The sequence below is a fragment of the Bos mutus genome, chromosome 12, assembly GCF_027580195.1.
Source record: "Bos mutus isolate GX-2022 chromosome 12, NWIPB_WYAK_1.1, whole genome shotgun sequence".
In the NCBI taxonomy this organism is placed as follows: domain Eukaryota; kingdom Metazoa; phylum Chordata; class Mammalia; order Artiodactyla; family Bovidae; genus Bos; species Bos mutus.
Window position 1 is genome coordinate 21,901,666 of NC_091628.1, and position 576,716 is coordinate 22,478,381.

Sequence of the window (576,716 nt, forward strand, 5' to 3'; positions counted from 1 at the left end):
TTCCAAGCCAGTGTAGCAAGAAGATGGCAACTAGCATGTTCCATGTTAGCCTGTCCACGTGGATCTGAATTGCCATCCTGCCAAATGAGACCAGATGTTCATGGCTGGGTATAATACTCCAGAAGCTTTTGCCCAACGATCAAGAACAGTATTAAGAGTGAGTGATGGCTGAGGATGCTGTTCATTTCAGACAGCTATCTTAGTGCTCTGTGACCATAGTAGACCACCATCATCCAGACAAGCAGGGAGGCAGGGGAAATTCAGCTTGACTTGAAGCACAAACATGCCAGCAAAAACAACCTAAGATCTACTCAAAAGAGCCATATACAGAATTGGTCTGAGTCAGAAGTGGACACAGCTGGACACAGCTAAAATAACCCAAGTATTTTGCCTAATAGCAGCTCTAGGTGCAAATAAGGAAAGACAGATAAAAGTTGAGTTTCTAAGTGAGTTCAGTTTAGGTAACTTTTTTGGATATACACGAAATCATTCATGAATTACTTTGGTCTTTATTCATGTATACATTTTTCTAACAATGTAAAAATTAAGATAATTGATCTGAAAACAGCAAAAACCTAAAAAATATATAAATATTAAGTATTATTATTGAGAACCAACTATATTCATGATGTTGTGTTTGGGGCTGTGGGAACAAAAAGACAAGTAAGATATAATTCTTATCTTCAAAAAGCTTATAATCTAGTAAAACAAATTATAGCATGCTACCCAAATGAGTTCCCCATGGTTAAAGCTAGAACAATTTGAGCAACAAAATAAATCATGATAGTATGTATATTTAATTTGCATAATTTAATATAATTTATAGGTAAAACATTATATACATTTTTTTAATTAGAAAAATTTTTTTGGCCACACTTCGTGGCTTGTGGGTGCTTACGTGCTTACCCTGACCAGGTATGGAACCCATGTCCTTGGCAGTGAAAGTGCAAAATCCTAGCCACTGAACCACCAGGGAATTCCCTGCTGCTGCAGCTGCTAAGTCGTTTCAGTCGTGTCCGACTCTGTGCGATCCCATAGACAGCAGCCCGCCAGGCTTCCCCGTCCCTGGGATTCTCCAGGCAAGAACACTGGAGTGGGTTGCCATTTCCTTCTCCAATGCATGAAAGTGAAACGTGAAAGTGCTGAATATAATTTAGCACAGGGGCTTCCCAGGTGGCTGAACGGTAAAGAATCTGCCAGCAATGCAGGAGACCCGGGTTTGATCCCTGGGTTTGGAAGATTCCCTGAAGGAGCGCATGGCAACCCAATCCAGTATTCTTGCCTGGAGAATCCCCATGGACAGAGTTGCCATGAGGTGGCAAAGACTTGGATATGACTGAAGTGACTTAGCACACATGCATAAAGAATTTAACATACGCCTATATCCTATATTGTAATATATAATATAATTACATCTGATATTAGCTTTTATATAAAATAAGCATCCCCGAGTTAATACTGATAAGTATAAATGACTAAAATAAATAAATAAACATAAAAGGAGGAGGGACAGCTACTCTTTTTTTTTTTGCTGTGCTTGTGGAATCTTAGTTTCCTGATCGGCAATTGAACACTCATACTTTTCAGTGAAAGTGGGGAGTCTTAACCACTGGCCTGCCAGGGAACTCCCAGGGACAACTCTTCGTTACAGAAAAATCCTAATGAATTAATGCAGAAGGAATGAGGGAAATAGAGATGACTGATGGAATATCATAGCAATAATTACTGTAGAAAGGTCCACTGATGAATGGTAAATAAAGAGAAACAGTTCATTCCCACCTCTTCCCTGCCCTCCCCCGGGTGGAGGGATGGAATTACCTGCCCCCAGGCGGGGGGCATGGACCTGGGTGGAGGACGTGGACGGGAAACAGGGGTGCCTTCTTGGGCCAGAAGCATTTGGCTGGGTTTTAAAGGCTGGGGTAATTTTGACGTGCAGGTTTGGGCTGGGCAGGTGAGGTTTTTAAGGTGGATGGGCTTTTAAAAGGTCTGGGTCAAAACGCAACAGCAAGAGAGGGCAGGACAAGGGTGAGTGGATAGTTCTGGCTGGAGGCCAGGCCCCCATGGCAGACGGTGGTGGGTGGGGGGCCAGAAGCCAGGCTGAGGTCACTGAGAACACTCTTTGGTTGAGCATGGGGGACTTGACCCACTGCAGAGACTGGGGCAGTGTGAGCTTGTCTCCATTGCCTTGACAATACCTAAAGGTGTGAGGGAACAGATGGTGGATTTCAAAGCCCTTGTGGAGGTGGAGGCCTCAGTGGGGGAATGACAGGAGTCCCAGTATGTGCGGAGAGGTGGGCAGAGATCCCTGTCCCCAGGGGCGTCTGTTCCATGAGCCCTGGGTCCCTTGGGAAGCAGGTCTGGCCCCGGGTCTCTGTCCTGGGCTCCTGTCTGCTCCGTGACTCTCTCTTGGCTCCAGGAGAATCGCCATTGTGATGTAGACCCTTCCTGCTCACAGACTTGTTCACGTTCTGAGAACCAGCTCGCTGGCCTGTCCGAGTCACGGAGTGCAGGGGTGTTGGGGAGGTTCTGTGGGTACGTCGACTATCTTGAAGGTCCGCTGGGGATGTCTGGGGCTTGGCCCTGTTCCTCTCTCTCCCAGTGGAAACGCCGTCTCTGGAGCAACACCCCCCCAACGCCCCCCCCCCCAACTCTTCCCTCAAAGCTGGGCGGATTCGGGCATGAACGTTCATGAAGAAATGTGCTGGGCTCTTAGGTCACGGCTAGACAGCCCCCGCTGGGCCTGTTTGCTGTCCGTTTCCCTTTGCTCCCTGACTGGTGTCAGGAGATTTGGGGAACTTGTGACTCATCGCAGCCAGTGACTGTGGCCATTCTGCTGAGAAGCCCCATCCCAAGGGAGGAGGCAGGGGTCACCCAGGTAGGTACGGGCCATCCCTCGGCTCCCTGGGTTGACAAGCTCAAGTGGGACTTTATGGCCGGGCGTGATGGAAACCATAACACATGCCTCTCAGGAGCAGGGCCGTGCTGGCTGGGAGGACATTTGGCTCGGCTTGTGTTTGAGCAGTCTGACAACAGCTATAAAGCTTAGCAGCTGTGAGGTGGATCAGGTACTGTGGGAATTTTGGACTTAGGTTAACCCTAGGGTCTTGAGACAGAGGTTCAGCTTTAAAGAATGCAAGCAATGAGACGGCTCTTAGGAAAGTAAACTCGTTAAGTTCTCTGCATATGCAGTTCTGGAGACTGCTGACAGGAGTCCTTCCATGAATTAATTTTCTGAAGAGATGAATTGACATGGATCTCCTCCCAGGAGTTCACTTCTAGATACCAAAGAAGTATCTCTTGGGTCTTCAGGGAGCCTGGTGGTTTGACTTGGGTTCACTGCAGACACTAAAACGAACTCCTTGATGGAGAGTTGGGAGCAACACTCGGGAGGGAGATTAGCCCGGCCTCTGCCGCCCCTTCCTCCGTGTTGCTGTGGTAGGGATTCTTGAAATTACAGGGATTAGCATAGACCTAAAAAACCACGTCCCGGCCGGAGTGTCCAGGGCGGGGAGCTGAGTGGGAGGCTCAGGGAGGGGTGGTTGGAGGACTGGAATCTGTTCTCAGCCTCAATGTCAAATCCTGGCGCCTCCCCACAACAGTTATGTAACCTTGGGCCTGTGCCTTCTCCCAGCCGGGCCTTTCTTTCCTCCCTGATGAAATGAGATAATGATGCGTTCTTTTCCGGGTTGTTGTGAGGCTTCAATAAATAACAGTGACCTTGAACTGCCTGTACGGAGCCCAGTCCCCGGCAGTTCAAGCTCCCACCCTTCCTCCTGTGGGAGTTTCTCTTCACCTTCTTAAGGAGGTAGATGTTCCCATGTTCGTTTTCAAGGGAGGAGGCCGAAGTGAACGGCTCGGCCAAGGATGCAGACGGCCTCGTCCTTGCTCTTTCCATCACGCCAGGGGCCCCCGTCCGGAGGTCAACAGGCTGTGTGGGCTCCGAGAGACCGCGGCCGACCTTTGAAGCTCTCTTAAACGTCTTTGCCATTTCAGAGTCATCCCTGGAAAAATCTGTTCATCAGACGTGTGCCCTGCCAGGTCATCCGGCAGCCCAAGTGCTTTATTTTTTTATTTTTCATTTTTTTGCCAGTGAAACAGGCTGCACGGTCCATCTCCAATTCCGCCTTCCACCAGCCTCGGTTAGGAGTGATCACAGTGACTGGTGTTGGTTACAGTGTCACTTGTGCCAGGCATGGCGCTGAAAGCATCCCCTGTGTGATCGCATTGTACATACCTCCCACCCCCAGTAACCCTGAGAGGAAGGTGTTTCATTCTGATTTCCCTGCTGGGGAGTCAGAAGCTTAGAAGAGGTGAGAATTAACTCCATCTTGTTGAAAAAGAGCCTATCTATCTAATGGTGAAGACCATGCTCTTTACCACCTAACTCAGATAAATCCAATGGGCTTCCCATGTGGCACAGTGGTGAAGAATCCACTCACCATGCAGAAGATGCAGGAGACACGGGTTCGATCCCCGGGTCAGGAAGATCCCCTGTAGAAGGGAATGGCAACCCATTCCAGTTTTCTTGCCTGGAAAATCCCATGGACAGAGGAGCCTGGTGGGCTACAGTCCATGGGGTCTCAGAGTCGGACACAACTGAGCATGCGTGCAAGTAAGTTGAGAAGAAATGTGAGCTGTTTTCTGTGGCTGAGTGTTCAGGGCGAGTGATGCTTATGTTCAGATACAGAAAAACAGGTTACACACCTGACAGATGGGACTCAGTGCAAGCCACCCCTCATGTAGCCCCTGGGAGGTTTAGCATACTAACACTGTTATGGATTGAATGATACCCCGAGCTCACTCATGGAACTCATGATTCTGAAACAAACAATCCATGATTCAAGAAAAAAAAAGATAACAGAAGGGGGCTGCTGCTGCTGCTAAGTCGCTTCAGTCGTGTCAGACTCTGTGCGACCCCATAGACGGCAGCCCACCAGGCTCCCCCGTCCCTGGGACTCTCCAGGCAAGAACACTGGAGTGGGTTGCCATTTCCTTCTCCAGTGCATGAAAGTGAAAAGTGAAAGTGAAGTCGCTCAGTCGTGTCCAACTCTTTGTGACCCCATGGACTGCAGCCTACCGGGCTCCTCCGTCCATGGGATTTTCCAGGCAAGAGTACTGATAACAGAACGGGGCAGTTGAAATAAACTACATAAACCAATAAACAACCATTATGCAAAACTGTGGTGAGATCTTTACACGCCACAGGGCTATTTTACCAAATTTTGTGGGGAAAGCTTGCTTCTACTCAGAATCTTCCTGTTGCAATGTTACTCGTGGATGTGTGAGGTCTGACTTTCATGAAACGGTGTGAAGTATTTTACAGGAAGTCCCATACATATGAATGAGTTCCATTCCAAGAGCGTGTTCCTAAATCCAATTTGTAAGTTGAACAAAGTTAGCTTAGGTACCCAACTAACACTATCGGCTATATGGTACTGTACTGTAATAGGTTTATAATACTTTTCACACAAATAATACATAAAAAGCAAACATACACACAACAAAAAGAAAACATTTTTAATCTTAGAAAACAGTAGTTTGAAAAGTTCAGTGGTACAGTATGATAGCTGGCATACAGGCACATTCACATCTTTGAAAGTTCGCAACTTGGTTCTTATGTAGGGAACTTAGTGTACTTTTCAGAAAAGAAAGCCATTGAATGGGTTTGGGGGTCTTACTTCATCAGCCTGACCCTAGTAAGTTATGTGAAGCCTATGTGAGGCATGGGGATGTCTGTAAGCCATGACATATTCAGATCATTGCTCATCATTTGTAGGGTCATGGCCACGTATTGCTTGTTGATTTCCAGTTTTCTTGCAACATCCATGGGGGTGGGGTTCGTAGCAGTAGTTCCATACTTTATGTAGCTATGAAGATATGGGACTTGGTTTACAGTGTTATTTAGATACCATCCATTCCCACAAGGCGTTTGTATTAATATCAAAAGTGGAAAGATAAGTTAAACTAAATAAGAAAAAACTAATTTATTAAAAGATTTTCTCTTCCTCATTGTTTGTTTTTTCCTTTTTGTTTCTCAAATCAAGCTTTTATACCACACCCTTTTTATTATAGAACACTTCTAACAGTCACAAGTGTAGAATAGTATTAACATTCAGATTTAACACCTATAGCCCTTATTCACCACATACCAGAGAGTTTTGAACTCAAATGCTTCGAATTATCTGTACCTGCAAATATTTCAGCATTAATCTTTAAAAGACACTCTTAAAAAAAAAAAAACCCACAATTTGACGATCATACCTTAAGAAATCAACAGTAATTCTTTATTATCCATTTGTGTTCAAATTTCCCTGATAGTTTGACACAGTTTTTTTTCAGTTCTATTGAGGTATAATTTACAAACTATAAACTTCTCTCATTTTAAATGTACAGCTTGATTTTTAGTAAATTTGTACAGTTGTGCAAACATCACCACAGTCCAGTCCTAAAACACTTAAACATTTTTAATGGTTTGTTTGCATCATGATTTTATTAGGGCCAATACATGGTGATTGGGAGATGTCTTCTTTGTTTTGTTTTACTTTTTATTTGGGTGATGTCTTTGACATCTCTTTTAATATATAGGTTTGCCCTTTATATCAGCTTAAAAAAATTTTTTTTTAAGTGAAGAAATGGGTCTTTGCCTGGATTTTTTTAGCTGCATCATTGAGATATTATTTAACATAATTCTTTCCCTCTGCATTTCCTGTAAGTAGGGTGTAGGGACTCATTCAGGTTCAGGTAGAATTATTTTCTTTAGTTCGATTTTATCATGAATGTGCTTCCAACAGAGTGTCAAGGTGTGTGATTTCTCTCTCTTCTTGACATTAGCAGCCTTCGATAATGTTTGCCCAAGTCCATTACTTCATTAGAATTGCAAACTTGTGGCTTTTAATTTCATTTTCCTTCTGCCTTTATTACTTCTGTAAGATAAGCTCGTCCTCTTAAACCATTTGGTCTCCTAAGGAATGAATTTGAATATGAAAGGCAAGACAGATGCGTAATTTTTTTTCCTTTATTATTTTTCAAAATAATGAGCTGATTCTCCAGCCTCCTTCAAAGACAGTCATTGAGTTTTGTTTTGTTTTTAGTGTCATTATAAAGTCAGAGATTCAGACTTACTGGACGGATTTCAGTTGACTGTGGCAATTGTCCTCTTTGATGCTCAGTTGTTCCATTTTGTGCCCATTGGAATCTAGTCAACTTGGCGCCTCCTTTCTTTTGGACGTGACTCTTGTAGTTTTTGGTAGCTTCTTCTCTTTTTTTCGGTGGTATGACAAAAATTTCCAGGCTCATTTGGTACATTCTGTGCCACAGATCTGGAGTCAGTCATTTCTTCAAGGAGAACTTACTCTTTTTGGTGGAAAATTGTACTCAGAGACCATAGTCTGGGCACTAGGAACCTCAGTCATTCTGGATAGCTTATTTTCATTTGGCTTCCCAAGCTGCACGGTGGAAAGAATTCGCTTGCAATGCAGGAGACACAGGAGATGCAGGTTTTGTCCCTGGGTCAGGAAGATCCCCTGGACTTGGAAATGGCAACCCGCTCCAGTATTCTTACCTAGAAAATTCTATGAACAGAGGAACCTGGTGAGCTACAGTCCATGGCGTCCTAAAGAGTCAGAGGTGGCTGAAGAACAAGAACAAGCTTATTTTTCACTAGGATTTTTTAGTAGACAAAGCTAGAAAAAAGTGTTTAAGATAAAATACATCTTAATTCATGCTGCTACTTTTAATTCAAACTCAAGAGCATAAAGTTTTTTACTGAGAAACCAACTAATTGTATAATTATATTTTCTGCCTCCACTCTATCCGTCACTTGTTCCTTTTAATTGCTGAACAATATTTCATTGTGCAATATAACAAACTTTATGTATCCATTTGCTAGCTTATAGACATTTGGATTGTTTTCAGATTTTGGCCATTATGAATAATGCTGCTACAAAAACTCTCATCCAAGTCTTCATACAAACAAGTTTTATTTTCCCTTAGGCAGATACCTAGGTGTGGAAACCGTTTTCCAAAATGGTTGTACCATTTCACACTCCCACCAGCAATGTATGCGGGTTCCAGTTTCTCCACATCCTTGCCAACGCTTGCTTTGCCCTGTTTCCAGCCTATCTTTCTGATTATAACCATTTTAGTGGGCGTAGAGTGCTTTCTCATTTTGGTTTTAATTTGCATTTCTCTAATGTTGAACTTCTTTTCAAGTTTTTATTGGCCATTTGCATATTTTCTTTGGTGAAACGTGTATTTAAATCATTTGCCTGATTTTAGAAATGGTTTTGTCTTATTATTGAGTTGCATAAACTCTTTATATATTCTGGATGCAAATCCTTTGTCAGATCTAGGATTTGGAAACATTTTCTCCCAGACTGGGGCTTGGCTTTTCATTTTCTTAAAAGTGTCTTTTGACGTACAAAACGTTTTAATTTTGATGAAGTCAAATATAATACTTCTTTTATGTACCATACTTGTGGTGTGATTTCTAAGTCTTTGCCCACGGACAAGGACATGTAGATTTTCTTTTATATTTTTTCAGAAGCTTTACAGTTTTAGCTTTTATAGTTAGGGCACTAGATCCATTTTGGGGTTGATTTTTGTGTATGCTGTAAGGTAAGGGTCTAAATTAATCTTTTTGCGTGTCCAATGTCATGTAAATGTCAATGTCCAATTGTCCCTGCACCAGCTGTTGAAAAGACTATCTTTCCCCCATTGAATTGCCTTGGAATTTTTGTTGAAACTCAATTGCCCATAAAAATAAGATTTATGACTTGACTCTTAATTCTCCTTCATTCATCTATATTCCTGTTTTTACAATAGTATCATATTGTTTGCACTAGAGCCATACTTAACAATTTAACTTTCTGCTGCTGCTGCTGCTAAGTCGCTTCCGTCGTGTCTGACTCTGTGCAACCCCATAGACGGCAGCCCACCAGCCCACCAGGCTCCCCCGTTCCTGGGATTCTCTAGGCAAGAACACTGGAGTGGGTTGCCATTTCCTTCTCCAATGCATGAAAATGAAAAGTGAAAGTGAAGTTGCTCAGTTGTGTCCTTCTCTTTGCGACCCCATGGACTGCGGCCCACCAGGCTCCTCCATCCATGGGATTTTTCCAGGCAACAGTACTGGAGTGGGATGCCATTACCTTCTCCAGTATAACTTTCTAGTCAGTATTAAAGTCAGGAGATATAAATCTTCAACTTTCTTCTTCTTTTAAAATACTGTTTTGGTTACTATAGGTATTTCACATTTCCAGATAAATTTTAGAATCAGCTTGTTATTTTCTGCAAAATCATCTGCTGGGGTTTTTACTAGGGTTTACATTAAATCTAAGATTCTCAAGTGCACATGGAACATTCTCTGAGATAGATCATTTGTTGGGGCACAAAGTAGATCTTAATAAACAAATGGGTTTATATCAATAAAAAGCTGCTACACAACAAAGGAGACTATCAGCAAAATGAAGTCAACCTAGGGGATAGGGGAAAATATTTATAAACCTCATATCCAATAAGGGATTGATATTTATAATATAAAATAAATTAACACATGAGAAGAAGAATAATGATGATGATGATAATAATAACTTGAGTGAAAAATGGCAAAATACCTAAATAGACATTTTTCCAAAGAAAAAGAAGATGTACAAATGGTCAATAAGTACATGAAAATGTGTTCAATATCACTAATCACAGAAATGTGAATAAAAATTAACATGAGATATTACCTCATACCTATTCAGTTCAGTCGCTCAGTCGTGTCCGACTCTTCTTGACCCCATGAATCGCAGCACGCCAGGCCTCCCTGTCCATCACCAACTCCCGGAGTTCACCCAGACTCACGTCCATCGAGTCAGTGATGCCATCCAGCCATCTCATCCTCTGTCGTCCCCTTCTCCTCCTGCCCCCAATCCCTCCCAGCATCAGAGTCTTTTCCAATGAGTCAACTCTTCGCATGAGGTGGCCAAAGTACTGGAGTTTCAGCTTTAGTATCATTCCTTCCAAAGAAATCCCAGGGTTGATCTCCTTCAGAATGGACTGGTTGGATCTCCTTGCAGTCCAAGGGACTCTCAAGAGTCTTCTCCAACACCACACTTCAAAAGCATCAATTCTTCATTGCTCAGGTTTCTTCACAGTCCAACTCTCACATCCATACATGACCACAGGAAAAACCATAGCCTTGACTAGACAGACCTTTGTTGGCAAAGTAATGTCTCTGCTTTTGAATATGCTATCTAGGTTGGTCATAACTTTCCTTCCAAGCAGTAAGCGTCTTTTATGGCTGCAGTCACCATCTGTAGTGATTTTGGAGCCCCCCAAAATAAAGTCTGACACTGTTTCCACTGTTTCTCCATCTATTTCCCATGAAGTGATGGGACCAGATGCCATGATCTTCATTTTCTGAATGTTGAGCTTTAAGCCAACTTTTCACTCTCCTCTTTCACTTTCATCAAGAGGCTTTTGAGTTCCTCTTCACTTTCTTCCATAAGGGTGGTGTCATCTGCATATCTGAGGTTATTGATATTTCTCCCGGCAATCTTGATTCCAGCTTGTGCTTCTTCCAGTCCAGCGTTTCTCATGATGTACTCTGCATAGAAGTTAAATAAACAGGGTGACAGTATACAGCCTTGATGTACTCCTTTTCCTATTTGGAACCAGTCTGTTGTTCCATGTCCAGTTCTAACTGTAGCTTCCTGACCTGCATACAAATTTCTCAAGAGGCAGATCAGGTGGTCTGGTATTCCCATCTCTTTCAGAATTTTCCACAGTTTATTGTGATCCACACAGTCAAAGGCTTTGGCATAGTCAATAAAACAGAAATAGATGTTTTTCTGGAACTCTCTTGCTTTTTCCATGATCCAGCAGATGTTGGCAATTTGATCTCTGGTTCCTCTGCCTTTTCTAAAACCAGCTTGAACATCAGGAAGTTCACGATTCACATATTGCTGAAGCCTGGCTTGGAGAATTTTGAGCATTACTATTGAGTCTGAGTGAACTCCGGGAGTTGGTGAGGGACAGGAAGGCCTGGCATGCTGCGATTCATGGGGTCGCAAAGAGTTGGACACGACTGAGTGACTGATCTGATCTGATCTGATTATCAAAAAGATGAGACATAACAAATGCTAGTGAGGATGTGGGGAAAAGGGAACTCTTGTACTCTGTTAGTGACAGTGAAAATCAGAATTATGGTAAACATTATAGAGGTTGCTCAAGAAATTAGAAATAGAACTACTATATGATCCAGCAATCCCACTTCTGGGTATGTATCCAAAGAAAATGAAATCATTATTTTGAAAAGCTATCTGTATTCCCATGTTCATTACAGCACTATTTCACAATAGTCAGTGTATGGAAACAACGTCAGTGTTAACTGATGAATAGATAAAGAAAAGTGATATAGATGTTAATATATACACACACTGGAGCGTCATTCAGGCTTAAAAAAGAAGGAAATTCTGCCATCTGTGATAATATGGATGAGACTGGAGGTCATCCTACTGAGTGAAATAAGTTAGACACAGAAAAACAAATAGTTCATGGTATCACTTATATGTGGAATCTAGGGATGGGGGAAGTCAAACTCACGGAAACAGAGTAGAAAAGTGGTTGCCTGGAGCTATGGATGGGGAAATATGAAGAGGCTAGTAAAAGGGTATAGGTTTTCAGTTCAGAAATCCCACCTCATTGTGGTAGTTCCTTTTATATATTGTTGGATTTGATTAGCTATTATTTTGTTGGGTCTTTTGTGACTGTGTCCATGAGAGATACTGATCTGTAGTTTTCTTTTCTTATAATATTGTTATCTGGTTTTGGTATTAGGGTAATTCTGGCCTCATAGAATGAGTTAGGAAGTATTCCCTCTGCTTCTATTTTCTGGAAGAGAAGTGGGAATTTGATATAATTTATTCCATAAATGTTTGGTAGCACTCATCAGTGAATAATTTCGGCCTGCTGCTTTCTTTTTTTAGGGAGGTTAGTAATTATTCCACTTCTTTTCTAGATATGGGTCTATCCAGATTATCTGTTTCTCCTCGTGTGAATTTTGTTAGTTTGTGTGTTCCAAGGAGCTGGTCCTTTTCATTTAAGTTATCAAACTTGTGGCCATAGAATTTTGTATAATAGTCCTCTATTTCTTTTAATGTCTATGGGGTCATTAGGTGTTGATTCTCACCATTTTAAACTAAACTTCTAAATTTTATCATTAGTAGTTATGAAGACTATAACATGAATTCAAATATCCTTGGCTGAATATGACACTGTTTGAATGATGTAACATTCAATATCAATTCTGTGACTATTTTTTATTTTTATAGATGTAAGTGCTAAGAAATCTTGTCTGCATACATAAGTAGATAGGAGTGGAAAGATTCTGTTAGAGCATGTCACTCAATTCTCTGAATACTTTCTGAATTAAATGCCCAAATCACTTAGGGATCTTTCATCAAAAATTATTTTTAGATGAATATAGTGAATAAGTCTATCAGGAGCTTCTTTCATTTTGTTAAAAGCAATGAATTAAAATGAGTTGAACTGCAAGAAGATATTTGATTTACTTATTAGTGTTTACACTTTCTCAGACCTCAACATTCCAAATAAAACTTCGCCTGGCCCCCTGGAGGTATTGGACAAGGCATCATTGTAAGATCTGGGATGAGGAAGAGGTAAATATTTCTTTTGTAAAGTGGGAGAAGGATTTTTGAAGGAGGAAGTAAGAAGAGGGAACTTGTAAGATATTCGACCTTCATCAGGTCAAACAGTTTGGGATAGAATGAAGGAAGAGCTGCAGGGGGCGTGGGTTCGATCCCTGGTTGGGGAACTAAGATCCTACGTGCTGCACAGCATGGCCAAAAGAAAGAAAGAATATTAAGTAATTATTTCTTAGGAATGATAATGGATCTGTTGTCGTGTTGAATTATAATTTTCATGGATGAGGATCAACACTGAAATTTACAGGTAATATAATATGAGGTCTATGATTGTCTTAAAATACCCCAGAAAATAAGAGGAATAGATGAAGTAAGAATGGTAAAATGTTGGTAGTAGTTGGAACCCATTGGTGGTACAGGGGATTAATTTTTACCACTTTCTTGACTTTTGTGTGTGTTTGAAATTTTCCATAATAAAACATTAAAACATTTTTTTTCATGTCTGGTTTTTAAATTTTCATTTTACTGGAGACAGGGGTTGTCTGGTTCAATAACGGATTTCTGGCAGTATGTGTCCTAGTTTAGAGAGGAGGCATAGCCCAGACCACAAAAATGCCGACTGGACCCCATCTCGTGATGCGCATCCTCCAAGGCGGGCATTGCCACCCACTGTGGGTTTCCCTGGGAACGACCTCAGTGTGGCTGAAGGAAGGACGAGCCAACTGAGCAGGCAGGCCTGGGTTCAAACCCTGGGCCACCTCCCATAATGTAATGATCTTTCCTAAGTATAATAAACATAGGTATATTGAGCTCATATGTCCTTTGTACCCTTTCAAACTCATTTAAAAGCTAAGGCTTGGGACTTCCTTATCAGTCCAGTGGTGGAGAGTCTGCTTGCCGGTGCAAGCGACGTGGGTTTGATCCCTAGTCTAGGAACTAGGAACCCACATGCTGTGGAGCAACTAAGCCTGTGCGCCACATCTAGAGCCTGGGCTTTAGAGCCCGGGAGCCGCAACTACTGAGGCCCGCAAGCCCTGGAGCCCACGCTCCCCAGCAGCAGAAGCCCGTGCAGCGAGAAACCCACATGCAGCAACGAAGATAAATAAATAAATAAAATTTATTTAAAATAAAATATAGGGCAGCCAAAAATAAATAAAATTCAAAAAAATGTGAAACTGAAATTTTTGAAAATAAAGAAATAAATGAAAACCTGAGGCATGTTTTGAGGGTTAGAAATAATGCACAGGAAGTATCTAATGCATAGTTGATGTCTGATAAAAAGAAAATCATTATTAATGAAAAGCTTGTTCGTCTTCCCATCCTGGGGAACAGTTCTTTATCTGTGTCACAGAAGCCACTCAACCAAGAAAGCCAATGCCACGTTGTGGGAGAAGATTTCCCTGCACGTTTATCTTTGGGAGGAAAGAGTCTTTATCTCGAGATTTTTTTCCTGGGCCCCCTTCATTACCCTGAACTTCTAACCTGTGATCCTTTAATGCAAGTTTATTTACCAATCACTCTTTAGGACTTGGGTTAAGAGTTTAAAATACATGTTAATTTAAAACATGAAGATTTGAGAGGAAGCTTAAAATGTCTCTAAGGCATTTAAAAAAATACTTATTTGCTTATTTACTTGGCTGTGCTGGGTCTTAGTTGCAGCATGTGGGATCTAGTCCCCGACCATGTATCGAACCTGGGCCCCCTGCGTTGGGAACATGGATTCTGAGCCTCTGGACCACCAGGGAAGTCCCTCTAAGATATCTTTTAATTGTTGGGTTGCCCTTTTTTTTTTTTTTTTGCTCCTTCGGATTGGCTAATAAAAATTACCCAAGGACCCTAAATCTTTGGCTTCAGCTCTATCCCCCAGAATAAGGGAACCTGTTCCTTGGTGCAAAGTGGAGGCTAATAATAATAATAATGTTCATAATGCCATACATAAAGATTCTTTAGTAATATTTTTCTTACAATGTCTTTTTGCTTATAAAAGTAACACAACATGAAAATTCACCCAATTCGCTTATATTTCACTTGTCTACATCATAAGTACTTTTACAGTTTTTAAAAATATATCTTTACCATTTCATTTTATTTATGCTAATGACATTTCTTGTGAGCTAGAGAGGTGGGAAATAATATTGGCAGACAGAGTGGGTCAAGGCGAAGGACTTCATTCTATGGATTTCACTTCCACCCCAGCGTTCTATCCAGTCATTAGATCCAGGTTATAATCCACCCATTGAACTGGAAGTCACGCCTGGTTAATTTCCCAGCTGATAATAGCGTGTACCCCACCTCCTCCCCCTGGGAATTTCCCAAGGGAAACTTGACCGGCACTGACTCAGCCAGCCCACACCTTACAGCCTCCAGCAGCCCCCAACTTCACCCACCTTGATCATACTTGAAGGAAATCAAAAGTAACACCTAGCTGAGAAAGGGCTAGGCCTCCCACCCTGGGTGATACAGCCTCCCACTCGGCAGTGGTGTCTTGTTCATTTGGACTCGCAGATAGGGCCGAGGTTTAAGGCTGCTGTGTGGACCAGAACTGGGGAAAGAAGCTCGACTCCTGGTGAACTGTGAGGGTGGTAGACTCTGAGTCATCGCCGTTAGAGATGGCAACACAGGACACAAGCCTTGTTCCTTTTCTATGGAGTCCACTTATTTTCTCAGTGCATTTCTGGGGTCAAAGGTCTCAGCAGATAACCTTTAGCTGACTAGCAAGGCGTCCCTTTGTTTATCAGTATGAGCTAAGTGTTAATAAGAGCTACCATTTATCAAGCCATGCCCCAGGCATTGTGCTGAGCAAAACTTTCTTTCAACAATTATAGAGCCCCTGGGAATACAGTTGTGAATAAACTCTGCAGAAGCTTATAATCCACTGCGGGTGACAGCCACCCAACAACAGCCATTTGAATGATTACAAGAGAGCAAAACCCTACTCAGGGGACGGCCAGGACCCACTGGAAGTCTGTAAGTAACTTCTGTTTTATTCTCACATAGCCATGGGAGGTAGGTGTTGCTCTTTCTCCTTTTTCAGACAAGACAACGGATGTTGAGAGAGTTTAAATCAATTTATTAGTGAAAGGGAGTGCCGGGATTCGACTCCAAATCTGTCTGATGCCAAGGACTTGGTGTCCTCCTGCCTGTGCTGGGTACTCATATACAGAAACAAAGCTGCTCACCACTGTGGGAAGTGTACAATGTACATTTCAATTCAGCCATATCCCTCATTATAGATGAATTAGATAATCAAAGCTTCAGGGGACCTGTGAAATTTCTGAAACTCTATGCAGCTTTGAGGGGAAATGTGCACGTATTTCTTGGGAGAAGATCCCTAGATTATACCCTGTGTTCCAAGGGATCGGTGACACTAAGAGTTTACTAGCCACGGCATTAGTCCATGGAGTCATAACCCTTATCCTGACTTTGGTCTCTGCCCACCGAGGAGGCAGCTGAACAACCCAGCACAAAAAGAGGTGGGCAATCATCCATGCCCACAGTTTTCCAAGATGCCAGTGGTAACGATGGAAAGTTCACCCAAGTCTAGTCTTGCTTCTCCCTCTCACCTGCCGAGTCCCGTGGTTGGGACGGGTAGAACAGGTGGAGTACATCTCTCCTGACGTATGGAGAACTGTCTCCCAATATCTTTCTCCTGTGGGTTCAGTGGTGCCTGATCCATCCTTTCAGGTCGTTTTCCCGGCTGCTGGATCTAAGTACCTACACAGTGTCGGTGAATTAAAACAACAGAAATGTATTCTCTCCCACCTCTGGAATCCAAAAGTGATGTTATCCAACCATCTCATCCCCTGATACCCTCTTCTCCTCCTGCGCTCAGTCTTTCCCAGCAGCAGCAGGGTCTTTTCCAATGAGACAGCTCTTTGCATCAGGTAGCTAAACTATTGGAACTTCAGCTTCAGTCCTTCCAATGAGTATTCAGAGTTGATTTCCTAATGTCCATCAGTTGACGGACATTAATTTCCACTTTTTAAATTATTATATATTTTATTTATTTTTAATTGGAGGATAATTGCTTTCCAATATTGTATCGGTTTCTGCCATACATCAACATGAAGAAGCCATGTGTATGTATGTCCCCTCCCTTTTGAACCGCCCTCCCACCGCCCACCCCATCCCACCCCTCTAGGTTGTCACAGAACACCGGGTTTGAGCTCCCTGTTCCATTTTTTGACTATTACAAATAATGCTGCTTTATGTGTTAGTGTACACATTTTAGTGTGGATATATTTTTAATCTGTTGGGTGTATAACTAAGAGTAGAATTGCTGGATTGTATGTTAACACTTGGAAGGACTGTCAGGCTGTTTTCCAAAGTGGCTGCAGCATTGTACATCCCCACTAGCAGTGTTTCAATTTCTCTACATCCTTACCAACGCTTGCTATGTCTTCCTTTTTTATTGTATTCATCCTACTTGGTGTAAAATGATATCTCACTGTGGTTTTGATTTGCATTTCCCTGATGTGATTTTGAGAATCATTCATGTGCTCTCTGACCATTTATTTGTACATCTTCTTTGGGGAAATGTCTGTTTAGACCTTTTGCTCATGTATTACTTGGGTTATTTATCTTTCTATTATCGAATTATAAAAGTTCTTTGTGTATTCTGGATACAAGCTTCTGATTAGATATAGAATTAACAATTATTTTCTTCTATTTTGTGGATTGTTTTTTCACCTTCTTGGTGGTGTCAGTTCAAGTGCCAAAGTTGTTGATTTTCATGATGTCTGATTCGTCCATTTTAAGATTGTTATTTGTTGCTTCCGCTTTTGGTGCTAAGAAACCATTGCCTCATCCAAGTCCACAAAGATTTATGCTTGTGGTTTTTCTAAGAGTTTAATAGCTTAACTCTTCTATTTTTGTTTTATTTATTTTTTGGCTGTGATGTGCAGTGCTCGGGATCTTAGTTCCCAGACCAGGGATCAAACCTGCGCCCCCTGTCTCAGGAGTGTGGAATCTTAACCACTGGCCCTCAAGGGAAGTCCCTAACTCTTCTCTTTTGGTCTTTGGTCTGTTTTGAGTTAATTCCTATTTACGATGTGAGGAAGGGGTACAACCTCATTTATTTTTGCATATGAATACCCAGTTGTTGCGGCATCATTTGTTGAAAGACTATTCTTTCCTCATTGAAATGTCTTGGCATACATTGTTAGTTCTTACGACATGCAAAAAGCACCGATGAGAAGTTAAAGAAATTGCAGAGAAATTTCTTGATGAATCCTGGACAGTAATAATTCACAGTAGCTACATTGTACTGGGCCTGTCACAAGCATGATCTCATTTAATTTTCACAAGACCTCCAGGAAGTACTTTATGATTATTCTCCTTTTACACACAAAGAAACCAAGGCTTAGAGAGGTTAAGAAGCTTGCCCGAAGGGCTCTTGCTAAGAACCAGTGGTGCTGGGCTTGAAATCCATGTTCATCCGACTCCAACACTGCTAGGAACAATCATTGGCTCATGCCAGAAATAACAGCAGCAGCTAACTATGTGTCAGCCACTATTCTAAACATATTACTAACTCATTTTATTTCTACAATAACCATAAAAGGGGTGTGTATTTCTTTTACACCCACTTATGGATGGGTAAACTGAGAGGCAGAGAGTTGAAAAAACAGCTCAACCAGTACAAGTGGTAGAGTTAAGATTTAAAACCAGAGCCTGCTTTTTTTATTTTTAATTTTGTTTAGTTATTTATTTGTCTGCGCTGGGTCTTAGCTGTGGCATGTGGGATCTTCGATCTTTGTTGTGGAATGCGATTCAGAATCTATTATTGCAGCATGGGAGCTCTTAGTTGCAGCATGTGGGATCTAGTTACCTGACCAGGCATCGAACCCCGGCCCCCTGCTTCGATCCAGTAGGGTCTTAGCCACCGGACCACCAAGGAAGTCCCCAGGGTCTGCTGCTTAACTGAAACACAGTACTCTTCAAAGCGTGGTTGCTGGAGTTTTAAATTTTCTACTGCAGCATCTCTGGAGAACTTTATGATCTATTCATTCGTGATTTCCATAAACAAGTTGCTTTAAATTCACCAGAGCTCCTTGTCACTGGGATTACTCATTAGAATAGTCTTGAAGAAATTTCTAGGAGGTATTTTTGTCTTAATGAGATGAGCAGTTTTCATAATGCCGAGTGTCCACTTTTCTAAATTAAGAGAGTTTCTTGTAATAACAGAGCATCAATAGCCTATTGGAAACCAACCATTCCCCACTGTGGGTGTCACTTAAGGTTGAAATGATGACTTTCACCCTTGAGGCACGTATCCTCGTTCTTGACCAACACAGGCAGAGTAAATGCTATCATTCCAAAAACTGACAGGTACTATGCTCTCCATTTTTACTGTTCCTTTTGAATCACGAACTGTCACAGTTCATTAATTCCACTTGTTTTTAAGGCACATGAGAAAAAAAAAAAAAAACAACCAAGTCCCCCAGTGGTTATAAGCCTTGCCCAGGACTTCTGACCTCAGTTCAGTGCATTTCCTGACTTCTTGCTGATGTCAGTATATTTGTTCTTGTTTTCTCGGGAGTGAACCATCCCAAGGTGTCTGCTACAAATGTCTTAATGGTGGAATGCAGAATAATATAATGCTTTTCAGCCGTTTTATTGTGAATTTACTCCAGATAGTTTTTGTTTAATCAGAACAATATTTCCTAGGTTGCCAGGCAACGTAGTGATGGAGTTTCAGGCTTTGCTGCCAGCCAATGAAATAGAAAAAGACTCTATCTTTTGCTTCCAGCATGGACTTCTTTTTCTCTCTCTTTCTAGATTTCTGTTCACTTTGTGTTTATCTCAAAGAATCAAATAGGCATAAAGGAAAAAAAAAGTGGAAAAAGCTCATTGAAGAGAAAATGAACATCCTTCTTTTTGGTTCTTGTACCTGAATGAGTGGATGGGTAGACATTCAATTTATGTGCGACACTGTATTAGTCTGGGGAAGTTGGCACCTTGGAGAGTTACATTAACACAGTTGCTCAACACAGATCAGGACAACTGGGGAAGGAGACACAGTTAACAGAGATGAAATTAAAGGTTATGAGTAACTTAGGTAGAATATGCACACATCTTAGGAAAGGCTATTGTCGACTTTGGGGTAAAAGGTGAGGAAACGATCAGGTTCAAGCAAATTAAACATTCAAAATGATATTAATTAGGTTGTAATGTTCCCTCATCTGATGTGAACAGCTGACTCACTGGAAAAGTCCCTGATGCTGAGAAAGACTGAGGACAGAAGGAGAAGAGGGCGTCAGAGGATGGGATGGCTGGCTGGCATCACTGATGCAATGGGCATGAGCTTGGGCAAACTTCGGGAGTTGGTGAGGGTCGGGGAGGCCTGACCTGCTGCAGTCCATGGGTTCGCAAATAGCAGGACACGACTGGGCGGCTGAACAACTCCTCTCACTGCTTGTGGGCATGGTGCTAACCGTTTCAGCAGCTTTGTCACGTTTAGGAATCCTGAGTGGATATGGGAGGATGGCAGTCCTGGAGAACAATGAAGAAGACGAACGAATGATTTGTGATGAGAGAAGAGTCTGAAAAAGCTACTGTGTTCTTTCATTGGGCTGAGCTAGAATTCTTCTCATTACCCATCAGTACCTTTTCAAGCATCTGATCCCGCTGTTGCTATTTGTAGGCATTATGTGTTGCCTCCTCATCCATCTCTGATGACCTCACCTTCCTCCTCTAGGAGAAGGTTAAAGAGTCTCTCCTGTACTGTCGCTCATTCTCACCGGGGCACTCATTCATCTGTCACGGCCTTTGAGGTAAGTGCTTTCCCACAAGGGGCCAAGAGGCATGTGAGATGCTTCAGGACCCCACATTATGTACACATTAAGTCACTGGTTTCATGAAGGCCCTTTGTCACCCTCATCTTGACACTCCCCTGCCCTGCCTCCTGCCTCCCAGCTTGCTTCTCTCTTTGGGTCCTAGCCCTTCTTTTTGGACACCTTCTTTTATAAAATGAAAGCCAGATGTTTGTCCCTGTTTACAGCTGCGCTCCCCTCCCCCCTCGCTCCCAACATCCTGCAGCATGCATGCACAATGAGCTTCCTTAATAAACAACGCTCTTCCGGAATTTCTCTGATCTGATTTCCTCTACTTCACCTTTGCCAGAATCACACTTGCCAAGGTTTCCAGTGACTCTGAACCACCAACGAACAAGGACCGTGTCCCATGCTTGATCATTCATCCACTGGCCCAGTAATAAATCTGATGGTACATGCTGGACTCACGAGATAAAGGATGCTGCCCTTGCCTTCAACAGCCTTACGTTCTTGTTGAGCAGAAACCAACAAACAGACATGTCTGGCTCCTGACCCAATCTGAGGGCTGGCAATGACTTGGAAAATGCTTCTAGGACTCCCCATAAGTTGGTTGGTTGGGTCATCAATTTATTGCTTCCTAGCCTCCTTTTCCTGATCTGCCTGTTTTGCCTTTTCATTTGAGCTACTGTTTTTCTAGGTCTCCTAGCTATTTTGGAGATCCGTTGTTCTGGATCCTGCCTTTATAAAGCCCCTTATCACAGCACATATTTTAAAGTGTTTAATTTTCCCTGATCAATTTGCAACATCATAACAAAATGAGAAATTAAGAATGCAGAAGATGAGAGAGTTTAAAGGAAGGCAAGAATGAACTGTCTAATAAAAGTTCAGTTCAGTCGCTCAGTCGTGTCCGACTCTTCGTGACCCCATGAACCGCAGCACGCCAGGCCTCCCTGTCCATCACCAACTCCCGGAGTCCACCCAAACCCATGTCCATTGAGTTGGTGATGCCATCCAACCATCTCATCCTCTGTCGTCCCCTTCTCCTCCTGCCCTCAATCTTTCCCAGCACCAGAGTCTTTTCAAATGAGTCAGCTCATCACATCAGGTGGCCAAAGTATTGGAGTTTCAGCTTCAACATCAGTCCTTCCAATGAACACCCAGGACTGATCTCCTTTAGGATGGACTGGTTGGATCTCCTTGCAGTCCAAGGGACTCTCAAGAGTCTTCTCCAACACCACACTTCAAAAGCATCAATTCTTTGGCACTCAGCTTTCTTCACAGTCCAACTCTCACATCCATACATGACCACTGGAAAAACCATAGCCTTGACTAGACGGACCTTTGTTGGCAAAGTAATGTCTCTGCTTTTGAATATGCTATCTAGGTTGGTCATAACTTTCCTTCCAAGGAGTAAGTGTCTTTTAATTTCATGGCTGCAGTCACCATCTGCAGTGATTTTGGAGCCCAAAAAAATAAAGTCTGACACTGTTTCCATTGTTTCCCCATCTATTTCCCATGGAGTGATGGGACCAGATGCCATGATCTTAGTTTTCTGAATGTTGGGCTTTAAACCAACTTTTTCACTCTCCTCTTTCACTTTCATCAAGAGGCTTTTTAGTTCTTCTCCACTTTCTGCCATAAGGATGGTGTCATCTGCATATCTGAGGTTATTGATATTTCTCCCGGCAATCTTCATTCCAGCTTGTGCTTCTTCCAAGTCCAGCATTTCTCATGATGTACTCTGCATATAAGTTAAATAAGCAGGGTGACAACATATAGCTTTGACATACTCCTTTTCCTATTTGGAAGCAGTCTGTTGTTCCATGTCCAGTTCTAACTGTTGCTTCCTGACCTGCGTATAGGTTTCTCAAGAGGCAGGTCAGGTGGTCTGATATTCCCACCTACCTCAGAATTTTCCACAGTTTATTGTGTTTTTCTGGAACTCTCTTGTTTTTCGATGATCCAGCGGATGTTAGCAATTTGATCTCTGGTTCCTCTGCCTTTTCTAAAATCAGCTTGAACATCTGGAAGTTCATGGTTCACGTATTGCTGAAGCCTGGCTTGGAGAATTTTGAGCAGTACTTTACTGGTGTGTGAGATGAGTGCAATTGTGCAGTAGTTTGAGCATTCTTTGGCATTGCCTTTCTTTGGGATTGGAATGAAAACTGACCTTTTCCAGTCCTATGGGCCACTGCTGAGTTTTCCAAATTTGCTGGCATATTGAGTGCAGCAGTTTCACAGCATCATCTTTTAGGATTTGAAATAGCTCAACTGGAATTCCATCACCTCCACTAGCTTTGTTCATAGTGATGCTTTCTAAGGCCCACTTGACTTCTAATAAAAGAAAAGAAGGCAAAACAGAACTTTTCATGAGTTAGAACGAGAATCAGGTCTTTATGGACATTTATCATCCGTGGATATTTATGAATGTCAGCAGTCAGAATTCAGGGATGTTCATTTGGCCAGTACGTGCCAGATGATGGAGCTGATTGTTTACACCCAGCATCTGTTCTGATTGGTTGGTGCCAGAGTGGATTTACATAAAGGTAGTCAAGTCTCAGCTTCAGAACCCTTTGTTTTGACAGCTGTGTGAAGGCTGTAGGCAAGTGTCCATTCCAGTGGTCATGTGTTTTTGTAAAACTTGTACACCGAAATTAGTTGGTTAAGACCACTTTGACTTTCCATATGACTTCTTCTCCATATACTTCTTGAATTGGTGGCTGCAGGCATTTTAGGGACCAGACTAAAGCAAGTAGAGTAGGGCAAGCATTTAGTTTGGGTCAGAAGCATATATTGATGGGATTCCCAGTCACTCTTGTGTAGAATTAAGTATCTCTGGCCACTCTGATTTAGGCGTGGTTTCCAGAAACACTCCCAGTGCCCATTGTACTGACCCCACCAGCACCATGAGCTGATATTTCATAAGAACAGGTGCTAAGGCACCGGCACTAGAAATATGTGCTTGACACAAGATAATCAGGATTGGAGATGGAAGGAGCCAGAAGCTATGTCATGATAAATTATTCCTTTATCATTTTAAATTGAGGGTTCAGTTCTTATCCATGCCTCGCCAAAATAGAAGTTCTCTCTTATCCAGCATGTACTTGATAATACAGCTGCCGCTGCTAAGTCGCTTCAGTCATGTCCGATTCTGTGCGACCCCAGAGACGGCAGCCCACCAGGCTCCCCCGTCCCTGGGGTTGTCCAGGCAAGAACACTGGAGTGGGTTGCCATCTTCTTCTCGTGATAATACAGCACCTATATATAAATGCACCAGAAAGTATTTTTCATGCGTTTGCATAAGGAGTCCATACAAATATTTTGATATTAAACATGTGAATTGTAACAAAACATTTCAGTTCACAATAAACGAGGTAGGACATTAAGAAGATAAGGTCTTTGAAAAGAAGTCATGGATACACGCTTGGATCCTTGACGCTCTAATTAGTGAAGAGGGACACATCTGCTGTCACCTCTAGACCCCAGCAGGATGGACTTCTGTTCTGTGCACCTGCTGCCCCGGGCGTAGCTCTGGCCCTCCTCCCACTTTGCCCACTCCAAGGGGCGTAGACCATGAGAAGTCGAGGGGCATCTGTCTCTTACTAGTGTGAACCAGTGGAATGTTTTTGATGAGAAATCTACCCCTGCTGCCCCACATTGGAGACCAGTATTTAGAAATCACATTCAGGAAAGACTCTTTCTTTATAAAAAATAATATCTTTACTATTCTTTTTGGCTGTGCTGGGTCTTTGTTGCAGTTTGCGTGCTCTTCGCTGACGCACGCAGGCTTTCTCAAGTTGCACCGAGCACGGGTTACTCTCTAGTTGTGCTGCTCAGGCTTCTCCCTGTGGTGGCTTCTCTGGTTTCCGAGCACAGGCTCTAGGCTCACGGGCTTCAGTAGTTGCGGCACAGGAGCTTAGTTGTCCCGTAGCGTGTGGGATCTTCTCAGACCAGGGATCAAACCTGTGTCCCCTGAAGTGGCAGGTAGATTCTTAACCACTGGACCACCAGGGAAGTCTCCTCCAAGTGATTATTTTTTATTGAAGTATAGTTGATTTACAGTGTTGTGTTAGTTTCTGATGTGCAGCAATTAAGTTATGTATACATATGTGTATATATATATATGTATATGCATGCTAAGTTGCTTCAGTCGTGTCCAACTCTTTGTGACCCCATGGACTGTATGTAGCTTGCCAGGCTCCTCTGTTCATGGGCTTTTCCAGCAAGAATAATGGAATGGGTTGCCATTTCCTTCTCCTATATATATATAACTGAATATATATTATATATTATTTTTCATTATAGGTTATTACATGATATAGAATATAGTTCCCTGTATTATACAGTTGGACCTTATTGTTTGTCTACTTTACATATTGTAAATTGTATCTGCTAATTCCCTTTCCCCTTTGGTAACCATAAGTTTGCTTTCTCTGGCTGTGAATCTGTTTCTGTTTTATAAATAAGTTCGTTTATATCATTTTTTTAGATCCCACATATGATATTGTTTTTCTCTGACTTACTTTGCTTAGTACGACAGTGTCTAGGTCCATCCATGTTGTTGCAAATGGCATTATTTTGTTCTTTTTTTTGACAGTATTATTCCATGGTCTGTGTGGACCACATCTTCTTTATCCATTCATCTGTTGATGGACATTTAGGTTGCTTCCATGTCTTGACTATTGTAACTAGCGCTGCTGTGAATGTTGGGGTGTATGTATTGTTTCAAATTAGAGTTTTCTCCAGCTGTATGTCCAGGAATGGAATTGCTGGATCATAGTGTAACTGTATTTTTAATTTTTTAAGGGACGTCCATACTGTTTTCCATAGTGGCTACATAGGAAAGAAATTCTTGAAGAACCTGGGAGAGAAAGTGGCAAACCAGGTCATATAGCTAGTGTATGAGAAATGCCAGACAACAGAAAATGAAACAGCTTTCATTTGTGACATGTGGAAGACAGTCACCACCTCGGGCCACCCTACAGGAATAAGAGTGAGCCAAGCACCTCGAAATAATAGAGTTTAGAGGAAGTTGGCTGGTGAGCAAGGCGGATGTCGTTGTGATGAGTGGATGTGGGCTGGCATGGCCCTGGCCATGAGAGCTCCGTGCTTCACCTCCCAGAGCTGGGAGGGATGGGTGGTGACCTTGCCTCCTGCCTGCCTGGCTGAGGCTGCAGCCAGACCTCGAACTGAAATGAAAATATCCTTCTAAGGGTATTTCAGGTTCACGATCCAGTTGGCTAGTGGGAGGAAAAGGATATTATCTGATGACAGATAGTGGTAGCCAGTGTCTGCCGATTACTCACAGAATCAACATATGCTGGGAATTCCAGGGAGGTGTGTTCCAGAAAACCTGCATCTCAGTACTTGACTTCTGGTCTCAGGAAACAATGGGGCCTGGCGGGGCTGAGGGGTGCGGTGTTTGTGGAGCTGAACCTTCATCTCTACTTATGGTGTGATTGGTGCTGTTCAGGTCATGCCACCATTCCTCAAAAACTTGGGGGATTCCTCAGAAAACCAAACCCTGGTGTATGAGGCTTACCTTAATTCAACTCATTTCACAAATATCTATGGTGAGCTGGCCAGTCTTGTGGGAAGAACGTAGGCATGGGAATGTAAAGACACAAGAGAGGGCCCCTCTCCTTAGGGTTTTGCACGTTGGATAGGAGGCTTATAGAGTTCTGTTCTGACAAAGAATGACCTAGAAGGAACTGGCAGCTACTTGTTCATTCTTTGGAAGCTGGTGTTGGCTGAGTTGTGTGAATGACTGGGAACAAGGATGGGTGTTTGGAGTAAGTTAATTTTAAGCTCCAAGACCTTCTGTCTCTTAAGAAATCTATTTTCCCTTCACTCAGCTTTTCAACACATCGAGGTCGGCTGTCTCGTGGGTCTCTGGGTGAGTTAGAAGTACTTTGAGCATCCAGGAAAGGTTATTGCTCTCTGTTACTAATCTTACAAACATCTATTAAGTACGAAGCCCTCCAGTGGCTCCTTCCTAATCGGTCCATTGCTGCTTGCATGGTGAGGAGCAGGCAGTAATGGCCCTTAATCTGGGGCCCATAGCTCCAGCTGTTGGGAATCGTGCCAAAGCCAGAGCGCACCTCGGTTAACCCTGAGAATCCACACAGTGGTTCTGCTCTGAGTGCCTACTCCTCCCTCAAGAAAGCCAGTTGGGCCAAAACAGTGGAATGTTTTCAGGGCTGTAATGTGAGTAACTTCTGAGACAGATGGCCATGAAGTCACTGCTTTATCTTCTTCCAAAGCTGGAAACACGAATGCTATTCTATGCTTTCAAGTTTAATGGCTTGTAGCAACAGGGCGGGACATTTCTTACATTATGAGATGTGGGCTGTACTGCATGGTGGTCAGCAAGCCTAGCTGACATGACTCCATGTTTGGGGAAAAAGAATGTCCTAGAACAAAGGACCAGAGAAGTGACTGAAAATTCCCTATAAGTGACTGACGGTCACGAGACCCACCATTTAGCTATGGTATCACTTTTATGAACTCTGACATTAAAGAAGCAGAAGTAAGATGACTGTAGTTCTAAACCTCTCATTCAAAGGGGCTGTGGGTCAACTCCTAAGAAATAACTGACGTCAGCCCTGTAGTGAGCTAACAAATATCCAGGCAAATGGCCTTTCTTTGTCCTTACCTGCTTTTTTTAAAGAAGCATACACTTGTTTGTTTATTTTTGGTTGCGCTGGGTCTTCATTGCTTTGCGAGGACTTTCTCTAGTTGTGGCGAGTGGGGGCTACTCTTTGTTGCGGTGAGTGGGCTTCCCGTCACAGCGGCTTTTCTTCTTGTGGCACACGGGCTTATTGCTCTGTGGCATGTGGAATCTCCCCAGACCAGGGATCGAACTGGTGTTCCCTGCCTTTGCAGGCAAATTCTTACCCACTGCACCACCAGGGAAGTCCCTTATCTGCTTTTGAAACTAGTTAGCTTGAATTATTTATAGGATTAAAAGCTAACACTGATGGAAGATAACGTATTTTGTAGTTCATGAAAATGATGATAGTGATAGTCATTTTGCAAACACATTTAAATTCATTGTTATAGGTGATAAATAACCTCTTAAGCCTCTCAGACATGCTTCCTTAAGAGAGCCTGGAAACATCTTCGGTGCCTTGGGCAGTTCTTTGAATGGAGGACGTGATTGGAAGTTTGTGGTTGCTGGTACCTGATAACGTTAATAAAGATGATCATGAAGATGGTGATGAAGATGGCTAATGTCCTGAGTGTTCACTATGCACTTGCCTCCCTATTTCATGCATTAAGTCATCACCACTCTGTGAGTCAGATACCCTCATTTCATAGATGAGGAATGAAGACAAGTAGAAGATAAGTAACCAGTTTGTGTTCATACAGTACATTTGTAACCATGCTGGGAAAATTTCCCAAGGTTTCAGACTCTAAAGTCTAAGCTCTTGCTCAATCTACTCTACTGATTTTTTTTTTTTTTTGACTGTGCAGTTTGCGGGATCTTAGTTCCTCAACTAGGGATCAAACCCCCACCCCCTGCAGTGGAAGTCCAGGGTCTTAACCGCTGGACTGCCAGGGAAGTCCCTCTACTGATTTCTAGATGCTAATGAACCTTGGCTACTTTCTGCTCCTGTCCTCACCATATAATCTACATGAAGCCATATAAATAAACCCCTCAGACAAAGACGCTATTGTTGCTGTATAGGGTGTATCTCAGAGATTTTAATATAAAGCTAAATTGGGGATCCAGTCTTCTTTTAATGGGATATTTGCTGCCAGGTCCTGAGGTGTATCTGAAGATGGTGTTTACTTTGTCATTATCAATTTCCCCCCTGCTTTTTTCCCTACTAAAAAAAGAAAGAAATATGTACTGTCCAATGGGGCAAGCAGTTCTAGTGTGGAGACTAGTTCTGGCCCGATCATCCTCACTCACAACCTGTGTGGTTAAATCCAAGATACCTGGCACTCTATCATGCAAAAATCTTGTGGAGATCAGACTGTCTGCCTCCTGCCTGGTAAGGATGCAGTGGTGTCCAATGTAGGAAGGGAGATGATTGGTCCTCAAAGGGAGCAAGGCAGGGCCTCCAAGGGATGATGGCTGACAGCTCTCCGCTGAGTCCCTCTCTCGGATCTGCAGGTCCAAGGTCATGCCTGCTTCCTGGGGCAACCTGGAGAATGGAGGAGCATTTACCATGGCTCAGGGATGGGGTTAGTGATGGGATGGGGGTGGCACTCAGGAGGAATCCTCCCGATGACTCAACTGTCAGTATCTGGACTCTGCCAGTATCGATCTCCCAGTTGAGATGTGATGTTACCGTCGAGGGAGATTGAGTACAAGGAATGTGGCATCTCTCTGTATTATTTATTACAATTGCATGTGCACATCCAATTATCTTCAAGTAAAACTTCAATTGAAAAAAGGAGTGGTGGGAGCGGTATTAAACCAGAGAGCCCATGACCCTTTGAACAGGCAATGACAACGGAAACTAAAAAAAAGAATGTTGCCATACATGCAACCCCAAACAACAAGCACTTCCCCCAGACTAACCAGCCCTCCAACCAAGAAACAAAAATGACTGATCCCTGGTCTACCCACTTAAGCTGTCAGTTTTTTTTTTTTTAATGTTGTAGCCATTTTAGAGAATCATCTGACAGTCCAGTGGTTAGGACTTGGCTCTTTCACTGCTGTGGCCCAGATTCAATCCCTGGCCAGGGAACTAAGACCCCAAAAGCCAGGTGGCACAGCCAAAAAAAAATTGTAGCCATTTTAGATGTAGGTCTTTAAAAAATGTCTTACATAGTCCTAAGCCTTCTTAAATATAGCATAGTGAATACAGCAAAATAATCTCAGTTGTTCCTGGAAACAGAACACCTTCAGCCGGAAATCACAGATAGCTTCACTGGAAATAGCTTTTGTTCAGTCGTCGAGTTGTGTCCGACTCTTTGACCTAATGGACTATAGCCTGCCAGGCTCCTCTGTCCTTCATTATCTCCTGGAGTTTGCTCAGATTCACTGAAACAGCTTAAACACTAAGAAAAAGGTATTTGTCTGTATAAGAAGAAGTTGGGACGGAGGGTCAGAGTTTAAGGCTGTTTGAATGTTGTTACATAAAGCCGAGCTGCCGTGCTTGGTAAGGTATCTGATGGCTTGTAGGGCTTTTCTGTCTCATACTGCTAAGCTCCTAGTAATATTTTCTTAACGTTGTCAGCATGAAGTAGAATTTTGTTTCTTTCTAATTTATTGTTGCTTGGAAAGTGGGTAACAAGACCTATTGGTATGAGTGTGTGTGTGTGTGTGTGAGTAAGTGGGCGTGAGTGTGTTAATAAACAGGTGTTGAGCAGACTCCAAGGCACTGAGCATTCACTCGTTTGTATGCAGTGTTTGTAAAGTCCATTTGACCGCTCAAAAGCCTCATTGGTTCCAAACAGTAAAGACTTCTGAGAGACTGTATTCCGAAAGGTAAAATGAAACATAATCATGGAAACTGCCTGTCGCTTTGCTGATTTCAGGCTGGCCAGAATAACACTTCTGAGGGGCAGCCTAGGCACCTTGATTCTGCAGCCAGACTGGTTCATGTCTTGGCTGTAACATGCACTAACTGTGTGACATGGGGCAAGGTGCATAACAGGGCACAAGGTACATAACTGTGCCTCAGTTTCTTTACCTGTAAAATGGGGATGGTGATAATATCTATTTCATAGGTTGTTAAGAGGATTACATGGGTTGATCTGTGTAAAACACTTAGACAAGTACCTGGCACATCGTAAGCACCAGACCAGTTCATATATTTAAGCCACAGTTGCCATTTAGTCACTAAGTGGTGTCCGACCCTTATGTGACCCCATGAACTGTTGCCCGCCGGGCTCCTTTGTCCATGGGATTTACCAGGCAAGAATACTGGAGTGGGTCAACACTTACTTCTCCAGGGGATCTTCCCGATCCTGGGATCGAACCTGGGGCTTCTGCATTGGCAGGAGGATTCTTTGCCACCTGAAGCACACTAAGCAACAGTGTGAATAAGAAATGTTGCCAAGTACTACATGCCATCCCCATGTAACTCCCGTGATCAGCAGGTGAGGTCACAAAGGCAGTCTTTCCTATGGTTTCTGGATTACTATCACCTGACCGCATGGTAGCGCCTGCGCCCCTCCGGTGTGTGTCTCTCTGGGAGTCTCACAGCTGGGCTGTGGGAGGGAGGAGATGAAGGTTGTTTCCTGTGACCTTCCTGTGCCTGGACCCGCCATTCCTCTGTGCCCACCGTCGCTCTGGCTGCCCCCCCTCCGCCCTGCTTTGGCCTCCATCTGCTGTCCCTTTAGGTGCCAGTTCCAGATGCTGGGAGAGTCAGTGAGATGGGCCAGCATCAGGGGTGGCTGGTGATGGTGGTCTCAGGTGGTGGTGTAAACAGGCCTTAGGGGCTTATCAAAGGAAGTGGGGGTCAGTGACAGGCTGTTGTCATTGTGAACTGGGCAGGCATCTCACAGTGTGCGCACTGCATTGACTGATGCTGTTTAATCCTTCAGTCACGTCTGACTCTTTGGTGACCCTTTAGACTGTAGCCCATCAGGCTCCTCAAATTTCCCGGGCAAGAATACTGGAGTGGGTTGCCATTTCCTTCTCCAGGGAATTTCCTGACCCAGGTGTCGAACCCACATCTCCTGCATTGCAGGCAGATTCTTTACCACTGAGCCACCAGCGAAGCCCACGTTGCATTGATAAATCGGAGCAAATACTGGTTTAGGAGTTAGCTGCTCGCCAGCAGGGTGACTTTAGAGAAGCCATTTAACCTGCTTGACTCCCAGTCTCCTTGTCTCTAAAGTGGAGGTGCTGATAATACCTGTAATACCTGATTTGTAGTTTTCAGTGCAGAATGAAGATATGGGGCTCTTTGTGCCAAAATGATGACGAATATCAAGACGGTGACAGTAGAATATGAAACCAAATGTAGGCTTATTTTAAATGTGGGGTCATTTGTGGCTGCAGCGCCATTCAAGGAGCTTATCCTGCACAAGATTGTAATAACGACCTAAAAAAAAATCTTACAAGAAGGTATCATATACTTCTGTTTATGCGTTTCTGTTGTTTTAATCTTAAAATGTTCTTTTAAAAGAACTTGACTTGTGCTTCTCTGAATTCTGCTTGAGTTAGAGTTGATCTTCAGGTGATGTTCCCCCCGGGGGCGGGCTGGCCCCTGGGTCAGTGGCCGCAAACGTGGGGGCTGAGGATGTGGTTTCCAGCCTCACCCCAGCGTACAGCCAATCAGGGAGGAAGATGGGGGCTTCTCCTACCTTCTCCTCTGTTCTGGCCTTGGACTCACTTGGAGAGAAGTTTGCATAAGGGGCTCTGGCAGGGAGCTCAGGATGCGACTGGGGAAGCCAAACTGGACAGTTCCACCTCCTCCCAGAACTGCCACCTAGGAACCTTGGCAAGGGGCTCTGGAGAAACACCAGGAAAGGAATTCATTCTCTCTATTAGAAGGGACGGAGTGGGGGAGGGCTTCCTAGGTCCTAGTGGTAAAGAACCTGCCAGCCAATGCAGGGGAAGAAAGAGACATGGGTTCTATCCCTGGGTTGGGAAGATCCCCTGGAGTAAGAAATGGCAACCCACTCCAGTATTCTTGCCTAGAGAATCCCGTGGACAGAGGAGCCTGGTCGGCTACAGTCCATGGGTTCACAAAGAGTCGGACACGACTGAAGTGACTTAGCACACACGTGCGCTGACCAGACGGAGACCCCCTTCATCTCTACCATCAATCAAACGACCTTTGATTTTAGTATCTGCTACGTGCCCTCTCTCTAGAGACAATCCCACACTCACTTTCTTCTTTTTTTAAAAATATTTGTCTATTATTTGGCAATGCCAGGTCTTAGTTGCGTCATGTGAGGTCTTAGTTCCCTAACGATTCCTTAGTTCAGCGATCGATCCCCCGTTGTTCTGCATTGGCAACGGGCAGAGTCTTAGCCACTGGACCACCAGGGAAGTCCCCCAAACTCATTCTCAAGCAGTCTTGCTCAGCACTCACCCGGCCCACCTCTGGGCTGAGCCACGGTCCAGTTTGGCCTCCTGCCTCTAACCGTCTGGCTCCCCAGGGATTGCTGATGGCATTCTTGATCAGAAAGGGCTCCTTGCTTCTGGGCCTTCTCTCTCCTTGCAGCTTCTTCCTGAGCCCCTGATGGGGAACTTACCCTGGTTGCCTTGAGGACTGACCTTGCTCTCCCTCTTTCCGGCCCCTCCACTGGCACACAACGAACCCCAGACCGGACTGTGGCACCAGCCATCGCCCCATCCCCAGGACTCCCACTTGCTGGTAAAGCTTATCCCTCACTTCCTTCTGGGACATCCGCGTGGCCCAGTGATGGGTTATCAGCTAATAAAATGGCCAGGAGGAAGGAAAAGAGGAAGAAGAATGGGGGGGCAGGAGAAAAGGAACTCCGTCTGTCCAGAGGAAATTCAAGATAACCACATTCCTCACCTCTGAAATAATGGGAGAAAAGTGTCTAATATTTCAGGGCAGTTTCCGTCTTAGGAATGGCTTGCATTCCAGATGTCAAGGCAGCCCCTCGGAAATCAGAACTTATTTTCCTGAGAAGCACTGTGGCACATAGCGATTCTCAGCAAAGACCCCCAGAACCTTGCAGTTTTACACCAAGAGACCAGGTTAGCAAAACCAGTTCACTTGTCTGTCTGAAGCCCTGTGAGGCATTAGTGAAATCTCTGGAACATTTTGGAGGATGGTGACAGCTGACAGAGGGGACACAGTCCTCTGGGGTCTGGCACTTTGCATAATTAAAGAGACTTCCGTCTTCTCAAAGGGACTTTCCAGGTTGCTCAGTGGTAAAGAAGCCACCTGCGAATGCAGGGTTCGATTCCTGGATCAGAAAGATTCCCTGGAGGAGGAAATGGCAACCCCTTCTAGTATCTTTGCCTGGAGATTCCCATGGACAGAGGAGCCTGGTGGGCTACAGTCCACAGGGTTGCAAAGAGTCGGACATGATTGAGCAACTGAACACACACACCAACATCTTCTGTTAAGTCTCCTTCCCAGATAGGAATGTTCTCATAAAGGAGGTACTTTGGGGGGCGGTGGGGTGGGGTTCATTAAACATGCTATTTGGGAAAATTTGCCCAGTGGAGGTGAAAGTTGGCCTCCAAACCCAGACTCTTCTTTCCTTGTTGCTCACAAGAACAGTGTTGGAGTGTGTGTGTGGGCACGCTTGTGTGTGTGTGTGTGTGCGCTCACGCGTTTCCCAGAAAGCCCATTTTATATGCATTCCCTGCAGTTGCAGACCTCAAGGACTTGACTGTTTTTGTAATGATGATGAATAAAAGCAAAGTCTTTGAAGAAAAAAAAAAATTTCATTTTGATTTTTCAAGACAAGTCAGCAGCCGCCCCAGAGACATCCCCATCCTTCTCGCCCCGTGTTCCCTGCTCAGAGCTTCGCATTCATGTGCTGTTCGCTGTAACTGAAAAATGCCTCGGCCTCTAGAAAGCTAAGTGGATGCAAATAGATTTGGAATTGTCAGCTTGGAGCAGTCTCGAGGGGCGGGAGCCCCAACACAACTTTGATGGTCCTGACAGAGCCGCCCGCACCCCTCTTCAGAAAGCCGGCTGCCCAGGCATGCTTCCTGCCATCTGTAGCTATCTGGGACCTCGCTTCTGTTTATGAGGCTGCAGGAGATGAAAGTGGGAACCACGTTAATTATTGCAAAGTGCTTTTTACTTTTAAAGTGCCTCTCTGGTGTTAATTAGTTATTCCCCCTTACAGCACTCTGGTGAGGTAGGTCAGACTTATTACCACCCCCTCCCTTTTTTTTTTTACCTTGGAGGAAATGAAGACACAGAAATTTAATGACTCCCCAGGGGACCTGGGGAAAGCTGGTTTCCTAGACAGAGTTAGGTTTGCAATGTGATGTGCCTGGCTTCCTCTGTGGGTCTTGCAGATCTGCCATTCCTGGCTGCCACGCTAATACCCCAGGTGTATCTTAGGCAGGGATAAGTTCTGTCTGCCGTTGTCAAAGGACATTGGATTTGCCAGAGGCTTGGGAGGTTGGAAACAAAGAGCAGAGGTTGCTACCCCAATTCCCATCCATCTCATGCAAGGAAACTCCTTGGTCTTGGTCATTCGCTCCTCTAGAGGGGGTGAGGTTTGGGAGGAGGGTCACCCCTGGTCAGATGCCCAGTGAGGGCAATGGAGAAGGGAGGGAGAAATGGCATAGGCAGAGAGCTGATTGTAAATGCTCTTGTCCCTGGCGTGCACTTTCCAGGTTGCTTCTCATCCGTGAGGATCTGGAAGCAGAGGTGCTGATGCAGCCGCCTTCACATTTGGGGGCAGAAAGTGATTAAATGTTGGGAAAGGACAAGGCAAGGGTGGCAGGGGAGCCAGACGGCAGCTGCTTCATGCAAGTTCTGGCCGCTCCAGGGCAAGGCTCTTACTGGATGTTTCTCTTCTGCTGTTGTCCAGTCGCTAAGTCACGTCCCAACTTTCTGCGACTCCGTGAGCTGCAACACACCAGGCTTCCCTGTCCTTCACTAGCTCCCAGAGTTAGCTCAAATTCATGTCCACTGAGTTGGTGACGCCATCCAATCATCTCATCTTCTGTCCCTCCTTCTCCTCTTACCCTCACTCTTTCCCAGCATCAGGATCTTTTCCAGTCAGTCGGCTCTTTGCATCAGATGGCCAAAGTCTTGGAGCTTCAGCGTCAGCATCAATCTTTCTAATGAATATTCAGGATTGATTTCCTTTAGGATTGACTGGTTTGCTCTCCTTGCTGTCCAAGGGACTTTCAAGAATCTTCTCCAGCATTGCAGTGCTGAAATTGAAAGCATCAATTCTTCAGCGCTCAGCCTTCTTTATGGTCCAACTCTCAGAGGTCTGAGGCATCCAGCACAGACTCTGTTCATGGTTGTCATCATGTCAGTTTCCTTCCCTACTTCCAGGCAGAGCTGGAATTTGGTCTTCTCACCTCAGACCCTTCACTTTGCAATGAAAGTCTCCCTGGGTTTAAGCAAGTATCCTTTTCACCAGCAAAATGATCAGCTCACCTTGGGTCAGCAGATAACCTTGAGAACTCCATCCGAGTAGAGTGACCTCCTTCATTTCTGCATGAATTTGGGGTTGACAGGCAGGACTGACAGCTTAAGTAAGAGCATTCCTAGGACTGAGGACAGGACGTGGAGGTGGAGGACCTGGGTCCAAAGTGGGAGGGAAGGAGCAGGTCTGGGAGCAGCTCAGTGCACCCACCTGCAGCAGCAGCCTCTGCTGGAGCTCAGAGCCTGTGATTCCTGGCACTCCAGGGTGGCTCCGTCTTCTCACCTCCGTGCTCACAGGTCCCCCAGAAGCACCTGTGCTTTGAGGCAGCATCCCCCTCTCGAGGATGCTGTGCCCTCTCCCCTGGGGAGACGTCATTTTCAGTCCCACACGAGCCACACTGCCCTGTGTGGAGGCAGGTGAGATGGACCTCAGGTGTTTTTGTACCCACCTGGAGCACCTTTCCTCCAATCCATCCAGTCCTGAGAGCCTTCACGGGACATGATGGTCACTCATGTGGTGGGACCCTCTCCTGGATGAGCAGAGGAAATGCTAGACCTTTTCTGGCAGGTGCCCGTGCTGGGCTGTCCACTACTAGTTGGGTGACTTTGGGCAAATCTTTCATGGCTCGGGTCTTGCTTTCTCATCCATAAAGTGGGAGAATATTGAATAATATTGACCTTAGTTAGGAGTATCAGATAAGTCAAGACAGAGCACTTCAAACAAAGCTGTCAGATATTAATACTAATATTTCAGTTCAGTTCAGTCGGTCACTTAGTCGTGTCCGACTCTTTGCGACCCCATGAATCGCAGCACACCAGGCCTCCCTGTCCATTACCAACTCCCGGAGTTCACTCAAACTCATGTCCATCGAGTCAGTGATGCCATCCAGCCATCTCATCCCCTGTCATCCCCTTCTCTTCCTGCCCCCAATCCCTCCCAGCATCAGGGCCTTTTCCAATGAGTCAACTCTTCGCATGAGGTGGCCTAAGTATTGGAGTTTCAGCTTCAAAATCAGTCCTTCCAATGAACACCCAGGACTGATCTCCTTTAGGATGGAGTGGTTGGACCTCCTTGCAGTCCAAGGGACTCTCAAGAGTCTTCTCCAACACCACAGTTCAAAAGAATCAATTCTTTGGCACTCAGCTTTCTTCACAGTCCAACTCTCACATCCATACATGACCACTGGAAAAACCATAGCCTTGACTAGATGGACCTTTGTTGATAAAGTAATGTCTCTGCTTTTGAATATGCTATCTAGGTTGGTCATAACTTTCCTTCCAAGGAGTAAGCGTCTTTTAATTTCTTGGCTGCAATCACCATCTGCAGTGATTTTGAGCCCCCCAAAATAAAATCTGACACTGTTTCCACTGTTTCCCCATCTATTTCCCATGAAGTGATGGGACCGGATGCCATGATCTTAGTTTTCTGAATGTTGAGCTTTAAGCCAACTTTTCACTCTCCTCTTTCACTTTCATCAAGAGGGTTTTTAGTTCCTCTTCACTTTCTGCCATAAGGGTGGTGTCATCTGCATATCTGAGGTTATTGATATTTCTCCCGGCAATCTTGATTCCAGCTTGTGTTTCCTCCAGCCCAGTGTTTCTCATGCTGTACTCTGCATATAAGTTAAATAAGCAGGGTGACAATATACAGCCTTGATGTACTCCTTTTTCTATTTGGAACCAGTCTGTTGTTCCATGTCCAGTTCTAACTGTTGCTTCTTGACCTGCATACAGGTTTCTCAAGAGGCAGGCCAGGTGGTCTGGTATGCCCATCTCTTTCAGAATTTTCCACAGTTTATTGTGATCCTCACAGTCAAAGGCTTTGGCATAATCAATAAAGCAGAAATGCTAACACTAATAATTAATACTAATAATGATCAATACTCCAGTGCTCAGGAGAGAGAGGACACCCCCCCGCCTTGGTAATAACAGAGCATGAAGAGATGCGGTTCAAGTCAGCTCGAGTGTCGCTGCCTCCAGGAAGCCTTCCTTCCTTGCCCTGCACTCCAATCAGCCAGGATAAGTCAGGGCTTCCCTCCTGTGGGCCGCACTTCCTGTGGGCGGCTGTGGGTTCAAAGCCCACCCCAGAGGATATGGGTTCTTCATCCTCACGTTCCCGAGCCTGGCATGGGCTCTGCCCAAGGGCACGTGACCACAAATCCCTTGGAAGGAATGGCAAGTCGCAACAATAAGGCCTGTTTTTCTGCCCTTCTGGCTGCAAATTCCAGCTTTCCCAGAGCAGCTCTAGTCAGTTCCCCTGGTGCAAGGCTGCTGGGGAGGGTTTGGAGGGAGACCAAGCTAATAATCTTACCTCTGGGAAAAACGTGTGGTTTTCACTGCAGGTTTTGCTGTGGGTCTCGCCCTCTTGGCCTTGAGGGTGGTTCAAGTCTGTGTGCAGACACCAGGATATTGGATGCTAGAACATTCCTTGGAGATGACTTTGCCCAGCTCTACAATTCTTCCCATCTGGGTAGCAGAGAGGTTAAGTGACTCACTCAAGGACCCCGAACAAAGGGACACATCTTGGGATGGGGACCAGTGGCCCTTGGTTTCTAGATGAGCACTTTTCTCAGCCCTTGAGGGGTTTCACTGAGGGGAGGGAGGGGTTTCAGCCGGTTTTGAAATCTGCGGGGCCGTCCGGCTGGTGGAGCTGAGGCTGGAACAGCCACCCTGCTTGAGAAGCCTCCAGGCTGCTCGGGGCACCTGAGCTGCTGCAGGGACAGGAAGTACTTTCAGAGTTTTAGCCCCAAAACCTCAGAAACTTTTTGATGATGCATTAAATGTCAAGTATATTGTTGAGAGGAGGGGGGAGGAAAAAAAACCGAACAACGAGGTATCAGTCTTGTTCCTGAGATGACAGGACATACTCAGTGACATTACAGGAAGTCACACTGTCAAAATACAGAGAGACTAGTGTCTGGGGGACCACACCTTATAATAAACTGTACTGAGTACAAAAGAGCTTTCACAGGCACCTTCTGAGGCACAGCTGGAGGAGGAGGGGTGGGGAGAAGGCAGTGGGGGCTACTGAGTGGGGAGCTTTGCTGTGAGGAGCAGAGCAGAGAATTTAACTGAAAAGACTGCTTTGTCTTGGAGGGACTTCCCAGGCTTCAGGCAATTATCATGAAGATTTAGGTAAAACCGAGGTTAAAAAAAAAAAACCCCAAAAACCATAATTGAAGGAAAAGGATTTTTCCATCTTGTTTCTGCCTACGTGATGGACATGAGTTTGATTAAACTCCGGGAGTTGGTGATGGACAGGGAGGCCTGGCGTGCTGCAGTCCATGGGGTCGCAAAGAGTCAGACATGACTGAGCGACTGAACTAAACCTGATTTGTCTCCTAGGGCCATCACTGCCAGATTTGGGTGGGACTGGAAGGTACTCTTAGGGATCACCTTGTCCAACGTATGGCGCCTCGAAGCCAGCAGATGTTCTTAGCTCAGGTCCTCGGCTAGATAATGGCTCAGCAAGCCTAGCCCCCTGGGGCAGCCTGGCCCCAAGCCCTTCTCTTCCTGTGGCCACACCCATCCGTTCACCCATCTCCTCTTCAAGTGAGCGGTCTCCCCCGGGGGCCAAGTTCTCTAGGGCAAGTGTCTAGCCCTGCAGGACACCGGTTTGCTGAGTGAATAAATGAAAACTGGTTAGGACCTGGGCCAGACTCCTCCACACAGTCGTGTGTGCAAACTGTAGAGCTGTTTGAAACACCAAAGGACTTAGGTTTAAAGGGTGCGGTTGCCTGGGTGTGTTTGAAAGCGAGGCAGGGTTCCTATGCTGCTCATGCATCTCTCTCTCTCTCCCAAGCCTAGGTGTTTCTCTCTCTTATTTCCATCTCCAGCCCTGATCCTCCACTGGGCCCATCTCTCCAGTTGGCCTGGCTTGACATCCCCACTAAAATATTCAGCAGGCATCTCAAGTGCCATGTGGTCAAACCACTCTCCTCCCCCTTCTTTTTCTCTCACGTCTGTTCTCCCTGAATCTAAAGAGTTGCTCCTGGTTCTTCTGTTTCCCCTCCAACCCCAAGAAAGTCCTACTGGCTTCACATTTCCCAAGTCAGACCTCCGCCTCTCCCTCCCTCAGTCAAGCCGTCCCCATCTCCCCTTGTGTTCTCTGGCCACTCCGACTTTCCTTCTGTTTCATAGTTAGTGTGCACCTCTTGGACTTTGCACACTCATTGGAAGAAAAGCTGTGACACACCCGGACAGCGTGTCAAAAAGTAGAGACATCACTTTGTGACAAAGGTCCGTATAATCAAAGCTACGGTTTTTCCAGTAGTCACTTAAGGATGTGAGAGTTGGACCATAAAGAAGGCTGAATGCCAGAGAACCGATGCTTTCAAACTGTGGTGCTGGAATAGACTCTTGAGAGTCCTTTTACTGCGAGGAGATCAAACCAGTCAATCCTAACAGAAATCAACCCTGAGTATTCACTGGAAGGACTGACGCTGAAGCTGAAGCTCCAATACTTTGGCCACCTGATGTGAAGAGCTGACTCACTGGAAAAGACCCTGATGCTGGGGAAGATTGAAGGCAGGAGGAGAAGCGGATGACAGAGGATGAGATGGTTGGATGGCATCACCGACTCAATGGACGTGAGCCTGAGCAAGCTCAGGGAGGTAGTGATGGACAGGGAAGCCTGGCGTGCTGCCGTCCACGGGGTCTCAGAGTGCTGGACGTGACTGAGCGACTCAACGACGACAACAACAAGCACTTTGCACCTGCTGTTTCGTCTTTCATGGAGTCTCTTGCCTGAATCTTTGCAAGGCTGACTCCTTCCCACCTGGTTTGGTCTTCGCTCAGACCTTATCCCTTATAGAGGTCCCCCACCCTCCTTGTCCCAGACTTATCACCCCTTTTGCCTTTATTTTGTTTTGAGGATACTTACTCCTCTCAAGCAGTCTCTTTTATTTATATCTTTGCTGGTTTATTATCCGTCTCCCCACCCTGAAGAGTAGCCAACAGCGGGGCAGGGGCTTGTGTGTCTCCCACACCTAGACCCGTGTCTGCCACATAGTACATTCAATGAATACTTGTTCAGTGAACAAGACGCCGGCATCTCACGGTCCCTGCCTCTCACGGGTCTCTGCTGCCTTCCTCTCCACCATTCTTAAGTACCACACCGCGCTGGAGAAGCCACAGAGGAGTTCAAGGACACTCACAAAACCTTTGAAAATAAAAGGGGCTCATTTCAGCTTCTTACAGTCGTAGCAGAGCGAGGGGCTTCGTTTCCTGCTTTGAACGCCTCCGGGGAGGCATGCCCCCTTCTCACTTGCTAATGAGAAGGCTCTGAGCTCTGCGGGGCCTAGAAGGAGAGCTGTGGGCGAGATCTGTGCCTCTGCTCTCACTAGCTGTGCTGCGGGGCGTTTCGTGGGGAGGGTGAGCCACCCTCTCGAGCACTTTTAAAAACACCTGGAGCGTGCCTGGCTCTCCGCAATGCCCAGCACGCAGAGCATCCCCCCATCCACATCTTCACTGTCCCACCGCCTGGTGTTACATCTCTGTGCCTCCCGGGGCCTGGATCTGGGATGACCAGCCTACTGAGGGTGTTTCTAGGACATGGGACTTGTTGCTGCCCAAGCCAGGAGGTCCCAGCCACTCGTGCTGTCGTCACCTCCCTGTGCAGGCAGGGACGATGGAATCAGCACACCTGGGTGCCCACCTGGCCCAGGGTTCTGGGAAAAGAAAAATATATCCTTTCCCCACTCCGGCCCTTAGCTCATCAGCTTTAAAGATGTACGTACTTTTCTTCTGTCATTTGTTTCTAAATGACACTGCACACCTTCAGTGCCAGGACCGAAGCTTTGGGGAACCTGGATTTCCATGCCAGGCTTGGGGGTTGGAATGTCCTGTTTTGGCGACAGGATTTCAAGGTTGACTCTGCGTTTGCATTCTCATGTTTTCCACTCTTGCCTTTGTTGTCTCTTCTTCATATGATAATTTAGCGAGTCTTGGTCAACTTTGCAATGATTCTGACGGGCACGCAGGTCGTGGGGTCAGAGGTTAACAGCAGCAAAGCCTTCAGGGGCCCTGAGACAGCCCAGAATGGGAATACACACGCCCCGCTAGGGCCTTATCTGAGGGTGAGCCTGGTGGGATCCCCCGAGGAATGATGAGAGAATCCAGGGCTCCTTCAATGCCACTCTGACTCCTTTCGACATTTTCTGGCGACCACCCACGACTGCTGGGTCCTTTCCCCACGATGCCCAGACCACCCATTCTCTTTGGCCGCGTCCTCCCAGGATCCTTTGTCTCTTTGTCTCTCCACCTCCTCTCGCCTTGGACAGGACAGCCTTTGCGATCTTAGATGGTTTCTCCGGAGGCTAATTTCACTGACCTTTCTGCTGGCCAGTGGGAATTCTTGTTGTTCAGTCCCTAAGTTGTGTCTGACTCTATGAGACCCCATGGACTGCAGCACGCCAGCCTTCCCTGCCCTTCACCATCTCCTAGAGTTTGCTCACACTCATGTCCATCGACTTGATGATGCCATACAACCATCTCATCCTTTGTCGCCCCCTTCTCCTCCAGTCCTCAACCTTTCCCATCATCAGGGTCTTTTCCAGTGAATCAGTTCTTTGCATCAGGTGACCAAAGTATCAGAGCTTCAGCTTCAGCATCCGTCCTTCCAATGGATATTCAGGGTTGATTTCCTCTAGGGTTGACTGGAACTAGTTAAGAAGTTAATTAACTAACTTCAGTTAATCAGTTAACGAGATTATTTAGCTAAAAGGTAAACAGATGAAGGTATTCTAATTAATTAATGAGAAAGAGGTTAAAAGTTTAAAGGAGTCTGTTTGATTTAATTTTTTTTTGAGTGACTGCAATGGGTATCCCTTCTTGGGCAGTGACACTGAACAATCCCGGGTGGGGTTGGGGGGAGGATTCAAGGCACCTGGGCTGTCACCCCCAGGCTCCTGTTGTACCTCCTAGTCTGGGACCCCTGTCCTGACCCCATCACCAGTGCTGCCCCCCGAACCAGGAGCAAGGCGGGGACCCCTGACAGCTCCCTAGCTGCATACTAGCAGTCTCTTTGTATCTCAGCTTTAAAACTGGCTCATGGGTTAGTTAATTGCTAGATGTTTCTACAAGCCTGAGTTGTGAACGGCTCAAACTGGGCCTCTCCTCGACCATATTCACCATTTTAGTTCCAAACCTGCTCTCCCTCCTGTATGTGGCATTTCAGGTGTGTGATCTTATTTTCCATGGCACCCCTTAACCCCTGAGCCATCCAATCGAGAGACCTCGGAGTCACTGTCTCACTCGCCCTCCCCACTTCCTCCTCCCACCCCCATGGGCCAGACCATCCTGCGCTGGCGTCCTTCCTGGGTCACTGCAAGTCTTCTAGCTGTTGTAAACCTTGCATCTCTGCAGGCTGGCCTCCCGGGCCTGTCCAGGTCATCTCAAGGCAGGTAGAACGATTATATCCTTCCCACGACTGCCCTGACCTCCACTTTGGCAATGTTCTAGGCCTTCTAGCTGACCTCCAGCCTCACTCACTTCTTCCACCCTGTGCTCTGGCCACGTCACAGGCGCTGCTGACTCCTAGTTTTGCTTATGCTTTTCCTTCAACCTGACTTCTTTAGCGCTGGATCTCCCATCCAGCCTCTGAAGCCACCTCCTCTGTGAAGCCCTCTTTGGTTTTCCCTAAAACGAATGAATGGCTGTGGGGCCTGCCAGCACTTTCTCTGCACCTCTTTCCTTGCCCCTGCTGTGTGTTCCTGTTGTTCCCTCCACTGCACTGGATCTGGAGCTCCCAGAGGCTGTGGGCGGTGCTGCCTCACCGGCGGGTCCCGGATCCGTGTGTTGGCCTGACCTCTCTACCTAAGCTAACTTGGCTGCAGCAAGCTGGGGGCCTCCATCTCTCCCTTAATGGGCATTGGGTGGGTGGGTGAGGGGTTTCCCTAGAAACTGCCACTTCAAAGGCATTTGGGAGAAAAAAAAGTGGAGCTAAATGAGGCAACATTGTTTACTACTTAAGAAGATGCTTTCCTGGTCCTTCCTGCACCTGGGAAAAACTTCCACTTTGACCTTGATGGTTCCCTGTCTAGCAAGAGAGCTGTGACAAGCAGGCCCAGAGAGGCGGAGCGGGCTGGGGCTCCTCTCCCTGCAGCCACGGCCCGGGAGAAAGGGGTGCGGGGTCCCCGCTGGCTTGGCCGTGTAGTACCCCTCTCCTCACCTGTCTGTCCAGGGTGGGTGTTTGCCTTCTCACCCCTGGAGGCTGTACCTTCTTCTCATCCACGGAAAGGTGAGGACTCCTGCTTCTGCCTTGATACTGACCACACTTGTTTTGCTCCGAAAATCTCAGCAAGGGAAGCCCTGGGCTGCCTGCCGCGTGGGAGTCCTGCCCTGATCCTCGCCTCTGGGTGCCCGCATGTCCACAGCGGCCCTTTGTGCTGGCTGGGCCCTCCCTCCTGCAAATGACCTGGAATAGCACTGGTCTCCACACCTCTCTGGCCGCAGAAGGAGGCATGACCGCGGCGAGGCCAGGGCCTGGAAGCCATTTTCGACTCAGGCAGGAAAAATAAACAGATGGGCGAGGTGGCCGTCCTTGAAGTCTTGCTGTCACTATTCACCATCACCGGTGGTCAGTGGATGGAGTATTTAGGACTTGGATTTGCAGTTTGTCAACTGATGAAACAATAGGGCTTATTGAGCAACTCTCGTGGGCCCACGGCTTGTAGGCCTGTTTTACAGAGGGAAAAATGGAGTGACAATCAAGAAATTGTACTCGATCCAGAAACAAACACGACCTGGGCTGTTGTGGTGGGTACTTTTTGTGCTGAGTCACGGGGCCTTCTTGCGGCCCCAGAGCGAAGGAGAACAGCCTTCTGTGGTCAGTGGATTTTTACTGCTGTCCCTTCGGACTGATGGCTCCTACTGATCCTGGTCCTTTCCTGCCCAGCTTCTGCCTGTCCTGCAAATATGGCACATTGGGCCAGGCAGGCCCCCGGGGGAGAGCCCACGAGGACAGAGCAGCAGCCTCGAGTGGCTTTCTGGGTGACTGCAAAGCTGCTGTCCTTTTCTCAGCCACGGTTTAGCAGTCGGGAGGTATGTGGGGAGGAGCCCTGACAACCAGCTCCTTCTCGGGTGTCACACGGGGGCCCGATGAGATGAAAAGAGCGGAGGGTGCCTGCTGGGGAGGCCCAGGCAGGGGCTTTCTTCCCTGCCCTCCGCTGTTCCCCGGGACTGCCAAGTCCCAAACTGGAGGAGCATTTTCAAAGCGAGGGCTTCTCCCTCCTTGGCAGGCTCCTCAAAGCCGGCCTCGCTCTCATGATGCCCGAGAGAGCCTGGAAAAGGCTCTTTTTGTTCGTGCTGCCCAATGGGGACCTCCTCGCCAGGGTGTGAGCTGGAGGACACTGGAGGCAGGGCCACTCGGGTAGGGGACAGCAGGCAGGCAGGCAGCTAGGCTGCAGAACTGGGGAAGGGGCCGGGGGTGGATGGAGGGCTGGCAGTGTGGACCCCGGGTCCTCGGAATAGAGTGAAAAAAGTCAGAGAGAAAAACACATATACTAATGCATATATTTGGAATCAAGAGAAATGGTACAGATGAACATATTTTCAGGGAAGGAATGGAGTTGCAGATGTAGACACGGGCGGGGCGGGGGGAAGGAGAGCGTGGGACAGAGAGAAGCGCTGACGTATATACACTACGCTGTGCGGAATAGCTGGCTAGCGGGAAGCTGCTGTGCCGCACGGGGAGCTCAGCCTGGTGCTCTGTGATGACCTCGAGGGGCGGGACGGGGTAGGGGGTGCGAGGCTCAAGAGGGAGAGGATATATATAGAGACATATCTACGTATTTGTATATATACAACTATGACTGATTGGTGGTGTATGGCAGAAATCAACACAACCTTGTGAAGCAATTATCCACCAATAAAAAAAGAGAGACTCTAACCACACGGCCTACTAGGTCCTTTTAGAGGTTGGAGGCAAAGAGTACTTATGCTTTTTCTTTTGTTTTTATTTTTTTTTCATTTTGCACAGCAGTGTTTGGTATACAAACAACACGTCCCATCTGTGGTTGATGCATCATTAGCAATAGACAGAAAAGAGACACTGCCTTGGAATTTAGGGATGTCAAGACATGAATTCTTTATTTTTATTTATTTATTTTTTTGCCACGCTGCATGGCATTTGGGATCTTAGTTTCCTGACCAGGGATCAAATCCATGCCCCCTGCATGGGAAGCACATAGTCTTAACCACTGGACTGCCAGGGAAGTCCCAGGACATAAATTCTTTAGAAAAAAAATTTCTATTTCCAGACCTCAACTGACCATTTTTCACAGAAAGGTGGGGTTTCATCTGTTCTGAAATGAAGGCCATCTGAGACGTGTCACCATGATTAATCCCAGAGTATAGCCTAGAAATCGTGGGTGACAGCCCAGAAGACGTTGTCAAGCACAAATATCACTTCTGCTTATAGCAACATGGATTTCTGCCCCTGGGAAGCAATCCCAGAGGCCCGTTCCACCCTTTGTCTCTGGCAAACCTTTTTAATTGAAATCTTTTAATTGTGAGCATGCTGGCTCTCTAACTCAATTGTATTAATCTCTTAAGATGTCTTGATGTAGCTATTTATTGCTAAAAATTGATTGTAAAATATCATTGAATCAGCTGAAGATTTATGTTTTCTATAAAACATAAAAAGTAAATTTCATTTGGACCCAATGAAAGGTGACTTAACACATTACTCCCTAAGTATGGCAAGAATGTGGAAGAAGAAAATAAATGATTTCTCCCTTGAACAATTCTTGTGTGCCTGCGTGCTTAGTCGCTCACTCATGTCTGACTCTGCGATCCTTTGGACAATAGCCCGACAGGCTCCTCTGTCCATAGGATTTTTTAAAGATTTATTTATTTTTATAAATGTGTTTTCTGGTTGTGTTGGGTCTTTGTTGCTGCTCACGGGCTTTCTCCAGTTGCAATGAGTGGGGTCTACTCTCCGTTGCAGTGCTCGGGCTTCTCATTGCCGCGGCTTCTCTTGTTGCAGACCGCGTGCTCATGCACGTGGGCTTCCGTAGTCGCGGTGCACAGACTTAGTTGCTCCGAGGCACGTGGGATCTTCCGGTACCAGGGATTGAACTGATGTCCCTTGCATTGCAAGGCAGATTCCTAACCACTGGACCATCAGGGAAGCCTGTCCATGGGATTTTTCAGACAAGAATACTGGAGTAGGTTGCCATTTCCTTCTCCAGGGGATCTTCCCGACCCAGGGATTGAAGCTAAGTCTCCTGTGTCTCCTGCATTGCAGGCAGATTCTTTACCCGCTAAGTCACTGGGGAAGCCCGAGCAATTCTTAGTAAGACAAAACAGAAAAAAAAAAAAAAAGAAAATCAACAAACCAAATGAAATAAAACAGTAACAGAAGACCTCTCCTGCCCTATAGTTAGTCCAGTTTGTGCAAAGTTGGTACCAGGTTTTATGACCTAAGTTTCACCCATTGTTTCAGTGGATTTGGACATTTATCTTTCAAAACACGCCATTTCCAAGGAAGGTCTGAATTGGTTTGCTTTTGCCATGCACTTGCAAAGCGGGCTATCGAACCGGTTCCCAAGCGAAACAGAGGCCCTGGAAAGACGATATGCCTTCCTTCCTGACTCAGATATTTCAGGATTGGGGAAACAGGGTTTCCTGTGTTCTCACAAGGGTTTGAGATAAAGAAACCCAGGGCAGTCTCAGAAAGACCTGAGCCTGGAGTGAGCAGGAGGCAGTTGTTTTTGTGTGCCTTCTATGGTGAGAGGCAGGCCCGGCCAGGCTGCATGCATGCAGACAGGACGTGACGTGGGGTGAGGTTTGTAGCTGGGAAGAGGTCTCTGGAAGCCTGTGATGTCAGCTCCCTGGGAAGTTCAGCCTTTCCCCTCTTCCTCCCACCAGCCCTCATGGTGCCGTCCCTGGGTGATGCGCGCAGCGGTGTGTTCCCTCTGTGTCGTTCGCATGGCAGAGCATCAGCCATTCCGAAGTGGTGCCCTCTGGGAATGTTTATTTAGTCTACAGTGTGTGTTCCCTTTGTCTCTATGTTCAGCAAAACAGAGAAGTAGGTAAAATTTGCCTTCTGTGTGTTTCCCCATCCTCCATCCAATTTCCCTTTTTGTGTTTTCCCCGCCCTCTTCCTCTTGGCTTCCTGCGCCCAGGAGTCCCTACCGCCTTAATGAAAGTCATTTGAACACTTAATTTATCCACAGATACTGGTGTCTGATAACTGAGGCCTCTTCTAGATGTTTATTGAGTTTAAAAGAAGTCCATGAAAGAAAAAAAAATAGGCAACTACCAAATGTACAGTGATAATAAAATGGCCCCATGGAAGGAAAAACCCAACAGCATGCTAACAAAAAGTTTATGTTTGTTGGAAGGACAGGAGTGGGGGGAAAGGAAACGGAAGGAATTATAAGCTCATTAATTTTCTCATCTTTCTTAGCTGGGAGGTAATGGATACTATTTGATTTCTGAAGCTAACTGAGGAATAGAAATTTAGGCATCTTATTTAAAGTGGAAAAGGTAACGACTATATGAACGGCAACGCAAACGATACAGTAAGGAAAGCATAGGAAATATAAATGAAGCATTAAAAGTGGAAGAGATATTCAAGAGGACAGTATCATGAAAAACAAATGTATTTTAATAATAAATGCCATTGGGAGAAACCTATTTATTAAAAGAAATAAATGTATGGAATGGGTAAAAAATAACCTAAACACAGCTATGTCTTGTTTTTAAATATACATATATATACCTAAAACAAAGTGACTCAGAATCAGAGATAGTGCTTAAACTCCCAGAAATATCTCTCTAATGGTGGAATTCCAGGCGCTGTGGCATTTGGGAGGAGTAGATATTTTTGGACTAAGCTATCCCAGCCTCTAAAATCAGACCATGTGGTTGCCAGCTCATGAGATCAGCCCTGTGTGCATCCGTGTCTGTTCTAGATTGCTGGGCTTCCAGAGGGTAGGGGCTGCGCCTGCTTTGTTTAATTCCAGGCATTTCAGAGAAGGACCATGTGAGGACATACATAGTTTTTGACGTTGAAGGGGCTCAGAAGAGGCGGGTGAGAGACACTTGCTCCCACCAGTCCATAGTGTAGAGTATCTGTGGTCAAGTCTTTCAGGAAGTTATGGTACCTATTTTGGGCTTTGAGTGTGCTATTTGATATCTCTAAGCATTCGTATTTAATACGTCAGGGCTTGATTTATCAGGGTTCCCCGGTGTATCATGATTTCTGAGAAGTGGAGTTAGATAGATCTGGGCTTAACTATCAATTCTTTCCCCTCCCCGCTGTAAGAACTTGGGAAAAGTACTTAAAATTTCTGACCTTCCTCTGTACCATATGTACCATTACATCATCTGTACAATGGATTAATTCATTCATTCAATAATGATTAGTTGAAAGCCTACTCTACGGCAGTCTTTATCCTGGATATTGTGAATATCTCTCTTTTCATGGAATTTACATTCTAATAGACCAGGGTAGAAAATAATAACAATCAGCAACTAAATGCATAATACGTCAGGTGGAATAAGCAATGGAAAAAAAAAAAAAAAGGGATGGTCTTCCCAGGTGGCGCTAGTGGTAAAGAACCCATCTGCTAATGCAGGAGACTTAAGAGACACAGGTTTGATCCCTGGGTTGGGAAGATCCCCTGGAGGAGGGCGTGGCGACTCACTCCAGTATTCTTGCCTGGAGAATCCCATGGATAAAAGAGCCTGGCTGGCTACAGTCCATGGGGTCATGAGGAGTCAGACACGACTGAGCAACTTAGCATGTACGTGGGGTGATGGAGCAGTGATGGTGATGTGAGTGTGTGTATGAGTGGGTGCCCGCCATGGACAGGACAACTTGGCCTGGGGAGGAGCCTTTGATACCGGAATGAACTGAGAGCTGGGCGCTCTTCCTTGCAGAGGGGACATGTGAAGACTATAACACAGGAGAAAAGTGGCTGAAGTGAAACAAGTAGGGACAAAGGAGGGGACAGAGAATTGTGGAGTCATGTAGAATATTCTAGGCTATGGGAAGGACTACAGATCTTTTCAGGAGTCTGCTCAGAAACCCCTGTGGGGATTTGAACCGAGAATCAATCGATACAATCTGATTGATTTAAAAAAGAAAGGATCACTCTGGCTTCTGAGCGGAGAATAGACTGAATCATCAGAAGTGGCAGCAGGGAGCCAAGTTAGGAGACACGATGGATTCTTAGAGCAGAATTCGGCAGTGGAGATGGTGGGAAGCGGATGATTCCGGATCTGTTTGAAAGGCGGAGTTTGCAAGATTTATCTAGCACGTTGGATGTGGGATGAGAAAGAAAGAAGTCAAGGATGACTTCAGATATTTTTTTTTGGTCTGAGACACTGCAAGGATGGAGCTGCTGCCTCCTGCGATGAGGAGAAGCAGATGGAGGACCAGGAGTTCTGTTTCGCCATCTGAAAATCCTACTCCATATATAAGTGGAGACATTAAGTTGGAAGTTGGGAATGAGAGACTGGGACTCAGGGGGTGTAGGTGGGCAGGAGATGTAGAGACTCAGAAAATAAAGCCTTGATATCAGAAGACATAATTTATGGGGTGATGTAGCCAGAGAAGAGAACAGTCCCATGGGTCGCTTGGTGTTTAGGGGTCAGAGGGAACAGGAGGAATTAACACAGGCCAGTTGGGTGGGAAGGAAAACAAGATCAGTGGGATCCTGAGAAGTCAAGTGAAGAAAGAGTGTCAAGGGGGAATCTTCAACTCTGCCAAAGGCTGCTGGTGGTCAAGTGAGGTGAACCCCGGAATTGGCAATATCGCAAGGACTGCATGAGGTAATGTTAGTACAGTGCCTAGCACAGGGAACAGACACTCCACAAGGGTTCTGTAACCAAGTGTGACTAGTATCTGGCTTTCATGGGGCTTCCCTGGTGGCTCAGGGTTGTTAGGAGGATTGAGTGGCTTGTTTTGTATAAACACTTTAGATGTTTAGAACTGGCACAAAGTAAGCACCGTGCCAGTTCATATACATTAAGCAACAGTCGTTTCATTGCTTAGTCATGTCTGACTCTTTTGCGACCCCATGGCCTGTAGCCTGCCACGCTGCTCTGTCCATGGGATTTCCCAGGCGAGAATACGAAGGGGGTTGCCATTTGCCTCTCTAGGGGATCTTCCCAATCCAGGGATCGAACCCGTGTCTCCTGCATTGGCAGGTGGATTCTGTACCACTGAGCCACCTGGGAAGCCCCTTATCTATTCTTTTTCAAATTCTTTTCCCATTTAGGTTGTTATAGAATATTGAGCAGAGTCCTTACACTACACAGTAGGTCCTTATTGGTTATCTATTTTAAATATAGCAGTATGTACACATCAATCCCAAACTCCCAATCAATACTTTTGGGTGATGCTGCAGCTTGACCCCTTCCCAGACTCCCAGCCCTGTCTACCGACCCTTCCACCTGTAAGGGTAACAGGACACTCACTCACTGCAGGGGTAAAACAGCTCAAGATTTTTGACCCCGACCGTCCTGGCTCCTCCTTTTTCAGACAGTAATTCTTCCTTCACCCAATTGTTCAGCCCCTTCCCAAATGGCTTCTTTGTTCCTCAGTTCATCTCTACCATATCCAACCAAGTAGCAAGTTTTAGTGGCTCTCCTTTCTTTTTTTAATTATCATTTTATTTAGAAATTTCCAGTTTTATTGCGATACAGTTGACATACAGCTTTATATTAGTTTAAGGTGTATGGCATAGAAATTTGACATGTGTGTATGTTACGAAATGATCTCCACAATAAGTTTACATTCTTTGCCTCACATAGTTACAGAATTTTTGTGTGTGTGTGATGAGAATATTTAAGATCTACTCTCTTAACTTGGGGCTTCCCTGATGGCTCAGATGGTAAAGGATCCGCCTGCAATTGCAGGAGACCTGGGTTCAATGCCTGGGTCGGAAAGACTGCCTAGAGAAGGGAATGGCAACCCAGTCCAGTATTCTTGTCTGGAGAATCTCATGGACAGAGGAATCTGGTGGACTATAGTCCTTGTGGTTGCAGAGTCAGACCCCTACTGAGAGACTAACACTTTTACTTTTCTCTTAATTTAAAAATGTTAAAAATTATTAAAAAAATTTTTTTTATTTGGCTGTGCCAGGTCTTGGTTACAGCACAAGGGATCTTTGATCTTCGTTGTGGCATCCTGGATCTAGTTCCCTGACCAGGGATCAAACCTGGCCTCCTGCATTGGCATGTGGAGTCTTAGCCACTGGACAGCTATGGAAGTCCCTGCTTTCTTAACTTTTGTTGTTATTGTTTACTCTCTTAACTTTTAAATAGACAACATTGTTGTTCAGTCACCCAGTCATGTCCAACTCTTTGCGACCCCATGGACTGCAGCACACCAGGCCTCCCTGTCCCTTACCATCTCCTGGAGTTTGCCCAAGTTCATGTCCATTGCATCGGTGGTTCCATCCAACCATCTCATCTTCTGATACCCTCTTCTCCTTCTGCCCTCAATCTTTTCAAGCATCAGAAACTTTTTTAATGAGTCAACTGTTCATATCAGGTGACCAAAATACTGGAGCTTCAGCTTCAGCATCAGTCCTTCCAATGAGTATTCAGGGTTAATTTCCTTTAAAATTGACTGGTTTGAGCTCCTCAATGTCCAAGGGACTCTCAGTACTCTTCTTCAGCACCACTGTTCAAATGCATCAATTCTTTGGCGTTCTGCCTTCTTTATGGTCCCTCTCTTACAACTGAGAAGACCATAGCCTTGACTATACGGACCTTTGTTGGCAGCGTGACGTCTGTGCTTTTCAACACACTGTCTAGGTTTGTCATAGCTTTCCTGCCAATACAGTGGTTTAACTATTTTCACAGTATTGCCCAAATAGGACCTCTGGTCCCCACTGCCACTGCAGCTACTGTTAAATTAACCAAACAAAGGAGTTGTTAGACTGAGAAGACCCTAATGCCTGGCAGCCTAAATCTAGGTCTGTAAATGCCTGCAGGTTGCAGAATCAAAACACTAAGGGTCACCTGTCACAAACAGCCACTCAGGCTTTAAGTTGTAGTCAATCAAATAATCCCCTTGCTTTGCTTCCAGTTTTTCTCTGTAAAAGTCTATCCCCAGTTCCTTTCCAAGAACCAATCTAAACCACTTCTGCTTTGGCCCTGCCCACTTCAAGTAGATTTTTGCCCAAGTCAACTCTTAAGATTTTTCATTTGCCTGTTTATCGCTCAGCACCACCCTAACCCCAGTCATCTTTGCCTCCTCGGTCAGGAAGATCCCCTGGAGAAGGAAATGGCAACCCACTCCAGTATTCTTGCCTGGGAAGTCCCACGGACAGAGGAGCCTGACGGGCGATAGTCCAGGCCATAAAGGGGCACGACCGAGCACACGTGTGTCAGCACACAGCAGCCAACCCAGTCATCTTGACTTCCAGCCTGGTTTATTTTGGGGTTTCTTACCTGCTCATTCTAGTCCCCAAGAAAAGCCTTTAAGAAAGTTACTTGACTGTGCCAGGTCTTAGTTGCTGCACGTGGGATCTAGTTCCCTGATTAAGGGTTGAACCCAGGCCCCCTGCATTGGGAGCCTGGAGTCTTAGCTACTGAACAGCCTGAGAAGTCCCACGAATGGACTTTTAAATGTGTCTGCTCATGTTAACCCTGCTCACTTAAAAGTGCACATACGCTCCTGGACCCCTTGCCCGAGCTTCAGAACCACCCGCCTCCATCCCCCGCCCCCCCACCAACCCCGCCTCGCTGGCTTCCCTCATCGCAACCCTCCCGTCCTCCTCCTGTTCCCTGTGCTTGGTCCCTCTGCTCCTTGAACACCAGGTTCTCCCTGGCTCCTTCTCTACCTCTCTCTGCAGTGCCCTGCCTCCAGGTCCTGACATGGCTAGCTTCTGGTTTTCAGCACAGAGATGAACAACTTGAGCAGACCCCGCCCTGAGCCCCTTGAGGTGGCTTCAGACCACCCCGTGCCTCCTCCTGTCTCCCAGCATCTTGGGTCTTGGGAGAGAAACCCAAGGGAGGGCTCAGGCACCTTCCCTGTGCTCCTCCATCCTCACAGTTTCATCCGCCTCCTCCTCAGACCCAGGGTTTTTTGCCTGGTTCCACATTGACTCGAGAGAGTCAGTCTATCTCACAACGATTTCCAACTATAATTTTTGCATTTTGGTAAAGACTGAGACTTCTTTTCAGGGAAGCTGCATTTAGGGTTTGCGCTGTGGGTGACTGTCGGTGGGGCTTTGCTGAGCTGCCTACAGCCTTGTGATCCACCCTCCCTCCATCCGAGGTGAGAAGGGTTTGTGCCAGCGAGCAGGCTACTGATTCAGTTCCACTGAAAAAACTGATGGAGAATCCTCAAGATGAATTCAAGGCTGGCTTCTGACTCAGAGTTGATTCCTCACAATCTCTTTTCTGGGATTCAGAAAGATATGGAAGTGTTCCTGAGCGCTGGAAGGGACTCTTGATGACATCTAGCCTCGTGCTGAAAATGTCTTCTATAAATATGTACAAAATAAAAGAAGCTTTCTGCTTTATGGGTATGATGCCCAGGGCGGTGGGTCGACCTGCCCAAGGCCATCTGCTTTCCTTGGGCTTCCGTCAGTCCAGTAGCATCTTCATCTAGAAGATGCTAGAACTCAGCTCTCTGAAAGGACAAGGGTCCTGATCCCAGGGCAGGGCAGCCAGAAGTGCTACCAGGGGATAGAGGAAGAATGAGGATGGGAGAGGACCAGAGCAGGGCAAGGGCGTGGAGGGAGGGGAGTTGGGGGGGTGCGGGAATGTGAATTTCCCATCTGCAGACAAGTCTGCCTTTGAATGGCAAACACTTTGGCAGGAGCCTGCCTGCTGCAGATCTAAGATAGTAGCTGCCTGCCTCTTAGCCTTCTAGACTGAGTTCCTCCACTCTCTTATCATCTTCAATTCACAGCAAACAATGGGCTATTGACGAAGCTTTCAGAGCTGTGGGTGTTCTCCGAGAGAGGCCGGCCAGAACACCGGCATCTCTGGCTTTTGCTCCAACTCCATCTCTCAGAAATATGAAACCCGGGAGTCTTCCTCCTCCTCACTTCCCAGTCTTAGGGCACAGGCAGCTGGGGAAGGGAACCTTGGGCCCAGGGTGCAAGTGTGTGTGTGTGTGTGTGTGCACGCGCATCGGCGTGAGTGCATGCGTGTGCATATGTGTGTGTTTGTGGTGAAGGTGTGTAAGAGGAGGACAAGGTGCATCACTCTGGCAGCGTTGTCAGCGCTTCCCACTCAGCTTTCCTAGGGCGGGTGTGCGCCGAGGTGAAGCCCTGTGGGCTGGAAAATGAGAAAGCTTATCAACAAGTCTCCTCTTGGAGGGGCAAGAAAAAGTTCCAGGGTCCTATTCTTCCCACGAAAGGTGAGCCAAGAAATGGACTCCCAAAGCTTTTGTGCCCGGGTGCCCTTGGACTTGGAGAAGGCACTGGCACCCCACTCCAGCACTCTTGCCTGGAAAATCCCATGGGCGGAGGAGCCTGGTAGGCGGCAGTCCATGGGGTCGCTAAGAGTGAGACACGACTGAGCAACTTCACTTTCACTTTTCACTTTTGTGCATTGGAGAAGGAAATGGCACTCTACTCCAGCACTCTTGCCTGGAGAATCCCAGGGATGGGGGAGCCTGGTGGGCTTCCATCTATGGGGTCGCACAGAGTTGGACACGACTGAAGCGACTTAGCAGCAGCAGCAGCAGCAGCAGCCCTTGGACTCTTGGCAAGGACACTAGCATTCTGGGATGTTGCCCTTCAAGCCCCCACAGGAGTTAGCATCGGTCTAACAGACAGAGCCAGCTTCAGAGAAGGATCTTGAACCTTGGACAGCTCAGCTTTGGCCTCTGACAGGGTTCAGGACACAGCCCCCTCCAGAGGGACACTTTGCACGCAGACTACTTCCAGCTGAGGGAACGTGAAGAATGGTGTGTGCACGAAGACCTTCGCCTGAATTAGGTCATCAGACCTCCTGTGACAGGTGCCTCTCTGGCACCTAGAGGAAAGGCGAATCATCTCTGAAGACCACGCGGGGACCCAGAGGAATTTGAATGAACAGGTCTTTTTTGGTTTCCTTCTTGTTTTGTTCTTATCTTCCCAGGATTGTCCACTGTTCAGCAAACCAGGCACAAAAATACTCAGGTTTAAAATCTCCCTGGGTCTTTTATTCCTTAGGAAAGTTCCTGTGTCGTGTAAAACTTAGATTGAATACACCTGTATGCTTTTCTCTCATAATCTGTTTTTGTTACAGGGGTCCCAGGTAAGAACATAAAAAGGGTAGAGGAGGACTACCCCAGGTCCAGTTTCCCTCCTGGGTGAGCCCCTCTCCTCGGAGATAAGGCTGTTGGCAGTGATCTCAACTTGCATTAGAAATATCCCACGCAGTTCCCAAAGATTGAGTTTAATGATCAGTTTAATGATCAAGCTTCCCACCCCTGTTCCTCTGACACTGGCTATCCGGAGGTGAAATATGGGAGTCCACTAATGGTTTTTATCCCTCCATGGTTATGGGATGGAAGAAGTGTTTGTTTTGCTGGCTTTTCTTTCTTTTTTTGAACTGGCCTGTATTATTTAATTTATTTTTAGTTTTTTGGCCGCACTGCACGGCACGTGGGATCTTAATTCCCTAATCAGGGATTGAACCTGTGCCCTCTGCATTGGAAGTCGAAGTCTCAACCACTGGGCCACCGGGAAGTCCTGGGTTTTCATTGAGGAACTAAAAGGCCAGCTGGGTCCCTGTGTCACCGACACTTGGATCCCAGTGATGTAAACTGCCTGGGGATATTTAGCGGGCTGGTGTGCGCTCACTGGCCTTCCCATCCAGGACACAAAACAGGGTCTGCCTTTGTGCTTCTCTCCTAGAAGTGTGCACTGGCATCGATGGCAACACAGGACAGATTCCTGCTTTCTGCTGAGATGGAGAGAGAGAGACTGGATTTACTCCCTCATCTAGAACTGCTGAAATGTCAGACAGAAACGTATGAAATTGGACAGAAGGCAATGAAAACCAGCACTCTCTGTGAGATGAGAAGCAAAGGAGGTGAGCCCTGTGGTTGCCTCCACCTGCTGCCTTGAGAAAGTTCCAGGGGCAGGAAAGGGCAGCCCGGGCTGGACTCCGGGAGGTAGGGTGGGAGCTGAGTGTCTGGGGAGCATAGGTTCACAGGGCTGGCGGCCACGGCACAGAGAGCGAGAGGAGAAGAGAGGTCTGGAGGCGGCAGAGGCTTCCTTTCTGTACTTGGCCAAGTAGGAATCTACACAAGGCCAAGGCAAGAACCTCACGAGAGGGCTGGAAGCAACAGTGCCAGCACCCACACAGGGCTGGGAGTCGTGCCTCCTTGCACCAGACAGACCGGAAAATCTCCTGCTACCTGGAGCACTGGGGCGAGTACTCGGAAAGGTCTCGCCTTGGACCTCACCTAAATCAATAGCTTTTTCTCCTTGAAAGACACCATTTAGAAAACGAAAAGATGAGCCATGAATGTGGGAGAGAATATTTGCAGAGCATATGTTTAATAAAGGACTTGTATCTAGAATATATAAAGAACCCTCGAACTCAACATCGAAAAAAATGAACATTAAAAAAATAGGCAAACGCTTTTAGCAGAGACTTGACTAAAGAGGACGCTCAGCATCGTTAGTCATGTGGGCAATGCAAATAAAGCCAGGCTGGGTACCACTCTCTTCCCGTTTGAGCGGTTATAATGATAAGGACTGTTTATACCAAGGGTTGACAAAGAGGTGGACACACTGAAACTCCCCCGCTGTGCTGGTGGGAATCAAGAAAGATACAACCACTTGAGGCAACAGTTGGGCAGTTTCTTAAACGATTAAGGATGCATTTACCATGTGATCCAGCTTATCCACTCCTGGGCATTTACTGAAGAGAGATGAAAGCATGTGTCCATCTGTATTAGTTTCCTAGGGCTGCCATAACAAAGAACTACAAACGGGTGGCTTAGAAACAACAGAAACATCACATATTTCTGAGGCTGGAGTCTGAGATCGAGGTGTTGGCAGGGCCAGCCTCCCTCTGAAAGCTGGGTGGGAATCCTTCCTCGCCCGCCTCCTCTTAGCCCCCTGTGCTTTGCTGGGACTCTTAGGTGTTCCTGGGCTTGCAGCTACATAACTCGTCTCTGCTTTCACTGTCACAAGGAGTCCTCCCCGGGCCTCTGTCTTCACATGGCCATCTTCGTATAAGGACACCGGTCACAATGGATTAGGGGCCCGCCTACTCTTGGGGGGCTCATCTTTAATTCCATCTGCAATGATCCTTCTAGATAAAGTCATGCTGGGGATCAGTTCTGGGGATTACGACTTTAGCATATCCTTTGCTGCTAAGCTGCTAAGTCACTTCAGTCGTGTCCGACTCTGTGCGACCCCACAGACAGCAGCCCACCAAGCTCCCCCGTTCCTGGGATTCTCCAGGCAAGAACACTGGAGTGGGTTGCCATTTCCTTCTCCAATGCGTGAAAATGAAAAGTGAAAGTGAAGTCGCTCAGTCGTGCCCGACTCTTAGCGACCCCATGGACTGCAGCCCACCAGGCTCCTCCGCCCATGGGATTTTCCAGGCGAGAGTACTGGAGTGGGGTGCCATTGCCTTCTCCTTATTGGGGGACAAAAATCAACCCATCACACCATCCAAAGATTTGCACATGACTATTTGTAGCAATTGTGTTTATACTAGTCAAAAAAGGAAATAATGTGGACTTCCACGGTGGGACAGTGGATAAGAATCTGCCTGCCAATGCAGGGACAAGGCTTCAATCTCTGGTCCAGGAAGATCCCATGTGTTGCGGGCAACTAAAACCCGTGTACCACAACTACTGAGCTTGAGCGCCGCAGCTTCTGAAACCTGTGTGCTTAGAGCCTGTGCTCTGAACCTGTGTGCTTAGAGCCTGTGCTCTGAAAGTGGAGAGGCCACTGCAATGAGAAGCCTGTGCACCACGACAAAAAGTAGTTCCTGCCCACTGCAAATAGAGAAAGCCCTCACACAGTAACGAAGAGCCAGCGCATAAAATAAAATGAACATTCATTTTATTTAAATAAATAACTAAAGGAATCTAATATTTGAGGTGAAACAGGTAGAGAGAAATGATTAAAAAAAAAAGAAAAGAAAAAGGAAACAATGCAAATGGCCACCAACAGGTTACTGGATAAACACATTTTGGTGTATTTATTAGAATATGACTCCGCAGTAAAAGGAACAAGCTATTGATATAGGCAAAAACATGGATGAATATTAACATAATTATGCTGAGTGAAAGAAATCAATCAGAAAAGAGAACATAGGATATGATTCCATGGGTATGAAATTCTAGAAAACATAAATTAATCTATAGTGACTGAGAGCAGATGAATGGATGTCGGTGGTTTCCTGGATATATACACTGTATGAGTTTCCTATTGCTGCTGTAACAAATTATCACAAACCTAATGGTGTCAGTGTATTTTCTTATAGTCCTGGAGGTCAGGAGTGTGAAATGAGTCTTATGGGACTAAAATCAAGGTGTTGGCAGGACTGTTTCTCTTGAGGCTCTAGGAGAGAATCTGTCTTCTGGCCTCTTTCAGTGTATGGAGGTTGACCTCATTCCTCTGTTTGTGGCTCCATCACCTCATCTCCTAATTTCGGTCTTCCCACCTTCCCTTGAGACTCTCTTGGACTGCAAGGAGATCCAACCAGTCAGTACTAAAGGAAATCAGTCCTGAATATTCATTGGAAGGACTGATGCTGAAACTGAAACTCCAATACTTGGCCACCTGATGCAAAGAAGTGACTCCTTGGAAAAGAGCCTGATGCTGGGAAAGATTGAAGGCAGGAGGAGAAGCGGACGACAGAGGATGAGATGGTTGGATGGCATCACCAACTCAGTAGACATGAGTTTGAGTAAACTCCAGGAATTGGTGATGGACAGGGAAGCCTGGCATGCTGCAGTCCATGGGGTCACAACTGAGCAACTGAACTGAACTGAACCTGCCCCTTAGGAAAACCCTGTGACTACACTGGTCCTACCTGAGTAATCCAGGATTCCCTCTCCATCTCAAGATCCTTATGTTTAAACACATGTGCAAACTCCCTTCTACTGTGTCCAAAAACAACTTCACAGTTTCTGGGGATCATGGAAATTATTCACATCCATGTTTGTCCAAGCTTCTCATTGTACACTTTAATATGCACAATTTATTGTATGTCAGTTTTATATCAATAAAGCTGTTAAAAAAAAACTAAGGCTAATAAATTACTTTGATTAAAAAAAAAAAGCCACAATAGGGCTCTGCCTGCCATGTTCCATCAGCTTGCCAGGATCTTGGGTGTCCTCCCAGTCATCGCTGATATGAACAAGAATTCTTCCAGAATATCAGTGGTCCTCCAGGGAAAATATGCCTTAGCTTCTGGCAGATGACTCTTCAAGCCTGGCTTGGTTGACATCACCAGACACCCCAGAGAGGTGCAGTTGGGGGCGAGTTCTGCAGAGCACCTCCTATATATTTATGCTGTGAATCAAGGTAAAGAAAGAGAGAATAATCAGAGAAGGGCAGCCAGTGTGTTGTGTGCCCAGCAAACTGGTCCCTTCATATTTGCTCCATTTGACTTTTCTGGTCTTACCTCCTGTTTCCCTACATGGCACCGAATTCAGAGGGGTTTAAGAGCAAGGACTCAGTACCTTGGTCCATGTTTCTGAACCTTGTGATCATCTCACAGCCACATCCACGGGGAGGGTGTTAGGAACTGAACATGTGATGAAGACCCTGGGGTCTTCTGCTGTGCTGACAGGGAGAAGCTGTCTCCTTCTCCAGTGGGGGCTGCTGTCAGCCAGGACCTCAGAGACAGCTCTGCCTGTCCCGGTCTGTGTGGCCAGCTTTATTCCCAGACAAGAGAATGATCCTTCTACCGGAGAGGTGAATTCCACATTTGTTGTTCAATCGCCCAGTTGTGTCTGACTCTTTGCGACCCCACAGAGTGCAGCAAGTCAGGCTTCCCTGTCCATCACCATCTCCCCGAGTGTGTTCAAATGCATGTCTGTTAAGTCGGTGATGCCATCCAACCATCTCATCCTCTGTGATCCCTGTCTGAAGTCTGCATGGGACAGAGACTTAAAAAACTGCTAGCAAATCACCAGCTAAATTTCTCTTTCTTTCTTCCCTTCCTCTTTTATTGGGATATACTTGACATATACACGACTGAACAACTGAACTGAGCTGAACTGACATATAACATCATGTCGGTTTGAGATGTACAAATAATTATTTGAGATTTGTATATACTACAAAATGGTCACCACAGTAAGTTTAGTTGACATCTATTAGATCTCATAGTTACAGAATTTTTTTCCTTGTGAGGAGAACTTTTAAGATCTACTCTCTTAGCAACTTTCAAATGTGCAATGCAGTATTATTAACTATAATCACCATGACTTATTTATTTTATAACTGGAAGTTCATACGTTTTGACCCCCTCACCCACTTGCCCCCCACCTTGGGGCAGGGCATGCATGCACGCTCAGTAGCTAAGTTGGGACTCTTTGCAACCTCATGGACTATAGCCTGCCAGGCTCCTATGTCCGTGGGATTCCCCAGGCAAGAATACTGGAGTGGGTTGCCATTTACTTCTCCAAGGGATCTTCCTGACCCAGGGGTTGAACCCAGGTCTCCTGCATTGCAGACAGATTCTTTACCATCTGAGCCACCAAGGAAGCCCTGGGGCAGGGCAGGGCATGCCTTTCTCGGTTGAGGGAAGAGCTGAGTTCAGCTCCCTCTCCTCAGGACCATGTGAAAATCAGGAGTGGGATGACAAATCCCCGAAGTTGAGGCTCCATAGTGCTTACCCCTGCCCTTTACCTGCCAAGGCTGATAGACCTTGGTAGGCACAACGTGACTGGCTGTGCATGTCCTGTGTCCTCTAGGCTGAAGTCCCAGTGAAGAGGCAGGCCCATGAATATTCTTCCCCTTCTGAACCCCGCATGAGGGCAGAGTGCCCTGTACTGGGTTATGCATGAGGCATATACACTATATATGTATGTGTGTATGGAAGGAAGGAATTTTGGCTTGAAAACATTTTTTTTGTTGTTGGCAAAGATAGCATTTCTCCTAAAGGAGATGGCAGAATTTGCCAAACTAAGCCTCCAGAAGAAAATATAACGGAGAGTGTGAAAGAAATCCATGTTCAAACATTGGCAAGTGTGAAACATTCAAGAATTCTTGTGTGAACATCATATTGTCAGAGCAAAATTAAATTAAGCTGGTGGCTGGCAAGTATTCAGAATGAACACAGAATTGGAGCAAGCTGATGGAGCCTGCACTGACATTTTTGTAAGAAGCCAGACAGAGCATAATTGGGCAAAACCCAGGAAACCTGAGGGTTGGGTTCTTCAGTTAATTAATACTCAGGAAGTTAACTGCTTTGTGTCCCAAGGGTTCCAAGGAGCTGCCAAAAGAAGAACTGGAATTTTCTTCCCTGCCACAACTCAATCACAGGCAGAGCAGGAATTAAGTTTATTTCAAAATATTTATTGAGCATTCCTATGATGTACGTCAAGCAAACTGTTGTTCAAGTTGCATTGCAGGAGATCGTCCCCCTCTTTCACACCGTCTAGAGTCTACAGACGGAGAAGGCAATAGCACCCCACTCCAGTACTCTTGCCTGGAAAATCCCATGGACAGAGGAGCCTGATAGGCTGCAGTCCATGGGGTCCCTAGGAGTTGGACACGACTGAGCGACTTCACTTTCACTTTTCACTTTCATGCATTGGAGAAGGAAATGGCAACCCACTCCAGTGTTCTTGCCTGGAGAATCCCAGGGATGGGGGAGAGTTGGACAGAGTTGGACAGGGGAGAGTGTCCCCTGGACACGACTGAAGTGACTTAGCAGCAGCAGCAGCAGCAGAGTCTACAGATGTGAATGCAACTTACTAGAATCAAGGCAACGTGAAGCAAATGCCCCGTTGGAGATGGAAGCTGAGTGTCAGGGAACGTGGGGTTCAGGGTGGTCAGAGATGCCTTTGTGGGGTCAGGATGGAGTTGGGGAATACGTCACAAAAAAAAAAAAGCAGGCATTTGAGCTGAGTCTTGAAACATGTAGAGTTTGTAGAGGAGAAGAGGGATTTTTAAAAACTAATTATTGAACTAGTTTGGCTGTGGGATCTTCGCTGGCATGGTGAGAGGTCTTTTGTGGCAGTGCACAGATTCTCTAGTCATGGTGCCTGAGATTAGTTGCTCTGTAGTGTGTGGGAATTTAGTTCCCTGATCGGGGATTGAACCCATAACCCCTGCATTGCAAAGCAGATTCTTCCCCACTGGACCACCAGGGAAATCACTGAAGAGGGATGGTTTTATAGTGAGTTGACCCTGGAGGTCATAGGAACACTAGGATTCAAGCTGTGGGCCAGAGACCCCACTGGCCTCCCCCTTACATCCCCCTCTATGGCCAGGCTCGGGGGAGAGGGTGGTCTTTGCTGATGTGCCTGAGATGCCTGAACACCGCTGGGAGGGCTGCAGCCCCCGTCTCCATGGGGCCCCTGACCTGCCCCCTCTGACAACCCAGCCATCCTCTGCTCCCCACCCCCGCCCCAGCCCTTGGCACTCGCATGGGCCTCGTGGATGATGGTTGATCGGCAGATCCTGAGGTTCTGTATTCTCTTCTGGGACTTGCCAGCCCGTGGTTGTCGTGTTCCCGGACAGCAGGGCTGGGAGCAGGTGGAGGGCCAGTCCCTCTGTCCCTCTTCCTCCCCTGAAGGCACAGGCGGTCACCATCACAGTGGCCACTTAGTCAAACGTGAGGAGCAAGACTGGACTCTGGTCCTCCCTGTCCTTTCCCACACCTCGCGTCTCAGATGGTCAACCCTGCATCACGGCTTCTCTCTCCTAGATTTTTGCCAGCAGCATCCTCTAGCTCAGGGCTCTCTTCTCTCCACCACCGTGAGTGTCCACAGGGAGCCCCACCCCCAGGAGCCTTCAGGCTGTGGCTCTTTAGCTCAAGGTTTCCTCTCCAGTGGGGGTGGCTCCTCCTGGGCTGTGATGTTAAGGACCGGCTGAGGACAATGTGTTCAGTGCAGTCAAGCCTCCCCACAATTGTTTCCCACTGGCATCGGCTCTTCTCATCTCTGCTGGCACACCTGAGCACCTGCCTCTTCCGCTGGGTCCCGGCCAGATGCTCCACGAGCCTGCACGCCGTTCTTGTCCCCAGTGCCGGTAATTGTTTGTCCCAGGTTCGGAGCTCAGGAGATGTTGCCTGATGAGGCTGCAGTTCTTCTGGGCCTTTGCCTGCGTCGTTCACAGTGGATTATCTTCCTTGGCATCTTAAATTATCCAAAGCAGTTTGAGAACATCAGATTGCTTACTGGATGCTCGAATTTTCGCTCAGAAATGCTTTGACCCGGTGGATCTCTTTGGGAAGAACAGACATCTTTATAACTTTTATGGGCTTGTTTGTTTTCTCTTTATGTCCTTCTGTAAGTCATTCTATTTTTCATAGGGCTATCCTTACATACTTTGTGCCTTGCTGTTACTGTGAATTAGATGATTTTGCCATTGTCTTTCCTAATTCTGTTTGTACGTGTATGCATCTATTCATGATAATACATAAACACATACAAGCTGTTGAATTTTTATTTAGTTTGATTTTCTGTTTTGTTCATGTATGTATGTGTGTGCATGTGTACTTTGTTTTCCTTTTACACAGACATGTTACATGTTGGGAGGAAATTTTCTTTCTTTCTACTGACTGTGCATCTCCTTTGCTTCATGTCTTCTTGTACTGGCTACAAAATATAAATATGCACACATATATGTGTACAAACAGAAATATATGGATTTTAGATATGGAGATGAGTTGTCTTTATGTATCTGTTACTTATTTGTTGCTTTTTTTAAAGTTTCTTTTTTGATGTGAACATTTTTAAAAGTCCTTATTGAATTTTTCATAAAAATGAAAATTGGCAACTTACCTCATGAACTTCACTGGAAAACAGTTTTTAAAAAAATATATAAGTCATGATGGAGACGCTTAGCAAGGCCAGAATTTCTCCTTTTCCTTTCACTGGTTAGTTTTAGATACATAAATGGTAACTAATCTGAATGATTAAGAAATCAGACACGAGGGCAAGTGTTATTCCTGTCTTTAAAAACTGAACATCCTTGTTGAACAAGTCTGGTGTTTCTGACAAAATGGTGTTTCTTTACATTATCCTTTTTTTTTTTTTTTTTTAGCTTTGGCTGTGCTGGGTCTTTGTTGCTGCATGCAGGCTTTTCTCTAGTTGTGGCGAGAGGGGCTTCTCTTCAGTTGCCGTGAGCACTCTGCTCACTGTGGTGGCTTCTCTTGCTGGGAGCCCAGGCTCTAGGGCACACGGGCTTCAATAATTGCGGCTCCCAAGCTCAACATCTGTGGCCCTCAGGCCCAGTTACTCCGCGGTATGTGGAATCCTCTCGGATGAAGGATCGAGCCAGTGTCTCCTGCGATGTTGGCAGATGGACTCTTCACCACTGAGCCAGTAGGGAAGCCCGACATTATATCTTTTGAGAGACTTTGAAGCCTGTCAAGTGACTGAATTTTCAACTAGGCCATTGGTTCTTTAATGAAAACCACAGAGCCGCTGACAAATTTCTAGGGGAAATTCCTGATCTTTAGTTTGCTTCTTTTATGAGAAAAAGAAGAGAGTCAAACATTCGAGATGCCTTTTCTATTTCACCTGCCTTTGAGGGAGATGTCAGGCAGAGTATTCTATAATACCGTCAAGGAAAAACCACTCTCGGTGAAAAGCGACCAGAGAAAACAGCGTATTTTATTTCAATCTTTGTGACAAAGATTATGCAGCTGTCGGGACTTCCCTGGTGGTCCAGAGGTTAAGAGTCTGCTTTGTGATGCGGGGGACATGGGGTTGGATCCCCGGTTGGGGATCCCACATGCTGTGAAAAACGGAGCCCATGCACCACAACTGGACAGTCTGTGCACCGCAACAGAAGATCCTGCATGCCGCAAATAAGACCTGAGACAGCCAAATAAATAAATAAATATTCTAAAAAAAGAGAAGAGAAAGTACCATTGTCAAGTTTTAAAGAATAGCCACAATCATCTGGGAAAGACATTAAAAGAAAAAAAAAAAAAAAAAGGTTATGTGGTTGTGATTTTTCACAACTTTCTGGATCTTAAAAATGGTACTGCTGGAACCGGCACTGGAAGAGTTAAGGCACACACAGGTTCGCTTTCTACATCAGTCTGGTTGAGTGAGTTCCACACTGTTGTGAGGGGGTGACTGAGAGGCAAAGACTATGTCATCCTTTGCCAAAATTATTGGGTGTTTAAAACATCTTCCAAGATGCTTTCTGCTGTTTTATATGCCTGGTTAAGAACTCTGCTCCAAGAGAAACAAATTTGAAGATGATCCATGGAGTGAAACTCTACCCCATGCCTCTTCTCCCACTTTAATGAGAAACATTATTCTGCGTTCAGATGATACCCAAACATTTCGTATGTATATGTCTTTGCCCTCACTGACCGCGATGAAGAGAGAGCTCTCTCTTTAAGCCAGTGGCTCTCAAGCTTGAGGCTGCTTCCGAATCAAAGAAGACCTTTGTTAAAACGCAGTTTGTTGAGTTCCACCCTCAGAGTTTCTGATTTAGTAGGTCTGGGGTGGGGCCTGAGAATTTGTGTTTCTAACAAGTTCCCAGGAGAGGGGATGGATCCTGGGACGTCCTTTGAGGACCTCTATTAGAAGCAAACCTGTGAGTTAAGTGAAAACACTTCTACGGTTTCTTCACTATCTCAGTTTTCTCCGAAGCACAGTTTCACAGGTACGTGAAAATTGGATCTGAAGTATGTGGTTGGAAAAGGAAGCCCAGAATATTGTAGGCTGATGGAGCAATTATGGAGAAGTTCCAAGTGAAACAGGATGATCAACTTCACAGAACACACACCTGAATGAATCTATTGAACACAGGGTTTGAGGCACCTCAGCTGTGAGGTAAGGTGTGTCAGAAATGAGACCTCAAATGACCTAGTGGGATGTCTCGCCTTCCAAATGTGGGCTTTGTTGGGGCACATGGCTCCGGGGACTCATGCCAGGGAACGAGTGCCTTCCTCAGGCTGAACCACCTCTGGCATTGGCTACAGAGCATGCCTGACAGGGACCAGAAGCTGTCCCTCAAACGACCAAGTCACAGAGACACACACACTTTTCAAGTGGCCGTTTTCTTTGAGTTGCCTCTCTATGTCACCTCTGGTGGGACTGGAAGAGATGGCTTTACCTGTAGCTGTATGACCTGTGACCTGTTTTAAATCATGTTTATTGAATGACTGGCAGGGCACATGTATTTTTAGAAGTACATTTACTTACATTTTGGAGATTTTTTTTTAATGTGAAGACTACAGATTAGCTATTATCCACTATTTTTAGGTCAGTTGCACATCAGAAGTGGGGCTTCCCAGGTGGTTCAGTGGTAGAGAAGCCGCCTGCCAACGCATCAGATGCAGGTTCCATCCCTGGGTTGGGAAGATCCCCTGGAGAAGGAAATGGCCGCCCACTCCAGTATTCTTGTCTGGGAAATCCCCTAGACAGAGGAGCCTGGCAAGCTCCAGTCCATGGGGGTCGCAAAAGAGTTGGACATGACTTAGCAACTAAACAGCAACAGCTAAGTATGCAGGATCATCACAGATAGAAGCTCATGGTCTCTGCTAAGGTTAAGCCTGGCTAGTGAGAAGACCATGATCCCCAGGCTGTGCCCAGGAAGACTTGTCGGGCTCAGCCACACCAAGCTGGGGATCATGCTGGTTCACTGTGGAACCCAAGATCAGGGGCAGAATTTCAGCTAGGCTCTCTTCAGTTGGAGGGATCATCTCATGAGGAATGGTTCTCAACTTCCTCCTCCAAATTGCGTCCTGAACAACAGGGCCATCCAAGCTCAGGATCCACATGGGGAGGAAATGAAAGCTTGTGCAAAATCAGGCGGTTGCCCGATTCCTCCTGTGGCTGAGGAACTGCAGTGAGGTCAGTCCCCAGCAGCTGTCCCCGGCGACCAGGAACTGCCGCCTCCCCATCTGAATACTGGAACCAAAGTCAAGCTGGTTTGTCTTTGACAGAGTGGCCTTTGAATTCTTAAAATATGTTCTGACTGGTGTCTAGCCAGTGGGAGATGTGATTACAGTAATTGATGGGCCTATGATAGAGACTGCCTTCTGAAAGTGCAGTGTTGGGTATTTTGAAAGTGATTTCGTGAGCGCTTATTTATACATGGCTCCGGTTTTCTGTATGTGAAAGCCTTGTGGCTAATGTGTCAAACGAGGACAACCAAACCACCAAGGTCTTTTCCCTGGAAGATCACGGTAGAAGAATTTAGGACTAAGAAAATGCAAGCACTTGGGACAATACCATCATTGTTGTAAGATAATCCCCTTTACATTTTCTGAAAAGCAATTTTTTTTTTTTTTTTTGGTTGAGGCTAGAAAGAGATAAAAGTAAGACCAGCATTTACACTGAATTCAGAATCTGTAGTCACATCTACCCATGTCCTACTCTTCTGGAACATCCAATTTTATTAACAGGTTAAAGCTGAGAGTTTTATTTATTTTTACAGTTTTTATTTATTTTTGGCTCTGCCAGGTCTTTATGGCTGTGCAGTCTTTCTCTAGTTGCGGTGGGCGGGCTTCTCATTGCGTTGGCTGCTCTTGTGGAACACAGGCTGTAGGGCATGTGGGCTCAGTGGGCTCATCTGGCGCACTGGCTGAGACTCCCTGGCATAAGAGATCGTCCCTGACCAGGGATCGAACCTGTGTCCCCTGCATTGGCAAGTGGGTTCTTAACCACTGGAGCACCAGGGAACTCCAAGTTGAGAGTTTTAGAATGGAATATCTATCTTAGCACTCTGAGAAAAAGTGACTTAAAAAATTTGTGAAAGAGCAGCAAGTATAGAAAGAACGGCAAGTATGAACTATACTTAGTACTTCATTAAAATAACAATCTTTGTTCAAGGCTTTTTGGTATAGTTGTTTCTTCCATCTCATTATTTAGAGATTGTTCTTGTATCCTTGATTTAATGGGTTTATTGTCTAAGTTTCTATTATTTAAATTCCTGTCATAGACTCAGGAAGGAATAGTAAACAAACCCAAGGCAATATAGATGATGTTTTCAACTATTCAGTTTTGTCTGTAATCTGCCTTCAGTGGTGATAAGGTAACTTATTTCAGCTGCGTGGGTTCTAAAATGCTTTACTTTTTTTTTGCTCGTGATGAACAATATGCTGTAAACCTAGGGAGAAAACTGACCCCCAAATGAAAGTCTCTTTCAACCTGGAATTTCAGTGCTTACTTGTAAGGTTAATTTTATTTTAATATTTCAGATATTTTCAAAAATGCTCCTGGGAAGAATTTATTTATTTAGATCTAATGTGTTGGTCAATTTAATGAGTGTGTGGTGGCAATGATAATCACAAAGTGCTGGAGCATCCCATAGTCTGGAGAGAATTAGAATGTTGTTATCATCTTCTCCAGTTCTTCTAGAATGAGGTTGGAAGAGATCATTATCCTGTTTACCAATGAGAAACAGATATAGGTGTGAAGAGACCTGGCCACAGCCATTTAGCAAATGAAAGGCCCTACCAAAGATGGGCCTAATTTCTCATCCTCTTATTATCCTGGACAAGACCACGAGGACCGCCAAGACACTCAGAAGCGGCACCTGGTCTTTCCCAGATGTGCCGGTTTTGGAGCCTATGAATGTGTGTCGTTTGCTTCACACGCTCACTCTAAACTGGTTGCTGACATTGCTCGTACATGATTTGCATGGGTGCCAGTTGCAAGTGGGCAAGTTGAGTCAGAGACATGGCGGTGATTACGTCGGATCAGGCAATCTCTGCTTTTCAGCTTTGTCGGTCAGGCCTGTGTGGGTCACACCAGCAGCTTGCAGTCGTACTTCTCCACCCAGTGATGGCTCCTTGCGGCTGCAACAGGGGAAGGTGATGCCACAGAAGGGCCATGGTGAGAGCGTTTGGAAGTAGACTGCATGAACTGTTCACAAAAGAAAACCCTCATAAATACGTTACAATCTCATTCTCATGTGTGTGTGTGCTTACTCGCTTCAGTCACATCTGACTCTTTGCGACCCCGTGGACTGCAGCCCGCCAGCCTCCTCTGTCCATGGGACTCTCCAGGCGAGAATACCGGAGTGGGTTGCCATGCCCTCCTCCAGGGGATCTTCCCAACTCAGGGATCAAATCCACGTCTCCTGAAGCTTCTGCATTGCAGGTGGATTCTTTGCTGAGCAATCTGGGAAACCATACACACATGTGTGTGTGTGTGTGTGTGTGTGTGTGTGTATGTGTGTGTGTGTGTGTGTATATATATATGCATATAGGGTTGGCTAAAAATTTTGGATTTTTCCATAAGATGTCACAGAAAAACCTGAATGAACTTTTGGCGAACCCAATATATATTTCACTTTAGTTTTTAGAAAACCAAAACGCATATTTAGAACATGTAACAATATCACAAATGCAAATGGAAATATCTAGAGTAAAAACTAAAAGAATAAGAAATTATATAACAAAAGCTACTAGATATAAAAAGAAAATGCCTATCAAAAGGAGAATGGATAAGTAAATTGTGGTATTTTCACGTAGGGGAATACTATGCAGCAATACAAGAGATAAACTACTGGTCCATGCAGCAGCATGGATGAAGCTAACGTATGTTGAATGAAAAAAACCTCCTGTAAAAGTATATGCACAAATTCTATACATCTAAGTTTCAATAACAAGCAAGATGAATAAATAATAATAGAAAAGGGCCACAGAGGGGAAGGCACATTGGTAATGATTGGAAAGGTCATGAAGAAACCTTAAGGAGTGGTGAAAATATTATATGAGGTATCTTTTTTTTAAAAATTGGAGGACAGTTGTTTTACAATGTTGTGTTGGTTTCTTATATTTTAAATTTATGCTTTAGTGGTGACGAATGGTCTTACTGAACTGAAATGTCAGAGCCTGGTGGCGTCTCTTCCACATCAATGAGGGAACCTCCAGGCTCTCAAATAGGAGCCTGGTGGCTCAGATGGTAAAAGAATCTGCCTGCAATGCAGGAGACCTGGGTTCCATCCCTGGGTTGGGAAGATTCCCCTGGAGAAGAGAATGGCAACCCTTTACTCCAGTAATCTTGCCTGGAGAATTCCATGACAGAGAAGCCTGGTGGGCTACAGTCCGTGGGGTCTCAGAGTCAGACACGACTAAGCGACTACCATTTCAGTTCACCTTTCTCTTACAGACTAGATTAATTGCCCTGTCTCTTTCATCTGTGTTCCATTTCCCACCGCCAACAACATCCCACCCAACAAGCCACTCCACTGAGAAACCGTTGCGTTGCTATGTGTCGAACCCGGGCTCACAGACTACATATGTAAACGGGAGATTTGTGGGTGAGCTGGCAGAGACCATGCCAGCCAGCGCGGATCTGGGGAACCCCCAGTGCGAAGGCCCTCGTGTGGTGGAGCTGGGAGGACGAGGACTGAGTTTTACCGCTGTCGCTCCTGTTCGTTTGCCGGGGCCGCTGTGACAAAGTGCCACAGGCTGAGTGACTTGAGTGACGATTTATTATCTCTGTTCTGGAGGCCAGAAGTCTGACATCAAGGTGTCAGCAGGGCTGGTTTCTCCTGAGGGCGGGGAGGGACAGCCTGTTCTAGGCCTCTCTCCCAACTTCTGGTGTTTCCTGGCAGTCTTTGGTGTTTCTTGGCTTGCGGTTCTCTGCCTTCATCTTCACATGATGTTCTTCCTGTGTGCCTGTCTATCTTCAAATTCCCCCCTTTTGCAAGAACAGCAGTCATAGTTCACTGGGGCCTACCCGAATGACTCCATATCAACTTGATTACCTTCTGTAAAGACCTGATCTCTGAGTAGGGCCCATTCTGGGGTACTGGGACTTGAGACCCAACATTTTTCTTTCTCTTCTGGAGACCCCATTCACTCCATAGTGTTATGACTCAGGAACGTGATGACTTGTCTCTGTCATGTGAGCTCACGTAAGTTTGTTTCGCTTTTCTCCTCTCCTGAATTAGGTAGCACGCTCTGTAGGGTGTGCATGGTACTCACGGTTCCTTTTCCATCTTTCCAGCCCCTCACGTGTGTGTGCTAAATCGCTCAGTCGCGTCCGACTCTTTGCGACCCCTTGGCCTGTAGCCCACCAGGCTCCTCTGTCCATGAGGATTCTCTAGGCGAGAATACTGGAGTGGGTTGCCATACCCCTCTCCAGGTGATCTTCACAACCCAGGGATTGAACCCTTGTCTCAGGCATCTCCTGCACTGCCAGGCAGCTTCTTTAGCAGTAGTGCCACCTGGGAAGCCCCCAGCCACCCCCATACAGGGTTATTTTTCAGCTGATCGAGGAGCTTGGGGAAAGCTGCCGGAAGACGCAATGCTTAAGGAGGTCACCTTCACTGCAGGGAAGTGTTCTTCACACCAGTCTCCAGTGGGTTTTAGGAAGAGACCTGGTATGAATTCCAAGTATTTGAGAAGGGGCTGGGCAGATGGACTTGCCCCTTTTTTTTTTTTTAAATAATAAATATAGGCTTTGTTTCCTCTTTGGAACACTCTGATCAAAACAAACGGATTAGGCCAAGCACATGGTCACAGTAACAGGTGGTCGGGAGGTCCCCTGTGGCGTGTGGCCTGCAGAGCCTGGCCTCCTTCAGGCCTGGGAGGGAGGCACTGTTGCGGTCGGGCCCCTGGAGGAGGCGGGTGCACACAGGGGAGCCAGCGGTGCGTGTCTGCAGCTGGGCCGGCCAGCTCTGGACTCCCTGAGTGACTAAGGGGGAAGTGCAGACAAAGCGGGGAACGTGTAGGGCTGACGGCTATTAAGGAAAGGAAGCTAGGTTTGTTAAGTCTTTCTCCCTGGCCGCTGTCACTGGCATGCTTTGTAAAGCACACTGCTTTCCTCCAGGGTTTCCCAGGTGGCTCAGATGGTAAAGAATATGCCCGCAATGCAGCAGACCTGGGTTCGATCCCTGGTTGGGAAGATCCCTGGAGAAGAGAACACTCCAGTGTTCTTGCCTGGAGAATCCCATGGATAGAGGAGCCTGGCGGCCTACAGTCCATGGGATCATAGAGAGTCAGACACGACTGAGCACACAGCATGCCTGCCTGCCGCTTGCCTCCAGGTCTGAATGGACCCGCACTCTCAGCGATGGTGGATTCACCAGCCTTGATGGGGCACAAGTGACCTGGGTTCAGGCCCTAGGGCCACCCTCAGTGTAGCTCTGTGACCCTGGGCAAGTGAGTCCAGCGTAGGGAGTCAACGAGTTTCTGCCTGCTCAGCCCTGCTTCCTCCCAGTGGTTAGGAACCCAAACCGAACGACGTGGAGGAAAGCGATGCTCAGAGGATAAGGTGATCTGTACACCATTACCCCTGTCACTGCTATGATTTCCAGATGTGTGTTTCATCCAAGTTAGTGAAATACAAGGAAAACTTTGCGTCAGAAAACAGATGGGAAGAGGCTGAAGAAGGGGAGAGGGGACTCGGCAAGATGAAGAAGGGAGATTTGTCCTCAGCAGGGTCTCGGCTTGCGATTCCTCCGAGCAGACCCAGAAACCGTCCCATGAGGCAAGCGGCTGCGGTGTGTTCACCTGGCTGAGAGAGGGTTTTGAACCATTGTTTCTGGAGCTCACCTTCTTACAAAGCTCTGGGAAAGCAGGTTGGCTTTAGGGTAGACTGAAGCCACGGAGTCTTCTCCCTTTGTTTGGGATTCTCTTGGCTTCGCTCCTTGTATTTAGCTGGCATCTTCCGGGGGTCAGAGGCACCGTGTCCTCCTCAGGTCACTGCGTCCCAGTGACCGCCAGCTGCACCAGAGGAGGAAGCTTCCTTTCCAGGGCCAGCCACAAACCTCTCCACATGACTTTTTATTTCCAATTAGTTCTTATTTGTTTAGTTGCTAAGTCATGTCCAACTCTTTTGCAACAAACACCACAGACTCTAACCCTCCAGGCTCCTCTGTCCATGGGGTTCTCCAGGCAAGAATACTGGAGTGGGTTGCCATTTCCTCCTCCAGGAGATCTTCCCAACCCAGGAATCAAACCTGGGTCTCCTGCACTGCAGGCAGATCCTTTACTGCCTGAGCCACCAGGGAAACCCATAACTGCCCTACACCTTCTATGATGAGGCCCTTGGCCCTGTTTAAACCACTGAGACTACTTCTATCCAGAGATGATACCTGAGCTGGGCCTGGCTGGCCCTAAGTGGGGAGACTGGTCATTTTCCCTAAAGTGGTTTAAACAGAAGAGTCAAGATCATGCCCAGGGTCACCATGATGGGATAGCATGCTGAGAGGTGGCTTCTGAACCTCTTAGAAGGCCCCAGGGTCTCTGTCACTTGATCTTATACAGTTCCAAGTCTTTATTTTCATATACTGCTGGACTAAATGCAAGAGACACTTGACTTTTGTTGAGTTTAGAATCCTACTTGGTCTGAACGAACAGAATTGTCTTTTTGTTGTTGTGGTTTAGTCGCTAAGATGTGTTCAACTCTTTGCGACCCCATGGACGGCAGCACGCCAGGCTTCCCCGTCCCTCACCATCTCCCGTAGTTCATCCAAATTCCTGTCCATGGATGGTGATGCCATCCAACCATCTCTTCCTCTGCAGCCCTCTTCTCCTTTTGCCTTCAATCTTTCCCAGCATCAGGGTCTTTTCCAAGAGCATCAGGGACCATTCACATCAGGCGGCCAAAGTATTGGAGTATTTAGCTTCAGTGTCAGTCCTTCCAATGAGTATTCAGGGTTGATTTCCCTAAAGCTTGACTGGGTTGATCTCCTTGCGGTCTAAGGGACTCTCAAGAGTAGTTGCCCTTTTGAATAGCAAGTAAATGAAGGAGGTCCCTTTTGAAATAGGGTCTTCTCTAGACTCCAGTTTTTATATAATAGAGCTAAACCACTCATCTAAAATCCACAGTTTTAACACATAAAATGAGGTTGTATTGATTGGTTGATGAAAATATTGTGACCAGAGGCTCAGAGGAACCTAACTCTGTATTTTCCCTGGAAAAATTGTTCATTATTCACTAATTAAGTGTTTGTGGTCACTTTGTAGTGCATAACTACTGTGAATATTGAGAATCAACTAAGCGAAGAGTTGACTCACTGGAAAAGACTCTGATGCTGGGAGGGATTGGGGGCAAGAGGAGAAGGGGACGACAGAGGATGAGATGGCTGGATGGCATCACTGACTCGATGGACGTGAGTCTGAGTGAACTCTGGGAGTTGGTGATGGACAGGGAGGCCTGGCGTGCTGCAATTCATGGGGTCGCAAAGAGTCGGACACGACTGAGCGACTGATCTGATCTGATCTGAAGTGTATGTGCACATTTTTGTGTATTCACTAGTTAACACAATATTTCTTTGCATAAAATATATTTAGAGGGAAAAAAATTCCCTGGTGGCTCAGTGGTGAAGAATCTGCTTGCCAGTGCAGGAGAGCTGGGTTTGATTTCTGGACCAGGAAGATCTCCTGGAGAAGGAAATGGCAACCCACTCCAGTATTCTTGCCTGGAAAATCCCCTGGACAGAGGAGCCTGGAGGGCTATAGTCCACAGGGTCACAAAAGAGTTGGACATGACTTAGTGACTAAAAGCAACAATAGTTGCAGCAGGCCCCTTCACCTTGGTCAAAACTGATATGGATATTTTTCAAGTCTCTTTTCTTTACCGATCAAGCTTCTGCATGTTGACCTTTGAGGCAGATATTACCATTTTGGTAACACGAGATACAAATGACTGAATTATTACGTAAACTCTGGGCAGCTGCATTTCCTAACACACGTGGGCCTCGTCTCAAGGGGCCAGGACAGTACTTTCAGTGCAACAATTCTGAGAAGTTTTATACAAATAGCACTCTCTTTGAAGAATTTCTCCTGTTTAATGGGAGCTAAGGGATATCATTAACTCGAACACTTGATTTGGAATCAGACATTAGAGATTTTAGAAATTGAGGGATTTGAAATATCAAACTACCTCCTAGGATTTAGACCCGAACAAGAAAAAGCTTCAAAATAAAACCACATAAAAATCATTAAATTATTATCATCCAAATTTAGAAACATGTAATGAATATTCATTTTTCTTTTTTCTTATCTGGAGGCTATGTAATCCCAGTCAGGGATTTTTTCTTGAATATGAGAGAATAGAAAAACAAGTGTCTAGGAATGAGGTCACCTTATGACCTTTTCCCCAGGCGCCCCGCTCAATGTTTGGGGACTTCTATTAAATTGATGAGAACCATTCACATTGAGGACAGCATGAGAATAAAGCACGCAATTATGGGGGGAAAAGAGAGGAGAGAAAAGAGACCCTTTTTACTGTCAGATTCAATCTTTAGAGAATTGCTATGCCTCCCCCACACCCAAATTTTAACTTTTTACTTTGTATTGGGATATAGCCGATTAACAATGTTGTAGTAATTTCAGGTGGACAGCGAAGGGACTCAGCCATATGTATACATGTTTCCATTCTCCCCCAAACCCCGCTCCCACCTAGGCTGGTACATAATATTGAGCAGAGTTTCATGTGCTATACAGTAGGTTTTTGTTGGTTATCCATTTAAGATATAGTAGTGTGTATATCAGAGAAGGCAGTGGCACCCCACTCCAGTGCTCTTGCCTGGAAAATCCCATGGACGGAGGAGCCTGGTAGGCTACAGTCCATGGGGTCGCTGGGAGGCGGACACAACTGAGCAACTTCACTTTCACTTTTCACTTTCATGCATTGAGAAGGAAATGGCAGCCCACTCCAGTGTTCTTGCCTGGAGAATCCCAGGGACGGGGGAGCCTGGTGGGCTGCCGTCTATGGGGTCGCACAGAGTCGGACGCGACTAAAGCGTCTTAGCAGCAGCAGCAGCAGTGTGTATACGCCCTTCCCCAGGTCCCTAAACTATCTCTTCCCCCTGGCAGCCATAAGTTTGTTTTCTGTGTCTCTTTCTGTTTTGTATATAAGTTCATTTGTATCATTTCTTTTCAGATTCCACATATGAAGGACGTCATACGCTATTTCTCCTTCTCTGTCTGATTACTTCACTCACTATGACACTCTCTAGGTCCGTCCATGTTGCTGCAAATGGGGACTATTTCATTTTTTTAATGGCTGAGTATTATTCCATTGTAGATATATACCACATCTTCTTTATCCATTCCTCTATGTTTGAATTGTTAATGTGTTGTGCATGCTAAGTCACTTCACTCATGTGACCCCATAGACTGTAGCCCGCCAGGCTCCTCTGTCCATGGGATTCTCTGGGCAAGAATACTGGAGTGGGTTGCCATGGCCTCCTCTGGGGAATCTTCTCAACCCAGGAATTGAACCCAGGTCTCCCCATTGCAGGTGGATTCTTTACCATCTGAGCCACCAGGGAAGCCCTGATCCATAGTTACTTATGCCTAATTATGGTTGATCTTTTTATATTAGAGTTGATGTGTGACTTGGGTCTTACCTCAACCTGTGGTTATTCAGAATCTTCATCTTTGTTTCATCAAATGATGACTAGTCTTCGTCATTTTCTGTAACTCTAACCATTCCTGTTCCCATTTACAGCCACACTAGTCGGTACAAAACCGGAAGTCAGAAGATCCAGTTTAGCACTTCTGTTCTCCGTGAAGCATCCATGCAGTGCCCCTGACAGCCGTAATGAGAGGGAATCCTCAAGGCTCCTTGTTTCTTGCTGTAGGGAGAGCCGGGCCCTGCCCTGAAGGTGACAGGCAGATGTTTGACAGTTACTCACAAATCCTTTCTGCTATGAGGTTCTCATCTTCATCCTGCTCTCTTTTCTATGGTTCTTTTCTCTTTCCCACTGTTAACTGGTCCTCTGGCTGCATCAGTTGGAGTTATACATGCCCCTTTTGTTTAAAAAGAAAAAATGCCTCTCAACTGAGGGTTCCTTTCTTATGGTGGTGTGTGTTACCCTGACAGATTCTCACTCCTGGGGTTCGTGAGCCAAGTGGAGGCGCTGATGGGCCAGCATTTGGCACACATCCTCCTCTAACTCATTTATAACATGTCCTGATTTCATTCGTCTGTCCTTAGCAGAGTCAGCAGAGTTGGTTGGGTTAATCCTGAGTGCATGCCTGCTAAGTTGAGTGTCTCTTTGTGACCCAATGGATTGTAGCCCACCGGGCTCCTCTGTCCATGGGATTCTCCAGGCAAGAATATTGGAGTGGGTTGCCATGCTCTCCTCCAGGGGATCTTCCTGACCCAGGGATTGAACCTGTGTTTCTTTTGTCTCCTGCATTGGCAGGTGGGTTCTTTACCACTGCCGCCACCTGGGAAGCCGGGGTTAATCCTGCTCTGTGGCTTACTAGCAAGTGGCCAGACCTGATCCCGTTACCCTCAGGAAGTGACCGTGCTGGGTGATGAGACGCCTGGCAGGTCTCACTGACCTGTCTTGTCCAGTCACCCAGTTCAGGATACCTTTTCAGCCTGGCTGGTTGCTCCAGGGTGATGACAATTCAGATACAGGTCTTGTTCACAAATTCTTTAAATCAACTGAAGTAAATTCCAGACTTACTGCTAGAAGTGAGAGTGCATTCGCGATCTCACTGAACCTGAGAAGATCCTGAACACGTGGTGAGGAGTCAATAACCCCTCACTCGTACTTGCGATGTGTTTGGTCCTGTCTTTAAGCAGACTCTTTGAGATCAACTTTGGGTCTTGCTAATCAGTTTATTTGAAAATTTGCTTTAGTTATGGTTTTAATGAAAGTGACAGGAAGTTTATTTTTTGCATGCAAGTATAAATCATGTTGGAATATTTTTTTCTTTATCAGAAAGCCTCAGATAGAGCCAAGATTTGGCATACTCTGCACCCATGTTTGCATAGACACAACAGGGTCAAATCTGTCTAAAAGATCATTTGATGTGATTCTCCACACGTGCATGCTAAGTCACTTCAGTCGTTCAGTCACTTCAGTCACTTCAGTCCGATTCTTTATGACCCCCTGCTCTGTAGCCTGCCATTCCTCTGTCCATGGGGATTCTCCAGGCAAGAATACTAGAGTGGGTTGCCATGCCCTTCTCCAGGGGATCTTCCCTACTCAGGGATTGAACCCACGTCTCTTATGTCTCCTACATTGGCAGGTGTATTCTTTACACTAGGGCTATCTGTGTTCTTCACACTAAGGCCATCTGGCAAACCCTGTGATTCTCAGTAGCCAGCTTCTATTAACTATTATTCAGTTTGAATCTGGAAATTCCTGTATGGGACTGATGGGATGGTCAGTCATTTCAAAAGACATGTGCATGTAAACACTGATGACCATATTTTTCCCCTGGTGTAAACCCCTTAGTACAATGCCATGCTCATTTTTTTTGTTTGTTTGTTTTGTTTTGAAGTAAAGAAAGGTATATTACAAGGCCATGTAAGGAGACGAGGTGGCCCATGCCCTGAAAAGCCTTGAGCTCCACTATGCTAATTTTGGGTCAAAGTCATTAGCTGCAATGGAGAAAACGTGGCACTATGGATTTGATGGTTAGGACTCTGTCAGTGAAGGATACTTATCTGGGCCCGGGGCTCAGGAAACTCAAAAGGGGAAGCTCCGGTTCCCACAGTGAATTGCTTGCCAAGCCTTTGGTCAATCTTGGCAGGCTGCCACATCTGTCCTGCCCTGGTCTGACCCCTGGAGGCTGTGAGTGCTGGTACCCGCTGAGTGCTAGATGGCAGGCATGGCCAGGGGCCAGAGCCATCTGAGACTTCAGTCAACTCGAGACACAAGGTGAATCTCTTTCCCGTGAATCAACATGATTTGCAGTTGGTGCAGGTACTTTTTAGCAGAAACCCTTTGCCCTAGAATACCTGTCAGTTCAAATTTTTAGAATTCTCCAGGCAAGAATACTGGAGTGGGTTGCCATTTCCTCCTCCAGGGAATCTTCCCGACCCAGGGATTGAACCCATGTCTCTCGTGTCTCCTGCATTGCCCAGGTGGGTTCTTCACCCCTAGCGCCAACTGGGAATCCCCAGGCATGGCTCACAGACCTTTTTAATGTCTCAGCTCTCCTTTTTGGATGGTACATTTTTTTTTTTTTTTTTTCTCAATTTTTTTTCTGGGGCAGGATCGGAGCCGTTCCCTTTTATTTCCCCTCTGCTGCACTCACAGCTCAGCAAGACTGCCCGGCAGCTGCCAACAATGAGCTGTGTTTCTTAGGGCTTTGGCCACAGTTAATATCGGATGGTACATTTTCTTCTTATTTTTTTTTTTTAATAGATCTTGTCAGTCCTCAGCCTTGGACAGATTATGTTCATGGAATCCTCTAGTGTGAGACGTTAACGTGTTCCATTTTACTTTAAAAAAAATTGTTTTAATTTGTATACAATTTTAAAGGTTACTCTCTATTTACAGTCATTACAGAATACTGACTGTATCCTCCATGTTGTATAAGCCCAGCTCACACCCACCCGTTGGTACCTCCCACTTCCCCGCCTCTATTTGCTCTTCTCGGCCCTACTGATAACCGCTAGTTTGTTCTCTTTGTGAGCCTGCTTCTTTTTTGGTCATATTCACTCGTTTATTGTATTTTTTTCAGGTATTTCATTTTTCTTGACTGTTGCATCCAGGTCTGGACACATTTACAAGACAGACAGGAGTATTTTTTAGATTTTCTCTCCTTGCAAAGGGAATGACACAGAGATAGAATCTCACAAATAGCTTGTGGTTTTCCAAATCCCCCAGGAGGAGGCCATTAGGGTTCTTATGAATGGAACCTGTCTTGCTCCAACCCCTCCAAGATGATCAAAATGCTCATTCAGAAAAGCACAAGGGCTTTCCTGGTGGTGGCTAAGGCTCCATGCTCCCAGTGCAGGGGGTCGGGGTTTGATCCCTAGTCAGGGAACTGGATCCCGCATGCCGCAACTAAGAGTCTGCGTGCTGCAACTAAAGATCCCGCGGGCTGCAAGTAAAGACTTGGTGCAGCCAGATAAATAAATGTAAAAAAAAGAAAAACACAAGGGCAGCTTGGGTGATTCCCTACTTCAACAAAAGGAGCACGGTTTCTTCTCTTCCTTCCTCTCTCTGTTCACAGCCTTCTCCTTCTCTTCGAGTTTGGGTCTGATCTGTGTCTGATGTTCTCGTGGCTTTTAGGTCATTTTAGGAGCTAATGTGAGAGGGGAAATTAGTAGCAAATAGTGATGGGCAACTGCCTTCTTTACATTTCTCCATAGAAAATTGGAAACTCCCATCAGAAGGAACCGTTGGGGAGACTTTATCTGCAATGTTACCCTCTATGACTGTTTCCCTGCCCTCCTTGCAGGAGCATGGAGTATATCAATCCTTTCCAGAATGTGCTAGAAAGATGCCCCTGTCACACATCAGTGCAGAGATTACTAGCATGAGCCTTAGGGCAGGCAGCCCTGGGTCTGAGTCTCATGTCTACCTGATACTTGTCACCCAGTATCCCAAGGCAAGTCTCTAGCCTCGTGAAGCTTTAATATGCAATGTCTTTATAATGTGAATGTTGACTCTCTTCTTATAGGTGGCTGTGAAGATTCAGTGAAATGATTGCATATAGCATTTAGCACAGGGAAAACCCTAGGACATGCTAAGTACTTAATTGTGTGTAGCTCTCTGCTCCATGCAGTACAATTGTCTGGCTTCCCTTCTGCAAGTTAAAGTGGTTTTCTAAGCCTGATTTGCAAAATATTGAGCCCACTGTTTTGGGACCAGGAATATGGTTTTTTTTTCTGTTTGCTATTAGTCACTAGTAGTGGGAGATGTTGTTAACCGGCCAAAGAGAACTTTGGGCATAGATAATTCCAGTCTAACTCAAAGTGTAGTAGAATGACGAATAATTAAAATGTGGATTTAATTGCAGTCAGATTTTTAAAATTGTAACTCTATCCTAGGATAGTCATCTCTTAACATTTTTAATAAATTTGCTCAAATGTAGGTCCTGCAAAAATAGAATATACAGGAGGGTCTTAGGTTATCCTAAGATAACTTAGGTTAACCTAACTTAGGTCTTAGGTTAATTTGTAGAAATAAGTGCAGTTCAAATTGGATTTCTTTTAGAAGATAATTCATGTTCATGCTCACAAATTTAACCGCTAATTTCAGCAAATGAATGTTAAGAAAACAGATTTTAATAAGCTTCTACAAAGTCAAAGAAAATCTATGGAGCCTGTTTGCCTAAGGAGCAAAGGAGTTCTGAATAACTGGATTTATTTCTAAGGAGAAAAAAAAAATAGAAAGAGACTGCTTTCTTTGGATCCAGTGGAACTGAGACAGGAGGAAGAAAACAAGCTCATGTAAGAAAAATATGAAATAAAAACGTGAACATGGCAGAAAAAGGAAACTGGGTCAGACTCTTAAGCAACATGACTGTGGTGACAAAGCCTTGGAAGAATAAGGTCAGACTAGCCAAAGCTGCTCATAAGACACCACTCGTAGAAGACAGAAAGGACCAAGAAAGGGCCAAAGAGAATGTCACCTCTCTTCTTTATTACTAGCATGAGCTAATAACAAGCCATTAAAAGAATGGAGATGTTTGATGCTCCTTGAAAATTAACCTCCATACTTAAAAAGAAGAAGAAGAACAGGAAATAGGAACAGAAGACACATAAATTTGGAGGGTGGAGGACAGCTGTGTGGTGGATGATGTTTTAAATGGGTTGAGGGTATTAAAGACAGAATGCTTGGTGTACTTGTATTTCAGGGCATGAAAATGAAGTTGCCAGTGTCGTTTCAAGAATGAATTTGTGCAGTTAGGGAGGAACCCCCAAATTGTAAAGAGCTGTCACGCCTATACACACCCATACACATTGGCATGTGCACACACACACACAGACTTAGGCAATGACCCCTAAGGAAGAGTCTCCAAATAAATCAACAAGCATATTGAATAAAACAATGCACAGGGTAAACTCTTTCATACTTAAAATGAGCATCTCCATCTGGTCAAGGAAGATGCAGAGGGACTGGCTTTGAGATCAAGAGAGCTTACTTGGTACAATATCTCTGGCTTCAGAGAGACCCTGTAACTGTCCAAAATGATCAGGCAGCTAAGCAAGCTGACCAGCCCAGCTACCATCTGTGTTAGTTCTGAGCTGAACCATTTTCCTACAATCTGGACTCTGTGTCTGAGTTTCCCACTTTTCCCCAGTATAATTTTATAGAAGAATGTATTTGGAGACAAATAGATTGGACAACAATTTACCTCTATTATGAAAGGTATTGGAATCTTTGGTGAGATTTGAAATGAATTTTGATTGGACAGTACTTTTATTGACTCTCAATAGTAACCTGAAAACCAGCCCACAGTTTTTATAGGCTTGAGATAAAGTAGTGCTTTTTATAGCTCAGTTGTGTTTATAGGTATTTATTCTTTGAAAAGACAAATAGGACCAAGTGTTTATAAGAATATTTAATACTGTATCCCGAGGGTTTTTAATACTTTCACCAGGCATTTCATCAGATTTCTTATGGAGAAACCCTGCTATTAAATAATATTGTTCTCCCTCATGCTTATCAGTGAAAACTGTGTGATCTTTCCACTATGTGGAGGGATCAGGGAGAGCAAAATTGGCATGGTCTTCATTTTTAGAAAGGCTATGGGGGTGGAGCTTTCCCACTGGTAGTCCAGTGGTTAAGAATCTGCCTGCCAATGCAGGGGACATGTGTTTGACCCTTGCTCTAGAAATGTCCCCCATACCCCAGGGCAACTAAGCCCGTGTGCCACAGCTAATGAGCCTGTGCTCTAGAGCCTAGGAGCTGCAACTTCTGAAGACTGTGCACCCTAGAGCCTGTGCTCTGCAGCAAGAGGAGCCACTGCAATGAGAAGCCCATGCACTGCAACTGGAGAGTAGCCCCCGCTTGTGCAACTAGAGAAAACCTGCATGGGTGGCAGCAAAGACCCAGGGCAACCGAAACGAAAAATAAATAATAAATAAATCTTTAATGAAAGGTCTGGGGACCTCTTGACCTACAATATGACTACAGGCTCTATCATGCATGCAGATACGCATCAAATGATTTCTGAGTTTCTGCTAAATGCAAGAGAATATGCACCCTTTTTTCCTCAAAAAGAGTGGGAATTCATTTACCATGGAGCCATATTGTAACGCTAATACTGCATATTGTGACCTGGATATCATGGTGCTTAGTGGAGGACTTCAACACTTAGCATTTACTTGACTCTATGTTAAGCTCTGGTTCCCACCCTTTTGATTTTCTGCAGAAGACCAAGAAGAAAGCTCAGATGGGGCGGGGACAGAGGAAGAGCTGCTAACAGAGTAGAGGAGGCATTTACTTGAACCACATCTAACAAACCAGAAAAATAAAGGCAGTGTTTTCCTGCCTGAAGCTCCTCACTTTTATCTGCCCGAAGTTTATTCGAGAACATAGATGTTTAACTCATTGTTCACGCTGCTCAGCTCTTCGGTTTGTAAATGCCACCATACGCACCTGGACATTCAAAACAGCCAATGAACGGGCCTGAAGGCGATGCAGTTTCATCTTCCTTGGTCACTGCCCAGCTTCATGCATGGAGAAAAGTGCTTAGAGCATTGTCGTTGGCATCATTACGCCTTCTTCTTTCTCTCTGCTGCTGAAATGGTCTGTAAAGAGAAGTCTTGCTGGCCAAAGTGGTATGGGCTGCAATGGGTCTCAGTTGTGGCAGGCGGGATCTTTAATTTGTGTTGTGGCATGTGGGAATCTTTAGTTGCAGCATGTAGGATTTTTTTTTTTTTTTAAGTTGTGGCATGCAAACTCCTGGTTGTGGCATGTGGGATCTCGTTCCCTGATCAGAGATCAAACCTGGGCCCCCTGCATTGGCAGCATGGAATCTTAGCCACTGGACCACCAGGGGAGTCCCCTACTTTACTTTTCTGAATCTGCCCTGGGACAGTGTCAGTGCAGACAAGCAGTAAGACCTGAGATCCTTGGTTTGCATACATTTTGGGCTTGTGTGAGAATACTCCCTCTCAATATGCTCATTCTCTGAGGAAGCTTGTATGAGCCAAATAGGAAAGGATTAGGAAGTTCCTTCTTTCCTCCCTACCCACCCCATCATGGCTGATGGTTTAATACCCAGCTAAAGGTTCCAGTTTGCTAAGGGCCCCAGGGAAGATGAGAGTGAAAGTCATTCCTATGAGATGTCAAGAGTAGCTGAATCTGGCCTCACATCAGTGTTCCTCAGAGTTAAATGTGCCAGGAATCATATTCGCAGTTAGCATTGATGGAAAGCATCCCTTGGTCATGCTCTGGAAAAAGAGGTGAAATATATATTTTTAGTATGGGTTTCCCAGATGGCTCAGCGAGTAAAGAATCCACCTGCCAATGCAGAGGAGACACAGGAGACACGAGTTCAATTCCTGGGTCAGGAAGATCCCCTGGAGGAGGGAATGCCAACCCACTCCAGTGTTCTTGCCTGAAAAATCCCGTAGACAGAGGAGCCTAGTGGGCTTCAGTCCAAAGGATAGCAAAGAGTTGAATGCAGCTGAGCATAGCACAGTCATATATTTTTAGTAGAGAAAGCAGGGCCTCACCAGCCACAGTTGGCACATGAACAGATCTGCTAGCAGCTGGAGCTGTGATCTGAATGTTACTCACCGAGACGAAAGGAAGTAAAATTCCTAGCTGCAGACACAGCCATGCCCTCCCCAGGGGCTGCCTATTTAAAAGCCATTTTTGGCCTCTTCTTTCCTGACACTCGAGGGTGAGTGGGCCTCTCTGGGCTTGTAGGTGTGAAACACTTTCTCTTTTCAAGTCCTTGGGCATTTTCTCCTTTGGGGAGTTACTTGTGTTGTGATGTATCTAGAGGACTCAATTAGGTGGCTGAGCTGGGGAGTACACTTTTTCTTTTGAGAACTCAGGTAGCTCAGGGCACTGACACTTTCAAATTTTTGACTCTACATTTAATAAGGATTGCCTTTTGGAAGTGGGTTAAATTGCTCAGTGTCCTGAAAAGCATCCACTAAATGGACAGATGGCAAATTAATTTGTATCTCTTTTTGAATATTTAAATTATTTCCTACTTGTAGAGCCTGTTTTGATGCTAGACTCACATGGAGTTCTCTTCATGGTCTCAGGACTGGATTTTCAGACAGTGCTTCCAACATTGACTTTATTTTGCCAATGCATGCAGGCACAGTTGGAACTCTCCTTACTTCAGTTTTCATGTGCCTTTACTTTGTGAAAACAGATGCTGAAATATTTCATCCAGGCTGCTTGTATCAACTTATAACCATGAAGTGAAGGATGAGATGTTCAATTCTTATTTTACTGATGCTAAAGGAAGATTAGAACATTCTTATTTGAAGATAAACTATCTGTTGTTGTTTAGTTGCTAAGTTGTGCTGACTCTTTTATGACCTCATGGACTGTAGCTTGCCAGGTTCCTCTGTGCATGAGATTCTCCAGGCAAGAATACTGGAGTGGGTTGCCATTTCCATCTCCAGGGTATCTTCCTGACCCAGGGATCAAACCCTCATCTCCTGCATTGGTAGGCAGATTCTTTATACCACTTAACCACCTGGAAGCACCAACTATCTGTTAGTGTACCATGAATGTGTTCTTGTATTATTTGGTATAGGCCATCTGGAATTTTCCAAGAACTCAGGCATCTAGGTCAATGATCAAATTGCAGAGCTTGGTAGAACGCTGCTGGGTAAGGCTCTGCCCTATTCCTTTTGTATGTAAATGGATTGTTTACACAAGAAAGGGTTTGTGGTCAACTCTGCTCTTTCCCTGTAGCTTTCTTGGGTCCCCAGACTGTAGGGGCAAAATAGACTTCGCAGTTAAAGAATCTAGGACTAAGAGAAGCAAGTGATATGGGGTTTCTGACCAGTGAGACACATTTTCAACACCCACGGGCCCACAGGAGTAGACATCATTGCTATGGTGCGCTAATGATGCCATTTGTCATACAGAGCTATGCGAGCCAGCTGAGAGCTCACAAAGTCGGCCTTAAATGGGAGAGAATGGGCGGAGTTGGCCAGGAATTCTCACGCTCAGCTCACTTCCATCCTCGGCTTCCCTGTTCTTCTAGAAACCAGAAGAAATAGCAGGGAGTCTTTTTTTTAACCCAGTTTCTGTGTGTGCACACGGGCATGTAGGTAACGGCATGATGGCCGGTCTTAGGTGTTCAAGGAGTGAATGACAAATCCAAGTTCAGTAACCTGGGGCTTGATCCCTCAGCCAACTTTCCCGTTCTTAGCTGTGTCAATGTCAGGTCTGTCTCTGTCCCCATATCTGTCTCTCTGTCTTACACACGTGTGCACACACACCTGGAGAAACACGGCAGTTCAACAGGAGGAAGTGAAGGAGGTCACAATCTGCAACACACATACCTGCACAGTCACTGGACTCTGACTGACTCTACTTTTTAGGTGGGGACAGCAGGCAACATACAATCCTGGACATTTCTGCAGACCTCAAGAGTTCTGTGACAAACCACGGGCTTTCATCTCTGAGTGCCCAAGTGGTTCTGCAGAGCCCTGGCCTGGCTTCCCAGGCAGGTGTGGATGGGAACCCTGCCCTGTCCTCACTGCTCCTGTCTACACAGGCTGGAGAACAGAAGAGGGTTTCTGCCCATCTGGTTTCCTTCAGGCTGAGGGCTTATGGGTAAGGTCCTTTCCAAGCTTGTGTAACCGCACGGAAACCCCTAGGGAGCCTCTCAACGCAAACTCTTGCCATGTGGGCAGGGCACCTGCCATACCACAAATTCCTCATCTGCAGCCACCTTGCCATTTCCCACCATGAACAGTATGTTCTGTAGCCTCACGCCACATCTAATTTGTTTTGCATTTAGAATATTCTTGGAAGTGTCCATATAATGAGAAGAAAACATTGTGTATCGAAGCAGAGTCTTGTCTCCACGCGCAACTCTTCCCCTGGCAGAAGTCACCTGGATGCTAATGAAATCTGAGTGTTGATGTCCTGTGGTGGGGGATGGTCTCCTCTGTGCTGAGACATGGTTTCTTTTTGTTAGCTCCGCCATCTTTATTAATATTAATAGAAATAATGAGAATGCGGGAGGCTGGCTTCTGGCAGCATCCAGAATTAATGGAGAGGATGGGAGGATGGTTGAGGAGTTAAGGTTCATTGGGCCAGTGAATGGACCACATCCTTCTGGGACCCTCTTAAAAGGTATTTTGTTCTAAATGAGGAATTTGGTGAATTTCTTCCACCCTTCAGTTTTATCACTAATGGGGAACTTCTCACAGCTGAAGCCCTAGTTTGCTAGAGACTCTAGCTTGTGATGGTTTTACAGCTGGTGTGTATTTGTGTGTGTATGTATTTAGTTAGGTATTTGGATCTATGATCAACAGCCAGCTTAATCAGGATTTATTCACCATGAGAACATTTGCTGCAAGGATCTATTGTTAAATGCATATCTATAAGCGTTTCATAATCTTAATGTCTTAATGACTGTCTCACCCACCATATGAGATGCTTTAAAGGGAAATACAGTGATGGGAAGTGGGGGCAGAGTCAGGGAACTTTCATTGCAGAAGAGAAATTTTCACGCTGAGGGAAAGTCAATCAAAAGTGGTAGATGATGTATCTCCTACTGATTTCATTCCCCTTGGAAGTTTCTCTAATTTTTGCTGCTTGTTCAAGCATTGAATGTCACTATGTCAACTCCCCCTACTGTTCCCAGGGATGTTTGTGACTCTGAGAGGGGGTGAGACACCTGTCCCCAGGCAGGCGACCTTCAAAGGCAATCTGGGGGTGGGGCAGCCAGGGGTCCTGTACAATTTCCCAAGAACTGCCAGCTTTCAATTCCTTCAAGCAATTGCTGTGCCAGGGAGATTATGGCTGGTAGCAGGAGAGACTCAGATGCGGTCCCAGCAGCTGGAGGCCATGCTGCTTGTATTAATACTTAGAGGGAGTCTAACTAACACTTGGGCTTCCCAGGTGGCTCAGCGGTAAAGAATCCACTTGCAATGCTAGGAGACTTGGGTTCGATCCCTGGGTCGGGAAGATTCCCCTAGAAAAGGGCATGGAAACCCATTCCAGTATTCTTCCCTGAGAAAAGTCGTGGACGGAGGAGCTTGGTGGGCTATAGTCCATGGGGTCTCAGAAGAGTCACACACGACTTAGTGACTGAACAACAAGCAACAACAACAAACCAGCACTCACTGGAGCAAAGGGAAGGAGTGCATCTCAGTCCCTTTGGAGACTCCCCACCAGCAGTGCTGTGCTCACATCTCCCTTTCCTGTTAGGACGGGGCCGAGGGAGCCTCAGGGCTTCCCAGGTGGTGCTAGCGGTAAAGAACCCGCCTGCCAATGCAGGAGATGTAAGAGATGCTGCTTCGATCCCTGGGTTGGGAAGATCCCCTGGAGGAGGGCATGGCAACCCACTCCAGTATTCTTGTCTGGAGAATCCCCATAGACAGAGGAGCCTGGCGGGCTACAGTCCATGGTGTGGCAGAGTCGGACACGACTGAAGCGACTTAGCGTGCGCTAAGGGAGCTTAGCGTGCTCCTTGCACAGCAAGGGAGCCTCGAGACTGTGTGGCGCAGGGCGGGGTGTCCCGGCTTTCACGCTGGAAGACCTGGGCTTAGGTCCACGTGCTGACGTCATCAGTGGTGGGACCTGGCTGACAAAAAACCTAGGGTGCTCTTAGGGTGGGTGAACAGAGAGCGCATCCAGCACGGAGAGGTCGAGGGATCCCCGGGAGGGCCCCGTCTGGAGAACTGAATCGGGTTCTGTGTGCTGCTCTGGCAGAACACTCGAGACAAGTAGAAGCACACCCAGAGGATGGTGTGCAAGGCTGGGAGGGGATGTGAAACCACATGACATCAGGAACTCACGGAGGACTGAGGCCCTGGCCTGAAGGCGTGATTTGGGGGAAGGTGTGATGGTCTGAAGCGCTGTCATGAGGAAGAGGAATCAGTTTCTTTTCATGAGGCCCTTTTGGTGAGATCTGGGATCTTGGCAGAAGCCACGGAGATATACATCTTTGTTGCCCATAGGGAAGATCTTTCTAACAGTTGCAAAAATGTCTAAAGTGACTTTCGTTGCTGTTGCTCAGTCGCTCAGTCCAACTCTTTGCAAATCCATGGACTGCCGCACACCAGGCTTCCCTGTCCTTCACCATCTCCTGGAGTTTGCTCAAGCTCATGTCCATTGGCTGTTATTGTCCACTGACCATCCAAGAGGCTTTAGATGATTGTTATTGGGGATAATCATACCAGATTCTGCAATCGACACCACCATCTTGATGTTATGGAAACTTTCATGCCGTGTTGCCGTGAATTGTCACCATGGCCATTGTGATAAGCCTTTTAGGAGAGAATCAACACTAATTGATTTTTTGGCAATAGTAGAACATAACACATGATTTTAATCCTACTTATTCGACTTTCATCTGTTTTGAACTGAGTGTGAAATAGAGGCCTTTGGTCCATTCCCCCCCGCCTCCGCCCCCATCCCAAGCCTCTTCCTGACTCATAGCTCTTCCCTGACTCAGGTCCCATTCTTGAGAGATCTGTGGGGCCCCCACCCCACCCCTGTCCCTTGTCCCTTTTGATTTGCTTGAAGACGGAGATATGGTGATATTGATGATCAGTGACGGGCCTCTGGGGTAGAGCTGGGGTGAGAGTTGGAAACACTGATTCAGTTTTTGAATTCTGGAGTGGTTGGTTTTTTCTACCGTTACCTAAAAGCCTCAATTATAATATTATACTCCACATGTCAAGATGTCCATGTGTCAAAATGGTCTGATCAGAATGTTGTTCTTACAACTAGCTGGACACATGCTACTCAAGTATGTTACACAGGGAACTCAAGCATCATAGGGCTGGTTGAACATGGTTATTTGAAAGATATTTTGTCATTCTAAAATTGTGTGCTCCAGCTCAAGAGTTCCCTGCCGCACCAGCCTAGGACAAAGTTGTCACCATCTGCATTAAAATGCAGAAAAATAAGAACAATGGATTACATTTTGTCTAAGGCTAAACTTATTCAGTTTTAAGGACTGTATTCTAAGATAATGGTCTTTATTTTCTTTTCGTTATTGTTGTTGTTATTCTTCTTTTGTTTTTAGATGGTGATAGGAGGTGGCATTTAAAAATGTCAATGGACAAGATAAATAACCTGTCTCACCATTACATTTTTATTATTATTTTTTTCTTTTACTGATACGTAAAATCTCAAAGTCTGGGAGCCCTGATTTAAGTCCAGTCTTTGGAACCTTGTTATTCAATTGTTAAATGGGCATAGATGCCTGAGTTCCCTATCAGTGTTGTTGTAAACTCTCACATTGGCTACTGTTCTTCCCAGACACAGGAGTCGTATACTTTGTATGATATTGGGTTGGTCAAAAACCTTGTTCAAACAAACTATTTGGTCAACCCAATATAAATGCCCTGATCACTGAGTGTATGCAGTTGTAATATTGCTCCTCCTCTCCTAGTTTTTCCTTGACTAGAGTTTCCTTCTCAGCTTCCAGTAGCGCATATGAATGCAGTCCGGGAGTTTGCTGTGTTCTTTCAGGATCCCTGTGACAAAATTTCTGCCAGGGCACCCAGAGGAAGACCAGAGCACCTGGGGCAGCCAGCACAGGCTCTTCTCTTCTGTGCAACTTGGAATGGGTGGGGTGGGCGTGCTATGGGGGTTGGGAGAAGAGTTCCAAGAAGGTGGGAGAGGAGCGGTCCTGTCTGTCCCAAGGTGGATGTGAACTCGTGGCATGTTTACCAGGGCAGGGCTTCCAGCCAGGTGTGAGGAACCAGTGGTGCCGATGGAACCATGCCCACACTGATGAAATCATGCATCTCTGGTGATGCTAAACCTTTCCGGGCGATTCTCATCTATGGCCAAGAGGACTGTCCTGTTGGCTGTGAAACTTTGAGACTCTGAGGAGATTAACCAGGTTATGGCTCATTTGTGCTGATATCTATCAAATGAAGCAAAGTCCCTTCAGTTTTCAAGGACTCATCAGTATAGGTGGGAGGGGTTTTCCTACATGCTTGCTCTGGGGCACCAGCTGTCTGTACCTGATCTCCATTTTTTGTCTTAATATTTCCCTAGGGAATTAGTAACTTCCCTGGTGGCTCAGAGGTAAAGAATCCACCTGCCAATGCAGGAGATGCAGGTTTGATCCCTAGGTCAGGAAGATCCCCTGGAGAAGGGAATGGCTACCCACTGCAGTATTCTTGCCTGGAGAGCCCGGTGGACAGAGGGGCCTGGCGGGCTACAGTGCATGGGGTTGCCAAGCGATGGACACGGCTTAGCAACTGAGCACACACGCAGGGGATTAATAACATACTAAGGTGAAAGGTTCAGCTTCTGAAGAAGTTCTTTCCTTGTTTAATGATGTTCAGAGCAGTAGTGTTACTGGTGGTGGGAAGGTAGAAACAGCTTAGTGTCCATCAGTGGGCTCCGCCCCACCAACACATCTGCAATGGCATGAGATAGAATACTGGGAATCCAGTCTAAGTCTTATCATATCACATGCAAAGTGTAATGTGGCCTGAAAAAAGGCAAGTTATAGAATAACTTTCCCCATAGGGAATGAGACAGTTTAAGTGGCTATTTAAAAGACACAGTACAACTTGTTACTTACTGTTACAGGTATCTTACCGTTTCTGGATACCTATGCATGTGGTCCAATGGGAGCTGAAGCATCACAGCAGGGCCACGTAGAGGTGATCTTTGGGGAAGGAGAGCAATGGAATTGGAGAGAAGTCCAAAGAGGATATTTCCATAGTGTTTTGGTGCCTTTACAAAAAGTAACGGAAGCACATATGAAAATGATTATAAGAATTCCAGGTTGTGGCTACATGTGTATTTATACATTCTTTGTTCTTTATTGAAGTTATATCTTTTTATTTTTTAAAATTTTTTAAAAGATTTTTTTTTAAAAAGTGGACCATTTAAAAAATCTTTATTGAATTTGTTACAATGTTGTTTCTGTTTTATGGTTTTTGGCCACCTGGCATGTGGGATCCTAGCTCCTTGACCAGGAATTGAACCTGTACCCTCTGCATTGGAAGGTGCAGTCAGTCTTAACCACTGGACTTCCAGGGAAGTCCCAGAAGTTATATACTTTTTAAAATGCCACCATATAATGACTAGAAAAAACTTAGCCTCTAGATTAAGATGCCCTTGGCTTCAGGTCTTAAGATGGCATAAGGCCCTTGGTCTTCCGCTCGCTGTGCTTGTGACCTTTAGCTGTTAGACTTTTTGGGGCCCCACCTGTGAAGTGAGGACGGCACAGCACCTGGGGCGCAGTGAGAACACCGAGGAGGCTGGCCCTTGTTATCAGCATCCTCCAGCTAAGATGCTAGAGACTGATTCTTCCTGGTCAGCCTTTGGAACCCGGCTCAGGTGTCATTTCCTTTCGGTCGTTTCCCAACCACCTCAGCCAGGTGCTCCTATGCTGCTTCATTCTACCTGCAGCATACCCTACGTGCATCACCTTCTAATAACGATGATTCATATTTGCTGAGTATTTACTACGTGCCAGGCACTCTTCTAAGCATCTTGCGTGCTTGCAGATTCTCTCTCTTAATTCTCTCATGAGAGTTTTATATCTTTTCTAATTTCCATCTTACATTCTAGTGTTTTTTTGTTGCTGTTGATTTTTATTGGAGTAGAGTTGATTTACAGTGTTGTGTTAGTTTCTGGTGTTTGGCAAAGTGAGTCAGTTACACATATACATATATCCACTCTTTTTTTAGATTCATTTCCCATATAGATCGTACAGAGTATTGAGTAAAGTTCCCTATGCTATACAGTAGGTCCTTATTAGCTGTCTGTTTTGGACATAGTAGTATATATATATATCAATCCCAATATCCCAGTTTATCCCCGTCTAATACTCCCTGGTAACCATAAGTTTGTTTACTATATCTATAACTATTTCTGTTTTGTAAATAAGTTCATTTTTTAAAAAATGATTCCACATGTAAGTGATGTCACGTGATATTTGTTTCCCTCTGTCTGACTTCACTCAGTAATGACAATCTCTAGGTCCATCCACGTTGCCGCAAATGGCATTATTTCCTTCTTTTTTATGACTAACAGTCCATTGATTATAGGTGCCACATCTTCTTTATCCATTCCTCTGTTGATGGATATTTAGGTTGCTTCCATGTCCTGAGCATTGAACACTAGGGTGCATGTATCTTTTCAAATTATGGTTTTCTCTGGGTATAGGCCAAGGAGTGGGATTGCAGGGTCATCTACTGGCTCTAGTTTTAGTCTTTTAGGGAACCTCATACTGTTCTCCATATACATTATAGTTTAGAATGGCCTGTTAGTGTGTCTCACCTAATAGGTGGTGGGTTTCTGGAACCTAGGTGTTGTGACTGATGAAGCTTTGTGCCCTTGAAGCTTGGCACAACGATGGAGAAAAATAGGTCATTCCATATGCTTCCTGGCCCATGTTGATTATAGCTCTTAGACGGCTGTCTGTGGAATGATTGTTTCCTGCTCCTCTCCACTGGAACAGCACCTGCTAGGAGGGAAGGACTATCTCTGTTGTGTCCTGGGGCCTCTGCTGGGTGGGGCCTGGTGCTCAGTACCTCTTTGATGAATGGATGGAGTCAGGAGAGGCTGAGAGTGGGAGGACAGGGATATTGGAAGCCAACTCAATACTCAAATTCACAGCTGCTACTGATAAAGACCTTGACTAATGTCTTCAGGCCAATATTCTGGGGTCTTGTGAGCCTCTGTAACTTGGAGCTTCGCATGGCTGATAAGTGACTCTTCTAGAAGGAATCTTGCTCAGTAGGCAAAACCTTCTGTGGCCAGCGTCAGTTCAGACCCTCTTCCCCATTAGGGTGGGTCACAACTTATACTCTTTCTGTGTCTCTTTTTTGTGTGTGTGTTTTATCTCCCATGCTGGATCTTAGTTTCCTGACCAAGGACTGAACCTGTGCCCCTTGCAACGTAAGTGTGGAGTCTTAACCACTGAACAGCCAGGGAAGTTTCGACTTACTTGCTTGACTCATGATCACCTGGGGCCATTAAAAATACAGATGTTATGCCCTCCCGTGCCCCCACACTATAAATACACCCACACATACCCTGAATCAGAATTTCTGGGGTGAAGCCCAGGAGGGTATGTGTCAGATCATTCAGTCGATTTCCGATGTCCTTAATTTATAGGTAGGGAGTTCCTGACATCCTACCTTTCAGGTGGAGGAAATGGATCAGGTACTGAAAGCAAAGAGATGGATTTTTTTTCCCCCCTGGTACAAAACCATACACTTTCTCTCTCCCTTTTATTCTCGCTTATGTCTATTCTCTTTCTTGTTGTCTTTATTGAATCATTCTTACCTGAATCTTAAGAGACAAATGGACACAGCCTGAACCAGGCAAAGGTGAGCTCAGGGCTCAGTTGTGACCAGAGACGGCCCAGTGACTTGAGTCCTCTCAGCCCTGGGCATGCAAACGGGAGATCTGTGGTGTGCTGGGCACCGCTGATGACAGCTTATCATACAGCGGGGCCTCCCAAAAGCTCATTTACTAGCTTAATGGTCACATTTCCTTCTACTCCCCTTTTTAAGCTTAAAAAAAAAAAAAGAACTCTGTCAAAACAACAGGAGGCGTCACAGATGCAATCTTCAAGTCTTTCTGAGCAGGCCAACCATTCGTTGGCTCTCAAGATGACTGCAAATAATTTCCTTCCCATCTTCCTTATAAGCATCAGCTCCTCCTTCCCCCTTGCACAGGGAGGGACTCTGTCCCCCCATCCTGAGTGGACACGTGGTCAGACATCTTCATCCACACTCAGGGTGCAAGCTGTTTGCCCAAACATCACTTTGTTTTATCGTGGCTCAGTAGTAAAGAATCTGCCCATGATGCAGGCGAGCTGGTTCAATCCCTGGGTTGGGAAGATCCCCTGGAGAAGGGAATAGCAACCCACTCAGTATTCTTGCCTGGAGAATCCCCATGGACAGAGGAGCTTGGTGGGCTACAGTCCATGGGGTTGCAAAGATTCCGATGCGATTGAGTGACTAACACTTTCCCTTTTCAAGGACACCAGGGGTCGTGTTCTTTTTTTTATGAAACACCTATGAGATCTGAGAGGGTCAGTGATGTGCAGGCTGGGAGCGGACACAGTCCCCAAGACCCAGCGTCCTGTCTTGGGGGCCAGGGCCCCCTTCTCCACCTTGTCCCTCCTCACTGGTCTGGGTGGTAGCACCTTCTCTGTTCTCCCCGTCCCAGTCAGGTGCAGGGAGGCACCTGCCAGGTGGCTGCTCTGGCTCTGTGGGACTCTCAGGCATTTCCTTTGGCCTCTGGTCACTCTTTTTTTTTTTTTTTCATTTTATTTTTATTTATTTATTTTTTTAATTCAAAAGTTTTAAATTTTATTTTATTTTTAAACTTTACAATATTGTGTTAGTTTTGCCAAATATCGAAATGAATCCGCCACAGGTATACCCGTGTTCCCCATCCTGAACCCTCCTCCCTCCTGCCTCCCCATACCCTCCCTCTGGGTCGTCCCAGTGCATCAGCCCCAAGCATCCAGTATCGTGCATCGAACCTGGACTGGCGACTTGTTTCATACATGATATTGTACATGTTTCAATGCCATTCTCCCAAATCTCCCCACCCTCTCCCTCTCCCGCAGAGTCCATAACTCTTGATAAATACCCCTGTCCTGCCTTTGAGGAAGAAGCCAAGCTGAGCCTGAATTAAACCTGAGTGGAGGTGCTTGGAATGAGAATGGGATCTGAGATATTTGTTAAGATCCATAAGGAGCAATGAGCTCAGCCTCTTAGCCTGTAAACCTCATTTTTATTTCACTTGATGTTCTGATATTGCCATTTATTAGCAGCTTCACTGGGGCTTCCCAGGTGGCTCAGTGGTAAAGAATCTTCCAGCCAGTACAGGAGACTCAGGAGACATGGGTTTGATCCCTGGGTTGGGAAGATCCCTGAGAGAAGGAAATGGCAACCCACTCCAGTATTCTTGCCTGGGAAATTCAACGGATAGAGGAACCTGGTGGGCTACAGTCCATGGGGTCGAATAGAGTTGGACACGACTGAGTGACTAAGCATGCACGGCTGCTTCATGAACACACACGTCTTTGCTGAGGACTTGCTGCATGCCGGGCATTGGTGTGGGGCTGGGGGCGAGGCAGTGTGGACGGCTCAGGGTAAGAGCAGTGTGGACTCTGAAAGGCTAGAAGGGCATGTGTGGTGCTCTTGAGATAGGAAGGAGGCTTGGGTTCGGTTGGGAGGGCAGGAGCGGGGAGGAGTGGTTGGATTCAGGGTTTGTTCTGGAGGCAGAGCTGATGGCATTTCATTGAGTATGGGGTCAAGAAGAGATGAGTTTGGACTGGTAACGGCATGTCTATGCGTGTACACCTAGAAAGCTTCTGTGATCTTCGGCACCTGGGGAGATTCAAATGCAGGAGGCTCCTGGCAGGACATGGGCCATTGGAGTCAGGACCTTCTCTGGAGCCACTGCAGCAGCTTCCTGGCAGGTCTCAAGTCTGCTTCCTGGCTTGTCTTTCTAAAGGAGGGTTGGGTACTTTCCTTTCCCCCAGACCCACAGGTTGTCCCTGTGGCTTTTAGACCAAAGTCTAGACCAGCCCAGGGGCAGTCACAGCCTCATGCTAACTTCCCACCCCAGCTCCAGCCACTTCTTCACCTGCATTTACTGATGTTCCAGACACATCAAACGCCTCCCTCCTGCTCCCCCACCCATGACATCACAGTCACACTCCCTGCCTTCCCTTATTCTCTTCCCATGCCTCTGCCTTTCAGGAGCCTTTGCAAGCTTAGTCAGAATTCTGCCTTCCCCAAGCTCATACCCCATATTCTTCCTGATGGAATTATTTCTCTAATGAAACTTGATTTGTACATTTAGTCACCATTTAATTTTCCTCTGTATTACAGTTGTGTATCTTTAAACATGTATTATATATATTTATACTGTATTTATACATATATTATGTATTTTGTGTTATAGTTGTATATCCCTATGCTGCTGCTGCTGCTGCTGCTAAGTCGCTTCAGTTGTGTCTGACTCTATGCGACCCCATAGACGGCAGCCCACCAGGCTCCCCTGTCCCTGGGATTCTCCAGGCAAGAACACTGGAGTGGGTTGCCATTTCCTTCTCCAACCCATGAAAGTGAAAAGTCAAAGTGAAGTCGCTCAGTCGTGTCCGACTCTCAGCGACCCCATGGACTACCGCCTACCAGGCTCCTCTGTCCATGGGATTTTCCAGGCAAGAGTACTGGAGTGGGTTGCCAGTGCCTTCTCTGTATATCCCTATAATACTGCTTTTATTATTGTAAGGTCTCTATTACTAGATTAAAAAAAATTTTTTTTAATGTGAACCAATTTTGAAGTCTTTATTTACTTTGTTACAATATTGCTTCTATTTTAAGTTTTGGTTTTTTGGCTGTGAGACATGGGATCTTAGCTCCCTGTGTGTGTGTGTGTACTCCTTCAAGTCACTTGTGTCCGACTCTGTGTGACTCTGTGGACTATAGCTCACCGGGCTCCTCTATCCATGGAATTTCCCGGGCAAGCATACTGGAGTGGGTTGCCATGCCCTCCTCCAGGGGATCTTCCCAACTCAGGGATCGAACCCACGTCTCTTATGTCTCCTGCACTGGCAGCTGGGTTCTTTACAATTAGTGCCACCTGGGATGCCCCTTTGATCCCAGCTCCCTGATCAGGGATCAAATCCACATCCCCTACATTGGAAGGTGAAGCCTTAACCACTGGACCTCCAGGGAAGTCCCTCTATTCTCAAGGGTGAAGCTGAGTCTTACTCTGTATTCCAGTCTAACCTAGATTTTTAGACCCTCAGTAAATGACCTGCATTATATTGATTCAGTGAAGACAGACAGGAGCTAAGAGGGCAGTTCAGAAGCATCAAGTGCCCTCTGATTACAACTATTGCTGGTGTACATGGGTGACAGTAAAGAGCTTGTAAAAACCTGGAAATCAGGTAGCTTTCTATTTCAGAGGCAGCCAGCTCTCTCAAGATAATCCAGTGGTCCACCACATTTCCCAGCCTCCTTTGCACTTAGATTGGTCACATGACTGTCTCTGGTCTGTGAGATGTGGACAGGAAGTCAGGTGTCACTTTGAGGCTCTTGGGAATCAGCACTCTCCTCCGTCTTTGTCTCTGGCTGCTGCAGTCAGCCTGTTCAGTTCAGTTCAGTCGCTCAGTCGTGTCCGACTCTTTGTGACCCCATGAATCACAGCACGCCAGGCCTCCATGTCCATCACCAACTCCCAGAGTTTATTCAAACTCATGTCCATCGAGTCGGTAATGCCATCCAGCCATCTCATCCTCTGCTGTCCCCTTCTCCTCCTGCCCCCAATCCCTCCCAGCATCAGTCTTTTCCAATGAGTCAACTCTTTGCATGAGGTGGCCAAAGTATTGGAGTTTCAGCTTTAGCATCAGTCCTTCCAATGAACACCCAGGACTGATCTCCTTTAGGAAGGACTGGTTGGACCTCCTTTCAGTCCAAGGGACTCTCAAGAGTCTTCTCCAACACCACAGTTCAAAAGCATCAGTTCTTCAGTGCTCAGCTTTCTTCACAGTCCAACTCTCACATCCATATATGACCACTGGAAAAATCATAGCCTTGACTAGATGGACCTTTGTTGGCAAAGTAATGTCTCTGCTTTTGAATATGCTATCTAGGTTCATCATAACTTTCCTTCCAAGAGTAAGCGTCTTTTAATTTCATGGTTGCAGTCACCATCTGCAGTGATTTTGGAGCCCGGAAAAATAAAGTCTGACACTGTTTCCACTGTTTCCCTATCTATTTCCCATGAAGTGATGGGACCAGATGCCATGATCTTAATATGTAGAACACAGAACGGATGGAGCCTGGATCCAGACACGTCTGATGGAGATGGGTCCTGCCATCTCACATCAGAACTTGCAAGGATATGACACAAATGTTGTACTGAATTGATGAGGTTTGGATTTGCTTGTTACATCAGCATAGCGTATCATATCCTGACTATCGTATCCTCTCAATGTAGAGCTAGTAAAATCTGCATATGATGGTTTGATTAGCAATCTGAGAAAGCTAAGTCAGAAACGGTCTGTTTGTAAACTTGCAGGCATCAGACATCACACCCAGGATGATTCAGTGAATGAGCTCATGGAGGCAGAAATAGAATATGATTGTAAACAAACACACAAACAAACAGCAGAAATCGAATCCATTGTGATGTACTGTGATTCAGAAAGGGGGCACAGAAAGGGCAATGGAGAACCAGAAGTCAGTCGTGTCCTTGAGAGAGGATGTCTTGGCTACTTGGAGGAACAGCATCTGGGCCTTTTGGACTATACTGCAGAGATGCAGGCATCGGCCTGTTGGGGACCAGATGTCATTTCACGTTCAGGTTATGTAACTTCCTGTTTCTGATGTGAAGCTAGGCGTGCAGTTTGTAGCCCGCCAGGCTTCTCTGTCCATGGGATTCTCCAGGCAAGAATACTGGAATGGGTTGCTAAGCCCTCCTCCAGGGGATTTTCCCGACTCAGGGATTGGTCCTGAGTCTCCTGTGTCTCCTGCATTGCAGATGGATTCTTCACCCACTGAGCCACCTGGGAAGCCCCTGCTTGAAGTATAACTTCCAGATAATACTGAATTTGCCATTAATTTGTTCAAAAGGAGAGAGGAGCCTCTGTGCTATCACACATACTAGCTGATTTAATCGACAGATCATTTTCATTGCCAATGAATTCTCTAGAAATCTAGTTATGTGTATCAGCCTCTCTAAGGCAGTAAGTTCATACATGGAAATCAGAATGGGATGGAAATCAGAATCAGTCTGTTGAATCTGTTGAAATTAGACCCAATTCACTGGTAATCCACCTTGTGAGGTCTTTAGGCAGCCAGGTGGGCAGTTGGGCATCCAGGTCTCAGACCCTCTCTGGTTCCACCACTCAGCTTTGCTGTGGGAGTTGTGTTTGCTACAGTGTGTAGCCTTACCATGTAACCTTCAGGGACTTCCCTGGTGGTCTGCTGGTAAAGAATCTGCCTTCTTTACATAAAGAATCTACATCCCCAATGTAGGGGATGCGTCTCGGATCCCTGGTTGGGAAACTAAGATCCCACTTGCCTCAGGGCAACCTGTTTACCACAGCTACCAAGCCTGTGTGCTCTGGAGCCCAAGCACTGTAATGAGGAGCCCTATAAATAAATAAATTAAGAAAGAAAAAACACGTAACCTTCAGATACTTCCAGAAATGGAGCTGACTGGGAGACACAGTTAGCTTTGTCTGTATGATATGAGTCTTTACATTAAGGTTGGAGACCCCAAACACCCCTTTAGAGAATCTCCTTGAAAATACATTTGATTGCTGACTTGAAAACAATAGACCCAACCATGAACAGCATTGATTCTTGTTTGCTTAAATAAATTTCAGGGAGAGGAGTCAGACAAACACACTCTAACTCTGCGGTTTCCCCCAGAAATCTCAAAGACAGTTTTGGATCATCAACAATATATATATCTGCAGCTGTGTGTTTGAAAGCTACCAGCAAATTCTTACTCAAATAGTTTCTCACATAAGATTCACGTTTTGGAGATTTTCAGTTCCCTTTAGTCTCCTTTCTGGTTCTAGACTTGAAATACTGGTTAAGTCTCATATCCCAAACACCCAGCCCCAAATTAAAAATAGAACACAAATCGTTAATTTTTTGGATTTATTAAAAATTTTTTTTAAATTTATTTTTCGTTTTATTTGTTAATTTATTGGCCACGATGCCTGGCACGCGGGATCTTAGTTACCTGAGCAGGTATTTAACCTGAGCCCCTGGCATTGGCAATGTGGAGTCTTAACCACTGGACTGCCAGGGAAGACCCTGTTAATTTTTTTAAAAAAATTATTTCTTTTTGACTGTGCTGGGTCTTAGTTGCCTGTGGGCTTTCTCTAGGGCAGCAGGGGCTACTCTAGTTACGATTCTCAGGCTTCTCTATGGTGGCTCCTCTTGTTGCAGAGCAGGGGCTCTAGAGGATACAGACTTCAGCAGTTGCACCTCCCGGCTCTAGCGCACAGACTCAGTCGTTGTGGCGCATGGGCTGAGTTGCTTTGCGGCATGTGGCATCTTCCCAGATCAGTTATCCAACTCATGTCTCCTGCCTTGGCAGATTCTTTACCACTAAGCCACTAGGGAAGCCCCCTTTTAATTTTTTTTTAATGGTAAAAATAGTCATATAAGAAGAATTTCTAGAAGTGCAGAAATAATAAAAAATAGAAAGTAGGACCCTTCCTAGTTCCATCCCCCAGAAAAAGCCACTGTGACTAGTTTGGTGGATATTATTCCAGATTTTCTCCCTACACATATACAACCATATGTTTTATTATTTACAAAAATGGAATAATTTATGCATGCTGTCTTACAATATGCTTTTTTTCTCTCAGGAACATATCTTGGGCATATTTTTTATGTCAACGCACATTTGTATTTTTTAGTGGCTGTGGAATATTCCATTTTATATGTGTACTATAACTTTTTTAACCAGTTCCCATTGCATTGCTCTCAATTTTTCACGTTTATAAACAATCCTGAAATGAATGTCTTTATCTACAGATTTTTGAGTACCATATGGCCTTACTATAGTTAAGTTTCTAGATGAGAAAATATTAGGCCAAGAGATTTCTATATCTTAAATTTTGATAGCTTTTGCCCAAAGGTCTGTAGAGTATACATATTTACCACCACCATGCTGACCTCTTGGTTGGCATTGCATTTTGATAGTCTTTGGTAATAGAAATCTCAGGACTAGAGTCTACTGTGCAAGGTAGAGGTGTAATTTTTTTTGAATTACTAAAATGCAATTACCCCCTACAGTGCCATTTTGGTTGTGGTTTCATAAGCACAAAATGGTAACCATGACTCATGAGTGAAAGCAGAAGTGTAGCCCATTCTGACATTCTCAGTCGAGTTCCCACCTTGTGGCTCCCCCACCCCCACAAGGACAACTGTACATGTGTGACGAGGTTTGTTGGGCTAACAGGAGTAGGAAGTGCTTTGCTTTACATCTGCCTCTTACAGAGAAGTCCGTGGGCTGAGATGGAAAAGTCCTTAACTCCCACATTTGCTGGCTATGCACCCTTGGTGCGTCACGAATTCTCTCTGAACTGATTTCTTTATCTGGCTTCTGGCATTTTGCGAGAACTAACTGAGAAAGTAGACGGAAGTTCCTAACCCAATGCCTGACATGTAGCATTTGCTTGTTTTCTCCATCAGCTGAGCATCCTTCCTCTGTGGAAAATAGAGCTTCTGTTCAAGGACCAAACTTCACCATGACAAACGACTCTGGTTTTAAACCATTTTCGAGAGAAGGGTAAGTCTTACTTGTTGGGAAACTCTATTCCTCTTGATTTGTTTGCAATATATTGGATGTTTAGATATGTTGTTGAACAGGATGCTTTTTTGCTTGTCTTTTCAGAGCAACTTTCTCTAACGGTCTTGTTGTTGATCAGTTGCTAAGTCGTGTCCGACTCTTTGCGACTCCATGGACCGTGGTCTTAACTGTATCCATTTGGTTTTGCCGAGTGCATTATGAAATAGGTCATATTACTGTTTGACCACATTATGTAGATACATACAGCTCATTATGTTTAAAGCTGCCTATTGTTTGCAAAGGTGGCTCTGCTGACAGTGGTTCCAGTGGGAGTGACTTGAGCTCAGTGAGACCGGTTGGGTCTATGAGGCTTTTCACTCTGTGCACATGTGAACTTGTTTCCTGGGTGAGCTGATCTACTTAAGATTGGAAGAATCTGTCACTCATGGTAATTTCCTTCTACCTAGGGGCTTAGCTAAACCCTTGCTATGTTTCTAGCCATTCAGAACTACTCCAGAGTATTCTAAACCACGTGGCTGTCCATCTGGAATATCCACAAGGTGGATATGTGGGAAATGCCTACAGAGGGGGATCATTCCTGGAGAAATGAGAAAGCTGGTGGCAAAAATAAGGCCTGGATTGAAGGGAGGCAGCACAGCTTAATTCATTAGCTTGCTTTTATTTAACCACCATCAAAGGTGGGGCAGGTAGTGAATAGTAACCTTAATTTTCAGATGAGGAAATGGGAATTCACAAGTTTAATGCCTATGTTTAATGAGATTTGTAAAGTTCCAGATTGAACTCAAGACCTGTGGTCCAGTTCTCTCTCTATTGAGGAAGACTGGGATGGTAGTAGCACCCCCCAAAACTGTTCCTGGGCTGCAGATGCAGGAGGCCCAGATTCAGCATCCACAGCAAAGTGTCAGGGTTCAGCCAGGTGAAACTCAGCGGGGACACGACCTGGTGGTAAACTAGAGGGAAACTAAGGCAGACACAGAGTTCTATGAAGTGTGTTGCTGAAACCAGAGATGGAAGGACCAAGGATGTCCAGGTATTCAGGGCTCACCTCTGAGATAACCAGTCACTTTCAAGATCCACCTGGGAGAGGCTGGAGGCTGTTAACTTATCCTAGTTCATCAGATTTCACTGGGTATGAAGCCTGGCAGAGCTCAGGGGAAATGAGGCTTCATGACTCCTGGTCAGAGGGGCTGAGAGCAGCAGAGAATGTATGCAGGGTTCACAGGTTATCCCACAGAATCGCCTGTTCTAGATGCTTCTCCTGCCTTCCTTGCTTCCCCTCTGCACTTTGATTGAATGCGGCCAGCAACGCCAATGATGCCAGGCTATGCTGAGCTCCATGCAAGTGTTCTGAGCTCTCCTGACTGCTTTCTCTCCTTTTCTGCTGGACTCATTCAGCTCTTCATTGAAATGTGTGTTGTTCATGTGGCAGATTTCTGTTTCTGATAAGGCCGAGTGAAGTTTAGGCTGCTGCATGGCTTTGGCTTCCTTCAAATTTATACCTGTTCATAGCTCTATTTAGTTTGCATCATGGTTTGTAGATAATGACACCTTTTCTCTGTTACATTCTCTAACAATCTAGTTACACTAAATCTTTCCATACAGGTTCATGATATCAGATCATGTTCATGACCAATCCATGGGGAGATTTTCTATTACCCTCTCTTCCCTGCCCCTACTCCTACAATACTCTAGCCTCAAATTAATATCTGACATCTTTCTTGAAGGCTGATAACAAAGTATTTTTGTAAAGAACAAAGGCTTTTTTTTTTTTTTCTTTCCTGAAGCTGACTTTTGGTTAACCACATTTGTTTTCTGTTGGGGCAGAGAATAACTATAGAAGGCACAGGCCTGGATGCTCAAATTATGTCTCTTAAAATGAATGTTTTACTGCTCTAGAATAGAACATGCTGAGAGTGATAGAGTGGGAAGGTCCAGGCAGGGCCTGCTGTTTAGCTAATCTGTCCAGTTCTTGCAGTGCTTTGGAGAAAAAGAAAATCATGTGTTGAAGGGCAAGGGGATCTTTGCAGTGATGCTGTGGCATTTTCAGTCCTGTTTATCTCCTGGTCCTTGTTTTTACTTTTAAGGAGTTAAAGGTTAATAATTTATACTGAAATACATAAGGATAAATATTGGGTGGAGCTTTCCTTGTAGCTCAGTTGGTAAAGAATCTGCCTGCAGTGCAGGAGACCTGGGTTCCATTCCTGGGTCAGGAAGATACCCTGGAGCAGGAAATGGCAACCTGCTCCAGTATTCTTGCCTTGAGAATTCCATGGACAGAGGAACCTGGCAGTCTACAGTCTATGGAATTGCAAGCATTGGACACAACTTAGCGACTAAACCACCACCAAATATTGGGCAGGGTGTTGCCAGACACCTTTTTTTCTGACACTTTTTGATACTATTGTGTAAGAAAATCAAATATATTTCCTATGTTATATGAACTTGAAGAAATTGAAAGCCAGGGGAGAAAATACAATCAGTAACGTTTTGGATTAATCAAGCTCCAGACCCAGTGACCGATTTATAGGAAAACAAATTTATAGGGAAACAAGAAAGAGGAATGTATTAAGAGACATCATGGGATGCAATTAGCAAAACTCAGATATAAGTACTTCTAAGAGCCTCTTGATGAGGGTGAAAGAGGAGAGTGAAAAGGCTGGCTTAAAACTCAACATTCAAAAAACTAAGATCACAGCATCTGGTCCCATCACTTCTTGGCAAATAGATGGGGAAAAGGTGAAAACAGTGATAAATTTTATTTTCTTGGGCTTCACTATCATTGCAGGTGATAACTGCCTGCATGAAATTAAAACACATTTGCTCTTTGGAAGGAAAGCTACAACAAACTTAATTAAAAAGCAGATACATCACTTTGGTGACAAAGGTCCATATAGTTAAAGCTATGGACTTTCCAGTAGTCGTGTACAGACGTTGGACCATAAAGAAGGCTGAGCGCTGAAGAACTGATGCTTTCTAACAGTTGTGCTGGAGAAGACTCTTGAGAGTCCCTTGGACTGCAAGGAGATCAAACCAGTCAATCCTAAAGGAAATCAACCTTGAATATTCATTGGAAGGGCCGATGCGGAAACTGAAGCTCCAATACTTTGGCCACCTGATGCAAAGAGTTGACTCATTGGAAAAGATCCTAATGCTGGGAAAGATCGAGGGCAAGAGGAGAAGGGGGCGCCAGAGGATGAGATGGTTGGATGGCATCACCGACTCAATGGACATGAGTTTGAGTAAACTCCCGGAGAGAGTGAAGGACAGGGAAGCCTGGATTGCTGCAGTCCATGGGGTAGCAAAGAGTCAGACACTGCTTAGGGACTAAACAATGATTGAACAACAAAGAATGGATAATCTAATTTCTTCTTCTTCTTTGATAACAATAAGGGCAAGAAGACATGGGAAAAAGAAATGGAGTAACCCGTAATTTAAAAGAGAATTAAGATCTATAACTAATAATAGTGTATAGACCTTACGTGGATCCCAGTGCAAAATTCTAAATAATAAAAAAAGTTTTTTTAAAGGATAGGTAAATGTGAACACTGACTCAATGTTTAATTATATTGAGTTAATGTGATTTTTAAAGTTTGTGGTCATTTCAATTTACACATTTAAGAAGATAAAATAGTTTCAGGGATTTACTTCAAATCATAAATCATTGGTGTTTGTGTGGACAAAAAGGAAATAAAAGTGGCCACTTTTGTGTAAGTTTGAAAATTTCCTAAATTAAAGGTAACATACAAAAAGTAAGCTAAACTGTAAATGAAAAAAAGCAAGGGCTGCAGCTTAGAATAATTAATGTAAAAATGCCTTGTGTCTCTAAGTTGAAAGAAAGCCAAATGTTCATTTTTATTATTATTTTTCATGCTAAGGTTTTGGATCATCAAAATCAAAACCTAAACACAAATGCACTTAAAGTAAAATTAATAGAAATATATAAACCTGTTGACAGTGTTTTTTGTAGCAATCCTGTAATAAAACAAGGAATTTCTCAGCCCCACTCCCTCCCCCTATATCATTTGAAGGTCAGTAATGCTGTTGTGTTTGACTAAGATTTCTAGTGTCATTTATATACACTGCATGCTAAATTAATTTCCAAAGTTAAACTTGACGTTTATCAGAGTTAGACTTTGAAATTCACACAAGAGAAATAGGTCAAATCACATATTACAAAAGAGAAAAGATAAGCACCCATGTGTTTAAGCTTTAAAATGTCCTGGAAGGGGCTTTTTTTTTTTTTTTAATCAAAACAGTAGGAGCTACAAAAAAAAAATGATTATATAAGGTCTTCAATTGTAGATGCATAAAAGTAGATGGAGGGGGTGGCAGGAAGACATTTGGCAAGGTCAGAGTCAGAATTTGTGGAGTTCAAATGTCTTTTTCAGTCTCCATTCTACTCTGCTCTGGTTGGAGATGTTGGGAATCTAAAAGTGAGGCATGGCAGATGTCCTTGCGGTGAGGATTCTGAATGAGAATTATGTTCTTTAATTATACGCTCCTCGGCTTTGGATTTGGAAGGCAGAATGAGCTTTGGTTTTTCCAGTAGTCATGTACGGATGTGAGAGTTGGACCAAAAAGAAGGCTGTGTGATGAAGAATTGATGCTTTTGAACTGTAGTGCTGGAGAAGACCTTGAGAGTCCCTTGGACTGCAAGGAGATCCAAGAAGTCCATCCTAAAGGAAATCAACCCTGAATATTCATTGGAAGGACTGAGGCTGAAGCTGAAGCTCTAATACTTCGGCTACCTGATATGAAGAGCTGACTCTTTGGAAAAGACCCTGATGCTGGGAAGGATTGAGGCCAAGCGGAGAAGGGGGCCGCAGAGGATGAGATGGTTGGATAGCAACACTGACTCAATGGACATGAGTTTGAGCAAGCCCTGGTGGAAAGTGGAGGACAGAGGAGCCTGGGGTGCTGCAGTCCATGGGCCCGCAGAGTCGGACGTGACTGAGGGACTGAACAACAACGAAAGCTGGTGACAGTAACCGTCCTGCCTTTTCGTTAGTTAGTAGGAGACAACCAAGGAAGAAGACCTGGGAAAAGGCTGTAAGGTACGAGGGAATAAAAGGAGGAAAGGGCAGTGGAGGTGAGCGGGTGGTGCTGGGGCTGTGGGTGGCAGACAGGGCGGTGCCCTGGTGGTGCTTCCTGGGGCAGTGGCAATCCTGGCGGGCCTCATGGTGCTGGTTTGTCTGCTGCTAGCGCTCAGAAGTAAGGGAGGAGGTTGAAAGCTGCTTAAAGATTTGTTGTGACACTTAGCCTGAGCTAGTTATTTCTGCTCACTCCTTTAGTTCTATGATGAACCTCCCTCTGTAGTAAGTGCAGATGCTTCTTTCTGACCCAGCAAACCACACACAGCTCAGCCAGGCTGCAAGGTTGAGGCCTGGACTCCTGTCCTTTTCCTGTGTGTAGCTGACCCTCCAGTCATAGACTTGGGCCTCCTGTGTTCTGTACTATAACTCTGCTGGCTCCAAAGAACCAACATGTGACTCCACGGGTGCTTCTACCCCTTCCCCATCCTGACCCCCAACCAACGGGCCTGGGAACCAAAATACGCAGCTCCGAAGGCCGGTTCTGCAGCTTTCTGTCTCTGTGATTTTGGCTCAGTTTTGTAACCTCTTTGAACCTCTGTTTCCTCATCTCTGAAATGGGGGGAAATAGCACTACTTCACAAGGTTAGAATGTGGATAATAAAGTGAGTTAATTATCTAGAATATGGCAGGTGTTTGTACACAGTATCCATTATATAAGTTGCGCACACTCTGAACGGAGTCAATGGATCATTCCACTTGGGGAAACTGATGAGAAAGCAGGTTAGTATCAGAGGGCATTTCTTTGCCGATCACAATAGACTTTCCATTGAGAAATTCCCTCTGCACACGCGTGCAGAACAGTCGGGTTCCTCTCAAATGAAGTGTTGTTTTTTTGACTTGGCAAGGGCATGGTGTACTCTGAGCCACTTACTGTCCTGTGTCAACAACAAAACAGAACAACACAACAATTGCTGTTTGGCCTTGGTGACTCTGATCTCGGGTTTCTGCCCACCACCTGATCAAGCTCTGAAGTCTTGCTTCATGTAATCCTTAGATAAATACAATATTATTTCCTCTTAAGAGAAACCCATCCACTTAATGAATTATATATATTAAAGTAATTTCTGCTTACACACTTGCCGAATGTTAAATGCTCATAAACTATACTCTGAACAATGCAGGTGCCATTAGACTTAGAGTTGTTACAGTAATTTTATCATGTCTCCTAGTTCATAAATAATTTACACAGGGACTTCCCTGGTGGTCCAGTGGCTAAGACCCCTTGCTTCCACTGCAAGGGGCACAGGTTTGATCCTGGTTGGGGAGCAAAGATCCCACATGCTGCATGGTACTGCCAAAAAATAATAAAAACTTAAAATAATTTACACAGAGCAGAGAGCTTAAATTTTATATTTTCTAAAGGGAAGAAAAGCATAATCAATTGTGTATCTCCCCATTTCTATTTATAGACTATCTCCCAAAATATCTAGTTCTGAAACTCTACAAGATTGATGATATGAAACTAATCTATGCTATCGGAAGTTGAAACTAACATGTTTAAGTGGGTGTTTTATACGAAGTTCTCATACACTTTTTGATTCAAAGTTAACAACTGGTAAATATCAGTTCCTTTTGAATATTTACTAGAGCCTTAGATTGATGATTCTAACTCATACTATGAATAGAAATTGTGTTTTCTTCATTTTGAAAGGAATTTTTTTTTTTTCCTTTGCCATCCACTGGATATTGAGACTGTGTCATGATGTGACTTAAACATGATGTAACCTGGTGGGGGAAGGAATTATGTGGTGTTAAAGAAGGTCGGGTCGAATGGAATGTTCCTAGTTCCTGAAGGAAAGGAGATATTGCCTTTTATTGGTTTACAAGTTATGTTTCAAGTGTTTTCTTTGAGACTAGGAGTTAGGTCATCCCTTTACTATACACTTAATAATTTGCTAATTCAGTCCCCAAGCTTCTAAGTAGTATTTAGACAATCTTATTTGTCTCCAGTCCCCATTATAAAGTGAGTCGTAAGCTTACTCTCCAGGTGCATCACGGATATCAAGGCTGGGGGCTTATTTTAGCAAGAAATACACACAATCATTTAGATATGGCCCCTACCTTCATAGACGTGACTATTGAGTCTTAGAGATAAAGTGAAAGAAAACATTATGAAATTTCTTTTTGTTGTTCTTTGGGGATTGGATATAGATACAGATGCAGCCGCTGCTTCGGTGAGAACGTTGAGTGCACATCCAGCTCCCTGCATAGTCCAGCCGTGGTCCTTCTCAGCCCAGACCTCTTGAAGCTGTATGTTGGGTTTGAGATGACAACCTTTCCAGATAAAGCAAGATCATTCTTTATGGTCAGTATACACACAGCCGGCCTCCCAAACCAGAAGTTTCCAATAAGCACTCAAGGTCCACTCAAGGTACAAGAATGAGAAGTGAAATTGGATCACAAGCTGAGGGTTGAGCTTTTGGGTCTTGAGTTGTGCTTAGTGATCGGTTTCTGAGAAACCTGCTCCCCCAGCTGTAGCACATGTTGATGTTCTCTGGACCCCATCAGAGTTATGGTCTCCAATGAGGCAACTCAGTTTCTGATAAGGTAGTACGTGGTGGGTGGGGGTCAGGAAGCAAGGGCAGAGGATGTCCCCTTGAACTATGAGATAAGAAAACAAACAAACCCATGTGAGGCAGGAATGACATTTGTTCCGATGCCTAATTTTAGAAGCAGAACGTGAAGAGATGAGTTGGAACACACATGGGCAGCTCCAATAAAATGTTGAGGTGGCGTGTCCTTGCTCTTACTCTGAATGCTAGACTCTAGGACCGACATGCACAGGGTTTTGCAAAACAGGTAATTGCTAATATATTATTGTTTTCTACTAGAAGGTCTGAGATCATCTGGCTTGGTCTCTGTGAATAAGGATATAGACTTGATAGGAACTGAAAAGTAACTTTCCTTTCCTGCATTAACCATGTAGGAAGCAAGTAGGAGGGAAGTAGAAACTCCCCCCAGGTTGAATCTTCATGGAGCTCTGTAATTAGGGGCCCTGATGGGGTGTCTGAACATTCAAAGGAAACTGGAAGACTGAAGGCGGTCTAGACAAGGATGGCAGATACATGGTATAAAGGCCACTCTCTTTTTTTCCATGTCCTGGCAGATCTCACCTGTGAACCATGGCATTTTTTTTTTCCTGCTAAGATTTTCAGTTCTTTTATGTTGAGATCTACAAAATTAGGAAGACCATCTCACCCTGTGTGAGTTCTCATTTTATATTTCTGGTTGTAATAAATTAGAAGTCACAAGACATCAAGAAACTGACATAATTCAAAAGGTTTCACTTCTTCTTTATTCTAATTTATGGTGGTGGTCATGAAGCCTCTTAAAGTGAAGTTGATGTTGGTGATTTATTCTGGGTGAGGGACTAGTCAGATTTTTTTGTTGTTTTTACATAATGAGATTAAGGTTAATTTTCAGAGATAGACTCATACTAACCAAGATTTCAAAAATTACATGCATGCTCAATTGCTCAGTTATATCCAACTCTTTGTGACCCCCATGGACTGTAGCCCACCAGGCTCCTCTGTCCATGCAATTTCCCAGGCAAGAATGCTGGAGTGGGTTGCCATTTCCTCCTCCTGGGAATCTTCCCAACCCAGGGATTGAACCTGCATCTCCTGAATTGGCAGGTGGGTACTTTACCACTGAGCCACCTGGGAAGCCCACTTAGGAAACTAACGTTGTGTTATAATAAGAAATATACTTGGTCTCTGCTCCCAGTTCTCGGCACCATTTGAGTTTATGCCAATGCGGTGACTTAAGGCACATCCCCTGGATAGCCTGGGATGGGGCAGGTCATCAGAAAGACCGAGTGATTAGTGGGTTGAGACTTTCAGCTCCCCAGCCACAGCCTCTAGAAAGGGGAGTGGGATGGATGCTGGAGATTAAATCTCTATAAAACTCTCAAACAGTGAGATTTGATAAGCTTCCAGGTTGGTGAACACTTGGTGGTGCTGAGCTGGTGGTGCACCTGGAGAGACCCTGGAAACTCCATGCTCCTCCCCCCATGCCTTGCTCCAAGCATCTCTCCCAGCTGGCTCTTCCTGAGTTGTATTCTTCTAGAATAAATCAGTAAACATAAGTAAATGTTTCCCTGAGTTCTGTTAGCTATTCTAGCAAATTATTGAACCAGAGAAGGAGGTCAGGGGAACCTGATTTATAGGTGGTTGGTCAGAAATGCAGGTGACAACCTGACTTGCAATCGGCCTCTGAGGTGGGGGTGGGTGTGGGTAGGAAGGGTGGCAGGGCAGTCTTCTGAGACTGAGCCTTAACCTGTGGGATCTGCTATAATCTCCAGGTAAATAGTGGTGTCAGAACTGAATTTGTAGGACATCAGTTTGTGTCTGCTGAGACTGGGGAGTTGCTTGAAGTAGGGAAAGCCCCCACATAGGAGAGAATTAGTGTTTCCTTTATGGATAGATAAACAGAAATGCCACTCTATTTAAACTCAGTGAGTACTATCTTTGCATTAGCCTGACCTGGTTTTTACCTACCTGAGAAGTAGAATCATAATGAGTAAGTTTCTTGAGAATTATGGAACCGAGGGCTTCCCTGGTGGCTCAGATGTTAAGGAATCCACCTACAATGTGGGAGACCTGGGTTCGATCCCTGGGTTCGGAAGATCCCCTGGAGGAGGACATGACAACCCACTCCAATATTCTTGCCTGGAGGATCCCATGGACAGAGGAGCCTGGTGGGCTGCAGTCCCTGGGTTCGCAAAGAGTCGGACGTGACTGAGCAACTAAGCACAGCATGGAACCAGAAGTAAAAGAATCAGTTGCATGAATTCCTTTACTTGTTTAATGTTTTGACCATTCTACACTGAAGACAAAGTGTCTGCTCTCTTAGGGCCTACGTGGTGAGAAGATGGCTGATGATCAACAAGGATACGATGAATAAACATGGTCATTTCAAATAATATTTAGTTGATATGAAGAGTATAAAACAGGATGTTGTGGTAGTGAATCAAACGTTTAATTGATTCCTGCTCTATTAGTGGGCCGGCCTTTCTGCAGCTGGTAAACTCCTGACACCAGAAGCAGAATGACTAAGACCTTGGGCGGGACATGCCTTCTCCCTTGGATGGTATACTAATTGGACTGCCAAAACATGCCTCAGCAAGTCCACGGCTCATAGCCCCTTTAGACAGACCAGCAGTCCTTGACGCTGGGGAGCAGCAGTAAGTCCGATTAAGAGCAGCAACCCCGTGATCAGAACAGACCTGTAGACATGTTGTGCCTCTTGTAGACGTTCAACAAATGTCCACTGAGCTTCTGTTATGTACCAAGTGCTGTGCTGGTGCTAAAGACAGGCCATGAACAAATATGAAACATGCTATCTTTGGACACCCATGTTCACAGCAGTATTATTCACACCAGCCCAAAGGTGAAGCGTCACAAGTGTCCACTGATGGATGAATGGCTATAAGGTGCCATAAACACAGTGGAATATTATTCAGCCTTAAAAAGAGAGGGAATTCTGATACATGCTACTGTGTGGATGAAGCTTGAGAACACTCTGCTAAGTGAAATAAGCCAGCCCCAGAGGAACAAATACTGTGTGAATTCACTTATAGAAGGCACCTAGAAAAACTCACATCAGGTTCACATAAGTTCACAGAGATAGAAAGAAGGGTGCTTGCTGTAATCAGGAGAAGAGGTGGGAGCTGGTGTTTAATGGGCACAGAGTCTCAGTTTTGCAAGATGAAAGGAATTCTGCGGATGGATAGTGGTGATGGTGGCCTGACAATGTGAATGTACTTGCAAAGTGAAAGTGTTTGTGTTCAGTTGTATCCAACTCTTCATGACCCCAATGGACTGTAGCCTGCCAGACTGAATTGTACACTTAAAAATCATTAAGATGGTACATTTTCTATTATGTGTATTTTATGACTGGTGCTACTATAAAAACAACATAAATCCCAAAGGGGTGATGAACAGTAAAAAGAATAAAGCAGGTACTGGGGATTGAGAATGGCCTGGGGTGGTTGTCATTTTGGGAAGGATGGTTTAGGCACAGCCTCTCTTAGGACATGACAGAAGAGACCCAAAGGAAACGAGGGGACAGGCCATGAGGATGTTTGAGAGAACATTCCAGGCAGAGGGAAGAGCAGGTGCAGAGAGCCCGAGCTGGGAGCGTGCTTGGCGTGTTTGAGATTCAGCCAGGAGGTCCTAGACCAGAGTAGAGTGGGTGGGGTGAGCAGACAGGAAATGGGGTTTGAGAGGGAGACCGAGGCCAGAGCAGGTTGCATCCTGTCACCGTGGTAAGGACCTCAGGTTGTTCTCCAAGTTGATTATGAAGTCATTGGAGGGTTTTAAAAATGTTTTTTTGATCTATGTGTTTATTTTAGTTTTTAGTTTTGGCTGCACTGAGTCTTCATGGCTACATGTGGGCTTTCTCTAGTCTCGTGTGGTGCAGAGCCTTCTCATTGCACTGGCTTCTCTTGTGGAGCATGGGCTCTAGGCGCTCGGGCTTCAGGAGTGGTGGCACATGGGCTCAGGAGTTGCGGTGCATGGGCTTAGTTGCCCCACGGCATGTAGTGTCTTCCTGGACCAGGGATCAAACCTGGTCCCTTGCATTGGCAGGCGGATTCTTAACCCGCTGGACCACCAGGGAAGTCTGCTGGAGGGTGTTGATTGCAGGGCTGACATGGCTTCAGTTACGTTAAAGGGATCCCTTGGGCTCCCTGGCGAGGAACAGACTTCAGGAGACCAAGAGTGGAGGTGGGATGACCAATACGGAAGCTGACGCAGCTAGAGAGCAAGTCAAGGTGAGATGAAAGGGGCTTGGACTAGGGTGGTATTGGTGGTGGCAGCGGGAGGTGACTTGATTTTGCCTTTTCTGTATTGAAGGTAGCCCCTCAGTGGGATTGTAGTAATAAAGCAGCCTTTAGGCAGCACTGATGGCCATCTCTTCTGGTCTCCCCACTGTGATGTCTTCACTGACAACAAGATCAGTGCCCACTCAGCTGCCTCTCACCACCTCTGTTTCTTATCACTCGAAGGCACAGGGAACTCCCGGTCCCTGACATACGGTGCACCAGCCATGGAGATCCGGGGTGCTGCCTCCAACCCAACTGTCCAACAACCTGCCTCCCTGCCACTTTTGCTCCCGTGCCAGGGGGGCAAAGGCCAACTGCTGTCAAGATCCCGAGAAGGTCCCACACATATCTGACCTGACGCATCTTGAGCCCTGTCGCTTTGAGAGATGCTGGCCTTTGGGGTGTGGGGTTTGCAACCTGTAACCCTTTCTTCATCTTCCTTCTCTCATTCCTGGAGGGGACCTGTCTCAGGGGGAACTCCAGCCTTGCTGCTTGAAATGTTAAAGAAGGGAAGATAAAGGGATTTTGCAAAACCCTTTTCTCTCTTGACAAAGCCTTTGCATGGGTTTGATAATCTTATTATAGATGTTAAAGGCTGAACTTGAATCTTCCTTTTCCTTGGCATCCTTACTTGAACATCCTAATGTTCTCTGCAATACTTCCCAGCTCAACTAGGATGCAGGTCTTTTGCAGAGAAAGGCCAAAAGGAAAAGCAGAGCGATAGATTTCAAGACACTACGCCTCTCCTGTAATTGAACTTTAATAACCTGAAGCAGTTCCCATAAGTTTCCTGGGGCCAAGTGGCCTGTGCCCACGAGCGGTCTCCAGGGCCGCGGGGAGTGATGGTGACTGGTCTCCTCTGCCCGGTGCTGGGTGGGCGCCAGGCCCAGCCCTTTCCCTGATGGTTCGGTTGAGGACATTTTTGGAAGCTCTCCAGAGAAAATTGTCAAGGCTAATCTGAAACAGGTTGTCACTGGCAGGCAGCAAAGCAGGAGGTGTGGAAACGGGCGGCCGTGTCGTCAGATGGAGGTTTCTGAAAGTTCAAGGGAGCCATGGTTACAAACACCTCCTGTACGGTCAGGCCCTTGGGCGCAGTGCGGGGACACTGGGCGGGAAGAGAAGAACCCCAGACTCCTGTTGGAACCAGGTCAGTCCCCATTTTCAGAACTGGACGGGCCTCTGGTCCCAGTGGGCTGGAAGTGAGTTCAGAGGGTGGCGAGGTGCAACCCTTGTGGGCTGTGGTATTTATTGCCCCTCATGAACTGTGTGGTTAAATTCTGAGGTACGGTTTCTTATAAACTTAAAAAAAATTTTGTATTTTTGGCTGCGCTGGGTCACTGTGGCTGCGCTCCAGCTTTCTCTCATTGCGGCCAGTGGGGGCTGCTCTTCGCTGGGGTGCGCGGGCTTCTCACTGCGGTGGCTTCTCCTGTTGCGGATCACGGGCTCTAGGCATATGGGCTTCAGTAGTTGCGGCTCAGGGATTTAGTTGCCCCGCGGCACATGGAATCTTCCCGGACCAGGGATTGAACTCGTGTCCTCTGCATTGGCAGGCAGATTCTTAACCGCTGGGCCACCAGGGAAGTTCAAGACTCAGTTTGTTTATCAGTAAAATAGAAACAGTATCGTAATTACCTCTGTCCAGCCAGTTTCACAGAACTCCTGACCACTGAGGTTGGGACAAAGGAGGGATGGGAGGCAGAAATTACCCAGAAGGCAGAGACATCATGATTCGGTGTCCTGCTTGGGTTGATCGCCTGGGTCCAAGGGCTCAGTGGGCTGCTCAAACCTTACCAGGGGCAGGGGGACCTGGAGAAGTAGAAAGCTCTGTGTAATGGTCCCTGGTGGGGTCGCCTGGGGCTGCTGACTGCTCTTGCTTAGTGAAAGGCGTTTCAAATGCACAATGCATGATTGTAGCCCCTAGGAATACAGCATTTTCAAGCAGCTATGTACAGGATGCCAGCTGTAAAGCATTGCCGTGTTCATACGAGCACTCAGGACATGTGAAGAGAAGTGACTATATTATTGCTGGAATACTTCTCTATTGAGGAGAATCTTGCCGTTCCCCTACGGAGCCTCTGGAAGAAATTAGGATCATTTTTAAGAGGCCTGCGTGAACACAGTGGAGCATTCATGCCTTTTATTTTATTCCTGACGCATTTACAATTGGAAAGTTTTATTATTCTGAAATTATTAAGTAGTTTGGGGGAATGATTATTTATTTTTAAATTTATTTTTGAGAGCTCCTTTCCTTATTTCTTTTCATGTTTAAAAAATGTATTCTCTCAGAAGCCAATTTTTTTTTTTTTTTTGGTGCAAGTGTGTGTGTCTAAAAAACCTTGGCCTGAGCATGAGAGGCTGACCTTTAACTTCAGAAGAGGAGGAAGTGCGGTTAGGGGCAGCTGGGGAGGGCGAAAGGGAGGGCAGAATGAGTCAGAGGCTTTGCAACGCCCTCCCACCCCGCCCTCCACCCCGAGGTAAGAGCCAAGCTCGTCCATCCAATGCTCAATCGGAAAAAGGAATCCCGTAGAAGCGACCACTGTGGTGATGACAGCGTGAGTGGTTCCTCTTTTGAAGTCTTAACGCTCCCAGAGCTGTGGGAGCAACAGTCAGCCGTGAGGAACTGGGTGTTTCCTCTCCGGGACAAAGGAGAAGGGCCGTGACAGCGAAGAAGCATTGGCCTTAGGAGCTGAGCAGGGCGACCCTAAGAGGTCAAGGAATGGAAGGCGTTTCAAGGTGGGCTGTGGGTCACAGTGACCTGGAACTGTGACTTCAGCTGTAGGCAACTGCCTCTCCAGAAGAAGTGGGGGCGCTGTGTTATCGTCTGAGAACCGTGGTGTCCTGTCTAAGCAGACAGGCCGTGTCCACTCGGCAGCCTGCAGTGGGCACGCTCTACCGGGGCACCAGGGCCTTGTCCACCTGTCACCTCCTGCATGAAATGGTTCCTGTCCAGCTTGAAACCGATGTGTGAGCCCCCTGCTCCCACAATTCTGAACTCCCAAGTCACATACCCACTGTCTTTCCTTTTTGACCCCATAACAGTGATTTTTGTGGACAGTTCCCTCGTCCTCTGCAATGGAAAGCCAGCAAATGAGGAGTAATTATGTGTAAGCCAGGTTCTAGGCACACAGATGGAGAAAGGGAGAGAGAGAGAAGGAAAAAGACAAGGAGAGAGAAATCTTCCTTTAGGGTCTTAAAAAATATTTGGATTCTTTCCCCTAAATGCCACTAAAACTCTTCCCACCTGGGTCACAAACGATCTCCTAACCATCAGTTCCAGCAAACACTGCCTACCGCCTTCAATGATCTGGAAGAATCAACCTTGTATTTGGAGATCTTCTCTAGTGCTCCCAGGATACCACTCTGCCTTGGCTCCCCTGTCCCCTCTCACCTACATCTTGGGGTCCACTGTTCTTTACCTCTGTCTCATGAATGAGGCTGCTGTTTCTCAGAGTTCCACTTTTTTGGTCTTCTTCTCACTCCTTTTTTTTTTTTTCCCTCAGCAATTTCATCTTATTCCAGAGCATGTAATCCTACATTTTATTAGGCTTCTCAGGTACGCTGATTCCCAAGCTGTTTTGAGAATCTCTGGACTTCCTAATCCCTCTGGTTCTTAGCTTCCCCATCTATAACATAGGGACAGTCATGGTACTTGCCTCACTGGACTGTCATCAGCATGAAGTGGGTTCATATATGTAAAGCACTTAAGCGGTGCCATGCTCATAGTCAGGTGTTGGAGAGTCCCTTGGACTGCAAGGAGATCCAATCAGTCCATCCTAAAGGAGATCAGTCCTGTGTGTTCATTGGAAGGACTGATATTGAAGCTGAAACTCCAATCCTTTGGCCACCTGATGCAAAGAGCTGACTCATTTGAAAAGACCCTGATGCTGGGAAAGATTGAAGGCAGGAGGAGAAGGGGATAACAGAAGATGAGATGGTCGGATGGCATCACCGACTCAATGGACATGAGTTTTGGTGAACTCCGGGAGTTGGTGATGGACAGGGAGGCCTTGCATGCTGCAGTCCATGGGGTCTCAAAGAATCGGACACGACTGAGCGACTGAACTGAACTGAACATGTCAGTTGTTTAGTTCAGGACCCAAAAGAGATCGGCAGAAAACAAAAGCCTCAGGAATATGTCCTTTTAGGACTTAGAGGAGGAATAGAAATCAATGCAAGCAGAAGAAACAATAGGAGAGATAGATAGTAGGGAAATATGGGGAAGTTCTCTATCATGGAAAAGAGGAGACCAGAGAGACCAGGGACTGCGGACGAGCTGAAACAAATGCGGTCTCAGGAAAAACTGTTGACTTTGAGGATTAAGAAGCCATCGGAGGGCATGTTTATAGAAGGACGGTTAGAAAAACCAGATTCCTTCTTTAAAGCTCGGGGCCCAAGAATATATGAAGTTCATTTATACAGCATCCAGCAAAACTTCTGGTGCATTACAGGCTATAAATAAATGCACTTTGATGCATTTTATAAATTGAAAGTACTTTGGGGATTACTTGACTGTGTCTAAAGAAATTGGGTCATTTACTGATCTTCAAAACTGTGTGGAGGATGGAGCTACTTAATCTACAATGAGAGGAAGAGGATATTGGGGTGGTGGGGATTGTATATGGGGCAAACATCTTGGCCTACTTGATTGAATTGTCATCCACCGATGAAGGAGTTACGCCCATCTCGATTCAGGGACGTGTATGTGCCTCAAGTTGCCCTTTGATTTGTAGATGCTGCTGCTACAGTCTAGTCTCGTTTGCTCCATGCTCAGTCCTAGCCCTTGCCTGCAACAAGAATTTTGTCTTCGGCATTCTGTGTTGGTCTCTATGTGCCCCAACTGTGGTAATGCTTTTCTGTAGTTCAATGTCCTGAGAGTTATGCATGAAAGTCCTTCAAAATATTTCTCCACTTCATGGTTACCTGCCTGTTTTGGGAAAATGGGGGGATGGGATATTGGAGGAAGAAGGAGAAATCAAACTTAAAGAATGCCCACTATTTTATTCTTTAATTAAAAAAAATTTTTTTTTGGCCACACTGTGAGGGGCAGGTTATCACTAGACTGCCAGGGAAGTCCCAAATGTCCATTATTTATAAAACTCATTTCAGTTCAGTTCAGCAACTATTTATTGGGCATCTCTAGTTGCCAGGCCTTTCACATGCTGTATCATTCTTCCAAAAACTTTCTGAGAAGTTGTCATCCTGCCGATTTACAGATAAGCTGTTCTGTATTCACTCATTGCCCTGCAGGTGATTTCTAGAACTTTATGACGGGTAGGGCTTTCTTTGTCTTTTTTAGCATCACATATGTCTGATTCAGAGTTGACCTACGAATAACAAAGTTCTCCAAGGCTCTGGATGTAACATCCTCAGTGAGCCCTAGAGCTATAACTACATCTGGGATTTGGACATCATCTAGAGACCAAACCAAAAGCAGGACCATCTCCTTGTGGATCTGGCTTCCAGTCAAGGGCTCCAGTTGTTTCTATACCTGGTTTCTTGATGTAGGAATATAGGACTTGGAACACTGGCTCACACTGTCACCCATTTTGCATTCATTCATTCAACAAAAATGTGATAAACTCTCACTCTGCTGAACACCGGGATTGCAGAATTAAATAATCTTTTGTCCTTGCCCTCAAGGAGTTTGTTCATTGCAGAGCAAGCCGAAGATCAGAAAGTAGGTCATTCTCAGCCAAGTCAACGTCAGTGATCAAATGCCTAGCACTACTTTGTTGTGTAAGCTGTGGTTTCTGTGCAATTATGTTCTGTGGTTATCCTTATAATATTTCCTCCGTTTATTTCATATGACATCACCTCCCATGAGGTGTAAGTGCCTTGAGAGCTGGGACTCTGTCTCATATGACTTTGTATCTGCACCGACTGGCACAGTCTCTGGCATATAATCTGTGTTCATCGGATGCTCGTTGAATTGATTGATGAGGTATAAGGACTTTTTGTCCTGTATATCAAACATGAGGCTCTAAAACTGACTTAGTAAATTTAGAACATGCTACAATTCAGATTTTATAAATGTTAGTCTTATAAAATAATTTTCTCATTTCATTTTTGACCTTTAGTGTGCAGAGTTGAATTTAGTATACTTCTTGAGTCGTGTTTCACAAAATCATCATTCTGTGCAAGGCCCCTCTTTGTTCTATTTTGTTTTTTCCCTCTGACTTTTCTCATTTCCTGTGCCTGCCCCCTGACACCTACTCTGGCTTGTTGTTTGAGTCCTTAGATATGCATGTATTAATATTTTTGATGAGTAAATAGTGTCTAGATTATGCATGTGTGGTACTTAATTCCCAGCATTTAGAGATTTTCTATTATTGATTAAAGAATGTACATGGTAAGATTTCAGTCCTTTCAGGTTTACTAAGGCTTGTTTTTTGAACTAGCATATTTTGCTAAATTTCCCATGTATATTTCAAGAGTATGTATTCTGCAGCTGTTGGATTCAGTGTTTAATATTTCTCAATTAGGTCAAGTTTATTAATTGTGTCATTCATATTTTGATTATTTTTATTGATTTTGTCTGCTTGAAGAAATGTGTTACAATCTACAATGACTATGAAATTCTATTTTTTTTTGTTTTTGTTTTTTTTTGTTTCCTTTGCTTTATATATTTTGAGACTATGATGTTACGTGCTTAGAAATTCAGAATTGCTGTATCTTCTTAGGAGGTGGAAGCTTTTATGATCATGAAATAACTCTATTTCTCTAAGTGCTTCTAAATCTATATTCTCTAATATTGATGTAGCTACATTAGTTTTCTTGGGGTTAGTGTTTGCATAGTATGTATTTTTCATCATTTTACTCTTAACACTTCTATTTCTATATATTTAAAGTGAGTCTTTTGTAAGCAGCCTGTAATTGGGCTTTGTTTTGATTTCTCAGTATTTCAATTGAAGTGTTTAGTCATCTTGCATTTAATATAATTACAATATACTTGAGATAAGAAATATCATCTTCCCATTTACTTTCAGTGTGTTTTACCTTTTCTGTGTTTCTTATCTCTCCTTGTTTGCCTTCTCTTTCATAGAAGTTCTTTTTAAAGAAAATATCCCTTTCTTCTGTTAGCTTATACATGCTTTTACTAATATCAACGCTTACTCTGGAGATAGCAACATTCTTGACTATGTAAAATCTAACCTAAGTTCATATTGTTACCATTCCCTAGATGCAATAAACCTCAGAACATTTTAACTCCCATTAACCCCACTTTCAACTTACTTACTATTTGTCATGTATTTTAATTTTATATGTATTTTAAACCCCACAAGACCATTACATAATGTTGTCACTGTTTATTTAGATAGTTATGTTTGTTATGGTTTATGTAAATTGTGTTTATAGATTTACCATTTGTGCTGCTTTTTATTCTTCCCTGCATTTCTAAACTTTTACCTAGGATCATTTTCCTTTGGTCTAAAGAGAAGATGTTAGTATTCTCATTAAATTTGATGTGCTGCTAATATTCTCAGTTTTTGTTTGAAAATATGTTTACTTAAAGCTTTACTTTTGAGGGATTTTTGCTGAATATAGAATTCTAGATTGGGAGTTCTTTTCTTTCAATAACTTTGAAGATACTATTTCAAAGTCTTCAGGATTCCATTGTCTTCTGGATTCCATTGTTTCTACTGAGAAGTATTGTGTCAACAGTTTATTCTCTTCCTCTGGCTGCTTTTAAGATATGTCTTTGGTTTTTAAGTAGTTTCACTATGTGGAAAGATGTAATTTTCTTTGGTATTTGTTTCTGGTATTTATAGTACTTACTGAGAGATTACCTTGATATCTTGTGCCACTTCTGGGGAATTCTCAGCTATTCTCATCTTCCCTGGGATTCTATCTACATTTAGGTCATTTTCTTGTACAGGTTTCCTATGCATCTATACTTCTTTACATTCTTCTCTATTTTCTTCCTTTTGCCCTTTCTTGCTTCAGTTTGGATATTTTCTTCTAATATCATCTAGTCCACAAATTCTCTTTTGAGATAATTTCAGTTATTGAACTTTTCATTTCATTTGATTCTTTTAAAAAAAAGCTTCCAAGTTTCTGGCTGAGCTCTTGGCCCACATTCTCTCTCTCTCTTTTAAGCTCTGAAAACATACTAAGCATAGTTATTCTAAAGTCAGTGCTTGATAACTCCATTATCTGAATTTCCTCTTGGCCAGTTTCTATTTTTCAGTTTAGTTCATTGGCAAGCCCTTGATGTAGGCAGGGCTGGCCTGAGAGAGGCTGTTTCTGTCTAGATGAGAATTCTGTGTTCTTCATTTGCACTTAATGTCCTGGTCCAGATGCAGACAGGAAGTTGGTGAGCTTCCCAGAGGAGCCCCGACTCTGTCAGATTTAACAGTGCCTAAGAATCACTAGGAACAGGAATTTAAAAATTCTTATTAAGTGCTGTAGTTGGTGAGTAAAGCTGCAAGATATATATAGAATCAAGAGTGAAGTGATTTTAAGAAAGTCTTTTATCTGCCCTTCATATCCTGTTTTAGGTCTATAATAATAACAATGACAGCTAACATTTATAAGAACTGAATTTGTACCAGACAATGTGCACTATCTCTTCAAGGCACACAAAAGTCGTGAGCTGGTCACAGTTATTAATCCTATTAGATGTACATCCAAGAATTAGTCCAAGACTGACTTGTCCTGGGGTCACACGGAAGCAAGTGGCCAAGTTAATCTGACTGCCTCGGGATACCTGTGCTGAACAGCTATCCGTATTGTGGCTTAGACTTCAGGCCCTTTTGTTTTGAAGAGTAAACTTTTAGTATTCTCCATGAGAAGACGTGCTCTTGTACCTTTTCTGAGCTGCTTACTTAATGGGCCTTTATTAGCATGAGCATCTGGTTCTTGAGGGATTTAGTGTTACAAAAGCAGCGAAGGTAATGGAGAGGGAGAGACATTTAACAGGCTTCCTTTCTTCTGCTGCCACTGTTGGCATTCTGCTCCTGGGCCTCCTCATTTTCCCTTGGCAATGAGCTCGAATACATCAGTGGGGACGGACTCCGCCAAAGTGCAGCTACCCCAGGTCAGTGGGTAAGTGGCCAGACCTTGGCGGCCGTGGGGGGCAGACGGAGACACAGGTGACCTTCAGAAACTCAGCTGCATGACTGGCTTCTCTGAGCACCCCCAGTGTGACCAAAAATGCAAGTTTCACGTAGATTTTCTTTTGCCCTTTTGGTGTTTGGTATTTTCCTCATGTGGGTCTGATGATCCCAGGCTGGTGTTTTCTCTGCACTTTGCTGATTCACGCTATTTCTTTCTGAAGTAGCTGAAGCAGTGTTTCCAGCCCGGCGCCTTTCCCATTTCTCTTAAGCCAGGTATGTTTATAGAAAAGTGGAATCATGTGCTTCTTATTCCTATTAGATTTACCTTCGTGGACTCCCAGGATATCTCGAGGAAGCTGGCGGGACCATTCCATGCATTTTCTCTTTGAACTGAGAAGTTATATTTAGTCCAAATGAGATGGCACAGTTGCTGGAGGCAGAATGGGGCTGAATGAGTGAGTTGGGATATTGAGAAGTTTATTCTGTAAAGCTGGCCCTAAACCTGAAGTGACCCCTCCTGACCCCTGGCACTTACTTGGGAACGTTTGAAGGACGCTCCTTTCAGGGCCTAAACCCAGGCATGAGAACAGAGGAAAAGAGAAAATAAACCCCAATTTTATCACCTACCACCTGGAACTCAGAAAAACTTTGACTCCAGTTTGGGATGAAGTCAGAATGGATTCTTTTGCTCATATCTGCACAACCTTCGCCTTTCAAAGCAGAGAGGGGGAAAAAGTCCATTTGTATCTTTTTTTTTTTTAGATTCTGCAAATAAACGTTGTCATGTGATATCTGTCTCTCTCTGTCTGACTTACTTCACTTATGATAATCTCCAGGTTCATTCCTGTTGCTGCAAATGGTGGTAATGAGGGGGTGGGGGGCTGGGGGAAGTCAGGGGGAGGGAGAGATTGGGAGTCTGGGATACACAGGTACACACTGGTATATTTAAAATAAAGAATGAACAAGGACCTACTGTATAGCACAGGGAACTTTATTCAATAGTCTGTAACAACCTAAATGGGAAAATAATTTGAAAAAGAATAGATCCATGTATATGTATAACTGAATCACTTTGTTGATTGTACACCTGAAACTAACACAGCATTGCTGATCAAGTGGCTAACGTGGTGGTGGTGTTTTTGTTTAGTCACTAAGTCATGTCAGTCTCTTTTGCGACACCGTGGGCTATAGCCTTTCAGGCTCCTCTGTCCCTGGGATTCTCCAGGGGAGAATACTGGAATGGGTTGCCATTTCCTTCTCCAGCGGATCTTCCTGGACCGGGGATCAAACCCATGTCTCTTGCATTTGCAGGTGGATTCTTTACCACTGAGCCACCTGGGAAACTCAATACTCCAATATGAAGTTTTTAAAACATGAAAAAAACAAAGAAGAGAAAAGATAAAAGAGCCTCAGTGAGGTGATGTCATCTTGATTCCCTTTGCAACTGAAAATCTCAGTCTTTTTTCATGAACCAGGTGCCAACCTATCAAAAACTCCAGAAGCGGCATGGTGACATCACCTCTCAGTTACAGGGGTGAAGTTAAGGGAGACTCTGTTCATACCATTTCTCCTGATAGGTTTTCAAGTCACACACACCACTTGGGGTAATAAAGATAAGGCTTGAGTTCTTTCAGGCTGTTTTCTCGAAGTCATTGACTTTCAGGTTGTGCTGGCTGAGCCTTGCCTGCAGGCCAAGCTTGGCTGATTGTCTTGCTGGCTCACAAAAGAGAGAAAGTAGGTGTCTTGGTGGGAGCAGGGGACAGCCATCGTCTCCCGGAGTGTGAGTGCCGGGGATGTGAATAGAAGTGGTTTTCTGTGGAATCCTTATGCTTGGGTTTTTTGCTTTTATTCTTTGGTTTCCATGGGAAGTCTTTTCAGAACACTAAGATAGCAGGGCCTTTACAAGCCCAGGAGAGGAGCGTGGACAAGGCATCAGCAAAGGCTGGAGAATTTACAAAGCAAGTTTGTGGACAGTACTTCACTGGGTCCTCACAAAGGCCCTGTGATGAAGGTAAGGATTGTTATTCCCATTTTGCAGAAGAGAAAACTGAGGCCCAAGGAGGGTAAGTGGCTTACTCCTGGCAACACAGTGAGAATGTCATTCATCAAGGGGAGTCAGGCTTTCCCACAGGGGCTTTCCCAGGGCGCTTGACATCCCTTAGGCTCAGGGCCATCATATCAGGATCAGCAGTGGCCCTTACCGGGCAGATCTAATTGTGCAACTGTGATTAGGTGAATTCTTAAGCAGGATGGGTACCTGCAGAGGGCATTTGGGAATGTGTGGGGGCTTTTTAGTTCCAGTCGCTTGGGGTGGAGGGAGCCACTGATATGTAGAGACAGGAGCCAAGGCTGTCAAATGTCCTACCACATGCAGGACCATCCTGCAAAATGAAGACTGTGCCCACAGTTGCAATAGCATCCCTCTTGAGAAACACAGAAGAGCATCTTTTTCTTCTTTTTAGAAAAATACTTATGGAATTTCAGCCATAAATAAAGAGTGAAATAATGCCATTTGCAGCAACATGGATGGGCCTCAGTTCAGTTCAGTTCAGTTCAGTCGCTCAGTCGTGTCCAACTCTTCGCGACCCCATGAATCGCAGCACGCCAGGCCTCCCTGTCCATCACCAACTCCCGGAGTTCCCCAGACTCATGTCCATCGAGTCAGTGATGCCATCCAGCCATCTCATCCTCTGTCATCCCCTTCTCCTCCTGCCCCCAATCCCTCCCAGCATCAGAGTCTTTTCCAATGAGTCAACTCTTCACATGAGGTGATCAAAGTACTGGAGTTTCAGCTTCAGCATCATTCCCTCCAAAGAAATCCCAGGGCTGATCTTCAGAATGGACTGGTTAGATCTCCTTGCAGTCCAAGGGACTCTCAAGAGTCTTCTCCAACACCACAGTTCAAAAGCATCAAATCTTTGGCGCTCAGCCTTCTTCACAGTCCAACTCTCACATCCATACATGACCACAGGAAAAACCATAGCCTTGACTAGACGGACCTTTGTTGGCAAAGTAATGTCTCTGCTTTTGAATATGCTATCTAGGTTGGTCATAACACCTAGAGATTGTCATACTGAGTGAAGTAAGTCAGACTGAGAAAGTGAAACAGACTTACAGAGAACGAACTTATGGTTGCAGGGGAAAGGATGGGGGGATGGACACACTGCTATACTTAAAATGGATAATCAACAAGGACCTACTGCAGAGCACAGGGAACTCTGCGCAGTGTTCTGTGTCAGCCTGGATGGGAGGGGAGTTGGGGGAGAGTGGCTGCATGTACATGTGTGGCTGGATCACTTCCTGTGCACCTAAAAGTATCACAACGTTATTAATCAGCTCTACTCCAATATAAAATAAAAACTTAAAATATACATACGGAGTTTATACATATGATTCTATTTGAGATGAAGAGGTTTCCCCTGCTGAAAGGAACCTTTGAAAATGGCTGGGCTGGCTGTCCTCTAGGGCACCTCTGGCTCAAATCGCCCACTACTCTCTGCATCCTCGTTTCTGGAATTCCTGAGTACCATGCAGAGAGGCGGTGGGCTGCTCTTGCTGGTCTAAAATCCCCAGGTGGAACCATTTCAGCCTTTCCAGCCAAATACCGCAAAATGTTTGAGTGGCTTGAGCCTTGTGCAAAGGGATTGACCCTCGCTGAACTGAACTGCTCAGGTCAGGAACCCTAGGTTCTCCCCACCCACGAGAAGGAATCAAGCTGTCTAAAATTGTGAGATCCAGCCGCCCGCCAGGTTAGAGACAAAGGTGCCAGCACTCCTTGCTACCCTGCAGAGAAGACCTGGATCCCAGCATCCTCCATGGCCTTGGGAGCTGCTGTTTCGTGCAGCATCAGATTTTCCCCGCTGAAAGTGTCAAAGTTGGGGGTGGCAGCAAGAGGGTGTCGCAGGCAGCCGTCTGTCACAGCCAGAAGCTGGTGAGAGCTGAGCTGTGACAGTTTTTTTTTTTTTTTTTTCACAAACCCCCAAGAGCGCTGCTGGCAGCATTTCAAGCCTTCTCTGATCGTCCTGGCTGCAGGGTTTCCTTACATCTGCCTCCCCACAGGAACTGGGGGCTGCTGGAGAAGCCTGGCATTCTCTTAGCAACTCCTGTTCCCACTCAGTGACAGAAAGAGGCTTCAGTATGGATAAGGGTGGAAAGAGAAAGCTCTTCGGCGCTGCGTCAGAACCCTATCAGACGTCATAGGCCCTACAGTAATGCTGGGCTCACAAGAGCCCTGAGGGTGGGCATGGTTATTCCTGCGTTACAGATGGGGAAACTGAGTCTTGAAATGAAGACTTAAATCATCAAGACCACATAGCTTCAAGGCAGGACAACTAGATTACTCACTGAGGTCTTTACTCATTGATTTGTGGATTATTCTTTGCTATCTAGTGCCCCAGGAGGGCAGATATTTTCATTTGTCCTGGCCCGACATGTTGTTAGATGCTGGATAAATATTTGATGCATGAAAGAATGAATGAAGACGGTGAATGGGTCTCACTGATGAGCAATGTAAAAGCCATAAGGAGGAGTTTCAATCTAAGGGACAGTAGCCACAGTCAGATTCTGGAAAAAGAGATAACTCCCTAGCTCTGATGTACATGGGCAGACACTGTGCTGGGTGCTTTCTATAGATACGTGTATCTCTGTGGATCCTCCCTACTGCCATTGTCGTCATGTTTTACAGACGAAGAAAGCGAGACATGAAGAAGTTAAGGGTTGTGTCCAAGTGCAGGGGCTTTGGATCGACACCTAGATCAGTCTGAGCCTCGGTGAGGACTCTTGATGTCTGTAGGATGTGTTGGGGAAGGAAATTAGAGACTGGAAGCTGGTGGAAAAGCAGAGAAGGGGTGTGTGAGATGAAGGAGATGACATGTGACGCTGTGGAACACTCTTACGCCATCCACTGTCACCCCACCACTGAGCCATCCCGTCTCCCTGTGATCAGGCCACAGATCTGGGGAGGACCATGTGGGCTTTTGCCAGTCACTGGAAAGGAGGTTGGGGCCAGTCTAGGAGTGGCTGGAGGACAGCTCTGCTGGGGGGAAAAAAAACGTGTTCAGGACTTTTTAAAAATGTGATTTTAATCAGATTAGCAGCATCATCTTTTGTAATCACAAACAAACCTGTACTTGTTTATGGTTCCAGCTTATTCTCAAGGTCCTTGCTGGCAGCCCTCAGATCTGAGGGATCCGTCTGGTCAATCTTAGGGAGCTCTTTGAGGGACAAGGGCGTTGTCGACTGGAAAGAGAGAACTCTTAGGAACCCAGAGAAACCTGGGCTGACATCCTGATTCTGCAGACGTCACCCTTCTGAGTCCGAATCTTGAGGGCTCTGATGATTAACCCCTTTCTCCCAGGGTGCTGTAAGGGTTAAAGGAGATGATTTATACAAAGCATCTAGTGTCTTACCTGGCACCAAGGAGGTACTACCTGGACGTTCGTGTCCTCGACTTTTTGTTTTTTTTTTTTTTTTTTTTTGAGTTATTTGTAGACTGGTCAGCAGGAAGGTAGGAACATGTGGAGGACAAGAGCTGGAAGTAGATGGACACCTAGGAAACACTGAGAAATAGGGCTATAGGTGACCGTCACTCGTGCCACTTGGTTATACAAGCACACACTTAAAACCGGTACATGATGATAAAACAGTTTATAGGATGCTATTTCTCCAAGGAATTCAAAGCACCTTTACCCATGTGATCTCCACAGTCCCAGCAGACTCCCTCAGCAGGTGCTGTCATGTCTGTTTTCAAGAGGGGACAGGAATCCTGGAAGCACCAAAGACCCGTCTGGTCCTCGTATTTACTCCGCTCTGCACTCAGCCCTGTCTTGAGGGCCACCCACCCAGCAAGGGCTGGCAGGAAAGTGGTAATGCCTTCAGAGTGCCCTCGTGTACCCAAATCCTCATCATCTTAAGCACCTTAATAAAGCCATGCTTTCTTATGGGGAAAGTAGAGCTTTCCAGGAAAGTTTTCTTCAGGTTATTGGAAATTACTGGAACAGCAACTTCGTCTTATTAGCCTTCTCTGATAAAGCCTATGAGGGGATTTGTTTCATTCCAGAGATTTAGGGGGCAAGTTGAGACATGACCGGTCAGTGTTAGCAGTTTTTGACTAATCTGCAGAATCAAAATTATCTTGAACCATTGATTTTTTTCTCTTCCCACTTCTTTTTTTTTTCTTTCCATTTTCTGGGGGCAGATTGTTGATCCGGGACCATTAAAAAGGGACAGCTCTTGGGAGTGAGTTTGATTACGAAGAGGCACAGAGTTCAGAGCACAGACTTTTTCCAAACTGCAACTTTAGGTAGACTTCGTGTGCTAAGTGATAAAGATGACTATCGGTTTGTCTTAACATTGACCCTAACTGTAGACAAATCCATCAGGAGGCCTCAGTATATCTTCTACTCAGGCTGTTGGATGAGGATCAGCCCTATGTGCTGAGGTGTGTTTGGCTTGACTTCATCAGCCTATGTCCTAAAAACCAGAGGTGACAACCATAGGAAGTGGATACTGATATGTGATTCCTATTGCATTGGACCGGCCACACTTCCTGCAGCCATTCAAATCCTTCACCCTAAACTGAAATGTTCAGCAAGCAGTTAAATAATCAATCATATCATGGAGTTTTAAATTCATTCCCTCAAAAAGCATTCCAATATCAGGTGCTGAAGATTTCCCAGGTGACTCAGTGACAAAGAATCCGCCTGCCAATGCAGGAGACACGGGTTGGATCCCTGGGTCAGGAAGATCTCCTGGAGGAGGGCATGGCCACCCACTCCAGTATTCTTGCCTGGGAAATCCCATGGACAGAGTAGCCTGGTGGGCTACAGTCCACGGGGGTCACAAAAAAGTTGGACACGACTTAGCGACTAAAAGACAAGAACAACAACCAGGCACTGTAAGAGATGCACATGGTATAAGGATGAGGGCAGCACAGAGCAGATTCGCAGATTTTCTCTTAGTCCTCAGAGCAATCTTAATGTGGATAAACATACATTGCTCCCACTTTGTAGGCGAGGTGACTGAAGCTCTGGGAGATGACTAACATTCACTCAAAATCTCACATAGAGGCAACAGACAGAAACCAAACTCATTTCTTCTGAAAACCAATCATTCTAACAACTAATGTTATTTAACATTTGCTATGTGCAGAGTTGCTTTATATGTACGGTATTGCTTCTAACTCTTTAAAACAATCCTAGGAAGCAGGTGCTCTTTTATGATGCCCAATTCACAGAAAAAAATCCTATTTGCTCAAACAGAGGCACAGAAAGTTAAGTGACTTATCAGAGGAAGGAAGAGATGGAGCCAGGATCACACCCAGCCAGCCTGGCTGAGTCTTTGCTCACAGTCCACTCTGCTGCCAGTTACAGAGGGGACCCCGTAGCCCTCTGTGAGTGGGGGGTGCCTTTGAGTTTCCTCTTGGGAGGAATGAATTGGATGTTACGTTCCGAGTCTCTCCGTTCCAGCATTTAATGGGAATCTGACACGTTCCAGGGGCACTTTTGGCCTGTCCACAGAAGTGGTCCTTTTCAGGCTGTGATCAGTGCCCAGGCTGTGGGAGACAGCTGACCCCGAGAGGGAGGCTTGTGAACTGGTTTGGTCAGAACTGCCTGGCCCAACAGAAGCCTCATGCTGTAGACTCAGTTTTCTTATGAATATTCAGTCCCAAGGGCTCTCCCCACACTGGGACTGTCCGCTCTGCCCGGAGCCCCTGCCGGCTCCTGATGACCTTGAGCATAGGCTATTTAGGGGTTTGGAGAAGCCCTTTCTGGAAGAACAACTTTGGGGATTTCTCTTGTGTGTGATCCTGTAGGGAGGCCCCCAGGGGAGGTTGCTGCTGGCTAGGGGAGGACGAGAGAGGGCAGGTGGGCATATGGGTGAGGGATGTCTGTGTCCCTCTCTGAGTGAGTAACTCAGTTTACTTAATGATGCCACAATTAGGCCATTTTTTTTTCTGGTTTTATTCAAAGAAAGATATTATTCTGGGGGCTTGGGGAAAAGGCAGGAAGATGCAGAGGGCTTATTTATCTGAAGCTAAAGGAGAAGCCTTAATGTTTTGAATTTATTAGACCCAGGCTATAGGATTGATGGGGTTTCCCTGGTGGCTCAGGTGGTAAAGAACGCCTGCAATGTGGGAAACCTGGGTTCAATCCCTGGGTTGGGAAGATCCCCTGGAGGAGGGAAAGGCTACCCACTCCAGTATTCTGGCCTGGAGAATTCCATTGACTGTACAGTCCATGCAGTTGCAAAGGGTCGGACACGACTGAGGAACTGTTACCCCACATGTTGATTTGCCTTGGCCAAGATAATCAAGCACTGCAGACTGGGAGGCTTAGCCAGCAGAACCGTGGTTTCTCCTAATTCTGGAGGCTAGGATTCCAAGAGCAAGCTGTTGACGGGGTGGTTTCTCCTGAGACCTTTCTCCTTGATGTGCAGACAGCTGTCTTCTCCCTGCATTTTTAAACGGCCTTCCCTCTCTTTGTATTTATGTTCAATTTTTCTCTTTTTAAAAGGACATCAGTATTATTGGATTAAGACTTGCCCTTACAACCTCATTTTACCTTAATTTCTACTTTTTAGGCTTTAAAAAGAAAATGACATCTTACTGTGCTCTGATGTTAGTATTTTGGGTACAGTTTCTCTTCTGTTCACCCAACTTTCTATAATGTAGTTATATCTTTAACCACCCCCCCACCCCCCCACCAATTACTTCCTTAAAGGCCCTACCCGTCAATATAGGCACATTGTGAGGTCCTGGGGATTAGGAATTCAATAGGTGAATTTTGGGGGGATACGATTCAGCCCAGAGCTGTCCCTGGTGGTTCTGATGGTAAAGAACCCACCAGCCAATGCAGGAGATGTGGATTCGATCCCTGGGTTGGGAAGATCCCCTGGAGGAGGACATGGGAACCCACTCCAGTATTCTTGCCTGGGAAATCCCATGGACAGAGGAACCTGGAGGGCTACAGTCTGTGGGGTTGCACAGAGTTGGATGTGCGACTAAAGAACAACAATTCAGCCCAGAGCAATAGTGGAGCAGCGGGTTTCCCTGCCAAGGAGCAGCTTCAGTTTCTCTGAGTCCTAATGAAATGAGAGAATGACAGGCAGTGAGCATGGCTGACTGACAGGTGGGGAGGTCAGCTCAAACCCCTTCCCAGCTCTGGCCACCCGAACACAGGCTGCCCAGCTAAGACTTCAGAATCGATGGCCGGATCCAAATCGTCCTTGGCTTCTCTGATGTATACTGCTGGGTGCCACCTGCCTTCATCCTGCCCCAGAGCCAAGTGTGACAGTGGGCACGGGGCTGGCCCTGGGAGCTGGTGCTGAGACCATGGAGCCCCACTCCCGTCTCCACACTGAGCTGGTGCAGGGCTGGGCCAACGCAGCCTTTGTTTAGGCTCAAGGGGATTGTTGGTTCCCTGGGCAAAGATGGGGCAGAAACAGGGAAAGTTCCCTTTCCTCACTTGATGGGGCAAGAGCTGGCAGAACACACTGTCCCTGGGGAAGGAGTGGAGGATCCGGGGCAGAGGTGGATAGAGGTGCCAAGTCAGTGGGAGGGAAGCGTGAGCTGACCAGCCAGGGGAGAGGGGGAGAGGCAGGAGCCACTCCAGCCTTGGCCACCGACCATCAAGATGGGGATGGCTGTCAAGTGGCCTTTTCTAGCCTTTGTTCTGTAAAGAACTGGAGCGCTTGTCACATGGGGCACAGCACTGGCGCCTATGACACAACTTAGGAGACACCGGAGACGCTCGACAGGTTTGGTTTCCAAAATGAAGACAGGTTTGGTTTCCAAAATGAAGACAGCCTTGGTTTTGAGCAATGCTTTTAAGACTTGCTCATGAACTTGATGCTTCAGGCTGGACTTTTCTTATTACCTCATCCTTTATCTATTCCCAATTTATTTAAAACACACACACACACACACACATATATATCAGATCAGATCAGTCGCTCAGTCGTGTCCAACTCTTTGTGACTCCATGAATCGCAGCACACCAGGCCTCCCTGTCCATCACCAACTCCCGGAGTTCACTGAGACTCACGTCCATCGAGTCAGTGATGCCATCCAGCCATCTCATCCTCTGTCATCCCCTTCTCCTCCTGCCCCCAATCCCTCCCAGCATCAGAGTCTTTTCCAATGAGTCAACTCCATATATATATATATATATATATATATATATATATGAGTCCATGTATATATAGGGACCAATATAGATAATGATAACAATAAGTAGATATTTGGATTGTTTTTTTCTGATTATAAAAATACATATTGTAAAAAATGTGAAATGTATATATACTCAAAGTCTAGAGGAGAGAATTTAAAATCACTCATGAAGTCAGAGATAATAATTTTAAAGAGTTGGCATTTAGTTTGCTAGTGTTATCCTTTTGTGTTTACATAATACATATATGTACAAATACATATAAATAAATACATACCATATATAAGTATATAAGGTTGTTATATAATTATTTTTACAAAAGGAGACATTCAGTACATACTTTTCAGTTGATATATATTGAACATTGCTGACAAGTTTGTATATCATGGTCTTTAAATAGCTTTTTAGTCATCCATTGAATGGATTTACCACAATTTATTTAATTCTCTATTGTAGGAGAATTTGTTTCCTCTTTTATAAACAAGACAACATCTCTGTAGAAATCTTCTGCTTTGTAACAGATGCAAACCTCAGCTTGGACTCCTTTGATTTTCTGAATCGTGTCTGGGAAGGAATGTGATTGGGGGGCTTAGCTGGCTGATGGAAATCAGGGTGGGATCCTGGAGCTTATGGCTTCATGTGGCTATGTCCCAAATTGATTCAGGTTTATTCAGGATGAATCGACACAGTGTCCAGAGGATAAAGTGTCAGGCTGTACCTGGGGAATTGTGCAAAAGTCTAATGTTATGTATAACAATGGAAATGGCAAATGGGAACTTGTTTATAGAAGGCCTCAGAGTGTGGGGTTCTTTAAGAGATCCCTCCAGGCAGTTATAAGTTTATAGAGTGAGGCTGCTCCTTTGACCATAGAAAGTGTGGACTTGAATTTTTTTTGCTCTTAATGGGCCAAAACATGGGAGAAGGAATGCCATGGGGCTTAAGTTTAGTGACTTTCTGTAAAAGAAGTCCAGATGGCAGATTAGGTGGCTCCATCTCCATCAGATGCCTAGATTCTCCCTTGTCCATTAATTAGTGTCTGGCTGCCATCTTGAAGATTACATCATGGTCCTGAATGGCAATTGGAGCTCCAACCATTACATCTTTATTTTAGGCAGGGCTAATATTTACTAAGAAGTTATAGGGGTGACCAACTCGTTGTTAAAATATCCACGTATTTCTGAATGAATGGGCAAATACCTACTGCCTCTTGGTATCTCTGGACTGTCCCCCAAATCCAGCAACTAAAGAGTTAATACAAGTTGCAGGAGTATCCTGTAGGACTCTGCTCGGGCTAAGGTTGACGTCCATTGGAATGGTTGAACATGTTCAAAAGGACCCCCAATTCTAGGAGGGGAGAGGCAAGCAAAACGGCTCACTTCCCAGGTAAGCTGGCTTCCTTTACACAGTGTTTCTCACAAGCCCTGGGCATCAACTTCCACTTACAGCTCAGTGGCCACCTCTTCCTGCAGTGCAGGCTGGGAAATGTAGTTCTTCAGTTGTCAAGATGTCATCCTTCCAACAGTATAAAGTTCTCTTTCTAAGGAAGCACGAGAGTTGATTAGGAAACCCTACTCAGAACAACAAAGTCTCTGATGGGCACAGTGGAGAAGGCTCACTCTTTTTATACCTTAGCGTGAATCATGTCCCAAATCAAGTCAGCAACATTTTAGAGGCAGATAATTCTTCTCCACTATCATTACTGTCGCTTTGTGTGTTTGTCTGTGTGTGTATATGAATATGTGAGATGTGGGTAGGAAAGGGATGAAAGATAAGAGGAGGAGGGCTTATGCAGCTGGGATGTTGGATCTCCAGGAAGAAAAAAAAAGGAACAGCTTTTGTAGCTGTTTCCGTTTGTCAGGGAAAAACATGACTCTTTCCTCTGCCTAGACCAACTGTCTGAGAAAACCCCTCCTACAGTTTTTGAAAACAAAAACAAATAAATAAAACAAAACAAACCTCCCCCCAAGGCTGGTGGGAGTGTAAATTAGACGACAATTAGGCAGTGTTCAGCAAAACAAAAAATTCACACCCCATTTGACCCAGCAAATTCACTTCCTGGAATCTCATCTAAGAAATATTCATCTGTTTGTAAGAAGATGTCTGGACAAAGATGTTGATTGTTCTTGCACATCTATCAATAGGGGATTTGTTAAACCAAGTTAGGGTATATCTGTTCTGAAGGATTAAAAAAAGAAGTAGACATACCATCATAGAAAAATCTCCATAATATGTTTGGAGAGGAATAAACAAGCTGCATAACAATTTGAATGCAAGTCTAGCATGATAATACTTTTGGGAAAAAAATGTATACATACCTGTCTGTGTAAAAGGGAACGGAGGGAGGGATTCTAAGTTGACAGTTAAGAGGGGGTGAGGAGTGAGTGTTGAGGAACTTTTATGTTTTGTTCCATCGGTAGACAAACCTCAGAGATACTTTGGGTTGGGTTCCAAACCACCACAATAAAGCTAATAATTATATCACAATAGAGATAAAGCTAGTCACACAGCTTTTTGATTTCCCGGTGTGTATAAAAGTTATCATCACACTATACTGTAGTCTATTAAGTGTGCAATAGCATTATGTCTCCACAATGTGCCTACCTTAATTAAAAGTGTGCTTCATTGCTAAAAAATGCTGACCATCATCTGAGCCTTTTGGGAGTTGTACTCTTTTCGCAATAGTAACATCAAAGATTACCGATTGCAGATCATTGTAATAAATACAATAAGATTGAAAACGTTTGAAATATCGCAAGAAGTACCAAAATGTGACCCAGAGACATAAAATGAGCAAACACCAACAAAAAGTTGGTGCCGACAGACACAGTGTGGCTGAAACAGAATCACAGAGAGTCGGCTGGCTGCTTCCCTAACCTGTAGGTAGCCTGAGGGGAAGGCTCAGAGACCCAGGAAGAAGGGAGCCGGCTGGGAACTCTACTGCAGCCCCTCCAGCCACACTGGCCCTGGGGCCCTTTTTTTCTAAAGCATCAGGCTCTGTCTTTGGCTTGTTGTTTCCTCTGACTGAACATCTTTCTCTCAGCTCCTTAGGTCTTTACTCCATGGTTCCAGGGAAGCCTTCTGTGTCACCCTCTAAAATGACACCAGTTCCTTGTGCCCCTTAGCACTTGGCGCTGGTCAACATAGGAAATGCTTTACTTCTTCCTCTGGGCTCCGGAGCACTGAGGCACGGGCACTGGACCATTCACTGGGGCAGAAGCACTGGGTGATGCCCTGAGGCATGAGCTCCAGGGCTGAGGTGGCTCGTGTTCCCTGCTCTGTCCCTGGCACCACGTGAGTCTTGCCGCATGAGTAGGACTTCCGGTTGCCGCTGGTTGATGGACTGAGAGGGCAGGTGGGAAGGGTAGCCTGGGAAGGGTGGGGTACAGAGTGGAGAGCCTTGTTTTAGGGACCGCAGAGCAGAGCTGAAGAGGGTGGGAGGAACCCTCTACACACGTGTTCTAAATATGTTTTCACTGCAGGCCCGTGGCCCCTGGCCCTCCCCCAGGCCCTACCCTGCTGGGTGGATAGTGGGTGGCCCGGCTTCCCTCTCTGTGTGGGAAAGGGCCAGGCGAGTAGTGGGAGCCACAGAGCCCTCGAGAAGGGCGTGGGTGCCAGGCCAGCTCCCCACAGCCTGTCCCCCAGGGTCCATGAAAGGCCAGGCACACAGCGAGCTCTCTGTCACTCAGCGTGTGGGCTAAGCGTTGTCCCCTCTGGCCTCTGGTGGGAGAGGGTAACTGGCATTTCCTGCTCCCTCACAGCCCTTGGCTCTCCGGGGTCCTGCTCCGGTCTCTGACCCCCGAGACAGGGATATCCTTTCCCATCAGGGCTCCAGAGACCCTCTGGCTTCGGGTCACCACATGTTCCCTTGTCTTCTGTAACTGCTGCTGGGCTCCCTTTCCTGGCCCCAGGGTGTCTGGTCCCTTAGAAAATCCCCAAAAGCCACCCTTTGTCTGTCACTCAGCCAGGCCCTGAGCGTATTACCTCTCCCAACCCTCGGACGCCCTTGTGAGGCTGCTTTCCCCTTTTGACAGGTTGATAGGAACGGTTTTCATCATTTCTGGAGACTTCTTCCAGTGCAAGGCAATGTCCCAAGCACTTCATCTTTGGAACGGATTCTGTTCTTGTTCCTGAGTGCTCGCTGCTCCTCCCAAGGGGACAGTCATGTTCCCCACCCTGAGAATGACTTGCAGGCCCGGGTCAGTCAATGAGGCGGGATTGGAAGCAACAGACTTCAGCATCGGAGTTCCCTGAGCCATTGTCATCGCGTTCTGCTTCTCTTCCCTCTGAGCCAGCCCCGCCGGGCCCAGAAAGGGGTGGGTCCAGGTCGTGTCTGGTTCCCAGAATAAAGACACGCGGCCAAACCACAAAGAACATGTAACAGGAACAAGAAATCGACCTTTGTTGTTGTAAGCCGCTGAGATTTCGGGTTGTTTGCAGCATAATCTAGTGAAAGCTGGTGGTTACGCCATGCATCACCACATTTAATCCAAAGACTAGCCCTGGGGGATAGGTATTCATATACCCATTTTCATCATTAATACTCTAACCCCTCGAAATCCTACAGAAGTAGTCTGAACGGCTCCGACTCCAAACCGAGTCAACTTTAAAGAAACATTGGACGAGAGCCAAACTAATTAAAAGGGAATTTTTTTCTTGTTCCTTTAGGAAAAAACTGGAAAGGGGTCCACGTGAAACTCTTAATTGAATTCCTTCTCCTTCCTGCCCTCTATCCCCCCACTCCCAGCTGCTCCCCAGCCTGTCACGGGTTCCTCAGATTCTCTCCCACCTTTCTTCTCCTCTGCTCTCCTCTCTCCCTGCCAAAGCAGGCTAATTTTTTTCCCCCATTAGAAAAAGATATCGGAAACCCCGCTGTGTGAGGAACGCCAAATCTCTGCTTTTTCAGGATGGATCCTTTTTGCATACCCTGGAGATGATTGATCAAGAAGCCTTCCTTCCACCCCCATTGGCCCAACTCCATCATCCAGGAGAGATTGGATGACTCACTTAGCTTCAGCCTCAGAGAATGAGCCTCTTTTTCTTGCAAAAAGGAGAAAGAAAGTGGAAAACTAGCACAATTCTCTTGGATGGGCAGGGGGAGGGGCAAAAGCTGTGGTCATACGAAGCTAATAATATTCATTAATAATAATATTGCATTCTTAATAATAGTAGTAACAGCATTACATATTTATTAAGAGTTTACTACATCCCCAAACCTGTGCTAACCATTTTACGTACACTCATCTCATTCATTCTGTATTGTAACGCTGTGAAGGTCATGGAACCCTCGCTTTATGGAAGAAAACTGAAGCCTAGAGCAGTTGAGAAACTTGCTCAAGGACTTAAGCCAAAAAGTGAAAGAATGGAGGTTCAGAACCGGTTCTGAATCTATAGTCTTTTATCGATCCCGGTGCCATGCTGGGTGGATGTGGCTCATTGCTTACAGACCTCAGAGCTGCTGGATCCTGGACATGCGCCCAGCCCCGAGCACCCCGGAGGTCCTGCAGCCCTGTCCCTACCTCCTTCAGCAGCTTCATCTTCATCTTCCTCATCTTCATTTTCCCTGTCTCAGCCCTCACTGCATCTCTCCAGTTTCTCTGCCTCCCGGGGACACAGCCCAGGCCCTAGATGGAGTGCGTGCTCAGTAAATATTTGTTTAATGAATGGCTGATTGATGTTTATTTATTCAGTTTACATGAAGTGGATGGTTTGGTTGCTTTTACTGTTTGGTGAAGGTTCCAGGCCACATCTGGATTTGATAATCTGTCGTCTGTGGCCCAAGAGCCCCTTGATGAGCAACGTCTTCCTTCCTGCCCGGGACTCGACTTTTTCATATTTGCCACATGACATGTTTCACTTTTGCCACTTCCAGAGCAGACTAATTTTTTTTTTCCATTAAAAGAAAGTCTTGAAGATCCCTTGTCTGAAGGACTTGATCATTTTTTTGTTTGTTTGTTTTCAGGACGGACTCCGTCCACACATTCAGAAATGACTTGTCAAAGAGCTCTCTGCTCATAGCCCATGACCCAGAGTCCAGCCCCTGTCTTCTCACATGAATGATGGGAAGAGTTCATGGGCCAGGGAATGACTGACTGGCATCCCAGATTTGTCATGGAACATTTTTTCCAGACCTCAGACATCCATGGCAGCAACAGGGATATTGTTTTCATGAAGGGATAAAAGAAAATTCTTTCACAGCTTGCAGCCAAAGCAAAAGAGCCAAATTACCAAAAGAAATGGCACATTGGAGGCCTCACCTGAGGGCTTTTCAGATTTCCAATGCAAGGGAAAAAAAAGCAGGTAGGCATACAGTAAGCCCCCTACATGAGAACAACTTCCCTTCCGAGAGTGGGTTCATAAGTCCAATTTGTTTGAAAGTCCGACCAAGTTAGCGTAGGTACCCAACTAACACAATCGGCTATATAGTACTATGCTGGAATAGGTGTATAATACTTTTCACACAAATAATACATACATAAAAAATACAAATAATAAAGAAAACATTTTTAATCTTACAGTACAGTACCTTGAAAACTACAGTGAGTGCATGCTGCTCAGTCGCTTCAGTAGCGTCTGACTCTTTGCGACCCCATGAACTGTAGCCTGCCAGGCTCCTCTGTCCATAGGGTTCTCCAGGCAAGAATACTGGAGTGGGTTGCCATGCCCTCCTCCAGGGGACCTTCCCGACCCCAGGGATCGAACCTGTGTCTCCTGTACTGCAGGAGGATTCTTTACCACTGAGCCATCAAGGAAGCCAGAATCACCAAGACGGCTGGTTAAAACAGATTGCAGGACCCCATCCCTAGGGTTTCTGACTCAGTCATTCTGGGCAGGGGCCAAGGATGTACATGTGCAACAGGTTCCAGGTGAGGTTGATGCTCCAGGGAGCACACGTTGGAAATCACTGCCAAGTGTGTACTCTTATTCTATCCTTGCAAGACTTGAAGCCCATGAAGGTGAAGCATCTAATTCAAGGTGACATCACCAGTAACCTGCAGAGTGGGGAATCTAGCCCACTCCCAGCTCTTTCTAGAGCCAGTTCTCTTTTCCATGGCCCTTCCATCTTCCCATCACACTTATTTGCCCTGGGAACCTTGCCCCAAGACAAACCAACACACCACAAAAACAAAATTCCAAACACTTAAAGGGCCTGTTCCTTGGGGAGCCCACTGCTATTTTATTTCTGTGATAGTGAGAAGCTTGAGAGATTTAGAGGTACAACAAGCAAGTAACAATCCGTGACCACAAATCAAATGCATGACAGAGTCGGGGCTGGAGAGTGCGATTTCTGCCTGGTGGGAGGTCCCAAGGCCACAGCGTATTTTAATCCATGTGCAGAATGATCAGGATGTAGTTCTGAATCAGTCTTTGCAGGGTGGTGGCACGGCAGCCTTCCATATTGTTTCAGCACTCCAGTAACCATCCCTCAGCATGGCAGGAAATAGATGCACAGTTCTTGCTCTGAGTGGCCTCGAGTATGGCCTTATATGAAGCCTTGGCATCCTAGAAACTTGCTTACAAGCTGCTGAATTTGTAAATTTGCCAGACGACTGGGAATCTCCAGCTCTAACCCAATGGACCAACAGTGAGAGATGTGGAAAGTGGACTTTGGGGTAACTTCACAAGGCTGAGCGAACAGCATGCCCCAGTTGGCCTTGCACATGGTTTCTACACAGTGCAGACATCATACTGAGAAAGGTCTACGGGCACACAAGCATCTTTTGAGGTCACTGTGGAACCCATGGTCACCTACCCTGTCAGTCACATCACCTTCCACTTCTGGAGCAAAGGTTGTTACATTAGCACTCTGCTGCTTTTGACCCAGCATCCTGCATGAGGACCGGGGATGGGCGCCCCAACTCAAAGATGCTCTGACTACCTTTATTTACCAAAAAAGATGAAAATATTTCTAGTGCGCAAGAGATCTTCTTACCTAGAGACAACAACAAGCTATCAGAGGGGTTTGGTTCACTTTTTTAAGTGATCAAGGGAGTTTTATGATGTTTCTTGATTTCCTTTGTGAAGATGTTCTTCTCAAAAAATGACAATAAGAGTATAAATGATAATGACCAAAAAGACAAGCTAAACTCTAAGAAGGAACAAAACTAGCATCCTGGTTGGACATTAAAAATAATCCTGAAACATACTCAAATCTTTCAAAGCTTATAGACTGCATAAAATCTTGAAGAACTCTTGGGACAAACTTCTCCAAATAGGTTTAAGAGCTCTGCTGAGCTGAGTGATGGGAAGATGTAGACATAGATACATGTTTTTTTTCAATGGGAGGAGAAAAATGTACCACTATTCTGGGTTCCAGTAGAAACCCTTTTCCTTAGTTGGAAGTTACCATTTTCCCTGGGCCTCTGGGGCCTTCTTTTCCTTGAGCTTTCTCTGGGGTGAACCCTGACAATTCAGAAATACTGGCTTTTGCTTTTGAAAAGCCAGTAATGAGTAATAAATAAGGAGATGGACAAAGTCACATGTGTAGATTCAGCACATCTCTTTCATGCGGCATGTGAAAAGAACCAGGAGTTGCATCACTATCCACTTAGACAATCGTGAGTTCACAGCACGCCCCACTGTCGTTGCCCCAGACAAGCACTGTCCAGTTGCTAGTTTATTTTCTTGAGCATCGAAATTTTTCTCTTGGTCTTATTGGCTGGGTATCTTTCTAAGAGACCACGTTACTGGTCTGCCTTTTGTTTCTGTTCCTTGTGTGTGTGTATGCTAAGTTGCTTCAGTTGTGCCCACCAGGCTATTCTGTCCATGGGATTCTCCAGGCAAGAATACTGGAGTGGGTTGCCATGCCCTCCCTCCTCCAGGGATCAAACTAGCATCTCTTCAGTCTCGTGCATTGGCAGGTGGGTTCTTTACCACTAGCACCACTTGGGAAGCCCTTATGTTCCTTATGAGCAGAAATTATTTATAGTTCAGGGGTTATCCACAAAAGCCCTGGCTTGTTCATCTTTGCTGGTTGGTTTGACTTTTGCCTAGTCTACTGCTGTGAATTTTTCCTAAAGGAAGGAACCTCTTACCAGTCTTCCGTGTTCCTATGTGGGAGGGTATAAGGATGTGGAGGTGATAAGGTGATTTCAGGACTAGGATTTATTTGCCGACTCATTCGATGATTCGTCACCCATTACAATGTGAGTCAGGCAACACTTAACCGCTCTAGAAGAAAAAACTCAAGAGCCTCATTGTTGTTGAGGGCTAGCAATTCTAAAGATGATTTTACTTAGGAATTTGAGGGGGGAAAACTCTTTGATTTTCTGTCCTTAAATGTCTGTGGTCCATCAGATGGTTACAGAGTGGAGCAGAGCTGAGTGTCCGCCATCACTATTTATTCGCCTGGAGCCGGGACCCTAGCAGTGGTCTTGGAGGTGGCTGGCCTTCATTTCTGAGCCAAGAATGAAGAGTAGGTGTGGCAGACCTGCCCTGAGGGCCAGGAGTTGAGAAGGCGGCCATCATGTCTTCCCGAGTCTTCCTGGTGAGTTGCTTTCCCTACGCTTCCTCGGAGGCCGTGGTTTCCTGACCCTCCCTCCACTTGTTTGCCAACTCAGGATTTTCAGCCTTCAGCGGCTCAAGCCTGAGTTTTAACAGCAGCTCTCTGAGATGCTTCTTCCCCAGCGTTGTTCTTCCTTCCTTGACAGTGATGGTCATGTGAAGCCGTTTTCTGACTTCATGTGTTCCCCGTAGACGCTTGTGCTGTGTGACAATCCTCTTCAGAGTGGTCTCTAAAGAGCGTGTGAGTTCATCTTTAGAATGGGAGTTATTCATACAGCAGGCGCCCAGGGACAGGGAAAGGGAGGATTCTCTCCAAGTCTTACAGTCCGTGGAAGATGAGCGATCTGAATTCAAATGACTCGACTGAGAATCGCATAATTTCTGACCATAAATAGCCTGTGGAAAGCCTTTATTTTACAGATAAGGGCACAGAAGTCCGAGAGAGAAATTGATTTGCCTGGTACCATATAGCCTGTGGGTGACCAGCGCTGGGGGTGTAAACTGGCTTTTCTCATCCCAGGTGGCAGTTCTTCCTGCCCCCTCCCTATCTAATTTTCTTTTTTCTAATTTTCCTTTGGTCCCTGGGGTACTTTCAGTGGAATAATTTCTTAACTACTGTGGCCTACCAATTTGGGAGGAATGAAAAACACCAGCATGAACATCAGTGGTGGAAGGGTTTTCAAAAAATATAAAACATAATGACATGTCCTGAAATATTCTTAACTTTTCACTTCCCATCCCTCTGCTATGCAAAGCTTATTAAAGACTTAAACATTTCAAAAGAAGTACTTAGCTTTTTACCATGGAAACTATTTGGCAGATCCAAAACCGTGATTGTTTTTAACTTCAAAGCGTATTATAAATCAGACAAAAAGTGTTTTACCTGTTCTCAAGCTAGAGGGAATAAAAAGGATGAAAGAAAATGTGTGTTGAGGGTTGGTTACTCTAAACTAGGCAACAAGAAGTTCAGGGTCAGTCGTGTTTCTTCATTGTGAAAGAGCGAGTCTGAACCTTGAGCCCAGATTACAGATGAACCTTGGCCCCTGATCTTAATAACTAATTTCTCCTAAATTAACTTTCCCTCCATTTATTCCTCTAGTACTAGCAGAGCATTTTTTAACATACAGATTATGCAGGGATTTCTCTAGGTGGATAGGGACATTCTAGCTCAACATTCAGAGAAAAGCTCAGGTTTAATTTGATCCCTGGTTTCATTAATTTCCCATAATACTCACAATTTTATGAATTCACCTGACTAGTGATAAGTTTATTTCTGATCAGTTTTTCCTTTCTTAACATAAAACTTAGTAGGGATACTAAATTATAACAGTCATGCTTTGTAGTTAGGGTTGTCAAATAATGCATGAGATATATTTATACTTAAAAATTATTTATTGTTGACATGAAATTCAAACTTAACTGATTATCTTGTATTTTAATGTGCTAAATCTGGTAATCTTATTTGAACTATGTAATAGATACCCTCCTGAAATTTTGCATTTGGATAAAGTTTTTTTTTTTTTCTTCTAAATAAAATCAGACATTTAAGTATTTTAGGGAGCTAAATGTCTATTTTTTGATAAAGACATGCATAATAAATCTGGACTTTTATATATCTGGCTTGCTTTCAGTGTGATATATCCATATGTGTTTTATAAATTCAGTTTTTAAAATGTCCATTTTGTATATCAACCACTGCTCACTCTCCCTCCTCCAAGCACACATTATATACTATCTCGTCATTTATAGACTCCAGGCCACAGTTCAGAAGTATATCAGTTTCCACTCATTTAGATGCCTACACTTCATGGTTTTTGAGATCTATTTCAGGAAAAAGACTAGCCTGTTTTGAATGCTGTGAGGTTTTTTTTTTTTTTTTTTTAGCTCTGAGCCATTAACCCAAAAGAGTTCCACCAAGGACTTTGGTATCCACAGTGAAAGTGAAAGTCACTCAGCCATGTCTGACTCCTTATGACCCCATGGACTATACAGTCCATGGAATTCTCCAGGCCAGAATACTGGCGTCGGTAGCGTTTCCCTTCTCCAGGGGATCTTCCCAACCCAAGGATTGAACTCAGATCTCCCGCATTGCAGGTGGATTCTTTACCAGCTGAGCCACAGGGGAAGCCCAAGAATACTGGAGTGGGTAGCCTATCCCTTCTCCAGCAGATCTTCTGACCCAGGAATTGAACTGGGGTCTCCTGCACTGCAGCTGGATTCTTTACCAACTGAACTATCAGGGAAGTCCTATCCACAGTAACAACATTTATTAAATGCTTACTGTATACTGTATATATGTGCTTTCTGTATGCATTGTTTCATTCAGTTTAAACGACCCTACGAACTAGGGACTATTAGCATTAATATCTCCATTTTACAGATGAGGAATCAAAAGTACCAATAATTTGCCTCTGGTTTGACAACCAATAAGCTAAAGTGCTAGGATTCAGACCCAGATCTCATGCTTTTAACTCTTACCCTAAACAGAACATTTCCCACTGGAGGACACAGTGGTTGCGAGGCCTGTTGTGGGCCTTGTGAAATATGGAAGTGCAGAGACTTACTGAGAAAAGGGCGGATCTAGGACAGTTTGTTGTGCTCCACTGGCCAAGTCTGGTTCTGTAGCAGCTGACGAAGAGTGGAGATGGTTGTCTCTGCTCTCTTAGGAGGTGGGTTTGCAATCCAAAGCCCAGAATTTGAAGGCTTATCACAAAGAAAATCACCAAGTATTTACAAATGCTTTGAAATTAGAGTGTCTGTTACTTTCAAGTATGTAGTCATAGAACCAGCAGAAGAACTTGTATCGAGTGCTGAGCCCACTCTCAGAGATTCCGATGAAGTTCTAATATGGTGGTTCTGCATATCTGAAAACTCAACTGCTGCTTGATATTTGCAGCAACCTCCTAGGAACCAGGCGTTCCAAGTGGGTGCCAGTGGGTACACACCTTGAGAAGCCCTGCTTGAGTTGGTGAGTTCCCAGAGGGCAGGACTGTGTCTCACCTATCTTTGCATCTTCAAACCTAAAATAGAGCCAGATTCAATCCCCTATTGGCTGAGATAGTATCACAGGGAATGCCGAAAGGGAGCGGTTTCCGTTGACATTTCAGGCTGCTGAAAGCAACCAATTATAATTCTAATCATAATGAAAGAACTTTCTTCCAGCTTTTATAAGTGCAAAGTGTTGACTTTGATCTCCAGGGTCTACATTTCTAAGGGGTAGGTGGGGGGCAGATGGTGGGGGCGAGCATATATTTATGAACAGCAAAATCCTTATTATGCTTTATCAGTGAAGTCAGAGCACACGTGTCTTTGTATGTGAATATGCATCCATGTCTTCGTCCCTTCCACAGCTGACACTGGGGATTAGACTCAAGCTTTAAGCTTGTAAAAAGCCTTTGAGGGAAACCCTTAATGAGGAACTGATCCTTTTCAACTCGAGTCTAATTACTTTTACAGCAACGTTTCTATTTTGGATGCTTCCCATGAATAAAGTCTCTTTTATGCCACTGATGCCAGGCTTGCCCCTCAGTTTCAGCAGAAAGAACACCCAACACATGGCCTGACTGAGAGACCCCAATGAGAAAGCCAGTGACTCTTTTCTGCTTGAGCAGCTGGCTGGATTTCAAAGACCACCAGGAAAGAAAAACTTGGATTCCATGTTTATAAGCCCTTGAGAATGTTTCTATCTTTTCTTTGTTGTTTAGCCATGTGCCTCGTCTTCTCATGGCAGGTGACAGGCATCCTGGGTCATGAGGCTTTTAGAATGATCTCTTATGGGACCAAAGAAGATTGGAGGGGTTATTCTGGTCATTTCAGCCACATGGATACTTGCTTTTTCAGTGTTCAGTATTTAATGGAAGTCATATGGGGGCTTCCCTGGTGGCTCAGCAGTAAAGGATCTGCCCACAATGCAGGAGACTTGGGTTCGATCCCTGGGTGGGGAAGATCCCCTGGAGAACGAAATGGTAACCCACTCCAGTATTGTTGCCCATGGACAGAGGAACCTGGCAGGCTACAGTGTATGTAAAAAGAATAAAAAGCCTCCAGGTTGTTATAGGGGAAGTTAGATCTGACTTTGTCTCTACCAACACACCCTGGCAACACAGTTCCAACTAATTTATTTTTTCCCACAGAAAGTTCATTTTTGCCTAGAGATAGCAAGGTTAGGTGAGAAGTCTACTAGATTAGCAATTAGGAGGCTTTCACTAATTTACAGCTCACCTGAGCTTTGTAATGAACAAACCTCCATGACTTACAAAATTTCAATGAATGTGAGGTGTTGTAATCATGGCATGAGTGACAGAGTGTAGGCTGAGGTGTGGATAGATGTCACAGGGATGAATTCCTGTATCCTGGGAAAAACCTGCCCCCTGCAATCCCACCAAGCCCCTGGGGTAGACAGGAATGTTGCCTTGACCACACTTTGTTTGGGGTTCTGGAGAAAACATGGCCAGAACCCTTCAGCTAGTAAGGTGAGTGAGGGCAGGGAGCACAGGCTTGAGCTCAGATGGGGGCCCCAATAAAACAGACCCCAGATCTGCCGTGTGTGGCCATGTGACAGTGGGCGAGTCAGTGACTCTCTCTGAATTCCTATTTCCTCATCTGCAAGTGCCATGTTCCAGGGCACCTGGTGCTAGGAAGCACCTTGCCCATTGCAGGTGCTTACCAAGTCAGGTTGTTATGAATTACTAGCTGTGGTTCTTGAGGTTGGGCTTTGTCTTGGGGTTCCAGCTGCCACAGTCTTTGTCCAGGAATTCCAGCCATTGTTTAGTTAAATTCAGTCAAGCTCTTTTTAATGCCCTATCCCTTAGCTCTTCCAAACTGTAAAGGTGGTCCACTGGGACACTGAGATCTTTCTCCCATTCTTAGCATCAGGATTGTTCTCATCTGTATTGTTGAATAGTTATTAAGGTGGTTGAAGAAAAATGAGAGAAAGGCCAAAAAGAGCATTAAGACCTTAAAAGTTAATCAGTTAGTCTGGTGTCAGACTGCCCAAATGTTGATACCATCAGTTACTTACTGGATGACCCTAGGCAAGTTACACAACCTCTTTAAGATGTACTCATTCATAAAATGGACATAATAATGTTTATAGAGTGTGGGAGATGTTCACAGTGATAAGAATTAAATGAAAACATATGTACAAAGTGCTTAGCATAGTGCTTGATATATAGCTACTCTTTGATAAATGTGATCCTTCATGAGAAAAGGATTAAAAACCTAAAAGCTTCTCAAAGACTATCTTCAAGTATATTATACAGCATGTAGAGAATGATAGAAAATAAGGCACAATCATGACAAGGACGATTTAGGTCATCATTAAGAATAGCATGATGCTAAGGGTGATTAAACACTTGGGTATAATTTCTTTCCTTTGATTTTTAAGAAAACTTTTCATTTTGTATTAGAGTATCTTGATAAAAGTGAAAGTGGAGAGTGAAAAAGTTGGCTTAAAGCTCAACATTCAGAAAACGAAGATCATGGCATCCGGTCCCACCACTTCATGGGAAATAGATGGGGAAACAGTGGAAACAGTGGCAGACTTTATTTTTCTGGGCTCCAAAATCACTACAGATGGTGACTGCAGCCATGAAATTAAAAGACGCTTACTCCTTGGAAGGAAAGTTATGACCAACCTAGATAGCATATTCAAAAGCAGAGACATTACTTTGCCAACAAAGGTTCGTCTAGTCAAGGCTGTGGTTTTTCCTGTGGTCATGTATGGATGTGAGAGTTGGACTGTGAAGAAGGCTGAGCGCCAAAGATTTGATGCTTTTGAACTGTGGTGTTGGAGAAGACTCTTGAGAGTCCCTTGGACTGCAAGGAGATCCAACCAGTCCATTCTGAGGGAGATCAGCCCTGGGATTTCTTTGGAAGGAATGATGCTAAAGCTGAAACTCCAGTACTTTGGCCACCTCATGCGAAGAGTTGACTCAATGGAAAAGACTCTGATGCTGGGAGGGATTGGGGGCAGGAGGAGAAGGGGACAACAGAAGATGAGATGGATGGATGGCATCGCTGACTTGATGAACGTGAGTCAGAGTGAACTCCGGGAGTTGGTGATGGACAGGGAGGCCTGGCTTGCTGCGATTCATGGGGTCGCAAAGAGTTGGACACGGCTGAGCGACTGATCTGATCTGATCTGATAGCCAGTTAACAATGGGATAGTTTCAGGTGAACAGCAGAAGGACTCAGCCGCACATATGTATGTATCTGGTTTTCCCTCAAACTCCCCTCCCGACACTGGGATAGAATTTTATCCTTCTTAGAGTTCTCTCCTTCTGGTTCTTAACTCTCCCGGAGCTGCATATTAATAGAATAGCAACCAAAACAAAGGGTTTAAAAATATAGTTAGAAACATTTGCTTCAAATACAACTCCTAGCAAGTAAAATTACAGTCAATAATACTGTAATCATAGAATTTAAAAGTTCTCCTGTGGCTCAAACCAGCTTCTAAAGATCTCACAGGGAATGGCTGGAATGAGGCTGAGGATTTAGCATCAGCAGTTGGCATCCAAGACAAAGCATGCCTGCTGTAGGTGTACAGCAGTATAAGCCAAGAAGAACAGTCAGACTAGAGAGGGGATGTCAAGTAGGCAGGGAAGATGGGAACACTGGTTATCTATCTAGTGATTTGTGGAGAGTGTACTGGGCTCCTTATATTGATTGTTCTTTTATTGTTCATAATAAATATATTATTCCCAGGAAAATAGAGCTTAGAAACTAAGTTAAGTAACTTACCCCAGTTACAGAGTTACATAAAGGTGGAAGCAGTGTTCACATCCACATCCTTATGTCCTGGGTGTTTCCTGATGCCGTGTGGCCACGCACATATGGTGAGTGTCTATATTGCTATGAGGGCTTTCGCAGGTGGCACGGAAGTAAAGATTCCACCTACCAGTGCTGCAGTTGCAAGAGAATCGGCTTTGATCCCTGGGTTGGGAAGATCCTGCATGCCTCAGAGCAACTGAGCCCCTGTACCAAAACTACTGAGCCTGTGCCCTAGAGCCGGGGAACCACAACCACTGAAGCCCCACATGCTCTAGAGCCCATCTTCACAAGAAGAGAAGCCACAGCAGTGAGACTGCCCGAGCACATCAGCTAGAGAGTAGCCCCCGCTCACTGCAACTAGAGGAAAGCTGCAAGCAGCAACGAAGACCTAGAACAGCCATAAATAAAAAAAATTTACCCACAAAATCTCTGATAGCAGGATCATCCCAACATTTCTCTTATATTGTCTTAGGCCAGCTTTGTAACTCTTTTTGCGATCACCCGTGAGGTCGCCTGAGTTACCTACTGGCTAATTTTAAACACGGACTGTGAGGGACTTCCCTGGTAGTCCAGTGGTTAAGACTCTGTGTTTCCAATGCAGGGGGCTGTGGATTGATCCTTGGTCAGGGAATTAAGATCCCACTTGCTGTGGGGCGTGGCCAGATCCACCACCATCACCATTACTAACAGCAACAAAAACCTGATTGTGAGTTTCTCCTGACTGGAGAATAAGGTGAAGCAGTAGACGATGAGGTTGGGGGCAAAGGTGGGGTGGGGAGAGGTGAGAGGAGGCCGTTAGGAGTGGAGGCAGGAAGAAATGTGGGGCTACAGACAATTGAGTTCTTCAGATTTGGGGTGAAAAATTCACTCTCAGTCTGGGCAAGGAGCATTTTCTGTGGAGGAATGAGGGTGCTAGGGTGCAGTCTCTGGGTTACTGATTATAGCCAGCGTTCTGAGCTCCTGACCTCTCTCCTGCTTCCTGTTGATTGAGGAGAACTGTAGCTCAGCTGTCTGGTCAACCAGACTCACGGGGTCTGGGAGGACACAGCTTCAGCTGGGGAGAGTGGGTGACCTGTGTGGGAACTGACAGCACCTTTGATTTATCTGTTCCATTTAGTGCTGAATGAGAACAAGCCAGGTGCAAGTGGGAGGTGCTTCCCCGGTCTCAGGGTGATTGGAGTGCGGGAGGAGCAGATAATAAATCTTGCGTTTGAGCAAGAGCAAGAACACCTGTGTTGGGCTCACAGGCCCCTGTGTGCAGTTGTGCTGGTGTCGTCTAGACTAGAAAAGCAGGGAGAGATGCTAGCGAGGTTCGGGGTAGGGAGGATGCTTCTAGGTGAGGAGGTATGGTACCCCTCTTCCCTGGTGGGTGGGTATGCTTTAGGGGCAGCTGGCAGTGTGCCTCTAGAGGTTACAGTCTTTGATCTGCTGCCTTATTGCTGCAACTGCCTCCATGGATTCTGTTCAGAGAAAATTATCATGTTAATATCTCAACCAGTGGTTATCCAACTTGAGCCTGCAGCAGAAATGCCTGGAGGGGTTGCTCACACACAGATTCCTGGGCCTCACCCCCAGACTTCGTGATTTAGTGGGTCTAGGGTAGGGCCTCGGAGAGGGCAATGGCATCCCACTCCAGTACTCTTGCCTAGAAAATCCCATGGATGGAGGATCCTGGTGGGCTACACAGTCCATGGGGTCACACAGAGCCGGACAGACTGAGTGACTTCACTTTCACTTTTAACTTTCATGCACTGGAGAAGGAAATGGCAACCCACTCCAGTGTTCTTGCCTGGAGAATCCTGGGGACCGGGGAGCCTGGTGGGCTGCCATCTATGGGGTCGCACAGAGTCGGACACGACTGAAGCGACTTAGCAGCAGCAGCAGCAGCAGGGTAGGGCCTGAGAATTTGTACGTCTAACAAGGTCCCAGATGCTGTTGCTCCTGCAGGTCTATTGACCACATATTGAGGATGACTGTTTTAGACCTGGCTTTCTCAGTTGTCCAGGGAGAAGGCTGGGGTGTTCTTGGGGCAAAAAGACATTGAACCTGGTGGGAGAGCCAGAGGATAAATCCTATTAAAGGACCCAAAGTAAACTCACTGAGGGGTGCAGGGAAATTGGGGAAATGGTAAGATTTTAGGCCTGCAACTTGCATGGGGAAGAATATATGACCTTTGTTCCGTTCAGTTCAGTTGCTCAGTCATGTCCGAGCATCCCTATCCATCACCAACTGCTGGAGTCTACCCAAACCCATGTCCACTGAGTTGGTGATGCCATCCAACCGTCTCATGCTCTGTCATCCCCTTCTCCTCCTGCCCTCAATCTTTCCCAGCATCAGGGTCTTTTCAAATGAGTCAGCTCTTCGCATCAGGTGACCAAAGTATTGGAGTTTCAGCTTCAACATCAGTTCTTCCAATGAATATTCAGGACTGATCTCCTTTAGGATGGACTGGTTGGATCTCCTTGCAGTCCAAGGGACCCTCAAGAGTCTTCTCCAACACCACAGTTCAAAAGCATTCAATTCTTAGGCGCTCAGCTTTCTTCATAGTCCAGCTCTCACATCCATACATGACCACTGGAAAAACCATAGCCTTGACTAGATGGACCTTTGTTGACAAAGTAATATCTTTGCTTTTTAATATACTGTCTAGGTTGGTCATAACTTTCCTTCCAAGGAGTAAGCGTCTTTTAATTTCATGGCTTCAATCACCATCTGCAGTGATTTTGGAGCCCCCTAAAATAAAGTCAGCCACTGTTTCCACTGTTTCCCCATCTATTTGCCATGAAGTGATGGGACCGGATGCCATGATCTTAGTTTTCTGAATGTTGAGCTTTAAGCCAACTTTTTCACTCTCCTCTTTCACTTTCATCAAGAAGCTCTTTAGTTCCTCTTCACTTTCTGCCATAAGAGTGGTGTCATCTGCATATCTGAGGTTATTGATATTTCTCCCAGCAATCTTGATTCCAGCGTTTCTCATTATGTACTCTGCATATAAGTTAAATAAGCAGGGTGACAATATACAGCCTTGATGTACTCCTTTTCCTATTTGGAACCAGTCTGTTTTTCCATGTCCAGTTCTAACTGTTGCTTCCTGACCTGCATATAGGTTTCTCAAGAGGCAGGTCAGGTGGTCTGATATTCCCACCTACCTCAGAATTTTCCATCGTTTATTGTGATCCACACAGTCAAAGGCTTTGGCATAGTCAATAAAGCAGAAATAGATGTTTTTCTGAAACTCTCTTGTTTTTTTGATGATCCACATTTGTTAGCTTGTCTTACTATAGTGTCCTGCCCTCTTGTATGCTATCACACGGTGATTTCTTTGCTGCATGTTGTGTAGAGAGGTTTCTCCTGATTTCTGGGAGAGACCTGACTAAGAAAAGACAGGAAGGCAAAGAAATATGCGCCTACTGCACTGAGACAATACAAGTGTTTTTAGAAAAGGAGGGGTTGTTTGTAGAGCATTCACTAGACGCTGGGCCCTGGGGTATTAATACTTTACATACATCACCTCCTGCACTTTGTCTGTATTATTTTTCACTTTATAAACAAAGAGACTGAGGCTCAGTAGCCTTAAGAAAAGCTCCGCGAATCATGAAGCTAGTAATGGGCAGAGCAGGACTTAAAAATATGTATCATTCTTATTCCAATTCTGTGTTCTTTTGATTTATTGTTGTAAATTCAGAGATCTTTATAAAAATGTGCAGTTTTAATTTATACTTTTAAAATTAATTTTAATTGGAGGGTAATTGCTTTACAATGTTGTGTTAGTTTTTACTGTACAGCAAAGTGAACCAGCTATACATATACATGTATTCCCTCTTTTTAAAAAGTTTCCTTCCCATTTAGGTCACCATCGAACAATGAGCTATGCAGCAGGTCTCATTAGTTCCCTGTTCTACAGGTAGTATCGTTAGTGTATGTATGTCCATCCCAGTCTCCCAGTTCCTCCCACCTCATCCCTGCCTTCCCCTCTTGGTGTCCATACGTTTGTTCTCTAAGTCTGCATCTCTCTTTTTGTTTTGCAGTTAAGATCATCTATAGTGCAGTGTCTAAAATGAAATATTACTTCTTAGCTTAAAAACAAGATTAAATATTCAGGACGAAGAAGACTCAGACAGGAAGGAGTGCAGATTATAGATGAAGAGATAAAGAAAGCGAAACACGTAGAATCAGGACATCTAGAGTTATGTACATTGATCCAATCGGTTATTCTAAAGCTTCTTCCCCCCGCTGCTCACCTCCCTGGCTCTCCTCAGATAGGTAAGAGTTCAGAAAAACTGAAGTAAGATGCAGCGGGCAGATTCCCCAATCTTATATGCCAAGTGTTTAGAGCAGTGCCTGGCACGTAGGCAATGCTCAAAAACTGTTAGCTGTCTTTCTCCTCCTCCTCCTCTTCGGCTGCATCATCATTATGTGCCTGCAGGTGTGCAGGCATGCAGGTGTGCCCACCTGCAAGGACTGTGAGGTTGGGAATTAGGTGGGCACCACAGCAGTGGGTGGTATCAAAGAGGAAAAGATGTATCACAAAGAGTGGATTGCTTTAGTTACGGATGCTGCTACTCACTCCTGTATTCTTGGGCTTCCCTTGTGACCCAGCTGGTAAAGAATCCACCTGCAATGCAGACCTGGGTTCAATTCCTGGGTTGGGAAGATCCCCTGGAGAAGAGAATGGCTACCCACTGCAGTATTCTGGCCTGGAGAATTCCATGGACTGTATAGTCCATGGGGTCACAAAGAGTTGGATACGACTGAGTGACTTTCACTTTCACTTTCCTGAAAATTTTGGGCTCTGATTTAGAAGGCAAATATGATTTTGCTGAAGAATGGGAACTGAAGGAATTTGAGAGGGGGCGTGGAGACAAGGAGAGGAGGTCTCTAAGAGAAAAAAGTGGATCAGTCAGTGAGAATGACTGTCAGGAAGGTAATTTGAAATTTGGGTTCATCTTGCTGAAATATAAACTGCCTGATGAGAAAACTCTCCCTCTATCCAACAGAAACCCCATGTGGTATGTGCGTGTTGGGTACTTAGGTAGTTCTTGAAAAGGTAGGCTTGGCAGGAAAGCTAGATGAAGAGAAAGCTGCTAAGTGAGCAAGAACCCAGGTGAGGCATGCGGGTATAAACTGGGGAGAAAACACACCTGTGGATTTTTCAAAGCGTAAGTTTAGAAGGTAACAGAGACCGCAAGGGCATGCATACTCAGTTGCTGTCATGTCCGAGTCTTTGTGACCCCATGGACTGTAGCCCGCCAGACTCCTCTGTCCATGGGATTCTCCAGGCAAGAATACTGGAGTGGATTGCCATTTCTTCCTCCAGGGGATCTTCCCAACCCAAGGATCGAACCTATGTCTCCTGCGTCTCCTGCATTGGCAGGTGGATTCTTGACCGCTGAGCCACCTCGGAAGCTCAAAGGAGACCGCAGGACCTTTGTGCAAAGAAAGGGAGCCCTGGGAGATCCCGGCATAGAAGAAGTGGCAGGCTGGGGAGATGGAAAGAATTAGGATAGAAACAGTTGTGGCTGCACATGTGGGGATACCCAGGAGAGGAGCAGCCTGGGCGGCAGGAGGGGGCCCATTCCACAGCCAAAACCAGGCTGTTTCTAATTGATTTCCACATGGCAGAAGGGAGAAATGCTGGGTGGGCAGCTGGACTCCTCTTTTTAAGAGGCCTGCAGGAGCCGAGGACAGAGAACTGAGCACCGGGAAGCTGCCGAGGACATAAACAACTGGCCAGATGTTTTGGAGACGACCCAGGTGGCAGCTGGAACACATGCCGGTTATCAAGACCCATGAGTCAGCCGGAGCCAGCCGGGGGCGTGGCGCTGCTGGTTATGACCTCCTGGGCCCTCCGTGCCCTGGGTGCCGATGTGCGTGGGACCGCGACACAGGCCAGGGATGCAAGTGAAAGCGATGCTCGATTCTGTAGAGCTAAGTGGGAGCCTGCTAACAAAAACAGGAGCCCAGCTGAGAGGTGAGAAAAGGAGGCTGCAGGAACCAGTCGGAGCCCCAGGCTCGATGTTCCGTGCTGTGATGGATGAATTGCGGGCGCAGGGGCGTAGCCATCCGAGGATGTCCTGTTCCTGTTGGCTCTGAGGGCAGGGAGGCATTAACAGCCTGGTGATGTGGCCTTGGTTTAACTCTTTTGTAAGATTGGCCTTTGCAGCCGGTTTCAGCATTCTGTGCCCACGGGGCATGCAGTTCTTGGCACTAGTCACAAGGTCCTCCCCACTGACAGACCCTCCTTGGGATTCTTGTACCCCAAGGGAATTCTCCATGGCAGTTTTTCGGCCTTGAGATCTGCCTATCTCTGAGGACAGTTGCTGGGAAAGAACTGAGCTGCATCCTGGAGCCAGGCTGGGAATTACACACCTTCTGTCCAGCGGAGGCAGGTTCGAGGCCCCCTTTGGCTATTGCTATGGCTGTAGCCAACCTCCACTGAAGGAACTTCCTTTCCCTGCTCCCAAGGTTGAGCTCAGGAACTGTCTTAATACGAATAAACATGGAGGGAAGGAAAAAAGAGCCCAGCAAGTTAACAGACAAAAATTCAGCTGACGAGACTCAAGACTAGCAGACACTTGGGTGGTGCGAGACTCCTGGGATCACCTGTCGGCTCAGTCATCATAGAGCGTGTTTCTAGAAGAGGCATTAGGAATGGAAGAAGAGGGAACGAGAGAGGGAAAAGTACAAGCCGGCAGAGGGGAGGGCTGCTGAGATGGAGAGAGAGACAAGAGGCGCAATCGGATGGCTGGAGGCCAGGAGAAGACGGCTCCTGACTCCAGCAAGCTCGGGACCGCATGGTGACAAGGAGCCCACTGTCCCAGGACCACGCTTTGCGGGGACGCGACACCAGGAGGCCAAGCAGACCATGGTTAGGGCCGAGCGTGGAGGGCGCTGTGTGGAAGCAGATTATTAATAGGAACCCAGAGCACTTGCTAGGGAGCTGAGGGAGAGGTGTTGGGAACTGGAAAAGAAGCAGGGGACAGAGGGCTTGGCACAGCCACTGGGACATTTCAGAAGAGCCTGCAGAGTGCTTGCTGAGATCAAACTTCCAGGTCCCCATCTAAACTTTCTCAGAGTGATTAGAAAATCTGGCTTGGGTGGCCTTTGCCTTAAGAGAAACTGCCTTGGCAATTTCTTGCTCTCCCTCTCTCTTTTTTTTTCCTCCTCATTTTGTTTTCTCACCTGAGAAACTGCTTTGCCAGCCAGTCTGGTACCATCTGGGTCCTTCAGCTCTATAGTGTGTGTGTTGGTCATTCAGTCACGTCCGACTCTTTGCGACCCCATGGACATAGCCTGCCACCTCCTCTGTCCATGGGATTCTTAGGGCAAGAATACTGGAGAGGGTTGCTGCTCCCTTCTCCAGGGGATCTTCCTGACCCAGGGATTGAACCCATGTCTCCTGTATTGCGGGCAGATTCTTTACTGTCTGAGCCACTAGGGAAGCCCTCAGCTCTGTAGAAGGTTCCCTTTTGAGTGACTGCCAGTGTCTGGTGAACATGCTCCGTGACTGGGAATTGTGAGTGTCCTGCTGCCCTCCCCTGCCACCAATGGGCTCAGCAATGACCCCTCTCATCTGTATTGGGGATTTCTCCCAAATCCTTGAATAGCATTGAGATCAGGAAATTGTCAATGACTTTGGGTCAGTCTATCAGTTTAAGGCAAAGGTTTTGGGTTAGCTATTTTTGTGGGTTGGAGGGGGAGCCAAGGATGGGGATCTCGTAGACTCATTGGATGAACTCCATTTATGTTCCTTTTACTTTCTCCCCAACAACATGCTTGTCCTACAAATACACCCCGAGCAACAGCTCAGGCTTCTCAGGGCTACTGAGGTGAAAACAGCCTCAGAAGCTCCCTTCTTCTTTCTGCAGCAGGGCTTCCAGGAAGCGTTCAGGGAGCTTAACATCTAGTACTGGACCATAGGGCATTTTCCTGAATAATCATAGCATAAAATAGAATGTGATAAGTACACTAAGAGGCGTCTAGATTTAAAAGCCTCAGGAGTTCAAAGGAGGAGAGATTTACTACGCACGTAGTAAATTGTATTCAAGTACAGGTTGTACCGGGAGAAGATAAATAACCTATCCACATCATAGTAATATAATAAATAAAATATTATTGACATGGCTGGCAAGACAGCTAATACCTTTTGGGCATTGCGAAAAAGTCTGATGTTCATGAATAACCATGGGTTCGTAGAATCACAGAATCTAGAATGTGAGCCGCCCTGCAAGTGAGCTTGGAAGACATCCAGTTCAACCCCTTCATTTTGCAAATTTACAAACAGATGTCCACATAGGTTAGGTCAATTGGCCAAATCATAGAGATGGCTCGTGGCCAAGGCCGGGGCTGCTTGCTCACTGCTTACAACAGAGTGGTGGCTGCAGCCACTCTCCTGCCTCCGCTTGGCAGCAGGGGGCTTTCTGTTCCCACCCCAGCCTTCTTACCACCATAGCTTTTGTCTCCTTTTTTACAGAGGACTCAGGTGTCCTGGGAACAGCCCAGAGCAAGAAAAACAGAGATGGAGGTCTGGAATATGTGTTGATTTTATTTATTTTTATTTTCTTTATATTTTCTTGGCAGTGCCACATGGCATGTAGGATCCTAGTTCCCCAACCAGGGATCGAACCTACACCCCTTGCATTGGAAGTGTGGAGACTTAACCCACTGTACTGCCAGTGCTATTAGTCACTCAGTCATGTCTGACTCTGCGACCCCATGGATTGTAGCCCACCAGGCTCCTCTGTCTATGGTATTTCCCAGGCAAGAATATTGAAGTGGGTTGCCATTTCCTACTCCAGGGGGTCTTCCCTACCCAGGGTTCGAGTCTAGGTCTCCTGCATTGCAGGCGGATTCTTTACTGTCTGAGCCACCAGGAAGCCCTGGACTGCCAGTTCAGTTCAGTTCAGTTGCTCAGTTGTGTCCAACTCTTTGCGACCCAATGGACTGCAGCACACCAGGCCTCCCTGTCCATCACCAACTCCTGGAGTTTACCCAAACTCATGTCCATTGAGTCAGTGATGCCATCCAACCATCTCATCCTCTGTTATCCCCTTCTCCTCCTGCCCTCAATCTTTCCCAGCATCAGGGTCTTTTCAAATGAGTTGGGTCTTCACATCAGGTGGCCAAAGGATTGAAGTTTCAGCTTCAACATCAGTCCTTCCAATGAACACTCAGGACTGATCTCCTTTAGGATGGACTGGTTGGATCTCCTTGCAGTCCAAGGGACTCTCAAGAGTCTTCTCCAACACCACAATTCAAAAGCATCAGTTCTTCGGCACTCAGCTTTCTTTACAGTCCAACTCTCACATCCATACATGACCAGTGGAAAAACCATAGCCTTGACTAGATGGACCTTTGTTGGCAAAGTAATGTCTATGCTTTTGAATATGCTGTCTAGGTTGGTCATAACTTCCCTTTTACTGTACCTGGTGTGTCTCCCACCTTGTCAGGGATCCCATCCCCGACCAGCAGCCATGTATCCACCATGCACGTGACCCAAGAAGGGAGAGTTAGCCAATCAGGTTTGTCCATTCTCTGTCAGTCCTTACCTCTCTGTTGACCAATCTGACCATTAGTCCCTCTAGCTGCTGGTCAGTCTCTCCTTCCATCTGTCCTCCTCTCTGTCCTTCTCTTTCACTCTTTTGAAAATTACTTATTTATCATGTCCCATAGCACAGGGGATCTTTGCTCCCCGACAGAGGATGGAACCTTCACCCCGGGAGTGGAAGTTTGGAGTCTTAACCATTGGACTGCCAGGGAAGTTCCCCCTTCTCTCTCACGCTTAATGACTGTATAATTTCCCTCCCATCACATTTTTCCTCTTTTCTGAATTGAATTTCCAGTGTTTGCTGCCGCTGCTGCTAAGTCGCTTCAGTCATGTCCGACTCTGTGCGACCCCAGAGACGGCAGCCCACCAGGCTCCCCTGCCCCTGGGATTCTCCAGGCAAGAACACTGGAGTGGGTTTCCATTTCCTTCTCCAGTGCATCTGCTAACCAAAGTCAGCCATGGCCAAACACTGCATCCTGACTTCCTTATAGTCTGTCCAAGCTTCTGGCTCCGTCTTGCCGCAGACATGTGCTCCCATCCCCTCTGCACTGCGGCCAGTCCTTCTCGTCTTCCCTCTGCTGGATGGTGGATTGTTGCCTTGGTCATGTGTCTTCTCTGGATCAATTGTCACTGGCCATCCTCATTTGCTGTTGAAATCTGAGTTGTGAGGGTTGAGTGACTCCACTCAGTCACTGAATGTGAACCCTGTTTTGTAAACTTCTCCCTCTCCTCCGAGGCCAACAGTGAGGGATAAGCCCCTGAGTCCGTTGGGTGGGGAATATTTCGATCACTGGGTCAGGAAGATCCCCAGGAGAAGGAAATGGCAACCCACTCTAGTATTCTTGCCTGGAAAACCCCATGGACAGAGCAGCCAGGTGGGCTACAGTCCATGGGGTTGCAAAGAGTTGGACATGACTTAGCACTCACACACGCAATAAAGTAACACCATGGGTCGAAAAAGAGTCGGACACAACCGAGCGACTGAACAATAACAACAACAGAGTGACACCACTAGCATCCTCATCGTTTATAGAATTTTCTGCCAGGCATGCTCCAGGAGCACTTCGCGTGCTTGCCCTCATGTATTCCTAACAAGAGCTAGAGAACTGTAAGTACCATTAAGGTCCTTTTTACAGATAAGGAAACTGAGCCTCTGGGAGTTTGAGAAACTCATCCAGGCTCACAGAGCTAGAAAGTGAAAGAGCTTTCCAGTGCAAGCCTGTCTCATGCCAAATCTAGTGTGAATTGTGGCAGAAGGGTGGACTGATCTCCCTAATGTCTTATTTAATCAACATGGTGGTGGTGTAGTTGCTATGTCTGGCTCTTGTGTGATACCATGGGACTGTAGCCCGCCAGGCTCCTCTATCCATGGGCTTCTCCAGCCTAGAATACTGGACTGGGTTGCCATTTCCTTCTCCAGGGGATCTTCCCGACCCAGGGATCGAAGCTAGGTCTCCTGCATTGCAGGCCAATTCTTAACCGACTGAGCTATGCACAGTGTGTATATAAACTCCTGATATTCTGAAGGCGGAGATTTGGGACTGTACTTTGGAGTTTCACTTCTAAAATCCCTGCTCAGCTTATTGCCTCTGTCTCACTCCTGACTAGCTTCACTTTGGGTTGTGACACCCCAATCCTTGCTCACAGGTAACAAACTCCTCTAGCACATTTTTGTCCAAAAGGAGTAGCACGTGCTCTTTAGCTGGCCGCTATCGTGATGTCCGGGTAGCAGAGCATCGTGCTGCTTATCCCCGTCATGTTGCAGTGCTGTGTGAATACAGGATGTCACCCCCTGGTTCCGGAATCTGTGGGGGCACACTGTCAGCTCAGTCTCTGCTTGGATCCAGTGGCCTTATGAGGAAGCCCAGATGAAGCTGTTTTCAGTCTGAAGTGACTGGCCTGAGGGCTGAGAGCTGAGCGCTTGGCTGCCTTTGCAGGTGCCAAGCAGGAACTACTTTGTGGCTTATCAGTGTTGCTGCTGATCTGTTGATCCATCAGTAGTAGCTGGGCTGTAACTTCCCAACTTCTTTCCCTGGGTCATCCTTAAGCTTCTCTAACCTTTGAACCATGAATATGAGGAAGGGCCTTGGGTTTTGCAGGACAATCGTATGAGTGCTCAAGGTTTCTCTTGCAGCCATCTTGTTTCTAATATATATGCCCCCTGTCCTCTGTCCATCCCTTGGTCAACTCGATGGTATTACCCACAGCTGGTAGTACTCATTTTCTCTTCTTCCAGATTTGCCTTCCAAAAGATATTATTAATTGCCCTGCTTCTAAAGCCTATGTCCTACTTTTTGATTCCTGGCATCTAAATTGCCATTAAAACATCTCTTGTAATCATTCCCTGTGACAATAAAGACCGGGTTCCTGCAGCATAATTCCACTGCCTGAATTTTTCCCCCTTACATCTCATTCAGATGAGGAATAGTCCCCTCATGCTCCTAGAATCTGCCTTCCTGTTCTCAGGGGCTGACAGCATGGGTCCCCTCTGCCCTTCTATTGGCCCCGCTTGCCTTTTGGAATGGCCTGGGCTCACAAGTGCTTGCAAGGCATCTTTGGACATTCTAGTTTGCCTCTGTCTCATTCTCTTTCTGCTTTCTTCTTCTCCACTCTGGCACCTCCAGTCTTCACTCTGGCTTTTTCTTGCTCCCTCCAAACTCTACCTGTACAGAACTATCTTCATCTTTCAGCTTATCCTTGGGACTGGCGACATAGTGCTCTTCCTTTCTTTTGAGGCTGCCTCCAAAATTTTCATTAGGTGACCCCGTGTCCTCGCCTCCTCGTCCCCTCTGGTCATGGTGGGGGGCCTCACTCACATCTGTTTCTCAGCCTTACATGAAAGCAGCTGTCCTGCCCGTCACGCTTTCCTTCAGCATGCATCATGTAGCTTCTATATGCCATGCTGTGTGGTTGCAGAGATGGATCACGTAGTCTTAGGAATTTAAAAAATTTAAATAACCGTTTTTAGAGCAATTTTAGTCTTACTGCAAAATTGAGCGTGAAGTACACAGATTTCCAGTACCTCCCCCACACCCCCACACATGCAGAGCCTCCCCCGCTATCAACATCCCCCACCAGAGTGGTACTGTTGTTACAGCAGCTGAACCTACATGGCATGCAGGGCATGTGCATCCTCTGTCATGTCTGAATCTTTGTGACCCCATGGACTGCAGTCTTCCAGGCTCCTCTGCCCATTGGATTTTCTAGGCAAGAATACTGGAGTGGGTTGCATTTCCTGCTTTAGGGTGTCTTCCCAACCCAGAGGTTGAATCTACATCTCTGGTGTTTGCTGCATTGTAGGTAGATCCTGTACCACTGAGCCACTTGGGAAGCCGAACCTACTTGGACATACCATTATTACCAAAGTTCATATTTGACATTCGGGTTCACTCTTGGTGTTGTATGTTCTATGGGTTTCGACAAACAAACATATGATACGTGGGCTTCCCAGGTAAAGAACCTGCCTGCCAATGCAGGCGACTTCAGAGACTTGGGTTCTATTCCTGGGTAGGGAAGAGCCCCTGGAGGAGGGCAAGACAACCCACTCCAGTATTCTTGCCTGGAGAATCTCATAGACAGAAGAGCCTGGCGGGCTATGGTCTGTGGTGTCCCAAAGAATCGGACACGACTGAAGCGACTTGGCATGCACGCTCAATGACGTGTATCCACCATTGCTGTCATACAAAACAGTTTCACTGCCTTAAAAACCTTCTGTATCTTAGGAATTTTAAAGCCTAATAAGAGAGACTGGAACATAATAATTACCATACAATTTAAATAGTGGTGAAGTAGAGTTAAGAACAGAAGGCCATTGGAACGTGAACATGGGAGCAGCTAATACTCCTTAGTGAACCCATGGACGTTTGGAGCCAGGAAAAACATTTGAATTCTATATATTTGCAAAGGATAAGGGTAGCGTGAGGCATGTGAGGCCAAGGGGCAACTTGAACAGGGCCACGCAGGCCTGAGTACCTGGGCACGTTTGAAGGAATGCATGAGGAGCCTGGTGTGCTGCCGCCCAAGGGGTCTCAAAGAGTCAGACACGACTTAGCAACTGAACAACGATGTGAGTATATTGACGGCGATCAAGAGCGAGACTGCTGCAATCTCATGAATGGAAATTCGAGTATGACCTCTGCATGGTCCTTGCTGTGTGATCTTAGCTAAGTTACTGAACCTCTGTAAGCCTCAGTCTCCTTATCTGCAAAATGGGGATGATGATAATACTTGCTTGCAGAGATGCTCTGAGGGTTAAATGGTGGTTTAGTCACTCAGTCGTGTCCAACTCTTTGTGACCCCATGGACAGTAGCCAGCCAGATTCCTCTGTCCATGGCATTTTCCAGGCAAGAATACTGGAGTGGGTTGCCATTTCCTTGTTAAATGGATGCACTTAATTAGCTCAGTGTCTGGCCTGTGGCTTGAGGACCCAAATGTCAGCAGGTGAGGTAGAAGCAGAGAGGACTCTGGGAACAGGACTCCAGCGGCAGATTGAAAGGGCCCTGAAACCATATTAAGGACTTTGGACTCTTGTCCTCTCAGTCTGTGATGTTCAGTCTTGAGGGTACATATGAGTCACCTGAGGATTTGTTAAAGTGCAGGTTTCTTAGTTTTTCCCCTCAGAAATTCTGTTTCCATTGGTCTGGGTCATGCCCAGGAATTTGCATGCTTAGTGGCTCTGATGTGAGTGGTTCACATCACACGTTGGACTGGGTCACCGGGAGACCTTGTGTGTGCTAAGTCACTCAGTCGTGTCAGACTCTGTGCAACCTCATGGACTGTGGCCCACCAGGCTCCTCTGTCCATGGAACTTTCCAGGCAAGAACACTGGAGTGGGCTGCCATGCCCTCCACCAGTGGATCCTGCTTACCCGGGGGTGGAACTTGCGTCTCTTACATCTCCTGCGTTGGCAGGAGGGTTATCACTGGCGCCACCTGGGAAGCCCTCTTGTCATAGTTCTGCTAAAGGAAATCCAGAGTTCACAGATTCAGAGGCTGCAGAGAGAGGTCTGGGACTTTCAGCTGGGCGGCAGACCGCTCAGTGGAGCCAGAGCCAAACCCCGGGCAGGCTTCTGGATTCCAAGTCTGGGCTCCTTCTTCTTTCCTCAAACGCTGTCCACACAGGGCTAAACAGAAGCTCATCCAAAATCCTGGCTCCTCTGGTTCAGGGTCCTGCTTGAATAGCTTGTGTGCCCAGCAGGCTGGGATTCTGTGAGGGGACCATGCTGTCGACATCTGTGCCCTGGACACCTCTGGTCAGCACGGCCCTTCTGGGCACCACTTTCCTTCTGCCCAGTCCTCCCCTACCTCGAACACTTTATGGATTATAAGTAAAAATGCACCCTGGAGAAGGGAATGGCAACCCACTCCAGTATTCTTGCCTGGAGAATCCCATGGACAGAGGAGCCTGGCAGGCTACAGTCCATGGGGTTGCAAAAGAGATAGACATGATTTAACCTCTAAAACAACAATAGCAGATATTCCATCATATGTATATATTAATCATATATACATATCACATCTCTGTAGTAGAAAAATTTTGGTAGCATAAATTTCAAGTATATAAAAGGCTGTACCATAGCCTTTCAATATATTCTTTCTTTCTGCTTATAATAGAAATGTTAGTTTCAGGTACTGGACCGAGAACTTTGTCTGGAACAACAGAAGTAAAATGGATCTTGTTTTCTGTGGAATTGCTAAAAGACACATGACATCTTTAACAGTATTGCTACTGCATGAAACTGGATGTCAGGATTGGACTGATTAAAAAAAGAAAAGAGTAAAAATGTTTATGAGTCTCCAGGTCCTGGAATCTGACTTTTCGGAGCTGCCTAAGCACAGATTTTCAGAATGGGAGACAAGGCACCCCTTTTGGGGGAGCACACGGCAGCCCCAGGTGAGCCTTGCCAGACTCTCCCTTCTGGGTGTTAGGGACACCCTCCTCTGCTTGGCCTGTGGTGAAGATTATGTCTTATTTCCTTGTGTCCTTCCAGCCCTGTCTGGTTCCTGTGCCTGGGAGAAATTGTCCCCACCTCTAATATGAGGGGCTCCATGCTGTTCGTTAGCCAGGACTAGTTCTCTGAACTACCCAGCTTCATTAGCACTGGGTTTACGAAGATAACCCTCTCCCTTCCTCCCTTTTTCTGAAAGGATTTAGAGGGCTAATTGAGGTTCGTAGGCCCCTGGTTGTAGAGAACTGTTGGTAAATCCTGCCTTAGGAGTCCCTACTCTGATTTCCAGTTTATTTTTAAATCCCCTGGACCAAGCCAGCCCTTCCTCACTTTTAAATAGAAAGCTTTGAATGCTCGAGTAAGCAGGACCACTCTTTCTGACTTTTTGGCTCCTCTCGGCTGAGATTATTTGTGAGCAGATTTGTTGATCTGGCTGTTGCTCCCTCTCCACCCCCAGGCCCCAAAAGTGCCTTTAAAGGGGAGTGAAATCCCACGTTAAGTGGGCATCATGGAGCGGAGAAAGGACCAGCTGCATTGGCCCTGAGTCCGAAACAGAGCTTGTAAATAAAGTGCTGGAGCAACTGGGAAGGCCATGGCCTCAGGGAGCCCTTGACACTGACAGGGGCCCTTGCAGGGGCTGGTCACCCCGGCCAGGCTTTAAGCTTTCTGGATGCTCCGGGCTTTGGAGAAATGACACATCAGGTTTCCCAATGCCATCCGGGCAATGAAAGCCCAGGCCCAGCTGTGTGTGCAGCTTTTCAAAAGGTTGTGGGGCAGCCGGGGGCCCTGAGGGTTGTGGTCCTCTCCGTTAACTCTGGTTATGGCCGGACCCTCTTAGGAGCTGTGACTCTCCCACACTTCACTCCCTGCTGCCACCGCTTTCTGGCTCTTAGGCTGATGTTAAGTAAAAGCAGCCTGGTGCTTTATATACATTATCTCAAATCATGAGCGGCTAGGGAGCTGGCCTTCACCCCCATTTTACCTCCGAAAGCTAAATGATTGACACAGGGCAATTGCGCAGCTGGGGTTCACCCCCAGGCTGGCACGAGTCCCGCCCTGGTGACCCTTCACCCCGGGTCCCGCGTCGTGTTGCCGCCCCTGGAATGAGAGTCAGGTCATTACCCCCAGTGACAAGGAGGTTGCTTAGTTACCGAAACCAATTGAAAAGCGTGAACTGTGGCTTGACTCAGGATAAATCGGTCCCAGGCCTGGCCGTGGACAGTTCCGGACATTCTCAGAACTCAGGGAATTACTTGGAAAGGAGGCGGTGAGAGGGAATCAGAGCCAGCAGAGAGATAAAGTGCTGGGACTATATGTTGACAAGAGCTCGTCTTAGCTTAAATGTGTAGGTTTTAAATTACACTTGTCTGGTGATTTCCACTTGGGCGGCGGCTGCGGCCTGAGGTTTCAGCCCCAGCTTCCCCAGCTGTTCACAGGACAGGAGCAACAGCCCTCCAGGGTGCCCTCCCGGGGCCAGGCAGCTGGGACTCAGGTAAACTTGTCTTCCACGGCCAGCAAGCGGGATTTGTAGTCACTGTTATTCTTATCAGAGGTTAAGCAGTTCGGACTCACATCTTGATGGGCGACTTTAGCTGAGATTCCAAAACACCAGTGTGCCATCCGCCTCAGTTTTTTAGGACACGCTCCATGCCATCCACACACGGGAGTGATGAAGCCGTGGACAATGATTAGAGCTACAGTTTCCAAACCTGGGGTGCAGCAGGATGCCTGGGAGAATATGCAACAAACAGAAACAAACAGCCCCCGCCCTCCCCGCCGGCGATCGACAGACAGTCTCAAGGCTTGCCAGGCCCAGAGATGGATTTGGTAGGGAAATTATATATTGAAAACCTCACCCAGGTACTCATTCTGGGTGATGACCCGGTTTGCCAGGTTTGCCAAATCTCGAATGAGCTGTCTTGGACAAAGAAATTCTAGCGTTTGATTTCCCAGCTTTTAAAAAATTTCCCAGTTTTAACCTACTGTATAGCACAGGGGACTCTGCTCAATGTTAAGTGGCAGCCTGGATGGGAAAGGAGTCTGGGGGAGAATGGATACAGGTATGTGTATGGCCGAGTCTCTTCACTGTTCACATGAGACTGTCACAATATATTGTTAACTGAGCATGCTGCTAAGTCTCTTCAGTCGTGTCCGACTCCGTGCGACCCCATAGACAGCAGCCCACCAGGCTTCCCCGTCCCTGGGATTCTCCAGGCAAGAACACTGGAGTGGGTTGCCACTGCCTTCTCCAATGCATGAAAGTGAAAAGTGAAAGTGAAGTTGCTCAGTCGTGTCCGACCCTCAGCGACCCCATGGACTGCAGCCTTCCAGGCTCCTCCGTCCATGGGATTTTCCAGGCAAGAGTACTGGAGTGGGGTGCCATTGCCTTCTCCGTTAACTGAGTATACACCAATATAAAATAAAAAAGTTAAAAAAAATCTGTTAATGATGCGAAAAAAAAGTTTCCCAACTTTGAAATGAAAAGGTTGTATTACCCAGTTTCTTAGGGTCAAGGTAATATAGCAAAACAGCATCATATTCTGGTTGGAACCTTGGAGAGAACCTTGGCGTAATCCTGTTATCTTGTGGGTTGGAGGTTCTCAGTGGCAACAATAAAGAGCCTGTGGTGGGACTTCCCTGGTGGTCCAGTGGTTAAGAATTCACCTTCCAATGCAGAGGATTCGAGTTCAGTCCCTGGCTGGGGAACTAAGATCCCGTATACTGCGGAGCAACTAAGGCCTGTGCTCCGCAACAAGAAGCCCACACACCGCAGTGAAGACCCACCGCGGTCAAATAAATAAATGAATAGCCCATGGGAACATGGGTGAATGACCTCAATTTTTGGTACTCTCCATCTACAAAATGCAGGGCTTGTTCTGTGCGAAGGGCCTAAAAGTCTTTGATGAGCATCGTCACTTTCTGGAATATCCTTCCATGGCCAGTGATTTAAATCATATTAGCAAATATTTACTGAACCCTTGCTATGCACCCAGGAAGTGGTATTCTTTGAAAAGTTAGTTCTGGAGTTTAAAAAAGAGTTGGGGGGTGGGGAGGGGACAGACGCTAGTGAAAAGAGAAAGACAGAGCTCAGTGACTAAGACTTTGTGACCCTAATAGTGCCCCTGCTTTCTCATTTTGAGCCATTTTGTGTGATTAAAGCGCAGGTTAGAGTGAGACCATTGACAGAGAGCCACAAACAAATATAACCTGCTGGATGGGAACTGTGCTACTCAGCCCTTTGGATAACAAATATTGCCAGGCGATAAAAAGCCCTAATGCATCTGGTGCTAAAATGCTGCTTCAGGAAAAATGTGCTCCCAGAAAGGAAATGCTGGCGATTTGACTGACGGCAACAGCTGGAGGCCCCTCTATTCATCCAGATAGGAAGCAGGAAAACATAAAAAAAAAAAAAAAGAAGTCGTATGGAGGGAACTGGTGCGAGCCATGTCTCTCCAATGTTCTTGTTGCCCAGGGTTTGGGAAGGTGCTGATGACATTGCCTGTCAGTGGCCTGAGGGGCTCAGGGTCTGGGGGCTCACGGTGCTGAAAGCCTTGGTCCACCCGGCGGTCCCCAGGGCCATACTTTCAGTGGAGGAGGCAGCAGTCCAGGGTGGGGGCTTTCAAATGGCTTTTAAAGGTAGAGGAGGGGAGAGGGAGAGAGGAGCAATGTGGTCACTGGCAGCATCTCCTTAAATCAGAGGTGTGCTGCTCTTACCTTTGGTATAATTGGGGCTCCACCTGGGATGCTCGGACAGTTTAGCCAGTTGGCAACCTCACCAGCTGCTTTGGGGGCATTAGTCACCCATTTGGCAAAGCCAAGTGGAGCAGAGACTGAGCATGCAGTCTGCCTGGTTTGTTTGGGACAAGTAACTAACAAGTGTTTGGGATGAATTTGTGGGGTAATGTGATCAGATTTCCTGGACCAGAGAACTGGGCAGGTGGTACGTTTGTTATCGCACACCTTCCCCCACAACCCGTGGCTGTCCTGTCCCCTGGGGGTGGCGGGGTGAGGAATGAGGGTGGGGACCGCAGCGGGCAAACCTTTGATTTTCACTACAGCTTTCTGGGCCAGCTCCTATTAATACATCTTTTAGAGGAGGAAACAGAGGGTCCCAGAGTTCTAGGATCTTGTCTGAGACCAGGGAGACAAAGGAAAATGCTGGGGCGACATTGAGTGTTGTGCTCTTAAGTCGTCTCCTGGAGCTGACTCCAAGCACACCCGGAAGTAGCCTAGTCCTGGAAGTAACTAGAACCTTCTCTGGGGACCATGCGAATTAGGAGTCTAGGCGGGGGAGCTGACCTGGCCAGGGCCTCTGAGAAGGAGGCAGGGGTGGGAGTTGGCCTTGGGTCTCAGGAGAACTGTGATACAATCCACAAGTCTTTACTAGCTTCAGCTCACAAGCACCAGGGCGCTGGGGATGAAGGTCGGAATGGGTTCTGTTTAAGCTCAGATCAGCTGCAGCCTCCTGCATCCTCACCACTCAACCGGGGTTAGAAATGCTGAGCAGTGCCCTAGGCAGTGGGGCTTCCCAGGTGGCACTACTGGTAAAGAACCCACCTGCCAATTCAGGAGAGGCAAGAGACACAGGTTCCCTCCCTGGGTCGGGAAGATCCCCTGGAGTAGAAAGTGACAATACTCCAGTATTCTTGCCTGGAAAATTCCATGGGCAGAGGAGCCTGGAGGGCTACAGTCCATGGGGCCACAAAGAGTCAGACACGACTGAGTGACTAACACACGTCTCAGAAGGGAGTCTTACTATGAACCCTAGATACATTCTTTACTTCTGTAGAGCTGCTGAAAACTTGAGGTGGTTTTCTTATGTTTAATACTATCTGTATGTTACTTGTCTAAGGTCTTAAAAAGTCGATAGACTACGTCTATCTGTTCCCATCTTCTCTGTTTTCGTGGCAGGATCTCAGGTGGCGTCTCCCTCTGGTCTCTCTTGGGACATAGCCCCCCAGTAAGACATGTGACTTGACACACCCACAGCCTTACCACAGACACATGTTTAGAATTCCTCCATCCACTGGGAGTCAGGCAGAGAGAGCCTCAAGCAAGAAAGGCAGACACTGGGCACTTTTGAACTCATCTTGGTATTAGAGGAGCATTACGTGGGGAAGGATTTGTGGAGACGGCAGCCAGCAATTGTAGCTGACTCAGGAGAGAGCTGTCCTGGGAGAGAGACCGTGGCTGCAGAGCGAGAGCGGCAGAACGCACGCTTAGGGAGATATCCAGCTGTCCAGTCCCGCGTGTATGCCAGCTGTCACCGTATGCAGAGTAAAACCATCTTCAAAAGGGGGTGGATCAGAGCCACGGTTCTGCCTTCTTCCAGGTAGAGAGAGGCAGGGCAGGTTGGGTTTTTCTGCCCAGGGCTGGCATGTAGCCCTGGTACATAGGGGTGCATAGCCTGGTTGCCTATGGCTGGTGCCCATGATGACTGGCTGGTACTTTGAATGTCACCTCTCGTCATGTCCTCTGTGATACTGATTAGTGGAGGCTCAATAGATTCTATGGAATCCACAGACCTCCATCTTTCTTCCTGTCCTCATACTCAATCGCTCTGTCATGTCTGACTCTTTGCGACCCCGTGGACTGTAGCCCACCAGGCTCCTCTGTCCATGGGATTCTCTAGGCAAGAATACTGGAGCCAGTTGCCATTTCCCTCTCCAGGGGATCTTCCTGACCCAGGGATCTAACCTGAATCTCCTGCATTGCAGGTGGATTCTTTATTTTTCCTTTTAATTGGAGGCTAATTACTTTACAATATTGTATTGTTTTTTGCCATACATTGACATGAATCAGCCATGGGTGTACATGTGTCCCCCATCCTGAACCTCCCTCCCACTTCCCTCCCCATTCCATCCCTCCAGGTCATCCTAGTGCACTGACCCTGAGTGCCTTGCCTCATGCAGCGAACCTGGATGGGCGATCTATTTCACATATGGTAACATACATGTTTCAATGCTATTCTCTCAAATCATCCCACCCTCGCCTTCTCCCACAGAATCCAAAATTCTGTTATTTATATCTGTGTCTCTTTTGCTGTCTTGCACATAGGGTCATTGTTACCATCTTTCTAAATTCCATATATATGCATTAATATACTGTATTGGTGTTTTTCTTCCTGACTTACTTCATTCTGTATAATAGGCTCCAGTTTCATCCACCTCATTAGGACTGATTCAAATGTATTCTTTTTAATGGCTGAGTAATACTCCATTGTGTATATGTACCACAGCTTTCTTATCCATTCGTCTGCTGATGGACATCTAGGTTGCTTCCATGTCCTAGCTATTGTAAACAGTGCTGTGATGAACACTGGAGTACACGTGTCTCTTTCAGTTCTGGTTTCCTTGTTGTATATGCCCAGCAGTGGGATTGCTGATGGATTCTTTACCATCTGAGCCACCAGGGGAAGCCCTGTTCCTGTCCTCAGTAGTGGCTTTAAAGAAATGGTAGCAAGGGCCATTTGGAGATGAAGCAAGCTTGATAAATTAGTCTCAGTCTCATTCTTCACTTGGATAATTATTTCTTCTTGGCTTAAATGTGAGTTCTTTAGAGAGGCCCTCCATGACCCCTAGTCTAGGCTCCCTCCTGCATGTGCCCAGAGCTTGCAGTATTCCATGTGTTACATCATTCCTTGTACGCCATCATTCTCACTTGTTTTAGGGAATGTTTATCCTCTGTAAGGTGCATAAGGGCAGGACCTCATAGATCTTGTTCACTCCCTATGCCAGAGGCTAGCATCAGATGGGTTCAGGTGATATTTGTTGAATAAATGAAATGAATCAGTGTTGAATGTTTTCTAGATGGCAGGTATGATACCATCCTCCAGGGAGTCATTCTACAGATTAGACAGTAGGACCATCAGCTGGACACAGATGCTGTGGAATTAGAGTGTTTCTGGAAGTACAGTGAGAGGGGAGATGTGCTTACTGCCCTGAGTTTGTGGGGCTGGGTGGTGGTGTCTTTGGTGAGGATTTGGAGGAAGACTTCATTGGGAAAGCAAGTCTGAAAGTGGGAACCAAGAGTCTGTCGAGTTGGGGAAAAGCCTTCTCAAAAGAGAAAGCTGCAGGTACAAGTTCAGGGGGTATTGGCCAGAGGTGGCATATCTGGAAAGGATACACATTCAAAGTGACAAGATAGAGCATTGGGGGAGAAATAATAGAACATCAGAGCAGAGAGGTAAGCAGAGTTTTCTAAGGCATGCTACAGAGCCTGGGCCTCTATACAATGGGGGACTTTTACAGGATGTTAACAAGGGCCTTTAAATTTTTTTTCCCCCCAAAACATAGTATTCATGGTTACGTATGGAGAATGGGTTGAAAACTGGAAGATTCTGGAAGTAGGGCTATTTTCTAGAGGGCAGGGCCTCCCTTCTAGTAACATTCAAGGTGAAAGGGAGAGAAATAGTTAACAGACGCCACCGTGTTTCCCTGGAGAGGAACGGTGTGTATGTCCTGACAGACCGGCAGGCAGTGAGTTGCGATTCAAGATTAATATTTGACCTCTTTGTACCTCAGTAACTGCATCTATAATGTGTACAGGGACTGGACTCAAAGATCTATGTGTCTCTGACCATGAATATCCTGTAATTCTATGCAATCATAAACTGATAAGATATGTAGGAAATAGTAGTATATTACTATTAGTAATGGTTCTGTGGGAACACAAATTAGAAAGAAATCAATACAAATACTAGCTTAGCAGTAACATTTGTGAAAAGGTGTAGGACTTTTATTGGACTGCAGGTCAGCATGGCCAGTGGCTTCCCCAGTGGCTCAGCAGTAAAGAATCCACCTGCGATGCAGGAGACCCAGTTTGATCCCTGGGTTGGGAAGATCCCCTGGAGGAAGGCATGGCAACCCACTCCAGTATTCTTTTCCGGACAATCCCACGGACAGAGGAGCCTGGCGGGGCTACAGCCCATGGGGTTGCAAAGAGTCAGACGTGACTGAGTGACTAAGCACAGCACGAAGGGACTTAGCACGGCACAGCACAATCTATGGTCCTTGTATAGAGCCTGGCACAGGCCCTTGATCAGCAAGTGTTCAGTAAATGAGTGAATGGAGAAGGTGGCATTGAATGAGCCATGAGCGCCTTTTCATCCTTGATATTCAAATTAATATCTCCACCCTCCAGCACTTTTGTTTATACAGCCCTCATGACATTAGATTTTAATTTGTTCTTTCAGGATCTCCTTTTCTAGCTAGACTATCAGCTTGACAAAGCCAGGGACTGTATTTAACTGTGTCTTCAGTGTTCAGTTCACTTCCTGGCATATAGCAGGCGCTCAGTGAGTAGGGAGTCATGTAACTTATTATGCAAACCAGGACTCTTTGAGAGGAAGGGGGGCTGACAGATACGAGCTGATACCACAGCACCCACCGGCTCTGTGTGGGGCAAACCAGGATGTATGGGTCCCCAGAGCAGTTGGCGCTTGCTGAATGTTGCAGAGTGAATGAGTTCCTGGAACCAGCAGAGGCAGGTAGCGCAAATGCCTTCCTTCTATTGAGATTAAAAACTGCTCCCTGGGAATTCCACCCGCTGGGCTCAGTTCTGTTTGACTAGACACACAGAAAGCATCTAGGCTTTCGTGTGGCATTTAAATGTTTTGAATTCATCTCCTGCTTCCCTTGGGCTGAATTTTCTCTTTTTCAGCCCAAACAGTCTCATTTTTTCTTTAACCATTCCCTGATTTGCCTGGAGGTGAGCCATGCTACACTCCGGGTTCTTTGGTTCTGGAAGGGCTTCCGTTTGACAAGGTCAGTTTCAGTGTCGTAGGCCTTGACCCTCAGTCACCGCACGTCCCCATCCTCCTGTGTTCATCCACTCGCACATGTCTTCTCATGTTTTTCCTTCACACCTCAAGTCCCTGGACTCCTACCTGTTCCTTGCCCATGCGACTTTGGCAGGGTCTCTGTGCATGCAGGCTTACTTGCTCAGTCGTGTCCGACCCTTTGTGAACCCATGGACTGTAGCCCGCCAGGCTTCTCTGTCCTGGGATTGTCCAGGCAAGAATACTGGAGTAGGTTGCTCTTTCCTTCTCCAGGGGATCTTCCCGACCCAGGAATGGAACCCATGTCTCCTGTGTCTCCTGCACTGCAGGTGAATTCTTTACCGGCTGAGCCACTTGGGAAGCCCCTGGCAGAGTCTCTAGAATCAGTATTCTGTTTTTAAGGACATTTATTCATTTATTTTTGGCCGTGGTGGGTCTTCTTTGCTGTGTCCGGGCTTCCTCCGGTTATGACAAGTGGGGGCTGCTCTTCCTTGTGGTGTGAGAGCTTCTCATTGCGGTGGTCTCTCTCATTGTGGAGCACAGTCTCTGGGCACACTGGCTCAGTCGTTGTGGTGTACGGGTTCGTCGTCCCACAGCACGTGGGATCTTCCCAGACCAGGTATCAAACCCATGTCCCCTGCATTGGCAGGTGGATTCTTAACCACTAGACCACCAGGGAAGTCCCAGGAACCAGTTTTGACCACGGGCAAAAGGGATTTAGTAAATTCTGAGCCAATGTACTGCATGCCATCCTCATATAAGCCTTGCTGCTGGTCCAGCCCTGCGCTGGTGACCTGATTCCCAACCATCCGTGCACTCTGGCTTCCCTCTAAAATGCAAGTCCCTGGGGCCCCAGTTCTGGTGACAGGCTTCAGTCCTAGTTGCTTGTCCTGAGTGCTCGTTGGTCAGCTACTGAGGGCTCTTCTTGTCCTTACTTGTCTGTCTCTCTCCCGGCCGAGGGGTAAGGACTTAGCCCGCAGGATCCAGCCAGGTAAATGTCCAAGCCCTGGGGCATTTGCTGTAACAGGCTATGGCTCCCAGTGCCTGACTGAAAGACCGGAGCTTGGCTCCTCACCATTGGGTCTGGGTTGGGGGTTCTGCCCCCAACTGGACTGGGAGGACCTCCCTGTCTGTATCTGTAAATAACCTTGCTCTACTAGAACATTCCCTGGAGGCGGCACTGATCACCTTCTTTCGTCTTTTCTTTTCCTCATTTGTTTTCCTATTTGCCTCCTTTTTGGGCTTCCCTTGTGGCTCAGCTGGTAAAGAATCTGCCTGCAATGAGGGAGACCTGGGTTTGATCCCTGGGTTGGGAAGATCCCCTGGAGAAGGAAAAGGCTACCACTTCAATATTCTGGCCTGAAGAATTCCATGGACTATCATGGGGTCGCAAACAGTCGGACACGACTGAGCAACTTTCACTTCGTTTCACTTCGCTTTGCCCCCTTTTCACTTTCTTTTTTCTCTAGATGTAATTAATTAGCTCAAAGAATGCAGATAGCTCTATTTTCCTGTGGCTGCTAGTTTTTGTAGAGAAAAGAAGGAGAAGGAAACTCTCAAAGATTCTAAATCCCTTGGAGCGAGGAGCTGGGCTGAGTCCTTTTACTTACTGCTTCTTCAGTTCAGTTCAGTTTAGTCAATCTTGTCCGACTCTTTGCTACCCCATGGACCGCAGCACGCCAGGCTTCCCTGTCCATCACCAGTTCCCGGAGCTTGTTCAAACTCATGTCCATCGAGTCAGTGATGCCATCCAACCACCTCATCCTCTGTCGTCTCCTTCTCCTCCTGCCTTCAATCTTTCCCAGCATCAGGGTCTTTTCTAAGGAGTCAGTTCTTCACATCAGGTGGCCAAAGTATTGGAGTTTCAGCTTCAGCATCAGTCCTTCCAATGAATATTCAGGGTTGATTTCCTTTAGGATGGACTGGTTTGATCTCCTTGCAGTCCAAGGGACTCTCAAGAGTCTTCTCCAACACCACAGTTCAAAAGCATCAATTCTTTGGTGCTCAGCTTTCTTTATAAATTTCTTCAGCACTCGGCTTTCTTTCAGCTTTCTTTATTGCATCTTATTTCCCACATAATCTCCTGTGCTTGCAACTCAGGAATCTATTCAACTGACCCATCACTTCAAAATACAACTGGGAGATACTAAATCTTGATGCTCCCACCCACCTAGTGGAAAATGCTCCACAGAAATGTACAGCATTATTACAAATTTCTAGGAAGCCCTGAAGAGGGAACTGACCTTTTCAAGTGAAGTCACATTATACCCTTGAGTTACATGTTCCCTACATTCTGGAATAAAAGTCAAGCCTCTGAAAGGTTAATCATCTGAGCTGGAGAGGGAATTCTTTTCAGGATAGGATGATGTTCTTTCTTATCTCTTCCTAATACCAGGTTCCAGGTCCAGCTGCATTTTTTCAGGGAGAGAAATAGAAATGGCATCAGTAAAACAACATACTACTTTTAACTCCAAAACAGGACTCCTTGCTCTGCCTTCTAGGCAGGGAACCTTGGGAAAGCCATTTCACCTCTCTGGGTCCTGCGTTCTCATTTCTAAAATGAAGGTTGGAGGCCAGGCATCTTCAGAAGTCCCCTGTTGCTCTAGCATTTTATGATTTAACACGGACATTGAGAAGTAGCTGCTGTGTTGGGCTTGGAGTGGAAGCAGATGTAACTTTCTCTGGGACTGTGTGTGATTTGCTCTGATAGGGGATGGGAAGCTCCATTCTAAAGACAGTCAGGATCCCACTGGGATTCTGGAGTCCTGGAAGTTCACAGAGTCTCAGTGGCTGGAGAAGCTGCTGAGATACTGCAGTGTTTCAGAGCTCCTGGGACCAAGGCGGAGATCTGGGTGCGGCTACTTCCTCAAAGGGTGACACTGGACGTGTTACTTAGCCAGTCTGAAAGCCTCACGTATCAGATGTGGGTCATAAAGTACCCACTCTGATGGGCCGTTGGGGGATTAAAGGAGACGCTTCAGTAGTTCTTGGGAGATGGTCTAAGGTCGATAAATGACGTCACAGTTCTTCATCTGTGATGGATGGTCCCGCAAAGGGCGGCATGGATCATCTCAAAGGTGATGATCCATCCAGCTCCCCATGGCTGTGACTTTTATGGCTTTGTGGAAAACGTATGGGCAGTTGATCTCCAGGATGTTTGGTTAACTGGAGTTTGGGGAATGAGGCCAATGTTCACAAGCCCTCTCAGCCTATGATAACTGGCAAATGCTATTTTTAGATTTGCTGACATAACGGAGCCTTTTTCTTCTCCTTGTCTCTCGCGCAGGCATTCTCATTCTGCAATCACACTTATATCTTTCCGGGAGTTTGGAAAATGCAAGGGTGTATTTTGTGACATCCGCTGCTAGAGGCCAAAGAGATGGAGCTAATGACTTCTCAGAAACGTGCTGCCTGAGAAAAAATAGTTCCTTTAGTGAATCTGTGATGATCACAAAGGAAAACATAGGATCTGGGCATGGCCGGGAAGGAAGTGCTGGCTCTGGGCTGTGTCTGGCCTCGTTCACACCCCGGCTCTGGGTCCAAAGTCCACAAGCCCAAGGCTCTTTGCTGGATCGCTGGCAGAGATGGTCTTACAATTGTGCGCATGCACAATTCTTTTAGGTGCCCTGGCCTGGACTCTGACCGCCCTGGGACGTCACCAGAGACCTTTGTGGCTTTCTCTCCCGTCTGTGACGTGTCTCTGTGACTCGGCTTCACACGGCAGGGCTGGGGCGGGAAAGCTGGTGAAAGGTGGCTTGAGTGTGTGGATGGCGTGGCAGGGCTTGGGAGGTCTCTTAGCAGAAGAAATAAATGACTTTGATGACGCATACTGAAACTCAGCACACAGTAACTATTAAGGGGCTCTTCACATTTCCATGCGATTGCCGGTCTTCAACCTGTTGAATCAAAAAGTCTGACTTGTAGGGTAAAATCAAAGCTGAAGATTAAAAATTAATATGATTTTTAAAAATGAATGTAAGGCATAGTAAATTGTTGAGACAAAAGGCCCATTCAAAGGCCGTCTGCATTTAATAATAAATAACAGGATCTGTAAACCCAACTGGATGACCTGTTAACTGCACATAAAAGGAAACTGAAGTCAATGCAAATGTAAAATAAGCCCTGCACGTGGTATGCTTAATTCAGGACACTGCATTTTCAAAATGCCCACCACCACCTCCCACTGGCCCCTTGCATTTTTGTCTTGACCGGCAATGCCAACCATCTTGGAAAAATGGAAAAAAATGAAAAAAAATGGAAAAAAATGGAAAAACAATGAGTGGCTTCTTTTGTAGGTGTAGGGCCTTCTGTTGATTCTGGACTTATCACCATATCTGTAAGACAGCATCATCAGACACTGGGTTGAGACTGCTGATTAGTAAGATCAATGATATGATTAAAGGCATGTAGATGAGTAATACTAAAAAAATTCAGTTATTCATCTTGAGACCATGTAATCAAGGTACGATTAAAATAGAAGTTGAGAACCAAAATTAAAGAAGCCCAAATGAATCACATTTGACCCACAACTCCTGCAACTGACATTTTATGTCTTAAGTCTCCAAGAGCAATTGAATGTCACCTCCCTAGGGTGGCCTGCTTAGATCCATCCCACACCCTCCAATTCCTGCCCCACCTGGACCCCTGGAGTGTATTCAGTGGTCAAGCAGGGGTTCTTCCTGCTCATCTCTGCCACCTCCAGTGTACCAGGGCTTGTGCCTTGCACTGATTCTGTTCTGATCATGGTGATCTACTCATCTCTCCAATATGGCTCCAAAGCTCCTTTCTCTGTCACAGCTGTCCATCACAGGCAATGCTGAGTCTTTTCTCTTACGTGGATTACCTTCTTGGGGGTTGAACCCTAATTTGCATTGGCCTCTGGCACATGGGATCCTCTCTAGCTTGGTGACTGTTCACCTGTTTGGCAATATCCCAACCTCTTAGCCTCTGAGTCCTCCTTGGGTGCATCGAGTTTCAGTCCTGCTTTGCTCAGACATTCCTGTCCTAGCCTTCTCGCCTCTCTCCTTCACATGTTGCTGTCTCTGTGTGCTCCTGATGTGCGCTGATGCCCTCTCATCCCTGACTCTTCTCACAGGATGCTGCCCTGGAATTGCTGCAGGCTCCCTGGGATCCCTGGCTGTGTCGTGGAAAAGACACTTAGGCTGGAGACTAAGACTCTAGTCCAGACTTTCTGCTTCCTGATTATGTCATCTTAAGTCATGTGACCTCTCTGAGTTTCTGTTTCTTCATTGGTAAAACCAAGAAGATGATAGTGATGATGATATTACTTACCTGGCTTACCTTAAAAGTGCTTACTGGGACAATGATGTTGTGCCTATTTAGGGGGGTTTATTTGCTATCTATCTCTTCTTGGGTGAAGTGACCATTCAAATCTTTCACCCATTAAAAAAAAAAAAGTGAAAGTGAAAACACAACAGATTGTTGGGCTTCTCTGGTGGTCCACTGGTTAAGAATCTGCCTGCCAATGCAGGGGAGATGGAGTCAACCCCTGGTCCAGGAAGACTCCATATACTGAGGGGCAACTAAGCCTGTGTGTGGTAACTGCTGACGCCCGCACACTCCAGAGCCTGTGTTCTGCGACAAGAGAAGCCACTACAACGGGAGGCCTGCTGACCACAACTAGAGAGTAGCCCCCACTTGCTGGAAGCAGAGAAAGCCCTCAGGCAGCAACAAAGACCAGGCACAATCAAAAAATAAAACAAATACCTTTAAAAAATGGATTGTTTGTTTTCCTTGATTGAGTTTTGAAAGTTCTTTATATATACTCATGACACAAGACCTTTATCAGATACGTGCTTTACAAAACTCTCTGCCCAACTGTGCTTGCCTTTTCATTCTCTTAACAGTATCTTTAGAAGAGCAGAAGATTTTAGTTTTGCAAAACTTCAGTATATTATTTTATAAATATAATTATTTTTCTTTTTATGTCCCATCAAAGAAACCTTTACAATCGAAGATTGCAAATATGTTTTGCAACTATGTTTTCTTCCAGAAGCTTTATCATTTTTGTCTTTGTATTTAAGTTTGTAATTTATTTTGAATACATATTTGTGTGTCTATCTATCTATCTATCTCCTGTGAGGTCAGGGTTGACGTTCATCATTAGTCATTAAGGAAGTAACCACAATGAGATATCACTGCATACTTAAAAGAATAGATAAAATTAAAAAGACTGGCCATACGAACTGTTGAAGAGTTGGAGGAATTGGAAATTCGTACCCTCCTGGTGGGAATGTAAAATGGTGTGACCACTTTGGTAAACAGTTTGATAGTTTTTTAAGAAGTTTTTTATAAAAGTTCACTCACCATATGATATAGCTGTTCCAGTGCTAGGCATTCACCCCAAAGAACTGAAAGCATGTATCCCTATAATATCTGGAGGAGGGCACGGCAACCCACTCCAGTATTCTTGCCTGGAGAATCCCCACGGACAAAGGAACCTGGCGGGCTACAGTCCGTAGGGTCGCACAGATTCCGACATGACTGAAGCAAATAAGCACACACATATCTATGTATCCTTATAAGGACTTGCCTGTGAAGGGATCACTGCTCTATTTGTATAGCCCCAAACCAGAAACAACTGTAGGAGAATGAATAAGTTGTGGCATATCCATAAAATGGAATACTAGTAAACAACGATATGGATGAATCTCAAAGTAATTATGGTGACTGAAAAGAGACAGACTAGTACCGTGTATGTCCATTTATATACAATTCTAGAAAGTGCGGACTAATCAAGAGTAACAGAAAGGAGATCCATGGTTGCCTGTAGATGGAAGTGAGCTCGCATGGAGTGATTCTGAAGGGGCATGATGAAATTGTACGGGGTGACAGAGATATTCATAGCCTGCATGTGATGATTTTTCACAGGGTATCCATGTATCAAATGTACAAAGTCATGCACTTAAGCATGTTCAGTTTATTGTGTATCAGCTATACCTCCCTGAAGCTATTAAGTGAGGGGATGTGAAATAAATATCCACCAGTGTAAAAAAAAAAAACAGTGATTACAAGTCTCCAGTACGGTAATGCCCAGGACACTGCATTGGTAGCTGTAATCTGCTCTAGAAAGGTGTGTTGTCATTATTCTCTCTACCACATAGACTAGGAAATTTTCCTATAAAAGAATTAGACCAGTTTCTGGTGGGGGCCTCATACTCTAGTTTTCCCAACTCCACCCAGTGGAAAATGTCAAATTGAGATTATAACACCCATTACTGGAAAAAGACCTGACTGCATACTAAGACATTCAGACTTTTGAAGGATTTCTTTTAAGGCTTGACCATATCCCAGCCCGGGCTTCTCTGGTGGCAGGTAAAGAATCTGCCCGCCAAAGCAGTAGACACCGGTTCCTTCCCTAGTCTGGGAAGATCCCTTGGAGAAGGAAATGGCATTCCAGTGTTCTTGCCTGAAAATCCTCAGAGACAGAGGAGCCTGGTGGGCTACAATCCATGGGGTTGCAAAGAGATGGACACGACTTAGTGACTGAACAACAGCAACAACAATATCCCAGCCCACTTACCCTGTCCCTTTATCCCAATAAACAATAAAGCAGTAGCTTCCAAGGCTTTCCTGTATGTAGAAGGGAAGTTCTCAATCCCGCCATACACAGAATTTACTAAGAAGATTGTGGGAAATGCTGATGTCTGGCTCTGTACCTGGACATTCTGATTCCCTTGGTTTTTAGTTTTAACTTCTCTAGGTAATTCTAAAGTACTGCTCAGGTGGAGAAATTCCAAGATGGAGCCTCCATCATTACCTGCCCGACTCCTGTGACCATGTCACCTCCCAGTTCATTCTGTGCACTTCTTTCTGTTCAAACAGTGTTAGGAGCAATTATGACCATAATCATCAATGGACATGCAAATAGTTCTTGGCTTTTTCTCAAAGAGTGTCCATGAGCACTTTCTCATTGTGTCTCATAGATAACTTGAGAAATAGATAGGAAATGATGCTACTATTTATCTCTTTTGCTGTCATTTTCATAAGTGTAACAAATGGTCATTTGAGAATTTTTTTTTTTTTTTTGGATCATGCCACATGGCATGTGGGATCTTCCCTGACCAGGGGTCGAACCCATGCCCCCACAGTGAAAGTGTACTGTCTGAACCCCTGGATCACCAAGGAAGTCCTAAGAATATTTTAAAGAACAAATATGGAAAACTACAGAGAGAAAATAAATCATCTGTTATCTAATCTCTCAGAGAAAACCAGGGTTAATATTTGGGTTCTTTTAATGCAATTATAGTATATGCGTTTAACTTTTTTTCAAACAAGATCAGTACAAGCTGTATCCATGTTTTGTAACCTTCTCTTTTTACTTCATACATTTTAATTACCCATTGGGTAGTCTGGGCTTTCTACTAACTAGGCTACATTTCCCAGTCTGCCTTGAAGTTAGGTGTGGGTGTAATTGATACCATTTCCAGGCCTTACCTATATGAACCTGCCTATCCACTCTTTCCCTGATCCCTTCCTCTGTCTGCAAACTGCATATAAATATCAGGACAACTTGGCAATGAAAATCAAATACTGAAGATGGCAGAGCCTTCACCAGTCTTCTCCTTGAAAGACTGAGTGGCACAGAGCCTCTGTTTCATCATTTTGAACTTTCCATGTTAGAAAAAATTAGTATTGGGTCAAGCCACTCATATTCTGGGATTTGTCTGTTAGGGTAGCTAGTGTTGTGTGTGCATGCTCAGTTGCTCAGTCGTGTCAGACTCTTTGCAGCCCTGAGGACTATAGCTGGCCAGGCTCCTCTGTCCATGGGATTCTCCAGGCAAGAATACTGGAGTGGGTTGCCATTTCCTCTTTCAAGGGATCTTCCCGACCCAGGGATCAAACCCTCATCTCTTACATTTCCTGCATTGGCAGACAGATTCTTTAGCATTAGCGCCACCTGGGAAGTCCAAGGCAACTAATGTTACCTTAACAAATATATCCGTCCTTCAAGTCGGGCTCAAATCCCTACTTTTCTATCTTCCTTTATTGCTCCAGGCAGAAGTAATGCCTCCTTCCCTTTAGTTATTATAGCACAGAGATCTTAATTTCATTTTTATTTCATAGTGCCCATGCCAAGCTACCTCAACTTCCTGCCCACCGGCCTCCTAAAACGGTGCCTGTTCGGTCTTCCAGGCGCTTCCACGGAGACTAAAGGAAAGGAAATGCCTCTCCTCACACCTTAGGCCTGTCACCTCCCCGTGGAACCCATCTCTCTCTTGCTGCCTCGGGGTTTTTCTTCTCCTGTCTGTCCACCCCCTTGCCTTTGAGTTCAGATTTTCCCTCAACTGGCTGTGCAGGATTTGACAATGTATGTTGCTCGTTATTTCATGGAACTCTGATCTCTAGCTTCTGTAGCTGCAGCAGTTACGATGGGCCAGATTATGTGGCAGGAATCCAGTTTTCCCTGAATCTCAGTGGTTCACAGTGGCAGAGACTTCCTTCTCCCTCGAGCTCTGTGTCCATTGTAGGTTGGCTGCACTTCCGCTCTGTGTCCGGAAGCTGGGCTGATGAAGGGAACTCTGGGGACTTTGTGGCAGAAGGAAATAAAAGGATCATGGAGAAACACATCCGGGCTCTTCGAGTTTCCATCTGGAAGTGACATGGGTCATTTCTGCTCACATTTCACTGTCCAAAGCATGCAGCATGGCTCAGCACCTCCTGCTCTCAGAAGCCTTCCTTGAGGGCGCTTTACCTCACCCAGACTGGCCCAGGTGCTCTGTTGGATGTTTCAGAATCACCCCATACTTCCTTTACCAGGGTCCTTAATAGGCGTGCGCAGTCACTCAGTCGTGTCTGACTCTGACTCTGGACTATAGCTGATTAAGCTCCTCTGTCCGTGGAATTCTCCAGACAAGAATACTGGGGTGGGGAACCGTTTCCTCCTCCAGGGGATCTTCCCAACCCAGGGATTAAATCCATGCCTCTGGAGTCTCCTGTGTTTCAGGCTTTTTTTTTTTTTTTTTTTTACCACTGAGCTACCGAGAAGCCCTATAGTCCTGAAAATACTTAATTGGAATCAGTTTTAAACTTCTCTACTTCTCCAGTTAGGTGGTGGTGTTACGGGCATAATTGTGTCTTGCTCCCCAAATTCATACGCTGACGTCCAGCCCCTAGTACCTCAGAATGTAACGTGCTTGTACCATTGCCTTCTCCGGAGGTCTTCAAAGCGGTGGTTAAGTTAAAACAAAGTTGTTAGGGGGGAGCCCTGATTCAGTCTGACTGGCATCCTTATAAGAAGAGGAAGAGACACTGGGGATGTGGGTGAATGGAGGAAAGAACACATGAGCACAGGGTGAGGAGATGGCCATCTGCACGTTGAGCATCGAGGCCTTGGAAGAAATCAAATCTTCCAACCTCCTTGATCTTCAAGGTCCAGCCTCCGGAACTGTCAGAAAATAAATTTCTGTTCTTTAGGCTGCACAGCGTGTGGTATTTTGTTCCGGCGGCCCTAGCAAACAAGCTCGGTAAGTGGTTTGAGGACAAGTTCATGTGTTCTTCTTGGTGTCCTTATCATTTATTCCAAAGCCTATCCCATACTAGAGGCCAAAGACATGTTTATGAGCTCGGCCGGTTAATAATTTGATTAATAAGTGGATAAATAAGGTTGATAGTGAGAAATAAATCAGTTTTGAGAGTTATTTTGATATAGTAAATTTGAATCCAGCTAACTTGTAGCCAGGAGCCCTGTTATGAACAAACTTGCAAGTCACAGATGTGCAGGAAAAATTGGTTGGCTGGCAAATAATAGGGTCGTATCATAACAATGTTTTGTATTTATAGACACTTTTCTCTCAAGAAACTAAAAAAGGCTCCAGCTTCTGTTCAGACATCCCTCTGGGAGCAGTGGACAGAAGTACTAGGAACTGGGTCTTGCAGGGAAGGAACCTGGGGGGTGGCTGGTGGTCATGTAGTCTGTCCCGAGTGGCCAGGGTGGAGGGGAGGCCTGCGTTCCCACCGGGTAGCTGAGCGCCCAGTCCTGCAGCAGGTCCCCGGGGTGGTCTGTGCAAAGGTCTGAGGAGATGACTCAGCCATACTGGCTCCTAAATGGCTGTCACACCTGGAGTTCACCTCCTGGATGTCAATGAAGGGAAAGAAACAGCAGATTTGAAGGGAAAAGAGAGACGACCCCATCAGAGTTTTATATGACTGACAGCAAGCATCTGGGTAAAAAGTGGATGCGGGGTCAAGGAGACACCCAGATGTTTTCTAACCACAAACGTGACAATATCTGGAAACATCTGGACGGTAAGTGGAAAGGCTTGTGTTGTTCCACTCATGTGGCCCATTTGGGCAAGCCCCCAGCCAGGAATGGGCTGAGTCAGAAGCGAGCCTCCCCCGCAGGGTTACACTGGGTCGGAGGAAGCTGGATCTGGCTGGAGTTGAGGTTGAACAGGCATGTGTGTACACACACACACACACACACACACACACACAGAGGCACATGAACACACACATGGTCAGAAGCTGCCTGCATGGATCTGGGGTTAGTGCATGCCGGGGTTTCTCAAGGTGAAGGCTCCCCAAGGACTGAGAATGACAGCAGCCTGCCAAGACCCCCTGGCACTGGGGGCATGGAGCCAGCCCACGCCTGTGTGTGGAAATGCTAACCCGCTCCAGTGTTCTTGCCTGGGACATCCCCTGGACAGAGGAGCCTGGCGGGCTACAGTCCATGGGTTCACAAAGAGTCAGACGTGTCTGAGCGACCAAACAACAGACAACAGCTGGTCGCTAGCCAGAGGAGGCAGTCAGATAATGTGCTCAGAGAAAGCACACATCCTGGTGGTCAAAGTGCGTGGTGTTGGTGGGACTCCAAAGACAAGGTTAAGTGTCCCTTCTTACGAGCAGATGTTACCTATGCTGAGCGAAGAGGATTCCTTGGGAAACAGGGCTTGTGGGTCATAGCCGACTCGTCCCACTTCGAATCCCTGGGCCCCTCAGACTTGAGAGGGTCCTGAGATCAGATGAAATGGGGCCATCCATTCATTCATTTTTCATTCACTTGCCAGTAGGTATCGAATGCCCTTGATACACAGATCAACAACTATACTAGTTAGTAGGGACTAATCATCTGTAGCCCGCCAGGCTCCTCTGTCTGTGAGATTCTCCAGGCAAGAATACTGGAGTGGGTAACCATTCCCTTCTCCAGGGGATCTTCCCAATCCAAGGATCGAACCCGCAATCAAACCTGTGTCTCCTGCATTGCAGGCAGATTCTTTACCATCTGAGCCACCAGGGAAGCCCAAATAGCAAACATCTGGCCTAGGGGAGGATGCAGAGAAAAGAAACAGGCTGTTGTAATACAGCGGAATAGGTGTTCTGATGGGGCAGGCGTGCTGGACAGGGCGAGCTCCTCTGGGCCTGCTGCCTCCACGCTTCCTGAAGGAAGTGATTTCCACATTAAGATCTGAAGGCTGAGTGGAACTGAGCCAGGAGAAGGGAGGGCTGAGGAGGTTACCGGAAGAGGGAACAATGGTGGTGCCGAGGCTCAGAAGAGGAGGAGCCAGTGGTTTAGATAGGCTGAAAAATTTGGTGGGAGAAACCAGGCAGGAAAAGTCAGCATAGCCGGATCCTAAAGAGGCTTTTTTCCTCCTGGTGGTGAGGTGGGACCGCTGGGGCTGGATATATGGGCTCAAGCGCAGAACGCAGAGCAGGGTGGGAGGCAAGGATCTGGGAATCCCTGGTGTATGGACAGTGAAAGTGAAAGTCCCTCAGTCGTGTCCGACTCTGTGACCCCATGGGCTATGCAGTCCATGGAATTCTCCAGGCCACAATACTGGAGTGGGTAGCCTTTTCCTTCTCCAGGGGATCTTCCCAACCCAGGGATCGAACGCAGGCCTCCCTCATTGAAGGCAGATTTTTTACCAGCTGAGCCACCAGGAAAGCCCAGGAGTGGGTAGTCTATCCCTTCTCTAGTGGATCTTCCCAAAGCAAGGTCTCCTGCATTGCAGGCGGATTCTCTACCAACTGAGCTATCAGGGATATCAATATCAATCTAAAGCCTGAGAGAGTGAAACCCTTCCCAGAGAGTGTCGGGGCTGAGAGGGAGAGCCCAGGACAGAATCCTGAGAAACTTAACATTTAAGGGGTAGGCAGGGTTACAGGGGCCCTAAGGTAGCCAGAGAGCTGGGAGGAAAACCAAGAGCCATGGCAGTAAGGTTCCCAAAGGCAGAGCAGGTTAGAAGAACAAGGTCGTGGTTAACACTGTGAAAGGGGCTGACAAATCAAGTCAAAGAGTAACTTAAAAAAAAAAAAAAAAAAAAGCCTACTTAGCAACAGGGGGAAGGTTAGTGAGCTCGGCGAGATCAGATGTGGGCAGTGAGTAGGAGGTGAGAAAAGAGTGTTGCACGCTTTTTGTAGAACCCTAGCCATGATGGCCGGAGAAGGCAATGGTACCCCACTCCAGTACTTTTGCCTGGAAAATCCCATGGACGGAGGAGCCTGGTAGGCTGCAGTCCATGGGGTCGCTAGAGTTGGACATGACTGAGCAAATTCACTTTCACTTTTCACTTTCATGCAATGGAGAAGGAAATGGCAGCCCACTCCAGTGTTCTTGCTTGGAGAATCCTAGGGATGGGGAAGCCTGGTGGGCTGCCGTCTATGGGGCCGCACAGAGTCGGACATGAGTGATGCGACTTAGCAGCAGCAGCAGCAGCAGCCATGATGGCAAGAGAGAGTGTGGTCTGAACCTGGAGGACTTTGGTGGGAGGGACTTTTAAAGGTGGAAGAGCCCAGAGGACATTTGAACGTTACTGAGTGCCTTGGAGAGGTGGAAAAACACTGTAGCCTGGATCGGGTATGGTCCAGCCTGTAAGGGGTGAAAGGGGTGTGTGACGACAGGGCAAGCCTGGGGCCAGACCACATGGATTTAGTCCTGCCTCTTGCATATCCAGGGCCTTCCCTGGTGGCTCAGCTGGTAAAGAATCTGCCTGCAATGTGGGAGACCCGGGTTTGATCCCTGGATTGGGAAGATCCCCTGAAGAAGGGAATGGCAACCCACTCCAGTATTCATGCCTTGAGAATTCCATGGACAGAGGAGCCTGATGGGCTGCAGTTCAGGGGGTCGAAAAGAGTCAGACATGACTGAGCAACAAATACTTCTTCTTCTTGGGTGTCCTGTCCTTGTGACCTTCAGGAACTCACTTAGGCTCTCTAAGTGTCAATTTCTTCATCTGCAAGAAGAGGACCTACCTCCTAAGGCTATTGGAAAACCGAATTCAATGATGTCCATAAGGGGGTTAGCACAGGGCCTGCCGAATCCTCATCATCATCTGGCTGCCAGCGTAGCTGCCTCAGAAGGATGGATGCTTGTCAGGACTTATCCATCCAGGTGGTAGGGGTCTCCTCCAGTGCCCACGTCTCCCTTGGATGGAGCGAGGGCTCCTCCTCTGCACTCTTGCTGGGCTCTTTCCCTGGGCCAGGAGCCATACACAGCTCACGTGAGTCTCTGTGGTCTCCAGATTGCACTTACTGCATGTGAACCTCTGACGGGGGAAGAGTACCTGGGGACACACCCACTGGAGGCAGCATTGACGTCTGGGTGACACCGGGGGAGACCACAGCTTCGTGCCTCTGTGCCGGGAAGCCCAGCTGCCTCTTTCTCTGCCTGCAGAAATATTGTTAAAGGGAATGCAGACTGAGCTCCTGGGACACTGTCAGGTACTTCTGACGTGGCTGCTCTGTTTTCTGAACATTACCACAAGGTACAGAGGGGGGCAGAAAGAAGGGAGTAGCCCGAGGGAAGCATCTTCTAAACCACGCTCTGAGCTTGCTGTCTCTTGCTCTCTGCCCCCGATTTCCTCCCAGCAAAGACTGTATCGGGCTTTTCCTCTCCCGTGAGGAGACTGAGAGCTTTATTCCCACTGGAATCAGATGGGGCCCCACAGATGGAGCCAGGAGCTGGGTGGATAATCTAGTGCCTGCAGAGGAAGATGAGGTTTGAGGTCACACAGTGAGTGACCTAGAGGCCAGGACACGACTTCAAGTTCAGGACTGCTGGTCCAGTGCTGTGCTCATAGATGGTGAGGATTTCAATAATCCATCTATCTCCCTTCAGCCTGCTTGATTGTTGCTGATTTATTCATCCAGCATGCATCACGGACTTCCTTTTTTTTTTTTTTTAGAGGATTTCCGAGGACTCATGGGCAGTCCTTTCTAGACCCTGGGAATTTATCAGCAAAACAGAAAAAGAATCCCTGCTCTTGTGGGGCTCACAGTCCAGCCCACCTTGGTGATAGTGTGGGTTCAGTTCCAGACCACAGCAAGAAAGCAAATATCATGTGAAAGCGAGTCACACAAATGTTTTGCTTTCCCAGTGCATATAAAAGTTATGCTTACCCTATACTGTAATCTATTAAGTGTACAGTAGCATTATGTCTAAAAAAAGCAATGTATATAACTTCATTCAAAAAGAGTGCTGTCAGAAAAGTGGTGTCAAAAGACTTGTTCAACACGGGGTTTCAATTTGTTAAAAAGAAAACGATAATATCTGCAAAGTGCAACAGAACAAGGTATGCTGATAAACAAACAAGTGTAAATACATCCTCCACAATGTCTTTCCAGGGAATCTTTTCTCAACAGAATGCCTTTTGAATTATTAAAATCCGTGTTCATCCAATGTATGTACCTCTCAATACAATGTTTTTCGGTCAATGTTTATATAGAAAGCGTGTCTCTTTACGACCCCCACACTCCACACAACATTTAAACAAAGCAATTAGCAGGAAGAGTCTTGCATTACATTCTAAATACAATTCATAGAATTGTTTTAAAGGCACATTAAATGTCAACTTGGGGTGTGGGCCTTGGTAGTTAGAGCTGAGAGAAACCACAAGACATCAATCAAGCAACTCTTTGTTACAAACCTATTAATTTTTTGGTGGTCAGGAATCAATGCTTGAAGCATTTCACATCCTAACATGATGTTGTATTACTTAGGCGTGCATACATAGGTGTTGTCTACTATACCAGTTACCTTTTAGGACATTGGTTAGAGTTTTGTTTTTTTTTTTAATGTGGATCATTTTTTAAAGTCTTTATTGAATTTGTTTCAGTATTTCTTCTGTTTTATGTTTTAGATTTTTGGTTGTGAGTCACGTGAGATCTTAGTTCCCCAACCAGGGATCGAACCCACACATTTTGCATTGGAAGGCGAAATCATACCCGCTGGACTGCCAGGGAAGTCACTTGGTTGGAGTTTTGGGTTGATGCATTTGAAAGTCATGGGAAGGAGCCTCCAGGTCAGCACTGGTTCTCTTGCTGATGTAGAGCGTGTGGTAGAAAGGTAAACGATGGTATACCAGGACCACATTTGTGTGCGTTCTCAGAGTGGTGTCTGGTTGGGACTCTGGTTGAGGTTTCAATATCCCCCGTGGTGACAGATCCCTTCCATGGGGGAGCTAGAGCAGAGACTGGTCCTTGACTCCAGGACATCTCGGTGGGTGTCCTGGCTATGAATATGACTTCTACTAGGAAGCTTGACTCACTAACGATGACCATGGCTACTTGCAAAATAACTTCGATTGTAAGAACAGAATAACGCCCCCGTCAAGTTCCGTGCTGTTCTCGTGCCAGGAGAGGCGGCCCAATTTCATGAGCTTTTTTTTTTTTTTTTAATTTTCTTTGAATGGTAACTCTGGAATGGTAGGAAGTCTCCCACAAAGGATTTCCTTTGGTCATTGTTGTTTTTCCCTTAGGAAAAAAAAACGTGGTCGCGGAGGGCCAAGCATCTCTCTCCCTTTGTGACTTCTGTGATTCAGAGTTTAAAAGGCCAGTGACAGGATCTGGGTCACAGACTTGGTTTCCTTCTTGTGTGAGGCACGGTGTTTCACAGGCCTGGCCCTTTAAACACGGGGACTAGAGCCTCAGATTCTGTCCTAATTTTAGATTTGGTCACATGGGTGACGAGTGTTTTCCTTGAGGTTGGAATCTGTACTAAGGGAAGTACCAAGTATTGGAATAACCAAATCTTAAATTTTAGCTTTGCAAAGAGTGGAAGGGTCCCTTAGTCCCCCTTCCTCAATGAGAACCCCACCCCAACCCCACAGCCTTACTCCCTGTGACAGCTGGTTGAGACTGTGTGTGCTCTGAACACATCTCACTGTGGGTGAGTGTGTTTGGCTTTCCGAGAGAAATAGAACCAACAGAGTGTGTACACATGTAAAAGGAGGTTTACTTTTAGGAACTGGCTCCTGTGGTGATTTTGTTGTTCAGTTGCTAAATCTGACTCTTTGTGACCCCGTGGACTGAAGCAAGCTAGGCTTCCCTGTCCTTCACTATCTCACGGAGTTTGCTCAAAATCACATCCCTCGAGTTGGTGATGCCATCCAACCATCTCATCCTCTGTTGCCCCCTTCTCCTCCTGCCTTCAATCTTTCCCAGCATCAGGGTCTTTTCCAATGAGCCGGCTCTTCACATCAGGTGGCCAAAGTATTGTGATGCTGGAGGCTGACACGTCTCAAATCTGCAGGGTGGGCTGGCAAGTTTGGAAGATCCAGTGCTCTGGTCTGAATATTTGTTCCCCAGCTCCCCCACCAATTCATATGTTGAAATCCTAATGCCCACTGGGGTAGTGGTAGGAGGTGGAGCTTCCGGGAGTGATTAGGCCTTGAAGGCAGAGCCCTCGTGAATGAGATGGATGCCCTTAGGAAGAGGCTCTCGGTCCCTCCCTCACCCCGTCTGCCTGTGGGGATACAATGGGAAGTGTGCACCCCAAAAGAGAACCCTCACCTGACCGCTCTGGCACTCTGATCTTGGACTTCCAGCTCCAGAACTGTGATAAATAAATTTCTATTGTTTATAGGTCTGTGGTATTTTGTAATGGTGGCCTGAATGGACTAAGACACCCAGGAAGAGCCGAGGCTGCAGTTCAAGTCTCCTGGTAGAACTCCCACTTGCTCAGGGGGATGCTGGAGAAGGAAATGGCTACCTGCTCCGGTATTCTTGCCTGGGAGATCCCATGGACAGGGGAGCCTCTGGGGCTGCAGTCCATGGGGTCACAAGAGTTGGGCGTGACTTAGCGACTGAACAACAACAATGATGGGGGAGGTCAGACTTGTGGTCTGTTCAGGCCTTCAGCTGATTGGATGAGGCTCACTCAAATTATGAGGGACAATCTGCTTTACCCAAAGATCACCAATTTCAATTTATATCTCATCCCAAAACACCTTGCCAGAAACATCCAGATTAATGTTTGATTAAGTATCTGGGTACCAGCCCAGGCGGATCAACACATAAAATTAACCATTGCAGTGGGGTGCGGCATCTGGAATATTATATGTACTTGTGAATGTGTAGCAATTAAATACACACACGCACACACAAATGAATTGAACCCCTCTTTTGAAGAAGGAAAGGAAGGAAGCTTCCCTGGTGGTCCAGTGGTTAAGAATCTGTCTTGCAGTGTAGGGGATGTGTGTTCCATCCCTGGTTGGGGAATTAAGATGCCACATGCCAGTCAAATGCCTCAACCAAGACCTGGTGCAGCCAAATAAAATAATCAAATTAATATTTAAAAAGAAAGGAATTGAATTTTTTAAAGGAAAGAAGAAGAAAAGAAAGAACCAGCATTGGGTGGAGAGAGTACCTCCTTGTTTCTTTCTGCCTAGGAAAAGCGGCTGGCAAAGGATATGATACCTGGTCTTCGATGACTAAGAGCGGCCTTGACTTCAGAGCTTTTAAACGTTGATGTTAGCCAGCGGCAGAACTTCCTGTCTGCCTGGATTTGCGTAGGACCTGAGAAAGGCAATTGGCTGATGTGTGTGTATGAGAAGTGGACACACACACATATGTGTGAGGCAGTGTAACAGAAAGGTTAGGAGGTGCAGGGACTATGGGGACCCACTGCAGAGTTAGCATCCCAGCTCTGCTGCTGACTGTGTAACTGCAGGCAAGCTACTTAAGCTCTCTGTGCTTCGTTCTCTCATCTACAAAACAGGGAAATAACAGATCCCATACTTCATAGGTTGTGGGGATTAAATGAGGTAGTAGCTGTGAAGTGCTTACAAAATTGCCTGGCACATAAGCACAGAAGTCCTAGAAATTATCTCTCTCTCTGTCATCATCATGAAGTATTCAATAAGTGTCACTTGTTCATATATCAATTTGGTTATTCGTAAGCAGGCAACCTATGCTACAGGAAAATAAATGGGAAATTTATTTCCAAACTCTACTATCACAGAGCCCGTGCCTGGACACTGCTTCATAAGAAGATGTGTGCTTTTTGGTACTTCATTAATAAGATTCCACTGGATAAGGTCCAGATTGTATCTGCTTTAAATTAATTTTATTTTTTAGTAAACAGTGTTACAGCAAGATGCTGACATGGTGGTGGAGGAAATTAGGCATTTCAGGTTTGCAAGGATCACCTGCAGCGACTTGGTCCCACTGAAGTGGGGGGGCTCTCCCCTGCTCCCCACACGCTCAGCGAGCAGGCAGGCCACCTGAGGCTCAGGTGTGCCTGAGGCTACAGGGAGGCGCGTGCAGATAATGACAGCTGGTGGGCTCCAGTGTGCTCCAGCTCCTTCTCCCTGACAAATGGCTTCACAGATGATGCCAGCTTCATGCTCAATTAATCTCAGTTGAATTGATCATCCAGTTATAAAGAAAACCATTAGCACTAAAGCAAAACTTCCCAAAGAGCTTTTATGGGGAGGAGGAAAGGAAGTGAATTGGTTTTTTAAAGAAATTAAGATGATGAACTGTGTTTGAAAAGAACAGAGCACCAGCCTTCTCTCTACCCAGCTGACTCAGCCCTAAGGGGGTGGGATAATAAGGTGATTTTTTTTTTCACCTCTTCAGCTCAGGAATTGTTAAGAGGAAATATTTTTTAAATAAGCAAGTGCATATAAAGCTTATCACAGGACAGACTTAATTGGAAGCCGGGAAACTTTATACACCATGTATTAATTCTTTTAGCTCTTCAACAATATGGGGGGATTAGGTAGGATTATTTTTTACCCATTTTATAGATTAGGAAATGCAAAAAAGAGATGAAGTTATTGCCAAAAAAAGTTCATTCGGTTTTCCAACCTGAACAAACGTTTTGGCCACCCTAATTGCTTGGCCTCCATGACTAGTGGTTGACAGGGGATCCAAAGCCTGGCTCTTGGGCATTTGCTACACGTATTCTATTCCTCTCTTTCTATTAGAACCCAGATTCCACCTGGGCCAGTCCCCTGCCTCACGTTTAATTCTGGTGCTCATCGTCTTATTCCTGAAATCTTACTTTCATACTTTTAATGAAATGAAAAAAATGAAATCTTTTTACCACATGCACGTCTTCAAAAAGATAACTGTTCCTACACATGTGATACACATTCATTTCAGAAACAAAGCAACAATTAAAAATGCCAGGAAGCAAACAAGAAGAAAATAAAAATTATTCATACTCCTCCACTTTTTATAACCCTCGTGACTGTATTGGTATACATCCCTCTAGATTTTTTTCCTGTGCATATTCTTGTGTTTTCAAGCAATAGTGAGCTCATATACTGCATGCTCTATTGTAATTTTATTTTTTTCACCCAACAACAGAAAATCCTTGCATTTAAATAAATACATTTCCAGGACATTATTTTTAATTCTTAAATAGCATTTCATCATATGGATACAGGATAACTTATTCAATTAATTCTTTTTGGACAATTAAATTGTTTCCAAATTTTGAGATTAGTGACAAGGCCACTATGAACATGCTGTGCCTTAATGTATATGCACATTAAAACAATTTGAATTAAATTAATAATTTTAATTAGGTTTTATAGTATTATTATAAATTCCTATTCATTCAAAAGGTTTATTTACAAACTGCTACCATTTTTCATTTCAAGGTACTTACCTATTAAGGGAGGTGATCTGAAATTAGTAGCAAGTTCTATACTTTTCATTAACATGGATCTTGATTTCATTAAAATTGTATGAATTCCACATTAAAACCGTTGTGAATTGTGTTTTAATTTTTTAGAGGGTGACTGATGACATATGAATAAAACATAGAGAAAGCAGCATATTCTGCAACAAGCTCTCAGGAGGCCTCCGTCTAACTCCTGGTTCCCAAGAGTCTGCAGGGAGCGGGCACCAGCACTTAAGACCTGGGGTCTCTGCCTCCGTGCATACTGGCCATGCCCCCTGCCACCCTTTGGGTTCAGGTCCTCACTAGCCTCTTCCTGAGACCTTTCCCCACCTCCTACCTGATTTCCCACCTCCTGGAAACCTCCCTTCTCCAAAACATTTTGCACAGTGTTAGCAAATACAGCTCACACGCTAGCCTGATATTGCTTGGCTATCCAAAAATCTTCAGGATGGTTTCTTATTAAAGATTAAGGGGGACTTCCCTGGTGGTCCAGTGGCTAAGAATCTGCCTTCCCATGCAAGGGACTTGGGTTTGATCCCTGATCGGGGAACTAAGATCCCACATGCCATGGGACAACTAAGCCCGTGTACCACAGGTAGGGAAAAGCCCACACGCCACAAGGAAAGATTCTGCAAGCAAGATCCTGTGTGTTGCAACTAAAACCCAATGCAGTCAAATATATAACTAAAATAAAAAACATTAAGAGGAAGAGATTAAAGCACAACAGAAGGTCTAGCCTGAGTATCAAGTTGTTCCTCTCCCACTGCTTCCAATCACCCAGTGTCCAGGGGCAAGCCAGCACCCTGCCCCTCTGCTTTGATGATCGGTGGATTACAAAAACTTCTTGGTACAATCAGGAGGCTTCCTGCTTTCCAGTTCCCCTCTCTAGAACATGTGGTCTGGGTTCCCAGGCGACCCAGGGGCCCTGAAAGTGGCTATGAAGTGCCCACGTCCCCTCCTGTACTCACCTGCCCTGTGGCACCTGCCTGTCTGGGCTGAGGGCTAAGAGCTTGCTTCCTCATTAAGACTATTTTTCATCCATCCTCCTGCCTTTCCCCAATCAGGGTTGAGTCTGAGTCCACACGTGTATTTTCTGTGGCTCTGTAAGAACTGTGCTCTTCCTCTAGAAGTGTCTTTAATTAAGGGAAGCAGAGGCGGTTGGAATTTACAACAGGATCGAGGGACAGCGTGACACTTGTTTTCTCACAGAAAAGGTGCTTGCGAGGAATTTTCCCTTTATTAATGGGATGTCAATGGAACTGAGCTTGAAAACAGATTGATTGAGCTCGCAGGGTATCTCTTGTCGAGCTCTTGGGAGAGTGCCTGGCTTATCATAACTTTGCATATTTTAAATGGCTTTTATACACAAAAGTAATCATCCTCTTTCCTTCCCTCTTAAGGTCACATGTGCCTGTGTACCCAGAAGCTACAAACAGCATCACGTGCTCCTACGGTCCCAACACTACACCTACTATGTGGGAGCAATCACAGGGAAAGACAGAGACACTTGTTAAGCATTGAGTGTCTCATACAGTGAGATGAGACACTCATGCTGTGGAGAGATAGGTCTAATGATCTGGTTCTTTGTTTTCCCCTGAAAAAGAAATTTCAGAATATAGAGCATCACACAAAGAAGTGTTTCAAAATTGACTCAAAAAAAAAAAAAAAAAAAAAGAGAGAGAGAGAGAAATAATGACAGAAAGAAATAGTGGTAATTTGTTCAGTTCAGTTCAGTTCAGTCTCTAAGTCATATCCGACTCTTTGCAACCCCATGAATCATAGCACGCCAGGCCTCCCTGTCCATCACCAACTCCCGGAGTTCACTCAAACTCATGTCCATTGAGTCGGTGATGCCATCCAGCCATCACATCCTCTGTCGTCCCCTTCTCCTCCTGCCCCCAATCCCTCCCAGCATCAGAGTCTTTTCCAATGAGTCAACTCTTCGCATGAGGTGGCCAAAGTGTTGGAGTTTCAGCTTCAGCATCAGTCCTTCCAATGAACACCCTAGACTGATCTCCCTTAGAATGGACTGGTTGGATCTCCTTGCAGTCCAAGGGACTCTCAAGAGTCTTCTCCAACACCACAGTTCAAAAGCATCAATTCTTCAGCGCTCAGCTTTCTTCACAGTCCAACTCTCACATCCATACATGACCACAGGAAAAACCATAGCCTTGACTAGACGGACCTTTGTTGTCAAAGTAATGTCTCTGCTTTTGAATATGCTATCTAGGTTGGTCATAACTTTCCTTCTAAGGAGTAAGTGTCTTTTAATTTCATGGCTGCAGTCACCATCTTCAGTGATTTTGGAGCCCCCCAAAATAAAGTCTGATACTGTTTCCATTGTTTCCCCATCTATTTCCCATGAAGTGATGAGACCAGATGCCATGATCTTAGTTTTCTGAATGTTGAGCTTTAAGCTAACATTTTCACTCTCCTCTTTAACTTCCATCAAGAGGCTCTTTAGTTCCTCTTCACTTTCTGCCATAAGGGTGGTGTCATCTGCATATCTGAGGTTATTAATATTTCTCCCAGCAGTCTTGATTCCAGCTTGTGCTTCTTCCAGCCCAGCGTTTCTCATGATGGACTCTTCATAGAAGTTAAATAAGCAGGGTGACAATATACAGCTTTGACGTACTCCTTTTCCTATTTGGAACCAGTCTGTTGTTCCATGTCCAGTTCTAACTGTTGCTTCCTGACCTGCATATAGGTTTCTCAAGAGGCAGGTCAGGTGGTCTGGTATTCCCATCTCTTGAGGAATTTTCCACAGTTTATTGTGATCCACACATATCTGAAAATTATGACCATAAGTAGTCAAAAATTATATACATATAATAAGAATAAAAGATAAGACATGTTAGTTATACTATTAGCCACTGTAAAATGAATTATTGTTTACATATATGGCATATCTATGGGCTTCCCAGGTGACACTAGCTGTAAAGAACCTGACTGCCAAAGCTGGAGATGTAAGAGATGCGGGTTCAATCCCCCCGTTGGAAAGATCCCCTGGAGGAGGGCATGGCAATCCACTCCAGTACTCTTGCCTGGAGAATCCCATGGACAGAGGAGCCTGTTGGGCTACAGTCCACAGAGTGTCGCAAAGAGTCAGATAGGACTGAGGCATCTTAGCACTTATCCATAAAACCTAAAACAATACACTGAAATACTACTTCTATCAATAAAAATTAATTGTTTTTAAAATATTTTGGCTGCTTCATGCAGCGTATTGGATCTTAGTTCCCCGACTGGGATCGAACCTTTGCCTTCTGTAGTGGAAACACAGTCTTAACTCCTGGACCCACCAGGCAAGTCCTATGACCAAGTTCTTTAATTGGCCTTTCTTTATATAAATCTCTTTTGCCTAGTGCTTATGTATACAGAAAACTGTCATTTCTGTAACCTCACTTTCTCAGGGAAGTGGATTCAAAGAATTAAGGTGACTCAAGGTCATATTTCTTAAAATGATCAGAGTCAGAGCCCCTGACTTTGAATTGAGGTTCTGCTGCTCAGACCCAAGTGTCTTTTGATAAGTGATATTTCTGTGCTGTGTTTTCATTGCCTTTATGTCCGGAGTGGTTGCATTTTATGGCATGACTCACTACAAGCATGAGCTTAAGTCTCCAGTGTGAGCCCCCAGACTTCACCTTGCCTCAGGGCAAGTATTCTCAAGGAGGAGCGGCTTATGAGTTTGGGTTCTGTGGGAGCCGGAAAGCTCGGCAAGGAACTGAGTCCAGACCAGTGGACAGGAAGCCTCCAGGTGTTCAGACCCCCTTTTCCTAGGAGCTTTCTGACTCAGCTCTGTGCCACACCTTCTTACTGTCTTTTCTTCCCTTGGCATAAAGCAAGGACTTAGGTTTGATGTTAATGAGAGTGCATGCGTGTTAAGTCGCTTCAGTCATGTCCGACTTAATGAGAGTGGAGCGATATAATTTCCTTCCCCTGCTCACCAATCGAGCAAGATCCTTTGGAGAAGAAATAAGCTTGATGTGCCTTGCTAAAAATGTGTCTCGTGTTTGATGGATATAAATTTGAATCGGAAATCTGCCTCACTGTCAGCGGACATCAGTCTTCTCCTTTTCCACTTTACGAGACTGTAAAAAGCTTCCAAAGTGTCACCTTCTAACACATGACCATGCAGACCAATGGGTGCTGCTAATAAAACCGTCTTTGAAAGCTTGGGCTATGGGCCTGGTGACTGCAGCAGAGCTGCCTGCTGAGCGGGTAGTCTCTGAGTATTCACTACTTGCTCTTTCCACTTTGATGAGGAGGAGGGGGGTGAGAGCGTGAATGACAGCGAACATAGGTGATCACAAGGAAGGATGTGGTCCAGAGATGGGGGTGGGAGATTATCTTTAAACTGATACTGCATTTAAAATTACAAAAGCCCCGAAATTTAAAAATATAGTTGCCTTTTGGGTGCTGATTATATTTACTAATTTTTGATAAATAGATAACTGTGCTCTTGTTGTTATTGTTGTTCAGTTCCTACGTTATGGCTAACTCTTTGCGACCCCATGGACTGCAGCCTGCCAGGCTCCCCTGTCCTTCACTATCTCCCAGAGTTGGCTCAAATTTGTGTCCATCGAGTCAATGATACTATATGACCATCTCATCCTCAGCTGCCCCCTTTTCCTTTTGCCTTCAATCTTTCTCAGCATCAGGGTGTTTTCCAGTGAGTCCGCTAAAATATCAGAGCTTCAGCTTCAGCATCAGTCCTTCCAATGAATATTCAGGACTGATTTCCTTTAGGATTGACTGGTTGATCTCCTTGCAGTCCAAGGGATTCTCAAGAGTCTTCTCCAGCACTACAGTTTCAAAGCATACATTCTTCTGCACTCAGCCTTCTTTATAGTCCAACTCTCACATCCATACATGACTACTGGAAAAACCACGGCTTTGACTAGACAGACCTTTGTTGGCAAAGTGATGTCTCTGCTTTTTGACATTCTCTCTAGGTTTGTCATACAGACCACTGTGTATCATTATGCATTTATCAAGTACCTGACAAGGGCCAGATGCTGTGTAGGGCACCAAAACTCCCCTTGGATTTTTTCTGGCTTTGGGTAGCAGGAAGGAACACATCTTATCATTTTCCACCTCTGTTAGATTGCTAGCAGAGTGGGTTGCTGCTAACAAAGTGGACTCATTTGAAATCTGTGACTGGTGCATACATACTAGCCAGATGCCAGAAGGTTCTGGAGTATGGAAGTCTGGAGCAGTGACCAGTGAGCCTGTATCATTAGAGCCTGACTCTTCAGTATCTTGAGTGTGTCAGGAGATTTTTGACACACTTAAAATTCAAATTAATTACACCTTGGTTCTTTGTTTTAAAAATTAAGGAAGCTTGCAAAAGAGAGCATTACAATAAGGTTGAATGAAATAGAGATGGATAATTAGAACCAAAGGAAATGAATCTATGGATATGCTAATTGGAAGTAATTTGCCTTGATTGGGACTTAAATTTGGCTCCAGGCTCCATGGAAGCCCAGACAAAAGAGAAATAGGACAAGTTGCATGTTCTTCACAGCTCCTTGGAGGAGACAAATCTGATCAAGCCCTAAATCCCAGGAAGGATCTTTAAAGGGTTGTACTGGAAAGATTTTTATGTTTGAGGCATGCCTGAATTCCTCCCTAAAAGAAGGACTCATGGCGATTTACTAATCCTTTATAGAAAGTCCAGTTTTTACCACATTCTTAAATGGGGTTTAATGGTAACTGGTGCTTCCCGGTGGCTCAGATGGTAATCTGTCTGCCAATGCAGGAGACCCTGGTTCGATCCCTGCCTGGGTTGGGAAGATCCCCTGGAGAAGGGCATGGCTACCCACTCCAGTATTCTTGCCTGGAGAATTCTACGGACAGAGCCTGGTGGACTATAGCCCCTGGGGTTACAAAGAGTTGGACATGACTGAGTGACTAACCACACACACACACACACACACACTACTCTTCATGCTTGTCATAAGGATTAAATGACAAGCTTGGTAGAATGTGTTTTCATGACTATTTGTTGGAAGCAAACTAATTTTAATCAACAGGAGAATGGTTAAGTAAAGTAGGATACATTCTTATCAGAGCATCCTACATCCTTCCTCAGGTATTGAACCCTCCCTGTAATCACACCCTTTGTCAATAACTGAAGTTTCGCCCTGCAGAGAGGGAGAGAATATTTCTCTCCACACCAGATTCTCTCTGGTGTGTCAGAATCTCCTGACACACTCTAGATACTGAAGAGTCAGGCTGTAATGATACATGGTCACTGGTCACTGCTCCAGACTTCCATACTCCAGAGCCTTCTGGCACCTGGCCAGTATGTATGCACCAGTCACAGATTTCAGATGAGTTCATTTTGTTAGCAGCAACCCATTCTACAGAGAGGGAAGAGGCAAAGAATATTTCCCTACCCTAGGGATTGAACTTGACCATGTGGCTTGCTTTGGCTGATAAACGTCGACAAAGGTGATATGGAATGAAGCCTAGACCTTCAGAGGCATTGTGTGTTTCCACTTACCCTTTTGAGCTTCTGCCTTTTACGTTAGAAGAATATGATCCTCTGGTGGTTTGGTCCAAGGTGGATATTAGACACGTAGAGCAGACTGGATCCAACTTGAAGTTCAGAGTCTAGATGAGTCTAGGTGGCTGAGACACTCATTGTGAATGAAAAAAAAAGAAAAAAAAAACCCAGAAAGTTGTGGAAACTCACTGAACGTGGGGGTGATTTGTTATACGCCATTACCATGACAACAACTGACTGATGCCGGAGCCTTCTACGATCAAGCCTCAAGAGCTAACTGTGATGTACTGAGAGAGGATATAAGCTTAAAAAGGAGAACGTGTAAATTCTGATTTGTAGAATAATATAAATGTCTGATTTTGTTTAGTTAGAAACAGAATTTGCATACATACAATGGGTTGGAAAACCCAAATGAGCTTTTTGGCCAACCCAGTGCATCTAAATAATAAAAAGTGTTGAGGAATGCCGTTCACATCTTTAACAGCATGAATGTGAAAAATATACATATTTTAAAAACTGGTGGGTTTTTTCTTTTTTCTTTTTTTTCTGTGTGACATGGATGGACAATTTGTGAATTAAAAAAAGCTTAAAGATCAAACACAACAGCTTCGAAGCAGGCTGCTGCTACAGCACTGTGGTGGTCACCTCTGTCTAGGGGTATCGGGGAAGATCTATGGTCGGTAGGAACTTTTTGCTCAGACCTGCCGTTCATCCCTGCCTAAGAGACAGAGTCTATTGAAGACAACCATTCATCCTCTTAGCTGCTGTCAGAGTCTCAAAGCATTGCCCAGAGCTGCACAGCTAGAGGGGAGTGTAGTTAGAACAGGGCGCCACGCTTGCTTCCTTGCTTTCTCCCTCCAGAAACGTCTGTACTATAGGCATTACACTAAATGCTTGGGAGGCTGCTGTGGATCAGATATTCTCACAGAGCAACTGCAGCATCAAATCCTAGACGAGCACATGATCCATTTCTCATATACACACATAATTTAACGTAAGTACAAAAACTCCATCTTATAATTTGCTTCTTTTTTTCAATGCTATCATGTATATTCAGACAGCTATAATGAAATACTACAGACTGGGTGGCTTATAAACAACAGAAATTTATTTCTCCCAGTTCTTCAGGCTGGAAGTCTTAGATCAAGGTGCCAGCATGATTGGGTGAGGGCAATTCTTCCTAGTTCATAGAGGGCTGTCTTCTTCTCCTCAAAGGGTGGAAGAGGGTTGGTGAACTCTCTGGGGTCACTTTTATAAAGGCACTAATCCCATTTGTGAGGGCTCCACTCTCAGGAGCTAACCTCCTCCCCAAAGCCCCACCTTATGAAACCATCAGTTTGGGAGGTTAGGATTTCAACATATGAATATGGGGGTGACAAAAACATTTAGACCATAGCAAGTTCAGTCTTTAAAATTATTTTTTTCCTTTGCTCTTTGACTCCCCTCTTCCTCCTTTATGTGTCCCAATTTTCCATCCCTCTGCCCCACACCACACATAGCACAACACACTAATTTGTATCCTTTTCTACTTTTATGACCATATAACCATGTATAAACATATTTATGGTGTGAGGTAGGGAGACTAGTGTTCTTGTGTCTATAGAACCCTGTGGTCACTTTTTATTTTATATCAGAGTAGAGACACATATGAGAAATCAAGGCCAGGCATCCAGATAATGCCATCAGGATTCTCTTGCTCCAGAGTTTTTTGCCAGTCATGCTGCTAATCCCAGCGTAGTAGCAAGGCCGTTCATCTGCAGACTGTGTGCCCCCCCCACCCCCCGCCATTAATACAGATGAAAGATTGTCCCAAGACACAGTGTCATGTTCCCCTTGGCCTATGGAGGTGGGGGAGGAGTAGTGGGTGGAACAGGAGGGTGACCGAAGAGCCACCCACACTCAGAGTGTCATTCGCACTGAGTCTTTGTGTTTGGGGTGGCCAACCAAAGACTTTTGAGGGAGAAAGGAGTGCTATTAGTAATTCTACCAGAAAGACAGACATAAATCGACACTCTCCCAGGCAAACCGAGCCATGTGGTCACAGTTCTTTTGGCATTACTGGGTAGACTTGACCTGACAATGCTTACAGCTTTGCATAGCTTGCTTTTACTTTTTTTTCCCCCACATGGAATGTTAGCTCCCCAACCAGGAATCAAACCTGTGCTCCCTGCATTGGCAGCACAGAGTCTTAACCCCTAGATCGCCAGTCTTTACTTTTTGAAAAATACATCAGGGCCTCCCATCATTCCTACCCTCACCTCCCACCCCCCCACCCCACCAATATAAGTAGTCCAGTCCTATCCATCTCTGGGAATCCCAGGTATGTTTGTTTGTCTTCATTGAGTCTATACCTTAATTTTTTCCAGGAAGATACGCTTAAATACTCTGGAATATCAATCAATCAAACTTTACTGGCAGCTGCCACACGTTCATCGAACAGATGGTAGTCATAGTTCAGATGTTGGTTGAAAGGCTTAAACTGAGATAGTGCCTGTTGAACACTTAGCACAGAGTCTGGCACGTGGTAAACCCTTTTATTATTATTGCTCTTCTGTTGTTGTTTTCATTAGAATCATTACACAGCAATAAATATGAACAAGACAGACTTCTTGTTTTCAAAATCCTGGCAATGGTGATGGGGGCAGAAAGAAACCAACATTTCCAGCACCGTGGTGATAGAAGTATCTACAAAACCATGAAGCACAGAGCTCTAGAATGTGATGGGTGTGACTCATCGTGCCTGTGGGTGGAAGCACAGGGTGGGTGTGGGAGGTGATCTCTTAATGCCTTCCACTGCTGCAGGAGGCACAGAAGCTTCCTCGGAGGAAACTCCTTTTGTTAAGATAGTCAGTCTCATTTTATGCGGCGAGAAATCTTTTGTGTAAAAGGAAATCCATTATGTAGATATTTGTATTTTGCAACAGTAAAAAATGACTAGTAATGATGAGTATTTTATTTTTTATTTTTTTATTGGAGTTTTAGAATTGCTTTGCAATGTTGGGTTAGTTTCTGTATACAGTGAAGTGAATCAGCCATGGGTATACATATATCCTTTTCCTTTTGGACCTCCCTCTCACCCCAGTGATGAATATTTTAAAATTAATATGCAATAGCAGTTAAGAGCTTGCATTCTGAGCGGGGAGCCTGAGTTTGAATTCTAGCTCCATCCGTATGGGGTGTGATCTTAGGAAGTGACTGAGCCTTTTGGGGTCACAGTTTCCACATCTGGGAAATACAGATATTAGTAAAGTTTACCTAGAGAAGTTCACATGAGGGTTAAATGATTTAATCACTGGAAAGTACCCAGAGGAGAAAATGGCAGATGGTGAGAGTCTCACGAATGCCACCTCTAACTTGACACTTCAGTGTCCCCAGAGTTTGTCAAAGTGCTGTTGCACAAATTAAACTCCTTTAAGAAAGAGCTAAGTGAATATGAATTTAAAAGTTGGTTTTTGCATAGAAGAAATGTGAATCCATGGACCAAATTTAAAGGCTCAAAAACCCATCCTTCTGGTTCCATGGATCTAGACTGTAGCACCAAAGACTCCAGAGCTTTCCACCTATTTTTATCGAAGTGTAGTATTTATACCTAACATTGGATTGAAATATACAGTTGTCCCTTGAACAACACAGGTTTGAACTACACGGGCACACTGCGGGTATTTTTCCCAATATAAACACAATGGTGCTACATGGTGGGTTGAACCCACAGGTACAGATCCATAGATACTGGGGAACCATGGGCACGGTGGAACCACATATACAAATTTTTGACGGTGTGGAGGGTTGGTGCCCCAACTCGCACATGTTCAAGGGTCAACTGTTTCCTTTTAAAATAACAATTTGTCCCATAAGGAGGTGATTTTTCAATGTTTGCTAGAATGGGAATGGAATATGGGTCTTCCAAGGAAAGAACTGGAAGGCTTACTCTCCTAATAAAAAAGCTTCAAGCCAGAACTCACCTCACCCTCCCACCCCACTTCCACCTCCACCCCAGGCATAAAGTTGAAGAACTGTCAGCCTGAGCTGGATGAATGAGGAAGAAAAGAGGCCTGCATAGCCCAGATCCTTGGTAAGGAGGAAAAAGAGACAGCAAACAAAATAGATTAGAAAAAGTATTTAAATATTCTTTATTTATCATCTTTAAGCCATGATCTTAAACAGGGCTGTCACCCTGGGTCGGGGAACTGGACAGGGAATTGTAGTCTTGGCCCCGACCTGAGGGATCCCAAGCCCAGGTTGGTCATCTCTAAAATGCAGCAGTCACCTACCTTCTTCCCTCATCTGGTTCCTCTGGTTGTACCTGCTTCCCTTTAAACATCCAAGAAGATTCTTGGGTCACCATTACCTTTGACAGCTCTTGGCTATTTCATAATAGGCAGTGGGCCATTAGCACAAATGCCTGTGACCCCAAGTTCCTTGCTTGATTGAACAAACAAGCTCTTCTATTCCTTCTTTCTCCCCCTGGAACTGTAAATGTAACTTTATAAAGTGAGAATAGTAATGGTACATATTACATAAAATTATTGGGAGGATTAAGTTTTAATAGATAAAACAGAGCATAAAATTATTGGGAGGGTTAAGTTTTAATAGATAAAACAGAGCTTGACACAAAAAGATTGTCGGTATGTTTTTACCATTATCATGACTGTTTAGCATCATCTATATGCCAGGTTCTAGGCCAAGTGCTCTCCATGTGTTAGCTCAGTTTATCACCAGAAAAATGTATTCCTTTACTTTTCTATCTCAGTGATAGAACTTAGTGATCATTGGTGTTTTTCTTTGCAACTGTTTTTATTTTTAATGTTGTATTCTTGTACCTTGTTAATTGATAACAACTGCACACCAACCACGTGGATTGGAGTTTTGATTCTTCTTACCCTCTTTTCTCTCAATCTGCCCATTCCCCATCAGATTGGATGGATTTAAAACCTCTCCTGTGTCTTTCATTGATTTTTTTTTTCCTCCCCACTCTTTCCTGGCCCACGGGACACAGTCATAGCTTCCTAACAGGGTTCCTGTCTGGCCCACTTTTTATACTGCTCCCCAAAGCATCCACCCATTGCATAGTTCTCAATAAAATGCCAGCTGCTTGGCCTGGAACCGAAGATCCTTTACTTTCTGCTCTTAATCTACCCCTTGGAACCTTCTGGAAGGAGTTATTTTATGCCCTCTGTTTTATTGCCAAACTGTGCCCTCTACTTTCCCACTTAAAATTCAGGCTGCTCCATCTCCCAGGTAGGTTCTTCTTGTAAATCATATGAATTCACTTTCCTTGTCAAATATGAAAACATTATATAGAATTCCTCTTTAACCAGCCCCCTAGCCACACCCTGGAGAAGGCAATGGCAACCCACTCCAGTACTCTTGCCTGGGAAATCCCATGGACAGAGGAGCCTGGTGGGCTGCAGTCCATGGGGTCGCTAAGAGTCAGATACGACTGAGCAACTTCACTTTCACTTTTCACTTTCATGCATTGGAGAAGGAAATGGCAACCCACTCCAGTGTTCTTGCCTGGAGAATCCCAGGGACAGAGGAGCCTGGTGGGCTGCCGTCTCTGGGGTCACACAGAGTCAGACACAACTGAAGTGACTTAGCAGCAGCAGCAGCAGCAGCAGCAGCTAGCCACTCCCAAGCCCTTCTTCTTCCCAGAGACCACCACTGTTCTTGGTCCCAGGGCCCCATTTGGCTCTTTTTCTATGCATTGACATTCATATATATGCACATACAGAGAAGAGAGGGTGATGCTTGTTGTTTTGTGTGTGGGTGTGTCTATGATATAAATAGTATCCAACTGTGCTTATCGTTCTGCAACTTGCTTCTCTCCTCCAACAATATGCCCTGGCAATCTGTCCATCAGGATGCATCTTAAATGCCACCAAGAATTCCCCAAACTTCACAAGATTCCATCATACTGGAAGCATTTTTTCTGCTGACACTTCTTGGAATCTCTTAAGAAAATTTCTACTTTAGATATGTGTGTAGCGGGATTATGAGTGATTTTTATATTTATACATTTTTGTAATTTCAAAAATTTCAACTATTCCCTCAATAGTATATTTAATCAAATAGGTATTAGGTTAGACACACACACACATACATACACACCATCAAAAACATTTTTTTTTTTTTTTGCTGTTGTTGTTCAGTTGCTCAGTTGTGTCTGACTCTTTGTGACCCCATGGACTGCAGCACACCAGGGTTCCTCGTCTTTCACTATCTCCCAGGGTTTGCTTAGACTAGTGTCCGTTGAGTCAATGATGCCATCAAACCATTAATTTTATGTTACCCAGACTCCTAACTATTAATATTAATTTGTCCTCCCAGTGTCAAGGTCACTGGAAATGCAGATGCCTTGGAGAGGGAGATGAACATACAAGTCACCCGGCAAATGTGCCATGGGCACATTCTCCAGTCATGCTCAATTCTTAGTCAGCAACTTCACTACCAGAACACAAGGAGAATGAGCCTCAGATGAAATTCTGCCAAATGGTGCTGTTGTGCTCAACCACACTGGAGCCGGTGTAGAAGGAAAGTGAATGCTTCTTCATCTCTTTATCAAAAGTTCCTCTTTATATGATTACTATTATATTATATAATCATATATGATCTGCACTCTAGATTAGATAGACATAGCCAATTAATTGTTATAAATGACTAATTATAAAATACTTCATATACAAGCAGATTTTATCTTATGTCACTATATTAAATTATATTAATATCAAGAGTTAATAAAAACTATCCAACTGAAAAAAATGACTGTACATCACACCCACCCATGTTGCCCAATCTTTATGGGAACCACGTCCACCCCCAAAAACCTGTGCAGTGAGGAGGGCCCCAGGTGCGGTCCTAGGATGCGTGTTGTTTAGTCACTAAGTCGTGTCTGACCATTTGCAATCCCATGAACTGTAACTGAAGAAAATGGCAATGCACTCCAGTATTCTTGCCTGGGAAAGCCCACGGACAGAGGCGCCTGGTGGGTACAGTCCATGTGGGTGCAAAAGAGCAGGACATGACTGTGTGACTAAACAACAACAAAGACATCAGCTTCCTTGGAGCCAAGCATCAGCCAGTGTGTTAATGATGGTTGTTAACATTACCTGAATACTTGCTGTGTGCGGTGGACCACTGTGTGCTTATATGCAACACCTTATCCCCATGTTTTAGACGAGATGACTGAGCAGTTAAGTCACAATGCGCAAGTTCAGAGCTGGGATTTGAACTGGGCTCTGAGCACCCTGTCCCCACCAACCTACACATCTATGCTCTCCCCAAACCTCCACATCTGTGCTCTCAGCCCCCATGGTATCGTATGTAGCCAACAGCACTGAAGGATTTCTCAGAGAGTGCATTTGTTTCTTTGTTTTTCATATAAAAGATGCTGTTGCTAGGCTGACACATGAATTTCTCTGCTTTTGCTGATAAAGGAAGGGTGATTCTGCTGAAGTATCTGACTTTAGAGGGACCAGTGATTACCTTAGAGAAGTGAAAACCACTGTGAGTCACACTGGAAAAGCTGTCCTTCCCACCAAAACAATCCGAGATTGAGCAAAGTGCAGAATTTTCAACCCAGTGCATAGCCATTTGTTCATTAAAAAAGAAAAGCTTAAATGAATGTATTGTTATGAACTGTCTCAAAATGCATTCACATCTTTGATATTAACCCAAATAAATACTAGGTTAATTTCTGGCTTACTTTGCTTGTTGGATGAACTTAGATCATTTAGTTTCTTTGATTCTCTCTATTCTTGTTACAGTTGACCCTCCTTATCTGTTCAGCATCTGTGGATTCAATCAACCATGTTGATTGAATAGAAAATGTTAAAAAAAATCAAGAAACTTCCAGTAAGCAAAACTTGAATTTGCCGTGTGCTGGGCAACTATTTACATAGCATTTACATTGTATCAGGTGTTACAAGTCATTTAGAGATGACTTAAAGTATATGGGAGGATGTGGGTAGGTTATATGCAAATACTACAGCATTTTATATAAAGGACTTGAGCATCCGTGGATTTTGGTATTCATGAGGGGTCCTGGAACAAACACCCCAAGAAAAGCAAGGGACAACTATATTAATAAAGCAGAGTTGTGACAAGATTATCATCCCATAAAGAATTATCTTATGTTATCTACCCTGCAAATTTGGCTTTTCCCTCTTTATCCAAGAAGGAACTCAAGTCCATCACATTGCAGTGATAAATGCTGCATTCATTGTTGGGTTTCATGGCAAGTACATTGCAGAATTCCAAAGTTCCACACAACACAATTTCTGGCCTTAAATACATATTCAGAATGTATTTTGAAGTGAGGAAAATTGTGAGGGCTAATGAAACATCAGTAAATCTTTCACTCAAAGAGTTCATCCATAAAAGAGCAAGTAATACTTTGAAAGTTAAGAAGGAAATATGCAATGATGTTTCATCACCATATCTGGCCATCAACATGTAGATTTCAGCCTTTTCCCTTTATGTTTCTTCTAATCCAAGGGCTTTTACGCATACTGCAGTTGAACTGTCCTTCCCTCCCCTTGCTATCATTCTCTGACCCAGGAGCTGGATGATGTGAGTTCTGTTTCCAGGTCTAGCTCTGACCATACATAGATCACAAAGTCTCAGAGCAATACCTTCCTACCCATCATACAAAATCATCAGGCTCTAACACAACAATGTATGTAGAAGAACTCATTTACTTACACAGGTTATTCACTACAAAAATGTGAGATGCTACAATTAAACACTGTATTTAGAAGTTCTAATAGCTACCGAATAAGAGTTAATGAGGGGACTTCCCTGGTGGTCTAGTGGTTAAGACTTTGCCTGTCTAATACAAAGAGAGCTGGTTTGCATCCCTGATCAGGGAACTAAGATCCTGCATGCCGCGTGGTGAGGCCAAAAAATAGATAAACTTTAAAAAAATAAAAATAAAGTTAATGAGTAAATGATTAAACAGGAGAAACATTTGAAGTATCATTTTATTTTCCCAAAGTTATCTATTTTATCCACATGATAAAAAGATTGACCATATACGAAGGTGGTACAGGCATAAATTTCCTGTTTTTTTCAAACAGCTTTTAAGAGGTAAGAAAACATTTACTGAAACATATGCACTGATGACAATTTTCCCCACACATTTTATGATGAAAACTTTCATACAGAAATACTGGAAGAATGTCCTAAGACTACCCATAAACCTAGATTCTACCATTAGCAGCCTCCTCTACCTGCTGTACTGTGACTCTCCCTGTCTAGCCAGCCTCCCATCCATTCCTGAATCCATCTTAATTCAGGTATATAGTTCATAGTAACTTGCAGACATCGGTAAACTTTCCCCTAACTGGCACACATATCTTCAACTAGCGCTGAGCATCTACTTCCAGGATTTTTTTCTCTAGATGTGAATAGAGTCTAATTTAATGTCATGAAAAGCAGGACATAGTATGATTTTTGTTGTTGTTGTTCTTGCTATGAGACCATGAAACCCTCTTTTCAAGCTAAATCTCACACAGAAGCTGATGTGTGAAACAGGTAGCTGCAGAGATTCTCTGGATAAAGCAGGAATGGGGACCTGAGCCCTCCTCACTCCCTAGGGTGCCACTGAAGAGCCTCAGAACGCCCCATTTGCCGTGTATCATGAAACATGGGCAAATTCCCGAACCCCATGAAGCTCAGCTGGATCGTCCACAAAACAGGGCTTTGGAAATAACTGTTTTTCCTCAGGTTCTTTTCAAATTTCTCTCCCCTGTCATTCAGTGATGCTGAAGCATCAAAAACCTCAAAGACATTCCCTTTCCCAAACCTTCAGCAAAAAGCCTTCTCTTGCTTTTAATTAGCTCAGTGCAAGAAGCCTCATTTAAGACTGTGGATCTGGATGTCTGAAGCAGAAACTGCAGTTGGAAAGGCTGCCTGTGGAATGGAAGAAAACTGGAAAAACAAGAACCCGATCTAGGTGGATGGCTAAATACATAGCCTGCACACATGGGGCGAGCGTGTGGGCAAGGTGTGCCGGGCACACTGTCCATCTCCCATGGCCTCTGCCAAGTCAGCGCTCAGGAATTCCAGCATCGTGCTGTGAAGTCAACCTGGCAGACTTACGTTCTCCTGGTCCCTCCTGAGACACAGTGCCCTTGTGTGCAGGCAGGAGCATTCTGGAGGCAGGGGGCGGGGGTAGCCGGGCCTGCAGCAGGTTGGACCAGAATCCCATCAGCCAGAGTATAAGTGTGTTTGAGGATTAGAACAAGCATCAGGGCCATGGAAAGACCACACCAGTTCTCCAGATCTGGGGCAAAAGAGTGAGTCTGAGAAATGGGGAGAAGCAAGGACTGGGCTGGGGACTGAGTTGCAAAGCAGAGCTACAGAGTGAGTTCAAGTCTGTGCCCTGAGAGGTCTTGGCCCCCCAGAGGTCATTCTTGAGTGAGTGAGTGAAAGTCACTCAGTTGTGTCCAACTCTTTGAGACCCCATGGACTATACACAGTCCATGGAATTCTCCAGGCCAGAATACTGGAGTGGGTAGCCTTTCCCTTCTCCAGGATATCTTCCCAACCCAGGGATCAAATCCAGGTCTCCCACATTGCAGGAGGATTCTTTACCAGCTGGGCCACAGAGTAAGCCAAAAGTCATTCTAACTGTTTATTAAACTCTGTGCTATAGTCTCTGTGAGGACAGGACTCTGTCTACATGGACTCTATGTCCAGGCTCTAGAAAAGTGAATGGTAGGTAGGAGATAAATACTCAGGAAACTTTTTTTTCATTTTACAATTAATTAGTGTATTTATTTTTGGCTATGCTGGGTCTTAGCTGCTGTATACAGGCTTTATCTAGTTGTGGTGGACACCAAAGGCTACTCTTCATTGTGGCATGCATAAAAAAATTTTCAAGTGGACCATTTTTAAAGTCTATTGAATTAGTTTGCAATACTGCTTCTGTTGTTTACAGTTTGAGGGGTTTTGGGCTGCAAGGCATGTGGGATTTTAGCTCCTCTACCAGGGATCGAGGAGAAAGCAATGGCACCCGACTCCAGTACTCTCGCCTGGAAAATCCCATGGATGGGGGAGCCTGGTGGGCTGCAGTCCATGGGGTTGCGAAGAATCGGACACAACTGAGTGACTTCCCTTTCACTTTTCACTTTCACGCATTGGAGAAGGAAATGGCAACCCACTCCAGTGTTCTTGCCTGGAGAATCCCAGGGACGGGGGAGCCTGGTGGGCTGCCGTCTATGGGGTCGCACAGAGTCGGACATGACTGAAGCGACTTAGCAGCAGCAGCGGCAACCAGGGATCGAACCAGCACCCCCTGCAATGGAAAGTGAAGTCTTCACCACTGAACTGCCAGGGAAGCTCCTCAGTAAATGTTTACTGAAGGAAAAAAAGAAAAAGGAAGACACAAAGAGAGGGATGGAGGAAAGAAAGAGAGAAGATGGGATGGTGGGTTTCCCTGAGTTCCGGGAGGGTTGGGACAGGCATCCACGCCATGATCACCAGCACCAGTAGATCGCCGTAGAGAACTTAAATCTAACCTCGCCGCCCATAATCACTGTTTTCAACATTTTGACAATGAATCACAGTTTAAAAATATGCTTTAACTTGTGACCCAGTACATACAAATACACACAAAGAAACAAAGTCTCTTAAAATGTGATATGTTCTAGTAATTTCCAACTGAACCCATCCCATTCCATTCCCAGAATACTGACTTGTAGCCTACAAGACTGAACAATCTTCATTCCAGTATCTTTGATCTTTTCTGGGACATTATTCTTGCAGTGATAACTTTGCTTCCAAAATTCTTAATCTCTCTCTTCTAGATGGAAGTTAATCCTCTTCCTGCAGACATATCAGGTTTATTCTGTTTTATAAGAAGCAGAAACAGTTCTTCACTTGACTTTTCTCCCTTACTTGTGACAGCTCTTATTTAAAAGGATTCCTTTTTAAAAAATGATTCATACTCACTGCTTCTTTCCTCGTCAGGCTTACCATCCTTAACCCCCTCAACAAGCCACTTCTTCTATCACTTCCTCTCAAAGGATCCTAAGGACCTTTGACCCTAGAGATTCACAGCTGCTTTTCTCTTTTGCCTTCTTATTTTTCTCCTTCTCTTTTTCTTCTCAGTCTCTGCTCTTCTTCTTGACTCTGAATACTTTTGAATCCTGTTCTCTTAACGAGGACTCCTTTCTTGATTTATTCATGAGTTTATTTATTCATTTGACTAGTCATTCAAAATAAGTGAAAGAACATTTTGATGAGTAAAACATGGGTCTGTGTGCTGAAGGGAGAACAAAGATTAAGAAGATGCATGGTTTCTACTCTTGAGCACCTTGGAGTGTAGAGAAGAACTTGGATTTACACAGCTAACTGCTTGCACTAGGGATTAGAGGGCTACTTGAATGGTGAAATATGGCTAAAATCTCAGGCATCGGAGCTCCATAGATCTGGATTCCATTTTGGCTCTGCCGGTTTCTGGCCCTCTGATCTGGAGAAAATCAACTCACGTGTCTAAACATCAGGTTCCTCTTATGTCAAATGGTGATCAATATTCATGGTACCTCCCCTGGAAGTGTTAGGAGGGTTATAGTATCTCATTGAATTCTTACGTGATTCCTCTGAGGTGGGTACTATCATATGTCCCATTCTACAGATGAGGAAACTAGCAAGGCCATACTGTCCCTAAGTGACAGACCTTTTGATTTGAGAATCTGTGATCCCAACACAAAGACACCTTACTTCTCTGGGTGTCCCAGAGTCTTTAGTGATTCAAGACTAGAACCTAATTTCATCTGTATTTGCAGAGGTCATCAGACTCTCAAGAGGCTGATTGATAAGTTAGGAGACCACTTTGTTAGTTTACTGCTCAAGAGATGAAACTGTGCCTCTGTACAGGATACTTCCTCCTGTACAGATAATGAGGACATCAAAACAGAATAATGATAACTACCATCGAGGTAGGGTATGCTGTGTGCTAGGCAATTTACACAGAGGACTTACTCTGAGTAACAACACTCTGGAGTGATGTTATTAGCTCAGTTTTACTGATGGCAAGACCAAGACATTATTATTATTATTTTGTTTAGAAATGAGTTATTTATTGCTGAGCAGGCTGACGAACACATTATTGAGTGGTAAAAACTCAATTCATTTTAGTAGCTACTGCTATTATTATTTGGAGAAGGTGATGGCAACCCCACTCCAGTACTCCTGCCTGGAAAATCCCATGGGCGGAGGAGCCTGGTGGGCTGCAGTCGTGGGGTCACTACTGAGCGACTTTCCTTTCACTTTTCACTTTCATGCATTGGAGAAGGAAACGGCAACCCACTCCAGTGTTCTTGCCTGGAGAATCCCAGGGACGGGGAGCCTGGTGGGCTGCCGTCTATGGGGTCGCACAGAGTCAGACACGACTGAAGTGACTTAGCAGCAGCAGCAGCTGTTATTATTACTATTAATATTAATAACTATCAACAGTAGATGATATTAAGAAATTTGCCCAGTAGTTCCTACTGGTAAATATTAGAGATGAAAATAAGCTCAGGTCTATCTGATTTCAGAGATGATATTTCTCATTATTCAACCTTACAAATGAACAGCTTCAGACAAAGGGGATCAAGTGTCCCTAGAGAACCTTTCCATCCCATCTGAACTGCTTCTACCCCAGAGGACTGGGCCTAGCAAGGAACAAGGTTTGGTCACAGTCTGATTCTTTGGATGGTTGCAAGTAAAGATGGGTGGCATGGTCTTGACTGATACCTTTTTCAACCAACTACCCAAATCTCTACTCCCTGTTGCCTGTCAGGTCACACTCAGTTGAGTGGATTATAGCTTTCTTTACAATGGATGAATCTAAATATTTTCTTCCATGAACTAGCTCCACCTGGTCTTTGATCTATACTAGCTAAGACAAGATGCTTCAGGTTATATGGTACCTATGGGGTCTGGAAGGAGTTCTTTTGTGCAGAGAATCTTTCTGAGCCAGGATTCCCTCTTTGGGGGTGGTGGGATATTTGAGGAGCCCTTCCATGTGTTGAGAGGCTTTGTGGTGGAAAAGTGAAAAAAGCTTTCCAACTAATTTTGAGGAATTTGGGGTTTTGTGGTGAGTGGGAAGATGGGAAGGAGTGAGATAGGAAAATGCTGAAGTTGGAGGTTAGGTAACTGGGAAAATGGCGGCAAAATGGCAGAAACTGAAAATAAGGAAGAGAAACAGTTTCTAGTTCTTTCTTTTCATGGGGTGAACAGTTGGGATGGAGAACAGGGTGGGCTACAAAATCAAGAAGATGATTTCAACTTCAGACAATTTAAGATCTGTAGTGTGGCTATAATAAGTAAACTTGTTTTACCTGATGTGTTTTCACACCTTTCCATTTCTGTTCAAACAGGCAAGCTTGATTTTCATAGTTAGAAATATTTGGCTAAGTAAAGTCACTTTCATGCATTGGAGAAGGAAATGGCAACCCACTCCAGTGTTCTTGACTGGAGAATCCCAGGGATGGGGGAGTCTGGTGGGCTGCCGTCTATGGGGTCGCAGAGTCGGACACGACTGAAGCGACTTAGCAGCAGCAGCAGCAAAGTCATATGAAAGTGTTAGTCATTCAGTTGTGTCTGACTCTCTTAGACTACATGGACTGTAGCCTGTCAAGTTCTTCTGTCTATGGGATTTTCCAGGTAAGAATGCTAAATGGGTTGCTATTTCCTTCTCCAGGGGATCTTACAGATCCAGAGATAGAACCCAGGCCTCCTGCATTGCAGGCAGATCCTTTACTGTCTGAGCCATCAGGGAAGCCCATAAAGTGTATATGTATGTTCATACCCATATGATTTTATACTAAGGAACAAAGTTATATATTCATGCACAAATCTGTAAATATTTACCCAAAAGCCTTTAAAAGATGATGCAAGATTTACAGATATGAGAAGAGAAAACTGGGAAGCAGAGAAAAATGGACTTAAAAAATTTCAACGCACCTCAGATAATAAAGAAAAAATTGCTTCGAAAGTGTAAAAATATTATGAATGCACTTGACAATTATTTCTGGAGCAACAAAACAAACCATTTCAATATTTTTTAGTTCAGTAACGTGACTGAATTTTGGCATAGGTACATTTGGCAGGTGGGAGTGTAAATCTGTTTACAATGATTTTTTTTCTATAAGAAGTCAGTAATCCAATAGGATTCATGGCTGTAAGAAGTAAGTCTGATGGGTTTAACAGAAGTCATGAGCTAGTTGGGCATAAAATCAAGTCCATGAGTGAAAACAAAATGGAAAACTCTTTAATTATCAGAGTCTGTGTTTCAACCACTGTAACACACCACGACGAACACAACCAACAGCAAGAGACACAAAACAAATCCAACCAACCATTTTTTGAGCAGTGTTTGAATCACAAGGTTCTCAAAACTCCTGGGTGTGTGGAACTGTGGAGAATGAAATGGAGACTGATGCTTTCATTTGGAGTGATATGTATGTGCAGAGGGTAATCCAAGGATGGGTGTGAGGACAAGGAGAAGAAAGGAGAAGAGGGCTGAGGGTAGAGTCATGGGACATGTTCTCTTCTCAGAGATGGGAGAGGGAAAATGAAGAACTGGGCACTTAGAGAGGGGGAAGAAATGAGAAGGTGCAGTCCCGAAGAAGACAAGAATTCTCCAACTTCATCAGAAGAGGCGTTTGATAGTGTTGAAAAGTGGGCAGAATCACAGAGATGAGGTCTGAAAATACATGGGAGGGTGTGGCTACTGGGGGCCATCGGGGCACAGCTTCAGAGATCAGTGAGGATGGAGGAAGTCAGGTTGCCAGGGGTTAGGTGAGCAGAAGGTGAGGAGGAGGGATCCTAAGAAACTGATGTTGGGACTTCAGTGGTGGTCCAGTGGCTAAGACTGAGCTCCTGATACAGAGGGTAGGGTTCCGTCCTTGGTCAGGGGACTAGATCTCACACGTGGCAATGAAGAGCAAGGTTCCATGTGCTGCAATTAAGACTTGGTGCAGTCAAATAAATAAATATGAAAAAAAAAAAAGAAATTAATTGTGAAGGAGGAGAGGAGAAAGAGAGAGTCTATCCCTCATTTTGGATCTTGTACTAAGTTCTTTCCTAGAAGCTCTGGGAAGAGGTAGGAAGAGATATGCCAGGGATCGGCAAATTCCTGGTATCTGAGAGCCTAAGGCCAGCAATATGAAGCAAGAGTCAGAGAGAAAGTGGCAAAGATTACATGTTATAAAGTGTATTTTGCAAAACATTTGTCCACAGGATGTTCAACTGAGTCCCCTTCTCTCACAAAAGGATGATTTTATTCCTCTGTGTCCCACAAGAAAGTCATCAGCACCCCCTGCCTCCTTCCCGAACCAGCAGGCCTGTGGGGCCAGCCTGCTGCTGCTTTGTCTTCCCATTTCTGGCTCGCTGAGCTGCTGGTTTGGTCTGGGTGCTGGGCTGTGCCTTTCTATTTTCTTGACTTAGATTTAGTCTCTTAGGGCTATATATGTTGGTGTCCCAGGTTGCGCTAGCGGTAAAGAACCCTCCTGCCAATGCAGGAAACATAAGAGCCCTGGGTTCAATCCCTGGGTCAGGAAGATCCCCTGGAGGAGTGCATGGCAACCTACTTCAGTGTTCTTGCCTGGAGAATCCCCATGGACAGAGAAGCCTGGTGGGCTACAGTCCATGGGGTCACAAAGAGTGGGACACGACAGAAACAACTTAGCACAGTACAACTGTATGTGTATATGGTGCAGAAAGTGGAAAGTGAAAGTCGCTCAGTTGTGTCTGACTATGCAATGCCATGGACTATACAGTCCACGGAATACTCTAGGCCAGAATACTGGAGTGGATAGCCTTTCCCTTCTCCAGGGGATCTGCGGCCCAGGAATTGAACCGGGGTCTCCCTCATTGCAGGTGGATTCTTTACCAAAAGAGCTATCAGGGAAGCCCATGTGGTGCAGAGGGATGTGTCAAAGATTGAACCAGCCGTGCCATGTGGATTGCAAGTCCTAGGAAGAACTGTCTGCTATAGGATGTCTCAGAGCTTCATGGGCTGTGAATCTCCGAGATGGGAATAACTCATGTATCTTGTATGTGCTCAGTCACTTCCGTTGTGTCCGACTCTGCAACCCCATGGACTGTAGCTTACCAAGCTCCTCTGTCTATGGGATTCTCCAGGCAAGAATACTGGAGTGGGTTGCCATGCCCTCCTCCAGGGGATCTCCCTGACCCAAGGATCGAACCTGTGTCTCTTACGTCTCCTGCATTGGCAGGCAGGTTCTTTACCGCTAGCCCACCTCGGAAGCCTGATAACTCATGCAGTGTTTCCCAAATTTGTGTGACCATTGTGCCACTTCTTCCTCTTGTTCTGTGAGACACACTTTGGGCAGCTTGTAAATAAATGGTGAGAGGGACAGGAATGTACTTAAGAACAACTGTGTGAAGTATTTGAGTTGAGGGTCAGAGAAGCACTCTCCAGGTTGCTGCTCACGGCTGAGTGTGCAAGGAAAGATGGCCCTGCTGAAGACAGAGAGGAATTCCAGCTCAACGATGCCAGAAGGGCTGCCCAGGGAGGGATATCAGCCTAAGGAGGATCAGTGGTAAAGAATCCACCTGCTCGTGCAGGAGATACAGGAGACTCAGCTTCCATCCCTGGGTGGGAAAGATCCCCTGAAGGAGGAAATGGCAACCCACTCCAGTACTCTTGCCTGGAGAATCCCATGGACAGAGAAGCCTGGTGGGCTACAGGTCCATGGGGTCGCAAAGAGTCGGGCACAACTGAGTGACTTAGCAAGCACACACGCATGCATGTCCCCTGCATGGTACAGAGCCAGTGCCCAAGAGAAGCCCAGCGGCATCTGCTGAGAGAATGAATAATAAATGCCTACATATTTCCAGATGCCTGCACAACTTGTGTTAGAGTTCTCTAACCCACCATTCCCAGGCTCCAAACAACTGGCCTGCTTTCTCATTCTGAGTGTGCCTTTTCTATCTAGACTTTTGGTTTCCACTGACACAAGAAGGGCTGAGAATATGAAGCCGGCTCTGTGTGAACGCTTCGAAAGCAGGTGCATGTTCCCCTCCTCTACCTGGGTGAGGTCACATTGCGAACCTTAAATGCACTTTGCAAAAACGGTCAGCTGGGAAGGAAGGGGCCATCTACTCTGCTCTCTGCAAACCACACACACTGCCTGTTGCCTGGGATACTGACCAACAGCCGGTGCCCAGGTGGAGGTGATGCACATGGTCCAGGAGCCCTGTGTGACTCCACTGGTGAAAAGCGATCTCCTTCACGGGGCAGCAAAGCGTGTCAAGATGAATGCGGCATTCAGGCCGGTGCACGGAGCTGTTGATAGCGCTCTGTGAGAGCTCTTTGTTTCTCCCTGGCATGTGGATGCACAGGCTTTGATGTTAGAATTTTGGCTCATTAATAACTAATTTACATTTCCCAGACAGCAAATTGTGATCTGACACAAATTTATAAAAGAACTCCAAATGGTGAAACTCTCTTATACAATGAGTCCTTTGTGGGTCTTTTTTTTTTTCCTCTCTCTCTTCCTAACTTAAGGAGTTTGTGATTAAAATTTTAATGCGATCGTTGAAATCTCATGGGCTACTTAAAAATAAAACACCATCTTATTTCCTTCCTGTCAGAGATCATGACAACGGACTGCTCCTCCGGGGGTGTTTCAAGTTGCTACAATTGCTTTTTCATCTGCTCTGAGCCTCAGAGAGAGTGGGATGTCTGCAGTGAACTAGAAGAAAGGCACAGGGCGGGGACTGGAAGTGATGGCAGAAGGCAGTGGCGCCCTGTTCCTCGGCTTCCGAGTGCCCCGGGCAGGTTACCGGGAGGCAGGTTTTCATAGTATAGTCTCACTGGCCTCCAAGGAGCTCACAGGGGCGAATCTCACAGCTCCGGGTGCACCCAAGGCTGAACAGGTCATTTTCAGAAACCATGGATGAGCTGATCAGAGCTCTCAAGATAAGAAATTTATATTCAAAAACAAATACATACTTGTTTTCTCTTGCCTACATCATCTTGGAGGACCAGATGCCTCATGGAAAACCTGGTGGTTTGAGGATGTTTTCCTCCAGGTTTCTTTGGGGGAAACGTGGAGGTCAAAGGAAGCTGGAAAAGAGCTCTTGGGAGGCAAATTTGGGTGCATCGTGGCTCCTTCCTCCTCCTCCCCTAACTCATCCTTGCCAAAGCCTTTGCCATCCTATCTGTTGATGACTCATGGCTGAGTGGGGGAGGCAGGCAGGGTTTCTCTTCCGTGTTGGAAGGAGGAATTGCCATGTGCATCCAGTCGCCTGGAAACACACCTTCCCGGATCACAAAGGGAGGCCTGTGCCGAGGAAGGTGAAGAGACGGACCTGAGAATGGACCAGAGAGCCGGCCCTGGGCAGGGCAGCTGGGTGGGGCCAGGGGAACAGGACACTGAGGAGCTCGGTTGATTGCATCACTCCTGGCAAGAGGCTGGGTCTACTGAGTTACTCTTTGCTGGGAGAAAGAGTTTGGGGAACAGCTGTGGGCTTGTTGTGCGGAATGGAAACATACCCAGCATGAAAAGATTTGGAAACTGGCAACTCTTGAGGTCAGATTTTAAATGGTCGCCCAGCATGAGCCAAATTGACTCCATGCAGCGAAGCAACGGGCCACCCTGGTTCCCTATATTATTTTAATAACAGAAAGAATGTAGTAGGAATTCCAGGCAAGACCTCCCCACCTGGAGCCGGTCCCAGATTCTAAGGCCTCTGTTCAGGCCATTGCAAATGAGCTTTTGACAAAGAGGCTCTTTCTCTCTGCAGCCTCTTCTCCACCAGTGAAGGCATCTGAGACTCTCCCTCCCAGTTTTGGTTGGAGGAAGTGAGGAACTTGAGAACCCTGTGCTGCTAGAGTAGGGTGGCTCCGAGGAGTGTTGCTGAGAAAATGGTGGGGCAGCTTGATGGCAGGGTGGTGGGGGAGCTTTTGTTCAAATAACAAGGCCTGTCTTAGAAGGTGGCTCAAGGCCCACCGGCCTTTCTCCGGCTTGGACATCAGGGCGTGTGGAACAGAGAGGGGGCTGAAGCTGGTGATTGCTCCTGTTAGAATCTCAGAACCAGCTCCCTGGGAGCATCACCACGTCTGGAGGTCCACTTGCTCCTCCGAAGTGCTGGGAGGATTCCCGGAGAGCATTCTGAGATGCCCAGGGGAGGAAGGGAAGCGCGTGTGGGTCCTGACAGTGCTCAGGGTTGTTCTCAGCCCCTGGAACATCGCTGACCTTTATAGGAGAATGCTGCTGCCAGCCTTGCTAGTTTTGCCCTCTTGGATCACACAGAGTTCATGTAACTCTTTTTCTAAGTCACAGAGATCAGACTGGATTTTCTGAGAAAAGATTCATTTCTGTTCTGAGCCAGGCTTGCATGCATACTCTGTTGTTTCAGTCGTGTCTGGCTCCTTGTGACCCCCCTGGGCTGTAGTCCACCAGGCTCCTCTGTCCTTGGGATTGTCTAGGCAAGAATACTGGAGTGGGTTGTCATTTCCTTCTCCAGGGGAATCTTCCCGATCCAGAGATTGAACCCAAGTCTCCTGTGGCTCCTGCAGTGCAGGCAGATTCTTTATCACTGAGCCACCAGAGAAGCCCTTCTGAGTCATAGAGAGACCTCCCCCAACCCCCCAAAAAAAAAAACCCTCCTCATTGCTGTAAACAGATGGCTTCTCCTGGCTGTGCTGTACTCAGCTTCTCTAACCTTGGGAGATCCCTGGAGTCAGGTTAGGGTTGAAGCCTGGTTCTACCACTCGTCACCAGTGAGCTTGGATTTGATACTTAATCTTCCTGAGCAATGATTTCCTCATCTGTACAAAGCAGATGATAATAGTGGTTAAGCGGCTTCAAGCACGGTTTTTAGCTCTTGGCCTGGCACACAGTAAGTGCTTGAAGTGAGTGTTGGTGTGTTCCAGAAGACCTGGGAGTGGCCTCCTATGACGTGAGGAAACGGGGTCACCATAGGCTGCTCCCTCAATGGCCGTTTCCAGGGAGGTGTCATCAGTGCTGTGGTGTTCAGATTTTTTGAGCAATTAGGGATCCCTCCTGGGCTTAGACGGGCTTCCCTGGTGGTGCAGTGGTAAAGAGGCCACCTGCCAATGCAGGAGACACAAGTGATGTTGTTTCCTTCCCTGGGTCAGGAAGACTCCCTGGAGGAGGAAATGGCAACACACTCCAGTATTTATGCCTGGAGAATCGCATGGACAGAGGAGCCTGGTGAGCTACAGTCCTTGGGGTGGCAAAGAGTCGGACTTGACTGAGCAACTGAGCACTTGGGCTCAGACACCAAGCCTGAAGGGCTCTTTCTGCCCAAAGCATTTATAGCAAACCCCTTGGCCTTTGATCTCACAGGGCGAACCCATTCTCCTGAACAAATCTGACTGTGGAGGATAAACGCCTCCAAAGGAAGGGCATTGTGTGTGTTGTGCAGTATCTTCTCCTAAGCAGTGTTTGCCATATTGTGGCGCTGGGCAAATATTGATGGAAGGAAGAAGAAATGCAGAGACGGAGAGCTGAAGGCTGGGGGGCTGTTCCCAGGTCAGACTGCAGCTCATCTTCCGCCAATCACGTTGGAGGGAGGCAGATCAGTGGAGGCTGATTTGATTCTCAGCGACCTTGCTTTGGGCCATCACACAGACACAAGCCAAGATCACTCTGTAGTTACATAAGGAAGCAGATGCCTTGGCACAGAAACTTTTCAAGATGTAGAGAAATAAGAAATGGGTCGGAGAGAGAACTCTATCTTGGCTATGCCATGTGAGGGTTTTCACCAGTTTCTTAGGGAAAAGAAATTTAGGATTGAGTTCCATTACCTAAGAATATCTAATAAATAAAGAAAGAAAGAAAGTGAAGTTGCTCAGTTGTGTCTGACTATTTGCAACCCCATGGACTGTAGCCCACCAGGCTCCTCCCTCCATGGAATTTTTCAGGCAAGAATATTGGAGTGGATTGCCATTTCCTCCTCCAGGGGATCTTCCTGACCCAGGGATCGAACCCAGGTCTCCTGCATTGCAGGCAGACGCTTTACCATCTGAGCCACCAGGGAAGCACAAGAATATCTAATAAAATAATAAACAATTCTCATTACAGAGCACGAGCCACTTACTCCTTATTACATCTTATTGTCAATTTCATAAAGTCTTCAGTTTAAGGCTTCTTTCAGGTACTGATCATCGGAACCCAAAGTCTGAGGCTCAAAATAACCAAAAGCAGGCCTGTTACAAAATGTAATCCTGTTTGGGTGTGATGCACAGTAAAGAGGCATGGATCGGCCCTCAGTAATAATAACTGTGTGTTGTATTTTGGTAATCCATATTTACATTTTGGCTTTCTTTTTTTTTTATTTTTTAAAGATTTTTTTTGATGTGGACCATTTACAAAGTCTTTATTGAATCTGTTACAATACTGCTTCTGTTTTATGTCTTGGTTTTTTCTGGCCACGAGGCATGTGGGATCTTAGCTCGCCTGACTAGGGGGTCAAACCTTCACACCCCTGGCATTGGAAGGTGAAGTCTTAACCACTGGACCACCAGGGAAGTCCCTCTGCTTTCGTCTTATCCTGATGTCATTCACAAGAGGTTAGCACAACAGGTGGGGTGTCAAGTATGGTCCTGATCTTACAGCTGAGGAATTCAAGTTGAAGTTTGCCCCGTCTCTGTGAACAGGTAGATTCAGGGCTTAGCTGGAACAAACACAGCTTCCCCAAATGCAGGGCTCTTTGTCAGCATTCTACCAGATCATGGTTTCAGACTGCTGACCTTACCCCTTCAGTCATGTCAGGGGCCAACCTCTGTTTTCTAGAAGGGAGAGGGGTCTGGTGGGATGGGGGTTTGCTATTGTAAGGAATGATCCAGGGGTGTGCTGGTATTAATAACAACTGGTGTGCATCAGACGAGGACGGAAGGAAGAATTTTTAAACCAACCATGCATACTTGACTTTTGCTTAATCGTCTATCTTAGCTTCTAGAAGAACTTGGACCACAGGGGCAGGTTTTGGAATGGTGTCTGTGAATAGCAAGAGCAGCAGCCAGGCCTTGTCCAGTCTGTTTGAACAGCCAGATCCGAGGAATCGGGGAACATGATGACGGCAGACGCCCCGGGTGATGACTGCAGCCGTCACATTCCTTGACTTTCATCAAATGACGAGCCTGTCCAGACAGAGAGGTGACTCGCTGTCTTGGCCATTTCGTTGGTCCTGGAAGGGCTTGGCTATCTGAGAATCGGCACAAAGCTGTGGGTGACGGCTTCTTCCAGCAGCTCTGGCAGGTGTCGTGGGTCAGCTGAGAGTTCAGGATGCAGGTCTTGCGGCTTCCAAGATGCCTACGGTCGGTTTCAGCCTGGATCAGATGGAGCTGGGCGGGGAATTCCTGCATGAGCTCTTTGTGAACAGCGCATGAGTGGATTGGGGTGAGACGGGGCAAGCCAAGATCTTACCTCACCATACAGACTGCTGTCTCATGGTGACAGGAAGACATTTTAAATCACATGCAGATGCCTCCACTTTGGCGCACGATAGGCATTTGGATCTCCTGTTGCTATCAATCTTCTGCCGCCTTGGGGTGAGGGCTACATAAGGAGCCAGCCTGATTCTTTGCCCAGCACCTGGGGGAAGCTGAGGCCAGTGGTTTCCGTGTTGTCATCCAACCCATTTGTGACTTTGCCCAGGCTCCCTCACCACTGCCCACCTGCTTTTTGCCTCCTCCTTTCTTTCCCTGATGTGAAATGCAGATGATGAATGGTTACGTCACTCTTTGGTTTAGTAGCTTTGAAACAGATCTACTTAGATGTTAAATAAATATAGCTGTTTATTATCTGAAGTGGATTTGGCCTGTAAGATGAGCAAAAGTTTTGTATTTGTTTTTAATATTGAGGGTACTTAAGGACTTCCCTGGTGGCACAGTGGATAAGAAGCCACCTGCCAATGCAGGGAACACAGGTTTGATCCCTGGTCTGGGAAGATTCCACAGGCCATGGGCAACTAAAGCTCGGGTACCACAGCTGCTGAGCCTGCACTCCAGGGCCCATGAACCACAACAGGTGAGCCCACGTGCTGCGACTGCTGACGCCCGTGCTCTGCAACAAAGACCCAGGGCAACCAAAAAGCAAACAATTAAATTAAAAATTAAAAAATAATGAGGCTACTTGCCTAAATCCTGGAGGCCTTCACCGTGGGCTCTGGGATCCCCCTTTTCACTTTCTGGCGAGTTGTAGCTTAGGAGTATAAACGGAGAGGATATAGTGAGGGGCTCCCCTGTGGGCTTGGGAAGGCTGCTCTCTTGGTGCACATATCAAGATATTTTGTTTTTGAAACCAGTTTCCTGGGAAATTTGGATTTTGCTTATAGTGATTTCTGGGAAGCCGTACTTCTCCATGCAATCATTCTGATTTTATTGAAGTCATTCTGATTTATTGATTTCTGGACAGTGAAGAGCAGATTGGAGTAATAGAAAAATGCTTAGCTAGGAGCCATGAGCCCCTTCAGCTGGAGGATGACATGATGTAGAAGAGAAAGCATGAGCTTTGGAGTCAGACATACCAAGGGACAAATCTTGGCCCTCCAACTATGAGACTGGGTAAACTTTGGTTTTCTTGTCTTTTAAATGAGCCTGTTAAGCGCTGCCTCCTAAGGTGGTTGCAAGGAGTAAATGAAGTAGTATCCATGCTGATGCTTCCCTGCCTGGATTCTCTAGCATCTCTAGTCCAGACCAGTCTACTGAATTTCACACCCGTAGTACCACCCGGATTCTCAGCAGTACTGTGTACCCGGCGCATCCTAGTCTGTGCTCATCCTCTTTCTTCCTCACCTTCCAGACCAAACTATCCACTTCTTCCTGAATTTTTCATTTCAGTGAAGGGTCTCATCATTCTTCATCATCCACTCCAGACACCTGGAGTGACCCTCAAGTCTTCTCTCTGCCTCCATCCAGAAAATTCCCTCCATCACCCAACCTTGATCCTGCTGCTTCTTTTATTGTGTTGTGTGTTCTCTCTACCCAAGGCCACTCTTATTCCAGCTCCTTGTCATGGTTCATCTGGGTTTCTGTGGCATCTACCACAAGAGTGAATGACCAGCTGTCACACAACTATTTAACAGCCTCCTCATTTCTTCGTGAAGTTCAAGGGTGAGTTCAGTTTGGGAAAACATGCCCTCTGTGAGCTGTGTGCCTCGTTCCGTAGCTCCACCACTCACCACTTCTGTATTCTCACCCTCAGTGGACGCTAAGCTGGAGTACTTTATGTCCTGCAGGAGCGCCAAGCTCTCGCTGACTGTCCTCCAGGATTATCTCTTCTCTCTGCCTGAAATGCTTTTGCACTCCCTGTGTGCCAGGCGAACCCTTAACCACCCTTCCAGGGTCAGTTCGTACATTGCCTTCCCTTGGACCAGGCTGAGTTAGAGTCCCCATTTCTGTACCGTGACCAGTTCATCTATTTATGTGTGTATGGTCCGTGGTTTTTCTGGTCTGCCTTCCCTTGAGAGCAGGGACTCTTCCTGCCCAGCTTGGCACCATCGGCTCCTGTATGAGGCTAAGCAGCGGTGGACTTAAGTGCTTATTTAGGAATTGAAGGACATTGAAAGTGACTAGTGCAGAGCCTGGCTTATGGGAGGAACTCAGTAAAAAGATCTTCCTGATTTTGCCACTAAATAGCTGGTCGACTTGGGTGAAGCCTATTACCTCTCTGGGTCTTAAGTTTTTCATGAGAAAAAATTCATAGATAATTTTATATATACATAAAATTTATACAAGCAGACCTTGGAGACATTGTGGGTTCAGTTTCAGACCACAGCAATGAAGTGAATATCAAAATAAAGTAAGTCACATGAATTTTGGTTTCCTGGTGAATATAAAAGTTCTGCTTATACAATGCTGAACTGTATTAAGTGCACAATGGCTTTATGTCTAAATGCCATGTGCATACTGTCATTAAAAAAATCCCCTGTTGCTCAAAAATGTTAATTGTCATCTGAGCCTTTAGTGAGTTGTGATCTTTTTACAAGTAACATCAGAGATCACTGATCACAGATCACCATAACAAATAGAATCATAATGAAAACATTTGCAGTATAGTGCGAAGTACTGAAATGTGACCCAGAGACATGAAGTGAGCAAATGATCTTGGAAACACGGTGCCAACAGACATGCTCAATGCGGGGTTGCCACAAACCTTCAATTTGTTAAAAAATAAAAAGCACAATATCTGCCAAGTGCAATAAAATGAGGTTTCCCTGTAATAGTAAGAAATAAATGGAAAGCAATTTATAACACAATTTCTCGTGTCCCATACAACTACAGTAAATAATGTAATGAAGGAGTCAGATGCTTGCACTTATAAAGAAGACTCTTGAGAGTCCTTGGACTGCAAGGAGATCAAATCAGTCAATCCTAAAGGAAATCAACCCTGAATATTCCTTAGAAGGACTGATGCTGAAGCTGAAGCTCCAATACTTTGGCCACCTGATGTGAAGAACTGACTCCTTGGAAAAGACCCTGATGCTGGGAAAGATTGAAGGCAGAAGGAGAAGGGGATGACAGAGGATGAGATGGTTGGATGGCATCACCAACTCAGTGGATGAGTTTGTGGAAACTCTGGGAAGTGTTGGACAGAGAAGCCTGGCGTGCTACAATCCATGGGGTTGCAAAGAGTCGGACACGACTGAGTGACTGAACAACAACAACAATAAATAATAAATCTGGTTTCCAGAGCAATAAGACTAAATTGTGTTTACACTTTTTCTTTAAATTCCTTATTTGGAATAAAGGCTAAATAAAAAGTATTTAAAAGTTAAAGTGGAATCCTTTCAAGGGGGTTAGCTGAAAACTCAGACTGATCAAGATACTTTGTCCTGGTGACTGACAATATCTAACACCACAAGAGGCAATGCTGTTGATGACACAGTCTTCTAAATAAACATCCAGAATGGTAGATGGCTCTTGGTAAAGTTCTAAGTAAACATCACAATGTCTGTTGAGTTTTCAATGTATTTACATTCTTGGAAAATTCAGTGTGTACCAAAATAGTGCAAAAAAAAAAAAAGTGTTTTTATGTACAGTGGAGTGAGACATTAGGCTCGGTTCCTTATAAATAGGCGTTTCACCTGTGGGAGCATCAAGTGGAGAGTTAGAAAGTCACGTAGGAGACAGCACACTCCTCCGTGGTGTGGGGTAACTGCCTCACTGCAGGTTGTTCAGTATTTCTGGCCCTCACACGTATAGGGTGGGAGCGCCCACTGCATCCTTGAGAAACAAAGAAGTACCCACACACCTAGATTTGTAAAATAGCTTCTAAGTGTCCAGCAGGGAAGCAGATAAGCCACAACGCTGGGCAGCAGTGGTGAAGCCCTCCGCACCTGCGTACCCCTTCTCAGTGTGTCTCGTTGGTCTAAAGCTCATTGTTGCAAAGTGAATTTAATTCCTATAATCAAGGATTTGCAGCTTTGGGAAAAAATGACTAACTTTCAGTTACAAAGGAACTAGAAAGGACTTTCTCGAGACTCCTGCATATCTTGAATTCCCCTATCCTGGTTCCCCTGCTGTCGCCTGTAGTATGTAATGGGACATTTTATAATTTGCCACAATTATTTGCTGGCTTCACACACTCCTCTTCTTGGGGACTAGTGTCCTATTATCTGTCAGTGACGCCAAGCTTACCATGATGCTGGGACTGTAAAAAGTGCTCCACAAAGAAGTTGGATTAAACAGATGAATATGGTTGTCATTTGGTTGCTCAGAGCAGAGCTCAGCCAACTTTCTCCATAAAGGGCCAGAGAGGAAATATTTTTGACTGTGGGCCTGGTGACAACAAATCAGCTCCACTGTAGTGGTGGAAAAGCAGCTATAGGCACTGCGTAGCTAAGTGAGGGCCGCTGTATACCAATAAAACTTTATTTACAAAAATTGGCTTGGCCAGCAGGATGTTTCCTGACCTCTGGCTTATACTATGGTGCTAATGAGGCCATTATCAAGACTCACTTTGGATCTTCATTGGTCAGTTTAATTGTAGTACTAAAATTTCTAACCCTGGCCAATAGTCTTAAAGGTGCATTGTCCCTGCGGGAGAACTGACCAAAGCAGAAGGATAGAACGTGCATCCATGCAGATTGTGGATCATATAATTCAGAACTGCCACTCACAATGCCTTCTTTAAGAGCTCAGTCTTTCTAGGGCAGCTGAGTCCTGTTGTCTTCCCATTAGTAGGGAAGAGCATGGCCATTTATTTGAGTATCTGCCATGTGCCCGGTATTTTATATGTTGTCCATTATTTCATTAAGGACAATTATCCTCAGAGGCATGAGTGTTATCATTTCTGCTTTTCAAACGAAGAGACTGAGTCACAGGAAGTTAAATAATTTACTCAAGGTCACAGATGGGACATAGTGAATTCTATGTTGGCCTTTCCAACACCAAAGTTTGTTTTCTTTGCACTCCACCATCACAGAGTTATTATCGTAATAACTCTGATGCTGGTGCATGAGAAACCAAACAGAATGTAATGTTCCTGGTGAGGCAGGCTGCTGCGGCAAGTTAGTATTTATGGTCTTTCAGTCTCAGCTGAATTTCTGCTGTCGACTTTGTTAATTATGACAGTTCTTCTTTTATAGTCATTAGAGCCTGTCACTGAATTATGATCTTACGTCGTCAAGTATATCTAAATCACAGAGATTTAACTTTGGAAAGAATCGCTCCTAGACGTACAAGTATTTTTACCCAGTAGTCATTGTAATACAACTGTAGTCTCACTTAAACTAAGGGGAAATTTAAATGGGGCGAACATAATAATGACTCTCATTTTCCCTATGCAGTTTGTCTCTGTTGTGGTAAACCAATGTGAGCCTCACAGGAGTTTTAAAAACTGGTCATCTCTTTTCTGTACTTGTGGCCATCCTCAGGGTAAAGATACGGTTATGAGAAGTTAAAGAAAATTCTATAATTCAAAATCCCCTTATACCTAGATTGTGTTCCTAAGACTGGAAGGAAGTGAAAATTGGGGCAAAGAAAACACATTTATCTTCAGAGTTTGAAGCTTGAGTTTCCTAAGGCTGGTTAATTGTACTTGCCATTTGTTCTGTCTTCTTGCCAAACCATGGTATAAATCTAGATTCATCTTTTCTATCTTGCTTCTTTTGCTACTTTCCTTTTTTCTTCCCTCCTCCACTCCCTCTCTTTATCTGGTTATGTATTTCTATGTCTGTTCATCCATCCATCTATTTCTAGATATCTATCTAGATATCAGTCTAACCTCCAGGTTTTAAAAAAATCTTATTTGTCTATGTTGTGTCGCGTGCAATCTTGTGTTGTGGCACATGGACTCTCTAGTTGTGGCGCATAGGATTCGTTGTTTAGTGGTATGTGTGGGATCTTAATTCCCAACCAGCGATTGAACCTGTGTCCCCTGCATTGCAAGGTGGATTCTTAACCACTGGACCACCGGGGAAGTCCCAAACCTTTAGTTTTTAATCGTAATCTATAGGCTGAGTTCTCCCATGGAGCCACCGACTCTATCATACTTGTATTGTGCTTTTCTCACCAATCTTCAGTTTATATCCGCCTGTCTAAATAGTCACGGTTATTGTCCGATGCAAAAGAACAAAAGTATGCAATGTCTTTCTAATGTAGTTGTGTCCACTGTTTGCTTGTTCCAGCATTTCCATCACAAAGATTCTGTGTTGTGAGATGGAAGAGCCCAGGAAGTGCAGGAAATGAATTCCACTGAACTTGGTGCCTTTTGTAGTGATTTTCCAAAAGACTGGGTTAAAAATCAACAACAACAACAACAAAAAGCACACCCCAGTGACCATCCAGAGAAGTTTGTAAATCCCAAAGATCATCATCTTTTGGGCGGAATACATACTAGTGCATCATGCTTTGAACATGTGAAAACCAAGACCTGCTGTGAGACACTTCAGTTTTGGACCAAAAGCCTTCAAAGGCTTCCCGGTCTCTAAATGAGGCTTTGAAGTAAAGCACTGGGGAGGGGGGAGCGGGGAGGGATGGGAGCAAGCTCACCCCTCTGCAAGGCCACTGTGTTATTTCAGGCTTTTGATTTCCAGCTGCAAAGCAAACAAGACCCCCCGGTGCTCTGACTTACCCCAGGTTATCTTTATGGACAGAAGGGGCTAAATTTCCAACTAGGCCAAAGATAGAGCTCATCAGCCCAGTTTATTTATGTATCCAGACATCTGCAAACTTGTCCTTATTTTGATTTTGTTATCATCACAATGCCCTTTGACATGGCATTTGGTGTTGTGAAAATGAAAGCTTAATGATATGCGTTGATTTGAAAATATGCTGTGGTGGAAACCAACGATAGGCAAAGCATTGACTGGCAAAGCCAAGTGCAAGCTTCTTTCTCCTTTCTGCCTCCCCGGGTAGAGAGGGAGCCACACATTCACTTTCCCAACTGCACTTGCAGCTAGGGTGGACATGGAACCCAGTTCTAGCCAATGAGATGTTCGTCCTACTGGCTTTTGGGAACACTTTCTGCTTTCCCTGGTAAACGGGACATTTGGGCTGGTGTCCTCTTTTCCCTTTTTTCTTTTTTTTCCTTTATTATATGCACATAAGCTGCCTGGAGCTTCTGCAACCATTTTGTGACCAGTGATCATTATGAAGATGAAAAGTCAGTGTGCTAAGTGTGCTAAAGATGGTGGGAGGAAAAGATTGAACAGTATTAGGTCCTTGATAGTTTCATTGAACAGCCAAACCAACATTAGCTGTAACCAGTTTTTGGACTCCTTTGTTCTGTGAGATAAATGAGTCCTTGTTTGTTTCAGCCACCGTTTGTTGGGGACTCTGTTATTTGAGGCTGAAGGCCTTCTTAACTGATACAGATAAAGTATAATAGTCAATCAATGGTAATATGGAAAAGCCTCGGCCTACCGCCATCCAAAAAAGGGTTAGGGTTAGGGTTAGAGTTATTTCTAACTCTCTCAGGAGAGTTATTTCTGACTTTCACTTTTAGCTATGAGACCCAGTTTCAGATGCACACTACCAGTCTTCTATTAATTAAGGAACATATCTATGGAATAGTGAATCTGGCTTCACAGATCTGACTTGGTGCTCCTTGTGGGCTGGTTAGTGCATTATCCAGTAATTAAGGATGCCACTAAGATGCACATGAACACAGCATTTTCATTGAATACCTTCTCACTCATTTCCTCAGGTTAATTTATTTGATAATAAAACGTGTTCTTTTCTTCTCAGGGCTCCCAAGAATACGTTTACTGTTGGAAAAACATCAAGTTATAAAAACCCTAAGTTATAAGAACTTTTAATGGGAAGTAATTTGTAACACTTATACCAACCACTGAATATACATAGTAATCCATACAGACAAGAAGAAATTCTGAATGATTAAAGTCCATAAACCTGCATACTTGACCCTCAGCGAACAATATGTTGCTTTTTTTCTGAACCAGACATGTGATTTCTGAGGTACAGGGCTTTATTGTGTTCAGCCTTCATGGTTTCCTGAGAATCTAGAGGAAATGCCAAGCTTAAAGGAGGCAAGAAGTCTTCTTCTCCTCCATGTTTTATTGGTCTGGGCAACAATCACTGCTTGTCTCGCTCCCTCTAAGGAAAGTAAGTCACCAAATCCATTTTCTATTTTGCCAGAGGGAAGAGGACTTTATTACTTTCGTTTGGTGTTCCCAGAAGAGTAATTAAATGTGACCTACAAGGCAAGCTTAGGAATTAGTCTGGGGTCTAACTCAAACTTCTCTTTTTATATAACTTACATTTTGAAGAACTGCAGACCCAATTTACAGATAAAGTAATTCCTTTTAATAAGAATGAAATACGTACCTGGAGAACTATGTACTGCTTAGATGTCATCCTAAAATGAGAATGTCTGAGTAGCTGGAATTTAGAAAGTGTTTCACTGGTATCATCATCTAGTTTCTAGAATGTGCCTCCTTCCATGATCCATAGTCTATTAACACATCCATTATACAAATGGGAGTCAGTTTGTAGTGAGGTGGATGGACCTAGAGCCTGTTATACAGAGTGAAGTAAGAAAAAAAAAAAACAAATATCATATATTAATACATGTATATGGAATCTAGAAAATGGTACTGATGAAACTGTTTGCAGGACAGGGATAGAGACGCAGGTGTTGAGAACAGACTTGTGGACCCAGCAGGGGAAGGAAGGCGTGGACCGAATTGGGAGAGGAGCAGTGACGTATATACACCGCTATGTGTGAAATAGACAGCCGTTGGGAAGCCCTATATACCACAGGAAGCTCTGCCAGGCGCTCTGTGATGACGTAGAGGGGTGGGATGGGATGACATAGAGAGGGAGGGAGGTTCAAGAGGGAGGGGACTTACGTTTACTTATGGTTGTATGGCAGAAATCATCACAACGTTGTAAGGCACTTATCTCCCAATTGAAAATGAAATTAAGAACCGCCCCCCCTCCCCCGCCGCCACCAAACATCCATTCTAGAACTTTTTACTGCACTAGGGATTTCTTTCTTCTTCTTCTATTTTTTTTTTTTTTTTTTGGCACCAAGGGTTTCTGCACGTGCCTGCTTCCTCTTCTAGATTGTGAATTCCTAAAGGGCATTGGCAGAGTTTGGTTTATCTCTGTGTTCCCCCACGTTTCCTAGTGTCAAGATTTCATAATCATATGACAGCTGATAAATGTTTGTTGAATTTTATCTGTGCGGTTGTAGCCTTGTAATCTCTTGATCACATGGGCGGCTGACCTCTGAGTCACCCACTCAGATGATTCTTAGCTAGGCTTCTGAGACTGTCCAAAAGATCAATTGGTTAGTATCACCAAGCTCTGATTCTTTGGTGTTATATAATTATGCTGCAATTAAGCTAAAAATAAGCAGCATATTTAAATAACCCAAACAGAATTAAGGCAAATGGGTGATTCACACAAATGGCCTCATTTCTCTTTACTTGGTAGATAAAATTGAGTGTATCATCAAACAGGTTGAATCTTTTCCAAGACTGACTGGCTTCACTTAAGGCAAGCACACTTACAGGAAACATGGACTGATGTGAAAATAAAATTCAGTTCAGTTCAATTCAGTCGCTCAGTCGTGTCTGACTCTTTGCGACCCCAGGAACCTCAGCACGCCAGGCCTCCCTGTCCACCACCAACTCCCGGAGTCCACCCACACCCATGTCCATTGAGTTGGTGATGCCATCCAACCATCTCATCTTCTGTCATCCCCTTCTCCTCCTGCCCTCAATCTTTCCCAGCAGCAGGGTCTTTTCAAATGAGTCAGCTCTTCACATCAGGTGGCCGAAGTATTAGAGTTTCAGCTTCAACATCAGTCCTTCCAATGAACACCCAGGACTGATCTCCTTTAGGATGGACTGGTTGGATCTCCTTGCAGCCCAAGGGACTCTCAAGAGTCTTCTCCAACACCACAGTTCAAAAGCATCAATTCTTCAGCACTAAGCTTTCTTCACCGTCCAACTCTCACATCCATACATGACCACTGGAAAAACCATAGCCTTGACTAGACGGACCTTTGTTGTCAAAGTAATGTCTCTGCTTATCAATATGCTATCTAGGTTGGTCATAACTTTCCTTCCAAAGAGGAAGTGTCTTTTAATTTCATGGTTTCAGTCACCATCTGCAATGATTTTGGAGCCCAGAAAAATAAAGTCTGACACTGTTTCCACTGTTTACCCATCTATTTCCCATGAAGTGATGGGACCAGATGCCATGATCTTAGTTTTCTGAGTGTTGAGCTTTAAGCCAACTTTTTCACTCTCCTCTTTCACTTTCATCAAGAGGCTTTTTAGTTCCTCTTCACTTTCTGCCATAAGGGTGGTGTCATCTGCGTATCTGAGGCTGTTGATATTTCTCCCGGCAATCTTGATTCCAGCTTGTGCTTCTTCCAGCCCAGCGTTTCTCATGATGTACCCTGCATATAAGTTAAATAAGCAGGGTGACAATATCCATCCTTGACGTACTCCTTTTCCTTTATGGAACCAGTCTGTTGTTCCATGTCCAGTTCTAACTGTTGCTTCCTGACCTGCATACAGATTTCTCAAGAGGCAGGTCAAGTGGTTTGATATTCCCATCTCTTTCAGAATTTTCCAGTTTATTGTGATCCACACAGTCAAAGGCTTTGGCATAGTCAATAAAGCAGAAATAGATGTTTTTATGGAACTCTCTTGCTTTTTCCATGATCCAGTGGCCATTGGCAATTTTATCTCTGGTTCTTCTGCCTTTTTAAAAACCCTTCAGGTATGACCTAAATCAAATCCCTTATGAGTATACAGTGGAAGTGAGAAATAGATTTAAGGGACTAGATCTGATAGAGTGCCTGATGAACTATGAATGGAGGTTCGTGACATTGTACAGGATACAGGAATCAAGACCATCCCCAAGAAAAAGAAATGCAAAAAAGCAAAATGGCTGTCTGAGGAGGCCTTACAAATAGCTGTGAAAAAAAGGGAAGTGAAAAGCAAAGGAGAAAAGGAAAAATATACCCATTTAAATGCAGAATTCCAAAGAATAGCAAGGAGAGATAAGAAAGCCTACATCAGCAATCAATGCAAAGAAATAGAGGAAAACAATAGAATGGCAAAGACTAAAGATCTCTTCAAGAAAATTAGAGATACCAAGGGAACATTTCATGGAAAGATGGGCTCAATAAAGAAAATAAAATTAGGGCATTCATTTTTTCCCCCCTTTTCAATTTGTCTGCAAATAACATTCTTTTAAATAGTAAATTTAAAGTCTAACTCTATTTTAATTTTATTCATCTAATTAAAAAATTTTAAAAATTTGTTTTGCCATGCTGCGCAGTGTTCGGGATCTTAGTTCAGACCAGGAATCAAACCTGTAAGGGAGCATGGAGTCTTAACCACTACACTACCAGGGAAGTCCCCTGACTCAATTTTTAAAAATCAGCTGAAAAGAAAAAAAATAAGAAAAGTCCCAAAGTGGCCTTTTCTGGGGGGGAGAAATGGGAGCCTAGGAGCTAAAGATAGGAGGGAGACATTCTCCCTGAAATCCCTTTGTTAACATCTATTGAAAGGTAAAGACAAATAAATTTCAATACAAACAAAATGGAAGGACTTGTGCAGCCTGATTCTAAGATTTGCTAAAATGACCTCATTGTAACTTGATTACATTTGTGAAGACCCTATTGTCAAAGAAAGTCACGTTCACAGGGATCAGGCATTTGGACTTTGACATCTCATATTAAGGGACATAATTCAACCCACAATGATTGTTCATAGCAGCTTTGCTGGAAATAACTGTTTATGGAAACAACCCAGATGCCCACCAACTGATGGATGGGTAACAAATTGTGGTACGTCCAAATAACACACTACTCACTAAGGAGTAAAATAGATTGAATTACACATGTATATAACACAGATGAATTTCAAAAATGTTTTGCTGAGTGGAAGAAGCAGACAGGCAAGAATACATCCTGTATGATTTCATATACATTAAACTCTTGAAATGACCTATCTAATCTATTTCAACAATAATACAAATCAGTGTTCGCCTCAGGCAAAGGATGTGGGATTGTTGGATTGACCGGCAGTACCCACTAGAGAACTTTCTAGAGAGGTGAAAGATTTCTATATTTTGGCTTTGGGGGCATCACAAAGGTGTACGCAAGTGTCAAAACTCACTGAATTACCAAACTGAACACATTTTATTTTATATAAATTACATCTCAGTGAAGGTTACTTAAAAGTTCAATTGCAAGCAACTATTCAGTAATCTATGGCATAAAGCAAGATCTGTCTTTGTGAATATGTTCACGTTCTTGTATTTATTTAATATTAAGTATGAGTGGAGCAGCTGTGGAAGGTGTTAGGATTTATCCTTCAGCCACTGGGCAGCAAGGGAATATCTATGTTTTTGTCTGTCCAGCATCCCTTTACCCTCCTCCCGGAAATAGCATTCACTCCTTTCCCTTCTCACATTTTAGTCGTAATTTTAGGGGGACCTCCACTCGTAATGGACTTCTTGCCTATTGTCACCTCCTCGTCTGTTCCCTCTTCGCTCCTTCCATCTCCTCTCTCCCACCCTGCTGACGGGAGCATTTCCGTGTTCCATGAAGTAGAAGGTAATAATGCCGAGCTAGGGTAAAGCTGTAGGGGAAGGAGGAAGAGAGAGAGGACACCTTGCAAGCATGCCCTCTCTGGCTTTGGAAATCTGCCAATTATCCCCTACTCCATTATTTCTAATTTCTCGAGCCAAGAAAACAATAAAATTTCCCTTTTTGCTAAGTAAGTTAAAATTCAGCTTCTTTCAACTCCAACCAAACATATCTTAGCATATTAGAATTTTGAAAAATCCTATTAGCTCTAATCAGGTTGCTTCATACAAAGGACTGTTTCTGCAAATACATTCACTAGTCTATACAACATTTTCAAACTGTCCATGTCCCTTCTAACTAGTATCACCCTGGACTCCTCCACCTCCCAGTACTCCAGAGGTCGTGTTGTCCAGCATACCAGGAATCTAACTTTTATTTTTTTCAACTTTAATTGGTGGTGGTGGTAGTTTCTTTACTGTCTGAGCCACCAGGGAAGCCCGAGGTGGTGCTAATGATAAAGAACCTGCCTGCCAATGCAGGAGACGTAAGAAACTCGGGTTCAATCCCTGGATCTGGAAGATCTCCTGGAGGAGGGCATGGCAACCCACTCCAGTATTCTTGCCTGGAGAATCCCATGGACAGAGGAGCCTGGAGGGTTATGGTCCATAGGGTCACAAAGAGTCAGACACGACTGAAGCAATTTAGCACAGTGATGATTTAGTCACTAAGTCGTCTATGACTTGTGACTCCATGGACTGTAGCTTCCAGGCTCCTCTGTCCATGGGATTTCCCAGGCAAGAATCCTGGATTGGGTTACCATTTCTTCCGCCAGGGGATCTTCCTGACCCACAGATTGAACCCAGGTCTCCTGTATTACAGGCAGATTCTTTACCACTGAGCCACCAGGGAATCCCTTCAGCTTTTGTTAAATAGCATAAAATAGGGTGAGACATTCTGATAGTTGCTTTACTTGTTGCGGTACTTTGAACAGGAAGGCAATGTGTTAAAACTAAGCCTAGATTTAAAGTGTAAATTAACAAAAATTTAAAAATGTAAATTGCTATCAAGTTGGGTCTTCTTCATCTAATACTTCTGGAAGTGGTCATTTCAACCCCCAAATGAGAGTTTACATTTACTGCTCTTCAGTTTAATTCTGATTTGTTTTCTCTTTCTACTATTTTAGAATCCCAGTGAATCCTTAGTCTGTCATCTCAATATTCTTCTCAGTTTTGTTTCATGCATTAAAGCAATAGAATTGGAGGGGAGGGATGAGTTTTTGATGAGTGTCTATGTTAATTCTGGTGTTTTCCTAAGCGCTCACCAAGGTCTGTTCAATAATCAGTTTGGGAATTTCCCTGGAAGTCAACAGGAAGCTGATGGATCGGCAGCTTTCTACGTCTCTGTGAGCAACCAATTCTCCCTTTTATGACCATCAGGAAACAGTTTTCTATCTTTAGCCTTTTGGCATTTCCTCTGTTCTCCAGGGGATTGTGATGACCATTAATGTAGCTCTCTGATCTCTTCTTCTGTTGATTTTGGTAGAAATTTGGGAGGCCAAAGGCTTGTACTCATTTCAGGCAACTTGGTATTCTCTAAATATCTCCTCATTTCTCTGGGTTTTTTGGTCTCTTCCAGTTTTAATCTCATTTTCCTTCATGGAGACAAATGAAACAAGATGAAAATGTAGTTATTTAACTGCCTACATTACTGACATCACCGAACCTCGCTGAGCATCCCTTTCCCATGGTATTCTTGTGGGGATAAAGCGGGTGGTGCAGAGCAAAGAGCAGGTGTGAGATAACTGGTAGTGAGGGGTTGGGCATGTAGCCTCAGAGCTGCTGCTCAGAGTGGGTGATGCCTGGGGTTGGACACCACTGATAGAGGGGGTTCTGCCGGGGAGGAAGGGCGTATAACAGTTGCTTTTTGGGGAAATGGTATCTCTGCACATGTTCTTATTGCCAAGTGTTCTGTTCCGTCTGGGTGAACAGCCAAAGGCAAGTCTTCTGTTCCTGAGAAAAACTGAGACAAATTAGCCTCTGTGGACTACATGGAAAGAATCCAGATGTGGGCACCTAGGTACCAAAGGGCAAGGGGGCTGAGATTCAGGGAGCCCAGTGGTCAGCAGTGCAGCTTGACATCCTCAGTCAGACAGATGCAGGAGGGGATTGGTGGGCATTCGAATGACTGAGGATGAGAACTGCAAACTGACAGCATGAACAGCTCCATCCAACCTCCACACCAAGAGACTTGGCTGAACTCTAACATGGCTCATATTAGCTTAAAGCCTTGTTCCTAGGATGATGACCTAGCCCCCTTGAAATGCCTGCCTCAGAAAGCTCAATGCTAGAGACTTCCCTGGTGGTCAGCTGTTAGGACTCAGTCCTAACAATGTTCCCAATGCAGGGGACCTGGGTTCCATCCCTGGTTAGGGAAGAGCCTGTATGCCGAAACTAAGAACGCGGAAGCCACAACAAAGAACCTGCTTGCTACAACAAAGACCTGGCACAGCCAAATAAGTAAAGACATATCAAAACAGAAAGCTCAATGCTAAAAGAATTTACTCTTTGTTCTAGCCCAAACCTAACTACAGACCCCTGACTTCCCTTTGTATCAAGGAGATCCAACCAGTCCATCCTAAAGGAAATCAGTCCTGAATATTCATTGGAAGGACTGATGCTGAAGCTGAAACTCCAATACTTTGGCCACTTGATGCAAAGACCTGACTCATTTGAAAAGACCCTGATGCTGGGAAAGATTGAGGGCAGGAGGAAAAGGGGACGACAGAGGATGAGATGGTTGGATGGTATCACTGACTCAATGGACATGACTCTGAGTAAACTCCAGGAGTTGGTGATGGACAGGGAGGCCTGGCGTGTTGCAGTCCATGGGGTCACAAAGAATTGGACACAACTGAGCGACTGAATTGAACTGACTTCTCTTTTCTTTGAGTATTAACTTTAATAAATTTACAGCTATAAGTCTTTTCTCTGTCAGTCTGTGCTCCATCTCCTATAACCCAGAAATGTTTTTCTCAAGGACCTGGAAGCCATCTCTTTGAAATGCAGTCATCAAGAAGGGTAGCCCTTGTCTCCCAGTCTCTGTGGGAAGAGAGGTGTTTACCTCTCATGCCCAGCAGTTGACAGACATAGTTGCTTGATCACAGTGACCGATCACCCCCCTTGACATTCTTTAAGACTTTTCTTTGAGCCCACACCAGCATTTAAAAAGCTTCTCACCTTTTATTTTAGCAGAGTTGAGCTTGGCTTACACTGGGGTCTCCCCTTCTGCAATAGCCTAAATAAAAGCTGTTTTACCATTTTAAAGTAAGCATGCAGTGAATAATTCCTCTTCAACAAAGAGTTCAGATCATGGTTGGTCTGAGATAGTAGGGTGCAGCCAAACTTTCAAGATGAGAGGTGTCAGTGGATCCAGTATGGTGTCCTGCAAGTGGCACGAGGAGGAAGCAGGAGGTGGGTTTGGTGACAGTCTTCTTTGGGGGCAAGGTGAACAGTTGCTGGCCTGGTGATAACACTATCAGAGTGTCAGATCATTGAGGTGATAACAGAGATAGTTCATAAACTATGAATCCAACCGGAGGCTTCTCATGGGTACTATAGGGCTCTGTCTTTAGCTCTGTTACCCTCTGTATCAGTTGTTTAGAGAAATGTTTGAAAGGGATGTGAATAGCACTTGTGATGGTCTGATTATGATTCCAAATAATCTCAAAGGTTTGACTAAAGAGCTAAAATTGTCAGGCAGAAATGGGACAGGAAGAAGTACAGAGATACCGATACTCAAAGCAGGGCAGGCCATGGAATTCACATGGCCCAGTGCAAAGTGGAAATGAAGGGTCTGGGATGGGGAAGTCAGTCTCCCTCACACAAGCCCACTGCCCCACTTGAAACATCCACTTCAGGATGCTCCCTCATCTGGATCAAGGGTGGGTGAGAGGATGAACGTGCTATGGTACCCATGAGGCCACTTCAGGATGCTCCCTCATCTGGATCAAGGGTGGGTGAGAGGGTGAACGTGCTATGGTACCCATGAGGCCAAGGCAAGAGGGCCTCCACTTTGCTGTGCCCCAAGACACCATGGGGTGCGTGCTTGACCCTAACGTTCCTCAGACCTCTGTCCAGGCCTCTGCTGAGGGTGAGGGCGACAGTGGCTATGCAATGAGGATGCAGAGGAGTGGTGAGCTGAGACTGAGACCCATCTCAGGCAGTGGGGGACACAGCGGGAGGTGGGCTACTTGGGGAGTATCATGTACTCTATTGTCCTGTGGACATAACACAAGTTCAAAGGCAAAATCATTAAGAATCTCAAGACAGTAGCTACAGAGCTTTAAATCCCAAGTCCGGGCCCTTCTGAAGGTAGGTCTTGTATGAATGTACTGGTCACAGGCCCACAAAGCTGACATTGATTCTAAGGCAGAAAACAGTGTTGAAAATGGAAAGAATATCTTTCTTGGGACAAACCAACTTGAGCAGATGGATGGACCTACAAAGAAGCATGAGAAAAGCTAAAGACAGATTAAAAACTAAGTGTTGAGAACTTTGAAAGGCAGACTGAGGATTCAGATATCAGCTTGAGGGGGAGAGGAGGAGGGAAAGTTGAGAGCAGGGAAGTGACAAGGTGAATGGGGCATTTTACGGCATTGATTTCCAGGGAGATATGTTTTAGAAGCTTGCGCCTTTCAACTATTCTTTTTTTGTTGTTTTCATACATAAAAACTGAAGAAACGCTCTTTTTGGATCAAAGAAGGGCAGTTGCCTGGAAGGCCTCTTGCGCTCACTTTTTCCTCCTTGTTCCATGCACGAAATCTGCTGGAACTTTTGACTTCCTGCTCTTCCTTGCTTCTGGATTTGAACGCCAGCAAATTAGTGTGTAAGATGTCAGCAAAAAATGACTTTCACAGGACAGAATGACCTTGCATTTTGGGTCAGCAGAAGAGCAAAGCAACAGACATACTAACTGCTGAATTACAATGAACCTGTCTAGGATCCTTTGAGTCTCTCAGGGGAATCACAACGAAAAAGAGAGCAGTCGCAGCAAGCAACCAGCTTTGCACGCAGGCAACAGGTGGAGATAAAAGCCAAACCCTCAACTTCCCTCAAAATATCAGGAAAAAAATGTGATCTTTCTGTTCCCCAGGGACCGGTAATAATTTTCATCTACAGTTCTTCTCATCTTAGTAGCAATTTATGAAAACGGGCATTTCCATGGCAAACGCGCGCGCACGCGCGCGCGCACACACACACACACACACACACACACACACGCATGCACCCACAGGCACACCTGTAATCTTTTATCCCAGATACACATAGATTGAAGCTACCAGCGAATCAGTAATACAGTTTAAACAGTAGTTGTTGAGAATGTTATTGTTGTAAGAAGCAAACTCTATTAGGGTGGTGTGTACCCAGGATAAAGGCTTTTATAGTGCTGAAAGCTTTTGGTAGAAAAAAGCTCTGGGCTTCACCAGAGACAGAAAAATGAATACAAACTCCCAGCAGAGTTTTGTTTTCTCTCTGTAATCCTCTCACTTGCATGGCCTTGATCAGTCAACCCTGTTTCCTGGTTTGTCAGGTTCTAAGAGTCTTCTCCCAGCTGACCTGGGCTTTTTGAAGTAGTCTTGGCAAACGTGGAGCTCGCTTTGCCCTTCAGGGGATGTCCCCACCCCTCCTTCGTCCTGTGCTCTCTTTCCACTCTTTTGAGCAGGTCTTAGAAACATGTCGGCTGTTTGGACCGCTCCCTGTGGAGGTACGCTCATTTCTTCAGCGATGGCCACTGGACCGTCATCATGGGTGCTTCTTTTCTGTTGCTTAGACAGAATGGGCTTTCTGCGAAAGTGTGCTGGAAAAGGGGTCAATGTAGGAGTCAATCTGACTGGGGTCTGGACCCTGGCCCTGCCCTTTCAGTTCTGCGACTTCTGACGGGTGACGCGGCTTTTCGCCCTCCTCTGAGTGTGGGGGTGCTGATGGCCACTCCCCAATAGATGTGTCGTGAGCATGAACCAAAGACACATGCATCAGGCACAGGAACGCAGTGGCCCCTGGGGACTCCTACTCCCTCCATTCACTCGCCTTCCCGTCTCAGCTGCCTGTAGAGTCTCGGGTTAAAGCTTGTGCCTGCCTAGGACTAGACGAGCCTTCCTGATTATCAGAAGTTCTGAGATGGCTTGTTTGCTTCTCCTCAAGATGTCAGCACTGTCAGCTCCCTCAGACCTCTTAGTTTGACTCAATTAGGTTGGAAGAGTTTATCCTCTTGTTGTTTCTTTATTGGCTCAGAGATAAAATTGTCATCAGGGCAAGTCTGGAACTTGTCTGATGATCTGTTTTTAAGAGAATGCCTCTTCTGGCAGATGCCCAAGCCCTTGGAGTATCTCAACCACCACCATGGGTCTCCCTGGACCCGTTTTGTGATGTCCATTGGGAAAGGCTGTGTTCGTTCAACAATTTTTATTTTTATAAATCAAAGTATACATTGGGCAACTGGCCTGCCATCTAATAATTTCCCCAAATAATGGTTTTATATTGACTATTTAAAAACTAGCTATTATTTTTATAAGATATTTCTCAGTGGCTTATGATAAATAATAACCCTATACCAAAAAAAAAAAAACCCTCATTCAGCTACCTTGACTTAAGACTGGTAACCTCATTTTACTCATTTTTAATGTAAGTTTGACTAGGAAGTTATATCATTCAAAGTGAATTGGGTGTTTATTATTATTTTATAGCCACAGTGGGTATTTTATAGCATGTGCTTAAAACATTAAGTTAAAATTATTCTGTCTGTGTTCTAAGCTGTATGGCTTCAATTATCCATTTATTTTCATGGAAGGACAGACCTACAATGAAGAAAGTTAAGATCTTTCTCAGTTCAGCTGCCTGTGGAAATTAGGTGTTCATCTTTGGAGGGCTCCCCAATTTTCCTAGGAGGTCATCTGTTAAGACAGTGGTTGTGCTTCTGACTTTTAACATAGAAGAGCTCCATTGCAGAGATTTGTTTTCAAATATATCCTTAAACTCACATTTGGTCAATACTATGAAAAATGCAAATGAGAAAGATCATATTTATGAAGGATTGTTTGGATAATGGGCAAGGTATTCTGTTTCATACACTACAATCTCTCTGTGGTTTAAATTAGGAATTTAAAGAGCCTGTTCCTGAAGCTTTATACCATCAGCACTGTAAACAGTCATATGGAATTCACTGCTGTATTTATTGTTAGAATGTTGCTGAGACAGTGTTCACTCCATCACCCCTTGGCTTTGTAGAAGACAAAGAAGAGAACTTTTCTTAGTTCTTAGGACTAGACTTTCTAGTTGGGTTTCTCTGTTATTATTTTGTGGGCTCTGTGAGTCACTAGGTCCCTCTTCCACTTATACCAAGGAGATTATCCGAGTGCATGGGTCATCGGGGAATTATTTTAGAGTTCTTTCTGCCATACCCTTAGTATTCTCAACTTCAGGAGTCTCAGTCTTAAACTATAGCCTCTTATTGATAGCTCACTTCCAGTTCTATGACATTTTTGGTCAAGTTTCTAAAACCTATTTTTATTAAACATGAATCTTATGGGAAAGAGACATTTTCCATATGGAGGCAAAATGGAAAATACTGAACTTTGGGATTTTACTTTTGAAATATTTGCAGGGAGAAGTAGACCTGCTAGGTGCTTTTTCTTACCGTAGTTGTCTTTTTTGTTTGTTTTTAATGCTTTTTTATTGTGGTAAAAGTCACATAATATAAAATAGACTCTTTTTGTCATATTTAACTACAGTTTAGCAGCACTAAGTACTGTCACATAGCTGTGCAACTCTCATCATCATCTGTCTCCTGAATTTTTCATCTTCCTAATCTGATACTCTGTCCCCCTTACACACTAACTCCCTGGGCATCTACCAATGTACTTTCTGACTCTATTAGTTTGACTTTTCTAGATGAGTCAAACGGGTGGAATCAAACACTATTTGTCTGCACCTAATGTATTTTTGGTTCCATGACTTTAATAATGTCTTGAACTTGCCAGAACCTATGGTTTATTGATCTGACCACATTTTTATGTCCCACATTCTCATCGGTTCTTTACTTCCCTCCTTTCTCAACTTATGGTCAATCACTATCATCACTCATGGAAAAATCCCATCAGTTCTTTTCTCTCTCTCTTTTGTTTTATTTGCTTAGCAAAACCCCTAACACCAGTTAAATCCTGCTCTCCTTTTCCCCTTGCCTACATCCAAGCAGATAAAAGTGGCTGGACAAAAGCATACTCCAATGCCGACCAATCTTCCTTAAATCTGTGAGTCCTAATTTAAGTAGGCTCTTAAAGCCGGCAGGCACTCAGAGAACACTTGCCTGCTTTTAAATACCGAAACTTTTAGACTTAGAACAAAGCTATCCAAACCTGTTCTGCTTGCAAATCTCCTAAAATAATTTTTCAAAACTATGTATCCTCTTGCATATTTTAAATGGTTATTTAAATTTTCATACAGAAATCTAAATAGTTGAGAATCTTAATTATAGTGTATTGCAAATATATATCTTTTTAATTGTAAAACTTTTATATTACTCTAAGGGAAACTTAATATTATAGTGATTTGATAGCCATCAGTATCCATTTTTAAAAATGGATAAATAAGTTCTTCTTTATCAATTAGAAATTTTACATCAGTCTAGTTTTTCCTTGAATTCATTTATGTTATAATTCAAAGTAGTTTATTGTTCATCCTATCATTGCTTTGCTGCCAAAAAGTGCATATATGGTTAAATTAAAATTGGCTTAAATATCCTGATTGTAAATCTCTTAAGTGTTCAATTTATTCATATTGAAATATTATTATAATCATGATTAGTACCAAAGTTACCAAAATTATGTATATATTTTGCATATTTTAGTAAATAATCATAAAGCATGAACAAATAAAAATGTTAAAATACATCTTACAGTAACCATAGGGCTGGTGTGTATTTTATAAAAATTTGTTTTGAAAAATTTGAAAAATTTTAAATTTGCAAAGTTGCAAGCATGGCATAATGAACAACCACATACCCTTCCCCTGGACACAACAACTGTTAACTTTTGCCTTATTTGCTCTGTTTCCCTCCATATGGTTTTCTTTGCTTGTTGACCCACTTGCGAGTGTTCAGCTAGGAGCCTTAATAACACACAGGAAAGCAGAGTGTGGAAAGCAGAGTGTGTGGAAAGCAGAGTGTGTGGAAGGCAGAGTGTGTGGAAAGCAGAGTGTGTGGACATGACACAGATCTTAGGGAAGGTGTGGTGGTGGGCATACCAAAAGCTTCTGACTCCTTTATTTTCCTGGGAAAGAGGAATCAAGAGTCTGGGCGAGATGTTGCTGGAAGTTTATGGAAAGAGATGAAAGTACAACTCAGGTCAGTCAGCGGACTTCAGTCCTGGGTCTAGACACCCTTCAGTTCAGTTCAGTTCAGTTCAGTTGCTCAGTCATGTCCCACTCTTTGCGACCCCATGAATCACAGCACACCAGGCCTTCCTGTCCATCACAATCTCCAGGAGTTCACTCAAGCTAACGTCCAACGAGTTGGTGATGCCATCCAGCCATCTCATCCTCTGTTGTCCCCTTCTCCTCCTGCCCCCAATCCCTCCCAGCATCAGAGTCTTTTCCAATGAGTCAATTCTTCGCATGAGGTGGCCAAAGTACTGGAGTTTCAGCTTTAGCATCATTCCTTCCAAAGAACACCAAGGACTTATTTCTTTTAGAATGGACTGGTTGGATCTCCTTGCAGCCCAAGGGACTCTCAAGAGTCTTCTCCAACACCACAGTTCAAAAGTATCAATTCTTTGGCGCTCAGCTTTCTTCACAGTCCAAATCTCACATCCATACATGACCACTGGAAAAACCATAGCCTTGACTAGACGGACCTTTGTTGTCAAAGTAATGTCTCTGCTTTTTAATATGCTATCTAGGTTGGTCATAACTTTCCTTCCAAGGAGTAAGCGTCTTTTAATTTCATGGCTGCAGTCACCATCTTCAGATTTTGGAGCCCAGAAAAATAAAGTCTGACACTGTTTCCACTGTTTACCCATCTATTTCCCATGAAGTGATGGAACTGGATGCCATGATCTTCATTTTCTGAATGTTGAGCTTTAAGCCAACTTTTTCACTCTTCACTCTCACTTTCATCAAGAGGCTTTTGAGTTCCTCTTCACTTTCTGCCATAAGGGTGGTGTCATCTGTGTATCTGAGGCTATTGATATATCTCCCGGCAATCTTGATTCCAGCTTGTGCTTCTTCCAGCCCAGCGTTTCTCATGATGTACCCTGCATATAAGTTAAATAAGCAGGGTGACAATATCCATCCTTGACATACTCCTTTTCCTATTTGGAACCAGTCTGTTGTTCCATGTCCAGTTCTAACTGTTGCTTCCTGACCTGCATATAGACACACCTGGGGGTATACAAAGCCCTTCAGGAAGTACAAGGACATATACAGCTTTTTTTTTTTTTTTTTTTTTTAATGTGGGTCTTTCTTTTTTTAAGTCTTTATTGACTTTTTTACAATGTTGCTTATGTTTTACTTTTTGGGCCATGGGGCATGTGGACTCTTAGCTCCCCCACCAGGGATCGAACCTGCACCCCTGCATTGGAAGGTAAATTCCCAACCACTGGACCACCAGGGAAATGCACATGATCTGTTTCCATGCGCATTCTCTCCTTAGAACGCTGCCTGCTACATTCTCCATCTTCCCAACTTTAAGCATCCATTATTAGGCCCATATCCACTATCTATAGCTCACTTCTACTTCCATGACTTCAACAATGTCTCAATGTCTTGGACCCACATTTTCCCACTTGATGAACTTTATTTACTAACCTTCTAGTACATCACATTGTTCCCACTTTCCTCCTAATTCATTGCTTACTCTTCCTAGGACTTCTTTGCTTGTTTATCTTTATTCCTGGCTGTTAAATGTTGGCACACCTAGGGCTGAGACCTCAGATCTCTTCTCTTCGCTATTGTTACCTAGGTTATCTCATCCAATTTCATGGCAATACAACCGTCGATATACTCCCAACTCCTGAATTTGCATCTCCAGCCTGGCCTCTTCTCTGAGATCCAAACTTGCATATCTAACCACCTAGATAAAATCTCCATTTAGGTGTATACTGAGCATGTCAAATTTAACATTGTCAGGACCAAACTCCTGCTGGTTTCCTCTTGAAACCTGTTACACCAGAGGTCTTTACACCCAGTAAATGCAATTCCATCCTTACCAATGTCCAGGTCAACATTTTTGCAGTTATTTTTTCACTTTTTCACTCTTTTCTCTCTCAAACCCCACCACTACCAATCCATTAGCAAAACCTGCTGGCTCTAGTCTCTTCTGATCACCTCACAGCTACCACCCAGGTCGTGGCCATAGCCGTGTCTCACCTGGATTTATGGCATTAGCCTTCTAACAGGTCACCTTGCTTCCTCTCCGTTGAGTCTGTTCTCAACACCGCAGCTGTTGCACTTCTCAGAACACTCCAGTGGCCAGAATCCTCCCGGTTCACCTGTGAAGCCCTTCCTAAGCTGCTCCCCAGGACTTGTCTGGCTTCTCCTCTGGCCGGCTCACCTGCTCTCTCCCTGGACCAGCCACACCAGTCCTTCTGTGCATCTCATTCCCACCATACCTGCTCTCTCCTCCTGCTTTTGTGCCTGCTCTTCCTCCAGCTCTTTCTACCAGGGCTCACCACTCCCCTAGTTCCTTCAGTCCTCTGCCCAGATGCCACCTTCTCAGGAAGGCTTCCGATAATCTGACTGAAATCCACAACCTCTGCCCTGCGCTCCTTAAACCTGCGCCCTGCTTCACTTTTCCCCAGAGCACCCGTTTCCTATTGTGCTATGTTTTGCTTATTTGCTTAGTATCTGTCTCCACCCAGAAAGCAGGACACTTTTTCCATCTTGGCCACTGCTAAATCCCTCTTCTTTGTTTTTGCTTCACATGCAAATCTTCACCTCACATTTGGGACTATCCTCAGAATTCTATTTCTTCTTCTCTTCTTTTTTTTTTTTAAAACCTATTTAAGCATTTATTTTGATTTGGCTCTACCTGGTCTTAGTTGCGGGACACAGGATATTTAGGGCAGCATGTGAATTCTTAGTTGTGGCATGTGGGATCTAGTTCCTGGACCAGGGATCAAACCCAGTACTCTGCACTGGGAACACAGAGTCTTAGCCACTGGGTCACCAGGGAAGTCCCTCTCTTTCTTCTTGATGTGGAATGAGACGTCACTTCCTCTCCCAACAAAGCCATTTCTTTTGGGTTGGCTATAGCTTCTGCAACTGAATCGCCACTGGAGATGCAGCCAACCAAGTTTTGGGGGCACAAGTGAAGTTGTATTTATCAATCAGGTTACGTCATTTATGACTCAGAAGCACACATGAAAATCAGAGACCGTCCGTATTGCTTCTGTCTCCCTGGCTGTTTGTTATTTTGAGTGAATTATTGGGTACATCCTGTCCCATGTCCTCCTTTTCATCGCAGGCTGACGCCCTCCACAGAAGCCAGTCTGCACGCCCTCTGCTCCTGTTTCTTCCACATCTGCTTCGGATTTCACTTGCTCTCCTGTCAAGAGCATTCTGCTGACATTTTGAAATCCTTTACCTTCGAAGCTGGAGGGAAAAAAAAAAATTGGAGTTTGAAGCATGGCACCGTAAGATTTTATGGGTGGGATAAATCAGTTTGTATTTTTATAGATTTGACAACCCTGCTTTGAAAGGCACAACTGTAAAACATCACAGATTGGAAAATGTCTTGGTGGAGCCCGTAACCTCTGCTATTGGCGACCTCACCTATTAATTATTTTTCCCCAGCACCTGAGGATTTGAAAGTGGCTGACAAAGGTGTTAAGAACTGATTCAGAACAGTTTGCATTTACACATAGTTTAAATGCACATTCAGAATGATTTCCACCTTTTCAATGTGTCAGTTATTATTCTAGGGTGTGTAACAGTGTGGCAAGAATGACATGGTTAACGCAATAATGTGATCTTCCATCACTTTTATGAGACATTTGCATGCTTCCATGTGACACCTAATTGACCGTTGCCCCACCGGTCCTCCCCAGTGGCATCGCCTATTATACGGAATTTATCGCCAGTACTTTCCAAGTTAGTTCAATGACATGAAATGAAAATCTCTTTTAAATGACATTCAGTGAAATCTTTTCTCTGCCTGGAAAAATTGCATTTTGAAAAATATTTACTTGTTGTTGTACTTGAGCAAGACACAGTGTCAGCGTGTGGTGTGTGTCAGGCAGGGCACACCTGCTGTGATTTGGAAGCACAAGTTCCAGCCCTTGTTGTGACCTTTCGTATGTATGGCAGGGCACTGCTAGTCAAGTGGCTGCTTCTGGGGAGCACACACACCCCTCTTCGCCTCCTGGGTCCAGATCTTCTTGTTCTGTGTATGTTTTTCTCTCTCTCTTTCATCTCATGTGAAAAGTGAAAATGTTGGTCACTCAGTCAAGTCCAACCTTTTGTGACCCCATGGACGGACGGTAGCCCGCCAGCTCCTCTGTCCATGGAATTTTCCAGGCAAGAATACTGGAGCCATGCCCTTCTCCAGGGGATCTTCCAGACCCAGGGATCGAACCTGGGTCTCCTGCATGTCAGGCAGATTCTTTACCATCTGAGCCACCGGGAAAGCACTCTTACTTACTGCCCCTCTGCTGGAGTGTCAGCTCCAAGAGGACAGTGATCCTGCTTTGTTCAAGGATGTGTCCTCTTGGGACTTCCCTGATGACCTAGTGGTTAGGACCTCACCTTCCAATACAGGTGGTGTAGCTTCAATCTCTGGTTAGAGAGTTTAGATTCCACATCCTTTGGGGTCAAAAACCAAAACATAAAACAGAAGCAATATGGTAACAAATTCAGTGAAGATTTTTAAAATGGTCCACGTCAACCCCCTCCTTTTTTTTTTTTTTTTTTTAAGGATGTGCCCTCTAGCACATGGCAGGAACTCAATAAATCTTTGCTAAATGATGAATACTCTGACTGCCTTGACCTTGTTATTTTTGTGATTTTTGACACAATATTTCATCCGTTCCAACCCATTCAATCCTTATTCAACAAACCATTGAGTTTTTATGATGAAGCCCCAAAGAGATGCTATATTTATTTTTTTTTTAGAGAGGTGGATGAACCACCTCACCTAAGAACTGGCATCTCTTCCAGCTGACCAATGGGTGGGTCTCCTAAAGTGGCCAAAGACTGGGCTTCTCAGACTGCCTAATCCAGTTGGCCCAATTTTGGGTAGGGCTGGAGAGACGAGTGAGCACAAATACTGGCTTTGACTGGGGGAGGACAGCTGACTTTGTTTGGGTTTTTGGCTCATTTGAGGACCAGCATGGGGATCAATGTCTGCATCTTCTGTCACAAAATGAACATAATTAAAACGAAATGTTTAGATGTTCACCCAATGCCTTCCAGAGCTGAACTGAGAAATTTACCCTCAGCATCCTGCTTCTAAGAAGGCAATGTGGATCCCCACTAATGTCCTGACAGTCCTTCCAAGGTCTCAGCATGCAAGGGCCACACTGACATCTTCCTGTTTGCTCTCACAGCCCCAGTGTCCAGCATCCTTTCATTCATCAACGGTCACTGTGCTCTGTGACTACAAGTTGGTGTTCAGCAAACATTGTTGAATGAGTCAAGTCATTCACTCTTATTTCTGGCTAACTGGGGACTTCCCTCATAGCTCAGTTGGTAAAGAATCCGCCTGCAATGCAGGAGAACCTGGTTCGATTCCTGGGTCGGGAAGACCCGCTGGAGAAGGGATAGGCTATCCACTCCAGTATTCTTGGGCTTCCCTGGTGGCTCAGCTGGTAAATAACCTGCTTGCAATGTGGGAGACCTGGGTTTGATCCCTGGATTAGGAAGAAACCCCTGGAGAAGGGAAAGGCTACCCACTCCAGTATTCTGGCCTGGAGAATTCCATGGACTGTACAGTCCATGGGATCACAAAGAGTCCGACACAACTGAGGGACTTTCACTTCACTTCACTTCTGATCGGTACTGTTTTGGAAGCCTGAAGATACTATTTGTGGAGCCTAAAGCTTACATACTTTGTGTGTGTGTGGTGGGAGCAGGGTAGGGGGGTGGTCTTCTTTAATGTAAAAGAATACAGAATGATGAATTAGGTACGGATGTAATAATTTATTTGGAATGAGTAAAGAAATTGTAAGAAACTACTGGAGACTTAGAAGTTCAGGTCCCTTTTGCCAAGTTCTTTTTAGCCAGTTTGCCAGAAGGACTTTCTTAGAACTGTTTCCCTTTTCTCAACTGTCTTTCCTTCTCCATTTATTTATTTGTGGCTGCGTGGGGTCTTAGTTGCGGCATGCTGGATCTTTGGTTGCAGTGTGTGGGCTCCTCCCTAGTTGCAGGTGGGGGGGGCTTAGTTGCCCCAAGACATGTGAGATCTTAATTCCCTGACTAGGGATTGAACTCAGAGTCTCCTGCATTGAAAGCACAGAGTCTTAACCACTGAACCACCAGGGAAGTCCCTCCTTCTCCATTTAGAACTCCGTAAAAGTCCCAGCAATTTGCATGTAAAGGACCCCGAATCTTAATCTTCATCAGCTTCATAGTAATCCTACGTCCTCTTAGTGATTATTTCACTGTGGTCTTGAGAAGGCCCTAGAAAGAAAAGAGGTGGGAACGGGAGGAGAAAGATAAAGTTCTTGACTAAGTAAGCCATTGGCTCTCAAAGAAAACTCTAGACACAGTCTGAGGCCTCAACTCGACTGCAGCCCAGAAATGTCGTAACACCAGGACATTCTGCACCGTCTTCTTTTGGATCCCTGCCATGGTTCCTCTGACTTGCCTTGTCTCTTGTGACCAGGGTTTGGCAGCCACCAACATCCTGCCTTTGGGTTGCTACTGGATCAAGCCTTGGGCATATGTAGAGTTGAATAAATTCCCAGGCTCCAGCTCTACTCTTTGGTGATCACTGGGGGAAAGGTCAGGTCAATTGTTCTTACTTTCTTTCCTTCTCTTTCTCCTTCATTCTATTTTCTATCTTCTCATAGAGGGGAGCAGTGTTTGAGTAGCCAAGTCCTCTGTTCCTCTTCTGAAACCTAAAAACATGTTCTGTTTTATAGGAGCATGTGATAGTCATTTTTTTCTTTTGTGTCCTTGAGTCTTTTCAGTTTCTTTACAGATATTTAAGACCACACTTGCATCATGCATCAGACATTATTAGTTTTTTCCATAACATTTCTAAGATAAAAGATCTTTAAATGCAATCATGCGGACCGAGTAAATTCAGTAAATGTGTATGGCCTTGTGTAAGTGAAAGTGCTCGTCACTCAGTCATTTCTGACTCTTTGCAACCTCATGGACTGTAGCCTGCCAGGCTCTTCTATCCATGGAATTCTCCAGGCAAGAATACTGGAGTGGGTAATCATTCCCTTCTCCAGGGGTTTTTTTCTTACCCAGGGATTGAATCCAGGTCTGCTGCATCGCAGGTGGATTTTTTTTTTTTTTTTTTTTTTTTTTTACTGTTTGAGCCATCAGGGAAGTCCCCATGGCTTTGCGTAAAGGGTATGACAAAGAGTTAGGATAGACAAGAACCTTCCAGAGTGTATATGCTATTTTGGGGGCAGATGGAGAATGAAGGATGTACCATGTAGCCATAACAAAAATCAGGGTTATGATGTCGTCATAATCAAAATAACATCAGTTCAGTTCAATCACTCAGTCATGTCTGACTTTTTGCAACCCCATGGACTGCAGCATGCCAGGCTTTCCTGTCCATTACCAACTCCTGGAGTTTACTCAAACTCATGTCCATTGAGTTGGTGATGCCATCCAACCATCTCATCCTCTGTCGTCCCCTTCTCCTCCTGCCTTCAATCTTCAGAATAACATAAGGAAGGTAAAAAGGCAGGGTGAGGGTAAGAGCTTGCATCAGAGTCCAAGATGGGCAAAGAGCATGTTGGGTTATATACTCTTTGTGGAGAGGCTGGTGAATTTCATGGAACTTTGGAAAGAGGTACTATTTCAGCAGGCATGGATGGGCTGGGAGAGCAGGAGAAAGGGGAACGTCCTGTGAGCACAGCAGGGTGGGGGACATTCAGGGGAAACTGAGCATATAGCTTTGCTCTGACATGAGAGAATACATTGGAAAATATTTTTTGAAAGATGTTGAAGGGTAAATTAAGTACACATTATGGATATCCTTTTTTTCACTTTGCTTTAAAAAAAATTGTTTATTTTTGGCTGTGCTGGGTCTTCACTGCTGTGTGCAGGCTTTCTCTGGTTGCAGTGAGCGGAGGGCTACTCTTCACTGTGGTATGGGGGCTTCTCATTGTGGAGGCTTCTTTTGTTGGGGAGCACGGGCTTTTGGCTCCTGGGCTTCAATAGTCGCAGTGTGTGGGCTCTTGGGCACTAGGGCTTCAAAAGTTGCAGCAGGCTCAGCAGTCATGGCACCTGGGCTTAGTTACCATGTGGCATGTGGGATCTTCCCAGACCAGGGTTTGAACCCGTATCCCCTGCATTGGCAGATGGATTCCCATCCACTGTACCACCAGGGAAGTCCCTATGGGCCTCCTTGAATCTTGGGTTTAGTAGTTGATATGAAAGAGAGTGTGATATATTGGGGAAATCACAGATCTTGGAGCTGGAAGAGCTGAGTTAAATTATGACCTTGTAATTTGTCATCTGACAAACTCAGTGAATCATTAAACAGTTGGAGGCTCCCCAGCAGAATGGCAGATTAATGCCTGAACTAGTGGTCATTTGAGTATGGTGAGGTTAAGAATAAAGGAATGATGTTCACTCATTCATTCTTGCAAGAAACACTTACCCAATGCCTAGGTCTTAGGGATCCTGAGGGAACCAGGCATTCAGGGCTCTGTTCTCAAAGAGTTGACATGTTGGTGCACAGACCTAGGTAAGATAGGCAGGGACTAGCCAAAAGGAAATAAGATACTTTCAGATAGCGATAATTACTGTGAAGGGAGGAGAACAGACAACTGCGTGAAGAATAATGAGACAGAGTAGAAGAGCTGTATTTTTCATACTTCAGATGTTGTAGTTAGGGAAGGCTTCCTGGAAGAGTGGACAACTGATGAAAACGAGCCAGAAGTGTGAAGACCCGGGGTCTAGAGTTCCAGGCAGTGGCAATAGTAAAACCATACATGAGGATCAGAAGGAAAGCCAGTGTGGAGGAGGATAGGGTAACAGTGTGGATGGAGCATGGTGGTGGAGAGCAGAGAGACAAGTCCCTGTACTGTCAGGACAGATCATACAAGGCTGTGTGGTTAGAGGAAGAGTTTGTTTTTCATCCCAAGAAATACTCATTGGTGGTGTAAAGCAGGGGTGGGGCTGGGACCGAATTTATTCTGTGAGAAAAGAATTGTAGTGGGACAAGAATAGAAGGGGCAGACCAGCCCGGGGACCATTGTGGTAATGTAGACAAACAATGGCAGTGGCTGGGCAGGGTGGTTGTCGGCAGACAGAAACACACGGCTGGATCTGGGCTATTTGGAGCATTATGAAATTGCTGATGGATTAGCTGTGACCACAGATAAAATGTGAAGCGAAAATGCTTTGTAATCTGAGAGGCCTGTGTACACACGAAAGAGTAAAGAGTCTGTAGTCCATCAGAAAAAGTGAAGGTTTTGAGCTTGGGAGTGACTCGAAGCAGCACTTCAGCCAGGTAATGAAGCCTTCTTAACTCAAAGAGAACGCTCAGAGTCCAGAAGGGAGGGCGTCAGGCAGTCCAGCGCTTCTCAGCTTCCACAGGCACCCAGATCACCTGGAAGCTGAGTGTTAGTCGCTCAGTCTTGCTCGACTCTTTGTGACCCCAAGGACTGAAGCCTGCCAGGCTCATCTGTCCATGGAATTCTCCAGGCAAAAATTGGGTAGTCATTCCCTTCTCCATGAGATCTTCCCGACCCAAGGATCAAACCCGTGTCTCTTGCATTGCAGACAGGTTCTTTACCATCCGAGCCACCAGGGAAGCCCACCTGGTGTGTGTGTGTGGGGGTGTTGTTAAAACACAGATTTGGCTCTGTAGATTCAGAATAAGACCCGAGATTCTGCATTTGGAACCAGCTTCTGTGATGCTGAAACTGCTGGTCTACAGGTCATACTTGCAGCAGCAAAGAGTTCAGGAGAATATTTCAGATGAAGTTAATGAAAGCTTAAAGTGGGTGGGAATATAGATGCAGAGATATATATGGGTATAGAAGATAACTATTTCTTTTAGAGTCCAGGCTGAAGAACAAAAGGGAGTCATGAAAAAAATGAAGTTTTGAGTCATGGGGACCAAGAAATGATGGTGTTGATAATATTCATACTGAAAGCAGAAGGACATTTGTGGGAAGGGAGGAGAATGGATTCTTTTAAATTCCCACTATTTTTCTTGGGCTGAGGTGTGGGATCTGACTTGGGTACTGGGGTGGGAAACCCTCCTGACCTATCCAGCCTTGTCTGGAAGGATGACAAGTCCCAGTCTTAATTCTCTACGACTATGTTTGCTGAGAAGGAACACACAGAGTCTGGGTGTATTTAAAGAGCCCCAGAGGGATGGAGGAACAGGAGCCTCATTCCAAGTAATGTGGTTGGAATCTGAACCTATAAAGCATCTTAGAAGTCAAGGAAGGCTGTGTTTCCTTGGACTGTGTAGTGCCTTAGTCCCTGCCTGTTTACTGCAGAGCATCCTTAAGGCCAAACTCCACCCCGTCTCATGGCTGCACATGACATGCTGCTGACTTCAGATATTAATACCACAGAGCCTGAGGGCTAGAGCTGATACATCTGTGTGATATTAATATTATGAGCAATAGTCCACATTATTGGACACATTATGTGTCAAGAACTGTGCTAAAAGTTTTACAGCTATTTCATTAATCTCTTGCCATTCCAAGAGGAAAATTTAATTAATATTACCTCTTTTTACCCCAGACATCACCCATCCCCCATAGGATGTGAAGTTTTGCAAGGCTTGGTGCTTTGTCAAGGTCCCACAGTAAGGTGGCAGAACCAGAAATCAGATGAATCCATTAAGTAATTCTTCCAAACAGCAGGCCCAGGGAGACTGTTCTAAGAAGCCTCACCCTGAACCATCAGGTCAGACAGCTCCCCTGGCAGCACCTCTACAAAATCATCCTGGTTGTTTTTGTTTAGTCACTCAGTCGTGTCTGACTCTTTGAGACCCCATGGACCATAGCACATCAGGCTTCCCTGTCCTTCACTATCTCCCACAATTTGCTCAGACTCCTGTCCATTGAGTTGGTGATGCCATCCAGCCATGTCATCCTCTGTTGCCACCTTCTCCTCCTGTCCTCAATCCTTCCCAGCATCAGGATCTTTACTGATGAGTCAGCTCTTCACATCAGGTGGCCAAAGTATTGGAGCTTCAACTTCAGCATCAGTCCCTTCCAATAACTATTCAGGGCTGATTTCCTTTAGGATTGACTTGTTTAATCTCCTTGCTGTCCAAAGGACTCTCAAGAAACTTCTCCAGCACCAGTTCTAAAGCAACAATTGTCGGCGCTCAATGGACCTTTTGTTGGCAAAGTGATGTCTACCTGGCGATAAAACAGAGTATCTGGCTTGACAATTGGTTTAAGTCATCTCTGGTCCTAGCTCTGTACCCGGTGATCTGTGTGACTTTAGGCAAAGCACTTGAATTCTCTGAGCTAAAGTATTATCCCCCCACCCCACCCCACCCCTAAAAAGGGGATTTGATTTCTCAGGCCAAGTTATCTATTAGAATCAATGAAAAAGGGACTTCCCTGGTTGTCCAGTGGTTGAGACTTTGCCTACCAATGCAGGGGGTTCAGGTTTGATTCCCAGGTGGGAAGCTGGAACCCCACATGCCTCAAGGTCAAAAAAACCACATCAAACAGAAGCAATATTATAGCAAATTAAATAAAGACTTAAAAAATAGTTCACATTAAAAAAAAAAAAAAGAAATTGAAGGAAAAAAAAGAATCAATGGAGAATGGTTAAACAAACCACTGATGCTGGGTCCCATCCTGGGATGGCAATTTACTTAGTTTGGCAGAGAACTCAGGTATTGGGACTTTTATGATGTTTCAAGGGGCTTCTATTGGACAGCCACGGGTGAGCCCCCAGAATGTCCGGTCACCCCTGCAAGGTGGTGAAGGAAAGCCCACCTCTATCACTGTCTTCCTAAAACTTTGTTATGTAAATCTGTGTGTGTGTGTATGTGTGTGTTGCTCAGTCGTGTCCCTCTCTTTGTGACTCTGTTGACTGTAGCTCTCCAGGCTCCTCTGTCCATGGGTTGCAAATTTTGAGAATTCATTTCACACAGGCTATTTTTTTTAAACACTTCTGAATACAGTATTTTTATTTCTCATATAGCTTCTATTTCTTTTGAAATTTATTTTTAATAGGAGGATAATTGCTTTATAATATTGTGTTGGTTTCTACCATATCATGGTGGCTTTTATTCTAAGCACAAAACCTCAGTAGGTGGGTCTGTGCAGTCTGAAACAGGAAGGAGGTCCGATCTGGTGATACAAATTCTGGGTTTTATAGGTGAAAAATAGGAATATGGGAAAGATGATTCTTTTGTTTTTAAATAAAAGACTCTGCTGCTCCAGAATGGCGCCTGGAGAGGCCTGGATACTTTGTGTGCTGAGCTAGAACCCAAAGCTGAGAAATGTGTTCAAGGCCAGTAGGACCCGCCTGGATTTGGCTGGGAAAACGTGGTCATGGATGCCTGAGATATTACAGCAGAGTGACATGGAGGCAAGGCCAGAGCTCTACTTAGAAATTATTTCATCCCTAAGGCCAGGGGTGTCAAATACCCTTCCGGGGCCTCTGGGGATGTGAGCTTCCAGGCCATGTGTGTGGCAGCACCTGGGGCCATAAAACCCCACTTCGTGGAGGTGACATCATGACCAGTGACCCTGGGCCCAGGGTTTTGCAGCCCAACCATCCCTCAACCCAGATGGTGCTGTTACGTTTCTATTTTAGGATTCCTCAGTTGTGGAAGAATCGGCGTATTTCTCCCTAAACTGTCCCCTCGGAGCCAAGCCTGGGCCGACTCCCATCGATCCCCCTCTTCTCTCAGTTCTGGTCCTGAATGGCCGAACCCAAAGATATTTGCCTCCCGGGGCAGGTTGACGTCAGTGAGGAGGCAGTTCCTCGGCCGAGGGAGCCAAGTCCTCAGACACGATCTCGGAAGTAGGACAAGTACATTTTGTTTCTGCGATGCAACCCAGAGAACTTCTTGGTCCCTGAAGCCTGTGCCAAATGTGTTTGCGCAACCTCAGTCAGCCGCTGCCAGGATGCGGCTGAAGGACTTGCCAGGGTTTCATTTCTGTGCAGAGTGAACGTGGGGGTCGGGACCTCAGAAAGGGCGAGGGTCCTGGGAGACAATCTCCCTGCCTGGGCTACAGACGAGACAAGGCTGCACCGCTCACTGCCCACCCCCACTACCGTCCCCCTCCCGGGACATGTGGCCGCAGGAACATTGAGACGAAGTTGGCCCAGCCATGGTTCCATTTTGTTTTGGCTAAGAGTGTGTTAATGCCCGTGGAAAGAAGCAACAAGAGCTACCAATTTGGCTGTTGCTTCTGAACATTTGCTCTGCATTCCTGTCCTCCTGGTTAAAGAGAACTGCCTTGCAATTCTTTTCCTCTAGGCAATGGACAAGAACACTCTCTCTCTCTCTCTCCACGCATGTGAACCACACATACCTGGAATTAAAACCTTTAGGAAATGACAATCCTTTATTGCATGTGTGCCCACCTTCACACGCTCCTGGTGGGAGAAATAAAGGACTATAAAAATGGGTGTGCACAGAAAAAAGACTAGTTTCAGGGCTGGCATCTAACAAAGGTCAGTCTTATAATAATAAACTCATACTTTGTAGTGGTTAGAGTTTATGGAACCATTTCTCATGTCTCAGTCTGATCAGCCCAATGACATTGTAAAGTCACATTAGTTTCCTCTCCATTTTAAGGAAATGAAAGATCAGAGAAGTTAAGTGACTTGTTCAAGATTACACAGCAATTAATTTCTAGACTCAGGATAAAAAACACAGGTCAATCCCATCCAACCTCTCTACCAAGCTCTTTAATCTTGACCCTTGAAAGACAGAGGTTAATTGGCATATGACATCTGTTTTTTTTTTTAATTTAATTATTTTTGGCTGTTCTGGGTCTTCGTTGCAGTACTGGCTTTTCTCTAGTGGCGAGTGGGGGCTGTTCTCTAGCTGTGGTGCTAAGGCTTCTCACTGTGATGCCTTTTCTTGGTGCTGAGTACAGGCTCGAGGGCACAGACTTAGTAGCTGTGGTGCATGGGCTTAGTTGTTTCGGGCATGTAGGATCTGCCTGGATCAGGGCTGAAACCTGTGTCTCCTACATTGGCAGGAGGATTCTTTACCACTGAGCCACAGGTAAGCCCTGACTTGTTTACTTGTATGGCTGGGTGCTAGGCCTCCTGTCACAGGGCGCCTCTGAGGACCAGTCTCTCCCAGAGCTTTTGGGAGCTGAGACCTACAGACCCGCTCCAGACCTTCAGGGTTCCCCAGGTGATTCCCTGGCACGGTCGAGTTTGGGGTGCAGGGGAGAAGGGGGCTAGGGTCTCCATTTCAACTCTGCCATGCTCAGGAGTCCCTGAATACCAGAATTGCATGACCTGGGGAACCATACCAGAATCCCACCCCTGAAGTCCTACCTTTGTTATAACCTAGTTGCTCAGTCGTGGCCAGCTCTTTCTGATCTCATGGACTATAGCCTGAGAGGCTTCTCTGGTCATGGGATTCTCCAGGCAAGAATACTGGAGTAGGTTGCCGTTTCCCTCTCCAGGAAATCTTCCTGACCCAGGGATCAAATCAAGTCTCTTGTATTGCAGGCAGATTCTTTACCATCTCAGCCACCAAGGAATCTCATTTTCATTTTCTGCCTCTGGGATGAGACCAAGGTGTTATTGTTCAGTTTCTCAGTCGTGTCTGATTCTTTATGACTCCACGGACTGCAGCATGCCAGGCTTCCCTGTCCTTCACCATCTCCCAGAGTTTGCTCAAACCCATGTTTATTAAGATGGTGATGCCATCCAACCATCTTGTCCCCTGTTGTCCCCTTTTCCTCCTGCCTTCAGTCTTTGCCAGCATCAGGGTCTTTTCCAATGAGTCAGTTCTTTGCATCAGGTGGCCAAAGTATTGGAGCTTCAACTTCAGCATCAGTCCTTCCAATGAATATTCAGGACTGATTTCCTTTAGGATTGTCTGGTTTTATCTCCTTGTAGTCCAAGGGACTCTCAAGAGTCTTCTCCAACACCACATTCAAAAGCATCAATTCTTCGGCACTCAGCCTTTTTTATGGTCCAACTCTCACATCCATACGTGACTATTAGATCATGACTATTTGCTTTGAAAAACGCCCCAGGTGGTTCTCATGTGCTTCAGATTTGGGAATCATTGGAATTGATCATTTCTGAGGTTCCTTCCCACCTTGGGTGAGTCTGAGGGCCTTGATTATAAGGAACCGGCCTATAAATGCTTCACCCCTACCACGGCTTTATTTATATTGAGTTGGTCAAGACATTCGTTTGGATTTGTCCATAACATGGACAAACTTGAATGAAATTATTGGCCAACCCAATAGTTCAGGATTTGTACAACATTTTGCATTGAACCAGACCTTTCTTCTCCTGCCCAGAGACTGCCTCCTTGAGTCCGCCTTTAATAAGCACTTCTGAGGGCATCAGCCCCTCTCTGTGGTTACTAGACCAATGGGGTGGTATATTAATATTTTATTCTCTTCCTATGCCTGGGAAAAGCAGTTAAAATGTCCTTTTAACTTTAAAAAGGCCCCAGGCATCAGGGCCCACAGTGTCCTGCAGGGCTAAAGGCCCTGGGGTGAGAAGGACTGGCCTGCTCAGTGAAGATTTCCCCTGTCCCTTAGGACTAGCCCCAAAGTCAGCAGATTGCAAACACCACCAAGAGGGCCAAGGAGAAATTTCCAGACCAGATCTGGATCCTAGGAGAAGCCTGGCTGTTGCTGGTAAGGTGTGGAGAGTTCCCGACTTGATTGTGTTTAAAAAAAAAAAAAAAAGCGAATACCAAAACAAACCCCATGGTTCCCTGCATACAGAGTCATGCCGAAGGATGTGGGAATGTGTTCAGCCTCCCATGGCGCATCTGGTCAAGCCATCAGGAGGGAACAGTCGTTAGGGAGAGATTGCGCCCGGGTCAGCGGAGGACAGCTGTTCAGCTGGGGCCACAGAGCTGGCCCGTGTGCCAGGGAGCCCGTAACACGAGATGTCCCGTGTTTCACCGCTTCTTAGATATGCAGAGAGGGTGCCAGACGGCAGGACCCACGGTGATTTACTGGATTTTGCAAAAGCAGTCTAGAAACAGATGGATGGAGGTTTCTGGTGGCGCCCTGTGCTGCCGGGGCGAACGCGTGTGTTTTCATCTGACGTCTGAGCAAGTCAGGTGTCCCTCTGGCCACGGAAGACCACGTGCTTCAGCTGGGCACCACACACAGAAAGTACACAGCTGTCGCCACCCTTGGCTGACGGATATGTGCCTGTCACGTACTTCTGTGCTCCCTGCCCGTCCTCTCTCTTTTGAGCTCAGTTTTATGGCTCAGCAGCTGCATGGCTCATTATTTGATTTTCCTCCCCCTCGACTTCTTGGACTCCTCTCATCACCTCCTTCCTGTCTCTTCCCAGGGCACAACCCAGTTCCCATAGCTAAGCCTCCCACTCACTCTCCCAAGCTCAGGGTCCTAGGGAATCTGGAAATACCGGCGTAGACCTCTCTTGGATCTCGGGAGAGAGAGGCAGAGAGGCAGGAAAGCTCGGCTTTGGGTACCCGGCATCTTGGATGCTTACCTTCTCCACCTGTGTTGGCCGTCCTGTGACCATCACGGGACAGGGCAGTGTGCATTGGCCATCCTGTGACCATCACGGGACAGGGCAGTGTGGGACCAGTCATCAGTCAACAAAGAGGCCACGCAGGAAGTGTCCCAATCTCCCTGTGGATCCAAGAGCAGGAGGATGTGGGCAGTGTGGTCAAGTGGGCCCTCCTGATTACAAAAGTCAGTGGGTCTCAATCCCATTACATCTTAGAATCTTCTGGGAAGTTTTCAAAACATACCAGTTCCTGGGCCCCACTCCTGGAATTCTGGCTTAACTAGGCTGGGGAGATGCCCAGGTTAGGAATTCTCTTTTGTTTGCTTTTAAATGTTTTAAAAAATGTTATTCATTTATTTTTGACTGCACTGGGTCTTTGTTGCTGTGCTAAGGCTTTCGCTAGTTGCATAGAGTGGGGCTGCTCTCTGGCGTCAGCAGTTAATAAGCCACTGTGTGTGCCAGACAGAAGCTTCTCTTGTTGTGAGCACAGACTCTAGGGCACTCGGCCTTCAGTAGTTGTGGCACATGGGCTGAATAACTGTGGCTACCAGGTTGTTGCTCCTTGGAAGAAAAGCTATGAACAACCTAGACAGCATATTAAAAAGCGGAGACATTACTTTGCCAACAAAGGTCCATATAGTCAAAGCTGCGGTTTTTCCAGTGATCATGTATGGATGTGAGAGTTGGACCATAAAGAAAGCTGAGCACCGAAGAATTGATGCTTTTGTGGTGTTGGAAAAGACTCTTGAGAGTCTCTTGGACTGCAAGGAGATCAAACCAGTCCATCCTAAAGGAAATCAGTCCTGAATATTCATTGGAAGGACTGATGCTGAAGCTGAAGCTCCAATACTTTGGCCACCTGATGCAAAGAACTGACTCACTGAAAAAGACCCTGATACTGGGAAAGATTGAAGGCAGGAGGAGAAGGGGATGGTAGAGGATGAGATGGTTGGATGGCATCACCAACTCGATGGACATGAGTTTGAGCAAGCTCCCAGGCGTTGGTGAAGGACAGAGAAGCCTGGCATGCAGCAGTCCATGGGGTCACAAAGAGTTGGACACGACTGAGCTATTGAACTGACTGAACAGTCTCTAGAGTAGTTGTGGCACACGGGCTTATTTGCTCCGAGACAAGTGGGATCCTGCTGGCTCAGGGATCAAACCCACTTCTCCTGCATTGGCAGGTGGATCCTTTACCACTGAACCATCAGAGAAGCCCTCTGTTTATTTTATTTGCTCTTAAACAAGCTGTTGGCTGGGTTGAGAGCCACTGTCATTCCGCTGTCCTTGGGTAGGGTCTGAAATAGTGTCAAGTCACCAAATCCCCACTCCCAGGATGGCGGGTGGTGTGTTCCCCAAATCTGAATTCTAGAATCTCTGTAAAAATGAACAGGGACATGTCATGTTTGCTGACCCATAAGGTGAGGCCAATGTGAATGCCAGTGTTAGAAAAAAATGCAGTTGTGCCTCTGGCACACACAGTGGCTTATTAACTGCTAACTAAGTGTTCCCTGATAGTCCTCCAGAGGGGCTGGCTGGAATGTATAAGACAGATGTGTCCGACTCATTAGTAATTACACATTAATGCCTCTAAATGCAGCTCACACTTACTGCTTTTCTGACAGCCTCTTTGCCAGCAGGCAGACTTTTCCATTGCTTATTCAGTTATGCTGTGTCTATCACTTAATGGCTTTTAGATTTGCCCTCATTCCTTTTGCAGTTGCTCAATGGTAAAGAATGCACCCGCCAGTGCAGGAACCATAAGAGATGTGGGTCTGATTCCCAGGTCAGGAAGATCCCCTGGAGGAGGAAACGGCAACCCGCTCCAGTACTCTTGCCTGAATAATCCCATGGACAGAGGAGCCTGGTGGGCTACAGTCCGTGAGTTGCAAAGAATTGGACACAACTGAGCACGAATGCCCCTCTGGAATGGGTATCATTGGCATACCTGTCTTAATACCCTTTCCCAATGAAGAAAGTAGGAATGGCTACCAGTCCTGGGATGCAGCTAGGTTGACTGGGGCGATGGGGAGAGGAGGAACCACAGAAGAAATTACTTATCCCCTGCCTCGGTCTGCCCCCACCAAACCAGAACCCCCCAAACCAATCCACACACCTGTCCCTCCCTGCTCGCTCTCAGAGGAAGCCACTTGTGCTTCCTGATTCAAGGGTGTGCGTTTGGGGACTTCCTTGGTGGTCCAGTGGTTAAGACTCCACACTTCCAACGCAGGGGCACAGGTTTGATCTCTGGTCCAGGAAGTAGGATCCCACAGGCTATATTACACAGCCCCCCCCCCAAAAAGATGTCTTTAGACATCATCTCCATGTATGGCAACAGATTGTGAAGGAAAGAGTCTTTTAAAGGGACATGTGTGCAATAGTTCCAATCCTGCTGGTGGAGTTTCCCCACAAAGAAGTTGAAAAATCATGTGTTGTGCTTAGTCACTCAGTCATGTCTGACTCTTTGAGACCCTGTGGACTGTAGCTTTCCAGGCTCCGCTATCCATGGAGATTCTCCAGGCAAGAACCCTGGAGTGGGTTGCCATGCCCTCCTCCAGGGGATTTTCACAACCCAGGGACTGAACCCAGGTCTCCCACATTGCAGGTGGATTCTTTGCCATCTGAGCCACCAGGAAAGCCCAAGAATACCGAAATGGGTAGCCTATTCCTTCTCCAGGCAATTGTCCTGACCCAGGAATTGAACTGGGGTCTCCTGCATTGCAGGTAGATTCTTTACAAGCTGAGCTAACAGAGAATCCAGAATGTTATTTAGCCTGAGGCCACACATTCAAACGTCTATGCAGCCCTGTTGGATGGAGGTTTCTGTGATGACAGAAATGTCCTTTAACTGCAATGTCCAATTCAATGACCACTAGCCACGAGTAGCTTTTGAACCCTCAGAATTGGCTAGAAACCGAACTTTGCTGCTGCTGCTAAGTCGCTTCAGTCGTGTCTGACTCTGTGCGACCCCATAGATGGCAGCCCACCAGGCTCCCCCGTCCCTGGGATTCTCCAGGCAAGAACACTGGAGTGGGTTGCCATTTCCTTCTCCAATGCATGAAAGTGAAAAGTGAAAAGTGAAAGTGAAGTCGCTCAGTCGTGTCCGACTCTTCGCGACCCCATGGACTGCAGCCCACCAGGCTCCTCCGCCCATGGGATTTTCCAAGCAAGAGTACTGGAGTGGGGTGCCATCGCCTTCTCTGAGGTTTATGTCTCATCTCTTGTTTAATCAGTGTATGTTCTCTTTCTGTATATTCTCGTTCTAGATGGCACCTATTTTGTCCTCCAGACATTTTCATTTTGCCAGACGGACCTGTGAGTTTATTGTTCCCTCTTATTCTTCCAGCCAGTGAGAATTTTCTCCGAGCATCTGAAATACCCTTGTGGCAGAAGAAAGAGAATTTTTGCCTCCCGGATTTAGGGGACTATAAGCCGTCTGTCTAGAGGTCTGAAATTCCTTTGAAGTCTCATATTTTGTCTTAAAAAATATCCATGTGAACTTGGCAGTCTACTCCTTAATATATTTGTGCTTATTTAATATTAAGACAAAATCCTCCTTTATATCTTCAAGTAAAACTGAAGTTCCAAACAGAAGCATGATTTAATCTTACGGTTTCAGGAATTGACTGGCCCCACAGCTTGTACCACTGGGTACCCCGTACTTTCAGCTGGAAAGTGCTGATGCATGGCAAATGATTCTGATGGTCAGCTGCAATTTCTCGGCCTTTCCAGCGCACCGTTATTTAATAGGTAGAGAGGAAACTTCTTGTTTGGCAGTATCAGGATTTCTAGTCTTTTGCAGGAAGATGTGAATAGTCTGAGGCATGAATTTGGATCCCAACATACAATCCTTGAATTTCACGTATTTCAAAGGTATAAACACTGAAACAGGGTAAAGCAGGGAATATAAGCAGGCACAAAGAGATCAATCCAATGTCACTGTCTATTCAAATGGCATTGTCTTCCAGGAGACTTTTGTCTCCAAAAAATGAGAACCATGGAAGTAATTAGGAGGGAACCCTGCTGTGGCGGAGACAGTAAACGACCTTAATCCAGCCTCCCATCGCATGTTCTTGAAATTAGTGTGCAGGCATTCCAGCTCATAGATACACTCACTATATACACCTTGCAGAGAAGATGCAGATGAAAGAAGGGTGGCTCTTATGAAGAGAGGTCACACGCTTTCAGTTCTGGGTTGATTTTTTTGCTCTGTGATTTCCTGATGCATCAACTTCTTCTCTGTGTTTTTCTGCATTATCCCCTCCTTACTCCAAAGCCTCTAGTCGGTTAGGAGATATAAAGGAAAGTTTAAGAAGCCTAACATTAGGTGGAAGGGAGGTTCGAGAGGGATAGGACAAATGTATACATATAGTTAGTTCACTTCGTTGTACAGCAGAGAATAACACAATTTTGTAAAGCAATCAGACTCCAATAAAAAAGATGAAAATAAAATAAAGTTAAAAATTTTAAACAAAGAAAAAGAATCCAGACATTGAGTTTGTGGCTAGTCATGGCTTAATAAAGTTAGCAGCAGAAAAGTATCCTGAGCATTTTTTACTCAGATAAAAGACTAAGAAAATGTGGGCCCCTTAGTGAATGTACTGTGATTTGCTATCTGCTCTTGAATGCAGAATGCAGTGCATTATGGATTTTTGTGAATGCTTTTGGCTTTATAATGAGCTTTGGCTATTTGGGCAAATCCTAAGGTGTCCTTGATCCCACGTTCTGTTTCTGTTTTATTTTAATCTTGAAATTTCCAGAAGACATTCAGGATTTTAGCCATCACACTTCCAAGTTTTTACTCCCTAACACATCATCTGCATATTTTGAATTGCCTGCTGGATACATCCTTCATATTCAGAAGCCATGGCATAGCAAACTTAAAATTTACTGAAGAAAATTTATCATCTTTTTTCCACAATTCTGCTCTGTATCCTATACTTTCTCTCTCAGATAGTAGTGAAATGGTTCACTTAGTTTTTCAAGTTAGATAATCCTCCATCATCTTTTGAGTTTTCTTTTTCCTGCCCTTCCACATTCAAGTAGTTGCCTATCATGTCAGATTTCTCCTAATATATCTGGCAGCGTTCCCAGTGCTGTGACTTTGCTTCATATCATCAAGTCTTGTTTAGAGGAGTTCTTTCCTGACTTCTGATCCCTCTCACCTCTGGAGTAACTTTAACACTGCCATCCTGAGATTTTTTTTTTTTTTTGTAAATGGATATCATGGTCTCCTGCTTTAAATTCCCAGTAGACTCTTAGACTCTTGTTGTTCCAGAATAAGGTTTAAATTCATTGTAAATGTTGCAAGATTGGTCCCAACTGATGCCAATTTAGCTCTTCAACCTAAGTTTTCTCCGGCTTTCCCCTATGTATTCGACAGTCAAGCCACAGAGAGCCTCATTCCTCTGAAAGGGATCTTTCACGACCCTGGGTTGTTGCCACATGATCCTCTCTGTCTGGGATGCTCTTTCCTTTGTTCTTATTTCTTATTCATCTTTCAAGATCAATTTCAAATGCCAGCTCCTTTAAAAATTGTCTACAGCTCCTCCAGTCACAATTACCTATTCCGACTCTTATTATTTCCCAGAGCCGTGTCCCTGGCTCTTTTATGGCTATGATGCTTTGTCTTTCACTGGTTCACTGTTTCTCTGTATTGTTCACTAGGTAGGAAGATTGGGAAGACACAGATTTGTTCATTTTTGTGTCCCCAGAGCCTGGTACAAGTGGATGCCCAGTCTTTATTCAAACACGAATCGAATCTTATTACAGAGAAGGCAATGGCACCCCACTCCAGTACTCTTGCTTGGAAAATCCCATGGACAGAGGAGCCTGGTAGGCTGCAGTCCATGGGGTCGCTAGAGTCGGACACGACTGAGCGACTTCACTTTCACTTTTCACTTTCATGCATTGGAGAAGGAAATGGCAAGCCACTCCAGTGTTCTTGCCTGGAGAATCCCAGGGACGGAGGAGCCTGGTGGGCTGCCGTCTATGGGGTTGCACAGAGTCGGACACGACCGAAGCGACTTAGCAGCAGCAGCAGCAGCAGCAGCAGCAGCAGCAATCTTATTAACCACAGTGGCCAACTGTGAACTCCTAAAGAGGAAGGATCAAGTTTTATACATCTCTTCATTGTAAATGCCCATCAATTACTGAGTGCTCTTCATTGTCAATGCCCATCAATTACTGTGTTAATGGGCATAATAAATTATAAATTTTCAGAAATTAAATATGGTGATAAAGATCACACTGTCAGTTTTGTGCCCTTGGAAAGTTACAAATCATCACTGGGAGAGAACCAACCATCTAAAGACCAACAGTCCATCACGACGGCCTTGCTTTTTGCATTCATCTTATTTCTACCCAGAAATTATTCTAAGAATGATAACAGCTACTCTTTACTGAGGGACTCCAGTGTGTCAAGTTTCACACTAAAAATTACCTCATTCAATTAGCATTTCTTTAAAAGTAGCTTCGATTGAACTAAGGACTATCATCAGAAAAAAACCCTGGAATTTATTTAAAATTACCTTGTGCCCATCTGAAAGACTCAAAATTATTGTTTAAACCCTTCAGACATTACAACACTAATCCTTTTCTAATGATCTCATCTTAAGACATAACACTGGCAGGAGGACTGTTGAGCCTCCCCCCATAACAACATAATGAGCAGATTTGGGTATTTACATAATAACTCAGGATGATTTCAGGGCATTTTAGACAAAATACACAGCCACTTAGATTGCCGTCACTGCAGTTATCTCATCTCTCTTAGAAATTAAATGGAGATGGAAATGGAAAAAAGTGAAAATCAGGGGGATTTTGGATTCATGGTACTTGGGTTTAGCTATTTCAGTGCTCTGGGTCTGAAGCAAAAAGCCACCATTAGGAAATTTGGTTCACAGAAAATGCAACCATTAAAGCTTTGAGCAAGACATCAAAAATTGATCTAAAGTAGAAGCAATTAGATTCCAGAAATCCTTTTGAAAATGGGTACCATTTGACATTTGTAAATGAAGAAACTAATGATCCTAGGGGTGAGATAACGTACCAGATTCCCCATTTCTGACTCACATACCATTTTTATTTAATATTTTACTTCTAGCTCCATGTCTTTAACTTCACAAATGGGGTGGACACTATATTTATTATTTTGTACTTTATCATCTTGCATGTTTGGCGTTTTGTTTACTCCTCCTTTCTTCTTCAGAATCATTCTATTTCCTTCTGAAATAATCTTCTTTCTGAAATTCACCCTTTAGAGGTTCCTTAACTGAGTGTTGTTTTTTTTTTTTTTTTGGTAATAATCTTTCTGGTTTTTTTCTTATTTGAAATTACATTAATTTCACCCTCATAGTTGAAAGATAGTTCTGCTGGATTGTCAATGATTTTTTTTCTCAGTTGTTGCTGCTTGTATATCAGCTGTTGGGTTAAAACTCTTTATAGGTTAACTGACTTCTCTGGGTGCTTCTTCTTTGTCTTCAGTGATTCTGTAGTCTTGCTCTGATGTGTCTGGGTGGGGCTTTCTTTGGAAATGCTGGTGTTCAGTGGGCTCCTAGAATCAGGGGATCATTGTGGTTAATTGACTGAAAAGGTCTCATCCCTTATCTCTTTTAATATCTCCCCTTATGCATCCCCTTCATTATCTCCTTGAAGATTGATATTAAAACTTTGCCCTTGACTTCTCTGTCCTTTGCTCTCTCCTTATTTTTCATCTCTTTGCCACTTAATGCTGCATTTTTGGTAACTTTTTCAACTTGATCTTGAAATTCATTAATTTTATCTTCAGTTCTGATTAGTTATTTTAGCTTTTGGTTTCTCAAATTTCTAATTGACTTTTTTTTTTTTTTTAAGTCAAAATCTCACTTCTTTATCTAGTTGTAGTACCTTCTCTCACTCTCTTTGTAAATAGTTGTTTCTTGGTACTTCAATGCAGGAGTTCTTTGAAACCTGGGCTGAAGTCTCTTTAACTCAATTTGTGACTTCTGCTTATAAAATGAATCCCAGCCCCAAACCATTTTAAGTGTGGGTTTATAGTTAGATATTCTCAGCAGAGAATTCACCTCCCCTACCACCACCATCCCCTTGCTTTTTCTTCTGTCAATAACCAAGGAAAAGACAGATATATCTGTTTCTTTCTCTTTTAGATTTTCTTTTTTTGGATTCACTCATAAGAGTATTTCCCTTCTGAGGTCATAGAGGTTTTTTTGCCATGGTTTTCTCTGACTTCTCATCCACTCTGTCCTGCAGTCTTGGAACCTGTTAAAACACAGATGTTAGGTCCCCAGTGGTGGGCAAATGACACAGGATGGGTCTGCTCCACCAGCAGCTTGCCTCCCTGGATTCATGTTGACTTACTGTTCTGAGCCTTTGAGAATTCACCTTACTTTCTTCCAGGTCTACCACCCATTTCAAAACACTTTAAAATCATTCTGCATTTCGGTTATCTCTGGATCGTATTTCTAGAAGCAGATATCTCCAGAATGAATTCATTCTCCAGTGTCTGATCAATACAAAAATGTATAGGAGGCTGTGCATAGATTACTTGCAGATACCTCACCATTTTATATAAGGGACTTGAGGATATTGAGATTGGGGGTGGGGTGGTGGGGTCCTGGAACCCACCTGAGGATACGGAGGGATGGCTGAACAAAAGCGGATATGTTAGTGGATTGGGGAGAGGAAGATAAGGATTTCCTGCCTAACTAATGCTGTGTTCTCTAAGACATATGCAGCAAGGTCATTGAATGGCCATTACACATCTTTCTAATGTGAAATGGGGCTTCCCAGGTGGCTCAGTGGTAATGAATCTGCCTGTCAATGCAGGATACCCAGCTTCAATCCTTAGGTTGGGAAGATCCCTTGGAGAAGGAAGTTCCCTTGGAGAAGGGAAATCCCATAGCAAGGAGGAGCCTGGTGGGCTACAGTCCATGGGGTCACAGAGAGTCGGACATGACTAAGCACGCATGCACACAAATAGAAAGACTGATATCTTGTCAACTAAGACAAAAATGAAGATACTGTTCTGGGTGTCTGGTGTAGACACTGATTATTTATCAAGAAAGTCCCTTCTCCTGTTGTTAAATGTGTTTCTAAACTTTCAAACTGGAACGACAACTATTGGATTGATCAGACATCAGAGAAATAATGGGAAAGAAAGTCACAGACCTTGGGGCAATAGACATCTGAACCCTGGGAAAGGAAATCCTTTTCAAATCCTAGGTTGCTTTTCTCAGAAGAGGGGGACTGTGTGTGTGTGTGTTGGGGCAGACGTGCTAACCTGGAGTGGGTGGGGGCCACTGACTATAACGTCCCTGGAGGAAAGGACAGAGAAGTTAATCTCTTTCACACACATAAACTTGTGCAGCATCACGTCTGGCAGGGAAGGTCCAAATTGGTTCAGGTGTATAGTCAGGTCTGGGAAATGCAGATAATGATTAATCACAGGTCTCCTTCAGCCCCTGGCTTCTCAGATGGAGTCCTGAGGGTCTCCATTAGGTCTGGGCTTATTTGAATTCTGGCTAATGATCTGGAGGGAGGATGTTGCCAGTAGACTAATGACTCTGAATCACGTTCATGTTGAGGGCTTAAATCTCAGCATGGACTGAAAAGAATGCATATTGTATTAACTTCCTATTGCTGCTGTAACAAATTATCACCAGTTAATGATTTAAAACAATGTGAATTTATTACGTTAGGGTTGTGTGGGCCAGAAGTCTGACAAGGGTCTGGGGCAGCTGCAGTCAGGGTGTGGGTGCGGGCAGGGCCACACTCCTTCCAGGATGGTGGGAGACTGCTAGCTCCTTCCAGCTTTGATGGGTCCCTTCTGCTGCCGCCTCTAGTTCTCAGCAGCCAGGAAAGGGTCTTCTGTCTGAAGGACCCTTGTGATCCCACTGGGCCACCTGGACAATCCAGAATGTTCTCTCCCCAGCTCAAGGTCCTTGACCTCGGCGACATCTGCTAAGTCCCTTGCTGTGTATGGCAACATATACACAGAGTCTGGGGTTTTAGGATGTGGGCTTCCTTGTAGGGTGGGGTATTATCCTGCCCATCACACGTGTAAAGAGCTTATGGGGATTGGAGCTGTGTAAAATCAGTCTCAAAAGTGGAAATGAATGAAGGAGAGAAAATGGCTAATCTGAGTGACCCTGGTTCAGCGGGGATTAAAGACACACCTCCCTGTGAACAGCAGCCACTCTTCCTGGTTAGGCCCAGAGAACTCATTTTGCAGACAAGTGATGGGTGGGCCATTGCCTCAGAGTGGATATTCAAATGACTGTTGCTGTTTAGTTAAAAATCAAATATCAGACTGAAACCCTGTGGACTATAGCCCTCCAGGTTCCTCTGACCATGGGGATTCTCCAGGCAAGAATACTGGAGTGAGGTAGCCATTCTATTCTCCAAGGAATCTTCTCAAGCCAGGGATGGAGCCCAGGTCTCCCAGATTGCAGGCAGATTCCTTACTATCTCAGTTACCAGCTCTAAATATCAGACAAATGTGTCTTAAATAATAAAATCATTTCTTGGGATGAGATGTTTTAGAAATGGAGACTTCAAAGGAGATGAATGTGCAAGCTGATGATTAAGAGGACACCAGGGCCAGTCTGAGAACAACTGGCAAAAATTACGCCTGGGGAAACACATTCAAGCAAGCCAAGGAGGCTAATGAGGAACAACAGGCCACAATCAAGGTTAGTCAGTTTTAATCAGATGTCAAAAATGAACAGTGTTGGAACTGGGACTGTGTTAGGCAGAGTAAAGATGTTCAAGTCATAACCCTCAGAATATGTGAATGTATTGCCTTATATTTTGGTGATACATAGTATAGTACAGTATACCACATACATGACAAAAGGGACTTTGCTGATGGGATTAAATCAAAGATCTCACGAGATGGGAGATTATTCTGGATTATCACAGTAATCACAAGCCTTCTTAAAAGTGGAAGAGGCAGGCAGAGGAAATCAGAGAAGTGGTGGATGAGGAAGATGCAGCCGAATGTACTGGCTTTTCGTTGCTGTTGTTAAATTGGGTATAATTGTTTTACAGTGTTGTGGGAGTTTCTACTGTCCAGTGCTAATCAGCTATATGTTTACATACATCGCCTGCCTTTCCATCCTCCCTCCCCCTCCCATCCCACCCCTCTAGGTCATCACAGGGTACTGAGCTGAGCTCCCTGTGCTATACAGCGGCTTCCTGCCAGGTATCTATTTTACATATGGCATTTTACACCTGGTAGTACATGTGCTTCCCAGGTGGCTCAGTGGTAAAGAATCTGCCTGCCAATGCAGGAGACATCGAGTTCGATCCCTGGGTTGGGAAGATTCCCTGGAGGAGGCAATGGCAACCCACTCCAGTATTCTTGCCTGGGAAATTTCATGGATGGAGGAGCCTGGTGGGCTACGGTCCATGGGGTCATAAAACAGTCAGACACCACTCAAGTGACTGAACAACAACAACAAAAAGTGTGTATATGTCATTGCTCCTGTCTCACTTTGTCCCACCCTCTCCCTTCCCCCCGTGCCCACAAGTTCATTCTCTATGACTGCGTCTCTATTCCTGGTCATTTGTAGTGATGCCGATAGGCCTAGAATCTGTCACACAGAGCGAAGCAAGTCAGAAAGGGAAAAACAAATATTGTATATTCATGTATATATGGAATCTAGAAAAGTGGTACTGATGAACGTATTTTCAGGGCTATTTTTGAATAAAGAGGATGGAGCCACAGCAAAGGAGTGTCAATGGTCTCTAGAAGCTAAAAAGGTCAAGGAAATGGATTATTTCCTAGGGCTTCCAGAAGGAACACAGCCCTACCCACACCTGGATTTTTGCCCAGAGACCCATTTTGGACTTTGGACCTTTAGAAGTGTCAGCTAGTACTTTTGTGTTGTTTTAAGTCCGGGCTTGTGGTGATGTTCTTCCAAAGCAATAGGAGGCTGACAGAGGAAACCTGCGTTTTTGTGGGTCTGCTTTCTGTGTGTGCATGCTCAGTTCAGTTCAGTTCAGTTGCTCAGTCGTGTCCGACTCTTTGCGACCCCATGAATCGCAGCACGCCAGGCCTCCCTGTCCATCACCAACTCCTGGAGTTCACTCAGACTCACGTCCATCGAGTCAGTGACGCCATCCAGCCATCATGACCAATTCTTTGTGACCCCATGGACTGTAGCCCGCCAGGCTCCTCTGTCCATGGGATTTTCTAGGCAAGAATACTGGAGTGGGTTGCCATTTCCCACTTCAGCAGATCTTCCTGACCCAGGGATCGAACCCGCGTCTCCTGCATTGGCAGGCAGATTTCTTACCACTGAGCCACCGGGGAAGACCCTGCTTTCTGTGATGGAATCCAATGCTACAGGGATGTGCCCTCAAAGTCTGGCTGGAAGACTGAACAACTGAGTCAATGAACACAGAAACTACGGCACAGTCTTCTCAGGACACTTCAAAATAATGTCATTACTTTGCCATTTAAACTTATTCCCCTCTTGCATCAACTTCCTTTGATCAGGAGCGTAGAACACCAAGAGGACACGCAGACACATACATGCAAATAAACAACTGTGAGTTCTAACGGACAGGACGAGGCTTCCCCCTCTCGGAGCGCCTCAGTTAAGCCCGGGTTGGAGGAAACTCAATGTTCTCTGGTTTGGGGCCCAGCAGTGCTGTGGTAGGGTGATCTTATCCTCTCTAATGTTCCAACCCAGACTGTGAAATGTTCTTAATCATATGACCTCAGACTCTTAGTTCAGGCTAATTAAGCCTCTTTTGACTGTACCTAATGTCCTGGTTTGCAACAGCAGTTGGGTAACCGTTAATATTGTATACCTTGGCCATGGTAGCTTGCTTGAATTCCTCTGTTTCTCTGGGCAGGATTCAGGCACTTCTGATAAGAATACAATCTATCTGTGGCTCTCGGGGGGTCTTTGGGCTTGCAGTCAACTAAGGGATTATTTTTAGAAGGAGGTAATGGCACCCCACTCCAGTACTCTTGCCTGGAAAATCCCATGGATGGAGGAGCCTGGTAGGCTGCAGTCCATGGGGTCGCTAAGAGTCAGATAAGACTGAGCGACTTCACTTTCACTTTTCACTTTCATGCATTGGAGAAGGAAATGGCAACCCACTCCAGTGTTCTTGCCTGGAGAACCCCAGGGACGGGAGCCTGGTGGGCTGCTGTCTATGGGGTCGCACAGAGTCGGACACAACTGAAGTAACTTAGCAGCAGCAGTGGGCTAGCACCAGCTGGCAAACCTCCCCCGAGTCTAAGGATCTTTCCTTTCCTTCTGGGAGCTGCGTATACAAGTTTTCAGGTGGGTTTAGAAGGGGAGTATGCCACCCACTGTGTCTGAAAAGGACAGTGAATGGAAAGGTCAAGGGGTGGGGGAGCGATCAGTGAGAGAAATGGTTCCTACAAATGAGTATATGTCTCCAGAATTAGTGTAGGAGGGAGAGGAGCTGATTAGACTTTAAAGTCTATTTTATTAGATGCTCTTAGCCATGAACTAGGCTTCATGGTGGGCTCCATGGCTTCTATGCTATGATGTTATCTTGGACTTTCTTGGTGGTTCGTAGGTAAAGAGTCTGCCTACAATGCAGGAGACCTGAGTTTGATTCCTGAGTCAGGAAAATCCCCTGGAGAAGGAATTGGTCTACCCACTCCAGAATTCTTGCCCTGGGAAATCCCATGGACAGAGGAGCCTGGTGGGCTACAGTCCAGATGGTCACAAGAGTTGGACATAACTTAGTGACTAAACCTGACTTGTGAATCCTCTCTAGGGCTAAATAAGTAAGAACTCTTAGATTTTGAGCGTGTGTATATCTACACTTAGTCCACTGTTTCACTGTCAGCAAAGCTGATAGCCCTCAGTTTTGTGATGATATTTGAAGTTTTCTCAATGTCAGACTGTTTCACCTACATCTGTCTGAGGCAGTAGAGATCCCAGGAAAGAAATAAAAAGCACCTTCGTTTTGGGCAAGTTGCTTAGCTTGCCTCAGTGTCTTCATCTATAAAGTGGGGATAATAACACCAGACTCAAGTGTGTGGTTCTTGTGGGGGTTAAATGAGACAGTGCGTGTAAAGCTCAGTGGAAAGTGTCAGCCACAGGGTGAGTTTCTCTGCAGAATTTAGCTGCTCTTCCTGGTAACAAGCAAGTGCTTAAGTAGGACCAGGTGTCAGCAACAAGGTCAAGTGCTGGGTGCAAAGATGATTAAGGTAGAGTCTTGCCTGAGAAACTGTTTGCAGTTTATTGGGGGAAGATATGCAAATATATGGGGCTTCCCAGGTGGCTCCGTGGCTAAGAATCCAATTGCCAATGAGGGAGACATGGATTCAATCCCTGGGTCAGGAAGATACCCTGGAGAAGGGAGAGGCTACCCACTCCAGTATTCTTATCTGGAGAATCCCATGGACAGAGGAGCCTGGTGGGCTACCGTCCATAGCGTCACACAGAGTCAGACACAACTTAGCAACTAAACAACAACAGCAATGTGAACATGTAAGATTAAATGAAGAATCATGGGTCCCCTTAAAATTATGACTAGAGGTAGAGTGAGTGACCTGCTGTATCTGGGATAGGGGTGGTGATCATGAGGAAGCCCTTTTAGAGCAGATGGTCTGGAGGTAAGATTGGACCCATGAGTAGGTGTTCACAAGGCAGATGGGAAGGAAGGTGGTCCCTCCCATTTAACAGTGTGCCCACCATAGAGAGTCCTGGAGGCACAGACCCGGAGCACTGCCTGCCTGTCCCCATTGTGGTCAGCTGTGTGCAGGCATAATCGGGAGGAAAGCAGGCATCCCAAAGGGTTCAACGTCTGCAATCAGATGGCCTTCAGGGCAGGCACAGGAGACCCTGCATCCCAGCACAACATCTTCCAGGGCTCCTGGCAATGGAGACTTTCCCTTTGCAAAGTGGCGGGGCTCCTGCCGCCTCCTGCCTTTTCTGGCAGCGATGGGGGAGGTGCCCTGAGGAGATAACCTGGGGAAAGTGCTGATGAAGGAGGAAGATGATGGAAGTGCAGATGAAGGAAGACTTGCTAAGATGAACTCTTTCTCCTGTTCTGACCCACCCTTTCCTTCTTTCAGCAAGTGCTACCAATTCCTACCAACTCCGAGTGGCACGGGGGTGGGGAGGGCAGGCATCAATGGTGTCTTCATCCTCCCCTTCTAGGGTTGGAAGGACCTGACTCAGTTTTGTACATAGTAGGTACTCACACAGTCAAAGCTGGTTTTTCCACTAGGCGTGTATGGATGTGAGGGTTGGACCATGGAGCAAGATGAGCACCGAAGAGTTGATGCTTCCAAATTATGGTGCTGAAAAAGACTCTTGAGTGTCCCTTAGGGAGCAAGGAGATCAAAGCAGTCAATCCTAAAGGAAATCAACCCTGAACATTCACTGGAAGGACTGGCACTGAAACTGAAGGCCCAATACTTTGGCAAACTGATGCCAAAACCAGACTCACTGGAAAAGACCCTGATGCTGGGAAAGATTGAAGGCAGGAGGAGAAGGGAGTGACAGAGGATGAGAGGGTTGGATGGCATCACCGACTCAATGGACATGAGTTTGAGGAAACTCCAGGAGATAGTGAGGACAGGGAAGCCTGGGGTGCTGCAGTTCACGGGGTTTCAAAGGACTGGACACGACCAAGTGACTGAACTGAACTGACTGAGAATATGGACAAACACACCAGCAGTGATGTATAGAGTGGCAAGTAGTCTAGACAGACATGTGATCATGACAACAAAATGTACTCAGCAAATGCTAGTTGGAAGAAATAGAGATTTCCCGTATGAATGGAGGCTCTTCTCAGTGTGTATTTGGACAGAAAGCTCTGTGTATTTGGAAGCCAGAGCCCACACCTGTCTTGCTCACCAGTCTGTCTGGAGCCAGCAGTAGGCTTGACATTTTGTCAGTTCTCAACAGATGTTGAGTATGCTTTTTCTGGTCGTTAATGCAAAGCTTCAAGATCATCTTTAACCACTTCCCCCCACTCTTAATGAGTTACTAGGCCTTGTCAATTGTGTGTATAAATATTATGACACTTTTCTCCTTATATTCCTTGAATTCAGACTCTGGTTATTATTTACTTGAACTTTTATGAAACCTTTTACTCCGTCACCTGGTCTTCCTGTTGTCAATGTCACCTCACCCTTTCTACCTCCCTGGCCTACTTTTAAAAGTATCAACTGATCACATGTTATCCATCAGCTCTGTGTATGTTCATTTCTTAGCTTGGTAATAAACTCCTTCACAATATAGTCTGGACCTAACTCTTGAGACATGATTTCTTTCTGCCAATTGCTTTAATCAACACATCATTCCATTTCTATTTCACGTCTTCTGTCTTCAGGAATGTGCTTGTGTTAGGTGGCTTTCTCTGTGCACTAAACATGAATAGATGGATGGGTGAGTGGATGGGTGGATAGGTGGATGGGTGGATGGATGAATGAGTGAATGAATGAATGAATGAAAGGATGTATGTGTAGATAAATGAATAGGTTGTTGGATAAGTGGATTAAAGCAGGATGAGTAGATAAATGGATAGATGGATGGAAGGATGGGTGGAGAGATGCATGGATGAGATGGACAGGTGGATGGATGGATGGCTGGATGGACATATGGAGGGATGGATGGGTAGATGAGTGGATGAACAGACAAGCAAACGGATGGATGCATGCATACATACATGAATGAATAATTGGATAATTATTGATGTAGCGATTCTCCAGGAATGTGCTCAGGTATCCTTAGAGCCCCACAGTGGACTTTATCTGCCGATGCGTGTATTATGTAGCACAGCTGCAGGTGTGGCTTACTCATTTTCTGATGTGATGAGGAAAAGATTATGGGAAGGGGGGCTGGATAAGGGATATATCCTTCCAGGTGTGCATAATAATGATAATATAATTCTTCATTTGTAACAGAGCCTATATTAAGTACTCTGTGCACATTATCATATTTAATCCTCACAGCAACTTTACGAAACAAGTTTCTTATTATCCACGATTTGCGGGCATTTAATGAGGTTGAATAACTTGTGAAGGAAATTTCAGAGCTAAGATCTGAGCCCACATTTTATCCACTTGGAAGCTCAGGCCCTTACCTACTACCCAGAGCCAGGAAATATTGGGGTAGCAATTGGGTGTGAGGCCTTAGAAATCAGAGCTGCCATGCTTGAACCCAGCCAGGCCACTCATTTCCTGAGCAGGTAAATCACTTAATTCAGCTTCTCAGTTTACTCTATGGTTTAATGGAAGTAATAGAATCTTCTTAGCAGGAGTGCTGTGAAAATTAATGACTGCATATAAAGTGGTTTAAGATAAAGATTTTCAGATAAAAGGAACTGGAGGGAGGGAGTTTGAAGGGCTATTAGGAAAGAGTGGGAACTGCAGCTTATTCTATTTCCACGGGTTGGGCTGCGAGTAGGCAATGCATTTGTAAAAAATTCAGCTTCAGATCGATTTGCATGGCTGAAGAGTTTGGGGGGAAGTAATAGAACCTGGTAAATAACTGTTAGATTCCATTTTTATACATTTATAAAACATTATTTTTAACACTGTATTATTTAAGAAAGAGAAACTCCTGTTTTGAATTAATTATGATGGTAATGGGAATTTCCTGGCAGTCCAGTGGTTAAGACTCCACACTGCTAATGCAGGGGATACTGGTTCAATCACTGGTTGGGGAACTAAGATCCCAGATGCCACATGGCCAGAGATTCAAAACATAAAACAGAAACAATAATGTAACAAATTCAATAAAGACTTTAAAAATGGTCCACATCAAAAAAAAAAAAAAATCCAAAAAAAGAAAAAATGATGATAGCTACCACAAGGGAACCAGGGACAAAAGCATTGTATGGCCTGATCTCGGAGTGAGCCTGGCTTCTTCAGTGGCAAGCTCAGAGTGCCACGCTCTTCCCGTCATCTGCTTGTGCTTGGCCATGGGCGTGGGTAGGAGATGGGAAAAGAGAAGCTGTTTATGTTAATGCATCCTCTCCTCGCCTGTTCCCCGAGATGGGAGTGTCTTGCGTGGTTGATTTTGTCACCCTCCATCATTTTGTACTCTACCACCACGCATGCCCTGTTGAATGGATGAACCAGCGTCCCCTGGCCTCTTCTACCCCAGCCAGGTATTACTGTGCATTTACGTACACTTTCTCATCCATTCGTGTGCTCATCAAATATTTATGGAACATCAGCTCTGTGCCAGACACTGTTCTAACACTGGGGATTCAATGGATGTAAACTCTACCTCGTGGAGAGATTTCCTGCCAAATCATCAAACCGTGAAATAATTACAGAAATGACAAGAGCATTGAGGAAAAGCAAAGGCAAGTAGCGAATCCTGTGACAAAAGAGTGTGACTTTGTGGGTAAGGTCAAGGGAGGCTCCTGGAGGAGGTGGTTTTAGCTGGGGCTGAAGGATGAGCAGAAGCTAGTAGGGCTTACAATGCTCAGTTCCCATACTAGGCGTGTGCAGAGATAAATAGGACCCAGTGGATAAACGGCACAGCCTTGAACTCAGGAGCTTTTGCTGTGGTCCAGGAGATGGGCCTCAAAAGAGCCTCTTGATGAAAGTGAAAGAGAAGAGTGAAAAAGTTGGCTTAAAACTCAACATTTAGAAAACTAAAATCATGGCATTGGGTCACATCACTTCATGGGAAATTGATGGGGAAACAATGGAAACAGTGACAGACTTTATTTTGGGGGGCTCCAAAATCACTGTAGATGGTGATTGCAGCCGTGAAACAAAAAGACTCGCTCCTTGGAAGAAAAGTTATGACCAACCTAGACAGCATATTAAAAAGCAGAGACATTACTTTGACAACAAAGGTCTGCCTAATCAAAGCTATGGTTTTTCCAGTAGTCATGTATGGATATGAGAGTTGGACCATAAAGAAAACTGAGCACTGAAGAACTGATGCTTTTGAACTGTGGTGTTGGAGAAGACTCTTGAGAATCCCTTGGACTGCAAGGAGATCCAACCAGTCAATCCTAAAGGAAATCAGTCCTGGATATTCATTGGAAGGACTGATGCTGAAGCTGAAACTCCAATACTTTGGCCACCTGATGTGAAGAACTGACTCATCGGAAAAGACCCTGATGCTGGGAAAGATTGAAGGTGGGAGAAGAAGGGGACGACAGAGGATGAGATGGTTGGATGGCATCACCAACTCAATGGACATGAGTTTGAGTAAACTCTGGGAGTTGGTGTGGCCTGGTGTGCTACAGTCCATGGGGTCACAAAGACTCGGACATGAATGAGCGACTGAACTGAACTGACTGATGAGATGGACAAACACGCCAGCAGTGATGTACAGAGTGGCAAGTGGTCTAGACAGATGTGTGTGAGGGGGTGGGTGAGGGGGCGGAGCTTCTACTTGGAGAGTTTTCAGGGGAAGTCCATCCCGTCTGGCGAGTCTGTGTTGCTCGGAAGCCTGAGTGGGATCAGTAGTAGATGATGAACGAGGGAGTGGGGGCAAGGGCATTTTATGGAAAGGGAACACCTCATGGAAAAGCTCAGATTGCTGAAGCATTTGTTGGTGAAAGCACAAGTAGCTTTTCAAATCTGGAGCTTCAGGACACACTCGTGAGATGTGATGGGAGAGAGAAAAAGAAGGAAGTCAGGTAAGGAAGGGCCTTGTGAGTTAAGATGCTGAGAAACTGGAACTCTATCCTCTTTTCTGTGAGAATTGTTGAGGGGTTTTGACTAGGGAAGTAAGAGATTCCCTTGGCACTGGAGCATCCTCCCTTCAGCAGTCACGCTTAGAGGCTGATAGAGAAAGCACCAAGGGTATGGACGGGGAGAAGGAGAATATGGCAATGACCTTTTGAGACTGGGTGACTGGATGTGATTGGGAGAGTACAGACGGCAGTCAAGGAAGATTCTTAACCATGTTTTCCAGGACATGACTCTCTGCAAAATTCTTTAAGCAACCAGTTCTTTGATGAACTGCTCATCTTCTCTCTCCTCTTAGAGTCCACCCACAAAGCATCATTGTGAGGAACCAGGTGGCAAAGATCCTTGATGGACTGGTTTAGGTTTTCCAAACACCTTTGACTTCAGGACCATTTCTTTTTATGAAACATATACTAACACCCAGAGTGATCTTGCTAAAAGTAAATGCCAAGCATATCAATCTTTGCTTAAAATCCTTTAGTGCTTTTTGGACAAAGTTCAAATTATTGGCCTTGTACCTCAAGGCCCTTCTAGAACTAGGGTTTGGGAGTCCATCTTGGGAGAAATGTTTCCATTTGTAGGTATTCTTTAGAAAAATGTCTATTCAATGCTTTTGTCCATTTTGGTGGTGGTGGTTTAGTTACCAAGTCATGTCCAACTCTTGTGACCCCATGGACTGCAGCCTACCAGGCTCCTCTGTCCATGGGATTCTCCAGGCAAGAATACCGGAGTGGGTTGTCCTTTGTCCATTTTATTTGGTTGGTTTTCTGGTTAGTATTGAGTCGCAGAAGTTCTTTAGATATTTTGAATATAAATCTCTTGCCAAATATCTGTTGAAAGTACTTCTTTCAGTCTGTTTTGAGATCACAGTGTTATGTAAATATTGAGAAGGCAAATGGAATGAATGGAGTTTGGGGCAGGTTGCATTTAGAATGCCTGAAGAATATTCAGTCTATGCCTTGTCGACACTAGTCTCGAGGTGTCCTGGGGTCAGGCGTACACTTCCCTGCCTCCATTATCCTATATGTCAAATGGGAGAACAGTATCAGCTTGTCTTTTTCAAGGATTATCATGAAGTTAAAATAAAACATGTGAAAGCAGCTAGAAAGAGTGAAAAGCCATATGCAGATGGTTGTGCTACACTGGCATTACGTACATTTCAGACCACTCCCAGTAGGCAAGACATGGTGTCACTTTCAGCTCTAAGCCTGTCTTACCTCTTCTCTTAACTTCTCTCCAACTTGTCTTTTGTACCTGTACATGAACACACCTCTTCTCCACTTATCTCTTCTGGGTGTTTGTAACTGGGTATAATGCATTCGAATCCCAGACCTGAACAGATACAAACAACAAGTATTGTGGTCCTCTATTTGTTACATATTGGTCTTTATCTCCTTCTAGTCACTCACCCAGCACATATTGATTGCTTTTTAACTATATATTCCAGACACACGCTAATGACAAAACAGGACAGACGCAGTCTTTTGTCTTATGGCCTGAAGTCTTTTGTGAGAGTCAGACAGTTAGGTCATCATTATCACACAGGTCATGAAACGGGGTTACAGGAACATCAAAGAACAAAAGGTGGAATCTGGGGAGCAGCATGTAAGAAGTGAAGGAAAGCAGAGGAAAAGCTGGAGCCGTGATGCCATGAAGTTTCTGAAGGAGTCACTTAGGGGAAGTAACAGGAGGGCCTCCTACGTCTAGCAGAGGAAGTGTGTGTTCACGAAATCCACATCTTAGTTGGCCATTTTAATCTTCCCCATTCACATTTTTTCATTTTATTGACTATTTGTAGTTCTTCTCTACATAGTTTATTATTATTATTATTTATTTATTTGTGCAGAGTCTTTGTTGCGGCATGCAAGATCTGGCTCCCTGACCAGGGATTGAACCCGGGACCTCTGCTTTGGGAGCTCGGAATCTTAACCCTGGGACCACCAGGAAAGCTCCACATCTTTTTTCAGGATTAGTTGGTGGGGTCTCAATAGGATTCCTATTCTTGCTTCTTATAGCCATTTGTTGAAGGTGATAATGATGGTAAGTTGTTCAAAAAAGAGCTGATGGGAAGGAATAGAAGAGGAGAGCCAGGGTAATTCCCTAACTGGTGTGTCAAAGCTTGAAGAACTGACCATTGACGAAACTGCCCTTCTCAATGGCTGCTTTCCATCCTGGTCCAGACCCAGCACTCCAGAGTCAGCTGCATCCTTCTAGACAGCCACTTGTTTCGAGTTGCTGTCTGCTATCCCTGGGAGACGAGGCGGAACTCAGACCTTCGGGCCGTGACCCACCCCGTCTGCAGGGTGCTCGGTGCCTGGGAGCAGAAGCATCCCCAGGAAAGGCAGCGCTGATCTGTGCTCTGGCCATGCCGTAGGAGACTGCCTAGGGCCCTGGCAGCTCTGCTTTCAGTTAGGCTCATTGGGGCACAAAGCATAGGACCATCTGAGATTGGGGTACAAATTCATATTAAAGGTTTTGCACAGGCTTTTTGTCCATGGTCAGAAAGCATCTCCCAGATCTGAGGGGCCTGTCATCTGATGCTTTGCTGGACATCTGTCTGAGCTGGGTGGGCTCTTTATGCTGACTTTCCCCAGAGCCTGCCCCACACCCCCAAAGCCATGTGCTGTTTATCTCCCGCCATGGTTCTGCGGAGTAAGTGGCTCTCATTGATGCAACGCTGTGGGCCAAGATAATTTAGATAAAAATCAACCAAGAACTTAATGAGCACCTTGGCAGTTTACATGGTCCATTCTCCGAGCATCTCTGCTCACTGTTGCTGTGGTGATTCATCTGTGCGAAGCAGGAAGCTTTGGTAGCTTTAATGATGCATTTTACATGAATGCGGCCCCAGTTGACAGGTGTACATCTCCCTTGCTTTAATGGAAACATCAGCTGTAATGCAGCTATTAGCTGGTAAGTTTTCATTTTAACCTTCTGTGCTCTTCAGAAAAAATTTCCACCCTGAGGGAATATGGAGTTTATGCATGCGTGCTAAGTCACTTCAGTTGAATCCAACTCTCTGCTTCCCTGTGGATCATAGTCCACCAGGATCCTCTGTCCATGGGATTTTGCAGACAAGAATACTGGAGTGGGTTCCCATACCCTCCTCCAGGGGATCTTCCTGACCCAAGGACTGAACCAGTGTCTCTTAAATCTACTGTATTGGCAGGCAGGTTCTTCACCACTAGCACCGCCTGGGAGACCAAGACGAGCCGTGTCAGACTCTTTGTGACCCACAGACTGTAGCCCACCAGGCTCCTCTGTCCTCAGAATTTTCCAGGCAAGAGTAACTGGAGCAGTGTGTCATTTCCTATTCCAGGGGACTTTCCCAACCCAGGGATCAAACCTGTGTCTCCTGCGTTGCAGATGAGTTCTTTACCACTGAGCCACCTGGGAAGCCAAAATAGCATTTAGGTTTGACTAAATTCAACTGATGTTAACTTATCCATCTTGGGTGTGCTTCCCAGTACAGAGTCTGTCACCCAGGAGGACCACGGTAAATGGGTGCCTCCTCCTTCTGGAGCCTCTGGCTTGGCTCCTGGAGGTTTGGGGGCTTTGATAGAACCCATAGCATTTGAGGAAGGAAGCACTGTGTCCTCCTGTGGATGTTGCCAACCCCGTGATCCACGTCAGGGCCATCTTGGGAGATCAGGGGGTCGCACCCTTCGTCTTGCAGGTGTGAGAAATCACCGCCTTCTGCTTGTTGAAGTTGGAAAGGAAACTTTCTGTGTCAGAGGCTGCCCGTGGCCTGCTGACCCTGTTTGCTGCGTGGGCTTCAGAAGTGCCTGGGGTTTCTGTTAAACTACGGATTTCAGGGCACCGTCCTCATGGGTCTGGTTTGGAATGTCTGGGGCAGAGTACGCCTCAAGTAATTACTGGTTCATAAGACTGAGACTAAGAAAAAGAATAGGACTTCTCTGAGTGGTCCAGTGGTTAAGAATCTGCCAGTGCAGGGACACAGGTTCGATCCCTGGTCTGGGAAGATTCCACATGCCACCAGGCAACCAAGCTGGCGCAACGCAACTATTGAGCCTGTGCTCTCTAGAGCCTGGGAGTCGCAATTACTGAAGCCTGTGTGCCTAGAGCCTGTGCTCCGAAACAAAAAGAAGCCACCTCCATGACAAGTAGACCCTGCTTGCTGCAACTAGAGAAAGTCTTTGTGCAGCAAAGAAGACTCAGAACAGCCAAAAATCAAAGAAAGAAAGAAAAAGAATGGCCCAGATCTGTGAACAAAAAGAGTTGGTGACAGGCAGTGGGAAAAAGCCTGCTTCTTGTCACCGCTGTGCATCGGTTGCAGGCATGTGGCCCTGGATACCAAGCAGGCTAAGTGACGGTCATCTCTTCAGTGGATCTTGGTGCCAGTCCCTGTGCTACGCACCGGGAACACGGAAAAGAGGAAGCCATGGCTCCTGCTCCGTGAAATCCACAGGCCGGTGTGAGTGAGCAAACAGACAAATACAAACCAACGGCAATGTACGGAGACTGATGGTGTGTTAGTGCAGCACACATCCAGTCTGAAGAGTCACGGGATGAAAATAGTGGCTCCCGTTTATAGAGCATTTGCTGTGGATTGGGCTTTGTCTTATGCAAATCAAATAAATTCACGACAACAACCATTTAGGGAAGGTGAGGAAAGAGGTCTATGCTGTTAAAGCTTTGCACAAGGCTGCCCAGTTAATACACAGCAGAGCCAGATGGTACTTGCAAAAAGCCATGTTCTTAAGAGCTGAATTACAAAGTCTTTCTGAAGAGAGGGAACCTATTATTTGCTGAGCACCTACTTTGTGTGGGGCTCACTTAACTGAATATTGGTGATATTTCTGAGACCGGCCAGAGCTCTGCCAGCACTCAGGGGCCAGGCGCACTTTCAGATGCTTTGTTGCATCTTTTAGCCAGAGCCTGAAAGGATACAGGGATGCTAGAATGTTGATTCTGTAAGGATTCCTGGTGGCTGGGCAGGGCCTTGTCACCTCTAGCCAGACAGCTAGCAACTAGGTCGTGGCTTCCCAGTCCGTGTCCCCCAGTGTGCTCACCGTTCAGGACACAGACAGCCCTAGTCTCTATTTCCTAACCTCCATAAGAAACAAACAACAGAGGTTTCAGCCCAAGGCGATCAGCGATTGCATTTCCATCCTCTGATCACTTTCCAGCGTGGGCTTGGTCCCCCGCCTAGTCCTTTGCATCCCGTCAATCAGGCTGGTGCTGGGAGAAGTCCCACCTGCTGGAACAGGGGATAGAGCTCCTGAGTCACTCACAGTTCACTTGTCATCCCCCGGACTCACTCTGCACGCATTCTATCTGTTGAGGTTTCGGTTGAAGACACCCTTCTTCACTTCCTCTCCAAAAAACGGTCAGGTGCTGTGTTTCATGCGGCATGGCTGCTCCAGTGTTGGCCACGTGTCATGGGTTGTCCCTGGCCCCTCAGTGTGTATATAGGCTGCAGGGACTGGTCTTTAATCAACCAGCAGTTTGCATTTGCTTTTTAATAAGTTACTATTGGAGGCCAATGATATTTTTTAAAAACCCACTTCTTTTTCTTTTACATGGTTCATCAAAAGCAGGAAGTCAAAAGATACAAATACTCTTCCTGTGAATTAGCAGAGAGACCTTTCTCATCTGTGCTCGTGAACTTGCCTCCTGGGGCCACCAAATGAGCTTCTGGAAGAGAGGAGAGTTGCAAGCGGGACCCTGGGGTAGTCAGCTGGCAGGAATGGGGGTGGTGGTGGTGGTGGGACAGCGTGTTTGTTGATCTTGGGAGCTGAACTTGAGAGGTATTGAGGAGAGAGGCAGTCGGATGCTGTGAGCTGGCGTGGCAGGGGAAGGGGTAAGGGCAGGGCCAGGTAGCTCGCTCCAGGGATGTTATATATAAGATGATGGCCAGTGCTGGCTGATGAAGAGATGATGCTCTCAAGTAGCAGTCAAACTGGCATGATGATCCCAGGCCTTCTGGGAGCTGCTGAGAAGAGGGGCTGCATCAGGGGAAGTGGGAGGCCAGGGAGGAATGGGTGTCGGAGAAGGAGCTCATTTCAACACTTTGTGTGGGTTCGTCGGTCAGTTATGTCCAACTCTTTGTGACCCCATGGACTGTAGCCCTTCAGGTTCTTCTGTTTTTCTGGGAGTTCCCAGGCAAGAATACTGGAGTGGGTTGCCATGCCCTTCTCCAGGGGATCTTCCCGACCTAAGGATGGAACCCGGGTCTCCTGCACTGCAGATTCTTTACCATCTGAGCCACCAGAAAAGCCCTTCAACATCTTATGCTGGATCAAATACACACACACCACCTTTGTACAAACTCACTCGGTCTCAGGGGTACTGCCCAGTGCCAAGTCACACAGGTCACTGATTTGTGATTGACAACTCGTGTTTTGACAATAAGCAGTGAGTCACGAGTATCAAGGAAAAGCGGTGTCACTGGGGCTGAAAGACCGTCCTTTCTTGACTCTTCAGGTGGCTGCCTGCCAGAGAGGAGGCATTGCGCAGACTCTTGTGCAAACAGGCTGGTTGGCGTGTGCCTGCGGAAGAGGCCACCTGCCGGCATCTTCCCGGGGAAGAGGTAGGATGACTGAGATCATGTATAGAGAGTATTTGAAGACCTGGAAACAAAAGACCTTCTATGCATAGGAGATTTTCGGCCACCACCCCCAGGCCAAAATAAGCAGCCTTTTCTGCCGCTGCAGATGTGTGTTGAGAAAGCTTGACAGCATCAGTGCCCAGACACGTCTAATCACCTGCATCCTCTACTAGCTTCCACCTGGAGTCTATGCTCATGACAGGCTTTGAGCACCTCTTTCTGCCAAGCCATGGCTTAGGTACCAGTTTCCCTCAGCATCACTGATTATCTGTGGTCAGACCTCCTCTGCCGATATTTTTTTGTGTCCATTGGCCTTTCTATTTTTCATTATTTCATCAAGATTGTATCGAGTGCCTACTATGTGGCAAGCACTGTGGAATGAGCTGGAGATACAGGAACAAAAGCATAGGATCTGTGTCCCCGAGTTGCTTCAAGGCCCGTGGGAGCAAAAGGCACACAGTCCAATCAGATACGGGTATGTGTATGTGCGTGCCAAGTTGCTTCAGTTGTGTCTGACTCTTTGTGACCCCATGGACTGTAGCCCACCAGACTCCTCTTATCCATGGAATTCTCCAGGCAAGAGTACTGGAGTGGGTTGCTGTGCCCTCCTCCAGGGGCTCTTCCCGACCCAGGGATTGAACCCCTGTCTCTTATGTCTCCTGCATTCAGGTGGGTTCTTTACCACTAGCATCACCTAGGAAGCCCCAGGTACAGGTGACCAAATGGTAAAAGTGATGAGAGGTGGCATGTCATTCCCTAGCAGACATCCAGGGAAGTAGCTTGTTTCATGTGCTGCCAGATCTAATGATAACTGAGCCTAAACTCCGATCTGTAACTTTGAGTCATTTGTCCAGGTTCCTCCGTCTGAAACCACAGAGCAAATGACACTCCTCTTCCGTAATGATGGAACTTTGGCTATGTAAGCTTCTCTTCCAAGGCTAATAATCTCTTGACACGGAGTCTAGACCTGTCCTTGTTTTAATTGCTATCTTCTGGGTATATTCTAGTTTCTTACTGAAGTGGTAAAGCCAGAACCCAATACAATATTATGGGTTTGGCTGGAGAGAAAAGTCAGAAAGACAAATAAATGAGGAATAATTTTAAAAAATAATATAGTAAAAAAGATTCTAGCAATGTGTATGTGTGTGTTTAACATATGGGATTGAGAGAGAGTATATTTTTATCTTTAATTTTCCATAATGCAAAGTCAATTCAAAGACATTTTAGCATAACATAATTGATTTTGATTTAGATAAAAACTTACATGTTCATTCTCAGGCCTGTTTATGTTAAAGTCAAGTTATGAAAGCTTGATGGAAATACCTGACCAGGCAGGTACTGTGGCTATAGCCTCCTCAAATCAGTCTTGACCTCTCTTTAACCTTTATCCATTAGCCAGGGCCACAGCACCCCGGGAGAGCCTTCACTTCCAAGTAATTCTTAACCTAGCCATACACATGGCTTTCTCTCTGTGTCAAAGCCATAACTAAGCCTTTCCTCCCTGCAGACAGCTGTGGAGAAGGCTCAGCAAAATGGCCAGGGACAGCCATTCTGCTTACAGTCTCTGTGAATTGTCTACAACACAAGGAGTCCCCCTTCCCTATTCTGAGGAGTACAACCTAGGTGACCACACATTGCACCTGGACACAGATTGCCTGTGACGTCTGCCTTTAAAGCACAACCCAAGAAACCTATTTCTAATCTATATTGGGAGACTGTCAGGGTCGGAATTCACCTGTCATAGGTAGATTGGTACTTGGCATCTCTTCCAACTCTATATCTCCAAGAATCCCTTGCAGCTAGGTTTATGGATGTAAATTGGGCTCCCCAGTGAGAGGCACTCATGGGAGATTTGAAATGGGGAACTCAGGTCAGATATATGAAGCTTTGGCCAATAGTGCTGGCAAACAGGGTCTTAAAGATGCTGCCACTTTTCTGTAGCAAAATTCTCTTGCATAATCAGCAGCTCATATGAGTAGAGAGGCAATCATAGTGGCAGGCTAATAGTTTCCAGAGTCCCATAGGGGCTGTGCTCTGAAACACAGCTATTCCCAGGGCCACCTCTCCAGCTTCTGTTTGGGGAGGAAAAAGCAGTTTTCCTTATGGATTGGGTCAGCGGTGTAATGCCAGGAGTCATTCCTGGAGACCCAACCTACAGCCTAATCCTTCCAGCCCCTCCAATGATTTTGTGAGCACTGAACCCCTTTCCACTTAAAATTGCTATGATACTTTGCCTTCTGAAACCGAGGAACATTGTTCAAAGGTTGTGTCTGAAAGGTGATTTACCCTTTTTTACCTTCAAAAGTGCCTTGTGATTACTGTTAAAGCATGCTGCACTAGAACTTGAGTTTTAGTCCCATGTCTGTTGCTTGTCACCTATGCCCATGACCTTCAAAGAGTCACTCAGCTCTCAAGTCCTTTTCCTTATCTATCAAATTAGGCAAATGACATCTGCTTTGCATATGTGAGCATCAGTGCAGAGAATGGGCTTCAAGCAGTGAAATGTGACTGCTTGAAGTGTTTTCTCCTCAATCTGCTGCTGCTGCTGCTAAGTCTCTTCAGTTGTGTCTGACTCCTAGCGACCCCGTGGACTGCAGCCTACCAGGCTCCTCTGTCCATGGGATTTTCCAGGCAAGAGTACTGGAGTGGGTTGCCATTGCCTTCTCCACCTCAATCTAATATCCCCATGCTGCTGCTGCTAAGTCGCTTCAGTCGTGTCCGGCTCTGAGCAACCCCATAGACGGCAGCCCACGAGGCTCCTGTCCCTGGGATTCTCCAGGCAAGAACACTGGAGTGGGTTGCCATTTCCTTCTCCAATGCATGAAAGTGAAAAGTGAAAGTGAAGTCGTTCAGTCGTGTCTGACTCTTAGTGACCCCATGGACTGCAGCCCACCAGGCTCCTCTGCCCATGGGATTTTTCAGGCAAGAGTACAGTGGGTCGCCAGTGCCTTCTCCGAATATCCCCCTAATGAAACCCAATCTCTGCCTTTCACAAAGTCTCAATTAGAAAATGTTGTCTATTCATCATGAAGTGAGAAGTATCAAATGTCCTGCCTCATAAAATTTTGTTTAGGATTCCCTATGGCTATTTGCAAACTGCAAAATGCTCTGACACTCTGGAGAGTTGATATTTATGCAACAATTTCTAAATGATTAAGTGAGAAGGTGGCCCTTTGTGATCCCCATGGACTTTATGGTCCATGGAATTTTCCAGGCCAGAATAATGGAGCGGGTAGCCATTTCCTTCTCCAGGGGATCTTCCCAACCCAGGGACCGAACCCAGGTCTCTTGTACTGCAGGCAGATTCTTTACCAGCTGAGCCACCAGGGAAGCCCTGGTGAAATCAAAGGACTTTTTAAAGTCAGGCCGCTGTCAAGATAGACATTAATACCATTTAGCCTATGAGCTCGATTGACGTGAGTCTGAGTGAACTCCGGGAGTTGGTGATGGACAGGGAGGCCTGGCGTGCTGCGATTCATGGGGTTGTAAAGAGTTGGACACGACTGAGCGACTGAACTGAACTGAACTGAACTGAGCCTGTGAGCTCAGGGTCGTACAAGAAAGCCTGTGGAAAAAGAAAAGTTTCTGAAATCATATCAAGCCAGACTGGTAGCTGCTGAAACTCTACCATGCACAAGGCTTGCTTTAGGGTTAGGGTTGGGCATTGGGCCTTAAGCGAGATGTGAAAATAAGTACACTTGGGAAAATGTTACTGTCTGTAAATTATATATCAGTGAGCCTGGCTAAATTAAAAGAAAGGCACACAGAACTAAATATAATGGTTATTCATTTTTCATTCCAAACAAAGCTTGCTTGCCATGTATAACAGACCCACTGCACAACACACTATAATTCCCTCCTCTGTACAGATAATTGCTGTTTGCCACACCCATGCCTACTCTCGTTCTGCTGTTCCTTCTCATGGGAATCTCTGCCCATCGTGCCTACCCGATTCTCAGCTCCTTATGGCTCTAGTCAAAGGCCGCCTACTCTGAGAAGGTTTTCTTAATTCTCTAAATCTAAATTAGTCCTTCTCTGCCATTCTAGTTATTCCTATATGTTAACTGTAGTATGCATCCTTTTTCTGCCTCCTGTTAATTTCTGTTTAAATTATTTTGTTAGGTTTTGGTGATTTCAATCAATGATCATCAAATCTTTGTATATTTCAGTTAGCTATTTTAACTGTGGAACCTAGCATAGTGTAGCACTGGTAGTGAGCAAAGTTTGCTGAGTTCAATTTGGGGTGGATCCTACATGCCTTAGGAAGCATCACTACGAACAAAGCTAGTGGAGGTGATGGAATTCCAGCTGAGCTATTTCAAATCCTGAAAGCGGATGCTCTTTAAGTGCTGCCCTCATTATGCCAGCAAATTTGGAAAACTCAGCAGTGGCCACAGGACTGAAAGAGGTCAGTTTTCATTCCAATTCCAAAGAAAGGCAATGCCAAAGAGTGCTCAATTTACTGTACAGTTGCACTCATTTCATATCCAGCAAGATTTTGCTCAAAATCCTTCAATCTATGCTTCAACAGTATGTGAACCGAGAACTTCCAGATGTGCAAGATGGGTTTAGAAAAGGCAGGAGAACCAGAGATCAAATTGCCAACATCTGCTGGATCATAGAAAAATCGAGGAAATTCCAAAAAAAATCTACTTCTGCTTCATTGACTATGCTAAAACCTTTGGCTGTGTGGATCACAACAAACTGTGGAATATTCTTCATGAGATGGGAATACCAGATCATATTATATGCCTCCTGAGAAACCTGTATGAAGGACAAGAAGCAACAGTTAGAACTGGACAAGGAACAACAGACTGGTTCAAAATTGGGACAGGAGTACCTCAAGGCTATATATAGTCACTCTGTGTATTTAACTTATATGCAGAGTACATCATTCGAAATGCTGGGCTGGATGACTCACAAGCTGAAATCAGTATTGCTGGGAGAGATGTCAGCCTCAGACATGCAGATGATACCACTTTAACCGTAGAAAGTGAAAAGGAACTAAAGAACCTCTTGATGAAGGTGAAAAAGGAGAGTGAAAAAGCTGGCTTAAAACAGCATTCAAAAAACAAGATTATGGCATCTGGTCCTATCACTTCATGGCAAATAGATGGGGAAATGCGGAAACAGTGTCAGATTTCATTTCCTAGGGCTCCAAAATCAGTGTGGACGGTGATTGCAGCCACAAAATTAAAAGACAATTGCTCCTTGGAAGAATACCTATGACAAACCTAGACAGTGTATTCAAAAGCAGAGACATCAATTTGCCGACAAAGGTCCATATAGTCAAAGCTATGGTTTTTCCAGTAGTCATGTAAGAATGTGAGAATTGGACCATGAAGAAGGCTGTGTGATGAAGAATTGATGCTTTTGAACTGTGGTGTTGGAGAAGACTCTTGAGAGTCCCTTGGACTGCAAGGAGATCCAACCAGTCAATCCTAAAGGAAATCAATCCTGAATATTCACTGGAAGGACTGATCCTGAAGCTGAAACTCCAATACTTTGGCCACCTGATGTGAAGAACGGACTTACTGGAAAAGACCCCGATGCTGGGAAAGATTGAGGGCAGGAGAAGGGAGTGACAGAGGATGAGATGGTTGGATGACATTACTGACTCAGTGGACATGAGTTTGAGCAAACTCAGGGAGATAGTGAAGAACAGGAAAATCTGGAGCGCTGTAGTTCATGGTGTTACAAACAGTCAGACACAACTTAGCAAGTGAGCAACAACAGCAACATACCTTTAACTGTAGCGAATGTTTGAAAAGAGACGTTGAAAGGCTATTGATGAGGCCTCAGTGAGTCTTTCCTATTATTTCCTGTTTTCTCCTTAGCTGCTGCCTGCCTGCTCTCCCCACATAAGCAAGTGTCCACCCATATTTTTAGGAGCCGATAATATATGGTAGCAGGCCGGGGGTATTAGAACAATAGAAGATAATGTCACCTTTTTAGCTTTCATTATAATTCTATGTAGGGCCAGATCCATGAAATTTCAGGGAGGAGAAAGATGTATAATTTATTCAAATCTTGATTAAACCAAATAAATGAAATGCACCAGTGGATTCTGTAAGCACTTGCCCTGTGTGCATTATATAATGACTGTATCTATTTTTTTTTAATTTTGTATCTTTATTTTTTATTTTTCATTGGAGGATAATTGCTTTACAATGTTGTGTTGGTTTTTACCATACAACAATGCAAATCAGCCATGAGTATACGTATGTCCCCTCACTCGACCCTCCCCTCACACTCCTCTAGGTTAATAAAGACTGTATTTTAAGGGATGTGCATCCCCTCTCAAATTCACAAAGAAGGTGAGAAAAAGAACAGACAGACAAGAAAAAGAAATATTGGAGAAGTGTAGAAGGCGTGTGACCAATCACCAGAAGAAGTGAAATCTGAGGAGTCATTAAAATTATGGTAATGCTATTAATGAGAATGATATGCATACATTTGTATAGAATTGTAACATGTCTAGTTTTTTTTTTTTTTTTACATTATTATCTCATTAGACCTTCAGGATAACCCTATAGGATAGACAGAACACAAGTTTCATGTGAAGAGATGGATTTAGTACAACAATATGTCTTTTTGACCTCTGTGAACATAGCAAATTTCATTGTAAATGATTTAAGGAAATATGCCCATCTGAAAAATTTATTAGTTGGCATTTTGCTTTAAGTTGTCAGACTGTACCACTAAGGAGCTTAATGCCCATTAGTGGCTTACCAGTTAGGGTCAGAATCAGCCAATGTTACTCTGGAGCAAATGGAAAAACAAAATGAGTTTCTGTGAACTGGGGGTTTTGCTCCATGTGGGCTTGAGCATGGTCTTGAAGCGTTTATTAAGCTCAAAATCTGGCCAAAGCAACAGGTGCTAAGCATTTGATTCTAAACATCTGTCTTTCTCTCTTCTTTATAGTATATCTACATGTTGAAACAGACACAGAGCTGGAAGATGGGAAGCGGATCAGAAATGCCCTAGGTTGGTTGCAGGTAAGTGAGGATCAAACCCTATCTGCTTTCACTTCTCTGTCCAGCTGGTGTGATGTCACCTAGAAATCAGCCAGAACCTGCAGCCTGAGGAAAAAGATAAAAAAGTAACTCTCTATGGTTTTGAAAAATTCGTTCTTTTGCCTCATTTATTCTGCTATGGATTCCTTCTAATATACTGATATATTTCATTTCCGTTATTGTAATTCTTCAACTCACTTTGGTTGTTCTTTATTTTTCCTGTTTGCTAAAAACCTCTTGCAATTTCTCACTCTATGCATCTGTTCTTTTCCCAAGTTCTTGAATCATCTTTACCATGATTACTTTGAACTCTTTTCTTCAGTGGATTGCCTGTCTCCACTTCACTTAGTTAATCTGTCTTCTGGGTCTTTGGTTTTGAATAGAGACATGAAAAACAGAAAAGTATTTGAGATTGGGCTGACTTTTTCAAGTTAGACATTCATTTGTTTAGCTAAGAAACTATCACTGTGCCATATAACCTGAGGACACATAGATAACACGATTCTCATACCTGAGGAGCCCACAAACTAATGGGAAAGATAAACACGGAAATGAACAATTCCATAAGCTTGTCTACAAGAGTGTGGTGATGGGAGCAATGGTCTGTTTAAAGGTGTGGGGAAGGCTTCTTGGAGGAGGTGATGCTGGAGGGTGCAGAAACGAGTTTCAGTCAGTGGAGAAGGAAGATTATTCCAGACAGAGGAAGTAGTATGTAAGCAAAAGCACAGGGGCATGAATGGTAGGAATGATTTGCTAAAATGGTGATTCATAAAAATATGTGTCAAAGTCTAAGTTAAGATGGAGGAGATTACACATAAAAATAATTTCTAGAAGATGTTTCCATACTCAAAAGCTCACTACTCTGGACAGCACAGTGCTAGAACAATGTGTCTCAAACTTTAATGTGCATAGAATTTGAACAGGAATCTCACTAAGATGCAGATTCTGATTAGGTGAGTTTGAGGAGGCATCAGAAATTCTGCATTGCTAACATGCTCCCACAGAGAAGGCAATGGCACCCTACTCCAGTACTCTTGCCTGGAAAATCCCATGGACCGCAGAGCCTGGTAGGCTGCAGTCCATGGGGTCGCTAAGAGTCGGACACGACTGAAGCGACTCAGCAGCAGCGACATGCTCCCAGGTGATGCAGATGGGGCTAGTTTGCAGACCATTCTGTGAATGTGAACAGCAAGGGGGAGAAGCACAGGTGATAAGCCTAGCGCCTAACTTGAGGCTAGGGGTGTGTGTGTACGTATGTGCACGCTTGTGCACGCACAGATGTGTCCACCATGGGCTAGGCAATGAACAGCAACAGATTTTTAAAAACTTTTTATTTGTATTGGGATATAGCCGATTAACAATGTTGCGATAGTTTCAGACGGACAGCAAAGGGACTCAGCCCTACATATACATGTATTCATTCTGCCCCAAACTCCCCTCCCATCCAGGCTGCCACAGAACACTGAGCAGAGTTCCATGTGCTACAGAGTAGGTCCTTGCTGGCTATCCATTTTAGATATAGCAATGTGTACCTGTGCATCCCAAATTCGCTATTTCTTCCCCTAGCTCTTCCCCTGTCAACCATAAGTTTGTTCTCTAAGTCTGTGAATCTGTTTCTGCTTTGTAAATAAGTTATTTGTATCACGTCTTTTTAGAGTCCGCATATAAGGAATGTTATACAGTATTCCTTCTCTGTCTGACTTCACTCGGCATGCCAGTCTCTAGGTCCGTCCACGTTGCTGCAGATGGCATTATTTTATCCTTTTTAACAGCTGAGTAATATTTCATTGTATACAACGTACCCTGTCTTCTTTATCCATTCCTCTGTCAATGCACATTTAGGAGGAAACAATGCTTTTAGAGTAGTGACAAGATCACATCTATGTCTGAATGTGCAGAAAGTCTGGGAGTGAGTGGAACAGGATACAAGGATGAGAAGCTGCTAGATGAATTGAAGGATGGATATTGGGAGCTTGAACAGTACAGTGGGGCAGCAGGAAGAGAGAGGACAGGGCGGATACAAAAGATCCTCAGGAGGTGAGACAGACGGGGCATGAAGATTGACTGGGTGGAGGGGTGTGGGAAAGGGCCAGGAGGAGGAGGAGAGAATGGCTCCTAAGGACCAGTCACGGGGGGAGGAGGTTTGGTGCTGCCGTAGATAATACAGGAAGAGGAAATGGTCAGGTCTGGGTGAAAAGGAGCCTCCAATTGACCCAAGCAGAGCTGCTCAGAAAGCTGTTATGATTCAGAACTAAGGACTGGGAGAGCTGGATAGTCCTGGAGGTTAGGGGAAGCCACAGCATTCAGAGGAGGCAGAGAAATGGATGAAGGATTCAATACGGGATAGCCCGAGGGGTGAAAGAAGAGCAGACAGCATCATAGCAAGTGGAAGCCGAGTGTTCAAGAAACAGATCATGTCAATGTCAATGTCAAACACTGCAGAATGGTCACGTAAGAATGAGGTACACTTAGCATTTAAGTGCTGAAAGTGACTTTAAGGGAGGAAGTTCCAAAAGCACTGTGGTTGCAGGACCACATGGGCTTCCCTGATAGCTCAGTTGGTAAAGAATCCACCTGCAATGCAGGTGACCTGGGTTCGATCTCTGGGTTGGGAAGATCCCCTGGAGAAGGGAACGGCTACCCACTCCAGTATTCTGGCTGAGAGACTTACATGGACTGTATGGTCCACGGGATCGCAAAGAGTCAGACACGACTGAGTGACTTTCACACACACGCAAGGAAAGCGTGGCAGGTAGAGTAATGGTTCCCCAAAGACATATCTGCCCTGATCTCTGGAACCTATGAATATTACATGTTATATGGCTGAGAGATTTTGCAGCTGTGACCTAAAGTATGGACCTTGAGTTGGGGAGATTATCCAGATGAGGGCTCTGATCATACGCCAGCCTTATAAGTGAAAGAAGGGGCTTCCTTCATAGTTAAGTCAATAAAGAATCTGCCTGCAATGCAGGAGACCCGGGTTTGATCCCTGGATCAGGAAGATCCTCTGGAAAAGGAAATGGCAACCCATTCCAGTATTCTTGACTGGAGAATCCCATGGACAGAGGAGCCTGTCTGGCTACAGTCCATGGGGTAACAAGAGTTGGATAGGACTTAGCAACTAAACCACCACCAAGTGAAAGAAGAGGCAGGAAGTGTGGACCAGAGAGACAGGATGTGACCCGTCAACCCACTACTGTTGGCCGTGAAGATGGAGGAAGGGGCAGTGAGCCAGGGACCTTGATGACTCTGGAAGCTGGACAGCTGTGAAGAAAACAGAGCTCCTGGTCTCATAACTGCAAGGAATTCTGCTAACAACCTGAATGAGGAGGATAAAGGATTCTCTTCTAGAGCCCCCAGAACGGAATCCAGCCGACCGACACATTGCCTTTGGTCTGCAGAGACCTATCCCAGACTGCCGAGCTCCCAAACTGCAAGATGACACATGGGTGGTGTTTTAGCTGCTGTTGGTTGATATTTGTTACAGCAGGGATAGGAAACAAGGTTCTCGTCTAGAGTCATGGCAATAATAAAAAAATCAGCTACTCGTTCAAGATGCTTGAAGGTTAAAATACAAGATTATGAAGCTTGGAAATACATTCATAGGGCAAATTTTGGAGTCACTTTTTCTTTGGAGTAGGAAGTGGGATGGTTAGAGCCAGTCACCTGTTGACCTTTGACACTACATCCTTTGAGCTCTTCACTGGATGAGGTTGATTGATATGTAAGATCCCTACATTTGCTGGAAAGACCATGATTTATCCTTGCCCGTTTTTGGACTTTATTTACTTATGTGTGCATGCTAAGTTGCTTCAGTCGTGTCCAATTCTTTGCGACCCTATGGACTGTAGCCCCCCAGGCTCCTCTGTCTGTGGGATTCTCCAAGCAAGAACACTGGAGTGAGTTGCCATGCCCTCCTCCAGGGGATCGAACCTGCACCTCTTATGTCTCCTGCATTGGCTGGCAGGTTCTTTACCACAAGCGCCACCTGGGAAGTCCTTGTTTATTTATTTATGCCTGATCTTATTTTTAAGAGCAGTTTCAGGTTGACAGCCAGGCTGCGGAGAAGGCACAGAGGCTTCCCGTTGCCTCCCTCCCTTTGACTCGCACAGCCTCCCCTCCTGCCGACATACTGCTCCAGAGTGGCTCCATTTTACAATGTAGGACCCTACCTTGATGCTTTGTTATCACCCGAAGTCCGCTGTTTACATCAGGTTTCACTCTTGGTCTGGTCCGTCTTTCAACCTAAAAATAGAGATCCCACCAGCAACCTTTTGGTAAATTGCTTCCCTGTTGTCATCGCTTTGTGGCCCGATGGAACAAGCCCCGTGGCTTGATAGCAGTGGACACGTGCAGCCCAGGGTATCTTTAATTTCCCCTGCTCTGTCTCCTTCCACGTCTCCCGCTTAGCAGCCCAGCTATTACAGTAAGAGCTTAATGTGTGCCCTGGCATTGTTGTGGTATCATTTAGACGATTGCACGCTGGGCCGACACTAGTCAGAGGCGGCCTGTGCATTAAGGGCTCATCGTTATCAGCTTATTGGTTGCGGTCGATGGAACAGTGGTAAACCTCAGACCTTCCACTGAGACACGAGCCTATTTATGCTCTTCCCTCATCCTGTCCTATTCCCTCCTGTTCTGTCCCTTAGAAATGCTGCCTTTCTATGTTATTTGAAGCCAGTGGATAGCTGGGTGGCTTTTTCAGTCTTGCCCACCCCTTAGGAACATAGAAATATCAGTTGGTGAAGTCACTGTTATTACTCATTTAAATGAGAAAGTCCCAGGTACTGTAGTCATGGCCAGGGTATTTTAAAACATCTCTTTTATAATTCTATACGTTTCAATGTACTTTTTGATTTCTGTGTGTATTGCAGTTGTCTCAGTTATACTCCTTTGGTTTTGAAAGAAAGTTTCTAGAAGCCAGGTCTAGACTTATCTAAGGTTTATTTAGTGTGCTATAAATACAACATCTGATGCCACACCATCGATTTCTCATTAACACTGACGTGTGCTTAGTCGCTCAGTCATGTCCAACTCTTTGGAACCTCATGGACTGCAGCCGCCAGGCTCCTCTGTCCATGGGGATTCTCCAGGCAAGAATGTTGGAGTGGGTTGCCATGCCCTCCTTCCAGGGGATCTTCCCAACCCAGGGATCGAACCCAGGTCTCCTGCATTACAAGCTGATTCTTTACTGTCTGAGCCACAAGGAAAGCCCTTTAACACTGACAAAGGCTTACGAATCTAAACAAGCCCTTCCTTTACTTTTTCTGCATCTGTCTACATATTTCTTTCGCAGGTGTTCTACGGAACTATTTCTTTATGCTCATCATTCAGTTCAATTCCTAGACACGCTGCAGAGTGCACAGACTGATAATACTAGCAGCAATGCTTCTTATAATGATCATCAGTCCATTTCTCGCTCACAGGTGCTCCGGGGGGCAGGCAGGTCTCCAGTGACACATGCACGTTTTCAGGGGCCGCATGCATGCTCTCCTCCCCTCCAGAAATACCCAGACTCAGCCTACAACCTTGGCCCCAAAAGAATTCCTTTTATTCCGTGGGTGCCTGCTTAGTCACTTCAGTCGTGCCCAACTCTTTGTGACCCAGTGGCCTGTAGCCTGCCAGGCTCCTCTGTCCACGGGATTCTCCAGACAAGAAAACAGGAGTGGATTGCCATTTCCTCGTCCAGAGGATCTTCCCAACCCAGGGATTGAACCCATGTCTCTTGACATCTCTTGCATTGGCAAGCGGGTTCTTTACCCCTAGCGCCACCTGGGATGCTCCCCCCCACCTTTATTCCAGAGAGATATAATTATGAGGTGAAGGGTATGAGAGCAGATTGCATTCTGGGAGCTACGTACCCATCAAGTTATATGTTTTTCCTATTTTTGCTGTCCTGGGCCTCCTTATCCTAGGTACTGGCTGAGTCTATTTGTCTTCTGTTTTATGTTTTGTTTTTTGGCCATGAGGCACGTGGGATCTTATCTTCCCAACTAGGGATCAAATTCATACCCCCTGCATTGGAAGGTGAAATCTTAACCACTGGACCATCAGGGAGGTCCCTGGGTCAGTTTTTCTTATCATGCCCATCTGAGAGTACAGATACTGAATGATGCAGGTAAATTCACAACTAATCCATTGCCTGCATTCTCTCTGAATGTTTAGGACCAAATCCTATTTATCCATCCTCCTACAAAGTTACCTGCTTCTTACCTGCTTGGAATTCTCTGGTGGTTTTCTTAATCTTTTCTGGAAAAGATTAAGTTTCCCTGGTGGCTCAGACGGTAAAGCGTGTCTGCGATGCGGGAGATTTGGATTCATTCCCTGGGTTGGGAAGATCCCCTGGAGAAGGAAATGGCAACCCACTCAGTACCCTTGCCTGGAAAACCCCATGGACAGAAGAACTTGGTGGGCTATACCATGGGGTCACAAAGAGTCAGACACAACTTCACTTTCACTTTCTAAAGATGTATAGGTGCATGAATTTAGCAGCTAGTACTGCTAACTACTGTGAAACGGGAATTTTACCAGGCAATGAGAATACTTACAGGAGTGAGACACTGTTTCTATGCTCAAGAAACTCACCATCTGTGACTTATTTTTAATATGTGTTGCCCTGAGTTTGGGTCATTTGACTGGTAAGCATCAAATATCTCATTGGATTGTTCATCCTGGAGAGTAGTTAATGCAAGTCAGAAGCACGTTGGGTATCAGAGCTCACACTTACCTCCTTCTGAGCATCAGATGGCATCTTTGATGCACTTCAAATCTTCAGGGGGAGTGCATGAGAGTAAGCCAGGCATGCCTTTGTCATCCTCTCCCTTGACCTGTGGGTACCATATTGTCCTCTGTGAGGGCCTGTGGGAGGTGAGCAATCTGATGGACGTCTGTGTCTAAGAGAAGCAGTGATTCTGTGACTTTGTTGTGATGGCCAGAGGTAGGCACATCTTGAAACATGATCTTAAATGTTAAGTACAAATATTCTCCGAATTAAAGGCACATTTCTTTGCTTTGTATTCCATGTGTAGAGGAACCTAATTCAACACCACCAGTTACGAATTCAGATAATAGGATTAATTGAAATAATAATTCCTTCCTTTCTTATCCATGACCCTGTGTCAATGATACAAAAGCTCTGCAGACATATCATATGTATGAAAACAAATGTTTGCATTTATTGAAATAACTTTTCTCTTTGTAAACTTAGCAGATTGGTTGTAGAATGTTGCCCACAGGGAAAGGGGTATATGTGAGCACTTTTAGGTCAGTTGCTGTGCATCTGAGCAGTTGTAGATACACTGGTAGTGAAGTTGATGAGAAAGAAAGGAGGGGTGTTGGAGAGGGAGGAAGCTGGGAGATGTCTTGGATGGTTTGGTGCCCATGTTCAGTGGAGTAGACTATGCCAGGGCTGGTTTGTGGGAGTCGGCGGGTGAATATCAAGAAAGCAGGGTGCTGGTCTTGGGCACAGATTCCTGACAGAACAGATATGAATGGGTGCTTTAGGCAATCCAAGGAGATCTGATTTGCCTTTCTTTTTTTAAAGATTTTTTGACACCCTTTAAAGTCTTTATTGAATGTGTCACAATATTGTTTCTGTTTTATGATTTGAATTTTTGGCCACGTGGCGTGTGGGATCTTAGCTCCCCAGCCAGGGATTGAACCCATACCTCCTGCATTGGAAGGCGAAGTCTTAACCACTGGACAGCCAGGGAAGTCTCAGATTTGCTTTCTTTCGATTCCACTTCAACGTAGGCAGAGCAATGGCAGGTGGCGTTTGTTCAGCTTGTGCCCCTAAAGTCTCAGGAGATGGGCAGCCATCTTCCACTGGCTTTGCTTTGAGGAAGTCGATCTCCTGGACTGGCTGCAGCCGGCGAGCAGCCTGTGGCCTCTGGGCAGCCACTCCTGAGGTCACATCCTCCCATGTCCTGAGGACACAGAGCGCTTTGGCCAGGGGATCCATGACCGCGTCCTCCTGGGTCAGAGGCCTTCTTGGCTTGGAAAGCTTCCTGGGTTTGCTGACATCAGCCTCGTGTGGAGGAGGATTGGCCTGGCTGCTGAGAATATACATGGAAGTGAATGAAGTCCGTGAAGAAAAAGGAAAAGAAAAACAGCTCAGCCAGACACGCCCTTGATGGCCATTGTTCCTCCCTTGGAATCTGTGAGCTGGAGAGGAAGAGGTGACCGGGGAGGCATTTCCTAAACACAGATGAGGAGAAAGAGGCTGGGGAGGCCGGAATCGGTCAGGAGGACTCGAAAGGCCGTGCTCTCCTGCCAAATAGGGTGATTCTAAGGAACAGCTGTGATGACAGGAGCCTAACAACTAGGAATTTCAAAACAAAACAGAACGCTGTTATCATGGCCTCCCCAGCCAGGGGGTCCCTGGAATCCAGGGCTCTGCCCCTCACCACACAGAACCGGGCAGACACATTCACTCTTCAGCAATGTCCCAACATCCTCTCAGTGACAGACACGCATTCCTCTGTCTGGAAAACTTTCCTCACGTCTAACACCGAGCCCTCCCGCTGCAGATGAACTCCGGCGTCTCGTCCCTCGGTTCCGGAGACGATGGGGTGGAAAAGGACCTGTCACCATTTCCTCCTGAAGAATTCTTCAAAACACCGCTGATTTTCCCTCGGCCCTTCAGAACTCATTTCTGAAATGGTCAGTTCTGGAGAGTCCCGGTCAGATGCTTCTGCTCAGGGGGAAACGAGCTTTCATTACTCAGCAGAGTAGAAGGGCAGAAATGGGTGCCCCTGTTCTGATTAGTCAAGGAAAACCCTTTGCCCCCAACTCTGGTTTCTTCCCCACCGAATGCAGCATGCTGGTTAAAGAGCGTTTTTGTTTCTCTTTTCTGGAACCCATTGTGTGTGGTGTCCAAGACACTTAGCAGCTCGTACAGCTGCAGTTGTATTAAACTTCCCAGGCGGTCCCCAGAACTCTCAGGAGGAGTGAAGCTGCCCCAGGGAGGGGTGTGTCCCCGTGTGTGTGTGTGTGTGTGTGTGTGTGTGTGTGTGTGTGTGTGTGCGTGTGTCTGTGTAGGAGGAGGGGGCCCTGGGGCTGGGCAGCCCCCCGCCAGGCCTTCTTTTCAGCTTGAAGCCCTCACTGCCTCTTTCAGGCTCAGGAAGCTGTCCCCACAGTGACACTCACACACCAAGGAACCACATAATCGTTGGCAAGGCCTTGGCCCCCCCACCCCCCACCCCCGTCAGCCAGACGGGGCGGAGACAGCATTCCATTATTATAACACAATGCCATAAGAGGATGCAAAATTCTTTTCATATTCCTTCTTATACAATAGGGCTCTGAAAACTCGACTTTTCCACCGAAAAGGGAGGTAAAATCAGCTGTATGTGGTGGTTGTGTTTTTGCCAACAAAGGGCTCTTACTCATTGTAGGGGCTACTGTGTGAGCCTGGCTCACAGGGGTCGGCTCCAAACCTCCTCCCGGAGGCCCGCCCCTGGACTCTGAACCTTAGCAACTGATACTGCCCTCAGCAAACTGGCCCAGCTTAGAAGGCTGAGCTCATTTTTCTTGCTCCAGGACCACAAGGCCCTGGAGGGTGAAGCCAAAGCAAGCCCAGGCCTCCTAGGAAGACTCGGACTTGCATTGTCTGCAAAACTGCTGTGCACACACTGGTCTCAAGGGAAGGGCTCACCTCCTCACCTCACCCAGCCCCAGGATGTTGGTGCCATGCTCACCCAGGCCTGGTGGGGACAGGTTGTCCTCCGTCCTGGGTCACTCTGCCTGGGCCTAGCAAGGCTCGGTGCGCACCTTATCAGTGCTGTTGACAGGCTGACTCACAGATCCGGCATGGATGCTGGAACCCAGCAACCCAGATGCTATTTCTAGCTTGGCTGTGGTTCCTGGCCGTGCCTTCCCACCATGGAACCAGGAGGAGAAGTCATCTGCGCCGGTGCTGGACTAGGTGGTCCCTGTGGGGTGGACACCAGGAGACGTGGGACTTTTTCTTTATGAAAGGGTAGGAAATGATTTCTCTATAAAAGTGTAGGAAACGAGTTTAACAGCCCTGGTGATCCTGTCCCTCTCAAGAGTAATCTCTGACTTTGGCAGTGGTAGGAAATGAAATGGATTCAAGAGACCTCTGTGAACTTTTGTAGAGTTCCAATCCACCTTTCAGAGTAAATCTCCCCCTTAATTCATTGTTGTCCTTATTTGCTGAACGTGCATTTATTTAGAATATTGAATGAGAGCTCTTCCTAAAAATCACTACAGACCTTAAGTGCAAGTAAGCATTGTTCTCCAAGCCTTGAAACTCCCCACGAGACCAATTCCTTTACAAGCATCCTAGAAGGTAGGGATTGCCCGGGCAGTATTTCAGACTCTCTTAATAACACCTTATGGGGAAATTATGACACATTTTCTTATTTTCTGTGAGGGTTATACTTGTTCTTTGGATGAAAGGAACTCCATATGTAAATGCAATTATTACTCTGAATTTCTGTACAATCGGAGCGCCAGAGTCTCCTGGGCTGTTTGAACAGGATTCAGGCCTGGATTTTAACAGTGAATATGGGCAAAGAAAAGCCATAAAATCCACGAAACATTAACATTGCTAAAGAGGACCCAGGGGTTTACAGCGTCGAGGGTCAGCAGTAAGTGGTCATGTTTGAATGAAGTGCGCCCTCTGATTAGTGAGAAACGGGGCCTGGCATCTTCCACAGCACAAATACTCTGCTTCTAAGGCTGCCAAGCAAGTGCTTTCAGAAGCTGAATTTTCTCCCCACTCCAGGGAGCTGGCAGTGGACAGCAGAGGACATTCCACTGAAATCAGGCCATTGGGAGCTGAAGACAAAGGCAGCTGATTCAAGTGCACCAAATTGGAGTTTCTCTAATCAAATATATTAAATTCACCATCATTCTTGATTGTCTTAATGGGAAGGAAGGGCAGCTGTGCCCTTCGTTTTCTAAGCATTTTATTTAGTGCCTTGGGGGGCAGGGGGTGTTGCGGAGAGGGAGGGGAAGGAAAGCAGGATGGGAAGAGAAGAGAGGTAGAGATAGCCAAGAAAGCTATGGGAAGCTAATGTCTTTTGTCTTAAAAGTAAAATGATTTTGCATGCTGTTCAGATCCACACTGAGAGTTCCCAGAGCTGTCACTCACCGAGAAAAAAACCCCAAATAACCAGTTTATAAAGCACATTTACTTAGGAGTGGAAGAACAGCCAGCAAACAGATCAGGGCATGGCGGGTGGAGAAGCTTGGAATATTTCAGCAAAGAGAGACGTGGGCGACTAGTGTTAGACTTGCTCCACTGGTTTCATGAAAGCCTGCTCCACTGAGCATTGCTTACCCGTTGCATACTTTGTGCTTCGTACAACAGGATTTAAATGTCAAGACTCTTAGGGACTATATTTTAAATGAACAACCAACAAGGACCTACTGTATAGCACAAGGAACTCTGCTCAATGTTATGTGGCAGCCTGGATGGGCGGGGAGTTTGGGGGCAAATGGATACATATATTGTTGTTTTTTAGTCACTAAGTTGTGTCTGACTCTTTTGTGACTCCATGGACTGTAACGTGCCAGGCTCCACCATAGGATTTCTCAGGCAAGAATACTGGAGTGGGTTGCCATTTCCTCCTCCAGGAGCATCTTCCCAACCCAGGGATCAAACCCAGGTCTTCTACTTGGTAGGTAGATTCTTTACCACTGAGCCACCAGGGAAGTCCAGATACATGCATATGTACGACTGAATCCCTTTGCTGTCCACCTGAAACTATCGCAGCATGGTTAACTAGCTATAGGGAGTGAAAGTTGCTCAGACGTGTCCAACTCTTTGCGACCCCATGGACTACAGCCTGCCAGGCTCCTCTGTCCATGGAATTCTCCAGTGGGTTATAGTTCCCTTCTCCAGGGGATCTTCCCAACCCAGGGATCTCACCCAGGTGTCCCTCATTGCAATCAGATTCTTTACTGTCTCAGTCACCAGGGAAACCCCTCCAACACAAAATAAAAAGTTTGGGAAAACAAAAGAGAGAGAGAGACTTTCAGGGAAACAGATCTCCTCCGTCACCTTCCTGGCTAAGAGCAGAATCCACAGAAGGCCTTTTTCACCATTCGCACGATGGAATTCAAACTTCTGGTTCAGAATCTGATGGCCCGACCTATTGTTTTCTAAGACAGCTTAACAGAAAAGTCCGAGAGTAATGTTTCCTGCCTGGAGTGCCGCGCTACAGACAAGGTCTCGGTCTGCCCCTCCAGCTTCAAAGGAGAACTTGGGCGCGTGATGTCACTTCCTCCGTCTGCTGAGTTGATAACAGGATGAACCTAAACGTGATATGAGCCAGACATTCCACTCTGTGATTTTGTACTTCACCCCATGGGAAGGCAAAGTCCTTAAGCAGACATTGTTTTTGTACTAAGAGCTATGCACCCACGAATGCGCTTCATCAAGGAAAACAAAAGTCCAGGAATCGCCGGCTGGACTCACAGGCTCGCACAGGCTAACGTGAGTCATCCAGGGCTTTGAAAGCTGGTGCCTGTTACCGCCTGAAGCCAGCCTGTTTCTGAGCTGGAATGTGAAAGGCAGCTGGCTGTGTCAAAGGAGCAGAGAATAAAGCCGCAGTGTAAAACGAAGACACAATTCAGCAAAGAGAAGATGATATTAAAATGGAGTCTGCTCCTCTGTCAGCCACTTTCGGAGGGCCCCTTTGGGAAACAAATGATTCTATTCTTCTTTTTAGAGAACAGAAAAAGGAGTTGGGGGGTTCCTTTCAGAAAAATGTTATCGGACTCTTTAAAAATGTCCGCATTTGAAGGGAAGGTGGCTCAGACGGTAAAGAATCCGCTTGCAATGCAGGAGATCTGGATTTGATCCCTGGGTGGGGAAGATCCCCTGGAGGAGGGCATGGCAACCCACTCCAGTATTCTTGCCTGGAGAATCCCCATGGACAGAGGAGCCTGGCGGGCTGCAGTCCATGGGGTTGCAAAGAGTTGGACACGACTGAGCGACTTACTGCTCAAAGGGCATGTGATAAGGCAGTGTCTATATACCTGGCGGCATTATATCAGAGGACACAATGCAGGCTAAATGGAACTGTTTATTGCTCGGAGGAAATCTAGCAACTAAATCAATCAGCTCGGCTCTCCTGTTATATATGGTGGGTGTCCAGCCCCCTTATGGTGGCTCCTTCCTTTCCCAGGAGCTGGGTGAGGCCGGCTCACAGAGAGGAAGAAACTGCCAGTGCCTTTCTCCCCATACTCCCTCCCTCTCTCTCACACAATGCCCCTTTGTCCCTGTGGTCCTCATCCCTCAGGGCATGGCCTGAGCTGGGTAGAGGCCGTTGCCAGGGAGCCTCTTATTTCCAGCTTCTTCCTCCTGTGGGGAGTGAGCCTCCTGGGCCAGCTTGGAGTCACATCCAGAGCTACCAGGCTTTGGGGTGGCATCCCGGCTTCTCAGGCTTCATCTGGGTGGTGCCGCAGGGGCCTGTCTCCCCCCGCTACCCCACCCCACCCCCACCCAGTGGCTAGGACCTGGGATCAAGAGAGGGGCGTATGGGTTCTCATAAAGCCCACCCAGCTCATGAAGGCTGCAGAGAGAGCTCAGGGCCAGGAGTCAATCTCAGCATAGCTTGGTCTTCTCTGTGAAATTAGAGACTTCAGGAGATGACATCAAGGTCTCTTGCAGGTACAATGATGTGTTTGTGTGTGTACTCAGTTGCTTAGTCATGTCTGACTGTATGTGACCCTGTAGACTGTAGCCCATCAGGCTCCTCTCTTCATGGGATTTTCCAGGCAAGAATACTGGAGTGGGTTGCCACTTCCTTCTCCAGGGGATCTTCCTGATCCAGGGATCGAACCTGCATCTCCTGCACTGGCAGGCGGGTTCTTTACCGCTGAGCCACCTGGGAATCCACAGTGGCGTGTACCTCTCAATAATAACTGAGGATGTGGGAGAGAAATACCATGGCCTTCTGAGTAGATGGGCCTCGATTCGAATACTGACTTCACCTTTGTGGTTTTGCTCAGGTTATAAAGCTTCTGTTTCTTTTTTGGGAAAAAAAAAGTTTGGACCAAATCACATCTACCATACCAAGATGCTATGTGAGTTTGCTGCTGCTGCTGCTGCTGCTGCTGCGTCGCTTTAGTCGTGTCCGACTCTGTGTGACCCCATAGACGGCAGCCCACCAGGCTCCCCCGTCCCTGGGATTCTCCAGGCCCAGACTAGTTTACATAAACCCATGACAGTACTCGAATAAGCTAAATTTATTCTCCAAGACAGTAGTTTCCCCAGACCAGCCCCATACTGGGGATAGAATGGGACAAATTCTTACTCATCTATAGTCAATAGAAGAAAACAGTAGTGATGCTCCTATACATCTCATGCATAATAAAAATATATGTGTGCCATATATATGTTAGTTTACTAAGGACAAGTGTCCTTTCCCAAAAAAGACTAATCAGCGTGGCCTTTACTTTTTGAAATGATAGTCAGAATAAATGAGAATTGGTTTTTAGCCAACTTATTTGGTCAAAAATTAAAAGCTGACAAGCCTACCTTGCAACCAATCTTAATTATTGTTTTCCCCAACTTTACTTGTCTCTGAAAATGAAATGCCTAGGAACTGGTAACCCAAGACATGAAAATGAAACATAATTCCATTGTAAATTTCAAACCTCCTGGACTAAGACAGATTTTCATCACTGAGTGGCTCTCTGAGCTCATTGCAGTCTAGAGGGACCCTGCCTTCACTGGCTTCCACAGCATTTCCAGGCCACCCAGTTGCCTCGCCTGCTCTGAGCAGAGTTCAGTGTACATGGAAAGCAGGCTGGCCCAGCCTCTCCCCCTCCAGTGGACCCACTTAGTATGGAGCTCTTAGGGCTTCCCACCCACTCTGGTCTCACCACAACGTCTCCTCTGCCTTTGCTCAGCTCCCAGTGAAGAAGGGCCTTTGAGCCCAGCTGTTTGTACCCTATCCCCTCTTGAAAGAAAGCAGGGAGACCTCTTCCCCTCAAAGCTTGGGCGTTTGGGCTGCTTCTCATCATCAGGGAATCTGAGCTGCCACCCCCAGCGTGGTGTCCCAGAAAGGGGTATTGATGGAGCCGGAGCTGGGTGGGAAATAGGGTGATGGCTCTTTGCCTCCTGGTGATTCAGGTTCTCCCAGAGTGGCCTCATGTGTTGTGAATTACAGAAATAACAAAAACACCCACGATTAAATACAAGTACCAAAATGTTCTTGAATGCCAAGTGTAAGGGGTTGAAACGCGCTCTTGATGCAAGCTGGTCGCACGCGGCGTGCTGCCATTCGCGCCTGCGCAGCTGGTCGAACGCGGCTTGCTGCCATTCGCGCCTGCGCAGCAGTGGAGCCCGCGGGGCCTGCTCTCCCCGGGCTGGGCTTGCTTTGTTTCTTCTGGTCCTTTCCTTCCACTCTCTGCAGCCAGAGACTGCAGTGCTGTTGGATCGCATTTTCCCTGCGAGGGGCCTGACCCCTCTGATAGACATATTTGGTCTTCCTGGGAGGTCTCTCCAGGGTCAGAAAGGAACACACAGAAAATCCATTAGGCCCCATATCACATCTCTTCAGGGGTAACAGATGTCAGTGGTGCTCGCTGAGATCTGAGTCAGAAAACTGCAGGGTCCTGGAGCCGAGCGTGGCAGAGTCGAGTGATCCAGCCGTCTGGCCTCCACAGCATCGAGCGCGGTGCCACCTCTGGGCTCACTATCTGAGTCCGAGTCTGCAAATGGTAGAGGTGCACGGAGGGCGGCGGGGGTCTTCCCTGCCTCGCTTCAGCTCCCTCCGCCCCAGCCTCTCCTTGCCCCCTGCTTAGTGGGGCCTGGTTCCTGCCATGCCGTGGAAGATGCTAGCAAGGAAGTGGGTGGGTGCACATCTAAGCTGAATTTTATCTTTTTGGGGCTCCTTAATCTCTTGTGAAGTGATTTAGACCATAGAGAACAACGGTGCTTGTTTTTTATTCTGGAGGCTTCAGTTCTACCAAGAGGCTTCTTAAGTGTTAAGAGGCTCCCCGAGGTTGGTGCTCTCTCCCTTCATGTGGTTCTTGTTCTCATGTTTTACTTATATTTGATGTGGTGGCTGTAGCCAATGAAAGCTAGTCCCCTTCTCCCCTCCCCCAGCCCCAGCTCAAAGTCATAAACCAAGGGTTTTTGGTTTCTGTCTCAACATTTCCTCTCTTCACTGTCTCTGCAGGGCCAAAAATGTCATTTTCTAAGTTACTCTCAGGAGCTTTAGCTTCCTTATGTCCTTTGTTCATTAAGGGGGCCAGTGGGATGTGTGGGAGGGAGCTGGGGTCTGGGGCGTGGGGCCACCTCCTGAGTGCAGCGCAGGTGCACCTTGCTAGAAACAGAGGATTCAAAGATAAGCCCTCAGCAGAGCCCCCCCGCCCCCTGCCACCATGGGGATAGAAGGAGGACACCCACCACACTCTGGTGAAGGCCACCAACACCTTTTTAATCACCAAATCCAAGGATCCATTTCCATTCCCACACTTCATTCCCTCCCTCCAGTTCTGGCCCTGTGGCTCACCCCTGCTTTTCTCATTGTGTTATTCAATAGACCTGGGTTCGAGCCCTGGGTTGGGAAGATCCCCTGGAGAAGGAAATGGCAACCCACTCCAGTATCCTTGCCTGGAAAATCTCATGGACACAGGAGCCTGGCAGGCTGCAGTCCATGGGGTCGCAAAGAGTTGGGCACGACTGAGCGACTAACACTAACACTTAAGGGGCTAGCCCATTCCTATGCCAGGGTAAGTGGTACACGTGATAGTTAAAAGCAGGTTCTGCGTCATAACGTGTGTATTCACTCCAGTCCTGACTTGTCTTAGATGTGTGGCCCAGGTAAGTTATGCAGCCTTACAGGGACTCAGTTTCCTCACCTGTTAAATGGGATTTATAATATTATCTACCCCACAAGATTTTGTGACGGTCAGATCAGATAATACCAAGGGTGTGCTTAGAATGAGGTGCTGGCACATTGTATAATTCTGGTGACTGGGCTTCCCTTGTGGTTCAGATAGTAAAGAATCCACCTGCAATGCGTGAGACCCGGTTTGATCTGTGTGGGTCAGGAAGATACCCTGGAGAAGGGGATCCCCTGGCAACCCATTCCAGTATTCTTGCCTGGAGAATCCCATGGACAGAGGAGCCTGGCAGGATACAGTCCATGGGGAAGCAAAGATTCGGACACAACAGACTATCACTTTCACTTTTTTCTGTTATAGTAATGATATTTAGGCTTCCCTGGTGGCTCAGATGGTAAAGCATAATTATTAGTATTATACTTTGTGCTAAGCACTAGTAATACATCTGGGAATTCAGTAGCCATGGTTTCTTCCCTCAAGAAGCTTACAGGCCAACAAAACAAAACAAAGCAAGAAAACAATTGTAGGAGTGAATAATAATTGAAAATTTAAAATACAGATACAACTATGCCACATTGGATACAATTAGAGACTTAAGTCTTAAGTCAGTCTGATAGTAATTGGCTTATTAACTTTGGCAAGCCATTCAAACTCTCTGAATTGCAGCTTCTTCATCGAAAAATCAATGATTCGGATTTTATTAAGTCTGTAATTTTATAAAATATATTTCTGAAAGATGTGACTATTTGTATAACCAATTAGGTGGGCTTTTTAATAAAGCAGGTATTGTGTTTCTCTCATTCACTCCTATATCAACCAATACCTAGAAATCCATCATCAAAAGTAGACTTCCAATAATTGTTCATGTAACAATAGAAAAAAAAAAAAAGAAGCAGCTTACAGGCCAGTGTGGGAGACAGCCATTCAACCCGGGGATGCTGACGTGTTAAGATTGATACAGCAAGTACAGAGCTGTGCTCCCCATAGTCTGGGCTACTGTACTCTCCTGTTCCCAGATTCTCCAAACTTTCTTTCTCCAGCGCCATCCCTGACTTGTTTTTCCTTTATCTTTCACAAAGCTGTGACTCCTCCCAGACTCTACTGATTTCCTCCCCATGCCCCTTGGCCCACCCCAGCTCAGAGGCGGAAGGAAAGCCTCAAGATCAGTCGAGGGTTTTCATCAGCCCGGAATCATCCTGGGCCGGGGGCGGGGCCAGTGGCCGGAACCTCCTCAGTGTGGGCGTGGGCTTCCTTCTTGGAGGGAGATGCTCTTAGATGGCCTCTTTTGCTCGGCCGAGAAGTCTCCACGAGTTGCTCGCCCTCTTATGACTCAGTTTAACCATCCCCAAGAAGGAGATGATAATACTCTTTACATGGGGCTAGTTGACCATACATATATTATCCACTATATATACGCACAAGTAAACACATATAGCATTCATATACACATATACATGCATACATATGTGTCTGTATATTTTTGTATGTGTGTGCTAAGTCGCTTCAGTTGTGTCCAACTCTTTGCAACCCCATGGGTTGTAGCCCATCAGACTCCTCTGTCCATGAGATTCTCCAGGCAAGAATAATGGAGTGGGTTGCTGTGCCTCTCCTCCAAGGAATCTTCCCGACCCAGGGATCGAACCTATGTCTCTTGTGTCTCCTGCATTGCTAGGTGGGTTCTTTACATTAGCACCACCTAGGAAGCCCCGTTTGTATATACACACATAGACATATGTAAATGTGAAAAATCTCAACTCAGTGCCTGGTCCAGAGTCAGCACAGAGTGTAGCTGTCAGTGGTAGCTCTGACTCTAGCTGTTCCTAGGAGCTGCAGCATCCCTGTGGGTTGTGGTTTTGGGAGGACGGTGTCTGGAATGCAGAAATGCCTGAACCAGACAATTCAGTCTTGTGTAGTTGCTGAGCTAGGAATACAGGAAACAAAGTTGACAGAGTTGGGTTCCTGTCCTTGAAGGAGTTTGCAGTGCAGATCTGTGCACAGGTGACTCTGATGCAAGCCAAACTCTAGAAGACAATCGAACTGAGGGTGTGTGCCCGGACACTCAAAAGGAAATAGTTCTGTTCTGGTCATCAGTCACTTGCACTTAGAGATTCAGACCGTTGAGGCGGAGATGAGGCTAGAGGAAGGGCTTTCTTATCGGAAGGCAGAGGTAAGCATGTGAGCAAGTGCACAGATTCAGGCAGCCTCGTAGCAGGTGTGGGCTCTGATCATGGTGCCTGGAGCACAGTGGTCCTGCAGGGACTCATCTGGAAGGCAGACCGGGATTGTGGTGGAGGGTTTTTAGGCTGCTGAGGGTTTCATTTTCTTGGGCTCCAAAATCAATGTGGATGGTTACTGCAACCACAACATTAAGAGATGCTTGCTCCTTGAAAGAACAGCTATGACAAACCTAGACAGTGTATTAAAAAGCAGAGACATCACTTTGCTGACAAGATTTCGTATCGTCAAAGCTATGGTTTTTGCAGTAGTCATGTACAGATGTGAGAGTTGGACTATAAAGAAGGCTGAGTGCTGAAGTTGATGCTTTAAAACTGTGGTGTTGGAGAAGACTCTTAAGAGTTCCTTGGACAGCAAGGAGATCAAACTAGTCAATCTTAAGGGAAATCAACCCTGAATATTCATTGGAAGGACTGGTGCTGAAGCTGAAGCTCCAACACTTTGGTCACCTGATGTGAAGAGCTGACTTACTGGAAAAGACCCTGATGCTGGGAAAGATTGAGGGCAGGATAGGAGGAGAAGGGGGTGACAGAGGATGAGATGCTTGGATGGCATCACTGACTCAATGGACTTGAGTTTGAGCAAGGAGATAGTGAAGGACAGGGAAGCCTGGCATGCTGCAGTTCATGGGGTCGCAAAGAGTTGGACATGAATTAGTGACTGAAAAACAATGACAAGGGGTTTGCAGCGTATTACATATTTGAGCTAAAAACAAACTGTCCTCTAATGACTTGAAGACTCCATCAGGAAGATCCTGGCTTGTAAGGAGAAGACAAATTGAAAAGGAATAGGGTTTGTAAAATAAGGAACTAAAGCCAAGTTGAATCATACGAGCAACATCACCTTTGTTTCTGCTGGCAGAGGACTCTATCATTAAGTCACAGCACCGTGGCACCCGCCATCAGATTAAAATTCTCAACAGATTTCCGTGTGTAATAGAAACTTCAAACTTTTTATTACTTTAAAAAAGAGACATGCTGCCAAAGCCACACACATTATTAAGCTTTGGTATTTGAGCCTGGCTATGTGAGGAAATAATCTAAACATTTCCCACCTGACCCCTCATCTGTCCACATCTGAACCTCCCCATGGCTCCTCCTTACCCAGTGAATAATTTCGAAGACCTCAGCATGGTTTGCTCTGCTTTGCCCACCAGCCTCTCCCCTTATCACTCTTTCTCATGCCCCACCCTCTGCCCACATCTAATGCCTTGTGGATGCTTGAGCCATGCTTTGCATCTGCTCTCCTCTGCGCCTTCCCTCTCTACCTTCTTGCCCTGGTTAATCTCTTTTCTTCATATCCAAAGTCCTGCTCTGTTGTCACATGCTCAGATGGAGCCTCCTGAGCTCCTGTCTCAGGCAGGGCCCCTCTTTTGTTCTTGCATAGCAACCTGTGCCTATCTTTGTCATCTTGAGTCTTCTGCCATATTGCAATTACTGGAGCATCTCCTCCATAAGCCTGTGAGGTCCCAAGGGATCTCTGCTTCTCTCAGCCTGATTTCTTGAGTGCCTGGCATATCCTATGGACAAGAAGAGATTCTGAATAGCAGATGAGAAATCTTAGGTTGAGATGGTTAGATAGCATCACCAACTGAATGGACGTGAATTTGAGCAAACCCCAGAATATAGTGAAGGACAGGGAATCCTGGGGTGCTGTTGTCCGTGGGGTTGCAGAGTCAGACATTACTTAGCGACTGAACAACAATCCTTGGGATCTAAGACATTGCATTGTTTGTCTCAAAAAGACCTTAACATATTTCAGGGGCCTGGAGACAGCATCTAATCTTGAGTGTTTGTGTGTGCTAAGTTGCTTCAGTTGTGTCCAACTCTTTGCAACCCTATGGACTATAGTCTGCAAGGCTCCTCTGTCTATGGGATTCTCTAGGCAAGAATACTGGAGTGAGTTGCCATGCCCTCCTCCTTGGGATCTTCCTGATCCAGAGATTGACCCTGTGTCTCTTACATCTCCTGCATTGGCAGGTGGATTTTTTTTTTTTTTTACCACTAGTGCCATGTGGGAAGCCCCTAATCTTGAGTACTTAATGTGGAAGAATCCAGGGTGGGAATGCTGAAAACAATGGGGTTTTCTGGAGAGTCTTCAAAGTGTTCATTTTGACCCAGGCTAGTAGGCAAATGTGTCTTGCACCTCCTGCTTCAGAGTCAATTGGTTTACTAGCGAAACATTCAGATTCTGAGTGCCTGCTTTATATCTTCTAAATCAAATTGCTGAAGAACACACCAGGGGATGGACATTTTTAACATGTGTCCCCTGGTGATTCTGATATACCCTCAAGCCTGAAAACCCCTGATGGGGACAAAGTCTCCAGTCAGTGAAATATTGGTAGGTGTTGGATGAAACAGGAGCTGGAGAAGGATTAATGCACACTGATGCAGTTTATGGTTCAAGAATTCTCAGCAAGACTCAAACCCCTCAAGTAAACTGTATATTATACAGGCTGTCACAGGACAGCATCTTGCCTTCAAAAATCAAACCTCTCTTCCACTTCATTCTATGATTTGAAAACATTTGTCAGATAAGGAACAGGACCAGGGTTTTCTGGATGTCATATTATCCTGCTTGGATATTAGAACAAAGGCCATAGATATGAGTGATCATAACAACTTGACAGGTGAAGGGATATAATTACAAACAACCCTGTCATGGAGAGAGTCGATTTAGTCTGTGTTCCTCATTGTGCAAACAGAAATAAATAGAATGCTTTGTAGGGCCTTGAGGTAACAGGTCTCCTGGCATTTGGCTACTTTCTGGCTCCAAAGAGTAAATTGTAAATTCACAGAAATGAGCTCTCAGTCTCCTAACCAGAGGACCTCCATCAAACTGTGGACTCCCCTTGAACTGGAGAAGATGACATGGAATTTGAGATGTGGTGGCTCTGATGGCCTGCAGGTGAGGGAGACCAATGCTTTCCATTGACAACAGGAGAAAAAGGGGACTAAGGCCATTCAGCTTGGCTTTTCCCACCATCTCTCATTGTATGAGATGGTTGACCTCTTCCCAGACTGCTATTTCCTTCCTGGAATGAACTGTGATTTGATTCTCATGGAGCAGGAATGCTCTATAGAACATGGGGCCTGAGATGAGAGGGAGATAGCTACCTCTTATTGGGGTGCTCCTCTGATGGGTGATTCTGGTACCTGAAGTAACCATCTGGGGATAGGAAGTCATGGTGGTGAAACCTGTCCAAAATAATGCTGTAACCACAAGACAAAAGCCATCAACAGATAATAGAAGCAGGCTCTGAAATTCCCCCTTGCCATTAAAGCTAAAGGCAGAAAGAAAAATTGTATCTGTGTTGCCTGGTGACTGAAGAGAAGATGAAGTGATGGGTCTCTGATGACCCAGGAGCTATGATCCATTTCTTCACTGAATTTGCTTTTTATATTTTGAGATTGAAAATGAGATAGAAAATCCTTGAGATTAAATTGACCCAGAAACAAAGAAATTATTGCAAGTGTTTTTCTATCCATTTCCTCCAACACTAAAAGTAAAGGAGGCAAATACTTTTTATTTTTTTTTCATATATATGTATGGGTATTTTGCTTTATATATATGTATACATGTATATGTGTGTATATCTTTAACTTTTGTCCTTGAACATAAAATGACTTTAGCAAATACCGGATTCTAATCACATTAGACTATCTTAATGAAATTATAACCATTGACAATCTGCAAGACCTGGCAAGATGGAATGATTCATATTTACTATGCAGGTACTTAAAGCCCATTTGGCCTGAAGAAATTGAAAGAAACTTCTGTATGACAGAACTGTATCTCAACTCTCACTTATGTTGTAACAGCTTTGAAAGTGAAAAGTGAAAGTGAAGTCACTCAGTCGTGTCCGACTCTAGTGACCCCATGGACTGCAGCCTCGCAGGCTCCTCCGTCCATGGGATTTTCCAGGCAAGAGTACTGGAGTGGGTTGCCATTTCCTTCTCCAGGGGATCCTTCCCAACTCAGGGATTGAACCCAGGTCTCCCGCATTGCAGGCGGACACTTTACCCTCTAAGCCACCAGGGAAGCCAAGTTCTGGCTAATATAATCCCAAACAGAAGTAATAGTCAGGCAAAAGCCTCTAGTGGAAAATAGAAACCCTGGCTTCAGAAAACCCCATGTGCCTCCAATATTATAACAATAATGGAAAAATCCCAGAAAGCAAAAATGAGGGTGATGATTTGTATTTAAGTAGATTTTTTAGGTTTGATGCAGGGTTGTTTTAATCAATCATTCATCTTGATTGACTCTCCTTTTTTTTTTCCTACTCCCAATTTTTAGGGGTAGATTTAATACTTAAAGCAAGCTAAGTATATCCTGAAAGTGAAAGTGGCTCATTCGTGTCCGACTCTTTGTGACCCCATGGACTATACAGTCCATGGAATTCTTCAGGCCAGAATACTGGAGTGGGAGGCCTATCCCTTCTGCAGCGGATCTTCCCGACCCAGGAATTGAACTGAGTTCTCCTGCATTGCAGGGGGATTCTTTACCAGCTGAGCTACCAGGAAAGCCCAAGTATATCCTATTACCCATGAATCAAATCATCACATCTTCTACAGCTCTGTTCCTTGAATAAGCAGGTGTTACTTTTTCAGCTGTGGTTTAAAAAAAATGGATGTTGATACTGGGCAGGTCTTCATGATCCTGAAAGACTGAAAGCCAAGGACTGTTGTTATTTACATTTCTCTGATAAGGTCAGCTTGTCTGCTTGACATGCTGTATCTGTGTGATTCTGCAACACAGTTTATGACAGTTCTGTTAAGAATGGGCTTCCCTGGTGTCTCAGACAGTAAAGAATCTGCCTGCAAGGCAGGAAACCCAGGTTGGATTCCCTGGGTTGGGAAGATTCCCTGGAGAAGAGAATGGCAACCCTGTCCAGTATTCTTGCCTGGTGAATTCCATGGACAGAGGGGCCTGGCGTGCTACCACCCATAGTGTTGGACAGAATCCAACGTGACTGAGTAACTAACTTATCCTGTGCCTATAGCCACTCAGACACACTATTGCTATACACAATAGCTTCCCACCTTGATCCCCCTTCTGCTGATGTCAGAAACATGCTTTGGGCTTCTCATGAGAATAGCATCTGGATGGCTGATGTATTTCTAGTTGGAGATTCTGGGTCACCAGGATTTACCCAAGTATCCCATTTCTACTATGACCTGAAACCTGGTACGATGGGATGCTGACAAGTCAGTGTCTTCTGACTAAATGTATCCTGTCCTTTTCTATTCTATCCTCAGAAATATTGTTCCCTCTTCCCTCATCTACAGTGTCACCCTACTCACACAGAGGTTAACAGTAATTCTCATATTCACGTAGAACTTGCCTCACTATGGGCCAAATACTGTGCTTAGTGGACAAAAAACACTTGTTGTATAAGTTGGATACTGGTCTAAATTATTTTAAAATGTTAATCTTCACTATGGTGGCCAGTTGCTCAGTTGTGTCCACTTCTTTGCAGCCCCATGGTCTGCATGGGGCTCCTCAAGTCCATGGAATTTTCCAGGCAAAAATTGCCATTTCTTACTCCAGAAGATCTTCCCAACCCAGGGATTGAACCTGAGTTTCTTGCATCACCTCCATTGGCAGGTGGATTCTTTACCACCAGCATCACCTGGGAAGCAAGCCCATTAACAACTAGGAAATGTTGTTACTATCCCATTTGACATCTTAGTTAACTTACCTAAAGCCAAAGGTTGGTTGATTTGCTAAGGCTGAGTAGTCAGCAAGTGGTAGAGCTCAGATCGAAACCCCAGGTAAGTCTATTTTCAGAGTCCACGCTCTGTAACCACTTTGCTGTGTTGCCCAGGAAAAATTTGAAATGCCATTATGGTCCAAGGTAGACACATTACTGTCCTCATTTTGCTGATGGGGAAATTGAAGCACAGATGGCCATATCATTTTCCTAGCATCATACATTCAAACCCAAGCCATCCAAGTTGAGAGGCTTCCAACTTTTTCTCCTCTGTGGGCTCCCTAGAAGTGACAGTAGGGAGGATTGAGTGTCTTCTGCAGCTTATGTTTAAGAACCTCCATTAAAGAGCTAAGGTGGTTAACAGCTTCTGAAGATTGGGATGTGTGCTTGAGAGAAGCTGAAGAGCTTTACGATGATTTCCAGGCCACATTCACATCCCATGTCTCATAGGGTTTCCTGGGGGAGATGACTTCAGGGCAGTGAGGGAATTCAAGTCTCTGGCCCTCAGATTCCATGTCTTTAGGAGTGGAAGCTTTCGTCTGGAGCTGAAACCACTTCTGAGGTTCAGTCTGCAGTGCACCTGCAGATTTCCCATTAAACTGCCTGCCGAATCAGGAATAATGATCCTCAGGGGGAAGAGAGATTATTTGCATTTGAATTAATGTTCAGTTCAGAGTCACAGATTCCTCATCAAGAAGGATTTAGAGCAATTGCTGGTATCCTGGGGATCTGTGACCAGCTCATTATTTTCATCTCGCAGGGTAGTACTAGAATTTTTATTTTTATTTTTTCAAGTCTTCTTTTGAAAGTTTGGCTCTCTTTATCCCCATGATCATAATTATAATAATTTTGAAACATCAGTCTGCTCAGATATCAAGGTGTTGAACGGGTAATTTCACTTTAATGAATTTGTCTCGTATGGGCTGATTTTCCACATCTGTCCTAACCTGAATAGCTAACTGGTTAATATGAGAACTGTTCCGTTTCATTAACTTCTCCCCGTTGATGTCCTTGAGGTGGAACTGATGCATTGCCAGTTGTGAGCCCTGTCAGCTCTTTCTTTTTAGGCAAAGCATGATGCCAGATTCTATTCTAAGGCACTGATGCCAACTAGGGAGAATAAAATGAAGTCATTTGGTCATCCAGGTAAACTTCAGGTTTCCATATATCAGACAGCTTCTGAGAGATTTGCAAGTCCTTGTCACTCACAGACATCATAAACACTTGGACCCGAGGCCATCTTGGGGAAAATGTACACGTAAGGTCACAAAGCCCCAGTGAGAATGGAGAAGGAACAAGCTTTGGTTGATGGACACAGGAAGATAAAGGAGAAAGGAAAAAAGAGGGCAATGCAGTGGAAAAGACACAGGAGGTTTTGTGGAGGTTCTTGACTTCTAACCTTTGAGGAAGCAGGTCTCTTGAGTGCCATGATGGGCTAGGAAGATGTTTTGAGAGTATTTAAGGTAAAAGAGAAGATGGCGGTGGATTACCGAGCCTTCTGATGCATCCTCTACAGATCCCTGCTGAGGTGTTCTGCTGAGCATAGTTCTGCTGAGCTGCAGAAACAATCTGTTATGATGCTCTGGGCTGTAAGAGAAAACCCAGGGCAAATAACCAGGAGGCGTGCTGTCACTCACAGCAAGAAGGTAGAGTGCACTTCAGGATTGATTGGTTCAATGGCTCTGTGTCAACAAGGACCCAGTTGTTTGTGCCTTTCTGCCTGATACTAGCATTGATTTCATTCTTAAGCTTGCTCTCCTTGAGGTTGAATGAGGACTACTAGGAAAAATGAGGGCTGCCTTATGCTTCCCTGCTCACCTCCCTGGGGTTGAGGGAGGAAAAGACATTCTTTATTTATGGAAGAAAAATCTTTCATTTCAGTCTGAATGGATCAACTTAGGTCTTGTCCTGCCCCAACACCAATAACTATTATCATGAGAATAATATCATGAGCTGGTGCTTGAAACATAAGCTCCAGGTTTCATAACTGTCAAGAGGTAAGGGGCAACCTGGATTATGCTAGACTAATCAGTGCCCACTCTTGGGACTGCTGATGGAATCAGCTTTCTGGAGACACACCAGCTATTTGGAGAAAGGATGGAGTCTCGAGGAATGAAGAAGAAAAGAGTAGAGTAACAGTACTCACTATGCTGATCTGAGAAACACAGCTGCCAACCCTACCATGAAGAAGGTAAGAATTTCAGCTGAAGTCTACTGACCCTGGAGGTGGATCGAGGCTAGATCACTGTCCCCTAATGATTTGAGACTGGGCACTTCTGCTCCGATGTTTATGAGCTCTGAAAACAAGATAAAAATGGAAATGAAACCAGAAAACAGAAAGCAGCACTGAGAACTCAGCTATTAAAAGGGCATGTGTGTGGGAGGCTGGGTGTGCTGGGTGTGTCGGGTTGTGCCCTCTGCCATGTTTTGTGCATTTTTGATGGAGACTTAACTGGAGCATGCTCTCTATATCACAGGACTAAAGGGACCATCAGTGTGCAATCAAAAGAACAGGTCCCAGTATCCATCGTCCATGTAAAGAGCCATCTCGTTTGATGAAACCCGCAAAACCAACTTTCTAGCAGTCATAGACTCCTTTGTGCATTGTGCTCTTTTTTACGCTTACCATTTCAAGTGTACTTTTATTCCTACCAATTAAACAGAAATGTTTCACAATCATCCTATGTATTCTTCAGTTTATCCTTTGGGAATAATAGATTGGTGTCATCTTTTTTAGCTAAAAGTTAGGTTGCCGGGAGAAATATCAATAACCTCAGATATGCAGTTGACACCACCTTTATGGCAGAAAGTGAAGAGGAACTCAAAAGCCTCTTGATGAAAGTGAAAGTGGAGAGTGAAAAAGTTGGCTTAAAGCTCAACATTCAGAAAACGAAGATCATGGCATCCGGTCCCATCACTTCATGGGAAATAGATGGGGAAACAATGGAAACAGTGTCAGACTTTATTTTTTGGGCTCCAAATCACTGTAGATGGTGACTGCAGCCAAGAAATTAAAAGACGCTTACTCCTTGGAAGGAAAGTTATGACCAACCTAGATAGCATATTCAAAAGCAGAGACATTACTTTGCCAACAAAGGTCCGTCTAGTCAAGGCTATGGTTTTTCCTGTGGTCATGTATGGATGTGAGAGTTGGACTGTGAAGAAGGCTGAGCGCCAAAGAATTGATGCTTTTGAACTGTGGTGCTGGAGAAGACTCTTGAGAGTCTCTTGGACTGCAAGGAGATCCAACCAGTCCATTCTGAAGGAGATCAGCCCTGGGATTTCTTTGGAAGGAATAATGCTGAAGCTGAAACTCCTGTACTTTGGCCACCTCATGAGAAGAGTTGACTCATTGGAAAAGACTCTGATGCTGGGAGGGATTGGGGGCAAGAGGAGAAGGGGACGACAGAGGATGAGATGGCTGGATGGCATCACTGACTCGATGGACGTGAGTCTGAGTGAACTCCGGGAGTTGGTGATGGACAGGGAGGCCTGGCGTGCTGCGATTCATGGGGTCGCAAAGAGTTGGACACGACTGAGCAACTGAACTGAACTGAACTAGGTGTACATGAGGAAAGTGCCACCTCCTCCCAGATTATTCAATATTTGTATCACTGTTGTGGTATACACTTACCACAACTTTTGTTTTGTTGTTGTTGGAGTATAATTGCTTTATAAGGCTTCCTCATACAGCAGAAACTAACACCATACAGCTTTCATCTAGAGCAGGATTTCTCAGCTTCAGTCCTATGAACATTTGAGACTGGGAGCTTCCCTGGTTGTCTAGAGGTTAAGAATCTGCCTTGCAATGCAAGGGACACAGGTTCAATCCCTGGTCCGGGAAGATCCCACATCCTGAAAAGTAAATAAGCCCAGAAGCTGCAACTGCTGAAGCCCAAGCACCCTAGAGCCTGTGCTCCACAACAAGAGAGGCCAACATAATGAGAAGTCTGTGCATGGCAACTAGAGAGCAGCCCCCACTCTTCGAAACTAAAGAAAGCCCAAGCACAGCAATGAAGACCCAGCATAGCCAATGAATGAATGAATGAATAAATAAATAAAAATTTTAAAAAGACATCGAGGCTGGGTAATGCTTCCTGGTGGCAGCCTCCCCTGTGCATTGTAGGAGGTTTAGCAACATCCTTGGCCTCTACCCACTGGATGCCAGTAGCATCTTCCCATTGCCAGCTGTGACAATCGAGCATTGCCACCATACCCTCTTGAGATCCTCTCTTCCCTCACCTCAAAAGACTGCCCAAATGGGAAGTTGGAACTCTGAGGGTTGGGAATAATTTTAGATGGGTGAATGACTTCTTAAGATCCCGAGGCACTGATGAAAAAGATCAAAATGGGCACAGATTGATTTATAGCTGAAGAATAAACTTTGTACCCCAGCGTAGGAAAACTTGTAAAGGTGGTTTTAGGACCAAGAAGCCAACTTGATTAAAATGCTGGCTAGGACCAGTTTATACAAAAAGCAACGTAGCGGTCCATTGAGAACTGAATTGGATATAACTAAACATCTGAGAGTGAACATACCCCACAAATTACACTTACATGTGTATCCATCATGGCAATCACATTGACAACAGGCCTCCAAGTTACTCTGCACCTGGTACATGTCAGCAGCTGTGGAAAATACAGATTATACCAATTTGTGATCCCCACACTGGCCTACAAGACAGGGATTGTCCTCGTTTTGTACACAAGGAGTCTGAGGCTGAGACAGTTTTCCGTAGCTTGCCCGAAGTCTTGCCCAGAGTCTTGCCACTGTTCTTGGCAGGGCAGGCTAAAACTTTGTCTGACTCCACAGCTGGTGCTGTTGTCTCTACAGCACAGGATTAGAATGTGAGATGTGTGTACTACCATGAGATCATAGCATGTCTAACAGTGTCCTTGATATACACACATACCTTATACATGTATAGGCAGAGACCATCTTTACGTAGGAGATCAGGTGGTAGCTCATAAAACTCTACTGAACACGTAAGGCAGATGAAGCTTACTCTTGGGACCTCTGATACCCTCGTTTTCTGGGAGTTCAGATTTCTGAGGCTCCTGAGATATTTTGAATCCAAGCAGAGAAGAGAGTGGGTGATAAAAGCCACCAGCCACTGTGTCAGGGGAGTGTCTGCTTGTGGGATGTGGGTAGGGGTGCTGAGAGGGAGACCTTGGGCCAGAGTTCTCGGAGCCTGAGATAGAGGTTCTCTAGGGTAGCTTCTTGTTTTAAAAAGTTATTTATTTTTAATTGAAGGATAATCGCTTTACAATAGTGCCTTGGTTTCTGCCATATGTCAACATGAAACAGTCATTCTGTTGTTCAGTCGCTCAGTCCTGTCTGACTCAGTGACCCCATGGACTGCAGCACTCCACGTTTCCCTGTCTTTCACCATCTCCCTGAGTTTGCTCAAGCTCATGTCCATTGAGTCAATGATGCCATCCAACCATCTCATCCTCTGTCGTCCCCTTCTCCTCCTGCCCTCAATCTTTCCCAGCATCAGGGTCTTTTCCAATGAGTCAGCTCTTTTGCATCAGGTGGCCAAAGTATTGGAGCTTCAGTTTCAGCATTGGTCCCTCCAATGAATATTCAGGGTTGATGTCCTTTAAGATGGAGTGGTTTGGTCTCCATGCTGTCCAAAGGACTCTCAGTCAAGGTACACATCGGTCTCCTCCCTCTAGAACCTCCCTCCCACCTCCCATCCCTTCCCACCCATCTACGTTGTTACAGAGCCCTGGTTTGAGTTCCCTGAGTCATACAGCAAATTCCCCTTGGCTGTCTATTTTATGTGTGGTAGTGTATATGTTTCCAGGCTACTCTCTCCATTCGTCCCACCCTCTCCTTCCTCCCCATTCTTTTGTCCATAAGTTTGTTCTCTATGTCTGCATCTCCATTGTGACTAGGGCAGTCTCTTAAACTTTAATGTGGGGAATTCCCTGGTGGTCCAGTGGTTAAAAAAAAAATACACCTGCTGATGCAGAGGACATGGGTTTGATGCCTGGTCTGGGAAGATTCCACATGCTGCAGAGCAACTGAGCCCAGGAACCACAGCTCCTAAAGCCCTCGTGCCCTAGAGCCTGTGCTCTGCAACAAGAAAAAAGCCACCACACTGAGAAGTCCATGCACCACACCTAGAGAGTAGCCCCTACTCGATGCAACTAGAGGAAGCTTGAATGTAGCAATGAAGACCCAGTGCAACCATAAATAAATTAATTAATAACATTTAAAAAACAAACCTTTAATGTGCAAAAAGGCACCTACATGTGTGCTAAGCCACTTCAGTCTTGTCCGACTCTTTGTGACCCCATGGATTGTAGCCCGCCAGGCTCTTCTGTCCATGGAATTCTCCAGGCAAGAACATTAGAGTGGGTTACCATGCCCTCCTCCAGGTGATCTTCCCGACCCAGGGATCGAACCCAGGTCTCTTTTGTCTTCCTCATTGGAAGGCAAGTTCTTTACCGCTAGAGCCACCTGGGAGCCCTAAAGTGGCACCTACTGTTCTTATTAAAATACAGATTATGGAGTATTTGGAGCCTGGAGGGGGGTGCCCAGAATTATGCATTTCAACAAGCCTTGAAGTGACGTTGTTGCTGCTGGTCCAGACAACCCACAGAGTAGTGGCGGTCTAGCAGTATGGCACCCCACTCCAGTACTCTTGCCTGGAAAATCCCATGGACAGAGGAGCCTGGTGGGCTGCAGTCCATGGGGTCGCTAGGAGTCGGACATGACTGAGTGACTTCACTTTCACTTTTCACTTTCATGCATTGGAGTAGGAAATGGCAACCCACTCCAGTGTTCTTGCCTGGAGAATCCCATGGACAGAGGAACCTTGTGGGATGCTGTCTATGGGGTCGCACAGAGTCGGACACGACTGAAGCGACTTAGCAGCAGCAGCAGCAGCAGCAGCAGTATCAAAGAAGGCAACCTTATTCTTCGTGATATTTCTTTGTAAAGCAAGTCAGCTAAGAAACGAACCAGCCATAAAGAAGCTACAGAATGCAAGGGAGTCAAAGAAATAATGCTCAGATGATAAGTGGGGTAACAGGGATTAAAAAGACAAATAGGACCTTCTCCATATGATAAAGAGATTATCAGAGAGAGGCACAGAGTGGCTTGAAGCTTTAAAGAACAAGAGTTTTGGAGCAGTTTGTAAAATTACAACTTCATACGGCAGGTAGTTTAACGTATGGAACTCATTATCCCTCAACTTTAGTGAAGATGAAAATACAGTTACGGCAATGCTATAAATAAAACAGTAAATTACATACTTGCAGTAGGTTACTGAGGGAAGGAAGGGTATTTTGGAGCCCCTCCCTAACTTTTGAGGTTAACACACATGTTAGCTCTGTGCTCAAAGTTTCTAAACCAAAAATAGAGATTTATGATTCATAAAGGAGTCCTTTATTCCCCTCTGCATCTGGGTTTAAGACATACTGGAAGATACAGTATGGATGCCAGAACATGAGCACTTGCAGGACTTTTTGATGGTTTCTGAGAGCAAAGTGCTAAACGTTTGAAGTGAGTACCGTACTGGGAAATCCCGAGTCTATGGACTTCCTTTCAGAAACTCACATTGGGCCAAGTTCGCCAGTCTTTCTGGGAGTAGCAAAGTGTGTGGATCGAAGACTTCAGGAGCTTTTGTTCTATTCATCAGGGCTGGATGGTTGAGACCTCACCTGCAGTACACCTGCGCCTTTTTATTCCTTGGCCTGAGCTTCTCTCTACTGATATCCTAAGGTGGCTCTTAGTACATGTCTGTAAATACTCTAGTCATTGTGTCGACTGAACTCACTCATTTAGTCCACAACGGCTTATAAATGAGGACATGCCCAGCACTCAGTCAATCAAAAGAAACGGAACACTGACTCTCTCCTCTTGTGAGGCTTACAATGAAGTGGGGGGGAAATGGACAGCATGGTTTGGCATCTTTTAGTTATCTTTTCCATAACGTATTTAGGAAGAGTTTGCAATTTCACACCCCGGGGACAGGTTCAGAAGGGATGATTCACAGAGGGCTACAGAAGGAAATGACTTTCAGGTTGAAATGCTGAGGATGGAGAGGAGTTAGCTGGACCAAGAGGGAGGAGAAGAAAGTTCTGAGAGGTATGTGGAGATGCGAATGCAGGAGACAACTTGCAGGCTAGTGTCGGGGGGGGGATGTCCCGATGGAGTAAGAGGCCTGTCCGTTGACACTGGAGGGACGTTCATAGAGGGCATCCTGTTGTTGTTTAGTCACTAAGTTGTGTCTGACTCTTTTGTGACCCCATGGACTGTATGTAGCCTGCCAGGCTCCTCTGTCCATCTGGGCTGCAGTAAATTCGTATCTCCTCCGATAGACCCTGGAAATTTGTCCAAAGGTCTGGAGCAGAGGTGTGACCTTGCTCTAGAGCTCAGGGTGTTCCAACCTTCAACCCTGAGACTTGATACTGAGGCTTGAGCTTGGATCTGGCAACTCAGCTGCCCAGTAGGTGGAGGGTGAGGGCAGGGAGTGCTCCCATCATCCACCACATGGACACTAAAGGCTCTGTGTCACTGTCCACCCTGTAAGGCACAGGTTGGCACCATGGCAGAGAACGAGGGTGGCATGAATACATGCAACATGTGAAGGAAAAGAGCCACATGCCTCCATCCTTCACCCTCTGGCCTGGAGCAGGGGTGATGCCCACACAGGACATCCAGGGGCTTGGCATCACTTTTGTGTTGTGCTGACAAAGTCTTCTTCCAAGAGGAACAAGTAAAGCACTGTCAGGACCTCAAAAAACTATATTATTTTCCAGATTCTGTCACCTGCAGGTAGTATTTCCTCAGGTGTGGGGGATAGTTTAGACTATTATCTGCTAAGAGGATTAGCCTCTTAGGGATAGCTGGTAGATGAAGCTGAAAAAAACATTTTTTTTTAATGGCTTACCATGATGGAATAGAAAAATCACTTGCTTTGTCCTTTTTTTTAATCGTCTATGATAAATTTAGTTTGAAGGAAATACATTTACATTATTCTCATTTGCCTTAGTCTCCTTAGTTTCATCTACCTATAATTGATCTCTTAGCCTATAGAATGCGCAGATTTTTAGTTCATTATTTTGCCTTATGAATCAGACACCCCTAAGCAATGAAGGGACTCAGTCTCAAACCAGGAAAGGGAAAGCTTTCTTGTTAGCTTGTAGATCCCTAGATAAATTTTCTAGTGGTCTACTTGCAGTCTGGGAAACAGGGACAGATGAGGCTCAAAAGTGTCCTGTATCGTTTTTAGCCAAATAATTCACTTTGCTTGCACCAATTTAAACTTTATTTTATTTTTTGGTTGCACTGGGTAACTTGTGGGGTCTCAGTTCTGGACCAGGGATTGAACCTGGGACACAGCAGTGAAAGCCCAGAATCCTAACCACTAGGCAACCAGGAAAATCCTTCTTACATCAATCTTAGCAAAAAACGTTTTCAAAAAGAAATTCTCATGCTATTATGGTATCCCCTCTGCCTAACCACCTCACCTCCAAAATGTCTCAGAGTTGGAATCCAGCAAAGAAAAGATGAAATTCAGTATTTGCCTCCACGGGAGGGCATGTATCTGATTAGAGAGACTGAATTTCAGATTCTGAAGTCAGCATTCTGAAGACTTTGTTTTAATTCTACCCAAGAGTTATCTGCATTTACCTGTTTTCTGAGTATCTCAAAGCAGGTTGGGAAGAAGTTGGGGCACAGGCTCATTCTACCTATTTAAAAAAATAATTTTATTTATTTACTTTTGGCTGTGCTGGGTCTTCGGTGCTCCTCAGGCTTTCTGCAGTTGCAGCGAGTGGGGGATACTCTCCAGTTGCGATGCTCAGGCTTCTCATTGCTGCGGCTTCTCTCGTTGCAGAGTGTGGGCTCTAGGGTGCCCAGACTTCAGTAGCTGCACCATATGGACTCAGAAGTTGCGGTTCCTGGACTCTGGAGCACAGGCTCAATAACTGTGGCCCACGGGGCATGTGTGATCTTCCCGGACCGGGGATCAAACCTTTGTCACCTATACTGGTCGGCGAATTCTTTACCACTGAGCCACCAGGGAAGCCCTCATTCTACCTAATTTGATGTGAGGGTTCCCCATCCATCACTACAGACAAGGAGCATGTTCAGATTCTGTCTGCACTGTGAGATGGAGGAGAATGTAAATCCTTAGTAGATTTGCATGGAACAGGCTTAGGGGGACCAGAGTTCTATGTCTGGGGTTCTAATGCCTCCCTCTCCTTGTGAGACCTCAGCTCAAGAATGGAAACAAAACAAACTAATGGGTCCATCTGAATCGGTTACATCATGCTATTCCTATCCCCTTTTCCCATCAGTAACCTGTTCGGATGTCTGCTCTGTAAATGTTCAAGGCTATTTGCCTTACCTCCTTGGTAAGCTGAAATACAGTTCTGTTTGTTTTTCTAGCAAGGGATACTTTAAAATAGTTACCATATTTGAGTTGAGGGAGATGGTCGTCTTGAAAAATAACAATAAATGTTTTCTTGACACTCTGCAACTAAAAAAAAAAAGAATGGAAACATAATAAATCAATAGACACTGGCGAGCTCAAAAGAGGAGTCTGTGGGACACAGAAACAATGTTAGGGAATGATCTTTTACTTCATTATCAGTGACAACAGTAATTAGAGGGTTTGGGAACCTCAGTGGTCACCACAGCACTGTTTAATAGTAATTATTGGGTAATTACATATTATTATATGAGAGATATATAATTATATAATTGTTATTATTAAGTATGATGTTGACCAGTGTGGTTCCAAGCCCTTCTTCATTGGTGGGGCCTGTTTGGGGATGGTAATTGAGATAATGAGGGATGAAATAAAGAAGAGGGAAAGTAACTGAGTTAGTGCATGCTTGCCTGGCTTGGCTGGGACAAGGGACGGGCAGACAGACTGTCAGGGATCAGCAACAGCCGAACCGGAGCAGTCTTCCTGGCATCTCTGACCAACCTCGGAGATAATTATTCTCAAAGAATATCTGGCACAGAGTGTTCTGGCTTCGTTTTTTCCCCCACTGCCTTTGCAGAGTGTCTAATTGCAACATTGTATGAGAACACAGAACAAGCATGTGCGATGTCCTGTGTTGGTCTTCAGGCTGTCAGGGTGCCTGGGGACAGTGGAGGGAGTGAGATGGGATGTAGGCAAGGGAGACAGAAGCAGAAAAGAAGTGGATCACCAAGGCTCTGACCTGGAGGCCAGGGTCCTGAACACATGGCCCTGTATTATTTGATCAATTCTCCCAGCACCCTTCAGCCTTCTTTATGGTCCAACTCTCACATCCATACATGACTACTAGAAAACCACAGCTTTGACTGTATGAACCTTTGTTGGCAAAGTAACGTCTCTGCTTTTTAATACACTGTCTAGGTTTGTCATAACTTTTCTACCATAAAGAAGGCTGAGTGCCGAAGAATTGATGCTTTGGGGCTGTGGTATTAGAGAAGGCTCCTGAGAGTCCGCTGGACTGCAAGGAGATCAAACCAGTTAAACCTAAAGGAAATCAACCCAGAATATTCTTTGGAAGGACTGGTGCTGAAGCTGAAGCTCCAATACTTTGGCCACCTGATGTGAAGAGTCAACTCATTGGAAAAGACCCTGATGCTGGGAAAGATTGAAGGCAGGAGGAGAAGGGGATGACAGAGGATGAGATGGTTGGATGGCATCACTGCCTCAATGGACATGAGTCTGAGCAAAGTCTAGGAGATGGTGAAGTACAGGGAAGCCTGGCACGCTGCAGTCCATGGGGTCGCAAAGAGTTGGATGTGACTGAGTGACTGAACAACAATAGCCCAGCAACTCTCAGAGAGATGTCTATGTGTTCTTGTGGCTACAGATCCTGGACCTGAAGCCTGGAAGACCAGGGTCAAAGCCAAGTGTCAGGTCTTTTGTGCTGTGTGACTTTGGGTGGTGACAATGCCCTGGGTCTGTCTCCTTATGTGTCAAGCGGGGATAACACTGTTCTGACTGCAAGGTGGCTGGGAGGGCATAGCGTGTAGAGCAACTATAGGCCTGGGATGAGTGTGTTGTAAGCAAAAGTTGTCGGTGGAAATGGAAGTTGGCGTTTTCTGCCTTTGCTCACGGGGGCTTGCCTGCTGGCTAAGCTGGTAAAGAATCTGTCTGCCAGTAAAGGAGACACAGGAGACATGGGTTCGATCCCTGGGTTGGGAAGATCCCCTGGAAGAGGAAATGGCAACCCAATCCAGTGTTCTTGCCTGGAGAATTCCATGGACAGAGGAGCCTGGCGGGCTACATTCCATGGGATCACAAAGAGTCGGACACGACTGAGCACACACCCACCACCATGCACCAAGAGTTGGAAGACTGGGTTGTGACCTTGACTATGGTTAGGGAGATACCTTAGCATCCAAGCCAGGACACTTTTGATTGTTTAAGGAGTTCCGATATTAGTGGCTCTGGAACAACTTTCAGGAACACGACTGTCCTGGGCAAGCTAGTATATCCAACTCCCCATATTGGTCTTGGTTGAGTCACTCACCCTCTTTAAACCTCAGTTTTATCAATTTTAAAACATTAAAAAATACCCGTCCTAGCTCATGGGATGGGAGGCTCAAATGAGATCATAAATGTAGAAAGTGTTTTGAAAATAAGGGATCACTTTACAAATTCACAGGTTATTTCCAGATGAAAAAGGCCCCAAAGTGGGTGAAACAGTCAAAAGGTATAAATTTCCAGTTCTAAAGTCAGTCCTGGGGATGTCACATATGGCCTGGCATCTGTAGTTAACAGTGCTGTATTGTCTGTTTGAAATTTGCTAAGAGGGTAGATCTTTAAAATTCTCATCACAAGAAAAATATTGCTGTGAGTGAAGATTGTTAACTAAACATACTGTGATGAACATTTTACAATATACACAAATATAAAATTATTATGTTCTACACCAAAAATGAATCCAATGTTTCCGTCTATTATATCTTAATAAAGCTGAAAAAGTTAAAACATACAAGAGAGGGAAATAGGTGTGCTGATTAACTTATATGCAGAGTACATCATGAGAAACGCTGGACTGGAAGAAACACAAGCCGGAATCAAGATTGCCTGGAGATATATCAATAACCTCAGATATGCAGTTGACACCACCCTTATGGCAGAAAGTGAAGAGGAACTAAAAAGCCTCTTGATGAAAGTGAAAGAGGAGAGTGAAAAAGTTGGCTTAAAGCTCAACATTCAGAAAACGAAGATCATGGCATCCGGTCCCATCACTTCATGGGAAATAGATGGGGAAGCAGTGCAAACAGTGTCAGACTTTATTTTTCTGGGCTCCAAAATCACTACAGATGGTGACTGCAGCCATGAAATTAAAAGATGCTTACTCCTTGGAAGGAAAGTTATGACCAACCTAGATAGCATATTCGAAAGCAGAGACATTACTTTGCCAACAAAGGTCCATCTAGTCAAGGCTATGGTTTTTCCTGTGGTCATGTATGGATGTAAGAGTTGGACTGTGAAGAAGGCTGAGCACCGAGGAATTGATGCCTTTGAAGTGTGGTGTTGGAGAAGACTCTTGAGAGTCCCTTGGACTGCAAGGAGATCCAACCAGTCCATTGTGAAGGAGATCAGTCCTGGGATTTCTTTGGAGGGAATGATGCTAAGGCTGAAACTCCAGTACTTTGGCCACCTCATGCAAAAAGTTGACTCACTGGAAAAGACTCTGATGCTGGGAGGGACTGGGGGCAAGAGGAGAAGGGGACGACAGAGGATGAGATGGCTGGATGGCATCACTGACTCGATGGACGTGAGTCTGAGTGAACTCCGGGAGTTGGTGATGGACAGGGAGACCTGGCATGCTGTGATTCATGGGGTCGCAAAGAGTCGGCACGACTGAGCGACTGATCTGATCTGATCTGATCTGATAGTATAATTAGTGATCTGATCTGTATCATTTTTTTACGAATTAAATGAATAATAATATTCATAATAACATTCAGAGGTTTAGCAACTTCTTAGTAGTGCAGTCGCAAAGAGTCGGACACGACTGAGCGACTGATCTGATCTGATAGTATAATTAGTGATCTGATCTGTATCATTTTTTTACAAATTAAATGAATAATAATATTCATAATAACATTCAGAGGTTTAGCAACTTCTTAGTAGTGCGGTCGCAAAGAGTCAAACACGACTGAGCGACTGATCTGATCTGATCTGATCTGGTAGTATAATTAGTGATCTGATCTGTATCATTTTTTTTTACAAATTAAATGAATAATAATATTCATAATAACATTCAGAGGTTTAGCAACTTCTTAGTAGTGCTAGCCTGCAAACAAGCCCCATCATTTCCGATATGTGATTACCAATAAATAGCTTTATTGTGATTTTCCTGAACCTGTGCATCTGTGGAGCCAGTTTCATAACTGGATCTATCTTTTGGTGCAAAGAAGAGTGGCGTGTCCCAGTGGTACAGTTGACATCTCCGTTTTCTTCTCTTGGTCCGAGAGTAAACGCAGACTTTTTCCCAGTGTTTTAATTGGTTGCTTTTATTGGAGTATAATTGCTTTCCAATAGTGTATTGGTTTCTTCTCTAGAGCCATGTGAATCAGCCATACGTATACGTATGTCCCCTCCCTCTGGAGCCCCCCTCCCATCCCATCCCCCACCCCACCCCTCTAGGTCGTCCCAAGGCACTGAGCTGAGCTCCCCGTGCTGTACCTCAGCTTCGCACTAGCTATCTGTTTTACACGTGGCAGAGTGTGTGAACGCCGCTCTCTCATTTCGCCCCACCCTCCCCTTCCACCCGCGTCCACATGACCACTCTCTGCGTCTGCATCTCTCCTCCTGCCCTGCAGAGAGGTTCATCAGTAGCACTTCCCCAGATTCCATATATGTGTGTTCATATACGATACTTGTTTTTCTGACTCCTTCACTCCGTATGACAGACTCTAGGTTCATCCACATCACTACAAACGACCCAATTTCGTTCCTTTTTATGGCTCCAGTGTTTTAAGGCTCTCCCAGTCATGGTCACAAGAATTAGCATCAGAGAGCCAGGGAATGGCATCCAGTTTGAGGTCTTTAAAACGTTTAGAAAATGACTAGATAAGCTGTCTGTCTCTGCATATGACTGCTTTGGTGGTCTCTGAGTGGCAGTAAGTGAAATGTTATTGCTTCCATGCCACATAATTTCCCCATAACACAAAGGCTAAGTATATTCCCCTTGGCTCCATCATAAGAATGTTGCTGCAAGCATGGGCTCTGGCGTCCTCTGGATCTGTTGGGGGTGGGGGTGCTCTTTAAGCATCCTTGGGCCCCAGAGCCTGATGAGCTCACTGTTACAAATACTGATCTTTTTTTTTTTTTTTCAAATACTGATCTTGACTCAGAGAGAAGCTGGGGATTTAAGGTCAAACTTTAAAAAAAAATTAGGAGACGTGTTATAATTACTTGATGGAAGCATAGTGTGCTTGGAGCTAAATGTTGATTAATGTTAATTTTAGGGTAAATAGAGAGAAAGACAAGAAAAGCCAGTGGACTCCAGAGCTAAAAATATTCCCGAGTTGAGCACTCAGCATCTCTGGGGATGTAAGCTGATAATTACTTCTGAGAAGTGATTACCTGTGCTTATGTAATTAACCTTGGGTTCCTCTGGATGCTGGGGACTTCTCTCCTGGGAGGTACCAGTCACTGTGATTCATGGACCATTGAACTAAATCCAGAAATGCCCGCATGCTAAGGAACTCCATGCGGCTCGTTCAGAACATGTGTCTTCTCTTTTCTTGGTGGAATACAGGACGGACGTTGTTCGTTGGAGACTGAATCGGTTGGGAAGGGAATGAGACATTGGGTAGCACTGTAGTTACTTGCCTCAAAGAGAATGATGTGTTCTGGAAAGGAGATCACAGAGAAACTTGCAGCTTATTTTAATTAAAGCCCCTTGAAGAGCCTTTCCATCCTGGAGTCCTCTGTTTCACTTGGGAAAGCCCAGAAAAGAAAAGGCTAATCAGCCCTTCAGCATTCTGGCACTGACGTGCACAAGCTGTATCCAAAATAAAGAGAAAGGGAGAGACCCAGGGAGGTAGAAGGATCTTGTAGTCTATACATGAGGAATGAAATGGAATCCTTTAAACTAGAATTGGGTTGAAATTAAATGGGCATCGTGGGTAGGGACATGGAAGCCTGGCATGCTGCAGTCCATGGGATCGCACAGAGTAGGACGCGACTTAGCGATTGAACAACAGGGGATGGGAACGAGGGGACAGCATTGTTTTCCCTTCTCTCATAGAGAACCTCTGAGACTCGAAGGCACTAGAATCCACCATAGTGAATTGAGCTCATTCATTTTCTAGAGCAGATACTGTTGGTTGCTCACCGATAGCTAGTCTCCCTTTTATCCTTATTAACAGAACCCTGGTTTTATTTGGATGATCAGTTCTCCTTCCTAAGGCCATGTGTCCCAGTAAGACAGTCAAGGTCTTCCCACGGTGCTACCAGGCAGTGGTTTGGGCAAGAGCTGTGTGTGTGTGTGGTTAGTCACTCAGTCGTGTCCGACTCTTATGACCCCATAGACTGGAACCCACCAGACTCCTCTGTCCATGGGATTCTCCAGGCAAGAATGCTGGAGTGGGCTGCCATTTCCTTCTCCAGGGGATCTTCACAGTACCATTTTGCCCAGTGAGATATGAAGGAGTGTGTGCTTGGGGATGGGGGAACCTGGCAAAAAATTTTGTCTGTTTGTTTGCTTATAAAATGAGACCACCAGGAAGAGGCGGTCACCTTCAGCTTCTTTTGGATGCTGGTGTTTGCATGTGGTGCCAGAGCCCACCACTTTGCTTCCGTAAGATGAATGAGCCTGGATACCAGCCAACCCGTTGAGGAGGGCAGTGGGAAAGATGAAAGGAACTTTGCTCACGAATGACATTAGGATCCCATGAATTAGCTAACCTTCGAGCTGCTCTTCCTTGGCACTTCTTACCATGTAAATAATCCCCCAGTTGTTTATGGCAGTTGATTCAGGGTTCTTTTGCCAGCAGTTGAAAACATCCTGATACAGTACTTTCTTTGAAGAATTATGTGGTTTATAACAAATCCATTTCTTAGACAGTACAAGGCGCCTCAAAATCTTAGGAGGGGATATTCTGACCCCCACCCACCCCCCCACCGCCGCCAAGACAATACTCAAGATTAGCAATAACTATAATGAGAAATTGTGCTTGTTTAGGATATAGATTGTTCATCCTTTCCTGCAAGGCATGTAAAACGAATATTATGATTCCTATTTTCACGATGAGAAAATAAACACAAGAAGGTAGAATGATTTACCTGACACATTTAGCCACATGTTGATGACAGAGCTAGGATTAAAAAACCTAAGTCTGGCAAAGAGAAATGTTTTGACAGTGAGAAAGTAAATGTAGGAAAAGATTCGAAAGCATGGACTTTGGAAGCTGCCAGAATTAGGTTTAAATTCCCAGTCTACTTCTTGTTAGACAAGTGATATAAATCTCTCTGATCTTTAGCTTCCTCGTCTGTAGTATGACAGTTGTAAAGCCCACATCAACAGGGCCTTTCAAGGCATTAAGGAGAAAAGATTTTTAAAGTAGTGAATCTGATGCTTGTTACATTACAGATTTCCTTCTCCTAAAAACTGTCTATAAACCCTTGTTGAAAGAGATTGTTGTCACTCTATCCTTACCCCCTTTTGAAAGATGAAATAGGCAACCGTGAAGCCCAACTAAGGGAAAGACTAGATAGAGCTAATTATTTCTAAAAATCCTTTAAGATATAAGGATCCTAAGGTATGAAAAAAGGAAACACATGAAACAAAGAATTACAATTGAGAGTGTTTCTGGCCCATTGACGAAAGCCGATGATATAAAACAGAATGCCACATAATGGAGATGGGGTTGGGAAATTTATGTGGGAAAGAAAATAAAACCGTGAAGACAGGCCAGGACGGAGCGGCAATGTACAAGTATGGAAGAGAAAGAGCCGGGGACCATAGAGGTACGCCAGCTAAACCTTCAGGCGGTTGTATTTTGCTCTTATTAAGAAAAAGGCATTCGTAGCCTTGGAATTCACAAGCGAGTGCCCAGCAGGAGGGAGCTTTGAGCTGATCCTCCCACCCAGACAAGACTCTGTCAGGCCTCAGGCCTCTCTTAGGATTCTTTCTGGCTTCACCTCTTCTTTCTGGAGAAGGAAATCTGTAATGTAACAAGCTTTGAAGTGATGAAGGGGGCTTTGAAGAAAATCCAGAGAAGGCAAATAACAATGATTAAAGGGCTGGAAGGCAGGACTAAAGGAGCAGCAGAGGTTTCTCCTGTAGAAATGAGGCAGGCGGGGAATCGAGTGGTCTCAGGGCCTGGATGGATATGTGCTGAGGCCTGGATCAGAGCCTTCCACCCTTCTGTACCTTCTGCACCTGGTCAGGGGTCTGCACTCTATAGATGCTCAGGAAACTGTATTTCGACATTGGTGATGTAAGTTTTAAATGCCTTCTGGAAGTGTAGGTGGAATAATTAAAAAAAGATTTGTGGCACTAAATATTATAGAACCTGGAATCTTCTCTTAGGAACTTTTTTAGTGACGATTGTAGAAAAACCATCAAGTTGGTTCCCTTGTAGTGAAGCCTTCAGAGAAGTGAGGCCAAAGAAAAGAAAACCTATGCTAGAGAGCGCACAGGTAGGGGCCCTGGGTTTACGTACGTGTTCCGTCATTTACTCACTGTAAATTTGGGCCAGGTCATTAGCCTCTCTGAGCCTCAGTTTCCTTGTCTGTAAATTGGGGGTGATAATAGCAGTCATATTAACCGTAAGGGTTGAATCCATAAGGGTTTAAACCGTAAGGGTTAAAGTAACATCTCTTGGTACTTAGTGCTTAGAACATAGGGATGGATATTGGTGCTTAGGAATAAGGCAGCCCACATTAGCTATTATTTCTGAGTAGGAAGAGAGGCTCAGTCTGCTCACATGAAGGTGTGCTTAGAAATGCCTTAGCCTTGAATGCTTGTGTTCATGGACTCAAGCTCCCGCATTGCGTTCGGCTTAGTCTCCTGCCCTGTCATGCCCAAACTCCCCTCCCAGCTTCACTTGGAGCCCCTCTCACCTGAAGCCCCATCTGAAGCTGGGGGTGGCAGGGTGGCTGCTGATGTAAGAGGTGCCCAACTCAATCCTCATCACTTGACCCTCGAGGTGGCCTGAACCGGTTCACCCCCTCCCCTTACTCTCTCTTTGGAAATTTCAACTAACAGATTCCGGTGACCAGGACTCACTTGGCGGCAGTCCCCATCATTGGAAGGTCATCAGGATTTGGTGGTTCAGCCCTCCCTTTCAGGACTGTCCATGTGGGCCCTGGTGAGTGGTCAGTGGGCACAGAAACTGGTGGTGAGAGGGGGCCATCAGTGGGAGAGGAGAGGCGACGTGGCCTCAGAGAGTCCTCTTCCTGACGGCCTCCCAGTTCATCGATGGTCTGGGTGTGCTTCATGGTGATTTGAGCCGCTTAGTTCCTTGAAACCAAGTGACTTTGCTCTGGACACCTGGCCCACTGTCCCCTCCGCCTGGTGTGAGAAGCCGCTCGGTAAACGCGGCTAATCATGACGACGATGGTGCTGACGAGGAGGAGGGCCGAGGGGCCGCACAGATGACGTGTTTTAGCATCTGAGTTCTCCATACCAGCTGTGTTCTCTTGCACTGTGCACCATCGCCCCAACCTAGCCTTTGACCAAGACCAGACGCACACAGAAGCCCCCTGTTTCCTTGGGTGACCAGTACAAATTCAGCTCCAGTTTCAGGCCACCTTTTCTCTCTTCTCCCTTTCTTTTTTGTTTAATATTGGAGACTCAGATCCTTGGGTCCCTGCATCCATTACTCAGCTGAACTCTGGCTGGAACCCTGAAGGAACTCTAGCTCCTTCAGTTTAATCACTTTGGAGTTAAGAGTTCTACCAATGAGCATGATGAATCTCCCTTTTCTATTTAAAAGTGTGGAATTGCATCTTTATGGGATATTAGATGCTAAAGTCAGCCTGTGAGGCAAAGACCAAGTACACTCTGGAGGGCCTTCCGAGTGGTGGTCCAGTGGTTAGGGCTCAGTGTTTCCACTGCAGGAGGCAAGACTTCGATCCCTGGCCAGGGAACTAAGACTTTGCATGCCACACGGCATGGCAAAAAATAAATAAATAAATAAATAAAGGAAAGGAAAGAAAGAATATGACTGTGGAAAGTGCTTTGAAAGTGAGAGCATTAGTTGCTCAGTCGTATCTAACTCTGCAACTCCGTGGACTGTAGCCCACCAGGCTCCTTTGTCCATGGGATTCTCCAGGCAAGAATGCTAGAGAGGGTTGCCATTCCTTTCTCCAGGGGATCTTCCTGACCCAGGGATCAAACCCCGGTCTCCTATATTGCAGGTGGGTTCTTTACCCTCTGAGCCACCAGGGGAGCCCATGGAAAGTACTTTATGTCATCCTAAAGCAAATGGTGGCATATGAGGTTTGCTGAACAGTAACAGCCATGCACACTGGGTATTGTAATACATTCAGTCATGTAGGCTGTATGATGAAGGGTTTTATACAAAATCAATTTCCTGCCTCCCCTTTCCCTGCCTCTGTCTCTCTTTGCTGAGCACAGGTGGCTTGATACGCACGAGTTAGGTGCGTGTAGAGGTGCCTGCATCCTGAACCAGCTGCCTGTCCCTCCTCAGAGCTTGCAGATGGGGAGAAGGGGGTGTCATCTCCCAGCTGTGCAGGGGAGGTCCTGTTGGGCCCCTCCTTCTTCCCACACTCCTGAAGCCCCTTCTTCAGCCCCACAGGCAAATATACTCATCTGAGACCTAATCAGGAGACTAAAAGGAAAAATGAAGAGCTGGGAAATAGTCCTTACCCACCTGGGATGCCTACTCTTGGCTTCCCTGGTAAAGACAGACTGTGATAGGGAGGAGAGGAAAGAAAGAGGATGGGCGATTTGGGACTCTCACCTCTGGGTTCATTCTACCCGCAGCCCTGAGCTCTGCAGGTCGAGTGTTAAACAGGCACCTGGAGCCTTGGTTTTGCCCATGCTCCTTTGAGTTTTGTATCAGAAATGGGCAGTTCAGTTCAGTCACTCAGTCATGTCCGACTCTTTGCAACCCCATGGACTGCAGCACGCCAGGCTTCCCTGTCCATCACCAACTGTCCAAAACAGGCAATCTCTCTGAAAACCTCACTCCTCTTCCAATATTTGTCCTGATATCCCCAGGAGTCAGGGTGCTCTTGTTCCCGTGGAGAGCAGGATGGCTGACAGTCTGAGAGTGTCTGTGAGTTTTGCATAGGCCACGGCTGACTTCTAAATGAAAATCACCTAGCATGGCTTCCCTGATGGCTTAGCAGGTAAAGAATGCAGGAGACGCAGGAGATGCAGGTTCAAGCCCAGGGTTGGGAAGATCCCCTGGAGAAGGAAATCTCAAACCACTCCAGTATTCTCACATGAAAAATCCCATGGACAGAGGAACCTGGAGGGCTCCAGTCCATGGGGGTTGCTTAGAGTTGGACATGACCGAGAGACTAAACATACCTTGTGGTTTCCCATATGTCTGATGAAATACTGTAAAAATGAAATGCAGATTTTTGCCATGCACTCTTGAGCAAATACATAGACTGTTATATCTCAGAGTTATTTATTTCTCTTTATTTCCAGGGTGCCCAGTGCCACCCATCTGGAGGCACTAGTAAAAAATGGCAAATAGTTTCTCAATTATCCGAACATTTATATTTTATTTGGAGCAGGCAGCATGTTTTGGTTAATAAAATAATAAAATGTATTTTATAATTTTATAAAACATAAATTCTGAATATATGTTATTCATAAATATTAAAAATATTTTAATGTAATAAAGTGTAATGCAGTTGAATCACAAAATGATAATGTGTGTGTGTATGTGTTCAGTCACTAAGTCGTGTTCAACTCTTTGGACCCCATGGACTGTAGCCTGCCAGGCTCCTCTGTCCATGGGATTCTCTAGGCAAGAATACTGGAGTGGGTTGCCATTTCCTTCTCCAGGGGATCTTCCCAACCCAGGGATCAAATTCACATCTCCCGAGTCTCCTGCATTGGCAAGCAGGTTCTTTACCACTAGTGCCACCTGGGAAGCTCCAAATGACAAATAATAAAAAAAAAAATAAAAAGACTCAGGAGAAAATAGGCCTCCTCCTGGAGGAGGGCATGGCAACCCACTCTGGAGTATTCCCGAGTGGGCGGGGCTCCAGGGACGGGGGTGTGGCCCACAGGAACTCACAGGAAGTCCTTTGGAGGGAATGATGCTCAAGAAAGAGCCAGTTTCTTTAGGTCCAGTGAGACGCGCCTCATTTGTCCCTCCCTGACAGGACCGCGGGTCTGTGTCTCCATGGGTTGGCTCTTGTTCTAGCTCTCGTTTCGGGGGAGAAGGCCCATTGACCTCTCCCGGGCTCCTGCTTTTCTTCTTCCTCACCCTTGCTCCTCTGCGTCATCATCTTTCTCTCACTCTTGAAGGGCTGGTCCAGTGCACACACCAGGCCATCTATCTGACATCTGCGTTCAGAGCAGCAAGTGAAGGATTGAGGTGGCTGACTGGACAAGTCCAAGCACATGGGCCTGTCAGCTGACAGTTACAGATACGTGAAATCACTTCTTTTTCTTTCTATTAATTATCAGCGCAATTCCATATTTCAACATTCCCTTTTATGCTGGGTGTCCAGAAATCGCACTGCACCAGGACTTGCATTAAAGGATAACATTTAGTATTTTGATGCATCAAAATGGTCTGGTCAAAGATCATTTCTTTTTATACGTGAGTAATGTGTATCCCACTCCTCCCCTTCTGGAACTTTCTCTATCCCTTGGAGTGGTGACTAGGGTCTGAATTTTAAGGATGAGGTATAGGATGGTGGAGATTTTGGAAGGGGTGAGATTATCTGCTTCTTCATTCTTTAAAAAAAGAACTAATAGCTGACTTTTTTTTTTTAACATGACAAAAGAGTCTCTCATCAGAATAATTGTATCAAAATGGCAATGTCAAATATCATGCCCTCTACTTTGCTGATTGTAGCTTCTTGATCTCTACTTGTTATTATGGCTGTTAATTTAACCTGAAACTGAAATTTAGTAAGGCTTCCAGAGAGAAGGTAACCAAATGGCAGATATTTCTGGCACTATGGAAATGCATGCTGCTGCTGCTGCTAAGTCACTTCAGTCGTGTCCAACTCTGTGTGACCCCATAGACGGCAGCCCACCAGGCTCCCCCATCCCTGGGATTCTCCAGGCAAGAACACTGGAGTGGGTTGCCATTTCCTTCTCCGATGGATATGCATATATGTGAACTATTTCCTTCCTTCTCTCCCTCCCTCCCTCCTCTTTTTCCTCCTCCCTCCAGTTACAAATGTTGAATGTCACTTGGGATTGGCCTCTTAGCCCTTTACAGCGATGTATTATGCTCATCCTAATGAACCAGATAAAGCCTTGTATCCATTTTAAATAATGATAGATTTGGTTTAGCAATGATGATAGAAGGTTTTGCTTGGTCAGACTTGGCACAAAGAAGAATATCTTCTTCAAGTCGTCTCTAGGCCCTGGCCAATCTACTGCATCAAGAGAAAGCAGGTTGAGATAGAGTGCCATACGGTACAGGGCGCATCAGAACATCAGAGTTCCTCCTTCTGGAATATGTTTTGACTGAAGCTTGATTCACCCTTTAAAGAGATCCAAAATAGATTCCTTACCTATAACATTTATTTGGCAACACTTTGAATTTTCATGTAAACCTGAGTAACAGAGACACCACTAAATCTGGCAGCATATTAATGTCACTGATCACACATTTTATTTATAGAATTCACCCTCCCCTCAGTTCTCAGTGAGAAGCCCATAGACAGTAATTAAGCCTTATAAAAACACAATAGGATATAACATAGTAGAACCACCCTGCTGTCAAGACACACAGAGCAGGGAAGTCAGAGGAACACAAAGAACTCAATGTGTCCAATTGAGACCTGCTGCAGGAATGTCACAAACCAGGGCCCTCCAAGGTAAGTTAGGGGGAAAGTGATTCCACAGGCAACTGGGGATTCACGCTTAATTTTCAGAAAACAGCAAACCAACCAGCAGACTAATCAAGCCACCAAAAAATTAACCAATCAAGTGAAGGGCAATTGTCCACAGCAGAGTGAAGAGTGGAAGGCACCATCTTTGTACTCAAGGAGTCCACAATCCTTTGGGAAGGAAAGGCTTAAAATAAAAATACAGTGTGACAGTGGTTCAAAACCTATCACGAGGAAGATGAGATCAAGCAAATAATATAGAAAGCACATTATATGAATCTAAGGGAAGGCTAGGTGACTATGCCCAAGAAATGTTGGGCAAGACTTTACTTGAGGAGGTAGGGCTTGAACTGGGCCTAAAATGATGCAAAAAGTTTGAATAGAAAGAGGAGAAAGCAAATTGTATGAAAAAAGAAAAATACTGGAAAGTCAGACACTCAGAAAAACATTTATTCAAATATTGAGTGCAGTAGTTCACAAAACAAAATATCAGACAAGGCAATAGTGGGTATATTGTCTTCCTGTTAAAATGGAACAATGTCAAAATGATAATGTGTAGTAAAAAAAAATGTAGATATGCTACATGTGATCCAATCTGTAAAAGAAATTTATATGTAGCAGAGAAAAAAGACTAGAAGGGAATACATCAAATGGTAATACTACTTTTTTTTTTTAATGGGAGATAAAAATATGAGTGATTTTTATTTTTTCTTTGAGCTTTATGTTTTCCAAATCCTAAATGATAAAATCTCTATGATAAAGTAAAAACAAAAGGAGACAAAACATATCAAAATATATGTATATTTTTAAAAGAAACTATCTCTTTATTTATTATTTATTGATTTCTTTGTGGCTGCTCTGGGTCTTCATTGCTGTATATGGGCTTCCTCTGTTTGCAGCTAGTGGAGGCTACCCTTCCTTCGGGTGTGTGGGTTTCTCATTGCAGAGTCTTCCCCAGAGCATGGGCTCCAAGCGTGCAGACTTCAGTAGTTGTGGCGCACAAGATTTTGTTACTCTGAAGCATGTGGAATCCCAGACCAGGGATCAAACCGGAGTCCCCTGCATTGCAAAGCAGATTCTTATCCACTACACTAACAGAAAAGTCCAAAAAATATGTATATTTTTAATGGCCTCCATATACAGATTTTACACTCTATTGTTCATCCATCCAGAGACCACTGGGAAGAGTGTGTTAGAAAGATTATATTTATGGGCTGAATTGTGTTTCACCCCATATTTATTTGCTGAAGCACTTACCCCCCAATATGACTGTATTTGGAGATGACGCTTTTGAAGAGGTAATATTAAGGTTGCTGCTGCTAAGTCACTTCAGTCGTGTCCGACTCTGTGCGACCCCAGAGACGGCAGCCCACCGTCCCTGGGATTCTCCAGGCAAGGACACTGGAGTGGTCTGCCATTTCCCTCTCCAATGCATGAAAGTGAAAAGTGAAAGTGAAGTCGCTCAGTCATGTCTGACTCCTAGTGACCCCGTGGACTGCAGCCCACCAGGCTCCTCCGTCCATGGGATTCTCCAGGCAAGAGTACTGGAGTGAGGTGCCATTGCCTTCTCCGATATTAAGGTTAACTGAGGTCATAAGGGTGGGATCCTAATCCAATAGGACTGGTGTCCTTATCAGAACAGAAAGAGACATCAGAGATGTGTGTACACAGAGAAAAGCCGTGTGAGGACACAGTTAGAGGTGGCCATCTGCAAGCCAAGGAGAGAGAGCTCTGGTGGAACCAGCACTGCCAACACTTGGTCTTGGATTTCCAGCCTGCAGAACTGCGAGAATAAATTTCTGTTCTTTTACCACGCTGTCTGTGGTGTTTGTTTTGTCAGCCCTGGCAGACTAATGTAATGTCTTCATATAATGTATTACTTGGATACTATAATTTGTCCACCTCTGTTTTTTTTGCTGTGGGCTCAGTGGTTAAGAATCCACCTGCCAATGCAAGAGAGTCAGGTTCAATCCCAGGTTCAGGAAGATCCCCTGCAGTAGGAAATGGCAACCTACTTTAGTCTTCTTGCCTGGGAAATTCCATGGACAGAGGAGCCTGGTGGGGCTACAGTCCATGGGGTTGCAAGAGAGTCAGACATGAGTTAGCGACTAAACAACATTTTTGTTATAACATTAACAAAATAACTCAGGACATTTGTCCATCGGAATGAACCCTCCGTACCATCAATGTGTCCCATTCTTGCTAATTGATCTTGCTGGGCACCCTGGAACACTGGCCCTGGATCAACACCAGCAGAAGCTACAGACCGTATAAGGCACAGAGGACAGGACCCTGCAGTGCATTCCCTATAAGGGGTGGTGGTGGTGGAGTGATTTCCACATACAACTAGAGATTGACTCTTAATTTTCAGAAACGGGAAGCAAATGGAATTTTCCACCTGGATTATCTACTATAAGAAGTCATCCAGGTAGACAATCCAGGTGGGAAATTCCATTTGCTTCCCATGTGGCTCCACCCAGCTCTTCCTTCAGGACTGAAGGAACTATTTACCCCAACTTCTGCTCCTCTTTCTGTCCTCCCTGGGAGCTCTGGGCACTGTCTTCTATGAAGGCTTACAAAGGAAGCCTCTTCACCTAAGGATGGGCCCCTTCTTGGGGGCAGCCTCCCTCCAACAACTGCTCAAGGACGGCTCAAAAAGGTCTGACCCCCTTCTCCCAACAAGGGACATCTCTGGAAAGCCAACCAGCTCCTGGTCCCCCCGTACAATCAACGAAGACCTTGGCTGAGTTCACAGTCCAATTTTACCCTCCGGTCAGTTCTGATTCCTTCCCTTCCCGCTGAGGTATGAGCATGCCCTAATAATTTCCTGTTTGCACAGAGCTTTTAGGAAACTGACCTGTGACATTTCCCAATTTATCTGCTCCATCTCTTCCTGCCCCAAACCCAGATGGCTTATCCATGTCATCTCAAGACAATTATCTGCACATCAAGGATTATAGTTGTTGACCTTTTGTGTAACACTCAGGTGGCATTTCGTGACTTCTGGTGAGCAGGGAGATTTATTTTATCTCTGATTGGAATTTCTGCTCTTGGGCCCTGGGGTTAAGTCCTGAAGGCTGCTCCAGCTCACTCTGCCTTTCTTACCAGGTGGTTTTGTCCTCATCCAGCATGGAGAGGTTTAAAATCAGGGAGTCTAGGTCTCCTTTGGTGCTAAGCAGTTGTTCTTTATTAGAAGGTTAAATGTTAAAGCTGAAAAACACTTTAGAAATGATCTGACTCTAGGGCCTTCCCTGGTGGTCTGGTGGTTAAGAATCTGCAATTCAGGGGATGTGGGTTCGACCCCTGGTTGGGGAACTAAGATCTCACATGTCTCTGACCAACTAAGCCCACGTATCACAACTACTGAGCTTGTGTGCCAGCACCATTAGAGAGTAATGAAGACCCCATGTGCCACAACTAAGACTTGGAAACAGCCAAATAAACCTACTTTTCTTTTAATGTTTAAAAAAATAAGAAATCATCTGACTCTAGAATGACCAAGGGTTTTTAACGCATACTGCAGCTTGGATCAGCTTGTAGTGTCTGTTGGAGAGCTGCCTTAAGGCTTCAGAGGACAGCTGGGGTTCAACGTAAAGGAGTGGTGGATGGCTATGGGTGTGGGGGGTGGATGTGAGTTGTCACTTCATGGACACCCTTGGTAATCCTATTCTCTTTTTTTTACTGGAGATGAAACTGGTCCAAGATCAAATCTACCCAAGCTTGTGTGGCTGGTTACAGCCATTTGAACCATAGCCAGTTATGTCCCAACTAACAGTCCAGAGCCCTCCATCCCACGGATGCTGCAGCTTGCCTCTCTGGCTACCCACTGTTCCAGTTTCTGATCTACTCAAGCACATGAGCCTTGAGCCAGATCCCAGTCTCCGCTCCTGCTTGGCTCTCTTCTGCTGCCATATGTGAGCCTGAGTCTGCGGGCCAAATTCCTATGAGTAGTTTCTGTTTCCTGTGCTTCTCTTAGTTAAGGCCAGCAAAGTGGGATGGGTAAGCTCGGTAACAGATTAAGTCTCTGTCTCTGATCTGCCTTCCCTCTCATTCATTCATTTAGTCATTAAAAAATGTTTTTGGCACTTGACGTTGGGACTGTTAAAATTCCTACCTGAAAAGCCTACCAACACCTTTGAGCAGTGGCTTTAAATGTGTAATAAGGCCCATCCTGCTTTGTAGTGGGCAGTTTTCTCTCCCCGCCCCCCACCTCCACCCCACTGCCTGCTAACAGCATATTGTCCTTCTTTAGGGAACTTTCTCATCCTTCCTGTTCCACATAGTTCTCTTAGAGCTCTCAATCACACGACCAGCCCATACCCTGGCTATGAAGGTGGATATACAGCCAAAACCTGGCTGTGAGAGTCCAATAGTTGGTAATGCTCTACCCTCAGAACCTGTGAACGTATTTTACAAATCTGTTGCCATCTACATGAGAGTATGCTATCAAGTATACATTGCTGTTCATGGCAAAAGGATCTTTCCAGATGGAATTGGGGTTGTAAACTTTAGGATAAGGAGATTACCCTGGATTATCTAGGTGGACCCAATATAATCACATGGGCTCTTAAAAGTGGAAGAGAAAAACAGAAGTCTTAGAGAATGTGATAATAGAAAGAAAGGAAAAAAAGCAGGAGAGATTTGAAACTTGAGGAAGATTGGACCCACCAGTGCTGGTTTTGGAGATGGAAAAAGGGGCCATGGGCCAACGTATGTGGGTGGCCTCTAGAAGCTGGGAATGGCCCACAGATGGGGAAGGAAATAGAAAAGAAGGCCCTCAATCTTATAAATACAAAGAATGAAACTCACCAGCAAACTGAGTGAACAAGGAAGTGGATTATCCACCTCACCGCGCCCCCCCGACAGAACCTATAGAAAGGAACTTATCCCTTTTTCCCCCCATTCCAACTCATATTTTTTTTTATTACAACAGCTTTTTTTAAGTATCAAAGATTATGCTGCTGCTGCTGCTGCTGCCGCCAAGTCGCTTCAGTCGTGTCCGACTCTGTGCGACCCCATAGATGGCAGCCCACCAGGCTCCCCCGTCCTTGGGATTCTTCAGGCAAGAACACTGGAGTGGGTTGCCATTTCCTTCTCCAATGCATGCAAGTGAAAAGTGAAAGTGAAGTCGTTCAGTCGTGTCCAACTCTTCTCGACCCCATGGACTGCAGCCTACCAGATCATAATCGTACACTATTGAGAGGTTCAGAACAAATTTCAATTCACTGGGACAGTCGCTGTACAACATTGTGCTGGCCTCTGCTACATACCAGCATGAATCAGCCACCGGTGTACACATGTCCCCTCCTTCCTGAACTCCCCTCCCATCCCCACCCCATCCCACCCTTCCAAGAGGAGACCTCCACTGGACTTCTGACCTCCAGATAATAAACAGTGGTCTGTTTTAAGCCACTGAGTGGGGCAATAAAAAATGAGAACAATAGCCAAGTCTCTAGCAACAGTGATTGGCTCAGAGGTAGGCATGTGGTTCAAGCTGAGCCAATCAGAGTTCTTCCCCTGAGACTCTAAGAGAAGCCTTTTCTCCTGGTGGGACCTATAACGGTATATGGCCCCAGGCCCCTGCCAGTTGGAGAAGCCAACAAGGACTGGGCCAACACATGGGCCAGAGCTGTGATGTGAGTCAGTGCAGGTCCTGACAAGGTTTCTCTCCAGATGTGCTTGACGCCAACTGCATGCCTGCCCTGCCCCGTCACATCATCCAATTAACTCCTTTTGTTTAGATTCATTTCAGCTGGCTTTCTGCTCCTTATCACTGAAGGACCTGTGATGAATTCATGCCCCGTCAAAATACCAATCCCTGGTCTTCCATACTTCAAGATCACTTTTTGGGCTCACAGAAATGGCAACCCACTCCAGTATTCTTGCCTGGGAGATTTCACGAGACAGAGGAGCCTGTCAGGCTACAGTCCATGGGATCGCAAAGAGTCAGACATGATTTGGTGACTAAACTACCAGTTTCTTCAGAAGGAAACTGATAAATGTATGTATTCCCTGGGAGGAATTCCCTGGCATGTTAGCAGAAGTCATATTATCAAATAACTCAGCTTCCATTGACTGATGACAGAGCCCAAAGGAAATGGTTCATACAACTAGGGAATTTTTAAAAAATATGTCTCTCTCTATATATATATTTAAATTTATATATGTATAACTTTTGGCTGGGCTGGGTCTTTGTTGCTGCACATGGGCTTTCTCTAGTTGTGGTGAGGGAAGGGCTGCTGTTTGCCGGGGTGCATGGGCTTTACAATGCCGTGGCTTCTCTTGTGGTATGTGGGCCCTAGAGTGTATGGACTCAGCACTTGTGGCACAAGGGCTTCATTGCCCCAAAGAATGTGGGATCTTCCAGGACAAGGGATGGTCCTGATCGTGTGTCCCAACCACAGTTAACCCACACAGTATGTGGGTTAGTAGTGGACTCATGCTTGAGGCAGGAGGCAACTGTTTGTATACATCCTCCATGGGCTGCCAGTGCGCCCCCACAGCCAGGACCACTGTAGTCCCTTGGGATAACCTTGACTGAACAGGGATGGACCCCACTAGGGTGGCCACTGAAGTCCTGGGAGTGGGCAGGAACATCACAAGATAGAAAAAGGAGCAAGAGAGAAGCCACACAAAAGAAGCTCCTCATGCAGTTGGCTTATTGTTGGAGCTTGAAATCCTGCCAAGTGTTCATACTTCTTAGTTGTCAGCAGTTTAGTTGGAAACAATAGTGAAAACAGCCCTGTTGGCCTCTACCTAAACTTCAGCAGAGGGGGGAAGAAAAACCAGCATCAGATGTTGAACTGGAATGGTCTCCTTACCTTATTTGCCCCGACCCTGAGTTGCACTGCACTAGCAAGGAATCTAGAACATGGGGCATGGAAAGGCGGTGTTTATGAGACAAGCCTGGGGCTTACACATTCTCTGAGTCAGAGCCCTTGGAGTCGGTAATTTAGCAGGGATGTGGGAGGGAGGCGCTTTGCCAACTCGAAAGCCCCCTTCTTCAGATGAGCATCATAAGCCAACTTGAAAACTCCAATCTTTTCAGCGTTGGGAGTTTACTTTCTCTTGTTAAAATGTCTGGATCTTTTTTCTCTGGAAGAAGGGAAAGAAAAGACTAAGAGTAAAGATGACAGGTTTACTTGGGCATGAAATCACTGTTGGACGACTCCTTTTTTTTCTGAGTTAAGTGTCAAAAAATCTGCAATTTACAGAGTGAGTTTCCCTGAAATTACACATGGGGTGGATAATTGAGAGCAAACTGCTTGGACTGTTAGTGGGTAGGGGTGGGGGTACCACACTGCCCTTTCTGGGAATCTTGGTCTCTCCTAGTGCTGGGTTCCTGTGGCAGCTTGTTTATTTCCAGCATCATGACCCACACCTGCTCAAGCCCCCAGCTCTTGGCTTCACCCAAATGCCTCATTTCTTGAGCGGTCCTGAGGCCCGCTTCTAGTTTATTTGTAAGATCTGCAAGCATTTGCTTTTATAGTGTCACTTGGTCATTTTTTCATGTGAATCTCAGGAAAACTTGTAAAGAATTTTACAGTCTCGACACACGAGTTTTCCATTTCTGTCTCCATGGGTTCTGACCCCTGGCACTCTCATATGCCTGTCTTCTGGCTGGCTTGGCATCACCACAGACCACCATCCTATCACAAAGCCCATAAAAGGCTCCGCAATCGCAGGATGGTGTAGAAAACAGCTTCTTTCAAAACGTCTTTACATAACGTGGCTTTCTTAATTAATATGCTGTGGATAGAGTTTTCTTAACCTTTATTTGTTCAGTGGCTTTGTGTGTGTGTGTGCAGGTGTTAGGGCTTTGCACAGTCATTAATTGGCATTCATAATGTTACTTGACAGTCAGGTTGCACCAAATCCACCTGAAAAACCTGAGGGTGAATTCTAACTCATTACATAAGGAAAGGAGAGGGTCTGGAAGGAGGCAGCAGCACACAGGATGAGACCACCCCGGAGATGTTAGCATAAGCTTTGCGTGTTTCAGCCTCTTGGTACCAGTATCCCAAACCAGGACATGACCCCAGGCATCTCCTCATGGCCCAGAGATGCACGCCATCCTCACCATTCAGATGCCACACGATGCCTTGCTGTAGCAAGCAAGAATTGAGTTCCTTCTGGGCCCCTGGGAAGGGCTTCCCACGTGGTGCTAGTGAAAAAGAACTTTCCTGCCAATACAGAGACGTAAGAGATGCAGGTTCCATCCCTGGGTAGGGAGGATCCCCTGGAGGTGCGCATGGCAACTCACTCCAGTATTCTTGCCTGGAGAATCTCCATGGACAGAGGAGCCTGGTAGGCTACAGTCCGTGGGGTTGCAAAGAGTCCGACATGACTGAAGCAACTTAGCACGCACTGGGTCCCTGGGAAGGGCTAGTCTTATGCTCAGTGCTCATACGTTCTGAAGCACAGACCAGAGGAAGTGTCTTTCCTCCGCTATCAGACAGTCTGCGAAGAGGCAAAAGCTCCCCCAGTGAACATCCTTTCTCCCAGCCTCTCCTGACTGAAGTGTAAATGACTTTTGAGAGCAGAGTAAACCAGTCGATGAATTCAGTCTTTGAACTTCTTGGACTGGGAAGTGGTTCTGAGACTTTGAAAATCTTCAAAGATCTCAGCCTGTGAAATCAATAGTTCATTTTTCAAGTTGCCAGAGTTAAGACAAGAATTCTGCTCAGCCACACTGTGTGAAGGACCTGATGTGAAGGATACTGAAAAGGCCCAGACACTGAGCCTTTGAGGCTGTGAGCTCAGAGAATCATGGGTCATGCCATCGCGGGGCTGCCCAGGGGAGAGTCAAAGGCCGGGGAGTATGTGTCAGTAGGATCCGTTTAGAGACTGGCAGGAATGCAGGGTGAGAACAGGCACGTGGGTTTGGGAGTCAGGGAGTGAAGTTGGGGAAGGGGTGGGGGCTCTTTTCGTGCAGGTATTTACAAAAACCAAAAGTTGGGAGGCCACCAAAATGGTCTGAAATCTGTCCCATCCTTGTGCATTTCTTGACTGAAAAGTTTTTTGGTTTCTTGTCTTCATTTTATTTCTAATTTATTTTTTATTGAAATATAGTTGCTTTATAATGTGTTCATTTCTGCTGTGCAGCAAAATGATTCAGCTATACGCATAGATACATTCTTTTTCATATTCTTCTCCATTATGGTTTATCACAGGATACTGTGTATCGTTCCCTATGCTGTATAATAGGACCTTGCTGTTTATCCATCTTCTATATAATGGTTTGCATCTGCTAATCCCAAATGCCCACTCCATCCTTCCCCTATCTCCCCTCTCCCTTGACAATCACAAGTCTGTTCTCTATGTCTGTGGATCTGTTTTGTAGATAAGTTCATTTGTTGATGGATAATTTTGAAACAAATGCTGAAGACATGTAATATTTACTAAGCACTGACTAAATGTCAGGTGTTATGTTATTAAGTTTACATGAATTATCATGCATTATCTCATTTAGTCTTTATCATAGACTCTATGAGATTTCTGCAATTCTTCAACTTTTTTTTGGATGAGGAAACAAAACCTCAGAGAGGTCAAGTGATTTATCCAGGACCCCTCGGCTATTTAAGGCAAGAACTGGACTGTAAATCCATGTCTATCCATTTATTATAATTCCAGTGCCTTCTCCAGTCATCATCATCTTTTTAACCTAGGTTTGCATGTTCATTGTTGAAATCCACAGAAGCATGTTATGGCCCTGGATTGTCCAGCAGAACTCAGGAAGATTTTCACACCTCTCATTTTCAGAGTCATGACTCCCAGTAGCTGAGGTCTGGGCTTTCCTGCAGGAGCCCAGGGGTCAGGTTCTTGAGCTGGGGTCACAGGTGCCCACAGCCTCCCACACTGTGCCTGGCCCCACCACAGGCTCTACAAAAGCTCGGTTCGGTTTGCTCCCCATGACAGGCTGCCTCTGCCTGCCTCGTTGGCTCTGAAACTGCAAGCGGGAAACCAAACTGCAAAAGAGAGGGAAAAGATGCTTTCAAAAAAAGTAAAGCATCTTCCTTTAGGCAGCGGGTCTGCAGGAAGGGGTGTGATGACTAAAAGATTTAGGGAGAAGCTGCTACCTGGTGACGAGCAGCTATGTATGAAAGCGGGCTCAGAACAGGTCGTACCCTGCGTGCCTGGGAAGAGCTGACACTGAGGGCCCTCTTGAGCGGGGCTTAGCATGAGCTGTCAGCTTCCAGCAGGAGGCCAACCAAGCCAGCAGCACCCCCAGGGCAGGCAGTTGAATAAAACACAAGCCTGATGAGAATGTTCAGCTTCCAGATATTGCTAAACTAAGCCAAAGCCACGGTTGCTAAGAGCGAGTAAATCACTGCCTGCAGCCTTGGACCCCACAAACCCGATGGCCTCTCTCCTCACCTGAGGGTGAGATGGGATACAGGATAAACCCGCTTCTTGGCCCCTGGTCCCAGGAAGGTCATTTTAGTCCTGGGACTAGCAGGAGTTTTGAAACTGCTGGAGGATCCCTGATTAGGCAGTCCACGATTTTGAATAAGCAGGTAGTAAACCCTGAGATGATGAGGTGGGGAGGCCAGAGCCCACAATGGGACCTGCATCAGGAGTGAATTCCCTTTGGCTCAGGGAAGGGTAGGTGTGGACCAGGACAGGCGTGGTTTGTTTCCTTCTGACTTCAGAGGTCATTGTTCTTTCACATTGTCCACTCGGGCAGCACGTGATCTCTCAGACTTTGGGCACCTGCTCTTTCCCAGAAGAAATGCTTATCAAAAACAGCAACAGGCTTTGCAAACAGTGTTCATAGGATATTCTGCCGTGTTGAGTCTGGACAGCACTGCTACGCACCTGTGTGTCTTAACGAGACATTTTCAGGAATCACCATCGGAGAAAACATTTGTTCCTATACTTAGGAAATTGTGGAAAAAATACAACTATAAGCCCACTCTCCTAATTTGCCATTTATTGTCCTGTGTGCATACTAATCCCTAGTCTTCTTTCCTGGGCACTTTTTTTACACCTGTGGTTCAAGTCCATGGCCATTTGCTGAGCCCCTGTCACGTTCTAATTACAGAGGCTGCCGGAGGAGCTCTGGGAAGTGTTGGGAAGGATAATTTAACCAAATGGTAAGCTATTTAAAGGGCTTCCCTTTAGCTCAGCTGGTAAAGAAACCACCTGCAGTGCAGGAAACCCTGTTTCAATTCCTGAGTCTGGAAGATCCCCTGGAGAAAGCATAAGCTACCCATTCTAGTATTCTTGGGCTTTCCTAGTGGCTCAGATGGTAGAATCTTCCATGAGACCTGGGTTTGATCCCTAGGTGGGGAAGATCCCCTCGAGGAGGTTATGGCAATCCACTCCAGTATTCTTGCCTGGAGAATCCAGGCTTCCCTTGTGGCCCAGCCTTTTCTTGAACCTTTTCTTGAAGCTCTAGCTATCAGGAACAACATCAATACTGTCATTCTGAGAAGTTCTTGTGGTGCCAAGGGAAATGGGGTTCTTTGGCTCCCAGGCAGCCCAGCTCTTATCCCAGAGCTGGCCTCTTTCTGCCCCTGCTGGCGGCCTGTCTCCTCACCCCAGGACCTCTGGTCCCTGCTTCCAGGTCAGCCATCCGCCAAAACCTTCCCTCCCACTTCTCCACTGTTACCTTTCTGTCACCTTCTCCCATCAGCTCCCCAGCTTTTGCGAGGAGCTTGCAATCATTTAGTGATGGGCAGAGCAACTGTGTGCTGGATGTCCGACACCGTGAGGTCTGGACCTGAGCCTGTTGAGTCTCCGCCACATCCTGAGGGCACCTTAGTCTCTGTTTCCAGCAGGGAGCACAGGGGCTCAGCCCTTAGGCCGTGCCCGCTGCTCTCAAGTGTGGAGCTGGGATTTGAACCCGTCTGTCGAGTTTCCTGTTTCCTTAGGGGCAAGTGGTACCGTCTGTAATAACTGGGCCTAAGAAAAGAGGCTGCCCCTGGCCTTTCATCTCACAAATCAAGAGAGCTTCAGTGTGTGTTGCTTCTGCCTTCAGGCTGGTATTCACTGGAGCAGCACTAAGGTCAAGGGCTGTTTCTCAGGAGGCACAGAGTCCTGCATGAACACTGTAAGGAGCCTGGATTCTGGAGAGAGAGAGGGCTGAGGCCAGGGCCTTCATTTCCACCCACTGACTTCCTGCCCTGGGAATAATACCAGTGTGTAGCTGGTTGTGCTGGAAGGAGTCAATGCAGTCTTAGAAATCATGATGCTAATGATGGTGGTAATAATAACCCTGGGGGCAGCTGACAGCATCTTGGGGCTTATTCTGGACAAGTGTTAACATTGACTCTTGTCACCCTCATGTTGACACTCTGCAGTAGGGGCCGTGATTGTCACCTCTCATGGGTGGAGGAAGCCAAGGCACAAATGGTTTGGCAACTTGCCTGAGGTTACATGTCTAGGAAGTGGCATGCTGCGGTTCCAACTCTGGTGATCTGGGTTTAGTTGCCAGTCCTGTTACTTGCCAGACCCACCTTCTTCTTTCCCCTCTCCCTCCCCAACCCCTTTGCTCACTGTCTTTCCTCCAATCCCCTCTGGCCCCTGCCTCTAGAAGTCCAGCTTGTTGATTCCAGCTAACCCAGCTGTCATTGCTGGCCACAGCTTGTCCCTGGGTGTGTGGGCACCCCTCTAGGCAGCCGTGTCCTCCCTGAGACGTAGCTCACTGCGGGGTGCCCCTTTCTACCTTGCCACCAGTTACATCCATGCATCATAATTGTACGTTTTGTTTTTTTTTAATGAAAACCACAAGATGAAGCTAATAGGGCTCATGCTGGGAACAGATGTTCTTATTCTGCCCAGATGCTGTCCATGGCAAGGCTTCTCGGGCTCTTTCGTACTTTCATTTGGAGTGTTTCTGGTTGAAGTGTTCTCAGGAGGGGCTGAAAAAAATCATGCTGTCCTTCCAGCAAGGAACTGGGCATGGGTCTTTAGGGGTGTGAAGTAGCCATCCTTGGCATTTTATAATCCATCTGCTTCCTGAGGACAGAATCCTGTTCCTCTTTGAAAACTGCCTTTGCCCACATTTTATAATTAAGCATTCAGATTTTCGCTTTTCTGTTTGCTTCAGTCTCAAGCTAATGTGGCAGTTAACAGTTCTTCCATTTTCTGCTTTATTTGCTCTTCTCTCTGCTTGGAATTCATGGAAGGCTTCTTTTTTTTTTTTTTTTTTCTCTCTCCCTTAAGAATCTTAAAAGACTATGATAACATCATTCATTCCTTTAATATTTACTGAATAATGTGCAAGGCACGGGTTTATGAAACAGACAAGGTTTCTACTTTCATGGGGCTGATGTTGTGGTCAAGGAGGACAGACAATAAACCAAGAAATAAATATACAAGCTAACTTCAGATTGGAGGGATGAAACAAGAGGGTAGGATAGAGAGAGAGAGCCTGGGAAGTGAGGGTTATTTGTTTAACATGGCCAGGGAAATTCTTTCTGAAGAGGTTACACTTAAGCTGAGGTGAGGAAAGAATATTCTAGAAAGAGGGATTGACAAGTGCACATAAAGGCCCCAAGGCAGGGGAGAGCTGGGGAGTCAGAGGTCCAGGGCAAAGGCCAGTGTGGTTGGGTGTCCTGACTGTGGGCAGGTGAGGCAGGATCCAGTCAGTGAGGTGGGCGTGGGGACGCATCTCATAAGACCCTCAGGGTTCTTCCCCACTGCCCACCCCCAAATAATTTTTTTTAAGTCAGCAAAAGAGGACAAAAACTCCTTCCTTTGCATTTGAAGATGAGCTCTGCTCTCCTCTCTGGACTGCTGGGCACATGGTTTACCCCTCTTTCCCCTTCACCCGCGTGCCTTGGTAAACCTCATTGTGCTGGGCCCTGGGGCCGTGGTAGGGATGGAGGGCAACCTCAACTCACCCAAATACGCCTAAAGTGGATTGCCTCGAAGCAGCCTTCCATTCTGGGTGAAACGTGACCACCGCCACAGTTGGCATTTCAGAGTCACGCAAAGGCACCCAGACTGTTCCAGTTACCAATACGTTCTGTTTCTTTTTACGGCTGAGTATTATCCCATTGTGTGAATATTACTCAGCCATAAAAAGGGATGGAGTTGGGTCGTTCGTACAGACATGGATGGACCTAGTGTCTGTCATATGGAGTGAAGTAAGTCAGAAAGAAAGAACCAGATGTCATACAGTAATGCATACATGTGGAATCCGGAAAAATGGTATAGATGAACCTATTTTCAGGGCAGGAATCGAGATGCAGACATAGAGAAGGAACATGTGCACACAGGCAGGGGGATGAACTGGGAGACTGGGATTGACATATATACGTTACTGTGTGTAAAATAGATAGCTAGTAGGAACCTGCTACATTGCACATGGAGCTCAGCTCGGTACTCTCTAATGACCTGGAGGGGTGGGAGGAAGACCCAAGAGGGAGGGGGCATATGTATACATGTAGCTGATTCACGTTGGTGTGCAGCAGAAACAAACACAACGTGGTAAAGCATCTATAACCCCAACAAATAAAACAAAACCCAGCACATTCGGTTGGGATGGAGACAAAGTCTTGCAGCTCTGCCTATATTGAAACTCGTATACATACAGAGATGTCTGTGTTATAAGGTGCTATTGAAGCCAGGGGAGGGGGCAACGCATAATGATATGTGATGACTCTAGACAGCTCCTCCACTCCTGCTAAACTGGTCCTCAGCCATCCCTCTCAGAACAGGCACAGACCAGACTTTGGTCATGGAGTGGTCCGAGGCTGCCTGTGGCTATGTGGTCAGCACTGTGCTGGAGGCCCGTGGGCCCCCTGGGTGGTCCCAGGTCAGGAGTCCGGGCTGGGGTCTTCTCACAGAGCCATGGCTTCTTCTCAAGGTATACCCAGCTTTCCTAGACACTGCTCAGACTCGGCCTGCCTACAAAGCCTGGACAGAGCCCATCTCCAAAGATGAGAGAGAAGGTCAGCTTGGGCATCTACCTGGTTTTGTTCAGGAGGGAACTATGCAAACTAGACCTCCATGCAATCTAGAGACATACCCTGAGGGACATTTGGACGAGACTCTGTGACAATGACCCCAACTCCCCGAATCACAGTCACTGACTGTGGAAGTGACTGAAGTCAGCGGGTTCATTGTAAATGGTCCCAAATGTGGGTGGGCAGAGCTGGAGCCCCACAGAGTCAGGGTCCCCACATCCTGCCTCCTTGTCCAGCTCCCTGACACCCAGCACTGTGTCACCTCACAGTGAGTGTTGATGGGAGGCCTGGCTGGCTGAGAGATGCCACAGGGCAGACAGATGCGTTTGGCCCCCAGGCCTTGGAGATTGCTGTTCTAGAGTTGGAGTGGTGGGACACCATGAAGCCAGAGGCAGGAAAGAGGATCAGTAGACTCGGAAACACTGGCAGCTCCCACAGACCTGCTGACCCTCGGTGTGAGCCCAGAATGGATAAGACCATCACATGTCGGGAGCCTGGCCCAGACCCGCAGGGGGCAGTGAGTATCGTCCAATGTGACCACGAAGGCCAGTGGCATCTGCATGGCAGGAGGCTGCCGGCTCTGGCTTCTCACTCTGCCTACCTGGGCAGATGCTCTCCTCTGCCCTTGCTCGTGAGGACTCATTTCAGGGGCAGGTGCCACAGTTGTTCAGGACAGAAGAAGGCATGCAAGGACTATGGGCCAGACCCAGATGTTGTGGGGAGACTAGATTTTAGGTATCCATGGGAAGCAGAGCCCTGTGGGCACACAGCAGAGCTTCTGAAGAGTGGCAAGCATTTGTTGGATAAAAAGTGTGTGCTAGGTTGCTTCTGTTGTGTCTGACTCTTGCGACCCCATGGACTGTAGCCCACCAGGCTCTTCTGTCTTTGGGATTCTCCAGGCAAGAATACTGGAGTGGGTTGCCATTGCTTCTTCATAGATAAAAAGCAGGAGAAGGTCTTCCAAGGAACCAGAAACAGCCTTATTCCTTTTATCCATTGACTTTAAACATTTTATATACTGGTGCTGCATTAATGTATCAATAGAAAAAAAGTGGAGGAAAAGTAACCACAATGAAAGGTGAGAGATCAGGGGTAAAGAGGTCACAGGAAGAGGGTGCCATATATGCCAGCATCCTTTGGTCTTAAAGTATCAGTACCTGTATTTCTGACTTGACAGTTGTCACAATTTCAGCAGCTATTACATATACATATCCATCAGCATATATATATATATATACACACCTATACATATGTATACATATGTATACCTATATGTTTATATACACATATATGTGTACACATAGGTATACATATGTATTAAACTGTTCATTCAGTTCAGTTTAGTCACTCAGTCGTGTCTGACTCTTTGCGACCCCATGAATCACAGCATGCCACACTTCCCTATCACCAACTCCTGGAGTCTACCCAAACTCATGTCCATCGAGACAGTGATGCCTTCCAGCCGTCTCAAAACTGTTCATTACAAAATATTTTATGAACATTCACTCATTCAGTCAAATGACAGATAGTTGAGTCTCTACAAGGTGCCAGATGCTATTTTAGGTAGGAGGAATACGGAAGTGAATGAGACATAAATTTCCTATGCTCTGGAAACCAAAAAATTTGTGTGACTTGCTTTATTACAATATTCACTTTATTGTAGTGGTAAACCCATGATATTGCCAAGATATGCCTATACTTAGTATATTACCTAATGGATTGCTTTTTTTTTTGGTTCAGCTTATTGTATTTGGCATCATTCAGTATGAACACAGTCCATTGGTTGTAATAGTTCTATAGATTCCCATGAGATGCATGTACCAAATCTGATTAGCCATTCTCTTATCTTTAGACCTTTCAATTGTTTCTCAGAATTATTAAAAAATGCTGCCCTAGACAGGCCTGAACATCTTTGTGTGTGTATAAGTGTGTATCTTCAGGATAGATTCTTCATCCAAAACTTTCACAGAAGGTTAAAGCTTTGAAATGAGTTTCATTATGAATTATGTGTTTTGATTAATGCTGTTTTGCCAAATGCAGAAAATCATTTTAATCAAAGGTTAGGGGAAAAACTCCTCTAGGATTCTTTTCCTATTTCCCTGCTTTTCACCATATGCCAAAAAAAAATTTTTTTTAATTATTTTCTTGCCAGTAACTGCTTTTGGCTTAGCCAGCAGCTGAACATCACAGTGGGGGCGGAAAGGAGCATTTTTGCTCCAAATTGCATAATTTGGCAAGCTTTCCTACTACGGTAGTCATGTTTTTGCAAGATTTGGTGAACTTCATAAAGGCTGTCTCTCCATCCGTAATTTATTGCAGGAAACCCTGACAGCATGGCTGTCTGTCTCCCCCTAGACTTCTTCCTCTCTTCCCTGAAGTTCTGTTGGAGATCATTATTTTGGGGATCCCAAGGTCAGGTCCTGGCCAGTGTTGTTGACCTTGCTCCTTCTTTGTTGCCTCTTGTATCTAAACCCTTCCCCTTATAACAAAATGTACTTCAGATATGATAATAGAAGGCCAATGGAGAGCTTAGCTCCCAAACTACACTGGTGTGTGTGTGTGTGTGTGTATGTGCTAGGCCATGAGTGTGGGCTTCCTGGATGTCTGAGGAAATGTCGTTCCATCTTTGTTTAAGGTGGTGATCATAATCAATAGTGGCAAATATTCTCCAGCATTTACTGTGTATTAGGCACCATGATAGGGCTTCCCGTGTGGCACAGTGGTAAAGAATCCACCTGCCAAGGCAGGAGAAGCAGGAGACGTGGGTTCGATCCCTGGGTTGGGAAGATTCCCCTGGAGAAGGGAATGGCAACCCCTTCCAGTATTCTTGCTTGGAGAATCCCATGGACAGAGGAGCCTGGTGGGGTCCATGGGGTCCATGGGGTCACAAAGAGTCAGACACAACTGAGTGACTGAGCACAGCATGCACATTTATATATAGTTAATCTATATTTATATATGAGATATAATATAAATATGCTATATAAAATGTAGGAATAATATACTGTATTTATATAGAATGCATTTCTTAAGAAAAACATGTGCTGCCTCTTTCTTAGCCAAGACACCTAGGGGAAAGTCTCAAAACCTAGGTATAAAGTTGAAAAAGAAAAGAAAACCTAAAGGCAAAACAAACCCAGGAAGAGAAGCAAGACGGAAAAATGTAGAAAGCTGGGAAGGAGATGGCCTCTGATTCTGCACTCAACCTGACTCATGCTCAGTGGGGCATGCGTTCGGAGCTGTTTGTTACAGGGCGATGGAGCTGCTGTGATTCATCCTCCTTCTCTTGCTGGGAATCCATGTGACCAAATGGCCTCTTTGAAAAAGCCGCATGACCTTGACCTTTCCCCACGGGCCACACAGATGCGCATGTGGCGAGGAGCCAAGGCAAGTCGGGGACAGTTGGGTGCTTGTGGAGTCAAGCCATGGTGTCCAAATCCAGTTAATCAAGCTGCCCAGGTCCAGCTCCCTGACTTTAGTCCACAGCAGGTATAACACCCGCCAACAGATGAGAAGTTGCAGAAGTAACTCAGTCATAAACGTCTTGTCTCTGAAAAGAGAAAATACCTATAAAAGTGCCTGGCTCATGTTAGGGCCTTAATGGATGTTTGTGGAAAGTATTGTTGTTGGAATGAACCCAGCCATGAAAGATCTTGTCTCCCTTCCTGACTCTTAGGTAGTTAGTCAATTCAGCTGGAGGAAAAAAAAAAAAGAGAGCTGAACTACTTTTTAGACATAATAATAATTTCTATTTTCGGTGGTGTTTTCCAGTTTGTAGAGTGCTCCTACATCAATAGCGCTTTTGATTTTTGAGCAGCACTGCAGAGGCAGAGAATGGTAGAGAGAGAACTCAGAGATGGCCGGTGCTTTTCAAGGTCACACGGTCAAGGCAGAGAATGAAATCCAAATTCAGGCTTCTTCTCAAGAAACTGGAGCTGAAGTTTCTTGGCCTCGTTGGTCAGTTTCATTTTTCAACATTTCAAAGGATTAGACTGATGTTCTAATTTAATCAAAAGAAGATTGGAGTTTGAAACATCACATATGGGGCTTGGCCAACCAAGCCACCATTCCTAAACCAAAACGAAGGGATAAACTAAGCCTAAGAGCAGAGAACCCAGTGTTTGAGGGAGAAGATGGTGAAGGGTGCAGTTTGGAACCACATTCTTGCTTCAGCAGTTTCATCCCCTGAACACAGGGGTGATGTTACTATTATAGGAGATTGTAGTAAGGACTTGAAGGGTTACTGCATTCTCAGTGTCTAGCACAGTGCTTGGCACAGAGTAGGTGATTATTAAAAGCAATTTTTCTATTGCTCATTTCCTTCTGTTTCTCTTTCTCTCATCCTCTTGGCATCATTGTCTTCATTCTCATTTGCTCAGGAAAGTACAGGGGTTCTCTCACAAGAACACAGGACTTAGACCACTCATGGGATCCAAACAGAGGCTCAGAGATTCAGAAGGTGGACTGCTGAGAACCAGCTGGGGACCCCGTAAGCTCCAGGGCTCAGGAAGTCTGAATGGAAAGGTGGGATTTTTCACATCCCCTCCCCTTACCAGACCAGATCAGAAAGATGACGGAGGAGACTCCTAAGAAAGCTGTGTGTGTGTTGATCACTCAGTTCTGTCCGACTCTATGTGACCCCATGGGCTTCAGCCCTCCAGGCTTTTCTGTCCATGGGATTCTCCAGGCAAGAATACTGGAGTAGGTTGCCATTCCCTTTCGCCAGGGGATCTTCCTGACCCAGGGATCGAACCCAGGTCTCCTGCACTGTAGGCAGATTCTTTACCATCTGAGCTACTAGGGAAATCAAGAAAACTATAAGTACAGATAAAATAATAAAGTTGTGTTTTTCAAATCAGAGTCAGCTGGAGGGTATCTTAAGATACAGCTTGCTGCCCCCTCCTTCTAATGTTTCTGATTCAGTGGGTCTGGGCGGGCCCTCCCCGGAGAATTTGCATGTCTCTCGGGTTCCCAGGTGCGGCTCCTCTCTGGGCTGGGGCAGGCTCTTACAGAACCAGCACGTGGTGGCAGTTGTTATGAATTCTTGACCCGTGAAAGAAAAGGTGAGGGGAGGAAGAGCGTCAGGTGCACTCTGGCTTCCTCCTCACCGCAGCAGGTGTTCTGACCTGGTTCCCCTGTGGGCTCGGACCCACCCAGGGGCGGACACAGGGCTTGGAGCCCTGGCGTGGGGAGGGGCGGAGGGGTCAGCTGCTGTCTCTTCTGTTAATCTCGGGTGTGGACAGACCCTTTGAAGAGCACCCGATCCCCGCTCCGCTTTACCGCCAAGAATTAGGGATGCGCAGGACGGGTTAGAATGACCACTTATAAACAGCAACAGTGTAGGGGTAGTTTTTCTTTTTTCTGGAATATGTGCCAATGGAAAAACACATGCTGATCATGTTAAATCTCTTGCCTGGTGCTTTGGCTTCTTTCTTCCAGGCTTGAGAGTGGTTGTTATCACCAGGTTACACCTTCTTACTTCCTAGGATCCTTCTGAACTAGGCATGCACCTTCAGCTGGGGTAAGTTGAGGTGGTGTCAGTTCACTTTCCACCCTGGATAAACTTCTTTGCAGTCTTAGCAATGGGATCGATAAAGCAGGAAGGTCTTTCCTCCCCACCGCCTTCCTTCCTCCCCTCCCCCGATTAAGCTACACTGTTCATTCATTGTTTTCTAAATGCTCTGGTGGTGGGGAGAGAGACTAAGTTGAATATAAGGAGAAGTAAAGTGTTACTCAAGCATACAGAGTGAAGTGGGGGTGAGCGTGGCTGGGGCGGGGAAGTTTCTCTTGTCTTGTTGTTCAGTTGCTCATTCGTGTCTGACTCTTTGCAACCCCATGGACTGCAGCACACTAGACCTCCCTGTCCTTCGCCATCTCCCGGAGCTTGCTCAAACTCATGTCCACTGAGTCAGTGATGTTATCTAAGCATCTTATCCCCTGTTATTCTCTTCTCCTCCTGCCTTCAATCTTTCCCAGCATCAGGGTCTTTTCCAAGGAGTTGGCTCTTTGCCTCAGGTGGCCAACATATTTGAATATCAGCATCAGTCCTTCCATTGAATATTCAGGGTTGATTTTCTTTAGGATTGACTGGTTTGATCTTCTCTTATCTGGTGCTTCCTAACTCTGGCCCCATCTAAGAATCACCTTGTAGCTTGTATAAACATTTATATTCAGGATGTGAGATTCTGATTTAAATTCACCTGGGATGGGACCCTTGCTGTTGGAAAATTTCAGTTTCTTCAGGTGATTTTAGTGTGTGGTCAAGCAAGAGATTTGCTTCTCTAAACCAATTTTCCTAAAAAACATCTGGGGTGCTGAGCACAGTTGCATTATCATGGGACTTCCTTTGAACAACCACAAGCCTCAATGAAGTGGCCTGGAGGCTGCCGCCTATGGGATGGCTTAGAAGTCAATGCCCCAGCCCAAGTTTAGACAGGTAAGTGTACATATCTTGAGACCAGGTGGGCAAGATCAAAAAGGCAAGTTCAGAGAGCAACCAAAAATCCCCAGGCTGAAGATGACAGAGTCTGGGCCCAATGCAGGAACGTGAGCTAAAGGTTCAATGCCAAGAGAAGAGACTGAGTCAGATTATCCCCAGCCCAGGGAGACAGTGCAGGGTTAAAGCTGGATTCTGTCCAAGTCAGAAACTGTGAACGTCCCGTGTCCTGGGCTGGAACCAAGTCAGTGGGTGCGAACTCACCTGGGCTGTTCATGTCCAGGTTAGGAATTCCAGGAAGCCAGGAAGCTCTTGAAAGGAGGGAGAGGAAAATAAAGTGTCCAGAGGAGATTGTCTGGTTTCCGTCATGCTCAATGCCAGTTCTGTTACTCTTTTCATAGAACTGACCAGTTTTTCTTTTTAAAAAATATTTATTGATGTGACTGCATTTGGTCTTGGTTGCAGCATGCAGGATCTTCGTTGCGGTGCATGGGCTTGGTTCCCCCTCAGCTTGTGGAATCTTAGTTCTCCGACCAGGGATCAAACCCACATCCTTTGCATTGCAAGGTGGATTCCTAAGCACTGGACCAGCAGGGACATTTCTGACCAAGTTTTATTTTTTTAATTAGTTAATTAAATTTTGGGGTTGCACTGGGTCTCCATTGCTGCACTCGGGTTTTCTCTACTTGCAGAGTCAGGGCTACTCTCTAATTTTGGTGTGGGGGCTTCTCATTGCAGGGGCTTCTCTTGTTGCTGAGCACAGGCTCTAGGGCTTGTGGGCTTCAGTAGCTGCAGCACGTGGGTTTAGTTGCCCCGTGGCATATGAGATCTTCCCCCAACCAGGGATTGAACCTGTATCTCCCACATTGCAAGGCAGATTCTTAGCCACTGTACCACCAGGGAAGCCTGACCAGGTATTTCTGATGCATGAATACAGCTAAGATGATGGGATCCATCATAACACTCACTGAGAACACTACATTCCTCCCCTAGTATCCTTGGGGGATTCCTCCCAGGACGGCTGGGGATACCAAAATCCATGGATGCAAAAGTTCCTTATTTTTTTCTTTTTCTGTTTTTTTTTTTTTTTCTGCTTTTTAGTTCTTAAATTATAGTTGATCTACAATATTAGTTTCAGGTGCACCACATAGTGCTTCAATGTCTTTAAAGATTATACTCAATTTAAAGTTATTATAGGATAATGGCTATATTCCCTGTGGCTCAAGCCCCTTGTGCAAATAACATATGCACGTTCCCCCCACCCCCGTATACTTTAAATCATCTCTAGATTGCTTATGATACATAATACAATGTAAATGCTATGTAAAAAGCTGCTGGAACATGGAAATTGTGTGTGTGTTTTGGAACTTTCTGGAATTTCCTTTTCCAAATATTTGCCATCTGCAGTTGATAGAATTCATGAGTACAGAACCTGCAGATATGGAGGGCTAATGGTACTCTCTAAACTTTAATAGCACAAAAGAATTATCTGGGGAATCTTGTTAAAACAGTGACTCCAATTCAGTAGGTCTACTGAGGCTATGAAATGAAAAAGCTATGGTTTTTCCAGTAGTCATGTATGGATATGAGAGTTGGACCATAAAGAAAGCTGAGCACCAAAGAACTTATGTTTTGAACTGTGGGGTTGGAGAAGACTCTTGAGAGTCCCTTGGACTATAAGGAGATCAAACCAGTCAATCCTAAAGGAAATCAGTCCTAAATATTCATTGGAAGGACTGATGCTGAAGCTGAATCTCCAATCCTTTGGCCACCTGATGCAAAGAACTGACTCATTGGAAAAGACCCTGGTGCTGAGAAAGACTGAAGGCAGGAGAAAAAGGGGATGACAGAGGATGAGATGGTTGGATGGCATCACTGACTCAATGGACATGAGTTTGAACAAGCTCCGGGAATTGGTGATGGACAGGGAAGCCTGGCGTGCTGCAGTCCATGGGGTTGCAAAGAGTTGAACACAACTGAGCGACTGAACTGACTGAATTTAGTAGGTCTGGGGTGGTGGGGTGGGGGTGTGGGCTAAGACTCTACATTGCTAACAGTTTCCAAGTGATGCTGATCTGAAGACCACTCTTGGACAACACAAGCCTGGAGGACAGGGATGTCTGCTCAAATGCATTAAAGAACACCCGGCAGTGTGCAGTTTGGTTATCCTGCCTGTGGAGGCTGACATCGGATTTTCCCCTTCCTCAGATCTCTCAAGAGAGTCTGTGGTTTTCCCAGGATCCACTTTCTTAAGGAAAGTGACTTTCTGCTGATGTAAGTACGAGGAGAGCATCACATCACAAACAATGAAAGGATAGCATCATGCTGTAAACAAAGTCTGCTTGACATCACCCCCCTCCCTCCCCACACCTGTGCCTCACAGCAGACCAAGAGTCTACAGACTAAGGCAGACTTGCGTTGACCCAGTGAAGCAAGAACCATCAATAAGTAACCTGTTACCTGGGAATGGAGCAACAATTCTTTCATAAATGAATGTCAATGAGGTATAATTTTCTGCTGTAGCAGAATTTCACCACCTGACAGTATTCTTAATATACTTTAATTAAGAGGTTAATCTGTTGTAGAAATTGCTTTTCTCTGAAGCCACCTGAAATCAATTTAAACTCAATTACAAGTGGTTAGCTATTGTTTATGTGGTTAAAGATTAGAGAATACATTTTTGCTTGTCAGGAGCCATCCGAGCAAATTTTGAATGTCACGATCAGAAGAGAAGCTGAATAGCTGAGTGCTTCTTAATGGCCATGGAGAAACCATTAGAAAACGTAATCAGTCATATTTGATGACTTGACCTTGGGACTCTTCTTGAAAAGGGTCTAATCATGTCTGTCCCATAAGTGCCACCATGATGGCTCTGCTGAAATTAATTGATCATTACGTGCTTTCTGAGAGCCTAATATACCCTATTTGATGGAATATAAATTGCAAGAATAATCTGTAAATTATATAACAAGCTTCAGAATACATTTGCCCTCTGTCTTTTTAGCATAGATTAAATCTGACAGCTAGTTTCAAAATGATCAAAATCGTTTAACTCCTCCAATAAGTTTGGAATGCTTAAATTTTACAAAGAAAAAAAAAAAAAACCTATCACGTGACATGTGCCCAGTCTAGAAATGTGAATCGCAATCCATTTTTCCGTTAATAAAACATAGAGATTAAAAGAGGTCTGAGAAGGTTTTCTGGGGCTTGAATGCATTATTTTATTCAGTTACTTAGTAAAGGGCTTAGCTGTTATTAAAAATTTGGATACGTGTCAGAGACAAGGAAACTGTTTTGAATCATCTTCACTTTCAAGCTAAGTATATGAAAGAATTACACGTCTCTAATTGGCCAGGCAGTTAGCTAACGTGATGATACCCCATAGTTTGGCTGAGCCATCTACAATGACAGCTCCCTCCGCTGATTATTGGTAGGTTAAAAGTTTCTTGTCATCCTTTCAGGTGTCAAAATGATTAATCCAATTACCTCCTCTGTTTCTGTGTATTCTCCTGGGATCAAGACATTCTGCTCTTATCGTGTACACAATCCACGACGTTTTGGTTAAAGTTGCAAGAAGGCTTCCTCTAGAACTCTTCCCCTACTCCAGAGAATTATTAAAAGAGTTTTCCTTTGAGCCGGCACTTTCATATTTGAGGTAAACATTCCAGGATTTTCTTTCATACATGGTGAATAGTTAACTATTGAGCAGAAGTCCATTGTTTCTGCCTAATTGGCATCATGAGAGACGATCACGTTTTTGGAGACTGAAAAAAAAAGTGGGATCAGGTGGGCACAGTAGTGTTTTGTATAAGAGACGGAGGCAGCTTCCTAGATGCCAGGATGGTGGAAGGTTTTCTGGGAACCGGGCCTTTGAAAGCTAACATCTCCTGGGAGTTGAGTCAGGGGTGAAGTTCAGCCATAGGACCATACTTATTACATTAGGGCTCTTTGCCAGATCCTGGCTCTGTCCTTTAATAGTTGTGAGCCTTTGGGCAGACTTCTTAGCTTCTTGAGGCCTCGGTTCTCCCAACTGTAAAATGGAGATAATCATGAAGGTGAACGGCAGTAGAGTGGATAAAATGCCTGGTAGACTGTCACACGTGTACACTTAGCAAGCTCTTCATCATAACTAAGCAAAGCATACAATGCCTTTGCTGTCTCTCTTTTCTAAGTCCTAATCAGGGGTGCAGGATTTGAGAAAGATGGTTTTTCCTGGCTGGTGAAATTTTTGATATGAAAAGTCTCACCAAGTTACGGAAAGGAAGCGGTCTTTGATTTTTCATTTCAGAGATATCCTTTACGATGACTCTTTCCAGAGTGAGGATGAGAGGTGGGGGAGAGGAAAGATTTTCAAGACAATCTGTTCGGGGAGTAGGGGTCTGAGCTGTCATCTCAGTTCAGCTGTGAACCAGCTGTGTGAGGCTGAGAGTTGGGGTCCCTCCTTCTTTGGGCTCAGTTTATTTGTATAAAATGACAGGGTTGACCAGATGTCTGTTAAGTTTGCTTAGCGCATTGAGACTCCATGGTCTTGTGTTGCTGGCTGTTTCTATAAGACCTTTCCTGCTTCCCACCCAGAAAATGGTTGGAGGGTGGGCATGGATAGTGCAGTCTGGAGAGTGCAGTGACTGCTAGGCTTTCAACCTCCTGACCCCACTGCTCCTGGCACAGAGGGTCCCACGTGGGTGGCCACATGTGGGTGGCCATTCACTAAGGAAAGGTCACACAGCCTTTAAACCTCATGTCTCCTTTTGAGAAACATAAAACAAAAATTCTCCACTTCCTCAATTCCAATAAGTTTCATACACTTTATGATTTTAGGGGGTGCCTGCTCTGCTTTCCCTGTCTCACCCTTCTTCAAATGAAAAGAGGTCTTAAAAGAGCAGCCTGAGGGCCACATTCAGCCCATGGATGATGTGATTCCACCCCCTCCCCCCAGAGAATTTCCACCACTGGAGTTAACTACTAGCATTTAAAAATTGGAAGATTTCATGTAAAACTCAGATTTCTGGCTTCCTTTGAAAAAATAACAAAGAAGAAACTATCACCAGAACGTCCCCCAGAAGGATGGCCTGGTTCTTACATCAGTGGGTGAAGAATCTGGCCAAGACATGAAAAGGGCAACACCCAGACTCTGTCCTCTTGAACTTCTTTGAACTGGCAGAAGATCATCATGTGGACCAGTCACCCCGAGGCCCTTGTTGCAAAGGAGCCTGTGGAGGTAACCTCACTCCTGCCCGCTGGCTGGCTTCACTCCTTCAAGCTGCCCACCAGACCTCCTAAGCACATGTGTGTGCCCCTCTTGTGGGTTCATACATGAAGTCTAACCTCTCAGAGTTCCAGTTCCTTAAGATTCAATACTCACAGGGCTTTCCTGGTGGCTCAGTGGTGAAGAATCCTTCCCAGCTGGGACTAGTGGTAAAGAATCCTCCTGCCAATACAGGATACACAGGTTTGATCCTGGGACTAGTGGTAAAGAATCCTCCTGCCAATGCAGGATACACAGGTTCGACCCCCGGGTGGGGACAATCCCCTGGAGAAGGAAATGGCAACCCGCTCCAGTATTCTTGCCTGGAAAATTCCATGGGATACATGTATGCATATGGCTGAGTCCCTTTGCTATTCACCTGAAACTTTCACAACATTGTAATCGGCTATACCCCAATACAAAATAAAAAGTTACCAAAAAAAAAAAAAGCGCACTGTCCCTGGGAATGATTTTCCTTAGAGGCTAAGTCATCTTCCAGCTCTGAATTTCTATGATTCTGTTTTCCTTTGCTGTCCCACAAGAGCTGTGCCTTTTGGCCACATGTGAGGACTCATCCTTAGTGTAAACCCACATGCGACTTCCCATGACACACCACGGTGTGTTTGCCAATCAGACCACAGGTGAGTCCTGTTGAAAACAATCCTGAAAAAATCTGACCCAAGAGCAGGTTTGTATTAGAACCTAAGCTTCACAAAATTCGAGCTAGTGAGGACCACACCAGCAGGGGCTCATGTCAACCCATGGCATTGAGCGCAATGTGTGGGTCAATGACTGACCTCAGATTGAGTCAAAGGCCATGAAATCAATATCTACAGAGTAACCTTTGTCCAGTATTCAGCATTACCTTGAATCGAGTCCTTCACTTGAGAACTCATTGACTGAAGTAAATGTAGGAGCAGGTGCTGGCGGAATACACGTGCAGACAAAAGGAAATTCCAACTGAGAAGATAATCGCCATTGATTTAGTCACACAATGAAGGGTTTCACTCCCGTGCAAAATACTTTAACAGGCGAAGGTTCTCTGCTCTGTACTCTAAAAATTCTAACTCCATTTCCCTAGAAATAGCATGCAGACTATGTCACATTCAGTTCCTTCTGTCAGCTGAACTGTCTGGCATGGAATTTGGGGGCTGATTCATTTTGTCTAAAAAGGAAAAAAAATAGGTCATTTGCTTTTTCTCTCCATAATTCTTTTGTTCATTCATTGGGTACTTCAGCCAAATCCTATTGAAGGAATGAAGTGTGCCTTACACAGCGTGCAGATATGGTGTGAGGTTAGCATTCTCCAGTAAAGCTGTCCGAATATTTTTATAAACTAGTTAAAAATACAAATTCTGCCATCCTCCGGCAACCATCATATCTGTATCTTGTCCTCTGACCTTTTGTATGTGTATTTCCCAGGTGGCTCCGTGGTAAAGAATCTGCCTGCCAATGCAGGAAATGCAGGTTCAATCCCTAGATGGGAAGATCGCCTGAAGAGGGAAATAGCAACCTACTCCAGTATTCTTGCCTGGAGAATCCCATGCACAGAGAAGCCTAGTGGGCTACAGTCCATGGGTTTGCAAATAGTCAGACACGACTTACCGACTAAACAACAATAAAAAAGTGAATACACAAATTTTTCATTTATCTTTTTAACTCTATGCATTTGCTACATAGACTTCATTTTTAACGAGTAGAGAGGAATCAATCAAATGATATATATGCCATTGTGGCAGATTGCAAAACCGTCTCTAATTCTTTTGGGGGTGGAATGGGGCAGGGAGAGAGTCACATGTTGGACAGCATGTGAAATCTTAGTTCCACGACCAGGGATTGAACCTATGCCCCCTGCCTTGGAAGCAAGGAGTCTTAGCCACTGGACCCCCAGCGAAGTCTGCATCCCTCTCTGTTTCTGTCTCCTTTGCAATGTGACTTTATAGCCTCTCCCATCAGGGGATACAGTTGCTTTTCTAACCCTTGGAATATGGGCTGGCCTTGTGACTTGCTCTGACCACCCAAATGTAGCAGTAGCAAGTGATGGCGTGCTGATTCCAAGCCGATGCCTCGAGAGGCCTTCAGTACTTCTGCTTGCCTTCTTGGAACACTGCTATAGACTATTATCATGAGAAAAAAACCTCTAGCTAGCCTACTAGAGTCTAAGAAACCACGTGGCATGGGGGCTGGTCACCCCAGCCATCACAGCGACCCCTATCCAGACCAATCAGCTCCTGGTTATATGTCATCTAAAATCATGGACAGATAATTCAAGTACTAATAAAAGCAATGGTAATTTTTGTTTGCTAACATTCATTGAAATCTTGTTATAGGTGATCAATTAATCTGCGTCCTTCCTTCTTTTTAGACTTAATTGTCTCTTCATTTACTAATACCCTTAACTAACATTTACCAAATGCCCTTAGATAGGTATTTGATTAGATTCACTCATTCACTGATACCTCTGTGAGCTGGGCATGATCCATATTTGAGGATACAACAGTGACTATAAAAAGATGCTGTTCTTGGGGGCTTCCCTGGCAGTTCAGTGGTTAGAACTCCATGCTTCCACTGCAGAGGGTCTGGGTTCCATCTCTGGTGAGGGAACTAAGATTCCCACAAGCTGTTTGGTGCAGGCAAAAAGAAGAACATTTCCTGTTCTTAAAAAATTTACATTCTAGTGGAATAGGGGACATGCAATAGACAAATTGATGGCATGTCAGTTGGTAATAAGTGTCATAAGAAAATAAAAAGCAGGGAAGAGAGATAGTGACAGAAGCAAAGTAGAACGAATAAAGAATGTTTTGTGAAGGTGATCCAATAAAGAATAAATCTAAATTTTTGTTTTGAAGTCTTGAAATTGTTCGCTGTTTTGTTTTTTCTTTAGGATAAATTCAGATAATCTCAATCTCTTTAGGGCAACAGTTGTAACTTGCTGAAAGGCCCTCTACATTGCGTTTGTACACCTTTAGAGAAGGTCCCTTGGAAAAGGAAAATTATCTTAACCAGCAGTAGCATCTGACCCTGGAGGTCACCTTGTCCTTAACTTGTCAAACACCGTTTGCAGCCAGTCTGACGTCAATCAGCAAGGGTTGACATATGATTCATCCGAGCTCGTACCATTGTTGGTTCCTGTTATTGTTTTTCCCCTCACATTGTAGTTAATCATTTGTTTGAGTTCGGTTAAACACTCACGTGCTTTATTCGGCCTTTTCCTACAGTTTCATCTGGGCCAAACCCTTGGTGAAAGTGTGCATGTGAGTCAGGTCTCTATTAATGATCTAAGGCCTTCTCTCCTGTTCCCGAGGGGCCAGCACACTAAGGGATGAGAAGCTAGAAGAAATGAATCCGGTTTGTAAGCCAAAATCACAAATATCCTTAAGTTGGAGAACAGAATGCGTTTTTCTTGCTATGAGCCAACTTCAGAGAATCTCGAAGGTTCTCTTTTTGCCTCTGAAGTTACTGTCAAGTCTTAAAATACTTCAATCCTGAGCCACTGACCTGAATCCACTACAAATAACCAGAGAAGGAAGGATGATGGGGATTTAAGGATAAACACAGGAAGGACAGAGACCAGACTCCACCAGGATTTCAAAAACCCAGATCTGCTTACAAAGTACGTTCTAACCCAAAGTTGCTGAGTTGAAAAGTCACCCCCTAAGATATGCAGACACAAAGGGAAGTGTTTAATAAAACTCTCCTCTTCCTAGCCAGGGGGAGGGAACCGCAAACAGCAGGAGGCTTTTTAGCAAGTTTTTCTTTCCTTCTTTCCTTCCTTTCTTCTCCTCCCCACTGCTTTCCCTCCCTCCCTCCTTTCCCTTGCTCCATGCCTCTTTCTTTCTTTCCTTCCTTCCTTCTTTCTTCTCTTTCTGCCTAAAATATCCTTCTTCTTAGCTTGACAGCATACAGGACAGACCCTCTGGCCCTGACTTGCACCTTCTGGATTGAGAAGCCGCCTTCTTCCTACCCACTTGTCAGAAGGCTCTTTGCCCTCAAACCCAAAAAGAGGTAGATCTCCTTACCATCCACAATCTATTTCTGATCAGGCTCCAAATGAAACTTCAGACTAGCTTCGAGTCTTTCAAAGTCAGGCCACGCCACTAAGTCTGGGCCCTGCTTGCAGAAACGACTAATGATTTGTTGGTAATCTTCCCAAATTCAAGGAGCCTGCAAACTCTTGAAACGGGGCTTTGGAAATGAAAAAGAAGTTTCCCTTCTTAGTTCATCTCCTCACCATCTGGCTAAATGTTATCATCCTTATTGCACTATGATTAATTTTTTTATGCCATAGATTTCTGCTAATTAATTGTAATGACCAAGAACAGGAAATTTCAGCAGGACCAGATCATGTTTACCCGGAATGGCCAAGTTGGAGAACAGTTCTTTAAGAGGCGTTCCCTGGGATTGACAAATTTCAAAAGCCGAGTGGAGTCTCTGAGATCAACCAGCTCAAGTAGTTCACTGATAGATGAGGAAACCTGTGAGAGTTAGCCCAGCTCATTAGCAGCTGGTGCATTGGTGCACGCACGCTTAGTCATATCCAATTCTGCGACACAATGGACTGTAGCCCCCCAGGCTCCTCTGTCCATGAGATTTCCCAGGTAAGAATACTGGAGTAGGCTGCCATTTCCTCCTCTAAGGGAATCTTCCTGACCCAGAAATCAAAATCTGAGTCTCCTGCATTGGCAGGAAGATTCTTTACCACCGAGCTCCATTTACAGTGAGCCAGGAAGCCCCATCAGTAATACAGCAAGGACAAAAATCCTAATATCCACATCTCTGGTCCAGGGATGTTGGTACCAGGCTCTGCTGCCTCAAGAACTAGTTCTAACCAGAAGCAGCCACTCTTCTCTGTTTGGGTGGAATCATTAGCTCCAGGATGGAATTTGGTCAAATGTCTCATTGCATCATCACATGGCTTTGAAACTCCAAGTTCTCTGGACATAGAGTTCTTGTCTAAGTGATGTGAACCAGTAAGTTTTCTGGAAAAAAATCAGTCCAAATACTTGGCTGGTGTCTTGGAGAGGAAAAAAAAAAAAGAAGAAGAAAATTGAGTGATTAAGTTTTACAAACTGAATTTAAAACACCTATGTTTGCATCCTGTGGACACTCCTACTGGGTCTAGACCAAGTTGTTCAAAGCTGGGGTTGGGTCGTAGAATTGTATGGAAATTGTGTGGTAGCTCTTACATGGCAGCCAGTAACCTATCAGCCCTTGATTGTCGTCCAGGGTGACAGGGACGCTCCAGGTTTTAGTCTAGTGGTTATTAAACTGTCAGGCTATGTTTCGCTTCTGAACTGCAGAATTGCTTTTTTTTTTCCCCAAATAAAATAGTTTTGTGTAATCTCTACACATAAAATAGATAAGGGTGACATTTTATGTTTAAAATTATAAATTTTCCCCCTCTAAAAATAATAAATGGGAAAAATAAAATTGTCTGATTGAATGAACATTTGAACTTGTGAGCTAGAAGAATCAGTTTTAGACTTAGTGCCTCATCAACATGTAATCTGTCTCTGTATGTGGGTTTACTGGCACTGTCACTTATTCACCTGGGATATCAACTATTCCACACAAGGTCCGGCTCATGGGAAATATGAATACATCAGTGACTCTTAGCTTGTGTTGCCTCAGAAAGGCAGGAGCTACATTTTAATTCATCATTTAACCACCCTTCCCTGAAATGACCGTGACTTCCACAAAGTACGGATCTGAGAAATGTTGGTTGGATTAGGAGGTAATGAGTTAGTATTTGAGGAGGTTGAGTAACACTGGCCCACAGGAGAGCTCAGCGCATGCAGCGGAGGGCTATGGCCAAGTCGGTGAGTTCAATGAGATGTTCTACCCACAAGGTAATGGATGAATTAGAAGCAAATGTGTTAACCTGCTTTGGCTTCCCAGGTAGCTCAGTGGTAAAGAATCTGCCTGCCCAAGCGGGAGACCCAGGTTTGATCCCTGGGTTGAGGAGATCCTCTGGAGGAGGAAATGGCAACCCACTGCAGTGTTCTTGCCTGGAGAATCCCACGGACAGAGAAGCCTGGTGGGCTCCAGTCTATGGAGTCATGAAAGAGTCAGACATGCCTAAGCACACATGCATGCACGTGTCAGCCTGCTTCATACAGATTCTTCCTCCTCATGGAAGATTTAATTTATGGCATTCTATGGTCCTTGTTGTCATTGGGGCAGGGACATTTTTCAGCTCCTCCTCTAGTCTTATAGATCTTATCTCCTCTGTGGCCCCATTGGTCTCTTCAGATCAGCACCTTGATTTGGGTCTTCATCATCTTTCACCTGGTCTATGGCTGTAACACTCCAACGAATACAAGTATACTTGTCTCAAGAATCTACCTCTGCCAGTTCATGCTGTGCTTTGTTAGAAAGTTTACTTTCTAAAGCCCAGATCTAGTCAACGAGCTCACCTAAGCAAAGCCTTCAGTGGCTCCCTAGTGTCTGTCGTTAGTTTCAAACTCCTTTGCAGGGAGGTGTTCAACATCAGGCGTTTCCTTTATTGTCACTGCCCCACCTTACGTGACCCTTAACTTACCTCCATGATGGAGATCGTGCTCTCTGGGGCTTCTGCTCCTTTGCTTGTGTTATTTTCATCCAAAATGATCTGTCCTGGGATACCGCTTAGCTTAGCGTCCATGTGTCTCAAAGTCTGCCCTCTCCTACTCCACAGCAAAGATTCGGGCATTCAGATATGTGAGAAACACCCTGGAACTTATTAAAATGCATGTTTCTGAGCCTTACCTTAGAGAACTCTGCATTTTTAGACCAGCATTCTGGCTGATTTTGATATAGCAGGTTCACTGCTTGCACTTTGAGAAGTATCTTAAATGTGTGCATCAACAATTCTGCACGTCTTCATTCATTCATGTATTCAGTCACAAACATGGGTATTTCTTCCACAGCAGAGCTTTTTAAAAAAAATTTATTTTATTGAAGTATAGTTGATTTACAATGTTGTGCTAATTTCTACTGTAAAGCAAAGTGATTCAGTTACACACACACACACACACACAGATTCTTTTATAAAATTTTTAACAATTTAATTGTTTTTGGCTGTGCTGGGTCTTCGTTGTTGCACGGGCTTTTCTCTAGTTGCAGCAAGTGGGGGCTACTCTCCAGCTGCAGTCAGCCGGCTTCTCGTTGCAGTGGCTTCTCTTGTTGCAGAGCACGGGCTCTAAAGTGTGCGGGCTTAGTGGTTGTGGATCCCAGGCTCTAGAGCACACGCTCAGTAGCCGTGCTGCACAGGCTTGGTTGCTGTGTGGCTTGTGGGATCTTCCCAGGCTAGGGATAGAACCCAAGTCTCCTGCACTGGCAGGTACATTCTTTACCACGGAGCCACCAGGAAAGCCCCATATATATACAGTCTTTTTCATGCTCTTTGCCATTATGGTTCGGAGAAGGCAATGGCAACCCACTCCAGTGCTCTTGCCTGGAGAATCCCAGGATGGGGAGCCTGGTGGGCTGCCGTCTATGGGGTCGCACAGAGTCGGACACGACTGAAGCGGCTTAGCAGCAGCAGCAGCCATTATGGTTTACCACAGGATATTGAGTATAGTTCCCTCTGCTCTCAGTAGGACTTTGTTGTTTATTTATTCTATATGTAGTCTTTTGCATCTGCTAATTCCGAACTTCCAATCCATCTTTCCCCCACACCTCTCCTCCTTGGCAACCACAACCCTGTTCTCTATGTTATAGCAGAGATTTTATATCAAGAATTGCATATGATAAGATCAATTAATTGAGAAGAATGAGTGACATTTCATGTTATTAGTTATAAACAACTGTCTTTAAAATCATCTAGGATTCATATATCTTTAAGGACAAAAAAATGCTCAAGTCTGTCCCATAGACTAACTGCTTGGAGAAGCTGTGTAATGTAATTGCACCTCCATGAATGATAAGAAAGTATAAGAAACCTGCCCTTACATGATAAGGGGAAAAGAAATGCCTCACTCAAGATAGATAGATGGATTTAGACAATCGTTTTTAATTTTTTAGGTTGCACTCTTATACATATATTTAAAATTCCAAAAGGAAAAAAAAAATATAGCTTCAGAATTGCACATCTGAAAACTTGGCCTAAGGCTGTAATATGTTTTTTGATAACAAAATATTTATTAGGAACACAATGCTCAAAGAACAGAGAACAAATTGTATGGTTCATTGAGTCTACCATGTTCCAAATGGTAGACACAATGATGACATTATTTACAGATTTATAGGACTTACTTTGGAGAAGGCAATGGCACCCCACTCCAGTACTCTTGCCTGGAAAATCCCATGGATGGAGGAGCCTGGTGGGCTGCAGTCCATGGGGTCGCTAGGAGTCGGACACGACTGAGCAACTTCACTTTCACTTTTCACCTTCATGCATTGGGGAAGGAAATGGCAACCTACTCCAGTGTTCTTGCCTGGAGAATCCCAGGGACGGGGGAGCCTGGTGGGCTGCCATCTATGGGGTTGCACAGAGTCGGACACGACTGAAGCGACTTAGCAGCAGCAGCAGACTTACTTTCCTGGCTTCCAGGGGTTTATCAGGTTTAGTGACAAACCCTGATGTGAAAATCATATTTTCCCATATAAAATCATATATGGCCTTACAAATCTGAAAGTGAGATTATACAAAATCCCTGGATGCATGCTCCTCTTTGCACATGAATTTACAGTTTGATCCAGCCTGATCTGCCCATGGTCCCTAACGTTGCCCACACCTTCCTGCTGCCTCTCTTTAGCTCATGCAGTTTCCCATTCTTGGAATACCCTCCTTGCTATTGTTCTAACCACCTAAGCCTAACCTTTATCCAAGATCCAGTTAATGTTCTACTTCTTTGTGAAGTCAGCCTAAACCATCTCAGACCACAATGAACTTCAGAACACCTCTAGCCCTTATTGTTTAGCCACTAACCTGGCATTTAACAGATGCCAAGGCAGCATTACAAACCTTCTTACGTACAGACTCCATTTCCCCAATTACACTAGTGCACAGCCCACTGGAGGGCAGTGACCATACCATATGTGTCCTTATGTCCACTAGAGGATCAGACCAGTGGTGGGAACTCCTCTAAGTTAAGATGTGAATGCGAATGTGGACATTGTCTTTATTCTTTCTGTATGTGTGTGTCAAATATTCTCTGTAGTTGACCCATTCTATTGTGTAGGCTCTGAACTCCACTCACTTTCTATGACTTTTAAAATTTCAGTAACAGGTCTTGTTAAGTTCAAAGCTATCTCTTGGGATACTGCTGCTGCTGCTAAGTCGCTTCAGGCATGTCCGACTCTGTGCGACCCCATAGACGGCAGCCCACCAGGCTCCCCCGTCCCTGGGATTCTCCAGGCAAGAATACTGGAGTGGCTTGCCATTTCCTTCTCCAATGCATGAAAGTGAAAAGTAAAAGTGAAGTTGCTCAGTCGTGTCTGACTCTCAGCAACCCCATGGACTGCAGCCTACCAGGGTCCTCAATATGGTCCGTTTAAAATCAGGAGTCTCAAACTTATGACAGATTTTATTTTGTTGGGCTCCAAATTTATGGTGGACAGTGACCACAGCCACAAAATTAAAAGACTCTTACTCCTTGGAAGGAAAGCCATGACAAACCTAGACAGGATATTAAAAAGCAGAGATAGCACTTTGCCACAGAGGTCCATATAGTCAAAGTTATGGTTTTTCCAGTAGTCATGTATGGATGTAAGGGATGGACCATAAAGAACGTTGAGCGCTGAAAAATTGAAGCTTTCAAACTGTGGTGCTGGAAAACACTCAAGACTAGTCACTCCTAAAGGAAATCAACCAAATATTCATTGGAAGGACTGATGCTGAAACTGAAGCTCCAATACTTTGGCCACCTGATGCGAAGAGCCCACTCACTGGAAAAGACCCTGATGCTGGGAAAGACTGAGGGCAGGAGGAGAAGCAGACGACAAAGGATGAGATGGTTGGATGGCATCACTCATTCAATGGACATGAGTTTGAGCAAACTCTGGGAGATAGTGAAGGACAGGGAAGCCTGGTGTGTTACAATTCATGGAGTCACAAAGAGTCAGACATGACTTAGCAACTGAACAACAAACTTATATGCTTTCTGGGGCCAATCAAGTAACCTCATAGACTGTGCCCACCCAGGTCCATATTCTTGTCACAAGGGAATACAAGCTAAGCCTGTTCGTTAGAGCTGAGCATGTTCATGCCCCAAGGAGCTCCACTGGAGCTCTAAGGCCATCAGCAACCCATGGTCTTTGAACTCATTGCTAGGGCAGTTTGTTCTCTGGTTATGTGCCTCTTGCCACCCTCAACTAAACGCAAATGTCTGGACCCAAATGCAAAGACCCATCTCCAGGTCTACCCTAACCTCTGTTGACCTCTTTGCGCAGAGTCCCATTGATTCTCAATGATCAATAATGTCTCTCCCGGTAAGGCTTTTTGTTGGCCTGGAGTTTGGTGGCCAACAGTGCTCACCAACCTCTGACTCTCTGCTGCCCCCAACAGGCCTTTGAGCTCATTGCCTTTGCCATTTAGCATGGTTAACTTTGGCCTTCCTGGTGAGATAAAGAAGGTCTTACAGTCTGAGATGGATCATGTATTTTGTGTCAAGTGCTTCTGTGTGTTTGGTCATTACTTATTGTTCTGGTTGTGCATGGGAAGGTGCTTTCTTCTTAACTTACTTGCAGTTATTTTAGGTACATTCCGGTGGTTTTTTTCTTTCTATACCTAACATCTTTTTTTGTGTGTTTTTCTAACATCTTTTTTGTGTGTTTTTCTTCCATTTAAAATAACAGTACCATGAAGTAGAAACCCAGGTGGCGCTAGTGGTGAAGAATCCACAGGCCAAAGCAGGAGACATAAGAAACGTGGGTTCAATCCCTGGTTCAGGAAGATCCCCTGGAGGAGAGCATGGCAACTTACTGCAGTCTTCTTACCTGGAGAATCCCATGGACAGAGGAGCCTGGTGGGCACAGAAGTCAATTATCTGGATAAAGACAGTATGGTTTAACTGAAAGCATGTGACATTTGGAGTAAGACAGATCTGTATTTTAATCCGGACTCTACCAATGACTGGCTCTATAAACTTGGGCAATATTTTTTCTGTTTTGTTCCTTTCTGAAAAGGGCATTATGTAATCATATGCAAGCAAAACTGACTCACAGATGGTGCTTAATACTTGGGTTTTTTCCCCCTTCTTCTTCAGGTATTTTCACTTTGAGTAAGGCAGTCGGTCGTCAGCTTTCTTGCTATAGAAATTAGCCATCACTGTGTGGGAGACATTTATCATCCACTTTTCCCCTCCTCTCCCTCTCCTTTGTTGTCTTCTGTCTGTGGTCGCTCAGATTCAGGAGAGAGAATACGTCTCGGGCAGACGTTTAGTCAGCAAGCCCGGCACTTTCTCCCACTGACTGAAGGCTCTTACTTGACTTGCATGCTCAGGAACCATCCTTTGACTGTGAGCAACAGCCCTATGAAATGTTGTTTAGTCGCTAAGTCATGTCTGACTCTTTTGTGACCCCAGGGACTATAGCCCGCCAGGCTCCTCTGTTCATGGGATTTCCCAGGCAAGTATCCTGGAGTGGGTTGCCATTTCCTTCTCCAGGGGAATCTTCCTGACCTGCGTCTCCTGCATTGACAGGTGAAATTCTTTACAGCTGAGCGACCAGGGAAACCCCATGAGATGTTAGTCATATCAAAATTAGGCAGACTGCTCTGTCCTGTTAAAACAAAACTGGATCTGGAAGGCTTCATTGGAAGAGTAGGTGTTAGTTTCTAAGCATAACAGGCAAATGTGGTACAGCCAGCAACACCAGTCCAGGGCAAGACCACATCTTTGTGACCACATATTGAATTTTCACTGTCAGACATTTTACATGTTATACCTTTGACTCATCAGAAGAGCCTTGTGTGTTTGACTCTCATCCCCATTTCATAGATGAGGCAACTGAGGCTCCGAGAAGTGGAAGTAACTTTCGTAAGATCATATAACTAGTAAAGGCCAAAGCTGGCATTTGAACCAAAATCTGATTGGACACAAGACGCTGTGTTCCATGACAGTAAGTCCCCTGTATATGCACCTTCAGGCTGTGAACTTTCCAAGATGTGAGTGTGCCCCTGTGTGCCAGCTACCGTACCATTGCTGTTTAGTTGCTCAGTTGTGTCCACCTCTTTTGCAACCCCGTGGACTGCAGCCATGGGATTTCCCAGGCAAGAATACTGGAGTGGGTTGCCATTTCCTTCTCCAGGGGATCTTTCCTGACCCAGGGATTGAAGTCACATCTCCAGCATTGGCAGGCAGGTTCTTTACCACTGAACCACCAGGGAAGCCCTATTGTACTACACTACTGTACTTTTCAAGGTACTGTACTATAAGATTAAGCATATTTATTTTTGTGTTTGTTTTTATATATTATTTGTGTGAAAAGTATTATAAACCTATTGCACTACAGTACTATATAGCCGATTGTGTTAATTCGGTACCTAGGCTCACTTAGTTGGACTTACAAACAAGTTAGACTTATAGATGAGCTCTCAGAACAGAACTTGTTTGTACGTGGAGAACTTACTGAATCTCTAAAAACAAGGGATTCTGAGAGTCAGCCAATGGGGAGCGCAGCTAGCAGGGATACAAGACTTCACTTGGCTCCACAGGGAGACGCAAGTTTCAGCACCTCATGGCTCTGTGGGGGCTCTTAAAGGCTGGGTTGAAGCCCAGTGTTAACTATATTACTGTACCATACTGATGCCAGATCATAGCCTTTTGTCGGTTGCTGATCCGGTGTTGAATGACAGGTTACATTTTTAAAGATTGCATCAGTAATTCATACATTATTACTCCTGAATTAGTGCAGTGCTTCAAATCATCTTGTTGTACTTCAGCATAATTATCTATAATTAAAAATAAATTCCTGTAGGGTGAGAATATTAATTTCTATCCAAATCTCTTTATTTCAGTTGTACCTATCAACCATTACCCAGCTCTTACTCAATGACTCTGAACACTTTTTGTGGAACAGACTTTGCTCTGTCCGTGAGTTTATATTTCCTATACTACAGTATATTCATCTCTCTTTGGGGTCAGCATTTCCCCTGGTATTTTGTGTTAGTTGTTGCTCAGTCGCTAATTTGTGTCTGACTCTTTGCGACCCCATGTACTGCAGCAAGCCAGGCTCCTCTGTCCTTCACTATCTCCTAGAATTTGCTCAAATTTTGTGTTAGTAAATGTTCTTTTAAAAAAAAGGAAACCGTTCTTAAAGTCTTTATTGAATGTGTTGCCATATTGCTTCTGTTTCATGGTTTTTGGTTTTTTGACCATGAGGTATATGGGATCTCAGTTCCCTGACCAGGGATTGAATCCACACCCCCTGCATTGGAAGATGAAGTTCTAACCACTGGACCGCCAAGGAAGTCCCAGTAAATGTTCTTAAAGTTACTGGTTTTTCTTGGTTTGTGGTTTGATTCACTTGTATATTCTGAGGAAAGCTATGAAACACATTCAAGAACAAAAACACACAGGCACCTATGCACAGATTGTGCATGAAATTTTAGGAGAATCAAGGATCCCCTAGGACCTTCCTAAGCGGGGTCCCCAGGCCAGCAGCACCAGCATTGTTGAGAGCTTGTTGAAGAGGCAAATCCTTCGGCCCTCCTAATCAGAAACTCTGGGGCTGAGGACCAGTGATCTGGGCATTAATAAGCTTTCCAGATGATTCTGATGACCAAATGTTTAAGAACTGCAGCATGAGAGGATGCCATTCACATCCTGCAATAAATATCAGCTCTCCAAGAGCAGAAAGGGTAATGGATCCTTGCAAGCTCTGATCCAGTTACCTTTCCTGGGTGCTAACATCTGCTTCATGTTTCAGCCCAAGGATGCATTTGCTTACTGGCAGTAAGCAGGGGGCTGGCAACACCATCGCTGATCCTGCTGAGACACCTGCATTGGCAGGCAGGTTCTTTACCACTGAGCCACCAGGGAAGCCCCAAGTGTGATTAGGGAGAATACAGTTTGGTGCTTGGATTTTCAAGAAGTCAGCTTTTGGAGTCAGTCTCTAAGTTTTTCCATGCAGAAAATTTTACCTTTCATCAAGGTAAGCCGGTCATTGTGTATGCTTGCTGCTAAGTCACTTCAGTCATGTCCGACTCTGTGCGACCCCATAGACAGCAGCCCACCAGGCTCTCCCGTCCCTGGGATTCTCCAGGCAAGAACACTGGAGTGGGTTGCCATTTCCTTCTCCAATGCGTGAAAGTGAAAAGTGAAAGGGAAGTAGCTCAGTCGTGTCCAACTCTTAGCGACCCCATGGACTGCAGCCCACCAGGCTCCTCCGTCCATGGGATTTCCCAGGCAAGAATGCTGGAGATACAGTACATTTCCTCCTCCAGGGGGTCTTTCCTGACCCAGGGATCAAACCCATGTCTCCTGCATTGGCAGGTGGGTTCTTTACCACTGAACCAACAGGACAGCCCACTGGGCAACTTACCAGATGCAGTTGAAGGCTAGAGTGACTTCTCTTAGCCCCACTCATGAACAGGAAACCAAGATCCTTTTCCACAGAGAGTGCACTGCCTCCCTACATTGCAGGACAGCTTACTCCCTGAAAAAGAAAGGAAAACAAAGCTAAACAAGAAAAGAAGTTATTTAACTGAATATTTGAATGGGTCCCCAAACTGCTAGGTGCTATTTTCAGGAATCTGAAGATATTAATACAAGTCCCATGACTCTGCTTCTCCCTCCAGCTGACACCCCATCTCTCTTCTCTGCTGAACAGCTGTTTCTCCTTCTTCAGCCCCATCGGTCCATTGAAATGGTTTTAGCCACGATGACCTGTGGTGGCCCTAGCTCTCTCTCTAGGAGTCTGTGATTCTCTCAGTGGTAGCTAACTTAACTTACTTCTCAGCGGTAGGTAGAGCTGTGGATCACTCCCCACCTTTTTAAGCTCTTCCTTTCTTTTATCAAAGCACCTCTTTTTTGTAACTATTTAAAAAGATGTTGCTGTTTCTTGGATGCTAGCCTGCCTTAAAGTCTTGTTAGTCACCATGTTTCCTTTGTGTGAATTTCCCAAATGGTTGTGGAGGAGAGAGGGGGCATTATTCTGTACCTGCATGACTGGCACATTCCCATCGTTCACGACTCCACCCAAATTGGTTCCTTGTGGTTCTTCCAGGTGCCCTTCTCTTGTCCACCTTGGCATCTTTACACACTCCACTCCTCTACCTACAGGGCTCCCTTTCCGTCTTTGCCTTCAGATTTCAGCACAAATACCTCTCTTCTGGGAGCCTTTTCTGACCATCTGATCACTGATCACCTCCATGCTGGGTGAGTTGGTTTTATTATTGTTCTCCCAGGACCAGGTGCTTTTCCTTCAAAGCACTTATTCAAGTTTCTAAATGTATATCTACTTCTGGTGATCAGATGAATACTTACCTTCCCATAGATGGCAAGCTCCAGAAGAGCAGGGACCTGGTCTTCTCAAAAAGCTTTTGGCTAAATAAATCACTTTATCTCATTGAATTTGTAAAACAATGCATAGAGCTTTGACCTGACAATTCCTAGAGGGCTCCATGCCCCCTCCTTCTTCTGCATTCAACATCTGTCCTTTTGTTTCGCTCTTCCCCAAAGGGAGGAGTGCCTGAATTTGTCTGGCAAGTTTGAGAAAATCAACTCTGTTACATAGCCTACCTGGTCCCGGTCCCTGCCCTGCTCACAGCCTGCCAGTCAGCAAGTTCAGTGGAGCAAGTGGTCATGGGTGATTCCAATTAGCTTATGACGAGGTGGGTAGATCTGCCTATTTCCAGGGTGAAGCCCATTTGTCAACTGTCTGAGCCAACTTCTCCAGGGGAGCTTTATCAATCTGACATTTTGACTTCCATCTCTCTGACCTTTTAATTTTCTTAATGAGTCAGTAGGTTGGATGAAGTTAAGTGTTAAGTTTGTCCACTAACAAAAATGGCAGCCTTCTCAGATTTTCCCTTTCCCTGTTATAACGGATACTCTTGTTGTCTGAGCTGACTAGGTCTGAACACTTTTTCTCTTTTCTTCAAATCATGGCATAAGTTGTAGTAAGTTTCCTGTTTCCTCAGAAACTCCTTTCCTATTCAAGTACTAGTTGTACTGAAAGTTTCAATAACTCCTTTTTTTTTAACTTTGTTATTTTTCTTATTGAAGTATAATTACCTTACAATGTTGTGTTAGTTTCTGCTGCACAAGGAAGTGAATCAGCTATATGTATACATATATCCCCTCCCTCTTGAATCACTCCCACCCAAGTAGGTCGTCACAGAGCACTGAGCTGGGCTTCTTATGTGATACAGCAGTTTCCCTCCAGCTATCTATTTTACACATGGTAGTGTATTTATGTCGAACCTAAGCTCCCGATCCATCCCACCCTCCCCTTCCCACTCTGTCCATGCATCCATTATGTCTACGTCTCTATTCCGGCCCTGGAACTAGGTTCATCTGTAATGCCATCTCAGAGTCACCGATGAGATGAGTGTCTCACATATCAGCTGCCTGTCTCACCCTGACTTCTAGTAGGAGAGCCGTGTCTGGCAGATCACACTCTGAATTTACCAACATTTTCCCCTGCTCATGAAGCTGAGCTGACCTGCAGGTTAGGGGCACTTGACCTGAGAATGGAGACTCAAAGGAATCAAATTCTACCTGGCTTGCAGCCTATGAGGTAGCCTGGCACAAAAATCAATGTTCAAACAAGGTCAGAAAATGATTAACTAGGTCAAACAGAGTTCTTCTCAGAGAGAATTGAATTGGAGATGTGGGCAAGTGTCCACTAGCTGGGAAGAAGGACCCCAGAAGGGAACTGCACAAGGAAGCTGGAATCCGATCATCATGGAGACTTGGTAAAGGAAGAACTCCAGAGAGAGATTGCTAAGATCCTGTTGTTGGTTGCCCAGTGGACAACCAGATTGTTAGATGGATAACCAGGTTTCTAGGTGGACAACCAGGTTGTTAGATAGATAACCTGGCTGCTAGGTGGACAACCGTGTTGGTAGATAGACAACCAGGTTGCTAGGTAGACAACCAGGCTGACAGGTGGACAATCAGGTTGCCAGGTAGACAACCAGGTTGCTAGGTGAACATCCAGGCTGATAGGTAGACAACCAGATTTCTAGGTAGGCAACCAATGTGCTAGGTGGATAACCAGGCTGCTAGATGGATAATCTGGTTGCTAGATGGATAACCAGATTGCCAAATGGACACCAGATTGCTAGAACTGCCTTGGACCCCAAGTTGCCCATGCTCTGCTTCCAATGCTATTGGAGGGCCAGATGCATCTTTGTCCTTTGCAGCCAACAAAGCTCAGTGAAGGCTCAGGATTCAGAATGCTTCCACTTGTCTCTCCTGAATTCCCTGTTTCTCCAGCAGCCTCGAGGAAACTTCTAGAGGGTATCCCTTAGCACAAAATAAGAGCGTGTCTCTTTTTCCCAACAAACAACACTGTGTGTGGTCTCGATTTACTCCCAACTTCACACATGACCTCATTGATCACAGGAGCCCATGTTCTCAATGTGGTGGAATACAGCAAGAAGTGTGGGGCCAAGGTGACAGTCACACAGCTTGCAGGCTGATCACAGTGGTCCATGTGCCTGGTCTGGCTTACATGTATTTGTATAAAATTTTAAAAAATTAATTTCTCACATTGAAGAAGGAGATTCCCCATAAAAATCTAGATTCCTAGATTTCCTGAAAAATTGTGAACAAAACCCCCAACAGCACTGGGCTTCTTTCCCTGAGTGTGGTCATTGGTCAATGCTGAGTAACGACCACCAGGCCTTCGGCTATATCCCCTGCTTCAGCTCCTCTCTGAAGTATCCAGATAACAGTATTTGATGCACACTTCCTGAGTTGTTTTGCAGATGTGAACCGCCCCTGAAATGGAAAATATTAACTGCTTGATGATCATGAGCACATAGCCCCAGGCCTCCTGGAGCCTGTTGCCGTTCAGTCACTAAGTCATGTCTAACTCTCTGTGAGCCCATGGACTGCAGCGTGCTAGGCTTCCCTCTCCTTCCCTCTCTCCTGGAGTTTGCTCAGACATGTCCACTGAGTCGGTGATGCTATCTGATCATCTCATCCTCTGCCTCAGGATTGATATTAGCCCCTGTGACTTCACCATCAGCTCATCAGTGAACCGTGCACAAGCTGACCATACACCCTGCAAGCCTTCCTCACTTGCCCTTTAAAAATGCTTTGCTGAAACCACTTCAGGGAGTGCAGGGCTTCTTTAGGGCATTAGCTGCTTGTCTCCTTGCACGGCCTTGCCATAAACCTTTCTCAGCTCCAAACTCCGACGTTTCAGTTTTTTTTGGCCTCACTGTGCATCGAGACCACGAACTTTCGCTGGAAGCACTTTCTTTTAAAAAATGTCCCCATGGTAATGTTTTTGATGGAATATTATCCTTTGGCCTGTTTCATTTTTCTCAGGGCTGTTTGGAATATCTCATGTGAAATAAATGCTTCAGATTTACATGAGGAAATTTGATTTACAAAAAATAGTGTCATAGCCGTTAAATATTACTTGGTTTGTCTGTGTATAGTCACTGAGAATTATGACTTCTGTTTGCAAACCCATGTGCCTCAACCTGCAACAGCTGAGGTTATTTAAGATCTCAAAATGGACTTGGTTTGTGTTCTGCCTTACCTTGCTAGGAGTCTTGGTAATACACCCATTTCTGTCTTCCTTAAGCTTCCAGATTAGAAATATCTGCTCTTGAGCAAATACTTAATTATTCACTAGGGCCAGTCCTTCTCATACAGCCCTGCCCTGCTCCTGATGGAGGCTAAGAAAATTCCCTTAGATTCACTCACATAAAATATCTCCTCTTCTTTCTCGTATGGCCTCTGGCTTCTTGCTTCCTGCTTTCTTGAAATCTGTAAGTTTTCAGGTGATTTTTGCTTCTCTGGCTTGATCTCTACCTGAATTCCCTTCTGGGTTCAGCCGGCTTGCTTCTTTCACTGGTGGCTGCCATCTTGCTTCTACTCCCAACCCTCATGTTTTCCCAGCCTTCTCTTGCTGGTCAGCTCCTCCTCCAGCACGGACTCCCTTCCCTATGGCAACTCTCACAGTGCAGGACTGGGTGTCTCTCTGTTTACAGTTTGCTGCAAGTCTTATTATAGTTATTTGATGGGGAAGGTTTCAATTACACCCCAGCTGGTTCATTCACTTTAATTTATACTCCCACTACCTGCTCTCTTCACTTATACTTCCTATACTTCTAACTATTAGTCACCTATGTGGAAGGAAGATATTGAAAATACCCTTCTGGGTTGACCTGATTGTGTGGTTCTCTTCAGATTACAACTACATATCTGAAAGGAAAGTGAAAATCTGAGGACAGTGGGCATTTGTAATATCGACAATATTGATGGTCTTTGGATCTGGAAGGATCTGGAGAGAATTTAATCTGAACTCTTTATTTTCTAGATGAGGCTTGGAGGAGAGATCTGATTTATTCAGGATCATTTTGCTAGCTAATGTCAGATACCTGTCTCCCTAGATAAGACCATTTTCATCCCAGAGTATTTATTGACAACATGGTTACTCCTGTATAGTCCTACCTACAAATAAACTATTTATGTGTGTGTGTGTGTGTGTGTGTATGTATACACTTGAAGAATGTTTCCCAAACCTGTCAGAATCATCTGGGATGCCTTTTTAAAAGCACAGTAATATAGGCTACTTTCAGACACCCTGAAACAGAATCTCTGAGGCTGGGCTCAGGAACTCAAGGTCTTTCCTGAGGATACTATTTTGTATAATTCTCTCACCCTCCCCCTCTCTTTTTTTCTTCCATCAAGTACTACATTTTCTAAGACTGGCTGATATCAGCATGAAGGGGACCCCAGGTAGGCTCACCACACTATGTTGTCAGGGTAGAAACCAGAAACCCAGGGCAGAGAGGTACACATGTAGCAGCTTGTATGTGGCCCTGAGCACGAGGTCCTGTATCTTTAAGCAGAGCTCTGCAAGCTTAGAGGCTGGCTTTGCTTGCTCATCTATGCGGAGGCGGCCACCATCCTGTGAGCAGTACCTGGGCTTGTGGGAGTTCTTTGGGGAAACTGCCCCGTGAGTCAGGCCTGCAGAGGGTTGTGGGGCAGAGTTCTCAGCATGCTCAGTGGTGATTCAGGGGCCCAGCTGAGACCTCGGCAGGAACCGAGCCTGCCCTGAGTAACCCATTCTCCCTGGTCCGGAACTGGCCCTGTCTGGCTGGTAGGGAGTGGTCCTGACTTAGCTAACCACATCATCACCAGCAGTGATCAATGCCCACAGGATCAGCCTCCTGGCATCAGCCGTGGCATGTGGGCACAAGGAGAACTGGGGAATAGTGGGTGCAAATGGTCTGAGGAGACTAGGTCTCCAATGAACAAGCATATTCACTATGGCATTAGGGCTAGAAAGACCACACATTCACTGGGTGTATCCACAGGAGTTACTCAGCAGCGTGATACATGGGGGGCTGGAGACGTAAATCCCTTCTTGTGTTTAGGGATTGAAAGTCCCCTCTGTGGTCAAGGATTTGGGGCAGTTTTATGTGAAAGTAGTGAAAGTGACCCAGTGGCTTCGGGGCTGCCTCCCAGCCCTGCCCTGGACCACAGATGCATCAGCCTACGGTAGTTCAGCAGCTCTTTAGTCTTGATCCTCAGAAGGTAAAATATTGGCCTCCTTCTCCCTGCAGATGTTCAAGGTGGGCTCAAGAGCTTGTAACGATTCCTCTTCTCATTTCATGGTTCTGATGGCCCCCAAAGCCTTGCTGTCTTGCAGCCCAACCAGAGGTCAAAGAATAATGCAAGAAACCCCATTTCCCTCAGATTATCCTGGAATCACTTTCCCTTGGAGCTGGAAGAGGACCTAGGCCACCTCCCATCCCTGAATCACTGAGAACCCTGGAGTCCCAGAGCAAAGGGTAGATTCCAAGTGGAACAAAAAGGTCCCCTTGAGCAAATGCAGCCAGAACCATCACAGCTTTCCAGGGGCATGAGGAGATGCAGGGCATGTAATCTGTAAGTGTTTTTGTTTGTTTTAACCTGAAATCCTCCATACTTTCTTGTTGGAGAGCATGTCCTGGAAGAACAGCTTGCTAAGTTCTGGTCCATGTTGAAGGGGCATTGTGAGCATTTTGGTGGAACTGCAGTAGCCAGTAAGTGACATGACCTCTTGGCCATGCTCTCTGCTCCCCATCAGTTTCTCTACCACCCAGCACAGGTGGGACCAGTGGATGTGTAACCTTGAGTTGAGAGGAACCATGACCTGTGGTAGCCTGGTCACATATACAGAGACTGGGGTTATTGTAAGAAATGAGGAGTAATTCAGGAGAAGTTTTCTGTTAAGAAACCACAAAGGGATTTTTCTACCTGGATATTAGAGCTGGAGACAAGTTAACTCTTAGGACATTGACACTTAGAAGTCATGGACCTGGTGCTTTGCCATTGTAGGGACTTGGCCAGCTCTTGGATTTCTGCTTCTCTCTATACGTAAGCTTTATCTTTTTCTCCCCCTACTTTTGACCTAATGTAACCCCTCCATATTGTATCTTTGGGGCTTCCCTGGTGGCTCAGTGTTGAAGAATCCACCTGCCAAGCAGGAGTGTAAGTTCAATCCCTGGGTGGGGAAGATTCCCTGGAGAAGAAAATCACAACCACTCCAGTATTGTTGCCTTGCAAATCCCATGGACAGAGAAGACTGGTGGGCTACAGTCCATGGGGTCACAAAGAGTCAGACATGACTTAGCGACTGAACAACAACAACATTATTATCTTCTACTTAATCATGTTTCTACTTCCTCACAATTTGGCTTGCTCTTGACTTCAGCTGGCTCAAGGCTATTCATGGTCTTACCCACTGCATCTCAGCCCCTGTGGCAAACAGCCTGAGAATAGGCATTATTTTCCAATTCAACAACCTATGAGTGAGGATCTAATTTGCCCAGCAGATGCCTGTTTTGAGTGCAGATTTTTTTTTAAGAGAAACATTACTTTTTTAAAAAGATTATTTTTAATGTGGACTGTTTTAAAAATCTTTATTGAATTTTTTTTACAATATTGCTTTTGTTTTAAGTTTTGGCTTTTTGGCCTTCAGGAATGTGGGATTGTAGCTCCTCTGATCAGGGATTGAACCTGCACCCAATGTGTTGAAAGGCAAAGTCTTAACCACTGAGCCATCAAGGAAGTCCCCTGCAACTATCTCTTAATTTTGTGTCTCCCCCATCAAACTGTGTCTTATTCATCTTAGCATCCCCAGTGCCCAGCCCAGTGCTGGAACCAATGCCAAGTACTAAATTTGGGGGCAAAGCAAATTATCAGTTCAGTTCAGTTATTCAGTTGTGTCCAACTCTTTGTGACCCCATGGACTCCAGCACGCCAGGCTTCCCTATCCATCACCAATTCCCAGAGTTTGCTCAGACTCATGTCAATCGAGTCAGTAATGCCATCCAACCATCTCATCTTCTGTCATCCCCTTCTCCTCCTACCTTCAATCTTTCCCAGTAGCAGGGTCTTTTACAATGAGTCAGTTCTTCATAACAGGTGGCCAAAGTATTAGAGTTTCAGCTTCAGCATCAGTCTTTCCAATGAAAATTCAGGACTGATTTCCTTTAGGATGGACTGGTTGGATCTCCTTGCAGTCCAAGGGACTCTCAAGAGTCTTCTCCCCACAGTTCAGAAGCATCAATTCTTTGGCACTCAGCTTTCTTTATAGTCCAACTCTCACATCCATACATGACCACTGGAAAAACCATAGCTTTGATGAGTTGGACCTTTGTTGGCAAAGGAATGTCTCTGCTTTTGAATATGCTGTCTAGGTTGGTCATAGCATTTCTTCCAAGGAACAAGCACCTTTTAATTTCATGGCTGCAGTCACCATCTGCAGTGATTTTGGAGTCCCCCAAAATAAAGTCTGTCACTATTTCCACCATTTCCCCATCTATTTGCCATGAAGTGATGGGACCGGATGCCATGATCTTAGTTTTCTGAATGTTGAGTTTTAAACCAACTTTTTCACTCTCCTCTTTCACTTTCATAAGAGGCTCTTTAGTTCTTCTTCACTTTCTGCCATAAGGGTGGTGTCATCTGCGTATCTGAGGTTATTGATATTTCTCCTGGCCATCTATAATATATGAAGCAAATTATATACAAATGCAAAAATGGTGGAGAAAGGAAGAGGGAGGCTTGGAAACCTAAGCAGGCATGAAATATAAGATCCAGGGGTCATGGTGAAACATGAGCACTGCTGAATATCTCCATTAATGTTGATTTAGAATATGATGCATAGGATTCAATACAATTTCTTGTAGTGTTCTCAGCATTGGCTAAATCTTTATTTTACCTAGTCTGTTTCTACATTTTTTTAATCAAAGAAGAAGAAAGGAAAAGCAGAAGATGCTAGAGAAGATTGGAGTATGCAAGGTGAAAAGAAAGAACAGAAGGGATGTAAAATAATAGTTGGATTCTTTAGTTTGGGAATCAAAAAATCAGGCTAAGGATTGATTTTTTCAATGCAGCCTCAGAATCCAAGGCAACAGATGTGTGGACTCTCCTTTTATTCCAATGTCACAATTAAAATCAGAAAGAAAAATGGGGAAGCAAAAATTGTTGGCAGGTTGATTGCCAAGCAACTGATCGAATTGCAAGGGTCCAAGTCAATTCACTCTTCTTAACAACAAAATAATTGGACTGTGTCTGAACTATGTGAAATTATCTCCATTTTAAAGATACTAAATGGATTTGATTATTCAATAATCAGTGCACTGCTCAGCATTAGCAAGTTATAGCAGCCAAAATAGCTGATTTGACTCCAAAAATGTCAACTTGGCAGCACCCTGTAAACACTCAGGCTTTGTAGGAGAATGGGCTCCCGAGCCAGAACTTGAGCTACCACTTTACCCAGAGAGACAGTGGGTATGAAAGTCACTTGGCTTCCTCTGGGAAAATGGGAAGTTGCTTGCTCTTACCCCCCTCACTGGACTGTAGAAGACTCATCCAGTCATTCAAAAATATGCTTCAGTGCAGTTCTGACATCAACCATCCAAGGTTACCACAGACTCCATAGGGAGAGGACACTGTCCTCCTAAGACTCCTTTCCCTTCCAATACCAGCTCCATGTTCCAGGGTCCCCAGGCCACTTCTGAACAACTGGCTACTGATTTTGGGGTTCTCATGACCCTCTCAGATTTGATAATTTAGTAGAACAACTCACAGACCTCAGGAAAGCTCTCTCCTTATACATTTACTGAGTATGAAAATCTGGACCAGCCATAAGACACCTATAGGGTAAGACCTGGGAGGATCCCAAATGCTGAGCTCCTGAGTCTTCTCCATGTCTTCTCTGTATTGAATCAGGATGTATCCTGGTACACTGATACATTCACCAACCATTTGGGCCTCAGAGTCCATAGTTTTTATTGGGATTTCATTATGTAGCCACAATTGACCGTATCATCAGCCAGTTGTCTGAATTCTATCTTCAGCCTCCCTCCTCTCCTCGGAAGTCAGGAATTTGGGTTGATATCATGTGGCTCAAAGCTCCAACCTCAAGTTACATGGTTGACATTTCTGGCATGGCCAGCGTCCCCCTTGAGGTCACCTAGTGGCCCACCATGAGTCACCCCAGCAGCACCAACTCAGGTGTGGTCCCTCACTATCTTCTGGTGAGACAGGAGACTCCCAAACTTCTGTGACTGCTGCCACTGCCCGCAGAGAGAAGAATAAAGTTTGGGTGGTATTTCTGCTTCGTAACCTGTGTCCCAGTGTCTTGCCCTTTCACCTCCATCCTTTCGCTTCTCCTACCATACTCCCCTCAGCTCTCACATGGGGTACCCAGAGCTGCAACATGGGGAAGTATCTCTGTCCTCCTTTCTTGATCACTTCTTTTTGATTCAAATGATCTATGTCTCAGGAAAAATGGCAGTGGAATGTTCATTCCATTAATAGTCCCCCACATAAATTGTTCTTTGGTGTATTTCCCAAGATCTGTGTTGGGCTGCTTGGTCTGTGCTTACCTTCATTATCACCGTCACCACCACCACCATCATCATCAATTACCCTCCACCATCTACTTCTTGAAAGTCACCCAAGACAAGTGCCCTACAAGTACTGATAGGAAGCAGCCTTCTGTGTTTTCACCCAGAGAGGAAACCATGCTTTGGGAAGTGAAGTAGAAAACAGACCAGTAGGCATAGCAGGCAACATGCCTGAACCCCGTGGCGCTGGGAGGTTGAAGGAGGAGAGAGCAGGCAGGAAGGATGTGAAACATCGGTCTTCCTGCAGACAGTTGGTGAGGCCAGGCCAGCTGTCCACCAGAACAGGCCAGAACATGGTCTCCTGGGGGACAGGTCTGCTGGGGCAGTCAAAGCCAATTGTTTGAAAACGGAATTATAGAGGAAGTATGACAACGAGAGGGATGACGCTGGCCCCTGCCCTCTTGTCTTCCCAGACACAGGAAAATCATGGAGCCAGGACACGGGCTGCTCTGTAGCTTGCCAATCTCACAGGGCAGGTGGTCGCATGGGACATGCACAGCTCCTGTATTCTCTGGTGTTGGGTTGATCATCACAGAGACAGAGGGAGACCCCTTGTTCTCTTAGCTTCCAGGTCTGGGATAACATGGTACTTTGGGGCCAGTAGACTTGGGTTTGATTACTATCTCTGGCTCTCCTGATAGCTAGCTGTGTTATGGTGGGTGTGTGTGGCCTGGCTTACACTGAGCCTTGTTTACCATGTGTCAGGCTGTCTTCCTCCTATTGTGTAGCGAGGGTTAGATGAGATGATAGACAGGGAAGCTGTATGATACCCAGCACATTTAGCCTGTCCCTTCCTCTCTCTCTTGTCCGTAGGTCCCTGGTGCCACCATCCTCTGCACAGCATCCTGTACCTGTAGATTCTGCAGAAGCTCCTGCTTCATTTCCTGCTGGAATGGAATGATTCAGGATCCCCCACTGTCCACCAGAGTCAGCCCCTGAGGGGGAGCAGTACTGAAGAAGAGCTTCTCATGTTCCCCTTGACTCACCCCTATGGACTTTGCTGGACTAAAAGAAGGTTGGCATTCATGCACTGTAATTTCATTGACACCAAAAAAAGCCTTTCCTTCACTCCCCTCATTTCCCCCAAACCCCAAGAAAACAAAAACAAACCCTCCCCTTTGTGTTAACCTGCTGATATACAACTCTTGGGGTTTTGTTCTTTTAAATCATCTAAATGCAAATTTTCTTAGAAGTCATGATATTTAGAGCCTGAAATTTGTCTGTCTGAACAAATAAAAGAGTCTCAATCTCCCCTCTGAGGTCCCTGTGTGAGGGAGGGCCTTATATAATTGCTGAGGAGAAAAAGCAGCCCAGACTCTACTTAACCTACTTCTACAGTTTTGTTTTGAGCCCTTTTCGAGAGAGAGTGCAAGACCAGTTTCTCATCAAACCCACAAAACTCATATTCTCAGACTTGGAGTTTTTTCTGTCCCCACCCCTACCTCACCCCACTTCCTCCCCACCTCTGTACTCCACCGTGGCAGGAAGGAAAGATGGGACCTTTGCTGAGGGCTCAGGAGTGTGGTCTCAGAACCAGGGGGCCTGCCTTTCCATCTAAGCGCTGACCCTCTCCAGCCATGTGACCTTGGACAAGACACATAATCTGTCTGGGCCTCAGTTTCCTCATTTATATATTTTGGGAACAAAAATAGTTCTTATTTCATAGGATTCGTTAAAGGTTTAAGAATTAGTACATACAAAACGCTTAGAACTGTACTCAGAACCTAGAAAGCATCATCCATGTAGTCAGATAACAGAGAGGAAAGCCCTGGTGTTGGCATCAAGCCACCAGGGTCTGTACCCTGGTGCTGCTGCTTATGACTGTGACCTTCAGCTAGAAACCCAAACCTCTCTGTCTCAGTTTGCTCCTTTGTAAAAGCAGAATGTGTGCTAAGTCGCTACAGTTGTGTCTGACTCTGTGCAACTCTATGGCTTGTAGCCCACCAGACTCCTCCGTCCATGGGATTTTCCAGGCAAGAATACTGGAGTAGCTTGCCATTTCCTTCTCCAGGGGATCTTTCCAACCCAGTAGACGAACCTGTGTCTCTTATGCCTCCTGCATTGGCAGGCAGGTTCTTTACCACTAGCGCCATCTAGGAAGCCTGTAAAGGAGGATAATAGTAACCATATCAGGGGATTGTTGAGAAGTTTAAATGAGTTAATATTACAAAGCTTTTCAATCAAACACACCAGGCACCAGTGAGCACTCAGTGTAATTATTATTTTACTCTATAGCATGTTGACATTGTACAAGGTGGTCACCTGTCAAAGAGGCAATGGGGTGATGTGATACCTGTGATATTGTTTCATAATGAGATAATATGAAATGTGGTCCAGAAAATAGCCACTTCTATTTATCACTTCACACACAAATAGTTGTTTTCAAAAGCTATTAATACAGTTTCAGTCACTAGCTCCTGATCTAAGACCTCTCCCTAGAGATTCCTCCAACTTGAGTCCCATACCCCCGACTTCTCCACCCATGCGAAGTCCTTTTTACCCAGCTCACTGCCTCCCGCCTCCTGCCTGAGTCTGTGTGTTAGCCATAATTGCTTCACAAAGTTATATGACTCAAAAAACAGAACAGCATATTGAATGGGAAATTAAAAAAACACATAAGTTGGTTTCATCACATCTTGCAAGGGTCCTGGAGTTTTCCACATGATTTGATTCCAGCTCAAAAATTGCATTAGGGCTTTGGTAAAGGCTGCTAAAATTTGCCTGTCTTGTTGTTTGGAGGAGTGGTTTTCTGATGATCTCAGAGTCATGAGTTGTCTGTTAGCTCCTCCCCTAATAGTGCTACTAAAAGTGCACAAGGATCATGAGTCTTGGGAATTGGTTTATCCAGTGGCCACAGGGCATCACACAGATTTTGGAGAACTGGGGTATCTAGAGGAGGGAGGGTCTGGATGTTCCTGCTGGCATTCTCAGTGTAGCACTGGATGGTGTAGATGGGCTCCTTCAAAACTACAGAGCTGCAGAGAGAGAAGCAGACCAGTCATATGTCGTTGAGAAAGGATTGGATGGATATGGTGAGAGGCTATGGGCTTCCCAGGTGAAATTAAAAGATGTAGAAGTAAAGACCCGTGCTGTAAGCAAAGGAGAGAAATAGGGAGAAGAAGGTAGGTTGCAGTATCACTCAGAGCTGGAGCTTTGCCATGCAGACCCAATGTCCAGAAATGCAAGGCAACTGCAGATGCTGGTGAAATGATAGTTTCAAGGAACAAGCCTGAAAACAGGCTCAGGAAGCTAACAATACTCCTTCTGTCTCCTTGTTTACCCCAAGGAAGCTCAAGGGAAAGAAATTACCATGGAAGAAATTATGCCTGTCTTGTAATCATTATTATTTAACAGATGAGATCCCCTTTCCATTTAAGCTCCAATTCATAATTATGAAAAACAATGTATTTAACTTCAGATGTCACCTTGTCCTTGTCTTGGTGTTATGCATAAGTTCAAAGTTTTGGGAACTCCAGAATTTTTAGGTGACCACCTAGCCCCCACCATACCAATCAGGCATTCCCCCAGGGACCTGGGTGGGGGAGGGGCAGCATGGTATTTTATCAAAGGGAGGATGGGACATTTACCCAGACCTGCTGAGGGGTGGTCACCCAGGTCTCCATAGATATGACAGAAGAAAGGCCAGGAAGTCCCTTAAGAAGCAAGCATTGTAACTTGTGGTGAAGAATATGACCCCACTTACCATCAACCTCCGCCCCCCTCAAAAAAAAATTAAGAGTAGGCAAGAGAAAGAGATTTTTTTTAGCCGTATCCCATGGTACTGGGGACCTCAGTTTCCTAACCAGAGATCAAATCCATGCCTCCTGCATTGGGAGCATAGATTCTTAACCATTGGACCTCCAGGGAAATCCTCAAGAGATTATTTTTTTAAAGAAATAGGTTGGGCTGTGGTCTAATAGGAGTCAATTGATTGGATGAAAAATTAAGAACATAGCGAATGAGGTTGTGGTGCTACAACCTCACTGGATTTAATCTTCACCGAACCTTCACTGAATTGCAAAAATCATTTTTTCTGGCTGTTGGTGGTGGTGGCAACGCAAGTGGTAATTGTTCTCTTGCCCTGGTTTGGGGCACCCCTTCAGTATAACTGATGGAAGAAGAGCTCCAGCCTGGTGGTGACACTGCCATTTCTTGGGAGGCCAAGATGCTCCAAGAACTTGCCCTCTGATTCACCTCGAGAATGTTCTGGAAAGGCCTCTCCTATTTGTCTGCTACGAGATAGAAGCTCCTTGAGATGGTTTGTCCATTTATGAACCACAGAAACATGCATGTAGCTCAAGTGTCACCCTCACTTTGAACAGAAATGAATTAGAACTCATACAAATATATTGTGAAAAATAAAAATGGTATGTGGACAGTACATTATGGCTCATAAGGTAATTCCTCTCGTTACCATATTTAATCATCTCAAAAATTCTTTGTAGTCAGTTGGTATTCTGAGTTAAAAACAACTCCTTAGCTTGATAAGTTATTTAGCTTGAAAATATAATTTTTTATCATATTAATTTGATTGAACTTTTCTTTTGCTTTCCTCAGTATTTCTGAGACATTTTCATTTCACTCTCCTCCTCCTAAAACCTTCAATAGATTTCTAGAATTAAATAAAATCTCTCATACAATGCCTGCCATGCTTAGATTCAAATCATTCTTCCAACTGTATTTCCTCATCTCATGTCCTTTGAAGTACAATTCTGTGCTCTCTCTCTTCTTCCTCTTCCAGTCCCATTCTTGTCTTCCTCTTCTCCTGGCTTCTCTGCTTTTAACAAGGCTTGATTCTAAACTCTGACCACTTGTTAAAGGCTTTGCTTAGACACCACCTTCTTAAAAAGATCATTCTTGCCATCATATTCACATTTGGCTGTGATCCCTTCCATCTCAAGGTTCCCAACATAAGTAAAATCCTTGTTTCAAAAACTATGTCAGAATGGTGTCGAAAGTATTTAGTGAAATATCTTAGTAGGTTATAACTTCTTGAAAGCTGTGGCATTCTTCTTTTTAGTTCAAAACCTAGATCAAGTATTAGTTCCACCGTAAAATTCTTTTCTACAGGCACTTCATCATTCCCTTCTGTCTCCACCACATCCTTTTTAAACGTTAGTAACATCTTATGGAAAAACTCAGAGCTTACTTTTTGGCCAATCTAATACTCCAAGCAGATGTGCTTATCACATTATATCGAAATGGCTGGTTTTGATGTTTATCTTCCCTAATAAGTTGTAAGCAATGCAGAAGAGCAGCCACAGCGCCTGGGTCTAAATCCCCAATCTGGTATTTAACAGCAGTGTGACTCTGGGCAAGTCACTTAACCTCTCTGTGCTTTGGTTTTCTTATCTCTAAAATAAAGATAACAATAGTACCTACCTCACAGAGTTGCAAGGATTAAATGAATTAGCCCAGTTAAATGCTGATCAGGAGAGAGTAAGCAACTTAATGTACTTTATTGTTCTTTGTATTATTATTGACAAGGACAATGCTTAAATAGGCATAGGGCAGGTGTTTGTTGAATAAAAAAGTGACTACATGAGGGAAAGTGTATACAATGGTTCTTTCTCACAGATTCTAAAGTCATAGACTGCCTCACAGCAATTAATATGAGGCTTAAAATAGGTGATCAATAAATACTTGGGAGCATGCTTTATAATATTAATCCAGTAGCTGGCAGGTTGAGAAAGAAAGGAACTAAATTACACAATGCATTAGGCTCATATAAAATACATGGTCACACAGGATTTTACATTAAGGTTGTGAAATACATTGCCCTTTTGTTTTAAAGCTCCCAGCTGGGAAGATTATTTAATTTGCATGGTTGGTATTAACCAACTTTGGGCTTCCCTGGTGGCTCAGTGGTAAAGAATCCACCTGCCAATGCAGGAGGTGTGGATTAGATCCCTAGTCGGGAAGATCCCCTGGAGAAGGAAATGGCAACCCACTCCAATGTTCTTGCCTGGGAAATCCCACGGACAGAGGAGCCTGATGGGCTACAGTGCTTTGGTTTGCAAAAAAAGTTGGATATGAGTTAGGGACTAAACAACAACAACAACAAGCTCTCTCATAACATGGGGGAAATTCACAAGGTAGATATCAGCTTGGATCATGGGGGCAGCCAGAAACATGCAACAGGAGCTGAAGATGGACACTGAGATTCTGTGGTCCCTATGGGGTGGGTGCAGACTCCAGATTTGCCACTGCAGACAAGTGTAGGGAATCTTATTACTGATCTGGTCCATCTGTCCTCAGCAACCTGGAGGAAGTCTCCTGCCACACTGAGGATTTGGTAGAAAGACTGAATCAATGAATCCTTTCTTTTTTTTTTTTTTTTTTTGAGGATTTCAAGAAAGCAGATTAGGGAAAAAAGCTCTTTCGGCCAATTAATCAGGCAGGTATGGGGCTATTTCACAGTCCAGCAAACACGCATGCGCAGGTCAATGACCACGCTGCAAAAAACCAGGGGACCTGTTTTTTCAGGTAGAAATGCTTACACTGGTTGCTTCCCCTCCCTCCCGGGTTTGTCACTCAACTTTCCTAATTCTGCACTGGAGGGTTTTTTTTTTTTTTCCCCACCCTCCTCTCGGCTTTTTAAAGTAACATCGGTGGAGCAGCTAATGAGGCGGTGGAAACCAAGCTGGTCGGTTCTAGGTTGCTAATGACTCCATTCCCGGGAGCCTAATCAAAGATTTGTACATTTAATTGCTGTCAAGTCAGCTCCAACCACCTGCCATTTCTGCAGCACCTGAGCTCGTGGCTCGGTAGCCCCTGATTCTAAATGAATCCATTACCATTTCTAGAGGCCAGAAAGCCAGGCTGCCGGGCAACCCTGAAGGAAGTTTATCTGGGATGGCAGGGACTACAGACACTTCGGAGAGGTGTCACTGACCTAACTGGGTCCACAGTGGAGGAAATGGTGATTTACTAGAATCAATTTCTCCTGCTTCTAGCAGTGAGGGAAAGGGTGGGTGTGGTGAGGATGGGGATGTTGAGATGCTTTTATCCTTAAGGATGACTTAATTTTCATCCCCAACACAACATCCAGATTGTGTCCTGGATCAATATTCTCTTGGGATGCTTTTCAATTAAAATAACAACTGTTTTATTCTCTTTCCCAAATTCATGTTGTCATTCTGCTCTGGGCTTTTGTGGTGATTTGAGGAAAAAGAAAGCAGTTTACTCTGGACCTGAGTTTAACCTAATGATGAAACAGGTTACCTTATGGGGATAGAAATTAGTTAGAAAAGAAAATTTTGTTTAGCCATTGTTCTAATTGCAATAAGAATTCTTTAAACTCATGGCCTACATACACTCTGACTTTCACCAAGAACTTGATTGGCTGCGCCTACCAGTAGGCAGTGAGAAGGAGCCACTGAGCCTGAGAACTTATGTATGAAAAGAAGGGCTTATTTTCTTTACCTTCCCATCACAGGCAGACATATCATGTACAAAGGAAGAAGACATAACAGGCCGACCAGGGTTGGACAGGTACAGTGTTTTGACCTATAGACAAATAGTCCCTCCCATCTGAGAATTCCCTCAGTTGGAATATGGCTAATTGCATTTGAGATTTATTGTCACTTTGGGAGAACAACCATTCTAGCCTGTTTAGGGCTGAGGGCTTTCCCAGTGTTAAAACTTAGAATTCTACACAAAGCGGGACATGGTTCGTCCCCTCTCCCTTAAGCAGAATCTGCAGTAAGAAAGGCAAATTGTTCATTCAGATTTACAAATAAAATGAAGGTAAATACTGTCAGGCTGTAAGCGCTTTTTCCATACCCTTGCCAAAAAAAGAGGGAACTAAGGTATTTAGGTTGGTAAATATTCACTCATGAGCCCTAGCTTGTCTTCAACAAATACTTGCTCTGGGCAACTTTAGAACTGGACACACTTCTCATTATTGACTGAGAGGAAGGAGGTTTTCTTTTTTATTTCTTCAGGAAAGAAATTTGGTAAACTTGACCTGATTAAAAAAATAATAATAAATTAGGAGACCAAAATACCTCCATCATTTCACTGCAGCCTAGAGCTTCTCCTTGATCTTGACTTGAATTTCTAGCTTAGCCTTTGATGGGCAGCCAGTTGATGCGGTAAATATATTGTCATGACTAGCTCTGCCTTAAGGCTCTCTGTTAACTGTTATTTCCCATATTTATTTGTTTTCCTCCACTTTATACTCTTGTCACCACACTCCAGACAAATGCACACTTGTTTTGATTTCCTCCTTACTGCTTAGTCTACTTATATCAGGGGACCCTGGAAAGTGTGCAAGATAACCTGACCAGAAAGCTAAATTAATTCCAAGAGCAAACACCATAGAATCCGCCGATCAGATGGGAAAATATTCATTGTTATTCACTTACCACCCCAAATCTTTCCCCAGAGTGCTTGAAATCACAGACAGGAGGTACCTTTGCTCTTGATTCCTTTGAAATTTGAAGATAGAACCAAAAAAATAATTGCTATCAATCTGACAGGACTGAGGAGGGCAAATATGTATATATGCATGTGTATATACTTTCATGGAAAGATTAAATTGGCAGCCTTCTTGATGGAAAATTCCATGCCCTTTGGGTTGAGAATCTTGCAGGAGCAAACATAGCCTGAATACAGGACTCCTGGTTCTGTTACCTTCTGCTTATCTTGCAAGGCTATCTTGGAATATCCAGGAATATCTTTTCTCCAGGAATACCCTTCCTTCCCTGGCTAGAGCCTCTTCCACCCTGGGCTGCTCTGATCACCCCTTCCTCCATGGGGCAGTTATTTTGCATCTCTGCTTTAGCCCTTATTACATAGACTTAGGGTCATTTGTGTATGTGCTTGTCTCCCAGTTTGGCTGCAAACCTGTTGAGGTCAGGATCCAGCAGATATTCCTAGTGGGTGCCTTGTGATGGCCCCACCAGTGGGTGCTCAGTAAATGTTTGTTGATCAATTGCCTGGCTTTTATACTTGAAACAGTTTTGGTGATGCTAGGCACAGCACTTGGCTGATCATTTCTGCAGAATTTAGCAGTGTAAATAGGATTGGGGCCAAGTCAAGAGATTCTTAGCATTCTGCCCTTGTAACCTACAATCTGGGCCCCAATATCCTTAAAGGTTAAATTGGCCACGGCTTGAGAGATGGGATTAAAAACTAAGGTTGAGAAGCTTTATTTTCTTTATTTCACTTACAGTTAGTGCACTTGCTTTTCATTCCTGATGGTCCCATAAAGCCTCTGTGTGTCCGTTGCTCAGTCGTGTCTGATTCTTTGCGACCCCATGGCCTGTAGCCCGCCAGGCTCCTCTGTCCATGGGATTCTCCAGGCAAAAGTACTAGAGTGGGTGGCCATTTCCTTCTCCACCCATAAAGCCTAGAGCTATGGAAATTAAAATGATCAGGAAGCCTGTCGTTCTCACCACTTTCTTTCTCCCTCCCTCTTTTGCAAACAAGTGGGAAGGCTGCCTTCTGCTTTGCTATGAGAGAGACAGACAGATTCTGTCCTAGAGAAGCATTTATTATCACCCTGCAAGTCCTGCCAGGAATAATAATCAAGATGGTACCCTGTGCCCTGGGACAGAGAGGTCTCTGTTCAGCTCAGCCTAACTCTAATGTTTGCGCTTCTACATTCATCTCACCCAAGTATTACGGCACATGGTGGAAGAAATGGAGAATATTCTTCCCTGGAAACCTTGACCAAATTGCAAGTATATCTCACTTTACCCAAGAAATATGGTGCCAAAGAGCTACACTGAAAGTCACCTTTTTTTTAAAGAAATCCAGTGCTTGTTGAAAATGCATGAGAAAAAGCTTGCATTTAGTGGAGGTGTTTATGAATACTTCCGGAGTTACATCTCTGCTAATGGAATACCGATTCATAATTTCTCTTCTGTGAAAATCCTCATTTTTCACATGAGTTTGCTCCAAGTGGGATGTGTAGGAACGGTTGAAGGTTGGTGCTGTGTGATTATTAACAATGATTAATAGGTCAGCATCCTTTAAGGTTCTTGGGCTTTTGGGCTCGAGTTTCCCCTCTGTTCTGCTGCCTCTCCAGGGTCCTGTCCCCCAGCTCACCCTGATAACAAGGGAAAAAAACAAAAAAGAAGAGGCGAGAGCCTTTTCTCCATTTCCCTCTGAAAGCGTGGGCTTGTTGGCAGAGAGTAAGGGGAACAGTTGAGAGTGAAAAAAGAGAAATGGGAGAAAACATCACCCCCAGAATGTAGGGAAGCACCAGGGTGGAATTAAGCCCCCTGAACCTGAGGAGGGGATCCAGTGCAACTTGGAACAGAGAACACACTTCCCTAGCCCCATCCCATTCCTGGGTTCCCACTACATCACTAACCCCACGGTCAATGTTTCTGGGCCTCCATTTCCCACATGGGCACTGGGTGGAACCCTGGAAGGGCTTCAATCAAGAGCATGGTATGAGTGTGCCATATGTTTGGTATGACTATTGCAGAACCTCACGGGATTTGCTTGTTCAATTAGGCGAAGTGCCAGAAAGAGAGGAGAGAATCTAGTCAGGAGATTTAGCTTATCAGCTGCCACTGCAAGAATTTTCCCTGCTACAAATTTCCTAACATTCTGACCCTTCTGAAAATTTCCAAATCTGTTCGTAAGCCAACCCAAACCATGATATGGTCTATATCACTTGTGCAGTATAGACAGCAGCCGGATCTATGTTACCAGGAGGGTATATGGAAGCTGTGATGTATTTCCTGTTCTTTCCTGTGGGAGAGTCTAGTGCTTCCAGATATAGAAACAGAACTCCCGAGACCCAAATTCCTCTGTAGGTGCCCAACTGCCCTGCGCCTCCACTAGGTCACCCTTGGGAAGTTTGTAGTAATAAATCTCTAAAACATCCTTGGGAGATTTGTAAAGACTCCTGGACACCTGGCTGACAAAGGAAAGGCCAGAAAGTTCACCTCAAAACTGCAAATATCCAAGTGTTTTCAAACATGTAATCAAAATACCAGAATGCCATCCTGAATACCAAAATGCCATAATACCATCATGCCTACATAATTGTAAATTAGATGCTTGGTTTCATGGAGCCGTAGGTCAGTATTTTAGACAAAATCCTGACATTTGCTTTATGTCTCTTTTTTGGAAATTCACCCTCATCTTTAACTATACAGTGAGAAAAAAGCTTTGATCTGTCTCCACCAGTTTTGCTTTTTATTTTGATGATGGACTCACCTCAAAGATGTAAGAGCTTGAGTAGCATTTAAACCTCCATCATCACCACCGCCAACCCACCAGGCAACAAACAAATAAGCATGAAGTCAGAAGCTCTATGGCCCAGCTCTACCATTCACTGTCCTGCTGGGATCTGGCTCAGTCATATCCCCCCAGCCCTAGCTTATTCATCTGTACAACTGGAATGATGACCCCTGTCTCAGAAACTTAGAAGATTCAGTAAGATGCTGGGTTGGAAGCTCTTGGAAGTTGCATGTATATTGCCTCATCTTTTTGCCCATAGGTTGTCCAGGCACCTGCCCTTTGTCCTACAGGAGGACCAATGAAGGACGTGCACCCACACATACCAAGCTTGGCTCTTACCCTGGCCACCCCTTTGCCATCCCAAGCTATACTATCAACACTCCTAGGATCAACAAGTTTGAAATGCTGTTCCCACATGCACCCTCTGTGGTCTCTCAGAACAGCAATCAGTATGCTTTGCTGGGTCAATGCCGTCCAATCCTGACTTCATGTAGATATCAATTTATCATTCTCAATGGAACACATCTACCTGAACACTGGGATTAAGAGGAGAGTAATCTCACCTAGTCGCTTTCTTCTTTTTACAAAAAAACCTCATTTAAAATGATCTTTGGTCAAGTTTATTGAGTGTAATTTACATATACCAAAATTTACTCTTTTTAGTGTAAAGATCTATGAGTTTTTGGCAGACACATTTCTTGAATGACCACCATGATCGATCAATATGCAACAGTTCTATCACCTCCCGAAATGCCTTGTTCACCCTTTGATTGTCAATTTCTTCCCGCTTTCCAGCCCTGGCAACTATTGATTGGTTTTCTGTCCCTATAGTTTTGCCTTTTCCAGTACACGCATACTAAGTCGCTTCAGTCGTGTCCAACTCTTTGCAACCCTATGGACTGTAGCCCACCAGACTCCTCAGTCCATGGGATTCTCCAGGCAAGAATACTGGAGTAGGTTGCCATGCTCTCCTCCAGAGAATCTTCCTGACCCAGGGATCGAAGCTGTGTCTCTTATGTCTCCTGCAGTGGCAGGTAGGTTCTTTACCACTGGCACCACCTGGACCTTTTCCAGAGTGTCATGTAAATGCAGTCATTAATTATGTAGTTTGGGGGGATATGGCTTATTTCACTGAGCATGGTGCATTTGAGATTCATCATGTTGTTACACGTATCAGTAGCTTGTTCCTTTTTAAGGCTTCATAGTAAGCAGTCCAGGACATGGTGTACTTCAATTTCTGTATCCATTCACCAGTTGAAGGACATTGAAATGTTTCTACTTCTTGGTGATTATAAATAAAGCTACAAACACTTGTGAGGTATTTTGTAGGTACCATTTGGCTTTAAGAAATGTATTTGAGTTGAGTTCCAGATGAACATTCTGGGACTAAAAGACATGGGGGCCCCTTGGGGAGAGGTGAGACTATATTCCCTTCATCGGTCAGTCAGGCTCAGACCTGTAAGCTAAACATGGGTTAGTTGGAGCTGGAGGCTGTTATTGTGTCAAATAGACATGTGTCAAATAGAAATTAAAATTAACTCTATTTTCCTGAGCCCCTAGGGACAAGTACAAGTATATGGTGGCAACTATGAGTTTAGGGTGCCTAAGGTTATATAGGAGGTAAAAGAATATGTCCATGGTGCTGGCAATTCCCAGGATAGGTCATCTATGTGTACTGGATGAATTATTTTTCGAATCATGGGTAACACCTCTTTAATAGATAAAGAAGAATGTAGGGCCTGAGAGTAGGCGATTTATTAACAAACTTCTTAGGGTCATTCAGGTTGAATAAACTTTCTTTGCCTAAATTAGGGGACTTGTCTATTTCATAATGATAGACCAGATTGGTAGAGATAATCCTAACTTCCTCCAGTTTGAGAAAGAAACAGCTCTAACACATGAAGAGGGGGGTGATCTCACACCTGGGCTTGTTAGGGAGAATGTTACACCAAACAAAATAAAATTTTCTATTTCTATGTGAATTTCACTTTTTTCCTAATCACGACAAAAAATGTGATTTGTTCATGAGGTCAGGAAGCATTGGTGGAACTTCCTCAGGTAGATCAAGGGCACAGGGTTTCAGGCAAAGTAACGACGTTCTTGAAAACGTGTTGGTGTGAATTATGATGGCGTGTTCAGGGAACTCCCTGGAAGTGGCTCCTTAGGGCTGGGACTTGCAGTGGGAAGAGTGACAGGCTGAGCATGAGACACAAGGGTGGGGGTGGGGGAAGGGCGTGAAGCTGCAGCCTCAGATATCACAGGGCTTTAGTGTAGGGCTTACAGAGTGAAGTCTTGCTTCCATTTGGGTGGTGAGCCGTACAGGTTGAGATTAGAGACAGTGATTCATTACTAGTTATTGCAATAATTCAAGAAAGAAGTGATACAATCTGGGGGACAGAGAGAAGGTACCAGACTCAAGAGGCTATTTTATCAAGACAAACCCATTTGGGTTTGGTTACCAACCAAGGGGAAATGGAGAGACGTGTGGGGCCTGGTTTCTAAGTGGCTGATCAGTGGTTCTATTAGTTAGAATTGGAGACATAAAAGAAGGAGCTAGTTTGAAGAGGAAGAAAGACAAGACTGGCTTTAGATCGGCCATGGAAATGACTAGGAACCTACTCTGGCTTGATATAAGGAAGATCTTCCTAACCTTTTGATGTGTACAGAAACGAGTTCCCCATCACTAGGAGTATTCAAGTAGAGGCCTGCACAACCCTCTGTCAAGGTTGTAAAGAAGGTGATTCCTGCATTGGGCTAGAAGCCAGGGTAAACAACCTTTCAAAGATCCTCCAGCTTTAAGAGTCTATGATACTATAGGAGTAGGAAAGAAAGGCTGTTTATTTCAGACACTGTGATATCTTCTGACAGATTTGAAATTCCACTGTGATGTATACCATGAAGCAAAAACAAGCAGGAAAAAGAGAGTGATAAGTGCACGCTTTTTATATATGTATCAATAGCTGTACATTAACTTCATGCACATTTTTTATGGGAGGCTGTTTATATCCAGAACTTTAGTGGCTGTTTTAACAAGTCAACGTTCAGCATTTGACGTACTTGTCAATGTCGGGTGCTGTGATATAGCCAGTTCTATGTACTATATAGAATAGCCAGTGATATAGCCTGTGTTCAGAGGTGAACCATGGAGGAGATGAGAGAAGAAGGCTCTCAGTAAATATGTGGTTGTATATGTGTAAATAAAAAGAAAGGACCATGATTCCTAACTAAATGATTACTATTTTCCTTTTAGTGCAGTATCTGTTCTATTACCACCTAGCAGTCATTTATAAATCTTTTGCAAGGCACTGATGCTGAGGAGAGTTAAATATCAATCTAAGTATAACATCAGTATGTAAACAGATTGATGAATTGCTAGATTGCTAGGATATAAACCATATGGAACAGCAGGAACGCTCCGAGGAGCTGAGGATAATTTTAGCATTTCATAAAATCTGCGGATGAGACCAGTTGATTAAACTTGCCCATGCTATTCTGCTTTTACTCTCAAGGCTACATAGGACAATCAGCATCTTGAACAGCAAAATAAAACTTGCTAGCTTGTTTCCCCTCTAAGGATTAATGGACCCTGTGGGTGTTGGTGCTAGAACACACTGTAGGGAGAGACTGGGAGGGGTTGTCACCCTGGGGGCAGACTGCGTTATCTGTTCCCTTGAATGCTGTGCACAGACGGCTAAGGTTCCAAAGCATTTCGAGGATCTTCAGTGCAAGAAAAATGAAGAATCCATTGCTTTTCATGTGGTGGGAACAAGACTAGAAACCAGGTTTCTCCTCTCTCCATTCTGAGCCCTTTTGGGGCAATTATGCTAGCTTCACAGACTGCATTCAGCGATGGCATTGTATATTTCACAGCTTGTTGTGATCAGGAGAGATTGTCTCTCTTTCCTGGACTCTATAAGTAGATCTCTCTTCCCTTCCGATTGTGGATGTAGTCAGCCTAGGCGCGCTGGGGTGGATGGAATTAAGTTGATAGGTCCTGCGGATCCTTTAAGGAGTTAAGGAATTTCAGGGCAATTCCATGCAGTCCGAGAAAAGCTGAGAATTAAGCAATCGGGACTGAATTTAAGCCCAAGAGGCAGCCAAGGTGGAAAATGAATTGAGTCTTCACTGAACTGGAGTTTGGCAAATCTGACCGGAGCTACCCAAGAAGAGAAAGTGGAGTGTTAAGAGGTGAACCATGGAGGAGATGAGAGAAGAAGGCTCTCAGTTCAGGCTCAGAAGACTGTAGCCACTGAGCTGAGGAGGCTGTGGGTGAAGCAGATAAGGCTGCCTGCCAGGCTTTCCTGGCATGCTCACCCCGGGAGTCAGGGCAAGTGGTCTCCAAGCACATAGGCAATCGGGCTAAGCTGCAGCTCCAACCTTGCACCTTCACTTCCAGGGAGCTGCTGGCAGAACGGTGGAGTGAACAGCGTCTGGATGAGGAGGGACCCCTCCTTTCCAGGAGGAGGACAGGACAGCTCAGGGGAAGGCTGGCCCTACCACTTCCTGGGGGCAGGAGAGGGCCCAGGAGGAGCTGGGCTTGGCACAGCCCCTGCACATCTGACTCCAAACCGGCCTTCTATCTCCCAAGAGAGAATGTAGGAGGAACCCTGGAACGTGCCTGGAGCCAGAGTCATCATTTTGCTGCCCTTCTAGTCCATTTTGCAGAAGTGTGCATTCTTTCCACGATGTTTAAAAAAAAAAAAAAAGAATGGGCATGCTCTACTTTAAAGTGTTACTGTAGTTTTCCTTCGGGGACAATCATAAATGCCTCATGTATTAGATGTGACCATTTATTCTAACTTCACTGGGTAGTGATTCCACACAGTCTTTCCAGAAGTTTCTACAAAGTTCCCTTGCCAATCTTCCAACGCATTTAACTACCTAGGGCTCAGGGAGGGATCCTCCTTGCAGCATCCTGAACTCAAAGGAACTATCATTTCTAAGAAATCTTTCCAGAAGTCTCTAGAAAGTTCCCTTGCCAATCTTCCAACGCATTTAACTACCTGGGGCTCAGGGAGGGATCCTCCTCGCAGCATCCTGAACTGGACTCAAAGGAACTATCATTTCTAAGAATGAGTATATCAAACAGGGGTAGAAAAATGTACGCACATCACCTTGAGTGGGATGTGGTAGGGCTTGGTGTGAGAACTACCATATGAGGTTTTAGTGAAATAAAAAAATTATGAATGTATAGGACAGAATAGGCTTTGAGTTCAATGGACTGATTCTCGTTCTCTAAATGGATGGGAAAGGGAGGAAGAAGAGGGAAGGAAGGGAGGGGAGGGTGAGGAGAGAGAGAAGAAACTGCAGCAACATAAGACACTATCCTGAACTTTGAGCTCTAAAACTGACTGCACTTCCCAGAGGAAGTTTGTCAGTTTCACTGACTGCCGGATATTGGTAAATTGCACGTACCATAGTTAGAAGCCATCCTGGTTTTGTCAGCTGCCCCGATAGATGCGTGACCTTTGGCAGAGGCAGTGTGTATTTGCTCCCGCTTGACTCCCGGTGGCAAGTCCACTTAGATAAAGACCTCTCAAGGCCATCTCTCCACTGATGACCTCTAGGGCACCCATGCTCTGCTTTCCTGCTTTGAGATCTTCCTTGTCAAGTCCCCCTTATCACTGGGAAAACTTGACCTCCAGCACACAAAGCGTGCCCTACACACAAAACTGGGGGCAACAGAACCTTCTGACTTTAAAGTCAATCTGGCTTTGCTTAGCTTTGAACAGAGCATTTGTATTTTGAAACTGTTTATGAGAAGTCCTCTGAGCTCTGACCTGCAAACACAGATATCAAGAAATGCTGGGGCCAGAGTGTCCACATGGCTGGGATAAGGACAACTGAGTTGAAGAATAATAAAACTTGTCACTGATTGCTTAGGGTTTTGAATTCTCCAAAGGCAGTCCTTTCTGGTCTTTGGCCTTTGGTCCAGGGGAAAAAAAAAAAAACAGAGGCTTCTGAAATAAAGTATATTAGAGTCTTCACCTGGCTGTTCGCCAACTGTGAGAACTTAAGCATTCTGCTTTGCTCAGGAAGCTAAGTTTTATCAGATGTAGTAGGGAACAACATCTATTTCACAGAATTGTTGAGAGGACTAAATGAGTAATAAATGCTTTCTAAGAGCTTCCCAAATATTTTATGTCCTCCCCCATTTTACAGATAAGAATACCAAGGTCCAAAAAGGTTAAATAACTTATCCAAGCTGGGAACACATATTTAAGAATTAAGGCCAGAGGAGGTGGTCAAGAAATTCCCGTTAAAATCAGATTCAACATCATGTTACTATGATTCTATCTATCTCCCTCAGAAATTTGCCTTTGGGGCTAAAAGAACCATGGTGTTTTTTAATATTTTCACAAATTATTTTAGGTTTGATTTTCTTCTCTGAGGCATTCTTGGAAATAAAAGGGACAAAGAACCCTGTTGCATTTGTTCTGTGGTCCTTGTAATATAAAAATTATAACAGAGCTAACCCCCAGTGATGGACACAAAGTCAGGAAAGCATGAACAAATACAGTCCAATAGTGTTTTGCAAATAGTATGTGTCCAATAAGTATACGTCGATTGGGTGTTTAGAAAGATCAGTTCACTGATATTCTGGGAGAAGGCCAACAGGTCCTGGAAAAGAAAACAGACATTTCGTGTTGCTGTACGTGTCCCACCCTGGAGGAAGATAAACAAGCACAGTTATGTCCGCAGGGCTGGGGTCAGTGTGACACTAAGAACTACAAAATCGAAGCGGTTATTTTGGCAACCAGAGTCCTAGACACTCACCATGGCACCAGATGATGTTTATTCCAAGGAGAAGATTATTATAATGTATCTCTTGGATTAAGCTTTTCCTATTACAGGAACTCTGTGTCAGATTCAGCTAAAATAAACTAATGCGAATACCACCTTACCAATGGAGTTGCCTTTTCACTTTCAAAAGCCCACCTCCATCTTTACACATTGCCTTTCTGGACTTGATCCCCAGAACAACCACGCGGAATAAATAGAGCAAGTATTTTTATTTGTGATCTTTACTGGGGTGGGGCTGGGGAGCTTGTGTATCATGGGTTCATCTAGCAAGGTGACTGGTACGTGTGTGTGTTAGTCTCTCAGTTGTGCCCGGCTCTCTGTGACCCCATGGACTGTAGCCTGCCAGCCTCCTCTGCACATAGCTGGCATATAATGGGTCTTTGATGAACAATAATTAATAGCCATCACTGAGTGTTTACCATGTGGCAGACACTACTCTGAGCTTTTAACGTACGTCTTTACGCGGAGTTAGGCGTCATCGTGATGAACATGTGAGACGGCAACCCACTCGTAGAGTGACTTTGGGCAGGTTACTGAAGCACTTTGGTCTTAGTTTCATTGCCTGGAATATGAGAATAATAACTGGGCTGACCTCATAAGGTTATTGTGAAGATCACCTGAGCTGATGCAGATGAAGCCTTCGGAGCAGGGCTGGCGTATCTGAATGCTCACTAAATACTGACTACTGTTTGTCCTTATCCCAGTCACCTCTCCAGTCATTGGTGGAACCAGCATTGGAACCCAGGTTGCCTGGCTCAACAGCCTGGGTCTCTGATCCTTATTTATTCGGAATGAGTAACCAGGGTAGTGAAGAAAGAGTCATGCAGCAAGACAGTGGCCCAAAGCCACGTTTCCCATCACTCGGGCTACAGTTCCAGCGCCAGACGGAGGCGGAGAGGTGGAGAGTGCGCAGGCGCGCTGCCAAGGAGGAGGCGGGGAGGTCCAGGCACCCTCTGGGTCCTCAGATAACCCCTCTCTCCAGGCTGCTGATGTGCTTAGGACCGCAGGTATCAGCCTTCTGCTCTTTGGTGGTAAAAGGCTGGATGCCGTAGCACGCTGAGGTGGGGAAAAGAACTGAGTGAGCTCAGAAGTGCTCGTAAGTGGCAACAGGTAACTCTCTAGTTTACAAAGCACTTTCACGTTCATTGTCTCACTGGATCATTGGCCAACCGTGTAACATAGACTATTATCTCCAGTTTTGAAGCAGCTCAAGTGCACAGACGTTTTGTGAACTTGTCCGAGTGTTAAGGCTGGCAAAGCCCAGAGCCCAGCCTTCCAAGCAGGGTCTTCTCACTCCAGATCTCATGCTCCCATCTGGACAAAATATTTGACCCATTCCACTGAAGGATCTTTGTCCTTAGCCTCATTAAAAAAAAAAAAAAATTTCATGATCTTTCCACAGTGTTGATTTTGATCTTCTTGGGAAAGTTTCGGTTTGAACCTTTTGGAAGACAGAGAGTATGGAACAAGATGAATTCCCAGATCACATCCACAGCCATGGTCTCTGTGATTCTTTTCCAGAATTTTATGAAATAAATAAAATTATTTACTTGGAATGCCTGGTGCAGGAACTGTCACAGAAGCTGTAAAGAACCATTTATTGGGGACTGTCTAATCATGTGCTGTGATTCAAAAAAAAAAAAAAATTATGGGAGAAGGAAAGGGGGCATAGGGAAGTTTATTTCATTAACTTTATATGTTATTGTCTTATTCTGATGATCTTTTATTTCAAAACTTCAGTCCACAGCAGTTGTCCACATAAAACAATGCTCTCTGGATCCTCTGCGATTCATCATGCTTCTTTTTCTCCTGTATCTAGAGATTGTTTTTCATTTTGAACCCAATTGCTGCTTCCTTGATTCTGTGGCAAATCGCCCTCCTCAGCCGTGTGGTATAATTACTTCCATGGCAATGGGCTGAAGTTAGAGACAGGCCATTATGTGAGGCTGCTGGCTGAGCGGAGAGACCAGAGCTAAGAGTTCCTTTTAACCTGGCTATCCTTAATAATGGCAGGACAGAGGTAGAAAATTACTGGCATGATAAATTGCTCTTTTCAGTAAAGTCTTTGTTCCTATCTTTTAAAAAGCTGTGCCACACTGAGAAAATTTCTCCACATTTTTAATTGTGGATCCTTTTGTGTAAGAAAAACCTCCCAGTGAAAATGGTCTAATGCAATGTGCTGAGTTCGGCTTTGGTAAGGCTCCACAGGTCATCCTAAAGGAGTGCATGAAAGCACACACAAGCGATATTTGCTTTTACCTAAAAGTGTAAATGATCGTTTGCATCAAAAGCAATGTAGGAGATGGAGGAGTGGAGACTGGCCCCTAAACAGAACGCCTACTTTCTTACACACTTACAGGAAAGAATAGGGGTAAAGGAAGTGGGGTGTGCTGCCACCAAGCGGTGAGCCAGGTAAGACAGGTGACTACCAGGCTCCTTCACTTATCCAGAAGCCAGCCTCATCTATCCGGAAGAGAAGCACCAGTTAGGAAAAAAGCAAAGCCTCCCCCAGTGCCACAATTAGGTAACTGCTAGGAGAAGACACATTCTGAAGCTTGTGTGCTTTAATCAAAGAATGCAGACTCAGAACCTTGTCTGTGCTTATTTTAGGCGTGATTCTAACAAGCTTGCTTTCAAATCCCATAGCATATTTGAATCAAGGGACTAGAGTGGGAAGAAGAAATGAAAGTGAATAGACTGGGTATTTCTGTCGTATTTATTCTAATAGCAACCGATCTCAACCGGCGTTACACTGGTGTGTGATGGACTCATTTTAAAGATGACGAAACAGATTCAGAGAAGGTCAGAGAGCCGGTAAATGGTAGACTTGTGCTCCATGTGTGGGATTCTGTGACCCCAGGGCTCATGTTCCTTCCTTTTCTGCCCCTGACCTTTCTAAAGACAGGCCCTCTAAGAATCCCTGATGATCAGGGCAATGGCAGGAGGCAAAAGAGAATCATACTTAAAATTTACCACACCCTGAGACTGTCAAGGGCTTCCCAGGTGGAGCTAGTGGCAAAGAACCCCCTGCCAACGTAGGAGACATAAGAGACATGGGTTTGACCCTTGGAAGGTCCCCTGGAAGAGGGCATGGCAACCCACTCCAGGATTCTTGCCTGGAAAATCTCCTTGGTCAGAGAAGCCTGGCAGGCTACAGCCCATTGGGTCACATAGAGTTGGACCCAACTGAAGTGACTTAGCCTGCACACACGGGGCTGTCAAGTTCAGACAGAAAGCGTCTCATCCATTCCCAAAGGCATCTGTCTTAGAGGATAGTCATCATGACTTCACATCTTCAAGAAGATGTTCAACCACTTGCAGCCCTCTGAGCATAATTAGTAGGGAGCTCCCTGAACAGGATGTTCTCAGGGTGATCGAGCTGGGGCTTCGAGTGCAGCCCTGCCTTTCTCTAGCAGTGGGAGCTTGGTGGTATTACATCTCTTCCTTGTGCTCAGTTTCCTCATCTGAAAAGTTAACATGATGATTATACCACCTACTTTGTGGAGCTAGTTTGGAGAATTCAGTGAGGCAATTTACACAAATAATTAAAGCAGGACCTGATGCTTGGTAGACATTACATACCCAGCATGGACATTCCAGCAATTTGAAAGCTCACATCTTTTAAGGACTAAATTTGGGTTCTTATTGAAATTGCTTATTATTCATTCATTCATTCAACCCACAGTTATTAACTATGGATACATACTATAAAGGACTTCCCAAGTAGCTCAGTTGGTAAAGAACCCACCTGCCAGTGCAGAAGACACAACAGATTCAGGTTCAATTCCTGAGCTAGGAAGATCCCCTGGAGGAGGGAATAGCAACCCATTCTGGTATTCTTGCCTGGAAAATTCCATGGACAGAGGAGCCTGGCAGGCTACAATCCATGGGGTCGCAATGAGTTGGACATGCCTGAGCTCGGACATACACACATACACAAACACACATACTATAAGCCAGTAGTGGGTAGCCACTAATTAAATAAATATAAATAAGCTATCAGATCAGATCAGATCAGATCAGTCGCTCAGTTGTGTCCGACTCTTTGCGACCCCATGAATCGCAGCACACCAGGCCTCCCTGTCCATCACCAACTCTGGGAGTTCAGTCACGTCCATCAAGTCAGTGATGCCATCCAGCCATCTCATCCTCTGTCGTCCCCTTCTCCTCTTGCCCCCAATCTCTCCCAGCATCAGAGTCTTTTCCAATGAGTCAACTCTTCGCATGAGGTGACCAAAGTACTGGAGTTTCAGCTTTAGCATTATTCCTTCCAAAGAAATCCCAGGGCTGATCTCCTTTAGAATGGACTGGTTGGATCTCCTTGCAGTCCAAGGGACTCTCAAGAGTCTTCTCCAACACCACAGTTCAAAAGCATCAATTCTTTAGCACTCAGCCTTCTTCACAGTCCAACTCTCACATCCATACATGACCACAGGAAAAACCATAGCCTTGACTAGACGGAACTTTGTTGGCAAAGTAATGTCTCTGCTTTTGAATATGCTATCTAGGTTGGTCATAACTTTCCTTCCAAGGAGTAAGCGTCTTTTAATTTCATGGCTGCAGTCACCATCTGCAGTGATTTTGGAGCCCAGAAAAATAAAGTCTGACACTGTTTCCACTGTTTCCCCATCTATTTCCCATGAAGTGGTGGGACTGGATGCCACGATCTTCATTTTCTGAACGTTGAGCTTTAAGCCAACTTTTTCACTCTCCTCTTTCACTTTTATCACGAGGCTTTTGAGTTCCTCTTCACTTTCTGCCATAAGGGTGGTGTCATCTGCATATCTGAGGTTATTGATATTTCTCCTGGCAATCTTGATTCCAGCTTGTGTTTCTTCCAGTCCAGCGTTTCTCATGATGTACTCTGCATAGAAGTTAAATAAACAGGGTGACAATATACAGCCTTGATGAACTCCTTTTCCTATTTGGAACCAGTCTGCTATAGATCTTTCCAACTAGGATCCCAGACATGTCAACAGAAACTACAGTGATTCAGAAAGGCCAGGGAAGCATTTCTGTGGGGACACAGATATGGGAACTCACATCCTACCTCCACTCAGAGAAGTCAGAGTGGCTTCCTGGAGGTGACGGTCATGGAAGGTGAGGAGGAAAGGAGATTCCAGTGGAGGACACAGCCGTATAAGCAAAGACTCAGACAGAAAAAGAGCAGGTGATTTTGCATGTTGGGGTACAGGGTGTGGGTGAGGGGGTGCAAGCATGTGAGGCTGAGGAGGGTAGCAGGGCACCCAGGAGGGGCCTTGCACTGTGGGCTAGATCCTAAGGTGTGTCCTGTAGTTTGCAAACTTCTTTTGTTTTTTTTCCCAAACAAAATCTCCTGGCAAACACCAGCATGTGAAGCAGATAAAAAGCAGCATTTTACCAGGGAATGTTTCCCCTGGTGGTCCAGTGGTTAGGACTTGGTGCTTTCACTGTGGGGGTGTGGGTTCCATCCCTGGTCGGGGAACTAAGATTCCACATACATGCATGCTTAGTCACTTCAGTTGAGTCTGACTCTTTGTGACCCCATGGACTGTAACCTGCCATGATTCTCTGTCCTGGCAAGAATACTGGAGTGGGTTGCCATGCCCTCCTCCAGGGGATTTTCCCAACCCAGGGATCAAACACACGTGTCTTATGTCTCCTGAATTGGCAGGGAGGCTCTTTACCACTAGCACCACCCGAGCCCCCTAAGATTCTACAGCGTGCAAAAAAAAAGAGTGAATGAATAAATAAACAAATAAATACAAAAAAAAATTAGAGAATGCTTAGTTTGTAAGTTCAAATTTACAACAGTCACCGAATCAACCAATGAGAACAATAAGAAGATATTGATTCAGAAACTTAGGGTGCTTTTGATATGCTCTTCTGATCCTCCTGCTCAGTTAGGTTTTCATCTTAGACTTTAGGCTGGTTGCATAGAGTGCAGCCAGACTAACTCCCTTTGCTATAACAGTACTGTAAGGGTGACGCATCGTATCTCTGGGGAGGACCTCTCCCCGGGAAACGGGGGGTTGACTGTAGAGGATTGGTGGATTGGAAACCAAGTTGGCACCTACTGAGGGCTCTGGGCTTGCTTATGGAGCTGAATCATATATCCTGATGGAAACTTTCCCCATCCTGGGAACCATTAATGTGTCATAACCCATCATTTAAAAATTATGGGGTGTTTGGGACTTCCTTTCTCGCTCAGCCCACAGATCCTTATCCTGACACACAAACTGAATCTTCTGAATATAAATGAAGGGGAAAATCCTTCCATCACCTCCTCCTGGAGCAATCCTATGAGAACAAGCTCAAGAAGAAACCATCTACTCTGGGTTCCTTGTGGGGACAATAATTGTCACCCTCCTTAGTCCTTGGGGCTGACTGCTGCTTTTTATTCTCAGAGTCCAGGCACATTTTGTTTTCCTCCTGGCAGACCATGGGTGACCAGTGAAAATGAAGGACTCCTCCCAGCCTGGCAACTCGATTACTGGGTTCACCAACCAACAAAGGCAATGGCCACAGCGAAGTGACAGAGGTCCTGCCGCTGAGGATGAAAAGCAGCCTTGCCAGTGTTTTACAAGCAGGGCCAAACTTCCAGGCTGCCTCACTCAACATATAGGCATCTTTTTGTTTCCCTGTTCACCGTAAGGAACTATGAAATGGAGGGTGAGAGAGAGAGGGTCAAACGTTTACAAACGTCACTCAGTTTTACATCTGAACAATGAACAGCAATGCCAGGACCAGGTGGACAGTGAGGACGAGGGAAAGGATGACAGAGAAAGAGGTGTTTCAAGGCCTACCCCCTGAGACTTCCTCCCGTATCCCCTTCCTGGTGTTCCGGTGCATTCTGCTGATGAATTTAGATGGTGATGTCTACTTTTAATTTTATCTGCAGAAACAAGGGAAAACAGAGCTAGTGAGACATTTAAAGGCAGTCATCTGGGCCTCTTACTTTTAGATAAGTGACATACCCACATCATTTACTCTTGATAAAGACTCGCAAGGCTGCTCATTTGCCAAAGACATGTGGCTTTTAAACCATGGAAAGTTTGAGAGGTTGCCAGAGCAAAACTCTTCATTCCTACTTGTGGAACTCCCTTCAACACACACATACACACACACAGTAATTTTTGCACCCATTTTTATAGATGTCACCCATCGCCTGTGCTTCCATCCATTGCTGTTGCAACATCTGCACGTCCATATGTTGTGACATCAGTCTAATTGGCTCCTGCCAGCTCTTCTGTGTTCCCCACACACCCAGGGGACTCTCTTGGTTCACCCCCAGGCCCACTGAACCTCCAGAGGATTCCCCCTGGGGGAGGAAGGTCACTGGGATGTGCATGGAAATTAGAGCACTACGACCCAGCCCATGGGATGAGGACATCTGTCTGGCTGCGCTGTTCACTCCTGCCCACGACCTCACAGAGGCCTCACTGGGATCGGGCAATTAATATGGTCAGGACCAAATGCCGCCCAATTTAATTCAATTACTCTTCACCTCGAGAGAAAATATGGTTATTATAGTGACAGGACCTGGGTGAGGAAGACGGGCTTCTGGCCAACAGTCTGCCCACACATTGCCAGGCTGCAAGCGGGGTGCAGAACAGGGAGTATGAGGAGACAGGGCGGAGTGCGGTCTGCTGTGGATTGAATGTCGGGGCCCGACTACCCAGAGGCAGCTTTGCTGACGCTGTGGGCGTAGCTGTTACCGAGGAGAAGCCAGGCTTAGCTGTTACATGATAACTGCCTCATTCACCAAATCCCACCGAGGAAGGGGTGAAGTAGAGTGAATGACAGCGGCCAGCAGAGAAAAAGGGACCAATTCCCAAAGCTGAGCTTCCCAGGTGGCTCAGTGGTAGAGAATCTGCTTGTCAATTCAGGAGATGCAAGAGATGTGGGCTCGATCCCTGGGTTGGGAAGATCCCTGGAGGAGGACACAGCAACCCACTGCAGTACTCTTGCCTGGAGAATCCCATGGACAGAGGAGCCTGGTGGGCTACAGTCCATAAGGTCACAAAGAGTCGGACATGACTGAGCACAAGCAAAACTTCTTCCCAAAGCTACTATTTTAAGGGAAATTCCTTATTTATGGGTCACAAGTCTCTATAACAAATTTGACCACCAAGAAGACCATGTAGACCTTAAATCTCTTTTTTAAAATAAAGCTTTATCTTGGGGACTCCCCTGGTGGTTCAGTGGTTAGGACATTGTCTTCCAATGCAGGAAGTGCAAGTTTGATCCCTGGTCTGGGAGGTAAGATCCATCTGTCTCTTGGCCAGAAAAACCCCCAAAACATAAACATCATAAATCACAGAAGCAATATTGTAACAAATTCAATAAAGACTTTAAAAATGGTCCACATTAAAACAAAAATCTTAAAAAAAAAAAAAGAATAAAAAACTTTATCTTGCCCTAATTTGTCCTTAGCTTGCAGTATTTGATGATAATTCACATCACCACGTATACCACATGAACTGCTAACCAGCCACTGTTCAGTGCTGTTTGTAGGGACAGCTCTATTTAACTTCCCCTACTCCCCGGCCCCAGGAACACTGTGAGATAAAGCCGTCCTTCAGTTCAGTTCAGTTCAGTCGCTCAGTTGTGTCCGACTCTTTGAGACTCTGTGAATCGCAGAATGCCAGGCCTCCCTGTCCATCACCAACTCCCGGAGCTCACTCAGACTCACGTCCATCAAGTTGGTGATGCCATCCAGCCATCTCATCCTCTGTTGTCCCCTTCTCCTCCTGCCCCCAATCCCTCCCAGCATCAGAGTCTTTCCCAATGCGTCAACTCTTCGCATGAGATGGCCAAAGTACTGGAGTTTCAGCTTTAGCATCAGCCCTTCCAATGAACACCCAGGACTGATCTTTTAAATGGACTGGTTGGATCTCCTTGCAGTCCAAGGGACTCTCAAGAGTCTTCTCCAACACCACAGTTCAAAAGCGTCAATTCTTCGGTGCTCATCTTTCTTCATAGTCCAACTTTCACATCCATACATGAGCACTGGAAAAACCATAGCCTTTACTAGACGGACCTTTGTTGGAAAAGTAATGTATCTGCTTTCTTATCCTCATTTTATGATGGGAAAAATAGGCTTGGAGAGGCTGAGTCACCTGCCCAAGATCACCTGGCTGGGAAGGGACAGAGTGGACTCCAGTCACACCTGTTGATCACGAAGCCCCTGTTCATGACCATTATTCCAAATTTCCCCTTGGTTTGAATCTTTCACATGTTCTTTTTTTTAAAGAATTTTTTTTTTTTTTTGTAGACCATCTTTAAAGTTTTTATCGAATTTGTTACAATATTGTTTCTGTTTTATGATTTAGGTTTTTGGCCCCAAGGGTGTGGAATCTTAGCTCCCCCACCAGGGACTGAATCTGTGCCCCTCACCTGGAAGATGAGGTCTTACCACTGGACCACTAGGGACGTCTCTGACTCTCCCACATCCTCTTTGCCTCTTTTGAATGTACGCACGGCACTGGCGAGAGGTCCTCCCTAACGCTTAGGGGCACATTGGATACCCGAGACCCTGTGTCCCCACAGAACCATGTCATCATTTCTTAAACCAGCATCGTGGGTTCAAATCCCAGCTCTGCCACTTGCTAGCTGTGTAACCGGGAATTCTCGGTGTATGGGCTTTCACCTGTAAATGAGAAAAGATATTTCCTCCTAAGGTCGTGAGGGAAGCTGACAGAGTCAACACACTGAAAATGGTGCCTGGGAAAGGTGTTCAGAAATTGCCAGCTATTATTATTATGTCCCTTGTGAAAGCAACTCATGTAAAAATTGGAAGCAAAGGAGGTTTTCCTTGGTGTTCATGGATTTGCAATACATGAGGTAGTCAGGCTTTAGCTGGCACTGTGGTCATGAATAGTCATACTGGCCAAGAAGCCCTGCCCTGATCAGGGTGGGGGATGGGGTGGGGAGTTGTCCCAGGAGACTCCTTAGCACATTCATTTTGGGATCAAGTGAGCTCTTCTTTTAGCTTGATCTCCTGTCTTAAGCACTAATTATTTTGACTCAGAAACATAGCAGGAGGGAGAGATTGGACAACTGGCCCCCTCTCTACCCCCTACCCCATCTCCAGGCCACACCAGGTAACAGGCATGGGCTCTGCCTTTCACATTCCCTCTGGGAGGAGGAGGACTGCCTGGGGCTGCGTATCCATCCTGGTAACTGCCCTGCACACATTATCTCTGAGTTTGCCAACGTGCTTCCTTTAGATGAAGCATCGTCTAGCAGCTTTGCAGGGAGTTTTGAAAACTTGAGAAATTCATAGGAATTTCCCCAAGGTCTTACCACACTCGCCCAGGTCATCAAGGAGACAGAGGTCTCCCCGAAGCCAGGGTGCAGGCGTCTCCAGCCTGAAGAGATGGAGGGCGAGTGCTTTGAGTCATACTTGAGTTGTTAAGGATGGTTCTTAATCACCACTTGGATTCCTTTCAGGGCCAGGGTCACTTTTTGTAGTTACCATAAATCTAAGCTAATATGCATATCAGTGCATATCAGATAACGTAAGCCCTGGAATCAGGCTCTATAGTGATTCTGGCAGGAGCGATGGCAGATCTCCACTGAGCTGGGTGATAAGAGTTACTTCTCCCCACTGAGCCCCTCGTGCGTGGCTCCACTCGCGCTGAGGAATGGGTGATGATCTGCTGCGTTCAGTGCCTCTGGTGGTCACTTACAATGTTCTGGCCCAGCCCCTTCTGCTTCCAGATTCCCGGTGGAGAGTCCGGAGCACACAAACTGCAGCCAGATCATTTGGGTCGGTTTTGTTTGAACATTGTGGAGTTAGGATTCTGAGACGGATGTTTTCATAAAGGGAAGAACACTTTAGTGTCCTGCCTAAAAATATCATCTTCTACTATGGGGTTGCAGCTCGAAAAATGGAGTGAAAATGAACAGAAAAGCAGGAACCTGGCTTTTCCTCTTCTTCAAGTATTTATTTAGTTGATGGCACTGGGTTTTAGTTGTGGCACGCAGGCTCAGGAGTTGTGGCCTGTGGGCTTAGTTCCTTCACAGCATGTGGGATCTTAGTTCCCTGACCAGGGATTGAACCCACGTCCCCTGCATTGCAAGGCGGATTCTTAACCACTGGACCACCAGAGATGTTTCCTGGCTTGTTTTTTTTTTTTTTGCTTTACATTTCCAAGCAAGTTCTCCAGCCTCTCAGCCTTAGTTTGCCCATTGCCATGGGTACTGAAATGGAACATTTCCACTGCCCACCCTTGTCTTCTGCAAACGAGTTGGATTCATCTTCAGCGGCCTAAGCCCTTCACTGGTCTGCAATGTACATTTAAGTTATACTTGCTGGTATCACTCAGACAAGGAAAAGAACTATTTCCAGTTCTGGATGAGCAGGGCTCACTGCTGGAGCCAGATGCGAGAGGAGCAAGGCTGGTAAACCACGTACGTGCCCACCTCTTGGGGCCTCCAAAGGGACCCTGGGGGAAAAGACGTGACCCCATTCAGGTAACCATTTCAGGGGGATAGGAAGAAATGCTATCTGGGTTTCCACACCAGCTGAACTCAGGGATAATTATACGCGTCGCAACACAGAGCATAAAACAGATTCACTTAGCATCTGCAAGAGTTGACTGCACCAGGCCTGCCCAAACTGGCCTTTCTCACTGCAGGGTGTGGGAGAGCAGGGCTGTGCAGGCCCCCTGGGGCTGCTGGTGCTCAGCCGTGGGAGACACGCCAGTTCTCAGGTCTGTTAATGAGTGCTGTGGTGTCTGGCAAGGCCCCGGCCTGAGAGTGAGTGTGACTAATCAGGAACCTTTTCAATAACGCTGACGGTTCATTCTTTTTTTTTTTTTTTCTCCCTTCCCTGTTCTCTGGGCAGGAGCCGGTTGAAATAAGAGCAAATTAACCTTCCTCTGGAAAAGGCAGGGCCTGATAAAGGACCCCTAAAAGGTTTCCCGTGCCCCGTGCCTGCATGGTTTGCAGTCGGGCTAATTATCGGACTTGGGTGGGCTGGCAGGGGATTCTTCTGTGGTTGTTCCCTCCACTCCATAAGAGGCAGCATCTAAAGACCGTGCCCTGGCATCATTCCACAGGCTGCTTGACAAATAGGCTTCTGACACCAGCGAAGGCAGTGTCATTGCGATTATTCTACATGTGTTCCAGCCCAAACTGACGACCCTCCCATTTCCTGTTCAAAGGCTACATTTCATCAAGTACTGTTTCCCTCTGGCATGGAAATGTGAGACCTTAAATGCCCTGGACTCCTTAACTGGGAGTGAGAGCCAAAGAGGGGGGTGACCCTTTTTCAGACTCCTCTCTCTCCCCGCCACCCACTTTGTTGCTTGGTAAGTTCATTGTGCTACTAACACCAGAGCCCAACTGTGTGTTCACTCTTGGGGAAAGTGTGTATGTGTGTGTGTGTGTGTGTGTGTGTGTGTGTGTGTGTGTATCTCAGAGGCGTCAGTAATGCCATCTGTTGGTTAGCGGGTTGGAAGAATTTCAAGCTGGAAGGCAGGTTTTGCTGATGTTGGACCGAAACTTTTAGAAAGGGGTAGTTAATTGTTTAATTGATGTGGTACCCTCATCACAGACTAGACCTCTGAGAATGACTCAAACACAATTTCTTAATGATAGAACCAAAGGATTTCATGTTGAGAGGCAAGAGCAAGTGAAAGAAATGAAGGAGCTGGAAAACAATGAGGTGGCTTTTAACATTCCTTGTTCCCTAAAATAAACACATGGCCTAACTCAACCTTCTTTCTACCTTTTTAATTTAAGCCAGTTTGTTCTCTCTTCTCAGCCTTGCGGGACTACCAATAACTGGCTGGGAGGTCCAAGATGCTAACCAGAGTTATCAAACCTTTTAAGTTAAAACTTGAGACACGTGTTCCAACAGGGGTCAGAATATTCGCAGGAACAATAAGTGAGAGTATTTAAAATGGGAGAGTTCCTTGAACATTCTGACCACTGAGCTCTTTTCAGTCTCTGAGCGCCTCGTATGCGTAAGGAGTCATGGTTACGGTTTCAGGCCGGAGTTGCGACTGGTGACGGGAGGCTAGATCTGGCCTTCAGCCACGTTTTATGTTGTAGGCCAGGAGATTCAAAGATACCACTGCACTGGTGGACAAGAACCCAAAAAGGTAGATAAGGAGACATCACCCTTACTTAGTGGCAGAGGAAGCTCCTGTAGAGATTCATAGACTATTCAACACGGACGAGCCTTAGGAGGTCTTTTGTGATGAACATAGTAACCTCCTCAGTAGACAACACAATCTTTTTCTAATTGCCGTCAGTATTAGCTCATGTCAGTTGAGGGTTGCTGTTATAGCACTGTGCTAAGGATTTTTTTTTAATTATTTATTTTTAATCGGAGGATAATTGCTTTAAAATATTGTGCTGGCTTCTGCCATATGACCCAGCAATCCTACTGCTGGGCATACACACTGAGGAAACCAGAAGTGAAAGAGACACGTGTACCCCAATGTTCATCGCAGCACTGTTTATAATAGCCAGGACATGGAAGCAATCTAGATGTCCGTCAGCAGATGAATGGATAAGAAAGCTGTGGTACATATACACAATGGAGTATTACTCAGCCATTAAAAAGAATACATTTGAATCAGTTCTAATGAGGTGGATGAAACTGGAGCCTATTATACAGAGTGAAGTAAGCCAGAAAGAAAAACACCAGTACAGTATACTAACACATATATATGGAATTTAGAAAGATGGTAACAATAACCCTGTATACGAGACAGCAAAAGAGACACTGATGTATAGAACAGTCTTTTGGACTCTGTGGGAGAGGGAGAGGGTGGGATGATTTGGGAGAATGGCATTGAAATATGTATAATATCATATATGAAACGAGTTGCCAGTCCAGGTTCGATGCACGATACTGGATGCTTGCGGCTGGTGCACTGGGATGACCCAGAGGGATGGTATGGGGAGGAGGAGGGAGGAGGGTTCAGGATGGGGAACACATGTATACCTGTGGTGGATTCATTTCGATATATGGCAAAACCAATACAATATTGTAAAGTTAAAAAATAAAATAAAATTTTTTTAAAAAAGGAAGAAAAAATAAATAAATAAAATATCGTGCTGGCTTCTGCCATAGACATCAACATAAATTAGCTATAGGTATACACATGTCCCTTCCCTCTTGAATCCCCCTCCTACCTCCCACCCATCCCACCCCTCTAGGTTGTCACAGAGCATCAGATTCGGGTTCCCTGCATCATAGATTCAGGTTCCCTGCATCATGCAGCAAATTTCCACCTGCTATCTAATTTTACACATGGTAATGCTTATGTTTAAATACTACTCTTTCAATTCATCCCTCCCTCTTCTTCCCGCTCTGTGTCCACAAGTTTGTTCTCTATGTCTGCGGCTCCATTGCTGCCCTGCAAGTAGGTTCATCAGGACCATCATTCTAGATTCCATATATATGCGTTAATATACGACATCTGTCTCTCTCTTTCTGACTTAGTTCACTCCGTATAGTAGGCTCTAGGTTCATCCACCTCATTAGAATGGACTCAAATCCTGTTATCCTCTCACAACCCTCTGAAGCAGGTGTCATCACAATTCCCATAACTCAAAAGAGGCAACAGAAGAACAGAGAGGTTAAACACTCTGCCCAAAGTTTCACAGCTGGTAGTGTTGGAGCTGGGATAGACACAGTGTAGACACAGCATCACCCTAGTTGTGAAATCATACGACAAGAATGAGGTCCTGACTCTTAACGTCATATACACAGAATCCACAACCAACTCGGTTTCAGTCCCCAGTTTCCAGGTTCTAGTTGTGATCACTGGTCCAGAAACACCTAGGACCACACTCAACCTCACACTCACACACATGTACATGTGCACTCACGTACACACTTGGGAATAGACTTGCCCTGTTCTACCTCCCTAACTTGTACATACTCAGAGACACAACAAAAAAGGCAATAAAATGTGGTGCTGTTTCTCCGGCAAGCTTCCTATTCATAAAATGGAACTCGAACATTGCCATGACCTAAATTCCAGGGATATTACATAAAGGAGCCTGCTACCGTTTTTGTACTGTAATTGATTCTCCTTGGGAGAACGGAAATGGGTAATTATGCATTGGCAGAGCCTCAGGGAACATCAGGTGAATTTAGAAAAAGAAAATAAAGAAAATTGCACATCAGACCCCTTGAGGCCCTTGTCAGTTACCACCTGATCCTGAGCACAAGGGGATTTGCTTTCCCGGGTACTCTTAGGGCTCCTCTGCAGCAAGCCCCTGGCTCTGTCCTTTGCAGAAAGACTCCAGAAGTTATTCTTGAAAAGAGGCCTCCCTCCTGACCTCAGCAGAACATTGACATCCAGGCCCTGGAGGGTGACTCAGATGGTCCTGGGGTGGAAAAGAAGAGCAGACTCACTGGAAAAGACTCTGATGCTGGGAAAGATTGAGGGCAGGAGGAGAAGGGGGTGACAGAGGATGGACGAGATGGTTGGATTACATCCGACTCAATGAACATGAGTTTGAGCAAACTCTGGGAGATAGTGAAGGACAAGGAAGCCTAGCGTGCTGCAGTCCATGGGGTCACAGAGTCAGACACAGCTGAGCGACTGAATAACAACACCAATCACCGGAGAAGTGTAGTTGTTGAAGAAGACCCATGCCCACAGGGGACCCCACCTCTTCCCGATCCCACTTCCTGCACTCCTGAAGTCAGCCCCTGGCAGCAGCATCCTCTGTAAGGAGAAAACCAAGACTCAGTCGCTAATGGATTGACAAGTGGTTCGAAAGAGATGTTAAAGGGAAAATGTCAAAGAGAAAATGTGAAGAAAAGGGAAAAGGAGGGGAGTCATGCAAAGGGCCTTCTTGTCAATTTGTTGTTGTTTAGTCACTGAGATCTGTCTGACTCTTTGTGACCTCATGAACTGTAACCCACCACACTCCTGTCCATGGGTTTCTTCAGGCCAGAATACTGGAGTGGATTGTCATTTCCTCCTCCAGGGAATCTTTCTGACCCAGGGATGGAACCTGGGTCTCCTACGTTGCAGGCAGATTCTTTACCATCTGAGCCACCAGGGAAGCTCTCTTGTCAATTACTCTTAGTGAAAGGACAGCATCGCCCTGAGAGGACCAGAAGGGCCTCAGCCAGCGTGTTAATTAAGCCAGAGCTGACTGTGATGACAGGCAAATCCCCGCTTGTCATTGATTTAGCACAAAGTTCATTCTGTAAGAGATTGGTTTAAGGTGATTCCTCTGTGTTTCAGAGAGTGTTTCAGGGACCCAGGCTCTTTCTTTGGCTTCCCCCTCCACCGGTGCCTCAATTGTTCACTTCCAGCCAGACAATGGAAGATGAAAGAGCTTGAAAGATGACAGGCAGGTTTCCATGGGCTAGGCCTGAGTGACTCAAGGTTCTCCATCTACATTCCTATACGCAGAACTGAGCCAGGGTGGACCATGTAGACACAAGGGCTGCCACGTCTTGACCATAACTCTACTGTGTAGAGAGAAGCCTGAATCTTTGATAGGTAGCTTGTGTCTTATACCCGCTCACATATTACAATATAGCTAATAAGCTTGAAAATATTGTTTCAGAGGGTTCCAGTCTCCAATTATTCATCCATTTCACGTCATCACCAACATGCAGTGCAATTTACAGCAGAATTCTAGTTTATTCCACAGGTCAAACAACTGAGAAGGAAAGTTGGGATTGTATCATTATATATGCGATTATATTTATTGTACTGCTACTGCTACATCGCTTCAGTTGTGTCCGACTCTATGCGACCCCATAGACGGCAGCCCACCAGGCTCCCCCGTCCCTGGGATTCTCCAGGCAAGAACACTGGAGTGGGTTGCCATTGCCTTCTCCAATGGATGAAAGAGAAAAGTTAAAGTGAAGTCGCTCAGTTGTACCCGACTCTTAGCGACCGCAGCCCACCAGGCTCCTCCGTCCATAGGATTTTCCAGGCAAGAGTACTGGAGTGGGGTGCCATTGCCTTCTCCATATTTATTGTGAATACTATTCTTTTTATGCTGCTGCGATTTTGAAATATTTTCTGTTAGATTCCAGGTCCGTGGAAAAGTTACTGTATTAACTACCTTCAGGACCAGCATTTTTATGGTAAATTGAAGTTGGTCTATATACTTTATGACATCTCAGAGACTATCTTTGGTTTACATGTGTTATAGAAACAATGGCTTCCCATGTGGCGCTGATAGTAAAGAATCCACTTGCCAATGCAGGAGTCATAAGAGGGTTTGATTCCTGGGTTGGGAAGATCCTCTGGAGGAAGAAATGGCAACCCACTTCAGAGTTCTTACCTGGAAAAATTCCGTAGACAGAGGAGGCTGGTGAGCTATAGTCCATGGGGCTGCAAAGAGTAAGAATGAAGCAATACAGATACAGTAAGCAAGTCATCTGAGAGCGCCTACATTTTAGGCAGGAGGCTGAAGTGAGGTGAGGAGTAAAGGATGTACCTGAAGCTGAGTTATCTTACAGGAAAGGGCTAATCTAGAGGTCACACGCAGTACTTTAACTTGCCTCCTACTTTTCATACTATAGTTACGGGTTCGTACCTACTGCAAGGAGAGCTGGGAGGCAGACATTGTGGTTGGGTGTTTTATGAATGGGATAAAACTGGAGTGCTTTGAGTAGGAAAGAATGGGAGAATGGACTTTAGGTGGGCCATTCAGTCCTTAGCCAAGCGAAGTTATACTTTGGGGGCCATCCTTGGGAATAGGGTCTTTGGGCTTCCCTTGTGGCTCAGCTGGTTGAGAATCCACTGATAATGCAGGATGCCTGGGTTTGACCCCTGGGTTGGGGAGATCCCCTGGAGAAGGGAAAAACTACCCACTCCAGTATTCTGGCCTGGAGAATTCCATGGACTGTATAGTCATGGGGTTGCAAAGAGTCGGACACAACTGAGCCACTTTCACTTGGGAATAAAGTCCTAGAACTAAATAAAATTAGTTATAGACAGCAAGGCTAAACTAGGTTTTCCCCAACCAGAGCTGTATTAAATAAGATAAAAGTTCAACTCTGCTATGCGTTTTGGTTTCCACAGAGTCTCCACACTGCTGTGAAGGTGGCCAGGTGGGACACGTCCTATCAGCAAGCAGAGAGAAGAAGCATAGGGTCCAGGGAACATGGAACTGAGAGGACAATCTTCTGTTTAATGAAGGTGCCACTGCGTGATCAAGGGGTGAGAGCAGGGCTGCAGAAACGTCTACACCGGCAACCAGGGTTCACAGGTACCACCAGACACTCCAGTTCTTGAAAGGGACACATGAGGGTTAGGAACCACTTGAAGTGGCAGAAAATCCACCTCGACCCCACTTCACCAGAGAGGGTCCTCTGCAGAACGGAGGAGGAGGAGGAGGAGGAGTGAGATCGAGTTAAACTCAATCGTGGGGCCTCGGGGACTAAGCAGACATTTCAAACTGTCCTTGGAATGTGATCAAAGCCCCTAAATGTATTAGGCTGATGCCCTAATGCAGCCCGCCACAAGGAAGGCTTGGTATCTCTCCTGTCTCCTCCCTCACTCTTTTTGACCAGCTGTGGGGAGTAACTGAGTTCATTGCCTGAGAGAATTAGGTCAGACCAGAGCTGAATATCAAGCTGACAGAGGGGAGTTTGGTGCCAATGTTGATTAAACGAGAAGTGAAAAGAGAGTCTCACTCTGAATCCAAATATGGGAATTTAAAAGGGAGAAAGCTAATATTAGACTGCTTAAGAGTCAGGACGGGAAGATACGTTTATTATCAGAGAATCAGGGAGCCTCCATCCAAGTCAATACTTTACTGTAAAGAAGCTACCTTTTATGTTAATAGGTATTTAAAATACTCAAACTTTAGCCATTAGGATAAAAATGATTCATTTGCTATCTGGAAATTCTTGAAAAACTCTATTACTGCTCTTCAAATACGTATCATGACATACATTATTACTGCAGGGCTATTTCTTAAGTTTTATAACTCCTATCATTCCAGCCCAGAACTGAAAGAGCGACTCCCTGTCATAAAGAGGACAGCCTCTGACCCCGTCCATCCTGCATAGAAATGACAATCTCATTAACGATGCTAAGTTTATATTGTAAATATATTATCACCACTCTCACACCAACTGCTTATGGTAAAAAATAATTACCAATTAGTTTCAGCAAATGCATTATAAAAAGGTAGCTAATTTTAACCATCTTCCTCCTCCCTGTTTTAGGGGGGAAAAAAAAGAATTGAGTGACTCACGGAAAGCAATCTGTTACCTGGAGGAATTTATAATCATTTAATCATCTTTAATCAGAATGTTAAAGAATCTCCTAAGAATGGTGGTTCAGGTAACAAGAAGTGAGTTGCAGTCTCCAGCTTTTCTCTTTCTCTTTGAAATTTAATGGTACAAATAAGTCTACTTAATTGACTTAACCGTTTCTAATTTATCTCTAAGATTCCTTACATGATGTTGTCTGGACATCTATTCTACTCTCTGTCAGCAGGTGTCAATCCTTTTTATACCTTCCCTTTCTTCCTTTCTCCCAGGAAACCTGCTTTTCAGTCTCATACAGATATCTTGTCCCTGTAGCTCTCCCCTTATTCTCTTTATTTATTTTTAAAATATTTTTATTCATTTATTTAATTTGGATGCACCAGGTCTTAGTTGCAGCATGTGGGGTCTAGTTCCCTGACCAGGGATTGAACCCAGGCCCCCTGCATTGGAAGCACAGACTCTTAGACGCTCAACCACCGGAGAAGTCCCTCCTAGCTCTCTTTAGGTCCACCCTCCCTCTGACTTTGCTGCCTCCCTCTTGAGCCCAGACCCTAAGACAGAAGCCTCTCCCCCAGACCCTAGTCTCCCTGGTCCATCTTGTCCTTTGTCGTTTTCCAGCAAATCAAGAGAAATCAACCATCTGTGTTTTCTACTTTTAAGCAGGAGAGCCAGATACTGCTGGAGAAAATGATACATTCTTGTATATTGATTCCACTGGTTTCTAATGTCAGTTGTTTCCTTAACACTGTCCAGAAATCTTATCCCTTCCCAAAGAGCTTTTACTTCTTTATGGAGAAGTTAAACATTACCATTCACCACGCCAGCTGCAGTCCGGCTCTGACCCTGAAATCGCATGGACACAGCTCTTGCCAAGCTTGACAGGACCTTCTCTTTGCTGAGTTGTACTAAATACCACAAGGAAGGATGTTGGGTTGGACAACTGGGGCTCTTATCTTGACTTTGCTGTTTTTCAGCTGTGTCATTTTGGCAAGTTTCTTTACTCCCTGAAGTCTCCATTTTTTCACTCATAAAATAGATATAAATAGAGAATTGTGAGAATTAAGTGAATAATAGAAATAAAATTTTAAAATTGCAGTCTAACAATATTTATCTTTTACTTGGAGTATTTGGTTTGCATGCATGCTCAGTAGTTCAGTCATGTCCTATTCTTTGTGACCCCATGGACTGTAGCCCACCAGGCTCCTCCGTCCATGGGGTTTCCAAGTCAAGAATACTGGAGTGGGTTGCCATTTCCTCCTCCAGGAGATCTCACAGACCCAGGGATCAAGTTCACATCTCCTGAGTCTCCCACACTGCCAGGCAGATTCTTTACAACTGAGCCACCTGGAAAGCCCTGGAGTAGTTGCTTTACTAAATATTAATTTAATCACTAGTAAATAAGTTTAAAATTCCCACCTAATTTTTTTCTATTTGTCCCCTGTTTCCTTTTTTTGACCTGTTCTTGCCCTCTTTGGGGTTATACATTTTTTATTATTACATTTGTTACCTATCATCATGATTAATATTATTTTTGTTTGGGTCAGGATATTATAAACTGTGAAGTTGAAGATTTGCTTCCAGGAAATCGACAAGGATGACATTCTTGATCTGGGCAGCATGCTATTATTCTTTTATTTACTGAGCACCTACTTTATACCACATGCTGTTCAAGACTCTGAGAATCAAACCAGGAATAAAAACAGATACATGCTCTGCTCTCATGCAGTTTACCATCTAAAAGAAAAAGAGTATGAACTCTAAGCTTAGACAGTCCTGAGTTCAGAAACTAGCATTTTTACTAACTAGTTGTGTAACCTTAGACAACTGGCTACACATGGGGTATTCAAGTGTAAACCCTGGAATGACACTCGTGGAGGGTAATTTTGAAATACAGAGATAATGTATAGAAAACTCTTGCACAGCTGGGGCAAGTAAATGGTAATAAATGTGCTATAATTATTTATCATTATTATATTCACCAAACTCTAATCACCTGAATGCTTTGCCACATATTAGTATTATTAAATAATGCCAAATGGGGACCATTTCACTCTCACTCTCTCTTTGCCTACACAATCAAACTGTTATATGTTTGTATTTTTCTGCACTTTGATTTTCAATTTTGTGAACATGATTTCACTAACCGTCCATGAGTCTGTAACAATAATAGGAGTTGGAATAATAAGAACCATATTATTACTACATGGGGTGACGTTCGCCATCTTCCTTGTGAAGACAGATGTCTAAAGTCAGTGTCATATTACTTCTGGTGGTTATTATTAACTACCAAGTTTAATGTTCATGTAAAAAGGATATGCTAGGAAAGCAGGATCCCAACTTTAAAATATAGTAAGTCTCCTACATATGAAGGAGTTCCGTTCCAAGAGCATGTTTGTAAACCCAACTTGGTTGGTAAGTCCCACAAAGTTAGCCTAGGTACCCAACTAACACAATTGGTTATATAGTACTGTACTGTAATAGGCATATAATATTTTTCATACTAATAATACATAAAAAACACAAAAAATAAAGTATTTTTAATATTACAATACAGTGCCTTGAAAAATATAGTAGTACAATACAGCGGCTAGCACGCAGTGGCTGACATTGAGTGAACAGGCAAGAAGAATTACTGACAGGAGAAGGGAGTGGTGGAGGGAGACGGCAGAGCTGAAAGGTAGTCAGCCATAGGAGACGGAGGGCAAGCTGCAGTTCCAGTCACACCTGATGCTGACCGCACAGGTTCTGATTCCCTCTTGGAACCAGATGCACGTTCGCATCTCTGAAAGTTTGCAACTTGAGGGTTCATATGTAGGGAACTTACTGTAGTCCTATCTCCAAATATATCTATTTGGAATCGCATAATTAATTAGCATAAAATACCTTTTCAAATTCTCTGGCACCTGACTACAATTTTCACATGGGATGGACTAGAAATTCAAACTCTAATTGTCACTATGTCAGAGTTATTAGTTATTAGAGTTATTAGGCACTTCTATGTATGTATCCATTATGTGATTTCACCTAATGTCATTCAATAATATGTGCTTTTGACTATCTCCTAAGAATGTGCCCATTAATGGGAAAAATATTGACTGACTATATTGCCGGGGCAAGGCGCAGTTATTAGTAATGGTTCTGGAAATTTACTTTGCATAAGCATCACCTGGAACTCTGCTCAGTGTTATGTGGCTGCCTGGATGGGAAGGGAGTTTGAGGGAGAATGGATATATGGATATATATGGCTGAGTCCCTTTGTTGTTCACCTGAAGGTATCACAACACAGTTTATAGGCTCTACCCCAATATAAAATAGAAAGTTAAAAAAATTAATCACCTGGGAAGAAGCAGGAAGTGAGTGGGGGCTTGTTTAGGGGATTGTTATAAATACAGATTCCTGGGTTCCACTCCCTAAGACTTCAGTTGGCAAGCTGACCATGAATAATCTCTTAACGTAAAATGAGAAACTTTCCACAGTCTTGGGAATTCCAGACCACCTGACCTGCCTCTTGAGAAATCTGTATGCAGGTCAGGAAGCAACAGTTAGAACTGGACATGGAACAAGACACTGGTTCCAAATAGGGAAAGGAGCACCTCAAGGCTATATATTGTCACCCTGCTTATTTAACTTATATGTAGAGTACATCATGCAAAACGCTGGTTTGGAGGAAGCATGAGCTGGAATCAAGATTGCTAGGAGAAATATCAATAACCTCAGATATGCAGACGACACCACCCTTTTGGCAGAAATTGAAGAAGAACTAAAGAGCCTCTTGATGAAAGTGAAAAAGGAGAGTGAAAAAATTGGCTTAAAACTCAACATGCAGAAAACTAAGATCATGGCATCTGGTCCCATCACTTCATGGCAAATAGATGGGGAAGCAGTGGAAACAGTGGCTGACTTTATTTTTCTGGGCTCCAAAATCACTGCAGGTGGTGATTGAAGCCATGAAATTAAAAGATGCTTACTCCTTGGAAGGAAAGTTATGACCAACCTAGACAGCATATTAAAAAGCAGAGACATTACTTTGCCAACAAAGGTCCATCTAGTCAAGGCTATGGTTTTTCCAGTGGTCATGTGTGGATGTGAGAGTTGGACTGTAAAGAAAGCTGAGCGCCAAAGAATTGATGCTTTTGAACTGTGATGTTGGATAAGACTCTTGAGAGTCCCTTGGACTGCAAGGAAATCCAACCAGTCCATCTTAAAGGAGATCAGTCCTGGGTGTTCATTGGAAGGACTGATGCTAAAGCTGAAACTCCAATACTTTGGCCACCTGATGCAAAGAACTGACTCCTTAGAAAAGACCCTGATGCTGGGAAAGACTAGGGGCAGGAGGAGAAGGGGACGACAGAGGATGAGATGGCTGGATGGCATCACTGACTCAATGGACATGAGTTTGGGTAAACTCCGGGAGTTGGTGATGGACAGGGAGGCCTGGCATGCTGGAATCCATGGGGTTGCAAAGAGTCAGACATGACTGCGCTACTGAACTGAACTGAACTGAAAGTGAGAAATTCAGTAGGCATCTTTTACTTCTTGTGTCCGTCCCCAGGAACAGAACTGTGGCTGTGATTTCTACTCAGTGGTTATGTTTCAAAACTCATCTCATCATTTCTCCTGAGGGTATTTCAACTTAACCTTGACCCTACTTAACCTTTTTTGTAAACAATTATTTTTAAAGAGGTTAAATGGGCCAGATTTCTTGGACAGAAAATGGAGTCATGCAAACTGATAATTTTAACTATAATTTACATGAAAAAATGTGAAATAATAAATATTGAATCAATGCTTGGCAAAAGTAGAATTCAAATCAATTCAACTACAGAAGTATTTGTTGGAGACCTGTTGAGGTTCTTTTTTTTTTTTTACATGGTGTCTGCCACCTGCCTTGTCTGGCTCATAGTGGACACTCTGTGTCTTCTTTGAGTTGATTCATTTGAAAATGAGTTCTTTTGGTGCATTCAATGAAAATGCATGGTACACAGTTAGAAGCTTAGACGTGAGTCAGACTCTGGGCTCTAATCCTGTTTTGCTATTCACCACCCACCACTGTGTGATTTGGAGTGAAATTGACCTTCTCTGTGCTTCTCGTTTTCTTCTTTTCCAAATGGGGCTAACAATAGTACCTAATTCATGTGATGGTTGTAGGCAGTCAATGGAATAGCATGAGGAATTGGTTTGTTTCAACGTCTGGCACTTCTTAAATGCTCAAGAAAAGCCTGCAGGACACACATGGGCAGAGCCTGGATGGACTGATGGAAAAAGAAGCTTCAGATCCACTGACAAACAGTATCTAAGGATCGGGTCTGGGAATCTTTTATTTATTTTTTTAAATACGTCTTCCTTTATTTTTTTCTTTCATAAATTAGTCTTGCTTACTTTATAATACCTAAATGATACAGACATAATTAGAATATAAAAATAAAAATTCTAGACCTCTTAACTCCATAATTCAATTCTACTTGGAGATAAAAAGTTTTCTACCGTGTACATACCTTTTTCAAGTATAGATATAGATTGTATAGATGTAGGTGTAGATTAATGGGTTAATAGATGGACAAACAAGTGATAAAGCAAATTTAGTAAAATGTTGGTGGCAGAATCTAGGTAATGCATATATAAGCCATTCTATAGAGTTCTTTTAACTTTGCTGTTCAGCTGAGATTTTTCACAATAAAATATTGAAAAAATAACATGACATTCTTAGGTAGAGATTTCTATTGTTGTTATTTAGTCGCTAAGTCATTTTCAACTCTTTTGTGACCCTATGGACTAGTCTGCCAGGCTCCTCTGTCCATGGGATTCTCCAGGCAAGAATACTGGAGTGGGTTGCCATTTCCTTCTCCAGGAGATCTTCCCAACTCAGGGATTCAACTCATGCCTCCTGCTTGGCAGGCAGATTCTTACCACTAAGCCACCTGGGCATCCCATAGAGATTTCTATAATATTTATTAAATAGGAAAGACCAGGTTACAGAATATAATGTATGTTGTGACACTAGTTTGTAAAGTAGATGTTTATATTTATAAATAATATTATTGATATAATAATGGCATGTAGACATAGATAAGGTTGTAGAGATCTTTTAAGTCTGTATATTACCCATATCTATATCCTTATAAAAATCTATATCTGGGACAAGATATAGCTTTTACATATGGATTTAGAAAAGCTAAAAATGAAAAAATGCATCTTTATATTCTTACAAATGTTAACCAAAAGAAAATTGGTATAGTTATAATTATATCAAAAGAGTAGAGTTTGAGGAAAAAAGTATTACTAGAAGAAAAGCACATTTCATAAAGGTGAAGTAGCCAATTCGTCAGGAATAGAATAATTCTAGATTGATATGCTTTTAATAAAGTAGCCTTGAAATATACAAGGAAAAATCAACAGAATTAAAAGGAGAAATGGACACAGCAACAATAACAAATGGAGATTTTAACAAACAGACAAAAGTCAATAAAACCTAGTAGATCTGTGCATCATAACTAGCAAACTTAACCCAGTGTCTGAGGAAAATACTTACCAAAATAGTATGCTAGGCCATAAAGCTCTTGAAAAACTATGAATGATTGAAATAATTCAGAGACTTCATGTTCTTTGAAAGATCTTTTACTGAAATTATGGATAGAAATATACAAAAGAAAGCAAATGATATAAATGGAACTAGAAAATGGAACTTAGAAAATATTTGGAACTGAATGAGAATGAGAATACTGTATATAAAAACTTGCAGCTTATAGCATGCAGCTGAAGCCATGGTTAGAGAGACATTTGTACTTTTAAATGCACAGAGTTGGAGAGAAAGGCTGAAATTTCAATGATCTAAGTATCCAGCAGGGACTTCCCTGGTGGCTCAGAAGTAAAGAATCTGCCTGCTATGCAGGAGACCCAGGTTCAATCCCTGGATCGGGAAGATCCCCTGAGGAAGGGAATGGCTAAGCACTCCAGTACTCTTGCTTGGAGAATCCCATGAACAGAGGAGTTTGATGAGCTATAGTCCACAGGTTCAAACCCGACTTAGTGATTAAACAACAACAACAAGTATCCAACTCAGAAAGTTAGATCATTTGAAGCCAAATAAAGTAGAAGGAAGGAAATAATAAACAAAAGAACCAAGACCAGTGAATTGGAAGGCAAATATACACTGTATATTAGATTCAACAAAGCTAATATCTTAAAAGTGAATTTCAAAAAGATCAAGAAAATGTATAATTCCCTAGCAAGACTGATCAAGAGAAGTTAAGAGAGGGCGTAAGTGATTCTTATCAGGAAGTAAATAAGGGCTTTTTGTTATGATTTGACAGACATTAAAAAGATAATGAGGTTATATAAACATCTTTATGTCAACCAAGTTGAAAACGTATGTATCAACTGCTAGAAAAACACAACTTGTCCAAATAGACAAAAATAGAAAATCTACAAACACTGAGGAGTCCATTATCTATAAAAGAAATTGAATCTTACTAAATACCATCATGATGATGGTGATGCCATCTGGAGAGGCTCTTAGACCCTAGCTCCCATTTTTAATGTTGTGGGATTTTTATTAGCCTAGTCCCTGGATTCTCTTACTTATTCCTCCTGACAGGAGAAGCAATTACCTAACACAGGATTTGAGGGAAGAAACAAAGAATGCTCAGGTCAGTTTTAGTGATTAGAACCTTGCCTGACAATTAATATCTGGGCCTGGAGAATTCCATGGACTGAAGTCCATGGGGTTGCAAAGGGTTGGACACGACTGAGCGACTTTCACATTCAATAAATGTTAGTTGTTACTTTCTTTAGAAAAATTGAATCCTTATTTGGTGCCAGAAGTGGGTTAAATGCTTTACATTGCTTTATGTTGTATAATATGTAAAAGAAATCTTTGAGGTAAACTCTATGATTTGGGACTTCCTGGTGGTCCAGTGGTTAAAACTCTGTGCTTCCAATGCAAGGGATGCAAGTTCAATCCCTGGTTGGGGAAATATGATCCCGCATGCCATGTGGTATGGCCAAAATAATGATAATAATAATTAAAAAATAAAGAAATATTCTAAAAAAATTACCCTTATGTTACAGATGAGGAAGTCAAAATTTGGGAAAGTTAAGTGGCTGTCTAAGGTCATACGCCTTGTAGGGTCTGATCTCAGAGTACACAATTCCTTCTTGCAAATATAAGACATTGGTGATAAGTGGGTCAAACAAAAGAGAGCAAAGGATTGATGTGCATTTGTCATTATTCCTAGAGAGGAAATTTAGGGTGAGGGTCCTACTGACGGTCAACCAATAGCATCTAATCCCAAGAAAATGACAGTGTTTGTATGATGTTTAAAAGGACTCAGTTTAACAGAAGTAATATTCAAAACATTACACATTCATGGAACTCCAAGCATGTCCAAGAGTCTTCATGAACCATATAAACATCACATCATTAAATGTGAAAAGAGGTGGGTCTTTTCAAATATCACTGTCTAACCTTCAGGTCTCCCTCCAACTCCAGTTCTCTTTGGAGTTTTACCTCCTTCATAAGAAGGTTTAATGGGACCTGATCAGGTTAAGTTAGATCAGTCCATGCTTATAAATGGTTCTGAAATCGTTTTTGCTTTCTCTTCCCTCCCACTAAGCTGAGCTAGCCAATGCCTTCTTTTCAGCCTTCACAGCCTTGCAATCATGCTAATCATATAAGCTTTTCCTAATCATTCCTGAAAAGGAAAAGGCAAGGTCTTTGGGGGAAGAATATATGATATCTGAAGCACTTCTTGGATCGGTGTTCACTGGAAAAAACATGATTTTTATAAAAGACAAAAACATAGCAACCTCTTTAGCAAATTTGGATCTTACTGATATTTATCCAGGTGTTTGGAAATGTTTACAATCTGAATCTGAGCTGGGAATTAGAAAGCTATACTTCTTACACTTTAGTGGGAGAGTATATGTGATGGGGAATTTTCAAGACAACATTTATTTCTGGAACCAAAATTGAATAATACTGAAAAGGAGCATTCATGCCTGCTAAGTCACGTCTGGCTCTTTGCTACCCCATGGACTGTAGCCCACTAGGCTCCTCTGTCCATAGGATTCTCCAGGCAAGAATACTAGAGTGGGTTACCATGCCTTCCTCCAGGGGATCTTCCCAACCCAGGGATCAAACCTGTGTCTCTTAGGTCTCTTGTATTGGCAGGCAGATTCTTTACCACTAGCAGCACCAGGGAAGCCCACTGAAAAGGGGTCTAGGCATTAAATTTCAAAGTGCTGTTCAAATAAAGTTAAGTTGCCCCAGTATCTGGAATTAAGGAATTAACATACATTTGGAAGATGTGAACAAAATTGGAAATACTTTAAAGTTTTTTTTAATGTATTGTATTTGCATGAAGTATTTTTAATTGAATAAATCTGACTATAGCATGTAAGTTTATCAAAGTGTTACTTTGATGTATTTATATATCGTAATGATTGCTGAAATAGTGATATTTGTCACATTACATAATTATAGCACAGTATTATCGTCTATTGGGCTTCCCTGATGGCTCAGGTGATATAGAATTGGCCTGCAATGCAGGAGACTCAGGTTCAATCCCAGGATCAGGAACATCCCCTGGAGAAGGGAATGGCTCACTCCAGTATCCTTGCCTGGAGAATTCCACGGACAGAGGAAACTGGTGGGCTACAGTCCATGAGGTTGCAAAGAGCTGGACACAACTGTAAGAGAAAAAAAAAATCATCTACTACTATATTCATTATGCTGTGCATTAGATCTCTAGGGTTTATCTCCTACTTGTTACAAACTTGTACCTTTAACCATTATCCTTGTCCCTCCCACCCCATCCCCTGGTAATCACCATTTTACTCTCCGGGTTTTTTTTTTTTTTTTAACATATTTAACATTTTGTTTTTAATTATTTATTGGCTGCACCGCACGACTTGCAGGATCTTGGTTTCCCTGACCAGGGACTGAATCCGGACCCTCAGCAGTAAAAAGCTTGGAGTCCTAACCACTACACTGCCAGGGGATTCTCTATATTTAACTTTTTTAGATCCCACGTAGGATCTTTGTCTGACTTAGAAGTTGTCCAAGTCTTGTCTTTGTCTGGCTTAGACGTTTTCTTTTTAATGACTGATGTGCTGTGTCTTTGGGCAAGTTCAAATCTATGCTTAGAGACCTCAGCTCCCCTATTTGCAATTTGGACTCCATAAAGCACATAGACATGGAAAGAGGATTTTTATAGAATGCCTATATTTCACTTTGGCTTTCTTGCATACGGCAGCTATAAAACCACAAATAGCCCAGCCAGATTTTCCTTATGTCTGGACTTCCCACCCAGGAGCAAGTAAAACACTTTTCAAAAGTACTATTAGCTCCACTGAATTGCTACTTCCTCGTATTATATGGAGCCCAGGTGGTTTTTAAGTGTTAACACCACTTCCTCAAAACTGCCTCTCTGGCTCCCAGGGATTAACTCAGATGCTTGGAAGGTAAGCTTTGCTCATTATTTTAACATTTTCTGTAGCTTCTCTGCAGGGTAGATTCATTCGGGCCACCCTAGAGTTTCCATTTTATAAGAATGCCCCTTCCCAAAGAGAAAGAATATTTATGGAGCTTGCTCTGACAGCTCTGAAACGAAAGTGATAAAAAATGGTTTAAATTGCCAATCTGAAATTAATGTTCCCTTTCCAGTAAGAAAGAATGTTTTTTGAAGCTTGTTCTGACGCTTCTAATATTAGAACATTTTAAGCCTGACCTTCTGAAATGAAGGGAAAATAGTTCGAATCTCTGTGGTCTAGGTATGACATCTCGATGTGAGGTGTTAGAAGAACATACTCTCGCGGTCCTTCCATTGTCTCTGCTGTTTCTTTTCCCTTGTTTTCTTCCTTACGTAGAAACAGTACCCAAAATTTAGGCCTTGTGCCTTTTCCCTCTTTCTCCCCAAACTCTCTTTTAGGTTTATACATTCATACAGGGATTTTCATAGAGTGAGAGTCTATGAAAATCATAGCAATTTGCAATCCTGAATTACTCCAAAATATTAAATAAAAGCCTATGTGCTTCACTGGCAAACATCATCAGAGGGAAAAAGAAAAAGGAAGCCTACGTAGGAGGTATGGAAGAAGAAGAGAAGAAAAGAACAAAGGGTAGATTTGAAAAGTTGGTGAAAACATGAGATACATTCCCCTTGTTTCCAGAGAAACCATTAGTCACCTAGAATTCTTCGGCAAATCACTCACCAGAAATGCGAGTAAGACTCTCCATCGAAAACCAAAGGAGAAGCACTCATTGCAAAACTGAGAAAAACATTATTTTGCTCAGGCTTATAAAAGTAAATACATTTATAAAAGAAAATAAATTCTTTATAGAATTTCTATAAAGGCCCTTTCCAACTCCATTTATATAAATTATATGCCATATTGCTGATCCACAATGAAATCAAATATATTTTCAGAATGGTAAGCCTAACAAAACTACTACACTTGTGTATGCATGGCGGGGGGGTGGGGGGGGGCGAGGGGAGTGCCAGTGACCATAAGTGATAAACAGTGGGTAATAATGGTATGGGAGGTAAAAGCCTGCCTTTTAATATCCTATTTGTAACTATTAAATCCCAGACTTGAGAAAGAAAAAACAATTTGTTAAATTACACGTTCAGTGACAAAAACTTTGGTATCTGAACAAACTTGCATAAATAAAATCTGTGTCAAGGGCTTTTGATAGATGAAACATTTCAAATTTTACTCCTGGGGCTTTACCAGGTCTCCAGGACCACAGTTGAAATTATAGCTTGGGATTGTTCACAAATGTACAGTTGATCCCTTAGGTAGATTATATATGAAGCTATGCTTTAAGCATTTGCAAAATTTATAGCACCTTAAATTGGTATTGAACCTCAAGATAGAGAAAACAATACTGTTGATTTAAAAAATAACATTCCTTTATATTAAAACGTATACATGCATTACAGAAAATTTAGGAGATGTACATAAGGCAAAAGAAGAAGATAGCATGCATAATTCTAGCCATTAAGAAATCAAGACCATTGTACATCTCATTATATATGTTCTTTTCTCCATTGTTTGTAATGGCCACACGGTATAGCACTGCATGGATATACCATAGTTGATTTAACCAATTTCTTATTGCTAGGAATTTAGGGTTGTTTTCTTTTTTTTTTTTTTTTTTACCAAAATTCATCAAGTGACAATGAATACCCCTGTAACATAAATCTTTGTACAGATCTGTTTGCTTTTCTACAGTTAAATTTGGGCAGAAAGAGAACTTACATGAAGAGAATATTTAAAGCATGTAATCATTTTAAAGCTACCCTCCAAACATTTGAGTTTTATTTTGATGGTCAGAATTTGATATAAGGAGAGTTTATCTTCGATACTACTCTAAGAAGGGAGATGAATTTAATACTACAAGTTCTTGGTGGTATAAGGTGAGTTTACCTGCAAAGTATGTGATGGCACAGAATTAAAGAACAGAGTCAGAGGGCACTCCAAAATAAAGCAAGGTTTTCTTACCCCTTTGGGGGTAGCTGCATCTTCCTGTGGGTTTCCTTGGTGGCTCAGTGGTAAAGAATCCACCTGCCAATGCATGAGATGTGGGTTTGATCCCTGGGTCAGGAAGACCTCCTGGAGGAGGAAATGGCAACCCATTTCAGTATTGTTGCCTGGGAAATCCCACGGACAGAGGAGCCTGGTGGGTTACAGTCCATGGGCTCGCAAAGAGTCAGACATGGCTGAGCAACTGAGCATGCTCACATCTCCCTGTGAGTGTAAATAATCTGGGGATGAGGAAGGTATGCACCTGGTAAGAAGGAGAGTGAGGTCCCTGGACAAAGGTGCCAAGGGGAAGGCCATTTCTGAAGAGTTTTCCCAGCGAATATCATCCTGAAGGATTACACAAAAGAAGAAACAACCTGTGCAACCTACGGCGTTTTCAGGCTTATTCATTCACATTTTCTTTAAATGCAGAAGTTGTTAGCATTTTGGAACTTTCTTCCACTTGAAAGTCATTTAAATAATAGCCTAGATAATGCAGTATCTGGGAGCATAGGTAAGAGGCACCCAGGATTCTTTGGCTGCTGGGGAAGATTCTAGAAAATTGGAGGTTAATGTAACAGAGGAGCACATGCTAAGAAAAAATAAATCACTGTGCTTGAGATGAATAGAGGCATCTCATATAAAATAGGGCTTCTTCCCAGATGGCACTGATAGTAAAGAACCCGCCTGCCAATGCAGGAGACACGGGTTCCATCTCTGAGTCGGGAAGATCTTCTGGAGAAGGAAATGGCAACCCACTCCAGTATTCTTGCCTGGAGAACCCCATGGACAGAGGAGCCTGGCGGGCTACAGTCCGTGGGATCTTAAAGACAGTCGGACAAGACTGAAACAATTAGCGTGCACACATATCAAGGATCAATCAAGTCAGCTCTAGGGGAAATAAATTCTGAAACTGTTAACACCCCGTGATTCTGAGTAATGGAGATGGAGGGAGACAAACTTTTTATTTGGGGTTCTACTGTCTGGATCTTTTACAAATTACTACTATGTGCATGCCTTGCATTTATAAAGAAAAAGAAACTTAAAATAACTATAATGGATATATGCTTTAAAAATAACTGGCTTAGATTTCAGGTCTTCAGGCTGTGACTCAACAAGCGTAATCTTTTAAAGAGGCTGACTTCGTAGACCATGTAGCAATAATTGTTGCTGTTGTTTCAAATTAACATCTATTAGCAATAACAAAAAGGTTTGTAAAATAAAAAATAGATATCATTTATAGCAATTTCTTCAAAATCCAAACATCAATGGGAAATAGAGAAAACAATATAAGCTTAAAACGGATCCTTTTTATCTTCCCCACATAAACCACATTGTTTTCTTCATTCTCAAATAATTTAATATAAAAATAGTTTAGAATAATAATACCAAATACTAGTACTATTAAAGCAATGTCTCATAAAAATCACTTATGTTTGATTCTATTTCATGGAGATATAATTTTCTTCCTCATTCTCTAGCCCAGGTGAAATGAGAATGAATCTTAAAAAGCATTTTGTTTAGTGTTCCTTGTTTATTAATAGGGGACCAAGAAGACCTTTTAAAATAAAATGTAATTCAATAGAACTGGTTTGAAAATAAATAGAACACATGTGGTTAAACTTTGCTTTTGAAATTAACCTATCAGGCACAGATCTCTGTAATTAAAGATTCCTAATTCACAATTCTCTGAATCACTGCATTTGGCAGGCAAATGCCAGTAATTTTCATTTCACAACACAGTGCCTCAGACAGTAATAAGCCAGAACGAAACACATGCAGGTTTAATCAGGTAACAAAGCATGTCAAATACTTACCCTGAAACAAGGGAGTCTGGCACATGAAGTGTGAGCCGGGAGAAGTCCCTTAGGGGATGTTATATGCTCTGATCTGTACCTTTTCACAGCTTCTATTGACACCTTTAAGAGGAAAGAAAAAGTCTCCGCCAGAACAGGCATTGGTATTCAAAACAAACCACTCTGGATGGGACTTCTGGGAGCCAAAGATACAAACACACACACACAGACATGTGCGTGGACACAGATGCATAAGCACACACGTGCACATTTACATACAAATAATATATCAGTGCAAACATAGAGGCAGGTAAATAAATGAAGAGCATTTAAAGAATGATCTTTGTTTAAGCAATTTTGGTTCAAGTGCCATAATAAGAAATAAATGCTATATTTAGCTCTTAGGAAAGTATGTAAAAGTTTGATTTTGGTCTATAGGTCTCTATACATATGGGTTTCCCTGGTGGCTCAGTGGAAAGAATCTGCCTGCTAATACAAGAGATACAGTTTCTATCCCTGTGTTGGGAAGATTCCCTGGAGAAGGAAATGGCAACCCACTCCAGTATTCTTACCTGGAGAATCCCATGGACAGAGGAGCCTGGTGATCTACAGTCCATGAGGTCTCACAGAGTCAGACATGACTGATGTGACTTAGCATGCATATATATTATATGTATACTAGCTGTTTCAGAGCCCAGAGATAAGCCAGCAAGGTACTGCTCTTAGAAGGAGAACCAAGGAGCAGGAAGACTTTCCAAGGCTCTCATATGGCAAGTCCACAGATCTTAAGTAAGGGACCCGATATCTAAAGTCCATGATCTATGGGGCAACCAAAGAGCTAGTGAGGAGAAAATTTTGCAACATACATTGTTGCAAATAGCATTGTAAATAGCCCACATGGACAGGGTTGCCCACGATGGCGCCTCCTTTAGACCTGGACAGCTAGTTGAACAGTGTGTTGCCTCCTTTGACTTTGCCTCTTCTCAAAGAGTGAAAGGTCCACAGGACAGGGGAAGTGCCCATCTGAAGCCCTGTCACCAAATTCTGGATGTGGGGTCCCCAGCACATGCCCCTCTACCCCAAACAGCCCAAACCTAGGTCCTTGCTGGATGGTGAGGGCCTGCTGGGAAATTGGGTTCCCTCCATTCTCTTCCATGTAAAATACCATGTTTATTAGAGAATATATAATCAAGGCATGCTCATTTGAAGATTACAAAGATTTTTCATATGTAAAATCAACAATAACTTCAGCGATTTTTCTAAAGAGTATAGCTAGCAACAGATTTTTTTCAGGAAAAAGCGTTTCATCACTGTCATAGTTTAGAAAAGCTAGCACATGGAGATAATAAAGAACAGACAGACTTTTCGTTGATTTTATCGTTGCTTTTAAATTCTCGGCAAACCATGTACCTGCTTATTACTTGTACTTGGCAAGAGTTGGGGATGGGAACCACTGCCCTGCCTTTGATATTCCACTCATGTTTGTAATCATTCATGTCTGACTCTTTGTACCTCACGGACTGTAGCGCACCAGGCTCCTCTGTCCAGGGGATTTTCCCAGCAAGAATACTGGAATGGATTGCCATTTCCTCCTCCAGAGGATCATCCTCACCCAGTGACTGAACCTGTGTCTCCTGCATCTCCTGCATTGGCAGGCAGATTCTTTACCACTGAGCCACCGGGGAAGCCCCTTGATATTCCACTTCTCCTCCATTATTCCAGGTCTTCTGAGACGGTATCCTGGTGCCTAAAAGAAGGGCAATAACCATCTGCCACTGTCAGCTCAGGGGAGAAGAAAGAACAGAACCTCCTAGCACATTTAAGAAGAATCTCCTTCAGGTTACATGGCCCTAGTTCATGTGGGAGGAGGAAACGAGAGTGGTACAATATATGTGAATATCTTTCCTGCTATTATACATGGAACTCTGCTCATGCTCAATGTTACGTGGCAGCCTGAATGCGAGGGGAGTTTGGGGGAGAATGGATATGTATAAATGCACGGCTGAGCCTTTTTGCTGTCTACCTGAAACTATCACAATGTTTTTAATCAGCTATACTTTACAGTAAAATAAAAAGCATACCTTAGACTTCTTTGTCAGCCACGATAAGGGAGTCTTTTAGAGTTTGTTTCCGGGTGAATCCTTGAATCATACTATTGTAGCAGGTAATACTGATCATTAGGGGACCTGAGTTCTACTGATGAACATTGACTCTGGTACAAACATTCCATCTGATTTACTGTCTCTGAGTGTTGATGTCTCCAATGTTACTTACAGCTGGAAAGAAACGTTTATATATAACTAGTCACCGATAAGCTATGAAGCAGAAAGGAACTTAAGTTGGTTTTAGGAGCTGGAGGAGAAATCTGGATGCTAACTGGAAGGGAAGATAAGAAATTCAAGCTCTTCTTTCTGGAGGAGCTGCAAACACTGTGTTGCTGAAAGCCCTACCATTCATCTCTGCTCTACTAGTTTTATCTTCTGAGTGTTCCCCTGGTCTATGGTATCGTTTATTAGTTGAATGTCAACTATCTCCTTGGTGTAGAACAGAGCCCTACTCCTCCATCTCTTGGAGCAGAAAATGCAAGAACGATTGTGACAGACAGAAAGAAGCACAGTAGCCACCAAAGCACCTTATTAAAGTGGTTTTAAAAGATCTGTCAGTTTCAGAGTCAATTCCAAAATATGTATTTCAAAGCAATGTCTTCTAAGGGGAAACAACTCTGGCATATAATGAGAGCTTGGTAATTGTTATTGAATGAAAGGTTCTCAGCTCCTTAGAAGGTAATGGTTCACTTCATTCAATTCTTCAGAAGAATGCAGGAATATGTCCATATCTTGCTGTCATACTGGCAATTTTATGGGTAGTGCTGTCTGTGAATTGCAATGACAAAATTAGCTTCAGGATGGGATATCAAGAAGTCTGAATCTTTGGCCAGAAGTGAACTGCTGAGATATCTGATGGGATAAGCAATCCCTCAGGAAAGATAGGGGCATAAATCAGAGCATATAGCAGCCTGTTCTTTGGGTGGTTAGGTGTGGTCACACACAGCAAAAGGAAAGAAACCTTTAAACAGGGTCTGCAGAAGTGCTGGCCACCGTGTTAAAAGACTACCAGATCATTTGGGTTTTCTTACACCAGTATTCTTGCCTGGAGAATCCCATGGACAGAGGAGAGCCTGTTGGGCTACAGTCCATGGGGTCACAAAGAGTCATACACAATTGAGCGACTTGCACTCACTCACACCTTATCTTGAGCTCTCTTTGTAAAATAAACAAATAAGGCTTCCCAGGCTCAGATGGTAGAGAATTTGCCTGCAATGCAGGAGACCTGAGTTCTATCCCTGTAGGAGGGAGTGGCTACCCACTCCAGTATTCTTGCCTGGAGAATCCCACGGACAGAGGAGCCTGGAAGACTATAGTCCACAGGGTCGCAAAGAGTCAGACCCAACTGAGACAGTTTCACTTTCAGTCATGAGACCTACCAATGGAAGGTGTGACCCTGCATCCTGACCAAGGACCTAACCAGGTCAGCACAAAATGCCTGAGGTCAGAAAAGTCACATCTGTGCTCAAAGCATCTAGATCACTCCATCATCACTCCAAGAAGTGACAGCTTCCTCCTGAGAACATTGCACCCTTCTGAGGACACTGATAGTCACGCTGGGAGCATATTGTCTAATTCACTATGTATTATAACCAGACACCCAGTAACAGCTGGGCAGAGATGTTGTAATTTCAACTGCAGACTATTGAGTAGAATAGAAATGCTTTAAAGCCCTTTCCTAGGCTGAGATTCTGTTGTGTGACTGTCTTGCATTCCCATTTGACTTTCTCACATCCTACTTCCGTGAACTGATACTGGGATCAAGGAGGTAGGTATACATGGGTGATGTTCAAGTCAAATATGGAAGGAAGAATCGTCCATCCATTCCCCTCCCCCGTGTATTCCCCTTTTCCGGTGGAAAATAAAATTCAAGATAAGGATTCAATACAATGGTCCTTACTAGTGCTTTGCTTCTGGTGAGCTGTGCTCCAATGAAGTATGGTCCAGAGCTAAACAGACAACTCTTCCTTGAAGCTCCTCTCTAGACACGAGATGTTATTAAACTGCCATTTTTAGTCTAGCTGTGCCTCTCCAGAATCTCCAGATTCTTTCCCAGCCCAGAGACCTTAGAGCAGAGGACCGAAATGTGGTCGTCTGAATCCTGTGACTGCGGGAAGCCCAGCGCCTGCAGCCCGCTATACTGACTGTTCCTAAGAAGCTCCTTAAATGGTGTGTTAAGTTCATTCTCTTAGCAAGATTTTGAAAAAGAAAAACAATCTTCGATATGTTCCATAAAGCAAAGTTTTAAAACCTGGAAATGAAGACCAACTTGTTTCCTCTGACCCTGACCAAAGCCAACATGCTCCAACGGAATAAACCTGGGACTAGTGGCTGCCAAAAAGGAAGGGGTTAGGGGAGGGACGGAGTGGGAGATTGATGTTAGCGAATGCAAGCTTTTATATAGAGAGAATTTATAGACAATAAGGTCTTGTTATATAACACAGAAAACTATATTCAATACCCTATGGTAACATAATGGGGAAAAGTGAGAGTGAAGTCGCTTAGTCGTGTCCAACTCTTTGGGACCCCATGGACTGTAGCCTACCAGGCTCTTCCATCCGTAGGATTTTCCAGGCAGGAGTATTGGAGTGGGTTGTCATTTCCTTCTCCAATATGTATTAAAAAAGAAAAAAATATATATGGATATATATAGGGCTTCCCAGGTGGCGCAGTGGTAACGAATCTTCATGTCAATGCAGGTTGAGACCCAAGAGATGCAGGTTCGATCCCTGGGTTGGGAAGATCCCCTGGAGGAGGGCATTCAACCTACTCCAATATTCTTGCCTGGAGAATCCCATGGACAGAGGAGCCTGGAAGGCTACAGTCTAAAGGGTCATAAAGAATTGGACACAGCTGAAGGGACTTAGCACACACACATAACTGAATCACTTTGCTCTTTAGCAGTAATTAACACAGCACTGTGAATCAACCATACTTCAATTAAATTAAATAAACCTCAGGTTACTGGGCATAGATGCATGGTCATGGAGAGAAATAGGAGAAATAAATGGATACTTGGTAAAAAACTAATAAGAGCAAAATGAAAAAAATAATGAACTGCATCAAAATGAAATGTTCCATTCATAGAGAAAAAAAAAACCTTTGTGGACTGAAATGGCAATCCACTCCAGCACTCTTGCCTGGAAAATCCCATGGATGGAGGAGCCTGATAGGCTACAGTCCATTGGGTCGCAAAGAGTCGGACACGACTGAGTGACTTCACTTTCTAGATCTGCTCTTTTGGACTTTCAAAAATGGTGAGGGCTACATGTTCTAAAGTACTTGGACTCCTCAAGCAGACTGGGTCATTTCATCTTTTTTTTTAATCAATCTTTATTGGAGTATCTTTGGTTTACAATGTTGTGTTAATTTCTGCTGTACAGTGAAGTGAACTGGCTATATGTATATATATATATGTATATGCCCTTTTTTGGATTTCCTTCCCATTTATGTCACCACAGAGCACTGAGTAGAAGTCCCTGTGCTATTCAGTATCTTCTCATTAGTTACCTATTTTATGTGTGTGTGTCTTCAGTTGCTCAGTCATGTCTGAATCTTTTTCGACCACATGGACTGCAGCTCACCAGGCTCCTCTGTCCATGGAATTCTCCAGGCAAGAATACTGGAGTGGGTTGCTGTTTCCTCCTCCAGGGGATCTTCCTGACTAAGGGGTTGAACCTGAGGCTCCTGTGTCTCCTGCATTGGCAGGCAGATTGTTTACAATCTGGAAAGCCTCTTATCTATTTTGTACATAGTATCAATAGTGTATTTGAGTCAGTCCCAATCTCCCAATTCTTCCCACTCCCGACCCCCTTTCCCCTTTGGTATCTGTATATTGTGTCATTTCATCTTTTTTTATTTTAATTTTGTATTGGAGTATAGCTGATTAACAATGTTGTGACAGTTTCAGGTCAATAGCAAAGGGATTCAGCCATACGTGTGCATGTATCCATTCTCTCCCAAACTCCCCTCCCACCCAGGCTGTCACATAACATTGAGCAGAGTTCCCTGTGCTATACAGTAGGTCCTTTTGGATAATCCATTTTAAATATAGGTCTCTGTCCATCTTGACAGAGATCTCCTCGAGAAAAGATTCCCTGAATTATACTGCAGGGAATTAAATTCCTCTTATTGAATCTCAGTTTATAAATATTTGAGAGAAAACTTAAGTTGACCAAGAATGTATTTTTACTGGGGCAGTGTTCCTTCTGTTATGATGCGTTGTTATCAATGTGGGTTTAACTTTTTTACCTTTCACTTATCAATGGCTTATTGGAGAAAAAAATGACATTAGATAGAAAGGAAAGGTATAAATTAAGTTGTTTTTTTTTTTCTCATTTTTGTTTTGGCCCATTAGACTTTAGACTTCATTTTTCTATCCTGTTTTTTTTTTTTCTTTTTGTATTATGTAACATAGTTCTATAATGGTCAGTTCACTTCTTTATGTAATGATTCTTTTTATGTATCTCATATGTACCTATTGCTAAGTATTTTAAGCCTAAGGGAAGGATGTTCCTTTATTTCAAGGACTCCATGGTCTGCTGAAGGAGATGTACTTATAGTCAGTGATGACAATGCAGAGTGATCATTGACTCCGTGAAAGATGGATCACAGTGGGAGATGAGTGTGTGTAAGTTATGCAGGGAATAGAAACATCAGGGATGGCCATGAAAATGTTACTTCCCTGTAAAAAACTCACTGTTATGAAAATTGTAAAAGAAATGATCCAAAGGTACATAGTAAAATTAATTATGAAGTTACACTCTTCCATACGTTTTTCTATGGGCATGGTTATAGATAAGTTTTTCTCTTTTTTTTATCTTTTAAATTATGAAAATGTGATAACTCATTGACAGGAGACTTGGAAAATACAGACAAGGTTACATACACATGCTGCTCCTGCTGCTGCTGCTAAGTCGCTCAGTCATGTCCAACTCTGTGCGACCCCATAGACAACAGCCCACCAGGCTCCCCCGTCCCTGGGATTCTCCAGGCAAGAACAGTGGAGTGGGTTGCCATTTCCTTCTCCAATGCATGAAAGTAAAAAGTGAAAGTGAAGTTACTCAGTCGTGTCCAACTCTTAGCGACCCCATGGACTGCAGCCTACCAGGCTCCTCCGTCCATGGATTTTCCAGGCAAGAGTACTGGAGTGGGGTGCCATTGCCTTCTCCAACATATACATGCTAAATCACTTCAATTCTATCTGACTATTTATGAGCCTATGGACTATAGCCTGCCAGACTCCTCTGTCCAAGGGATTCTTCAGGCAAGAATAGAGGAATGGGTTGCCATGCCTTCCTCCAGGGGATCTTCCTGACCCAGGGATTGAACCCACATCTCCTGCATTACTGGTGGATTCTTTACCGCTGAGCCATGGGTGAAGTCCAAGGTTACATATAATTCCACTATATATTACAGTTATTTTTAAGTGGATAAATTAAGATTTTTAGTTGGAGTTTCAATAGCACAGTCTCAAAAGTTGATAGAAAGAATATACAGAGTAGAAGGATATAGTAGACCTGACAAGAACTATGAACCAGTTCAACATAATTAAGACTTATAGAATTTTCACACAACAGTTAAGATACAAATTCTATTCCCATACAGTATAAACTAGAATGGAGAATGCAATGGCACCCCACTCTAGTACTCTTGTCTGGAAAATCCCATGGACGGAGGAGCCTGGTGGGCTACAGTCCATGGGTCGCTAAGAGTCGGGCACGACTGAGCGACTTCACTTTCACTTTTCACTTTCATGCATTGGAGAAGGAAATGGCAACCCACTCCAGTATTCTTGCCTGGAGAATCCCAGGGACGGAGGAGCCTGGTGGGCTGCTGTCCATGGGGTTGCACAGAGTCGGACACGACTGAAGTGACTTAGCAACAGCAGCATAAACTGGAAGACACTGGAACATATCTAGGGACAATAGGCCAGGTGCAAAAACTTGATGGTCTAAAGTTACTGAAGTCATGCAGAGTCTGTTCTCTTATCACTGTGGAATTATGTTAGAAATCAATATCAAAAGGTATTTGAAAATAACCCACATATTTTCAAGTGCAATGTGACATTTACCAAGAGAGACCTTCAACTTAGCCTAGATAATTTTTAAAAATTGATAACATGCTCATTCTTTTGCTGTTACTGGGTTGAATTTATTTCCTTCCTTCTTAAAAATAGAGAAGAAAAAAGAGAAAATACTCACGCTATACAAAATTATGTCAGTTCAAAATAACACTCATCAACTCACAGAATGAGCAGACATGGAGTGACCAACCATCACTGGCGTTTATGTCACATCTGACCATCTGACACACTCATTTTCCAAGAGCTCTCACTCTGATTTTAAATAATGGGTTTTCTTATCTTAAAAGTTTCATGGATCCTCCAAGGTGGATGCATTTTTGGTCTAATGTTTTCACATCAAAGAAGAAGTCATGTTCCTGATGCACCATTGATAATAGTTCAGTCTCACGAGCTGCAAAGGTCAACAATAGGCTGGCAGCATGGAGCAAGCAAACATCACACATGCCAGCCGGTGAAATCAGAACGCCTGCAAGTTAAGGGAATGTCTCACTCCTGGTGACTTCTAGAGGAGGCACAGTTCTTGGCACTTTTGTCCCAAGAGTGCCCTCTGCTAGCGTTCCTCTCTGACCCACAAAGCAGGAGTCAGCAGGCGAACAGAGCAAGAGATCAGGGAGGTGAACTGCTCTCTCGGTGGGTGCTTCATGGAGGTGGGGTGTGCCCAGATATCAGGATATCCTCCGCTGGAGCCAGGGGGAAATTAGCAAGGTGAACCCCTTCAATTATTGTTGTTCAGTTACTAAGTCGTGTCTAACTCTTTGCAACGCCATGGACTGCAGCACACCAGCCTTCCCTATCCTTCATAATTTCCCAGATTTTGTTCAAATTCATGCCCACTGAATTGGTGATACCATCCAACCATCTCATCCTCTGTTACCCCCTTCTCTTCTTGCCCTCAATCTTTCCCAGCATCAAGGTCTTTTCCAATGAGTCAGCTCTTCCCATCAGGTGGCCAAAGTATTAGAGCTTCAGCTTCAGCATCAGTCCTTCCAATGAATATTCAGGGTTGATTTTCTTTAGGAAGGACTTATTTGATCTTCTTGAAGTCCAAAGGACTCTCAGAGACTTTTCTCCAGCACCACAATTCGAAAGCATCAGTTCTTCAGCAGTCAGCCTTCCTTATGGTCCAACTCTCACATCTGTACATGACTACTGGAAAAATCATAGCTGTGAGTATACAGACCTTTGTCGGCAAATGTTTACCCATAAATTCCACTGGAAAGGAGTTGAAATATACTTTCCTTTTCCTGTTAACCCCACTTCTCCTGAGGGGAAATATGAGTAGCTATCAGTATCTATACAATGACAGAGCTCATAGATATCAATTTGGAAGCCTCATCTCTCATGAGAACTTGCAGGATGAAACATCCTTTTTGATAGTAATCTTTTGTTGTGATGAATCACCTGGTGGAAAGGGGGCCTTTATCGTTTGTTGCCTAAGGGCTGAGGTTTGTGACGCCTCAAGTGTGTGCATTCAGAGGAAGACTGATTGACCTGTCGATTTTCATGGTGCATTCACCCCGTTTAGGAAAGACAGTCACTATGGAGGGGGCTATGGGGAGAGTCCACAGGAGTTGAAAATACACCAAAATATACCACTCCAAAGAGTTTCCACTATAAGGAAGACAGCCACTCATCTTTAGACCTTGAAGGAAACTTGGAGTTGATGTCGTCTAAAGCCCACTAAAAAATAAGAAATGGTAATTATGTGACATGACAATAGTTCACACTAGGGTGACCATCGTAATGCAATATAACACTTTCAACTTACTCAACATTATGTGTAAATAATCTCTTAATAAATCTTGGAAGAAAAGTGAAAAAATAAAGCTAAGGAAATTGAGATTCACAGATTGTTTCTAACTCAGCTTGGGTTAGAAACAGTATTTCAGCTTTTCATCTAGTGATCTGTTGAAAACAGTGTGCTTGTCCTTCTTCTTTGAAGGAGAGAGAGAGAGAGAGAAGCTCTTTGATGATGTGATGAACCAGGGACTAGAAAGGAAAGCTCTCCACCTACAGGTCTGGGACTACTTATGAGTAAACGCTCTGCTTTGCTTCCCATCAGAACCAGCTTCCCGTTGAGAGCAAACTGTGATAGTTGAATAGGGTTTCACTTTCAACCTCAGGCTGACAGACATGATCATGATTCACTGGGATTCTCTGTGAACAGAAATAACTTGGCTTCTCACACCTCCAGGGACCGCTGGACGGTGGTGGTGGACCTGTCTCAGTTCCAGATTCTTCTGGCCCATCTGGTGCACCTGAGCACATGTGTGGGATGGCCATCTGTGCCATGAATGACATGTGCATTTTACCCGCTGACATGGGGCAGCCGCAGGTGATGAGTGGGGCCAGAGCCACCCCTGTATGGACAGGAGTGAAAACCCAGCGTGGCTGCAGAATGCTTTGAGGTGCATCCTTTTTCAATGCACTGATGAAAAACTCTTAATGGCTGAGTTCTGGGCTCAGGTTTCCAAGTTCTGCTCAGTCTCATGTTGAACAAAGGGACTTAAACCTAAGAGACAAGGATGCCAAGGAATAAACAGGAAGCTTGTGTGTGTTTGGGGCTTCCTAGGTGGCGCAGTGGTAAAGAATTCTCCTGCCGTTGCAGAGACGTGGGTTCGATCCTTGGGTCAGAAAGATTCTCCTGGAGAAGGAAACGGCAAGTGGCTCCAGTCTTCTTGCCTGGAAAAGGTGTGTTTTGTTTTCTGAACGGATTTTTAAGAAATCTGCTTGTCTTACAAAAAGTCTTGTTGAGAATCCTTGTGTGTCCATGACCCTGCTAGCTTGCCTGCAACAAGCAACTCAGATAGTACAATTTCAAGCTTAGGAATCATTTGGTTCCAAGTAACAGAGACAGACTCCAGCTAGCAGATGCTAAAAAGTGCAATTTGTTGGGAGGACATGAGGTTATCGCTTGGCGACTATGGGCAGGAAGAGGAGCCAGGGTGCATGGAGTCCTGGAATGAGAGGCTGGAGCCGAGGCAATGAACAGCATCCTCTGGGGACCGGCCAGGGGCTCATTTCTGCTTCTCTGCTTTTTGGCATCAGTTTTCTTGCTGCAGATGGTTTTTGCTGCTTCACTGGGACCTTGGCTCTATGACACTTCCCGCTCTTAGGCTGAGCCAGGTTCTAGGTTCACCTTCCAAATTTCTAAGAGAGAGGCACCAACAGGCTTAGCTTACTAGAGACCAGCTCTCCTTGTCCACCCTCAGTTCCGCTAACTCTGGCTGGGAGCTGAGTGGCGTGTGGAGTGAGCTGGCTGTTGGAGCCCTGGGCTGCGGGTAGGAGAGACAGTTCTCAGAGGAGTGTGGTTTGTGGAGACAACCAGCCCGATGGCAGCCCCCAGCAGTTGTCATTCTTGGAAGGAGCTCAGATGGATCCAGAGACATTGCAGAACTCCCTCAACATCTTAAATTTAGCGGGGTAAGCAAAACTGTCTCACAGATGGGAAAATGAGGGCTGAGGTGTCAGTAAATTGTCTAAGTCAGTTTGAAACCTGAGTTGCTGGCTCCCTGGCTCAGTCTTTGCCTTGTGAAATATTTCTCATTTGCACCGTGAGGGCTGGCTGGCCGCGGATGCTCCATGTCTTTTAGAGAGGAATCGTGAAGTTTGTCCAGATAAACAGCAGTGAAGGCAGGCTGAAATCAAGTCGATCCATGGCTGATGCACCAAAATGGTACATAAAACAGCTCTTCCCCAACATGCAAGCTGGCTCACGAGGGAGAGTCTTGGTCCCTTGGGAAAGCATTCGCCCCAGATTGAACAGTGGTGGCTCGGCTCAGTCTGGTTGAGTCTGGCATTTTGTCGTCAATAAAAATGACTTATTAAATATCATGTTGAAATATTCTTCCATCATTCTGAAAGTATGCACTTTGCTCATCTGAAAAATACAACCAACTTGCCAGTTTCTAAGTTGAGATTTGTGTGTACTGCCTAGAATAACATTGACTCAGTATTCCTTTGAACATCCAACTTTGGTCATGTTTCCCCCTTCAGTGTTCCTTTTCTATACCTTTATTACAGTGTTCCATGCATGGGTACATACACACATGTACACACACACGCATGTACACATATACATGCATGTACCTGCACACACGCAGATGTATGCATGCTTTTTCTCTGTGTGTCAAAAATGACCAGGAATCAATGGACAGAGTCTTTTGAACTAAACAAGCTCTAGAGATGAACCTCTACGTCAGAGGTTAAGTCAAGTTTCAGACCAGTCCATCTCTTTCTATGTGAGGCACTGCATTTGTCCTCTGCAGAACTTGGGGACCAATTTTTACATCATAGTTTGTTGCAGAAAGTGTTTAGCAGCACGTTCAAATTAAATTTCAACCAGAAAAGGTACACGGCACTTTTCTAAGAAGAGAAACTTTCTGTTCTAATAGAATGAATGCTCCGATTCCCTTTTTAAGACACTGTTTATGAAAGACGCTTGGACGGACTATGGGGGATATTTTTAAAATTTGTGGTCTTTATTTTATTTTTTCATATTTTCTTGGCTGTGCCACATGGCATGTGGGATCTTAGTTCTCTGACCAGGGATCAAACCCGTGCCCCTTGCATTGGAAGCCCAGAGTGTTAACCACTGGAGTGCCAGGGAAGTCTCAGCTATAGGGGATTCTTAAGAAAAGCACCCGGGTCCTGTTCTTCATTATTTTCTGATTCTAAACACCTGCGGAGTGATGATTCTTTATGAGAACTATTGTCTCCCAAGCACATGTGACGAAAACAAAAATCCCAGGACGTTTGGGTGCAGAGACACTGCCTTAGCAAGAACCTTCTCTAACAGATCTATGCACAGCTGTTATTTCTTTTTCCACCCCAGTTCCTCACTGGACCCCACCTTCCACTCCACCCCCACCCTACCCAATCCCCCCCAAGAGGGCAAATGCATTTCCCCCTGGCCTGCCTACCTAGCATACAAATAAGAAGTGAAATAGCAGTTGCTGTAAAGATTTATGAACCCTCCTCCACAGGGCAGTCACAGCCCAGGGGCCACAACAGGCATGATTCATCCTCACTCAGCCCTGAGAGGAGGGTTTCATTACCAGGCCGGATAGGAACTCTGCCTGACTCTAAGCCCCACACTTTTAACCATCAAACCGAATTTTTCATTCACAGCAGTATTTTGAATAGTCCTTTAGAGTGAAGTAATCCTTAAGTGCTCTATTCCAAGGATGCTAGAGGGAACTTTCTAAGGAGCGTTCCCAATCTTCAGCTCCAGCTTTGAATACCATCCCAGTACCAGACCCAAAGAGCAACTGTTCCACCTGGGCTCAGCTAAACTGTCTGGAAAGGACTGTGAGAGCGAATCTAGCTTCAGATGCACAAACAACCATATCAAGATTGGCCCGCCTTCTTGTGGGCCATTATTATTTTATCTCATAATTATTATTATCTCGTGGGCCTCATGGTGGATCATTTTTTTGTTTACATTTTTTCATCCCCAGCAAATACAGGTGTGCCTGCCTAAAGGGAGAAAATGAATCCCAGAAAAATGTGAGTTACAAAGAGAATGATTTTGAAGTGAACATTCTTTAGATTTGTGGGAGAAAAGTGGGAGATGAGTACCAGAGGACCACAGAGGCTGATATGTGGGAAAAAAAAATCATCATATAATTTAATTTTCAAGCTCATTTGGTCCAATTGGTTTTATTTCAGAGGCAGGGAAACTGAAGAGAGAAGTAAAATAACTTGTCAATGCTGTTCTAATCCATGAGGTTGGATTTGGTCAAAACATATTAGGAAATGCAGTATAATTTGATAATCAGCATGTAAAGAAAAACTAGTTTCCGATAAAATGATAGTAAACTGAAAAATTTTATAATTTAATGCTCAAAATATTAGCAACACAACTTTCCAAGACTAAAACCTATCATTTGATAGTAACTATCAAATGAAGTCATTAAAAGGGACTGTGCAATAAAAAGACTTTATAGAAACATGCTTTATTTAACTTCAGTTCCACAAATATTTATTGAACGAACATCTCCTGTGTGTCAGGTCAGAAGTAAGGAGCTATGACTTCACAAATGAAGTCATAGTTTTTTTCCTGTTAAGAATCTATAATCTAGTGGATGATCACTTTAGGAGACAGTCTTTCGAAAAAATTTAGTTATTTTGCTGGTTTATCAGAAGTTCTAAACCACCTCATTTATATGAAAGATCACACCCACATCCCCCCCCCCACCACACACAATACCTTTCCAATGCATAGTAATATGACTATCAAAACTGTGTCCAGTCTGAGACCTTATTCCACTTGCAAGCTAAGAAGATAGCCTGCCACAGTCTCATGGATGCTGTTAGAAGACACAAGATGCCTAAATCAGAGACACAGGGCTTTATCGCTCACAGTGGTAGCAGTAGGAAGAATGTCAGCATTTCTCTGTGTTGCTTCCCCAAGACTGTGCTCCCATGGAGACATGAAGAGGGACAGGGGATCCCTGCACACACAGAGGTTTACATTACAGGGAAGGGACAGAAACCAGATTTTTTATAATGCGTGGTAATCATGGCTTTCCTTTGCTCCTAAGGAAGTACTGCTTTAGTAGTAGTGAGCAATAAGCACACTCATGCTTACTCTGGAAATAGACACTATCTCCATCCTCCAGTTTATAAACAAACCCGCCCTTTGCTCTGAAAGAGAATTGTCTCTATCTTCCAAGGCTATTGGTAAAAAGCATCCTTGAAAAAAGATAGTCCAGAACAATGACAGCTTCTCTACTCACAAGACCTGCGGAAACCCAAGAGATCCGAGGAAAATTGTCTCCCAATAGTTTTCCTGTTATTTTAGTACCAATATTATAGATGTTTTCATGACTAAAGTTTACATAAACTGTTAGAACATCAGGTAAGGCTCTTGATATCTGATGAATTATATAGATTCTCGTTCATATAACCACCAGGTGCATTCATATTGACACTCCTCTTTCCAAACTCATGACTCGTTTACTTGTAAAAGGAAATGAACACACTAGAAATTTGAAAGTGAAAACTGCTTATCATTCCCATGAAATGTGCTTCAAACTAAATCGAGGATCCTCCATGGCTAATATAACAGGAAGATAGTTGCTTTATAAGCTCTCAGTTGTAAGGGACTCAGAGAAAGGCCACTAATTCTTAGATGAAATTAGTTAATCTGTTAAATCCCCAAGTTTCAAATTATCTTAAGTAAACATCTATCTAAAACTAGAATCCATGAATATGCCCCTCATCCTATAAAAGTTGATGTTGATTATTGGTGTGATATATAGACTTTTTTGAGGTATCTTAAAGGAAAAGAAAATCATCAAAGTTAAAGAGGTGAGAAAAATTACTTTGCTTAAGAATCCAACCTTGACTGCTATTGTGATTGTGCCTTTTTTCTCTGGAGTCATGTCTTAAAAAGAAAATTGTCTCTGATGGTCTGTGGTTAAAAATCCACCTGCCATTGCTGAGGATGCTGGTTTGATCCCCGGTCGGGGAACTAAGATCCCACTTGACATGAAGCAATTAAGTCCCCACATAACTAGAGAGAAGCCAGTGAACCACAACTAAGACTCAATGTAGCCAAATAAATAAATATATTTTTTAAATAGTTGATTATGTTCCTAGAGTGGTTTCATTGTGGATGAGCTGTCTGATGTTCAGTGTTCAGCCCGACATTGATTCTTATGACATAATGTTAGAGAAGGACCCCATCCTTGTGGTTCAGAGAGATATTTCCTGCTTTCACTCATCCCCTCCTCCTCGGAATGTGTTATTGCCCTTCCTATAATTGAGCTATACCTGCACTGGCCTCCCAGAACACTGAAATCCATTCTTTTGCTCAGCCAACAAATCTATTGATTGGAACTTACAAGAAGCAAGTGTCCCCTAGAGCAGGGGAAGTAGGGAACCAGTTCCTCCATGGCAAAAATCACTAATAGTAAATACCTCAATAGCACAGACTGATACTGGCCCTCTTATTAAACAGACAGTTTTGTTTCACAAAGGCAACACTGTCTTATGGCCCATGAAGAGGCCGATCTGCTTATTTTATCATACTGGGAGTATGCTTGCTTATTGCATAGCTACAATGCTTGGATCACCAAGATTTTGCCCCATTTTTCAAAGACATGATGAAGAGTAAGGCTTCTTTAAAGTATGGCTACTTTAAATTTTTCTTACGTATATATAGGTTCAGTAAAGCACCTTTGGAAAACATTGACTGATACCTTTAAACCTTAAAGACTGATACTTAAACCTTTAAGATGAATAGACTCATGTGGGTGGGACTTGCCTTCTGGAAGACTTCCTTCTTACTAAGGAAAAGTATCCTGAAGGTCAAGTACATGTTAGAACTTTGATATAAACCTTTTCACTTCCTTTTATTAATCTCTTCCTCTAAGGTAGAGATTTTAACATTCATTTTATAGGTCAGGAGTCTGAGTCTTGGACAGGTTAAATGGCATGCCCCAGGACAACTAGCCAGCAAGCCTATGATCTTTTTTTCTTTTTGCCACAGTTGCTTCTTTTCCACTGATGGACCTACAAAAATGCACCATTATCTCAACTTCAGCAGAACCACAGGATGTTTTCCTTCCAGATTGTTCCACGGATTACTCCCTAATTCTCTTGGTCCCTTCTCAGATGCTACTTTTAGTTGTTTTATTCCTTTGAGTACTTAGAACAAGCTAACTTACTCAATATTTTTCCCCATTTATTTTGTTTATTATCTGTTCTGCCCTGGCTAAAACGCCAGCCACATGAGGTCAGGAATTTTTGCCTGTTTACTGTTGAGTTTAAAAAAGCTTCTGGCAGGTAGTAGAGATCAAAAATATTAATCAAGTGAATGGGTAAATCATAAACCTAAGCCTAAGCTCTACACTCCATCTAAATGCACCCTGTATGGGAGGCTCAGTGTGCCTCTTGAAAAGTAGGGGGAGGGAGACTCTATTCTATGATGACAATAGCGAAGAAAATGCTTCCACTTCCACCAAAAGAAGCAAAGAATATGGTTTCTGTCCTTGACAGACTGCAAACTAATCAAGGAGACTAAACACAGAAAAAAATAGACTGGATATCAACAGGAACAGTTAAATCTAGCAAGGACTGATTTCTAGAAATGGAGAGTCAAGGAGCTTTCTCAGAAAATATCAGTTATGTAGAAATAAATGAATTCACACCTGAACACTAGAAAGCATTTTTAAGGATATGCTCGTTTACACCTTATAGAATAAGTATTAACATTTGAAGTGGTTCAGTGGTGAAGAATCCATCAGCCAAGCAGGGGACACAGGTTCAATTTTAGGGTTGGGAAGATCCCCTGGAGAAGGAAATGGCAACCCTTTCCAGTATTCTTGCCTGGGCAATCCCACTGGACAAAGGAGCCTGGCAGGCCACAGTCCATCGGGTCACAGAAGAGTGGGACACAGCTTAGTGACTAAACAGTAGCACGTGAGAAGGGTCTCAAGCACATGTATTGAGAATGCTGAGTCTATCATGAGGGCACATGAAAACGATTTCTCAGCAAAGACTTCATCCCTCGAAGAAGCACAATTCCACCAAGTAACAGCATCAGCAACTTAAAAGAGAGAGAACTTTGAAATTGCTAGGAACACTCTGAACAAGCAGGAGATAAACACCTGACTGGGATCTGGCCACCACCTGATGAAAACCAATTAAATTTGGTAGAGGTGGCGAGTGACGGAAGGAAATAAAGTTAACTGGAAAATAACCCGTAACGTTTGCTTTCCATCTTTCTGCTGTTCTATGTCTCTCTCATTTGTTCCTCTTCCAATCAAAATGTCCCTCTCATTTCTTAGAAGAGCAGCTATACCCCAACTGCAGATATGAGTCCCACAGGCAGTTCTCAATAAAAAGTAGACAGGAGGTAACTTCGTACTAGTTTGGTTGTGATCTTGAGCTATCTATAAAGTGTTTCACATCCTTTGCAAGAAAAAAACTATACAAAGTTGGCAGGTACTATGGTGGCAGATACTACTTTCAGTTGCCCCAAAATAATCTCAGTTTCACTTCAGATATTTAGAAGCTTATATTTTCCTTTATTTTCTATTTTTCCCTCTTCCTACTCATTAAACATTCCAGTAAAACAAATAAGCAATTTGTTCATGGGCGTAGAATAAATTCAAGATTCAAAATAACAAAACATAGTTGGGGGAACCTACATGGTGGTAGACATCAAAGAGCCTTGTATTAAGTGTTCAACACATTGAGAGAGTAAGGGAATATGCAAATTTCTGGAAGAATAGTCCAAAAGAAGTGTTTGCATTACTCTGGTGGTGGTGGTTTAGTTGCAAAGTCGTGTCTTACTCTTGCAACCCCATGGACTGTAGCCTGCCAGGCTCCCCTCTCCATGGGATTTCCCAGGCAAGAATACCGGAGTGGGTTGCCATTTCCTTCTCCAGTGGATCTTCCTGATCCAGAAATCGAACCTGCATTTCCTGCATTGCAGGTAGATTCTTTACCACCAAGCCACCAGGGAAGACCTTGCATTACACTGGAAGGCACTGTATTCATTTAGCGTAACATACATCTAACCACATTCTAGAAGCACAGCTACAAGGTGAAGCAGCTTCTCAAGACCAAATCACACATGTCATTTAGAAAGTAGTGAACTTGATCTCATGCTTTTCTAACTTCAACACACTTCACTTTGTAACTCAGATATAATATATACTTCAAGTGGAGAATACACACAGAAGTAGCTGCATGTTGCATTACACTAGATCATTGAGTTCTCATATTGAATACCTCCAATATATGTCTATTTATTTATTTGGAAATTACTTAACATACAAAATAGCATATAAACTAAAGCATGTACAAATTAGAACCAAAATGTTCTAAAAAGAGAACACTTTAAAGGATGAAGTTAAGATGAAATCAGCGGTGCCTTTAAATGCCTTGCTAACCATGATGGCTTCATTTTATTGTGAGTTAACAGAAGGCACAACATAAACTCAGCCAAGGTTCACCTTTAATGATAATGGAATTGAGTCTTCTTGATGATTTCAAACATTTTCTGCCTAGTTCTTCACAGATGTAATGAGATTATCACTGTCTTAAGCTCACAAAAGTCAAAGTCAAAGTGTTAGTCACACAGTCACATCTGACTCTTTGCAATCACATGGACTGTAGCCTGCCAGGCTCCTCTGCCCTTGGAATTTCCCAGGCAAGAATATTGGAGTGGGTTGCCATTTCCTTTCTCCAAGGGATCTTCCTGACCCAGGGATCGAACCCAGGTCTCCTATATTTTAGATTGATTCTTTACCACCTGAGCCACCAGGGAAGTCTTTAAGCTCACAATGCAGTTGACAAAGAGCTTTCCCAGGAAAAGAAGGGTCAACTCTGCCATCTTTGCTGGAGTTAATTTCACTGTGTTATCTTTCATCGTGATCTCTTTGCAGGATTAATTTTAAGCTTGTATTTTGTGATGGTTGATTCAGTTAAAACTAGATGATATCATCTTTAAATCCTTTCCACAAGCGCTCACATAAATGCCTTTCACAGTAATGAACCAAGAGAACAGGAAGGATCCTAGTGAACCATCTCTTCCTCCTTCTCCTGACCTCCGCTCACCATCTCAAGGGGCCATGGCAATCTACCGCATACATGTTAATAAAGCTCAAGAACTTTCTTATTTTTATATAAATACAGAAGATCTAATATATTCCTTTCCAATTGTGCCTGTGGGGCCTTGAACATTGGACATTTCTGCTTTTCAAATGTGATGCTTCCTAATTCTGAGAACACACGGGAGGCATTTTGTGACCCTGATAATACGCAATTTTAATTTTCAGATATCTCCGTGAAAATGTGTGTGCTCAGTCGTGTCCAACTCTTCGCCACCCCATGGACTGTAGTTTGCTAGGCTTCTCTGTCCATGGGACTTTTAAGGCAAGAATATGGGAGTGGGTTACTGTTTCCTCCTTCAGGGGATCTTTCCCACCCAGGGATCAAACCCGAGTCTCTTGTGTCTCCTACATCGACAGGTGGATTCTTTACTACTGAGCCACCTGGGAAGCCCCCTGGTCTCAATACCCTTTATAAAAATGTGGAAAGGCCCATCTTTCGGAGAATGAACTTGGAGCATCTGTAGTCTTCCCATGGACTTCCACTATTTGTATTTTATACTCTCCAAGGAAGAGGTTTTGTTTTTTAATTATTGTTGTTTGTTTTGTTTTCTGATATTTGTTGGTGTTAAGTTGCTCAGCCATGTCCGATTCATTGCAACCCTATGGACTGTGGCATGCCAGGCTTCCCTGTCCTTCACTATCTCCTGGAGTTTGCTTAGAATCAGGTCCATTGAGTCGATGATACTATCCAACCATCTCATCCTGTCGTCCCCTTCTCCTCCTGCCTTCAATCTTTCCCAGCATCAGGGTCTTTTCCAATAAGGTGGCCAAAGTATTGGAGCTTCAGCTTTAGCATCAGTCCTTTCAATGAATATTCAGGGTTGGTTTCCTTTAGGATGGACTGGTTGGATCTCCTTGCAAAACTGTTATACTACTACAAATAGGACAGCCTAGGAACAAAAAGAACACCAACAACCCCTTTGATGATTTTATTTCAGAAGGAAGCACTGCACAGAGCAATCAATTAGGGTTTCATGGACTCTTCGTTTGTGCAGTCAGGAACAACTAGATTCCCCATAGTCACAGTTAATTGAAACAAAGAGAATAACACGTTTCTCTTCAATTAGAACACTACGTGCAAGTTCTCAAGAACACACAGTTCAAATACAAATCTAAGTTTAAAACAATGCTTACAAAAATATGCACCCTAAGGTCTCAAAACACTGGCTTTTTCCTGAAACTCAATCTAAATACAATAAAGCTCACCAGTTTTTAGAGTTTAAGTCTCACAAATGCATATATCGTCGGCACCCACCAGCACAATCATGATATATAATATTTCTAGCACCTAAAAACTGTCCTCACGTCCCTTTCCGATCAGTCTTCTCCACCCACACGCTGGTCCTCGGCAGCCACTAATCTCCTTTCTGAAACTATTGTTTTGCCTTTTCTAAAATCACGTGCAAATGGCGTCATGCAGTATGTGGTCTTTTGCATCTGGCTTCTTTCGCTTAGCATGCATCTTCTGAGGTCTCTTCATGCTGTTGTTTAAAATATTTTTAGGATTGTTTACAGCTTTGGTTCTGGTATTCAAGGGTAATGTGACTCAACATTATTTGTAAGTTCTGTTTGATGATGTAGATTTTTTTTTTCTATCAACACAGTTTGAAATGACTCCAACGTATTTCTGTTTTTCCTCTCCATTCTCCTGTCTTCATTCACTTGCTTTTCCTCCTAACAAGGAGTAAGAGCTAGAGAGTATGAACAAGAGTCATTGACCTGGGTACCGATTCTTGTCTCCTACTGGGCAACGTTCTGCTGGCTTTGAAGTTTGGCGTGGCCACATGACCTTTTTGGCTAATGAAATGTGACCAGAAGTGATGTCTGCTCCTTCCAGCAAGAAACCTTAAGAGCTTCTATTCTCTTTCTCTGCTCTCATGATTTTAGGAGCGTGTGTAGAGATAGACCCTGGGTCCATGAGTGATGATGATCACCAGAGAACTCTGCCAGTTGTGTTGGACATGAAGCATGAGCAGGAAATAACAAACCTTAGCCATTGAGAATTTTAAGGTTTGCTGAAGCAACTAGCACACTAGTCAGCCCTAGTTACAAGAGGAAGCAAGGCTACAGGATTGACGCACACAAGCATTGATTTTCATCTTTCAATCAGAAGATTCTTCTCTTTTTTTTTTTCCTATTTTATTCATCAGCTCCAGAATAAACTTCTTTCTTTATGCTCCATTGCCTAAAATTTGCTTTGGAAGATTAAATGTATTTATAAAACTTTCAAAGCGGCTTGTTCAACTTGATTTCTGATGGTGATCGTCAAAGAGAGCATGTCTTTTCCAATGACAGTTGAGTTGAAACAGTGTAACAAGCATAACATAATATCTCCATGGAGGAATAAAATCATTAGCAATGTCAGGCTGTAGCAGAGACTTCTAGTGCTCAGCAACATCTACGCTGTCCTCCTCTTCATTGGCACAGCCAGAATGCAGCTTCCAACCCCTTGACCTGTGAGTCAGTTTCAAGCCAAAGCAGTTAAGAGCAGGTATGTGTCCCCATATTCTCTTTCTTTCATTGGTTGAGGACAAGACATCAGATGAAAGAAAAGCAACATGAAGGAAGGAGCCTGAGTTGTTAAATGACCCTCTCACCTACTTCCCATCCCACCAACCTGCACTGGGCATAGAATAAGAAGGAGATCTTTACGTTCTTAAATCCCTGAGGAGTGAAGTTAGTTTGTTACATCAGCTAACACCAGTTATCCTGATTAATATGGGACTTAACATGCACCACCGTTTGAAAGCAACACAAATACTTCTATCCAATTTAATCCACACAACCGTCTGAGCTCCACTACACTTGTGAAGAAACAGAATTTATGTGGCTTGTCAAATCCATGTACATGGAACTTCCCAGGGATTAAGAACCCACCTGCCAATGCATCCCCGGTCCCGGAAGACCCCACGTGCCTTGGGGCAACTAAGCCCATGGGCCACGACTACTGGGCTTACTCTCTATACCCCACAAGCCTCAACTATTGAAGCCCATGCACCCTACAGCCCACGCTCTGAAACGAGAGAAACCACCACAACGAGAAGCCCAATTAGAGAGCAGCCTCCTCTCACTGCAACTACAGAAAGCCCACACCTGATGCAGCAGTGAAGACCCGGCACAGCCAAGAGTAAAAATAAACAAATAATTTTAAAAGCCACATATCTGATAAATGGTAAATATAAGAGTTCATTTTCCATCCCATATCTCGTGCTCCTACCATGCTGTGCAACCACAATCAAAGGCTCCAGTCTCTTGGCAATTTACTGCCTCAGAGTCAACAAAATTAGATACATAACAGAATTGTCTTAAGCAAATGTGGCAAATCCATCTCTTTAAGGCGCTGGCTCTGTGTCTGATAGGGAACTCGAGGCACACACGGCAGGCAGACAGGAGATGACGATCAGGAGCAAGCAAGAAACTACAAGCAAAGCTGGGACCACCCCCAAGAGCAGACTGACACCGTGGCTGTTCTTCTGAACCCTAACTTCGGTGATGAGGATTTTCTACAGAAGTCAGCCCTTCATCACTGATTGTGCCACGTGCTTTGGTTTGTCCTGAACCAATCAGAGGGCTGCCCAGACACCAGCTCAAGGACAGCCCATTCATTGGAACAGCCACACCTGGATAGTTCTAAAGGCCTCGGAATCAGTGACTACACGGTGTCTTCCAAGAAACCAGAGACTAAAAGTGGAATACGGCCGCACACTTGGTCCCCACCCTTCTTCCCATTTCTTGTGCATGCAAAGCTCAAGAGGAATCCTCCTTCTGTAAAATTCCCAGCCAGCTCTTGAAAAATGAACCATCTCTGTTCCAAGGCTGTGGATGCCAGAGTCTTAAATGCCAAAGGAAGCCTGCCAAACAGAGAGTGTTCTTCTCAAGATCCATCTTTCTGCTCATGTACCCGAAGGGCAACCTTTGCTGGTTGGCTTTAAGGGAGATTCTTATAATTCAGTCATGCTGGGTCACTGTTCCTGGGTTTGTGTTCCTCTGTCTCTGTGGTCCTATCTTTAGAGGGGTTTGGAGGTCCAGGGTGTCTGGTGCCCCAGGGACCTCTGCAGTTGGTTGTACTAGCCTCGTCAGTCTCATTTCTGAAGCAGCCAGCTCTGCCTCCCTCCAAACCTGATGAAGAACTTTCTGGAAGAATCAACACAGTTCTTGTGACTCTTGATGCCAACACAGCCATCCTCAGAGTGTGGCCTCCTTGAGGAATGACAGGAGAAGATGGCGGACATATAGAACCAAGCCTTGTCTCACTTCCAAAACAGATCACACGGTAGCCAAAAAAGAAGACTATAGAAAGTAGACAAGAAGGCGACTAGTCAAGATGGTCCAGATTGTGTTTCTTAAGTGTGTTCTGGTGTGTGTGCGTGCATGCATGCGTGTGTGTAAGACAGAGTAAGTATAAAGGAGAGCAGGTGAGGGTACGGGGGTGATATACCTGCACACAGAATTTATGGTGGATCTGGAAAGGGAAGTGCTAAAGAAGAGATGGTTCATGGCATCACTGACTCGATGGACATGAGTTTGAGCAAGCTCCGGGAGTTGGTGATGGACTGGGATACGTGGCGTGCTGCTGTTCATAGCATCGAAAGAGTCAGACACGACTGAGTGACTGAACTGAACTGAAAGAAGAGAAAATTAGTCTCCCCAAATTTATTGTGGATCCCAAACTTGTTGACTGTTTCAATCTTCCCTAAAATTTAAAGATTTCAGAGGTCTAATAGTTACTAGCGTCAAAAACTTGCTGCTGGGGCTTCCCTGGTGGTCCAGTGGTTAAGACTTCAGGCTTCCAATGTAGGGGATGTGGGTTTGAACCCTGGTCAGGGAGCCAAGATCCCACATGCCTCATGACCAAAAAAACAAAACATAAAATGAAGCAATATTGCAACAAAGTCAATGAAGACTTTAAAAATGGCCCACATTAAACAAACAAACAAACAAAAATCTTAAAAAAAAAACCCTGCTGCCACAGGAGTGCAACTTGCTGAGTAAAATGACCCAGTTTCAGGTTGCTTTTTTTTTTTTTTTTTCCAGCCCCTGGAGCATCTAGAAACCTGCTGCCATTACCCCCCATAGCTTTGCCCCCATTTCACCCCCACTGAGTCCCCTCCAAACAAGATAAGAAGACAGACAGTAACTTGTGCCTAAATAAACCTGGTCCAGGTTCATCTGCCTGCCCAGTTGCAAGTTCCTGCCGATAAGCTACTTGGCAACCACGAATCATGACGGTCATTAAATGGAGTACTGGGAACTATTTAGTGCCAGATATCTGCATTTCAGCCTTCAACTTTTAAAGAGGATTTACCTTACAGTTCACATTTTATTGAACTTCCACTTGCCTGGTGGCTCAGACGGTAAAGCGTCTGCCTACAATGGTGGGAGACCTGGGTTCAATCCCTGGGTCAGGAAGGAAATGGCACCCCACTCTAGTACTCTTGCCTGGAAAATCCCATGGATGGAGGAGCCTGGTAGGCTACAGTTCGTGGAGTCTCAAAGAGTCGGACACGACTGGGTGACTTCACTTTCATTTTCACTTTTCATTGAAATGATTAAATGATGGTCAGAACCAGGGATACACACACTTCCAGCATACAACTCTTAGAACAGGCTTAGACATCAATTCCAAGACTTCTAATCCAACTCTCTGCTGCTGCTGCTGCTGCTAAGTCGCTTCAGTCGTGTCCGACTCTGTGCGACCCCAACTCTCTACTAAATTTATATTTAGATCATTTGAAATAATTAGTACATGTTTGATAAAAATTCCTAATTTTTATGACTAACAAGTCTCCCCATTCATGATAAAATCATACTTAGAAGGATTGATCTTGGGGAAAGGTCTACAAGATTCATTATCAGAGCAGTATATAAAATTATTGGCAATGCACTTATAAAACAAGCCCTCATTCCCATTGTGCATTGTTGAAGAGCTGCCAAAGGTTGGACCAAATACCCATGTGCTTTATAATTGAAAGCATTTAAGCTTTATATGATTATGCTAATAATATTTTGAATCAAGTGAATTTATTAAAATATTTAATTCCCACAGACCATTTAAAAAAGAAAACCGCAAGATCAAACATGATTTTTTGGAGAGCAGAGCATCCAGAAAACACTGCTGTTGAAAGGAGCTACTTGAGGAACCTCCATACTGTTCTCCACAGTTGTTCCATCAATTTACACTTCCACCAACAGCATAGGAGCACTTCCTTTTCTCCACATCCTCTCCAGCATTTATTGTTTGTAGATTTTTTTGATGATGGCCATTCTGACTGCTGTGAGATGATACCGCATTGTAGTTTTGATTGGCGTTTCTCTAATAATGAGTGATGTTGAGCATCTTTTCATGGGCTTCTTGGCCATGTGTTTATCTTCTTTGGAGAAATGTCTATTTAGGTCTTGTACCCATTTTTTCCATTGTGTTGTTTGTTGTTTTGATATTGAGCTCCATGAGCTGTTTGTATACTTTGGAACCCATTGTCTGAAATAGATAGCTAGTGGGAAGCTGCTACAAAGCACAGGGAATTCAGCAGGGTGCTCAGAGATGACCTAGAGGGGTGGAGTGGGAGGTCCAAGAGGGAAATACAGTGTTATGTATATGTGTGTATATATATATATATATATATATATATATATAACTCCTTTATATATATAAATAAAGAAGTTACTTGATTCACACAAACAATCCTGGCTTCACAAACCCCACAGCCTACATACCCTAGAAGTTACTTATTTGCAGAGGAAAATATCTATATTTTGTGAGATTCTGATTTACTACTCAGTTAGCCAAGATTATTTAATTGATTGGAGATTTCCATTTTTTCTTTGAATCATTATAATTGCAGCAACATAATGCTTGGGTAAAAATTAGGTAAGAAATTAGAAAATAGTTTTGATCAATCATAGTTAATGGAGATGGTATCACCCTCTCCTGCTCAAGATTATAAAGCACATTTTGCAATGTGCTTCTCCACCTGATGCTTTGGTATCTATTTTCCCCAACTTTCCTGATCAATTTTACTTTGAAAGCTATTAAATCTGTAGTTATTTTTCATTTTAGGAGGTGTAGATTTGGATTCACACATAACTCAATTTTTTTAATGCAATAGATTTACAGTATCTTTTTGAAACCCTGTTAGAAAAAGAATCATTTCTTGTTATCCCTCTCAGTTCTTTACCCTAGGTGCCCTGAGGCCACTGCTTTCCAAAGTATAAGAGCCCTGGATCTGCTCTCTTCATCTTCCCTAATAAACTATTTGCCAAATAACTGAGTCCAAATAAGGAGTCTTAGCTTTGGGTTTTTCATTGCCAAACTAGTGTTCAGTGCACCACAAAATAAAGGCAGAGGAAGGAGGAATTGATGAGCCAGGGGATGTTTGAGTGATGAGTTCATCTTTACCTTTTTTTAATTCCATGTTATAATTGTAGAGTCCCTTGTACTTCAAGGAGACAGTCAATACTAAAGGAAATCAACCTTGAATATTCATTGGAAGGACTGATGCTAAAGCTGAAGCTATCCAATACTTTGGCCACCTATTGTGAAGAGCGACACATTGGAAAAGACCCTGATGCTGGGAAATACTGAAGGCAAATGGTGAAGAGGGCAGCAGAGGGTGAGACTGTTGGATAGCAGCACCAACTTAATGGACATGAGTTTGAGCAAACTCCTGTTTGTAGATTTTTTTTGATGATGGCCATTCTGACTGCTGTGAGATGATACTTCAGGAGATCGTGAAGGACAGGGAGGCCTGGCATTCTGCAGTCCATGGGGTTGCAAAGAATCGAACATGACTTGGTGACTGAAAAACAACAACAAATAATTATCCATCTATATAAATTTCCCTCAGAAGGAACACTGTATGCTGCAGTCACATCTCTTTAATCTTTTACCTCCACATAGAAGCGCAGAGCCTGATCCAGTTCATGGCTCTGAACTGGATACAAAATTTATTTGTATCAAGGTAATTTAAAAGTGATTTCCCTTTTCATATTTCTAAGACTTTCTCTCAAATCAGCCTAAAATATTATCTACAGGGCTATTGAGATGGAAATGCAAAGAGAAAGAAAAAAATCAGTGTTCATTTATTTTTTCAATGACCAGAATATGATCTTTCAGTAAGTCCTGGGAATTAGGCTTTGTTAACAGTGAAAAGGATTTTCTAGGGAGTTTCTCTATGCCGCGGGTGGGGTAGCTAAGAATGCTGGCCTGCAAGATAGCCACTGGGTTCACTGTAGTGGCCATAGAGGGTCCCAGGAATCATCTGCAGCCACATTCCAGGCTGATTGTCAGCAGTTAAGGTGAAACCAACCAAGACAAAAGGGAAGGTCATATAAGGGGCATCATGTAAGAAAATAAATACCTGTGTCTGTACACCTCTATACTTATGATAACCATATAGATATTATATATAACAATTATATTTCATTTCCTGATCTTCATTGGTTACGATTTGAATATGGTAAAACATTCTGTGAGCTAAGTAATGGAAGTTATAAACTAAGAACATTTCCTCTTTTTCATTGATGATATTGATATAATATGGGTCAAGTATCGACTCGGATGTCACTACAGATGCTGTTGTAGTTACAGATGGGTTTCCCAGGTGGCACTTGGTGAAAAATCTGCCTGCCAATGCAGGAGACCTAAGAGACATGGTTCGATCCCTGGGTTGGGAAGATCCCCTGGAGGAGGGCATGGCAACCCACTCCAGTATTCTGGTCTGGAGAATGCCCATGGCCAGAGGAGTCTGACGGGCTGCAAACCATAGGGTCACAAAGAGTCAGACACAACTGAAGGCAACTTAGCAGGCATGCATACACACATAGATATAGATACAGATCTAGAGATTTTTGGGGGGAAATGATAGGTGGAGCCAGAAGAACAGGAGATGGTCAATTTGTGGTCTACTTAATATTCTCAAAATATGTTTAATAACAAAAGCAAAACACCTGCCTTCTCAATCTCTTTATTTTTTTGTAATTCAGAAATATGTGAGTAGGAGTAGCCTTGTTTTTCTTTCTAATATGGACAAGCTCATTCATTTATTAAAAAAAAACATTTATGTTTATTAGGTGCCAAAAGTTATGTTTGGAAGTCACTGAGGAGTTTTAAGCAGAGGAGTGACATGTTATTTTTGACTTTGGAACATGAGATATGACCTTGTTTTTCTCCCAGCTCTGCTTTCAAATTTGCCAGATCTTTTGTCCTTAAACTTTGAAGACATCTCTAGAAGATCCTGTAGGGCTTCCCTGATAGCTCAGATAGTAAAAGAATCTGCCTGCAATGCAGGAGACCCTGATTCGATCCCTGGGTTGGGAAGATCCCCTGGAGGAAGAAATGGCAACTCACTCCAGTATTCCTGCCTGGAGAATTCTATGGACAGAGGAGCCTAGTGGGCTACAGTTCATGGGGTCACAAAGAGTCAGACACGACTGAGTGACTAACACTTTCACTTTCACTAGAAGATCCTGTAGCTTTCAGGATATAAGAACAGTTATAAGTCAGCAGTAAAAACAGTCTTACTTTGACAATGAACAATGAGATATTGAAAAGTTGAGTAGAGTCTAAATATAAACACCCGTCTCACATTCAACCCCAACTTCTTCTTTTCCCTCAACTCAGTCCTGAGCTGGGCCATGGAGCCTGCAGTTGGAGTCCATTCTATCATTCCTGTTTATGGCTCCTCCGGAACAAGATATGAAGGAAGAAGGGATTCAAGGAAAAGAGAAAAAGGTTCTTTTGTGCATTCATTTTGAGATTTGGAGGCTCTGTGAACTCTCTGTACTGTGTATTTCTCTGACATGGGTAATGTATTCCAGAGGTAGGTATTTGCAAACAATATGATCACTTGCCCAATACTCAACCTCAATGAATATCTTGAGGTATCTTATGATACCTCCCAGCTCCTGCCTCCAAGTGTATCCCCCAGTCCCTTTCCACTGATGGGTCAGGATACCTTAAAGATGCCAGTAACTCCCCTCTCTGGCATGACTTTTCCATGAAATGTGTGTATGCTTGCTGGAAATTCAGGCTGATCCACTGGTTTCCCTTTTCCCCCCAGGTGATTTGTCTTCAGGCTGCTCCAGGAGAAAGACACACACTTGCCTCTGTTTTCACATGTGTTCGAAAACTCCAGAGGATGCAAGTCAAGTTTTCCCAAGAACCCTCTGCTCTGGGTTGCTGGCTCCAAGTTAATATCATTCAGTGAGCATCAAGCTGGGAAGTGAGTTTCCTGGGTTCTTCCTTGCAGGCACTTCCACTCTTCATGAAAAATTTATGTCTCATTCCTTCACTCAGGGACAGTGAACTCTCTTCTTTCTATGAAACAGAGAGGAGGAAAGCTAAAACATTCTTTTCCTTTGCCCCAGGAAGTGACCTGCCTCTTCCCTAATAACTTAATGAGCTCCAGTCTTCTGTATACATATGTTGGAAGCAGTGTTGGAAGTGAGACCTGAGTCTCATTTGGTCACTTTTCAGTCACCCCTGGGAGGGAGTGCCTGCTGGTTCTATAGCTCTTCACAGTGGCCTATGGTTCTTAGTGATGGGAGTCTGGATGAAGAACAAGACAAGAGCAAAACCCCATTCTGCAACATGTTTCATCTTGTATAAATAGTACCATGACAACATTGTGAAGAACTGAGTCAAAGGAGATGAGACGGCAGATGGGGATTTCAGGAAGGAATCCAGATGAGAAATAAAAGGAGTCTGAACTCCTGGTCATGGGAGTGGAAAGGAGGAGATGGATCTGTGAGATATCCACTGAGGTTGAGTGAGTAATCGTGCAGTTGGCACATATGTAACAGAGAGAGAGCAGAGCAGACTTTGAGGATATGCGTTGATGTCTCTGGGGCGATTGAGGCAGAGAAGCTCGGGGGGCAGTTAGAGGTATAATATGAGGTTCAAGAGAAGGGTCTGACTTGAGGCTATGGCTGGAGGAATTGGCAGAGTACAGGTGGTTATTGACACCTGGGTTTTTGGGGTTATCCAGGGCCAGTGCCTAATATGACAATGAAAGGACCCAGTAGAGCCCCAGGAAGCCCCTGCATTGAAGGACTGGGTTGATTTGCCTGGGAGACTGAGGAGGGACCAGAAAGGTGGGAGGAAAAAGTTCTCCGAAGGATACTGAGAAAAGCCTGTGCCCCCTTTCCTTAAACCATTTAGTATAAATGTCACCTCTCCCCCTGCACTGTACCACTGGCACTTCTTTCCCTGGCCCTGCTCTCTTCATCTGCTCTGAAAAGCTGCTCCTTCCTTGATGAGCTGTTCCACAGGTCCGCAAAATCACTTGGTGAGGCTTCAACTGCTTCCTCAAACCAGAGGCTCCCTCACAAAGGCTCCTAAGATGAGAGATAACTAACTGGAGGAACATGCTTTGCGTTTCTTGGGTGAGCTGCCAGCGGCTCCTGATGATGGGCAGGGTGCCACCATTCTGCTGTGGCTCCCACCTCTCTTCGCCTCACAGCTTGCCGCTGTCCCCTCCTGGGGGGAGCTTGTGCATTCTTTTCCTCAGCATCCAAAATGCTCAGAGATTCCCAAAGGCTGTGCTTTAAGTGCCCTTCTGGTTTGACGAGGAATTGGAACTGAGTGGACCTCATCAAGTCTTCGCATTTCTAGAAAAGACCTAGATGTCACTGGTGGAAGAGGAAGATGATCATCAGATATTACAAGTGATATTAATACTTTGTCATGGGATTTCTATTGGTCCTCTTTTAGAGAGGATTATTACAAGGCCCTTGTGCTGTGCTGGGCTAGTCGCTTTAGTTGTGTCCGACTCTTTGCAACCCTATGGACCTGCCAGGTTTCTCTGCCCATGGGATTCTCCAGGCAAGAATACTGGAGTGGGTTGCCATGCCCTCCTCCAGGGGATCTTCCCAACCCAGGGATCAAACTCGAGTCTCATGTCTCCTGCATTGGCAGGCAGGTTTTATACCACCAGCACCACCTGGGAAAGCCTACAAGGCCCTTATAAATCTCCAAATAGAGATTTCTATTCCCACCAATGGATTCCTTTTTAGTTGGACAGAAGGACAGAGAGGAGACTCCTAAGAATGACAAAGAGAAAAAAAAAGACACCCCCAAAGCAAATCAAAATATTTGGGGTCAGAGAATCCAACAGATAAAGTCTGGCTCACTTCTAGAAGCATCCATTAAGCAAACCACCTACTTCAATAGTTGGATCCTTTGCTGCCTTCAGTCAAAACAAGTATTTCTCCTTCTGTGTGCTTGCCTTCCCCAGCTCCCTCCCAGAGTATATGTCAAGACTCACATCTGCTTTTGTTTTCCAGTTCTTTTGAAGTAGTTTGCCAATTTGCAATGCCCGCTTTCATGCCAGGATAATCCATTGCTATAGTATGGGCAAGCTCTTGATCCCATGCCCTGTGTAGTTTTGCCAAAGTCATGGAGGAGGCCAGTGGGAAGCCAGGAACAGCACACACAGCTTCAGGCTTTCAGGGCCCTCCTCGAGCTGCAGACACACGACTCTTTTTTCTTTTTTCCTCTACAAGCGTTCCTTGGCTCTCATAGGGAGCAAATTTACTCTTTGAAATGAAATACATCCTCTATTCCCTTAAACAATACCTTGCAATATCATATGATACTTGTCTTTCTCTCTCTGACTTACTTCAATCAGTATGACAATTTCTTGGTCCATCCATGTTGCGTAATAATGGCATTATTTCACTCTTTTTATGACTGAGTAATATACCATCATTGGAGAAGGAAATGGCAACCCACTCCACTGTTCTTGCCTGGAGAATCCCAGGGATGGGGGAGCCTGGTGGGCAGCCATCTATGGGGTTGCACAGAGTTGGACACGACTGAAGTGACTTAGCAGCAGCAGCAGCAGCAGCAATATACCATCATACATATGTACCACATCTTCCTTATCCATTCGTCTGTTGATGGACATTTAAGTTTCTTCCATGTCCTGGCTATTGTGAATAGTGCTACTATGGACATAGGGGAGAACCTTTAAAAAGTTTTTCAAATTATGGTTTTTTTCTGGATATATGCCCAGAAGTGTGATTGTTGAGTTATATGGTAGCCCTATTTTTAGTTTTTTAAGGAACCTTCATACTGTTAACCACAGTGGCTGTACCAATTTACATTCCTTCCAACAGTGTGGGAGGGTTCCCTTTTCTCCACACCCTATTCAACATTTATTGTTTAAAGATTTTTTTGATGATGGCCAGTCTGATCAATAACCTCAGATATGCAGATAACACACACTTACGGCAGAAAGCAAAGAAGAACTAAAGAGCTTCTTGATGAAAGTGAAAGAGGAGAGTGAAAAAGTTGACTTGAGGCTCAACATTCAGAAAACTAAGATCAGGGCATCTGGTCCCATCACTTCATGGCAAATAGACGGGGAGACAGTGGAAGCAGTGACAGACTTTATTTTGGGGGGCTCCAAAATCACTGTGGGTGGTGACCACAGCCATGAAATTAAAAGACGCTTGCTACTTGGAAGAAAAGTTATGACCAACTTAGACAGCATATTAAAAAGCAGAGACATTACTTGGCCAACAAAGGTCTGCCTAGTCAAAGCTATGGTTTTTCCAGTAGTCATGTATGGTTGTGAGAGTTGAACTATAAAGAAAGCTGAGAGCTGAAGAATTGATGATTTTGAGCTATAGTGTTGGAGAAGACTCTTGAGGGTCCCTTGGACAGCAAGGAAATCCAACCAGTCCATCCTAAAGAAAATCAGTCCTGAATATCCATTGGAAGGACTGATGTTGAAGCTGAAACTCCAATACTTTGGCCACCTGATGCAAAGAACTGACTAGTTTGAAAAGACCCTGATGCTGGGAAAGATTGAAGGTGGGAAGAGAAGAGGACAACAGAGGATGAGATGGTTGGATGGCATCACTGACTCAATGGACATGAGTTTGAGTAAGTTCTTGGAGTTGCTGATGGACAGGGAAGCCTGGCGTGCTGCAGTTCATGGGGTCACAAAGAGTTGGACACAACTGAGCAACTGAACTGACTGAATCTGATCGGTGTGAGGTGATATCTCATTGTAGCTTTGATTAACATTTCTCTATTAATTAGTGATGTTGAGTATCTTTTCATGTGCATTTTAGCCACCTGTATGCCTTCTTTGGAGAAATGTCTATAAGAGCTTCCACCCATGTTTTGATAGACCTGTTTGTTTTATTAAGGCTTCCCTGGTGGCTTAGATGGTAAAGCGTCTGCCTACAATGTGGGACACCCGGGTTCGATCCCTAGGTCGGGAAGATCCTCTGGAGAAGGAAAAGGTTAACCCACTGCGGTACTCTTGCCTGGAAAATCCCATGGATGGAGGAGCCTGGTAGGCTACAGTCTATGGGGTCGAGAAGAGTCTGACACAACTGAGCAACTTCACTTTTTATTTATATTGAACTGCATGAGCTGTTTATATATTTTAGAGGTTAAACATTTGTTGGTTGCTTCATTTGCAAACATTTTCTCCCATTCTGAGATTTGTCTTTTCATTTTGCTTATGGTTTCCTTTACTGTGCTAAAACGCTTAAGTTTAATTAGGTCCCATTGTGTGGAATCCAAACAATAAGGTATGAATGAACTTATCTACAAAACAGAAATAGAGTTGAAGATGTAGAAAACAAATTTATGGTTACCAGAGGATAACAGGTGGAAGGATAAATTGGGAGATTGAGATTGACATATACACCCTACCATATATAAAATAGATAGCTATTAAGGACCTACTGTAGAGCACAGGGAACTCTACTCAGTACTCTGTAATGGCCTATAAAGAGCCTTCTGATGAAAGTAAAAGAGGAGAGTGAAAAAGTTGGCTTAAAACTCAACATTCAGAAAACTAAGATCATGGCATCCAATCCCATCACTTCATGGCAAATAGATGGGGAAACAATGGAAACAGTAAGAGACATTATTTTGGGGGGCTCCAAAATCACTGCAGCCATGAAATTAAAAGATGCTTGGTCCTTGGAAGAAAAGCTATGACCAACTTATAAAGCATATTAAAAACAGAGCCATTACTTTCCCAACAAAGGTCTGTCTAGTCAAAGCTATGGTTTTTCCAGTAGTCATGTATGGATGTGAAAGTTGGACTATAAAGAAAGCTGAGCGCCGAAGAATTGATGCTTTTGAACTGTGGTATTGAGGAAGACTCTTGAGAGTCCCTTGGACTACAAGGAGATCCAACCAGTCCATCCTAAAGGAAATCAGTCCTGAATGTTCATTGGAAGGACTGATGCTGAAGCTGAAACTCCAATACTTTGGCCACCTGATGTGAAGAACTGATGTGAAGAATCTTGGAAAAGACCTTGATGCTGGGAAAGATTGAAGGTGGGAGGAGAAGAGGACAACAGAGGATGAGATGATTGGATGACATCACCGACTCAATGGACATGAGTTTGAGTAAGTTCCAGGAGTTGTTGATGGACAGGGAAGCTTGGTGTGCTGCAGTCCATGGGGTCACAAAGAGTCGGACATGATTGAGCAACTGAATTGAACTGAAAAAAGAGTGGATATATGTATAACTGATTCACTTTGCCGTACACCAGAAAGTAACACAACATTGTAAATCAAGTACAATAAACTTTTTTTAATGTCTTGCAAATATGTGTCTGTGTGAGCATGTGCTCAGTAGTTCAGTCGTGTCTGACTCTTTATGACCCCATGGACTTTAACCCGCCAGGCTCCTCTGTCCATGGAATTTTCCATGCAAGAATACAGGACCGGGTAGCCATTCCCTTCTCCAGGGAATTTTCCCAATCCAGGGATCGAACCCAGGTCCCCTGCATTGCCAGGGGATTCTTTACCATCCGAGCCACCAGGGAAGCCCATAATAATATTGGGTAAAGTGAATTGTATATAATATTTTAAAGAGAACTAATACCATTACCTTCCCCAGACATTTATTGTAAGAAATAAATAACACAAAGTGCTTTCTACTACAAAATGCTTTATAAATGTGAGTCATAATTATCTTCTATAATAAGAAACTGTGGGTTTATTCAAGTTCACTCTTTGAAGTACTCAACTGCTGTGTCTATCAAAGCATTATGAAATTCTACTCTCTATCATGATTTTCAGGCTGTTACTTATATTTCCACTGTGTTCTGTCTACTGAGTTTTGTAGGCGCTCAAGATGGAAACCTACTGACCTAACACTTAGTGCTGCTGGCAGGAGCTGTCTTTTGTCCCCAGGTACAAAGTTTTATGATACCCGCAGATTATCTCTACAACGTCTTGATTCTACAATGATCTTGTTGTTTTTGAAACCTTCCTCCGAGACTATACCGTATCTAGCACTCACATCCACACTTGCTTTGAAACTGTATCATTGACCAAAATATTTGCGGGAACAGTTGAGAAGTAAGGATAATTTCTAAGTCAGCATGGTGTCCGAGTTTGTGTCCTGGCCCCTGATCTGAGACTTAAACCGAAGCTTTGCTTATAAGAATGCCGTCTACACAATCGTCTCAGTGTTATTGTACACAATGAATAAGATGACTCTGAAAATTCACTCTTCCCAGAGTTGTCTTTTTAGACCACCGCCTTATTTTTCCAATGGAAACATCTGAGATTTCTGCCTTTCTTCTTATGAAGCGTGAGAATTCCAAAAGGTCACTCCCTGAGGTTTTCTTCCATTTATTTTCACATTCTGTGAATCTTTGTAAAACACTCTGTGGGGTTCTCTGAGGGGCATGTGAGATATGGTTTCTGCTTTTAGAGTTTCATCTAGTTACTGGGATCCAACAGACTCAAAAGAGGAAACCTTACAGGTGCTTCCAAGGTGAGCCTGGCCACACATGTAACCTAACTTCAGTGGGACAGTAAGCATGGCTCTAGAGAGGGTGTTAACGCTGGACTGCACTAGCAAATAAGCCTCAAGACGTCAGGAGCAAAGGCCACGCCTCCGTTGAGTCATGGCCACAGCCTATTGGCTGGCCTCCTCCGTATAGTATTTAGTGATCCAACTTTCTTCATCTTGGGATGCTGCTTGAGCCACACAATGTGGCTCCCAGGGTTGCTGTGGACAAAGAAGAGAAGACTGAATGAAGGCAGCACCCTGGTTCCCCAGTGTCTCATCATGGAAGGGACACAGGCATTTATGGTCACTTCAGTTCAGTTCAGTTCAGTCGCTCAGTCATGTCTGACTCTTTGCGACCCCATGGACTGCAGCTCGCCAGGCCTCCCTGTCCAGCACCAACTCCTGGAGTTCACCCAAACTCATGTCCATTGAGTCGGTGATGCCATTCAACCATCTCATCCTCTGTCATCCCCTTTTCCTCCCACCTTCAATCTTTCCCAGCATCAGGGTCTTTTCCAAGGAGTCAGTTCTTCACATCAGGTGGCCAAAGTATTGGAGTTTCAGCTTCAGCATCAGTCCTTCCAATGAATATTCAGGACTGATCTCCTTTAGGATGGACTGGTTGGATCTTCTTGCAGTCCAAGGGACTCTCAAGAGTTCTCCAACACCACAGTTCAAAAGCATCAATTCTTCGGCACTCAGCTTTCTTTGTAGTCCAACTCTCACATCCATACATGACCACTGGAAAAACCATAGCTTTGACTAGATGGACCTTTGTTGGCAAAGTAATGTCTCTGCTTTTTAATATGCTGTCTAGGTTGGTCATAACATTTCTTCCAAGGAGCAAGCGTCTTTTAATTTCATGGCTATGGTCATCATCCACAGTGATTTTGGAGCCCCCCAAAATAAAGTCTGTTACTGTTTCCACTGTTTCCCCATCTATTTGCCATGAAGTGTGGGGACCATCATGGGGCCATGATCTTAGTTTTCTGAATGTTGAACCTCAAGCCAACTTTTTCACTCTCCTCTTTCACTTTCATCAAGAGGCTCTTTTGTTCTTCGCTTTCTGCCATAAGAGTGGTGTCATCTGCATATCTAAGTTTATTGGTATTTCTCCCAGCAATCTTGATTCCAGCTTGTGCTTCCTTCAGCCCAGTATTTCTCATGATGTATTTTGCATATAAGTTAAATAAGCAGAGTGACAATATACAGCCTTAATGTACTTCTTTTCCTATTTGGAACCAGTCTGTTGTTCCATGCCCAGTTCTAACTGTTGCTTCCTGACCTGCATACAAATTTCTCAAGAGGCAAGTCAGGTGGTCTGGTATTCCCATCTCTTTCAGAATTTTCCACAGTTTGCTGTGGTCCACACAGTCAAAGGCTTTGGCATAGTTAATAAAGCAGAAGTAGATGTTTTTCTGGAACTCTCTTGCTTTTTCCATGATCCAACGGATGTTGGCAATTTGATCTCTGGTTCCTCTGCCTTTTCTAAAACCAGCTTGAACATCTAGAAATTCATTGCTGAAGCCTGCCTTGGAGAATTTTGAGCATTACTTTACTAGCGTGTGAGATGAGTACAGTTGTGCGGTAGTGTGAGCATTCTTTGGCATTGCCTTTCTTTGGGATTAGAATGAAAACTGACCTTTTCCAGCCCTGTGGCCACTGCTGAGTTTTCCAAAATTTGTTGGCATATTGAGTGCAGCACTTTCAGATCATCATCTTTTAGGATTTGAAATAGCTCAACTGGAATTCCATCACCTCCACTAGCTTTGTTCATAGTGATGCTCCCTAAGTCTCACTTGACTTTGCATTCCAGGATGTCTGGCTTTAGGTTGGTGATCACACCAACCTATCTGGGTCATGAAGATCTTACTTGTATAGTTCTATACAGAAGAACTTGCCACCTCTTCTTAATATCTTCTGCTTCTGTTAGGTCCATACCATTTCTGTCCTTTATTGTGCCCATCTTTGCATGAAATGTTCCCTTGGTATCTCTAATTTTCTTGAAGAGATCTCTAGTCATGGTCACATACCATGGGCCTAAAGTAGCCACAATGTCTTACATCATTGCTAGTTGGCTGGAAACTATAGGGAAGAGCCTCAAGAGTGAATAGAACACCTCTGCTGTCACCATCACTGGCTAATTCCTTTGCTCCCAATTCAATTCAAGTCCCATGGTCCACAGGTAATCCTGCTTCCCTTTCACTGAGAAAAACCGAGTTGTTATGACAATCACTGCCTTCTTTCCCTTGACACCTGCATCATGGAGAAGCTGAAGCTGCGGCTCTCCTCAATTCTCAGGTTTGCTCTGTCACTGGGCTCTTTTGTTCTTTGACATTTCTGCTGCCTCCAAGCCCAAACGTAATTCTATAATTATGTAGTCTCACGCCAACATCTTCAAATACTCACAGCAGGTGTGTATCTCAAGCTCAGAACTAGAATTCTCTCCATTTTTAAATGGTGATTTAATTTTTTTCAGAGTCCCCATTCTGTCAGGGTCAGAGAAAACTTTCTTTAGGTTCTGTTTTATCAAAAATCAGGCTGAAGTTGCTTCTAATATTTGGTCCACTAGGGTGGATCCGTTTTCTTTTAGGGACAAATGACTTCCTTCTGGGATGCCCCTGCCCTGCGTGTGTATCTGAAGAAGAAAGTGGTGTGTGTGGGGGGCGGGGAAGCAGGGGCACAGTGCACCGCGGGCTGGGAGCTGTGGCCGGTCTCCCTCACCCTTCACCCTACTGCGAGTGTAACTCTGGTCATCAGTTGTGGCCCGACTGGGATGCAGTGTCTGTTACAAGGTTCCTCTTAACCCTCCCAGCTGAAGTTCTCCTCGCCTACTTTGAGACCCCACAGCATGCTTTCTAGGCCTTGATCACAGCATTTACCCCTTTCTATTGTGCATTGGGGGATATTACGGTTATGTCTTCGTTTTCGTATTAAACTAAGCTCCTCCTTTCCAGCAAGATCCGTCTGTCACTCATCTCTATGTTCACCTCCTAAATTAGTTGCCTCAAAAGTAGGGGTTTCAGACTTAGAAAACAATTTTGTAGTTACCAGTAGGGAAAGGTGGGGAGAAGGGATAGATCAGGGAGTTTGGAATTGACAAGTACACAATGCTATATTCAAAATAAGTAACCAACAAGGACCTACTACATAGTACAGGGAACTCTGCTCGATACTCTGCAATAAATAAGAAAAGAACTTGGGAAAGAATGAAAGTGTTAGTCACTCAACCATGTCTAGCTCTTTGTGACATCACGGGCTACAGCCCACAGCTCCTCTGTCCGTGGAACTCCAGCCTACGATAATATGAAACCACTCTCAGATAGCAGAGTCATTTGCTTTTTCAATACACCAATATTTTAGGTGTTATTTTGTAAACATTTATGGAGAACCTACTTTACAAAAATTTTATTTTATATTGAAGTATAAGAGTTGGACACAACTGAGCAACTGCACTTTCACTTTTCACTTTCATGCATTGGAGAAGGAAATGGCAACCCACTCCAGTGTTCTTGCCTGGAGAATCCCAGCGACGGGGGAGCCTGGTGGGCTGCCATCTATGGGGTCGCACGGAGTCGGACATGACTGAAGCGACTTAGCAGCAGCAGCATAGTTGATTAACAATGTTGTATTAGTTACATATATATGTATAACTGAATCACTTACTATACACTTGAAACTAATAAAACATTGTTAATCGACTATACTCCAATATAAAATTCAAAAATTTTAAAAAGGGCTTCATAAATGTTTATAGAAGAATACCTAAAATGTCAGTGTATTGAAAAAGCAAATGACTCTGTTATCTGAGAGTTGCTTTATATCATTCTAGGGAAAAAATGAGAGGGGAGAGGAAGAGTTGAAACAAGTTTAGTGAGTCTCTACCACTGATTAAACTGGGTAATGGGCACATAGGGGGTTATTATTCTGTTCTATATACTTTTGTGTGTGTTTGACACTTTTAGAAAATAAAAAAACAGTAAAAAAAAAACACAGAAAAACAAATGTTTCATTTCAAAAAACCTCAAATAAAATGGTTGCTTTTAGAGTTAGATTTCCAGTTCCAAACAGCTGAGTATATCATTCCAATAGGTTAATTTTAGGATACTGAAAGAATAGAGTCCAAGAATATATTTTGGCTCCCTGCCCATAGCTCTTTAAAAACTAGGAATTATATACATCTTCATTCACAGAAAGTTTCTCAGGGTTATTTGTACGTGAGCAAGAACTTGGTGATGCTGGGCTCTGCAGCATTGTTTTCTTCACTTGAAATGCTTCATTCTGCTATTGTTATTTCTAGATAAAAATGGTTTGCTGACATCATTTCTGCAAATCTGCATGGAATATTAATGTTTCTATTTTGTTTTATAACTTGAGTCATAAATGTAACCTTTTATTGTCTCACCTCCCTTTGCTTTTCAACACCTTCTTTCTATATGAAATCATTTTTTAAAATAAACTTTATATTTCAGAATAATTTTAGATCTACCGAAAAGTTGTGAAGACACTGCAGAAGGTTCCCACAAACACTGTATCCAGTTTTCCCTGTTATTAATATCTTACCTTATTGTTGTTAGTTGCTCAGTTGTGTCCAGCTCTTTGCGACCCCATGGACTGCAGCATGCCAGGCTTCCCTGTCCTTCACATCTCCTGGAGTTTCATGTCCATCGAGTCAGTGATGCTGTACATTAGGATGATGCATTTGTTAAACTAATGAACTGAAATTGATATGTTATTATTAACTAAAATCAATTTTTTATTCAGATTGCCTTTGTTTTACCTGCTGGGTTTTTTCCCCCCATTTCAAGTTTCCAAGTATCTCAGGATACTTCATTACATTTAGTTCTCACACATAAAATAATTTTTAAAAGGACACTTATATTTCTCTAATCCATGAGAGCAACTTAGTGTTTCCTCAGAATATTCATCTTGCCTAGAAAATGTATGATCTCTTTGCTCCCTTCTAAAATATATTATTCATTAGAAATTTGACTTGCTTTGAGCATTCCATTATGAATAGGTAATGACACTTTGAAATTTCAGGAGAGGAGAAAAGAAGGTAAAAAAAGCAGAAATCCTCTCTACTAGGTTGTTCAAGTTGGTGAATACATCAAGCTTTGAGCTCAGAGCTTTTCTTCTTCTTTTCTTTATAATTTTATTTCTTTTATATATATATATATATATATATATATATTTGGTTGTGCTGGGTCTTCCTCACTACACAGGCTTCTCTCTAGTTGCAGCTGCTCTTCTTTGCCGCGCATGGGCGTCTCAGGGCCATGTCGTCTCTTGTTGCAGGGCACGGGTTCTAGGCACTTGAGTTCAGTAGTAGCGGCTCATGGGCTCCAGAGCACAGGAATACTTGTGGCACAGGGGCTTAGTTGCTCCACGGCAGCTGGGATCTTCCCGGATCAGGGATCAAGCCCATGTCTCCTGCAGGTGGATTCTTTACCACTGAGCCACCTGGGAAGCCCGGGTTGATAAGTAGTTTGCAGCTACACAGTAACTCTTTTTAAAAAATCTATTTATTTTAATTGGAAAATGATTGCAATATTGTGATGGTTTTTGCCATACATCAATGTGAATCAGCCGCAGGTGTACATGTGTCCACCCCCATCTTGAGCCGCCTCCCACCTCCCTCCCCACACTATCCCTCTGGGTTGTCCCAGAGCACCGGCTTCGTGCATCGAACCTGCACTGATCACCTATTTCATATATCACCTGAGAGCTGCCGAAACAGAGCTAAGAGTGTCAAGATTCTGGAAAAGAGGTCATTGGAAAATGAACTCAGAGTTGTTGTCTACTTTCGCCCTGGGAACAGTTGCTGATTCTGGGTATAAGAAGAGAACCTGAGCTTTCCCCAGGCAGCGGCCACCACAGAAAAAGAGAAACCAGCAGAGGCTGTGGCAATCACATGAGGATGAAAAATCAAAATTAGAGACTTGATAGATTAAGATCCTGGTGAGAAGAGTGAGTCAGAGAACTAAGCTTAGCATATGGATAGTTTTCCCTTGAAGATAATTACCTAAATCTGGGAGTTTAAGAAGCTAAGCAAGAAGCTTCTGAAAAGCATTATTCAAGTTTACTGGAGTCATGTTAAATGGATCTAGTAGCCAACTTGTAGGCAGTTCTACTACCAAAGTTGAGATCATTTAAATGTTAAAAAAGAGACTAACCATAATGCATTGAAACATGTTAAATATGTCAAAATCTACACATTCATTATTACACTAAAAAATAGAAACCACAACAGCATCATAGGCCACCAAGAATGCTTGGGAATCACTTCATCATTCTGAAGACTGGTGAAGTAAAAAGCAAATATTTATATTGTCTTTCCTGCTTGTGTTATGTCTGAGGGTAATCAAATGCTTGATGAGTGTTGTTTCTACTTATAAAAGCATCCCAACCAATACAGTAAAAAGTGATGGAATTGGAATATTAGCAAAGCCTCTTGAAATAACGAGTCTCACAAGACTTACCAGTGACAGTGAAAGCTTTAGATGAACTTTTATAAAGAATAAATAATTTATTCTTTATAAGAATAAATCAGGCTGACCATGCTCCAACCCACTGATCAATCTCGTTGTGACCAAAAAGAGAAAGAACCATAGAATACATGACTCTTGAAAAGGCAGTGGAAAACCCACCACAGCATCTCTAAGATATTCTCAACCAAACATCCAACCTGAATCCAATAAGCCTCTGGGTATAGCTTCCACTTTACAGAAAGTAGAATAGATAGAGGAAAAGATTGGAAACATAGGGACACGAGGTGCAAATCCAGAATGTAGGAGGCTCTACAGAACAAATCACCCGATTTCTTTCATAAATATACAGCAATAGGAGAGGAAGAAGAATCAAGAGGGAGAGAACCTATAGATGTGATTTGAGCTGTAGCAACCAAATGCAAACAGCGACAAATCTTGGGACAAGACACACATCAACTGAGTTACAAAGATACTGATAATTGAGGTCATGTCATCTGTAAGTAACTCTCGTGGAAGGTCATTGCCAATGGAGGGCGAGTGGGAGACCTCAGAGAGGAAAGCACTCGAAGAAAGAGATGAATGAAGGCCATTATGCCAAGTCATTTCTCCTTTCACTCACGCTCAAGTGGACCTGGCTTAAGAAATGTGCAGGTCCAGTTGGGGCATATGGGGGGGTATGTATGGCTCAGTGCACGTTACTTCAGCTAGAGATCAGTTCTCACCCTAATGGTGCCCAACATTAAGTTTTCATTATCATAGACTTTACACTGGGTCTTTATTTCAAATATCATTATTTACCCATGTAAACATGGGTAAATATGCCAGAAGTATTTTCATATATATCACCTCATTTAAATATTCACACTACCCTAATTTAGGTATTATTTCTTTACAAAGAAGAAATCAGGCTCCAAGACATGAAAGAGATGTGAAAGGTCACACAGTTAATACGGCACAGAGCCTGAAGCCAAACTCCTCACTACAAATTCTAAGTTCTTTCTTCTTATAAGTCCTTGTAAGTGGGCAGAAATCAGCCACTGTTGGGCTGGCCTGACTAATCCTTTCCTAAAGAGTGATGACAAATGTCACACCCTCACTTCTATCCCCAAAGTATCTCCATCCTCAGGGTCATCCTAGACACCAAAAGTAGATCTCATCGGGAAACTTTTTTGTTCTCCTTCCCAGATTATTTTATTTTGGAGTTGAAGGCAAAAAAAAAAAAGGAGAATTTTTTTCCTCCCCTATCATTTTGAGACATTCAGATTAAAATGACACCCTTGTCAAAATTCTTAATGCTGCTCTTAGAACTACACAAAGGCAGACAGATGATGGAGAGGAGAGGGGGGTGGAGAGGAGGTGTCCCTGAATTGATTAGAGATTGTTCGAAATGGATCCTATACAACTGAGTGATCTTCATTCCCTCCATTGTTTTCCACTCTGATGGACAGCATCTGACTGGTAGGTGGAGACTATTTCGTATCTTTTTTGTGTAGTTGCCAATTCTCCCCACTTGTGTCTTGTCATTTGCAAGCACAAACTGCCTCTGAGGCCGTTGCATGAGACTTTGTAGGAATAGGGCTTTTCAGAGGCATGGACCCCCCAACTTGGGATAGAAACTTGCTAAGATAAGAAGAAAAGTTTCAAAATAGGAATCTGGGCGAAAACTACCTGTTGCTCCTCCTAATAATGATTAAAGAGGAGAGTAAGAAAGTACTTTAATAAAGATGCACCAAACTAGATATCAGACAAGGTGTCCTGTGTCCCAGAATTCCAGCTGCATCTTGCTGGAGAGTAGATCATTGACTTGGATTGAAATGGACAAATATGGACTCCACTTAATGCTCATTAAGTCCACAAAAATGGGCTCCACTTAATGCTCATTCCCTTTTCATGTTCAGATACTAAATGCATTGGGAAGGGCAGTTAAACTGTTATTTTATCTATCAAACTCCCCATCTTACATGTTCTTCACAGGAAAGAAATAACTGCAAAAAGCTAAGTAGCACTGAATTCATCCAGGTTTGAGACACTCATTCTCATTGTTCAGTTTTTCTTTACCATGTTGCTGCTCAAGGTTACAGAATAGATTATGAAGAGAATATTTTGTTCCCATCACTTGTGACCAGATCAGTTGATATATTGAAAAATGAGACACACTTTGAAACAATATTTAAAGAACAAAAGAGGAACTAAATTACTAATGTATTCACTTATCTATTATCTAGTCAAAGCTATGGTTTTTACAGTAATCATGTATGGATATGAGAGTTCGACTATAAAGAAAGCTGAGTGCCAAAGAATGGATGCTTTTGAACTGTAGTGTTGGAGAAGACTCTTCAGAGTCCCTTGGACTGCAAGGAGATCAAACCAGTCCATCCTAAAGGAAATCAGTCCTGAATATGCATTGGAAGGACTGATGCTGAAGCTGAAACTCCAATTTTTTGGCCACCTGATGTGAAAAATCAACTCATTGGAAAAGATCCTGATGCTGGGAAAGATTGAAGGTAGGAGGAGAAGGGGATGACAGAGGATGAGATGGTTGGATGGCATCACCAACACAATGGACATGAGTTTCAGTAGGCTCTGGGAGTTGGTGATGGACAGGGAAGCCTGGCATGCTGTGGTCCATGGGCTCACAAAGAATTGAACTTGACTGAATGACTGAACTGACTGATTCACTTATCCATAATCATAATTGCAACAACACATGCACAAAGCCATTCTTATTAATGAATTCAAAAGAATGGCTCAAAGCTCAAGAGGTCTGTTGCTTTCAATCCTTTATGTCTCGTAGGTTATGGCTTTCCTTGTCTTCACCATGAAAGCAATGAACATATGAGCCTGAATACAGAAGGAATTATATGCTTTCAGTGGAGAACCCTTTCATGGTTATGCTGTGCTTAGTCACTCACTCGTGTCTGACTCTTTGTGACCCCACGGATTGTAGCCCACTAGGCTCCTCTGTCCATGCGGATACTCCAGGCAAGAACACTGGAGTGGTTTGCCATGCCCTCTTCCAGGAATCTTCCCAACTCAGGGATAAAACCCAGGTCTCCCACATTGCAGGCAGATTCTTTACCATCTGAGCCACCATTTTGTCAGGAATTAGTTGAAGTTTCTTTGGGCTAGGAACACTGGTTAGGACCTATTTAATAACATGAAGGCAATGCTCATTGGCTGTCTGAGTGAGCATCCTTTCATCTCTTGTAATTGGTAAGTTATCTAAATCTTAGTTGGTAAACACCCTTGTTCAGGTAAGTCCTTAACCATTCAGAAGTATGATGAACATGAACAAGTATGCGTGGCACTCAGAATTGTACTTTCAATTTCAGACTCACTGTATGGGCCAATTGACATTGGCAACACCCTTTGTAATATTTGATTTAAGGAGTTTAGCTCTTATTTAAGAAACTATCATAAATGAAGGCAGTAGTTGAAAAAAAAGTTCTTGTAACTCATCCTCCAACTTGTTGGTTATGCTAACTCAATTTAGACATCGTACCAACAACAGGCAAGCTTACCTAGGATCTTTTGGCACAAAGGACATCCATTCTTAGATTTTGGCTTAAGATCTTCCAAGTCTTTTATTTGGCAGAATACTTAAAACTCTTCTTTGATTGAATGTGTCTACTCAGGCACTTTATGAAGACTTGTTACTTTAGGAAAAAGGAGGTACCAGTTGCAATGATCTTGGAAAGGAAATGGGGTGGAGGAGGAAGAGGAGATAAATAGGAAAGGCATTTGCTCTTTATTAGGTTGTAACTAGCCAGGCCATTTTTAAACACTTCATAAACAGACCTGTCATCCAATCTCAATTAAAAATCATCTCTTACTGCAGAAAAACCTAAATCAGGACGTCCACACTATAATAAGACATTGTATATGGGTAGAATGCTGTCTTCATATCACATTTCTCAGCATAAATCCAAGTATGTTGTAGGTGCCTGGTGACTCGTGGCTGTATCAATTAATTAACTAATTAACATATGAACTAATTGTAGAATTTCACACCAGATGCTCTAATTTTAAAAATGAATCATAGGAAAGTTAATATAACAAACACCCATGTAACTTACACACTGAATTTAAAATATACTAACATTTTGTAGTATTTGCCTCAATTTTTTTTGTGCAATAAAACTCTGCAAAGAGAAGTTGACATTCTTTGTGTGTGTTAGTCGCTCCATCGTGTCCAACTCTTTGTGACTCCAAGGACTGTAACCTGCCAGGCTCCACTGTGAATGGAATTCATCAGGCAAGAATATTGGAGTGGGTTGCCATTCCCTTGTCCAGGGGATCTTCCCAACCAGGGATCAAACCCCAGTCTCCTGCATTGCAGGCAGATTCTTTACCACTGAGCCACCAGGGAAGCCGACATTCTTTACCCACCACCTTCCCCACCCTGCACTGCCTTTTAATTTCAACCCTCTTCCTCACTCCACAGAGGCAATACACTAGATATTCATTTTCCAAGAACCAGCGTTGGTTGATACTTAGAGAAATTCAAAGAGCAGAATAAATAATTTTGTGAAGGAAAGAGAGAAAGAAGGAAAGCAGGGAGGAAAGAAGTAAGAGAGAAAGATAAAGAGAAAAGGGGAGGGAGTAAAGATTATTGAAGATTTGCAGTGGGATAGTGCAAATGTCAGGATATTTAATGAAGATGATCAGTTGGCAAACACAATATTCTTTTTATATCATCTAGATGGACGTGAGTTTGAGTGAACTCCGGGAGTTGGTGATGGACAGGGAGGCCTGGTGTGCTGCAACTTGTGGGGTCGCAAAGAGTTGGAGACAACTGAGCAACTGAACTGACTGACTGACTGAAGCCCACCAGGCTGGGTACCATTGTTGTCAGTTCTCAGTACCATTGTTCTATGACTTCAGGTCTCTATCCTTGGAGATTCAGCTCAATTTGTTAACTTAATGCTTCTTAATATTTTATGTTGATACCCTCTGCTACCCCTATTCTCAAAGACTCATGGAAATAATTCTCTATTAAATCTTGTACCAATTTTAAAGAAGTGTATGAGGAAAACTGAGGAATGGAAAAACCAGGATTAACGAAGCAAAGGGAACCCGACAACCCAGGTAGCTGGTGTAAAATTCATGACTGAATAAGAGGAGTTCTTCAACATCTGCCCTTCAGCCTCCTTGTTCTTTTTGTCTTCTCGAGGGGCCTTAATTGACATATAACATTAAGACGTCCACATGCTTATTTGATCCGTGGTGCTAGTGGTAAAGAACCTGTTTGCCAGTGCAGGAGACATAAGAGACATAGGTTCGATCCCTGGGTCAGGAAGATCCCCTGGATGAGGGCATGGCAACTCACTCTAGTATTCTTGCCCAGAAAATCTCATGGACAAAGGAGCCTGGTAGGCTACAGTCCACAGGGTCACCAAGAGTTGGACACAACTGAAGTGACTTAGCAAGCATGCATATTTTGCAGTATGATTACCATGACAGAGTTAGCCAACACATCCATCACATCGCATAATGATCATTTCATTTCATCGTGAGAACGTTTAAGTTCTATTCTCTTAGCAGCTTTGAAGTATAGAATACAGTATTGTCCATAATAATAGTCGTGCATTAGCTCTCCAGAACTTATCTTCTAGCTGCAAGTTCCTATCCTTGACCAAGAGTTCCCTTATCCTCCCCCACACACCCCCACACCTAGCCCCTAGCAAGCATCATTCTACTCTCTGTTTCTAACAGTTTGGCTTTTTAGATTCCACACATAAGTGATACAGTATTTGTTTTCCTCCGTCTGAGTTATCTTACTAGCATAATGCCCTCCAGGCCCATCCATGCTGTCACAAATGGCAGATTTTCCTTCTTTCTCATGACTGAATAATACTCCATTGTGTAAATACTGACACTGAGGTTGTGTCCATATCTTGGTTATTGTGGATAATGCTTCCATAAACATGGCCGTACGTGTATCTTTTCAATATCCTGTTTTCGTTTCCTTTGGATATATATACCCGGAAGTGAAATTTCTGGATCACATTGTAGTTCTGGCTTTCCCAGTGGCTCAGCGGTAAAGAATCTGCCTGCAATGCAGGAGACATGGGTTCGATCCCTGGGTCGGGAAGATCCCCTGGAGAAGGAAATGACAACCTACTCCAATATTCTTGCCTGGAGAATCCTCATGGACAGAGGAGCCTGGCAGGCTACAGTCCACGGGGTCGCAGAGAGTCGGACACGACTGAAACAACTTAGCGTGCGTGCATGGTAGTTCTATTTTAATTTTTTGTAGAAACTCCATGCTGTTTCCCAAAGTAGCTGTCCTGACTTACCTTCCTACCAACAGTGCACTGGGGTTCCCTTTTCTCCACACTCTTGCCAAAACTTATTATCTCTTGTCTTCTTGATGATAGCTGCTCTAACGTTAGTGAGAGGTGATAACTCATTGAGGTTATGATTTGCATTTCCCTGATCGTTAGTGATGTCGAGTATCTTTTCATGTACCTGTTGGCCATTTGAAAATCTTCCTTGAAGAAATGTCTATTTTGTTTCCCTTCTCACTTTTTTAACTGCATAGTTTGATTTTTCATTGAGTTCTTTATATATTTATATTAATTCTCTATCAGGTATATTATTCACAACTATTTTCTCCTATTCTGTGGTTTGCTTTTTCATTCTGATGATTTTTTCTTCTTTTCTATGGAGGCTTTCCATTTGATACAGTTCCGTTTGTTGAATTTTGCTTTTATTGCTTGTGCTTTGGGTGTCATATTCAAAAAAGGCTGAGGCTGGTTCTCTCAGGCAGTCTTGTTCTTTCTTCAAGAGTCTGATGGAACACTTCAAAGGGTGTGTTAAACAGCTGAGTTAATGAAAATGCCACTCGCCAGCAGAAACTATCTGTTCTTGCATGGGTTCAAAAACAAATACAGGCATTTCTGATACATGAACTTACGTACAAAATAGAAACAGATTCACAGACTAATAGAATTAACTTACGCTTACCAGGGTCCAGCAAGGACCTATCTCATAGCATACGAAACTCCACTCAGTGTTATGCGACAGGCTGGATGGGAGGGGAGTTTAGGGGAGAATGGATACATGTATGGATATATGTATGTCTGAGTCCCTCTGCTATGCATCTGAAACTATCACGACACTGTTAATTGGCTATCTTCCGATATTAAATAAAAAGCTTTTGAAAAACCAAATACAAACATTTCCTATGGAAAAGAAGTGTTATTGATCATTTTCAAATTCATAAATATGAGTTTTGCAGGGGGAAGAAGTTCTTCAAGGTCCTGTTTGAAGAACTGTAGTGACATGAATTTATGAGAAAAGAGCTGGTTTGTGGGTGAGGAAGGCATAAGATCTCTGAGACACATTTTTGCGATAAGGAGCTTGGTAGACTCATTCCTTCCAAGGATAACACATTCCTGGCCCAAAAGCACAGACGCCTCCATGGCCAACAAGCTCCCCAGGTGGGCTTTCAGACAACTGGAATTGAGTCTCCCCTCGATCCTTCCATCTTTTCAACTAAAACTTTTAATAACCTTTTCCAAGCACAAGGAAACAGTGAGTCAAGCAGGTGATTAGAGGAGACAGAAAAGATAATTTTCCTGAAGCTGGTTTTTATCATCTGCCTAAGAATTCATTTCCAGAATGAAACGTTATATTAGAGAACCAGATAGGGGGGCTTAAACATTTTTCTTCTCATTTTAAGATGTTTCTAAGTGAATCCCTATTATTTCAGTTGTTTTGAATCATTAATTTTGAGCATGTGGGGTTTTTTTCCAATGACCACTTTTGATATGATCATTTAACATATAAACACCAAAGATCACCTTGGGCTTCCTTGGTGGCTCAGATGGTAAAGAAACTGCCTGTAATGCAGGAGACCTTGATTTGATCCCTGGGTCTGGTCCCTGGGTCAGGAATATGCCCTAGAGAAGGTAATGGCAACCTACTCCAGTATTCTTGCCTAGAGAATCCCATGGACAGAGGAGTCTGGCAGGCTACAGTGCATGGGGTCTCAAAGAGCTGGACATGACTGAGTAGCTAACACACATGGGGTAACTTCTATGAGATGCAATCAGATCAAGATATTTCACACTGTCCTATACCATATGACACAGATATGAGAACCTTGAGAAGGGGACTCAGAATTGCTCTGAGGTTTGTCCAAAAGTGGTATCTGAAAGTTCACAGAACATCAAACCCATCACTAAGTTTTCTCATGAAGCAAAAGCCTCAAACAACACATTGCTGTCTTTTGAAACCAGGGCTCTTAGGATATTCTTTAAATGAAAATAAATTGCCATCATTACTTGGGTTTTGAAACCTGTTCCACATGATTTCTATACTGTCCAAAAAACACATGGCTTGGTCCCATAAATCTAATGAACACTTAGAACTTAATGCCTCTGATAGAGGCTTATCTCTCGTAGCTTGTCTGCATAGCCTACTTCATGATAATCCCAATTAGATTAGAACCCTAATTATGTTTCTGCTCAGGGTATTTTTAGATAGCCTTAACATTTGATCTGTTTAGTCTAGTTTTACAGGTGGCAAAAGATTAAAAACAGGTTTTAAAATAAGATATGACTATTACGTTTCTAATAATAGGCGATTGTGGTCCCTGAGCTACTTTTTATTTAGTGACGCATGGAACAACCCTTTGATGATGGTAATTGTCCCCACACACCCTATCCCTACACTGGGAAAAATAAGCCACCCTTTGTAGTCAAGCCTTCAGTCCTACCATATAAACTTTAGCCCTTTCGTTGCAGGATCTTGAGTTTCTTTCACTCCTTCCGTCTAAAATAACCTACCTTTTCAATTCTGCCCAAACCTTCTGGTTATATATTCCCAGGGACACTTGTCCTGATATTACCTCCATGACCTCGCTACCCCTGAATGAAAAAAATCACGTGTTCCCCAAGGTGGCCTCTCAAACTTGCGTGTGTGTAAGGCTCGCCAGGGAGCTCTTTAAAAAAAAGGAGATTCCCAGGCTGCACCCAGAGGGTTTCCACCGCTGGATATGTCTTTCAGGGGTCTGGGAACTTCTATATTCAACAACCAAAAATCCTGGGTTATTTTTTGGAAGGATTTTGAGAAACATTGCTTTCCAAAACATTTTCACTTCCAAATACACAGTTTCAAATTTTCCATCATGCTGACAGTTATTTTCCATAAATGAGAACATCCTACAGTTATAAAACATTAGACAAGTAGACAAATTTAAGGTGCAATGTTTATTATTTTTAATATTTTTCTAGGATAAGCTTGGGGCTTCCCTGGTGGCTCAGTGGTAAGGAATCAGCCTGCAATGCAGGAGATGCAGGTTCAATCCCTGGATTGGGAAGATCCCCTGGAGGAGAAAATGCAACCCACTGCAGTATTCTTGCCTGGGAAATGCCATGGACAGAGGAGCCTGGCGGGCTACAGTCCACGGGGTCACAAAAGAGACACAATTGAGTGACCAAACCACCAACAGATTAAACTTGGCTCTGCTGCAAATCGCCTTGATTCTGCCCTCACTTTCCAAGGTAGAAGAAAAGGAACACCAAGAATTGTACAAAGGCAGAGAGAGATTGCCGGTGGGCTCACTCTGGCTGGACTTGAGGTAACTGTAGCTCCACCGTCCCTACTCAAGAGGCAAGCTTTGTCCTCCAGAGACCTCTAAGGCCCTGAGGAGTCTTTTTTTTTTTTTCTTTTTTAATTAAGGAATTTATATTTCTGACCAGGGTGTGTCTTCGTTGCTACACGCAGGCTTTTCTCTAGTTGCGCGGCAAATGGCTGCTCTAGTTGGGGTGCAGAGGCCTCTCACTGCGGCGGCTTCTCTTGTCGTGGAGCACGGGCTCTAGGAGTGCAGCTCAGTAGTTGAGGCGCATGGGCTTAGCTGCCCTGTGGCATGTGACAGCCTCCCAGACCAGGCACTGAACCCATGGCCCTGCACTGGCAGGCAGATTCCTAACCACTGGACCACCTACAAGTCAGCCCCTAGCCACACTGACAAATCAGGCACGCAGAACCCTTCATCTATTCTTCATTTACCTGAAATGTTTAAAGTTTCAAGACTTGACATGATGGTCAGACTTCAGCTTGAATGTGCCGTGCACTTATGCCATCTCAGTGCCCAATTCCATTGTCAAAAGCAGACAGCTCTCTATGCAAGTCACAGTTTCCATTTTTATTGCAAGGACAAAATGCATAGCCTGATGGTTGCCCGAGGTATATGCAACCTTTCTGGAGAGGATGACCTTGAGTGATACTGGTTTGCAAAGTCAAAAGCTTTGGCAACTTGAAAGATGAATTTAAGCCAGGGTTTCGGGACGTTTTATTTTTTTTCCAGTTTTTTTTTTAAATTTTATTTTATTTTTAAACTTTACAATATTGTATTGGTTTTGCCAAATATCGAAATGAATCTGCCACAGGTATACATGTGTGCCCCATCTGAAATGGTACTTGACTTACTACTACCTGGTCATGAATGGGTTAAGTAGAATGTGCCCTTAGTAATGATACCTCTTATGCTCCTATACATGGAGAAGGAATGTCAGCCATTCACAAATATTTATTCACAAGCTCTTATTGAATATCTACTACATACAGGGGCAATAAAGAGCCAAGAGTAGTAAGAAACAATCCTGGCCCTCAAGAAACAACCCCCCAAAGTGGGAAAATACCCTGTTTGAGTGTGATATGTGCCACAAGAGAAGGAAGCTCGGATTACTAGCAGGTTCAGGGAAGGAGAGACAGGAGGAGAAAACAATCCAAGAGGGCTTCCCAGAGGAAGGGACGCTTAAACTGAATTTTGAAGAACAAACACAAACAACCAGGAAGATTACGTACAGGAGAGGTAATGGCTGACACTCCAGACAAACATGTCCAGAAAAACAGACGCTAAAAAGAATATGGCTTTAATTGGAAATGCAAGTAATGTTAAAACTCTAGATAGGAGAGGAGGAGCCACATCAAGATGACATCTCTAGATGTGGTAAATGGAATATTACTCAGCCATAAAAATGAAGGAAATAATGCCATTTGCAGCATCCCTAGGATGGACCTAGAGATTATCATGCTAAGTGAAGTAGACAGAGAAAGGTAAATATATGATGCTCTTTATATGTGGAATCTAAAAATAATGATACAAATAAACTTATGCATGAAAGAGAAATAGACCCACAGACATAGAAAACAAACTCATGGTTACCAAAGGGGAAAGGCAGGGGAGGGATAAATTAGGAGATTGGGATGAACATGCTCACACTACTATATATAAAATAGATAACAAACAAGTACCTACTGTGTAGCACAAGGTGCTATACTCAGTATTTTGCAATAACCTATATGGGAAAAGAATGTCAAAAACAATATTCAGTTATTTATATATATAACTGAATCACTGAAGCTAACACAACATCATAAATCAACTGCATTCCAGTTTTTAAAAAATGACATCTCCATATCATGCACAGTTTAGCATTTCCCTGACAGGCTATGGACAGCCTTGAAAGGACTTTAGGTAAGGGATAAATATAGTAGAATTTGCATTCATTCATCTGTTCATTTGATGCAATGAATGTTTATTACAGATGCATTAGGTGCTAGGTATTGTGTCACGGTGAGCACAGAAAATATAATACTGAAAAGGTAGAAATGGCCCCTGCCCTCAGGGCGCTTAAATTCTGATGGAAAAGATACACGGTAAGCACACAAGAATAAAAGAAACAATGTATCACCATTGCCCTGAGTGGTGGAAAGAAAATAAAGAGGGATGTGAGAGAACAATGAGAAAGAGCTGTTCCTCTAGTTCAAATGACTGGGGGAAAATTTTTCTCTTAAGACTTGATATTTAAATTGAAGGATGATAAGCAATGAATTGGAGAAGACTCTTGGGAGTCCCTTGGACTGCAAGGAAATCCAACCAGTCCATTTTAAAGATCAGTCCTGGGTGTTCATTGGAAGGACTGATGCTAAAGCTGAAACTCCACTACTTTGGCCACCTGATGCCAAGAGTTGACTCATTGGAAAAGACTCTGATGCTGAGAGTGATTGGGGGCAGGAGGAGAAGGGGATGACAGAGGATGAAATGGCTGGATGGCATCACCGACTCCATGGACGTGAGTTTGAGTGAACTCTGTGAGTTGGTGATGGACAGGGAGGCCTGGCGTGCTGCGATTCATGGGGTCGCAAAGGGTCGGACACGACTGAGTGACTGAACTGAACTGAAGGAATGAATTAGGAATTGGGTTCATTTATTCCTCATAGTTCAGTTGGTAAGGAATCCACCTGCAATGCAGAAGACCCCAGTTTGATTCCTGAGTCAGGAAGATCCACTGGAGAAGAGATAAGCTACCCACTCTAGCATTCTTGGGCTTCCCTGTGGCTCAGCTGGTAGAGAATCTGCCAGCAATGTGGGAGACCTGGGTTCAATCCCTGGGTTGGGAAGATCCCCTGGAGAAGGGAAAGGCTACCCACTCCAGTATTCTGGCCTGGAGAATTCCATTGACTTAGTTGAAATGTATTTGACTGTATGAATTCCGTACAGTCCATGGGGTCGCAAAGAGTCAGACACGCCTGAGAGACTTGCACTTTCACTTCATTCATTTACTTCAATAATATTTATGGCATACCAACTTTAAAGTGATTTGGGAGAAGAACTGGGTGAAGCACATCCTAGGTAGACATGAGAAGAAATGAAGATGCTGGGAAGAAGGAAAGGACTTGGCTTAAGAAGTGACAAAAGACCAGGTGTGTGGCAGACAGACAGGGGACCAGCCAGAGAAGAGACAGGCAGGTGAGCAGTGGGAGTGTAAGTAGAGAGTGACATACCTTGATTCACCTCTGTAAGTACGTTCCAACAGCTGCGGGTAAGGAACGGACTGGAGAGGGTAAGGGTGAAGCCCACAGGCTGGCTGGGAGGCTATTTTAGCTGGTGCAGGGGAGAGGGGAACATGACTCAGACAAGATAATAACCAATGACATGAGAGAGGTTTTCGTGTTTGTCCTGGACAGAGTAGGAAAGAGAGAGCCTTTCAGAAACCACACTGCTGCTTACGACCCAGCTGGTTAGTTACTGCTAGAGCCCAGACTAGAAACATGGTCTCCTCACTCCGTGGCCATGGTTTTTCCACTATGTGATGCAGAAGAGTAGAAAGAGTTATAAAGTTTGGGCAAATACTTTTATTTTGCTCTCATTCAAATCCCTTTGATTTGAAAGACTGTCAAAAAGCATAACACACTGGTGACCTGGATGTTCGAAGTAAAATGAAAGGAGGGAACGTGAGCAAGAGATGATACACAGTTTTCTATCTCCCTTTTTATCATCCATGTGTTCATAAATGGATTTTGCTTGGAACATATTTACGCAGATGTTTTTGTTTTATAAGAATGTGCAATAAGTTATTAGTTAAGTCAAAGTTTTTCTTTTTAGTGTCCAAGAGGATGTTAGCTATATGCTGAATGAAGGATAAAAGCTTGGATGGGAGCCCTGGAGTTCTCTGCACCAGTCTTTATAGGATGAGCAGCAGAAAAAGCATAGCAGGGTCCTGTGCTAATTCGAGCCCTCCATGAGGTTTAAAGGATGACTTTTTTGTCTGTGTGTCTTTTTTTTTTTTTTTTAATCCTGTGTAGCACCACACTCAGACCTGAGCCCTGGGGGAAGGACCTACCCTCTTAAGCAGTCTGGGTGCTCTTCCTTCCTCCAAATACACCAATCACCAGGCTCCTCTTTTTCTACATCCTTTCCTCTTCCTCGCTTTCTCATCTTCCCTCTCTCTTTCTCTCTTGCTCTGGTCATTGCATATGTGCTCTGTTGTGTCTGACTCTTTGCAACTCTTTGTAGCCCCCCAGGCTCCTCTGTCCATGGAATTTTTCAGGCAAGCATACTTGAGCAGAGTTGCCATTTCCTACTCCAACACTACACAAAGGGAGGAAAAGATGAGATAAAATGTTTCAGGGAGAAAAACAGTAGAAGATGTTTGCCGTTAGAATCACCACATGTAAGTGCCATTCATCATGTATTGTTCCTTCAAATTAGTAGCTTCATCTAACTGAGCGATGCTGCTCTCTTGAAAGCTTCTCTATCAATGTCAAAGTCAAAGATAGAGGGTGGAGGAAAGACTGTGTTTAGGAAGACGGTATTTTAAATGTGGATTAGCCAAAGGAAACGCCACGCTTCTTCCATCTATCGTTGTAAGCCTTTGTTCTCAGTGTCTTACAGACTCTACTAGAGTTACCAGCTTAAGCAGGAGTCCCTAGGAGAATTCTTCTTGAAAGTTAGAGGTGGTGGGTTGGGGCTCCCTGTGTGTTCTGGAAGAAGCCAGAGACCTGGATTCAGAGTTCAAAATCTGCCACTGAATAGCCTGGTAATTTGCGGTATATCAAATTTGAGGTGAGTCCTAGATCCCGTTCTCACTGGGTACGTCAAGTCACCTCACCTATTTCAGTGCCACAAGGGAAGCTAAAGAGCATCATTTGACCAGGCATTGGATTGAGCACCATTTAAGATCCATGTGCTAGGGATTACTAGTCCAATTTCACAATGAGGAAACCCAGCCTCCACAAGTTGGTTTTCTTTTTAGACTCACTTTCTTTCCATTACATGTGTCCTCTTCCATGATTTTCACAAACATTTCATATAAAATTCACTTTTTAAAAGTCTGTGTTGACAGTTTACACTGTAACAAACCTGAGAAGTACACTCAAATGTGTTTTATTACACAGGCTACAACACTAGAGACATTACTTTCTGCTGTCAATTTTGATTAAATTTATGGGGGACATGGACTAATGCTTGCTCTGTCTGTCTTCTCTGTTGAATTCAAGAGTACCCAGAGATGGCAAGGAGAGATGGTAAAAGTCAATTACCTTTTGCAACTGCTTGCCTGGTGTATTAGTTATTGCTGCATAACAAGTTATCTCAAAATTCAGTGGGTTAAACTAACACTGGTTATCTCATAGTTTCTTTAGGTCAGGAATCTGGGCACAGCTTAACGGCTCTCTGAGTTTATCCCAGGCTACAATCAAGGTGTTGACCAGAGCTTTAGTCATCTAAAGGCCCCACTGGGGAAGGATCTGATTCTAAGTTCATTCACCTGGTTGTTGGCAGGATTAAGTCCCTTGTAGGCGATTGACTAGAGGACTCTCTTGTTCCTTGCCATGTGGGTCTCCACTGTGGGGAAACTAACAACACGACAGATGGCTTCAACCACAGCAAGTAGGGCAGAAGGGGCAGAGAACATGAATGCTAACAAGATGGAAGACATGGTCTTTTTTATAACCTTATCTCAGGAGTGACATCTTATCATCTTTACTGTATTCTAGTCATTAGAAATAAGTCACCAGGCCCAGACTATGTTCAAAGGAGAAAATTACCAAAGGCTTGGACACCAGGAAGCAAAGATCATTGGGGACCATCTTAGAAGTCGAGTTACCACACCTGGTGGACTGTTATATTCCAAATATTATGAAACCAAAACGAAGCTGAGGAATGACTTGATGCCGAGCGCAAGAGAACTACTGTCATCTCTAACTTCAAATTTCAACGTTTTGCATTCAGTAGGCTAACATGATTTTTTCATTGATTCAGCTACTAATGTGTTTCAATTCATACTAGTAAGTTCAGATTTATAAAGTATATCTTGATATCTATGTACATATTATGCTTCCCTGGAAGAACTGGTTGGGTGGGAATGAGGAGGTGAAATGTCTCTGTTTAAAAAAAAAAGTACAGCATTGTCTGGACTGCCTTATACACCATGGAAAAATGAGGAAATTGGACTTTTATGCTGAAGTTTCCTTTCAGATCTAAAACTTGTTTTACTCATCTCGAAAATGGTCAAACTGATTCTTTTTGGACTACCTCACAGGTATGTTGGCAGAATTAAACAATTAATGATGGATGTGAATGTGGTTTTTTTAAATTATAAAATGCTATTTTGTCATATGTATTTAAAATTTTTTTAAATTATAAAATGCTATTCAACCTGGAGATTTTCCCTCCTGACCCTAGTATGCACCTGGATTAAACTGCCACGTTCTCTGAGTTGTCTTGACAGAGGAGCCTGGGGAGTTCAGAAGAGCTTCCAGAAAGAAGAGGCAACAGCCTCTGAAAGGCTGCAGTGATTGGTCGGTGCCTCTTGGTGGGCGGGGCTGCAGACTGAGTTAAGGACAGGTTTCCTTGAAATGCTCTGAAAATGACCAGGACCCAAGAAGTGACCTTCAGAAGGTGAGTGATAGAAAGTGACACAGAACTCGGAGAAGGATGTTTCCTCCAATTAATTTGCTAAAAATAATTTGATCATAAGCAATTTAATTTGAAACAAAATGGCAGTGGTGAAAATCAACAACTTGTCTTAGAATGAGTATTTGGATGGTTTTTGGTTTTTGGTTTTTGTTTTTTTTTTAATTCTTCAATGCTATATTCTTCCCGTGTTGATAATTTGGGTTCATCACTAGCCAGTTTTACAACTATTTACTCGAACATCAATTATTTTTGTTTTTTTTAAAGAATTTATTAGTAGATGGATATATTTCTTTTTCCCTGGTTTTCTTTCTTCCAATATGTTTTCTGCCAATGAAATCATTGTACTCTGTGGAGTTTATAATCACGAAAATGTGGCAGCAGTTTAAAGGTTGTTTCCAACTCTGCAATATTACAGCTTGTACAGGCAGGAACATTTGGATGAAATCATTTTGAAAGTAAAAATTGTAAAAGTAGAAAAAATCCTTGAGGAACATAAATATCAATTGGGGGTATTTCACTTACATCATATTATCATTTCAATGAAATTATTATCTTAAGTCACTTGTTTTCCTCCAAAACACATTTCAGATGTTGGCATCTTTTTTAAAAATTTAAAAAAAAATTTTTTTTGGCTTTGCCATGTGGCATGTGGGATCTTAGTTCCCCTATCAGGGGCTGACTCCATGTCCCCTGGATTGGAAGTATGGAGTCTTAACCACCGGACCACCAGGAACATCCCTCAAATGTTGGCATCTTGAGGGAGTCCCAGGATGCAGGGCTCTGGGCAAATTATCCTTCACCAAGGACAATAGTCTGGTGACAGTGGCAAAGCACCCCCCCTTGGGTGACTGTCTAGACAGCGGACACCAACGTGGAAGGCATGGAGGAGAACTTGAAGAGATGATTTATAAATATGGGTTGGAGAAGGAAATGGCAACCCACTCCAGTGTTCTTGCCTGGAGAATACCAGGGACGGCGGAGCCTGGTAGGCTGCCGTCTCTGGGGTCGCACAGAGTCGGACACGACTGAAGCGACTTAGCAGCAGCAGCAGCAAGGAAGACCCAGAAATTATTTATTGGGACTTCAGGAGAAATTCAATGTTTTACAATAGGCAAGTAAGTTCAAGATGACTGTAAAATTTAAAATATCACTGTTAATAATTTTTCTTGTGAATTTTAGGGAGATTCTGATGATAATACAGCTGTAAGAAGTCATCGTTAAACTTTGGCTAAACCTGACCATTCATTTAAGATAGTGATTGTCAGGGATGGATACACAGCTTCCCTGGTGGCTCAGTAGCAAAGAATCTGCCTGCCAATGCAGGAGATGTGTGTTCAATCTCTGGTCCAGGAAGATCCCACATGCCTTGGATCACCTAAGCCCGTGTGCCACAACTATGGAGTCTGTGCTCTAGAGCCCTAGAGCCACAACTACTGAAGCCTGCGTGCCCAAGAGACCATGCTCAGCAATGAGAGAGGCCACCAGAATTCAAAGACTGCACACTGCAGCTAGAAAGAGGTCCCCGCTCACTGCAGCTAGAGAAAAGTCCATGCAGCAACGAAGACCCAGCACAGCCAATAAATGAATACATAAATAAATAAAATTATAGACTTAAGAGTAAAGGATGGATACAAAAATGATCCAATGAACCTGAAACTGCTCTAAAAAAATAAAGTCTATTTAAAAACAATGGTCCTGTGGGGTATGGGAAAATATTTGCAGTCTTACTTTTATTATCACATATAAGATAAATGAAATGTACTAATATGTAATATAAGGATTTACACTGACTTCCTTAGTCAACACATCCCGTGGTCTCAGGCCACCAAAGGCAGATGCAGGGGTGAAGTCAGTTACCTCCCTGAGTCCTGTGAACTATGATGATTTGAAGTTAATGTGTGCCATAATTAATTGGATTGTACCATTTAATTCTAACTAAACTAATATTCCCCCAACTATACAAGTGGCTCATAAAGGTTTCTACAAATTAAATGTAGATAACATTTAATACAATTCTAACCAAAAAAGAGTAAGATATCAGTAGGAAGAATGTAAAGCTTCTCCTTCCAGTACAAACTTTGATTAGATGTAAATGCAAACTTTTCCTTCAATGTAAAGGTGACATTACAACAATGAATAAAAACCACCCACTTTTTGAAAGAAACTCTGGTTATTGAGAGAACACACACTGTGGAAGCAAATGTCTGGAAAACTTTCCAATGTTTTATTATTTTAGTGCCAGAAGCAATGTGTTTTGCCTTAAAAACTCATCATTTATACATTTAGGAAACTTGCAAACCTTTTTTTACCATGTTTAAAAATCTTCCCCCAAAAAAGGGTTTCAGTGGTTTTTAAACCCATTTGTAAAACATATTAAAATGTAACGAGTTCTGATTAGTTGAAAGAACATTTGATTGACATCAAGGAGGATGGAAAATTACTAGCCACATTTCAACTGCAACTTTTACATAATTATTGAGAGGATGGATAAAAGCACCATTTAGGAGAAGCAGCCTGAGTTGTACGTTCCCCACCTGGAACTGCTCATGCTTTGTGGTATCTTTGCCAGCTCTGACAGGTTTAAACCAAGTATGTAAATAAGCCCAATTTATATCCAATTATGGATATACCAAGATGTCAAAAATTATAAACCGTATTTATACATATTATTCTCCCTAAGACTTTTAACATAAGAAGATGCATCATTTTAAAATAAGTATACCAATATTGAGGAGTACAAAATGAAAAAGTTTTAGTACCATATATTTAAGACAATGTTTTTCATTTTGCACTGACCATGGGGCTCAGTCACTCAGTTATGTACGACTCTTGGTGTCCCCACGGACTGTAGCCCACCAGGCTCCTCTGTCCATGGGATTTCCCAGGCAAGAATATCTCAGTGGGGTGCCATTTCTTTCTCCAGGGGATCTTCCCAATCCCAGGAGATTTGATCTTCCCAGGGATCAAATTCTTGTCTTCTGCATTGGCAGATGGATTCTTTACCGCTGAGCCACCTGGGAAGCTCCTGAACTGACAATAGGGATATCAAATAAATTTGTAATTCATATGAATAAATAGCTTCTTCTGTCTGGGCACTGGGTCTTCATGGATGTACAGGATCCTGAATGAGAGAGATTTAGACTCCGAGACAGACTTGAGGGAGGGGCAGAGGCCTCTGGCCATAGTCATCATCAACCTGCAATGGATTGTGTTCAGGCTACAGTGGAGAAATTTCTTCCAAAGTGGATTTAATTCAGCAGAGGATCAGGTAGTCAGTATTCAATGGTGGATTTGAGGTGGGAAAAAGAAGACTCTTACAAGATCATTTATAAGAGCCTTTCTGCTACAGTACAGGAGACAAGGGTTCGATCCCTGGGTTGGGACGATCTCCTGGAGAAGGAAATGGCAACACATTCCAGTATTCTTGCCTGGAGAATCCCATGGACAGAGAACCCTGGCAGGCTATGGTCCATGGGGTGGCAAAGAGTTGGATACGACTGAGCGACTAACACACACAACACAGGCACCAGTAGGTCTGGGGGCTGCAAGCTCATGGTCCTGGTGATTCTAGACTAAGTCTGCCAGAACACTTATGCATTCACCCTCTGACCTGAATTAGCAAATCGTTCCACCAAATGGCCAACTCCCGTCCACTCTGGCCCAGCCTCTATCATGGTGCATGTGGATCCCTGCAACAGTGTGTCCTGGTTTCTTTGATGGCAGCTGCTCCAACCACTTCCCATCCAGTCCTGAAAGCCTGAGAGCCGTTCATTCATCCTGGGGCCCGTCGCCAGACAGCTCTTCCCTAAATGTTGTTGTTTAGTCACTAAGTTGTGTTTGATTCTTTGTGACCCCATAGACTGCAGCCTACCAGTCTCCTCTCTGTCCATGAGATTGCCCAGGCAATAATACTGGAGTGGGTTGCCATTTCCTTCTCCAGGGGATCTTCCTAACCCAGGGATTGAACCCATGTCTCTTGCATTGGAAGGCAGATTCTTTACCACTGAGCCACCTGGAAAGTCTCTTCCCTAAATGATATTCCCCTAGTCTGTACACAGATCAGATTGTATCAAATGTGACTGCCAGGCCCTCTGCCCTGTGGCTCCATTCTGTTTGCTGACTTCTCAGTACCAACCTGGTCATCAAATCAGACTAGCCACTTCAATCCTCCAAAGACACATGTTCCTCACTGCTTTCTTTTCAGGAGGTGGTTCCTTAGCAAACAAAACCCACCATTTCTTCTCTTTTTGTTGGAATCTTGAAATATGCCCACTTCAGTTTCCATTCTTCTGTGAATCCCTCCCCTGTCTATTCAGGCCTTCATGAACCATTGTCTCTTTGGACTTCTATAAGGCCTATGTGTAAGACATAATCTAAGATTCACTTGAATTTTTTGCTGTTATTTACCCCCAATTATATTTTGTGAGTAAGTAATCCGTTTCTTAACCTTTACTTTAAAATCTCCTTAGCACCTATATAGAGTAGATGACCAGCAAATACTACTATTTATTGATTTCTCTGCTTCAGAAAAATTTCTTTTTTCTCTATCTTCGTTTATCTTGTTGACTTGCTTCCTTTATCTGACACATTCTTAAGATAATTGAAATATCCTGCTTTCAGCAAAGGTTAAAGGGCCAGCTTCAGTTCCATCCAGACTTTGCTATTTCTGACAGTGACTTTTTCCCAGACAGAGAGCTCTGATTCTGTGAATGAGACCATTTTCAAATACTCTCTGGGAGCTTTATTATTCTGGAAAGAAGAAACCTAAAGCATAAAAGATAAATGCCATATAAACCCTTAAGTAAACATGAATTTTTATTAAACTAGTCTTAGAAGTAATAATCTTCAGATTTCAAATTCTGACATTATAACAGAATATGTTTATGTGTCTGAAGTGAAAAGTGAAATTGTTAGTCGTGTCGTGTACAACTCTCTGTGACCCCATGGACTGGGGTCTGCCAACCTCCTCTGTCCATGGGATTTTCCAGACAAGAATACTAGAGTGGGTTGCCATTCCCTTCTCCAGGGATCTTCCCAACTCAGGGATCAAACCTGGGTCTCCTGCATTGCAGGCAGATTCTTTACCATCTGAGTTACCAGGAAAGCCTGTTTAACCATGCTAATTAAGAGTTGAAATCTTCTGATCATCTTTTCATTCAAAAGGTTAGTTTAAAAAATTAAGATCTTGTGGATTTACCTAAGGTATTGCTGAACTGACCTTTCTGCTGTGAAATGCAAGACACACAAAACTCAACTGTGTGAAAGAAAAGCAGTTTTAGTTTCCAAGGGATGAATCAAAACAGAATCTGTTTCAGCAAATTTCTTTATCATTTTTAAACAGAAACAAAAAAATCACATATCTACTGAATTTTCCTTTCATTTTATGGGCATATCTACTGAATTTTCCTTTCATTTTATGGGCATTGGTATTTAGTTGTTTGCTAGTTAAAACATGTTTACAGCCTAAATGAGAATAGGGCTCATGAAAAGCCCAGGAAAACAAATTCCACATTTTTAATGCTAGCACAATTGCACTTTTTGCCTTTGCTACTTTTCTTGACTTTTATTTTCATTCTGTGCCGAGCAACTAGTTAATTAACATTTCAGATGAGACCGTCAAAAGCAGGGAGATGACAGACTGCTACTATTCTTGGTCTTGCTGACACCTTCCTCATGGCAGGATGACAGCCACAGCTGCAAGTCATTGCAAGGAATCTGCTTGAAATTGGTATTAATATTGGGTCAAGAAAGCTTCCATTTTTCAAAGCAATTTTCATCGTTCTGAGTGGTACCCAGCCAAAACCCATTCTAAGGACTGTGTTTGTGTGTGAGCCTCTTTTGAGAACCACCGCCAGAATTCAACAGGAAGACCATGAACCAAACCGTGCATTTCTCAACATTTATCGAGCCTGTATCCATGGCATTGAGAAGAATACAAATAAGTGTACAAAACAGTCTCTGCTTACAAGTGGTTTGCCATCTTATTGGGTTACTTGAGACTGTCTATAACTCCAGACTTTCATGAAGACTCGGCATTCTTCATGTTCATATCCAGCTTCACAAAATGGCGTCACTTGAGTTGTTTTATGAGGGAAAATAATGGATTATTAGGCAGTTATTTATATCAAGAACTGAGATAATAAAATCAGCCTATTTAGTGAATGTGACTAAGGAGGGTGAGGTAGAATAAGAGAAGACTCATTCATTGAAAGCAGGGTTGGGGGGGTTGGTTTCCGACCTCTTCACTTCCCTTCACCTGTGTAGACAGTGATGTCAGGTCATACAGTAGTCATGATCCTGGGCTCTGAGATCCTGAAGACATCCAGGGCTCAAGGGATGTTCCTGACTCTGTTGATGTATAAGTTTGGGGTTAATGGTACACAAAGGGATGCTGTATGAAGAGGCAGACTGGCGTGGTTCATCTTGGCTCTTATCCTTCAAACTGTATTCTTTTCTGTTGAGAAACACACACATTGGCTCTTATTTTATTCTTCTGTCCATACTACACAAAGTGCATGAAATAAGTGAGACTTTCAACAGGAATCTTGTAATCTGTTTTTTTTTTTTTTAAAAAAAAACCTTTTTAAAATTTAAGTATGGTTGATTTGCAATGTTGTGTTTGTTTCCAGTGTACAGCAAAGAAGGATGGAGCTGGAGGAATCAGGCTCCCTGACTTTAGACTATATGACAAAGTTACAAATCAAAACATCATGCTACTCACACACACGCACGCACACACACACACACACACAAACACCTGAAATAGATACCAGTGGAACAGGAAGAAAGCCCAGAAATAAACCCATGCTCTTATCATTAATTAATCTACAACAAAGGAGGCAAAGATACAATGGAGAAAAGGCATTCTCTTTAATAAGTGCTGGGAAAACTGGCCAGCTACATACAAAAGAATGAAATCAGAACATTCTCTAACATCATATACAAAAGAAAAAAGTGAAAAAGCTAAACTAACCTACTTTAAATACACATTTACTGTTAGCGACAGGATCTGTTGCTTTCCCCCTGATAAAGTGATCAGAAAATAATTTTTTGTCATAAGCAAAGAGATTTCTTGGGTTTTTTTTCCCTCTGTCCATGAATCTTGCCTGACTGATTACCAAGACAAAACCCACGTGATGCTGGTGGAACTGAAAGTAATGAGATAGCATCTAGACTTTTTTGAAATCACCTGTCTCTCTCAAAGATCTTTAATACATTTTGAGATGACAGCTGATTCTCTCACTCTCTCTGAGGGTAAGCTTTGATTAGAAAGAGGGTTCTACTATCCAAGAGATGTTGTCAGGTTAGTTGATATTTTTGAGCAGCCCAGTGGGCACACTCCTGACTGCCATAGTCAGAGGAAGTCTATCCAAGTGTTGAGACATGTTAGATACAGGGAAGTCATTCACCAATACCAGCACGAGCTTAAGTCTATAAACAAGAGTCTTCCTTTTACAAAGCCCATATAACCCATTCAGAAGTTCTAACCTCGTACACGTTCTTGTGTATCGGGGAGGGAAGGAGATGGAGGAGATGGTCCACTTCAGCTCAAGCTACCGCTTAATCCTGTTCCTCCATTTGTAACCCCCCACAAAGGTCCGTCTAGTCAAGGCTGTGGTTTTTCCAGTGGTCATGTATGGCTGTGAGAGTTGGACTGTGAAGAAAGCTGAGCACCGAAGAATCGATGCTTTTGAACTGTGGTGTTGGAGAAGACTCTTGAGAGTCCCTTGGACTGCAAGGAGATCCAACCAGTCCATTCTAAAGGAGATCAGCCCTGGGATTTCTTTGGAAGGAATGATGCTAAAGCTGAAACTCCAGTACTTTGGCCACCTCATGTGAAGAGTTGACTCATTGGAAAAGACTCTGAAGCTGGGAGGGATTGGGGGCAAGAGGAGAAGCAGATGACAGAGGATGAGATGGCTGGATGGCATCACCGACTCGATGGACGTTGAGTGTGAGTGAACTCCGGGAGTTGGTGATGGACAGGGAGGCCTGGTGTGCTGCAATTCATGGGGTCACAAAGAGTCAGACACAACTGAGCGACTGAACTGAACTGACACAGTTACTTCCTGGCCTCCGTAATTGTATCCCTCCCCCCATCAAAGTGTTCCTCTTTACAGAGAGCCGAAAGTAGCAACATGAGGCTCCAAGCTAAGTAGGAGTCACCTCCTCAAACCACAGAAGCAGTTTTTGAGCTTGTTGCTTATTCCATGACTACTTCCTCTTTGCAAAATTCAGCCATCAATCCCCATCATCTCTGCCACCAGAATCCATCATCACCTCTTGTGTGGACTGAGCCTCAGCTTTCTAACTGGTTTCCAGTTTGAAAACTTTTACCTGACTCCATTCCACAGTGGAGAGAGCTTTCCCACACAGGTGTGGTCATGACACTCCAAAGTTTAAAACCTGATAAGAACGTCCTGCTGTCCTAGGTTAGGCAATGCCCAGACTTCTCAGCACCTCTTATCAGGTCCTCCAGCACCTGACCCTTGCATAGATCTATAGTCTCATCTTCACTAGTTTTCATCTTTATTCATCCTTCCGGCCATGCCAAATGTTTCCCACACTCTCTCTCATGCCTGGGCATTTGTTCATACTTGTCCGTCTCCTTGGAATATTCTCTGCTCCTCCAGCTTCCCAATACCGCACCAACCAGGTTAACTTATTAATGAGCATTTGGATTTCAGCTTGAACATCACATCCTCAGTTCCAGAAGGCTCAACAATTTCGGATCCCTTAATCTCTGCTCTCTTATCACTCTTCCCCTTTCAGAACAGTCAGTGTGCTCACTGTAATTGCATGCCGAGGGACTTCCCTTCCAGACCAGGGGTCAGCAAGCAATGACCCACAAGCCAAATCTGGACCTCCACCTGTTTTTGTAAATAAAGTTCCACTGGAACACAGCCATGCTCATTCATCTATGTACTGTCTATGGTTTCTTTCACGCTAAGATGGCAGAGCTGAATAGTTGCAAAAGGAACCATAAAATGTTGGCTACCTGCCCTGTTACAAAAAATTTTGCCAACACCTGTGCTAGACTATAAGCTCCATGACTGCAGACACTGGGTCTGTCTCGAATATCAGCATGTCCTAGTACCTAGTGTAGCGCCTAGTGGTGAGAAGGTATTCAGTAAATATTTGCCAGATGAGAGAGAAAGAATAAGTAAAGTGGGTGTGGAATCAAGCAAGGGTTCTATTGCCTGCAGTGCAGAAAGGCAAAATCTGACAGCCAGTATTCGCAGCAGAGTCAGGGTTTATTTACAGGACCACAAGCAAATGAGTATGAGACAAGCCTCTGGCTCACTCCAACTCCATCTTTGAATTAGGATTTTTTTTTTTTTAAGGGAAAGAACTAAGAGGCTGGGATTAATCATTATCTTGTGACTTTTCTGTGGCATTTCTTAATCCTGGTTTCTGGAGTCAGAATATCTCTGGTTTACAGGCTATCTCAGTCCAGGTGTTCCACAGACTTGAGGGTCTATTAGCTCAACTTACCCTGGAGAAGCAACCTGAATTTGTACATTAATGATGATTTCTATCATAGCAAAGTTAGTACATTACCAATGTTATCGACAACGATAGTTTTAACCCTCTGACTCTGGCAGATTGGTGTTTGTTAGCAAAGGATTGAGGTCAGAAGGGATGAGAAAGGGAATGGAGTTGTGAATAGAGAGGTGAACAGTAAAGAAACTTGGTTTTCAGAGGGACTGGGCTTTAAGTATGTTCAGGACTTGGTGAAAACCACAAGGACTCTTGCTCTGCCTTATCCCAAGAAGAACATTCATTAAACAGAGCAGAGAAGTACAGGGTTGTGGAGACCCTGATTCCTGCTGTTGTTCTAAACTATTTCAGATTGATTGGAGCCTGAGGGAGATGGTGGCTTTCTCTCTCCCAAAATCAACTCCTGTACCCACCTCCCACCCACTCCTTCCTGCAGCCTACCGATCAGTTCAACATCTTTAATCGCGTCTTCTGAGCCTTTTTCCGTTCAGGGCTTGGCTCACTGTAGGTATTGGATAAATCTGTGTTGCATGAATGGAAAAATTTATGGTGGCTTTCCAGTGGTCCTCACATCCAGTCCCAGATCCTCTTCTTGATTCCGCACCTTCTCCATGAAGATTTCTCCATCTAAACCAAACCACTTCTGGGAGCACGTGGTGTCTACTTCTTAGGAAACTGAGTGGATTTAGTGACAGAAAATGGAAAATGAGCTTCCAAGCTAGGTAGAGAGGAAATTCATCCATAGCAATTGGCCTCAAACCAAAAACACAGTTTTGGGTTTGCTTGTTGCTTTGTTGCTGTTCATTTGCTAAGTCGTGTCAGACTCTTTGTGACCCGATGGACTGCTTGTTGCTTACTCTAGTGATGTTTCAGAGCTGTGGAAGGCAAACAGGACACAAGAAAAGGGAACAGGGAAGTCTGTTACTAGAGTGATCATTTCTTGAGCGTGCATGCATGCTAAGTCTCGCAGTCATGTCCGACTCTTTGTGACCCTATGGGCTGTAGCCCCCAGGCTTCTCTGTCCATGGGATTCTCCAAGCAAGAATACTGGAGTGGGTTGCCATGCCCTCCTCCAGGGGATCTTCCCCACCCAGGGATCGAACCTGCACCTCTTACATCTCCTGCATTGGCAGGTGAGTTCTTTACCAACTAGCACACCTGGGAAGCCCTCTGTGTGCTGAAAATGGTCCATATCAGAAATATATATATATATATAAAGTTAAATGAATTTGTTTGGTTTTTTAAAAATAAAACTTGAAAGTAATCTTATCTCAAACCATGCATTCATCAGAAAACCAGCATTTATCAAGGAACTGCAAATTCTCCAGGCACCTCCGGGATCCAGGGAAGCCAGGTGGAGCCTTGTGGGTCTCCTTTTTCTGTAGGATTTTCCTCTCTTCTCTGGCATCAGCCTTCCCTCTCTTCCCGTGGGTAGCACCTCTTCGTTTTGAGACCCTAGTGGGGTTTGAGTTCTGGATTGGGAGGCATTTGGTGGGTGGCCAGGCCTGGCTCCCCTCTATCTGCCATGAGTCCTCTTTCCCCTTTGCCTCTCTGGGGCCCAGCAGCAATGGGCTGGCTTCCTAGGGCTCTGGTGGCAGAGGCTATGGCTGCCAGAGATTTGCCTCCTGTCTCTTCTTTTTTCACATCGATGCTGCCACCCTGATGGTTAATCTGATTCTGCTCTGAGCAGGTGCTTCCAGGTAGCACAGTGGTAGAGAATCCGCCTGCCAGGGCAGGAAACATAAGTTCAGTCCCTGGGTCAGAAAGACCCCCTGGAATAGGAAATGGCAACCGACTTCAGTATTCTTGCCTGGAGAATCCCATGGACAGAGGAGCCTGGTGGGCTACAGTCCACAGGGTCACAAAGAGTTGGACACAACCGAGGTGATAAACAGCAGCAACAATGCTGTTAGGAGCAAGACAGCAGGAGAGGATTGCTATAACTTTCTCTTGTGTCCTTTCCTTCTTCCCTTCAGAGACCAGAAGCTGGTAGAGAAGTCTTTAAAGAGTCTTTAAAGCTGCATTCAAATTTGCCCAAAGTCTGCTGGGGAGGGATGCACTTCTGTGTCTGGGTCCTGCCTCTCCCACAGACAGTGGCTGTTGGGGCATTCGAGGTACCTAGGGTGATGCTCTGGTACCTAAAACAATGGCTTTGTCCAAGCCTCACCTTTGTTCCTAAGACAACTCATGATTGTGGTCTGCCTTACAGTGTTGTTTTTTTTCGGCTGTGCTGGGTCTTCGTTGCTGTGCACAGTCTTTCTCTAGTTGCAGTGAGCGGGGGCTACTCTTCCTTGCAGTGCCTGGGCTTCTCATCGTTGGTTCTCTTCTTGAGGCGCACAGGCTCTAGGCGAGCAGGTTTCAGTGTTGCAGTAGGCAGGCTCAGTAGGTGCTCCATGGGCTTAGTTTCTCCAAGGCATGTGGGATCTTCCTGGACCGGGGATTGAACCCATGTCCCTTGCCTTGGCAGGTGGATTCTTAATCCACTGTGCCACCAGGGAAGTCCCTGCCTTATGATTTTTTGATGCATAGATCACAGAGATTTCTAATAGGGAAGAAAATTTTCCTAGGTGAGCAAAGGCCAGGGAAATGGTCTTCACAGTGAGTTCAGAAAGAAGCACTGACTCATGATTGCCTCCACCAGAACATTCCCTGGTCTCCAAGGCTGTGCATCCTGGTGTAGTGAGTTCTGCCCTGGGCAGAACCTCCGTCTCATCTTCAGTTTCAGTACCCAGGAGTCATCTTCCAACCAGCCATCCAGAAGGACTCCCCGTGGCTTTTCCATCTCAAGCCCCCCCACCCCACCCTCCACCACCCCACCAATGATGATCAGTCTCCTCCTGATGTTATCATCTGCAGGAAATCAAAACACCATGTGTGTGAACATAAAATCCTGTCATTTATTTATGCTACAGACTTCAGGAAGGAAAAAAGAAAATCATAGCTCTCTTTTCATTTAAAAAAAAAAATTGGCACAGTGCTCAAGCCTTGGTGGCCTGAAATCAGCCTGTTATTAACAGCCAGGAAATGCCTGACCCCAGAGGTCTTCACTGCTATTATAAACTGTGAATATTGTAAAAATGGAAATAAAAAATAAAGTAATTACCTCTTCACGGGTTAAAAAAGTTAAGTTGAATGGCCCGTTGCCATAGAAATGACTTCCTGTTTACCGGGCTGGTCTTCCCTCATAGTTAAAGACCAGTCATCAGCCAATGAGAAAACAGCATTTAACAACCCATATTCCATTAACATTTGTCATAGTAACTCAATTCAGTCTATAATTTACCAGTCAGTAAAATTTGGTAAGTTGTATTTTCAGATGTATTCATGGTTTTTAATTTTTATTCTTTGTATGAAATTATTACCATGGCCAAATGCACTACTTTTTATCATCTGAGAGGGGGAGAAGTCTATATTTGAAATATCCTAATTCCCCCTTTTAAAAGCCTGATACTGTCTTAATACTTCAGCACAAGAATTCTAATGATAAGAGAGCTTTTCGTCTTCCTGTTTTTTTAAGGATGGCTGTTTGGTATCAGTAGTAATATTCCTCATAGTATTCACTCTAACAAAGAACCAAAACGACCATTCTTATTAACTATCAGTTCTTTGGGCTTTTTACTTCAAGGATCCCAGGATTCTGAAATAAACTACTTGGAGCGTGATAACAAATACAGTTGTTTGAAAATCAAGGAATTATTTGCCGAAACGTAAAAATAAAACCCAGTACAAAGGTATCAAGTAACTCTTAGGAGACAGAACCACAGATTTGAGCAACAGAGTCTTGATAAGAATGATGTCTTGACTTGTTGGAAGTTCCTGGCCCCATGGAAATAAAAAGGAAAGAAACTGTATACTTTCTCTTGAATTTGGGGTTGATAGGAAGGCAGCTTGAAGCGGTTTGCCCAGAAGATTCAGTGCTCGTGTTATATAGCTGGCCCCAAACCACAGCTCTGGAAACACCGCCCTCCATGTCTCTTCTTGATGGCCCCGCCTATGCCTTTGACAAAACCTAGAGATTTTCCATCATTCTTCTCCATGTCCAGCTGGTCCCAGCCCTCTCCTGACCTGTCCTTCCTGCCCCTCCTTTGCCATCCACCTGGCCTTTGCAGCTGCCCCTCTGAAACACCTGTGGCTCCCAGACCCACCCCGCCTGCAGACACAAAATATTGGCCACAGAATGAAACAGAAACAGCTCATGGAAGGATCTGCAGTGTGCCTAAACTTTGTCTCAAGTAATCACAGTCTTTTTTTTTTTTTTTCACTTTTAAAAGAGACTTCATTTAGCAATAGATATGTGTTCAACATGGTACAGATGAACCTATAGCAGGGCAGCAAGGCAGGAATAGAGATGCAGGTAGGGGACATATGTTTACATATGGTTGATTCAGATTGCCGAATAGCAGAAACCACATTGTAAAGCAATTATCCTTCAATTAAAAAAAATTGAAGTTGTGGAGTTTTAAGGGACCACTGGCAGTGGCACCCCCCTCCAGTACTCTTGCCTGGAAAATCCATGGACGGAGGGGCCTGGTGGGCTGCAGTCCATGGGGTCGCTAAGAGTCAGACACGACTGAGCGACTTCACTTTCACTTTTCACTTTCATGCACTGGAGAAGGAAATGGCAACCCACTCCAGTGTTCTTGCCTGGAGAATCCCAAGGACGGGGAAGCTTGGTGGGCTGCTGTCTATGAGGTTGCACAGAGTCGGACACGACTGAAGTGACTTAGCAGCAGCAGCAGCAGCCTTGTGTCCTCCCCAGGCTCTCACACAATATGGGGGGTCCTATAGTTATCTGTGTATTTGTTTAGTTCTTCCTCCCTTGATAACTACACCTTGAAGGTAGCAATCCTGTTTTCTTGACAATCCTATCACTCAGCGTCTTGGGCAGAGAAGAATTACTCATTGATGAAAGGAATACTTAGCATCTAAACAAGGTCAAGGAGCATATTTTGCATGCTAACCTTCACTGCATCCTATTCTCTTTGTACTAAGCCTCCTTAGTACTGTGTGTTTGTCAAAATGCTTGAAGTACGTTTTGTGGGTTGTACTAGACCTGAAAGATGAGTACAGAAGGAGATGTGCTATCTCATCAGGAAGTCTGACAAACTGTCTGAAAAACCCGAAACAAAAGGCAAAATGAGCTTTGCTTTTGTTTTGAAAGATGAAATGGAGTTTGGGCAAAATAGCAATGCAATGCTGTTGAACTGAGTTGCACCAGCAACAGTCGGGGGCTGACCTTTGTTAAATTCATTGGAACTTGTATATTAAATGAGGGGCATCCTCTTTAGAGTTGTAGGATTTGGGGACTATGCATGTTTGAGGTATAGGTGGGTATTTTTAAAAGTCAACCTCTGACATTATGGCTATAAAATACACACAGTTTTATTGTATGATTTGTAGAATGAAACTCAATCCATTGTTAAATGCTAATCCTACCTTAATGTGAAATAAATATTGACATTTTTATCAGTATTGCCAGTTATGTAATAAAAGGATTCCTCATCTTTGATTGGCAGGTGCAGGGAGGGATCTTGGTTTCTTCACTTTGGGAAGGTTGGAGGGGAAAGAATGAAGTGCCTTATGGGATGGCCGTGGTGGTGACTTTTGGGTCAAAAGTGGACACTCTGCTCTGGAGGTCAGGGGCTGAGACGGTGAGCAGAAAGATCAGATGGCACGAGAAGTGAAAATGTTATCTACTCAATCATGTCCAACTCTTTGTGACCCCATAGGCTGTCACCCCCAGGCTCCTCTTGTCCATGGGATTCTCCAGGCAAGAATACTGAAGTGGGTTTCCATGCCCTTCTCCAGGGGATCTTCCCAACCCAGAGATCGAACCTGTGTCTCTTATGTCTCATGCACTGGCAGGCAGGTTCTTTACCACTAGCGCCACCTGGGCAAGGACTTATTCTGGAAACAGAAACTTGGCTATAGATACCATCAGCTCCTGCTACTCTGAGAGTCTAGGGATGGTCCACATTGATGCCCCAGAATTTATAATTAGGAAAGTAATGCTCAAAATTCTCCAAGCCAGGCTTCAGCAATATGTGAACCGTGAACTTCCTGATGTTCAAGCTGGTTTTAGAAAAGGCAGAGGAACCAGAGATCAAATTGCCAACATCCGCTGGATCATAGAAAAAGCAAGAGAGTTCCAGAAAAACATCTATTTCTGCTTTATTGACTATGCCAAAGCCTTTGACTGTGTGGATCACAATAAACTGTGGAAAATTCTTCAAGAGATGGGAATACCAGACCATCTGATCTGCCTCTTGAGAAATTTGTATGCAAGTCAGGAAGCAACAGTTAGAACTGGACATGGAACAACAGGCTGGTTCCAAATAGGAAAAGGAGTTCATCAAGGCTGTACATTGTCACCCTGTTTATTTAACTTATATGCAGAGTACATCATGAGAAACGCTGGACTGGAAGAAACAGAAGCTGGAATCAAGATTGCCGGGAGAACTAACAATAACCTCAGATATGCAGATGACACCACCCTTATGGCAGAAAGTGAAGAGGAACTCAAAAGCCTCTTGATGAAAGTGAAAGAGGAGAGTGAAAAAGTTGACTTAAAGCTCAACATTCTGAAAACGAAGATCATGGCATCCAGTCCCATCACTTCATGAAAAATAGATGGGGAAACAGTGGAAACAGTGTCAGACTTTATTTTTCTGGGCTCCAAAATCACTGCAGGTGGTGATTGAAGCCATGAAATTAAAAGACGCTTACTCCTTGGAAGGAAAGTTATGACCAACCTAGATAGCATATTCAAAAGCAGAGATATTACTTTGCCAACAAAGGTCCGTCTAGTCAAGGCTATGGTTTTTCCTGTGGTCATGTATGGATGTGAGAGTTGGACTGTGAAGAAAGCTGAGTGCCGAAGAATTGATGCTTTTGAACTGTGGTGTTGGAGAAGACTCTTGAGAGTCCCTTGGACTTCAAGGAGATCCAACCAGTCCATTCTGAAGATCAGCCCTGGGATTTCTTTGGAAGGAATGATGCTAAAGCTGAAACTCCAGTACTTTGGCCACCTGATGTGAAGAGTTGACTCATTGGAAAAGACTCTGATGCTGGGAGGGATTGGGGGCAGGAGGAGAAGGGGACGACAGAGGATGAGATGGCTGGATGGCATCACTGATTCGATGGACATGAGTCTGAGTGAACTCCGGGAGTTGGTGATGGACAGGGAGGCCTGGCGTGCTGCGATTCATGGGGTCGCAAAGAGTCGGACACGACTGAGCGACTGATCTGATCTGATTTTATTCATCACTTCACATGATCATTTCCATTTCCATCTGATTTGATTCTTTGCCTTAGCCTTGGCCAAGCCTTTTGGGAAGCTTTTGCCTTAACAGCTTATATTATTCATCTGTCTTCTGCAAGTTACATAAAGAGTATTGAAAAGTAATGAACTTCTGCCTTTTGAGAGAGGAGGGAGCTGGAAGATTTCCATTGTATTCTCCGAAAAAGGAGGTGAGGCACAACGTACTTATCTGTCTGACAGGTGCCGAGCTCGCAGTGATAGGTGATGTTAACAAAAAGTTCAGAGGCCTCTGTCTCTGAAGAGACAGATCACACAGGCAACGGTGTTTCATGAAAGCTCAGTTTCCCAGTATCTAGATGCTAAATGGTCAAACACTGCAAAAAGAAAAATGATAAAGGCATGCATAAGGTGTGTTTTCTTCCTGTATCCAGGTTTGACACTAGTCATCTCTTCTGATTCACACAGAAACTCTGAGGCAACCGTGGGATGCATTTAATACACTGGGTGTTGAGCTTAATCTGACACACAGAATTAAGGGCAAGTCACCATTGTCATCACTGTCATTATCGCCAAAGTCTCAAGGAGTGCCTCTGACCCCAGGCCAGACACATGGTGGAAGGGTCTCTTCAACTACCTCAAACCTCCCCAAGGGTTTCTCAGGGTATCCACCCTTCCACTCCACCCCACCAGGTTACTCTTTCTCCTTCGCAATGGCTCAGCATAGCACCATCCAGCAGAAATATAATGTGAACCACAAACATAGACAGTTGTTTTTATTAAACTTTTTTTTTGTGAAAGCAGAATGTGGGATCGTAGTTCCCCGACCTGGGATTGAACCTGTGTCCCATGTATTAGAAGCAAGGAAGCTTAACCACTGGATGACCAGAGAAGTCCCCAAACATAGGAAATTTTAAATTTCTTTTATAAATGTTGAATCACCATGCTATATAACTAAAATGAATATAATGTTGCAGGTCAACTATACTTCAGTTAAACACACACACACACACACACACACAAAATTATATGGGAAAATGACTACACCAGGTCCTAAGCCCATTCATATTACCTAAAAAAATAAATTAATTAATTTTAAACAACAAAAGCAAAAGAAGTGATTTTAATTTTACTAATAGATTTTATTTAACCCAATTATTCAAATATTATAATGTTAACATATAATCAATATACAAAATTGAGACTTTGCATTCCTTTTCTTTCACACAAAGCCTTCACGATCTGGTGGGTAATTTGCACTTTGAGCACATCTCCAGTTGCAGGAGTCACATTTCAAGAGTTCAGTAACCACACATGGCTCGTGGCTCCATATTGGACCACACAGATATAACTATTCTCTCATTTTCATGAGAGACTAACACATGGTTTTTAAGAGTTTAAACCAGCTTGTTCATCCCTGAGGTTTCTCTTGCAAGGTCTCCTGTGATTGCCTTCCTTCCAATCAGCTCCCAGGGCTCTGAACCCCAGGACAGTTTCGCATCAGCTTTCAGGACTCTACCTCTAGAGGGCAAGTTGTCCCATGAGCCCTCTAGTGACTGCTGTCAGAATGCACAAGACCGTGCAAAAACAATTCTGCAAGTTTCTGAAAGGAAACCACTAAAGTAACATCACAGAACCTCCACAGCCATCACATTTCCAAGCCACTCTTTTTGACCATTGCTGGAGCAGGACCCAGCCCTGTAGCCATGATCCTTGGAACCAGGCAGCTGTCTCCATGGAGAGCCCTTCAGAGGGGTCTGCATATACAATTCATCACCCCTGGGTACCACTGGCAGAGTTCTGTCTAGGAAGCTGCTAAGCTTTGTGCTCCTCTTCATTTGCCCTACCCGGCCCCCATCCCCAACCATGTCCTTCAGGGCCCTGCCCCAAACCTCTTTTATCCTTTTCTTCTGCTGAAGGGAACCCCACGTCTAGGCTGTTATCCATCACTCTTCTCAGCACTCATGGGATTCAGGGACGCTGCCCAACCTCAGGACCAAGAGCAGACTTGATTGGTCTCAGGACAACCCCTTCTCCTTTGCCATTGGATGATGGAGATTCCAAGACTAAGCCAATCAATGCGTGGCATTTCCTGCACCAAGAGAACGTGTATCAGTTAGATGCTAGAATTGTGATGAGAGCTTCTGGGTAAGAAATTTCCTCCCTTTTGAAATTGCCCACTGGAATCAGTAGCTATTTTCTCCTCCTCTAGACATTGTGGTACATGGATGTGAAGTCTGAAACTACAGTACCAATTTCTTATGCCACAGAGGAAGATGCACACAGATAAGGGAGCAGCCTGGGGAACTGTGGGGAGATGGAGTTGGAGCCACTGGGTTAAACTGACTCTGACACTCCCTTTCTCAATTCCCAGTTACACATTTAATACATTTCCTATCCTTTAAGGCGTCTGTTTAGGATGCCTGTGATTTGTAGTGGGAATCTCTCCACCTGAAACAGGCACCAATGCTGATGGGACTGTAGAAACTTCTCTGCATAATCTCAGCTGCTGAGAGCAGGTAAGCAAACAAAACTTCTTGGAATTATTTGTGAACACACACATAGGCACAGAAGCTAATATCCTATGCCCCTGAAGTTAGGAGGGATGCACTAGATTTATGCCAAACTGGGCAACTTAAGGCAAATTAAACAGAGTATCTGCTTACCTCTCCTAGAATGGAGACCCTGATTAAATTTGACATTTAATTAGAAGCATTCCGAAAAAGTTAGACTCCTATCCACTCTATAGACTGAGGCTTCTTTAGAGATTATCAAATCACTGTGTTGTACACCTGAAACTAATATAATGTTTTAACTCAACTATACTTCAATCAGAGAAGGCAATGGCACCCCACTCCAGTACTTTTGCCTAGAAAATCCCATGGGTGGAGGAGCCGGGTAGGCTGCAGTCCATGGGGTCGCTAGGCTCGGACACGACTGAGCGACTTCCCTTTCACTTTTCACTTTCATGCATTGGAGAAGGAAATGGCAACCCACTCCAGTGTTCTTGCCTGGAGAATCCCAGGGACGGGGGAGCCTGGTGGGCTGCCGTCTATGGGGTCATCCAGAGTTGGACATGACTGAAGCGACTTAGCAGCAGCAGCATACTTCAATAAAAATTCATCATACCTAGATGTCCATCAGCAGATGAATGGATAAGAAAGCTGTGGTACATATACACAATGGAGTATTACTCAGCCATTAAAAAGAATACATTTGAATCAGTTCTAATGAGGTGGATGAAACTGGAGACTATTATACAGAGTGAAGTAAGCCAGAAGGAAAAACATAAATACAGTATACTAACGCATGTATATGGAATTTAGAAAGATGGTAACGATAACCCTGTGTACGAGACAGCAAAAGAGACACTGATGTATAGAACAGTCTTATGGACTCTGTGGGAGAGGGTGGGAAGATTTGGGAGAATGTCATTGAAACATGTGAAATGTCATGTATGAAACGAGATGCCAGTCCAGGTTCAGTGCACGATGCTGGATGCTTGGGGCTGGTGCGCTGGGAAGGCCCAGGGGGATGGTATGGGGAGGTTGGGAGGGAGGAGGGTTCAGGATGGGGAGCATGTGATTTTTTTTTAAATAAAATTTTTGGAAAAAAAAAAAAAATTCATCATAAAGTTGTACTAAGTTGCTTCAGTTGTGTCTGACTCTTTGCAACCCTATGAAGCTGCCAGGCTCCTCTGTCCATGGGATTCTCCAGGCAAGAACTGGAATGGGTTTCCATGCCCTCCTTCAGGGGGTCCTCCCAACCCAGGGGTCAAACCCAAGTCTCCTGCATTGCAGGCAGATTCTTTACCACCTGAGCCACCAGGGAAGCCCATCTCATAATAACAATCCTATCTCAATAACTGTTAGCTATTACTTTGCTGTTACTACCAGTGTCTTAGTTTTGCTGCCCCTCCTAACCACCTTATAACCAAAGGGCTAATGAGGGACTTGGGGGGAACACAATGGATTTGTGGTCACCCAGATCCGGATTCAAATACTGTCTCTGTTACGTTCAAGTGTGTAACCTTTGTTCAGTCACTTATACACTCTGATTCTCAGTTTTCTCAAGTAGGCAATGGCGTTAAGAACATCCAAGCTGAAGAGTTTGGGGGAAGATAAGTAATACTTGAGATAAAACACATAGTACCTAATAATTGTTCAAAATGATCACCATCCTTATGACCTTCTAGATGAGTACTTCTGATAAAACGATTCAGTAAGGGAGAGTGCGATATTATTGACTAACAGATAGCTTCAGTTATCAACTGATTTTATCTATCTGTGGCAATGTTGACTGCATCAATATGTCAACACAGAAGAATTCATTTTGAAGAATTTCCATTGTTATAAATGTATCCTTTTTTATTTTTAGTTTGTATTCCAAATTGAAGCACTGGCACACTCTTGTTGTCGTTGTTCAGTAACTCAGTCATGTCCAACTCTTTTCAACCCCATAGACTGCAGCACGCCAGGCCTCCCTGTCCCTCACCACCTCCTGGAGTTTGCTCAAACTCATGTCCACTGAGTCGGTGATGCCATCCAACCATCTCATCCTCTGTCATCCCCTTCTCATCCTGCCTTCAATTTTTCCCAGTATCAGGGTCTTTTCCAATGAATAGGCTCTTTGCATTAGGTGGCCAAAGTATTGGAGCTTTGCATTAATAAAAAGAAAAAAATTATTTGTTCCAGCTTGTGAAGAATACCGTTGGTAGCTTGATAGGGATTGCATTGAATCTATAAATTGCTCTGGGTAATATACTCATTTTCACTATATTGATTCTTCCAATCCATGAACATGGTATATTTCTCCATCTATTAGTGTCCTCTTTGATTTCTTTCACCAGTGTTTTATAGTTTTCTATATATAGGTCTTTAGTTTCTTTAGGTAAATATGTTCCTAAGTATTTTATTCTTTTCGTTGAAATAGTGAATGGAATTGTTTCCTTAATTTCTCTTTCTATTTTCTCATTATTAGTGTATAGGAATGCAAGGGATTTCTGTGTTGATTTTATATCCTGCAACTTTACTGTATTCATTGATTAGTTCTAGTAATTTTCTGGTGGAGTCTTTAGGGTTTTCTATGTAGAGGATCATGTCATCTGCAAACAGTGAGAGTTTTACTTCTTCTTTTCCAATTTGGATTCCTTTTATCACTCATTATCAGAGAAATACAAATCAAAACCACTATGAGGTACCATTTCACGCCAGTCAGAATGGCTGTGATCCAAAAGTCTACAAGCAATAAATGCTGGAGAGGGTGTGGAGAAAAGGGAACCCTCTTACATTGTTGGTGGGAATGCAAACTAGTACAGCCACTATGGAGAACAGTGTGGAGATTCCTTAAAAAACGGGAAATAGAACTGCCTTATGATCCAGCAATCCCACTGCTGGGCATACACACTGAGGAAACCAGAAGGGAAAGAGACATGTGTACCCCAATGTTCATCGCAGCACTGTTTATAATAGCCAGGACATGGAAGCAACCTAGATGCCCATCAGCAGATGAATGGATAAAAAAGCTGTGGAACATATACACAATGGAGTATTACTCAGCCATTAAAAAGAATACATTTGAATCAGTTCTAATGAGGTGGATGAAACTGGAGCCTATTATACAGAGAGAAGTAAGCCAGAAAGAAAAACACCAATACAGTATACTAACGCATATATACGGAATTTAGAAAGATGGTACCAATAACTCTGTATACGAGACAGCAAAAGAGACACTGATGTATAGAACGGTTTTTTGGACTCTGTGGGAGAGGGAGAGGGTGGGATGATTTGGGAGAATGGCATTGAAACACGTATAATATCATATATGAAATGAGTGGCCAGTCCAGGTTTGATGCATGATACTGGATGCTTGGGGCTGGTGCACTGGGACGACCCAGAGGGATGGTACAGGGAGGGAGGAGGGAGGAGGGTTCAGGATGGGGAACATGTGTATACCTGTGGCGGATTCATGTTGATATATGGCAAAACCAATACAATATTGTAAAGTTAAAAAATAAAATAAAACAAGGAAATTATTAAAAAAAAAAGAAAAAGAAAAAAAACCAAACCTCAAAACACAAGTAGATGTAAATATTTCTAACAGTCAGAATGCACAATGCCCAGTATAAGTGGTTATAATGGGCTGAAGACAGAGTCCATCAACAACAATTTGACTTGATTTACTGATGAGTCACATTTTCCCACTTAGAGCTGTTACTTTGTTATTTTGGGAATTAGGGACAAGTCACCAGCAAACACACACACATGCACACACACTGTACTGGGTATAATGAATCACCTCTCTGGTTGGTGGGCAAGTCTTAAACACCCACTGTCTTCACTGGCTACACATTCACTGCCTTTCTTACCCATCACCTTAAAAAGACAGGGTGATCCATTGCACTCCCCCTCTTGGAACATAAACTCAGGAGGCACTGCAGAAAAATGGGGTGAGCTTACAGGCCTAGTAGGTTTAGAGAAGCTCGAACAATTTTATTCTGTGGTTCAAAGTACTTTTTATTTTCAGAGATAGTTGAGTCTTTGAAAAGCTACAAATATATATTTAAACAATTGATTATCGCTGTTAAGAAAAGAGTTTTCCCCCAGGTGCTACAAATACTCATCAATAATCCAAAGTAAGCAAATGTGAAGACCCAAAGATGGAACCACACAAAGAGAAAAGACATCAGAGATGCATTAGATAGAGCAAATGATACCCTACCTTTGGGAGGCTTGATAAGTTTTTCTTAAAGAAAAAAACATTAAAATAAAGAAAAATCTTAAAATAAGAAGATATCTTCTTTTAAGAGCACATCATCACATAAGACAAGAATAGTTGGGGCATGCTCTGCTTTCCTGGAACAAGCTGTAAATTGGCGGTAAGGAATAAGCTGACCCCATGGTATTTGGGGCTAGACAAACGTTCCAGTTTTATTTTCCAATGTTTGGGTTTTTATAAACCAAAACACGTTTTGCCCTAAGCTCTGGATTTTACCAAGTCATGTGTATTTGAAGGGAAATTGAATCCATATGTGTCTAATCTATTTACACTTAAGTCATTAAAATGTTGTTTTGTAAGATTATTTAGGCGACCAGGAAACCTTCTGAGCATCGTCAGAACTCTTCTTCTCACACCACGGAAGTCCTCCTTCTACAAAGAGGTCACATTTGCCCACAGGCCCTAGAACCTGACCTTATTATACACCCATAAACCAGATCCCTGAAACAATTCCAATTTAATGAGTTGATACCACATGACTTCCCAATTCCAAGAAAAGAAATAAGCTTGTATGTGTGCTACCAAAAAAACAAATGACTCCAGAGGCCCTTAGATAGCAACAACTGTGACTTGCCCAATATTGGAATAAGATAACAGGAGATGAATGAGGAAGAAAGATACACTCAACAGACATACAATAGGAGGATAACTGAAGGCTTGAAATAGATACAAAATAGTGCTTGGGATTATCAGAAATATTAAAGGACGGGAGGATAAAGAAGTCCTACCCAGTAAGCCACATAGTAAGTCATATACCTAAAGTGAAGGGCTTGTACCCACATGTTCCTACAATGAGAGTTCTAAAAAAATCCCAATTGTAGGGGGAGAGAAACCTAGGCAGGTTAGTCCATCACACTTTGCAAAGATGGTATTTTTTGCAGGGCTGATGCGGGAGTAAATAACAGTCATTAATGTCAAGGTACACTGCAAAGACTTGCACAACTTCCTGTTAGAACCTCTGTTGGACATACATGATAGGAATCCATCACCTTGACCATGTCAGGGCAAAAGAAGGGGTCAGCTCATGTTTTGCATATTTCAGTGAAACTATCGCTTCAAGGAAGACTCAGTCCAATTCCAAGTCAACATAACACATTATAAAAATTAAAAACAAATGTAATGTTTGCGGACTTCCAACAAAGAGAATTTTATTAAAGCTCTTGGTAATGAGAATAATCACAAAGGGAGTTTTTGTCTTCTAATTGTTGTGGCAACTGGTAGGATTGGCCAGGGCCTCTCTGAACGCATGCTAGAGCCAGATGAGACATATACAGAGAGAGTTTGGCTCATGATCAGACTCAGAAATAGAGGCTGGGTTCTAGAGTGAACTCTAGTTTTCATGCAGCTGCCCTTTTTTAATTATCAGCAAGACATTCAGTGCTAAACACGTGTTTAGAGAGAGCAGAAGTTGAAGGGTTAACACACACGTGTTCTCACATTGTCATTTCCTCAGCACATCAGACTCATTGCATCCTAGGACAAAAATGCCTGTGTGTGCTAGAGTTAAGCCTTAACTCTCCTCAATACGGACAATAGTCTACATGATGGATAATAACCACATGCCAGGCTCGGAGCAGCTACATTATACACAACTAGCTCTCAAAATAATCTTGCGTGGGAGAGAAAACTAACACATGTTAAATGTCTTTTCCATTGATGGCATGACATAAATGAATGAAATCATTTAATCCACCCCCAAAGCCTGGACTGATGTTTTGAAGCTTGTCTTTTTCACTTTACCAAGTGAAATAAATGCGTGAAATATTCTACAACTTTTTAATGGTTACATGGCATTGCACTGAATAAATGTACCATATCTTATTTAATATGGTTGAACATTTATGAAATTTCTCATGTTTTGTTCTTTTGAAAAGTAAAAGTGAAGTCGTTCAGTTTTCTCCGACTCTTTGCGACCCCATGGACTATAGCCCACCAAGCTCCTCCAACCATGGGATTCTCCAGGCAAGAGTACTTGGAGTGGGTTGCTATTTCCTTTTCCATGGGATCTTCCTGACCCAGGGATCAAACCCAGGTCTCCACACTGTGGGCAGACGTTTTACCATCTGAGACACCGGGGAAGTCCTTTTGGGATAATGCAAAAAAGAATCTCTATTTTAAATAAGTTCTGGTTCACCTCTATAGTAATTTTATCAAACTTATGACTGGAAACAAATTTCTGGGTCCAAAAGTAAGCATATTTTAAAGAATTTTGATTCATATATCAAATTTTTGTCCTAATAGGGGATCGATTCATGTGGCAGGGATCAATTCCCTGACCAGAGTATACAAATTCTCTAATAAAATTATGATCTCTTTTGGGCCTGGGATTATAATCCTCATTACTACACATTATTACTCATTATTACCTCATTACTACTCATTATTAAAGGGCTTCCCTGGTAGCTCAGTTGGTGAAGAATCCACCTGCAATGCAGGAGACCCTGGTTTGATTCCTGGGTCAGGAAGCTCCTCTGGAGAAAGGATAGGCTACCCACTCCAATGTTCTTGGGCTTCCCTGGTGGCTCAGATGGTGAAGAATCCACCTACATTGTGGGACACCTGGGTTCAATCCCTGGGTTGAAAAGATCCCCTGGAGGAGGACATGGAAAACCACTCCAGTAGTCTTGCCTGGAGAATCCCCATGGACAGAGGAACCTGGTGGGCTACAGTCCATGGAGTCAAAAAGAGTTGTACATGACTGAGTGACTAAGCATGACAATGTACTCATTATTATATGAATTTTTTTCCTCCTTTTAAAAATTATAATTACCAGAGATTTCTCTAATTCATTGTCTGTTTTTGTTTGTTTATTTTAACTCACAAAGATTCAGCTCTTAGATGTATTGATTATAATATCTGTTATTCTTGTTTTCATTTATTTTTTACTTTTATCTCTAAAATTCCCTTTTTCTTTGAGCTAATTTTTCAAAATTTCCAAATAGGAGAATGAAGTGCTTATTTTTTTTAATTTTCATTTTATAATGGAACTATGAGGTTGTGATTATGCCCTGATTATTGTTTTCATCACATCTTATAGGTTGCACTATGTCACAGTTTCATACAGGTTATAATCATAGCTCTATTACCTCTTTGAGTCATAATGGGCTTCCCTTGTGGCTCAGCTGGTAAAGAATCCACCTGCATTTGGGTTCAATCCCTGGGTTGGGAAGATCCCCTGGAGAAGAGAAAGGCTACCCACTCCAGTATTTTGGCCTGGAGAATCCCATGGACTCTATAGTCCATAGGGTTGCAAAGAGTCGGACATGACTGAGTGACTTTCCCTTTCCCTTTCCTTGAGTCAATAATGAATTAGAATAGTAATTTTAAGGTCCAACCAACCAGGATGGTTTGTTTTGCTTTGTTTTTGACTTTTGTTATTAATTTCTGGTGTCACTTTTCTGATAGTTTGAGAATTGGGTTTATATACCCTATTTCAAGTCCTAGAAATTTATTAAACTTTAAGGGCAGCAATTTTCAACCTTTTGTTATTTTTTAACCAGTGCAACAATTAAAAAATAAAACCTTCATTGAAGCCTCAACATGTAAAAAAATGAAAAGCAGAACAGTTTTAGCTGAATGGAGAACTGAGGGCCTCGAAACCTACTTATAATTAGGGACCCTTGGTTTTGACCAAGGTAACCCAAAGAATCTCTTGAAAACCTATGGCTTTGCATAACACAATGTGTCTTAGTATGTATTTCATGGATCCTTGAAAAGAAGGCAAACCATCTTTTCATACAGATTTATATATTGTGAATCCAAGGTTATCGACAGTAATTCAAAAGTTTCTATCCTTATTTTAAATGTCAGAATGCTTGTATTAAATGTCAGAATGTTTTTCTATGTCCTCTATGCTTATTTTATTTTATATCATTATTTTTAAATCTCTTTTGATTCTATTAGAAACTTCGGGAGAACTTCTCAAGTTTATCTTCTATGTTATTCATCAGATTTTCTGTTACTGATTTTTTTCTTTTTACCATTTCTAATGAATATTTGACTTCCATCATTGCATTTTAGTTTGATCTATGCTAGACACTGTGATAACTAATAGTCCAGGTAATTCAATGAAATAGGTACTATTTTAATCCCCATTTTTTGGATGAGGAAACTAAGACTCGACAAGGTTGAGTGACTTGCACAAGGTCACACAGCTAAGAAGATGCGGAGCTGGGTTTAGAAGGATTTGGTGACTTTATGAGCTATAGTTTCTTAGACACAGTTCAAAAGAACTTTATAGTAAGTCATCTTCATATTGCTCTATTATTTGCATTTCTTCAAGAGTTTATTCTCTAGTTGTTTTTATGGTTCATATTTCTTGGTCATTTGATCTCACTCCCTCTCTCTCTCACACACATACACATCACATACACACATCTAGCAGCATAACCAGAACCAGGTTCTGGACTGATGTTTGGGTTCCTTCCATCATGAGATTGGGGTGCATCGCAGATGGAGCCCCAGAGCCTGTAGCAGTGGCTGGCCCAGGTCCTGGTTACTCAGTTATCTTTGCTCCCTCTGTATAGTCTGTGTAAGCAGATTTATGCAAGTCAAAGTTCTTGGCAGCAATGCTAAGTTTTTCCACTTCCTTTTAGCATTGAGGTGCCCCACGTTAAGCCCTGGTTTCAGCAGTGGGCTGGCTTTGGGCTGCTGACACATATTCTATGGGAATCAATGCCCCAGTTGCCTCTGTTGGTTCTAGTATGAGAGTTTAAGCAGTCCCCACCTGTTTTCTAATTTCTACCTCACCTCTGGTCCACAGGGATGTGCAGTTTTTGGTGTGGCAACAACTGTATGTTTTCCATTTTATATATATACTGTTTTTTCTTTCTTACTGGTATGGTAACAACGTGTGTAAAACCTGAAATCATGATACCAAGTTTACCAAACACCCAGGATATCATTTTGTGATATTTCAGAAGACATTCTCTAAGTTTCTACTTTATTGCTCTATAGTATTTTTCTCACATGCTCCTTGTACTATTGCAGTTTTTCCCATTTGCTTGTCTTAGGGGTTAGTTTTCTCCAGCAGACAAGGACCATGACTTGCCCTTAAACTCCTGTGTTGTTCATTTACAATTGGAAATGATTTACAACTGGAGGGCAAGTTCAGGTGCACAATTTCTTGTCTAACTTTCAGTGACTGGCCCACATTCTCCCAGCATCATTGTTGTGGACCAAGGCATTCTCTTACACCCAATGCCTGGTTCCTTACGCTAAAAATGAATCCCAGCATGCCCTTCCAGTGTCTGGTCTCATCGCTAACTCTTTATTTGTTTTAAACTACCAGAATGCAACACACTTCTGCTAGGCCTTCTCCAGACTTTTCTCTTCTCATCTCTCTCCAGACACACTTCCTGCTATGTATTTTCTAAGGGGTTAAAATCTCCAAGTAAATCTCCAAGGAAAGAAAATTACTAATGGGGTCAGGTGCGTCAATCTAGTAAACTCAAAAGAGCTATCCATGCAATTGCATGGATAGTTTGGGCTTTTATATGGACCTTGGATCACCCCACAGTTTGGGGCTTTTATATGCACCACTATTTGGGCTTCATAGTAAATAGATGGGGAAACAATGGAAACAGTGACAGACTTTATTTTGGGGGGGCTCCAAAATCATAGCAGATGGTGACTGCAGCCATGAAATTAAAAGATGCTTGCTCCTTGGATAAAAAGTTATGACCAACCTAGACAGCATATTAAAAAGCAGAGATATTACTTTGCCAACAAAGGTCTGTCTAGTCAAAGCTTTGGTTTTTCCAGTGATCATGTATGGAGGTGAGAGTTGGACTATAAAGAAAGCTGAGCACCAAAGAATTGATGCTTTTGAACTGTGTTGTTGGAGAAGACTCTTGAGAGTCCCTTGGACTGTAAGGAGATACAACCAGTCCATCCTAAAGGAGATCAGTCCTGAATATTCATTGGAAGGACTGATGCTGAAGCTGAAACTCCAATACTTTGGCCACCTGATGTGAAGAACTGACTCATTTGAAACTGACTCCCTGATGCTGGGAAAGATTGAGGGCAGGAGGAGAAGGGGATGACAGAGGATGAGATGGTTGGATGGCATCACTGACTCAATGGACAGAAGTTTGAGCAAGCTCCAGGAGTTGTTGATGGACAGGGAGGCTTGGAGTACGGCAGTCCGTAGGGTCACAAAGAGTTGGACACGACTGAGCCACTGAACTGAACTGAACTTGGGCTTTTATATGCACCCTGGATCTCTGAGCCAAGCCCCATAGTTCTCCCTCCCTCTTCTGAAGCAGTCGGCTGAGTTCCATTTCAGCTGGCAATGCACACCTAGGGCATTGATTTTGATGTCTAGGTCCACCCCAGAGACTTCGTTATTGGGAAACTTTCTTCCAAGATTCTGGCAATAGGTTGGCTGTGAGTTTGGGTTTTGCACAAATGTTCACTCTTTTTGCTGTCTTTATAGTTATTTGAGTAGGAAGTTAGGAGAGGTCCTGTCAGGATCTCTAAGCCAACTGACTTTCAACCAGAAATCTGCTGCTGATTTTATTTTTAAATACAAATTTGTCTACAACTATTACCAATTAGGAAGATTTTATTTCACCACGTTGGCTAGAAAATTTCGGTTATTTCCCTCACAGAAGACGTTTTAAAAATCCTGATCAGACTACCATGAGGCCACCTGTTGAAACTCCCTGTTTGCTTGGCACTCTCAGACTCTGCTCAGCCCATTTTTGGAAGGCAGTCTGGGCCAACGTAAACCAGAAGACTCAGAAACATCTTTAAATTCAGAAGTCTCAGCTCAGATCCCTTGCTCAGAACAGTCATTAGCACATGTCTCTTTTGCATGAATTTAGAAAAAGTAATCCCTTCCTGATTATTTATTAGAATGAATTCATTATTAATTATTAGACTAAATCCCATTATTTCTATCTATTAAACAATTGCTATGTTATACTTATTTTTACAGAACAAGACACTTTAGTGTGATTTGCTAGACATTTGTCAAAACATATGACAGAAATAGTCTCCCTTAGAGTTGTGCACTATAGAAACTGAGCAACTGTACATGACAACCCTGCTCTTGTGCTTTTGCTCCTGGGAAAACTACGTTTAGAGATCACAAGAGGACTTGTGGTTATATATAGTAGGTTGAATAACTGCTCACCCTCCTGCAACCTCACTAAAATGAAAGTAAAAGAAAAAAATTAAGGCACGCATCAACAAGGTCAAAGAGCAAGAGAGAAAGAAATGGCAAGAGAATTGTGAAAGCTAGAAAGCAAAGGGATGAAAGATAAGTGACATTGCGAGAATTAAAATGAATACTAAACTCACCAGTGGTAAAAGCTGAACATGATTTGCACTGTGGAACCCCTCTAATAATTAGAAATTGGCAGCACTAGGTAATTATACATTGGGAATGACAGCAGAGCTGAAAACAAGAGTGGTTATTTGAAAGTCTGTATGAGAAACACTCAGACTGTCAAATCGCCCGCGCTGTTCTCACTTAGCACAGCTTGGCCTCGGTATTTTCACACCTTGGTGGAAACCCAGAGATTTGTTCTCAGGACAGGTTGAATGATCTCTGGGATAAGGGAGAACAGACGGTGGGAGATGGGGATGCCTATTGGAAATAGATGGTCAAGTCAAAATCCATTTGGCCATTGAATATTAAGACCAGAGATTCTGTGTAAGCACTCAGTGTATAGGATATTGGCAGCCAGGCTCGTACCCTGCACAGGACAAAATCTTCTTCACTTGAAATCTGACCATCCCAAGAGAAAATGTGCAAAGAGACTGACATCAGGGGTTCCGAGATCACCTTCCTGTATGTCCCAAAGATGGGACGGCACAGAAGGCCGCATTTCAGCTTTGGGGGGCCTCTTTCTTAAATATTAGCAGACAGTAGAGTGGAGGTGGTAGTGGTTTAGTTGCTAAGTCATCTCTGACTCTTTGCGACCGCATGTTGGGGAAGTTGGGGAGGGAGAAGAGGTACCCACCATTGGAAAGAGCCTGCATTCTAAGACTCAGGAAGGGAGGTGGCATGTCCACCTGTGTCTGTTTGAGTCCATCCTGGCTTTCTGCTTCCTTTCTCCCATCGCTGCCACCCACGCCCTCCCCACTGGTTCTCCTGACTCCCCTCCTTTTCAGGGCTGGCTGTGTTGATGCTACCTACCCCTCATCTGACAGTCTACCCTATAACTATTCTCAACAGAGTGTGGGCAAATTACATTTCTCCTAGTTTCAATACACTCAAAGTTAGCTTTTCAAGAGTCTATACTGAGAAAACACATGTGGGCTGTGTGTGCTTAGTTATTCAGTTGTGTCCAACTCTTTGTGACCTCTTGGACTGTAGCCCACCAGGCTCCTTTGTCAACAGCATTCTCCAGACAAAAATACTGGAATAGGCAACCAGTCCCTTCTCCAGGGGATCATCTCAAACCAGGGATCAAACCTGGGTCTCCTGCTTTGCAGGCAGATTCTTTACTGACTGAGCCACCAGGGAAGGCCAAAACAAACTTACAAAAATATAGAGATGTTTTCTTTCCAAGCCCCACATACCGTCCTCCACTATCTGGCCACAGATGGACATGGTTTGACTGACACTCATTAGAAAGCACCAGCCTTCCTTCTCTTCTCCAGCTTTGAGCTCCATCTCACCATCTTTGCCTAGACCACACATTTCCTGAGATAAGAAGAATGAATGTTACAGGATTATACAGTAGCAAGGGAGTTGGTGGAAGCAGACTAAAAATGAAAATGAGAAGGAAAATATAGGAAGGAATGATTATTTAAAGAGTTCAGAATTGTTCAAGGAAAAATATGAAAATAAATGATCACTTTCAAACGTCTGAATTATTTAGTCTTAAACTACAAGAAGAGTACTTTTCCATCTACTTCTTCCTTGAATTCCAGAAGACTGGCTCATGTGAAAAAGCAGACATTTAACAGATTACCTCTTATTGACAAAAGACATGGTCATGAGCAGACAGGTACATTTCCACAGCACTTTCTCAAGCAGAAAACCCAGCTTCTCCAATGTTATCTCTCTGATTCCTTCTGATGCATCCAGGATTATTCTGCCCCAATAGAACCTGCTGATTCTCATCCCAGCAGACAAGACTGAGGTCACTGCAACAAGGAAAAAAATTAGTAATTCTCAACCATGACTGAGCCAACACTATCCATTATGCAGATTCTTCATAAGGGTGCAAGGCCTACCTGACAGGATAGACTTTCAACGAAATGTTCACGACAAGATGGAATGTGCTTGACTCAATAAGACACAATATGCATTTATGATGTCTTGTTGAATGTGAACTTCCAATGGGATTCCACAGGCAATTTCACCTTTTCAGTCAGCATTCTTTGCGTTACTTACACCTCTTCTCTGCATTACTTATACCTCTTCTTCGCATCAGCATGGGAAATTTTTACATGAGTCATATTTATCTAAAAAAAATCAGATATAAGTAGACATAAAGACTGGGCCGACTCTCCCATTCTGGTCCATTTGTCAACTAATATACAGTATATCAGCACTGGCTAAAAAGAACCCAAAAATGCAAAATCAAGCAGGTCGGCAATAACATTTGGGTCCTAGACTTAAAAAAAAATAACTCTTAAAAGCAATGGACATCTGTCTCAGAAAAAAAGTAGAGAGGAAGCTAAGCTTAACACTTCCAAGGTTCTAGACCCTAGAAGCCATACTTGGCCCTTGACTATTGAATAAAAATTCTCTATTTCTTATTGCCAATAAGGAATTGGCTACTCTGAGCTCATGCGAAGGCAATTTGCAAACTCCTGTTTGACTTGGAACAGTTTCTAATGGCACAAACTCTCTGCTCTTTAGTACGTTCTGGTCAAGGAGGACAATGTGGCATTTGGCTTGAGGTCTGGCCCATTTGCTGGGGAAAACCCTCATGGTTCAAACAGTTGTTTTCAAATATTGTAAAACCAGGACAATAGGCAGAAAAATCTATCTGTTTGTTTGGTTTTTTTAAAGGAGGATGTCCTTTAAATAGAAGAGTATGGCTGTCACCTGCTTTACAATTTATAGCTGTTTGTGACAACAAACAGGATGTCAGGTTCTGTCCCTCTGGAAGGGTGCATAAATCAAGGGAAGTGTCAAACCAGCTTCTATCGCCATTTATCGAACAGGACAAGATGGTCTTTACCCTTGAAGTTTAAAACAGGCAGGATAATGCTCTGCAGGGTGGAGAGGATTCACGTTCTTTATCCAATGACCAAACACCAGGCTGGAATTGATGCATCTCTGACAATTTGCAAACCTTCACCCTTTCACTCAATCTCTTCTCACTTCTCTCACATCGGTTGGCTAGCTCTTTCTGCAGTATAATTGGACTGAAGCCATTTCCAACTCAATGGACATAAATTTGAGCAAACTCCAGGAGATACTGAAGGACGGGTAAGTCTGGTGTGCTGCAGTCCATGCGAATGCAAAGAATCAGACACGACTTAGCAACTGAACAACAGTTCCTATACTTTGAGTTCGAATTATTTGGTTCCTCTTAAGGAATTCCCTGATTTATGTTCTCTTCTTTCTCATATTAGTTGGGATTCTTGTAGCTCCATTCTCTGATATGGACTCTCTGGAGTCCACTTTATGATCACTTAAAAGTGTTAAAGTGTAGAGTCTTGGAGATAAGATGTCAGACACAAATGGCTGATGTTTATGAAAGAATCCTGGATGCTACAGCATCACTGCTCTTGCCCCAATTTGCAAAAGCATACTAAAGAGGCAAAAAGCTTTTTGTGTATGAAGGACATCATCTGATAATAACTTTTTAAAAATGATCAAATGAGTAATTAGCATTCAATGTTTGGGGCTCCACTCCCTAAGGGAATAGTCCCAGAAAAGGGCAAGCACTAGAAGCTTTATACTTGCTGATAAAGCCAATCTTATGTCTCTCAGAAGAAAATTATTTCTTAAAAAATCATGTTAGATCAATTAAACCTTTAGTTGTTATCTAGCCAGAGGCAATACATTTGAGATTTAAAGTCTCTGTCTCCTAATCACTAGGCAGCCAGTCATTTGTTTTGTGACCTTAGGCAATCACTTAACCTCTCAGTGGTTCATATTTCCTCATCTGCAAAATGTGCACATTAGTGTCAGCAATCATGAAAATTATCACGAAATGCTTGCAAAATACCGAGGTAAAATAATGGCCTTCTTCTATAAGATGTGGCTTCCTATCTGAACTTTGGCATACAGTGGGCAACTCAATACATATTCATTGTCTATAATAATGAAAGCATGGATGCTCCAAATGTATTTAGCCATAGCTTTCATGTGGGCCGCCTTCCAGCTCCTTACAGCCAATATATTAATAGCTATTCCTCCAGTATGGCACCATCACCCCAGCTGGGTGGCCTTTGACTAATCTCCCCTCCCGACTCCTCTCCTGCATTTTTCCTTCCTCTCTCTTTCCCATGTCCTTCTTCAGGGCACTTCTGCCTTTTCTCCTCCCCTACCCCCCACCCCCTGGAGCCATTTGACTTGCAGGATCTTAGTTTCCTGATCAGGGATAGAACCTGGGCCCCCAGCAGTGAAAGCGCAGAGTCCTAACCACTGGACCGCCAGGGAATTTCTGCTTCTTCAATCTGTTGTTCCCCAAACAAATCCCATGTACCACTCCTCTCTCACCCCACTGCTAATCCAAGCTAGCTCAGAGCATGTCTACAAGGACAACAATCAAAAGGGACAGTCACTTACCCAAAGAGCCCAGGAAAAGCATATTGGTGTCAAGACATGGCATTCCGTGGACTGTGTGTGCATGCTGAGTTGTGTCCAACTCTGTTACCCCGTGGACTGTAGCCTAACAGCCTCCTCTGCCTGTGGAATTTCCCAGGCAAGAATACTGGAGTGGGTAGCCATTTCCTCCTCCAGGGGATCTTCCTGACCCAGGGATCAAACCCATCTCTCTTTCAATAATAACCCAGTTACCAAAAACTGACTCAGTGAAGGGAGCACATTTCTCAAGCATGCATGACTTCCAGGGATGCCTCTGAAATAGGTGATCACGTGGATAATATAAAAGAAAAAAGTTCTTCTGGCTCCAGGGGACCCATAATTTGTCGTTTCATAAGGCTTAACGACTATCCCAGGAGTCTGGCATTTACAGAGCCGGTTAGCCTCCGGCGGCGGCAGTGTGAGGATACATTCTCAGAGTCCTATTTAGACTCTGGAAGCTTTCTTCAAACCTCATGTTTCCAAATCAAAACAATAGGATTATTGTCATCTTAAAACAATGGAAACATTTCCTCTCTTTTTGTGGCTAGCTGATTAATTCTTCGCTGAAAGTTCAAATAGCCATTGAGCCTCTTGGATACATTTATAGCATCTATGTCCCATTTCAGCTTCAATTTCAAACTTGCCCACACTCGGAAGAAAGGATAAAAATAGCAGAACAGCATAAGCCAAACAGAGATGGCTTTGTTGGCAAAATAATGGGATTAAGTTTTTAAACATAGGCCTGACCATTTCACTCTTTGGCTCCAACACAAAGTATAGGCTGAAATGTCTCTTAGTGAGTGATGGGCAGGTGGTTACAAGAGCTCCAGTAAAGCAAGGCGGATGATGGAATTGGGGCTGCAGGGATGGAAGGAAGCGATGATCTATATGATGAAACTGAGGGCTTGAGAAGTGACCAAAACCAAATGCTTTGGCAGTGAGCGAGGGAGCTTCCAGACCAGGAGAGTAACATTGGTGCTTGGTATTCAGGTCAGAGGGACATGGTTTGGAGGGTCATTTAACTGTCATCACTATTAATCAGATTAGATTATTTCTGTTAATTCAAAAAGAGCACAAGCATTTCAGCACTGAAGATGTTTTTAAATGCCTCTTTCTTGCTAGTTCAGTCTTAAATTCCTTTGCATTTTTTAAAGATTAATTTTCAGGAATCTACTCCCTTATCTATTGATCTTAAATAAAAATGCTCTGGAACCCACGAAAGAGGGCAAGAGAGGGGAGAGAAGGCAAACCCAAGTCTGAACTGTCTTGGCTCTAAATGGACACACTTCACATTTACACAATGTTCTGTGTCAAGCACATCTCAGTATAGTTGTGTGGCTTCGTTTTATAACATTAACAGGATGATTTACATGGAATATCAAAAAGATTTAATAGTCTAGTCATAGAAAATAAAGGGACACACTTGATTCTCATCCTCATTCCTTTGCAAAAACAAGTCACATGTCCTTATCTAGGAAATGTAGTACTTAATGGACAGGCACTGCCCAGAGACAGCTCTACAACATAGAACTGGAAGCAGTAGGAAGTTCTTTGGTTTGTTTAAAATTTTATTTATGTATTCTTTGGCCCACATGTAGGATCTTAATTTCCCAAGCAGGGATTGAACCTGCACCTTCTGCCTTGAAAGTGCAGAGTCTTAACCACTGGACCACCAGGGAAGTCCCTGGAAGAATTCATTTTTTAAGAACATCTAGCCATCTCTGTGGGCTTTCCCTCATGTTTCAGATGGTAAAGAATCTGCCAACAGTGCAGGAGACCCGGGTTCAGTCCCTGGGTCAGGAAGATTCCCTGGAGGAGGAAATGGCAACCCACTGCCATATTCTTGCCTGGAGAGTTCTATGGAGGGAGGAGCCTGACAGGCTACAGTCCACAGGGTCACAAAAAGTCAGACACAACTGAGCAACTAACACTAACAAACTAAGACATGTTGGTCACATTCCTCTTCATCTCTCCTCTCCCTATCTCATCACCCAGACCCCTTCATAGCTTATATCACTATCTAAAGATAGGAATAATTGAAGGGTAAACCAAGTCCTGGGCTTCCCTGGTGAAACAGTGGTAAAGAATTAGCCTGCCAAAACAGGAGACACAGGAGACTCAGGTTAAATCCCTGGGTTGGGAAGATCCCCTGGATGAAGGAAATGGCAACCCACTCCAGTATGCTTGCCTGAGAAGTCCCATGGACAGAGCCTGGCAGGCTACAGTCCATGGGGTCGCAAGAGTCAGACACGACTTAGTGACAAAACAGCAACAAAACAGTTCCAGGCACTCATGGGTCCCAGGTTTGAAAAACTCCATCAAGAGTCTGTCTCTCTCTTCCCATTTTTTGCCTTTGCTTTCATGTGAGTTGGCTTCCTTTTCAGACAGGCGGTCACCACACACTAGCTTAGGATGGCCATGAGAAGCTTCGATTGCGCTGTCCCTAGAATCAGCCATCTCAGAAGAAAAAGAAAATAATAAAAATCACCTTTCTCATGCAATTCACAGCAATCCCTGAAAATCAGTCTGACAGATCTAACTTGAAATGCATGCTCACCGTTGAACAAATTTCATGCTTAGGAATAAGAAGTACTCTCGTCAGCCCCTCCAAAGGCAGAAGAGATGGAGTCATGGGATTTATTGCTCACCAGGAATTTGCGAAGGAGCCGTCTCTGAAAGGAAAAGCAGTTGGACGTTCAAGGAAGTACCACCGGTTATGACGTCGAGCTCAAAGAATGGGATGTAAACAGACATGGAACTTGTGAATTTGCTTATTATTATTCCTTCCTGTCATTGTTAGTTTTCTTTTAGTCTTTAGTAATATGTATCTTCTCATGTATTTCTGATTTTTTGCATATAAGAAGAAACCGGAATTCTTTTCTCCAGTTACACTATGGAATTTTCTAGGTTAAGAATGAGGTCACTCCTTCAAACACAGTTTTAAATAACTAATGTGGCATAACACAAAAATGACATTTCAACAAATATTTTGATAAGACGATCCCTTAAAATATTTGTAAAATCAAATCAGAGTGTATTTATTTTCATTTTGGAGGAAATGATGTTACTTGAGCAGGGGGTGGTTCTAAAGTATCCTGCCAGATGTGAGCATTTTGTCTTCTAGGGAGACTGCAGATTCCTTAAGATACTTGGAAGGTCAGATCTACAGAGTGTTCACAGGTGCCAGACCTCTGATTTTTTCTAAATCTGTATGTAGTGCTTGGATAGCACCTAGATTGAAATATGGATGGAGTCATTCATGTATTTATTCAAGAAAAGGGTTTTTTTTTTTTTTTAGAGTTTTCTTATGTGGATCATTTTTAAAGTCTTTATTGAACTTGTTACAATATTGCTTCTGTTTGATGTTTTAATTTTTTGCCTGAGAGATTTGTGCGATCTTAGCTCCTCGACCAGGGATGAAACCCACCCCCTGCACTGGAAGGTGAAATCTTAACCACTGGACCACCAGGGAAGTTCCCAAGAAACGTAATTATTGTGAACATTGTTCATATTGAATATTAGCACCTATGATGTACCACAGGCACTGGGCTACCTGTTGGGGATACAGCCGTGAACTTTAACTTAGTTACATCTACAAAGACCTTTGTTCCAAACAAGATTACAGTGACAGGTTCCAGGGAGGAAGGCATGAACATGTCTGTTTGAGGGCCACCATCCAGCCTATTACAGTGATCCAGCCTTCCTGAAACTAGTCGACATTAAAGTCAAGGTTTAAAGCATGAGTCAGTGTCTGGGGAGTAGGGTTGAGCGGTGTTTCAGACTGGGAACAGCGTGTCCAAAGCCTAGAGGCAAGAGCATGGTGCAATCAAGGAACTGAAAGAAGTTCCTATTTGGCCCAAGCTCAGAGCACTGGGAGAAAAGTTGGAGAGACAGGGCTGGAGCCAATTGAGTGCAGGCCACATGAAGGAGTTCTACGTTTATCTCTAGGCAGTGGGAAGCTGTGGAATGTTGTAAGAATAGGAGAGATATAATCAAATATGCTCTTTTGGACGATCTCTGGCTAATACAGGGGGGAAATGGATTAGGAGAAACTAGAGTGGGAGCGGATCAGTGAAGAAATTACTATCATGGTCCAAGAGAAAGAATGATAATGTTGGGGTAGGATGGAAAGAAATAGCTGGGCCCCAAGTGTATTCAAGGTAGAACAGGTTGAACATGATGGATTCAGCTATGGATTGGATGCACAGAGGAAAGAGAGTGAGGTGTCAGGAATGTCATCCAGGATCCTAAGTGTCATAGGTTGAATTGTGAAAAGTGAAAGTGTTAGTCACTCAGTTTGCATTCAACTCTTTGCAACCCCACGGACTGTAGCCTGCCAGGCTCCTCTGTTCATGGACTCAGACAAGAATACTGGAGTGGGTAGCCATTCCATCTCTGGGGCATCTTCCCGACCAGGGGATCAAACCCAGGTATCCTTCACTGCAGGCAGATTTTTTATCATCCGAGCCACCAGGGAAGCCCTATACATATGTGTATATATACATATATATATGGATGTATATACAATTGAATCACTTTGCTGTATATCTGAAATTAACACAACATAGTAAATCAACTATATTTCAATAAAAATAAAAAATAATGAAAAACAAAAATTGTCTTTTTCATCCAAAATTGAAATAATATATAACTTAAAGCAAAATCAGTTTCCAAACGATCCAGAGGCTGATCATTTTAACTGGAAAAACTAAACCAATTTGTCTTACATGAATAAAAATTAGAGGCAAAGTTTTAAAGAGAAAAAAAACATACTCTTCTCATTACCTTCCACCCATAAGTAATAACATAGTTCTGGTCCCAGTTTTGGAACCAGAAGATGAAGAAGCAGGTTTGAATAAGCAGGTTTATCAAATATGTTGATTTCTGCTCTTCAAATGGGATAACAATCATTCTGAATCACTTGAATTTGCTTTTGGGCTTCCCTGGTGGTAAAAAATCTGCCTGCAATGCAGGAGACCCAGGTTCAATCCCTGGGTTGAGAAGATCCCCTGGAGATGGGAATGACTACCCACTCCAGTATTCGTGTCCAGAGAATTCCATGGGCAGATGAGCCTGAATTTGTTTTAATCCATGTCATGATTCTAATAGGTGAGATGTGTGGTTCCACAGAATATGTATTAATACAAAGCAGCATTATTAAATCTGTTTATATCAAGTAGGAGGAAATCAGTGCCTATCTTGGTGCCCAGTATAGAACAGAAGCACAATACCTGTTTATTGAATGAATAAGTGAATCATTTAGTCCCCAAATATGAACATCAGAAATTTGCATTAAAGATTATCTACACTTGCAATTTCCAAAGAATTTTTACTCACAGAACTTTTTGTTCAAAGACACCTTGCCTGGAACTCAGGGTATAAAACTGATTAACCAGCACTAAGCTGGTTGAATATCACCAGAGATTCATCACCTTGCCACCTTCCCCCTCTCTCCAGCCAGCAGGACTGAGTTTCCAAGAGGCAACATTTTGAAAAGTACTGATTGGAGTTCCATTTAAGCACGGCAGATCGTCTCTTAATTTGAATTCTCTTCTGAACCCCACTAACAGGATAGTGAAAACATTTTTTGAGTTTTATTTCACAAGGTCAAAGAAAATGGTAGAGCACATGAAAGATCTCAGTAAGTTTTTGGAACACAGAGAACCATGATGGAGTGGTACCTGACCTAGCAAAAGGGAGGAAGCTTCGAAACTTTGAGCTTCTAGCTAAATACTTAGATATATCAATTTGCAGGCAGAGCTCAGAAAGGCTCAGGATCACCAGTGAAGGTAGAGATGAAGTATAGACCCCAAAATAGGGCTTACTGAAGTCAATAGACTGCCACTGAGACTCAGGTGTGCTGTCCCACCCACAGCCAAGTGATTACCTACCTCTACAGGAGATCAGAGTGTTCCTCCTGGAAAACATTAATAAGGTAAGATCAGGATTCCAGGACTGCAGGTATGGCTAGAGAGAAAACAAAAGAGAAAATTGAAGTCTGCAGTTTGAATGATGATACCCCTAATCTCTGTCCATCTCTGGGCTCAGACCAGAAAATCAATAGCCCAGTCCGAGTAGTCCAGCCTATGAGTAAAAAATGAAGATTCATCTCTTGAGACACTGAATGATCCAGAACAAAGATTTAGGCTACATGCTGACATTTTGGGAGTTACTCAGCTAAAAGCTTTAATCTCTGCCCAGTCACTTTATGGTAAATTTCATTAAAAATTATGCAAGAAAAATTTCTCAAACTGAAGGATTCAGGACTCTAGCTTTGAAAGGGCTCTTCAAATGTGTTGCCAAAAGAGCTTTGTTTTGAAAAGACTCATTGATTAGGAATTCCAGCCCACTAAAGATGAAACAAATGATCTAAAAGCTTCTAGAGATTTAAAAGAAAAGGATTTCCAGGGCCATCCAGTGGTTAAGTCTCTGCACTTTACCATAGGGAACATAGGTTCGATCCCTGGTTGGAGAACTAAGATTCTGCATGCCCCAAGCAATGGCCAAAAAAAAAAAAAAAAAAAAAAGAGAGAGAGAGAGAGAGAAAAAGAAAGAAAAGGAAAACAGGTCAAATACAGGGATAGAAAACAAAAAATGACTTCAAAATCAGGAGAAAAAAAATTTTTTAACTTCTAATGACCAAACAATAAATCAAGTGTAAAGGTAGAAGACATATCTCAAATGACTAAACTTCTTTTTAAAATTTATAATGAGATTAGCCTAGAAAACAATAGTGCAGTCATATCATGTTTCCCTGAGGCCCTGCTTTCCTCACCATCAGGGGCCCAGCCAAGTCACATTCTTCCTAATTCCCCTTCAATAGACAAGGCCAAACGGCTGCAAGAAATCAGGTTGCCCCAGAGGATCTCCACTGGAGGCCAAAAGCCAGCAGAATAGTATAAGTTGGCAAGAAGAAAAGAAGAGAGATCTTGAAAAGATATTTTTAATTAGGTGATTCAAAACAGCTAGAGATCATTTATTGACTCAGTTCCAGAGTCGTGGTTTCCAGTTATGACCTTCAGAACAGTACAGTTTTACTGTATTTGGTTAAGAAATTGAAAATACTGTAATATCAAACTTCATGGGATGTGGTGATGGTGAGAGGGATGGTGATGATGAGGATGGTGTTGATAAGGATGATGCTGATGAGGTGGTGGTGATGCTGATGAGGTGGTGGTGATGCTGATGCTGGTGATGGTGATGATGCTGATGATGGTGGTGATGGTGATGACACTGATGCTGGTGATGATGGTGGTGATGATGCTGATGCTGGTGATGGTGACAATGCTGGTGATGGTGATGATGCTGGTCATGGTGGTGACGCTGATGACGGTGATGCTGGTGATGGTGATGACATTGATGCTGGTGATGATGGTGGTGATGATGCTGATGCTGGTGATGGTGATGATGCTGGTGATGGTGATGACGCTGGTCCTGGTGATGACACTGATGCTGGTGAAGATGGTGATGATGCTGATGCTGGTGATGGTGACGACGCTGGTGATGGTGATGGTGATGATGCTGGTGATGGTGATGATGCTGGTGATGGTGATGACGCTGGTCCTGGTGATGACACTGATGCTGGTGATGATGGTGGTGATGATGCTGATGCTGGTGATGGTGACGATGCTGGTGATGGTGATGATGCTGGTCCTGGTGATGACGCTGATGCTGGTGATGATGGTGGTGATGATGCTGATGCTGGTCATGGTGATGATGTGATGGTGATGATGCTGGTGATGGTGATGACACTGATGACAGTGATGATGGTGATGGTGATGTTGATGATGCTGATGCTGGTGATGATGGTGGTGATGATGCTGATGCTGGTGATGGTGATGATGCTGGTGATGGTGATGACGCTGGTCATGGTGATGATGCTAATGATGGTGATGATGTGATGGTGACGATGCTGGCAATGGTGATGACGCTGGTCCTGGTGATGATGCTGATGATGGTGATGATGGTGATGGTGATGACACTGATGCTGGTGATGATGGTGGTGATGATTTATAGATTTCTTTTTCAAAAAGTAAAACTAAAGCAATTCACATTAAGATGGTGAAGCCAGGTCTTCCACAGTGGGTGAAAATACCAAGCATCTTGTGATTAGACTGTTATTTATACTCATTTTGTTTTCTACATAGCATATAGTTTTCAGTAAAATCTTGAAAAAGAGGACACAACTCTCTATTCACAACAAATGCATAAATTAGAAATTCTATGTAATGATCCAAGGGATTGAGTCTTTTCCTCTTCAAACCAAAGTTACCCCTGATAAACTACATAAGCCACACACATTAAAAAGATGTGGTGAAAATTTTGTGATTAAAATTGTATTCCTACAGCACCAAATGCTGGTGAAGATGTGGGCAACTGGGATTCTCACACATCACTGGTGGGAATGCAAAATGGTACAGCCATTTTGGAGGCCACATTGGTGGTTTCCTAGAAAACTAAATATACTCTTACCGTATGATCCAGCAGTTGTGCTCCTTGGTATTTGCCCAAAGAAGTTGAAAACGTATGTCCACACAGAAGCTGCACATGGATGTTTATAGCAGTTTTATTCATAGCCGCCAAAACTCAGAAGCAATTGAGATGTCCTTCAGTAGGTAAATGAATAAATAAACTGTGGTACATCCAGACAATGAAATATTATTCAGCACTAAAAAGAAATGAGCTATCAAGGCATGAAAAGACATGGAAAAACCTTAAATGCATATTACTAAGTAAAGAAGCTGATCTGAAAAGGCTACACAGTGTATGATTCCAATTATTTGATATACTGGGAAAGGCAAAACCACAGATACAGGAAAAAGATCAGTAATTGCTGGAGGTTGTGGAGGGTGAGGAGTGGTCAGATAGAGCACAGAGCATTTTTAGGACAGTGAAACTCTTCCATATGATACTATAATGATGGATGCATGTCATTATACATTTGTCCAAACCCATAAAACTGACACCACCAAGAGCGAACCCTAATGTAGTCTGTGAGCTTTAGGTGATAATGAAGTAACAGTGAAGCTTCATTAATTATAACAAATGTACCATTCTGGTGAAGGATGCTGACAATGAGTGGCATTATCCATGTGTGAGCAGAGAAGGCATATGAGAAATCTCTGTACTTTCCTCTCATTTTTTGCTGTGAACTCAAAACTGCTCTGAAAAAAAGAAAAAGTCTCAAGAAAAAATTGTATCTCTTTGATTTGATAACTATGATCCTTCTTAAAATGCAATTACTGCAGGAAATAGGAGTGCTCTAAACTGTGAGGAGTCTTTGAAATCTTGCTATGAGTGAGTTTTCAATCCTTTGGAAAAGCTCATTTTTAAGGGGGAAGGACTATAGATATGGAGTTGGGCATAATGAGGAGACACATCAGATGCACAAGCCTCAGGCATGACAGCTAGACTCAATGCCATGTAGACACTGTTCATTCATTCAACAGATGTTAATTACATGCCTAGAATATGCCCATTTACTGTATGGAACTCTAAGACATAGATGAATCAAACAGATAAAGTCTCCTGTCCTCACAGAGCTTACTCTTTAACAGAAAAAGCTAGAAAATAAGCAATAAACAACATAAAGTTGCTTCATCTAGTATTTTAGAAGGCTATAAGTTGCTATAGAAAAGAAAGAAAAACAGAGCTGGGTTAGTGGTTTAGGGATGCCTAGGTTGTAGAGGCAGGTTCTAATTTTAAATATGATGGATGGTTTGCTTTTCCAAATAGGAAATTCAGTGAAAAGCCCAGGAGTATATAATCAGATCCCAAGTTTTAAAACCATGAAAAGTGCATCAAGGATAACTGCTAGACACTGAAAATTCAACATAACACATGGGCTTAGAGGTAGTGAAGGCATTTATTATCCTCTGTGGATATTTATAGATGTTCAAATAACATCATGTTATCTCCGTCATTGTTTCATAAATGCAGGGGACATTCTGAGTCTCATCTCACAATCAAAAGCAAAGGAAAATATGTCCCTTTTTAAAATTTCAATTTGATTATATTTAGGAGAAGCACATGTTTATACTCTATATAGCATAAACATGTATCAACAGCCCATATTTGATGACATTGTGAAAACCAAGCCTGTAATTGTGATTTTTAAATCAGGAGTTTTTTGGAAATTTTCAGGTCTTATATCTCAGTCGTACTGACTGTCTTCAACTTCCCTGTCTTGAAAAAACTATACTTTGCATGAAATTACCAGGAATTGATTCAACAAATATTTTTTATTGTAAACAATGCATGTGCATGCTCAGTCACAAAGTTGTGTCCAATTCTTTGCAACCCCATGAACTGTAGCCCGCCAGGCTCCTTTGTCCACACAAGATTTTCCACACAAGAATACTGGAGTGGGTTGCCATTTCCTTCTCCAAAACTAACTACACTTAAATTTTTTTTTAATGTTTTAAAAATTAAAAAAGCAAAGGAAAATATGTTTCTTAGAACAATGACACAGCTTCACTTCCTCTTCATCTGTAGATTTCCATAGGTACAAATCAGGCTTAATTGATTGTGATGTTTCCCTCATCAGCTCACAGTTTCTAGTGGCTCAGATGGTAAAGCATTTGCCTGCAATGCAGGAGACCCAGGTTCAATCCCTGGGTTGGGAAGGTCCCCAGAAGAAAGGAATGGCAACCCACTCCGGTATTCTTGCCTGGAGAATTCCATGGACAGAGGAGCCTTGGTGGCTACAGTCCATGGGGTCGAAAAGAGTTAGACATGACTGAAGCAACTAACAATACACTACTACTTCTGTCATCAACATATGAAAATGTTAAAATGTTTGAATGAAATATATTTTCAAAAGATGATGATTACTCTAAGTGTTGAGAATGTGGTGATCTGCTTCACAATAAAAGAAGAAAAAAACAGAAGAAGCATTGCCTCCATACGCTCTCCTTTTCTAAAAGAAGGCAAGCCCTGCGTCACCAGGTTCTGCTGTCTGTCATTCATGTTCCGGAAGTTGAGAAAGCATTACTTGGTAATTGAAGCTCATTGAAAATCACAGGGGAGAAACAGTCAAGAAAAACCACATTAAAGGGCAAGAATTCAAGTCAAGATTGTTTTGGCCTGGATCAATAAACCTCTGCCTTGAGATTTGCTTTGTTTTGCTTTGAGTCCCTAAATCATTCCTTCATTAATGACTTCCTAACAAAATCTATGTGCCAGAGCTGGAAAAGAAAAGAAAGAGGTGATTAAAATGTAGCAATCTGACCAGCAACAACTGAACAAGATCAAACAATGATGAAAATAATGCCTTGTGAAGCAAGATTCCTTATCCTGAGGATGTGAGGTAGATGTTTCAGGCACAAGTTGCCTGGGTAACAGAGAGTGGCCTGCTTTCAATGTTTCATGTTTGAGGTAGCTGGGAGAAATCTAGGGTAAACATTTCTTATTGGGAGAGGGGTTTGTTGTCCCACATCCAATCCCCATTCTGCTGGGGTGGAAATCTTTGTGTCCTGGGTCAGCTAGATCTTTCCTCTGCCTGCTCCCAGGGCACAGGCAATGTGACCCAGGATCAGTTAACAGGATGTGGCAACTGGAGACTGAATACTGTGTGTGAGACCAAGATGGTCACCAGGTAGAGTTGGTTCATCTCACGTGGGGCACAGTCATGGTGATGGAAGTCGCAGTGTCCGAGGTCACGATTGCAATGTCTGGAGGCTTTTCTTTTAGTGTGACTGATCTGTGATTCCAGCCTCGTAAACTCCTGCTGCTCCTGCTGCTGCTAAGTCGCTTCAGTTGGTTCCAACTCTATGTGACCCCATAGATGGCAGCCCACCAGGCTCCTCTGTCCCTGGGATTCTCCAGGCAAGAATAATGGAGTGGGCTGCCATTTCCTTCTCCAATGCATGCATGCATGCTAAGTCACTTCTGTTGTGTCCAACTCTGTGCGACCCTACGGACAGCAGCCCACCAGGCTGGCTCCTCTGTCCATGGGATTCTCCAGGCAAGAATACCGGAGTGGGCTGCCATTTCCTTCTCTGCATGTAAACTCCTAGAGGCGTCCTATTCCAGTCCTCAAGTCTGTCTCCCCGGCCTTACTACCAATTCTAAAGCTCACTAATAGCCTGTAACAATCTACTCTCTGCTCAAATTTCCTTTTCCAGCCAAGAACCTTGACTGACAACATACATGTGAAACCAGAAAGATAAACTTTTTCATCTCACAAACGAGAGATTGTGTCAGAGGTGTGATTTTCTCTGGGTTACTCAGCAATGTGGTGCTTATTACATCATAGCTCAAATATTGAAAAGATTACAGTATTGAAAATTACGTATGGAACCGAGGAATCAATTAAGGGATAGATTTGAAGTTTAAGTATTGAAAATCAATAAAGCCACCATTTGAGAGCATGCAATGCAAACCTGGGACAGAGCTGAAAACAGATATTTAGGATTACTTACATTAGGAAGTGAGTTAAAAAAGAGTCCACATGAAGGCAAAGAAGAGATTGATAAAATTGTAAGCAAAGCACCACAAGTGGAGGATTGTTGAAACCAGAGTTTGAGAACGTGATTCCAAATAGAATAACTGATCAGCAGTTGACAGCACCATCAACAGACGAAATTCAAATCACTGATTGCAAGGTGTGGAGGGTGTTCCACACCATCAAGCAATTCTCTGACACCAGCTGGTTGTCCTAATAGTAAGCCCCTACACACAAATGAGTTCTGTTCCAAGAGCATGTTCATAAGTCCAATATATTTATTAGGTTCAACAAAGTTAGCCTAGGTACCCAACTAATACAGCTATATAGCACTGTATATAATAGGTTTATAACACTTTTCACACAGATAATACATAAAAAACAAACACAAAAAATGGCGGTGGTGCACAATAAAAACAAATAATAGCAGATTGAGACAAGGACAGTTCTATGAGCCACTCTAGCAAACTAATCAAACCCAACGAGGGTGTCATTCATGGAAACCTCTGACCTGCAGCCAATGGATCAGAAGCACAGGTGACATTGAATTTGCGATTGACATCTGAAGTGGGCATGGTGGAGCAGGGGTCAGGCAGCCTTATATTTGGACTGAGCCTTAGACCTGTGCAATCTGACATTATCTCCAGGTTAGAGAATGTCAGAATGGAGTTGCGTTACAGTAAGTCCCCTCCATACGAACCTTCAAGCTGCAAACTTTCAAAGATGCAAACATGCATTTCATCAGTGTCAGGCATGAGTGAAATTGCAGCGTAACCTCCATCTCCCACTGCTAATGACCCTTCAGCTCTACCATCTCCCACCTCCTCTCCTTTCTCCCATCAGTAACTCTTCTTGCCTGTTCCCTTGATGCCAGTCCCTGGGTGCCAGCTATTGCATTGACTACTGTACTTTTCAAGGTCCTGTACTGTAAGATTAAATATGTTTCCTTTATTTTTTGTGTGCTTGTGTGCTTCATAAGTTTCATGAAGGTATGATCTTTCTCCTCTTTTGTTCACTTCTGCTTCCGCAGGGCTTCAAATAGTAGCTGAAACTTGGTAGTCACCCCATAAATATTTGTTGATAAAGGACCAAAGAGCCACTAGGCTTTCCTTGTGGCTCAGCTGGTAAAGAATCTGCCTGCAATGTAGGAAACCTGGGTTCAATCCCTGGGTTGGGAAGATCCCCTGGAGAAGGGAACAGCTAGCCACTCCAGTATTCTGGCCTGGAGAATTCCATGGACTCTATAGTCCATGGGGTTGCAAAGAGTGGGACACAAGTGAGCAACTTTCACTTTCACTTACAAAGAGCTAAAATGTGAAAACACAAAACAAGCTAAAAGGTAGAAAAATGCATTCAAAAGATCATTTAAAAATCCAAAGTCTTTCATCAACTAAACATTTCTACGAAAATCCCTATGAGATGAGCCTTTGACTAGGAATCTAATCATTTCATCTTTAATTTTTCCTGAATAATACTTGGCTCTTGTATTTTTGATATCTACTATTTCAAGGAATTTTTAATTTCCAGAATAACTCACAATCATTTATACTCAGATTTAATTGAACAAACATTGATGGAGGGCCTTCTATTTACCAGGCAACATTTATCCAATTTGATTTGGCATCATTACTGTTACAGCTTTGTAATCAGCCAGTAAATATTTTTGAAATATGTACTCTTTCAAATTTGAATAGAGGCGAATTTTATCAGCTGGGATGGTAAAGTGCAGGTTCACATTATTTTCCTCCCATAACCAGGATTCCTTCTCTTTATGGCCCCTGAATTTTATCTACTCAAAACGAGTGGGAGTACCCAACCTGGGGCAATCATAGGATTACAAAACCACAGCGAGGCAAGCACCAGGGGGCTGCAGGAGCCACAAGTAACAAGGGTTCGATCCCTGGGTTGGGATGATCCCCTAGAGGAGGGCATGGCAACCCACTCCAGTATTCTTGCCTGGAGAATGCAATGGACAGAGGAGCCTTGTGGACAATAGTCCATAGGGTAGCAGAGTCAGACAGGACTGAATCAATTTAGTATGGCGTGTACACACATACACCAGGACAATCCATTTCATCCACCTTTGTGCTCCTGGTCAGAAGTGGCTTTACATCATTATGCTAAGAAAGAGTGTACCTTCAGTTCAGTTCAGTCGCTCAGTCGTGTCTGACTCTTTGCGACCCCATGGACTGCAGTACTCCAGGCTTCCCTGTCCATCACCAACTCCCGGAGCTTGTTCAAACTCATGTCCATTGAGTCGGTAATGACATCCAACCATCTTATCCTCTGTCGTCCCCTTCTCCTCCTGCCTTCAATCTTTCCCAGCATCAGGGTGCTTTCCTATATCTTATCTTGGAGTAATTCTACAGGACTGTATATGTCTACCACAATTTTATAAACTATTACTCTTGTATCAAATCATTATTCTTATTTTCTAAATGAAAAAACTAAGGTAGATGATTGTTTCTTATGCTATAACATCAAGTTTATTATAGAGTCTGGATTAAAATTCACTCAAAGCTCAAAGTATCAACTTCTGAATAGTTTCCTGAAGCTTCCTGATTTTTTATTAATACACAATTTCTTTTCTAAGGTAAATGACATTTTCTACAAACCAATGTCTTGTGGAGTTAAAGTATATACCTCTTGACTCCATAAATGACTCCAATTTGACCAACCACCTTTCAAAGTTGATTTTTAATTTCTAAATGTAATAGTACAATTTTCAGAGATGCCATTAAAATTTCATTATAACTAATTCTATGGGATGTGTTAATTAATTACTTGTAGAAGAATTTCACTATTGTGAATATTAAATTTAGGCATCAAATTCCAAAGCAGCAAGAGGCAGAGAGAAAACAAGACTGGTGTGTGATAGCTCTGAAATAAATTAACAAAAAGACAAATGGCAAAGTCAAGATGTTAATAAGTTACCATTTTTACTGAGCATCTAAAATGTATCAGACCCTGTACTAAGCTCTTTCTGTTTATTTATTCCCAGTCCATTCTCTCTTTCAAGGTCCTGCAGCTTTAGTTTACTGGAATTCTTACTTTTGATTAGTTTGGGTAAATAATAAGGGGATTAAACATTTTGGGTTGATGTATTGCTTTTAATTTGTGATGAGAATAATAATAATGCGGGCAGGAGTAAGAAAAGATGGTAAGTTCTAGTTAATATCTACTTCCTGAAGATTGATCACAATTTCCTATTTTGTCACATGGTTCCCAGATGTCTCAAAAAACATTTTTTATCAGTTTTGTAAGTCAAGATCTTTGATAAGTCAAGACCCCATGGCTGCTGCTTACCATTTTAACCAGATTCTAATTTGGCTGCCAGAGTTCACATCACGGCATACAATTTTGAGCGTTTTAAAGTTCTCACTGCCTAACAAACAAAGGCTGAAAATCAGCTGAATGGGAGGAAAATTCTCTTATCTGGCACAGAATGATAATGAGAAACTCGAGTTGTTATGCTGCCAGCCCCAAGGTCAGTGGAAGTCAATTATTTCACAAGGTCTTGCCAATGGTATGTGTTTATACTTAAGTGCAAATCCAGCTATGTCAAGGTTACAATATTCAGTTGAAGAGAATGTTTCCAACACCGGAGAACTAAGGATTTTTAACCACAGGATCGAAAGGAGGTGCCTCTTGCTCCTCATTGTGTACAAGTCAAGACCTGAAATACTGGGGGCAGAAGAACCTGACGGAGGACAAAATTCCATTTAATGGACAGTGCTGTTCTCTCGGCCAAGGGTGAGGTAACAGGATTTCAGGATAGGAAGGGACTTTTGTAATAGAAGATACTCAAGTGTGGAGACAATTAGACACTTTCACAAGGTCATAGTAGGACTGGAATCCAGGTCTCCTGACTTCCCACTGCTTCTCTGCTGGAAAGATTCCTTCACCTGTAGAGAGTGCAAGGTCTTCTTCCTGGTGGGATCCAGCCCAAGACTAGTCTAGTACCGTATCACGTACGAACCACAAGCAAATCATGTAGACCATGGTTGTCAAGACAGGTTGTCACCCTTGCCTGGATGCAGCGAATTCTAACACACTTAAGAAGTGATAAGCTTAGAAGAGTTGAATAAAGCTTACATTTGGTAAGCATTTGTTTTTGCATCAGTCCCACGTGTAACTCAAGAACTTCTTGTCTCCACATTAAACTGCTCCTCTCCTTAGGGTCATCCTTACGATAAAGATTTGATCAGACAACAAATATATATTGAGCCTTCCTCTTGAAGCACTAAGTTTTCTCTTTTAATGTATTAACTTCTTATCATTCCACTTAAGTTTTTAGAAGGGTTGACAAATGTCCTTCTTATGCCAGTATTTTCACGGCTGCTGTTGTTCAGTCGCTAAGTTGCGTCTGATTCTTTTGTGACACCATGGACTGTAGCCCACCAGGCTTCTCTGTCCATGACATTTCCCAGGCAAGAATACTGGAGTGGGTTTCCATTTCCTTCTCCAGGGGATCTTCCCGACCCAGGGATTGAATCTGCATCTCCTGCAGTGGCAGGCATATTCTTTACCACTGAGCCACCTGGGAAGCCCATTAGGTGTACTGTAACAATCTTTCTTTAGCCAGATGACTAGTTCTTTTTTTCCTGGAGTTTGGGCACCACTCTGCATGCATTCTGAAAGTGGATCATAGCCTTGATAGACATGAATTTCAGGGATCCAGTTCAAGGTGTGAGTTCCTATAACAATTCAGAGCTGGTAATACCAAGGGCTCCATCATGGGTTTAAAATTCAAGCTCAGAGCTTCTAAAGCCACAGATGCGATAGAACAAAAACACAAGAAAATGGCATGAGAAATACTCTAAAAGAAGACCTTGATTTTCTGCGAACTACCTGTCACTCTGCAAATGCTATGCTCCAATCCAGTGCCCAACATGAGAGACATCTTGGAGAAAACCAGGTCTAAATAGACTGATTTAGATGGGGAAACAGTGGAAACAGTGTCAGACTTTATTTTTCTGGGCTCCAAAATCACTACAGATGGTGACTGCAGCCATGAAATTAAAAGACGCTTACTCCTTGGAAGGAAAGTTGTGACCAACGTAGATAGCATATTCAAAAGCAGGGACATTACTTTGCCAACAAAGGTTCGTCTAGTCAAGGCTATGGTTTTTCCTGTGGTCATGTATGGATGTGAGAGTTGGACTGTAAAGAAGGCTGAGTGCCGAAGAATTGATGCTTTTGAAGTGTGGTGTTAGAGAAGACTCTTGAGAGTCCCTTGGACTGCAAGGAGATCCAACCAGTCCATTCTCAAGGAGATCAGCCCTGGGATTTCTTTGGAAGGAATGATGCTAAAAGATGGTAACAATAACCCTGTATACGAGACAGCAAAAGAGACACTGATGTATAGAACGGTCTTTTGGACTCTGTGGGAGAGGGAGAGGGTGGGATGATTTGGGAGAATGGCATTGAAATATGTATAATATCATATATGAAATGAGTCGCCAGTCCAGGTTCGATGCACGATACTGGATGCTTGGGGCTGGTGCACTGGGACGACCCAGAGGGATGGTATGGGGAGGGAGGAGGGAGGAGGGTTCAGGATGGGGAACACATGTATACCTGTGGCGGATTCATTTCGATATATGGCAAAACCAATACAATATTGTAAAGTTAAAAAATAAAAAAAAATTAAAAAAAAAGAGTCAGACACGACTAAGCAGCTTTCAATTTCAATGGGAGCTCATGTTTATTAAAATAATTATTTTTAAAATATAAATTCAACTTTAAAATAAAATTAAAATTGAAAATTAAAATAAATAAATAAAGCTGAAACTCCAGTACTTTGGCCACCTCATGCGAAGAGTTGACTCATTGGAAAAGACTCTGATGGAGGAGAAGGGGACGACAGAGGATGACATGGCTAGATGGCGTCACTGACTCGATGGACGTGAGTCTGAGTGAACTCCAGGAGTTGGTGATGGACAGCGAGGCCTGGCGTGCTACGATTCATGGGGTCACAAAGAGTCGGACACGACTGAGCGACTGATCTGATGTGATCTGATCTTCCTCTATGTATTAGTTTCCTATTGCTGCCATAAAATATTACTACAAACGTAGTGGTACAAAATGGGCTTCCTAGGTGTCTTAGTGGTAGAAGAATCCAGCTGCCAATGCAGGAGCTGCAGGAAACTTGATCCTTGAGACGGAAAGATCCTCTGGAGGAGGAAATGGCAACCCACTCCAGTATTCTTGCCTGGGCAATCCCATGGACAGAGGAGCCTGGCGGGTCCTTTCATCTCCTTGTATTAAAAACCTTATGTTAATTACATCTGCAAAGTTTCTTTTGCCCTAAAAGGCAAGAGACAGAGGCTCTTGGGATTAGGACAGAGATATTTTTGTGGGGACCTTGTTCAGCCTATTGCACTCAGCCAGAAGTCAACTCAACTGAGGGAAAATTCTGATTCATTCACAGATGTGGTTGGAAACAAGGTTGAACCGTGGACGTTCAGACAAGCTATTATTGCTCATCCTTTGAGACTATGCTTTTCCTGCTCCGCATGGGAGTTTCTGCTACTGTGTAGAGAGAAACCTAGACTCTGGTTATTTGTTTTGCCATTTCCTGTGAGGTCATCGTCCCAAACCTAGTGTAGTTTGGTGTGTCCTCTGACCTCAACATTGCTTTCAGCACTTGGACCTGACCCGTTTCTTCCTACATATCACATTGGTAACTGATTTCCAGTGGTACTGCCATTCAACTTGAGGGATCTCTCTGCTTCCTCTCTTCCCTCCTTTTTAAACATTCTAGGCCTTTCAGAAAATGTTATGGATTGGTAACAACTGCATGTTTTACAATTCTTTACTGTTGTAAAGAATTTCTTAGAAAATTTTAATGATTCTGTTTAATAAAATGACATTTAATTTGATCTCCATCAGATAATTCTTATAAAATGAGTCTTCAGTTTATAGTCTATACTAACTTCAGTTGGTATAGTAGTTCTAATTTCAATACTTTTTTATAAAAGGAGAGAGTCAAAATCATACTCTAAGATAATACATGTCAGGGACTTCCCTGGTGGTCCAATGGTTAAGACTTCACCTTCCACTGCAGGGGTACAGGTTTGAACCCTGACTGGGGAACCGCAGCCATGAAATTAAAAGACACTTACTCCTTGGAAGGAAAGTTATGACCAACCTAGAATAGCATATTTAAAAGCAGAGACATTACTTTGCCAACAAAGGTCCGTCTAGTAAAGGCTATGGTTTTTCCAGTGGTCATGTATGGATGTGAGAGTTGGACTGTGAAGAAGGCTGAGCACCGAAGAATTGATGCTTTTGAACTGTGGTGTTGGAGAAGACTCTTGAGAGTCCCTTGGACTGCAAGGAGATCCAACCAGTCCATTCTGAAGAAGATCAGCCCTGGGATTTCTTTGGAAGGAATGATGCTAAAACTGAAACTCCAGTACTTTGGCCACCTCATGCGAAGAGTTGACTCATTGGAAAGGTCTCTGATGCTGGGAGGGATTGGGGGCAGGAGGAGAAGGGAACGACAGAGGATGAGATGGCTGGATGGCATCACTGACTCGATGGACGTGAGTCTGAGTGAACTCCGGGAGTTGGTGATGGACAGGGTGGCCTGGCGTGCTGTGATTCATGGGGTCGCAAAGAGTCGGACACAACTGAGCGACTGAACTGAACCGAACTGGGAAACTTAGATCCCACATGCCTTGCAGCCAAAAATCCAAAACATAAAATAGAAGCAATGTCATAACAAATTCAATGAAGACTTTAAAAATGAAAAGTGCAAGTGAAAGTAAAGTCGCTCAGTCGTGTCTGACTCTTTGCGACCCCATGGACTGTAGCCCACCAGGCTCCTTCATCCATTGAATTTTCTAGGCAAGAGTACTGGAGTGGGTTGCCATTTCCTTCTCCAGAGGATCTTCCCGGCCCAGGGATCAAACCCAGGTCTCCCACATTGTGGGCAAACGCTTTACCATCTGAGCCACCAGGGAATCCACATCAAAAAAACTTTTTAAAAATAGCATGCGGTCATACTATTACTTTTCTATCACCACTTAGAGCTTTGAATGAATGATGTAGCATTTCTGGGCCACTCATATTTATTCGTCTTCTCTCTCCAACTAGATTACTAGTTCTTAACAGAAACAAAATCTTTTACTTCTCTTGTATCCTCAGTGAGTAACTAGTATTGGATTGGTCGCACAATTAGCAATCAAATTATTTTTGGTTGATCGACTAGTCTTTTTCTTAAAAGTCACATATGGCTATATGATTTCATTCCTTTCTGCCAATTTGAATACATTTCAATTTAAACAAATTGTATATATGGAAATTTGGATTTGCTTTTTAAAAAGAAAGAGAGCAGTGATTTAATTTCAAATAGGATATAAGATTCCTATTAATGAGCACTATCCATCACAGAATTTAAATGCATAAATGCATATACCTATAATGGTACAGGAATATATTGATTGCAAAGTCAAATGTGGTTGTACCCTGATAGATTGCTATTCCATTAAGTTTCAGCACTCTAATGATTTTTGAAAATATCTATGTGCTGCTTGGTAATTCTATTACCTTATCACCCATCTTGGATTCAGATATCACATCACTATAATTTTAATAATTACCTTTTTAAAAGCTCTCATTTTATTTTTACCTTTTATTACTGTATAATACATACATAAAAGTACATGGGTCACAGTGTCCAGTCCAGTGAATTTTCGTAAAGAGCATACCCTCACCCCTGGAATCCCACCCAGGTATGGAAATAGAACGTGGCCAGTATCCCTGAAGCCTCCCACCTCTCCTCTCCAGGCTTATCCATCTCTCAACTTCTCAAGTCATAGATTAGTTTTGCTTGCTTTTGAATTCATTTGGTTTTAAAATTTGCTTGTTTACTGGTAGCCATTTAAAAAAAAAGAAAGATTCAGATTTCTATCTTCCCTGCTCCACCCCCATCATACAAAAAGATACCTGGGGATATATTTTCTTTTTTCTTTTTAAAAGATGAATTTAATGATGCAGTTCATGATCTCAATCATGTCGTGGGCATCATTAAATCTGCCTTTCTTCTGACTTCCTAATGGGCCTCCGATGCTTTTTTTTTTCTCCCACCCTTTCATAAAAGCCTTGAAAGTTTCTTAATCTTTCTGCCCACACATTCCTTCCAGGGACTGCTGTCCTTTCCTGTCCCTAGCAGTGCTCAGGCGTGCTCCAGCATGCACCCACCTTCTTTCATATTCTTAGAGAGAGATCACTTTCTCTCTTTCAAGATGAACTCCTCTGTCTTCCTTTGTGAGTGCCCTGTATGGCTGTACTTTTTCCTTTCTTAAAAAAAAAAAAAATCCCATATGTATTAATTATAGAGTGTTGCTTAAATTTCTAAAGATTCCTGAGGCACTTCCAAGCATTTAATAATTCTCATTTCACTTGGCTGATTAGTTTTCTTCTTAAAATGTTAAGTCTAGGAATGACGGCTTGTACTGCTCTGGGACGAGTGTTCATCAGTTTTTATGATGTCAAGTTCAAGTGGACGTGGGTGCCTTCTTTCCTTTTCTTCTGCTTCACTCCCCCATCCCTTTGTTCAGAGGCACACTGAGATTTCTTTGGCTGGGGCTCTGTTCTCTGCTGCTAACATTTCTTTCTCTGACTAAAGAACCATTTGGATAGACCATGTGCTTGTTTCCCAGAAGAGGCCTAGAATAACTCTCCCCAAGGAAATATTTTGAGCACTTTAAAGAATTTGAAGAATTGAAAACTCTAAGTACGTCTCACATTCCTGATTCGCTTGAACTCTTAGGGACGCAGGACATTATATAAAGTTCTTGCCTGGAAGACAGGAAACGTGTTCTTATCTTGGGCAGGCAGCTAACCAGCTATAGGATCTCAAGCAGGTCATCTCTTGGCATTTTCTTCATCTGTGGGATTAGGCGATGGGGATTGTCAGTGGATGTGGGGAGAGGAACTACTTAGTCGCCCTGGGGACACTGATGAATCTATAAGGGTGTGTATTTTCATGATCCTAAATATAACAAGTGAAATTCCTCAAAAATCTTGGGTTTTAGAGATTCATGGAGGCTTCATTGAAAAAGCACTGTGTGAGAACATGGGCTTAAAAATGTGGCAAAGACTGAGCAAGAGTGTCTTTAGAATATCCAAGAACCTTAATTAATCATCACCAAGAGGCAAGAATGTAAAATGGGAAAGACAGTCTCTTTAGCAAGTGACACTGGGCAAGCTGAACAGCTGCATGTAAGTCAATGGAGTTAGAACACATCCTCACAACACTCAAAAATAAACTCAAAGTGGCTTCAAGACTTAATCATAAGATATAACACCATAAAACTCCTAGAGGAGAGCATGAGCAAAACATTCTCTAACATAAATTGTACCAATGTTTTCTTAGGTCAGTCTCCCAAGGGAACAGAAATACAAACAGAAATAAGCAAATTGAACCTAATCAAACTTACAAGCTTTTGCACAGAAAAGGAAACCATTTAAAAAAAAAAAAAAGAAAGAAAACAAAAAGACAACCTACAGAACGGGGGAAAATACTTGCAAATGATACAATAGAGAAAGGCTTAATCTCCAGAATATACAAACAGCTCATACAACTCAACAACAATAAAAAACCAACAGCCCAATCAATAAACGGGCAGGAGACTTTAATAGACATCTCTCCAAAGAAGACATTCAGTTGCCAGTAGACACATGAAAAATCGCTCAACAGTGCTAATTATTGGGCTTCCCTGACAGCTCAGTTGGTAAAAAAAAAATGCAAATCAAAACTACAGTGAGGCACCATTTCACTTGGTCAGAATGGTCATCATTAAAAAGTCTGCATATAATAAATACTGGAGAGGGTGTGGAGAAAAGGGAATCCTCTTACACTATTGGTGGGAATGTAAGTTGGTATAGCTACCATGGAATACAGTATGGAGGTTCCCAGAAAAATAAAAATAGAATTACCATATGATCCAACAATCCCACTCCTGGGAATATACCTTGACAAAACTATAATTCAAAAGGATACATGGACACTATGTTCATAACAGCGCTATTCACAACAGCCACAACACAGAAATAACCTGAATGTCTATCACAAATGAATGGGTAAAGAAGATGTGGTGTGTGTATGTATATGCATATATAATGGAATACTCCTCAGTCATTTGGAGAAGGAAATGGCAACCCAATCCAGTATTCTTGCCTGGAAAATCCCATGGACAAAGGAGCCTGGTGGGCTACAGTCCATGGGGTCGCAAAGAGTTGGACATGCCTGAGTAACTAACACACACTCAGTTATCAGTTCAGATCAGTCGCTCAGTTGTGTCCGACTCTTTGCAACCCCATGAATCGCAGCACGCCAGGCCTCCCTGTCCATCACCAACTCCCGGAGTTCACTCACACTCAACGTCCATCGAGTCAGTGATGCCATCCAGCCATCTCATCCTCTGTCGTCCCCTTCTCCCCCTGCCCCGCATCCCTCCCAGCATCAGAGTCTTTTCCAATGAGTCAACTCTTCACATGAGGTGGCCAAAGTATTGGAGTTTCAGCTTTAGCATCAGTCCTTCCATTGAACACCCAGAACTGATCTCCTTTAGGATGGACTGGTTGTAGAAAGGAACAAAATAATGTCATTTGCATCAACATGGATGCAAGTACAGATTATCATACTAAATGAAATAAGTCAGAAAGAAAAAGACAAATACCATAAGATATCACTTATATGTGGAATCTAAAATATGGCACAAATGAATCTATCTACAAAGTAGAAACAGACTCACCGACACAGAGAACAGACTTGCGGTTGCCAAGAAGGAGGCGGGGAGAAAGACAGATGGCCTGGGAGTTTGGGGTTGCCAGATGAAAACTATTACCTTTAGAATGGATAAACAAGTCCTAATGTGTAGCACAGGGAACTAAATTCAATACCCTGTGATAAAACCAAAATGGAAAAGAATACAAAAAGGAATATGTAAAAAAAAAAAAAATTTCATATCCAAAATAGGTGCTTAATTAAGATAGTATGTGAAAATGTCTTCTTATGTACTTTAAAGCACTATCAAATGTAAGAAATAAAATCACTAGTCTAGTAAGTTAATAAATTAAAAAAAAAAGAATATCTGAGAATCTGACATTTATGAAGAGCTTTATTAGCTTCCTTTCATTTCTTGAACTTTTGGGCATATCAGTCATTCTCTGTTCTTGTGTCCTGCCCTTCATGGAGTTCTCTATAAATTATACAATCCCCACCCAGGGTTATTGGGTCTTCAACTCCTTCAGATTTCCTAGCAAAAATAAACAGTTCCTTCTACTCAGTAAGAAATATAATCAGAAACCAAAGGACCAAGTTCTCTGAGCAGAAAGTTTTCCCACCTGACCCTCTGCCAATGGTCCCCAAAGCTCGGGTCTGTCATCACTGGGATGCTGGAAAAGAACACTGAGTGAAAACTCAGATCCAAGTCTTTTCAGTCCTGCATTTTCCACCTACTGTGTGGATAGTGAGCATGTCATTTCATCTCACTTGGCTCAATCCCTGAATGAGAAGTTACCATTTATTTCCCACATTCACAGTGCCAGCCTAGATTCTAGATTCAGCTCCAGGGTGAATGTTCGTAGTGCAAGGAGACCAGAGACTCTTAGGGTTCTCGTTTGACTTAAAGAGGCTTCCAGCTGGAGCAGTGTTTTTCACAGGAGTAGGTTTGGCCTGGAGCGAAGGGCAGGAGTGCATAGGAAAATCCTCAAGTAGGAAGCTGTTGTATGGCACAGGGGACTCAGCCCAGTGCTCTGTGATGGCCTAGAGGGATGGGATGGGGAGAGGGGTTGGGGGGGACGTCCAAGAAGGAGGGGATATATGTATACATTTAGCTGATTCAGGTTGCTGTACAGCAGAAACTAACACAACATTGCAAAGCAATTATCCTCTGTCCGTGGGATTCTGCAGGCAAAAATACTGGAGTCGGTTTTCATTGCCTTCTCCGGGGGATCTTCCCAATGAATCTGGGTCTCCTGCATTGAAGGCAGATTCTTTACCTGTCTAAGCCACCAGGGAAACCCAAAAATAAAATTAAATTTTAAAAAGAGGAGAAGCAGGATCAAAAAAGCAGTGCCCTGGGGACAGCGGGTTTGAACAACGTCAACCAGCTGTACTCTCTTCCCTGTTGCCATGTCACACCTGCTGGGACACACCAAGAGGGAAGCAAGAATGACATGATTTCTTACCAGTTGCTGGAGGAAGGTGCCATAGGAGTACTGTAATGCGGGGTGGGCAGAAAGAGAGAAGAGGAGGGAAAAGGACCACTGGGGAGAAGTTTGCAGCTGATCATGGACAAGCATGTTCTAGCACTGTTGTCAAACCAATTATATGAGCCCTGATATATATATATCAATATATATATTATTGATCCCCCTGGTGGCTCAGACGGTAAAGAATCTGCTTGCAATGCAGAAGACCTGGGTTCCAATCCCCGGGTTGGGAAGAGAAGATCCCCTGGAGAAGGAAATGGCAGCCCACTCCAGTATTCTTGCCTGGAGAATTCCATGGGCAGAGGAGACTGACAGGCTATAGTCCATGGGGTCACAAAGAGTCTGGCATGACTGAGTGACTAACACGCTTTCATATTTTTGATGGGGTTTTGCCGTTTGGTCTCAGGAGAAGTTGATCTAAGAATGAAAATCCAAACTGGGAGTCTCAACAGGCAGCCTTGCAGGGAAATTTTTCTTTCCTATGGGGGGTATTATATAGAAACAGTACATGTCTCTCTTCTCCCTGTGGCCCAAAGTTCAGGAGCCTTACTGAAGAGGGACTGTGGTAACAGAGAGGTAGAATGATTGATTCAAAAGCCCTTTCCTGTTTCGAAGGTTGCTGGGGTTGTCATGGAAAAAGGAAACTTAAAACTGCAAAGAATTCATTTGCATAAATGGTGGTTAATTGGAGTGCTGTGAGCCAGAAGAACACACACACACATACACACAAATATACACACATGCACACACACACACAAGAAAGGGAAAGGAACACCTGAGAAATGGACAATCGTTTCCTGACGACTGTCCGGGAGTTGACCCTCCTAAGGGCAGGATGAGGTGCGAGGTGCTTCTTTGGACTTGGAAGTGTGTCCGTCAGAGGAATGGCAGGCCTGAACCTGCTCCTCTGGCCCCCACAGGAAGCGGCGGGCTGAGCTCAGCTACAGGCTTTCCTGTGCAGCGTGAAGTGGCCCAAAGTGAGAAAAACATTCTTATCTGATGAAGAGCTGGAAGCGGGACCCTGTGCCGAGATCTCTGCTCCACTCTTCCCTCGGTTTTCTTTCTCTGCTGTCCTTTCTTCGTCTTTGGCAAGCACGCCAGGCTCTTGGTTCTTTTCTAGTTTCTCACATGGTTTTGATTACGAAGGACAAATAGAAATGAGAACTGATATGCTCCTTGTTTTTCCTCATCTTTTTTTCAAATTAATGTGCTTAATTAAAGCTAGTCCTCCTGTGTGCTTGTATCAGGGGTATATATTATATATATATAACCTGAAAGTGTCCCTGTTTATACCACCGCTTTGTAAAAGCTGCTTTGGAAAAAGAAGTATTAATATGAAACAGTCAAGCTACACTTGGCTAAAAAGAATTCAGTTTCTAGGAGAAATAAACTAAAATTTATTTTCTGGGGGAAATAAACTAAAATGCATTTTCGAGGAGAAATAAATCAAGCATTTTGGTTTTCAGTCCTGGCTCAGCATCTAGCTAACTGTGTGGCCTTGGAAAACTTGCTTAAAGTTTCTGGTGTTAGCTTTCTCATCTCCAAACATGACAAAGTTGGATTAGGTACTTCCCCAGGAGATGCTATGATTATCTTTGTTAGGTATGTTGGAACCACTTTCATGAAGGGAGCCAAAATGAGATTCCTTACCTTCACAGGAAAGTAATAATCAAAAAAAGAAAGAAAGAAAAGAAAAAGTCCTTGTATTTATTTCTCTAATGGAATAAAAATGACCAAGAGATAAAGTTTATTCCAATTATGTAGCATCATCTTATTAATGGTTCAGATGCAGCAGGAACATAGATTACAGAGCTGTGTGTGACACCCAGCTCCTAGAAAACACACGGTAAGTGTCGACTGGACGGTGTGCACTCTAGCTGCAGACAGTGTGGCATAATCGAGTGACAAAAACCCAGAATGTGTAAAACTGAGCCCTGTCTCAGCCCCACTACTTACCGTGTCATGATTTGGAACTAACCACTTAACATTTCTAAGCTTCCATTTCCTCAACTGCAAAATGGGTGCTTATCTGGACTTCAGATTTGAAGGGACAAGCATAACATGATGCATGTGGAAATGATTCACAAAGCACAGCGTCCTCGCGAATACTCTTGGACACAACTACAGTTAAGTTATGCAGGCCTCAGACTGCGAAATAGGGAAATTAGCCCTGTGACCTAGAACCAGCTTCGAGCATCCTTGATTCCATGACACAGTTGAGCTTCCTCCCCGAGATGTACCCGGTTCCAGACAACTGGCAGCAATACCGGCCGTGTCTGGAAGGTTAGAGAGAGAAATTGGGAGGTTCAGAGATCTCATCCTTGGCCTAATGGTTCTTGCTTTTATTTTCCTGTTTTTTGCAAATGAGCAAACTGTTGACAAGAGTATCCTACATGTGCAAAGGAGAAATGGCTGCCTAAAGTCACCTGAGACTCTAAATCCCATGGTGCAGGAGTGGATTTATCATTGTAAACCATAGGGGAAGTGTCTTTACCAGATGGATGTGGGCTCACCAGTCTTCCACCTTCGGAGGCCTGGGCATACTGATGCTGAGACTGTGTTCATCTCCTCGCCTGGCAGTCAGACCCCTTAAAGAGAGTTCCAGACAGTGTGACTGTCCCCCGCACAGCAGCCTGTTCAATAGAAGATGTGAATGGGGGCAAACTCAGGCTTTAGAAATAAAGGAGAAAAGAGCAGAAGAATTGATCAAGTAATGAAAACCCCAGTGTACAATGAAAACATCCTTTGAGGTGCGTGATACTCACTTTTCTATTTTGGGATCAGCTTTTACTCACTGTTCTCTATTGCTTACCCCCGCAAATGACTGCCAATAAGATTATTCATTCCTCACAAGTCTGTGTGTCACCAGGACGGTAAGGGGTGTCTCTGCTGTTTTTAGACCCAACGATTATACAAGCCAAAGGCCACATTCCATGTCTATTCTAATGAATGCAAGCTTCAGCCTGATGGCTCTGATATCACGCTTTGTGTCTGATAACTCTACAAAGGCTTTCTTTGACAGGGGAGCGTTGCAGTGGGTTAAGGAAGGGAAAATGGAGAATAAAGGGGCGATATTTCCGGATTTTCACTTGAACAAAAGCTAGTCCTGACAGCAGAGTTGACTAATAGTCAGAATTCAGAAGTGTAGACAGGCAGAGGGCAAGGACCCCATCTCCTAAGCCCCAAGAGGATGGGACTGATTTTGGCAAACCCCAGTGGGTGGAGTTGATCTTTGGGGATTTGCCAGGCTTTGATTTCAGTGTTTAATAAATATTTTGGTGGGAAGGGGATGGTACCATGGGCTCTAATTACCCTGGGTGGGTTTTCTCCTCCTAATTCTTTCTCATGATCAGGGTTCCTTGGCCTCCAGATATCCCGTACCTGCTAACTTGCCTCCGAGCCTCCATTCTAGAGGTTTTCTTAAAAACCCAAACTGGAAAGGCTATACTGAAAGGAAGCCACCAATTCCTTGCTCTGTGACCTACTTGTATCCCCTGCCTTCAGGAATGAGAGCCCAATAAGCCGCCCACACCCACTGGCATGGGATTCGCCAGTCTGTCATTTTGGCTGGAAGGTAGGCAGCTTCTGGCAAACTTAATAAGCAGATTTTCTCAGTGATAGGAAAATTCTTGCTTAATGCCACTCTATTTCCCGTGGTTAAAGGCTTCAACCTAGAGAAGATAACAAAAGTCACCTGACCTGGTGTGAAGTGGAAATTAAAGGGTTTTTTTCTTCTTTTTTTTTTTAACTTCCATTTTCTTAAAGGAGGAAGGTTTCCCCTTTAACAGACCAGGTTCATCTAAGACAACTTGTGTTGGAAGGATGAAACCGGCATTGCTGTTGTTCAGTCCCTAAATCGTATCCTCCTCTTTGCGACCCTGTGGACTGCAGCATACCAGGTTTTCCTGTCCCTTACCAGCTCCGGGAATTGGCTCAAACTCATGTCTACTGATTCAGTGATGCCATCCAACCATCTCATTCTCTGTTGCCTGCTTCTCCTCCTGTCTTCAACCGGCATAACATATCATATTATAGCATCATATAACTTTTTAGAGCAGCCATCATGCACATCACCCACCGCATTAAGTGCTTTCATTGCCTGATAAACATTAAGTGCTTTTCCTGTCATTGCCACTCCACACGCGCAACCGGTGGTAGACAAGGGAGCTTATAAAAACTACCAAATAGCAGAACGCAATCAATGGAAACAGAACACAACGTGGAGTTAACTTCTGTGGATAACTCCAGGAAAAGGAGTCCACGTAGCTGCAACTCCTCCCAGAAATTTCCAATCTCTAAGTCTGAGAAAAACCCAGGCTTTTGGGTGAGGCAAATACGCAAAATACTCATCCACAAAAACCGGATCCTCAAATGCTCTTCTACTTTCTAGTCTTCCCAGGGAGTGCTAGTAGTGAAGAACCCACCTGCCAATGCAGGAGACATAGGAGATGAGGGTTCAATCCCCAGGAGGGGAAGATCCCTTGGAGGAGGGCATGGCAACCCACTCCAGTATTCTCGCCCACCTGCCAATGCAGGAGACATAGGAGATGAGGGTTCAATCCCCGGGAGGGGAAGATCCCTTGGAGGAGGGCATGGCAACCCACTCCAGTATTCTCGCCCACCTGCCAATGCAGGAGACATAGGAGATGAGGGTTCAATCCCCAGGAGGGGAAGATCCCTTGGAGGAGGGCATGGCAACCCACTCCAGTATTCTCGCCTGGAGAATCCCACGGACAGACGAGCCTGACAGGCTACAGTTCATGGGGTTGCAAAGAGTCAGACACGACTGAAGTGACTTAGCATGCACACACTGGAAATGTCATCTATAGAGCGAGATAACTTGACCTGACATGTACACCACCTCCTTAGCTGTGGTGCTAAAGCAAGGTAATAGTTAGAAAGCGATTTTTAAAGTTGAAAATGTACAAATTCAGGAGTCAGCAGAAGCAGACATTGGGGTTTCACTATAAAAAAGATATAATCTCTTTTCTTGTAATAGTTCAAGTAAACAAATGTCACAGGCATTTTTTTTGCAGTGTAGCAGGTCTGCATTTCATCACTTTGTCAGGAAACTAAACAATATACCTATTAAAACTCATTAGAAATTGGAAGCTCTAATTCTGACTTTTATTTATAACTCAAGCACAGTGAGCTGGCACCAAACTTTTACAGAGAATTTTATTTTTTTTCAAGGGAGACAGAGTACGACTCTGAGTCCAAATCAAATCGATTCCAGCTTTCTCAATACGTTAACTTCCTTCTTGTTTCCTGCTGTTCCTGCTGCCACTGTGGGGCTGCTCCATTATTGGGCTTCTGGTCCACACGAACCCTTCTTCCCCTGGGGAGAGTGCGGAGAGTGAAAACATCATTCAGGAGTCCAAAGTCAGTTGCGGAGTGAGATGGGCCAGACCCCCATTTCAGCAATGAAAGTTAATGTGCGATCAGACTCAGCCCTTTGTTATCAGTAGGGATGAAGACAGGGGTCAAGACACCAAAAGGCCATTTTATTAAATCCATCAGTTGGGTGGTGGTTGTTGTTGTTCAGTCGCTAAGTTGTGTTTGACTCTTTTGCAACCCCATGGACTGTAGCCGGCCAAGCTCCTCTGTTCATGGGATTTCCCAGACAAGAATACTGGAGTGGGTAGCCATTCCTTTCTCCAGGGGATCTTCCCACACAGGGATAAGACCTACGTCTCCTACACTGGTAGGCAGGTTCTTTATCACTGAGCCACCTGGAAGGGACTCTGTTATATGGGTTAATTTTTGTATCTATCAGTTGGATAGTGACTCTCAAATCAGCTCTTGGTCCCTTCATTTTTATTCTTCTTCATACAACAGCAGCTTTTGACAACTAGGAAGCTGGGGAGATCCCACCTGGGCCAAGGGCGTTTGATCTCATCATCCTCCCAGGCTGCATCCCAACCCTAAGTCCCTTGTTAATATGATTTGATAAAAACAAACAAAAGAGAGAAGCAAAAGCCACAATACACAGTAGAAATCTCCTGGGCTTTGTAATGTGAAAATCTAGAACATACATACTGATACTAGTCCTCACTACATATGACTTATATACAAATTAAATTGTATTAAAACACAACACTTCAGTTTCTGAAGACTGAGCCTCAGTTGCTTCATATGTAAGAAGGATGTGGTAGTATAATATTACATATTTTAAGGTGTTGCCTTGAGGATTCAAAACATTCTCTGTCAAATGCCCAATTGAACTGCTTGGCACAAAGCACATCATAAAGAGAAATCATAATTGTTATTTTCTCAAATACTTTTTTCTGCATCAATTGAGATGATCATCGGGGGTTTCTCCTTCATTCTGTTAATGTGGTGTGTTACATGGGTTAATTTTTGTATACGGAATTATCTTTGCCTTTGAAGACTCAGTCCCAGTTGGCCATGGTGTATGATCTTTTTAATATGCTATTGAATTCAGCTTGCTAGCATTTTGCTATGGCATCTTTGCTGGGTTTGCTCTCAGGATAATTCTGGCTTCATAGCATGAATTAGGAAATGTTCTCACTTCTTCAGTTTTTTGGAAGAGTTGAACTGTATTAATTTTCCTTTAAATATTTGGTAAAATTTTCCAGTGAAGCCTTGTGGCCCATGACTTTTCTCTGTTGGGAGGTTTTGATTACTGATTAGTCTTCATACTAGCTGTAAATCTACTCATATTTTCTATTTATTCATGTTCAGTTTTCAGTTTTGATAGATGTTCATTTCATTTAGGTTATCCAATTTGTTGGCATACAAATGTTCATAACATTCTTTTACAGCTTTTATTTCTGTTTAATCAGCCATAATGCCCCACTTGATTTCTAATTTTAGTTATTTGAATCTTTTTTCTTTGTCAGCCTATGTATAGATTTGTAAATCTTGTTGATCTTTTCAAAGAATCAAATTTTGGTTTCATTGGTTTTTCTCTATTATTTTTCTATTCTCTACTTTGCTTATCTCTGCTCTAATTTTTATTATTTCTTTCCTTTTGCTAGTTTTAGTTGGCTTTTCTTTTTCTAATTCCTTAAAGAGTAAGCTAGGCTATTGATTTGAGATTTCTTCTTTTAAATGTAAACGTTTATTGCTATAAATTTCCCTCTGAGCACCACTTTTCAGCATCTCATAAATTTTGGTATGCTTTTTGTTTTCTATTTGTCTCAAGATATTTTCTAATCTCCTTTGTGATGTTTTCTTTGATCCGTTGCTTATTTAAGCATATGTTGTTTAGTTTGCACATATTTGTGGATTTTCCAGTTTTCCTTCTGTTATTGATTTCTAGCTTCATTCTATTATGACCTGAAAAGAAACTTCATATGATTTTAATCTGATGCTGAGATTAAAGAACTGATGCTGAGGCTGAAACTCCAATACTTTGGCCAACTGATGTGAAGAACTAACTCATTGGAAAAGACCCTGATGCTGGGAAATATTGAGGGCAGGGACAGAAGAGGACGACAGAGGATGAGATGGTTGGATGGCATCACCGACTCGATGGACATGAGTTTGAGCAAGCTCTGGGAGTTGACGATAGACAGGGAAGCCTGGCGTGCTGCAGTCCATGGGGTCGCAAAGAGTCGGGCACGTCTGAGCAACTGAACTGAACTGATGATTTTAATCTTTTAAAATTTAAAAAGTTTTATTTTGTGGTCTAACGTATAGTCTATCCTAAAGAATGTTCCATGT

At 44.3% G+C, this 576,716-nt stretch overlaps 1 long non-coding RNA gene across 2 annotated transcripts; it reads left to right on the forward strand.

The window, feature by feature from the left end:
* Nucleotides 1-71,237: 71,237 nt before the first annotated feature.
* Nucleotides 71,238-399,625, forward strand: LOC138990256 (uncharacterized). 2 transcript variants are annotated; one of them, XR_011466375.1, is made up of 4 exons: nucleotides 71,238-71,390; nucleotides 102,527-102,623; nucleotides 296,764-296,837; nucleotides 398,063-399,625. It is a non-coding gene; the product is annotated as an uncharacterized lncRNA (long non-coding RNA). The 2 variants fall into 2 exon arrangements; XR_011466374.1 differs by lacking the exons at nucleotides 71,238-71,390; nucleotides 102,527-102,623 and adding an exon at nucleotides 142,969-143,269.
* Nucleotides 399,626-576,716: the final 177,091 nt, after the last annotated feature.